At 38.2% G+C, this 565,760-nt stretch overlaps 22 protein-coding genes and 1 long non-coding RNA gene across 42 annotated transcripts; 7 read left to right on the forward strand and 16 right to left on the reverse strand.

Annotated features, from left to right (window-relative positions):
• Positions 1-3,755: 3,755 nt before the first annotated feature.
• On the reverse strand, positions 3,756-5,076 carry LOC129723608 (uncharacterized). The gene is made up of 3 exons (XM_055677936.1): positions 4,376-5,076; positions 4,167-4,313; positions 3,756-4,106 (listed from the first exon to the last, which is right to left on the reverse strand). The coding sequence occupies exons 1-3, from the start codon at positions 4,861-4,863 to the stop codon at positions 3,959-3,961; spliced, it is 783 nt and encodes a 260-aa protein (XP_055533911.1). The 5' UTR covers positions 4,864-5,076; the 3' UTR covers positions 3,756-3,958.
• Positions 5,077-14,945: 9,869 nt separating this feature from the next.
• LOC129723607 (acidic phospholipase A2 PA4) lies at positions 14,946-62,011 on the reverse strand. 3 transcript variants are annotated; one of them, XM_055677931.1, is made up of 7 exons: positions 61,634-62,011; positions 40,125-40,270; positions 39,543-39,712; positions 38,893-39,087; positions 38,171-38,258; positions 15,335-16,039; positions 14,946-15,134 (listed from the first exon to the last, which is right to left on the reverse strand). In XM_055677931.1, exons 2-6 carry the CDS (start codon positions 40,268-40,270, stop codon positions 15,778-15,780), a joined length of 861 nt encoding a protein of 286 aa, XP_055533906.1. In that variant the 5' UTR covers positions 61,634-62,011; the 3' UTR covers positions 14,946-15,134; positions 15,335-15,777. The 3 variants fall into 3 exon arrangements, with proteins under 3 accessions (XP_055533906.1, XP_055533909.1, XP_055533910.1); XM_055677934.1 differs by lacking the exon at positions 15,335-16,039 and having other exon boundaries at positions 61,634-62,009; XM_055677935.1 differs by lacking the exon at positions 61,634-62,011 and having other exon boundaries at positions 39,543-39,710; positions 40,125-40,264.
• Positions 20,561-21,667, forward strand: LOC129723609 (uncharacterized). The gene is made up of 3 exons (XR_008727780.1): positions 20,561-20,690; positions 20,987-21,314; positions 21,376-21,667. It is a non-coding gene; the product is annotated as an uncharacterized LOC129723609 (long non-coding RNA).
• Positions 62,012-70,277: 8,266 nt separating the features above from the next.
• On the reverse strand, positions 70,278-170,914 carry LOC129726008 (nuclear receptor corepressor 1). Of its 4 annotated transcripts, none has more exons than XM_055682523.1 (18): positions 170,835-170,914; positions 170,658-170,723; positions 169,564-170,462; positions 161,228-161,918; positions 98,981-99,200; positions 97,941-98,912; positions 97,744-97,869; positions 96,453-96,572; positions 96,223-96,383; positions 94,714-96,156; positions 94,574-94,641; positions 76,967-77,132; positions 74,555-76,891; positions 74,309-74,511; positions 73,908-74,251; positions 73,511-73,845; positions 73,297-73,444; positions 70,278-73,084 (listed from the first exon to the last, which is right to left on the reverse strand). In XM_055682523.1, exons 4-18 carry the CDS (start codon positions 161,359-161,361, stop codon positions 71,921-71,923), a joined length of 7,941 nt encoding a protein of 2,646 aa, XP_055538498.1. In that variant the 5' UTR covers positions 161,362-161,918; positions 169,564-170,462; positions 170,658-170,723; positions 170,835-170,914; the 3' UTR covers positions 70,278-71,920. The 4 variants fall into 4 exon arrangements, with proteins under 4 accessions (XP_055538498.1, XP_055538502.1, XP_055538500.1 ...); XM_055682527.1 differs by having other exon boundaries at positions 74,309-74,496; positions 170,835-170,912; XM_055682525.1 differs by lacking the exon at positions 169,564-170,462 and having other exon boundaries at positions 170,835-170,898.
• On the forward strand, positions 90,724-93,469 carry LOC129726009 (zinc finger and BTB domain-containing protein 49). The gene is made up of 2 exons (XM_055682528.1): positions 90,724-92,635; positions 92,707-93,469. Exons 1-2 carry the CDS (start codon positions 91,637-91,639, stop codon positions 93,202-93,204), a joined length of 1,497 nt encoding a protein of 498 aa, XP_055538503.1. The 5' UTR covers positions 90,724-91,636; the 3' UTR covers positions 93,205-93,469.
• A 14,644-nt stretch (positions 170,915-185,558) lies between the features above and the next one.
• Positions 185,559-192,412, reverse strand: LOC129721232 (tectonic-like complex member Mks1). 2 transcript variants are annotated; one of them, XM_055673555.1, is made up of 6 exons: positions 192,328-192,412; positions 186,555-187,152; positions 186,214-186,496; positions 186,097-186,160; positions 185,886-186,039; positions 185,559-185,828 (listed from the first exon to the last, which is right to left on the reverse strand). In XM_055673555.1, the coding sequence occupies exons 1-6, from the start codon at positions 192,339-192,341 to the stop codon at positions 185,598-185,600; spliced, it is 1,344 nt and encodes a 447-aa protein (XP_055529530.1). In that variant the 5' UTR covers positions 192,342-192,412; the 3' UTR covers positions 185,559-185,597. The 2 variants fall into 2 exon arrangements, with proteins under 2 accessions (XP_055529530.1, XP_055529529.1); XM_055673554.1 differs by lacking the exon at positions 192,328-192,412 and adding an exon at positions 190,009-190,164.
• On the forward strand, positions 190,257-194,529 carry LOC129721234 (protein rhomboid). 2 transcript variants are annotated; one of them, XM_055673556.1, is made up of 7 exons: positions 190,257-191,213; positions 191,269-191,524; positions 191,605-191,661; positions 192,502-192,610; positions 192,669-192,776; positions 192,837-193,050; positions 193,116-194,529. In XM_055673556.1, exons 1-7 carry the CDS (start codon positions 191,079-191,081, stop codon positions 193,419-193,421), a joined length of 1,185 nt encoding a protein of 394 aa, XP_055529531.1. In that variant the 5' UTR covers positions 190,257-191,078; the 3' UTR covers positions 193,422-194,529. The 2 variants fall into 2 exon arrangements, with proteins under 2 accessions (XP_055529531.1, XP_055529532.1); XM_055673557.1 differs by lacking the exon at positions 191,605-191,661 and having other exon boundaries at positions 190,286-191,213.
• Positions 194,530-196,545: 2,016 nt separating this feature from the next.
• Positions 196,546-271,649, forward strand: LOC129721231 (protein Red). The gene is made up of 5 exons (XM_055673553.1): positions 196,546-197,399; positions 270,481-270,721; positions 270,787-270,985; positions 271,043-271,249; positions 271,311-271,649. The coding sequence occupies exons 1-5, from the start codon at positions 196,711-196,713 to the stop codon at positions 271,520-271,522; spliced, it is 1,548 nt and encodes a 515-aa protein (XP_055529528.1). The 5' UTR covers positions 196,546-196,710; the 3' UTR covers positions 271,523-271,649.
• On the reverse strand, positions 204,488-211,574 carry LOC129721242 (collagenase-like). Of its 3 annotated transcripts, none has more exons than XM_055673570.1 (5): positions 211,418-211,574; positions 205,474-205,658; positions 205,234-205,397; positions 204,912-205,171; positions 204,488-204,854 (listed from the first exon to the last, which is right to left on the reverse strand). In XM_055673570.1, the coding sequence occupies exons 2-5, from the start codon at positions 205,519-205,521 to the stop codon at positions 204,559-204,561; spliced, it is 768 nt and encodes a 255-aa protein (XP_055529545.1). In that variant the 5' UTR covers positions 205,522-205,658; positions 211,418-211,574; the 3' UTR covers positions 204,488-204,558. The 3 variants fall into 3 exon arrangements, with proteins under 3 accessions (XP_055529545.1, XP_055529544.1, XP_055529543.1); XM_055673569.1 differs by lacking the exon at positions 211,418-211,574 and adding an exon at positions 209,081-210,163 and having other exon boundaries at positions 205,474-205,746; XM_055673568.1 differs by lacking the exon at positions 211,418-211,574 and having other exon boundaries at positions 205,474-206,746.
• On the reverse strand, positions 216,599-217,716 carry LOC129721238 (collagenase-like). Its single transcript, XM_055673563.1, has 4 exons — positions 217,590-217,716; positions 217,348-217,511; positions 217,026-217,285; positions 216,599-216,965 (listed from the first exon to the last, which is right to left on the reverse strand). The coding sequence occupies exons 1-4, from the start codon at positions 217,635-217,637 to the stop codon at positions 216,670-216,672; spliced, it is 768 nt and encodes a 255-aa protein (XP_055529538.1). The 5' UTR covers positions 217,638-217,716; the 3' UTR covers positions 216,599-216,669.
• On the reverse strand, positions 231,786-232,907 carry LOC129721239 (collagenase-like). Its single transcript, XM_055673564.1, has 4 exons — positions 232,779-232,907; positions 232,538-232,701; positions 232,216-232,475; positions 231,786-232,154 (listed from the first exon to the last, which is right to left on the reverse strand). The coding sequence occupies exons 1-4, from the start codon at positions 232,824-232,826 to the stop codon at positions 231,859-231,861; spliced, it is 768 nt and encodes a 255-aa protein (XP_055529539.1). The 5' UTR covers positions 232,827-232,907; the 3' UTR covers positions 231,786-231,858.
• On the forward strand, positions 245,108-246,288 carry LOC129721240 (vitamin K-dependent protein C-like). Its single transcript, XM_055673565.1, has 4 exons — positions 245,108-245,181; positions 245,264-245,427; positions 245,493-245,752; positions 245,832-246,288. The coding sequence occupies exons 1-4, from the start codon at positions 245,134-245,136 to the stop codon at positions 246,125-246,127; spliced, it is 768 nt and encodes a 255-aa protein (XP_055529540.1). The 5' UTR covers positions 245,108-245,133; the 3' UTR covers positions 246,128-246,288.
• Positions 251,317-252,432, reverse strand: LOC129721241 (collagenase-like). Its single transcript, XM_055673566.1, has 4 exons — positions 252,346-252,432; positions 252,118-252,281; positions 251,799-252,055; positions 251,317-251,727 (listed from the first exon to the last, which is right to left on the reverse strand). The coding sequence occupies exons 1-4, from the start codon at positions 252,391-252,393 to the stop codon at positions 251,429-251,431; spliced, it is 768 nt and encodes a 255-aa protein (XP_055529541.1). The 5' UTR covers positions 252,394-252,432; the 3' UTR covers positions 251,317-251,428.
• An 8,644-nt stretch (positions 271,650-280,293) lies between the features above and the next one.
• LOC129721236 (collagenase-like) lies at positions 280,294-281,426 on the reverse strand. The gene is made up of 3 exons (XM_055673560.1): positions 281,279-281,426; positions 280,755-281,211; positions 280,294-280,697 (listed from the first exon to the last, which is right to left on the reverse strand). Exons 1-3 carry the CDS (start codon positions 281,339-281,341, stop codon positions 280,375-280,377), a joined length of 843 nt encoding a protein of 280 aa, XP_055529535.1. The 5' UTR covers positions 281,342-281,426; the 3' UTR covers positions 280,294-280,374.
• A 13,936-nt stretch (positions 281,427-295,362) lies between these two features.
• On the reverse strand, positions 295,363-318,458 carry LOC129721228 (pyruvate carboxylase, mitochondrial). 7 transcript variants are annotated; one of them, XM_055673544.1, is made up of 10 exons: positions 318,309-318,458; positions 300,261-300,649; positions 299,942-300,198; positions 298,631-299,883; positions 298,111-298,158; positions 297,436-297,854; positions 297,118-297,377; positions 296,034-297,063; positions 295,896-295,971; positions 295,363-295,831 (listed from the first exon to the last, which is right to left on the reverse strand). In XM_055673544.1, exons 2-10 carry the CDS (start codon positions 300,354-300,356, stop codon positions 295,659-295,661), a joined length of 3,612 nt encoding a protein of 1,203 aa, XP_055529519.1. In that variant the 5' UTR covers positions 300,357-300,649; positions 318,309-318,458; the 3' UTR covers positions 295,363-295,658. The 7 variants fall into 7 exon arrangements, with proteins under 7 accessions (XP_055529519.1, XP_055529523.1, XP_055529521.1 ...); XM_055673548.1 differs by having other exon boundaries at positions 297,436-297,833; positions 318,309-318,457; XM_055673546.1 differs by lacking the exon at positions 318,309-318,458 and adding an exon at positions 318,190-318,268.
• Positions 318,459-338,405: 19,947 nt separating this feature from the next.
• Positions 338,406-353,176, reverse strand: LOC129721246 (uncharacterized). Its single transcript, XM_055673576.1, has 2 exons — positions 352,599-353,176; positions 338,406-339,194 (listed from the first exon to the last, which is right to left on the reverse strand). Exons 1-2 carry the CDS (start codon positions 352,610-352,612, stop codon positions 338,516-338,518), a joined length of 693 nt encoding a protein of 230 aa, XP_055529551.1. The 5' UTR covers positions 352,613-353,176; the 3' UTR covers positions 338,406-338,515.
• Positions 353,177-366,659: 13,483 nt separating this feature from the next.
• Positions 366,660-374,783, reverse strand: LOC129721237 (farnesol dehydrogenase-like). 2 transcript variants are annotated; one of them, XM_055673561.1, is made up of 5 exons: positions 373,763-373,886; positions 368,860-368,930; positions 367,239-367,842; positions 367,029-367,175; positions 366,660-366,961 (listed from the first exon to the last, which is right to left on the reverse strand). In XM_055673561.1, the coding sequence occupies exons 2-5, from the start codon at positions 368,865-368,867 to the stop codon at positions 366,920-366,922; spliced, it is 801 nt and encodes a 266-aa protein (XP_055529536.1). In that variant the 5' UTR covers positions 368,868-368,930; positions 373,763-373,886; the 3' UTR covers positions 366,660-366,919. The 2 variants fall into 2 exon arrangements, with proteins under 2 accessions (XP_055529536.1, XP_055529537.1); XM_055673562.1 differs by lacking the exons at positions 368,860-368,930; positions 373,763-373,886 and adding an exon at positions 374,765-374,783 and having other exon boundaries at positions 366,661-366,961.
• A 17,939-nt stretch (positions 374,784-392,722) lies between these two features.
• LOC129721245 (chymotrypsin-2-like) lies at positions 392,723-393,878 on the forward strand. Its single transcript, XM_055673574.1, has 3 exons — positions 392,723-392,888; positions 392,954-393,471; positions 393,540-393,878. Exons 1-3 carry the CDS (start codon positions 392,831-392,833, stop codon positions 393,690-393,692), a joined length of 729 nt encoding a protein of 242 aa, XP_055529549.1. The 5' UTR covers positions 392,723-392,830; the 3' UTR covers positions 393,693-393,878.
• A 13,139-nt stretch (positions 393,879-407,017) lies between these two features.
• Positions 407,018-499,153, reverse strand: LOC129721243 (uncharacterized). Of its 2 annotated transcripts, XM_055673571.1 has the most exons (6): positions 469,683-469,824; positions 468,811-469,627; positions 468,054-468,741; positions 416,835-417,006; positions 409,498-409,559; positions 407,018-409,436 (listed from the first exon to the last, which is right to left on the reverse strand). In XM_055673571.1, the coding sequence occupies exons 3-6, from the start codon at positions 468,322-468,324 to the stop codon at positions 409,180-409,182; spliced, it is 762 nt and encodes a 253-aa protein (XP_055529546.1). In that variant the 5' UTR covers positions 468,325-468,741; positions 468,811-469,627; positions 469,683-469,824; the 3' UTR covers positions 407,018-409,179. The 2 variants fall into 2 exon arrangements, with proteins under 2 accessions (XP_055529546.1, XP_055529547.1); XM_055673572.1 differs by lacking the exons at positions 468,054-468,741; positions 468,811-469,627; positions 469,683-469,824 and adding exons at positions 470,488-470,586; positions 497,123-499,153.
• Positions 499,154-501,124: 1,971 nt separating this feature from the next.
• Positions 501,125-503,262, reverse strand: LOC129721235 (guanine nucleotide-binding protein subunit beta-5). The gene is made up of 5 exons (XM_055673558.1): positions 503,003-503,262; positions 502,686-502,941; positions 502,196-502,607; positions 501,876-502,139; positions 501,125-501,820 (listed from the first exon to the last, which is right to left on the reverse strand). The coding sequence occupies exons 1-5, from the start codon at positions 503,115-503,117 to the stop codon at positions 501,809-501,811; spliced, it is 1,059 nt and encodes a 352-aa protein (XP_055529533.1). The 5' UTR covers positions 503,118-503,262; the 3' UTR covers positions 501,125-501,808.
• Positions 503,263-516,768: 13,506 nt separating this feature from the next.
• LOC129721227 (serine/threonine-protein kinase ATR-like) lies at positions 516,769-525,833 on the forward strand. Of its 3 annotated transcripts, none has more exons than XM_055673543.1 (9): positions 516,769-516,843; positions 517,196-517,595; positions 517,657-519,694; positions 519,903-520,292; positions 520,356-520,451; positions 520,512-520,712; positions 520,778-523,105; positions 523,170-524,573; positions 524,739-525,833. In XM_055673543.1, exons 2-9 carry the CDS (start codon positions 517,309-517,311, stop codon positions 525,756-525,758), a joined length of 7,764 nt encoding a protein of 2,587 aa, XP_055529518.1. In that variant the 5' UTR covers positions 516,769-516,843; positions 517,196-517,308; the 3' UTR covers positions 525,759-525,833. The 3 variants fall into 3 exon arrangements, with proteins under 3 accessions (XP_055529518.1, XP_055529517.1, XP_055529516.1); XM_055673542.1 differs by lacking the exon at positions 516,769-516,843 and adding an exon at positions 517,036-517,135; XM_055673541.1 differs by lacking the exon at positions 516,769-516,843 and having other exon boundaries at positions 517,091-517,595.
• Positions 525,834-530,776: 4,943 nt separating this feature from the next.
• Positions 530,777-532,905, reverse strand: LOC129721244 (farnesol dehydrogenase-like). Its single transcript, XM_055673573.1, has 3 exons — positions 531,209-532,905; positions 531,006-531,140; positions 530,777-530,938 (listed from the first exon to the last, which is right to left on the reverse strand). The coding sequence occupies exons 1-3, from the start codon at positions 531,782-531,784 to the stop codon at positions 530,897-530,899; spliced, it is 753 nt and encodes a 250-aa protein (XP_055529548.1). The 5' UTR covers positions 531,785-532,905; the 3' UTR covers positions 530,777-530,896.
• A 5,279-nt stretch (positions 532,906-538,184) lies between these two features.
• Positions 538,185-540,974, reverse strand: LOC129721230 (zinc finger protein 624-like). Its single transcript, XM_055673552.1, has 4 exons — positions 540,684-540,974; positions 539,083-540,629; positions 538,726-538,983; positions 538,185-538,666 (listed from the first exon to the last, which is right to left on the reverse strand). The coding sequence occupies exons 1-4, from the start codon at positions 540,849-540,851 to the stop codon at positions 538,558-538,560; spliced, it is 2,082 nt and encodes a 693-aa protein (XP_055529527.1). The 5' UTR covers positions 540,852-540,974; the 3' UTR covers positions 538,185-538,557.
• Positions 540,975-565,760: the final 24,786 nt, after the last annotated feature.

Genomic DNA, 565,760 nt, shown 5'->3' on the forward strand with positions numbered 1-565,760 from the left:
CTTATAATTTTTATATATCAGCTAAAAGAGTGTAATTTTTTTATCATTGTCCTTCGATTTTTAAATAAAGAATGAAAAATCGCTCTAAATCGCTACAATGACAGTTGGTATACGGGCGAACTGTCATTGTAGCGATTTCGAGTAGATTTACTTCGTGATTCAAAAATTGAACGACAACGATAGAAACTTTTTGAAAATCACGTCCTGCTTAGCTCTTTCAGATGACAAAAAACTGATATAGCTAAACAACCCAATTGTACATAGTTTTACCATGATTTAACTATGTTTTTCATTTTAAATACATCAACTTAACATTGAACATCATTGTCCAGAACAATTAAAAACATTGTTTTTGCCAACAGCACATAACAAAAAAAACGTGTGCAAGCTTACAGTAAACATACCATGTTTTTTATGGTTACAATAAAAAACATTGTCCATTTCCTGTTCTCACCGCAAAATATATTGTAAATTATTTTCGGGCTGGCACCTCACTCACAACGTTTAAAGGGAATTTCGGTCACAATTGAATTGATCTGCTATAATTGACCCGAAGGCAAACAAAGTTAACAGTAGCTGTCAAACTTAGGTGCGAGACGTCACCGTGCGATGGTCTATACATAGGTGAGGAAGAAGAAGTCATTTGTCCAGGATGTTAACTACCACGGGAATGGCATCGCTATCAGCTACCATACATTTGACGCGTTACCAACATCACTGGCACTGGCACCCGAAAAATGGGCAGTTTACCCTTATCTTATGTTGATTCGGGCAAACCGGCTAAATGTTGACTTCAATTATTAATAGCATATCAGAGAGTTTTGAGCAATTTCTTAAGGTTTTCACATGGTATGTGATATTCTAAGTGATATTTAGTACATTAATTGTGTCCCAAAGCAAAGTGAAGCAAACTGTGACAGCAGAAAACGAAGTTTTGGGACGAACGGTACAGAAATAGATGTTCGTAACGCTTGAAGGCTACCATACCATTCCCTTGTTAACTACCAAGAGCGTTTTGATTTAAAATGACTCTCTGCATTTTTTAAAATCATCAGTATAAAATTTTTTTGAAAAATGTTTGAATTAGAATTTTTATAAAAAAATCAATCTACCATAAAACAAATATTTTTCATTTCTCCATCCTGGACTTTTTTTAAAAGTTTCATTTTAACGTCAAGTTTATTTAAAAAAAAAAATAAAAAAAAATACAACTCTTTTTTTTTTAAATTGAAATTTAATGTTTATTTTCAATGTTTTTTGGTCAAAATTTTTTTTTTTTTGTACAGTGTATAATTGTATACAACTCATTCTCAGACAGTTTTTCTATACAACCAACGGTTTCTCGACTACAATGCTACGAATAAAACCTATGACAATAGACATGGGTGTGAAAAATCTCTCCATCTGTGAAAAATGCTCAGTTTGCTAAGCCAAATACGTGTGCAAAGTTTCGTTCAAATCAAAAGTGGTCGATATTCGACCATCGGTCATTTGGCGCGATTTGTCTCTGATGTTGATATTGCTTTTACGTGCCTTATGTCAGTGGATTGAGTTTGGAAACGTCTCGTAAAATATTGCGAAAAGCAGCCTTCCTTTTCTACGAATCACAACCAGGAAGCTCTGTAGGACTTTTATGATAAAAGCTTAAGCACTAACAATTCGCTGTCGAAACTTGACCTTTTTGTTTATTGGGTAAAGACTTTGCAACCAAGGACTTTAATACTATGCTGCCGTGAGATATCAAAGTGACGCCAATGCCATTTTTTCGAGTATGGAGTTTTTAAGCCAATGTGTTTGTTATTCAAAGACCGATCTGTTGGTATCTTCCTTTCAGACGTTACTTATTCATACGTTGCATAAAATCAAGAAAACGAAGTGACGTAGGCACCATTTTCATACAAAAATAATAAGTAACCCGTTCGTTTTTGGGCCGTATGATGATGATGATGATGGTCCCACCTCATACCCCTACATCGGTTTGAGCTGGTCGATTTATCTAAGTAAGATATTATATAGAGTCATACAATGTAACCAGTTGACAAATAAATAACGGACTGGTTATTAATACAGACATAGTAACCCTTCAATAGAATACCAATAATTTGAAAATAAACTTAAAAAAAAACGATTTTCCAATAACATTGATCCAAGGCTCATCCAGAACGTTTCCAACCCGAAAATTATCTGGGCTTGGTTAGGAATTGAACCTAACATTTAGGAGCGTTAACTAATCAGAATTGGTCAGAGCGGGGGCCTAGTGTGGTTGATAACGTCTCCGCCAACCACGCTCGACGCCTGGGTTCGAATCCCACCGCCGACATAGGTGTCGATGGTTGTAAGGTGGCGTGATCCACTCACAACCAACTTAACTGGTCTAGATTCAATCCTAGCCGACACTGGGAGATTTTCTGAGGCGAAAAATCTCTGGGATCACGCCTTCCATCGCATGAGGAAGTAAAGCCGTTGGCGCCGGTCCGTTAATAAACGGGTCGTGAGTTAGGGTCCTGGGTGTGGAGTCGCCTCCCTGGGCGTCGGTGATTGGCCACAACAGTGGCGGAACTAGACCGACGGAAAATAAGCGAGAATAAAAAAAAATAATCAGAATTGGTTCTGGATAACGATCCAGAACTATAAGAGAGATCTCGCTAACGAGCTCTACAGTCCACAGGCAAACCCAAGCCTTTTCAGTTTTTTCTCCCAACCCTTTGTACTAAATCGTAGAAACAAATAAATGTAGAAAATGAAAATAACAGCATATATACTATTACAAACCAAATCGTATCGAAAAACTGATCAAATGGATGTACGTCACAATGTCATATTACGGCAGTATAGCTTTTATCACAAATGACATTGTGCATCTTCCCAGAATATCTGTATACAGTCACTTAATTGTTTTATAATACAATATAATCCAAATAATACAATACGATACAATACAATAGATAACACCAAAATCAGTCGTGGGCATCATTTCGCTAATCGCTAATTAGCGACGCTAATATTCAGTTAGCGGTTTAGCGATTTTTGAGCTGGTTAGCGAAACTGTTAGCGTCGCTAAAATTTTGCCCTTCCAAAAGGCTAATCGCTAATTCGTTAAATTTTGTAGAGAAGCGGCAATAGAACTATTTAGAAAAACTGTGAATTACTGATGGCGTACGTAAATTGCTTCGAAAGATGAACATACTTTACTGCGAAAGTTACTTTTGGAAGGTATGTTTCATTCAAACAACGCTCAATTGTCTTGATTGTTTAGAGTTCCTCTCTTTACAACACAAATGCAAGTCAGTCTTTTTACCCTAGAATGGAGTTCCAGTTATCGTACAAGCCACAGTAGCATTTTGAAGAACAAGCTCAAGGTCTAGATTGAATTTCCGGCACACCAAGTACTTTTGTAAATTGCAGTGCGCTTGAAATTATGACAACTTTGGTTCTACTTTTTCGATTAAAATAATAATTGAATTTTTATAAAAGATTTTTAAAAGTATTCATTTTTAATGCAAGCTGAATAACTTTTGTTACTCATTGTTTTACAAAATCAAGTGTGAACACCGTTTTGTGAACTTCTTATTGTAAATAGCTCTCAAAAGTAATTGTTTTCGTTTGTTTTACCATATCAGATTAAAGTGGTTCAAAACTTACAAAACACGAGCAATAAATATAGCAATATGACTATTTCCATATTTATAAGTTAGCGATTAGCGAAAGCTCCGCTAATGTGGGTTTAGCGTTTAGTGATTATCGAGCTAAATTTTCCGGTTAGTGGCTTAGCGATTAGCGTTGCTAAATTTTCGGTTAGCGGTGCCCACCACTGACCAAAACTAATTATCCAATAATTCTTCGGCAAAATTAAAAAATAATTATAAGTCTGTCTACAAAAGATTTCTTTATGAAAGATCTGTTTTCTAATCGATCGTATATGGCATTTGTATATTTTACTTTTCAACAGCAATTCAGTTCATATTCCTTCGTATAAGTTCGTAATATTTGGAAATTTACGCTGCTTTTCACTCAAATACGGGATGTTAAACCACTGCCAGCTCTTAGGAGCAGTGTTATTCACCAAATAATCTGCACATCGAGGAAATGAAAACCAGCCATCAATCCTGAATAAAAGAGGGAGTGATAATTACTGCAATATATCTTACTATTTATGAGCAAATTACATCAATTGTTTGCACTCCACTACTGGAAATTCGTATTCAAAACAAAAAAGTTGAACCTTGCTGTATATCCATGCTACCGCATATGAGAAAAACGTGCCCACATTTCGCAAACATGAGAAAAATTGAACATCACAGCTGCATCGCAATCTACATAAGATTTGAAGAGTGAAAATTACCATAACAATTAGATATAAATCACACAAACTTGCCTGCTGAAAATTTGTGGTTTAAATGGAAGGCCAGGAAAATTTTCGTAGTTTCTCTGTTGTACAACATAAGATGGACACTCATCGTGGGATTTACAACATTGATCGATCTTGGTAAAGTATGGATTCTGTGTAACTTCACCATTAGGAGACCAATTTCCTGGACCACAATAATTCGTGAATATTCGGACACTAAATCTAGATCCAGCTACATCATGTTGATGAACTTCGTTATCCAGTGTACTGTCCGCGTACTTCTGCAGGAAGGAAACCACTTTCTGATCATATTGCTCGCTCTCTGGCACCGTCCAGTTCTCTCGAGCATACGAATATTCTTTTAAAATGCTGTGAAGAATGTAAACATGATCGCTCGGATCCAAATGGTCGAGAAATAATTGACCGTGGTCAGCAGCTAGATTCGATCCTTGTGCTCTTGTAACTCTGATCCCTATGGCAGTTATCAAAGAATAACTTAATAATAACAATTCCATTCTTCGCGTTTAATGCGGCACTAATATGTGTACAACAGGACACGACACTTCAAACTGATTTACCGTTACACTTAAAGACACCTTTTTATAACGTTTAAAACTTCAGCAGTCTTCTCAGGCAGCAATTGCTCATCATTCGTTTTTCAGCTCAAACATGGTGTATTGTGGAGACCAAAAGTAACCATAACCTAGACCGCCAAAAGCGAGCTGTCGTCTGCTGCAAGTGCGGGAAGGTCCCATGAGGGTTTATCAGCATTTATGAATTAATAACGTTATGATGTAGGTACATATATACAATAATGCACATATCGGCTCCGAGTTGTGCAGTCGTTTCGCCACCTGTTCTAACTTTAGTGTTTTCATTTAGTGACTGAAAAGATGAATTTGAAGTAAACTTGTTTTTGAATTTTGGTAAGTTTGGCTTAAACAAACGAAGATAGTGAATATCTGGACTGTATATATGCGAAGATCATGTATTACAAAAGCTATCATGCGAAAGCAATGCTTTTCCGTTTACGTAATATATCTACACCATATCTGTTGTAATCCAACAAAAGGACAACCCTGAATGTGATGTCCTTGCAGTACAATGCACTATAATAAAAATGTAAATAACTACTTAATAGTGCCATTTATGTAGCATCGTCTAAAACAGTTCAGTTCGTTTGACCTGTAATAAACAAGTGATAACAAAGCACATCTAAGTGCGAAGAACATGGCATCAATTAGGACAGATAAAAGCAACACAAACACAAATACTAAGTTTAACATTGTTTCTAGTGAATTTTAACCCACGGATATGAAGTGAAAAATGAATGCCGTAAAATTCATGTGTTGGTGTGTGTATTATACGTTTCTGTGATATTCGAAATCATACAAAAAGTTGCAAGGCAGTGCACAGTGGTTTAAAAGTCCATTTTGACGCGCTAAATTGATAACTCCACGTACGTTGGATATGCAATTATGACGTCTTTAGCAAAAATGGTGGGTAAGACCTCCTGCATCTTTTGGTGCTATGAGATCTCCCCAAAAGTGAGATGCAAAATTTATTTTTTTGCTTCATCGAGATACAGAGTTGGTATCTTCGGTAAAGTTATAGGTATAATCAATACGACCAACTTTGCCGAAGATAAAAAATACGTATCTGTTACTCAAATTGACTTAGAGAGTTTTTATTGAAAATAGACCTGTCAAAACACATTTTTCAATGAAACAAATTTTTTTCTATTTTCTAGGCCTTCACTATATTCTACAAAGTTGTTAGTAGCATCAATATACACAACTGTCTGGAAGGTACTATATTCGTATTGTTTGAAAAACTATGAGTTATGGGCTATTTTCATTTTTTTTTTCGCCATATTTCAAATCACTGTATCTTCCTTAGGGGCAGGTAGATGCAGATTCGGTAGTAGGCATATGAAAGTATAACAATAGAACTTTCAAACGCTAGTGGTTTCGCTAGTCCACGACTTTCTGTTGATGAGTTGTGTTCATAACAAAAAACCTCGTTTTTACCCTCTTTAATGATTTAACCAGGTGAAATACTAGTATTGTAAACCAAAATACCACGTAATAAGTTCCTATCTATGGTGACCATCCTACCAAGCGTGGTTCAAGTATTTCTGAACATGTAAACTGCATATGCTTGTTTTTGGTTCACCTCGAAGGTTCTCAATCAAAAACAATAAAAGTGCTATTAAACACTGAGTTGATAACTGTAGAACAAGCAAAGAACCGAAAATGCAAGCAGGATTTTTTTTTATAGGGGGGGGAGTTTGTAATGATTTATTTATGTACTAAAATATCTATTCAGAACTAGTATTGTGTGTTCTGCCACAAATGGTGACATTTCAACACTATTATATATATATTTGTACGCTTTTTAGTATTATTGAATGTTATTAGCTTTCGCAGTTAAGAGAATGTAATTGTAGGAAAATTATTAAACCTACTTGTCAAGAAAAAAAAAGGAATAAAACGAAACTTAAAATAAACTGACTGACTATCTTACTGACTATAAAGTAAGCTAATCGTTGCAATTGAGGATTGCAACGATTTTTGTCGGAATTTGTTGATAATTTGGCTTGACATATTTTCTAATGTTTCTACATAAGTGAGCCTATGTAGCTCGTTCGTGCTAAACCAGGGAGGACGCTTCAAAATCATTTTCAAAAGTTTATTCTGAATCCTTTGAAGTGTCTTCTTCCTGGTTGCACAACAACTTGTCCAGATGGGAACTGCGTATAACATTGCTGGCCTAAAAATTTGTTTGTAAATCAACAGTTTATTCTTGAGACAAAGTCTAGAACTCCTGTTGATAAGAGGATATAAACATTTGATATACTTATTGCACTTTGACTGGATATTTTCAATGTGCTCCTTGAAAGTAAGATTCTTATCATAAATTAGCCCTAAGTATTTAACTTGATCAGACCAATTTAAGACCACACCGTTCATCTTAATAACGTAGTTATGGGTGGGTTCGAGAAACGAACTCTTGGCTTATGAGGAAAAATATTTAACTGTGTTTTAGAAGCATTAGGAGAAATCTTCTATTTCTGCAAGTATGAAGAAAATATATCTAAACTTTTTTGTAGCCGACTGCATACAACACGAAGGCTTTTTCCTTTTGCGAAAATACTTGTATCGTCACAAAACAGAGATTTCTCACAACCTGGTGGTAAATCAGGAAGATCAGAAGTAAAAATGTTATATAAGATTGGGCCCAAGATACTCCCCTGAGGCACACCAGCTCTAACAGGCAATCTGTTAGATTTACCATTTAGATAGTTAACCTGGAGAGTGCGGTCAGTTAAATAACTTTGTATCATTTTTGTGAGGTAAAGCGGAAAACTGAAATTTGACATTTTAGCTATTAAACCTTTATGCCAAACACTGTCGAATGCCTTTTCTATATCTAGAAGAGCAGCTCCAGTCGAATAGCCTTCAGATTTATTAGTTCGAATCATATTTGTTACTGTAAGTAACTGATGAGTAGTGGAATGCCCATGGCGAAAACCAAACTGCTCATTTGCAAAAATTGAGTTCTCATTAATATGTGTTATCATTCTATTAAGAATTATTCTTTCAAAAAGTTTGCTAATAGAGGAAAGTAAACTAATTGGTCGATAACTTGATGCCTCAGCTGGATTCTTTTCGGGTTTTAAAATTGGAGTGACTTTGGCATTTTTCCATTTCGTAGGAAAATGTGCTAGTGCAAAGCATCTGTTAAAAATTTTTACCAAGAAATTTAAAGAGTTTTCGGGAAGTCTTTTGATGAGGATATAGAAAATCCCATCATCTCCTGGTGCTTCCATGTTTTTGAATTTTTTGAGAATGGTTCGCACCTCATTCAAGTTTGTCTCCAATACCTCTTCGGAAAGAAATTCTTGGGTGGTGATCTGAACATACTTTTGGTTTACTTCATTTTCAATAGGACTTACTACGTTTAAATTGGAGTTATGAACACTCTCAAACTGCTGAGCAAGTTTTTGAGATTTTTGTTCATTCGTTAGAAAAATGCAATCACCATCTTTAAGGACTGGAATGGGCTTCGACGGTTTCTTAAGAACCTTCGAAAGCTTCCAGAAAGGTTCTGAATAAGGTTTTAGTTGTTCAACTTCTCTCATGAAATTCTCATATCGCAAGAAAGTGAATCTATGTTTAATTTCCTTTTGTAATTCTTGAAAAATAATTTTCAAAGCAGGATCACGAGATCTTTGGTATTGACGTCTCCGTATGTTCTTCAAACGTATAAGAAGTTGAAGTTCACTGTCAATAATTGGTGCATTAAATTTCACTCTTGCCTTAGGAACTGATAAATTCCGGGCATTGAGTATTAAGCTGCTAAAATTTTCTAATGCTCTGTCAATGTCAGCACTATTTTGTGAAATAATATCATCATTCAAATTTTCCTCGATCGTAGAACGATATCTATCCCAATTAGTCTTGTGATAATTTAACACAGATCTAGTGGGATTTAAAATAGTTTCATGGGAAATAGAAAATGTTATGGGAAGATGATCAGAATCAAAGTCAGCATGAGTTAGTAAATCACTGCATGAATGGTTTTGATTTGTTAGTACCAAATCAATTGTAGATGGATTCCTAATAGAAGAATAACAGGTAGGACCATTTGGAAATAAAACTGAATAAAATCCAGCCGAGCAATCATTAAACAATATTTTTCCATTGGAATTGTTTTGAGCATTATTCCAAGAGAGATGTGTCGCATTAAAATCACCGATGATTAAAAATTTAGATTTATTTCTTGGGAGTTTTTGCAAATCTCCCTTGAGATAATTTTTTCGCTCACCAGTGCATTGAAAAGGCAAATACACTGCGGCTATAAATAAAATGCCAATACTTGTTTCAATTTCAATTCCCAAACTCTCGATAACTTTGGTTTCAAGATGGGGTAAAACACGATGTTTTATTCGACGGTGGATAACTATTGCAACTCCACCACCGGCAACATCAATTCTATCAAACCTATGAACTATAAAATTTGGGTTCTTTTTTAGTTTAATATTTGGCTTTAAAAGCGTTCCAGTCACAACTGCAATATGCACATCGTGGACTGTTAAAAAATTGAAAAATTCATCCTCTTTCGCTTTTAAAGAGCGAGCATTCCAATTTAGAAAATTTACAGCATTATTTAAAATCATTGCTGAATTTCAATTTCATAACAATATTAGTTGTAAATTTTATACCTTCTAGAACAGCCTCGTACATCGAGTTACAGTTCAACAAAACGGACATTAGCTGCAGCATGGATTGTTGTAGGTATTCAATCTTTTCGGGAGTTGGATTACCTAAATCAATACTGGCTGACTTTTCAGCACCAAACACGAATGGTTTGTTACTGTTTGAATTTTAAATATTACCTGAAAGGACACTGGCATATGAACAGCCTGGTGTTGCCTGAACAGGAATATTTTTCTGAAATTTGTTATCTGAATTTAAATTATTACCTACAGACACACCTGCTAATGAAAATGCTGGTGATGCCTGAACAGTACTGAAAGTCTTTTGATTACCCACATTGACAACAGGTTGTTTAGAATTCCTACGTTGTCTGGAAGCAATAATTTTTGACCTTACAGGACAATTAAAGAAATTAGATTTGTGATTTCCCCCACAATTTACACATTTGAAACTATTAGTGATCTCTTTCACGGGGCAGATATCTTTCGTGTGACTAGTGTCACCACAAATCATACATTTTGCAGCCATATGGCAGTTTCGAGTTCCATGACCATAGGCTTGACAATTCCGACATTGCGTACGATTATAGATTCCTCCATGTCTCTTGAAATTTTCCCACTTTATTCGCACGTAGAATAGAACACGTGCTTTTCCTAAACATTTTAAATTATGTACTTTGGTACGATCAAAATGTACTAAGTAATTTTCCTGGTGTATTCCAGTATGAAAAATTTGGGCATTTGCCTTTCGTTTCATCAAAATTACTTGGTTGGGGGCAAAACCAAGTGATTCTGACAAACAATCTTTGATTTCATCAATACTTTGATCATTTGAGAGACCTTTCAACACAGCCTTAAACGGTCTCTCGTTTTTGGCATCAAAAGAGTAAAATTTATACATCTTTTCAGTCAAATACTGTAAATGATGTTTATGGCCATCAAAAGATTCGGCCAAAATACGAATTTCGCCTTGGCGGCCAGTTTGAAAATTAACTTTCACATTCGATAGAAATGATGAAAGTTCTGATCGAAATGCTTCAAAGTTTGCTACACATACCACAATAGGTGGAACTTTAACCTTCTTCATAACGGCTTTATGCTCAGTATGAGAAGTTTGGAATTCCAGATCCCCAACAGAAGAAAGAATATCATACCTGTTAGTCGAAATTTCAGTGTCACTTGGAGGAGATGCCTCACGTTTCCTTGATGCCGCATCAAAGCGAGCTTTTTTATTTTTTTCAGGCATAACAGGACAACTTCACTTCACTATAGAATTTAAGTAGAAATATCTCAAACCAAATTAATTCACTAAACACTCGTTAACTTTAAAAACAAATTTATTACTTTGCCTTTCAACAGGTAGTCTTTTAAAAAGATTGCCTGTTGAAAGCGAAAAACAAAATTTTGATATCTCTCGGTAGTCTAAGACTTAGCCTCGAGCTGTTGGTAAAATGCGACCGTACTGTAGGACAGTTCAAGTCGATCTGTTGCAAGCAGGATAATAGCAAATAAAAAACCACTATCATCAATTACAATTTAAGTGTTACCTCTTGTTGAATTTTGTTTGGTGGTATTTATTTTTTTAATACTATTGCATTCAGTAGTAACTATTATTTATTATTGTCTACCACCATGCAGTTGTCGGTTTCGACACATTCGTACTAGCAGCATCATACCATCATCAAGTAATAGCTTCTCGTGATTTTTGGCCATCCGCGAATGGACGTTACTACGGGGTCTGATGAAGTAAGCAACCAGTTTATCCAATAGCTTTATTATTGTATTCTCGATATCTGTTGAATTAATGTTTTGAAAATAACTTGACACATTCGTAAGGTAAATTAATGTACCTTTCCCAATTCTTGTTCGTTACTTCCTGAGCCTCTTCTAAAAGCTGGCGGATTGAAACATTGAAATGGATGATTACGGCCAACCCATGCATTAATACATCGTGGACGCTTGTTGGTAGACAATATTGCGGGTACAAACTTACCAGCAGATGCTCAGTTGCACAACAATAAATTAGTGTTTCCGAAGAGGCTCAGGATATGTTAGAGAAGTGGTTCCCAATCATTTTGGGTCCGCGGCCCCTTTTGCTAAACACAAAAAGCTCCGCGGCCGCCTTTGCGAAGCACAGAGAGCATTGCGACCCCCCAAAAGAATTTCAGATTCAAGTTTGCGATACGAGGCTGCGTTTTTCAGTCTCATATTGTCCTGCAAGTCTAATTTGTTTCACGTCTTAGTCCTAATAGGTAGAATAATAGAAATTCCGCTTTCACAAAGACACCTATAAAGAAACTTTGATTGCCTATCAAATTTACCAACAATTTCGCTGCTCCCCTAGATGAGCCTCGCGGCACCCTTGCCGGCCGTGGACCCCCGGTTGGGAACCACTGTGTTAGTGGTTTATGGTAATTTTGCTTGTTCTACAGTTATCAACTTAGTGTTATAATAGCACTTTCATTGTTTTTGATTCAGAACCTTTGAGGTGAACCAAAAACAAGCATATGCAATTTACATGTTCTGAAATACTTGAACCACGCTTGGTAGGATGGTCACCATAGATACGTACTTATTACGTGGAATTTTGGTTTACAATATTAGTTTTTTACCTGTTTAAATCATTAAAAAGGGTAAAAACGAGGTTTTTTTATGAACACAATTCATCAGCAGAAAGTCGAGGACTAGCGAAACCACCAGCGTTTGAAAGTTCTATTGTTATACTTTCATATGCTTACTACTGAATCTGCATCTACCTGCCCCTAAGAAAGATACAGTGATTTGAAATATGGCGAAAAAAAAATTAAAAATAGCCTATAACTCATAGTTTTTCAAACAATACGAATATAGTACCTTCCAGACAGTTGCGTATATTGATGCTACCAACAACTTTGTAGAATATAGTAAAGGCCTAGAAAATAGAAAAAAATATGTTTCATTAAAAAATGTGTTTTGACAGGTCTATTTTCAATAAAAACTCTTTAAGTCAATTTGAGTAACAGATACGAATTTTTCATCTTCGGCCAGGTTGGTCGTATTGGTTATTCCTATTACTTTACCGAAGACACCAACTCTGTATCTCGATGGAGCAAAAAAATAAATTTTGTATCTCACTTTTGGGGAGATTAATCACAAATCTCATAGCACCAAAAAACGCAGGAGGTCTTACCCACCATTTTTGCTGAAGACGTCATAATTGTATATCCAACGTACGTGGAGTTATCAATTTAGCACGTCAAAATGGACTTTTAAACCACTGTGCAGTGTCGAAAGTTTTTGGAAATGTTCAATCAGCTCAACCATATACTAAGCCATCCTTAACACTATCGAAGATGGTTTTTTAAATAATTATTCAGGATGACATAAAGGTGGTAAACATTATTTACAAAAACTCCTATTTGAGTAGTTTATGAAGTTGTACCTTTGTAAAATATTCAGTCCCTTTCACTAATTAGTAACTTAGTTAAATTCGTTAAAACCAAAAATGCAAAATGTGCCAGAAAAACAATATTGGTAACGAATTTTCTCTACTAATCTATAGTTGATCGAGACCGCTATTAGCTCCACAGGATATTATTGTTTATTTGCAGAATCCTGATTTTGATTCATTGCAGTTTTCTTAGCATTATTTTAGTCAGCGAGACTTGATAAACTAAGAGTTTAGCCTTTGGAATCACTAATCGCTATATCACCAACTTTGCAGTGAAAAAGAAATTTTTCTCAACTGTTTGAATTTTCCACAATTGTATTTAAGTGTGTAGATTGTGTGATGTTGAACGAAATTTAAAAATTTATGCTCTGATATTTTCAGGAATTTTGCCTTCAATCAAAAATTTTGTATCAATATTATCATGCTATCCTCTGCCGCAGTTACGTTTTATACACAGTTTTTCTCTGACAAACATCACATAAAAAACTTACCTAACTTCGAATAGTTTCCGACTTTGAAAACATTAAATCGATGCAAATATATGTACGTTGAAGTGCCGGTGGTGTACAACAGTTACAGGTACAGTTTCGGTGTATGCCTTTCAATATTCAAGGTTTAAAACTGTTAGCAGCATGATTCAAAACAGTATACGAAAGTAAAACAATGATTTTCAGGTCAGTTGTTACCTATACACATACTTAACCCTAGAAAGATAGTCGCGTCAATTTAACTCCTCGCTTTTAGTGACAGTAACGATTAGGTAATTATAAACGTCTTGCGGAAACAACAGCCTGCGTGAATATTCCTTGATTGATAGTTGCCTACTTAAAGGCGTATCATTAACATTGAACAGCTAATATTCGAACCACGACCACCGTTTGTCAAAAAAGACTTTGTAACCTCACGGAAGCTACCTGTTATAATTCGGTAGAAAGGTTCGTCGTCTATTTCATACTTATTTATTTTATCGATTTTTTTTTGTGAAGCTGTAAAAAAAGTCATACCTCGTCACGGTGCTCCCACAGACCGTTATTATAAAAAAATGCATCAAATAATCTGAGTACACCATTCGATTCGTTATGACGTCCAGAATCTCTGGTCAAAATTTCAAAACCATCGTACGGTACATTTTTGAGTAATGCCCTTTCGAAGATTTATTTGAAAATCCCACAGTGCACAGTGGTCTATATTCGAAAAATTGTGATCGTTCTAGATTTGACTATGAAAAATTGATTTTATGTACTCAATGTCTTTAGCAAAATTGTTTCGTAGATCAAGACCTTACTTTTGGCGTTTCTGGTTTTTCGATCAATCCACCTAACAGTTAGATAAAAAAAAAATTTTCTAATTTTCAATATACCGGATTGCTTCTTTCGGCAAAGTTGTGGAAAATTTTAAAAGGAAAACAATTGCTGAATACTGCGATGTCCTATCTGTACGTTGAACACGACAAAATAGAGTTTTTTTGTGGAACACCCATCTTTAAAATCAGTTTTTTGTCTATCGAATTTAGACCACTGTGCACTGTGGGATTTGCAAATAAATCTTTCCACCAATTGTAAATGTCTTGAAATATGATATTTGGAATGTGTAGAAACTATTTTGGAAGTAGTTTCATAACATTGTGGCTGAAAAACGTGCTTTACATTGAGTATTTCGTCGTTTTAATATCACTTTTTTGTACTTCACGACCTTCGAAAGGGCATTACTCAAAAATGTACCGTACGACGATTTTGAAATTTTGACCAGAGATTCTGGACATCATAACGAATCGAATGGTGTACTCAGATACTTTGGTGCATTTTTTTTTATAATAACGGTCTGTGGGAGCACCGTGTCGAACTTATTCTCGCTTGTTTAAACTTAATTACCATTACTTAGGTACTTATGCAGAGCTGTGCTTGTTACTGTGTTAAAGAAATGTGATCTTAAGACAATAAACACAATTTCTCTGCATAAAACTGATTTTACTGTACACTTGGGATTATGAATTATGAATTATTTACATTCAATCGTACACGCACTTGGTTTAACCGTTATGTGATTTTTGCTGCATAATTGGAATGTACTTCTCGCTCGGCCGGTACTTCCAACGTGAACATAGTTCATCTGCCTCCGATTCATTGAATCCGACTCTGAAAGTATTCAATCAATTTTAATATTCTTTAAAATAATGGATTTTAAATAAAACAGATATTGCGAAAACAAGCTTCAAAAGTTTTGTAAAAGTTTTGCTTTTTCATAAAATTATATCAAATCTATATAAACACCATCACCACCACCAACACCGTCACCTCCACCGCATATTTACGACAGAAGCGAGACACAAACTTACCAATTTATGTTTTACGGAATAGAGTTGAAATCTAGACGAATTCATTTTATTTTATATGAGCATCTAGCAACAGCAATTGAAGTTTGAAGTTGATTGTTTCATACGAAATACCTCACCTCATTTAGTTTCTTTTTTCTTTTCATCCTACATGTTACATCTCCGTTCTACGTGGCAACATTAATTAATTAAGCTTTTAGTTTATTCAATCACACATTCAATAAAGTTCTGTGTAATGTGGAGCTTTGTGTTAAAAATGGTATACATTATTACATATCAAATCGGACTAGATTGAACAGTGATGTTGTTGAACATCATCACTTCATACCATATTATTACTATAAGCCAAACACAACACAACATACCAAAAATAAACACTAGATAGAACTTTTAAAGCATTGAACAACATGTTATGGGAGTCACCGTTTTCTTATCAAGGCAATCTATCAACCGTAAATGACAGACTTGGTAGTAACGTAGTATCTAATAAAACCATTTATAGGTCGTATAAACATATCCTTAACTAAGTTTTTTGAAATCAAATTTAACGACTCCTTCTTCAATTGCTGTTTATCTACCACTCCAAAGGAATATTCGTCGAATGATCTTTTGATCGGATTACGGAACGCAGGTTGAGCGTACGGGAGCGCATACTGATTAGATCCATAGAACTGCAGGGGACAGGAATCCGTTGGATGGATTTCGTTGCTGCAAAAGCCAAGCGCATATAATCAGAAATACTGTGTAACGTGATGAGCAAGTAACTTTCTTTGCTGAAATAGAACTTATTCTTCTACTATGAATCATTAGGAGCTTTTGCCTGAGCATGAAGCCGGCGAAATTGAAATGTTCGAAAGTAAAACTATTCAAAGTGAAATTTCTTTAAAAAAGGAGAAAGTTCCACCTATTGTGGTAGCTATTGCTTCTGAATTTAACATTTTTAAAAGAGAACTTTCTACGTTTCTCTCCGACGTCAAAGTTACTTATCAAATTGGCCGATGAGGCGAATGCCGCTTACTGGCCCAAACATTGGAAGATTGGAATCGTCTTATTCAGTATTTAAATGAAAAGATGTATATTTTTTTTACATATGACACTAGAGGCGCCAAGCCGTTCAAGGTCGAATTGAAAGGTCTCACCAACGATCAAACCGTTGATGAGATCAAACTTACTTTAACAGAATTACTTGGCATAGCCCCTACCCAAGTAATTCTAATGAAACAAAAATCACGAGGCGAAAACAGTCAGAGAGCTGGAATTTTCCTTGTTAATTATTTAATTCAATTTAACCGCAGTGAGGTTAACAACTTAACAAACAAAAACAAACAAATTTTTTCACAAATTTTTTGAAAAAGCACATGCTTTATATAATGTGCGTGTAAAGTGGGAAATTTATGGGAAGTTTGGTGGAGGTGAAAAGCATATCACCCAATGTCGTATTTGCCAACGTTATGGCCATGGTTCAAAATTCTGTAATATGGACCAAAAATGCCTTATTTGTGGAGACTCTTCTCACAAAAAGGACACATATCCTGTGAAAGAGAGTAAAAATTTTCGCTGTGCGAATTGAAACAGCAACCATATGTCAAATTTTTATCAATGCCCAGTCCGTTTAGCAATTGTTAAGGCAAGGTAAACAAAATTCAATTTCCCAATCAAAACAAAATTCTCCAAGCATACCAGTACCGCCCACTTTCTCAACTCGTTTGCATACTCGTTTAACATATGCACAGGTTACAGATAGTTCGAACATTTTACCGCCTAATGTTGGTAGTTCGAAAATGACTGTTAATATGGGAGGTAAGCAAAACACGCTAGAAAATATAAATACACCTATTACCCCAGTTAATATTGCTACCGAAAATATTTTTTCTAATGCCAACTGCCTGGGGCCTGTTACGGCAGGTAAACTTTCTTTTCTGCAACAGGCAATGTTCGATCTTATGAACACCGTGATGCAGGCAAAATCCATGTTTGAAGCCATTCAAATTGGAACAAATTTTACAATTAAAATTGTTTCTAATTTAAAATTTGGCAATGATTTTGAATAAAACAATAAAAATTTTAAATTGGAATGCTCGCTCATTGAAGGCCAATGAGAATGAGCTTTTTAATTTTTGAACAGTAAATAATGTGCATCATTGCAATTATTACTGAAACATTTTTGAAACCTAACATCAAATTAAAATATGATCCCAATTACGTGGTTCATAGATATGATAGGGTTCCGGCGGTGGAGTTGCAATTGTTATACATCGCCGAATCAAACATCGTGCTCTTCCCCATCATGAGACGAAACTTATTGAAACTTTGGGAATTGAAATTCAAACTGAACTTGCGATGTGACTCTTACAGAACATAAATCGTTTTTGTCATACAAGCTTCGGCATCAGCATTCCTGTCCTATTTACTAGCTACTATTGTGTCAATCTATAAAATAACATGTAAACATTCAAAAACTGTAGCACAAAAAACAATAATCTTACATTCAAACCCGCTCTAATTTAAACTTAACAAATAAACTCTGCCACAAACTTTCTTCACTACTCTTTCAACCGCTAACTCAATACTGAAAGACTGCGAAGCCGAAAAACACCCCCTGATAAAATCCCTCAGTCGATAGCATAAATTGTAATTCACAATGGCGAACATTATTGGTGTCAATTTCTTCCAGAAGATTGACAACGAATCCGGAAGAGAGACGAGAAACATGTTTAAATCATATACAAACCACAACCGTAAACTGAGCAACTTAACGAGCCGAAAAAAGTTTCTTATTAGATGTAGGCGGAATGGGGTAATCCCTAGCCACATAGTGAACAGCTTAAAGTGTATCTTCCCACTACTTGAACAAAACAGCCCATTCCTCCCAAAACTGCAAAGATGCATCAATAAGTTCCAAAAATCATTACTCAACATCGAAATTCGTCAAACGTACTACAGCATAAAAAAGCTTCAAAAGGAACAGTCGACTCTACGACTCTCTATATCGTTGGTAGTGCCGGACGCAATCGCCGATAATTTCTTTGCATCCCAAGATAGGTTCTCCTTGAACAACGTTGCATTGACAACAATAATCACCAAACGCAAGTATGATCGGTTGCTTACAAGCACCGCACAACATTGCGATCCCACCAAGTTCTTGACAAACACGAAAGCGATACACAATGCGACAGAAAAAGTACTGCCTCCCGAGACTGTTATTTTACTTAGTCTTGGCCCAAAATTCGCCCTCCCTTACAAGTCATTAAATGAAATCCCGTTCAGTCACATCATTGCTGACCTGGAGAATGTTATTGTGTCCGAAGACGACAGACTGACCCGAGAACGAATCAGATGCTCAGCCGTGAACATAGTTCAAAACTTTATTCATAGGTTTGCCGATAAACAGCTAGATATGCTATCCCGTTTTCTAATACATGCTTGCAATGTAACTAGGCGGTTTATCAAATCGAACAGTGATGTAATTATCGTTGAGTCAGACAAAGGGAAACAGACTGTTGTGATGTATGAGAAAGACTATGACGACAAAATGCAAGAAATGTTGTCAGATAAGAAAACGTACCTGGCCATCCAAGCGAATCCTACGTGGGGCCATCAGAAGACGAACAACAGCCTTGTTTCACGCCTTCAAAATCTGGCGCTAATCGATGCAAAAACAGCATACCGATTAAAAACGACCACAGCGCAATGTCCGAGAATATATGGTCTACCCAAAGTACATAAACCAAACATGCCACTCCGGCCGGTAGTCTCCAACATAGGAGCACCGTCATATATGTTGTCGAAATATGTCGGGCAAATAATACAGGCATCCATCAAGAGCGACTTTAACATAAAAGATTCGTTTTCATTTTGTAGCAATATTAACTCAATTCGATTACCAGAAGACTATGTCCTTGTATCGTTTGACGTTACATCGCTTTTCACTAGCATTCCAACGTACATGATTCCTGGCATTATCATTAACAGATGGCAGGATATAAAGCAAAACACGGATATCAACCTAGATTTATTCTTAGAGATAATAGATTCTTGTCTGAATGGAAGCTACTTTTCATACAAAGGAAAGGTTTTCCGGCAGATCCACGGAACAGCCATGGGAAATCCGCTCTCACCAACAATAGCGGACTTAGTGATGGAATCGCTTCTGGAAAACGTCGCTAGAAAAATTGACTTCCCAGTACCAGTTTTAAAAAAGTACGTCGATGACTTGATTCTTGCTCTTCCCCCGGACCGAGTCACAGACGTTTTGAACATTTTTAACAGTTTCAACAACAATATTCAATTCACGATCGAATTGGAGAAAGATAGAAAAATACCATTCCTTGACAAGGTACTTATACGGCAAACTGACCAAACCATCCGTACTGAGTGGTATAGCAAACCGATGGCATCTGGTCGCCTCCTAGACTTTCATTCATGCCACCCACTTCATCTAAAAATGAATACCATCGCAAACTTTATCCAAAGAGTCCGACAGTTCACCACAAACAGTCCGAATGAAGCAGCTAACATAACCATAAATGAACTGTTGAGGCGGAACCACTACCCAGCGGCACTACGACATCGGCAACATCCGAAACACCGAACGAAACACGAGAAATTCGTCCGACGATGGAGGCACGGTTGTGTACAAACCGATGCTGTTTGTGAATGACCTGACACAACGACTGAGTAAGGCATTAAAAGCGGCCCCAACATAACACTAGCGTCAAGATACGGGAACACCGCCAGCAGAATTTTCACCAACATGAAAGACACTATACCTCCAGAGATGCGACATAACGTGATCTACAGGATTCCCTGCAACGATTGCGAAGCCAGCTATGTCGGGTCAACCATAACCCAACTGAAAAAACGCATAAGCAGCCACCGATCAACAATTAATGAAATAGAAAGACTCCGCGGCAAAAACGATGACGATCCCAGCACACAATTCGATCTCGAACGACTTAAAGAGAAGACGGCACTCCTTTACCACAGCATCGAAGCAAATCATAACTTCAACCTAGAAAAAACAATAATTATCGATCAGCACACACGAAAATTAACTCTCCCGATTTTAGAAGTCTGTCATATTGTTAACACCAAACATGCAGTCAACAAACGGTCCGATGTTGACAATCTCAGCTCCATGTATGCAGGCGTACTACACACACTTAACAAACAGATCCCAACACATAACACGCACACACCAGCAAACGAAACCCAATAGCAAACTGTAAGAGCTAATTCGCGTTGACTGCACTGTTTTTGACGTTTCGTGTGCGTGAAGCCAGTGGTAAACAAACGGTTCATATAATTATTAATTTTTTGCAAGATTTTGCTCGTTTTTCAGAACTTTTTGATTACAATGGTAGGTGAAAATCAATTAAGGAACTCCCGTTCAACTTTCTTGTAGTGTTTACCGAATATTTTCTATCAACGATAACGTGAAATTGCCATCAAAGAAAAGTGTAATTTTCTATTTCGGAAATTTGACCCTGCTACTGGATTAAAAAACTTGATTAAAATTAATTATTTGGAGCTTTTTGTTTGGTGCAATGTAAAATCACAACCTTTGGTTATGATAATTAAGTGAAATACAGTTCCTGTGATGTCTCGAATGTATAAAACAGGTGAATGAAAATTGCTTCTTTTTCTCAAATTCAGGCATCTAACGATGAAATCCATTCGACGTGCGCGGTGAAATCACAGCTCGCTGACATTCTTCAGTATGTCGCAGGAGGAAGCAGGCTTATAATCGGAGGTGAACGGGTATTCAAAGCCAACCATCTGCTTCTCGTGGGAGTTCAAACTGTGCATGCGGACGGCCTATCCGTGTTTGCAACTTGCTTGAAATCATCTTCACCCAAGTCAGACCCACACAAAATTTCTATCCGGACCAGGCCGGTATTTCAAAATTGGTCCTTGCATTGCTTATGTAAGGCCGGGATGGGAAAGTGTAAGCACGTCATGGCTGTTTTAACCACCTATTAATGTAAGTTCCATAACTTTGTTAAACAAGCCTTACAATATTATTGAAACAAATTGCGTTTCAGGTTTCCTTCGATTCCTTTACTAACTACAACAGACGTGCAGCAGAAATGGGGTAAAATTGCCGAAAAAGTTGCTGCTGATATATACAAGGCCACTATGTTAACTTCATATTGCAAGAAGTCGAAGATAACCGAAAATCCGTCTCAAGCTCATACTTCTATGGCATCGGCTGCTGCACCAATGGATTTAACTAGAGAAGAAAATGCCAATATTCTCCATATTTTTGTAGATAGTTAGATATTAAAGCAATAATCAAAATTGTGTGTTAGATGTAACACTTCATCAAAAATTTTAGGTTTCCCTGAAAGTAATTTGCATATGAAATGAAAGGACGACCGGAAATAAGAAAAAAAGAGAAAATGGATGGAAATGAGAATGATCGAATGTTTTGCATAACCTGCTTGGTTTAGATGGACAGAATAACTTGTCAACTGTTTCGATGGTGTCATTGATTTCCGTTGAAGAAGACCTAGTATCCTATTTGCTGAAATCGTTTTTAAGGAGATCATTTTCTTCGGATAATTTCACGATGATTGACAATGAAATAATGAAATTCGTTGGCCTACTGGAAGAGAACTTGCATCTTTATTTCGAAGTAAACGTGAACGTTTCAGAACACGAATCATTGAATATTTGTACAGAAACTGTCAACCAGAGTACGTCATCGAAGTGGAAAGAAGAGCGTGCTCGTCGGATTACTGCATCTAGGGCTTATTTTTTGTATACATATTATAAAACTCAACCCGAAAAAGTCAAGGATTGGAAAAGGAAAATAATGAGTATGGTGATACCAAGACATGTTTCAACACCTGCAATTGAACATGGTCTCCGATGTGAAAAGCAAGCAGTAGCAGCATATGAGCGAGATTTCGGAAAAGACGTTCTGAGATGTGGTTTTGTTATACCTCCTCATATACCATGGTTGGGGTGTTCTCCAGATGGAATCATTGTCGATGAAGAAAAAGTGATCGAAATCAAATGTCCGGAAGCCGGTAAACATAAATGTTTGAACGATTTCATTGGCGAGCTTCCCTATCTCACGAAGCTCTCATCTTTAAGGAAAAGTCATGCGTACCTGGACAGCTGCTTCCATTAATACAGGTGCTTGGTTCACTAGGTTTTTATCCCCAGTAACCATACAGATGGGCATCCGAATGCCTTCTTGAGTGTCACTTCGTTCACGTCGCCTATCCGCTCGTTCGGCACGATCCATTGCAGCTTTATCCTTTTTCGGATCAATAGCTGGACGGGGAAGGTTGATATCCGGTACAGCTCTACTTTTTAATATCATTCGATCGGTGCACCGTTTCGAAGCTAAGGCGAAGATGTTGCACTTCACTATTTCAATAAATATAATTAAACCGAATAGAACTCACTTGGACTAATAAAGTTTTCAATGCTGAAATGAGAACTGCAAACTCTAGACGTCGAAGTCGGCTCAAGCTTCAATCGCAGTTTCGCCACCCACGCATTCATTCTCTTTTTATCTTTTTTCTTTGGGAATGTGTGGAATGAAGCACCTCGACCATAGCGTTGATTGCATCCAGGAACTATGCACACCGTTCTATTCGCCTTTGTCTGGGTGGACACAATTTGGTCATGGTCTTCGCATGGGAAATTTTCTTTAAAATCGGCCATATTTCCTCATGAAACGTATTCTAAAATCATCGAAAAAGTGACGAAATTTTTCTTAGGATAAAGTTTTGCAATTTGTTGATGAAGAGTAGAGATGTATCGATAAATTCTGTTTAGAAGCTTCAATTCTTTCGACTTTCTATCAGTTTTTTTTTATCTGTTAAAGTTACCTGCAGAACTAGGTCATGAAAGAACGTCTAACTTTTTGCCGTCTGCACACTATGGAATCAACTCAAACTGCTTCAGTTTCGCTGGAATCTAATTCCTGGAGCTCACACGACAGTTATATGCACACTTTTTGTTGAAAAGTCAAATAAATACTACTAAAAATCTAAGCAGGAATTTTCACTTTTTTCCGATTTCTGTTTACATTTCAATCACGCACAGAGCAAACTATCCTAGATGGCAGCACCGTTGCTCTGTCATAGCGAATAGCTAATACCCAATATATATTGCACCCACTGTTAGTCCACACTTTTTCGCTCCATTTTGAATCGAATTTGAGTTAGCGGTTGAAAGAGTAGTGAAGAAAGTTTGTGGCAGAGTTTATTTGTGAAGCTTAAATTAGAGCGGGTTTGAATGTAAGATTATTGTTTTTTGTGCTACAGTTTTTGAATGTTAACATGTTATTTTATAGATTGACACAATAGTAGCTAGTAAATAGGACAGGAATGCTGATGCCGAAGCTTGTATGACAAAACGATTTATGTTCTGTAAGAGTTTTGTGATTTCATTTATTGTATAAATTTGTAATTTTATATTGTCTTGTCTTCTAAATTCAGGATTCCCTGATGAAGGTGCAATATACACCGAAACGTGGGTGAAAGAGCGATATTAATTCGTTTTATTGCTGAAAGACTGCGAAGCCGAAAAACACCCCCTGACTTGCGATGTTATTTATTGCCGCAGCATATTTACCATTCCAATGCACACGCGAGCACAAAATTTTTTTAAAGGTGATTTAAAAGCGGATTCTCAAAGTAATTCCAATGGAAAAATTTTATTCAATGATTGTTCTTCAGGATACTATTCTATTTTGTCTCCGAATAGTCCTACATGCTTTTCTTCTGTAAGAAACCCATCAACAATTGATTTGGAGCTAACAGATCAAAGTCATGTATGTAGTGATTTGATCACACATACTGATTTTGATTCTGACCATCTTCTAATAACTTTTTCTTTATCACATGAATCAGTTTTAAAACCTATGAGCTCTGTTTTTAATTATAACAAGGCTAATTGGGAGAGATACAAAACTCATATTGAGAATAATTTCAATAATAATGAGCTTGATTTGCAAAACGAAGTGAATATTGATTCCGCTTTGGAAGCATTGAAATGTGCAATTATTGATGCCAGAAATTATTCTGTTCCAAAGGCTCAAGTGAAATTTGATTCACCAATAATTGGCGAAAATCTTAAACTTCTAATTCGTTTGAAAAATGTCCGCAGACGTCTATATCAACGTTCTCGTGACCCTGTTCTTAAAACTATTTATAAAGATTTACAGAAAGAGATTAAACATAGATTTACTCTTCTGAGAAAACAAAATTTTGAGAGTAAAGTTGAAAAATTGAAACCATATTCAAAACTCTTTTGGAAGCTGTCGAAGATTCTTAAAAAACCTTTAAAGCCTATTCCAGTTTTAAAAGATGGTGAATGTTTTCTCGTATCCAATGAACAAAAGGCTCAAAGACTTGCTCAGCAGTTCGAAAGTGTTCATAATTCAAATTTGAATTTTGTGAGTCCAAATGAAAATGAAGTCACACGTCAATTTGATTCAATTTATTCCCAGAATTTTTAACCTACAGAAATAATTGAAACTAACTTGAATGAAATTAAATCAATTACTAAAAATTTCAAAAATATGAAAGCTCCTGGTGACGATGGAATCTTTAACATATTAATCAAACATCTCCCTGAGAGCACAATGGAATTTTTAGTAAAATTTTCCAATAGCTGCTTCAAAATTGCATATATTCCCAAATTATGGAGAAATACAGAAATAACTTTAATTTTAAAGCCGGATAAGAATCCAGCTGAAGTTCAAGTTATCGACCAATCAGTTGCTGCTTTCTTCAATAAGTAAACAGTTTGAGAGAATTATTCTTAAAAGAATGATATCACACATCAACGAAATTCAATTGTTGCAGATGAACAGTTTGGATTTCGCATTCCACTACTCATCAATTGCTCAGAGTTACTAATTTGATTTGATACAAATCTGAAGGTTATTCCACTGGAGCTGCTCTTTTAAGCATTGAAAAAGCATTCGACAGTGTTTGGCATAAAGGTTTAATTGCGAAATTGCAAACTTTTAATTTTCCAATTTTCCTAATCAAAATTTTAAAAAATTATCTTAGTGATCGAACACTGCAGGTTGTCTATCAGGATGACACCCTGTTAAGCATACAGACGCGAGGCATAGTACGCTAGGCATAATGGACGGCAGGCATACGGACACGAGGCATATGAACGCGAGGCCGAATAGACGCGAGGCCGAATAGACGCGAGGTCGAATGGACGCGAGGCCGAATGGACGCGAGGCCGAATGGACGCAAGGCCGAATGGATGCAAGGCCGAATGGACACAAGGCCGATGGGAAGTGAGCCGGAATACGGTATTATCGTCATCATCATCACAGCCCTTTTTCAATAACATGTATTTCGCTTCAGAGTGACATTTGGAAAGCAATACACTCGTGGCTTTCGGGTCGGCTGAAGCCCTAGAGTTAAAGTTTGGACGACTGTCACTGAAAAGTTCCAATCGAACTGTCAAAACTCGTTCCAATCGAACATAAGAATGTTTAACATGTCAAGTTTGTCTTAGTAGATGGGAAGTATTGTGATTTAGCAATAGCAAAATGCGAAAAAAGAGATGAAACTCGAATATAACAAAAACAAAACATTGAAATCCAAAAATCTTTACGATGTTTTTTTTTTTCAAATGGTTACAAAAATCATAACGCTATAGACCTCCTTTTTATTGTCTCTGATCTTTTGCTTCTGATTAATTTTTAAGTTTGTTTTTCCTCACTGTTGACAACTGGATGAGATTCTGAGTTGGACACATGGAATTTTGAACGGAGCGTAATCAATCGACATATTATCCGGTGTCTCACCGAGCCACAAACTTACTTACTAACTTTTCCATTCTCCGACGCGAAGCATAAATCATCGTGATTAAAGTTTATTCGGATTGATATTTTCAAAACGCCAAACTTACGCTACAAAGACGTGTCGTTTCTGTTATTAAAATATCCTCCGGTAATTCACAGAACTCAAGCCATTTTCGGCGATGATTTTAATTGGTGGTGAATCGAAAATAGCTTAGGTTTTCAAAACTTCGTGATATTCGATTTGAACAAAATAGAAAACAGTACTTCATTTTTTCACTACTATATGTAGCAAAACAAACTGAAACAAAAAACTATGAAACTGAAAATACGAGTAGTCATGTAATGACTTTTATTTTTTGCAATGTTGCTAGTTCTTTGAAATTTTAGAATGACTGCCAGATCGATGGAAATTCAGTCGGCCAAACTTTAACTCTAGGCCTTTAGGGTCGGCGGGTCGGCGGGTCGGCGGCCAGCTCGGACTGCGGAAACCACAGCGGCTTAGTGCCGCCCCCTTTCTTGCCCTCGATTGAGCGTCTTCGCCACATGATTTAAAAAATAATACTATGCCCAACCTAAACTCTTTAGGAATGTAGTTACACTTGAACTACATACGTAGAGTAAAACATATCTGAGTTTAATGTACAATTGATTGGATGACGCTTTTTGTCAATCATCAAACGTGCAACATATTTTTCAATGGACATTCTGATATGGATGTTGCAAATTCGGGACACATAATCACGATAATTGGATCCCATGCGATAGTGCAACATTGTATTCGGGCTCGCGTCCATTCGGCCTCGCGTCCGTTATGCCTTGTGACAGTATGCCTCGTATCCATTATGCCTCACATCCATTATGCCTCGCGTCTGTATGCCTAGCATACTATGCCTAACATCCATATGCCTAGCGTCCATATGCCTCGTGTCCCGCCCCCGTCTATCAGAATTCAAAATCTGATAGATTTCCTGTCAGAGCAGGTGTGCCTCAAGGTTCTGTCTTGGGCCCAGTCCTGTATAACATATTCACTTCAGATCTTCCTGATTTGCCTCCAGGATGCACAAAGTCATTGTTCTGCGATGACACAAGCATTTCCGTAAAAGGAAAAAGTCTTCGTGTCATATGCAGTCGATTGCAGAAAAGTTTAGATATTTTTTCTTCCTACTTGCAAAAGTGGAAAATCTCTCCCAATGCTTCTAAAACTCAAATGATAATTTTCTCCATAAGCCCAGAGCTTCTTTCCTCAAGCCAAACAATAATCACGTTGTCAAGATGAATGGGGTTATTTTAAGTTGGTCCGACAAGGTTAAGTACTTGGGACTAATTTATGATAAAAAATCACAAGAAGGTTGTATGCAAAGCCACGACCGCAAGGTTGAAGTAGAATACTTTTACAAGAAAGATAACCTGGCTGCTTGCGTGTCAGTCATTTTTTCTAGTAAATAAACGTTGACCGTTCATTGGCAGTATTGTAATTTCTTTTGTCTGATATTTTGAATGAAGTTCATTGGATATTTTTAAATTTTGTGCAAATGAGAAGCTGAAGTGCTGCCGAATTGTAATATGCACATTTAATACGGCATCATTAAATGGGAACGGAACAAAGGCTACAGTTATGCAGAACGCGAATGTCGGCGCGATGCGATTCGCCTTACCGTGGTGAAATATACAGCTCTTTTTAAGGCGAAGTAGAGCTATACATTTCAACAGATTTCGTCTTGCCGAATCGCATCGCGCCGTTATTTGCGTTCTGCATGACCGTAGTCAAACACTAAGCGACGCAAACACGTAATAATAGTCAGAGTATGCATGTAGATGAAGATAATTAACTTTGGATTATAGCGCAAAACGAGAAAATATTAACTCTTCAAATAATCATTTGCGTTCTTCAAATTTTAGTTGTTCAATTTAATATCCGATGAAATGTTTGTTTATTATCTGATGAAGCTCTTATATAAGCCAAATGATGCATTTCCAACTTACTAGGTCCATAACTCTACCGACCGTGCTTGGGAAAGCGCGGTATAACGACCAATCAGAGGTCGAATTTTGTGTTTTGACAAGGCTTAAGAGTTTTCAATAGTACAATAGTTCGAATGATAAAATTGCAATTTCACGCATTTGGTAGGAATCTTAGAAGATTTCCTAATCGATTGCTGCAAAAACGAAGGAAATCCATCGAAAACTAACCGATTTATTAGCATTTGAAATTTTTCTCACTTTTTCCAGTTTTAGATTTTCATTTTACATCCCTATGTAGCCGAACTTCCTGAGAGAAGTATTCTAATTCAAAATTAAATCTTCATTAATTCATTTGTTGTCCTTATAAGGACAATTGTTCAATTTATCATTGATAGTGAGGACTAAGGCGCACGGTCAACACAATGAGAAAGGTGTTTGCACATTGAAAACTAGACACGGCTTTACTGGAGGAAGTGTTGGCAAATGCATCTACCGCTAATACCACCGCTATCATACGAAAGCGCGTCGTTTCATGTGGGGAATATCAACAACGAAAAATGACGCGCGTCTAAGCATAACCCGAACTGTTTCGCCGTGCTGCTCCCATTTACCTTTACATCGGCCTCAGGGAAGTACCGACTGCATCTGCATCTACCGCTGAGGCTGTCACTATACTGCTATTGGTACCAAAAGCTATTAACTCTTCGAATAAGTGTGTTATTTGTTCTCAAAAGAACAATTGTTCAATTCAAAATCGGATTTACGCAATCGCATCTCTGTAATATTACCGACAATAATATTCTTCTGAACAAACTGATACAACTTTCCCATTAGGCCTCTGTCATAATAGACGCGAAAAGCGACGCGAACCGATTCGCTCAGCTGTAGGTTAATGTACAGCCAAATAGTAGATCAGTAGAGCTGTACATCAACCTACGGCCGAGCGAATCGGTTCGCGCCGCTTTTCGCGTCTACTATGGCAGAGGCCTTAGAGAAAGTTGCTGGCTGATGTATTCACTTCATGCAAGCCTGCTGCTGATGCTTCCCGCTACCACACTGAAACAGCATTTTAGTGAAGGGAGTGTCGTTGCATCAGCTGACCCTGCTACTATCGATGCTGATATACCCGCTGCAACAGCTACGCTATGCATAGCCATGCCACAGTTGTGGCCGCTATACGCTGGGCCAACTGCTGAGCACCTGCAACGCTATCCGTAGCCATGCCACAGTTGTGGCCGCCATTGGTATCCGCTGTACCTGTATCTGCTGGCCCTGCTACTATCGATGGTGAGATCCGCTGAAACTGCTACGCTTATTCGCAGCCATGCCACAGTTGTGGCCGCTATCCGCTATCGATGGTACCCACTGCTCGCTCCCGCTGCTGCTAAGGGAGGACTGCTGTCGTCGCTGTTCAGAACTACTATGAGCGGCTTCGACTAAAACAGGCTCTTATATAAGGATGAAAATAGGAATGAATTATTTTACGTACGTGGTGGAATGATATAACTTGAAAAATATGTGTGACTTCATTCTGGTTCAGAGCGATCATTTGATAAGCTCCACCTCTTTTTTCAGTTTCTAAAGTTTTTCCTCAGTTTCGTAGCACGGATGCACAAAAATGATTTCTTGTCGAACCGGACCGATAGCAGTCTCATTGAAGCAACAAAATAACATGTTTTGTGTCGTGTTGCGCAGCTTCGTTGAAGAGAATGTTCCCGTCCCCGTGTCGCATGTAAGCAGATTATTGCGTTCAGTAGACAGTAGATAGTGTATCCAGCGAATAAACACCGATGGTGCTCTCACACACGCAACGGTTTCAACCCGTAGGTATCTTATTGCGGTTTGTAACATCAAGCGATTTCGTTTGCTCGCTGTTGCGTGTTGCATCATGTGATAGCCGCTTGGCAGCTGGGAGACGACGAAATTCTGTTTACGCTGATTGATTGAATCGTCTTAATATGAGCTCTGCATAGTCGAACTAACTGCTTTTGTGAATGCGTTCTAACAGGGCAGTTTATTATTCAACTTCGGTTATGCTGATCGCAGCGTTTGCGCTGCCCCTACAGTGGGGAGTTTACTAAATAAAGTAAAAATTAGACAACTACAACAGAATTTGATTGCATCCCGCACAGAATGTCTGCTTGTGTTGATGCCAGATAACTATTAACCTTCAATTATTTTTTTATTTGCCTTCAAAAAAGCATGTTGTGGTTCAAAATCGGTTGCTAATTACAACCTTTGAGCTGCCCTAACATTGGGAGAATTAAGATACACGGACAACATGCACTGTGGAAGCTATTTCACATTCAAATTTAAATTGCTAGGATGCAACACAGAATACTTGCTTGCGTTGACAAAAATTATCAACTTTCAATGACTTGTTTATTTGCCTTCAAAAAGGCATTTTGAATTCCAAAATTTGATTTCCTGATGGCAATCTTCATGCTGCCCCAACACGGGGGGAATAATGGCTGTCTGGCGACACACGCTGAGAAAAACCGCGCTGCTCCTGAGACGTGGTGACCAACCACAGGGCTAGTGCTGCTGCTAAGGAAGGACGACTGCTGTTGTCGCTGTACACACGCTGAGAAAAACCGCGCTGCTCCTGAGACGTGGTGACCAACCACAGAGCTAGTGCTGCTGCTAAGGAAGGACGACTGCTGTTGTCGCTGTCTAGAACTATTATGAGCGGCTCCGGCTGAAACAGGCTCTTATATAGGCCAAATAGCATGTTTTCAATTGCAAGGTATATGATCCTGTCGACCGTGCTTGGGAAGCAAGCATATAACGACCGATCAGAGGTCGAATTTTTCGTTTTGACAAGGCTTGACTATTTTCAATAGTACAATAGTGTGAATAATAAAATTACAATTATCTTATTTTGGGAAGAATCTTAGAAGATTTTCCAATCTATTGCTGCAAGAACGAAGGAAATCCATCGAATACGAACCGATTTATTAGCATTTGAAATTGGACATATTTTTCACTTTTTTCGGTTTTAGATTTTCATTTCACATCCCTATGTAGCCGAACTTCCTGAGAGAAGTATTCTACTTCAAAACTTATTTTCAAAGAGCACATTGAGAGTATACAAGCCAAGTGCATCAGATATACGAGATGTTTATATCCTCTCATTAACAGGAAATCTAAACTTTGTTTAAAGAACAAGCTTTTGATTTACAAACAAATTTTTAGACCAGCAATGCTTTATGCTGTACCGATCTGGTCAAGTTACTGTTCAACAAGGAAGAAAACGCTCCAAAGGATTCAGAATAAAATTCTGAAAATGATTTTGAAGCGTCCTCCTTGGTTTGGTACACTCGAATTACATAGACTTACTGGTGTTGAAACATTAGAAGCTATGTCGAATAAAATTACTAACAATTTTCTTCAATTGCTACGATAAACTCTCTTTATAGCCAATAAGTTAGCAATTAAGTTAGTTGTAAGTTTACTTCCCCTTTTTTGACAAGTAGGTTCAAATCCCTACGAATGATAAATTCTAATTGCGAAAGCAATCAAATCCTAATAATTAAAATTACATATTTCTAACTGTGTTGAGAAGTCACCATTTGTGATTGGACACACATAATCATTATTTACTAACATTTATCATAAATACTTAAGCTACTAACAAATCCCCCCCTTTTAAAAAAATGGAGCTTTTAAGAAGGTTAGACGAAGATAATACTATAATATTTAACCAAAATGTAGAAAAATTCAAATAATACTTTCTAATCATTCGTTTATAACAATCTTTCACAGTTAAAATTTTGAAAAAAAAAATACTTTTTTTGTTTTCTATTATTCTAACCACAAAGTTGTGCGTGTACGTGCGTGCACGTAATACACCGGGTACGAAATGTTACGTAAAATAACAGGCTAACAATCTTTTTAATCCATGCTGCGGTTCAGAAAATTGTATGCTGAACTGTTTTTAGCTAAGGTTGATACAATAGAGAAAAAATGCTTAGAAAAGTTTAAAAAGCAATTTGTCTGTTAAAGTCTTCAAGTGATGAAGCTTTTTAATCCTAACAGTAAATAAATTGATAGTTAAGTTCGTTTTCAACAAAAACGAAGCCTTACTTTTACTAGTTATATATGGGTACCCAGTGGTGGGCACCATTCCGCTAATTCGCTAATTCGCTAATTAGCGACGCTAAATTTCAGTTAGCGATTTAGCGATTTCGCTAATTTTTGAGCTGGTTAGCGAAACTGTTAGCGTCGCTAAAATTTTGGCCTTCGAAACGCTAATCGCTAATTCGCTAAATTTTGTGGAGAAGCGACAATAGAAATATATAGAAAAACTGTGGATTGCTGATGGCGTACGTAAATTGCTTCAAAAGATGAACATACTTTACTGCGAAAGTTACTTTTGTCAGTTTTTTTACCCTAGAATGGAGTTCCAGTTATCGTACAAGCCACAGGAGCATTTTGAAGAACAAGCACAAGGTCCCCGATCAGAAAGACTAAACAAAAATGTAACAGAAGCTGTTAGTTTGTTATACAAAAAACCTTTCAGGTTGTGTTTCAAATTAGATCCCGTTAGGTGTTAAAATAACAGAAATTATAACAATAAATATTCTACTAATATCAAACCCATATCAAGTTTTGTTACTAACGTATCAGCTTTCTAACAAAATGAGATAGCATATGGAACAGTATAATAACAACCATTGTTATAAACTACAGGTTTTGATTGAGACGAAACAAATGTGAGATTTGTCTCAAAACAACTTTGTTTCAGGATTTGTTTTTAAAACTCATTCAGATTATATTTTGATATCAAAAGCATATGGGAAAATACAAAATCGTATCAAATTATGTTATTTGTATCTCGTGTTGATAGAATTTTTAAATTTTCTTGTTATGCTCTTCTGATCGGGTCTAGATTGAATTTTTGGCACACCAAGAACTTTGGTAAATTGCAATGCGCTTGAAATTATGAGAACTTTGGTTCTACTTTTTCGATTCAGATAATAATTGAATTTTCATGAAAACATTCCTAAGAGTATCTATTTTCAATACAAGCTAAATAACTTTTGTTATTCTTGTTTTTACAAAATCAAATATGAATACCGTTTCGTGAACCTCTTACTGTAAATAGCTTTAAAAAGTAATTGTTTTCGTTTGTTTAACCAAAACAGATCAAAGTGGTCCAAATCTTACAGAACATGAGCAATAAATATAGTGATAAGTCTATTTACATATTAAAAAGTTAGCGATTAGCGATTAGCGAAAGTTCCGCTAATGTGGGTTTAGCGTTTAGCGTTCAGCGATTATCGAGCTAAATTTTCCGGTTAGCGACTTAGCGATTAGCGTCGCTAAATTTTCGGTTAGCGGTGCCCACCACTGTGGGTACCACAATTCTATGAACCTTGAAAATAATCATTTCGTATAAAAAATACTCGTATTAGATGATGTTTGCCCATTTTTGGCTGCTTTCCAGGAACCGGAAGCCGCCATCTTGGCTTTCAAATAGATTTCTGGCCTCTGAGTATTGGATTTGGCTAATCGAGGTTGTTTTCCAGAAATCGTGAGTGGCCATTTGGGATTCAAAAAGGTGTTTGAGTACGAACACTCCCATGTTTGAATAATTCCGGCCTTTTAGTATGTATTCAAAAATGGCGATTGTATGTGGATTCAAAAATGGCGATTAGAGCTGATTGATAATGTCAACTGCCTTACGGAATTCTGCATTTTTATTTAAGATTTTCATCATCCTGGTTTCTTCGTTTTTTTTTTCGTAATTTGGTTACGCCGTAAAATTGTTATGCCATTGTTTTTTCTTACATCTTTGAAATCTAAAAAGCCTGTTTTAATAGCTTTGACACACAAACACGAAATTTATCGTTATTTTCCGAAGATTACTCAAAAACAGAAAAAAGACTAATTGAAAATATTTCATTCTAACGATAAGTTTTCTCAATAAACGATTACACTGTGCTACAAATGAAAATAAAATGCAAGAGCGCCTGAAAACAACTAGGGTAGGTTGTAGGTCTTGTTGAGTGTAACATTCGCTCATACTTGAAATTTTCCAAACACCAAGAATTCGAAGTTATAATCAAAATGCCATTTTCTGGACCTCAGCGTATACAACATACAGTGCCTCCACAATCATGGGTCAGCAACAATTATGGGTCACTTTTACGCAAATACGTCTATTCTCACGAAACTGAACAATTTTCATTGGCAGTGGTATTTTTGTAACTCAATTGTAACCCTAATCATACGATTGAAATGATTTAATGTTGAAAATGTTACTAAAAACAATAATTCTGCTTGGTGCAATAAGTGAAGTGACCCATAATTGAATTGAATTGAAACCATAATTTTGCATGAAAATACATCACGACCTGATAAAATAACTTAATATCAAGCTTATACATCAATTAAATAACTTTTGTGATAGATTTTGATGGTTTTAAAAACTAAATGATCTTGAAGACCAAAAGTGACCCATAATTGTGTCTTTTGCTATGCAAGTACTATTTTTCTTCTTAACCGATTTACACACATCAGCTGCAGTGAAACTAATTGTCCAATCGGCCATTAATAGATTTTAAATCGGTCAAACGGCGTTACAGATTTTTGTAAAAAAATATTGCCGCTTTTTAGACAACCCAAATTTCAAGTATGGTCGAAAAAAAAAGTTATCTATTAAAAAAAAAGTCTAACTACCTTTAGACCCTTTAATTCAGAAATGAGTTCAGTACTCCAAAATTTTCATTATATGTCATTTTCACTCATTTTAGAAAGATTTTTAGGTTTTTTCCTACTTTTGTTCACAAAATTTGCCACTGTGCGTTGATGAGATTAAAATTACTTGACACAGCACTTACCCAAGCAGAGTTGCCAATAAAATTTTTGATTAAACTGGAAGACTGCTAAAGAAAAAACTAGAGAAAACTAGATTCCAAATAAATTCAAAGAATAAAAAGAATATATATTGTGACTCACAATTTGTGAGAGAGCTTTTTTGTGCTCATGTCAGTTTTAAATACAGTAAATAAAAAGATATCAGCTCGCAGAAAGTCAGTCAATTTTAATCAGAACTGTTTCCGTTTTGTTAAAATTATGGACTGCACAACTTTCTTTATTTGAATTTAAAATTACGCATTTAATTTATCTCAAAATTAGTATAGTAAAACTTTTTTCACATACCTTAATTTCCAACAAAAGTACTGACGCTACATTTTCTTACGATTTAAACTAGGGTAGGTGTGCCAGTATACCAGTTATGGCTATCTCGCATAAGCGCAACGGTATCAGTTATGGCAGTACTCCATTCAAACTCCATAGGCCGTAACTGGTACTCCTCCCCTATCTTTTTTGATTGATTGATTGATGATCGGGTAAAACATATTTGTCAGCTTCTATATAAAACTGGGCCTAACTGCCTTTTATTTCAAACATGCCATACAGTCCCTAACTTAGGGCATCATTAGCGGTGGTCCAAATCGTTGTTTTGTTCTATTTTTTTGGAACAAACTCAAATTCACTGCTGCACCGGTGGTGTAAATTTTTTTTTTATACCAGATCTAAATTGAAAAAAATTGAAATTGGTATACTTTTTGGTCTATTTTTGTCACTTTTTGGAACAAGAAATAGATCGTTCTAAAACCCTTTGTACGCTGCCAATAGGTGGGTGAAATGTCATATTTTAATTGAATACCTCATTTTTAGCAATTTCCATATAAGCGTTTTGCTAGTGTTGGGGAATAAACAAAACAAAGATTTTTTATGACAATTCACAATTCATTTTTGTGGCTTTTCTGAAGAAGAATATGAACAGGTTTGTCGTTTTTGGCTTCAAGGAAAACGACCAGCAAAAGGGGGAATTCTGAAAGACCATAACCGTAGGTTCAACTACTTGGTTTGCAACCATCAGCCACCAGGATGACAAATATGTTGGCTATTTGTTAATCGCCTTAATTACAGTGGGACTGGAGAAGATCTTGAGAGGCCAGAAAAATGTTCCTCGAAGACACTGAACTGAAACGAAATGCCACCCCAGGCTTGTTTCAATATCCTCAAAACCCAACCCAAGTTTGAAGAACTGCAAGATTTTGAAGGATTGATGAAACGAATACGGAAGATGAACATCTACGCGATCAAATATTTTTCGCTTTCCTCCGAAGCCCTACTTGTAGCAGAAATTTTTCGATCATACCAATCCATCCTGAGAAATGTCACTGACGCTCAGGTCAAACCGTCAAATCCATAAAGTCTTGTGGATATGAAGTGTCTTGCCGAGGTAATCGTTTAATGTGCGAAAAAGTTGTATCAAAAATAGACCACCGCTGAAGATGCCCTTAGACGTGTTTCGCCTGAGAAGATAGAATGATGAAAATGCACAATATAACAATGATTTATCAACCTATAAAATTCACGTTCTCAAAATATTTCCAAAAACCAATCGGAGCTAGTGTGAATAAAAAATCTGGATAAAACTGACGAATATACAAAAAACTGGAAGATTTTGGGATTAAACTGTTTTACTGAATCGCTTGAAAAATACTGGAAGAATCCAGTTTAAACTCGAACATTGGCAACTCTGTACCCAAGAAATTCTTATGGAACAGAAATCAAGATGCGAAACCAGTTACAAACCTTAAATTTCCATTGTAAATTGTTTAATGCATTTTCCCCGTAAAGAGGTAGCAATTTAAAATTGTAAAAAGCACATGTTCTGGTAAAATGGGATTTGTAGGAAATTTGGCGGAGTTGTAAAGCATATCACTCACTGCCGTATTCGCTAACAATATCATGGGTCAAAATTTTGTCACATAGATCCAAAATGTTTGATTTGAGGAAATTCTTCTCACGACATAGGTATGTCCAGTAGAAGAAAATAAAAGTTTTCGTTGTACTAACTTGTAATGGTAGCCATATGTCAAAACTATCACCAATGCTTTGTCTGTTTAATTATTGTCAGAGCAAGGTTAACAAAATTCAATTTTTAAATTCTCAACCTGTAATTTTTGTGAGAATCACAGTGTTTGTTTCAGCAAATAATAAAGTTTGCATTACAAAGGCTAGGCTTCACCGGTATGTGGTTTCTATAATCTTTCTGTAGTTCTATCTCATAAATATAATAAAACCGGAATGCTTTGCGCGATAAAACAAAACGTAAATAAAATAATCGTGATAACATCAACACTTCACTTAAAAATTGAATATAAACAGTAAAAACCCGTTCGAACATGAAAAACAACTCGACTATGAATCATTCTACTTTTTCATTCGATTTTTGTAGCAGTAAATGAAGTTATAGAGATTGAAAAACGAATGAGCTGAAAATAACAAATTGTATATTTTTGAAAAATATAATTTCTCAGATTAAAAATTATCCAATGTTATGCATTCATACTTTCAGTTCATAAGTTCTTCAACTATTATGACTACATTTATTACTGCAATGTTTTAACAGTCGTTGTTAGCAATTGCAAATATATATAAATAATAATTGCGAAACGTTTCAGACAGGATTTACGTTTTATGAGCTGAAAACAAACCGATCGTTGATAGCTGCCGAGTGCAGTCATACGCATTTCCCACAACCTCCAGCTCAATGCCAATGACCGTCACTATTTAATGACAGACTAAAGCGCTATTACTTTGATTAGCGTTTTAAGCTTTTGGCGAAAATGCCCAGAAGATCGCTACCAACACTGTAGCAAACCGTCCAAACTCTCCACACTGTGCATCTTGATAAATCACTATCGTCTGCCTCGGCATCGCGCTAAAAGTTCGCACTAAGCTCATGTTAGCTCCGTTGGATCAGATGTCTTCTTAGTAACCGAAAGGTGCAATTGGTGAAACAGTGAAAGAAGGCTTGCCAGATTGGTAGTGCCATGAACCAGATCTGTACAAAGTCAAGTTCGGTTACTTCGATCCTACCCAAAAAGGTACCTTTGAAAGTGCTTCGTGAGAACTTCAAATAGCCCATCGTCTTTATTTTCCCCGCATAACAGCTCAATGCCATTCGCGACCCTTTGTATCGGCGACGGTACTCATCTGGTTTTGCTCTGTTTGTAACGTCTTTTGTACCTCCCAATTCGCTCTGTTATACTGACCTTTGCCAAATCGAACACGGGCGCCTCTCGCCAAAGCAAGTCACCTGTATCACGTTGAAAAAGACAGCACCCAGCGTGTTGGCGATTTCTGTAACGAAACAGCAAAGTGATAAGTTATTATTTAACACAGTCGAAAGCTAAACAAGGTTAATTGAATGCATGTACTATTAGACGCGTTGGAGGAAAATAGTCTTGATTGCCACTGAATGCACTGGACCTTTACGTTAGCGCATCGGAGAATTTAGTATTTTGATGTTATTTTTTTTGGTTGCTCGATAAAATTGACCTTTCATTTTCTCGGGTACAATAATATGTCACATTTTCTTTGTCTTATGATACAAAATTAAACAATAGTTTACATCTCACATGAGATTAAACCCATGGCTAGAATAGTTTTAGATGTTTACTTCAATATGACCATGTATGTGCAGGGGTCGGAGCACTGATGAAAACAAATACACAAATCAAGCACAATCGAACTCAAGAAACTTTGGAAGTGGAAAGAAAAAATACATAACAAAGCATTCAATTCCACTACCGCCGACTGTTTTATCCTACGGAAGATACAGCTAGGCATGTGTCCTCGTAAGCACTCGGCCGGACAATACTTCATTGAGAGAGGCAATTGATATTGAAACGATAAACAGTCGCTCGAGCGGTTGGTTAGCTATAGGTATGTGTGTGCGCAGGTTTCTGTTAGACATTTGCCGTACGATACTGACCGGTGTTGAGATTTTGTAAACATCTTCTGAACCTTGCATCACAGTCGCAGTGTGATCGCGTGAAGGCACCGCGATTGCACAGGCCCCTCCGACACTCCCCCGGCACTAGAATGTTTGGACACATGTCATGCTCGCGACAGCACCGGTCTTCATCGGCGTATCGGCCCACATCCGTGTAATTGGCCGCTATGCTTCCTGTAAGTAAGAAGGAACAAAGAATATTGCTCAACACCTAGCGCAATAAAAACATTTCCAGTGAACAGTGTCTGTTGTTCTCGAACCACGGCTTTATTTCCTTTCTCAACTAGTCATGAGTCAACACATTCCCGGTGAATTTAATAGCATTGAAATGATTGTCCTAAGAATGTTCGAATATTTCACTGCTTAGAACAGTTGGAGATTCTATGGTAAAACATAGTGTCGCAGACTTATTGCTAAACGACATACAGTGAGTTCTTTGAAACAAAACAATAGATTTAACGTTTTTGCCTTGAACAATTATCTCTAGGAATGCATAAACTTTGCACAAATATTGAGAATATCAGTATACTTTAAATTCATAATCACCAAACATCAATTTTATAAAAACAATCTCTTATTGTTGTGAAAAAAAGATTTAAAATTATTAAAAAATAACAATTTCATCTTACCTGGACCACACCACTTCGTCCCCGGGTAGATGAATCCGAGCCCACCCTGCAGCTCACCCGAAATTCCGCTTGCCTCGTTGCACACCTCCTCGAGAGCAATCACCGACTCACGAGGCACTTGTCGCACCTTTACCGCGTCAAAAGCCAGCAGCATACGCTGAATGTCGCCTCTTTCCAGCAACGGAATACGCGTGCAGATAAACAAAACGGCCAGAACAGGAAGAACGAAACAAACGAAGAGAAAAAAATTATTTGTGTCCGACATCCGTTCAATTCTGTGCAGTTATGCGACCTTGAACTTTGCAAAATAAACATGAAAGGAAACAAGGAAGATATGACTCAGATGAATAAGAGGCCTTTCAGCGGTCGTCGAACTGTTTTGAGCTTGGACCCCACTTACTCTCGCAGGTATCCATTAATAAACGAACGATTCCATTTTCTTATGCACAGCTCCGGGCACTTTCTGCCTAGCCACAGTGCACAGAAATGAACCCGATGAACGAAAGCATAAACATAAACAATGAGTAGCGCATTTCAAAGCCATTGTCGGCGAATCGGGTGAACAGGTATCCTATAACTTACCGGTCGGAGTGGATCTTGCAGTACGGCGCCCGGCTGCTCAGCTCTACCATCCTAGTCATTCGGTAATCGGCCACTAGAACTGAGCTACTAATCGTGTATGACATCAGTAGACACAGCGGTAAAGCTACCAGCAGTGCTCGATCCATCTAAAAACGTTTAAGCACAATGTATTGTCTTTTAGAAAGTTTTACTTTATTATATCATATTATTAAGGACGATTTTTTGCAGTTGTTTAACCCTGGAAAGGTAATCATATTTCGATGTGCGTAAAAAGATAATAAATAATCATGCGTCAAATTGACTCCAGACTTTCAGATGATTGAAAATGCAACTTTTTCGTTATAAATTATCGATGAATGGTCATTGCGGTGTTAACACATCGATGAATAACAAAAACCAGAATTTAGGATTTAATATTTCTTTATTAATCGAGAAAAAACGAGGAAAAACTGACGCACTGTTAGAAGCAAAGTGCGCAATATTGCTAAAAGCGAGTAGTCAAGTTAACGCAGACTATCTTTACAGGGTTAATTTTGTATGAGTAACTATGTGTATCTGCAAGATGCGTATTTACTTTATTTTACATTGGAAAAAACTCTTTAATGTGAATAATAGAATGTTTTACACCAGCCAAGAAACAACAAAAGATGTTTTCCGTCGGGCCATAGCTCCCATTTTTCTGTTTTTTGAGGTAGAGCAGGGAACCTATTTAAAGCAGCTTATGGAGCCTCCTATGTATAGAAACAAAATACTTAAAATGTGTAAGGTGAAATACAAACATGAGTATATGAATTTGTTTACTACCTTTCTTCTGTCAGCACTCGTTTTTAGATTGTAAAACTGATTTGACAATTTTTAACAATAATCAATTGAAGTTCCAATCACCCCGAACCTATTTTAAGCAGTTTGCATCTATTTTGCAGGGGATTTTTTCAGCACCAGAATGGCGCCAAAATAGCTGCAATTGCAATTATGTTTTTCTTGATTGATGGTTTTCAAAGATTTTTTTGAACGGTATTTAATATATATTCGCAAGACAGCTAGTTAATCAGAGTTTTTGTTATCATCATTGAAACTGTCGATATTAATCGAAATTCGGGAGTTCGAGGCCTGTTTTCCGACTAAAATAGGCGCCACTACTTAAGCCGTTCCTTACCCTACTTTGAATTCAAAGATTAGAGGTTTTAAAATCGCATGTTTCTTGTGAGTATTCAATTTACTATAATTTTTTGAAAATTGAAAATTATAAATTATTTTCACATTTCACGAATGTTGAATTTTAAAACCTGCGTTCTTACTGCACTTTGAAAAAATATTTACCAAAGTGCATCTTAGACTGTCAAAATATGGAGGAACATAAAGGTGATTGTTTTTCTGTGTGGACTCATCACTGCGACCAGAAATTAGATCTATTGTAATATTGCCCAGGTGTTTTCTGTACTTCGCACTTCATATTATTGGCAGTATCAGTATTTAAGTGAGTGATACGCTTATCATTCATATCCGTGATTGTGTGTAAGTTTCACCTTTCAGTTTCAAGCTTACTTCTTCTGTCCATCCTAACAATATCGCCTAATTACAATTCCCTGGAGAGAACTTCCATACGTTACTCACACCAGTTTTATAATAATAGGGACTTATTTTTGTTAGACGGAGAGTCAACAGGGGTACTGTAGTGTTCAGATTGAAGGGAAAGTACGTATTAGAGAGCCTAAGAATAAACCCATGCTAAAGTCCTTTGACAACCAAATGGTCTGATTTTACTAAGATTCGAACCCACGACCATCCGCTTACCAAAGCGGACTCTGTAACCTTGCGGCTACATGAAGGTGATTATAGTCACTGTATTTTATCAGTATGGCGGGGTGGAAAAGCGTGAAACTGGCAACCGTATATCAATGGGATATATTCTTAGTATGACTCTGAAAACAAACTTTTTGCGTAGTTGCAAAAAAGAGTGTATTTACTAAAAATGTATCAGTAATTGGGTGAAGAAAAACATATGTTTGTTTTGGTTTCTCAACAATTCTGGTGTAAAATTACTGAATTTTGCCCCTTGCATGTTTTTTCGAGATTTGTGAGGACTTTGCAGCAACATCACACGAAATATAATTTAAGGTGAAACGGGACGAAATTCAAGCATTATTTTATCATTGTTAACTCAATTTTTTTGATGCCATAAAATTCAACAGAATCATCAATTTAAATAAAAAGGGGCAAGTGGAATCATGATGCCAATACTTTTTCTTGAAGTTAAGCTAAAGTTCTATAAACTCCTTAAAGTTCCATTTGTCACAATCCACCCATATTAGAGTACGGCGAGCATATGTTACAGTAGGTTTTCATTCATCCGAAATACTAACTTTTTTGTGTCAAGAGATAAAGGAATGGTTTATTCGGCAAAGTTTTAGAACGTGCAAAAATATGAATCAACAAAATTCCTATCTTGATTGGGTACAGAGTTACCGAGTATTTTCTGTAAAAGTTACTTAAAAGTTAATTTTTTGCATGATTTTCTGGAGTGAACTTGAATAAATTTTGTTCTTCAATTGATAATTAAATCGTAAACGATAGTTTGAAACTTTTTATTTATAAACTTTATTTGAAATCTCATTTTTGCTAAGGATTTTTTCCTTTCCCGGTTCCCGGGAATTCCCGGGAAATGAGATTTTTCATTCCCGTTTCCCGGGAAATATTGATGTACCAGTAAACCTTGTTAGTCCCTTTAACATCAGCAACTTCTTCTTGGTTGAGTTCCGTAACGTAGTTATCTAAACGTCGATTTTTAATAACCTTTCTCTTTCTCTCTGGCAGACTCTTAATCAATACCAATCTTTCCGAATACACAAGCATTAGCTGCCATAAATCATTAAAGCTCTCTAACTGCTGTTTTAGTGTGTCTACCATGCCTTGAATTATTCTAGCTGATCCTCGAAGAATTGAGTCCGTTTTTTTTTTTTGAAAATAATAAGAGAGAACATTCTCACAGCTGGTCTCGAGGTACGATGCTGGCCGAGCAAGCCAGTCATCGTAGGTTCGAGTCTCGGCTCGGGAGAGACTGTTAGTGTCAGTTGGATCGTAGCGCTAGCCCCGCAATTGTCCTGTACACTCAACAGTTGGCTGCGAAGTCTGTGTATATTAAACAGAAGGTCGAGTTCCGATACGGAATGTAGCACCAAGGCTTTGCTTTTTTAAGAGAGAACATTCATAAGTGACAGAACATAATCCGTTATGGAAAGACAAACAACAAACTCCGGTTTTATGATTGCAGAAAGAACTCCATCACTGATTCACCATCATATGATTGTGCAGTAATCAGTCGCTAAATAACTTTCGCCAAGCTCACCGCGTTCCTCGCAGTAGAGCAGTCTAAAACAAATAAAACTCTCCTTAATAGGGGAACAACGGGCAAGACGGTCACCCTAAGGAAATCATTCATTATTCTGCTCAAAACACAACATTTCAGCCAACGATATTTATAATATTCTACAATGACTAGTGCTTTTCATAAAATAATGCAAAGTTTTCCTTTTTAGAGTGATTTTATATTAGTTTTCACTAGAATGAAAACAGTCTCGAAAAACCACTTTTTCACAACGTGCATATGAAACGGACCGGCTGTGTCTGTCTTACCAGACTTATGAAAGACTATAGCAAATTTCTTTTCTATACGGGACGACGCGCTGCGCAAAAAAGCTTACCGTCGGCTACGCCGATGGAATCATTCACATTATTTACAAGTAGTATATTTACGGCTTTTAACAAAGTTTTTAATGATGATTTTTGTTTCAAATGAGAGTTAATGACTTTAGGTCTCATATCGCATGCTAAGAATGCTGAAAAAAGAATAATAAATGGTGCTATTGTCGTTTTCTCAGACTGCCCATTTTGCTAACACAACATCTGACCGTCTTGCCTAAGAGGCAAACATTTTTTTGGATCGATGTGATTTCCAAAAAAAAATATTTTCACTAAACTATCTTCACCCACGTGTCTCAAATATGCTCAATTATTCCAATGTCATTAAAAACTATATTTTTCTGAAGTTTTACCGAAGCAGAAGCTTAAATTCGACACGGACAAAACTACATCACATTGCTTTGCTGTTGAGGGTGAGCTTATTTTGATCATTTCTCAAATAACTAACTATTGTTTCAATCTACAAAATATCTCGAAACTCCCAGGATCCTGTTGGTATGTAACTGGCATAACTGATTTGTGTTAATTTCAATGGTTTATATAGAAATGAGCAACGGTCCATCTTGCTCGCCCTGTCCGTGTTGCCCGTTGTTCCCCTACACAAGTCATCGGGGTATCGCACAACCACCGCCATTTGTTCTTCCTTGAAACATCTTGCTTCGTCGACTATAATGATGTATACTCCCGCCGCAAGTATTTTATCACAAATTTGGCATTTGATTTCAGATGCTGCCAACTTGTGAACTTGATAACTTCATTTTGAATCTTTGGGCTGATACAGTTTATCTTGCTATTGAAATTATTACTAAAAATTTCATCGTATTTAGAAAACAACTTGCAAAACTCCAATGTTTTTCACTAGGTAGGGGTATTTAAAACGCTGATTTCTCACTTTTAGGGGTATAAATCAAACAACGAATACTCTGAAAACATGGGGATTGATATTTTAAGCATTTTCTCTGAAGATACTATGAGCAAAAAATCACGCTTACAAGCTTAATTATACGCGAAACTGTTTCTCTTCACGTTGTTGAGTTTGCAACAGCAGCATGCTGCAGCAGTGTTGCTGGAAAAATTCAATGTTGAGCCGTTCGTCAGACATTCGATCAGTTTAAGGTGAATAACTTTTTCTACAAATTTTGTAGCGACTTACAGTCTTCAGAAGAATTATCCCCAGGTAAATTTCCTACAAATATCATGTATTGGTATATTTTTAGGAGCCAACTGGAAATTTCTAGAGGATGAGTTTTGAAAAAGTGGATTTTCCCATATAAAATCGTATGGAAACTTTAAAAATCGGGCGCAAATCAGGGGTTCCACCGATCGATCTGAAAAGTTACACAGTTGTTACAGGACCCATAAGGAACACGAAAAGTGTAGGGAGCGAAAAAATTACACCAACGCTTTTTTACCATACAACTGTGTCCCAGTCTACTGCTCATCCGGTTTACATGTATCCGATTTCGACACTGCAGCAGTAGCATTAAGTCGACAAAAAAATTGCCGAGTATCTGCTCTACTGTTCTTATTCTGTTTCATTCCTGGAATATATTTGAAATCACTTACCGGAATCGGCAATTCCTTTAATTGCAATCAGGAGAACAAAATTTCAATCGATTCGGGAAAATGTCCGTTTTTGGGGTTTGACAGTTGTTTGTTGATGAAATCAACACGCGCGTCAATGAATGCAGAAGACTCTTGTGCATTTCTTTCATTGGTCAAAAAAGTGAGACATTCACTGCTGTAAGTGAAGTCTTACCAGAAGTCTGATTAAGTTTAAGTTTTGAATAAAGACTTTTCGAGAATACAAAACGTTTGAGCCTTAACTGTTTGAGCGTTAACGTCGGCGTAGAAAACGGATATCGGGCGACACTTTGTGAATGCCGGATAAGCCCGTTTCAGCATCTACAATATCTTGGCACTGTTGGACAAGAATCAAAGCATCGAAATAAAGCCCGGTTCCGGACGCCCGACGACCCTGAGCGATAAGAAGCTCCAAAGGATGCAGAAAAGGAAGACCAAAGGAAAAGTGGCTACATCGCTGCCTGCGCTTGGTCCGGAGGTTGGTGCCACCGGCCAAGCTGTGAAAAATATCTGGCGAACATGGATGGCAACGACTGGCAGGGCACTTCGGATTTTACTTCCTCCACGAGGGAAGTGGGGGAACTTGGTGTGTCAAATGAAGTTCATTTGTCACACCAAGTTCCCCAAGAAGTTGCTGCTGTGACTGACAATCAGCGAGAAGGGGATATCAAAGTCGCTTTTTTTTCGCTCCGGACTGTCCGTGAACGGGGAAATTTATAGTAAGAAGTGCCTACCAAAAGTTGCGTCGTTCATCAAGAAATACCATAAAGGCAAAAACGCGGTGTACTGGCGGGATTTTCCGTCGGCCCACTACTCGAAGCAATCGTTGGAGGAGATGGGGCTTCCCCTAGCTCGCCATTTCAAGAGTTCCAGGGCAAAACTGAAGCGTAAGATCTACTCCAACAATCTTGTCGCGAAAATTGAAAAATAAAACGAAGAAAGAATTCGAAAACATGCCCACACGCATGTTTTCGACCGCAATGGCGATCGTTCCGGTTAATTGCCGGAAGGCCACCCATGAATCTGCCCTATTCTTTATTACCCAGTACCCACTCGGAAAAATAGTATGACGCCAGCCCTGAATATTTTCAATATCTGAACTCTTCATTGCTTGATGTGAACTGATTTTTTTTTAAGTTGCAGTTAGAGGAAATTGGGATTATAACGATGTAGGAGGTGCGGTGCCAAATTTAGGAAAAAGAAAGTTTCGTGCCGTAGATCAAGAAAAATATGAAAAATTTAGGTCAAATCGGTGTATATTCAATAATTGGATTAAATAAATTCATCTGTAAATAAACGATTTAAGAATAAAAAACCATTGAACACATGCCGCGTAACGAAACTATTTTTCTGGTAAATTCCAAAATCCGCGTAAAAATTGTGTAAACTTAAACCGCATAAAACAATACTATGTAGGTACCTGTAAAGTATTTTTTCCATGAACAAAGGTCTTGTTATTCAGCAGCTAACGTAAAATTACTTGATCAAATTATAAAATTATTGCCCCCAGTTCCTCAAAGTAAGACCAGCTGGAAAACATTTTCTTCGCTATAACTAAAGACCTGCACCAAAATACCTAAATGTTCTATGGAAATGGTCGCAAGTTTGTATATTCAAACGTGTCATTCGACTAAAGAGCAAATCTGAATTACATATTGTGTATATTGTTTCGCTTGCGCATTTCTCGTGCAACAGTATTATGCATTAAGTTGAAAACTGGAGTTGTCGACTAGCGACATTCGATTTTTCTCTCATACCGTACATTATACCTAACGTCAGAAGTAATGCGCTGTATAGCAAATCAGATGCGCTATGCAGCGCACTTCTTCCAACGTTAAGTATAATGTACGATATGAGAGTAAAATCGAATGTCGCTAGTCGACAACTCCAATTTTCAACTTAATGCATAATACAACGTGTAAAAAACCGTGTTGGTGTCTTCTATTAAAATTGCACAAATTATACGATCAATCAGTGCAGCGTAGGCAATAAAACAATTAGATACAAAAGCGCATCTATAGTTCAGAGGCGCCAGATCCCTTCTCGAATTGCATTGTTGACTGACTTTTTCATTCGATTCAACTCGACTCATTCGAAAAAAATCCAGAGGGATAATGAAGTAGGTACATCGCGCATCATTATTTCGTTAATCATCAAAATGTATTTGAACCCCCACGTGAAAATCACTGTCTTAATGTAATTTTGGAGCATTCCTAATTCATTAACGTTTACATGAAAAAGTAAGTAATTGCCGATTTTTCATAGTTTTACCTTCACACGCAATGACGAAACTACCCATGCAGCATCAATCCTTGTAACCCATAAGTCAGCAGAAAATAAATGACAGTTCCAGCAGTCGAACTCTAACCTTGATGGCGAAAACAGTGAAGCTACTTCGTTTAGAAGAGTACGCATTCAAAGCACGTTACCATAGAGAACTAAGGAGAAATTGACAAATAAAACAAAGAAATAACTCAAAAACATGCCTACACGCACGTTTTCGTCCGCCATAGCGAAGGTTCCTGCCAGACCGCCGCTCGTAAGGGCGCAGAATTTTGTTGCAGGTAAGCTGCCATGTGAAATTTATCAAATTCAACAATCTGTCTTAGTTTTTTTTTTTTGGTTTTTTTTTATCACCAGCCGGGAAAAGTCTATTTTTTATACAGACGTTATCAATATCTCAAAAAAGTTGATCGAACCACACGGTTCGTTCTTCAGGTGTGAGATCACGTTGATTTCTGTGTGGTTTGTTATTGTCTTTACAAACAGTTCTTATCATGGATATTACAAAGGTGGCTTTGTAATATCTGCACGCAGAATCGATTGTCTTGCCTAGCTGTCCTCATTATTAAATCAGTTTTACTAAATAAAGCTAACGGTGATACTGTGGTTAAGATTATCAATTCATCAGTTTGGAGATTCTATCCAGATTGAAGTAATATTTTTTTACTATTAACACACTATTTCAAACAATAATAAATAAAGATAAAAAAACACATTTTTGAAATTTTTTACTTTGATTTTGCACTAGCATCATGCCAAACTTGCCTACAACTGGAACTCTGTAGATAGTTTGTGTTTTTATTGAACGAATATAACATTCTGTATCGAATACATTTTCTCGGTGAATTCTAAATAATTTTGTCCGATATTACCCTTTCTTCGGGAAGCCGCCCTTGTACAGCGTTTGGAATACATCAACTCAAAAATCTGCATCAATATTAATAAAAAGAGAAAACGCGTACACCATGTTCACTTACACCAAAGCCAGTTGTACTTTCGTCCAACGTAAACAAATAGTCGCAATATACCAATAGAACGGTCGAAACCAACCAAATTACAACTATTCAATAGGAAACTATGTCTGCCCACCGTCTGATAGAGATAGAATACAACGACAAAGGCCGGTGGCGAAATTTTTTGCGTGTCATCCGGCCGCTCGTGCTGGCACCGGAATTTAACATCCAATATCTGCCACTGCAAAGAATAGAGATTTTACAGCAATGAACATAATGTAGTCGGATATGCTGTGTGACGCAAAACAAATTATTCACTTGAGAAGTATGAATTGACCACTATAACAGAGCATTCGATACAACTCAGATACTATTGCTGAAGTTGCTCAATAATATCGTCGATTGTGATATGATGGCCTTTGATCAAGACGGTAGAACACAGAATTATAAATTCTGAACGAGAATAAGAGGGAAAAAGCAATATAACCTGAAAATATTCATATATTCAAACGTATCGTGGATTTCTTGCCACTGTAAGAATTCGTTGGAAGGCCAAACTGTTGAAACTCCTAAGCACTTACAGCACACGAAGCCGTACGGTATTGACCTGCGGCCACTAGCCTGTGATTTAATATCAATTAACTCCCTAAATCAGATTAGCCACGTATCGTTAGACCTTAAAGTCAACGCTCCTAAGCCCTTATTTCAACATTCTATGCAAACCGAAACTAACACAGATTGGGTCAAAACCTGTTTAACTAATTGTCATGCGTTGAGCCAGCGTCCATCGATCGATCAAACATCAAATGCTAACTCCTTTATGTGTGATCACAGGGCAGTGTCAAGAGATAGCAAATGCCGAATTCAGCTAATTTGAATCGCAATGATCGGCATCTAGATAGCAATCTTATTCGAGCCAACTTCCTAATGTGTCAGCATCAAAAACGAACCAACGGTCGTCTTCAAGGTCACTGTCAAAGATATCTTCTTTTCGGTTATTGTGTGCTTTTAAGATTAGTGGGATGCAAATTTTTATTTCCTTGTCGATCCTGTTTGGAACAGGTGTGAGATAAACGTCAATATTTGAATAACTATGAGATCATACCATGATATATAGGGCCAAACCTTTTTTGTTTTGTTGCCGGCTTTTAGACCCACTTTTATGATCTGTTGCTTGGCCAGACAGCCTGAATACCTTCACCTTAACCGACGCTGCTGCCGGTGATGGATAACCATCGCAAAAAAAAAGCAAAAACTGGTGTTTTCTGTTCTGTTTTGTTTCTTCTCTCAAGCCATTGTATTGATCATTACAACTTGAACGTGAACATACACCTGTGAGCGAACGCATCTCGACTCGCGTAGTTGAAATTGAAAGTGATCTCGATAATTCGCAACAAGGTTACAGCTTTCATACATGTGCTGCTGATGAAATGGCCGAGCGGAAGTGATCTTCAACATATTATGTCCAAATGAGTTATTTAACGATAACCTACGTTGTTTAGAAGAGTTTTACGCAAATTTGCGAATCGAGCCGGAACGACCGCTTTTGATTTGATTGAACATGAAGAACAGAGTTATTCTGTATGATCAGAAACACCGTTTCGCACTGTTGGTCAGTCATTTTCACACGCAGGTAATTTTTCGAACGACAGATTTGAAAGCGATCTGCAATTAGACCAGCAATTTTTCCTTTCATTCAACGTTGCGCTAAATTCTAAACAAATGAGATGATGAATATGCAAAATTGGTTTGTCATAGCAAAATAGGGAAATAAATAGCACGTTATGCGCAGTAACAGATTTCATACTAATAGAAATATTTAAAATTAAAAAACTGAACACTTTAATTCTCAACGAAATCGAAATCTTATACAGTAAGGTTTTTTTTACGCGGAGGATACGTACCTCATAAAAAAACCGCGTAAAAAAACCTGACTGTACAATGCTTATTATCAAGCGCAGAAGTGAGTTTTCAATCGTATATCATGCCGAGACCTGACTGATTTACGATTTAAGGCTTAGAGTTATAATACAGTATGAAATAAATTGCTTCAGTTAGATATTATCGTATATCGATACCTATATCAATGAATTGCATACTACGTATTATTCCTAGTACGTATCCCAAGTAACAATTCAAGTCGTATTGCATTCTTTTAGCGGTTTTCATGACCAATTGGTTATCATCGTGCAATCGATTTTATTTGATGGTGATATTGTAGAAAGATAAGGAATAAAGAGGGGTTTTTGGTAGGTTTTGTAGCTCTCAAGCATATGCGCATGAAATTTTGTCATGCATTTTGAGAACATAGGCGCTTAAAATTTATGCGCTATCAAAATAGTACGGGCTTACAAAAATGATTTCATTGTTAGCAAAAATGTATTGGATTGTTTCAGCTCAGTTTTTCAGAAAAAAAAAATCTAACCGTGTTCTTTACTACAGAGATAGATCAAAATCAACTTTGGATGTTCAATTTATTTGTTAGTCAGACGACGATTCGATTTTCGTTTCAAGATCATAAAAATATGGCGCGGTTGGTAATTAGTTGGTTTCAATCGTAGCTGCAATAAGCCTAGTTAAGGAGCGGCCTGTATTATTAGAGAAAAATATGGTATTATTATTATTGTATATTGCCTGTATCATTAGAGAAAAATATGGTAAATCCCTGGGGCCTAGACAACTTTATTTTTATGAAAAATCTGACATCACACCGACGATAATGAGAAATCAACGAGCTTTGATATAAATAGAGAGGTGCACGAAAAATGCAACGATACATACTTGGTTTAATTGAATATTGAATATATTTCGAAATATATCAATAGTGTCTTGCCCCTACCTTATTTTAAGGACGCATAATTTAGCGACATAGAAAATTATTTTCAACCGAAACAAGACAAAATTGGCGATAAAATTAAAAAAAAAACCACCGAACAGTACTAAGTACTAATACTAAGTTTGCCGTGTTACTCTATTAGATTTTTGGAGTTCTACGTCATCAATGTTCACAAATGCGCTGCAAGATGCTCTAAAGCATTTTACACACATCTTACGGAGACTGCGACAGAGTTCTGCATCACACTAAACCAACTAAGCCACTTTTGTCTCACCTGTATGTATATCATTGCCTGCATATATTTGTTTACATGTTTGACAGGTTAAAACTGGGCACTTATTACAATTTTATGAGATATTTTTCATAGCCAACAAGTAGTTTTTTAGATTTTGAATGACCGCAACAAAACTGGTTTCTATGTTATATGACAGCAAGCTGGAGTGATTTTATGGGGCAATAGATAGTAAAAATAAAACCAATAATAAAACAAAATCGCATTCACTCTTGCCGGTTTTATTGTAAGTTTTTTTAGAGTTTTATTGACAGCTATCAGTGTTCATTACGACTTGCTATTTTTGGCAACAGGTTAAACCGCCATAAAACCGTTGGTAATATTCATTGCTGTGATAAAACCGTTAGAAAACCAAGTAGCTATAGAATTTTTACTTGGGATGTCGCCTCCAAAACAATATGCATTGCATATGCTGTTGTTGCGCATCTAATGACAATTAGGGTATCTTAAGCGGTGGTCTATTTTTGAAACAACTTTATACTAGATTTACACCAGCGAAACCTGACTAGAACCAGCTAATATAGACCAGCTTTTCGTTCTCCGCACCGGTGTTGTATATCTTGTTGTTTAAACCGCTGACATCTGTCACATTGTCAACAATTCAATACCACATGCTATCAGTTTATGAGACTTGTTATAATGAAAAGCACTCAATATTTAACAAACGGAAATTCGATAATTTTTACGCACACTAAACGATTACCTCGGCAAGACACTTTTCAATTTCCCGGAATTCCCGAATCCCGGGAAATAGTTATTCAAATCCCGGGAAGTATTTTTTTCAATAAGAAATATTGAAAAATCGATTTAAAATTACAGACTCTGTACACTTTGGTGTAATGGTGAATGAAATTGTATAGCCATGTGCTCAAGAATCACTTTTATTCCCCTCTAATATATTTTGGTTCGTGTAAGAAATGCGATTTGCGCATTAGAAGACATTTAACGCACATTTATTTCATCATCATGCGACGATTCGAAAAATACTATTCTTCCAACGCACAAAGACTAGATTGGAGAAAGTACAATATGAAAGGACTTTTACAAGTGATCGTAGTTTATAGTAAATGCGATTGAGGAAAAGAATATTCCATACCAACGCACAATATTCCATACCAACGCACATTATTCATCAATTAATCATCACGCCACGATGCAAGGAGTAGGATAAATGCTTGCGCCAACGAAAAGAAACCATTGTTTTACACACATTAGACAAAATTGGGGAAAGTAAAAAATGAAAGGATTTGCACAAGTGATCGTAGTTCATAGGATTGAAGAATGGAATATGCCATACCAACGCACTCTCATTATTCATCATTTCATCATCACGCCACGACGCAAGGAGTAGGAGAAATGGTAGCACCAATGAAAAGAATCCATTGTTTTACAACACATAGACTAGATTGGGGAAAGTATAATATGAACGGATTTGCACAAGCGATCGTAGTTTATAAGTTTGATTGCAGCTTCTTCAACTTCTAATTAGAGATTCCGCACTTGAATGAAAACAGTTAATAGTTTGTCACCGCCGTAAAAAACAAGTCGTGAAAAATCGTATTGAGAAAGGTTTGTCTGTCATCCAGCAGCAGTTTTAAATCTATTATTACAGTTAACTATTCATTATTGCAGAAATGGGGAGTCTGGCAATATTTCAAGAAGCTGCCCGGCGATAACGAAGCGCAATGCTTGAAATGTCCGCAGCAACTCTCGTGCAAGGGTTCATCTACCAGTGAACTTTTACGACACTTGCAGAACCAACACAAAATCACCATAAAACGACTATCCTCTGAAGAAGCGGTAACTACACACCCAAATCCTCGTGAAGTGTCGAAGCTAAGTAGTCCTCCTGCAGGATCTTCGTTGATGCAGTTTGTGAAACAAAAATTACCCGCCAAACTAATGAACTTTATTAAATTTTTCGAGAATTGATCATCTTTTTATATTGTTTTAGGAATTCGATTCCTTTTCTTATTTTATGTGACAAAAATAAATTCTAAATTAAATAAATTGCAGTTATTTTACGTTTCTTTCAAAATTTCTTTTACATCCCGGGATTCCGGGATTTCCCGGGAAATCATATTAAAATTTCCCGAATCCCGGGAAGCTAAGAACAGTCGGGAAATGGACGCTCTAGCTGTCACCAGCCAAGTTTCACTTGCGTTTCCTAATACAACATTTAGCTCGTCAGTGACTCTAGGCGTGGCAAATTGCTCGCCTCGTTTCTTGTAATCGGTCCCAAAATCAGGAAAAATCTATAATGCAGAATTGAAATATCTGGGAGATCAGATATTAAACCTGTCTATCTTGATACATGTTCAATAATGTGAATGATTCTGATAAATCTCGATACCTGACCACACAACGCTCACTTCGTAAATTATTTTTTTGGTTAAGTCTGAGTAAAGTGAATAGTGTTAAACATTTGACAATTTTTATATTTAATTTTAAACAGTTTACGTGTGCTGAATTCTTTGGGGACATACAAATTCCTAAAATTTCAAAGTTGCTTGATAAAATTGGATCGTTCGAGATACATGTTGAATAATTTAACAACCGAATAGCATTTTGAAGTGCAAATAACATACCACCAGTTTGAACCAGAATGAAAATAATTTGGATCAAATTTGTGCCGAAAAAATAGATGTCCTGATTTGTACCTCTGACCAGATGGTATCCCTATGTATGAATGACCCGCATAATCTCAAATTGTCAAAAAGTGTGAAAAGTTTACTATACTATACTAATAAAAAAAAATTAACTTTTTTGTGTTAAGAGGAAGAAGAATAGTTTATTCGGCAAAGTTATAGAAGATTTCAAAATATGAAACTTTGTTGAACAAATGAAAATTCTATCTTCCTTTGGTACAAAGTTATAAAGTATATTACATGGAACATACTTAAAAGTTAGTTTTTTGTACTTAACTTTTGTTAGTTGCATTTCACACGAAAGTATTGTTTGGAAGAATTGTTAGGGCATACAAAACACACATTTTTGCCAAAGGTCATATATCTCCAGGACTTTTTCTTACAAAGTTATATCATATTTTAGCTTATTTTTTCGATTATTTCAAAAACGTATAGGTTAAAAAGGGGCAAGTGGAATCATGATGTCGATACTTTTCCTTGAAGTTAAGCTGAAGTACTATAAACTCCTTCAGGTTCCATTTGTCCCAATCCACCCATATTACAGTACGGCGAGCATATGTTACAGTAGGTTTTCATATATCAATAATACTAACTTTTTTGTGTTGAGAGATAGAGGAATGATTAATTCGGCAAAGTTTTAGAACGTGCAAAAATATGAAACTTTGCTGAACAAATAAAATTCCTATCTTCATTGGGTACAGAGTTACAGCGTACATTCTATGAAAGTCACTTCCAAGTTAGTTTTTTGTACTTAACTTTTGTTAGTTACATTTTACAAGAAAACGTTGTTCCAAAGAAGCATTTTGGCATACAAAACACACGTTTTTGTTGAAGACCACGCATCTCCAGGACTTTTCCTTACAAAGTTATAGCACATTTCAGCATATAACTCATATATATCGATAACTTTAAGAACGTATAAAGTAAAAAGGGGCTTTGTAACAAAACAAGATAGGGTTTTTATTTGTTCAACAAAGTTTCAAATTTTTAAATCTTCTACAACTTTGCTGAATAAACTATTCTTCTATCTCTCAACACAAAAAAGTTATTTTATCTATTTTTAGTATAGTAAACTTTTCACACTTTTTCACAATTTGCGATTATGCGGGTCATTCATACAAACAATTGTTCCGAAGACTTTATTAAGCTAGGATGAAGGTGTAGGGCGCTATGGAATTAGGTTCCACTTTTTACTTTATTGGACCACTGTGCACCGGTGCAGCAGTGAATTTGAGTTTGTTCCAAAAGAATAGAACAAAACAACGATTTGGACCACCGCTGAAGATGCCCTAACTCTTGAATGACTAACCGATTCCCAATAAACTTGGCATACGAGTTCTATTCACAAAGATTGTGGTCATAGACGTATAAAAGTGAACTAAATAAAAAATAGAGCGTCCATTCCCCAACGGTTTTCAGCTTCCCGGAATTCAGGTAATAAAAATTTGACTACAAAAAAACAAGAAAATTGCAAAGAAAAGTAAAAAAACCGGCGATTCATTTATTTAGGATTTTTGGGTCATATAGCAGAAAAAATGAAAACATGATTCAATGACTCGAATTCATAAAAAAAACAATGAAACTATAAAAAAAGATTGATTAGCTTTTGAAAAGAGACTGATAACTATATTCAATGCCAAAAAGCGGGAGCGATGACGGATAGTAATTCACGAACAGGAGCATCAGGATGCCGTTTAACGGCAGGCCTTAAAAGTTTTGTTTTCTCGGAAAGAGATTTCATGCAAAATTATGAAAAAAATGCGAAGATATGATATTTTTGAAATCAACTTTTTAATGCTCAATGTCTTATAAATGCATAAAACGTTGAGATATTTGAATTTAGATGAATAATTCCCGATTTAGAGGAAAATAGCCTAATAAAATCCTCCACCACTTTAAAATCTTTTTTCCACAATGCTTCCTGAATCGAACGCCTTGAAACAAAAAATTTTGCTCGATGCCATTTTGAAGCCCCAAATTGCAACTTCCAATTTTAGCAAAACTAATAACACTCAAATGTCGGTATTTACGTGAGCAGGGTGACACCTAGCGGCTGGAACTAATATTACATTCATATTGGGTAGAGGAATCATACTTTGCCCACTGTATGGATCCTCATGATCAGTGGTTAAAATTATCAATTGAGTTTCCTAACAATGAAATTCTGCAACGTCTGCGCGTAGTTGATACATGTTACCATGACCATCGGTTTCACTACCTGATATACGATATAAACAAAATTGTTCATCGTTACTCGGCGTCTCAAAGTGAACATACAATATGAGAGATAATGAAACGGAAGATTTTCGGATCGGTTCATCCATCAGTTCAAACGTAGCAACCGAGAAAGTGAAACTCAAGAATAAAAAAATCAATTTCGCTTGGCGGTGCTGACTTTTATCAAAGTGTTTTTGAATAATATTTATTTCGTTTCTAAAAAAAACATAAATGAGTATCGATAGTGGAAGCTTTTCTTGTGATAATGGTGACATCAGAACAAGGAAGCGTAGTGCAGGTATGTTTACTGGTTACAAGTTTTGAACGTTACAAAAAAGTGCTTTAACATCAAAACCCGTGTTTTAGGAAAGCGTACGTTATAGGACATTACGTTATCGTTCATTGCACGTGATGGAAATGTTGGGCGATGTCAAATTGATGTCGAAAGCGGATGCAACCATTTCCAAGCAGTTTTGGACGTCGGGAAATTCATATGTCATTTCCGTACTAAGCATCCTTTCGAAGCGTTTAAACACGGCTTACACAAGGAAGTCTGAATATTTTTGAATACCAATGGTGTTCAATAAATTGAGTTTCATTTATACTTGTAATTGTAGTATATGGTAAAACTCAAACGAGAAATATCATTTATAAAAAATAACGTAATGACTTAGTTGATGAATTTCGATGAATATCATAAATTATAATAATATGATCGCTGCTATGCTTTTATATGTTTAGAGCTGATGTAAGACAGTCGGTTGCAGATCATACGCGCCGCGAATCAGTAGGATCAGTAGGACTATCAGTAGGATCATAACACTAGCCTTGTAAATTGTCTTGTATATATAACGGTTGGTTGCAAAGTCTGTTTAAAAAAAAAGGTCAAGTTCTGACAGTGGAGTATTAGTATTTAAACTTTGTTTTAAACTTCGGGATAAACCAGTGCAGAAAACTTTTCTCTAGAAAACATCGTTTTATAATCATAATAGTGCATGCATTCAATCACTTATATTTACTTGTTTTTATTCAGTTGATTATTTATGTTTTATTTATCAATGAATGTCTATCTAGAAATTGACATTGCCTTTTGCGTTCAACGCAATTCTAATATTCAGTACAAGTTACGAACAGTAGTATTCGATTTCAGTTCCGTGAAGGTGAAAATGATTTTCAGTTTTGACATCATACAAACGACAGTGAACTTTGACTAAGGAATGAATACCAACAAATGTGTTCATCGAAAATCGATGGTCTGTCTAGAGACCGTTGTCATGTTAGGTACAATTTATGTTTGTGTATAGAAGAGATATTTGACGTAAAGGCTGCCTTGGTATCAGTCTGCTTGAGTTTATAGGTGGTGATTTTTTTCAGCACTGCTCATGATATTGCTCCTAAACGTTCAAAATCAAATAAATTATATTCGCTATTCTTGAACTTAAAATCTCATGGAACACGCTAGCGCCAGTACGTGGTGCATGATCATAATGTTTTACTATCTTACGAACTAACAAAATAGCGTCTTCAAGCAAGACTTTTTTTGTTTTTTTTTTTTTATTTTCGTTACGTTATATCGAAGCAAAAAAATTTTTGAAATTTATGCAAGAATGTTAATGGTTACTCAAAGATGTGCGAAAACCTATTTTCCATAACCTATCAGTATTTTTGAACCTTTCTTATGCCCATTTGGAAATATTTTCAGAAAAAAAAATGTTTTTCAATTGATACAAGAGGTTACTCAAAGATGCGTGAAAACCTATTTCCCATCACCTATCAGTATTTTAAAACCATTCTAATGCCCATTTAGAGAAAATTTCAACAAACAAACAAAAATTCTAATTGATGCAAGACTGTGAATTGTTACCGAAGGACAAGGATGGAAAAAATCACTTACTCGGATAATCACTTACGATTTTTTATCGCATAGAATACTTCTGTTAGTTTTATTTATCAACATTGATACGGTAGTTTAGTTACAGTTATGAAAAAGAATCGTCAATGATAATTAGAGAAAAATCACTTCCGAAAACTTCCATTTTCTGGAAATGAAAATTCTCACCGATTTTTTTCAACTCAATAATTTTTTGCTGCAAAATTCGCAATCATATCCAACATTGAATCGACGTCATTAAATGATGGCCATTATGAAGATTTGTCTGACAATGCTATAAAATTGGACTCATAATAATGTTAAATATTTTGCAATATTCTTAAAATACACTCGTTCTGTAAATCATATTTTTTTTAAACATTGGAAAGTATCAAAATTGTTTCTCGTTTACTCCCTAATGTATTTCTTGGTTGAAGGCTCCAAATTATAAGGAAATTCAAATCCCAATCTCGCATGTACAGGAATTTTCCGATATACATGCTCTCTGGAACCTGATTAATGCGCCCTGGCTGCAGTACCTTTATCTACACTTCGATATCTAGAAGACAATACCCCGTAGAATATTATAGCATAGCTTTCCTTTTTACTGCATTATTTTAAAAGAAGAAAATTAGCCTCCCCGTTTGCGCCTGTTCTTCAGATACACGTGTGAAAAAAAATCGAAGGTGCGAAACGAAATAAACAAATCTATTGTAGCGCCTTACGGTCTTCAGAAGAGTTTTTCCCAGGAACTTCCTACAAATATCATGTATCGATATATTTTTAGGAAGTAATCGGACATCTCTAGAGAATAAGTATTGAAAAACTGGATTTTCCCATGTAAAATTGTATGGAAACTTTAAAAATCGGGCGCAAAAATATAGTTCCACTGATCGATCTGAAAAGTTACACAGTTGTTATAGGACCCATTAGGTGCCCGAAAAGCGCATGGGAGCTAACATTTATTTTTTGTCCCACCCTAATGTCCACATTGTGGTTAAGGTTTACATTGGCCAAACCAAAAAAATTAGACATCAGGTTTAAGGAACATACTTCAGAACTCATCAAGGCTAAAAAAGACTGGAAAAGGGAATAACTCACCACTTCAGATCCAAAATAGCCGAACATATTTTTCATGAAGATCATCCTATGACTACCGACAATATTAGTCTAGTTCGATCCGTAACATCCCCTTGGAAATTAGATGTCGCAGAAAGTTTAGAAATTTTCAAACAAAACTAAGCTCTAAGCTAAGCTAAGAGATCAAGGTAATCACTTCTCATGGCTTTTGAAATGTCTACCTTTTTTTTAATAGGGGGGAATGTTTTGTGATAAATTAATTATTTACTAATATTTATTCAGAATTTGTATTGTGTGTTCTGCCACAAACGGTGACATATCAACACTATTACATATATTTTAAGCTTTATTTCATTAAAAGATTGTAATTGCTTCCGCAGTTAAGTGAATATAATTGTAGGAAAATAGTAAACCTACTTGTCAAGAAAAAAACAGGAATTTAAAATTAAACCTTAATCTAATCTTACACCTATCTTACTGACTATAAAGTGAGCTAATCGTTGTAATTCAGGTTTGCAACGATTTTTGTCGGAAGAAATGTCTACCAAAATTCCCCGAAAAAGCATGGATCACCAGGCCGCACGATCCTCTACCTAACGCAAGTTGTTTACATTCTCTGACTAAAAATTTGTCCCATTCATTTACATACTTATCTATAAAAATTGAAAGGGTTCGCTATTTCCTCAGCAGTCCATCCATAAGCACTGAAGAAGGCGCTAAGTGAGCTTCTAAAAATTCTGAATCATCTTTTAAACACATAAAAATGCAATCCTGTCTGTCTGATCCTTATAGAATTGAAAATTACTGAACCGATCGACGTGAAAATTTGTATGCGAGGGGTTCGAGGCCGGGAAAGGTTCTTAGGATGATTAGAGGCCCCTCCTCCTCTGAATGGAAGGGCTCTAGCACAAATAAAACACAAATTTCTGCACAACTTGAGAACCCATCAAGCAAAAAGAAATTTGGCATGTTGATGGTTTTAGTAATAATTAATGTTTACATGTAAGTTCAATTCCCCCTTCTTCTCTGGATTTTGACTTACGAGGGTTTTTGAGGGCAAGATATATTTCTAAGGTAGTCTGACACCCCTCCTTCTTCCGGAAAAGAGTGCTCCAATACAAATAAAACACAAATTGCTACATCATCATAATATAATAGAATAAAATATAGTAAACGATTCCTGCGTAAATACGCGCTATCAGTTTTTGCGTTACTGTGCAAACCACAAGAGCAAAACAAAAAATAAAAAACAATTTCGAGATAATCAAGCTGAAATTTCACCGCAATCAAAAGAGCTCCAAGGTGCACCTTTGATTGTCATTGGGTACCTTCTTGTGTTTCAAGCTTAATAACTATTTTAAAAGAGATTTGAACAAGTGAGTATTCTAAATTCGAGCAATTTTTCTTTTTTATGTTCGACAATCGTACATAACCATTCAAGAATGAATACCGTAATGTGACATCAACTTTTCTCGTTTTTCACCTGATTGTGCTAACCATAAATTCTCGCGTACCTTTTCAAAAGGACCTAAGTAACATTACGAGAATCTCTTTGTTTACTTTCTTTTTGATCAATAACTAAGTTATTTTTATTATTTCCATGACACTTTATGCGTAGTTTGCTGGGCAATGTTGTAATCTTCCGATTTGTGACAAGAAGTCGTAAAAAACTTTCATAATGACGCTGTAGTTACTAACCAACGTAAGAGAGGAGAGAACCTCTCATTGTTACTTAGGTCGCTTTGAAAAGTTACGCTAGAATTGTTGAGCGATGCTAAAATAGAATAATATTTGAGTTGTACTACGATCGCTTCGAAAAAGAAGATACACTTTTTTTTCTTTTCATCCACGAACAGTTTGCTCTCGTTCGAACTAATAGGTCAGTTAATAAAGGTGAGAATAATCCGTTATTGGTTGTGTAAAAAATTGCACTATACATCGTAACAAATTAATAACAATAGGTATGTTAAACACTTTTTCTTTCCTCATCTATATGTTAAACACTTTGACATTCGTTATATTATACTTTGTTAAATTAAGCACTAACCTTTGTACAGTTGAAATTTCCACTGAACTCAAACAAATTCTAATCTCTGTTTTTTGATTTACAGCTTATAATCTAACGCACTGACAAATCACCAGGACCCTATCTGCAAACTACGATTGCAAGTAACTCTTTCACAAAATCTTCCTTCACTTGCCGCACACTCGAACTAAATAATTGTGCAGTGATTTACAGCGGTCTCAAAGAGTACTCAATTAGTTCATAATAAGCGCCACAGCGAGCCCATGTCCAGTGCCGAACGATGGAAACAACAATCACGTCACGCTTAACAGACGAACGAAATAAAAAAAAGAATCAGTTCAAATTCCAAAAAACTCGACCGAACCGTTTCGAAGTCAAATGTCAACTGATAGAGCGGATGCACGGGCGCACTGCGCCGCGCGTTCAAAATAAACGCGATCACAGCATCATGACCGGCACTGGATGATGCTGAAATAAGCGAAGATGAATGGCAGAGCGCGGAAAAAATCATCTAACTGCGAGCTCGCGGAAACCAGCAAACTGGAATTGTCTGTTTTGAGTCGCTGCATAAATCAGCAGTAAATTTGGCTTCTGCAAGATACACATAAATAAACGACGGCTTCTTAGATCAGCTACCCGTCTTTGTATCATCTGAAACGAGTGCATTTCCCAGACACATTTATTCAAGGCTATTAGAAAGAACAATCAATCGAAGCATACCATTCGTCTAACCACAGTAGAACTCAAAAAGTTTTAAAACCAGCAGTAGCCAAGAGAATGCGCTCTCTTGCAACAGAAAAAAAAACACCGGCACGTGTTTACCTTGCGTAACGCTGGCAGTGTAACGATTTGAGAAATTTTTCACTGAAAAAATTGCGCGCTTGAAATATTTCGAGCTCTTTTCACTCAAAGCCGGCGTCATCCACTGTCATTTAAGACAGCGTAAATCATAAGAAAAATCTATCCCATGGTGCTGCTATCCCCGTGTACTATATGTTAAGGTACGGCAAATGGTGTTTTGGCAGTCTAATTACATACATAAGACATAGGTACTTATAATTGAGTTATCTAATGTCGAATTCGTTTCTACAGTTACCTTTAACTACACTACACTGTTGTACTATGAGTATTCAGTTTTCAGTTTTCCAGCTACATCAAAGCTTCACTTTTCTGCACGGGTGAAAAACTAGAGCTCGCAAATCAAACAAAGTGAAGTTTGAAAACACCAACGACAAATATAAACACTTTTTTTTTACACTGCTACGAGTTCAACATAACAAACTGTCAAGGAGTACGAAAAACTTACTCATAGGATTTTTTTAAGCATAACAAAAATTGTATGTTCACTAACTTGTGAAAACCTTGCCATTTGAAGCGAAGTAGTCCTCAAATGCTAGAATCTGGAACGAACATTTTTGATTCTGGTGAAACATTATATCACAATTATATGTTTTAAACTAAAGGACTCATGAGACTTTTTCACCGATATTTAGACTATTCGGATTTAAAATTTTTAAAAACGGTTTATACGTTTTCGTTGGTATCAAATCTTTACAAAAATGTTGCCGAATGATTGGACGATTTGTAGAAAAAAATGATTACTCGATAAGATCCTATTTGCGACCGCTATCCGCCTCTTTATCTCACGGCTAACCTCATTGTCGCCACATCCCTGTCACGAACGTCATCCCCATACATTCCGCTTGAAGCCGTTTTTCTCTGGCTCTCTGGCTCTATTATACGTAAAAAGGTTGTCAGTGCTCGCGAAACAGCTGATTAAGCACCGTCCATGCGAGATCAACTGTTGCTGCAAGTGGTGTGAAGAAATGCAGAAAGTGAAAAACGATTGTTTTGTTTTGAACGTTTTATGGATTTTGTGCAGGACATAAATGGTCACGTTCAAACATGTTTCAACACGTTCCGGAGAGCCCTACATTCAATATAGTTCGAAGCACACAAAAAATCAGTACAGTAACACATGCGGCACAATGAACGGAGCTTATGACCATATTTCCAACAGTAGCGCCATCATCATCGGCGGCGGCTTCAGGAAACTGTTGCCATGACATCGGTCTGATTGTCGCACGTCACCAATGTTCCCAGGTAAATCAATTCGTCGACTGCTTCAAATGATTCCCCATCATGGCACCAACATGTACTTCGTTTTAGCAGAATTTACAACCAACCAACCCAGTTTTCATAGCTTTACGGTTTATACCGCTTTACGGTTTATACCAATGACACGTGAGACTTCGTCACGATGATACTGTTAGCAGGGTAAAAGCACTAGGATATGCGGAACGTAGTTAAAACACGTGTGTACGGTAGAAGGTAATGATAAGAAAGAGAATGATTTATTGAGTTTGTTTGTTCACAACGGAAATAGACAAATATGTCAAAGCAGGCAGTGTTTCCTACACGCCAGTCTTCACTGATATGTAACCAGTCGAGCCGGTGGGTTCAACACTCCTCCTCAACGCTGGTCGGTTTGACCCCAATCGCCTCTCGTAGCTTCTTCATTTTCACCGCCTGTAGCGGTTTGGTTAGCAAGTCTGCCTCCATCAGCTCAGAGGGGCAGTACTGCAACTTCACGACTCCTTCGCGCACTAGATCCTTCACGAAGCTGTATTTTGTGTCGATATGCTTCGCCTTCTTCTCATTCCGGTCCGATTTCGTTAGAGCGATGCAGCTTTGGTTGTCCTCCCAGACGATTATTGGGGAAACAAGCTGCCTTTCACGTCCTTCATCAACTTCTGAATCCATAGAAGCTCCTGTAGGCAGTCTGCCAACGCAACGTATTCGGCCTCGGTTCTTGACAGAGCAACGGACTGCTGTTTACGACAACGCCATTCGATGACTCCTCCTCGAAATTTAAAGAGATATCCAGAGCTTGACTTAGGCTACTGACATACTGAGGCGTCAAATGAAGCGAAGCAAGAAGCGTCGCAAAAACGTCCAAGCTACTCCTTCGAACGTCTATATGAAACGCTTAAGGTCATATTGGAGCGGCAAAGACGCGTCGATAGAGGCGGCGAAACAGAACGAGTAGTGTTTTGACGCGCGTATATGTACGCGGTAATACCATATTCAGACTAAATCTTTTATCGCCAGGTGCTTTATATTTGCTTTGTTTTGGTTTGGTAATTGAAAAAAGCAAATAAAATACATTTTCGTTTAGAAAATGTTAAAATGTTTAGAAGAGGGTTGTGCAGTAAATCCATGTTCAGACTAAACCTGATATCGCCAGGTACTAAATATTTGCTTTATTCTGGTCTTAAATCTTGAAAAGAAAAAAAGTAGGATAGAAAATACTATCGAGAAAAATTTTCAGGTCGACGGAAAAATAGCACTGATATTATTGATTGATATTGTTGAGTTTTGATTTGAATGGCCAGAAATTTAGCATGCTGAACTTCTTTGGTCGCGAAAATGCAAGCCGCTGAGTAACTAGCTGTGCTCACATGGGTTATTGAAATCCTAACAGATATTATAAACTAGTTGAACGTTGCTCGGGGTCAACGGGTTTAAAATTCAGAATAATTTCTTATATTTTTTACTACGTCTGTAGCGCAACTCACTTCAGTAATATTATTTTATTTCATGAAAAAATCTCTATGTTTACTAAAACGTAATTTTCCGTGCTTGAAGAAGCAAAAAAATCTTCATTGGACGAATTCATATTTCCTTCAAACAAAACCGCCACTGGAATCTAGGAATATGACAACACAACGCATTTGCGACGCTCGCTCCAGAATGTCATAGGAAGCTTCACCCAACGCTTCTGTTTATTCCGCTTCTCAAACGCTCAACGCTTCGCTTCATTTGACGCCTCAGTATGACAGTAGCCTTACGGTCAGACTCATCGCCGGCCCAATCGGCGTCGACGAAACACACGAACGGCTTATCTGTGCCGCCCAGACAAAGTTCCGAGTCGATCGTTGACTTGAGGTAGCGCAACACTCGCTTAGCCTCGTTCCAATCCGCTTCAGTGGGCGCCTTCACAAGTCGTCCCAAGATAGAGGTTGCGATTGAAATGTCCGGTCTACTACTCACGGCGACGTACAACAAAGCCCCAATGAGGCTCTGGTACTGCTCTGTAGACTCCAGTGGCCTGATATTCTCCTCCTTTTGTTGGAGGAAGCCTGGGTTCATCGGGACTTTCGACGACTTTGCTTCAATCATGCTAAATCTTTCCAGGAGACGACTCAAATAGGCCTTTTGGTTTAGTCGGTAGTGTCCGGCTTCGAGACGGACTTGGATTCCTAAGAAAAACTTTAGATCTCCCATAACCGTGATCTTAAAGTTACCGTTCAATATCTTGACGACGTCTACGAACTCGGTCTCAGTTGCACAAATTACAATAATGTCATCGACGTAAATCAAGAGGAAGCAGAACGTAGCTGCCGTCTCTCTAATGTAAAGACAGGGATCAGCATTCGCTGAATGGAACCCCATCGCCCTGAGTACATCATCGATACGCTTGTTCCAAACGCGCGCAGCCTGTTTTAGGCCGTATAGACTGCGCTTCAACCTACAGACTTGGTCCGCATTACCATTCCCGTAGCCAGGAGGTTGGCGCATATAAATCTCCTCCTGCAACTGCCCGTAGAGATAAGCGGTCTTTATGTCGACGTGTTTGGCCAACATTTTTTCTTGCACTCGCCACTGTCAGCATAGTCCGGAGAGTAACCTGCTTCACGACGGGTGCAAAGACTGAATCGTAGTCTGACCCGAACTTTTGACAAAAACCCTGCACTACTAGGCGGGCTTTGTATCGCACAAGTTGTCCATTTTCGTTCACTTTGCACTTGTAAATCCATTTACATCCAATGGCCTTGCGGTGCGGTGGGAGCGCGGTAAGATCCCAGGTTCCATTTTCCCGGTGTGACTCTATCTCTTCATTCATCGCCGCTGTCCATTCTGCACATTGTGCACTAGAGATGGCTTCACTATACGATCTGGGTTCAACTGTGTTCTCCTTCACTTGATGTACTCCGTCCCGGTAGCGACTAGGCAGGATACCGGCTGTTGATCTTTCAGTATGACGAACTGATTGCTGCTGCGGTTTATCTACCGTGGCCGCTTCGTTGTCATTTTCCTCGGACCCCAAGTCTTCCGCATCGTCCCAACCGTGAAACTCTTCTTCGGATCCAACATCATCAGAGTTTTCAGAAATCTTTTACCTCCCATTCTATAACTTCGGCATTAGACGGGATCGTCCGCTTGACTGGCTGCTGTGAGCTTCCGGACGGTTTATCCTCCTTAGCCTGCTGCTTCTCCGATTCGTCATTGAACTCCAGGAATCTAACGTCACGACTGATTGTGATTTTTCCGGTACGAGTGTCTATCAACCGGTACGCCTTGTGTTCTGACGAGTAGCCAACGAACGTCATTTTGATAGCTTTGGCATCAAGCTTCTTTCGTTTTGCTGAGTGAATCATTACGTATCCACTACATCCAAACACTCGTAAGTGTCCCAAGTCTGGCTTCCGACCATGCCAAATTTCATACGGCGTTCGGGAGACGGCAGCTGATGGCAAGCGATTTTGAAGGTAGCAAGCCGTGTTCACCGCTTCTGCCCAGAACCGAGTGTGTATTCCCGCATCCAGCAGTAAGCACCGCCCCATCTCGCTAAGCGACCGGTTTTTTCTCTCCGATACCCCGTTTTGCTGCGGAGAATATGCCGCTGTATATTCTGCTTTTATACCTTCGTCTGCATAGAACCGCCTGAGAGCCTTGCTGGAGTATTCGCCGCCTTGATCAGACCTTATAATCCGCGGCTTATGTCCGACCTGATTTTCAACCATCCTAACGTAGCATCGGATTCGATCCTCCACCTCGGATTTTTCCTTCAGGAAGTAAACATACGCAAAGCGGCTAAGATCGTAGATCATCGACATATAGTAACGACTACCACCTGGTGTTGTCACGTCCATTGGACCGCATACGTCCGTATGAAGAATGTCCAGGACATTTCTCGAAATTTTTTCCGCGACTTTAGGGAACGGCGGGCGGCACATTTTCCCCTGGATACAACATTCGCATATAACTCGAATACCACAGTCCACTACTGTAACACCCGTTGCCAAATCATTTCGTTTTATGTCTTTAAGCACTTCCAGATCTCTGTGACCCATTCGGCGATGCCATGAGTGTTGGCAGTTTTTGCTGTGTTGTGTGAAACAGGTTTTCGGTTTTCATCACTTTTGCTACAACCATCCGTAACCAGTACATGTCCCCGATTTTATCACCGATCGCGACGACAGTATTTGCGTACACCAACTTGCAAACGGATTTTTCGAACTCGGCCCGAACACCTTTTGACGTGAGTTTGCTGACCGAAATCATGTTGCCCTCCAGCGTGGGCACGTACAAAACTCCGCGCAACGTTAGCTTGATCGATTCTCCGACGTCGTTCACACACTCGATAAGGCAATCACCGATGCCTTCAACGCGAGCTTCATTGCCGTTCGCGACGGTCACATTCGAACACAAACTTTCCAGAGCGATAAACGCTGATCTATCGCTGCACATGAGCGACGTAGCACCAGAGTCAATCAACCACGACCGCGCACATTTTTCCACATTTTCCCGCACCATGAATGTAAATGACATGTCGTTTTCGCGCACTTTTCTCGCTTTCTGGTCAGGGCTTGACTTATTTTTCTTCTTTCCGTAAGCCTCTCCGCTACTTTTCTGCCTGAGAAAATCCTTGCAGCTCCTCTTTTTGTGGCCAGGCTTGCCACAAAAGTAGCACACAGCGACCGCTGCCTTATATTCGTTGCTGGTTTTCAACACGCGCTCTTCCGGCACTTCCTCACCGTACAATTTTTCGCTCTGGTCAATGAGCTTTGATTTGACGAGCTCTAGCATAAGTTCTCGATCTGATCGGCTCTCTAAGGCCGTGGTGAGGGGATCGAAAGCTTTCGGAAGGCTTCGCAATATCATTGCCACCTGCATATAATGCGAAAGCTGTTCGCCAGAACTCTCCAAGCGCGAATATAGCTCTTCTAATTCGTATAAAAAAATCTCCATACCTTTACCTTCTTTATAATTTGCATTACAAATTTCTTTTAGCAATGAAACTTTCCCTGTAAGAGTGGCCTTTTGATGATGCGCCTTTAACGCCTCCCACGTGGTTTTCGCAGTCGTCTTTGCCATAATGAGGTTATGCTGGTTATCCTCCACCAGTAACGCGATTGTCGCCCTCGCCTTCGAATCACCCTCTCGCCATGCGTCGGTGATCGGACTATCCGGAGTGCCCGGATCGACGTAACTCCACGTTCCCTCGCGCCTCATCAGCATCTGGACTTTGAACGACCACGACCGGTAATTTCGATTATTTTATCGAATCACGTTAGCCTTCGAAAGGTCCATCGTTTTTTTATTTTTTCGTTCACTGCCGCGAAACCGAATAATTACGAATCCGAAACTCTTTCGACCGAGTAAAAAGGTTTTTTGCTCAAATCCTATACTTGTTAACCGAGAACGCAGAGCACATAACCTGTTAGCAGGGTAAAAGCACCGGAACGTAGTTAAAACACGTGTGTACGGTAGAAGGTAATGATAAGAAAGAGAATGATTTATTGAGTTTGTTTGTTCACAACGGAAATAGACAATTATATGTCAAAGCAGGCAGTGTTGCCTACACGCCAGTATTCACTGATACGTAACCAGTCGAACCGGGGGGTTCAACAGATACTACGTCTCTGCACGCCAGCCCTCCGCATAACAGCTCCCTATGCCTATGCGGTGTTAAACAAGTTTGGCAGCCCGTAACCCTGCCCCGATTTTGGCCTCCGCTCTTCCTGGATAGACACTGGAAGACACTTCCATCCAGGCCCGCAAACTCGCGTTGTGGGTAGTTCTACTGTTTCAGATTATTGGTTGCGTTGAAAAATCCGATTAATCTCGAATCTCGATCGATATATTTTATTATTGACATAGAATATTGCTGCTTTTCTTTAATTTCGCGGCCGATGCTGATTTTCGTGGGATTCGCGTTGTCCTGGTCGTAATATCAGTCATATGAGTAAACTTATGACAATCGTTACATATTTTCTTCAAAGTTTGATGAAAACAAAATCAAAAAATCTTGTTCAAAACCTGTTTCTAGAGTACAATAGGTTTTTCATCTTCTAGCTTGAAAGTTTACCTTTCTTGAGACGCATTTTTATTAGTGAATCCGGCTGCGACTTTGGAAACTAATAAACCTCTATGTAAGTGAGGTAACTTTTCACAAACAACATGGCCCTTAAGGTTTCAACTTATAACGGAGAACGTTATTAATTCCAAATGTTGGTAATCTCCGAAAAGTGGTGGTGCTTTCGAACCCGTTTAAAAGAGTTGATAGTTAATTCTAGCATTTTTTTCAATCAGTTTGAGAAATCCAGACGAAAATTAAATTCGGACATCACTCCTGAAAATCCGGACCGCCCGAAAAAAATCCGTACAATTGTGTTGCATGCTGTTCCATACTTACCGTGCATCGCTTTCTGTGATGTCTTGTGTACAGACATGCATGCATGCCAGATAGGTTCGGTAGAGTATACACTGATTGTTGCTAACGAACCTTGTTTTAATACCTTCATGAATCTCGAAACTTAGTTATTTTTTGTTCTCCATTGTTAAATGTCATCACTCAGAAATAGCGTACCAAATGGCGAACACTTTAATTTGAATTATTTTATGTTTTATTCACTTAATGCTTAGTTTTGCATATCGTGTTAATATATACTTTTTTTTAGAAAAATAAGGAAAATAATTACAAACTAAAAAGAGGCTTAACACAAAGTTTTACATAATATTAATCATTAATTCTCTCTCTCTCTAGCTCTTATGCCATAAGACGCTCTAATTTTTTCTGTCTACCTAACTAAATTTATATGTTCAGCAATCAATCAATCGTTAGTTTTTCTCCTTCTCTCTTTTTTTAAGTTTTAACTTAGAAATTGAGAACTATCTTTAATGAACTTGACAATAATATAATTACATGTATGTTTTTCTTTTTATAGAGAACATAAATCGATATACCACCTTTTATTTTATTTTTTTTTTTATTTCTAACCATTTTGTTGCTTGCTACACTATGCGATTTTATCTCTTCTCTTGCTCGGTGTTATGCTGTACAGCGCGCAGTAATCTCAGCAGTTTGGACTTATTAACGGGTCATATACATTTTTACTTGTTAGCTCACTTCTTTTACACAAGTGCTTCTGCACAGATTGTAAACTACAATAACATACTTGTAGCTTTGTTACTTCTTAGTAACAGCAATTTTTTTTCTTGCATTTGAAACTAAACAGAGCAAACGCAAAATTCAAACACGAAAACAGAAAGTTCGCGTTTTTTACTAATTCTGAAACAGGACAGACTTGTCCATTCGAGTTCTTCTCTAATTTTCTTTCAAAATTGTTGGCATAGATGCACTAATGCTGTTGTTTTTGTATATTTAATTTATTTCTGTTTCTCATAAGCTTCTTGGACAAGCTCGAATAATTCTTTCTTAAATCTCTGCCTTGCTCCGTAACTGGCTAAGCAGCTATTTGCACTAGTTGCTTTTGTCATTCGAATGTAGCCCATTAAACAAATTAAAATTTTCTTTGAAGATTTCCTTTTCGTATAATCCAAACAAACTCACACACATCTGTTTTCGCACAGGATTAACAATTCTAAACAACAACACCATTCTTATAACTGTACCCTCACTTTCACTAAGTCCAGTTTTTTTTTATTTTCGCAAGACCAATGTTAAATCCATCTATTTTCCTGCCTTCTACCGATTGCAGTCAAGTGACTGCATGTATGTGGTTGTATGTGCTTCTCTCTAATTGGGAATATTTCTTAGAAGGGTTAAGCGCAATAATTGTTTTTTTTTTTGTTTCATTCGACTTCTGAATAAATTTATTCTGCAGATGATTTTACAGGATAGATTTTAAATTTCTTTTGTTGCTGTAGTAGTAGTAGTAGTAGTAGTCGATAGGGTTTTGCTTTCCTCTGTTTTTATGTTTTTAATAATAATTCTCGTTGTATATCTCTAGCGGTTTCTGCATTTTATCAGATTTCAAAGTGTTCTAGTTTTTTTTTCATTTGAATACATTTTCGCATAGATAATAATTCTTCATATTTTTTTTAGTATTTATCATCATACTTCTGCGTTATAATGAATATTTATATTTAATTACATTTCTGCGTGAGATAGCTTCCATACTGAATATATCTTATGTGTATGAATCTGTTGTTTGTTCATGTTCAGTCCACATCCTCGGCGGCAGAAGCAAATAAACAGTAATTAGCGATCGACTTTCTTTAGTCTTCGTCGCTAAGCGCTTCGTACTGAGCTGAAAGCAGGGGCTTCGGCTCGATAGTATTAGACGAAGACGAGGACTGTCGGTCGTCATTCATATTCATTCCACTTCCTCCCCCAACACCAACACTACCACCACCGAGCGTCGGCACAATTAATGTTGTTTTCGGTGGATGAACTGGAGGACCTAGTCCTCCGACAACAGGGCCACCGGAAACAGTTAATGCACTATATGGATAGTAGGTTTGCGGTGCAAAAGTAGTTACAGGAGGTGGTGGACCAGATTGGCCCCCAATGTATGGAGAAGAATGGAGTGAATTATGGATTCCTCCTTGTTGCGATTGCGAATGAGGGGGCAGCTGTTGTTGAGAAGAGGAAGGAGGTCGGTGTGGATTACCTACAGAAGCAGGTCGTCCTGTTTCTTCATCGATCATCATATCCGCCGGTGTCGAGCTGCGATCGTGATCCTTGTTGTGGTGTGCTGGTGGAGGAGGCCCATGTTGTGCCGGTGATTGATTTCGCGGAGATTGCAGATCCCTTCCATCGTCAACACGTTTGTCGTCTTCAGTCCGCATTGCTTCCACTATTCGATTTTTGACGTAGCAATCAAGAGCAAAATCCCGAGACCCTCTACTGAGCGGAGCTCCTGGATGAAAAAAATGCGTATCTGGGGACACCGAATCGTGGAATTTATTCCTGGGACCTGGCGATTGAGCCATGCGTATAATATGTCTGTCATCAGGTGTAGATCGTCCCGGTCCTTTATTTGACTGCTGCTGTGGATGCACATATTGAGGATGGCCAGGTATTCCTTGCTGTTGCACCTGCATTTGCACTTGCTGTTGTTGTTGCGAGGGAGATGGAGGAGGCTGACTATGGGATAATTGTTCCTCTTTCCCAGAAGGTATCCGTCGGTACTTCCATGCATCAGAAGCGCTCATGATTGAAGTTTCGAGCGACATTGGGATCATCGAAGGACGCATTTGCAGAAACGGATTTGGATTAGGAGAGTAATCTTTAGCAATGATACTTTCCGCCAGCTCGCCAATGGTGATATTTTTCGTTCGAACTGGCTCCGAATCGACGTCTATATTTATCACATTAGGCGAGTGAGATTTTCCGTTGTTTTCACTAAGTGGTGACGGTCGATGATCTCGAGATGGGAACTGAAAAGATATGATGAAAAATGTCAAATAGCAGTACACACTTCCGAGTATTATCATTGAATTAACCACTTATTACATGTACAATCTGTACATGTATAGTTACTAAATAAGAGAAGGGAACAATATTTGTTCAGCTAAATAGCTAAGCTTTCCTCAATATATGTTTTGCAACATTATGGTAGGAAAATACTGAGAAACGACTGGGTACTTACATATGGAGGACGGTGCATATCACGGTTTGGCGGCAGCGGTGGTTCCGAAGCGGTTTGATTTATTTGATGTGTTATGATAGCATCTATCAGATTCGCTGCGGTCAACGAGCCGTCCGAGGATTGACGCATTCCAAGCGTTTCCATGGGTCTGCAAAAGGAACGTACGTTATTGAATTTAATCATCACAACACTCGACTCTCGACTCCAAACCCACCTGTCTATCCTTTCACTGATTATATCGTAGTGTTTCCTACGGCGTTCCTCTTCTTCCTGGTGAGCCAATCGTTCTCGATCCCGCTCGCGCTGCTGCCGATCGCGCTGCTCACGTTGCTCGCGTTCTCGTTCTCGTTCACGTTCCCGCTGGTCTCGTTCTCGCTGCTCACGCTCGATTTGGCGCTCACGTTCTCGCTCGACCATGCGTTCACGCTCCATACGTTCACGATAGTTTATTTCCCGATCACGCTCCATTTGCTGCTCTCGATAAGCCACAACTGACGGGTGCTGCAGCGAAGGATGCATCTGCGATTGCTGCCGTCGTTGGAGATCCATCTATTGCGAAATAATAATTTTTTTGACGCATTCAACGAAGTGATAAAACATTTACTACTAACCTGTTGTTGTCTTTGGAAAGCCTGTTGCTGATGTTGGGCAGCAGCCGCCGCAGCTGCATGTTGCTGTTGTACTGCAACCGCAGCTGCATGTTGCTGCTGTTGTTGCTGCTGATGCTGTGCTACCGCCGCCGCTGCAGCAGCAGCTGCTGCTTGTTGCTGTTGTTGTTGCTGTTGATGGTGAATTTGGATCATCGTTGCTTGATGATAGCGTATATCATGGGACGTCGGGGGTGGAGGTGGTCCCTGCTGCTGCTCGATAAGCTGGCGTTTATCATCTTTATGCGGAACCGTCATCGGTTGCTGCTGGACGGCTAAATCAACCAGAGAGGTAAAAGCATCGTGTCCTGAAATTATAAAAAATAAATGATAATTCGGATTTTTTTTTCGTTCTTTATATTTACCTTGCATGTAATGATGCGGCGGTGGCACCGGATGTAATCGACTTGGTGCAGGGCTCGGAGGTTTCGATCCTGCATTACCAGTGTTACCACCACTTGCACCACCAGTATTGTGTCGTTGTATTACTCCTTGGCGTTGAGGTGGTGGAGGCGTTCGGTGTGGACTGGGTGTACTAAACACAGGAGAGCCCCTGTAACATATTTGACTGGTTGAGAATAAAGTGAATATAAATTCTCATTTAATCATACCTGTTCACATGATCGGCTGGAGACGCTCGGCTCAGGTATTCTGGCCTAGAGTTGCGTTCGCGTTCAGCAACGGCATAAAGCAATGCGGCTGGAGAGTTAGCTATATTGGGAACGCTTCGTGGCGAGGGAGATTCCTTTTCGGGACGACTACCAGCACTACCGGCAGCACTACGTCCTTGCATCTGCTGCGATGTTATGTAGTCGTTCATAATAATTTGACGCGAGCTAAGTTGCTGTGGTTCCAAGGTGAACGACGGCGCAGTTCTTGTGTACGTAAATTGAGGAGCCTGTGGACTTCCCTGTGTCGGCGGTTGAGACACTTGTGCCGGGCTTTGTCTGTTGTTATAGGATTTGTACTCGTAAGCTGCACGTTTGTCTGGCAGTGCGTGAGCGGACATATGAACAGGCGTTCCTTGAGTGATTGAGCCATGCTTGTCATTGGACGACGGTGGCGTTTGACGAAGTATGTTGTCGTATCGTGGACTTAATGTCGTTTGACCTGGTACGATAATTTGTTGGCCAGCAGAGTTTACCGGAGTGCCATGTGTAATCGAGCCCTTGGGACCGAGTGATTGTGGCGGTGGCTGCTGCATGGCCGATTGCACTTGATGTTGCATCTTGGGACTAAGTTTTGGAACATTTTGCTGCTTCTTAACAGGAGGAGGAGTCAGTGAAATAGTCTGTTGTGGTATTTGACCACCACGACCAACTACAGAAGAAGGCTGACTCGAAAGTCCTCCTGGACCTTGGCTTAGAGAAATTGGTGGACCGCCGGGTGCAGTTGTTATGTACCCAGATGGTGACTTCGTTGGTCGACCCATTGAATCATGGTAGCTTAACCCGTAAGGCGCTCCATGCGATGGAATGTTTTGCTGCTGATGACTGGGTGGTGGAAAGTTATCTGAACGATACACTGTTACCGTACTGCTACTACTAGAAGAATGCGGAGGTGGTGGTGTCGGTTGAGAGGACGCGCTGGTAGGTAGCTTGCTGTTGTGCGCGGGAGGCGGAAAATTATCTCGTTGATGCTTTTTGATACTGAGATCCAGTGTTTGCGGTTCCTCGCGAAGGTAAACCACGGAGATATCCTTTTCGTGACCACTAGAACTTATCGGTTGCTGCTGTTGTGGTGGCTGTTGTTGCTGTGACGGATGCATTCCTTGGGATTGCGATTGCATCGCCTGTTGCTGCTGCTGCAGTGAAGGTTGGATTTGTTGATTTTGTGCCAAAGATTGTGGTGTTTGCTGCGGAACAGGTGTGATAGTTGCCTGTATTTGCGAGCTTATAGGATGCGATATTATGGGAGACTGAGCATGGCCATGAGAATTAACCACCGACAGTGTTGCCATTCCTTCCGGCGGTGGTCGCTGAAAGGAACCACTTTTCGACATATCTCGATAGTCTCGTGGGCCAAAGGACAAATCGTTGATGGACTTCATCGGTGGTGGTTTCGTAGAACTTGGCATCATGCTAGATTTCAGAGATCTTTCTATCACATTCAGTACCACATCTCGAACATTTTGCGGTGAGCTGACATCGTTACCACGTGGACCATTCTGCAGAGATGTATGGTGCACAGAAATGACTGGATTTACACTACCTAGAGGAGGGTAAAGTACTTTCGGACTTTGCCGATTTGCTGGCGATGTCTCATTCTCCTCATCCGCGGTTTCCGTAGCCGAGCTGTCATACTCTTCCGTCAAGCGCTGTTTACGAGGAGGTTGACCAGGTGGTAACAATCTGTCATCTTCAAAGTTCTTTGTAAGCGGCGGAGGTGCCAAAGTTTCCGAAACTGTAATAATTTCCTCTTTCGTAGCATTACACGGTACAGAGTTGTTGGGGCTTTCTGCAGATGCGGTAGTGTCACTACTTCCATCCCGCTCATCCGAAGATGAGGTACTCATATCAGACTCATCCCCATCTGTCATCGCTGCTCGCCTGTCCTCACCTGGGTGTTGCTTATAGTATTCCGTTAAAGCCAAATCAAAACCATACTTCTTTTTATAGTGGAAATAGAAACTTTTTAGAGCAACAGGAGTTTTGTTCAATGTTTCAGAAAGATGATTCCATTTCGGACCAACATCCTGTAAGAGTTTCTTCATTCGTGTAACTTCCTCCTCGGTGAGATTTGTTCCTAGCAAATGCGGACCCATTTTCCGGCGAATACGAGTTAGACAAGCCGAACAACATTTCGTCACGTTGGGTGGAATCTGCAACTCCTGAATAATGGGATCGCGGATATCCACTGACAGCTCGAACAATCGCGGCGGTAAATTTCGGAAGCGTTTCACCCTATCTTTCGGATTGGGGCAGGTCGGCAGAGGACAATGTGTGTATCTAGAATGGACGGATTGATCGTTCAGTAATAAAGCCTGCGATGTAGCGAAAGGTGAATAGTATTGCGAGTCGTACCTCGATTTCACCGATTTGCACTGGCACGTATTGCAAACACGTGCCCCCGGCGGTATTGCCTCTTCCGGTATGCCGTACTGCGCGCCCCGGCCACGCTCCAGTGGGCGCGTACGAGGACACATCTCGGCCTTGCACACAAAGCACGAATGCAATGCACTACCCTTATCTGTAAGGAGCGTGAAGAAAAGAATGATTTTTATAATTTGATTTTGCTTTGATTGAGGATGCGAATCGGAATCAGGTGGGTGTTCTGTTTTCGACATTTTTGTTTATAATATCTTGCAGTTATAATTTATGTTGCTTCTTTTTGTTAAGGAAGTATGGTTTTTATATGGAGAAAAGATGCATTTAAGTGTCATTAACGAACGAGAAAAAAAATGCAAATATGTACTGGTGGTTATTCACCTGGTATGAATACGATTTATGAAAACTGTGTGCTTACTTCAAGATTATCATTATTGAGAACAAAAACAATCGTTCGGCAGATCATTAGTTCTAAACGTACTAAACGTGGTTGCAAAAGTTGTTATGTTCGATTTTCAAAATGAATCGAACAACAAACAAAAAAATCTATAATTATAATTGAATGTTCCTTACTTGGTAATTAACAATAAAAGTAACTCAAGACCTGGAGCTTCAGATTTAGGAAATGCACACGCAAGCATATTAAAAAGTTTTATTATGCTCTGTACTTTGTTCACACATGCAAAACTTTCCAACTATTTTTTTTAACTTTCTTGTGAAAATCAGGTTGCAAAATTAATCTGCTGACGCAGTATTTATATAATGCAATAAATTACATATCGATAACTTATCTTTTTTTTTTAAATTTGTACACTTTTTGTATCGTTCAAGTAATATAATTAAAAAGATTCTCCAAAAATCAAATAATTTTCCTCAACGATTTGAAGCCTAATACACTTCAACTGAGAATGTAAAGGTTAACTGTGCCACATTCAAAACAGATGTACAAGTCAAAGTGCACACCGGAAATCAACCGACCGATGACCGGTTAAAGGATATTTACTTAAAATGTAAACAAATGTATTCTGCACAAACAAATCCCGTCAGAAATGTTGATGACTACTGGAAGCACTTTCCGTAGAGATATTTTCAATAGCCATCGCGAGGAGAAAATCGCATTAAGGTCCAATGGTCACGAACTAAGTAAAGTATTGAATTTGGTCCTAAAGAAACTTAGGTTTCAAAAACGTTTAAAATCACATCAAGTATGAAATATTAAAATTCTCAACTCGTAAAATGTAGAAAAATCATCAAACAGAATTTCTAGTCCGTCAAAGTAAAACCACTATCTGGTTTGCTCCGAAATCCAGCGGATTTAGTCCGCTGTCTTTTAAACCAATGAGTTCGGAAGACGTGAGAGTAAATAAATCAAGCAGCCAAATTATGATATTTAATGAGAAATTTGAATGCCAACAAAGAAGTTTAATTTACCAGGAAGTTTTCCACTCATTTAATTACATCACTCAATTTAATTAGCGCACGCAAACTGACGTCGGACGTCGATGTCGTTTAACGGGAAACGCGCCGTCTTTTTGGCTGGAAGCTGGGCGAGAAGATGCGGTATACCTTTCACTAAGGTCTCACCGATTGAATGCTGACAGACATTTTTTCCGAGGCGCGCAGAGCGGTGCTGTAGGATGGCGCGTTTGGCATCCGCGGTGTGCTCAGAGTCAATAAATTATGATTATTAAATGTGTATGATTGCGTAGTCTTAATTTAATTTACATATCGTAACGACATACAGCAAGAAGTTAGGCATACAGGGTAGAAGTCGGCACCTGTGCACGTTGGAATATTCCGAACGACACCCGACCACCCTAAACATGTCCACCCTGGTAGCATTTTGCCAAAATGTTAACGGTTGGTTTGGCACTGTTTGATTTCCGATTTCAGTCTAAATTAACTCTGTTTGTCTTTTGCACTGTTTAATTCCTACATCGTAGATATCAAGCACATGCACGAACAGTTCGTACTGCCGTAAGAGAAAACAGTTCAGATGTGCTGAAATATGAAAGTACGGTGCAGATGTTCCAGTCGACGTCGGTTCGTCTTTTAAAATCTCGTGGGCACCGACAAGGCGGTGAAGTTCTGTTGATGTTGCATTTTCCCACAAGAAATAACGTTATAGAGAATGGATGAATCTTTTTTGGAGAATAGACTAATTGATTGGATTGAACACAATAGCAACAAGCGACCGTATTTGCTTTGTACCGTTGTTGAAGACAACAAGTTATAGATTCATATTGCACTAATCTGGTTGTGTTAAATATGAACTTTAGTGCTATATTCGCGTATGGTATGGATTCACAGCTAACCCTCGTAGGTTGATTTACCAACTCCAAGACTTTCTTTTACTCTTTTCGCTGCAAAAAAGTGATATAGTGGAACATTCTAAACCCAGTTTTAAAATCTTTTTCTTTTAATTGTTCTTTTTACCGGCATTTTTTTTTTTTTTTTTGAAGCACAAGATTATTATATACAACTTTGCCAAAGACACTATGCCAAAACGGTTTGTTTAATTGGCATAGTGTCTATTTCAAAGCTAATTTTGTCCTTCAAAAAAAAATTTACCCCGTGAATTTTTTTTTTATTTTTTTTTTTCATTTCTCATGATTGGACAATTTTTAATGTTGAGGTTTTCCTTTGTAGTTTCCATTAATAAAATTAGTTTTTTTTTAATGGGCTTTTTTATATAATTATTTTGTATTTTTCTTTCAACTTTGAAAAAAAATCAGAGTATATATTTTTTTCAGAAAAACAAAATTTCAATTTACAACTTTGCCTAAAACCGATCAAACAAACCGGTTTTGGCTCTAAAAATATTTGTAATCATCCTCATACCTCCCCAACATAGGTTTTTTTCCATAGGTTCTTGAAAATGAGGCGTGTTCCAAAAAATTAAACCAATAACACAAAATTACATCTTTTGCTCATAGAAACGTCGATACAGTTTCAGCCAAATCCAAAATTGTCGAGTAAATTTTTTGCTCATTTTTAGTGGAATTGCACTTCTTTTACATTCATTTACAGGGTACGGCTAAAAAAAAGCAAAAATGTTTAAATTCTAATATTGGGTTAATTCGTGTAACTAATGACTTTTTCTGTTGACTGTATAAGCTTCAAGTGCTGCATTATTTTATTGCAAATTTAAAAAAAATAGACGCCAAAGAAGTACGCATGGTGACAAAAAAGTATCAAAAATAAATTCCCTTATTTTCCCTAATATTCCCTGAAATATAACATCTATTTTCCTGATAATTTTTTTGGATGGGAAACCAAACAGTTAAGTCCGTACTAGACTTTCATGCTGAAAAAATTCGTTTTGGCGCTGAAAATCCGTTAAAAAAAGAATTGTGTCACGGGGTTTTTCTGTTACCCTGATATTCCCTGATTTTCCAGGTTTGACCAGAATTTCGCCGCCCTGATTACGAGTTTACTGCTCGCCCAGAAAACGCCGAAATACGTTTCCAGGGTGATGAGATGTCATTCGCTCACAGTTTATTGCATCGAGAGGTCTCTACAGGATGGTTCTAAGCAGTGAAACCCAGAAAATGGAGGTATGCGATTTGCACGTACGCTAAGCATGGTCAAACTGGTCCACGCAAAGATTCCTCACAGCCCGATAAGTTCCATCAGGAAACATGTCAAAGAAGTCAATATTTCTGGAAAAACGTTGCGAAGGATCATCATACAGGACTTGCACTAGTGATACAATACTTTATTACGGATCGGGTAAAGGTGTTACAAGTGACTTGTTCGAAGAATTTAGTTTTTTCGCTATTTTAAAGAACCTACCCTTACTAACACGCAGAGAATCCATCCCCAGGATACCTATAACTCGGTGACGGAATCGTGAAAGGAATCGCAAACACGATCCGGAGGATTCCCACTCACGATTCTTTTTTCAAGAATCCTAGAGCCATATACAGGGCATTCCTGAGGATTCTTTTTCAGGAATCTTTTTCAAGGACGCTTAGGAATCCAATGTGAGGAATCCTAGAGAATCTATGTGAATCTTTTGTGTTCGTCCGGGTAGTGTTTTCTTGATTGAAGGCCAAGTTTTCTTTAGATCAATAGATTGTTCTTCAACAGGGTGGAGCGCCATATCACACGTCAAATCGGACCCAATGGGTGATGGAAAACATAAAGTTATGGCCGAAAGGGTTGTGGTTCTCTAGCGGTCCAGACCTTAACTCGTTGGATTATGCGATTTGGGCGTACTGTGAAGCACATGCTTGCAAAACAACTTGGTTTGAAAACTTCAGAGTCTGTCATAACGCGCCCGTTGGTCGTCGATACCGGAGGACTACGTTCGAATGGCATGCTCTGCTTTCGGTCATTGTCTCGAAAATGTTATTGATAAATTAAATTTGTTTGAAAGAGCCTAATAAAGATAACTGAAAGTTTTAATTAATAATAAGAATATTATTAGAATTATTAGAATTGTCGCAATTTTTCCTGCCGCACCCTGTAAGTGCCGCACGATGAGTCGTGCTGAATTGGCGAGTATGATTTAAAAAAAAAATTCATCTACCTAAGTTATTTATACAAAATGTCATTTAAACATATAAAAATGCAGTCCTGTCTGTCTGTCAGTCTGTCTGATCCATATAGACTTGGAAAATACTGAACCGGTTTGTATGTAGGAATTTTTGGAGCCAGGAAAGGTTCCTATGATGGTTTGAGACCCCTTCCTTTTGTGAAAGGGAGGGCTCTCATACAAATGAAACACCAATTTCTGCATAACTCCAAAACTAATGAAGCAAATGGAACCAAATTTGGCGCGTGATGTTTTTGGGAGCAAAAATTATTTCTGTAGTAATTTGACATCGATTGACGTGAAAATTGTGTATGTAGGGGTTTTTGGGGCCGGGGGCCTCTGGAAGGGAGGGGCCCATACGAACACAAATTTCTGCATAACTCAAGAACTTATCGAGTAAATAATACTAAATCCGGCATGAGATGTTTGAAAGGGTAATAATTTTTAAATAATGGTTAAACTTCTCTCCCTCCTCTGGAAGGGGAGGTCCCATACAAGTGAAACAAAATTTTTTGCACAACTCATGAACTTAGCAAGTTAATATAACAAAATTGGGAGCAAGAAATATTTTTATGGCGGTTCGACATCCTCCGCTCCTCTGGAAGAGGGGCTCTTATACAAATCAAACACTTATTTCTGCATGACTCGGGAATTATTGAAGCAAATAAAACTAAATTTGACATGTGGAAGTTTTTGAGGACAAAAAAGTTTCTTTGATAGTTTGGATTTTTCTATAATTTGAAGGAGAGGAGAGGGGAGGGGGTCTCAATGCAAATAAAACGAATATTTAAACCAGACCCGGATTTACGAGGATGCAAAGAGTGCAAATGCCCAGGGCCTCTCTATTCGAGCCCCCACTTGTCCTGGGGCAGCCATAGTGAAGACCTTTTCTTACTCGTGCTGCACCTTCCAGCACGTTACCACTAAATATTTTAAGAAAAGAGGACCTCATAAAAAATCTGCCCCGGGCTCGTAGCACCTAAATCCGGCCCTGATTTCAACCAATTTTACGAAACACAGTCTAAAATGATAGGGATGATGTACAGCAGCCAAATATCGACTAAAGACGCTATTTTCGAATCCAAGATGGAAACTTCTGTTTATTGAAAAACATTTGAAAATGGCCCAATACCACCATACCATTTTTGGAATCAAAATAATGCCCGAGAGCTAGAAATGGACTCTAGATGCGACTCCCAGTATCTGGAAAACAGCTGATAGTGTCCAAGTGTTGGGTGGTATCAATATGGGTATCTCCGGAATCGTAATGATTAACCTCAGACATCAGTTTGAATTTTGAGATGGCGACCTCCGGTTTCCAAAAAACAGCCCAAAATTACCGATTCCCACCTCATTTGGGTTTTTTTGGAACCAGAATGGTACACAGAAGTGAATGATCGAGCAGAGACACCATTTTAAATTTTGATATGGCGACTTCCGGTTTCTGGCAAACAGCTAAAAAAGGCCGAATACCCAGTGTTTTTTTTTTTTTTTTTTTTCAAAATAAGGATGATGCACAGAGACCAGAAATTGACTCCACATACCATTTCGAATTCCAAAATGACGACTTTTGGTTTCTGTAAAAGAGCCGAAACTGATCAAATACCACTAAATATGGGTATTTTCGTAATCGGGATGCATAGAAGCCAAGAATCGATTCTGGACATCATTTTGAATTCTAAGATGGCGACCTCCGGCTTCTGGAAAAACAGCCCATAAAGACAGAATACCACCCAATATGCATATTTTTGGAAACAAGGTGATGCATGAAAGCCAAACGGTGAGGATGTTATTATTCCAAAAAAAAACAATCATTGCAAACAATTTGTCTTCTGAGTTTGAACGTAGTCAACTACTGATTCGTTATGTATTTGCAGTAAGCTAATCACGGGGTCAATCTTTGGATGTATGTAGGATCAATTGAAAATGTTTGAAATCATCCATGTTGAAATTGCTACATGTACCTACTTTGAATTTGAGAACAAAAAATTTGCGAGCTATGCACTTTTGATTTTTTATACCTAATAAAACAAAGATTCAGTACAAATTGCGTCAAATGATAAAATTCAATAGGTTTTAGCTTTAAACAAAGGGATCAACTTTTCTTTTCCGAACATTTCCAGACTAAATTTCTAAAATATCCTGCCCTCTTTTAATTGCGTTATGGCATGAGTGCAATTGCACCATCTTAACAAAGAGTACACCAAGTGAAAAATTCACCCGAACCAATTGGCAACGAATCCGGACGCGAGGCGCATCCACGGCCTTTTGAATATTCACAACTACAACAGGATGCAGACACCGAGCGCCGATAGGAAACAGAATATGTTTGCCGCTGTTCCTGTTGATGTCATTGATGATGTTGCTGATTCGTTTTCCTTCACTCAATAAACAAAATTGAAACCACTGTTTTGGAGCCGAAAATTGCATTATCATCAATTGCTCGAGGTTCCTGAGCAGACGTTGCATTGTTGCACATCCGCATTAGAATGTGCATCCAACTTCATTACGGTATCCTATACGGATTTACACAATTTGTTTGCGTTGAGTACTAAACCGCACTGATAATGATGATAATTCAATAAATCCCAAAATTTACGTTCATTATTTATTTTGATTACAATGCGCTCACACTGATGATGCAGCAGGAAAGTTTTGCCAAATTCTGCTCATGAAGTATTGATTACACAAGAAACGAAGAGTAAATTATTGCTAAAAGTTTCCACAATACAAATCCTAGTTTTATTGTACTGTTCGTTTTGAAGTTTCTAGAAAAACATTAGAAATGATACTAAACAATTATTTTGTTAGTTTTGAACAAATCGTTTTTCATGACTGTTTCCCTTCTTCTTAGCACGTAGGCTAGAAACTAAATTATATAATCGCTGAAAACGAAACGTTCCAACCGTAGCAACAGCATTTCTTCTGACACGAAACGACGATGCAGAATGGTAAATTTTAATGTATTATTTAAATATAATCACAATAATTCCGAGCGATCGTCAAACAATAAATAATTAATGAAGATTGGCTTTTCCGAATGTACATTATGAGCATGCTACCGCGTGGCAACTGCACAACTAGCGCTCACCTTGCGAAAAGTTTTATCGATTTTGAAAGAATCCAATCTTGCAGAGCATAACAAATAAACATTTTATAATTTTACATTTAGAAAAACTTTCATCCTTTTAATTGTGCAGCGAATTGAAATCGGTCGAGTTCTTTAGCTTTTGAAAGCACATGAATAAATTACAGCAAAATATGGTTCCAGTTAGGCGCACTATCAGACTGCATCATTTCCACATAATTACCACAAGAGGAACAGGAAAATATAGACGACAGTGAAAAACGTAATGCAAAGGACTACCTTTTTCCACGAGAGAAAGTCCGTAGAAACTTAGTTGAACTATAATGAAATTAAACGACCGGCTTCCTACACCTACCTACCGAAAGAATTCATGAACATTAAGTAATTATAATTTTCATTGTTGTTCAGAGACAACAGCCAACATCGTTGTGAATTAATTAACCTGGTTTGCGCCCACCTGACAATAATAGCGTTAAATTACCGATTCCGATTGCGATACGGAATTGTAATTTGATTAGATGTGGATGCTCATGTCAAGATAAGAATATATGATATGGTAATTGTGATTGTTTACAATTTAAAATAGCAAGCGCGAAGTAGTAGAAAAATTTGTAGAGGTAACGAATTTCACAGAAATCTTCGGTATTTTGTTTTTTTAAAAGTTGTGCTTAAAAAGTATACAATTCAATTGGTGTATTGACTCCCGCACAGTAGTAAATTCACACGTTGGTAGCTCATTACTGACCAATTATGTTGCAAAATCATACTCCTACAATGATCTAACCCAAGCGCATATATGTACAGCAAGTTATATTCGCGATGCTTTTAATTGAAATACTTAATTGACGCTATTTGCGCCACGACAGAACGATTCTACGTCCCAATTTCAATCACAGTAGAAACGTATCACCTCAACAACACACAACAATGCCCTCCTCCCTCTTGGGCCAATCAAAACGCGCGCCCCCTGCCTGAAAGTGCTTTTGATGTTCCACCATGTCGAACAGTACCGTCCTTGTTACACAATCCACATCGTTTATCTCCCCAGAGTGGCTTTGCGAATTGGATTGCACGGCTGCGATGCGAAATCGACCGTGTCAAAATCTCCGAGGATCTTCCTTTTGGCCCGGCAACTGGAAGCGTTTTTACAATCACCGCTCAAGCTTAAGGATTATTACAACGAGGGGCCAATCAAGGAGAGACAGAGAGAATGGAACGAAAAAGCAAAACGTAAATCAAAAACACCGTCCGCACGGTCACTGGGGATACGGATGCGACAATTCTGCCGAGAGAGGCGCTGCGTTTGGCGCACAGTATCTTCCCTTGGTTGCTGAATTTCATGTAGTTCCCGAACTCACCAAAAAAAAAAGAAACCTTGTATGCAACACCAACCGAGAGCAGTACCACCAGCAGCAAGACAAACTCAGCGCAGTTTTCTCTGATATTTGAATATATGAAATTTTAATGCAATTACACTAATTTGTAGATTTTACTTGTACGCAAAAAAAGGTTAAAATGGATTTGTGTGATTGAATTGCACGTAAATTTAATGGATACAATGAAACCAAAGTGGAAGGAGGTGAGGTCGCGGAGTCATATTTTCCGGTCATTCCGAAATCGCTGCCCAGAAAAAGCGCGCAGGGGAAAAAGCATACGATGCATATTATACTTTTTAGTGTGTGCAATACACATTGCTGCTACTGCTGCTGCTGCTACTGCACGCATGGGGAATGTAGAAAGATGCCGAAAATTGCATACGCTGCAGTGAACCATTTCGTCGTACCAAACAGATCAACTTTGTCCCAGGCACAAAAGTCAATTTCCTGTAAAATATTCATCATATTCTCTCTCGGCAAACAATTCCCGGCGCAAAGGCAGGTGGGGACTCTCGTCTGTTAACCAACAACGTGGGCACGAGGTTGATCAGGCCAATTGGTGTACTTCATGGTGTACCAACTATGGATACGTGTTAATCAATTTGTCCAGTTCAGTGACAGGTGGCACATTGATTTGTTTGCAATGTGATATTTTATGATTCAATTTGTCGATTGCCTATCTTGTCCTGAAAACCTGAGCGAAACGCTGATTTATTTGGGGTAAACAGCATTTCAACGCAAGTGTCAGTCACATTTCTATTAATGAAGGTTGGAAAGGGTAGCGGGAATCGGGCAATACGAATCCTTATTAAATGAAGCGCTACGATCGATTCAGAGTGACTGGTTACGAATTGTCCTTGTAACGCAATTGTAAACCATAGCCAATGAAATTATCCACAACACCACAAACGTTGGAAAATATGTTCCATTTCAGCGGAATTTATTTACAGTGAACCCGGAGGCAAACAAAGCGTATAATAAAAAGGATAACACACGCTCGTTTATAGTGCATCGAGGGGTTGAGAATCGCTCCGAACGCAGTGCGGTTTTTCGTTTAATAAATAAAAATTGAATTTTAATTAAAAGCAAACATTAGGAATAAACTCGAACTATACAAGTCTTGATATTTGTATATAGATGTGCATTGATTTTTATTGTAAAACAAGCGAGTATATACAATTTTAATAGTCTTGCTTACAATGTCATTGTAGTTCTTATTCCAACAGCTACTTAGAGTTTATATGTCACTTGAGAACAAAATACGACTTGTTCTTCGGTTGGCAGCTTGCACGGAGGTACGAGGAGACAGGAAAGAGTCAGAACAATCATCAAATATTTGTGCACCGCCGTATATCTTGAAAGACTCCTCGTTTTCGACTGTCGTCAGCTCTTTTTGTCTCGCTCAATTTTCCATATTTTTCCCGCGTTCAGTTCGCCTTGTTTGCAAACCATTAAACGAATCTGCGCAAATTCCTCCACGGATTTTGATTTATCTCCCAGGTGCTGCTTACCGGTATATAGGGTAGCGCACGGCAGCTATAGATAGTATGACATAGCAAATTTGGTACTAGTGGAGGGAATAACTCGTTGCCTACATCATCAAAAAACGACAAACATTGCTGCATATCACAAAGTTATTTTTCGATATTACATTCTTATACGTAAAATCCAAATCTTAATGTAAATTACACCACCAAAGTGCTACGTTTTTGTTTACGATTGTGTACTTCTCAATGTTAAATAGCAGTCTATTTGTCGATGTTGTCTTTACATTGGAAAATAAACTGCACTTTCGGTTCAAAAAATAGACAGACAAAAAAGCAATCCTCAGTACTATTCGCATACAGCACAGCAGCTGTCCTAAACAGCATCCACGGGAAATATGATGAATTAAATTGAAAAACAAATACTTTCAACGTAATTCGATTTTTTCGTCCCTTCCCCTGTCAGTCTATGGTTTGCCCGGTAGGTATCTAGAGCACTCTTTTTCTGTGTTTATCTAAATCACAGAGCACAAATGTACACAAGAACATTCAATCGAAAGCCCGTTTCGCGGTTTGGTTACCCGAAAGCCAGCAACACATCTTGGACCATTTTCGACCGAGCACGAGGAAATTTCGTTACTTTCGATTTGCAGTTCAACCTTCCAGTATCCAGTGTACCATCTTCTTCTAACGCGGTGCCAGTGGAATTTTTCCCTATTCCTTCCCTGTTTGTTTGCGTTTGTTTGCTACAACCAATGTCGTTTTTTTTCTTCGCGAAAGCTGTGACTGATGGTGAGGGTGTTTCTAATTTTTGCTAAATTTGAGAAAAATATTTTTTCTCAAAAGTTTATTTTTGATCTAACAAAAAAGTAAGCAATAAGCTATAAAAATGCTAGACATTACTTCACTTCAAATTCGAAAATTTTATACGATCCAAATTTTTTCAATAAAAATAATAAAGTTTTTTCAATAAAAAGTATTAGATATAGCATTGACGAACACATATTTTAGAACCGAATGGTAGCCTAAAAAGCGAGTCGCTGTACGCTCGAGTCACGACGTTGTCTGAGACGTTGCTCGCATTTGTCATGTACATCATATGGTGGCTAAGAAATGCAGAAGTGCACATTACGAAATCGGAAGGTAGCTTCAAGTTCATGAAAAGATTTTGGAGAACAAACAGAAAGTAGAAGCAGAGATATAAAGGTTGTTCTGCCACCTTTGCAGTTTCAAAGAAATTATTACAACACAACAACATTTTTCCAATCGATGTGCTTGCAGGATTACTCTCCCAATTTTGAGCATATTAATCCCTTTTTTTATCTTTGTTGCAACCTATTGAAATTGCGTACCTGGAACTTTTTCAATACCCTAAAGTTGCTTTTGACACGGGGAATACGTAGCGCATAACAAACAAGGCAAATCCCGAAAACTGCATAAAAAACACCCATATTCCGAAAACTTCAATTTTCATTCAGGTTTGCTAAATACAGTCGAAAAAAAAACTCAAGAGAAGTGTTATTTACACCTGCGAATCAAGATAAACATAAAAAATAAGAATTTCAGCTCAAATCAGTGAATGTTTGATAGCTGTATTAAGTAAACTCAGGCGACACTCTGAATAAACGATTTGAAAATGAATAATCAATAAAAACAGCCGTGTAAAAAATACTTTTAAATTTCGAAATCCGCTTAAAAATAAAGGCAGAAATTCCGAAGTTTGCGTAAAACCGCTGGAAAAACAAAAAAAGAATAAATGCAACTTCATCACTTTGTTTTGTTACGTGGTTTTATTCAAAAGCTGAATTTTCCTCATTTTACGAAAAGAAATATTCGAATGGAAATTTTAAAAAAATTTACACTCTTGCGCTCAGTATCTGCTCAGCACGCTCAACATATGCTCTTACGAGAAGTTGAAAAATCACTGTCCTAGGACAAAGCGCATCTAAGTTGTGTTGCAGACTGTTTTACTCATCATTACAATCGTCAAATAATAAATCTAAAACTTCAAAAAAATGATTTTGTTGGTTGCTTGTTTTTGGTGCAGGTGAACCTGTTTTTTCGATGAATAAGGGCCACACCGAAAAAGAAACGCTTAAAACCGCACGATTAGCTACAAAACAATGTTATCGCAACACTATTTAAAAAGTTATAGTTAAACGAATGGCTTGTAACTCCAATAAAAAAAATTATGGAAAAAATATTTTATATGCTATGGATAGGGACCGCATAGAATAAATTCTTAGTTGAAAACAACTCAAAACATAATGATTCTCATTTTGAAAATATACAGGAAAACATTGTTAAACATTTAATTGATATTGACGTAGCGTATCGAGCATCTTCGTCAGTGGTTTTTCTTCGGCAGTTTTTCTGCAGCAATCCTATGCAAAAGGGGGCCGAAGAAAACCACTGACGAAGACGTTCGATACCCTACCTATTCTTAAAAAATCTTTTTTATTTCATATAACTGGCTGGCACAATACTTATGCAATGCGTTGAAATAGCATCTCCTCTGAAGTATTCTCAAAATTAGAAATCCTACACGCAACGGGAATACCCTATTATCGGAGTTTAGATTTGTATACCCACGGTGAATGGATTCCCTCTACCGATCCAGTAAAAACCGGGGGCGATTTAGAACGAACCGTCCGTCTATTTGCGGTTAATTACGACTAATTGTGTTAATTTTGATTCATCCTCTTCCCAACATTTTTAATTATTTACATTTCTCGACAATCGTCATAAATGTAATTTAAACCGAAATAAGCTTCCATTTCATCGACTCGATAAAGCTACGACTTCTCTTCTACAGTTTCCTCCCATTCAAAAAACCGCATAATCCAATCTGCTCTTTCCTCCTTACTACATATTAATTATCCACGATTGCATCAAATCTCCCGGCCATCTCTCCATTCCCAAATTACCTTTCAATACCGTTGTGGTTGTATCACCCCTCCCAGAGTTGAATCAATCAACGATTCAATTGATTCCATTTTTGAAAGCGAGAATAAATCCCAACCGCTACCACTACCACACATAGCAGGAAAAAAGATAAACAATCGAAACATAAGTGGTTACCTACTCTCGTGAGCGAATTGGTGTTGGAGAAACGCTCGCTCTCGCCGAATAAAAAAGGATACGACTTGTAGAGGCTGCAGCGCGGGAAAATGAAACGGATCATAACGACAGTGGCCGTACTTCCCACGCGTGCCACCCAAAATCATCCACTCGACACCCAGCGCTTCAGAAGTGCAGACCAACTAACCAACGAGATATGAAATATGATCTCGTTCATTTGTGTAGATGTCGTTACACGGTTCACACGGTTTCGGTCAACTGCTGGTGATATAGAGACAGACAGATTAACACATAACGGAATGTCAGTGTTCAGGTGTTTCCTGAATGTCGTAATTAAAAAGCAGATTTAGAAAATCGGAAATTATAGCTAAACCACTTTCAGGGTGGTAATCCATATACAGAAACCGGTCAATGCCTAATCGAATTGCTGTCGAATAATTAGTTTATAACGGATAATAGATAAGTCATCATTTACACCTGACAGGTCGAACGGTGAAATGGATTTTAAACGGATTAATTTTCACCGTTGGAAAACTAACTAGTTGCAATTGATTGAAACACTGCGTTATCCCGTACCACTGTGTATTAGTTTTGAGTAGTGCAAAAAATAATACATAAACCGCTATTGATTGCTAAGTGAGCAATATGCAGTGGATGAAACAAGTGGATGAAACAAGTGCAGAAATTTAATTCAATTAAGCTGCCCAACCAACGAACAATTGTGGCTCGATTTCGATTTTTGTGGCCGCGGGGAATTCAAACAGGCAAAAAACCAAATCGCGGTGTTCATGGTTTATGCCAACCAACCGAAATTTTGTTAGCATGAGCAAATGGTCATGCCGCGCATACAGTTATGCAAATATAATATCCTGTATCCCTGGATGGCAGAGTAGCTCGGTCAAAAAACACTGGAATAAAATCAACGTAACGATAAGATAACGATAGTAACGATAAACAGAAAAAAAATGTGAAAGTGAGTTCAGTTTATTCAATAGTAAAAAATACAACTTGTGCAGGAAACTGTAAAAGTGTATGCTCAGTGAAACTGCTACACCGGCTACAAATAAACCTTAAAAAATGTTCACCAATTGGTTAGCGCCACCACCTACAACAACTCTGCCACCGGATACAATAATAGAAGTAGGACCACCACCATTCACCCGTTATGCCGCTCACAGTGCATTAGTTTCCGCCCACAGTGGTTACCTACGAGCAGCTTTACGTTCCGACAGGTCATCGGCAACCGTCACGGACACTATACCGATATACGTTCCTAATGTGACAACAGATCAGTTCACCCCTCTCCTCGCATATATGTATACTGGATTTCTAGATCTGAACTTAGAAAATATTTTCGGCGTTCTACTAGCAACGCACATTCTACATATGCCTCGAGCATTAGAACTATGTCGTGCTTTTCTCTCCGCAACTCAACAAACGGAAAACTATTTCGGTGGACTGGGTAGTCTTTCCGGCAGTGCCGGAACCAGCGGCCACAGTTTATCGAAAGTTAAACCGGAATCGGAAACCTGCAGCAGCAGTAGTAAGGTGGTAAGGCCTATTGCTAGTAAAGCAACCGGAATTGGACTAAATTTCATAGCTCCACCAACATCACACATATCCCTTCCTAGTACGAATACGCAATTCAAAAGCTTGCTGACGGTAAGCCAGCCAACAACGGCGGTAGTTGAAAATATCGAAAATTCGACACCTCCTCTGGGGAATGCGATAGCACCATCGTCCTCGGAAACAACAGTTACAACCGATAACGAACAAAGCGTGCCACGTCCAGTGGAGGTATCGAAACCACTCTCAAAAGAATCAAATCAAAAACAGCAATCAAAATCGTTAAAACGTAATGTATCCAAGTCTGAATCTGTAGTAACGACTGTAGCAAAGGACGCTAATGGAACTGACAAAGGAGTAATCATCGACATTGCCAGTTGCGACGGTCCTGTGCGCTTCCGTCGAGTTCTCAACGACAGTTATGGCACTAACAGCACGAACAACATTATCTGTATATCGGAAGAATCGAAAGGACACTCGCGCTACATGAGTTCATCCTTTCATCAACAGGTAAGAGAAACAGTCACTCGAAGTAAGTAGCGGGTAATTTCATGGGAGTTGTTTCTCATTATTTACAACAGATGGTGCGCAACATCAACGAGCGGAAGCAGCATCAAACAACGCATGAAAGTTACGGCTGCGGCAGTACCAAGGATGAAAACAGCCAAGACAACAACCAATTACAAGGAACAGTTAGCGTTGGTGCGTCAGATGGAACCGGTGGCGAAATGTACAACTGTGTGTATTGCAAGCATACTTTTAAATCCCAGTACTGCTATCAAAAGCATGCAAAGCGCCATCTAATTCCACTCAGTATGGAAACAGGAAGTACTACTAATAACAACAGCAATGTCATACTGGCATCACTAAACGATTCCGGTGATAAGGAAACGCTTTCGACAAGACATCGGAAAACAGTGCTTCACTGCGGTAGCGCTAAGCGTGAGGTGAAACCGCTGGACATGAACGTGCAGTATTATCCGTGCAAAACATGTGGGAGTAAATTTCCCAGTTATTACTTTGTGCATAAGCATAGGAAAATGTGCCATGTCGATGAGGAAATGCTTTCAACTATCTAGCTTCAGTAAAATAACGCACACGAACAGGGTACTAAACATAATATCAAAATTTTATTACACATTGTTGTATCAACTACATATCAAAATCAAATAAAACTTTAGCTTCGGGTCAGCATAAACGGCTTTTTGCATATAATCAAATTGTGAACATGTTCTCAGAATAAGAGACAACTCTAACTTCTAGCACTAGCAGACGCCAGGACCGACCAAAAGTAAGTGTCATATTTCTGGCCGCCCGGTATAAAACACTCATAATAAAAAAGCAAAGCACAGCAAAGCCTTGGTGCTACATTCCGATTCGAAACTCGACCTTCTGTTTACACAGACTTCGCAGCCAACCGTTAAGTGTACAGGACAATTGCGGGGCCAGCGCTACGATCCTACTGACTTTAACAGTCTCTCCAGAGTCAAGACTCGAACCTACGACGACTAGCTTGTTAAGCCAGCATCGCACCCCGAGACCAGCTGGGGAGGCACTTATAATATAAAACTCATAATTTCAGAGAAAATTATCAAGCAATTGGCAGGTTTATCACAAAAAATAGTATAACTATGTTGATAGTTCTATGGAAATATATTGCCCAACCTAAAATAATTTTGAGATCTGATCAGGAACGCTCCTAAATAGCATTGAGTCGGGCACAAGATATTGAGGCTTATGTAAAGCGCAAGCAATCAAATTGATTTTTCTAACTTCCGTCATTGATAGTGTTAATCACAAAATCACGATAAAGATGTGGATGGAAATTTCCAAATAAATATTTGTGAAGTAACAGCACTAAATAGTCGCGGTTTGAATTTTCTTACGGAGCCTCGCAAATTGGCATTTTTCAACTGATTTTTTTTTTCATCAACCGTATATTATCTGAGAGCATTGTTGGGCTTAATTTTGTAAAATAATAATATCGATAATTTGTTTACAATTAAAACAATCTCTCCTAAATAAAATCGTGCTTTGATTTCCAATTGTGTATGGCACTAGGGTGAGAAATAGTAACTATTCCAAACGTTATTCAATAGTTTTTTTGTACACGATAAGTCGAGAACACTTTAGTCATGAACGTTCTACTCAGAAACATATTTAAAAATTTGTATATAGAGATCTTTCGCATGTATTTTACATACAAATAAAAAAAGACTTTTTTGGGAATCTCGCATATGTACACGAACTTTTAATACTTTCATGTAACCTTAATGTGTTAACAAGATTGACAATGACCTGTTATACACGCCATACTTGAATTCTCAAACCTCCGCACTTTCCAAATTATGGTGGAGGCTGAAGAAAAAATTTACTGCACTGACTGCAGTACGACAGAAGGTGACAATTTTGCTCACAATCAACCAAACAATAGGAAAAAATAATTACCTTTATTCTCTTGGGACACACCATCATCTTTGACTCCATCTAGGTCTACTCGTCGCTTTTTGGATTCACTGTAGGGAAGGAACGAAATGTCTCATAAAATAACCATCTAGAAACAAAACTTTTTTTTCTGTAAGCATTACCTTGGCTCCAAATCTTCCTTCAGCAAGTTATCCTTTACACCCAACTTGCTGTTAACCACACTAGCCACCACCGAACCCAACGTAATATCCTTGATGATAATATCCATCGACGATGCTCCTGTTAAATTTGACAAGGTTGTTGTGCCTTTAAACATGACAGAGTTCGGATGCGTTTGTAATGGTTGTAAATGCACTTGTGGCTGATAGCTTGGGGACATTGCTGTGGAAAGGTTAATTTTACCCGGTGCAGCGGCCGCAAGCGTAACTGGTACCGATGCACTGTGAGTCATAGCCATCCCACTACTGACCGCTACGGAGCTAGCCATTGTAGAGTTTACACTATTTACACTGGCATTGATGCTGTTGTTAGTACAATAGCTATTGTTCAATGACGTAACCGACGTTGTTACCGTTGCCGTAGTCGAACTCAGTACTTCCGTTTTAACACCATTCAACGGTATCGTAGAAATACTAGAGCTAAGATTAGGTACAAAGGACGTTTCCACAGTAGTCACTCCCGACAAGATACCGTTGTTGCTGTTGTTGTTACTGCTGCTGTTACTATTTATTACACTACCGATGTTGTTGCTGTTAGATACGGAAACACCGACCCCTGTGGTTAAGGTACTGCTACTGCTGATGATACTGGATGAAACTGACAGTGGTGTTGCGTTCGATGGCGTAGACTGTGTTGTATGTGCAGTGCTACAACTTAACTGCACTGTTGATGAGCTGGGTGTTGATGGTGCTGGTGAGGACGACGACGTGACAGATGCCGTTAACACAGATGAAGGCGTAGAACTTCGCGGTGAACATACAGTCGCTAGCGGCGAATTCGTAGACACAGTGGCAGTCGTCGGAGTGGTCGTCAACAAAGTAGTACTATCATCCGACGTTGGACTAGTAGTAGTTGTAGTAGTAGTAATAGAAGTATTAGTAACACCCGGCAATGATGCTGCAGGGGAATCAGAGCCAGTACTTTGTTTTTCTTTGCCAGCCTCATCTTTGACAACGCTCTCTGAACCCTCACCACCGTTAGCTGCGGGACTGCTATTGGCAACACTGCTGTTCGCGTTGTTGACACTACTGCTTGTACTACTGCTGCTACTAATATTAGTGCAGGTGCTACTACTAATGCTAGTCGCAATTGTTGCCGTAGTCGTTACAGGCGGAGGAGATGCTGTACTGGATACTGGTGCAGTTGCTACAGAATTTGCAGTAGCTATCGTCGTTGATGCTGGTACTGCACTAGATATAGACGTACTCGCGTTAATACTACTTGCACTACTGCTACTATTATTACTGCTACTGTTATTGTTATTAGTGTTATTTGAAGATGAATTTGTTGTGACATTAGATGCCGAACTATTTCCTATTGAACTATTTGTTGAATTTGCGGCACGATCACGGCCTACAGTCTTTTGTTGTTGTTCACGTTGTAGTCTAAAAAAAAACATATGCAAACGTATTTATATATGTATTTTTATTTTACTGCATTTTGAATCTTACCTTGTTGTAACACCAGTTGTTAATGCATCTACTATGCACTGTGTCTGATTTTGATTGGATTTCTGTATATTTCTCGAACTTCTCGTCCGTTGCCTAGACTTTCGTAACAACTGCTTATAGTTTTCCGCCTTTTTACTGAGGTAGTAATATCGCACACAATCCTGAATTTAAAGAAAAAATAGTGAATACCAACTATTGAGCTATTTGTTGGAAAAATTTTCAATACACACCTGCGCACTTTTCCGATCCAAGCTGGCTGCAATCATACCGAAATTTTTCGGATGCTGCAAAAATTTCTCTCGAAAAATCTCCTTTTCTCCAGCAGTCCACACATTCAAATTTAATCGTTCCTAGAACAAAAGAGTCATATGAAATTACATAACCAGCAAAAAAATATTTCAGTAGTTGTCTATAAAAAATGACACAGCGAAAGGTAGGTGATTTACTTTGTCTACGGCGATCAATAACAGTAGAAAATTCAGAAAAGTGGGTCAGCAAAACCGTAGTTGTGACGAGCATAAAAAATGTGAGGGGCTCGTAAACATGATAGTGAATTTTTGATACTCAATAGACTTTTAATCGAATAATTTACTCAATCAATAATCAAACTGTTTTGAAAAAAAAGCAATTTCGCTGTGTCACATCATTCTTTAAAGCTTTACGTAGTTGAGATAAGGTTTGATTAGAAAGCATATCACTAGCAAACCATATTTTTTAATATCACAATCATGTCTTATATTTTATCTCTTTTTTATATTTGCATAAATATTCACTACTACAATAACTAAATTAATATTATTAATAAATATTATCCAGTGATCATAGCTTCAATGAACAAAACAGAGAACTCAACTGAAAAGGTTTTTTTTGAAACAGAGATGAATAGAAAATTCAGATTGGGCTACAATTATGAAATGAAATTATTCTAGAACCAAATTCATCAAACTTGTAATGTTGCAACCGTTTGTTATCGCATTACTACTACATGTTTTCAATCATAAGCATACTTTCACAAACAAAGAAGTATGGCAGTTAAAAATGCTTCAATGCAACGGCATCATTATTAACTGTTCAAATGAATTCGTTTCTTCATGAAAGATAGATTATCAATTTTACCATCTACTGGTGTCAAAAACTCAATTAAAAAAAAAATGGATCTTGGTTCGGTCTGGTGGCACGCTGACCAAATTAAACATATACTTTTAGATTTTTTCTGAGCCTTCATGTGCAACAGTTTAACAATCACAGACATGAATAGCAAAAACATGTTTTTAAAACTACTTAGCAAAGTGAAGCCTTGGTGCTACCATCCGCTGTCGGAACTTGAGCTTCTGTTTATTATGCACAGATAGGAACAGTTCCTCGAGGCCAGCTGGGAGGTTTCAATAACTATTTACTATCAGTGACACACTCTTGAGAACCGTCATTCAAATGGTATGTGCTAATTAGAAGCATACCTCCCAAAACAGCCCCTATGTCAAAAAGTAACAAAACCCAATTCTGTCCGTAGGTTACACTTACCTTGAATTCTGTTTCCATATCTATTAGCGCTCCATTTTCATTATTAAACACTAGCCTTCTTTGTCTGGAGTCTAACATTAAAGGTGGAATCACAGCATATGAACGCATTTTTTTATCCTCCATCGCCTAAAGTTTGATCAATGAGAAAACATTTTAAAAAGATCTTTCACGTAACGGTATCCACTGATGTTACTCACCTGCTCCTGAAGACCATCCATGATTTCTTCAAGATCGGCTTCGGATTTTATCCTAGAACCTACACGATTAAATCGCTCTTTATCCTCCCTCTGCTTTCGAAGCTCGGGGAACACCTTTTCGAAAAACTCCCGGTTTTTCGCATCCTTCGCTTTCCGTTTTGCACTAGCTTCCATCTTATCTACACGTTTAGACCAGTCTTGCGATAACTGCGCGTATCTTTCAGTCAATTCGATCTGTTTAGCCGCCCGTTCGGATTTGATCCTCTTGAAATGCAGCAGCAAATGCTGTTTGAACGTCTTGTGGCGCTCCTGAATTTCGCGACAGATTTCCGCATCGGACGGCTGATTGTACAGTGGCAGATCGGTGGCAGTGCCAAGTGCGCTTAACACAGCATGCGTCGTTGCCGCTCGTTTCCGGTTATCGGCATAGATCTGTTGTGCCAGGTTACGGTGCTTGGGCTGCGTCTCGGCGGCGCTCTCCTCGACGGCTGGTTTCGCTGAAGCCTCTTCGAGCGTTTCCTGCTTTTTCTTCAGCATAGCGATAGTCTTTTCTGCTTTGTCGATCTCGATGTCCACCTTAGCAATCTGCTGCAGCAGATCATCCTTAGTGGCACGCAGTTCCTCAGTCGGATCACTTGGCAGCGTTGGTGAGATCGCTTCCACCTGGGGATGATACGCACCAGACGATGCCGGTGGATCACGTGTATCAACGTTCAGGAGGGATTGCGCAGGCTGACTGTTTTCGTTTAGGCGAATTTTTTTAAATGCAGGTGGACCGGTATCCGATTGTTGCTGCTGCTGCATCACACGCTGCTGCAGGTAATCGGGATTATGGGGTAACAGGGATATTCGGGGTCGGGTCGATTGTTGTTGTACTGGCTCCATGGAATTTGCTATACTAATGGATGCAGGTATACTACTAGATACCGAAACAACCGGTACCTGCCGATGGTATTCTGGCATCTGTGGTACCTAAAACAAACATGAAAAAAAATATTATTGAATCAATAATAAATTTTGGAATAGACAGTGAATCATACCTGTGATACACGGGTATAGGGATTCTCCCGATAGTACGAGTTGTTTTGCACATATCTGAGCGGTGCTTCGCGCGCTGGTGCCCCTGCGAACGGTGGATAATTCGCTGCACTTGCTCCTGGTCCAGGTCTTGGTGGCGAAAGAGGACTAGCTGCCGATCGGGAAGCGGTTTGGGACTGCGGAGGGCCTCCCTTACTGTAAACTTGCACCGTATCAACAGATCTGTAGGAGTGACAAACAGAAAAATACATTAGTGTCTAACTTACAAAAAAAAATGAATAAAATGCATCTTTAATTAATGTTAGATCCAATTATGTATTGTACTTTTTTGAACAATTATGATACCACTACGACGCTTGTTGACAGATTTCAATTTGTAAAATCCGAACCGAAAAACGAAATACTGAAAAAAAAAAACGTCTGAAAAGTAAATATATTGCCAATGATAGAGCTATATAGAAAGCATGGTGGTGTGCCACCTGTGAAAACAAACGAAACACAGACAGTAGGAAAGTTAACGCGATGAGTCATATGAGTCGCGCGTATAATTCACGTTGGATAGTGACATTGACTTTTTTCATGCGCGACCAACAAACATCAACTGAGTTTGTAGTGGTAGAGGAATAAAAAAAACACTGCCATGAAAAAATAAAACGAATAATTGAATTAAAATAGTTACGAGGTATTATTTACAATCAACAGCCGGGTCGAATGGAGCACACAATTGTACAAAACCGGGCGGAAACGGCCGTGGAAGTCGTCAAGCGGTAGCTCCATGTACTAATTTTCATAAATTTACGTCACTCGTTGGTCGTGGACGATAAGGAGAAAATGTTTACAGCAGACCAGCCGCAAAGCCAGCGGGTCGCGTATATAAGAGTTTGAGAATCGCAGGAAGGCATGTCATGAAACTGTTTTCCACTAACGATTTCACCTCCCACCCTCATTTATCATGAGATTTTCAAAGTGTCACGAACCACCTGAATGAGCGTGATAGGGTGGCATTATTTCAATAGGCACACAAGCAGTGTTATGCGTAGTTGTTTTTTCTTATCTTAATTTAGTAGGAGACTACTATACACCTGTTTAAGGTGAAACTCCGTGCTCGAATTTTGTCCAAATTTTACAAGGAAATTTTCTCGAAAATCATTAAGATTACAAGTGTAAAACTTTGATCGATTGTTTGCACTACCGACGCATGCATAGAGTAGCAATTCGGGCCCTATTTATTAAATGGAAGCTGAGGTTTCTACGCTCAAAATCGTCAAGTGACATGAAACCTAACCTGAAAATTGTACAAAATAAAGCCACCGTCCCAATTCACCTTAAACACGAAATTTTCAACAAACTTTGATATTTGAATTCCACAGATAGTGATACATAGTTTTCATCATACAGTAATAATCTGGTAATTCAGTAATAATGGTTCGGAATGTTTGGAAGTGTTTATTGGTTAATACGCGCGACAATTTTAAGTTTTCTGCCCCTGCTTGGTGAGCGGCCCTATTTTTTTTAATACACTGAAAAATAAACATTTCTATTCTTCTCTATATTCTAAGAAAATTCAACAACTGTACAACCAAAGTGTACTGAATGTCATAACTTGAGGTGCTATTGCAACTTAAGATTTCTATGTTATTGTCACTCGTGATATGTTTGTTATATAAATATAAGTTAGGATTTATAATCTAAAAAAAAGCAAAAAAAAAAAGATAATCTCAATTACGTCCGTTGTTAAACGAGCCAAATTCAGCCAAATGCACCAAGTACATGCCAATTGTTAACATAGTATCTGTGAAAAACAACGTTGTGTTTTGTTGCGGGTATTGACTAATCTCAATACTTTAACTAAAATTGGCTTAGATTTAATGATTTCTAAAATATGAAATCTCATTTTATAAAAATTATGGTATAGATGGATGATATGATATGGATGAAGAGGATATTGAAAACCTCAATTCCCACGGAATTGATTATTATTTCTACAAACTGTCCGACTAGCGAATGATTCTTGATAATTGAAAAGTAAATAATTGAAAAGTTAATCTTAAACTATTTTTTTTTGTAATGCAATGCTCTCTGTTCATAGTTTACTTTAGTTAAGTGTAATTTTTGACTTAATTTCAGATATGCCACCACTTTTAACTGTTTTTATGTTTTCTTCATTTCTCTTTTTGTTAAGCTTAAACCTATCGGTCCAGAAAGCCTTCATCTTTTCATTAAAGATTATAAATTTTGACATCCACTGTAGTTAACTCATTTTATCAAAAAATGGTGCCTAACTCGGTCTGGTTGCATCCCGACTACTTGTGACGACTTTAATAACTCATATTCGGAATTTAACCATTCAAACTTTCGGGCTATTAGGATTTTTTAGAATCTTGAAAAATGATGTTTATAAAATATTCTAATCCATTTATAACTCTAGACTTGCAATTTCCTATTACAAGATGAGTTTCATTCGCGGACATTTCATTCTGTTTCTGTATTTTTGATAAAAAAGTGTATTCTCGGTTAAAATTTTTATGAGTTTTCATGCAAAAAAAGGATTACCAACTATCATGTGTGTTCTGCTAGCCTTAGCTTAAACATCATTTTCGTTGGCGAACGAAGAAACAACACAAAATTCAGGCAGCCCATATCAAATAATAACGCAATTCAAAGGGTATCATCTTACGTTCTGACAGTAGTATAACAATGATGACTCTATGTGTTTGATGGAACAGTTGAATCATGTGTTTGTGTATGTGAGGATGTTTTTGTTCAAAGCGTGTGTTACTCCAAGTCATACCGTACGTGTCAATGGATTTCGTTACTATATGAATATCGGTTTGAATGTACATCGTCCCTCGACGAACGTTGCATGATAACGGTGCTATTTTTAGTGTCTACTTCATCGTTTCATTGCCGCGCGAAAGAAATGAAAACAGACAACCGCAACAGAGGAAAAAGAACCGTTATGATTTTACTACCAGTGCGGACGTCTGACTCAGACTGAGCAGTAAACGGCTGCACAACATTATTCAATCGAATCTGATCAGTAGAGACATAACATAGGAATGTCCGATAAGCCATATAAGCGATAAGTAGGACGGCTGCGGAACGCAAATAATACGCGTGAAACTCAACAACAAACGAACGGATAAACTTCTGCAACGTGATATTTTGCCGGCAATAAGTCGTTTTATTATCGGGACGGATCGTCTTACTAAAAACGTGACACCATGTGTTCCCTCATTTGGCACGACTCACAGGCAGCGTTGCTTTATACGGATACTTAACTGCCACGGCAGGCTAATTCGATAAATCAATTGTAGGAAGCAGTTTTAATACATTAAATTTACGTTCAGCTTTTATACAACTATAACCAGCAAGTGCATTCTCTAAATGTATCAAATCTATCTATTTTCTATGATTTTGAAAATCCAGACTCTGAACCACTACGAACATAACTAGTATATAACTAGTTGTATTGAATACATAAGAAAAAAAAAACAATCAAACATTGGTATGCAATTGTAATTTAGGGTAGTAAACTGTTATGAAACTTAAGACAATTAAAATTTTGGATTTTTTCTCTACTGCTGTCAAAACAGGTAGATGTTCTCAATGAAAAATCGATTTATTTATCATACATCATGAAGATAATAATAATTATATTATCAACGACAAAAAAATTGATGAACGTTTAGGAAAGGTCTGTAGCCGAATTTCCGACGAAGCTTTTCCATGGTGCCGAAACAAAAACATTGTATCCCGAGCAGAAGAGAATACCATCATAATACCATAATCAGATATTGAAAACTCTACATCACAACACCTTATTTTGATTTTAACCCATTCCCGGCGGGTGATGGCATGTGGCATCACCTGACATTCAGACTTTGATTTAAATTTAACAATTATATTTGATAATTTACAAGATTTACATGTTACCATTCACTATCGTTAGGAAACAGATCGATCTTTGATATGCAATACTGTTTGCGTCAATTATGCATATAGTTAATTAGTAAAACTGATTTCTCTCCGCCGGGAATATGGTTGTTATAGTTGGTAAAATAACAAAATATATTATTGTTGAGTTATGATTTTGCTATGCTCTTCTGCTCGGGTATGCACTTCACGTCGACTTTTCGAATGCATCTCTTGATTGTACCAGTCAACTGTTTGCAGTTCGGTGCTCTCCAGTTATTTTTGTACACCAAGGAACTTAAAATCCAATCTTCCATTGGACGACACTGAGGCAGATTCGTTGTGTTGCGTACATTAGGTACAAATGGAGTCGAATGGTTGCTCAGGAACTTTTTTTTGTGGCTAAAAGACATGGCTAAACCACTGAACTTGACCCATACTTTGGACAAGAAGGGCGATATTCTTTCTTGTCCATTACTTTGCCGTTCTTTAACTACCTTCCTGGCAAATTGTTGTTAAGGTCAGCAGGAAACACTCATATTGGGTGATATTGATCATTTTTGGTTATTTTCCGGATACCGGAAGCAACCATCTTGGATTTGAAAATGGCAACGGGGATCAATTTTCGGCCCCTGTTCACCATACCGATTGCGGAAATATACGTATTGGAAGGTATTTGAATAGAGACCAGAAACCAGAGGTTGCCATCTTGACAATAAAAATGGCATCTGGAGTCAATTTCCGATTCTGGAAATATTCATATAAATAAATAGTGTTTGGCCAATTTCGGATGTTTGCCAGAAATCTAGAGTTGACTCCTTGAATCCTACAATTTCATCTGTGCTTAATTTACGGTCTTTGGATACTATCTTGATTCCGTGAATACCCATGTTGGTTCGTATCCGGCAATATAAGGCTGTTTTACAGAAACCGGAAGTTGCCATCTGAAAATTCAAATTTGGATAACATTCAGCCTTGTTTTTAACTTTGATTGGTCGAAATCTGCGTTCAAAACAAGGTTCTAAGTTTTTAATGGGTGCGTAACTAATTTCCCTAGGCTATAAAAACGAAGGAAATTCGGTAAAAACTGACCGAATTATAAACATTTGAATTTTAACGTGATTTCGATTTAAGATTTCCATTTTACACCCCTATAAACTTTATGGCCCTTCCTTAAAAGGATATGCTAATCGTGGCAACCTAAAATAAAATCTATTGTATATACTTTTCAGAGTAGGGTCTCCCGTAAGTCAAACCGGTCCACGTGATATTTTAATCATTTCGCGAAAATCGAATATAATGTTTACTACCCTGTGAATTTCAATTTTTTCAAAAACTTCACGCAATTTGGATGTTAAACTTCGCAGAGGTATTAAAAAGTTCGAAAGACACGAAGTAGTAAACTCAAAATACGCTTTTTGCCTTTCTCCAAGAAAGGTATAGCAATCACTGTAAAAACTAAAGGTATAAAAGTGCTCAAAAGGGCCGAACGAGTCACTCGACTGAGTTCGTCGAGCTGAGCATTTTCTGTATGTGTGTGTAACGCTCTCCCAATCTCACTCGATTTTCTCAGAGATGGCTAGACCGATTTTTACAAAATTATTCCCAAATCAAAGGTCTAGTTGCCTCATAAAATCTCATCAATTTTTATTGTAATCGGATTTTTAGTTTTCATGTTATTAATCTATTTAGTTTTCATGTTACTGAACCCTACCAGTCGTCTTTAGGTTCGAGTCTCAGCTCGGGAGAGACTGTTAGTGTTAGTAGGATCGTAGTGCTAGCCCCGCAATTGTCCTGTACACTTAACAGTTGGCTGCGAAGCCTGTGTATAATAAATAGAAGGTCGAGTTCCGAATCGGAATGTAGCACCAAGACTTTACTTTTATTTTGCTTTGTTATTAATCAAAATGTGAAAATATGAAACTTCATTCTCTCAGAAACTACACAACCGATTTGAACAATTTTGATTTCAGATGAACGGACTAGTTAAGGGTTAACTGATGAATTATAATGATTGAACACGTGGTTCAAAGGTTGTGAAAAGAATGTTATATTTGAAATAGACGAAAAATCCTACTATAAATAAAAAAATTACATTAAATCGAATTATATATAATCGAGTCCAACCTAAATATGACTCCAGTGACATTTCGATTATACCACGATCAAAAAAAATTGACGTCATATATTCGAAACATGTTTACTTCATGTTATTTGCACGTGTAAATGTATGTGTTTATATGTTATTTTTTAAATCTTCGGTATAGTTTAACTATTGGCTACCAAAAATTGGTGTATTTTTTCTGGAAATTGAAGCGTTTCGTTAATCTATTCTAACAAATAATAAGTTCGAATGAGAAAGGCTGGGTCTCACCGCTAGGTGGTTTAATTTGGGTTTTTCTAAAAGTATTAGGATAAAATACCCTAAAAATTTGTGACATGTATGCGAGAAAAATATATTTACTCCAATACTTATTGTATATTTAAGACTGATCATCCAGTAATTAAGACAATATTGAGGGTCCTGTCTATGAACATGAAAAGAGGCTTTTAGTGTATATGGATCCAGTATGACAAAAATTGTGTGCTATAAACAGGCAAAAACCCTCATCTATCTTTGAACACGAATTAAACAAAATAAAATGAAATTTCTTTGCACAAATAAAGATCTTACTAAAAAACGGAAGATCTGACAGTGTAGTAACAGTTGCCTAGAACCTTGGGAAAATTGCAACCGATTTTATTCACAGAAGCTTATCAATGTTTATACTATAACGCCGGCTCATCAACCTTCTTGTTCTATAATGCTTATCACGAATGATTTAAACTCGCACGAACTCTACGCTTTATCAATCAATAGTATAGTCGTGGAAATTTATTCAGCTCCACATTGCATCATTATTTTTCGAATCATCTTACCAATAAAAAACAGGTCTGAATGAAGCAGAACTCGTCAAATGTAACCTAAAATCGAAAAACTACTGGTAATTTAGAGAAACAGCTGTCGACGCAATACTTTAATAACACTCAAAGTTCTGTTTTATTTGGATTCGGTAAAGTGCATATATTTCGATAAGTTAAAACGATATTCGGAAGTTCCAAAGGTGAAACGAAGTTCAACATTTCTGACCCAAAGTAGCCTTTAGGACGATAGCAATCATAAACGTCAACGATTTGATCATTGCCGATGACTACATTTTCTACAGAGCAATGCTACGGGAAATAGCTTAATGGAAAAACACGATATTTAATGTCGACGAGAGTATACGTGACTGCTTTTGGACAATTTTGCCTTAGGTGTTAGGTATTAACTTAATCTTTACTAAAATATTATCTATAAACGAGTCACAAAAAAATTTTATTATGTTTTCGAAAATCACTTTTTTTCGTATGAAATCTATGTATACATTTTGAGTTTAAATAACCATTTGTGATGTATAATTTCAATCAGAAATGCTCATATTCATATTCGTGCGTACGCTTAAGAGTTTTCGTTAGATGTTTCAAAAAGAGAATTCATTTCTAACGAAATGTTTTAATACTTTTTCGTGATTTAACCGCGTTTTGAAGGTTTTTTGGCCAACTATCGACCGATCATTGCCGTGAAAATTATATACAGTCATCCCAGTATTATGGGCCGACCAGTATTATGTCAATGTCAAAAACTTAATATCCCAATTGATATTTAGTGAACTTGAACGACGTTTCTTTGCATGCCTTTTAGGCGTAATTGGAATTTTTATTATCGAATTACGTAATATTCGCTTCGAATTTCGTGTTTTATCATTCTTATACGATACTAAACATTGGCCCATAATGCTGGTCACAAAATTCACTTTCACCAGTATTATGGACCCCACCCAGTATTATAGGTCAGCCTGCACTTTGTGTTGGTTTCTATCGTATTTTTATTATAACTTTCAATAGTCCAGTTGAAGTTTAGTGAACGTAAAAAATATTCCGCTGCATACCTTTTGTGCTAACCCCTTGCACTAATGAGTATAACTCTTATGTTTTCCGATAGATGTCGGTAGACTCCAATTAGCTGTTAATTTATTGTTGTTTTCAACGCAGTCGAAAAACGTCAGTCGTTAATAATTAGGTTAAAATCCGTGACAAACACCGTTATAAAATCAAAAAGAATGGGACTACAAAGAATTGGTATGTACATATCGAATTACGAAATATCCGTGCTTTGTTTCGTATTTTTACCATTCCTATATGGCACTGAACATTGGCTCATAATGCCGGCCATGAAATTGAAATTTATTTTCAATAAATTTAATCTTTTTTCAGCAAATCCGTGAAACATTCAACAAAAACCGAAAAGCCGAAATGAAAATCCTACGATCCAAGGGTTCTGAATCTTGCTTTTGATCAAGCACGGCGTACAGGAAAAATTCGGGAATCTGCAAGAGACCATAGTCTTTCCACACAGTACACTTCAACAGTACCTCCAGAAAGCACCTAAGCCACATAAGCCAGGACCTAACACTATTCTACTTCCTGAAGAAGGAGCTAAAATTGAAGAATGGATTCTTTACATGTCTAGAGCTGGATTTCCTATTAGTGAGTGTAATCTCACTCATACAATTACTGGGTATGCCAAAAAGATCCGGAAGACGCGAGAACTGCCAGAGTCACAGTCACAGTAGTTTTGTTGTTATAAATTTAGAAAAGTCCAATTTAAAATAAACATATAAATAAAATTTTACAACACAATCAGATCCGTTCGTATAAAACTTTGTCATTTACAAGCTTCAATGAAACAATCAATATATGAATAGAAACCAAAACAAATAGTTCATCCAAAATAAATCCGTTTGTTAAAACTTCGTCATTTAAGATCCGTTTGTTCAAACTTCGTCAGGTAAACTCTACATCATTTTGTAAAACTTAGTATCGTTCTATACAATAGAAACTTTCACGTGTGAAATACATTGTCTCTTGAACTCCGCAAGTGTTGGTGCACGTTTAACATGTCTTGGCATCGAATTGAAAAAATTTATACCTTTATAAAACAATGAATTTTGTGAAGCTCTCGTTAGAAAGAAAGGTGTTCTTTTTTCATCCGCGGTTCTAGTGTTATATCTATGAAAATCTCTTCCTCTTTCAATTCGATCACTCAAATATTGAGGTAGCAAACCATTAATTATTTTAAAAATGAACACCATAGACAAATAAACAACTCGCTGCTTCACAGATAGCCATTGCAAAGCGTCCAACATGAAAACAGAGGAAGTTAATCTATCACAATTTAAAATCAAACGCATTATTCTATTCTGCAAACGCTGTAACCTCAATAGTTGTGTATTATTGGCTAAATATAAAAAAGTAGGGCAAAAATCCAAATGTGGAGAGATGATTGACTTGTATAGCTGTATTTTACTACAAATCGTTAATTCGTTTTTCAGACGGCATAGAATTCCATACTTTTTGGCAATTTTCTTGATGACATTGTCAATGTGAGCGTTGAACTTTAGATTGTCATCAATAATCACGCCAAGATATTTAATCTCCCGAACGCGACCAATCGCCTCATCATCAATCAAAACAGAGACATCATCATTTACAACGGTGCGCGACAAAATCATAAATTTAGTTTTATCAATATTCAATTTCAATTGCTTATACTTCAACCATCTGCTTAGAGAACGTAAATCTTCGTTCAAGTGTGAAACGGCTTCTTCAACGTTCTTAGCTGCAATGAATAATACGGTGTCATCGGCAAAAAGATTAATATCACAAAAACGTAAAGCTCGTCGCATGTCATTTATATACATAATGAACAAAAGGGGCCCTAATACGCTTCCCTGTGGAACTCCAAGATCATTCTCCACGGGACTAGAAACAGAATCATTAAAAACCGAAATAAGAAGAAAGTCCGAAATAAGAATGATGCCCGGGTGAACAAAGCCAATTTCCGGACACTAATGGAAACAGCGATCGAAAGTTTTTCAAATTCAAAAGAATGCCTTGAAAAATGTTTCAAAGTGTGCTGAGTTTGTCCCTGGAACTTGAACGATATCGATTTCAATAACCTTCCATCGAATGTTCCTGAGCCGGAGAGTAAAATACCTGATGAAAATACAACCGATATAAACGGAAATTTGAATCCTGTGCTACGAGAGTGAGCTGCCGGTTTTTACCTACAGCACCTCAATTTCGTTGAAAAAAGATTAGAAGCGGAGGTACTGAGCATGAGCATGAGCATGATTGACCGCCCGCGGTTGCTACTCCGTTATTGCCAGATCAGCAGTACTTACACAGAGAACCAATAGATGATGCTTGGGACCAACATGCATCCTCAATGTGTAAAAACTGGTGACCTTAATCTGTTTAGTAGGCAATACCAGCGCCGGCCGCATCCGAATGCAGGTCAAAGAAGGAGTTTGTATAGGAAAATTTTGACGTGATACTCGCTTTATGGAAGCCGAGAACACCTCTGCACTTCCACGAGAAATCACTGGTATGTTGGAGAAAGGGCAAAGTATACAGCAGGGTTCGTTCTGGTAAACGATGCGCTGATTCCGAGCGTCGGGTTCTTTAGAACAAGTGTCGCGCCATTACATCCGCCACGATAATCATAATGCGATTCGAACTGATTCAGTTTGACAATGTAACACCGCAACAATAAATCGAACGCAAGGATACTGGATCTTTGACCGAATTGAGACAACTTCAAATGATTGGATATCTCCTCGTGAGGTGATCCTCTTTATACCGAAAGCTATTGCGCGTTGGTGATCAATCTGAAAATAAACGGCCTCATGAAAGGTATAGGTAACAGATCGACTAACGACGTCTCTCGTATTCACTTCGTCTGTTCTAAAAAGAAAACGATCCCGCGAAAAACACACCTGAAAAACGGAATGTAAAAATGTTGCGTGCTTATTACGGAAACGAATCATGAGTATCTTTCTTGCCAAACACCGCGATCCTCTGCGTACGACGCGCATGGAGTAGCCTTTGCCACTTGTAGCAACCAGCTATTTATCAATCCCGAGTACACGTCGGCTGACGTGATTCTTTGGAAGCTATACATCGCGTTTTCGTTAGTCACGATATTTATCGACCGAATGAAATTTTCGGCTAAATGGTCACTGTGAGACATGAACAAGTATCTGGGTATACCTCGCGAAATCACTTCATTTCGAAAACGTTCATGTGAGTAAAACTCTCTCGAGCCGGAAATGCGGTTTACACCGAAGCATTACGCACGACCGCTAATTTCCCTTCTACCGACGCAGACGCTCGGGGACACGACATTTCGATGCGAATGTTCCTTATTAAATAGAGAAATTGGCAAAGTTTCATCCATACAAAGCCTTAATTATTCAAAAACGCAGATATCCAAATTGGCCATTATATTGAGTTTATTAACAAAATGCCGAACTAGTCAAAATTGGAACACAGTATATAAACCATCTGCCCAAAAGCAAGAAAAATCGAAAAAGTGAAACATACACACTTAGTTATACAGTCTTGCATTTATGTAATCCCTATTTACAAAACTTTGAAATAGTTACTCAAAAATCAATTATTGTTCAAAAGCTAGAAAAATATTGAAATGAAGCTTGACGAAATACCAACAAAATTATGTGAAAGTTTTAGTATTTGAATCTTGAAAATAGTAGAAAAGATTCGATAAAACTAGATTATATTTGCTATTTCCCGGAAGATATAAAAAATCTACTCAAGTTTCGAAAAAGAATCACTCAACCACTAAGCGAAATTATAAAATAAATAAATTAATGTTTTTTGTAAATATAAACACAATGCACTTATCTTATACATCGAGTCAGCATTCAGCGCACAAAGCATTCCGTTACTTTTTTCCACCACTCGCACATAAACAATCACACCGTTTCCTTGGTGATTGTGAGCACTTTCGAGAAAGCGCTCCGCAACCGGATGAAATGGCTGCTTCCAGAAATCATCATATAATTTTACTGGATCATGTCTGGCACAATGTACACTAATCTTCACACATTTATGATTGCAGCTTTTATTTCAAACTGCATAACAATATTCATAACTACACTTTTTCTCTGCAGATGGACAGTGATAAACAGTGATAAACGAAAAAGATCCACGCACAGCAACGAATAAAATAGGGATTGTAATTCTCTTCAAGTTCTTAGGCACTTAAGCACGAGAAACCGCAAAAAAAAAATGCGAATTGACACTAAAAAGTCACAAGCGAAATCTTTCGGATTAGAAGCGGAGGTACTATCTAGAATCAAAGAAAACTATCTCACAGAGAGACGGCTGTCTGGAAGAGCTTGCTCTTTTCAATTTTTGAAAAATTATTAAGGACAAGTCCGAGGGACTTATGGTTTCGGAGCCTCTTAATCAGTACGGAAGCGTTTCTTTGGATTTTACTCTCGACGACAGTGGCACTTGTATTCCAGTTCAAATAAACGAGAAATCAGTGATTGGTAGTATTTAGGCAGTAATAATTTGTAAGGTTTAATAAACTAAGCATATTTCTTACAGGTGATGAATCAAACATTGATGTATCTGTCCTTAATAATGAAACAAGAAATTACTCTGCTAAGGTAGAAGAAACAGGATCAAATATTCAATCTAATGATCCTTTCGATGATGTGCTCATTTGGGCCTAGAGTAGATGACAAGCAAACTAATCGAAATAGAAAAGCTTAAGAACATGTTCCTTCCGTGGCCACAAGTACCAAATGGCTCGAATGGTACAACAAGAAGGATCGCGCGAAGAAAGAACAAGAAAAGGCGAAACTAGCACGGACTGAACAGAGGAAATTTCAGAAACAGAAAAAATGGAAGAAACTCATATGAAAAAGTTGGCAAGAAAAAAACAAGAAGACGATGACGATAAAATCAGAGTAGAAAATCAAAGAAAAAATTGGAAAAGGCTGCAATTTTGAATGTGGATAAATTTGTATTTTTGTGTATTTAAAAAAAATTAAATAAGAAGGATGTTGCTACATAAATAAATTTATTAAACAAACATGTATTTCACAAATAGTACTCGATAAAATTGTATTTTCAATAATTTTCAGAAATTGGTGTTTTAAATCATGCCAAGATATGTGAGCCATGCATCGGTATTTTGAGTAGTATAGAAACTGGTACTAATGTTCGTTCATCCTGAATTTTCATGATCTTGCTTTAGGATCAACATTAACCCTATAGAACAGAATTCCTAAGCTTTGATTACTGTACCCAGCTTGGAAATTTATTATGTAAAACATTCTTCCTTTTAGTTTTATAAGCGCTCGCTCAACGTAATGTTCATCCAGCATTTCCATAGTACGCTTATGCTCTTAGGCAGCCGAACGAGTTTCCAACCTGAAAAGACTGTTGACTGTCTCGGGAATCGTACTCTTGCCTTCCAGCTTGGACTGCTGTGCCCTTACCAACGGATTTATAAGACCTCTACTGTCAAACATATGAACATTCAGAGCAATAAAAGAAACAAAAACTTTGAAAAAAGTCTGAGCAAAATATTACAATTATGTACTATCGAAATCTTTGCTAAACCTTAAGTCCTTAACCTTAAGCCCCCAACACACATCCAGCTACCGATACATCATTACAGCCGAATCGCATCGAGAAACACTTTCCTACCAGCGCAGCTGTTCCAACTCAGGCTATTGACATACTGAGGCGTCAAATGAAGCGAAGCAAGAAGCGTCGCAAAAGCGTCCGAGCTACTTCTTCGAACGTCTATATGAAACGCTCAAACCGGTCATACTCGAGCGGTAACGACGCGTCGGTAGAGGCGGCGAAACAGAACGAGTAGTGTTTTGACGCGCGTATACTTACGCGGTAATACCTTGTTCAGACTAATCCTTTCATTGCAAGGTGCTTTATATTTGCATTGTTTTGGTTTGGTAATTGAAAAAAATCATATAGAAAACATTTTTGTTTACAAAATGTTAAAATGTTTAAAAAATGTTAGTGCAATAATACCATGTTCAGACTAAACCTGATATCGCCAAGTGCTTTATATTCGCCTTATTTTGGTCTTAAATAAAGAAAATATCGGGAGAATTTTTCAGGTCGTCAGGAAAATAACACTGGTATTTTTGATTGATATTGCATGCCTAACATACTGAACTTCTTTAGTTGCGAAACGCCAGCCGCTGAGTAACTAGCTGTGCTCACAGGAGTTATTCAAAGCCTAACAGATATCATAAACTAGTTGAACCTTACTCGGGGACAGCGGGTTTAAAATTTAAAATAATTTCTTATATTTTTTACTACGTGTGTAGCGCAACTGACTTCAGAAATATTAATTCACTTCATAAAAAAATCTTTATGTTTACTAAAAACGTGATTTACCGTGCTTGAAGAAGCAAACAAATCTTCATTGGACGAATTCATATTTCCTTTGAACGAAATCGCTGCTGGAATCTAGGAATATGACAACACAACGCATTTGCGACGCTCGCTCCAGTATGTCATAGCAAGCTTCACCCAACGCTTCTGTTTATTCCGCTTCTAATACGCTCAACGCTTCGCTTCATTTGACGCCTCAGTATGTCATTAGCCTCAGAAGATCTTTTATTCTCAGCGACAGCCCGGAGAACAACCGACACCTAAAAGGAGCCGCGAAGACAATGTGAAGTTTCGTTCTGCAGCGGCCGGTGTGTGTGGTACGAGATCAACACAGTGCAAAATAAAAACAGTTGCTGATGAACGGCAGCAGTTTTGGCTCTATGTAAGCAGATTAGATCCCAGTCACACAGCTGATGATGTCGTTTCGATGACCCGAGAGTGCCTCGTCATAAGTGAAGCACCTAACGTTATTATGTTGGTGAAAAAAAAGTGGATCTAACGAATTTGAAATTTATATCATTTCGGGTGGAGATACCGAAAGAGCATAAGGATGTCGCTCTACGCGCTTCTACTTGGCCCACCGGTGTTTTTGTTCGCGAATTCGACTTCGATCAGATGAGACAGGATAGATTTCGACAATAGAAACGCTTTATTATTGGACTGCGAGAGTCAACTGACTCTCGCACAAGTTAAGTATCTTTTCAAGTTGTCTTTTCATGTGCCTGACGATGAATGCCAACATTCTGATTCGTGTTTTAGCCTACCAACGCCGCAAGCTCCGTTGCTAACGCCACGTCGCGATCAGGAATTCAGGACACGCTGGCTCAACTTTACTACCAGAACACTTGCGGCATGAATTCCAACATTGACAACTATATGCTCGCTTTTTCGGAGGGATGTTACGATTTTATCGCGCTAACGGAAACTTGACTGGACGATCGTACCCTATCATCTTATCTGTTCGGTGACGAATATGAGGGTTTCCGCTGCGACCGGAGCTCACTAAACAGCCAGAAAACGATCGGTGGAGGCGTACTTTTCGCTGTTCGTAGCCGCTTGATAGCAAATATTATCAGTGACCCCTCGTGGAATATGCTTGAACAGATTTGGGTGTCTGTCCAGCAAGCTGATAGGAAACTATTCATTTGCGTTGTTTACTTCCCACCTGATCGTACCCGTGAAAAGCAACTGATCGATGCCCATCTGCAGTCTGTTTATTCGATAACCGCTAAAGCCAAACCTTGCGACGAAATCATAATAGTTGGAGATTTCGATCTACCCAGTCTGCTCTGGCGCCCTTCTCGCGACGGCTTCTACTACCCCGACCCGGCTCAGTCTACTTTTTTACGATTGTGCACTGAACCTTCTTGACGGTTACAACGCCGCTGGCTTACAGCAAATCAACGGAAATCCTAATGAAAACGGACGTTGCCTGGACCTTTGCTTCGTCAGTATTAGCGAGACGGCCCCCAAGATGGCATACGCACCCGACCCTCTTGTTAAGACCGTACCTTACCATCCGGCTCTTGTACTGTCTCTTGAAAATCGATACAGTATCGATCCCCCGTTCTTATCAAACTCGACTCGATTCAATTTTCGTCGAGCTGACTATGATGGTTTGTTAAGCGCGCTACATAACGTTGACTGGACTAATGCTTTAAATCCTATCGATATCGACTTGGCTGTAAATGATTTTACATCTATCTGTTGCGAACTGTTAGAACGCTTTGTTCCCAAAGTACGCAATCAGAAGTATCTTCCCTGGCAATCATCAGCACTACGTCGCCTGAAATCGTTGAAAAACGCTGCACTGAGAAGATTTTCAGCAAGTGGTACGCTTTGTTTACGCGATCACTATCGTCAAGTAAACAATGAGTACAAAAGATTACGACGACGTTGCTACTCTAATTATAGACGGCTCATGGAAAAAAAGTTAAAGATAGACCCCAAGAAGTTTTGGAATTAGGTCAACATGCAGCGGAAGCAAGCTGGCCTGCCTTCTACTATGGAGCTTGCTGGTGAGAGAGCAGATTGCTCCAGCGCAATGTGCAAACTGTTTACCAAGAAATTTTCGAGCGTATTCAGTAATGAAGTTCTCACTGAAGATCAAGTTTTCGAAGCTGCCAATAATGTTCCCGTTACTGGACGTTCCATCGCCTCCATCAACATCGATGACACTATGATTATTGCTGCCGCTACTAAACTTAAACACTCTTTCTCTCCTGGTCCAGATGGTATTCCTGCCACGTTGCTAAAAAAGTGTATCTCCGGTTTAGTTATTCCGTTGAGCTTTTTGTTCCGCTTGTCGCTTTCCGCAGGAAGATTTCCTACAGCTTGGAAACATGCTTTTTTGTTCCCGGTCTATAAGAAGGGTGATCGTACGCAAATCGACAACTACCGTGGAATATCAGCTCTGTGTGCTATATCTAAACTGTTCGAGCTAATCGTGCTACAACCTATTACCTCGCATTGTCAGAATAGCATAGCTGACGAACAGCACGGATTTCTACCGAAACGTTCCTGCACGACGAACCTAATGTGCCTAACAAGTTTTGTTGTCGACAGCTTTATCGAAAGATCACAAACGGACACGATCTACACGGACCTCTCAACCGCATTTGATAAAATAAACCATCGTGTTGCTGCCGCTAAACTCGACCGTTACGGCTTCAGCGGCCACCTTCTGAGCTGGTTAGAATCCTATTTAGTGGGACGTACACTGAGTGTTAAAATCGACGACGAAATCTCCCAATCGTTTTCCGCTGCTTCCGGGATCGCCCAAGGCAGTCATCTTGGCCCACTAGTGTTCCTGCTTTATTTCAACGACGTTCACTACTCCGTAAAATGCCCTCGTCTAGCATTCGCCGATGATCTGAAACTGTTCAACAAAATAAAACATACCACCGACGCCACTTTTCTTCAGCAACAACTTAACATATTCGCCAACTGGTGCGAGTTGAATCGAATGACACTTAACCCATCCAAATGCTCCGTGATCACGTTCACTAGAAAACTCCGGCCACTACATGTTGATTACACCCTTAACGGTTCCCCAATACAACGAGTCGCTCTACTGTTCGCTGGTTCGGTCTTCACTGGAGTACTGTTCAACGGTCTGGATCCCTCACTAAAACAATGCTATTCATCGAATCGAAAAAATCCAGCGGCGGTTTGTACGTTATGCCCTTCGAACGCTCCCTTGGCGGCAACCTATGCGTAATACTAGGTACGAGGATCGCTGTCAGCTTCTTCAGATCGACACTCTCCAACTACGCCGAGAAACAGCGCGTGCTATGCTAGTATCAGATATCCTGACATCACGAGTTTACTGCCCTGCCATTCTTCGCCAAATCAACCTGGATGCCCCCACTAGAACTCTGCGAAGGATGCCAGCATTGCTATTGCCCGTTCGTCGAACCAACTACAGCTCTAATAGTGCCATCATCGGTATACAACGCGCTTTCAACAGAGTATCACAAGCCTTCGATTATCATTTATCGTTTAGTGTTATACGCTCGAAATTTTTGTTACTGTTCCGTCGAATTCTATATTAGTAGCCATTAGGACATGTTATTTTATGTCTGTTGGCAGTAGCAGTAAATAAATAAGTGTTAATCTCGACGTTAATCTCTCTTCAAAATAGTGTCTCCGTTTTAAAAACAAAACAAAAATTACGCCTGGGTCTTAATACCGGGATCTTTAGTCCATAATACTGAGAGAGTCAAAAAGTGGCCCATAATAGTGGGAATTGGATAAGCATATTAGTTTGTGAATTTTGATTAAATAAGTTGTGTAGGAACGGAAATATATATTCAACATGAAACTTTAATGTATTTACTACAAATTAGTGAAAATACGAAGGTTTAATCTTTTTTTTCGATTTTTTATCGTTGAATCAATATTAAAATTGCGTTTAGCTGGCCCATAATACTGGGATGACTGTAAAAGTTCAAATCATGCGTGACCACAAGTTTTTTTGTTGAACGAAATCAAATTTGTTTTTTTTTATCATTTCGAATATTATCAACGACAAAACTCTTCCAGTTGGTCTCGAGGTACGCTGCTGGCCCAACAAGCTAGTTGTTTTAGGTTCGAATCTCGGCTCGGGAGAGACTGTTAGCGTCAGTAGGATCGAAGCGTCAGCCCCGCAATTGTTTGTGCCTACAATAAACAGTTGGTTGCGAAGTCTGTGCATAATAAACAGACGGTCAAGTTCTGAATCGGAATGTAGCACCAAGGCTTTGCTTTGCAACGATAAAACATAATCAACGATGTTGGGGACTTATAAATATAATGCGGTAGAGGATGTGCAAGAAAATTAAACGTCAAATCAGACAGGTTATTTTTTGCCGGTAATAATTGTATAGATAACAATAAATACATGAAAACTGCAAATTAGCAGCGCTATCATACAGGCGCCGTGATTTTTTTATTTTAACAATATAAATATATTCCCATCAAAGCCTTTACTTGAATAATTAGCATACTTGCAGTACAAATGAATCTTCACTGCTCTCATCGGACCTGAGCCGCATTTTGCACGTATCACGTAGTAACTATCACCGAGACGGTCCGACATTGCTGGGCAATTAAAATGCGCAGATACAAGTGCAAGGTAATGACAGAAGTCGGCAAACACTACACACTTGAGTCTAGCGATGAACATACTGGCACGTTCAAGTACATTCAAGTATCTCGAGCTTAAAAAGTGAATTGCTGTTTGAATTCAGCACAATGAGATATCTTTTGCCGGTTTCAAATGGACGGTCGATCTCGTATAAACGGAAAATCGGAATTGAAACAGCTGATGAAGTGAAGTCACTTTGGGAGAACGGTATAGATAATAAATTTGTACAGATTTAAGTCGAACGTATTGGATGTCTCTCGTAAACCCTTAATCAAAGCAATACACAATTCTAGTTGGTCTCGAGGTACGATGCTGGCCTAACATACCAGTCGTCGTAGGTTCGAGTTTCGGCTCGCGAGGGACTGCATCAGTAGGATCGTAGGATCGTGGCGCTAGCCCCGCAATTGCCTTGAACATCAAACAGTTGGCTGCGAAATCTATGTATGATAAACAGAGTGGCTATTGTATGATTACTAGCATTTGATATTATCCTTAATTAGGACCAATTTTTATTTGGCAATAATAAAGCATGCTTAAAGCATTACGGTAACTTGCTCTGAAACTTATACATCCAATAACGCTATTTATAAGCTTTTGATCCCAGTGAACCATTGCCATAAAATTATACATTATATGACGACATTATTTCATAATTTTGTTCATGTATTGCTTGTTTCATGCAGTGCGTCCAATGTATAGTGAATGTTTCATAGAAGAATCATAAATCATTGCACTCACGCGATCACGAAGATTATTTAAATGTTAAATGTCGAAACCGTGCTTTCACCGTGGTACACCCCGATGATTTCTGGCGATTTCAAGTATCACATGCTGTTTCCGCAAGCAATGCTAGTTTCTTCGGCAAGCAAATAACTGAATACAATCTTCCATTAATTTGGATTTATGATTATGTATTACGGGCATTTTTTTTTTCGAACAATCTCACGACTAAATTCGAGTGAACTTGTAATGCAACAAATAAAACGAATGAGTGAAATTATGCATACTTGATTATAAATTTGTCACCAGGAGATGGATGTCAAATTGTCCAAGAAGAATAAGCACATGATGTAGAACGAAGTCACACCGATCTAAACACATATCCACGCGAACAAGATCTGCATATGAAAAATCACATTATGAATCATAAAATGCCATTCACGGCACGTAATCTTCTGCACTCTTTAGACATACATTTAAGCGGCGGGTAGAAGAATATCACAAAAGACCAATGAAACAGCTAGAAAATGCAAAATTTGAAAAACGTTTAATTTGTTTTTAGTTTACACAAAATGATTATTATCCACGTCGAAATTAAAAATAAATTGTATTCTTAGTTTAATTTATTTTGGTTTCTTCTTTATGTATTTCAACAGAAGAATCTTTTTTTTCAAGTTCATGTAAAATATTCGTCGCTGGTTATTCGAAGTCGAGAAAATGACGAATACTAAATGGAGTTTTCGATATGACATCCTTGCTAATTATGTACTCAGCATATATTAAATCAAAAACCAGAATTAATCCACCTAGTGGTGCAGAAACCTTTGTTATACTTACTAGTCAGTAAACCATAAATCTATACCAATGTAAAAATTTAATTCGAACAATAATAATATTTACCATATTCCCCCCACGCACGCTCAGTATAGCAGTGACAAACACCGCAAACAGCCAACGCCACTAGCGGCCAGCAGCGTCAACAACAAAAAAACAACACGCAGAACTACGTGAAAAATAAAACACAATTTTCTGTACAAACACTAGTAATTATGACCTTAAAACTACATTTTCGTGAACCACAAATTAAGAGCTTTCGATTGATGTATATATCATCGTTATCCGATTCATTTGAAGCAAAATCATGTTTCAAGATGGCTTGACTCAGTTTTTTGAAAATTTCTCGGAAACCACTTAACCACAAATTACCAAAAATTGGATTTCGAACTCACAAATTAACCACTAAATATTGGTGATGAAAGAGTTAAAAAAAATATTTTTTTAAGCCATCTTGATATACACTACCCGTCATAAGTTTGGAATCGCTTTACTGAGTATTGCAACACCCACTTTGAATATTGCAACACCTCCCGCAAAGTTTGGCATCACCTGGAATAGGCGGATATCTCGTGTTTTTGACAATCTAGGAAGTTGCGGTTTTCAGAAAACTTGTGCAGAAGGTCAAAGGCTGCTGTATGGTAGCCAATTCAGTGTGAAATTTTACCGCTATGTGGCGCTAGTGGGCACACAATGTGTCGTATTTTGAACTTAACTAATCTCACGATTCCGACCTGCTAGAAAGTTGCGGTGTTCAGCAAACTTGTTCAGTAGGCTAAAGGCTTCTATATGGTAGACAATTGAATACTGAATCACCCCGCTATGCGGCGCTAGGGCGCATGCAGTTTTTCGTATTTATACTTATCGCGTGATTATTACTACCCACAAAGTTTTGGTCTTCGGCTAATGCCACCAGTTCTGGTCAAGCATGTCGAAATACAGTATAACGCCGCATGTGTGTTCCAAACTATTCCATCGATTCTATTTTCATTACAATTCAGTGTAATACGAAATGTCCTCTGTGGTGTTCAAATCCTTCAACATCGGATTAGAGGCATGTCTACTGCAACTGTTTGCAGCCGAGGTAATCAATTTAGTCGCGATATCGCGATTCCGCATTGTAAAACGGTTGTGAATGTTGGTGATCAAACTGTCAACATACCAACATCAACATACACCATACATGTTGTAACCTCCTCAAATGAAAGCTTTTCTTAATAATGAACACACAAGCTGACGTATTGTGTGAAGTGATCAAACTGTCAACACTCAAATTGGGTAAACTTCGTCATGTGTAAACAAACAGTGCTTATAGAATCGCATAAATGAAAAGTGTTAGGCTACTGACATACTGAGGCGTCAAAAGAAGCGAAGCAAGAAGCGTCGCAAAAGCGTCCGAGCTACTTCTTCGAACGTCTATATGAAACGCTCAAACCGGTCATACTGGAGCGGCAAAGACGCGTCGATAGAGGCGGCGAAACAGAACGAGTAGTGTTTTGACGCGCGTATATGTACGCGGTAATACCATATTCAGACTAAATCTTTTATCGCCAGGTGCTTTATACATATTTGCTTTGTTTTGGTTTGGTAATTGAAAAAAGCAAATAAAATACATTTTCGTTTAGAAAATGTTAAAATGTTTAGAAGAGGGTTGTGCAGTAAATCCATGTTCAGACTAAACCTGATATCGCCAGGTACTTAATATTTGCTTTATTTTGGTCTTAAATCTTAAAAAAGAAAAAAAGTAGGATAGAAAATACTATCGGGAAAAATTTTCAGGTCGTCGGGAAAATAGCACTGATATTATTGATTGATATTGTTGAGTTTTGATTTGAATGGCCAGAAATTTAGCATGCTGAACTTCTTTGGTCGCGAAAATGCAAGCCGCTGAGTAACTAGCTGTGCTCACATGGGTTATTGAAATCCTAACAGATATTATAAACTAGTTGAACGTTGCTCGGGGTCAACGGGTTTAAAATTCAGAATAATTTCTTATATTTTTTACTACGTCTGTAGCGCAACTCACTTCAGTAATATTATTTTATTTCATGAAAAAATCTCTATGTTTACTAAAACGTAATTTTCCGTGCTTGAAGAAGCAAAAAAATCTTCATTGGACGAATTCATATTTTCTTCAAACAAAACCGCTACTGGAATCTAGGAATATGACAACACAACGCATTTGCGACGCTCGCTCCAGTATGTCATAGGAAGCTTCACCCAACGCTTCTGTTTATTCCGCTTCTCAAACGCTCAACGCTTCGCTTCATTTGACGCCTCAGTATGACAGTAGCCTTACTGTGTTACTGAATATTGCAACTATCTAAACAAAGTTTAAAATAGAGTAAGTTGAAAACACTAAAAACTTTATGCACACTGGCAGTACATTGAAGAAAAATTCCGAACTAAACTGTTAGCCAACCAGAAACTCTGGATCTTTGCGTAACTTTGCCGAAAATCGCAACTCTCTAAATAATTGAGCTACACTGAATTCGAAACGCTCAAAACTAAATGCACACTATAACTGAATTCCGCACTATACTATCCGCCAATTACAAGCCCTTGACCTCCTGAGCAACTTTGCTGAAGACCACAACTATCTAGGTTTCCAGAATCGAAAGATAGAGTTACATAAGTCTGCCCATTTTAAGTGATGCTTAACTTTTCGGGGTGTTGCAATGTTCAAACTGGGTGTTGCAATACTCAGTAAAGCGATTCCAAACTTATGACGGGTAGTGTATACCTCCAAGCACACCAAGAAATGGCTTGAAGATAAAAATAATCCAATAGATAACCATTGGCAAAAGGTCCGTTAATCATGTCAAACCAAAAACACAAGGTGAAACTGGAGACCAAAAAATGCGTATTTTGTAATCGCTTATCTTTCGGTGCTTTCATTTGATAGAAGAGCAATTTTTTAGAACGTTCTAATCATTTCTGAAGTGTTTTCTTCTTTTTTTATTGCGGTGTTCCATTTTTCATCATTTTTTTTGTTTCCTTTAATGACTATCGCAACTTGTACTGTTTTGATGAGCGCTGATCTTATTGTTTTGTCCGTCACTGTATATATTTAGAAATAATTTACTACGATCAGGTTTGTCAAATGATACCAAGAATAAATTAGCTCTGTCGTTGCTAAAAATGAGACTGAAACAAAACGTTCTCACAGGTAAGTGCTCATTATTATTGTAGAAGGTTGTAGAAATTCGTTTTATTATTGCTCTGCCGCTATGTTTTTGGGAAAGAAATAAGGTTCCATGGAATAGAGTGTAATTGATCACTTTTAACAAATTTTTCCAAATAATTCGGTTCACGTTGAAATTCTCCCAACATTATTTATTTAAAACGAGTACTGGTATGTGCCCAACACATTTCTATCGCTTACTTCATGAAATAAATACGAGGATTCTTCAAGGTTCGGGGGTGAAATTGATCACCACCATGCATTCTTTTGGGAATACGCTATTATTCGATATGTGACAAATGATGATGATGACTAAAAAATCCAAATCACAGCCTTTTAGGAAACGAGGATAGCAATATTTTAGTTCAAAATCCATTAATATTGGCTAAAGAAATGAAATGTGTACTAATTATGTTGTCATGGGATCGTCGGTCGAGCAATTCGATTTGTTGCACAGGGTCAAAAACTAGCTCTGGAATCAAAATGTTTTTAATTTCATGGTTAATCATCAGTACAACAGTGTCGTTTCGATATTATCACGGTCAATAAAACATTTTCCGGTGAATCTATGGGAAATTGGATTCGGTGAAATAATAGAGATTATTATTTTTTATTGAACAGCATTGAAATCTAATTTTCATCATTTTATGAAGTCCAAAGTTTCGTTGGATTCACGGGGAGATGTTTTTCTACCGTTAACAATTCGAAACAGCGCTGTATTACAATAATCATATGGTCATTCTTGAAAGTTATATGTTATGAGCTTTTATCATACTTCACTCAATTCGTCAAGTTTACCATGATCAGTTCCAAGTAATTTTTTTTTTCATTTTGTCTATTTCCTGTAAATAGCTGTTAAAAGATTTTTTTAAATTGCTCCGCACATCACACCGACTTCAAACATGCCTAGCTCATAAACCATACCTATTAGGGACCATACTTAAATGACGTAGCATTTATGGGGGGAGGAGGGATATCATCATTTTGTGACAAGCTGTGACAAGGGGGAGGGGAAGTTGTAATAAAGTCGACGTAGCATTTTTTTTAAAGACTGACTTTTTTGCAGGAAAAATGTATTCTAAAAATACACTAAAACATTGCACAAAGTATTGCAGCGAGATCTGTCGAAATGTTTTTATCTGTGGCATTCTGAAATTTTCTAAAAGCTCTGCTACATAAACAATCACTTGGATTTCCAAACACACAATCTGTTTTGAATACAAAAATCGTTGCTTTTTGTGGCTTTTAACAGTGAAAATTACAAGATACTCATTTCATTTCCGGAATTTTTTCTTTGTTTTCTACTGACATGGATCATACTAAGTTGTTTAAACACCTTTACTCCTTGTACCAAAGCACAAGCCCTTCGAAGCTGAAGATGCAGTCACGAGTCTATAAGTTGTATTACGTACCTCGTAAAAAAACCGCGTTAATTCGAAAAGCCACGTAAAAAAACGCGCTAATTCAAAAATCCGCGTAAAAAACCGAGTTATTCAAAAATCCGCGTAAAGTGAACCATGCAAGAAGGGCTTAGAAAAAACACGAGACGCTCTAGAATCAGTATTTAAAATTGTCCTCTTTGGCGGTCCGTCCGGATCTTAAACGTTTCTGGTTCCAAACCCACGTTAATTCGCAAATTTGCGAAAAAGGTTTCTAATTAGCGCAGTATCGCGTAAAAAAACCGTGTTAATTCAAAAATCCGCGTAAAAAACCGCATTAATTAAAAAATCCGCGTAAAAAAACCTCGTAAAAAATTCCGCGTATAAAAACCGCGTAAAAAACCTGACTGCACGTATTTCTGTACGTTTTTTCAGAAGCGGAGAGGGGGGGGGGGGGGTATTCGAATGCTACGTTTTTTCAGGGGGGTTTAGGATTTGTGACCAAATGCTACAAGGGGGGAGGGGGGCCTTAAAAATCATGAAAAAAATGCTACGTCATTTAAGTATGTTCCCTTAAAAGTTAGTATATGAGTTAACTGCGGAACATACTCAACAATCCATAATATGAAATCTGTAGAATTCAGTCTCTTAGTGGTAAAAGTTTTACGGTCGACTGTGAACTACAAAAAAAAAGAAATCGAAAAAAAAGCAAAGATGGAAAATTTTAAGAAAAAGTCCAGTCGTAAACCGTAGAACAATAATTATTAGCGGATAATATTGGTAGTTGATAATAGAGTAGTGTCAAATAGCTCGTGTCTTATATTGAACTAGAAATTTAGTCAACCAGCCCAATTTTTGAAAGCCAACACAATCAGAAAAGCAATGGAAATGGTTGCAGAAAATACACAGAGTTTATATTACAATACACTTTTTTCAGAAGAAAAAAATAAAGCAAGCATAGAACAACAACTAATCTAACATTTGCTGTCATTTCTGGTAATTTTGTAATGGAAGTACGAAAAAGTACGATTTTACCATATTTTTACAAATAAATATTTTAGTATACATTTTCTTATTTGCTAATGCGCATTGCAATGTTTTACAACTTTGTTAAAGGCACCTAACTTTCACCTGTAACTTCGTCATAGAAACCGTTTCAATCCATTTCAACATTTAGACCATTTTGCAAGTTCAATCGTGGTCTTATACGGAAAGTTAAATTGATAAAACGACATCTCTATCGATAATGTACAAATGTGCGAAGTTTCATCAAAATAGTAAATAACCAATTTAAATCAACGAAAATTACGTTGCTTTACAGAAAATCGATATCTACTGTGGAAACATTTGTAAATACTAATAATAAAACATTTATGTCAGTATAACATTTAATGCTCTTTTAATATTTTTTATTATGATTTTCAAGGACAGTGTATAATAACTGACGACTGTATAATATCAGCATTGGTACATTTGTCGTATTTTTACAAGAGTTCGTAATTATCTCTAAATAACCTCTCAATAAAAATCACTTCCATGGTTCAAGGTCATGTCACAGAGGCGCTGCGTCAACGCCTCTTATAAACACTAATTTCAAGTCGACGGAGCGAAAAAGATTTACTGCATTTCAAACTCTTCGTTCAGCATATCGTCTTTAAAACTTTATTATTATATATTCCGGACACGTACCTCGTCTCCGGCGCAGCCACCCGCGCACACATTGGCAACAACAAAACTTTATATTATATTTCACGTGCTGGGTTTAATTTATGTATGAAAACACAGAGCGCAATATGTACAGCTAACCCCATACCAAAATGCTATGCTCCGGGGAGTTTCTGGTACATAAGGCCGTTCGCTACTGCATTGCAAGACCCAGAGAATTTGCGTATGTCTGGGTGACTGTTTTATATATGGTTATTATTCAGCTGCGGTGCGAGATTCGGATGTTTTTGTTCAGGCACGAGTATGGATGGATACCGGGGTTCAACGAGGTGTGGGCTCTTGCGATTCTGGCTGGGACGATTCGCTCTGGCTAGCCACCTCAGAGATTTCCGCACAACAGACAGAGCGAAAACCATTAACTAGATACAGATTCCCTAATTTAGATGTTTTAAAATTATGATCAGCATTTTTCGAGTATTTATATATGCTGAATCAAAAAAGCACAAAAAGATTCCAACTTCATCGCAGTAAATGGTACACAGAGTTAACACATCACATAAAATTTTGAAGATATCACGCATAATTTGAAGACAAATTTTGAAAGCTCAATATTTTTTTCTTCGGTGATTATGCATAAAAAGTATAAAAAATGAACTGAATCATTAAACAGTTGACATTATTGAAACGTTACACCAGTTACTTTCAAATTTCATTCAAGTCAAACTTTTCATAACTCATTACGCCTAACTGAATCCAGCTTAAAATAAGTCTAACCTCGGATTCTGTATATAGACTTAAATAGTGTTATGCCTTCATAAATTTCATTTATCATGCAAAATGATATATTAAGCTCAGATTTTTTGAAACAGGACTTCGTCCTCAAGGAAAATGGAAGTCTAATCTGCAACCATGTAAAATGTGAACAGGTTTGGATCGCTTTGAAGAGAGGGATTCAAGTCTTTAGCAAAATTCAATTGAATTTATCCACCCCTAGCTAGAATTAAAAATAAACTGGAAAATTGCAGCTGAAACGTGAATTTATATGTAAAAAAACATTTTCCTTAATCAAGGCAGTGATGAATTGTTATGGTTAACTTTTGTGTTGAGAGTCTATTGAGTTCCCATTGAAGTATTTTCAATCAAAATTATGATTGTGACCATCAATCATTCGTAGTCACAAAAATAGTTTATTTATATACAAAATTCTTGAAGACATCATATTTTTGCGCTACTTTATCCACAGCTGTATCCATATGCAGTCTTGATTTATAAAACCTATGAGAAAAACCATTTTCACCCAGACCAGCTAACGATGAATTTTGTGTTAAAAATCCAAGTCAATTGACAAGACAATGATACATGAACATACGGAAATCCGCTAATTCTAGAACACTGGATTAAATTCGCCTGACACGCCCGATGAATACACGTTACGGTGCGAGGAAGCTCCGTAGCCGCCATGTTTATGAGAAACCACCAGCTCGAGAAAAACTTCCCTATAGCAATTTAAAGATCCAATTTCATTATCCTCAATTTTCTATTCCAGACTTGTTTGGAAGAAATACTGCGCATGTCACTATTACCGCAGGGTTCTCAGCTTTACAACACATATATACACCGAGCTGTACAATGTCTTCCAGCTCCCATTTATTATTGCAAATCACTTGTCGTTTTAGATCACCTTAAAGCTGCTTCAGTTGCCACGTCACGATTTCACTGTTTTGGTGAATGTTTAAATAATTTCACTCATTTATCAAACGATGATCAAATCTTTAATCGAGCTCAAAATAACCTTTTTGGAGATAAAATGTGAAAATACTACATGGAAAATGAAACTGGAAATCAGTATTCATGAAAACTACACTTTTGCACACAAACGATTCAAAATCGCTAGTTTCACTCGCGAAATCTTATCCATTGCTGATTATTCTTCATACTATTTCATAGCGACATTTTTCACAGATATTCACTTGATTCACCAAATTAAAATTCTTTTCTGTAGCTTGAAATTGCGTTGGATGAGTTTGAGTAGAACTTGCCGGAAACCTGGATCCTTACCTGTAGAAAAAGAAAAGTTAAATAAAGGAATTAGACATGTAGGCAAGGGATAATCATTAGGTCCGCTTTTAACATCTATTTTATACTAATTATAGAAAGATAGTTACAGGCAATTTAAACAATAGTAAATGATCCAACCGTCTATAACCTCTTGAACGTCAAAAAATATATTTCCTGTGAATTTGTCAAACTTCAGGTATTTCGAATTATATAATGAAAGAAAATCAAGTGATATGAGCAACATCGCGCCAAATAACCTATGGTTGACCATTTTTGATTTGAACGAAACTTTGCACGGGTATTTGGCTAAGCAAACAGATTATTTTTCACAGATGGAGAATTTTCTTTAGACTCGAGAGTAATTTTCTAAAAAGCGACATCCATAAGTTACGCAACACAAAAAGCTCAACACCACCATCTTACTTTACTTTACTTTTTTGGCTAACGGACCGTTCACCGGTCTAGGGCCGAACGAATTAGAGATGTCCAGCTTCTTCTGTCTTGGGCAGCCGTTCTCCAGTCTCCCCGTACACCAGCAGATCGTGCATCTTCTTCCACCACGCACATCCACCGCGTGCGAGGCCTACCACGGAGTCGACGGCCTCTTTCTGGTTCTCTACTGAAGATAGTTTTGGCGGCTCTCTCGTCAGGCATCCTGGCTACGTGTCCAGCCCACTGAAGCCTGCCCCGCTGTATTACCTTCACTATATCAGCATGTTTGTATACCTGGTACAACTCGTGATTCATGCGTCTGCGCCACATTCCACCTTCCAATTTACCGCCAAGTATCGATCGCAGAGCTTTACGCTCAAAAACTCCGAGCACTCGTCGAACAGCTTCCTCCAGCGTCCATGCTTCATGTCCGTAAAGGGCCACCGGGAGTATCGTCGTTTCACTTCACGGCTCATATCGTTGTCACATGTCACAAGCGTACCAAGATAAACGAATTCGTCAACCACTTCAAATCGTTCCCCATCTATCTCCACCTCAGCACCAACACCACGGGGACTCCCACGCTCTCTGCCAGCTACCATGTACTTCGTTTTGGCAGAGTTAATGACAAGTCCCAATTTGCTGCTTCTCTCTTAAAAGGTACGAAAGCCTCCTCCACGGCCTTACGGTTGATACCGATGATATCGACGTCGTCCGCAAAACCAAGAAGCATGTGAGATTTCGTGATGATCGTACCGTTTCTTTCGACGTTTGCTCTTCGTACTGCACCCTCAAGAGCGATGTTAAACAGTAGGTTGGAGAGCGCATCCCCCTGCTTCAGTCCATCCAACGTTACGAACGCGGCTGATGTCTCGCCAGCTATCCGCACGCACGATTTTGATCCCTCCAGTATCATACGACTCAGCTTTATTAGTTTCGTAGGGAAACCGTGTTCCGGCATGATCTGCCACAGCTCGTTTCTTTTCACTAAGTCGTATGCCGCCCTGAAGTCCACAAACAGATGGTGAGTCGATAAGTTGTACTCCCGGAACTTCTCGAGGATCTGTCGCAGGGTGAAAAAATAACGTCTAACTGAATCCACCATCATCTACCCCCTCATAAAAATTTCGTAACGTAGTATAAGAGTTAGCTTAAAAAAATGCACGTTTTTGGAGTAAAATTATAGCTTTCCCGGAAGTTTTTTGTTACGTAACGCTGATGTTACTCCCCTATGTAACAATCTGTAACGTTACGTTACGTTATTTATGGATGTCGCCAAAGAGCGCATGCATTTTGGCAAAGGTTTTATTCAATGCACTATAGCTCAGAAACCGTTGTATAAAAAACTGTTCGAGAATGAGTTGAAGAGAATTGAAAATGCCTTGTCACAAAACAACCCGATAAAAAATTCTTTTGTTTACTGAAAAAAAAAATGAAATTTTTGTTGAGAACTTTTGATAAAAAGTCTAGGATGGAGATTTCAAAGATTTATTCCAATTTCAGCATTTTTGAAAATAATCAAATTTTAATGATACAATGAGGTTCTAATAGTAATTACAGATCATAAAGCTTTTGGCGACTAACTTTTCAAAGGCATCCATTTTTGAGATACTTCAATATAAGGTTTCAAAAATTTCAGTTTTTTTTTAAAATACGGTTTTCTGTGAGTAAATTGTGGTTCTCCAGGAGCATACATAGATTTATGAAAATCTGAGAATCAAAATATACGATCAATATAACACAATTCATTCTTTAACAAAAATGAGTTTGAATAAATAATTTAGAATCCATCCTCATTTCATTTCAAAAAGGTGGTTTTTCTATTTTTTCCAAGATGAAAAAACGATCCAGAGAAATAATCTTTTGCAATTATTTGATTGTACACGAGTTTTTTTTTGTGATACCAGAATATTCAATAAATATTTTATGATCACAAAACGGTTGGTAAGTAGTTGGGCAGTACACCTGTACTAGTTGGCATGAAATAGACCCCAGTGTGGTCCAAAGTAGAATGTCCAGCAACGCCTTTCCCTACCTCCACGTGGTAGCGACTGGGATACGAGCAACCAAGGAAAGATCGGTAAACCTGGTCGTATGCTGAGAGGAAATGGGGAGCTGTTCTCCTAGGAGCACAGCTAGCCTGAGCGTCTGTTTTCCATGTTATGGGCGACTCTAACAGCGTCTGATTCGGAGCGGACGGCTGAATTATGAAATGCAGTGTCTCGTCAGCTACACCCAAGACGGCAGCCCCGTCGCGACACTAGGCATCCGCAGCCTTAGTAAAGCAGCATGCCGAAAACTAGAATACTAGGAACAATTAAGAATTGAATACGAACCGGAACAATCGGCAACGATTGGAAGCTCGGTACATGCAACTGTAGATCGCTGAACACCCCGTGTGGCGACCGGATTTCGCTGGATCAGCTAGAGCCACGCTACTTCGACATCTTTGCGTTCCAGGAGCTTCGCTGGAAAGGAGGAAAGGTACGGAGGGTTTGTGGCCGCAGGACACAGTACCACCAGAACGGCGGCACAACCAATGACCTGGGTACCGGCTTTATAGTGCTGGGCAGGATGCAGAATCGTGTAATCAAGTGGCAGGCGAGCAGCGACAGGTTGTGTATGTTGAGAAAAAAAGGCCGGTTCTACAACTACACGATCCTTAATGTACACTGCCCTCGCGAAGGAAGACCCGATATAGAGAAAGAAGCGTTCTATGCAGTTGGAGAAACTCTATGATAGCTGCTTGCGTAGAGACATCAAAATCGTTACCGAGGAGATGAACGTTACGATCGGTAGGAAACACATATACCAGCCGGTGATCGGCCGCGCAGCCTGCACACCGCGACGAACGACAACGGCCACCAATTCGTCAACTTCGCAGCTTTCCGAGGACTGGCAGCAGTCCGAAGTACCTGGTTTCCCCGTAAGAGCATCCACAAACCTCCTGGAGATCACCTGACCAACGTACAGCAAACCAAATTGACCATGTATTCATCGACGGCCGATTCTTCTCAGACATTACAAACGTACGCACCAATCCTGGTGCGGATATTGGCTCGGACCACTACCTAGTTGCCGTATCTTTGCGCTTAAAACTGTCGACCGTATACCACGCGCGACATAACCGAGCCTTGCGGCTCAATATTAAGCAGCTCCGGTATCCTCGGACTGTGGAGGAATACGCGCAAGAGCTCGAAGCGGTACTACCCACGACGGAGGGGCATCGCCTCTCGAGGAGGGCTGGTGCAGCAATCGCACAGCTATCGGGGAAACCGCAACGGCGACACTAGAAGTGAAAGCACCGAGTGGTAGAAATGAACGAGAAGAACCGGACCTCGGCTATATAGCTGGGCAGTTCAACGAGAGTGAACAAGGCCAATTACAAACCGGCACGGAACGATATGATCACGATTCTCAGACGAAATACAGTCTTGAAGGGACTATGTGCCGCAAGCCGACATGGGCAACGACGCGATGGGAACCTTCTCACGAATACCAACGAGGTGATCGATAGGTGAAAGGAGTACTTTGATGGACACCTGAATGGCGATACAGTAAACAGAAGCGGAGCAAGAACAGGAGCAGCAGATGACCGAGATGGCCACCCCCGATGTTCATGAAGTCCTTTGTGAGATCTGGAACTTGAAGAACAAGAAAGCCGTACACAAAGAAGGACTGCAGAGCGAGCTTTTTAAACATAGGAGAGCGGCGCTGGCTAGAGCGCTGCAATGGATCATCTCCAGGATTTGGGAGGAAGAAAAACTACCAGATGAATAGATGAAGGGAGTCGTCTGTCCATCTACAGGAAGGGCGACAAGCTGAAGTGCCGAAACTATCTATAAGCGGTATCTCGCTTATAAATGCCACCTATAAAATACTTTCACAGATCCTGAACCATCGTCTATCACCTTTAACCAGGAGGTTCGTGGGCCAGTACCAAGCGGGCTTCATGAGAGCCCATGCCACCACGGACCAGATCTTCCTAATCCGACAGATCTTACAAAAATGTCGCAAGTACAACGTGCGCACATATCACATATTCATCGATTTCACGGCGGCCTATGATAACCGGATAAACTGACTCGACTGATCAAACCCGCCATGGCGCAAGCAATGTGCTACGTGCGCGTTACTCGGGAATACTCTCGAGAGTCCGTTTGAATCGCGCAGAGGGTATAAAAAAGGTGAAGGACTTTTCTGCTTGCTGTTTAACATCGCCCTTGAGGGTGTGATCCGGAGGGCGGCCATCGACACGAGGGATACGATTTTCACAAAGCCTGTTCAGCTTTTGGGCTTCGCGGATGACTTTGACATCATAACACCAAACTTTATGACGGCGGAGGAAACTTATGCCCGACTGAAAGCCGAAGCCGGACGAATCTGACTGCGAATAAATGCGTCGAAAACGGAAAATATGCGAGCGAGAGGCTCCAAGGAGAACAAGCTCAGCCTCCCAACTCAAGGGTTTGTAGACGGCAATGAGCTTGGTGTGGTCGACGAGTTCGTGTATCTGGGGTCACTGGTGACCGCCGACAATAACACCAAAAAAGAGATCCAGAGGCGCATCCAGGCTGGAAACCGTGCATTCTTTTAACTTCGGAAGACACTTCGATCGAGTCGAGTGCGATGACGCACAAAATTGACGCTGTACAAAACCCTGATGAGACCACGGAATCGAGACAACAACGCTCCTCGCGGAGGACCTTAAGGCTCTTTAAGTTTTCGAACGGAAGGTACTACGGACTATCTACGGTGGAGTACAGACGGACAAAGGACGGCGCATGAACTGCACGCGCTGCTTGGAGAGAACCTCATTGCACACCTGGCGAAAGTCGGCGGTGAGCCGGTCACGTCGTAAGGATGCCGAACGACAACCCTGTGAAATCACTTCTCTTCGGCAACCCTGCCGGCACCAGAAATAGAGGAGCGCAGCGTGCACGATGGCTCGACCAAAACGAAAGAGACTTGCGGGTGATGAGAAGCTTGGGGAACTGGCCAAACACAGCCCAAAACCGAGCAACATGGCGACAACTTCTCGATACAGCACGAGTCACCACGGCTCTCGTCTGATTGGTAAGTTAAGGTATGATAACAACTTGGCGAAATTTTTTTGTTTAAAATGCTACTTTTTGCGAGAAAAGCGTTCAAAAATCAGCGTTAAAAACCCTTCACCTCCATGATTGTCCTTTTTTTGTGATTATTTTATTATATTCCATGAGATACCAGCATACGTTGCAAATGTCCAGATAATTTATGCAAAAATCCCATATCGAATGAAGTTAACTGTGAAAGAGCCAACATAACGGTTTCAAATATTTCGAGCACCCGATTTTTTTATGATGCGGTCTAGATGATGAAACGTTTATATGATCAACTTTTTGCTTAACCTATTTTGGAGAGTTTGCCGAACCTGATATAGCCGCATAAGGCAATCCCAAGCTTCGAATATACAATGACAAGATTGTGAAATCAGCACTTTTTTTACACTGGCAAAGTACCACCAAACCAGAAAGAATTGATTCGAGAAATATTCGCTGAAATGTGCCTTTACCAAAGACAACTCTGAGTATTCACGTAGAAAATCTCGAACGTCCTGATCTCGTGATCATAACCACAAGACTTCCACTATTCATGGGATTCAACCGCAGGGTGTACAGGAAAGAAAGAGGTTTTCGAACATTAGTTAAACGAAGTTGCTGTAAAACCAGAACAACAACTCACCGTCGCATAATAACGACGTTTCTGTACGGCCTCTGAATAGAGAGCGGCTCGTTAGTATGAAGAACTCATAAAACATAAATTTTCATTTCTGCTATAAATGGAAAAATCGATACATCTCTCTTACTGGCAGAGCCAAGCGACAGACCAAGGTACTTGTATATCTCTGTCTCTCTTCATAGCAGTGTGAGCCTGGCTCTCTCGCTCTATGTACTTACCGATGTCGACCAGTTTTTATGTAGACACCAGCAGCAAAAGCAGCAAAAACGGGATATCGTGTTGCCGGACCTGGAAAGAACTTGTTTTCCACCCAGAAAAGAGAAGTCGAAGTGGTATATAAACCCACGTTTATATACGGATTCCCGCAGCAGCTCAGCATAGCGCAATGAGCCGCAGAAGCACACATGACGACAACAAGCTATTTACCCATAGAACCTGTTATAACAAGAATCAGCTTTATCGGTATCGTTTGACCACGATACACGAGAAAGTTGGGAGAGGGGAGGCTACGAGGGCTCAGGAGAGTGTGGCATTTGGCATTGGAACGAGACAGCGGGTACTACTAGGAAATCCTTCCTGATTTTTACTTTTCCAACTTTGTGTTTATATGCATTTGGGACTGAAATTAAAGCGATGATTCACAGACAACGTGTTGGCAGAATATACCTGTGTTCAAGATTAACCAAATGACTATCTGTCTGGATATAAAATATTAAAAATTATGTGAAAAAAAAAATAAAAAAATTATAATAAAAATATGTTTTTTTCATTCTGGCGAGCTTTTCTAGCACTGTTGATAATGTACTGCAATATTATTTATAGGTTAGCCATGAAATTGATGGACGCAATCATGATCAATTTTGATTGAAAATACTGAAATGTGAACTCAAGCGACGGTTAACATAATTACACTGCCAGCGGGTTTGCAGGTTTCGCCCTAGAGCTCAAACTGGAAAAAAAATTAAAGATTCTAGCTTTTTAACCATTCTTGTACATTTTGGTGCCCCTAGCAAATACGAAAGTGCGTCAAAAGGCCCCAGAGCAGGAATGCCACATATACGGATTTTTGTGTAAATTTAAAAAAAAATAATATCAGTGTTTTGTAGATTGTCTTGAAGTTGACATCTAAATGTCAATTATACGGGGCGCAACATTCACCTTAATCTAAATAACTTTTTTATCCTTCTGTTTCAGAGTGTAAAGACCTATGAAAAAAAAATAACTCAAATAAAACGATGACACAAAAAATTAAATGAGCAAGAAAAAACAGAACAAAATGAAAATTGAATTAAAACCACCTAATTTTGAAGCAACACTTCCCCTTAAGAGATTTCATGTACGACTATGGGCATTCCTTGCGTATTCTGCCAGATTACCAACTCGCATCATGAACTATCCGTTGAGCAACAAAGTTTACCACCAGATATTCAAGGTGGCTTCGCCAGAAGAGAGAATTAGGATTTTTTTTTTTCGGCGTGAGATTACGTCTTACTTTATAAAATAGCATGCTGAGCAAAGTGTAACGAAAATGTGCCCTCTCAAAATGCATATTATGGCCCCAATTATAGAAGAAGAGATGAGCGGCAAGATACTCGTCTGACCAATGCATTGCAGATGGCGAGTCGGTCCAAACTTGTGGTATAATAATTGGCGAAGCTTTTCAACAGCAAACTGATGAAAAGTAAGTAGAGAATCAATCATTTTGGTTTAGTGCCGCAGCATTCAACCAACCAGTTCGCTTTTGAAACTGAGAACAGGTATAGTGTAAAATTGTACTTGGCACGTGAAAAATTGCGCCAAATGACCTGGAAATAAGCAAAAATTTGAACGACCATTTTTGATTTGAATGAAACTTTGCACAATGAAACTTTGGCTTAGCAAACTGAGCATTTTTACAGATGAAGAGATTTTTTAGACCCATGAATTTTAATTCAAGAAGAGAGTATGCATTTTGGCAAAGGCTTAGGTAAAAGCATAGTAGCTCTTTAACTGTTGATTGTATGAAAAAACTGACTGAGAAAGAGTTGCAGGGAATTAATAATGCCTCATAAAAAATTCAAACCGTGAATAAGCTTTATTTGACTAAAAAATATTGAAAATAAAAACTAAATTTCAATTTTAAAAAGAGTTAATTCTTTTTTTTTTTTTTTCAAAGAAACTTGAAATTATTAATCAACTTTTAGAAACAATTCCAAAATGAAGTACGAAAATCAAATTTTTTTTAAAAAAAATATTTTTTTTAAAGTTCAGTTTCAAAATATTTGTATTCTAATGATTTGAAAAGATTCAGACAGTCATTTTAAATCAGTAAGCTCTTGGTAGTTAACATTCCAAAGGCATCGGTTTTCATGTTATTTAGAATTTGATTTTGAAAATTTTTAATATTCAAATAATATACGTTTTTCTCAATTTGTCCGTGGTTCTCTATCAAAAACCATAAATTCATGGAAATGTATGATTAATAGTAAACAATTCATTCTTTGACACAACACGATTGGGCGAACGGTTCTCAAGAAAAGGGTTAAAATGTTTCAAGTGAGCAGATACCAATAGTGCAACTGCTGCGTGTTCTATTCGTGCTAAAGATAACTGGCGGTAGACATGAATATGAAGTTTATCATTACATCAAAGACGAAGTACATGAAAGGAAGGGGTTCACGAGAAGACAGTGTTAAGCTCTAATCCAGTGGTCTACGAGTACGTGTATCTGGGCTAACTGGTAACTGCTGACAACGATACCAGCAGAGAAATTCATTGGTGTTTATGGCAGGTTATAGCGTAACTTTATTCTCCGGAGGACGCTCTGATCAAGTAGAATTCGCCACCGCACAAGTTGACCCTCTACAGTAGAGATGGTCGGGTTTGGTTTTTTTCAAACCCGTACCCGACCCGTATCCAAATTTTTTTTCGGTTGAAACCCGAACCCGAAACTTTTTTTTTCGGTCAAATCCGAACCCGACCCGAACTTGAAAATTTTGTTTTTGTGAAACCCGAACCCGACCCGAACCCGAGATTTTTTTTGGGGGGATAGATTTTTTGTACCAATTTGAGGCTGCCCTGAAGCTTTGAGCCTCGAATGGTATTGAAATGTTAGTGATTTTTACAGTTGCATGAAATTAGACATCATTATCTTACAAAAATGCTTTTTTGATTTAGTCGGGTTTCGGGTTTTCAGACCTAAACCCGACCTTTTTTAAACCCGAACCCGAAATTTTTTTTCCACCAAACCCGAATCCGACCCGTACCCGACACCTTCAAAAATTTTCAAACCCGAACCCGACGGGTACGGGCTACGGCCATGAAAGATGGACATGGTTCTTGAAACCAATCCGTCAGGGACGAGACGGTGAGGTGCACAGTGGATACTGTAATGAATTAATTTTTCATCACTCGTCACGATGCAATGGAACAACCCTTCCTTTTTTGCCACTGAAACAGTTGTTTATAGGCGAAAAAAAAACGCTCAACGTTCCTTAGTTCCAAATTATAAGAAACCTAAGCTCCTTGTTCTTGAATCATTTCCAAAGCATCGTTTAGAAATGACTTGGCTGGTAACACCTAACACTGAAGCACGCTGTTCTTGCATTCAGCATGGATCCCCGTCGAGCAATACCTTCAATTTAGCATCTTCCAAGTTTTCGATGTTCCTTTACGCGGACAGTCGTCAACAGCGAAATTACCGCCGCAATCAAAAGTTTATGAGACCACGATAGAATCACTGACATGTCGAAGCTTTTTATTTACCATATGTCTCAGCTTGGTTCATCACGTTTTAGATATGTCAAAATCGACCAGCACTTGCTGCTTTTGCGACATTCATTACAAGATAACTAGGGACAGTGGAAAATTGCGATTTCGCGGAAGTCGCGAAATTCACTAAAACCGCATTTCGCCGCGAAAGTAATAAAAAACAGCAGATTTGAATCCTGCAAAATTCATGAAAACCAACTAGACGGACAAAGCTGATTATTAATGGGCACCCAGATAGCAGCGCGACGCCTTTTTCTACGCAACCGAAATGATGAAACAGTACTAAATCGCTCACTTACAACGCGATTTTGTTAACCTGAGTTGAATTGTCTTCTAACGGTTCGGCTGCTAGATCCTCTTGAAGCAATGGTTTTGGTAACCTACATGATAGAATAAAATCCAAGTTGCGAGTTTTTTAATATCCGACAGTGAGATTGGTTTTATAATTTAATTCGGTTCGCGGACGTTTTCTTGAACTTTTCCGGTTTTCAATTAATTATTTATCGATTTCCGGAAACTTGATAGATACGGATACTCTCCCAGCTGGTCTCGAGTTACGATGCTGGCTTAACAAGCCAGTCGTCGTAGGTTCGAGTCTCGGCTCGGGAGAGACTGTTAGTGTCAGTAGGATCGTTGCGCTAGCCCCGCAATTGTCCTGTACACTCAACAGTTGGCTGCGAAGTCTGTGTATAATAAACAGAAGGTCGAGTTCCGATACGGAATGTAGCACCAAGCCTTTGGATTTTTTTTTATGGATACGGAACGCAACGTGAGCCAATATAACTTAAATAATAGGTGCCTGCCGACACTGCAATAGCACTAAAGACAATTTGATAAACCATATACTTTTAATTAGAAATAATGCAAAGAAAATATGAATCATACCGGTAAATTACCGCATATTAAATTAAATAGAACAGTTGTTTCTCGGTTTCACCTTAAAAAATATCTTTATTCAGGTTGCCGCAAAATTACCGCGATATTTGAATATTTTCTATTTTGCCACCCGCGAATTTTGAATTTTTTTACCGCGATTACCACTGTCTCTACAAATAACGTATTCGGTAAAAAAATGGACTTTTTTCGAATGGTGGTAAAAAAATAACTAAGACAGATTATTGAGTTTGATGAAGTTCCCATGGAAGGTAATTATGTTAGCTTACTCGCAAAAATTCTACGTCCTTGCGTGCGGCCTTCCGGCAGTTTACCGGAACATTCGCCATGTCGGATAAAAACATGCGTGTAGGCATGTTTTTTAATTTTTTTTTTTTTTTCGATGTATTTATCGATTTTTCCTCAGTTTTCGCGACAAAATTGTTGAAGTAGATCTTATGCTTCAGGCTTGCACAGAAATCCCCGATGGGACGCAACTTGAGGATGTTGGGTGGGTTCGCCAACGGATATTCATCCGCTCAAACGATTCATACCTTCGAATAGTTGGACGAGGCCAGATCCGGCCAAAACACCGCGTCTTCGGCCTTATGGTATTTCTTGATGAACGACGCAATTAACTTCAGGCACTTCGTAAAATAAATTTCCATGTTCACGGCCAGTCCAGAGCGGAAGAAGAGCAGCACTGCCATCCCATTCTCAATGATTGTCAGCCACAGCAGCACCTTCTTGAGGATCTTGATGTGTGAAAAAAACTTAACCTCGGTTCTCACTTCCTTCGCGGGGGAGGTAAAATACAAAATGCCTTGCCAGTCGTTGCCATCCAGGGTAAGACAGGTCACGCCGTCCATCACCACCGGCATGTCGTGATTTACCGGGAAAATCTTTATGAATTTACCGGGAAAAAAAAATTTGACCATCTTATTCAGGTGTTGCCGCTGCGTCATTGCCTGTAGCTCCGAGGCTAGCGGGCGGGACTGCTACTTCCTGACATGTACATCCATGTTCCTCAGGTACTTTTTCACTGTTTAGCCGGTTGCACCAACCTCCCGGCCAAGCCCACGTAGCAATGTAGCCACTTTTCCCTCGGTCTTTCTCTTTATCATCTTTTGGAGCTTTTTGTCGCTCAGGGTCGTCGGCCGTCCGGAACCGGGCTTTCTTTCAAGGCTCTGACTAGAGAGCTTCGTAGCCGCAAGGTTACAGAACCCGCTTTGATAAGCGGGTGGTCGTGGGTTCGAATCTTAGTAGAATCAGGCCATTTGGTTTTCCAAGGACTTAAACATGGGTTTATTCTCAGGCTCTCCACTACATACCCTTCTTTCAACCTTAATTCTATAGTATCCCTGCTGACTTTCATTCTAACAAAAAAAAGTCCCTTCTTTAACAAAACTGGTCTGAGTAACATATAATAGTTCTCTACAGGTAATTGTGATTATGGCACGATCTTGGTTTTTTTCCGTGTTGGGTATTTTCGTCACTGCGACCAATTTTTTGATATTTTGTGACAAAACGATCTTGGCTGAAGGAACGTGGTTTCGATGAGACTCCTTCCTCTTGACAAAAAAAAGTTCTACTTATACTAAAACTGACCAGAGGTAAAGCACTAAGTGCCTCTTCAGGTAATTGTAATTGTGACGCGGTGTTGGTAGTAGTAACGAGGTTTCGATAAGACTCCTTCCTCTTGACACAATAAGTCTCTCTTAGAATGAACCTGGCCAGAGAGGAACGTTAGGTGAAGTCTCACTTCAGGGAACTATAATTTGGCTATATTGGTAGGATAGAAAGAGGCTCGGTATTGTAGAGCAGAAAGCTTGAAATAGAAATGGATTCAATAGTGATACTGGCAAATAGTATGAAGTGCGGAATACAGAAAACACCTGGGCAATATCACAATAGATCAAATGTCTCTGGTCGCAGTGATGAGTCCACACAGAAAAAATTGTTGTCCAATAGTGCCAAGATGTTGTAGATGCAGGAACAGGCGTATCCGGTGTCCACGAACTGCCGCACGATGTCCTTTTTCGACGCGACGGAGTATCATTCTTTAAACGCGCACACTTCTGAATGGAGTAGCTTCACTATTTTCGCGATCACGGTTAGAGTTCGACGAATAGAGCTGTCAATTTTTTCTGCTGACCTATGGGTTGATATAATTGATGCTGTCTGCGTAATTTCATCAGTGCGTGCAAGGGTAACCCCATGAAAATTCGGCAAATTCTGTCTTTTTTTTTACCGCAAACGTTAACGAAAACTTAGTCGCGCATCTATTATTCAAACGCCTTCGAAGAACGCAATATGTTATCTCTCCTTATTGCTGTTTTATGAAGAAAATCGAATTTTTTCTAGATTTTTAAAGATTTTTTTTTCTATTTCTCTCGTCATATTTTTTTTAGACGAACACAACAAATGAGCACAAGTTGGACGATCCTTCTCCAAGTTGTGGATTTTCACACATTTATGTCCCTCTCCTCAATTTATATAGAGACTACGAAAAACTAAATACCGTTTGAGACATGCTCTTGAAACAATGCATTCCTTATTGCAGTGCTAAAAATCTGCGTATTCTTCTCTGTGAATCAAATTTTTGTCAATCGTTAAGAAAAACTTGTCTTTCAGTCATAATTTGATATCCGTAAACATTACACTGAAGAACACATATGTTATCCTAGAGCTCAAACTGAGAAAGTATGAAAGATCATAGTTTTTACTCATTCCTGTGAATTTTGGTGCCTCTAGCAAAGATAACATTTTCAGAGAATTAAATGAGTTTTTCCGTAAGTCAACGTACAAGCGACGAACTCGATGAACAATTGCTATGCGGCCCTTTGACGCACTTCTGCATTCACTAGGAGCACCAAAATTCACAAGAAAAGAAAGCTAAATCTTTCTAGGACAACTTTTTAGTAGTGCTCAAAAGTTTCGTCATCTCGAAAAAAGCCTCTATGCTAAATTTCAGCTCAATCGGGCTTTCGGAACATCTGCCTTAAAGCAGTCAAAGTTTCACTTTCTTGATCGATAAAAAAATGACCATGAAATCGTCGTTATCGAAAAAAAATTTTTTGATGCCAAATGTCTTAAAAATGCATAGAACGTCGAGATCTGGTGTTACCTAAAATTGTTCGAAAAAATCGACTTTCTGGGACTTTGAAAATTTTTGAGCTTGGCACCGAAGGAATACTAAAACTATGAGCTTTGAACTTCGCTTAAAAGTAGGGCTCAAAAGTTTCGTCGTTTCGAAAAGAGCGTCCATTCAAAACTTCAGCACAATCGGACTTTGGGAACACGCGCCTCAAAGCGTTCCAAGTTTTACTTTTCCGACCAAAGAAGCAAAACACAGGTAGGGTAAGGAAGGGACATTTTCGGCACTAATAAAAATCACGATGTATAAAGACATGGTGTAACGATATGTCAAAAGCAGAATCGGCCATATTGGAAAAAAAAATTACCAGTGAGTAGGCTTGTTTATAAACAACTAGGGCATAAAAATTATCGCATCTTATAATATATCATTTGGATGCAATTAAATTATAAATATGGCTGCTACATACCTTGCTACCAATATTCATTAATTCGAGAAACAATTTCCAACTTAAAACACCTGAATTTGCGGTATTCAATTGCCTACCCTTACTAACACGCAGAGAGTCCTGAGTAAGAATCCCCAGGATACCGATTAACACGGTGACGGAATCGTGAAAGGAATCGCAAACACGATCCGGAGGATTCCCACTCACGATTCTTTTTCAAGAATCCTAGAGCCATATACAGGGCATTCCTGATGATTTTTTTTTTCAGGAATCCTATTCAAGGACGCTCACGAATCCAATGTGAGGAATCCTAAAGAATCTATGCGAATCATAATACAATAATATATAATATTATGTGTTCGTCCGGGTAGTTAGTGAGGATATATCAACAAACACGAAAAAGTTATTCGCTGTTGCATAGTGATGCTTCGTCTCCAACCCTCCAAAGTGAAAAAAACGCTTCCTCACCCCGCGCCTACTTTTTGGTCAAACCGTTACACCGTGTTCTAATCATCATGCTAAAATAACTTCTGAGGGGTTATGAACAATGTGCGAAACTAATTTCTTGCATTATGATACATTGAGATGATAAGAAGCATCATGCAAAAAACTAGCTTTGAAGGTTGTTCCCAACCCCTGTGATTCTATTTTATTCCCGCTGAAAATACCCTTTCTTACCCTTTTTTTTCTTACCCTAGTGAAATATGAAACTGTCGATATCGATTTTTTTAAACCGAAATGCATGAAACGTCGAGATCTGGTGTTATCTCGCAAAACAAAATTTGAAAAAAATCGACTTTTTGGGACTGAAAAAATTTTGAGATAAGAAGGATTTCCACCTTTTTTCGAGATAACACCAGATCTCGACGTTTCATGCATTTCTAAATCATTTGACATATAGACCGTTCCGATAATTATAAATACACTTACGATCAACCGACATTTAAAATAACGTGCAGTATTCAACCAAACGTTGGCTGCGTCCTGTTGTTTACATCCAAAAGAAACAGATGCTGTCATTTTTTCTAACATTTAGTGCGAAATTTTAAAAATGCGTGGCCTTCTCCCAAGCAAAGAAAGCGAATTGTGCACAAATGGGGCACTGTGAGTGGTCTTTCTATAAGAAAATTAGCCAGAGAAGACAAAAAGGTTAAGGAATACTACAAGCGGCATCCTTCAGTATCAGTACGAGATGTGGCGAGAAAGCTTGGAACCTCGGCGAGTAACGTTATGCGTGCCAAGGGAAGAATGGGTCTGCAGACCCGTCGGAAGCAGAAGCAGCCAAAACGAAATCCAAAAAAAGCTGAATCTGTGAAACCGAGAGCTCGGAAGCTTTATGACAAACTTCTGACCAAAAAAATGGGGTGTGTTATCATGGATGACGAAACCCACATAAAACTAGACTATAAGACTCTGCCAGGACCGCAATTTTATACATCACCGAAGGGAAAGGATGTCCCTGGATCAGTGAAAGCCATTTACACCGTATCATATACACGATGTTGTTGAAAACATTACTCTTTAGAAAGGAAAAAAGGAGGAACCCTATTTTCCATTTATTGCTTGGTTCAGCAGAACATAATACATATGCTGCTCATTGTTTTTGGCTGTTTGAAGAACATCATGTCGCCCCAACAGCAAATCACTGACTTAGATTTAATTTTAACTCGTAGTCGGCAGCGAGGACAAAAAATTTACTCTTAGTTTATAAGATACTTTTATAATGTGAGTAGATATAATTGGCTTCATAAAACATTTAATTGTATTGTGTATGTCGTATCATATAAACGTAGTTTGAACTAAAAAAAAATTTTTGCCTTTTCGTTCAAACAAGCGATCGTATATTTGAATAAAAGATAAAAATTATATTCGGGCAATTTCTTTTTAGAACTAGGCAATCATTAATTTTAAAATTATTATAAACTAGTAACATGTAAAAATATATTTTTTATTTGAGTAACTAACACTAAATTTTTGAATATCTCGAAATTGCATGTCGCGAACAAAACTCAGGCTTGTAACAATATAGGTACAAAAATGAATAAAATTGTATTTCAAAGAGTAAATTGTGCCTTTTCGTGAAATGTAGAAAAATGAATTAATATTTTCAGTTTTTGAAAATAAAACAACACCTTAAGCCGTATGCAGTAAATATGAGATTTATCATACAATTTCTTTACACAAACTGGTCATTCTAAAAACCTATTGATGGAAGTGATTACGGAGATGATGCTTCGATAAAAGATAAAACATTGATAAAAATATATATGGAATCAGTTGCTTCTTTGTAGCTCAATCCAGCATCAAAACTTCCAATGCCGACGCGATGAAAATAAAAAGAGCATTTTTCAAAGGCAGCACATGAATGCCTCCTACTGTGTATATTATCATTAGATAACGAAAGCCAAGAGCGCGGAGCGCAGTAGAGTAAAGTTGCCTGTATACTGTTACCGACCCATCGACCGTCACGAACCCCTTCACACTTTCCTTTGCGCCTCTAAACCAACCCGCAATCCGTGTGTACACTGCGTGCAAAGCGAACTAAACTAAAGTTGAATTGAGCTGATCTTCCTCACACAGTAAACAGCTTCGCCAACTTGGCAACAGAGCATTTTTTCACTTTTACCTGCCTTACCCCATAGCACACCATGCCTCCTGGCTGTCTTCTGAGTGCGCTTAGCCGCAGATATTATTTATAGCGAACGTTGCTGAATATGTATGTCGATATACAGCCTTAGTTCATTCAAAAGCAAATTTATACGTGTTACGGATGGGACATCGCAGACGTTGGCTGTCATCGTTTTTTTTTTTCGCTGGCAACGCTGTTGTGTTGCTGCTCTGTTATTTTGCTGCTGATGCTGTCAGAAACTTGAGAAATGAAATTTGTCCTTTCGTTTCATTACCACAGCCGCCGCTCTTTCGGGATTCACTTTATGCTAAAAGCAAAATTGTGTCGTAATACCGTTACAGGAAAACACGAAAAAGGCGGAATTACTGTGGATATTGCAATGTTCACTTTCCGACAGCCTAATGGATGAGGGCTAGCAGTGCATTTGGTTATTAGGTGTGATTTTCCTCACTGGCTGAGTTATTCATACAGCACAATTATACATAATTGACAACTGAACTTTAGAAATGGCGGCCGACAGTAGCGCTAAATAACGTCTAAATATAGCGTTAATTGACGATGAAAGCCAAATATAATGTCCCTTAAGCTGGAAGTACAAAGTCAGCAGAACAAAAAGTTAATAGCATGAAAATTTAGTGCTCATTCGATGCTCATTTAATGCCATATCGCCGAATTTAATGCTCCATCATTTCTTTGAAAAATGCATTTGTTTGTTAGCTTAAGAAAATAGCTACCAGACAATATGCGAAATTAGCATTTTCAGTCACGAAACAGTTCTATAACGATCAAAAACATTTAATGCTCATTAAATGCTTTCGAAAAAACCTGATTTTCATGATAATTTTATTGATTTTGTATAAATTTTTAACAATATTATAATAATATGATAATATATGAACAGCTTCAATTTTTTCGAACATGTTCCTCTGAAAACAATCAGAATCCTTTTGATACGATTAGATACCAAATCAATGCTCCCATCTGCGAGCAGTTCCAATAACTTAGGTGCATTTCTCATTAAGGTGAAACCTCATTGAATCCAAAAATGGCCGATTCCGAGTCACCACTTCGAATTTTCGAAAGCACAAGACTCGGAAATAGTTAATGCGTTTCCTGTGAAAATGCTATTTTATGTTTGCTGTGGTGAAGCAAACATAAAATAGAATTTTCATAGAGAACGCAATGAGAATTACCGAGTCTTGTGCTTTTGAAAATTCGAAGTGGTGACTCGAAGTCAGCCATTTTTGGATTCAATGAGGTTTCACCTTAAATATATTTTTTTCAAAAATATTGTTCTGCTAGCTTAAGAAAAAAGTTAGCAGAACATTGGCCAGAAACAGCATTTTTAAGCAATAAACTGTTGTAGAATGGTCATAATAATTTGATGCTCATTTAATGCTCTTGAAAAAACCTGATTTTCATGATAATTTCATTGATTTTGTATAAATTTTTCAAAAATATGATATTATTTGTATAGCTTTAATTCAGGGGCGACTCGTCCATTGGTGCAACCTGTGCAATGCACATGGGGACGTCAGGCAAAAAATGAATCAAATCCAAATTCATGCTCTTATTTTCTTATTTTTTAGTTTTATTTTTAAATAGTAACAAAGGGAATTACTTGCTTTTATTCGCGGATAAAATTGTAGTTACTTCCCCAAACTCAGATTTTCAGAGTTTCTAGTTGAACAGGTAGGTTCAACAGCCACGAGTCGCCCCTGCTTTAATTTTTGACAAACATTTTCCTCTGAAAACAATCAGAATCCTTTTGATACGATTAGATACCAATTAAATGCTTCCATATACGAGCAGTTTCAATAACTTAAAAAATTTAATTGAATTAAAATTGAAATTAAATTTAAAAAATGTAATTTAATTTATTGAGATTTGTTTGCTGTCTCAATTAGGATTTATCATTCGTAGGGAGTTAAACCTACTTATCAAAAAAGAATATATACTTACAACTAACTTAATTCTAAACTTATTGACTAAAAAGAGTGCTCATCGTAGCAATTTAGAATTGCAACGATTTTTGTCGAAAATTGTTAATAATTTTATTTGACATAGCTTCATGTTTCAACACCAGTAAGTCTATGTTATTCGAGTGTACCAAACCAAGACGCTTCAAAATCATTTTCAGAATTTTATTCCGAACATGTTATCTGTGTAAAAGAGTAAAAAAATGGACGGTACAGCGGTACAGCTTGGAGAATTTTGTTTTGATTGGGAAATTGAATTTTGTTTAAATTGCCTTGCCTTAACAATTGCTAGACGGACAGGGCATTAATAAAAATTTGACATATGGTTGCCGTTACAATTCGCACAGCGAAAATTTTTACTCTCTTTCACAGGACATATGGCCTTTTTGTGAGAAGAGTCTCCCCAAATGAGGCATTTTTGGTCCAAGTTACAGATTTTTGAACCATGGCCATAACGTTGGCAAATTCGCAATTGGGCTTTTCTCCTCCCCCAAACTATCTATATAACTCCCACTTTACCTGAACATTATGGATAGCAGCGGTTGTCAAAAAATTTCAAATTTTTAACCTCAGTGCGGTTAGCAAAGTAAAGCCTGGGTGCTACATTCCGATTCGGAAATTGACATTCTGCTTACTATACAAAGACTTCGCAGCCGACTGTTTGCTACGATCTTACAGACACTAACAGTCTCTCCCAAACCGAGACTCGAACTTACGACGACTGGCTTGTTAGGCCAGCATCGTACGACGAGACCATCTGGGAGATAAGTCCGGTTAGAATGAATTAAATAATTAACAAGGGAAATTCCAGCTCTCTGACTTTTCTCGCCCGATTTTCGTTTCATTAGATATGCCAATTAATTCTGTTGGGGTAAGTTTGATGATCGGTGGTTGAGCGGTGATGATGATCTCATCAACGGTTTGATCGTTGGTGAGACCTTTCAAGACAACCTCGACCGGCTTGGTGTTCTTGATGTCATAGGTTAAAAATTTGTATATCTTATCAGTTTAATACTGAACAAGACGATTATGGCCTTCAATTGACTCAGCTAATAAGCATTCGCCGCTAATAAGCATAAGCAGTTGATAAAACAAGTGACCAAATAGTACCCAACAAATCGAAAAAAGGGACCAACAGTTGTTAAAAAAAAATTTTTTTTCTTCACCTATGCAGTTGTTAAAAAATAGCCAGAGAAGTTATTGTTATTGAAAAGAATACGGAATAAGGCATTGGGCGATCTACAGGGAAAGATCAATCTTCAGGATCGATTCAGCTGAGCGGTCCCAGGATCGATCCATCTGAAAATATCGGAGCTGCAGGATCGATCTCTGTTGAATCGATCTTTCTAAGCACTTTTTTTGAGGCGCCGAGAAAATTCACTGAACCAAGCGCCATTTTTTTTAATTGAGTTAGGTATTAACACCAGTGTACGTGAGAATGAAAAATCTATCATTCATGAAGAATAGAAATCATTTAAATAGTTCATAATGATATGGCCTATTACAGAAGACGAGGCGAGCAACTCGCCTCACCTCCAGGCACTGACTGAGAGAATGCGAGTGAAACATGTTTGGTGACAGCTGAGTCGAACAGTTTCGCAGACCAGCTACTTGTCCAAAATCCAGCCATCTGCAATATCAAAATTGGTCAGGCGAGTAACTCGCCGCTCGCCTCGTTTTCTGTAATAAGCCCCAATTACAAAAAATCCCTAGAACATTGAACATCGATGACTGGAAATCATGTTTTTGGAGATTGGTTCGATCTGGTTGTACTCCGATTATTTCATTACTGCTAGTGCATCACCAGTTGCATTATGGGCAAGAATGGACTATATAGAGGTATGATGATGTCATAATCGCACGCAACCATTCAAAAGCCGATAAGACAACATTAGAAATGGTACACGATACCTGACAATCACTCAAAATTGCATAAAAAAAAGTTCTGCGCGCTGAAAAATATTTTTTAAGAGATAAAAAAAACAAATAAAAAAATAAACGATCTTTCCGACTTTATCAGGACAAAAGAATTGATCTGAAAATCAATAAAAAAGGATGGTAATCATATCTTTATCATATTTCGAAAATTTAGAAAAAATCAATAAAATTATAATTTAATGAAAAATGCACCAAAAAAAAAGGATTCTGCTTATTTTCAGAGGGAAATGTTTAAAAAAATTAAAGCTATTCATATATTATCATATTTTTGAAAATTTTTTACAAAATCAATAAAATTATCATGAGAATCAGATTTTTACAAAAGCATTTGATGAGCATTAAATTATTATGACCATTCTACAACAGTTTTTTGCTTAAAAATGCTGTTTCTGGCCAATGTTCTGCTAACTTTTTTCTTAAGCTAGCAGAACAATATTTTTGAAAAAAATATATCTAATGAAAAATGCACCTAAGTTGTTGAAACTGCTCGCATATGGGAGCATTTAATTGGTATCTTATCGTATCAAAAGGATTCTGATTGTTTTCAGAGGAAAATGTTTGAAAAAATTGAAGCTATTTATGTATTATCATATTATTATCATATTATTGAAAAATTTATACAAAATCAATAAAATTATCATGAAAATCAGGTTTTTAAAGAGCATTTAATGTGCATTCAATGTTTTCGACCGTTACAAAACTGTTTTGTGACTAAAAATGCTATTTTCGAATATTGTCTGCTAGCTATTTGCTTAAGCTAGCAAACAAGAGCATTTTTCAAAGAAATGATGGAGCATTAAATTCGGCGATATGGCATTAAATGAGCATCGAATGAGCACTAAATTTCCATGCTATTAACTCTCTGTTCTGCTGACTTTGTACTTCCAGCTTAAGCGACATCCAAATATATAGCTGACAGTAAACTTCGCGGTAAGAGTCATACGGCAGTAAACTTATCTATTTGATTTTGCCAATAATTTTTCTTTGGTGAACAGAAGATATTCAGAGTTACCATAAGTGTTACATAAACGTGAAAGACATCGTGCCAGAATTTTCATCGGGAAAACCGTAAATGTTGAATGGAAAATGTTTTCGGGCTGATTTCAACAAATTTCACCCCAGTCAGTGGTCTCAAATGAGCATGTTGGGACAATCAAACGCATCCTTTTTCTAGTAGAGAGAACTGGTGTCAGATAAACTACTCTGCTCTAATCCATAATCGACTTTTGCGAACATTACGTACGTAAATAAATTTTGATCCAGTTTACTATCACGCCCCAGTTATCAAACGTATTAAAGGAAGAGATTCCGTTGAATATCGCCATTTACAAGAAGTTTTGCGGTTATGTAGTATAAATGTCCTGAAGACTTACATATTTACGTGCGATTTAGTTGAGGAAAACGTGGCTTGGCTTACGATAAAAACTCAAACACGCCACTGGAAACTTTACTTCACTGCTCTATTTTAGATCACTGCACTTGTAATTTTATCACTATTTTCAATTTAACTAAAAGTAAAATTCAAAAATGAGTAAAGTAATATCCCCACGAAAAAATTCTGACAAGTAGTGAAGCTATCGCAAAAATCACGCGAAAGCTCTCTGAAATATTTACATCTATTCTACACTCAGATCAGGTGTATTCTGAGTAGAGGTGCATTCATAATTGAACTGAATAATATTACACAGCTCGATCATAAAGCAAAACATCAATTTTTAAGAATAGTAGTGGATACCAACCATATCTGTAGGAATAGACTTCAGTGAACTGATTTTCAAGTTCTTTTTAACATCACATAAATTCGTTCATCAGATCAATATCAGATTACGTACATAATCTTTAGCCGTATATTTTTAAGTGAGCCTGTAGTAAACCTTTTTGTATATTAGCTGAAGACTTTTTAAAATTTAATTGAAAGCATCTTTTTTTTTCCTTGGTGCTACATTCCGATTCGGAACTCGACCTTCTGTTTCTTATACACAGACTTCGCAGCCAACTGTCTAGTGCACAGGACAATTGCGGGGCTAGTGCTACGATCCTACTGACACTAGCAGTAACTCTCGAGCCGAGACTCGAACCCACGACAACTGGCTTGTTAGACCAGCATCGTACCTCGAGACCAACTGGGAAAGCATCTTACGAGTTGAATTAATAATCTTTTTTGTTAAGTTTAAAACAAATACAGTATATATTTCATATAAATATTTCCCGACTTTTCTACAAAAGGAAAATAACTACCTTTTTTGTTTAAAAAATTAATGGATGCGCATTTCCTGTAGAATTGATATATTACAGCATGCATAGAATCACCAATCATGTAACACGCTCTGAAGCATTGATCAAGTGTAAATGAAAAATATCGAAAGGAAAGTCACATACATAACACGCAGACATTAAACCGGTCTCTGCTTGCGGAAGAACATTAATATGCATTACACGTACACGTACCAACCTAAACTGGTTTCGAAACTATCAAGACGAGATAATTATAAAAACAATACTAAAGGGAAACAGCGAATTCGAACGCAATACCGCAGGAAAAAAAAAGTAAACTTTTCGACGAAATTACGTCTGCCCAACTATAACATCTCGCTCATGTTGTCATAAAATGCCTATTTAATATTGGGAATAGAAGTTCAAATTAAATTTTGTTTTCTAATGTTTCACGCTTTTCGATGTATTAGACATTAAAAATGAAAATTCATGCTTTTTTACCATTATGCAAGAATAATAAACATCCGATTTTGCAGAAAAAAATGCTCAGACAATATATCGCGAAAACAAGCATTTCATTTCTTAATGACCATTTCCGCTGTCACATCATTCTCGGTACACCACAGTCGCTGAGACATTCGACCACGGAATTTTGCAGAAACCTAACACACACACAATGATTTTGCACTGCACGACAGAATGCAGCCATGCGAAGCGAGTCACATTGCCATTTAATCGATCCTTTGTAGCTATTGTTGTATATCGAGAAGATCGAAAATAGAAAAAATACCTCTGCATTTTCCTTTTATTCATGAGTCGCTCAGTAGAATATTGAATCTATCACTTCCAGCAACGTGGAAAAGGCATGTGTTTATTGTACTCGTTACGGACCGTGACTTGACGCTATGCTTATCCAGTCCAGTCCAACTACTCGATAATTTGTGAACATCACGATGACTTTACTTATACTACTGACATCGTTCCGCAAACATAATCGCCTCTGGGTAGGTAAAAATCATTACCATAGCTATGTAAATTTGGCACTTGTCAAATAAAAATGTGACAATGCTTGTCATGGGGATTTTGAAGTAGAATACTTCTCTCAGGAAGTTCGGCTACATAGGGATGTGAAATGAAATTCTAAAACCAAAAAAAGTGAAAAATATGTCCAATTTCAAATGCTAATAAATCGGTTAGTATTCTATGGATTTCCTTCGTTCTTGTAGCAATAGATTGGAAAATCTTCTAAGATTCTTCCCAAATGAAGATAATTGTAATTTTGTTATTCGCACTATTGTACTATTGAAAATAGTCAAGCCTTGTCAAAACGAAAAATTCGACCTCTGATTGGTCGTTATATGATTGCTTCCCAAGCACGGTCGACAGAATCATATACCTTGCAATTGAAAACATGCTATTTGGCCTATATAAGAGCTTGTTTCAGCCGGAGCCGCTCATAATAGTTCTAGACAGCGACAACAGCAGTCGTTTTTCCTTAGCAGCAGCACTAGCCCTGTGGTTGGTCACCACGTCTCAGGAGCAGTTAATTCCCCCACTGTTGAGGCAGCTCAAAGGTTGTGATCAGCAACCGATTTTTAACCGCAAAATGGCCTTTTCAAGGCAAATAAAAAAATAATTGAAGGTTAATAATTTTCTGGCATCAACACAAGCAGACATTCTGTGCGGGATGCAATCAAATTCTCTTGTAGTTGTCTAATTTTTACTTTATTCAGTAAACCCCCCACTGTAGGGGCAGCGCAAAGGCTGCGATCAGCATAACCGACTTTGAATAATAAACTGCCCTGTTAGAACGCATTCACAAAAGCAGTTAGTTCGACTATGCAGAGCTAATATGAAGTCGATTCAATCAATCAGCATAAACAGAATTTCGTCGTCTCCCAGCTGCCAAGTTGCAACATGATGCAACACGCAACAGCGAGCAAACGAAATCGCTTGATGTTACAAACCGCAATAAGATACGGGTTAAAACCGTTGCGTGTATGAGAGCACCATCGGTGTTTATTCGCTGGATACAAAAATCATATGCGAATTGTGGAATAATTTGTCTGCAGAACATTAGGGGATGGAACAACTGAACTGAAAGGCGTGGCCTATTACGTAGCACCCTTCGTCTATAGAAGAGTGTTTCTGGGAAAACTAGCTACATTCATTAGTCTGAAGGTGAGCTGGATAGACCTCCACAACGTTGACAGCAGTAGCAGCAGATATCAGCACTCAGCAGTAACAGAATATAGCAGCGGGTTGCGCCTGTGGCTGCCTTTAAATTAAACAAAGCACTTGCCCTGTGGTTGGTCACCACGTCTCAGGCCTCTGCCTGAGTACGAACGCCAACGCGAGCGATCGGGCGAGATTTTTGCCGTACATCAGCCGGCACTTCCTCTAATGGAAAAGTTGGATCATTATGTTCAGAAGAATATGACTGTCGGTAATATTACAGAGATGCGATTGCATTATATCCGATATGGAATTGAACAATTGTTCTTTTGAGGACAAATAAAACACTTAATTTGAAGAATTAATAGTTTTGGGTACCAGTAGCAGTATGGTAACAGCCTCAGCGGTAGGTAAAGTCGGTACTTCCATGAGGCGGATGTTATAAGCAAGTAAATGGAAGCGGCACGGCGAAACAGTTCGGGTGTGCTTAAGCCTGTAGTACACTTTTTGTCTAATGGTCAAATATTTGACCTTCTGACATAATGGTCAAATTTATTTGACATCATGGTTGTTGTTTGCCCGTGTTTGCCTCATGTTAAAATTAGCGAGTGACAAACAATTATCTTCGACCAAATTTTTATCTGTCAAAAAGTGACAAATATTTGACGCTTGGTCAAAGAGTGTAATACAGGCTTTAGACGCGCGTCATTTTTCGTTGTTGATATTATTCCCCACATGAAACGACGCGCTTTCGTACGATTGCGGCGGTATTAGCGGTAGATGCATTTGCCAACACTTACTCCAGTAAAGCCGTGTTTAATTTTCAATGTGAAAACACCTTTCTATTGTGTTGTGCGCATAAGGCCTCTGCCAGGCTAAACGCGAAAAGCGGCCGGAACCGATTCGCCCGGCCGTAGGTTAATGTACAGCCGTAAGTAGAGCTGTGTAGAAGTATTCTACTTCAACCTTGCGGTCGTGGCTTTGCACACAACCCTCCTGTGATTTTTTCTACTCATGTTAAGATTTTTAACGTATACAACAGGTCTGACATAGAAGACACACTGCCACACTTTTTATTTTAATATGTTTCGTGGTTTGCTGTTTTAATGTATCGGATGATCTTTTCTAAACCCGCGAGTGGTGCCATGTGACATCATTGGACTAGAGATTGCAGTTATCTTAAAAGTACGGTGGTGAATAACACACAATTTTTTATGAAATTTGAGCAATAAGGAGATACTAGAGCGATATGAAGCGCGGCTCGTCACGGTCTTATAAGTTAAATGTTTAGCTATAAGGCGTACTGCCCAAAATCGCATGATTGGTACCACTTGCAAAATTGGTTGTTCGAGAAAATGACACTTTTATATTTTGTCCTTAAATGCATTGTTCCCAATATATTCTTGCACAAAGACACTTAAAATAACCTTAGTATCAGGAAGAAAGCACTACTTTACTATGTATACATTGAAAATTACTTTTGAAGTCAAATTGGTTGAAATTTTTGCAATGATACTTTTACGCCGTCACTTTAAAAGGTACTTTTGGAATATATCACATGGGAAATAAAGTTTCTCTTGTATTCGACAAGCATGAGCTGAATATCAGAAACGAATCACCGATAGTTGGTTACCGGACCAGAATAACTTCCGAGTTCCAAAGGATGCAGATGTGGATTTGAATGGAAGCTTTTTAACAAAAAAGTTGAAAAAGTTAAATAGTGTGACAATTATACGGTTATTTCCGCTATGTGACAAAACAACTTGGTATTTTTTACGACTTTTTTCAATTAACATAAGTATATTTTTTCAGATGTAAAAAGTACATACTATTCTAAGCATTTCTCAATAAAAAGCCCGAAATCTATAAAATGTAGCATGTTACAATTATGCGATTACAGGCAGCGTACGCCTCAATTAGGCGAAATAAATTATGATGGAAAATAAGCTTACACGTGTCTAAAGCAGGTATTAGACGAAGCAAATATTTGCTATTTTTCAATACAGATTAGAGTTTGTGCAAATAAAAATCGTACCAAAAATAGCAAATATTTGCTTCGTCTAATACCTGCTTTAGAAACTTAAACGCGGTATCTACGTGGTTCCACGTCATGCTTTGCTATAGATAAGTAAAACATCTGACATCTAATCTCTAGACAAACAATTGCAGAGAGGCGTCTCGCATGCTTTGTCGCTCTTTTGAAAATTCCAGAATTTTAGTTAGATGCTAAAGGTGCGAAAATTATCACTGAAGATTGAATTACTTATAAACTAAGAGTTCAACTGACTGTTTTTTTTACGGTAAGGATCAACCATTGCCGCCAGAACCATTGTTATATACACAATGCTTCCACAGACCAGAAAAGAACAGACCAGAAAAAAAAACATCAAAACGGTTAACGCCAGTTTGTTCGTTATGATGTTCCAAATGGAAAAAATACCGTTGGTAGCATCTTTGACTTATGTCCATTCTATGTCAAAATGACCGATATTCTTAGGAAATTCATACAAACTCGACCAGTAATTGGTTTTAGTCTCTCAGATTTCGATGGTACTTTGCAGGTATAAATATCTGCCTACCAATTTGCATGACCAAAAAAACAAGTCTGAGATTTGAAAAGGGCGTAATTTTCATTTCAATACAAATTGTATTAGTGAGAGGTCGCTCAATCGAATTAAACTCAATAAGCGGAGAAATATTTTTTAATTTTTTTTACTGTATGGACTAATCACTGCGATCGGAGACATTTGATCTTTTGTGATATTGCCCAGGTGTTTTCTGTACTCCGCACTTCCTATTTCTGGCAAAATCACTATTGAAGTAAGTGATACGCTTATCATTTATATCTGTGCTTGTGTGTGAGTTTCACCCTTCCGTTTCAAATTTATTGCTCTACTATACCGAGCCTCTTTTCATTCCCTACCAATATCGCCGAATTACAATTACCTGAAGAGAACTATCTATCACACGTTACAGTTTTATTATAAGACGGATTTATTTTGGTTAGGAGGAGAGTCAACAGAGGTACTGTAGAATTCAGTGTGCAGGAAGGGTATACCCTTCCACATATATGTGGTGGGGACCCTAAAAATAACCCGTTTAAAGTGCTATGACAACCAAATGGCCTGATTATACTAAGATTCGTATCACTGGTTAAAGTGGACTCTGTAACCTTGCGGCTACGAAATAATTATAAACGATAAATAGATAAATCCTCTTTCAACTTTGTTTTATGGTTTTATGGTCCCACATTAACAATAAACGATAGATAGATAAATCCTCTTCCAACTTTGTTTTATGGTTGCAGGATTGGACCACTTGTACCGAAGATAAAGTTAAAATATTTCTATTACCCGAAAGTATAACCTTGAACTACGCCACTGTGATACAGACAAATTAATTGCACATGAATATACCTCGTATTTGAGACAAATTCAACCGTTGCTACACCCCTTTCCTGCCCACGCTAATGAGATAGATAAAATCTATTGCTGTGGAGTCTCATTTTTTTCCAAACTTACGTTTTACTTAGAAAACGCATCTTTTTCAAAACTGGTACAGGTCTTGCTCGATTATATATAGTCTCCATTTTTTCAATATATATAATTTTTTTGTTCATTTCGCGTGAATGTTTTGTTGTTTTTGAATAAATAACAATTTTGTTTTAACCAACTCACCTATAGTCTCAGACATCAACACATTACAACCCTAAACATCAACTTGTTTTTTCATTATTTCCATTATTTTTATGGTACTTGCTGTTCATATATAATTGAGGCCGATCTGTATAGATTCTTTCGTTGCTGATTCATTATAAAGAGAAAAACGTCATATATATTTTTGAGACGTTTAGGGCAAAATTGGTACATGTGTCATTTTTACACTTTTTGGGTTTGTTGCATCAATTGATGCATACGCAATAATATACTAAAATATCCATGAAAAACCAATTGAGCAAAATCATTTCAAATCGCCTGGAAATACGCGAAAATTTAATCGACCATTTTTGATTTGAATGAAACTTTGCACACGTATTTGGCTTAGCAAACTGAGCATTTTTCACAGGTGGAGAGATTTTTGACACCCATGAGTTACATTCTAGAAGGGCGTATGCCTTTCGGCATAGGTTTTGTTCGAAGCATTGTAGCTCAGAAACCGTTGGTTGTATAGAAAAACTGTCTGAGAATGAGTTGTAGCGAATCGAAAATGCACCATAAAAAAAATCCACTGTACAAAAAATATTTTTTTGACCAAAAGAAGTTAAAAATAAGCATTAAATTTCAATTTAAAAAAAAAAAGAGTTGAATTTTTTTTCATTTCTTTTTTCAAAGAAACTTGACGTTAATACGCAACTTTTAAAACAAAGTCCAGGATGGAGAAATGAAAAATATTTTTTTTATGGTAGATTAATTTTTTTTATAAAAATTCTAATTCAAACATTTTTCAAAATATTTGTATTCTGATGATTTTAAAAGATGCAGAGAGTCATTTTGAATCTAAAAGCTCTTGGTAGTAAACATTCTAAAGGCATTGGTTTTCGAGTTATTTCTAATTTAAGCTCGAAAAATTATAATTATTTAGGAAAATTCACGTTTTTCTTAAATTGTACATGGTTCTCCAGCAAAAACCATACGTTCATTGGAATGCTTGATCAAAAATATACGATTCATTCTTTGACAACAAAACGATTGGGAGAACGGTTCTCAAGAAAAGAGTTAAATGTTCTAAGTGATATAAATATATATAAGAATCAAATATTTATTTTCGAGTTTTATTATCTTAGGAACATATTTTTTTATGACATAGATACTTTACAGAACTAGTTAACCTTATATTTTATATACATCATAAGTAAATGATTCGTCATCTTTTGAAAACAGCTTCGTTTGTATCTTATTTTCTGAAATCGGAACAAAAGAGTAATACTTTTGTGTGGCAGCTATTATTATAGGTTTTTTGAAAATATTGCTCCATTCTGTTACTCCTTGTTCATATTCTTCATATGATACCCAACTAAATGACATTTTTTGATAAGACCATTCATGTTCTTTAGCTAAACTTGCATTTCGTGCCATTCGTTTTGATATGCCACCAATTGCATCGCATGGGCCTTTACCATGAGAAGTCGCAAAAAAATGCCACTCTGCATCGACGTTATATTTTGTTTTGAACTTGCAAAGACTTGCAAAGTTTTTTTCTATTTTTATATTGTGAGGCAGCTCCATCAGACATTAATATCGCTTTCTTCAACTCTATTGTTGTTTTAAAAAAACTCATTAATTTGGCAATGAACACCTGAACGCACAGAACGGAAACACAAAATAAGCTGTTTTACAGAAACTGGAAGTCGCCATTTCGAAATTCCAAATGACATATGGGATTCCACTTTCGCAAGTATTTGAGTTGTTGGCCAAACACCACTTTAGGCTATTTTCCTGAAATCGGAATGATTTTTTTTTGGATCTTTTTTAGAGTTAGGTGATGTGTTCGCGTATTTTGACTATTGATTAAGGTGTATTTGGAGATATATTTTGCATGTACTGGGCTCAATATGGTGTTACCTTTCTTGTTCGTTTGGCTCCAATTTTGACGGATCGTTTGGCACACCGCATATCTCTCCCTCTGAGTATCTCTAGTTTCACCATACTCATCGCTACACGAAAGCTTTCTGAGAAAAAATCATCTTGATGGTCTATCAGCGCCGCGTACGGTCGGTGTTGACAACAAGAGGTAAACAATGTTCAAAAATTTAAATAATAGTTTTTTAATTATTTTAATCTGAAATATGCCTACAAAAACTAAATTTTCGTGAACCACAAATTAAGAGCTTTCGATTGATGTATATATCATCGTTGTCCGATTCATTTGAAGCGAAATCATTTTCAGAGATGGCTTGACTCAGTTTTCTGAAAATTTCTCAGAAATCACTCAACCACAAATTACCACAAATTGGATTTCGAAACCACTAAATGTTGGTGCTAAAAGAATTAAAAAAAAAACTTTGTCAAGCCATCTTGAAATGAGCATGTACTGGATACAAATATAATAAGTATTGCATTGTGGGCAGCGTTTATCTGGAAACCATATTTTTCAACGGTACGTTTTTCTCAGCATCTACTGAACCGATTTGGCTGCATTTTTTTCACAGCTTGTGAAAATGGATCAACTAACCTGTTACATAGCTGTTTTGGAAAATTCCAAAAATTTATAAAATAGCGTCCATTTAAGTAAAAAAAAATCATGCAAAATCACTATTTAAAAAATCCTAAAAAAATTGAAAAATCAGATTTCAAAAGACGGCTATGTAACAAGTTAGATAATCCATTTTTACATGCTAGAAAAAATAAATCAGCCAAATCAGTTCAGTAGATGCTGAGAAAAACTTACCACCAGTTGAAAAAACATGGTTTCGTGAAAAACGCTGTCAACAGCGTAATAACTCACTTAAATATAATCTACGGCATGCAAAATACATCTTCATATACATCTTAATCGATTGTCAAAATATCCGAGCATAATTCATTATTTTTCAACTTTTCAGAGTAGGGTCCCCCGTTAAAGTTGCCACCAGGTAGTCTTCGGAAAATTCGAAATTACCATGGACGAGTTCAATTTTCTAAAACTGGTTTTAGTGTTCTTCATTTTCTAGGGAATTACGGTAGAAACTGCTATTACGGCGGTCAACTAGATATGGTCCTTTTTCAACGAATGAGTATCTCATCTCCCGATGGGCCACTTATTGGCCACCTTAGGTCGTATTTCGATCATAACATCATTTCCCTTCTAGTTGACACCGCAAAAGTGATTTCGAGAAAATTTGGAAGCTCAGGGAAACTCACTCTGGATCCCACATTCCGGTCAAAAGATGATTTTCTTTCTATTTAACCCTCCAGGAGTAGTTTTGGATAAAACAGAAAGCTCTATGACCACTTTAGAAAATTGACCTCTCATACGGTAGTTCCAGATCTTACGGAGGATTACCTGGTGACACAGCATATAGAAAAAAAAACGAAAAGTTTCAGGATAACCAGATTGCGAAACGTTCAGTGCTGAATATCTCAGACACATGTACCACTTTTATCTTTACACTTTTTTTTCTAGAACAAAAGTGGTACATGTTTTTGTACTAAAATTTGTGCATGTTTCTTACCACGTTCACGTTCTAAAACTTTCCAAGCAATGAATTATATAATAAATAATATATTCCAAGCAATAAATTATTATTCGAGTGTTTTCATTAATTGTGTCTTTTGAAAAATATACTCAATGGCATATGTACCATATATATCAGGTTACCAATGGGATGTATGAAAAAAAAATGGCCCTCGAGTATCGTTTAGTAGTAGAGCTCAAAAGTTTCCTCTTCTCGGATAAAATTCCCATACAAATTTTCAGCTCAATCGGACTCCGGGAACACGTGCCTCAAAGCGGTCAAAATTTCAACTTTATGATCGATGAAAAAATGCACATGTAGGTTCATGAAGTTGTCGATATCCAAAAATTTGTGTTTTATGCCAAATGTCTTAGGAATGCATGAAACGTCGAGATCTTGTGTTATCCGATTTTTTCTTTTTTTTGGAAAGAATCGACTGGGGATTTAGGAATGTTCAAAATGAGGGAGTTTCCCAGCTTAGAAATTTTTAAGTCCCAGAAAGTCCCTTTTTTTAAATAAATTTAAATAAAATTGAGGCACCTGTTTCCCAATCCCGATTGAGCTGAAATTTTTTGTGCGGATATTTTTCGAGAAGACAAAACTTTTCAGCTTTCCACTAAACGAAATTTGGAGGTTTTTTTATTTCATACCTTCCATTGGCCTCAGCTCAAGAGTTTTGAAGTTCCAGAAAGTCGATTATTTTTTTAAATTTATAACGTATCCGGTGTTACGTTTCATACATTTCTAAAAGTTTTAGGATCAAAAAACAATTTTCGATATCGACAATGAACATGTGCATTTTTTCATCTGTCAAATAGTTGAAACCTTGTCCGCTTTTAATCCGATTGAGCTAAAATTTTACATTGGACCTTTTTTCGAGTAGACGTTTTTTTTTAATTATACATCCCATTGGCGCCCTAATATACATCTGTATAATCGATCGAGTATAAAATTGAAAAAAAAATGACAACAAAAGCTGAAGTGAGCTACAAACAGTATAATTTACTGGTACGAATTATTATTGTTTACATACATCAGTCATTTAACAGCTTTCAATATTTCAATCATCAATTTGATTTGTTGCATAGGAGCATTCTTTTGTTGTGATGGTATATCAATGAAAATTTGACATTACCTATGAATTTGCGCAGCGCCTGGTGGCACACGCTGCTGAAATGACATCGTTGGAGGAGGCTGCGGCGAAGGGCCAGTGTCGGCCCTCTGGCCTGGCGGCCCAACCTGCTGCACTGAACGTATAGCCGCTTCCATCTCATTCCGAAGTCAGCATATTTTTCCGTAGTTGTTTGCACACAGTTGATTGCTTGAAATGATTCACTTTACTGGAAAATCACTTCACTTGCTTAAAGCTCGGTTGCCAAAGGCTACAACACTGGCAAGCACTTCACAACATCATTTTCATTTTCTGCAACAATTCTTCGCTTTATTCTCGGTTTCAAGCTTGCCCTGTGATGATTTCACTGTGCACAAAATTTCACTTACCATCACCAACGAAACAACTAGCAGATTTTTTTTCGTTTCTTCATGAAGACTGACTTATTTTTCGTATATTAACAACAACAAATTACTCTGGTGGATTATTTCAGTAGTATGTTATAGCTATGTTTAGAAATAATCACTTTTTTTCACTTTTCCACTTTTAGCTTATCGGCTACTATACACAGCTATTTACATTTACTATACTTGCACAATCATTACGCTATCACTCCATCGGTCGAATATGAGGGCATCATTCCAATTGTAACGTGTTCGGTGGACGATGTAGCAAAATGAAAAAGAAGAAAACTGCTGGAAATCACCTTCTGCACCTGTTAGAGAAAAAAAACACCATTAGAACCGTATTCGGAACAAAAAAACTATGATTTATGATATTAAGTGTGATTTTTGGTGAGTCAAAAATGTAGTATAGAGGTTAATGTTCACATTTTTTAATTTTTTTTCCGAATACCCTTCACAAGCTTTAAAAGGATTAGTCCAAATTCATCGCAAACCATGGCAACGCTGCATGACGTTCTTGCAGTTTCTTCTTTTACTTCAACTTCAAATCATGATACTTCATTCGGGGTCAACCACAGTGGTTATTAAGCCATGCACCTTCTGTAGGTCTGAACCTGATTCAAGTGTTCATGTTTTACCCCTCTTGTGTTATTCTTTTTCGGCCGTATTATTCTTCTCTACCTTTCTCAGAAGCACCTACTCTTCATCGCTCTTCTAGTCGTCTGCGTTGGTGCGTTTGATTACCACCGGTGTTTCGTCATTCCTTTGCAAACACAACGAGCCCAACCCAGTCGATATTCAGCAGCTAGATTCAAGTGCCATGCTCACCAAACACACGCACACGGTTAAATGACAAAAAGTGATTTTTCCAGAATAACCGGAATGTCTAGATGAAGGGGCAAAGCACACCGGTACACAGAGTGCGAACTCGTAAAATGAAAATGGTACTTAAAGAAATTGGACAAATAGCGCATAGTGAACAAATCTGTGCAAATACTATAAAATGTCATGTAAAAGACATAATTCTTGCTATTAGAGAAATGGTAGCAGCAAGCAACGTTAAACTTATACCTTTCTTCTCAAACTATCCACTGCAAATGAAAAATACTTTGCAGAGTTTTTTTCTTTTTACAGCGGAAATTCCCTAATGGAAACAATAAGAAGTTCAGACCGAGCTCCGTTATTTTGTCCCAAATGCAGAGTGTCCGCGAAAACAACGAATATCATTTCATTTTCATCATTTATTGCTTCAGTTTCTTCTCAGATATCGACTTGGGTGATTCCAAACCACGACCCAGTCTACAGAGGCGCAGGAAAGAAATACACAATGAAGTCAGTAGAGGCATCGGAAGAAAATCCCAACTGCTGAATAAGAAAAACAACCTTCAGCGCTGGCAAACATGCGAAGCATATATGCTGTGTGTGGAATTTTCCTCCACGAGACTTGTTTGTAAGCATCGACTAGCCAACATTCGCCAAAAGTAGCTCACACATTCGCACACAGGCCGCAGCTGAAATGCGAACGAGAAGCCAAGAGCGAGGTAATGTTATTAGGTATACTCATAGGTCGGCCATCTTGATAAAATTTTCTTGAAAACGGCAAAGCCAACGATGAAGGGGTGGTGTGTTTTGAAATTTTTTATATTTTATTTATTTCAAGCAACAATTAGGTACGTGCGTAAGTCGTGCTGATACACTTTCAAGCAGATGAAAATTCTCTGCAAAGCACATGCACAGCCAACACATATGTATAGTAATTAAAATTGAAACCATCCAAGCTGTAACCTGCTAACTGAGAACTAAGGTACCCCAATAAGTTTACGGAATATGTAATAACAATAATACAGGAAAAAAACCGGCGGCCTGCTGTTTCATAATTGACTTTTCAAGGCAGCTGATGACGATGATGACTTAGAGCAACGTTAAACCACTGCCAAATGTGCTGGTCACCCATGCGGTAGATGCGGCATTGCGGCAAGCAGGGCAACGTGCCAAAATATCGACGGCAAAAAAATGCAATCAACTCTCATGAGTCAGGTTATTTTTTTTCTGCCGTCTGCTGGAAAACCTGTTTGAACAGAGTGGTAAGGTAATAAAGCAATATATTAGGATATTTTAACCAGTTTAGGCACTAGTTTAAACCGGTTCCACAGCTTGAATTAAGCGTTACTGTAAATTCTGAACATTAATCTGCTATCTTAATAGATACCAAATTCGGAAAAGCTCCAAAAACAAGTGATTATTATAAGTATACTACAAAACATTTTGATTGTTGAATTCAATCAAATTCAACTATGTCCGAAATTTCAAACCATTTTGTAAAAGGTATTCATTTTTCAATTTTGTTGATCTGGTTGACTTATAAAAAATCGCGAAATAGCAAGAATCATTTATGCCTCGGTGGTTTCAGAACATCTGAGTCCAGTTATTAGTAACATTTTAACCCTTTCAGTTTGTAACTCCTGATTACTTGACATTTAGGAAAATTACACGAAGCACACACAGAAGCTCTCAAGCAATCAAAAATTTTTCGAGGAAAAATGTGCTCCCAAACGAGTTATTTATTACCAACACAAAAAATTGCGTGAAATATGCATGTCATTTATCTCCCAGCTGGTCTCGAGATACGATGCTGGCATAACAAGCCAGTCGTCGTAGGTTCGAGCCTAGGCTCGGGAGAGACTGTTAATGTCATTAGGATCGTAGCGCTTGTTCCGCAATTGTCCTGTACACTTAACAGTTGGCTGCGAAGTCAGTATATAGTAAACAGAAGGTCGAGTTCCGAATCGGAATGCAGCACCAAGGCTTTACTTTATGCATGTCATTGAGAAGTGTAAGTTTTTGATTTTAGAGTAGCAATCACAAACAATGGTCATGAAAGTAATCATTGTTATTGGTAAAAGAATTCTTCAAGTTTTTCTTAAGTGTAAAACAAGAAAATTGTAGAAAAAAGCTTTTTTTACAAACTTAGAAAAATCCTTTCACAGTAAAAACTACGAAGAATTGCATTTAGTTTTTCCTCTAAGGGACCGTCCACATTCCACGTGGACAACTAAAGGAGGGTAGGGGATACACAAATGTCCACGCTTGTCCACGGAAAGGGAAAGGGGGCAATTATATTATCCACGTGGAACGTTTTTTTTTAATGGAATTCTGCCAAAAAACACATTGGCTTATAATAAAATTCTACAGATATTCGGATTTTTAGAGTCGTTTCATCTATACATATTTGAGATAACTTGAAATCATTCCATTTGTGGCCTCCTCGTTTTTTGGAAACATTTTTCAAACATGCTGAGCATATGTTGAGAACCTTTCAAGAATTTCGGGTGTAATTAGATAATTGTTTTATTGTCTCTTGTTAGCAGTATTGTTTAGACTATAGTGACGTGTCGATTTTATCACGATTCGGGAAAATATTATAAAAACACGATTCAATTCCCCTAGCTGTGCCATCTAACAGCGAAAAATTTTCAGGCAACCGCTACTTTTAAGGAAAAGTTCTTTAATTGCCTAATGAATCATGACTTGATTGCCGATCAAATTTAAATCAATTTTTAAACTTATGAACCGCTTCAGTACTACAAGATGTATAAAGAGCGGATAAATTGAATTGATGAGAAGAAAATATATCGTCTTTTATATTTCCAATGACGTTAAAATAAACTATTGTACGATCTCATAATTTTCCTTAAAAGGCCTAGGCCTTTTACTTGTCGTAGAAAGATCTTAAATTGGTCAAACGGCTTAAAAGCTAAAACATTTTCAAAATAAAATAAATCAAAAAATACGATTCTAAAGTTTTTCGAAGAATAACAAGTAAGGGAACCACGCCAATATTCATCTTAGCACCTATATTTTTGTCGTCGCTTTTATTTTCTTAACTCCCGACTACTCGACTTAATCGAGAGGTAAAATAATACTTTATTATAACAATAAATTGGACAAATAAGAGCAATGAGATGGATATAGATGTTGAGATGAATATAAGAGCGATTCCCCTATTTATCATACTACGAAGCTTTCCACATAATCTTCGAACATGCTTCCTTAAGACCGCAGCAGATAAGTGATAAGATTTTTTAATGTCCACGGTTGTCGGGGGGCGGAGGGTCTTGAATGACCATTTTTCTGTCCACGTGGAATGTGGACGGCCCCTAATTGCCTAATTGCAGTTGAATACCAAAGTTCACTAGCGGTTTGAATCAAAATAACGTAGGTGATGTTCGCAAAGTTCAAATAATTCCAACCAACATTTTGTCAACTGCGAATTTCAGAACTAATGTTTTATTTATATATCCATGGATCTGATATATTTCGGCTCAAACCAAAATAAAAACAATTATCGAATTTAAGCCATGTTTAAACATTTTAGGACGTTTTTTCGTTATATTTCCAACTCTAAAATGTCTTTTTTACGCGTGCCCAAACGAGTTTGGAAAGCATCCCTCGCGTGATTTCTTCTTAGTGTATTTCTATTGCCGAAATCGTTTTTGCGGTGAAGCTACATCACACGACTCTAACTGAAAATTTTCAGTTCTGTTGCATTAGTAGCGGCATTGTTTTGATATGGCATTTGACAACATTTGTGGTTGAGGTAATGTTTCCAACTCCCGAATTTCATGTATCTAGAAAAAATTGCGCGAGAAAAAATTTCAAACCAAACGCATATCTAAACAGCAGGCCTATGAGCTCAAGTGATAATTGGTTGAGTCAGATATCTAATTCTTTGAATCACGACACTTTCATACAGTACAATCATCCTTCAGAAAAATCACGTGTAAAATTAAGAAACAATATTCAGGCAAACTTCGATATAACGGTATGCGGGATGCGTTCTGTAAAATTGTAAAATAGAAATTGAAACTGGCAAATGTTGCGTCAGATTTCAAACGTTAATAACAGCGTCACCACATGATGAATAACGATAACCAAAATGTTGCTGAATAGATAAAATGTTAGACAATTTTGCAATATGCTAGTTATTACTATTATTTCATTGCAAAGCGGTAAAAATTGATAAAAAGTTTTAAGGACAAATATACCCGAACAATGAACCAATCACATACGAAAATCCCTAGCACAGACGACATGAATAGAAACCAACCGTTCCCTGCGATATTCTCTGTATCAATATAAAAAAAAATAACAGTCCCCGTCACAATAGGTTAATTTATTGTCGCTTCCATGAACTTCGACTAATTTGATGTCTCGAAGGTAAAAGCTTTTCGAAAAATTTGAAGCAACCCTTTTTTTGAACAATTTTAAATGAGCACAAATTTTTCAAACTATTAACTATTTGTTCTGCTAACTTTGTACTTCTAGCTTTAGGGAGATCTTAGAATCTTTGTCATGTTTGATGAGGCTATAATCAAAAGTTCAGATGTTATAATTAAATATACGGTTTTAAAGTCTTCTTCATGATCTTTGAAAGTTTCACAAAAATCTTCTTCAAAAAAAAAACACGTAATATTTCGATATTTATTACTAAGATCGACTACAGCTTCAAGAAATCATTTCTAAAATACCATGTTATTAAAGTGACCTTGCCTGACTAAGAAGGTTATTTAATTTCGTTCAAGTACTCTTTGGATACTATTTCCGAAAACATTTGCAGCCCAATAAAATTGTTATGTCGAGTTAAAATGTACCTTCTATCAAGTGACGCTATTTTGAAGAAAAGCTTAGTATTTTTCTTCACGCATGTTTTATAAATATGTAGAAAAAATGCTAGAAGCTTGTGTTTATCATTCACTTTTTGTAGATTTATAGATTTGCGTGCCTAGCAGAGCAGCACGGTAGATACCATAAAGATAAGATAAAATTTACCTTCGTCTAAATTCGGCCATATACCACAGTCATGTCCATTTGAATTTATTTGCAATAATAAAACATTCGCAATAAGGAAGCTTGTAGTGCGTAAATCGGATATGAGAGTCCGTTCACTGTTTCTCGTATACTAGTTTATATACTTTCTACTATGACTCACCAAGACATTTTCAGATTCATCATTAATTCTGTAAAACTTCTCATTCAACTTTTATTCGTCGAATCTATTAGTTGATCAATTAAAGCATGTTTTCCAACATATAAAATATAATGCACAAAAGACATAAACGCTATTAAAATCAATGAGAGAAACAGTTATGGTTAGATAACCTGTTCAATAGACCACGCATGATTTTATTGCAGATAATATCTCGTTATTAGTTGTAATATTTTATTCAGACACCAACAAGTATTATTTTATAAAATGCCTTCTCGATGTATCAAAAATAAGTCCAAACTTTGCAATGTTATTATGCAATTGGAGGTGCAATATATTCAACTTTTTTTGCTGTAACACTGCAGCCCACGAGTCTATCGAGAAACGCAATTCACCACAAAAAAAAAAACAAAGAAAACAAGAATAATGTCGCAGCTGCAGTAAAAGAGAATAGAGTTTGCAGCCTTCACCAGGGCCATAATCGCAGGGAGAATATTACGTTGGAATGGTAATAATTTTCGTCATTCAAAATGTTTTATGTAGGACACACCCAGACATACTTTTGCTTCCCTGCTGAGCTCCACGTTTTGTGCTGCTACTGCGTGCAATGTGGAACCGAGCCAAAAACGCGACGAAACGGCCAACGAAGGAAATCCACAACGAGTATGTCTAGCGGGACGTCATCGTGCGAAACGTGGGTGAATGGGAGTAGGCGACGATGGCGCAAAGGATATTGTAAATAAATTGTAATAAATTTAGGATACCGTAGGCTGGGTGTTTTATCCGGTTAGCAAAATGAAATTAAATTATGTTAAACTAATAAAAACTGTTCAGAATGGAACATTAATGTTTCAACATGTTTTAATTTGAAAACTTACAAAAAACAGTGCTTGCTAACAGCTAATGTAACGTAATTTACTCAAACAAATTTTGGCAGGGTTTAGTAGTAAAGTTTGTTTTGCATTCGACGATTTTAAACTCAACAGCCACGTCAAATAAAGCTAGCTATACTGCTCTGTTTAAAATTTGGATTCTTCATCTTAAAAATAAAACACGTGCAGTATACATTTAATCTAAAGCTCGAAATTTGGCAAATTTACCAATAAGGTAGTGCTATATTTTGAGATGAAAAACAACATTTTAATTAAATTACACAATAATTATTGAAGTACGTATTATAAAAATACAGGTAATGGTATCCATTGTTATGATTTACGTTTCTATAGATCAGGTTTGTACCTAGTTAATTAATACTATTATTCAAAAATAAAAGAGTTCTACACTAACAGCATAACTTTTTGCGCAGATCTTTTTTCACTCGAAGAAATTCTTATTTAGCAAATATGCGGCCGTCTTTGATGCCGTAATCATAACTGTAATTCTTACATCATGTTAGAATTTTCATAGATGAGAGCTTATAGTGATTTTTTACTGAATATTTTCCAATGCTCAAGAAAATTCCAAATTCCCAAATCGTCCCTAAAACTTTTCTTAATGTGTCACATAAAATTGGCATGGGTATCTCAGGCCAATTAACGCACGCTGTGAGTCACATGTTGTTATTGCGTTCTGATATATTCCCTTCACGTCGATGGCCTACTTAACAGCTGCTGCCTGATTTTGAACCATGTGATACTGTCAAACCTGTTCTATGGTTGCTCAGTTTGAAGAAACTTGCGGGTTTCTCAAAAACCAAGTTAATGCTGAAGTTCATAAAAGATGGAAAAACAACCTTCCACGTTGACCTGAAATTCACACATCAGGAATCCACACAGTTTGCAAGAGAAATCACATTTTGCACACTCAACACAAATTTTTTCAGACAACCTCAAAGCAGCTGGCTTTGGTGGAAAGTTTCTACACTGCACTTCAGTATTTTCATGTGAATATTTCCAATCATTAAATATTTGCACAATAATTTGACAACAAAAGGTTACAGAATTTGCCCGTTTCCCGAGCCCATCACTCACTTCATCCTCGCGATCGCGAAATAGACCCAGAAATTCGCCTTTTCTTCTTCTGCTTGATACTGGTACTGCCGTTGCTGCTGCTATTGTTGTTGCTGCCGTTGTTGCGTTGTTCTTCTTCTACCTTTTCTTCTTCTATTGCTCCACACCACACTTCACTTTGAATCCCGTTCCGTTTTCCAAACCGCACTCAAAATCAACTCACATTCGCAATTCGCGGATGAAAGCAACAAAAAAATCGAACGCATGTGGCCAAAGCACTGGAAAATATGAAATTCTACTCATACGAAACTTCATTTGGTCTGACGGAATATCGGCAGCGCACTCTTCTGCGTTTCAAGCCCGTCCCGCAAGGAGGAAGAGGAATCGAACGAGCAAGCAAGGAAAAAACGAAGAACCGATTATTCCGGATACGGTCGAGAGTACACTTTTTTCTTATTTTCCCCGGGAGATCCACGGTTTATTTTTGTCCGATACACGGGGTTTGCTGCTGCTGCGGCTGCCCTGGAACTCCGGAACACACGCGAAAAATCACAGCAGAAACCGAATTCTTGCGCCACGTTCGTGTCGATGAACCGCGCTTAGAAGGTGAAAAATTACGTGAAAAACAAAACGTCTATGCCAAGAGCGCCTTCAAAGTGCTGATGTACACACACGCGACGGCGGCCATTTTCTTTTCTCGACCATCAAATCACATTCGGGTTTCTCGCTGATCGTTTCTCTCGCAAAAGCCCACACTCTCTTGCTCTGCGCTGTGTGTGCCATTTGCCAGCTCACAGCACCAGAAGACGGGTTTCCTACGTTGCTTGATGTTCCTTCTGCTTTCCACTCTCTATGCGTTCAAACGATACCGTAAAAAACATACACCAGCATACGGCGAATAGAGAGAGAATAACGAAAACCTGCAACAAATAACGCAGTGCCACCGATTTACTTGTACGACTTTCTTTTTACGAAATAGTTTGTGAATTTACATACTAATAACAGTGCTAGTGTTTCTCAACCAATCACTAACAAAAACACTAATGTTAAAAATTACATATAGATACTAATTTGAAACATTAATACATGCTTAACGTAAAAAAAATGAACCTTACATGGCAGCTCTGCATCGGAGTAGGCCAGCCAGAATGAGCGAACAAGTTCACCGTTTCGCCGCTAGACTGTGTGCATAAGAAGTGAAAACGGTTACGCTGTAGCCTTGTTCGATAGTTTATTGAAACAATATAAAAAAAAAAACATTTTTATCTAAACTCCAATTTTATTACACTTACCAATTTCGAAATCCAAAACAATGATTTCCCACACAATCGTTAACACAATACAATCGATATTTACACTTATTACGAACACGTCAACCACTGAACATTTTGCAGCGTAACCATTTTCAATGCGAAATGGCTGACATTTTATTCCACAATGGGAAACGCGAAATCGCACACCACCAGCCTGGCAAAGTAAGCAGCAACAAGCGTGGCTGTGTTGGTGAATCTTTCCGTCTGCCAGGACTGCTTGCCGTATGTCTGGCTCTCCGTCTACCTAACGGTGTTCGGTGCCCTCGCTCGTTCACTCCTGTACGCGATTGTATCTTGCGTGTGCACTGTTTTCTTGATACCCTTCACCCAACGTCCCAACGTTTCAGTGATCATTCAAAAACTAGTAATATTCTATGTTTTTTTTCGGTTCAAGAGAAGACGGGAACGTCTTTCGTATTGGAAAAAGAGAAGAATGAAAGAGGAACCGGTATGCATTCACTCAGCAGGGAGCAATATGCGTTTTCCAATAAGCATACCACGCATGGCGAATTTTGCCAGTGTGTTTTTCAGACATTTATTTTGGTTTAATGTAACTGTATCTACACCGTGTCACCGCAATTTATGTCAGCTTTGAATTAGAGCAAACTCCAGACAGTTTTACTGCAAGAAACATTCGTCATTCGTCACTCACATTTTCAATATGTTTCCAACATGATTTTTGACCGTGAACTACTTCTCTTATTTTCAATATTTACTTTTCAAATTTCTAGTAGAGTTTAATGGAAACGTATAGTTCTTTTTTTCTGATATCTGCTTTAACAGTTTTAATTTTGTATTCTGAAAGTTTTCAGTCAACATGCAGTTAACGTATCGCTCGATTTCTTTATTTAGAGTAGACCATCTCGTGAGACGTTTCTGAACTTAATTCATGAAAGGAATTTTGACAAAAAGCACGGAACCGCTGACATAACGCACGTAATCAACATCAGCAGGATCCGTGACACCTGTGAGTTCGTAAAATGGCCCATTAGAGCTAGCGAACCTATACATTAGAGAAATGACAAGACACTCACCGTTAAGGCAACTGTCAACATCAAAACGGGCGAGTTGTATCATTTTGCATTGCCGTTATCCGTTTTGATGTTGACAGTTGCCTTAACGGTGAGTGTCTTGTCTTTTCTCTAATGTATAGGTTCGCTAATTAGAGCCGACGTAACTGGAGTTGTTTTGTTTTGTTTTTTTTTTTTTTTTTTTTTGACAGGTTTCACAGACAAGTCTCACTTATACAAAACAATTTCGAGGCTAACCGTTACGAGTCTCTCCCAAGTCGGGATTTGAACATACAACGACTGGGTTGTTAAATCAACATCATGCCTCTAGACAAGCTGAAAGGTCGTTGAATCGATGACAAATCTTAATTAATTATAAGGCCTGTGGACTAATACACTGGTAAACACAGGTTTTGCCCTGGAACTCAAACTAGAAAAAAAATAAAGATTATAGCTTTTTAACCATTCCTGTAAACTTTAGTGCTTCTAATTTTTTCAGAGACTTGAATGAGTTTTCCGAACAGCTAAAGTAGAAAAGACGAGCCTGGTGAGCAATTACTCTGCAGCGCTTTGACGCACTTCTGCATACCCTAGGGGCATCAAAATTCACAAGAATATTGACTCGGGAGAGACTGTTAGTGTCAGTAGGATCGTAGCGCTAGCCCCGCAATTGTCCTGTACACTTAACGGTTGGCTACGAAGTCTGTGTATAGTAAACAGAAGGTCAAGTTTCGAATCGGAATATAGCACCAAGGCTTTGCTTTGGTTAAAAAGCTTTAATCATTTAAGGGCAACTATTTTGATTTTGAGGGCAATATTTTTTTCGCTTTTGTTGTTCAGTGTTATTATATAAACGAAAAAAAAAACACTCACATCTCTCAAGCTTTCGTATTCATCTTCCAATTACGAATTCGATCACACTGTAGCAACAAAGTAAAGACTGAAAAAGTAACTAATTTATTCAGTGTTCGAGCTAGAAAACCTGCTTGAACTACACTCTGGATGAGAAAAATTTTATTCTAAGTCTAAGTCACACATTCTGTCCTTGGTCATTTTTCGCATCTTCGAAAAATAGTGAACTGAACTAAACTTAAAATTTTAACAGTTTTAACTTTGTATTTTTGAAGTTTTCAGTTAACATGCAGTTAACGTGTTGAAGGAGATTGGAACTGTAGTATAAATCGAAACCAAGACTGTTACTAAAAAAAAACAGGTCGTCGGCGTTGCCTACGAGTAACGCCGTCGTCATACCACAAAAGATCAAAATAATGGTCGCAGTGGTCCAAATCTTACAAAAAAAAAAAACGCCTTCGTCAACCACGCTATTGGTCTGGGTTTGAATCCCAACACCGAAATCAGAGTTGTTGATTGTTGGATGGCGTGATCTTCTCGAAACCTTCTATTTATCTCCTAGCAGCGTCGGTGGCCTGATAAACATTTATAAAACAAAAAATCGACATAGGAATATTCCCTATCTGTCATGGACCGATCATTTAGCCAAAAACTTTGATCCTATCCATCCGATTGTTTGCTATGCTCCGCATTTTATTTTATTTCCAGCGTCATTTTTGAAAACGAGTGAGATGCTCATAGTTTCAAATCTTACTTCAAGCGTTCTTGCTCTAAAATCTGACAACATTCCTACTATCTATATCGCACATGTTGTAGTTGTTTTTTGAGGCTACATTACGTTTCTCAGAACAGTAATAGTGAAAATTCTGTCAAATGGATGATATCGACTATTGCACAATTATGTGGAAAGGAAAGGTTCAAGCGAAATCAAAGAATAAACCAATGCTTAATTTTTTGATATAGATTCTACAAAGGCTTGAACCCATGACCATCGACTTGTAAAAATTAACCATATTACCTTCTAAGTAAGAAGCCTCATGAAATTACATTTAAAACCATGATTGTATTATATATATTTTACTAGTGAAATCAGAAAAATGTAATTGGAAAATAACCAAAAATAACCAGAAAAAAATTTAATCAAATTTCTAACCATAACAATTTCTTTCAAATAAATGTGTACTAATCTGTGGCAAATGAAAACTTTGATAAACAATGAGAAAAGTGTTCATCAGACAAGATGAATATTTTAATTCGTTTTAATTCCTCGATGAGTATCTTAGTAGAGTTCGAAAATATTGTCTTACAGTTTAATTATAGAATGCGTCACAAAAATAATTATTATTTAGAGGTTTTTCAATTGCGTTGTTTTCAGTTCCAGACAAGTGCCGACAATTACTGTGAAAATCACAAGCATACATTCTTAGGAATAGGTACAGGAAAGGCGCATACTCCACCCCGAGTCCTGATTCTAACTCGTCAATGCCATTCAGTGGATCACTACAGCCACTCGAATCATGCCAGAGCGTATCAAAAGCTGTATCTGAATCCAGAATTCCATGCTCAAGTTAAAACCATAAAAATAAAATTTTCTCTGTCTGTCTCAGCAGTATTCTGCTGAATTCCTAATGGAGGATATTTCATACATGTTGAAGAAGAAATCCTGGGACAGTGAAAATAAAAATAAATGTTGCCACACATACAATTATATACATACGCCAGAAAGGGACCAAATGTCGCGACCGGACTATGGAAAAGGGAAAAGGAAACAACATAAATCCTTATATAATGTACTAATGTCCTTGGAAATCCGATGGCAGCCCCGGGTGTGCAAAGAATAGCAATAATAATAGTAATAATATCATCGTAAAGAGCATAACCAGCCAGTAAGCAGCAATAGCGCATCATGCAGTTTAACGTTTGATATTTTATTCGTTGCACCTGTTCCGCTGCCCCATTCCAAGACACCATTTACTCTTTTCCGGTCGCTGATTAAAAGAAAATCAAGTAAGTTCCGTCCTTCAACGATTTTTATAATGGTTCCAATGTCTGTAATCTAGTTCCGCATAGCTGTCAATACTTTTTTCCCTTTATGTAAACCATTACCAAGGGGATGGACAAATTCTATTCAACGAGAGGAAGGGAAAGGGGAGCGAATTGATTTTGTATGTAGGTATGGCCCCTGATAAGCAGACAACATAAGCGGAAGTGGTACACTATATCGTCATGGAGCGGAGATCGGGATAATAGCACACTATCGAGGTGCGTATAGTTTGAGTAAAAATCGTCTCGTTATAGGGCAACTATTGCGCAATAGGTATTTACATTGCCATGTAACGTCAGGGATAAACGGGAGCATCGTAAGCAGCCCTTTTTGTGTATAGTGTACATATAGTTTTAGTCCCATTTCGTACTGTTATCTTTTCGGGCATACCCTGGTTGCATAGACGGTTGATTACACGCTTATGCATTCTAGATTAAATGTTACTATTCTTTCTGAAAATTTATAGTTGGGTTTCCTACACAATCATTGGCGCAATTCAATTTCAATTTTGACGTTTTTACTACTCGAAACTTTAGTTTCATAATTTTCCAGAACGTTAGATTCGTATTAGAGATATTTCACGCAAAACACCCTCTTAGACTTCAATGAAACTATGTGCATTTGGTGCTGGTTTCGAGGTACGATGCTGGCCTAACAACACAGTTGCCGTATGTTCGAATCTAGTGTCGGGAGAGACTGTTAGTGTTCAGCAGGACTGTACCCCAAACTTTGTGATGTCTATTCTTGACGTGTGTGTTAGCGTGCTTTCGCAAGATTGGCTAATTCGACGCTAAAATTCGACCCTAAAACATTCCGTCAATTTTATTATGTCTTGATATTACCATTATACAATTCTTATAAAATACACGATTTATTCGATGCAAAATACATGGAAATTAGTTTGATTATGGCACAGTTATCGAAGTCCAAACTCTTACATAGAATGTTCAATGAATTTCAACACGTTGAAAGTGCAAATCAATATAAAGTAATCAACTAAATTCAGATAGAAATTGACACAGTATGTACTCCTCAATACAGCTGATTTGAGTCAAATTCCAGATGCTATACTATGCATTACAAATAATGCAATATGAGTGCTTGCCCATATATTATTTATTTTAAAATATTTAACCTATCCACCGAAACGAATGAAAACGATTAATAAATTGTGGGTTGATGTTTCGCTAATAATGTTGAATTTATTTATGGAATATTCCGTAATAAAAATGTTTTCTGCCCAAAAAGTCGATTTCTGCTTCTTGGGGGCTTCTTTTTCGCTATATAATTTATCTTATGCAAAAGGAAGAAAAAGCAACACAAGCCTCAGCCGGCAAGTGACTTGTTCCTCGTTCGGTTCGGTCGATTTTATTGCGCCGCCAGTAACGTTATTCTCCGCTTACTATACCAAACCAACAGCCAACAAGAAAAAAAGGAGAAGTAGGCACAGAACTGGATGTATGGTTGTGTATAGACGGACGAAGCACCAGGCAGAGAGTTCATCAGCAGCTCAGCGGCAGTAACAAGATAGATGGAGGGAGGGGCGGTAGGCGGACGAAGATAGAGAGAGAGACAGGGAGCCAAACATGGGCGGATAGATACAGCCATACATAGACCTCATAAAAACGTGTATACATAGCAAGCCGAAGCCGGACCAGTCAGAAAGGCCGAGTAAACGTGGCAACGTCGCCGAAAAGGTGAGGTGTTTTACATTTTTTTTTCTTTGTTACTTTTTATCGAAGACTTCTTATACGTTTCAAATGAATGGAAGGTAATATTTTCCTCGAAGAGAATATCAATTACGTCAATGTCAGCGTACTTTGTTTAGGCGACGTATGCGTTTCAGTGTTTGCTAGATGTGCTCACTGGCCTCAAAAGAAAAAAAAGATTTGTATACAGATCTTACGATTTGAAGGTCAATTGTGTGAAATGAAAATTTGTAGTTCTCGTAATTGCAGGTGCTCCACAAAATGATTTAAATCATTAAGCAGAGAAAGGCACGTATGCCTTCTAGGATAATAATCTTCAAACGAAATCCGCTGTGGCTCTGCCATGGTGCTGCTGCTGCTCATAGGCTCTGTAGCATGCACACAGCATGTGATTTAAATACTAAACAAATAAAAAACGAGAAAAATAAAACAATTCATGTGGGAATTCACCCAACGAATGGATACAGGCACGGCACCGCTGTGGGTGTGTGTTTGGAATACAGCACGTGAAAAATAAATGCAAATTTTTGCTAATGTCTGCACTGAATAGTTTTATACCAGCCAACTTAATTGAGGAAATTTCCAAACCTCTACTGAGCTCTCTCGACGGTCTGAAATGCGATTAACTTCTCCCCGGGGCTCACGAAATGGACCCAGCACTGCGGTACTCGAGGCTGCGATAACATTGGAGCCAGAGCGTTAATATATATACAATGTAGGACTCTCATAGTAGATGATGCAGCGGCGTCTTTCCGTGGATATGGAGATGCTACCCCAGTGTCGATCGAAATCGGGTCGAGCACGTGGCACGAAACGTTACGATTAAGTGCAATTACCTACGTTCGGCTACTGGTGAGCTGTGTAAAATTGATAATCATCAAATATCCTGTACATACCTCCATTAAGCTGGCCATTCCCGGTGATTCATTGTTGCGTTGCGAAACAAAACGTCTTCACAATGCAATGGAACGTCCCGGGCTTATAAAAATTATCGGTGTAGAAAATGCATTGTCTTGTACACAGTTATATCTACACCTAGAATACTTTTGATCTGAGTCATTTCGGTGTAAAATGAGCTTGCAATACACAACAATGTATATGTGGTGACACAAATGAATTTAACAGTCATTTTTATAAGCTTAAAAAAGTAACAGTTTTATAACATTATTTCATATTGTCCAATAGCAAGTAGTAGGTACTTACAGCCTAACATTTTTGCGTATAGTTTAATTATGCGATGTCATTTATGTTAAAAGAACTTTCCAAATCTAGTGAGTAATTCCATTTGTTCATTTGTTCATAAGAAATACCAATTATTTGTGGAGTAATGGCCGTTTCCCCGAAACACTTTTTGCAGAGGTTTGTAGTTTAGAGTAGAGGTAGTTTAGAGGTTTGCAGGGTATTTGAACGATCGTTTTTATAAGTATTTAATTTCCAGTACAAACGGGAACGGTTTTCCCGAAAAAAAAAACATGTTTAGAGCGCCTAAACTTGCATTAACTTTTTTTTATGCCAACTTAAACTTCGTGTATCAGAAAACGATCGTTCAACGATCGGAAAATTTAATAACGAACATTTAGAAAAAAAAATGAAGAAAATCGGTTCAGTAGTTTTACCGCAATCGTGAACACGGCAGTCATTTTTTGAGAAACACCATTACGAGAGAAACGCGTATAAAGTTTCAAGTTTAGCTTATGCGGCCGTGACAAGGCGCGCTTCAAATCGCTCTAACTTAGTCCCTATTGCTCATATATTCATGAAAATTGCTAAAAATGTTCTCAAGAAGTTGTACTTCAAGATAATGCAATACATTTTTGTTAAACCCCACAAATGAAACCTCAAATTTTATTACATTAGTTCATTATTTAATTCGAGATGACGCTATTTTTGTTTGAAGATGGCTCTAGTTCATCAGTTTATTTGAAAATGTCCCTTTTTAAGTTGCAATTCTGAACAATAAGCTGTAATTCAAAAACGCAACAAATATGTTGTGTACACTTTTGCAACACTAACGAAAACCTTTTCGAGATTCTATCACATGACACTCTTTTCGCGTGTAGAAAAATGTTTTCTTTTTTTTTTCAAAAAGAGAATATTTTCCCCGTAAACGTGCTAATTTCGCAAACATAAATAATAAAAAAAAATATAAATAATAAAAAAAAACAAAGCCTGGATAGGTACCTTATGGGGACCCACTTTTAAGTTTTTTTTGTAAGATTTGGACCACTGCGACCATTATTTTGATCTTTTGTGGTATTTTTAAGTTACTGAAATTCCAAACCTATCAATCAAAAATAGGTATAAATTTTAAAAAAATTTATAGACGAATTGTGTTAATTTTATTCAAATTAGTTTATTGGAATTGTCACGAGTTTTTTTGTCTTTTCGATTTTTTGTATTTAGTCATGAATCATAAGAAGTGAACTTTTGTGGTTTCTAAATCTAAAGATAACACTGGTCAACACAAGTGCACTAAAAAGCTCAAATCGGAATAAATAAAAGATTATAGCTATTCAACCGTTCCCGTGAATTTCGGTGTCCCTAGACATTACCGTTTTTTCATGGACTTAAATGAGTTTCCTCGTAAACATAACGTTAAAGCAACGAACCCGGCGAGCCATTTTTATACTACACTCTCACGTAAGTTGACGCGTTTTGATAATGGTTAGGGGCTCCAAAATCATAGGAATGGTTGAATAGCTATAAGCTTTCATTTTTTCCGGTTTGAGTTTCAGGAATGTATTTTTTTTCCATTTTGTCGACCAGTGTTATAGATGCCATACCAGCATTCATAAATAACGGTCAAACTAAAAACTGACCTTGAACTTTGATTTTTTATTTTGTTCTATTTTTGAGGCTGTAAAATCCAATTAATTTCTTCCATTCTACACTTAGAGTAAACAAATCATAGCGGATACTAATATTTGTATTAAAATGTGCAATCGCTTTTCTGTCGAAAGATATCATTTCATCTTAAATATTTCACCCCTTCAGTACTCTAGTAACCGCTCATGTTTCAAATTATCGATATAAATTATGTTTAGAAATACACTAAGCGGTTTTTTTACGCGGATTCCGGAATTTACGTGGTTTTTTACGCGGATTCCGGAATTTATGCGGTTTTTTTTACGCAGATTTCGGAGTTTACGCGGCATTTTGTTTTTGCCCGGATTTCGGTTCCCCTTCACTCGGAATGCAAAATTAACGATGGTTTTTTTTACGCGGATTCCGGAATTTACGCGGTGTTTTTTACGCGGATTCCGGAATTTACCCGGTTTTTTTCACGCGGCACGTATCCCCCGCGTAAAAAGCGACTTTAGTGTAATTTGATTTATGGAAAAACATTAAAACAAATTTTTAAGCGGCTCAAGTGTAAATCGTTAATAACTAGAGTTCTTGCCTTCGAGTATATGAATTCCAAGTTTACTTAATTTTCTTCCAACATACATTTATATTGAGCAAATTGCATCAAATATGTCAACCGCGTGTGTGTCATTAAGTTACTGTAACAATTTTCCTGTTCTGCGGAAACCAAAATAGATGTAGAAGAATAAATGCACGAACGCTTTTTGAAGCGTACACAATAGTTCAGATAGAAAAATCCTATAAAAACTCACAAAATTATATTTTTTTGTTGCAAAATATTAATACAATTCATATCGAAATAATTGATGAATCTATACAAAGTACTTGCTCATCTTTTTGTTGATGTTATTGTCGAACAACCGTCATATTAGCATCACACCGCTCCACACCACACCAAGTCGGCGCTTGATGATTCCCTAGGATGGATTTACGTACATAGCATTAGTCTGTACAAACTTGGCAACATTGCTTTATATACATGAAAGGCATTCCATAGGGTGGAGCTAGAAAGCACCGTACCGAACAGTGTTTCAAAGTCGTTATGTGTTGGATATAAATTGAAAATGTTACTAGTGTAATTGACGAATGGTAATTTACGAATCTATTCTCAATAAAACAAATATTTTCATGTGACAAAATTCGACCTCTTTTTATTTTTAAATAAAAGTGTCCCTACTTGCTACTTATTTGGTTGATACCCATGCTACACACCGCACACGTAGATTTTAACTTTCAACTCGGTAATTTGTTACATATATCTATATAGAACGGCACCACTGAATGGTCGGCCTAAAAATGCCGCCTGTCACATTTTTTTGTAAATCTTGGTGTAACGTAGTTGAAACTTTGGCACAAAATGTTCGAAGTCTTGGTATTGTTGCTGGATTCTCAGTGAATTGAGATCAAACCGTGACAGCTCGGTAATACGCATTATCGAGTTTGAAAATCATTTTTAAGAGTGTGAAAAAGTACGCATAAAATAAGGCGAAAAGAAAATACGCTTAATTTTATTTTGCTTCTGATTGGGGCACCCGAAGAAATTTCGCCAAAATTAGAAGGCGAAATAGACTCAAATTTGTGAAACAATTATTCTTGACTAAAAGATACCTGGTAGGTAAGTTCACAAATTGATCCAGTTAACATGTTTTTCATTATGTTAACCTTTCTTTCCAAAGCTAGTCAATTTATTGGCGCTCCCAGTCACTACATACTAACATTTTCTGCTTCGAACCGCCATAAAGGAGGACCGATTTCACCGCTATTTAACCCGGGACGCACACAACAAAGCCCTATGGAAGATCCTCATCTGCCTAGCTCAGTCGTGCTGCCTGCTGTTATCGATACATCGGTTCAATTGTCTAGAACCCCTCATGTACTACCAGAACGTCGGTGGAATTAACAGTTCTCTTTCGGAGTACCAACTGGCATTCAGCAACGGTTGCTTCGACTTCTATGCTTTGACGGAAACGTGGCTCACCGCTAAAACAATATCAAATCAACTATTCAATGACTCATACTCCGTTTATCGCCAGGACCGGTCCTGTATGAACAGCACAAAAGTTCTTGAGGTGTCGTTTTACTCGCTGTTCGCTCAAGCTACAAATCACGTTTGGTGTAGACCCAAGCACAATTGATACGTTGCGGCTACGTTTGCGGCAATTCGACAGTTAGTACGTACATTTTCTGTCAAATTAACGTCAACGTAACTCAAACGTATTCATTGTGTTTGGGCCTTAAGCCTTCCCGAAGGTGGGTCAGCTGAACAAGTATGGGATGCGATTGCTACTGCTGAATCAGCGGAATCAATGCGATGCAATGCTCTACGTATTTCAACTAGAGCAGGATTTCTTTTTCCCGATTACCTCTTGTTCTTCGATTGGTCAGACGTCACGTAAGCTACTATTGCATCGCTGGTCTGAAACAGATGAGTGGAGTTGAAAACGAACGCTTTCACATACTCGATATGTGCTTCATTAGCGACGAACTCTGTGAGGTCTGCACGGTTTTAAAAGCTCCATCACTGCTGGTTTAAATGGTTTGATACCATCCTCCTCTACTGGTGGATTTGAAAATCAACCCATAACATCGTTTCTGCGATACTGCCGATAGCGTCTTCTATGATTTCAATAGGGCTGATTCTGATGGCATGAATGACTTTCTTCTGCGTGCAGAGTGGGATGATGTTCGTCGAAGCTACGATGTTCACCTTGCTGCGTCAACTGTCCCCGCTATCCTTTTATGTGCTATCGGCCAATTTTTTCCCGTGAAAACCAAGCGTGAAGCAGCTACATCAGCTTGGACAATCGCCAATCTCTAATACCTAAAAAAATTAAACGCACAGCCCTCCGAAGACACAGCAAGTATCGGACTCTACCAGGGCCAGCTCTAACATATAACTGAAAAACGCTGAATATAAGTAGCTGAATAATCGTCTATACAACGTTTATCAGCACCATATGCAAAATAACCTCAAAAGTTTTTGGCGGTCAACAGCTGACTAGTTGTTTGCTGGAAGCTGAATATGGATATTGCCAACCTCTTCCGATCACAATTCAGCAGCGTTTTTACCAATGAGCTTCTAGATCCGCAAGACGTGACCGTCACTACCAGAAATGTTCCCCGACTGACGGCATCTGATTCGCAAATCGTTATCACCTATGATATGACCAAGGCAGCAGGTATAAATCTGAAGTGATCCACCGGATGCTATATAGACGGGATTTCTTCGCTTGTCATAAAAAGCTGTATACACTCACTTGCAACACCGCTATCCACAGTCAAGCTTGTCTATTCTCATCAAAAAATCTCTGGAGTGTAGGAGTACTGTAAGAAGCCGAGTGCAGAAAGAAGCCGTGTGGTAAAGGCATTGCTACACGCAGGCACATACTGAAAAAGAAGTGGGCGGTGAATTTTTTCTCCGCTTTTTCCACATACTGAGGAGGATGACAAGCATGACCACAGTATTCAATTGCACATTGCGTACAGTGATCCTTACTTCCTTACTTGCTGGAAAGACTCGTATGTGTTTCCGGTCCTCAAAAAAGGCTGTAAGCGAATCGTCTCAAATTATCGTGGTATAGCCCCGTTGAGCGCTACCTCTAAGCTGTTTGAGTTGACAGTGCTTCGCTTGCTGGCTCAGAGATATGTACAATCAGGGCCGGATGTGGATGACGGGGGGGCCTGGGCAGTATTATTGGCCTTATTGCCTAACACCTTGGCTTCCCGTGTATAACCTGCTTCACAACTTTTGTAACTCGTCAATTAGAAAATGGCCAGCAAATCGATGCTATTTACACCAATTCAGCTACGACGTACGACGTTTGATAAAATGAATCACCTGATTGCCACAGCCAATTTTGACAAACTTGGCATGAATGAGAATTTGCTTGTCTTGCTCGAATCGTATCTAACTGACAGAAAGATGTCAGTCAAAATCAGTGACCACATTTCCTAACCCTTTCCCGTTGGGTCCGGTGTTTCTCGGGAAAGTCATCTTGGACCATTTCTATTCTTGCTGTACATAAACGATGTCAATCTTACTCTCATGTGCTTTAAACCATCCTATTCCGATGACTTGAAGTTATATTACACGATAAAACAGCCAAAGAACGCATTGTTCCTGCAACAGCAGTTGGAAGCCTTCGCTGACTGATGTCAATTCAACCGGATGTCGTTGAACGTATCCAAATGCGCGGTAATTTCGTTTAGTCGCAGACGCTCCAACATTCATTTTAACTACGCTTTGGAAGGCATACAGTTGAAGCGCGAATCGACGGTGAAGGGCCTGGCTCGATATCAAACTGAACTTCAAAAATTATGTTGCATACATCGTTTCGAAAGCCTCGTCGCAGCCAGGATCCCTGTTTCGCTTTGCGAAGAAGTTTAAAAACGTAGAGCTTTCAGGTAGCTCTATACAATGCCGTTATTGGATATTCGACCGTTATTGAAATATGCGTCTGTGGTTTGGGAACCTTATAATCAGTATGGGAAGAACCGCGTTGAGGCTATTCAACGCAGATTCGTCCGCTCCGCTTTACGCCATTTCAGGTGGGCAAGCCACGCAACCTACCCTGCTATGAAAGTCGTTTCTTACTGTTCAGGTTAGAACTGTTGGAGGATAGAAGCAACTTGGCTAAAGCCTGCTTCATAGCTGAAGCTCTTCAGGGCTTCATTGACATTCATTGACTGCTGTTCTCTACTTAGCTCTTTGAACATCAACATACGCCGCCGCAACTTCCGATCGCACCCGTTCCTTAGAATCTGATTATGGCTGTCATGAACCAATGCGTAATATGTTTCGTGGGTTTAATAGCTGTTACCATGTTTTCAAGCGGACAAAAATAGTTTCCAGCGTGTTTTTTGTGTTAATTCTAGCTGTTATTATTGGTGAGGTCATTGAGGTAAACATATTATCTGTTGACTAAAATAAAATAAAAACAAAAAGGGTTATAATAGCAGTAGTTCTATTTTATTTTAGAGGGTTTTGTGGTGGCTCATGGTTTATATTAGCAGTGGTGGCCACCATTCCGCTAATTCGCTAATTAGCGACGCTAAAATTCAGTTAGCGATTTAGCGATTTCGCTAATTTTTGAGCTGGTTAGCGAAACTGTTAGCGTCGCTAAAATTTTGGCCTTCGAAACGCTAATCGCTAATTCGCTAAATTTTGTGGAGAAGCGACAATAGAAATATTTAGAAAACCTGTGAATTGCTGATGGCGTACGTAAATTGCTTCGAAAGATGAACATAATTTACTGCGAAAGTTACTTTTGTCAGTTTTTTTACCCTAGAATGGAGTTCCAGTTATCGTACAAGCCACAGGAGAATTTTGAAGAACAAGCACAAGGTCTAGATTGAATTTTTGGCACACCAAGAACTTTGGTAAATTGCAATGCGCTTGAAATTATGACAAATTTGGTTCTACTTTTTCGATTCAGATAATAATTGAATTTTCATGGAAACATTCCTAAGAGTATCTATTTTCAATGCAAGCTTAATAACTTTTGTTATTCTTGTTTTTACAAAATCGAATATGAATACCGTTTCGTGAACCTCTTACTGTAAATAGCTTTAAAAAGTAATTTTTTTCGTTTGTTTAACCAAAAAAGATCAAAGTGGTCCAAATCTTACAAAACACGACCAATAAATATAGCGATATGACTATTTACATATTAAAAAGTTAGCGATTAGCAAAAGTTCCGCTAATGTGGGTTTAGCGTTTAGCGTTTAGCGATTATCGAGCTAAATTTTCCGGTTAGCGACTTAGCGATTAGCGTCGCTTAATTTTCGGTTACCGGTGCCCACCACTGTATATTAGTATATCAAAACAAAACGATTCTCAGAGATGGAGAATAGAAAGGCAGGGCAAATCTGTCGAGGAATAAAGAACCGACAATGCAATTCACGACGCAAGTAAGAAAGAGATGCCAGATAATTGTTTACGAACTAAGCACATGCGACGGTTGGGTTGAAGCTGACAAATTTAACAGTGCGCTCCGGGCAGCACGCCAGGCCAATACTGGGTCAAAATCGAGCGTATAAAGAAGGGTTTTGACAGCAGTTGGATTGCTTCCAGGTCAAAATGAGGTGAGCTGGTGGAATAAAGAAATTCGCTTTCAATGAAGAAGCTAGTGTTATTTTTTTGGTGACGAAGACCTACTCCGACGGAATGTCCTATTCACAAACTAATTAGAGTTGATGATATATAGAAAATAGATCCCCCAAACTGAGTATGGCATGTGATCTGAAATAGTGATACAATTTTTCAATAGTTCAAATTTACTACTTCTTCAAGCCTCTCGCGAGCTCGGTGGTACGATGACAGCAGTTCTTCAACAGTTATGACATTCGAGTAGAATTTTCCGTGCTTGCGCGAACTGCGACCTGCTGTTTCGATTACTTTGGGTCGGTGCTGTTGAATGATCTGATATTTGATATTTAGTTTTCCAGTTTGCTCGGTACAACTTCCATAACGATTTAGTACAGTTTTGTCGTCCTATTTGAAAGAAGGCAATGATGGGTTACAAAAAAACTTTTTGGGCAGATTTATTACCTGTCCATAAAATTCTTTCAATTTAACCTGTCGACGTCCTCCCACAAGATATGTTTCTAGTTTATCATGATACTTTTCATTGTTCTGAATCCTTATACACTGTAATGTTTTTGCTTGTATTTGTGGACTTATATGCATATTTAAATATGCGTTTCTGTTGAATAATAATATCATTATCAAATTAATTATAGAGATTTTATACCTTCAGTACCCTAGTAATCTCTCACGTTTCCAACTATCGATAGAAATAACGTTAAAAAATATTTTCACATATTCTAAAAAATGAATGTTACAAATAATAATGTGTCGAAAAGTTATAATTATTCACCATTAACGTCCTTGCTTTCGGGAATATCAATCAATAGTTCATGGCAGTGTCCAAAGTTCCAAACACCGTGCGTTTTCTTGCTGCTGTGTGTGCTCCCTCCTAAAGGTCCATCTAAAACCTTTGTCTCAACTGGTAAAATGAATGAATATCGCACAAATATGTTGTCATACGGAAATTGAAGAGCGGATAAAATTTCCAACATTATCAGGAATCTAAGATGCCGGTTTTCAGGGTACGAAAAGTTATTTTTCGATAAATCATCTGCTAATGTTAGTTTTGCAAGCTGTAAAAAAAATGAACGTTGTAATAATTATTCAGTTCTTTGTTCAGTCTTTAAGTACCTTGTTCATTAAAGTGTTTTGTAACTCGATAGCTGGTTGCGATCTAGTGAAATTACTTTTGTGGCTTAAATTTTCAATCCCGAAATGATACATTTGTCGGCTGTCACCTTGTATTTCTTTATAGTATGGGTTTATTTTCATGCAATTAAAATCAGGGTAAATAAGCAAAATTTTTTCTTGTTGATTCCATTTGATAGAGCAAACCAATACTTCGCTATCCAAATCCGCCATTATGAACATGTTTTCAAAATCTGCCTCCACTTCTTTCAAATGAAGTTTGTTAATCTGAGCAAGATCTGGCAACTCTTCATCTGGGGCGTAATCATCAGCAGATGTATAGGAAAATATCTTCCCATTGATGTCCTTGTCAGCTAGCCCGTTAGTTCTGATAACATGATGGTAGCCTTTCTGCAACTCCGAGATACAGTTGTCCTTAATGTTGTAGTAGTCTATTTCATATTTGCTGAATACTTTCTCTTGCCAAGTGATTTCCATTTGTTCTTCTACACTGTTGGATGGTTCTTCAAAGAGGTCTCCTTCAACAGATTGATCGAAACGAGGGATTTCGATAAGCGAATGTACCTTTTTAAGCGTAATTCTGTAATAAAAATGCTTTATTTTTATATACTTTTATCGTTACGAAAGTTGATTATTCAATGCTTCGCAGGAACGACAGATACACTATCTCAAACTATACATCAATTAACATAAAAATTCAAACATTATACAGTTTTTGATGCAAATGGCGTATTTCTTTTACGAATTATGTTTATGGTGGTAATCTTCTTATATATAAAATAAAGTTACATATATGTGCGACCGCCCATAACTTTACAACGAAGCGTCTGATTTGAGCTGGCTTTGTTTTGTTGTGTTCGTCTACATCCAAGGCAAATTGTTACGAAGAGAAATCTAGAAAAATTTAAAGGAAAATGGTGGAATTCATGAAAATAGAATTTCCATACAACGAAGACATGAGATCGCAGAAGGCGCAATGTACAACAATAGAATGACAGCATTTCAAAACAGGTGACTCTCGACAGTTATTTTATAATCATCCTTTAAAAGTTACCACCGAAAATTAAATACAAATAGAAGTATGCTCTACTGATGGCTACCGTCAGGGTAATCGGTTGAAATATCTTAACACATTAAAATGCAGCTCTGTCTGTCTGCCTGTCTGATCCATATAGACTTGAAAACTACTGAACCGATCAGCGGGAAATTTTGTGTATAGAGGTTTTAGAAGCCGAGAAAGGTGACTAAGATAGTTCGAGACCCCTCCCTCTTCTATAAGGTAGGGGTTTCATACAAATGAAACACAGATTTCGCACAGCTCAAGAACCAATCAAGCAAATATAACCAAATTTGGTATGTGAATGTTTTTTTATGTAACAAATATGTCCAAAATGGTTCGACTCCCTCTTCTGGAAGGAAGGGGTTCCATACAAATTAAACACAAATTTCTGCACATCTCGAGAACTAACCAACTAAATGGAGCAAAATTTGGCAGGTGAATATTTTTAGGGATAACAAATATGTCTATAATAGATTGACACCCCTCCTTCTTCTGGAATGGTAGTGTTTCCTACAAATGAAACTTAAATTTTTCACAACTCCAGAACTTTTTTTTTTCGATTATAGTAAATGAAACCAATTTTAGCATGTGGAGGATTTTGGGAACAAAAAATATGTTAAAGGTGGTTCAACATCCCTTCCACTTCTGGATGGGAGGGCTTTTATACAATTCAAACATAATTTCTATTGTAATTTGATACTCCTCCGTACTCTGGAAGGGAAGGCAGGTCTCCCATACAAGCTAAACAGATAATTCAACCAGGTTTTCCTGAAAACAGCCTACAATGATCGGGTCGATGCACAGGAGTCAAAACTCGAATCCATACGCCATTTATAAATTTAAGATGGACACTTCCGGTTTCTAATATGGATATTTCCGGAATCGCAATGGTGCTCTGAAGCCACAAGTCGACCTCAGATAACATTTTGAATTGTAAGATGGCAACTTCCGGTTTTTGGAAAACAGCCGAAAATGGCCGATTTCCATCCAATAGGAGTACCTCCGAAACCAGAATGATGCACAGAAACTATAAATCGATCAAATACACCATTTTGAATTTTAAGATGGCGACTTCCGGTGTCTGAAAAACAGCCGAAAATGACCAAATACCACCCAATATGAGTGTTCCTTTAACCAGTATGACGTTCAGAGGCCAGAAATTTTCTTCAAATGCTATTTTGAAATTAAAGATGGCGACTTCCGGTGTCTGGAAAACAGCCGAAAATGACCAAATAACACCCTCTATAAGCATCTCCGGAATCAGAGGCTAAAATTTTACCACATACACCATTATGAATTGTAAGATGGCGACTTTTGGGTTCTGGAGAACAGCCGAAAAAGACCAAATAACATCCAATATGGATGTTTCTTAAGCCAGAATGACGCCCAGGGGCCAGAGTTCGTCTCCAAATGCCCTTTTGATATCCAATATAGCGACTTCCGGATTCGGAAAAAACTGCCGAAAAAGACCGAATATTGCTTAATATAAATATTTCCGTAATCGAGATGATGCATAGAAGCCAAGTATTGACCCTGGACACTATTTAAAATTCAAAGATGACCACTTTTAGTTTCTGGAAAACAACAAATTACTGAACACCACCCTATATGGGTATTTGCGGAATCAGATTGATGCCAGAAAAACAGCTGAAAATGATCGAATACCACTCAATATGAATATATTTTTTTATGCATTTTTAGACTATAAACAAATCGCAAGGAATCAATGAATTTGGAATGTTTAAAATTATTAAATTAAGAACAAAAATGGGCGAGACGAAGTTTGCCGGGTCAGCTAGTTTAATATAAATAAATTCTATCGACATTAGCAATCCGCGCTAGTTAAGATTCGAACATGCGACGACTGGTTCGTTAGGCCAGTATCAAATTTCGAGATCAGCTGGTAGGCGAATGACTTTCAACTTGAATGTTTGATATACAGTACGATGCAAAACAACAAGTGATTCGTTTACCACTGTCGAATTATGATGCAAACAGCACGTGTGACTGAGCTATTCGGAAGCTACAAACCATGATAGCTAAACAGGTGTAGCTAACCGGATTGCGGTGTAGCTAAACCAAAACTACACCAAAACTTGCACTGGTACTTTTCATTTTTTCAGTTTTCAAGTTGCACCAGAACTACATCTTTTCTGTCCCGTGTAGTACGCGAATAAAGCAGAGTGGAATAAGAGGTAACAACAACAAATGCTGTCAAATACCATACGAAAAACATTTGGATGTAGCTTGTATGTTCATTTTTCAGCAGTAGAAACGGTGTAGTTCGCAACAATAAAAAATTTGACATTCAATTAAGATAGAGAGCAAAGCAATATGAGAACTATAAATACTGCATAATATTTCAGTATTATTCACCTGAACCTCCAATTGTTGATAGATCCATTTACTCGATATATACCAGTTTTAAAAATCTTCTGGCAGGTAAACATTTTAAGAGAAAAGTTATTTTAATAATTTTATTAGAGACAATTTAGCAAATCAGAAGCGGTAAAGTTGACTGGTTGGTGTTTGTATCTCATACGGTAGTCATAGAAACGGTTTGAAATGTTTCACTTCTCAAAGCTCTCACAACTATCTGGAAATATTTCATACTGTTAGAATTTTTTTTCGACCAATCACAGAACAAACCTTTTTATCGGTTTTGACAACTCTCTCTTATTATTTCATTCATTCCTTTCGTTCATACGCTATCCCTATATTCTACATCTACCGTTATAATTTGTTTATATATTTTTTTATCCGCTATGTACGGTATAAAAAGAGACTGCTATTAGCATAGACTTTTAACGCTTTCTCTCGCTCACATTTTACACATGTTATTGTATGAATGATGTACGAATAGTACAGTTTGTTTTGTACTACTCGCGCGTACAACGGTGTTTACGTAGAAGAAGTTGAGTGTTTGCTGGGAACAAAATAATTGAGCGCTAAATAGTGATTTCCATTCCATATTTTAAAATTCCGATGCATGAATGTGTCTTTTTAAATCGAGTGCCTTGAAACAATAATTTACACTTGTGCATCGATTTCCCAAGAATGTATGTATGCTTTGATGGTTTACCACTTGGAAGCACAACGGCCTGATCAATTGTATTATCGGAACTAAGATACCGCTGTATGTCTGTTCGTCACACACGGTATTGTACATAGACATTCGCCAATGTAGAAATGAGTCACTAATCAGCGAGACACGGATAAGGTCGGTTGTGTGTTTGCAGGTGCATGGGTTCCCTGTTTTTTCGTGGAATTTTACGAGAAAACGGTGTTGTTGTGAAATAATGCTCCAAAGTGAAAGTTTAGTAAGAGTAGAACAATATAAATATCGATAGTTTGCCTATAAGTCAAGTGACGGTGTTTAATATCTAATCAAATATCAAATCAAGTGTATCGGCAAAAATTTGTATATACTATATATTTCAACGAATATGGCATCGTATTTAAACAATCAGCAGCAAGTGCAAATCCCAATGGGCGGTCAGCATGAAATTATTCCTCTTCAACGGATGACAACCAGGGAAGAAGCGACGGAAAGACAACGAATTCGCGATATTTTTGATAGAGTAAGCACGCCAATATGTTTGTGAGTTTCATTCACATTTTATTTTCGATTTCCAGTACGACAAGGCTGGAACAGGACTATTATCTATTCAAGAACTCAAACGCATGATAAATCATCGGAGATGTCCGGATTTGCCAAAAGGATTCGTTAAAAAATTGCTTAAACAGGCAGATCAGAACAACGATGGACATTTGGATTTCGAGGAATTCTACCAAATGTCTCGAGAACATCATTATCTCTTTCGAGATATGTGCGTCCGATACTGCCGACTAGTGGTACCTAGTAGGAATCCGGCAACAGATGATGAAACCGGTAAGTGTAGAAAATATTCGATTGCTTTACAATGTCCTGAATTAATCGTGTTCCTCTTTCTTTCGGAATATGCTTACAAGGGTCTGCAACGGCATACCAACGACAAATTTCCACTGCGACCGTTATTTCCGAACGAGGTTGGTAATTTTTGCCGGCAGCAATTAAAATCACATACAAACATGTTCATCAACTCATAACTGCTTACTAATCTAATACCTGCTAAAGATTCCTTACTGTCGAGTGTTGCACTGATTTCCGTAATAGTCTATCCGACAATTAGTGCTTCGAATTGATAAGATATCTAATACACCGGTTATATATGGCCTTGTCAGAGGGATAGCGCAATTTCTTAAAATAAAATACCTCAACAAGAAGACGATAGACACCCGTTCGAATCCCTGTTTCGTGATTCACCGGCAGTGTGACATCACTATTTTAATTTCAGTTACAAGCGCCAATTTACTTTCTTCGATGCAATGTCGTTCGTGTGTGAGTGAAGGTTTGCAATCGGAAAAATAATCCTAATAAGACTGAGTTGTCTTTTTTTTTAAATTGCAAATAATTACAGCTCATGTTTTCAAAACATAAATGAATGACAAAAAATATAAAATATTGTCGTAGCCAATGAGAAATGGTTTGTAAGAATTCAATTCTTAATATTCTTTTAATTCTTTTGACATTCTTGCAGCGGTGTTCAGTGAATTTGTGTTCTTCGATAACTTTAGGAACATAAAATTCTACTTTACTCAAACTTATAACTTTGAATTTTTTGGTTTTTGTCGTTTTTATTGTTTTTTACTCACCTAATGGATGGCATTATTTATGCTTTCTCAAATTATCCATTCTGACACAAAATAATCATCGGATTTCCAAATTGTTCCTTGTAAACGTGCTGCACCTAATCAATGTTGATTGCCACTTTCTTACACATCGAACATTATGTTTCCATTGTAATTATCAAAACGCATGTTTTGCAGATGGCGAATATGAACGTAGCATGACTTTTTGTCCACCACCATTGACAATGTTAATATTTTCAATCGTCGAAATCATCTTCTTCGCTATCGATATTGTAAAGACTAATAAGTGAGTGCCTGCGTTATTGTTTGTGTGTTTTTCAATTGTTGGTTTTGCTTATTTTTAGTCAACTAGGAACCAGTACCAATGGCCCAATGGCAACACTATTTATATACAACCCCCAGCTACGGGAGCAGGCATGGCGGTTTGTGACTTATATGTTCGTACATATCGGGTAATGTTAAGCATTTTATAATGTCAGAGTTATTTCTAACTTTTTAATCTTTTCTTACAGTTTTATGCACATCGTGATGAACCTTTTAGTACAAATATTTCTTGGGGTGGCACTCGAACTTGTGCACTGCTGGTGGCGGGTGGCGTTAGTATATCTAGCCGGTGTTCTAGCTGGATCCATGGGAACGTCTATATTTTCACCAAGAGTTTTCTTAGCAGGAGCATCAGGGGGAGTTTATGCATTAATCACTGCCCACATCGCGACTATCATAATGGTGATTCATTGTTTATCGTAGTTTTAAAGGAATCATCAGTTTAATCTGTTTTTTCTTGTCTTTAGAACTGGAGCCAAATGGAGTATGCAATCGTACAATTGTTCGTTTTTCTCGTCTTCTGTGTTACGGATTTGACAGTATCGATTTACAATAGCTTTAATGATCCTTTCGATAAGGTCGGTTATATTGCTCATGCCAGTGGTGCTTTAGCTGGATTTCTGGTAGGAATTGGAGTACTCCGTAATCTCAGGGTCAATCCGTGGGAGCGAAGATTATGGTGGTGTGCAGTAACCGTATATTTTCTCTTGATGGGAGGTGGTATTATGTATCATATATTCAACCCAAACCATTTTTATCCAGTCTTTGCCTAATTTAAACAAAAGTACATATCATATTAACTACTATTTAAAGAAAGATTCGTATGAGCTAAACGAAAGATTTCACTACGCGAAATTCAAAGGTTTGTCGAATCGCATACAATGTGCCTTTTATGAGTGCCTGAATGGCCAAAGCAAGAATGACCGAAACAACAAACAGCAGATTCAATTCAACGGGCGAATTACAAAAGGCCCTGGCCACACGTCGCCTGCGTAATATGTGTTTCAGCTATTGTCCAGATTAGGGGTTCCCAAACGTGCTCCTTTAAGTTATCGTAAATGCGCCGATGGGAATACTAATCCCACATTAACGTAAACCAAAAGTTGGTGTGAAGTAGGGATGTTACGTATATCTGCATCCGCAAATGCGGAACATCTGCATGAAAATTGACATCCGCATTCGCATCCGCATTATATCATGCGGATATTGAAAAAAAATATCGCAAATCAAATTTTGTAGAAAAATTTTCCTTGGTGTATTTGCTGCCCGCTTCAATAACTTATGCAGTGAAGAGGGACATGGTCAAGCGAAATAAGCAAAATAAAACACCAGGGATGCTACGAATATCCGCATCCGCATCCGTAGATGCGGAACATCCGCATGTAAATTGACATCAGCATCCGTAATCACATATCCGCATCCGCATCTGCAGATGTCGGAAAATCACATCCGTAACATCCCTGGTGTGAAGTATAGAAAAGGAAAGTTTTTCTCATTGATTTAGAAATGCTGGTGCGGAGCACAAGACCTGGGAACACTATTGAATTGAAATTCGGCCATTCGTGATTCGGCCATTTGTTTTTCGGTTATTCGCCTCGAGCCTCCTGTATGCTACTTATGATATATTGAACACAAACTCGAAGCACAAAGTTTTTTCGTACAATAACTAAACTTAGCGTTTTGAGAATGGCATTTTTATTGATAAGTGAAGCTTAGCTTTCAATATTCCATTTTACAAAACATGGTTTTTGCATTTGTCTAAGTATTAGCTAGTATTAAGCTTTAACTGTTAATTCAAGACATGTTTAAAGTTTATTATTAAAGAAATTTTAAATAGAAATGATGATGAAATAATATATTTAAATGATTTTTCCGACAGTACATTCATCTTAGAAAGTCTCATATTAAAATTTTATATCCGATATACCACATTGTTCTTTTTGTTTGTAATGGTTTGTACATCGAATTGACGGGTCTACTACGAAAGGCTGAAACTCAAAAGGCTGAAACACGAAAGGCTAAAATTCGAAAGGCTGAAATCACGAAAGGCTGAAAACTACATAAGGCTGAAAACACGAAAGGCTGAATCACGAAAAGCTGAAAAATCATAAGGCTGAAATTCACAAAATTTATTTCTTAAAGAACACTCGCGGCCTACGGCCGACTCGATTGTCCGAGATGTATGCTGTCCTTACTCGCTATCGCTCGTTCGGACTAAACTAGGGGATCACCCCTACGAGTCAGTAGACCTAGGAAAACGAACGAACCTATGCAGAGGTGATTTCTGCGGGTGGGCTGCCACCCCGCAGTGGCCGGCGCTTCCGACGGCGGGTCGCCGGCGCACACTCGCGGCCTTTGGCCGTCTCGCCCTGAATCATCTAGGAAACGTGTACAAGAGTCAAGTGTGTATAGATTCAAATGTTGCCGAAAATTAATTTTCCGTTGCACAAACCAATTAAAAGTTGTTTCAAAAGTTTCAGCCTTTCGTTCATTCGGCCTTTTGTGGTTTCAGCCTTTTGTGCATTCAGCCTTTCGTTATGAAACATACTTTTCAGCCTTTTGAGTTTCAACCTTTCGGGTTTCAGCCTTTTGAGTTCCAGCCTTTCGTTACTAACCCGAATTGACTGACAAATAGAAGATATCACAACGAAATCATCAATCGTTAACGACAATTTTAATATCCATACTATTTATATGAAAAGAAACAATTTACAATTTTGATTCGAAGTGAAATTGATGTTTGACACCCACGCCTATCCACAACTCAAGAGGCTTAAGGCCCAAGCACAATGGCAGAGCTGCCAGATTTTATTTTGAAAAATCTGTATGCACCCGTAAAAAAATCTGTATTTTTCTGTATTTTATTCGTGTGCCTACAAGTGCTCTGGTTTGGGGTAACTGGGCTTGGCATCCAACCTTAAACTTCGCCTGAAACCGTAAAAAGGTTGGGTAAAATTCCTGAAAGAAAACTCAGGTGTATAACCTCTTTTTTTTGTTTTTTTTTTTTTGCTAGAAAGGCAATAGAATCCGGTATTTTTGTTCCAAAGTTTTCCCGCTTAGCCAAATGTCAAATGTCTAGAAGAAATCAAACAAAAGAAATTTCCCGCTTAGTAAATGCCAGACGCCCAGCAGAACTCGAACAACCACGCTCGACGCCTGGGTTAGAATCCCAACGCCGACATGGGTGTCGATGGTTGTGGGGTGGGGTGATCCACCCACAACCAACCCAACTGGTCTAGGTTTAGTGATAGCCGACACCGGGAGATTTTCTGAGGCGAAAAATCTCTGGGATCACGCATTCCATCGCATGACAAAGTAAAGCCGTTGGCGCCGGTCCGTTGAACAACGGGTCGTAAGTTAGGGTCCTGGGTGGAGTCGCCTCCACGAGTGGCGGAGCCAGATCAACGGAGAATAAGTAAGAATAAAAAAAATCGATTGCTGAAATTCTGTACAAATCTGTATTAAAAATCAAAATTCTGTATGAATTCTGTATCATTTCTGTATCGTGGTTAAAAAATCTGTATAATACAGAAAAATCTGTATACTTGGCAGCCCTGCACAATGGATACGTTTGCGTTGCGTTGACGTTAATTTGACAGAAAATGTATGTGCTAACTGTCAAATTGCCGCAAACGCAGCCACAACGTATCAGTTGTGTTAAAACCTTTACGCCTTATGGAACGTAAACCTAGGGACTGTTAAAATCATAAATTTCTCTCTCATTTGATGACGTTTGTTCCACTTTGCCTGCCAATGTTGTAATTCGGAAAGAACAAATTGAAGAGTATTATTCACTTTGATTAATAATTTGATGTTATTTTTCAGTGCACTATTATATTGAAATTATTAGGAATTTATTTGAAATGTTTCACATCGGCTCACATCTTCATCGTTTTATTTGACAGTTCGCTTAAGCTTCGATTCTCAACTCGATGTATGTTTTGATATTCGATATGAAAAAGTGTTGTTTTCATTTCCAATAAAACTAGCAAATTACTCTTAGAATTTCCGGGATAAAGTGAACGTTGAATTTCGGATAAATCAGCATCTTCCGTGTCGACCATGCCTGGCGACGACATTCATGAGCCGGATACTCCGGCTACCCAGCGACTTACGAACGATGATTTTCGTAAACTGTTAATGACACCGAGAGCCCCGAGTGGCTCCGGCCATGCCGCAGGAACTGTGCGTGATGCTATGGCCAAATCATCGACGGCAGCCGCATCATCATCTATAATGAAACCACCCTCCACAGAGCGGCACGAAGCACGTCGGAAGAAGAAAAACTTTTATGCCCAGCTTAAGAAACAGGAGGACAATAAGCTTGCAGAATTAGCCGAAAAGTATCGTGATCGGGCCAGAGAGCGACGCGATGGAGCCAACCCAGACTATCAGAATCTTGATCCGTCTAACTCGACCAGTGGTTATAGGGCGGTTGCACCGGATATAAAATCAGGATTAGATGCCGCGGAACGTCGGCGCCAGCAAATTCAAGAGTCGAAATTTTTGGGTGGTGATATGGAGCATACGCATTTGGTAAAAGGGCTTGATTATGCACTGCTGCAGAAGGTTCGAAGCGAAATAGTTGCTAAAGAGCAAGAGCTAGATGAAGAAATCGACAAACTGGCAGATTTACCGGCAGAAGCACCCGTGAAGCAACCAGTTAGTGAGAAGGAAGTGCAAAAGAGTGATGATATTGAGTTTCGTACTGCGATGGGAAAAAATGTATTTCGGATTTTGGAAATTCAAAGGTTTGTAAACATATCTTAGCGTTACTCTGAATTATTGGTTTCATAGTATGTATGTCAAAATTCGTTTTTCTAATATCAATGATATAATGAGCCTTTTTTGGTAACTTCTAATCTCAAGTTTACTACTACCAATTTCTTTGTTGTATAAATTTCGTTATATTATTTTTTATGGTATAATCTTTATCTTTTATGTTAATACGATGGAACGCGAGATTCCAGAGATTTTTCGCTCACAAAATCGCGTTCTGAGGGATCGGGCCTGGTCGTGAAATATGCATTAGATTTTAAAACATTCTTTCGGTTATTCCCGTAAATAATATCGAAATGTTGGATATTACCCAAATATCTTCGCATTTGTGTATTTTGAGCAAACGAGTAAACAACAGCTTTTGTATTTTTTATGCAAAAGTGAACGTTATGTTATTAGTTTTGAGAGTATTACTCGTTTACTCCAGTTTATCTTGGAAAATTTGATCAGTTTTGGTTTCAAATCACACAAGACTAGAATATTTATATCCACGAAGCACAGTTTATGAATTACAAATGATTGAGGCATATATATTCAGGTTAGTTTTTTATCAGTTTGATATTTTGATCATAATGTGTGATCATAATCATAATCGATTACACACGGAAACGGCAAAATACACTGAAAACCATCGTCCCATTTTGTACAATCCTAAAATGCCAATGGCATATGCTGTGGTTACACAATTTTGAATAACTACGGAGTTACTCAATTTTCGTGTTGTTCCAATTTTTATGAAAATGAACTGTTTTCTAATCATTTTTGAATTCATTTTAGGAAGTGTGTACTAGTCTTGAGTGTCAAGCTTTACCTTCAGTTTCCTCAATTAGAAAACAACTCTGCTAATCAAAGTTAACCATGAAATTCGTCCAGCATTGTTCTCAGTTATACCACAGATAACAGACATCCAAGCTAGAACAAAAAACTCCAGAAATCGCGTGTAAGATTTCAAAATCTTACTCGTTTGGAATGCTAACGACATCTTTCTACAACTTTCGATTTTAACTACTTTAGTGATGGCAGCGCTGGATTATAGTCAAAGCTGCCAGATGCATGAAATTTCTCACAGATTATAGAGTCGCTGTTTTTGCAACGATATAACACTGTTTTTGTGAGGTTTGTGTATTTTTTTCATATCAACACTAAAACAAACAAATTTATCGCAAATATAAACTGGGATTGAATAAAATTGTCGATTAAGTACAAATTACGACTGCTCAAAATTTCAACATTGAAAAACGGCAATCCATTTTACTGCAATAATATCGATTGGAGCTGGAAAACTATCGATTTTATCGAATCATTGACCACTAAGTGTTCTTAGCGCCTCCATACTGCGTATTGCGACATGCTAAAAAACCGTTGCGTCTTTTTACACATGAAGCAAATTAGCTTGGATGTCTGTTATCTTTGGTTATACCGACATTTTCTAGCACCAGCTTTACCAACCGCCCGTGGAGAAAAATCAATTAGAACCTAAACCTACAACCTAAAATAACATTATTATTAGGTACCATTTCTTATTAACTACAAAAGCATCGTTTAAAAGTTACACACTTACATTTAATCACCTAATTCGTTTTTTTTCACCGACTTTTCAACAGCAGAGCGCTCGGTAAAACGTTCGGTAATATAAACCACTACCGACAGATCAGTAATCAAATTGTTGTTGCTTTCTGTCATTATTACCGACCTAATTTGTGAAAACGGCGAATGCCATTAGTTGCCAAAACCACCGATCAAATCTGTAAGTTGTGTAAGACAGTACCGGAAGATCTGTGATGTTTGTTTTTTTGTTCACTTTTAATTATTTTAGAAAACCAGAAATATGACGTAAATTTACATGATTATTTTTGTTCAAATGTTATTAAGAATTTTAACTATTGAAAACTAAAAAAAAATCAAAAATCGACGTTCGCCGCACCGAATTTGCATGAGTGAAAATCAATTAAACGTTTTTTACTGCTGTGGACTGTGCATGAACTTCATGCCAGTTGTGCTCATAGTTTCAAAGCCGAGGATCTTTAGGATGTGTCCATTAACATGGCGGTGTAAACTATTTACTTAGCATGCAACAGATGCTCGGAAGTAGAAGCAAATAATGTGATGGTTTGATGCCTAAAATATTTACAAATTTTCTCATCATATACTTACGAAAGATTTGTTCTATGCGATCATCTTCTTGCTGAAGTTGTTGGAAAACGTCCTCCATTTTTTTTCTTTCGCAGGAACTTCAATGTTCAAACGAACCGAGAATGAGACTCGACAACCAGAAGGAGAACAACGAATAGAGAAAATTTGACAGCGCTATAGTTAGTCCGGTAGTTTTTCACCAATATTCGGTAAAAGTTCAATTTACCGAACAGTTAAGCAGAAAGTATAGTAGTATTCAGTAAAATTATTTGTTGAATACAGAAAATATGTAAAGTTATATTAATTTTACAAACTACTCTGTATTTTCTCAAACTTACCGATCGAAATTATAATAATAATTACCGAACATTTGCTATCTGATTGAGTGTGTACGTAACGCATAGCGGCTAATTAGTCTGCGTTACTAATCGTTACATTGGAATTGGGATTGGATATTTAAGATCCCAATTAATGAAACATTGTGGGTGTGTAGGCCTTACTACTCTAAGCAACCTTTTCCTATGTTTTTTGACATGGGGCTACATCTTTGTTTTCCATACTGGTATGCATTCTGTAAAATTGGAAATAAAACTGGCAAATGTTGCGTCAGATTTCAAACGATAATAACAGCATAACTACATGATGGATAATAATAACCAATATGTTGTTGGATAGGTAAAATGTTGAACAATTTTGTAAAACACTAGTTATCATTATTTTTTTATTGCAAACCAGTAAAAGTCGAGCAAAAGTGTCAAGGACAAATTTACACGAACAATGAACCAATCACATGCGAGCATTCCTAGCACAGACGACATTAATAGACACAAACCATTCCCTGTGATATTCTCTGTATTAATATGAAAAAAAAACAAAAAAAAATGACAGAGTCTCCCCGTGCCAATAGATCAATTTATGTTTGCTTACATGAACCTAGATTAATTTGATGTCTCGAAGGTAAAGGTTTCTCGAAAAGCTTGAAACAACCCCTTCTCTTAAACAATTTCTAAACCTGCTGTTAGAGCTTAATAGAAATTGATGTCTTGAAAGAGAGGATAAAAAAGAAGAATCGATCTGGCGATCCCCTCATCATATTTTTTCAGAGATTCCCGTATAGTTAAGCACAACCTAGCCTATAATATCATCCCGGCTAAAAAAATACTCACATTATTTGACATTGTTTTCGTTTTTGATTGATAGAAATCTGCGTTCGAAACAAGATTCTAAATTTTTCAATAGTGCATTAGTTTGCATAATAAAATCACAACTTTTCGCATTTTGATGAATGCTTAGCTAATTTACTAATCGCTTGCTGCAAGAATGAAGGAAATCCGTTAAAAACTGACTGAGAAATAAGCATTTCAAATTGGATAGTTTTCGTGACGCTCTCGATGTATTCAATCTGAACCCTTATTCCATAACGTTGCCGTAAGACGTAATTCTTCGCTAAAAGCAGTAAAACAACAATATCGCACGCTTAGCCTTGGGGCTAATAGCGGTCTCGAGCAACTAGATTAGTTGAGAGAATTCGTTATCGATATTGTTTTTGGCACATTTTGTATGTGTAGGATAAGTACAACGTTACACCGTGTCCCAGTGCTGAGTCGAGAAAATTTCCAGCTCGAAAAGATCCTCGACTCGATCGGGAATCGAACCCGATATCACAACCGTGTGGGAGAGCTAGCCGACCGACATCGCTAACCACAGAGCCACGGGGACCGCTAAAAGCAGTATGGTGCACTGCAAAAAGCAGTATGGTGCAATGAAAACTTTTAGATGCAACCAAGAGAAGTCACATCTGAGTTTTATTTAACTTTTGTTAAACCCAAATCAGCCCAAAATTCGCCGTAAAATTTGACTTTTTTCAACTTTGGATAGCTGCGTCCACGTACAAAATGAAACTGACTTGATGTGATTTTTTTCTGTCAAGCGGTATCTATTGGGGCTCATAAATGTATTGCCAAATGATGAAACTGTCATTAAATTTCATTTTAAGTCGAAAAAAGTTGAGTTATCTGCGTATAATAGACTAATTGTAAAACAGTTACAACTACTATCGTCAAAGTTGTTGAACATTTTATTTTCAGACGAGTTCAAAATTGAGAAAATTTAGCGCCAAATACTTTAGAGTATAATGCCAAAAATCTTAACAACAAACTATCGAAACATTCCCGTGTTTTGATAGTTGAATTTGAAATAAATTCAAAGTAAACTATTTGATTTTGTTTTCTTTATTCAAACGTCTCTCATTGCTGAAGCAAATATAGCAATAGGCATCTTGTATAAAGGTTTTTTTTAATCAAGAGATCCAGGATATATTAAAATCAACAACCTGATAGATTTTTAGCTACTTGTTATGTTACAATATTTCATTTTACAAAAAAATCAAAGAGAAATAGGAATCGAATAAAATCGATAAAATCTTCCGCTTTCAGGAAATCAAGTAAGCGAATCTGATTTTTTCCACAACTATAATCAAGCAAGCATATAGAGGTTGATAAATAAAAGCATGCAAAAGTATACCATGCGATAAAAGACCGGAAATGACGTTTTCGTAACGATTAGTATTGCAGAATTATTGTTTTTTTCTTTTTATTTCTTTTCGCAGTGTGATAAGCTGACGATTACAGCCAGCTGGATTTAATTGAAAGTCACAGTGTCTGATTCATATTTAGCCAGAGTACACTGAGGGCTTTATAACCACGAAGAAAAATTCAATATTTCGGTTATGTTAACGTAATCATATGTAAAACTACTTTCAGGATATTGATAAGTGTAAACGATGAAATGGATCAACAAATTTATTCAGCTGGCGCTAGAGTTGGTAGGCTCGGTGCGCTCGCCCGGCAATTATTCCGTACACAGAAAAAAAGTGTCAAATCCAAATTATTTAAGCCTAATGCCTTCCTAGGTCACTCCTGATCAGGTTGTGAGAGGTTAACCGTAATTTTACATTTCGTAATGAAACGTTTTGCGAACGATGAAGTTTGCTCAAACAAACTCATGTAGGGGAATTGTGGGTAAAATGAACAGGGGTGGTAAAATGGACACCCGTTAAAATCTCGACTATTACGTTGAAAAATAGTACAAACTTCTTTGGCACCTTATCTTAAAGGCACTAGAAGCTATTTGAGACAAAGTATGCGACATGAAACAGTCAAACAGTCAAAATAATAAACAAAAACAAATAGTAGGGGGTGGTATCCGGGATACGACCGCATAGTTGACGTAGGACTACAATAGTTTTATATTTCCCTTTGAGGCTCTGTTTGATTTGAGCTCGTTTTACTTTTGGCACACATTTCAACCAATTTAAGCTCAACATCCTCCAAAAAAAAGGTATTTTGGTTCTTTATATTGCCGAAACGAATGACCGGAATCGGTAAAACGGTTCCTGGAACATGACCGGAACATGTGCTGATAATATGTATAATGATCATGATCTAAGCAGTACTAAGCCTCTAATTACACGGGTAGTAATATCAAGTATCTAGGTCATCAGCCTCAATTCATCAAGCGACACCTCAAACGACTTGGAACGATTTAAAATGGACATGAGAAAAACAGAGTATAGAGTTCAAAAATAAACAACGCATTTTATCTGTACAATGAACCTAATTTTTATACCCTGCTATCTGCCTCTAGCGACACGTACAGAATTTTGCTGTCCCCGCTGGCGCAGCGTATTTTGCGGAACCCGAATAATCATTGAATTCTGACAATTCAAATGGCAATTCGATTGTGTTCCAGATCGCAACGAATCCTACGCGTTAACCCAACACGCCCCAATGTGCGTGTAGTCTTCACTTGGCTTGGCTGCACACAAATGAATATCGAGTTCTACTGCACTGATAGACGACGAGTGACCAGCGCTCTATTCATACATTGCTCGGTGCAGTACTGTTGCCTGTGCCAGCATGTTTTCCATCAAGACATCAGTTTTAATAACATTCTAACAGCAGAACGTAAAACTGTCTGATAGTGGAGATGGTTACGAACTTTCCGAAAAAGCTTCACCTTCAAGACATCAATATAGTCTCTAGGCTCATAGAAGCAAACGCTAGTAGACCTATTGGGACGGGGAGATTCTGTCAAATTTTTTTTTGCCACTGCTATATAGGAAATCAAAGCAGGCAGTTGGTGTCTACTCATGAAGTCTATGCCAAGCGTGCTCGCACGTGATTGGTACATTGTTCGTGGGAATTCGAACTTGAAACTTTTATGAGATTTTCAAAATTGTGGTAATTTCCATTTAAAAATCTAGATGCTTCGTGTTTATATCAGAAAAACGCAAAGGTAAACTCGGACCGATGGACAGATGACCGCGGCTAAACGTACCGTTGAATGCGGAATGTCTGTAAAAAAAGCTTCCGCCATTTCTCAGTTTCTTGCGGATAAGGTTACATATTGTTATTAATTCTACGACAAACGGTTAAAATTGAACTGTTGACGAATGCATATGTATGTCACGTGTTCTGGAACAACATTTTACTATCTGTAAAGGGATAATTAATGTTCACGCCCAAGGTGTTCATATTACCACCTCCCTATGTTCATTTTACCACCACGTATCCATTTTACCCCCAAAAAACTGCTTTCGAAAATGCTCATGTAAACTACGAAAAATACTTTATTTAAGTACTTCTTCTTATTTTTTGTATTAACCATTGGTGGCTCAGTTAATGTGCGCTATCGACTCATAGTTGTAGTGTTAAACTGTGGAGGAAATTAGGAAATGGCTTAGGGTGTCCATTTTATCACCCCTTCCCTACGATGTTTAAATTGTGCCATGAGTGATAAACATAAAACTTTACTTTTTATGAACGGAAGCCCTATGTAACTGTGAGTTGTACATATAGTTAGATAGGATAGTTAATCCATAAGTCAACGATATGCGTAGGATAATTATGCAGCATAGAAAAGCCTCTTAATTTGAAACGCTATTATATTATTATCAGAAATTACAATTTACGTTTTTCAACATCCTGATTGGAATATTTACACTGATGTAATCTGTTGAATCCATTGTCTATAAGGAACAATGCGTGTGTATCCGGAAGGGCTTGCGTTCGCACAGCTAGCTGTCATCAGAGATGCAATACCAGTCAGCATTGCGTTACCCCGGACGATAGTTACAAAACCGGCCCCGATGTCACCGTTACAGATATTGGATAATTCGACGTTGTCTTCACCGCAGAAATGATTTGGAACCGTAATCTGGTAGAACTGCTGGCAACGTGAAATTGTTGTAACTCGCTGGTACGATCGTATAAGGAAGTCTGAGCGAGAAATTGCTGTAAAAAAATTCATCTAACACTGAATCTCTTGTTATGAATCGAAAGTAAATTTACTTGTTGCGGTGGTAAAACCAAATCCAACAATGGACCCTTCTTCATTCTCCAGTGGTAATTGAGTTGTTTCTGTCAAAGCTGGTAGCGAAATAGGAGCGATAGTTGATGTGAAAACAAGGGAACTAACCAGAGTAATGATACCAATATCATTGGCTCTGGTGTTAGCGTTGTAGCTTGGATGCGGAGTAGCTGTAGTCGTGGTTAGCATGCTCAGTGAAGTGAAAACGTTACTCCCAAGACCAATGTTCCAAGTTACATATCTGTTGGATCGACAAAGATGGTTGTACTAAATCAAGCTCACAAGATGCAATGACCAGTTTACCCTTGAATATTTTGCGCAGCTGTGATAATGTGTCGATCAGAAATGATCGAGCCACCACCGAAAAATCCTGCGTTTGCTGCATTCAGATACAAAACATACGCGTTGTAGGGTTGATGAGGAACCTGGTGTCCATTAATGATGTAAGGTGTGCGGTCTGGAAGGGCCTTTGTTGGTGAAAACATTGATGTTGAGACGACTGTTTCTGGATTTTATAATTGGAATTTTTTTTGCAGAACATACCTGAGCTCCCAAAGTGCAGAATATCGCTAGAAGTGCGAATTGTTTCATCCTGATTAGATCTAGCTGTCTGGCCACTGGATTACTAAACTGGTACAGGGATAATGCTCAAGTCCAGTCTTTTATAGTGCCGTGTCTCTATACATATTTCTTGATAATGTTTGCTGTTATCACCAAAACATGACATTCTAATTGCTTTTCATAAACCTCATGCTCAAATCGCTCAAACGCACCGATTGACAGACAACACTCTTTCAATAGGAGCCAAAAGATACACTACATGGACGGGATATGAATTGACCTCGTAGTCTGTTTAAGAACGTCAACGATACACGATATCGGAAAGTAGTGCTTCAAACATGACATAATAGCAAAAACACACAGCAAAACCACACAGCGTTTAGGAAAGAGCTGCGGCTAGTGAATTCGTTTTTTCGTCAATAATTTGAAATTTGTTTTTTTTTAAATGTTGTAAAAAGAATTACATTTATTTTTATTTTGCATATATCGAGTTATTTGTTGAGATAATTTTTTAGCATATATGGTCGGCGTGTGGGCAAACCAAACCAAGCGCTAGAAAAATTATTTCGAGTAATCGGCGTTCAAAGTTTTAGCACAAGCTGATATGTGCCGCTACTTAGAAGGAAATTCCCTGACGAGCGCGTGTAGTGTGATCAAACGGTGGAAACAGTACTACGACGAACATCTTAACGGTGATGTTACGGCAGACGGTGAAGGTGATACGACAATTAATCTAGGAGGTATTACAGCAGACGCCGAAGGTGATATGACAATTAATTTAGGAGTACGTGCAGATGACGACAGGTTCCCGGCCCCAGATCTCTAGGAGATTGAGGAAGGTTGAAAGCGGTCTAAAATACGGCAATGAAGCACTGGCTAGAGCGCTGCAGTGGGTGAGCATCAGGGTCAGTGGGTCAGCATCTGGGAGGGTGAGAAATTACCGGAGGAATGATTGGAAGGAACGACTTCAGAGCAGCGTATGACACAATCGAACAAGATCAGCTATGGCAAATTATGCACGAAAACGGGTTTCTGGACAAAATTACGCGATTGGTTAGATGTATAGAGTGATGTGTACAGTGCGTACAGAGAGTCCTTTTAAATCCCGAAGATGGTTGCGGTGGATCGATAAGCTTTCATGTCTGCTTTTCAACATTGCCATGGATGGTGTTGTTAGAAGAGTGAGGATAACACGAGTGGCACGATTTTCAGGAAGTCCGGCCAATTACTTGGCTATTAACATTATGACACGCAGCTTTGAGCAGAGAGATAAAAAGAAATTGCGCTTACTTTGGACTGCGAAAAACGCTTCGATTGAACAAAATTCGCCGCTCCACTAAGTTGACCATCTATAAAACAATTATTGAACCGGTAGTCCTCTACGGCCACAAAATATGCTTGTGGAGGACCATCGTGCCCTTGGGGTTCTCGAACGAAAAGTGCTCCGTGAACCAGGCGTTGCATCAGTTGGAGTTCCCTCTAGCCCATACGGCTAAAATCGAAAGAACACGGTGGGCTGAGCATGCCGTAAGGACGTCGGACGAAAGGCCAGTCAAAATGATTCTCTATAACGACCCAATAGGAACGCGTGATGCGCAACGTGAACGAAGGAGAATCTCCGCAGTCTATTGGGCCATCCACATTCCTTTTGAACAGTTTATCTACAGTGTTGTTGATCTCACTCATAAACAGCCTGCAACACCTCAAGGGAGGTTTTCGTAGCTGCTGATATCACACACTGGAGTATTCTCCATTCAAGCTATTTCTCGTTCTTTTTCGCTGCCTTCCTTGCTCGCATTCGCTCCCGAAATCATATGCACACACGCGCGCACACTCTTTTACTCGCGTGTAGTGCCCTTCTCGCGAGTACAACCAGCTGAGTACAATTGTTTCAAGATGCATTATGATAGTTGTGGAGGGACAAACAAATATTTCAAGTAGGGTAACGGACTACTTCGGCAGTGGTTTGCTTCGACTGGTTTTGCATTAGACTGCTATGAAAAACTTACCAAAGCAGTCCGATACTCTACACGTTCCAGTATGCGATACTTTCCTACTCTTTAGCAGGAACTCGCGTACTCTTTTTCAGTCGCTGAGTAGCAGTTTTTGCGTGTCGGTGCGTGTTTGCTGCTCTACTCAGGGGCCAGAGCAATGCATGAAAAAGAAAGAAGATCTCGAAAGCGGAAGACTTGTATGGCCTGATAGATAGATAGATCTGATAGATCACGAACAGAGGCCCAGAGCTAAAATTACATCGGCAGTCTGCACTACCATCCCATAGAGTTTTCGCCTTCATATCTCACCAATAATACAACCTTGTGCGTAAAACCGTGTATAATCGACATTTTTTCCAAACATGAAATCAGCTTAGAAGAAGATTCCAAGAACATGTCATACGTGAAGTTTGTCTCAGAGGCGTCTATCTCAGAGGCGTCGCGTGGTTGATTTCGTCACATGTGCACCAAACATTCATTTAAGATCTTTTTCCTTAATCGAAAGAAGAAATTTAAACCAAAGTGTTTGGTGTTTTATGTTGAAGGGTTTCGCTAATATGCTTATATGTTTTTATAGGTTACTATATTTCAATAATTGCATATGCCCGGATATTAAGAAATAGGGTACCTGTGCTGTGCACATGTTGTAAAGGTGGACCCGACGCCACTGGTCTATCTGGAAGTTAGGTACCTGAATTTGAAAATCTAGTATTTCAATAAGGGAAAACCAGGAAAAGGGGTCAGGTTTTGAGCGCTTATATTTTAGTCATTTATAATCAGGTTATCGAGCTTCTGGCATCAATCGATCACAAATTCTTTTACATTGAATTCATGTAACAAAAACAACCTATTGTTTACACTATTGAAAAGTTGGTAAATAACATCGATTGTCTAAATCATACCGAGCAGCCAATCACTACATTTCTTCCCTAGCGCAGTCGACACTAACGGATACAACCGATCTGACTTTGTAAACGATTTGTTGTTGTTGTTGTTGTCATTTTCTGTTTCCGATGATTTTTTACTTCCCTTGCCATTCTCTTCTCTTCTTCTTTGCAACGTGAATAAAGGAAGGCGATTATCGAAAATGTCTTGCTCTTCATTAATTTCATTAGTAGTTCGTTTTGTTTGCAATCAGAAAAGTGCATACTATCAGTAACAGAAAGGTCTATACATTGTGTACGGCCATTGATATAAAAGTGGTTTCGTAGTGCGAATCATAGCAGTTATAATACCAACTTTCAAGCTGGTCCATGTTTTTTCTGAGTGAACATTTCCTTTATCTTTCTTTTCCTTTCGTTATCCAAAACTGCTTTTTGCTGTTTCGGAATGGTAGCGGCGCTGTGGCAGTAGATCTGAGTGTTTTGACAATATCCTTGCTGGATTCTGTTGAGGATCGTCACAGAATTCTTAATCGCTGGGAATATTCATAAAATCAAGATTTATGAAAAGAAGTGCATTTGCAGCACAAATCGTAATATCTTTATAACATTAGTAAAAAAAGGTTTTTACTTGTACAACGTGCATGAGTGACCCAAACAGGTTCGCTGAATATTGAAAATCTTATAGCGAATTTCTTTATTCCACCAGCTTACCTCGTTTTGACCTGGAAGCGCACTAACTGCTGTCAAAACCCTTCTTTATTCGCTCGATTTTGACCCAGTTTTGACCTGCCGTGGAAGCGCACTGTAAAATTTGTCAGCTTCAACCCACCACCGCACGTGCTAAGTTCGTAAACAATTATCTGGCATCTCTTCCTTGCTTGCGTCTTAAATGGCGATGACGTTTCATTATTCCTCGGCAGTTTTGCCCGCACACAGTAGAATAGAGAAATTCGCTATTAAACTTCGAAAGTTTTTTGAAAATTGAAAATTCAATTGTCGTCGCTAATTTTCAAACGCCTTTTTCTCGAAAATGTGATTTTTTAGTTGTGCCACTGTTGCACAGAACCGACGATTTATTCCATGTGATAAAAAGTGACCCCAAAATCCCTAAAAAATATCTCCCACCAAATGTGATGTAATTACAACAAAACTCGGGAAAATCAACTACTTAAATTATGATTTTGAAGCACTAAAATATTCCATTCCGTATTTCAAAAAAAACTACACCGACAAGTTTAATTTATTGCCATTGCGGATTGCAATTTGCCGGTGACATGGAATGATTCTAGCACAGCACAGGCATCCGAGGTAGAACAAAAAACTCCAGAAATCGCGGGTAAGATTTCAAATTCTTACTCTTTTGGAATGCTTACAACATCTTTCTGCAACTTGCGACTTTAACCACTTTAGTGATGGCAGCGCTGGATTATAGTCACAGCTGCCAGACGCATGAAAATTCTCACAGATTATAGAGTCGCTGTTTTTGCAACGATATAACACTGTTTTGTGTGAGGTTTGTGTATTTTTTTTTCATATCAACACTGAAACAAACAAATTTATCGGAAATATAAACTGGGATTGAATAAAATTGTCGATTATGTACAAATACAGCTGCTTAAAATTTCTACATTAAAAAACGGCAACCCTTCTTATTGCGGTAATATCCTTAAGAGCTGGAAAACTATCGATTTTATCAAATCATTGACCAATAAATCTTCTTAGCACCATCATACTGCGTATTGCGACATGCTAAAAAAACGTTGCGTCTTTTTACACATAAAGTCCAATTAGCTTGGATGCCTGTTATCTGTGTGTCTAGTTTTTATTATTTTTTCTCACACACTTCAAGTAAGCAAACAACATACGCTTACAGCCAAAGTACAACTAATTATTTTAACGCGCGAGTCATGTTTGATAGTTCCGCAGACAAGCTTGTATGATGATTCTCATACATATACGGCAGATTGAAGTCTAGCGCTGTGGAAGGTGAACTCCAATTAGCAGTGCTATCAACCGTTTTTTTTTTGTTAGTTAATCTTCTATTGAAGAATGTGATATACTTGAGCATGCGTTTGCTGCTGGTCCGGTTTATCTCTCGCTACAGTGATCGGATAGGACAATGATGATGAAAAAATGATGGTTGTCCTAAATACCTACGGAGAGAACTAACGCAAATACCAAGACGGCGCGACGCAGGTGATAGAAAGAAAGAATGTAAAAAAAGGTTGCACTACGCTGCTCACTGTTTATCGGTATAAAAACGAACTTTGAGCGTGAAAGCGCATTATTCTATCGTCAACTGTGTACTTGCCAACAAACCTATCGTTGAGATGGTACTGGATACAAGCGGCAAAGCAGCCAAGAAATCTGTCAAAGGACAGAAAATTATTAACAAAGGTGACTACAGTGTCCTAAGGAGAGCTATTTTCGGAGGTATTGCTGCTGAAGCTTCCTGTTTGGCGCATTACAACAAACGGTAGAAACCATTACTTCCCGCAAACTTCAGACCGCCATATGTTTGTTGTTTCCAGGAGAGCTAACCAAGCAAGTTGTGTCCAAATGAACTAAGCTGTTACGAAATACACTAGCTCCGAGTAAATTGCTTCATTCCTCCTTCCAAGTACAAATTGCAATCGACCCTTCTCAGGGCCACAAACTCATTTTTGAAACAATACTGAATTTTTACTTGCTTTACAGTTGAAATGTGCAGTTTTACGTTTGTTACAAGTGATGAAAAATCTTGACTACTTCAACACATGATTTTGGAGCGGCAAAAGTGGTCATTGTGTTCTACAAAAAGTGAGAATGTAATTATATTCTTGTTGCAAGATTTATAGCAATATCAGCAAAGTTTCAGCAAGTGGTAGAAAAATATCAACTACTTCAATTACAACACTTCGGGGCACACAAAAACGTGCCGTTGCATTTCACAACAGTAACAACACCGGCAAGTTTGTTCAATTCATCTTCATTTCAGATTGCCATTCGCCGATAATTCTAATTGTCTCGTTAGCTCTAGCAGAATTTCTGCAGTAATTCTGCAGTTACCAAAAACCCGAATATAGCTGCCAGCTAGAGGAGTGCTTAGGCACCAACGCGCCCAGCGCGACCAGCCAGAAATTGAAACCCGGTTTTCTTTCTTCGCCATAATCAGCTCGCAACGGTATCGGTACAGTTTTGGAATGAATTATATATATCGTCGGTTTTGTGAAACACTGACACAACCAAGCTTAGGAGAATGACTGGAGAGCGACACTATATTGACTTTATTTCTCTCGTTTCACTCTAACAGCCTCATGCATGAGCTATTCATGAGAGCTCACATACAGCTACAGCTTATACAAGGCAAAGAAACTGTCTAGTGTTGCGTACGACCCAAGTATGATGACAGTTCTACAAGGTATGCTATATTTTTGTCTATCCACGCACACAAACAAATCTCGTTATGAAAAATTTCGCGTTTTGTATGGAATTCAGAACATTTTTGGAAATTCTCGTTTTATGTTGTTTTATATCTGATTTTTTTAGTTGGAGAGTGAATCTCCAGTTGAAACACACTAGAAATTGATATTAATTTAGATTTAGTGTGAAAAATTGCGACAATATGTCCAAATAAAATATATAAAAATGCTATATTTCTAATAGTTGGAGCATAATCTTAGTCATGACTTTTGTTACTGTATGAAACATAAGCGACTCTATTTAGAGTCTCTATTAGAGTACAAGGAAAAAACGAATTAGAGTACAAGGAAAAAACGAAAAGTGCAAAAAGGTTACCGGCAAATTGATGAAAAACAGCATATTTTACCTAAACCGCAGCATGTTTATGTATTCCCCACAAATAAAACATGTTTCAACATCATTTCTATAACTTTTCAGGAAAGTATGTTTTATAAGTTTAGTTTAAAATGCAAAATCATTTCAAATTTCATACAAAATTGGAAAAAGTTCTTAACGATCACCAGCGAAGGAAAAAAATCACCTCTAGCGATTAATGAATAGACATAAAACGAGCCTAAGATGCGTTGAAATCGTCGTCAGTATGCGAAAAACAAAGTATCGGTGCTGGTGCACTCTCTTTGCTTTCCTCTTCACTATATATTTCTATTCATTAGTGTACACCACAACACGTGGTGTACAACTCGGTATATGAAATTATTCGTCTCTGTTACACAGAGGGATCAGAACTTTTTATATCCTTATTCATTTGACTCATGAATATGATTTTTTGTCAGAAAAAGAAAGAAAATGACAGTGTATGCCCTCCTACTCTCGCTTAAACTCAACCGCTGCCGAAGTAGTCCCTTCCCCCACACATTCCCTCTCACCGCACCCAACCTCTGCTGCTGTTCAGGCGACATGCTATTCTTCTGTTGCTATCCTTTCTTCCCCTAACTACCGGCCTATGAAGGGACAAACGCAACGATCGAATCGCTTCTTAGAGCTGATGTAGTCTAGTCCTGTGTTTGTTTTCTTCCAGAAACCTATGCACCATATCATCATTTCATTATGGGTTGAGAGGATTCAAGTTTAGTCCCGGCCTGTACACTTCGTGAAGTGCACAAGTGATGAATAAACGACGATTGCATCATATTCGTTTCGTTTCCATCACTGACGATCACTAATACTAATGCATCGACGTGAATAGCATACCTTTTAGAACTGTCATCTATACTTGGGCGTACGACAGCTCATTCTGGCGCATGTATTTTGTTCGTTCGGACATGACAGCCAGAGATGCCAGATGTTTTTGAAAAATGTCTGCAACTGCTCGAATTACCGGAAAAATCTGCTCGAAATCTGAAAAAAACTACCCGTGATCCGAAAAAATTTCGCTCGCGCAGGCAAAAGTCTGTAAAAATCTGTACACATTTTAAGAAAATCTGCGCAAATATAAGGAGACCCTGACAAAAATCTGCAGAAACCGTGGAAAAACTGCAAATATCTGCATATCAATAAAAATCTGCACACGGACTCCAAAAGTCTGCGTTTTGCAGACAAATCTGCACATTTGGTATCTCTGATGACAGCCTAGTCTCATTTTGAGACAGCTCATTTTGAGGATGTCCTGTTACTATTGACAGCCTGCTGATCGGCTGCGGCTGTCATCGACTTGCATTTTTTCGTTTCTCCTTTTTCACAGGCCGGTGGCATATTGAATACAAAGCAAACCGTTTCAATTGTTGATATTGTTCCTCACGTAAGAAAAAACGTGCTTTGCACCATCTCTCTTTCATTCTTTCATCGGCCTTACTGTCGTGAATCATAATCACCTGACATCCCGCTCGGATTTGTGTTGAAGGATGTCGGAAGACTATAGGCTGTCATTTCCGACAGCTTGGAAATACCAACAGACATAAGCAGATGAAAAATAACAGCCCGTATGCAGTTGCATGTGTGCTGTCGTCAGTTGCTGTCGGACTGTTTACCGAACGTGTGGGGAGCAGAGAGAGCCGGCAAAACAATGAGAGCCGGATCAGTTGAAAATTTGCTGTCATTTTCATAACACTGGACACAACTCAAAATTTTGCATTGTTGATTTTCTTATGCCAAACGATGCTAAATACCTACCGTTAAGTTTCATCCCACGAAATCCCGTTTCAAAATTAGAAATTTTCTACGTTTAGGCGGATACATAGATGATTTTCCAATCGATTACTGTAAAAATGAAGGAAATCGGTTGGAAACTGACTGTGTTTTAAACGTTTGAAAGTGGACAATTTTCGTGACACTCTCGATGTTTTTGGGTCTTGAAATTGGATCCCTGTGCCATAGGACGTATTCTACGTCAAAATACAAAACGAAGAGCATGTAGGAATTAAAAGGAATCGATAAAATCTTCCGCTCCCAGGAATTAAACATTGCCGTAAGTCGGCGGTTCTCAACCTTTTTATTATATCCGCGTACCCGCTGACGATATTTTCCAAATCAACTTCTTTATTTTTTGGTTGATTCACATGATATTTCATACAGTAGTTTTTAAAAATAACTAAAGTAATCTGAAACAAAGCTAATATAAAACATTGCTTGATTGCTGCAGCTATGTTTTAGAAGAAAGATTGAAAAACAAATGAAGTACCGTCATCCGGGGTGAGATTGTGCCAAAAAATGATGCTTTTTCATTCTCAAGCTTGTAACGCACACATTTAAGCAAATAATTCGATCCAAAATACACCAATGCATTCTAGAATGTTTTGTTAACAACTACAACAAATATGGTTAAGTTACAATAAACTATAATTTTGCTAAAAAAACATATACTTTGGCTCAATCTCACCCCTTCTATGGGGTGAGATTGTGCCAAAAACAAAAAGTTGAATTTAATACCTGTTAAATGAAAAGTAGTATGTCTACGAATAATCGACATGACTAACATGATAAAACAGTAAGTATAGGGACAACCATAAACAACGTGGACTATTAAGGGGCTGTAGGGGTTGATCAGGAACTATATCTCATATGAATTATAGAAAAATGTATGGCTGGTTCAAATTGATACATAGAGTAATTAGTTATGAGAACGTGGCTTATAAACAGTCTCTATACACATAGTGGCGTCTCCAGGTAGTTTAAAAACGGAAAACGTTAGGACATGAAGTTTGAGAAGACTTTTCGTTTCAATTATTGTGTGTCATTGACAACTGTATTTTCCATTGGAGATCTCAAAACCTCTGGAAACGTACCCACAACCCTCCTTCTTCGCTTTAAAAGTCATCAGTTTGGAGTATAAAATTTTGTTACATTCCATAAGTAATATCAATCATTGAAAATTTAAATCTAACAATTGAGAACAGTAAGCTTCTTAAACTTTTAGTCATTATTTCAAAGAATACCATAGCTAGACATCATACCTTATGCTGTGGGGAAAAAAAACATACCCTATGTAAACAATGCATATGTTTTGGTGTATACTGATATAATTTTGTCGTGAATGTGAATTCCGCACACTGTGCCGTTCAATATAGCTTGGCATAATCTCACCCCAAAAGGGCTCGAAAAGTGTACAGTTTGGAGAAACATTATTTTCTGAGCCGGCACAGGTTCAATGCATAATATTTTCTCAACACATTGGAGACGACATCCTAATGTACCAACTGAGCAGTAAGTTGATGTGATTTCTTGATCGGGTTGGTTTTCCTGGGACATTTTTGGATAACGTTATTTGCGCATGTTTTTCACCCTGTACTTTGAAACATTCGAAACAGTTCACTGATATTATCTATATTCCATTTTAAGTTGTGAATAAATATGTCATGTTTCATTAAGTATTGAATTTGAGGTATTAGGTTTTGGAAATCTCAAGTAATTTAACATACAAACATTTCCCGTTTTGGCTCAATCTCACCCCCGTGGCTTAATCTCACCCCGGCAGACGGTATAATAAAATTTGCTTTGTCCGTCATTACTGATTTTTTTGCGTACCCCTTAAAGGCTTTCACGTACGCGTACCCCAGGTTGAAAATCGCTGCCGTAAGTGAATCTGATTTTTTTTCACTACTTATATCAAGCAAGCACATAGAGGTAGATAAATGAAAACAAGCAAAAGTGTACCATACGATAAAAGATTGGAAATGACATTTTCGTAACAGATGATACAATCATTGTTTTACCGATTGCTGAGCGATTAGTATTGAGAATTGTTGTTCTTTTTTTTCATTCCGTACTGTGATAAGCTGTCAACTACAGCCAGCTGCACTGAACTTAAAGTCACAGTTTTTGGTTCATATCGAGCCAGAATGAATCAAGGGCTTTAAAGCCTCAAACCAGAGCTCAATATTTCGGTTCCAATTGTTGAATCATATGTAAACTACTTATAGGATATTGATAAGTGTAAGCGATGTTAAGGTTTAACAACTTTATTGAACCGGTGCTAGAGTTGGTAGGCTGGGTACGCCTCGCCCGGCAACTGTTCCGTACAATAACATCCGGCAGGAAAAGAGTCAAGTCCAAATTTTTTCAGCCCCATGCTTTCCTAGGTTACTCATGGTCAGTTTGTGGAAGATTAAACGTTCATTTAACATTTCTTAATGAAATTGTTCGCTCAAACAATTTGCTCAAACAAACTCATGTACGATTATTACATTGTGCCATTAGTGATAAACATAAAACTTCACTTTTTGAGAACGGAAGCCCGATGTAACTGTGAGTTATACGTATTTCAGGATAGTTAATCCATAAGTCAACAATGTAACTTATGCGTAGGATTATTATGCAATATAGAAAAGCCCCTTAATTTGAAACGCTATTATATTATTATCAGAAATTACAATTTACGTTATTTAACATCCTGTTTGAAATTTTTACACTGATGTAATCTGCTGAATCCATTGTCTATATGGAACAATGCGTGTGTATCCGGATGGGGTTGTGTTCGCACAGCTGGATGTCATCAGAGATGCAATACCAGTCAGCATTGCGTTACCCCGGACGATAGTTACAAAACCGGCCCCGACGTCACCGTTACAGATATTGGATGACCCGACGGTGTCTTGACCACAGAATTGATTTGGAACTGTAATCTGGTAGTGCTGCTGGCAAAGGGTAACTGTTGTAACTCGCTGGTACGATCGCATCAAGTAGGGCGCTTGACCAGTTGCTGTGGAAAAAAAAATCAATAAAAACTGGACCTCTTGTTATGATTCGAAAGTAAATTTACTTGTTGCGGTGGTAAAACCAAATCCAACAATGGACCCTTCTTCATTCTCCAGTGGTAGTTGATTTGTTTCTGTTAAAGCTGGTAGCGAAATAGGAGCTATAGTTGATGAAAAAACAAGGGAATTAACCAGAGTAATGATACCAATATCATTGGCTCTAGTGGTAGGGTTGTAGTTTGGATGCGGAGTAGCTGAAGTCGTGGGTAGCATGCTCAGTGAAGTGAAAACGTTACTCCCAAGACCAATGTTCCAAGTTACAAATCTGTTGGATCGACAAAGATGGTTGTACTAAATGAAGCTCACAAGATGCAATGACCAGCTTACCCTTGAATATTTTGCGCAGCTGTGATAATGTGTCGATCAGAAATGATCGAGCCACCACCGAAAAATCCTGCGTTTGCTGCATTCAGATACAAAACATACGCGTTGTAGGGTTGATGAGGAGCCTGGTGTCCATTAATGATGTAAGGTGTGCGGTCTGGAAGGGCCTTTGTTGGTGAAAATATTGATGTTGAGAGGACTGTTTCTGGATTTTATAATTGAAAAGAATTTTTTGCAGAACATACCTGAGCTCCCAAAGTGCAGAATATCGCTAGAAGTGCGAACTGTTTCATCCTGATTAGAACTAGCTTTCTGCCACTGGATTACTAAACTGGTACAGGGATAATGCTCTAGTCCAGTCTTTTATAGTACCGTAGCTCAGTATTTATTTCTTGATAATGTTTGCTGTTATCACCAAAACACGACATACTAATTGCTTTCGATAAACCGCATGCTCAAATCGCTCAAACGCACCGATTGGCAGACATCACTCTTTCGATAGGAGCCAGAAGATATACTACATGAACGGGATATGAATTGACCTCGTAGTCTGTTTAAGAACGTCAACGATAGTAGCGCTACATACATGACATAATATTTGAAAGCACCTGTTTGGAATTACATCAGAGCTAAACCACACAGCGTAGAGCACTGCAGCCAGTGATTTCGTTCTTTCGTCAATAATTTGAAATTATTTTAATATAGGTTTTAAAAAAATTATTTTTATTTTACGTATATTGTGTTATTCATTGAGATAATTTCTATAGCATTTATGGTCGGCGTGCGGCTAAACCAAACCAAGCGCTAAAAACATTATTCCGAGTAACCGGCGGTTAAAGTTTTATCACCTTGTATGTTTTCTGCAAGCGGCTAAAGAGTCTACGTATCACAAGCCAATATGTGTCGCTACCTGGAAGGAAATTTTCTGACGAGTGATTGTAAGATGATCAAACGGTGGAAACAGTACTACGACGAACGTCTTAACGGTGATGTTACAGCAGACAGCGAAGGTGATACGACAATTAATCTGGGAGTATGTGCAGATGACGACAGGTTCCCGGTCCCAAATCTCTAGGAGGTTGAGGAAGGTCAAGAGGGGTCTAAAATACTGGCTAGAGCGCTGCATTGGGCGATTGACAAAATCGGAAGAATGAATCTCTGCATCCTACGCACAGTGGGGCGACTTCATACAAAGGCTGCACAAAGGAGTACCTAGAAGAGAAAGCTGGCCAAAATAAGAAACAAGTTTTTTGAGGCTTTGTGGTGCCGCTATATTTTTTGTCTGCAGCTCAAATAAATGCTTCACAAAATGCCATCATTCGATTAACGTTAAACGATGTTTACATATGCTGGGAGCACTGTAAACATTGACAAATTTTCAAGCATTTTTTTGGGAATCGAACCATTTATACCTACTAACAACTTGTTCCAGGCGCCAAAAAACGATAATTGATTAATAGATTGCAGAAGTTTTCGAAATTAGTGATTTTTATGTATTTTCGAGCGTTTTCAATAAAAATAAGTTATCAAATTCCGTTTATATCATCAGCCAGGGTTGATATTTGTTGACACTCTTGAGTGAAAGTGAAAAAAAGCATCCATGAACGTTATTTTTTTACAATCCTTTCAGAGTTCTCCCTTCCCGCTTTTTCATGCGATGAAAGCAAGACAACAAAATCAGTTTATCAGTTAACGAAGATTGTCAAGGCATCGGTCAGTGTTAGTGAAAAAGTGTTTCGGTGAGGTTTATTTTGGTTGAGTAGACTGTTTGTTTTTCTTTTTCGCTTTGAAGTGAAGATCATTTGGTTGGATTTGTCGTCAAATTTTATTCCGTAACCATGAACGATGCGCGTGATCTATTTCATCTGAGTATAACAGCACGTTACTAGGACGAAAATCTAGTGTATCTGAAAGAGTGCTGCGATCATTGGAAGTGAAAATTGAAAATGATTGTCTGAAATTTTCGAAGAATTTTGCTGGGGGAAAAGACTTTTATCAGCACTGATCATCACAAACACATCCTTGCTAATATCTCATCCGGAAACGTCCGGATTGACATTTGAGACCCGTTTGAAAAATGTTATTTTTGACAAATTTTGACGTTAGGTGTTCACGCATAGATGGGAATTGGAAAAAATAAAATACCTGATGGGTCCCTAGTGGTCCCCGTGGCTTTGTGGTTAGCGATGTCGGTCGGCTAGCTCTCCCACACGGTTGTGATATCGGGTTCGATTCCCGATCTAGTCGAGGATCTTTTCGAGCTGGAAATTGTTTCGACCCAGCACTGGGGCACGGTGTAACGTTGTACTTATCCTACACATACAAAATGTGCCAAAAACAATATCGATAACGAATTCTCTCAACTAAAAATCTAGTTAATCGAGACCGCCATTAGTCCCCAGGCTAAGCGTGCGATGTTGTTGTTGTGATGGGTCCCTTCGTCATGCTCCAAACAAAGTTTCAGCCCAACAATGATTAAATGAGATTGGCTCAGTGAATAAATTTCAAATAATTTAAGTTAAGTTAAAATTACCATGATGCAAAGAGTTAATATCCGGGTAAATCCGGGTCCGTACAAAAGACTTTTTCCAATCTACGAAGGTTCCATCTGTGAGCATCAAATTGAAAATTCAAAATTAAGATCATTGCCACAGCATTTTTCTGGTAAATTTTTCGATTTGTATCGCTGCCCATTTTACACATTAGGCTATGTAAATATAAACATTAAGTTGTGTGTGTGTGATATTTGGAGTTACTCTCGTGGAATAAAGGAATTCGCCATTAGATACAATACTCGAACCTGGCTGGTTCGCATAAAAGGTATGGTAAAATTGTAGAAAACAAGTGTTTTACTGAGCTTTGAGTTAGTTTTATACAGCTAATAAACAATCAGCGACATTGGAGTTGAATATTCAAAATAAAATGCAGAATTACTAGTTCATTTTGCTTATTTTACATCTGATCTGATCAGAATCATTTGTTTCCACTTCTCACTCAAATATTACCCAAAATATTGCTAGGTAGCAGCGTAAACTAATTTTGGCCAGGTTTTCACTCGACCTACTTCTCTGTGCGCTGTACGTTTGTTACCAAGCGAGCTAGCCAAGCACGTTGTGTCCAAAGGAACTAAGCTGTTACGAAATTCACTAGCTCCAAGTAAATTGTTTCATTCCTCCTGCCAAGTGGAAATTGCAATCGGCCCTTTTCAGGGTCACAAACTCGTTCTTGGAGCAATACTGATTTTTTCTTGCATTGCAAATTATGAAATCTGCAGTTATACGTTCGTTACGAGTGATGAAAAATCCTAACTACTTCAATTACCTACATCGTTTTGGGGCGCCAAAAGTTGCCATTGTGCAAATATCTTATAATACCAATATAGTTCACTCCCGAACATGCAAATTAATTTCGAAAAGACGCATAGGGAACACCCCCTCTTGTGGTGAAAAAGGTAACTAAACTCATTGCACAGTGGTATAGTAACGCAATTTAGGCGGACATGAGCTTGATGTAATTTTGTGGTTTAAAAGTAAGAAGTTGTTTCTTATTTAGGGGCCGTTCCTAAACCACGTGATCATAAAGAGGGGGACGGGGGAGTTTGGCAAAAGACCACGAAAGGCCACGTACGGGTATGGGGGGTTAACGAAATGACCACGTGGTCTTTTTTCCTGACTTATAATTTATTGTTTCCACCAAGTCAAGAGCAAAAGCTTTTGCATTTTAGAAATATGGAATGTATTGAAAATTTAATAATTAAAATGTTAAAAATGTTGTTCGGCAAAATTGTAAATCAACTAATTTTAAGCAACTTCGTTAATTATTTTTGTAGCTAATGAATTTACCGACTAAGAGCAATTTGACGTAACTGACCTAGGGTTCCAAAAAAAAAAAACAGATTTTTTGCTTTATACGCAACTTTTGACGGAAAACATTGTCGATATGTTGTATAGGTAAAGAGTTTTTATTTTTTCAATGAAACGTTCAATAAAAACATATTTTTAAGCTCTTGAGGTCATCCGAAGAATACTCTGTTATTAAATTTGAACTGAAAAAATAGAGCCAAAAAACTTTTTTTCGGAACCCACGCTAAGCCAGTCACGTAAAAATGCTCTATTTCGGTCAATTCAATAGCTACAAAAGAGTTTTTTTTTGTTGCTCAAAATTAGTTAATCTACAACTGTGCCGAAGATTGTATACAGTTACTTCTGCAAAAAAAAGTTATTTTTTAATTCGCCGATTTTAGGACCACCTTAATTTTTATTTGCACATAAATGAAGGAAACAACTTAGAAGAAACTATGACTCTGAAATCAAAAAATCACATCGAAAACCTCATGTCCACCTAAATTGTCTTACTGTACCACTGTGCATTGTTGTTGCATTTTTGTGAGCGTGTGACCGATATTCTTACACACGAAACTGAAAACACTCAATTTTAGACTTAGTTGACTCAATTTCATACTTTCACAGAAAAAATGACAAATCTTGTGAAAAAATTACTTATTGCAGATTGCGTACGTGATTCCGGACTAGAAAAGATAAAAGGAGAAACCTGCGACGACGCGCTAGTGTGGGCTTGCATCAACAATGTCTCTAGTTGAATCTTCTATATAATATGCTTGTCTTTAACAACGAATGACCTGGTTGTACTGAGATTCGAGCCCGCAATCTTCCGCTCTGTACCAATTAGTAGAAAGTACATGGCTAGTTTGTGCTTGGTTAAACATTAAATGTCAAATACTCAAAACACCCGTAACGAAGGAATCTTCTAAAACTAATGTTTCGAAATAAACAACTAGAACTTCTAAACCTCAATAATAAACTTCGAGTACTTTATGCGAACAATATACCTGCATGTTTTTTCCTGCGTGCTCGAAGTTTAGCATAAATTTAATTTAATCTTTCAAATGCGGTACAACCAACCGCGTAAAAAGCAACCCCAGTGTATACTATGGTTTTAAGCTTTCACTTTCTTTCTTGGCGTAAACTAATAATGCGATGTATTTTTTTTATTTTAAAATTCTTAAAATAAAAAGAAAAAAATAATGACAAATCTTCCATACTCAAAATTTGAAATCTACTCATTCGAGTTAAAGATTAGATGTATTAGTCACCTGTTTTGTCGTTAGAAGCGCCAATTGGTTTATCTCCACGATAACAAGAAAATCCTCGAGACAGTTGTGATCAGCTGATTACAGTTCAGGTCGCTACTTGGATAGAACCCCGATCGGGGAAGCGCGAAAAACAAATATTTAATCGGTTGCTTCAGTATCGCGAGAATAGCCATCCAACAACAATAAAATACCACTCTTGATTTTTTTGTAGACATTAAGATTTTGTGTTCGGTTCTGTTTTGGGTTTGAGGTTGCAAAAACAATAACACAAACAAACGTCACCCATGTACTGCCTCATATATAAGCGAACGTTATTCTCATTATAAAATTCACAATAATATGTGCATTTTTTCAGTGTACCCATTTGGGTATTTTAATTGTCAAAAGTGATTCTTTTTCGAATGCCCTGTAGAACAAAATCAGAAGCGGCGCTCCTAGCGGTCGAAAAGGTGACTAGCGCTTCTGCCATTTTCAATGTGTCTTCATGATTTCACGTAAGTGAACTATGTTGGTATTATAAGATATTTGCATTGTGTTTTACAGAAAGCGAGGCACACGAAAAGGTGCCGTTGCATTTCACAACAGTAATGACATCTGCGAGTTTGCTCAATTCATCGTCATTTCGGATTGCCATTCGCTTATAATTCTAATTCTCTCGTTATCTCTAGCAGCATATCATGCCTTTTCCAGTAATTCTGCAGCTACCAAAAACTCCATAGCAACCGCCAGCTAGACGGGTGCTTAAACCAACGCGCCCAGCGCGACCGGTCAAAAATTGAAACCCGGTTTTTCTTTCTTCACCATGATTAGCTCCCAACGTCCGTATGGTACCGGTGCCGGTATTGGAATGAATTATATCGTGGGTTAGTGAATCACTGGCACAACTCAAAATTTTGCATTTTTAATTTTCTGATGGCCGATGATAAATACCCACTAGTCCTACGAAAACCCGTTTAAAAATTCACAAATTTTCCGCGTTTGAGAGATATGTAGTAAGATGATTTTACAATCGATTGCTGTAAAATGAAGGAAATCGGTTGGGAACTGACTGTGTTTTAAACGTTTGAAAGTGGACAATTTTCGTGCGCCCTCGATGTTTTCGGTATTTCAAATTGAATCCTTGTGCCGTAACATATTCAACGTCAAAATACAAAACGAAGGGCATGTAGGAATCGAAAGGAATCGATAAAATTAAACATTGCCGTAAGTCAGCGGTTCTCAACCTTTTTTCGTCCGCTTACCCCTTGACGATATTTTCCAAATCAATTGTAGGTACCGTCTATATTTTTTTGTTGATTCACATGATATTTCATATAGTAGTTTTTCGAAATAACTAGAGTAATCTGACATAAAGTTAATATAAAACATTGCTTGATTGCTGCAGTCATTATTTAGAAGCAAAATTGAAAAACAAATGAAGTGTAATAAAATTTGCTGTCGAGCTCATTAAAATGCCTAATCCCTGCATCAGGACATAACATAAAAATTTACTTTTTATGAACGGAAGAAATGAAATTCGAGTTTCTTATGGGTCCTATAACAACCGTGTAACTTTTCAGATCAATCGGTGGAACTATATTTTTGCGCCCGATTTTTAAAGTTTCCATACAATTTTATATGAGAAAATCCACTTTTTCAAAACTTATTCTCTAGAGATGTCTAGAGACTCGGCTCCTAAAAATATATCGATACATGATATTTGTAGGAAATTTTCCTGGAAAGAACTCTTCTTAAGACCGTAAGGCGCTACGATGCTTGTAGAAAAAGTTATTCTCCTCAAACTGATTGTATGTTTGACGAACGTCTCACCATTGAATTTGACTAGCGATACTGCTGCAGCATGCTGCTGTTGTAAATTCAATCATGTGATAAGAAATGGTATCGTGTAAAATTTATCTTGGAGGCTTCTCTGAAGATACTATGAGCAAAAATTACACTTTCAAGCTTACTTTCACGCGAAATTATTTCACATCCTTAAGCAAGTTTGCAATAGCAGCATATTGTAGTAGTGTTGCTGGAAAAGTTTAATGGTGAGCCGTTCGTCAGACATTCAATCAGTTTTGGGGTGAATAACTTTTTCTGCAAGCATCGTAGCGCCTTACGTTCTTCAAAAGAGTTTTTCCCAGGAAAATTTCCTACAAATATCATGTATCGATATATTTTTAGAAACCAACTGGACATCTCTAGAGAATAAGTTTTCAAAAAGTGGATTTTGCCATATAAAATCACATGGAAACTTTAAAAATCGGGCGTAAAAATATAGTTCCACCGATCGGTCTGAAAAGTACATGGTTGTTATAGGACCCATGAGGAACAAGAAAAGTGTATGGGAGCGAAAAAATAACACCGGCTTTTTGAATTAACGCGTTTTTTTTATGCGGATTTTTGAATTAGCGCGTTTTTTTACGCGGATTTTCGAATTAACGCTTTTTTACGCAGTTTTTTTACGAGGTACGTATCGCCCGCGTAAAAAAAACCTAACTGTACATATTTCAAGATAGTTGGTCCATAAGTCAATGGTGTACCTTCTGCGTGTGATTATTTGGAATATAAAAAAGCCTCCTAATTTGAAATGCTTTTATATTGTTATCAGAAATGACAGTTCGCATTTTTTAGAACCCTGACTTTTTTTCACTGATGTAATCTGCTGAATCCATTGTCTATATGGAACAATGCGTGTGTATCCGGATGGAGTTCCATACCCACAGCTGGATGTCATCAGAGATGCAACACCAGTCAGCATTGGGTTGTCCCGGACGATTGTTACAAAACCGGCCCCGATGTCACCGTGACAGATATTAGATAACTCAACGGTGTCTTCAAGATGGACTATTGAACAGATGCTGTGGTAAATTTTTTTACAAAAAACTGTATCTCTAATTCTTAAGTAAATTAACATGTTGCGGTGGTAGAACCAAATCCAACAATGGATCCTTCTTAATTCTCTAGTGGTAGTTGATTTGTTTCTGTCAGAGCTGGTAGCGAAATAGGAGCTATAGATGATGTAAAAACAAGAGAATTAACTAGAGTAATGATACCAATATCATTTGCTCTAGTGTTAGCGTTGTAGCTTGGATGTGGAGTAGCTGTAGTCGTGGTTAGCATGGTCTGTGTATAGGAAATGTTACTCCCAAGACCAACCTGCCAAGTAACGAATCTGTTGGATCGAAAAGGTGGTTGCACTAAATGAAGCTTACAAGATACAATGAACACTTCACCCTTGAATATTTTGCGCAGCTGTGATAATGTGTCGATCAGTAATGATCGAGCCACCGCCGAAAAATCCTGCGTTTGCTACATTCAGATACAAAATATGCGCTTTGTAGGGCTGATGAGGAGCCTGGTGTCCATTAATGATGTAAGGTGTACGGTCTGGAAGGGCCTTTGTTGATGAAAATATTGATGTTGAGTCGATTGTCAATGGATTTTATTTTAAGAAAAATCTGTATAACATACCTGAGCTCCCAAAGAGCAGAATATCGCTAGAAGTGCAAATTGCTTCATCCTGATTAGATCTAGCTTTCTCCCACTGGATTACTATACTGGTACAGGGATAATGCTCAAGTCCAGTCTTTTATATTTCATATTTTTATTACATATTTCTTGATAATGTTTCCTGTTATCACCAAAATACGACACTCTAATTGCTTTCGATAAACCGCTTGCTCAAATCGCTCAAATGCATCGATTAACAGACACTTTTTTGATAGGAGACAAAAAATACACTGCATGAACGGGATATGAATTGACCTCGTAGTCTGTTTAAGAACGTCAACGATACACTATATCGGGAAGTAGTGCTCCAAACATGACATAATATTTGAAAAAAAAACTAACTTTGAGCGAGAAAGCACATTGTTCTATCCTCAACTATGTACCTACCAAAAACCTAAATTAATCCACCTAGCGGTTAGACCCAGCCTTTCTCATTCAAACTTATTATTTGTAAAAATAGATTTACATGGACCATTCAATCCAATAAAAGTATATTCACTCTTTGGGTTCTAAAATATTTTTTGTTGTAATTGAAACATAAAATATGAAATTTGACGTAATGTTAGCGCTTAAGAAATAGCGAAATAAAAGAAATGACTTTTAATTTCGAACAATTTCATCACGAGCGATACCGGGAACGTTCAAATAGTACGAAACCACATTTAAATTATGTTGAGGCCACGTATATTGACCAAAGCAGGTATAGTTTTAAACAATCTTTGAATTTCTTTTCGTTCCATAACTTTTGAACCACATATCAAGTTGTTATGAAGTTAGTTATTTGTGAGTTTAAGAGATAACTCGTTCGTATAACGCTAGTTATGTTAAAAAAGTCGTGTAGTATTTGAAATGGAAACGTATAGAGCAGCCGAATTATGAAACCACTAGTTCAATCATAGTTCATCAGTTAACCCTTAACTAGCCCGTTCATCTGATATTAATATTGTTCAAATCGGTTGTGTAGTTTCTGAGTTAATAAAGTTTCGTGATTTTCACATTTCGATACATTACAGGCGAAGTTACAATCCGATTACAGTTAAATTCAATACGGTGTTATGAGGCAGCTGGACCTCTCATTTGACACTAATATAGTGAAAATCGGTTCAGGCATCTCTGAGAAAAGTGAGTGAGTTTAAGTAGTCTTGTGAATATTTTACTTTTCATAGCTGGATTTCACATTTTTTAACATAACAGGCAAAGTAATAGTCCGATTGCAAAAAAAAATCAATAGGGTCTTATGGGGCAACTAGACCTTCCATTTGACACCGATTTTATGAAAATCGGTCCAGCTATCTCTGAGTGAGACTAAATAGTCTCGAGAACATGTTTCTTTCAATAACTTTTAAACCACATGTCTAATCTTAATGAAATTCAAAAGTTAAGGGTTTTTTAGGTCGCCAGTTCATTTGAAATTAATTTTGTTCAAATCGGTTGCGTAGTTTCTGAGATATTTATGTTTCGTGATTTTTACATTTTGATACATAACCTCTGAACCAGGGTTGATATTTGTTGACACTCTTGAGTGAAAATGAAAAAAAGCATCCATAAACGTTATTTTTTTACAATCCTTTCAGAGTTCTCCCTTCCCGCTTTTTGCATGGAAGTGAACTGTCAAAACACCTCATTATATTTCATGCGATGAAAGCAAGACAACAAAATCAGTTTATCAGTTAACGAAGATTGTCAAGGCATCGGTCAGTGTCAGTGAAAAAGTGTTTCGGTGAGGTTTATTTTGGTTGAGTGGACTGTTTGTTTTTCTTTTTCGCTTTGAAGTGAAGATCATTTGGTTGGATTTGTCGTCAAATTTTATTCCGTAACCGTGAACGATGCGCGCGATCTATTTCATCTGAGTATAACAGCACGTTACTAGGACGAAAATCTAGTGAATCTGAGAGTGCTGCGATCATTGTAAGTGAAAATTGAAAATGATTGGCTGTAATTTTCGAAGAATTTCGCTGGGGAAAATGACTTTTATCAGCACTGCTCTGAACTAGAAATCCGATTACAAGAAAATTCAATAGGGTCTTATGGGGCAAATAGAGAAAATCGAGTTAGACTGGGAGAGCGTTACATACACACCTACAGAAAATGCTCAGCTCGTCGAACTGAGTCGAGTGATATACGACATTCGGCCCTTCGGAGCACTTTTATACCTTTGGTTTTTTCAGTGATTGCTATACCTTTCTAGGAGAAAGGCAAAACCTATCGTTGAGATGATACTGGAGACATGCGGCAAAGGGGCCGTTCCTAAACCACGTGGTCATATTTTGATCACTTTTCATACCCCCCGTACCCCTCCGCGGTCTTTCGTGGTGTTTTGACCAACCTCCCCCCCCCCTTGCGACTTTAACCACGTGGTCTTTTCATTTGTCAAGTGCCGAAAATTCGCTTAAATTTTCTACATTTCTATTATTAAACTTTCAGTACATTCTATATTTCTAAAATGCAAAAACTTCATTCTTGACTTGATGGTAACAATAAATTATAAGTCAGGAAAAAAGACCACGTGGTCATTTCGTTCGAAAGAAAAATCATTAATGGCGGACAAGGCAATTTTTCTCTAAAATACTCTATTTGTTTTTCAATCTTGCTCTTAAAACATGACTGTAGCAATCAAATAAACCATAGTTCAATTTGAAACCTAAACAAGACCACCACAACATGATCTACCACTACTCTCTCCCATTTTGCGAAAACATTCCAAGCCAGGGAGGTCAATCGATATGAAAAATATCGCCAAGGGGTACGCGAATAAAAAAAGGTTGAGAACCGCTGCCGCGCTGGATCGAAACCCGTACAGTATCGAAATCCGTACACCTGGATGTTTTTCTTCAGTTTTATGTATTATATAAATGAAAATTCATATGATAGTTACATGTACATATCCGTTGAGCTGTTGGCCTTCTGTTAAATTAAACTATGCGCCAGTAGACCATGAAATAAAAATATTAAAAATAAAAAACCAATCGTGTCTCGGTTTTACTAAGGAAACAGATCGGTTTACTCGGTTTTACTAAGAAAACAGATAAAAACGATTTCCAAGTGGGATATAAGTGTTTTAATCTGTGAATCTTTTTGAAATTGATAGAAAAGGTACGTCTTTGTCATTTTCGAGCTGTATATTGTCTGGTAAATAGTGTTAATTGTATTTATTCAACAAAAACTGTGCCGTACGGATTGTGATTCTTGTTATTTGCTTGAATCGAAATCCGTACAGCCTGTGTATCATGTATATATTGTTGAACTTTCTTCTCGTTTTCAGCATATAATGGAAGAAAACAAGTATAAATATATGGCAAACAATTTCGAACGAGCTGTGACTGAGTTGCACAAAGGAAAGTCGTACCGGGAAGCTTTGAGAGATTCCGCCGTTCCGGTTACTACGAAACGCTACGAAAATTGCACTATTTCAGCTGATATGAAAAATTAGCAAACCGTGTGAAATTTTTGGAACCAATTGATCCTCAAAATATATATTCGTTAATTTAAAGATAAATTTTAAATGAAATATGTTCATTTTTGTACTTCTATAACGATACGGATTTTGGTTTTTCTGTTGTATGGACTTTGATCCAGTCTATATCGCGTGTGTGCGAATTTCGATTCAAAAGTGTACGGGTTTTGATTCAGACAAAAAACTGTGTACTGATTTCGATTCAATACATGTTCTATTTAAACATGATTTTTTCAAGTTTCGGAGTGATTTTAATCATTTTGCTTGAAAATAGTGATAAAACATAAGTAGACCTATAAGTAAACATGTCAGTTTAAAGCAATATGTGATTTCTTGATTTTATATTGACCGTCGAAGATTATCTTGTGCTTAGGTGTACGGATTTCGATCCAGCACGGTAACAACCGCCAGCTAGACGGGCGCTTAAGCACTAAAGCGCCCAACGCGACCAGCCAGAATCAAAACCCAATTTTTTTTTCTTCGCTGTGATTAGCTGCCAACGTCCGTATGGTACCGGTACCAGTATTGGAATGAATTAAATCGTGGGTTCGTGAATCACTGGCACAACTCAAAAGTTTGCATTTATAATTTTCTGATGGCAAGCGATGATAAATACCCACTAGTCCCACGAAAACCCGTTTCAAAATTCACAAATTTTCTGCGTTTGGGCGGATATATAGTAAGATGATTTTACAATCGATTGCTGTAAAATGAAGGAAATCGGTTGGAAACTGACTGTGTTTTAAACGTTTGAAAGTGAACAATTTTCGTGCGCCCTCGATGTTTTCGGTTTTTGAAATTGAATCCTTGTGCCGTAACATATTCAACGTCAAAATACAAAACGAGGGGCATGAAGAAATCGAAAGGAATCGATAAAATCTTCCGCTTCCAGGAGTTAAACATTGTCGTAAGTCAGCGGTTCTCAACCTTTTTTCGCCCGCGTACCCCTTGACGATATTTTCCAAATCAATTGTAGGTACCGTCCATATTTTTTTGTTGATTCACATGATATTTCATATAGTAGTTTTTGAAATAACTAAAGTTATCTGATACAAAGTTAATATAAAACATTGCTTGATTGCTGCAGTCATGTTTTAGAAGCAAAATTGAAAAAAAAAATAAGTGTAATAAAATTTGCTTTGTGTGGCATTATTGATTTTTTTTTGCGTACCTCTTGAAGGCTTTCACGTACGCGTACCCAAGGTTGAAAACCGCTGCCGTAAGTTAAACAGATTTTTTTTTACTACTAGGTAACTTATTTTTTTTATTCTCGCTTATTTACCGTCGGTCTAGTTCCGCCACTGTTGTTGTGCCAATCACCGACGCCCGGGGAGGCGACTCCACCCAGGACCCTAACTCACGACCCGTTGATTAACGGACCGGCGCCAACGGCTTTACTTCCTCATGCGATGGAAGGCGTGATCCCAGAGATTTTTCGCCTCAGAAAATCTCCCGGTGTCGGCTAGAATTGAATCTAGACCAGTTGGGTTGGTTGTGAGTGGATCACGCCACCTCACAACCATCGACACCTATGTCGGCGGTGGGATTCGAACCCAGGCGTCGAGCGTGGTTGGCGGAGACGTTACCAACTACGCTAGGTCCCCGCTCGACCATGCGATAAAAGATTGGAAATGACGTTTTCGTAACGGATGATACAATTATTGTTTTTCCGATTGCTGAGCGATTAGTATTGAGGAGTTCTTTTTCTAAATTTCATTGCGTAGTGTGATAAGCTGACAATTTACAGCCAGCTGGATTGAACTTAAAGTCACAGTTTTTTATTCATATATAGCCGAAGTCAATTAAGGGTTTTAAAGCCACGAATGAAAATTCAATATTTCGGTCATGAACGTTAAATCTTATGTTAACTAGGTACTTTCAGGTTATGGTTAAGGTTTAACAACTTTATTCAGCTGGTTCAAGAGTTGGTAGGCTCGGTGCGCTCGCGGTAATTGTTTCTTACGCTAACATCCAGCTGCGAAAAGAGAGTCAAGTCCCAATTTTCAAGCCCAATACTTTTCTAGGTCACTCGTGATCAGTTCGTGGAAGGTTAAAAGTTAATTCAACATTTCCTAAAGAAACGGTTCGATCCGCTCGATACAGTTTGCTCAATATAATTAAGCAGTTTTCCACTCGACTGTTGAGCTCATTAAAATGTCTAATCATCACATCAGGACTGTTCCAAAGTAGAAGTTAAATGGTAAGTTATGAACAAGCTCATGTAAGTTGTTTAGACTGTGCCATGAGTCATAAACAAAAAAAAAAATACTTTTTATGAACGCGCTCTATATAACTGCGAGTTATACATATTTCAAAATAAATGATCCTTAAGTCAATGGTGTAACTTGTGCGTGGGATTATTTGGAATATAGAAAAGCCTTCTTATTTGAAACGCTTTTGTATTATTATCAGAAATTACAATTTACGTTATTTAACATCCTGTTTGAAATTTTTACACTGATGTAATCTGCTGAATCCATTGTCTATATGGAACAATGCGTGTGTATCCGGATGGGGTTGTGTTCGCACAGCTGGATGTCATCAGAGATGCAATACCAGTCAGCATTGCGTTACCCCGGACGATAGTTACAAAACCGGCCCCGATGTCACCGTTACAGATATTGGATGACCCGACGGTATCTTGACCACAGAATTGATTTGGAACTGTAATCTGGTAGTGCTGCTGGCAAAGGGTAACTGTTGTAACTCGCTGGTACGATCGCATCAAGTAGGGCGCTTGAGCAGTTGCTGTGGAAAAAAATAATAATAAACAACTGTACCACTCGTTCTTAATCGAAGGTAAATTTACATGTTGCGGTGGTAAAACCAAATCCAACAATGGATCCTTCTTCATTCTCCAGTGGTAGTTGAGCGGTTTCTGTCAAAGCTGGTAGCGAAATAGGAGCTATAGTTGATGAAAAAACAAGGGAATTAACCAGGGTAATGATACCAATATCATTGGCTCTAGTGGTAGGGTTGAAGCTTGGATGCGGAGTAGCTGTAGTCGTGGTTAGCGTGTTCAGTAAACTGAAAATGTTAGTCCCAAGACCAATCTGCCAAGTTACAAATCTGTTGGATCGACAAAGGTGGTTATACTTAATGAAGCTCGGAAGATACAATTACCAGTTTACCCTTGAATATTTTGCGCAGCTGTGATAATGTGTCGATCAGAAATGATCGAGCCACCACCGAAAAATCCTGAGTTTCCTGCATTCAGATACAAAACATACGCGTTGTAGGGCTGATGAGGAGCCTGGTGTCCATTAATGATGTAAGGTGTGCGGTCTGGAAGGGCCTTTGTTGGTGGAAATATAGATATTGAGTCGAAAGTTTCTCGATTTTATATTGAAATTTTTTTTTTGTAGAACAAACCTGAGCTCCCAAAGTGCAGAATATCGCTAGAAGTGCGAATTGTTTCATCCTGATTAGATCTAGCTTTCTGCCACTGGATTACTAAACTGGTACAGGAATAATGTTCATCCCCAAATGCCCAGTCTTTTATAGTGCCGTAGCTCAGTATTTATTTCTTGATAATGTTTGCTGTTATCACCAGAATACGACATACTAATTGTTTTCGATAAACCGCATGCTCAAGTCACTGAAATGCACCGAATGACAAACACCATTTTTTTGATAGGAGACAAAAAATACACTACATGAACGGGATATGAATTGACCTCATAGTCTGTTTAAGAATGTCAACGATACACGATATCGGAATGTTGTGCTCCAAACATAATATTTGACAGCACCTGTTCGGAATTACATCAGAGCAAAACCACACAGTGTAGAGGAAAGGGTTGCGGTTGGTGCTTTCGTGTTTTCGTCAATAATATGAAATTTGTTTCAATAAAGGTTGTAAAAAGAATTACATTCATTTTTATTTTGCCTATATCGAGATATTCATTGAGATGATTTCTTCAGCATCGTAGTGCTTACGCATATGTGCGACTCGCAACTCTTCAATCTTATGCGACGCGTATATGTAACTTAGGGTGGCAGCGAAAAGGGTCATATCAGATTTCGAAAATCGACACATTTTGTTTATTAGCCCAAAAAAATCATCTGTGTAAAATTTTAGCTCATCTACCAAGGGGGGAAAACAGGAAATTGGAAAAATGATTTTTTTTTTTCAATGCTAAATGACTTAAAAATGCATGAAACGTCGCGATCTGCTGGTATCTCGAAAAAAAAAAAATTGTCCGAAAATCGACCTTCTGGGACTTAGCCGTTCTCTGGGCAATCGAAGGCTTAATATGGAATATTTCAGGACTGGCTTCCAAAATGATTGACAACTCGTTCCAAACCAGATGTAAATTATATTATTGTTTATTTAATTCTACTGGTTCATTTATTTTCTACAAGGGTGGTTCCAAACACAATTTTTTTTTCGAGATAATAGCAGATCTCGACGTTTTATGCATTTTTTTTGTCATTTGGCATCGAAAAAAAAGTTTAACTTTTCCCAATTTCATGTACTGCCTCCTTGGTAGATTTTCAAGGGTCGAAAAAATCACAACTTTGAGCGCTTTGAGGAACCACCCCCAAATCATGTCCGATTAAGCTGAAATTTTGCAGAGATCATATTTTGGACAAATGAACAAAATGTACAAGGCCGGTTTTTACAATTCGATGAGGAATTTTTTTCCATACAGTCATTGCCACCCTAATGTATTTACTCACTTTACTTTTATGGCGACAGATCATTAAGATCCTATGCCAAATCCAGAATACGTCTCCACATAACTCGGTCTTGGGCTGCTTCTCTCCAGTCTCCTCTTACTCCCGCTGCTCTGGCATCCTCGTCGACAGCACACATCCAGCGCGTGCGCGGTCTGCCTCGAAGTCGTCGGCCTCTATCCGGTTCTCTACTAAATATTATCTTTGCCGGTCGCTCATCCGCTCTTCGTGCTACATGGCCAGCCCACTGTAACCTGCCGTGTTTCATCAGCTTGACAATATCAGCGTGTTTGTGTACTTCGTTCAGCTCGTGATTCATGCGCCTGCGCCACACCCCGTTCTCTAGTTTGCCTCCGAGTATTGATCGCAGGATTCTACGCTCGAAGACCCCAAGCGCTCGTCGATCGGCCTCCTTCCACGTCCACGATTCATGTCCGTAGAACGCCACCGGGAGGATCAGAGTCCTAAAGAGCGCAAATTTCGTACGGATCTGTAGGCTACGGGACCTAAGCTGGCTACGCAATCCGTAAAAAGCCTTATTCGCCGCCGCAATCTGCCTCTTCACCTCGTTGTCACATGTCACAAGAGTACCAAGATAAACAAATTCGTCGACCACTTCGAAAGAATCCCCATCCATCTCAACCGCAGCACCAACACCCGTAGAACTACCACGCTCTCTGCCAGCCACCATGTACTTCGTTTTGGCAGTGTTTATGGTGTGTCCAATTCTCGCAGCTTCTCTTTTGAGAGCCGTAAAGGCCTCCTCAACTGCTCTACGGTTAACACCAATTATATCAATGTCGTCCGCAAAGCCCAGAAGCATGTGAGACTTAGTGATGATGGTGCCGCTCTTCTGCACACCTGCCCTTCGTATTGCACCTTCCAAAGCTATGTTGAACAGCAAGTTAGAGAGCCCATTACCTTGCTTCAGACCATCCAACGTCACAAACGCGTCCGAAAATTCGCCCGCTGTTCTGACGCATGATGTGAAACCGTCAAGCGTCGCACGTAACAGTTTAATTAGTTTTGTTGGGAAACCATGTTCTAGCGTTATTCGCCAAAACTCGTTGCGTTTCACTGTGTCGTACGCCACCTTAAAATCTATGAACAGATTATGCGTTGTGTTCTCGAAACATGTCGAGAACCTGTCTCGAGGTGACCATCTGGTTCGTTGTAGAACGCCCCACTCGAAAACCGCGTTGTATTCTCCAACAAAGGCTTCCTGCAATGGCCTCAGTCGCTGGAACAGGATACGGGAGAGAATTTTGTAAGCGGAATTGAGGAGGGCTATGCCTCTCTAATAACTACAGTTGAGCCTATGTCCCTTCTTGTAGATAGGGCGTATGAGTCCTTCCAACCAGTCCATAGGTAGTTATTCCTCAGACCATACCCTTAGGATAATCTGGTGAATTGCCCTACACAGCCGCTCGCTCCCATCTTGGAAAAATTCGACCGATAAGCCGTCCTTCCCAGCGGCTTTGTGGTTCTTTAGCTCTTTGCAAGCATTCTTCACCTCGTCCAATGTTGGTGGGTCCACAGCTTGTCCGGCCACCCTAATTTAGGTGCTCATTTTTTCAAGTGTCATGAAAGAGTGGTTTTTGAAGATCTATTGTCAATGATTTTTGTGAGTCTGATGTTGATGCCAACTCGGATCTTGTGGATGCAAGGTCTATCCCTAATGAAGCAATTCTTAGACAAACGGTTAAAGAATGTTGACGTGACTATTAGATATTTTCGACCATAAAACTGGTCATAGTAAAAATAACAGTCAGGAAACTGTTTATTCGCACTATTATAGTCAGCGCCACCTCACAATCGAACAAACTTCTTGAGTTTGGTTCTGTTTTTGTAGCTGCGGCGGGTGATGCCATATAGCAATACCTGACATCTAAACTTTGAATACAGTTTATCAACTATATTTGAAATTTTGAGCGATGAAACTGTTTAATACGGTTGAAGAAAGAACAGATTGATTTTCAATGGTGCATGTGGTTGCTGAGTAATAAGAATTTGAAGTTCATTTTTGCCTTTCTCCTAGAAAGGTATAGCAATACCTTGCAAAACCGAAAGTATAAAAGTGCTCCAAAGGGCAGAATGGCATATATCACTCGACTCAGCTCGACGAGCTGAGCATTTTCTGTATGTGTGTGTGTATGTGTGTGTGTGTGTGTGTGTATGTGCAGATTTTTATTCTCACTCACTTTTCTCAGAGATGGCTGGTCCGATTTTCATGAAATTAATTGCAAATGAAAGGTCTTGTTGTCCCATAAGACCCTATTGAATTTTATTGTAATCGGATTTTTAGTTTAGAGGTTATGTATCAAAATGTAAAAATCATGAAACATCATTATCTCAAAAACTACACAACCGATTTGAACGAAATTGGTCTTAAAAGAACGGGCTACCTGAAAAACTTTTAAGTTTTGAGTTTTATAAAGATTGAACTTGTGGTTCAAAAGTTATGAAAAGAAACGTGTTCTGAAGACTGTTTAATCTCACTTATGTTTCTCAGAGATGGCTGAACCAATTTTCATAAAATCAGTTTCAAATGGAAGGTCTAGTTGCCTCATAAGACCCTATTGATTTGTTTTGCAATCGGACTATTACTTTGACTGTTATGTTTAAAAATGTGAAATCCAGCTATGAAAAGGAACATATTCCGAAGACTACTTGGACTCACTCACTTTTCTCAAAGATGGCTGACCCGATTACTACAAAATTAGTGTCAAATAAAAGGTCTAGCTGCCTCATAACACCCTATTGAATTTTACTGTAATCGAACTGTAACTTCATCTGTAATGTACCGAAATGTGAAAATCACGAAACTTCATTATCTCAGGAACTATACAACCGATTTGATCAATAGTATTATCAGATGAGCGGGCTAGTTGAGGGTTAACTGAAGAATTATGATTGAACACGTGGTTTCAAATTTTGGCTGCCCTATACGTTCCCATTTCATTTGATTATAATCGAACTTAAGCAACCGTTATGTATTAAATTGTTAACAAAACCACGAAAGTCTATTATCTCAAATATTATATGACTCATTTGAACATGACTAGTGTCATACGAACTGTCTCAAACTCACAAATAACAAACTTCATAGCAATTTGATATGTGGCTCAAAAGTTATGGAAAGACAAGAAATTCAAAGACTATTTAAAACTATATCTGCTTTGATCGATATATGTGGCATCAACATAAATTAAATGTGGTATCGTACTAATTGAACGTTCCAAATTCATTAATTCCTTGCGGAGTGTTTAAAAACTGCAAATGCACGACGAATCGGCCATAGGATATGATCAAAGTCAAATAACAAATCGTTTGAAATGATTGGTTTTAATCGAAATGACAACATCCTCTACTTTTGGCTTGTGGACATTGCCTTAATTCTGAATATATTCATATTGGGTGATATTTGGTCATTTTCAGCAGATTTTCTGGCATCAATCGGACACCGGAAATACCCATATTAGGAGGTATTCAGTTATTTAGGTTGTTTTCCAAAAACTTAAAGTGGTCGTCTTTAAATTCAAAATGGTGTCCAGGGTCAATGTTTGGTTTCTATGCATCATCTCGATTACGGAAATATCCATATTGAGTATTATTCGGTCATTTTCGACCTAGAAATTGCCGTTTAGCAATTCAAAATAGTGTCTGAGGTCAATTGTTAGCTCGTTGCATCATTCTGGTTCCGGAGGTACTCATATTATTATTATTATTATTATTATTATTATTATTTGCATTCATCTGACATCAGGGTCTACATGAATATGACTTAAACTAAACAAACACGTTTGTGCGCAATAAGCGTTGTCTAAAACTATTTGTACTCAGAGAAAAGTCGAATAAGGTGTACACATTGTTAAATAAAGAGCACATCATACGTAAAGGTTCATTCTGACCATATTCGGTGCGTCTAAGATCTAACCTGATAAAATCAAAACTTCTTAGATTACGCGGTGGAACATTCACATTAACATGCGCTAGAATACGAGCTGAATCTATACTTCCAGTTAGCAGTTTTTGTATGAACAATACTCTTTCCAGTTTACGCCTCCTTTCCAACGTGTCCATTCCCAGAAGACGGCAACGATTTTTATAGGGAGGCAGTTCATTGGGATTAATCCATGGAAGAAACCTAAGTGCATAACGTACAAAACGCGACTGAACTGCTTCAATCCTTGATGTCCAGACATCAGCATACGGACTCCATACCACAGCAGCATACTCCAACACAGATCTGACCAGCGAGCAGTAAAGCGCACGAAGACAATAAGGGTCTGTAAATTCTTTGGAGATCCTGATTATAAACCCTAGATTACGATTAGCTTTAGCTATTACAGCGGAATAGTGCTCCCTAAAGGAGAGCGTCGTATCAAGATGCACTCCAAGGTCTTTGATCACAGACACTCTCTCTACCTGTTCGCCTCCAATGTTGTAGTTCCAGCTAATCATATTTTTTCTACGAGTAAATGAGATCACAGAACATTTGTTCGTGCTGATGACTAGCTCGTCAATTCTACACCATTCAGTGAAAATGTCAACAAGTTTTTGAAGCTCTCTACAGCCGTCGATTGATTTAATGATGAGATAGATTTTTAAATCATCTGCATACAGAAGTCGACACCCTCGCGGAAGTATCGTGCACACGTCGTTGAAAAATAAAGAGAAAAGCAGCGGGCCAAGGTTGCTGCCCTGTGGAACACCAGAGAGATTTGTAAAATAGTCAGACTGAGCGGCTCCAATCTTCACAGACAATCGGCGATCTATCAAGTATGATTTAACCCAGTTAACGAAATTAGGTGCAGCTCCCATCCGTTCAATCTTTGCAAGAAGCAAATTATGATCAACGCGATCGAATGCAGCTTTCAAATCTGTGTATATGGTGTCTATTTGGGCTCCTTTCTCCATATTTCTTAAGCAGAATGACGTAAATTCCGTTAAATTAGTAACTGTTGATCTTCCGGCGAAAAATCCATGTTGGTCGCACGAAATGTGATTTTTAACTTCATGAAATAAAACTTTGTTTACAAGAGTTTCAAGCAACTTAGATCCTACACATAGAGATGTTATTCCGCGGTAATTGGATACATTCTCACGATCACCTTTCTTGAAAACAGGAAATAATATGGATTTTTTCCATTCATCAGGGAAAGATGCTTCAGCCATTGATTGATTGCAAATTGATGTTAGGGGAGCGCAAAGTGCAGTTGCACACATCTTAAATACAATTGGTGGAATACCATCGGGCCCTGGCCGACAGGAGGATTTCAGTTTTTTTATGGCAGCATTAATATCCGTTTCAGAGAATATAATATTTCGCATTTCTAGTACTCCCTCTGGTACATTGCAAATAGCAGCGGCTACGTGCTGTGGAGATGCAGCCTCCGCTTTGAAGACACTAGAGAAATGGCATGCAAATAGTCTGCATATTTCACCAGGAGTGGCCGCTGAGTCTGTCCCATAAGTCAAAATTGACGGAAGACCATTCTCCTTACGTTTTTCGTTTACAAACGCCCAGAATCTTTTGGGGTTTCGCTTTAGATCGTTTTGCTTTCGCCTCACATGCAGTGAATATAGCAGGCGATTATAGCATCTATACCTATTGCTGGCAGTTTGAAATTCACGTTTGGCTATCATATTGCGGTTCATAGTGTAATATCGAAGAGCCCTAGCTCGACTTCGCTTTAAAGTCCTGAGTCGATTATTTGACCAGGGAGGACATTGAGTAGGACGGGGAGCAGGAACATGAAGACGAAACAAATCCAAAAGAGTGGTAATAAAAATTTTGACCGCGTCATTGATATTATTTGCTGTGTACAGTGGTGTCCAGTCAGTTTGTGTGAGAGAATGGCTTAGTGCTACAAAATTTGCTTTTCGAAAGTTAAACTGTGGTGTCTCTACAGGATCTACGAAGGTAACTGCCTTCGGACAGTTTAATGAAGCAGACAGAGGAGGGTGTAAAATATCCATTTCAACAAGTAGTTCTATGGCTTCCGAAACACTGCGTTGCCTAGCGGCAATCTCGTTAGCAAAAACAAGATCGAGTATAGCATTCTTGTGATTCACAACCAGATTCAACTGCTTCATACCAAGAACTGACATGCCATCAATAAGTACAGAACTAGAGCTACTGAATGTTGATTCTGATGGATCAGGGTATATATGGCCATTGGGAGCATTTTTCCATTTAAGTTTAGGTTGATTAAAATCGCCGAATAGGAGATGAGAGTCGTGTGGCCCAAGAGAATCTGTAACGTGACTAACACTTTCGATATGTTGCTCAATATACGTCGGATCTGCAGCGTGATTACGGCCAGGAGGTAGATACACCACACCAATACAGACATCATGACCATCAGTAGATACGCGAACCCATAGTTGTTCCAATTTGCTGTGTTGAGTTTGCTACAACATTAGATTTCAGCTGGTTCGTAACGGCAATCAGAACGCCACCACCGCGTTCTTTCCCAGTAAGCTCAGCATCACGATCCTTTCTATATACAGTATAACGGTTTCCGAACAGCAGCGCCGAAATGAACTCCTCGTTCAGCCAGGTCTCGGTGATAACAATCACGTCGTAGTCCGAATATTCGGTAACGGCCAGGAAGAAGTCGTCTATTTTTGTCCGGAGACCGCGGACGTTCTGGTAAAAAATCCGTAGCCCAGGATTAGTCTCGATAACGGGTTGGTTTTTCGATGGATGACTAGAAGGTGCGGGAATATCAGATGTTGAATCGTTAAAATCAGTAAAATACTTGCCGATGCTAGCAAGCTGGAAGACCCCTTCCCCATACTCAAACATTGGATGGTATTTGGTTATTTTAGGCTGTTTTTCACAAACCGGAAGTCGCCATCTTGGATTTCAAAATGGTATTTAAAATAATTTCTAGCCTCCGAGCGTCATTCTGGTTGAAGAAACACCCATATTGGGTGTTATTCGATCATTTTCGGCTGTTTCCCAGGAACCGGAAGTCGCCAACCTATAATTCAAAATGGGGTCTGTGGTCGATTACAGCTGCTGTGTATCATTTTAGATGATGAGATACTCATGTTAGACGGAAATCGGCCATTTTTGGAACCAGAAGTTGCCATCCTACAATTCATAATGGTGTCTGAGGTCAATTTTTAGCTTCTTGCAACATTCTGGCTCCGGAAATACTCATATTGGGTGGTATTTGGTCACTTTGGGCTGTTTTTCAGAAACCGAAAGTCGTCATTTTGGACTTTAAAATTGCCTGTGAAATCAATTTCTGTCATCTGGGCGTAATTCTGGTTCCGAAAACATTAATATTGAATGGTATTTGGTCATTTCCGGCTGTTTACCAGACACCGGAAGTCACCATCTTAAAATTCAGGACTGTATCTGTGATCAGTTTCTATCTTCTGCATCTTTCTGGTTCCAGAGATACTCATATTTAATAGGAATCGTCCATTTCAGGCTGTTTTCCAGAAACCAGAAGTTGCCATCTTACAATCCCAAATGTTGCCTGAGGTCGATTATGGAACATATTTGTTACCACTAAAAACATTCACCTGCCAAATATGGTTCCATTTAGTTGATTAGTTCGCGAAATGTGCAGAAATTTGTGTTTCATCCAACTATTATGGACATATTTGTTACCCCTTGAAAATCCGCATGCCAAATTCGGTTTCATTTGCTTGGTTTGTTCTTGAGTTGTGTAGAAATTTATGTTTCATTTGTATGGGACCCCTCCTTTCCATAAGAGGGAGGGGTCTCAAACTTTATCGGCACCAAAAAACCCTACATACAAATTTTCACGTCGTTCGATTCGGTAGTTTTCGAGCAAGGTTGTTAATACGATAGATTATCGTCGATAATCGTCATCGCCGTTACCGATAACGTATGGTATCGTTATTGACGAAGACGATAGCGTCTTCAAACATTAACGATATCGGCGATGACGATAGTCACTAACGTTTTTTTCACTTCGGAGGGTTGGAGACGAAACATCACTAGGCAACAGGAAGAAACTTTTCCATATTTGTTTATGTTTCGCGTCTCATCAGGAAAATAAATGTCTCATTTTTGATTGTTTCAACTTATGAGGCGCTTTTTTAAGCATAAATTCGAATAGAAAGGTATGTAGCATTGTCATATTTGCATTGAAAATGCATCTAAATGATATATCTAATGAAGCAAAAGTTAGTATTACAGTGGTTAGTAATAAACAAACGTTATTGATTCGATACCGTCCAGTAGCTATCGTCATTAACAATGACAATAATGTCCGAAAACGTAAGCGTCATCGTCGATAACGATAACAGGTATCGTTATCGACGTTTACAATATTTACAACTTTGTTTTCGAGTCTATATGGATCTACAGACAGACAGACCGGACTGCATTTTTATATGTATAGATTACAACATCAATATTTTAGTGTTTCTGCTTCCGCTCCGCAGCAAACACACATTTGATCAAACTGGAGCGAATACATTATCGTTGTTTGCGTATCGCCTTAGGTTGCATGCAGTCGACCCATACGATGAGTTTGGAGGTTTTAGCTGGAGTACTACCATTGAAAAACCGCTTCTGGAGCCTGTCTTCTCGTATTCTAATCAAATGTGAGGTCTTGAACCGTCCCGTGATTGAAAATTTTGAAAGGTTAATCGAACTTAATTCTCAAACCCGTTTTATGACATTGTATTTCAATCACATGTCCCAAAATATTAACCCTTCTTCGAATATTCCAAATCGTGTCGACTTATCAAATACTTCTGATTCTACTGTGTTTTTCGATACATCCATGATAGAAGAAACTCGTGGAATCCCGGATCATTTACGCGTGCAGCAGATCCCTAAAATTTTTTCCAATAAATATCGAAACATCAACTGCGACAATATGTACTACACTGACGGATCACTTCTTGATGGGTCCACTGGCTTCGGTATCTTCAATAACAATTTAACCGTCTCCCATAAGCTCGATAATCCTGCTTCTGTTTACGTCGCAGAATTAGCTGCAATTCAGTACACCCTAGGGATTATCGAAAAAATGCCCACGGACCATTATTTCATCTTTACGGACAGTCTCAGTTCCATTGAGGCTCTCCGATCGATGAAAGATGTTAAGCACTCTCCGTATTTCCTGGGGAAAATACGGGAACATCTGAGTGCTTTATCCGAAAAATCTACTCAGATTACCTTAGCGTGGGTCCCTTCTCACTGCTCGATACCGGGTAATGAGAAAGCGGACTCTTTGGCTAAGGTGGGCGCAACAAACGGTGATATTTATGAAAGACCAGTTGCCTTTAATGAATTTTTCGCACTTGTACGTCAGAATACGATCATCAGTTGGCAAAATGCTTGGACCAGAGGGGAATTGGGAAAGTGGTTACATTCCATAATCCCCAAAGTATCGACGAACCCGTGGTTCAAGGGGTTGGATGTAGGTCGGGATTTCATTTGCGTGATGTCCCGGCTTATGTCCAATCACTATAGATTTGACGCGCTCCTCCGTCGTGTTGGGCTCGGGGAAAGTGGTATCTGTGCCTGTGGTGAAGGTTATCACGACATAGAGCATGTGGTTTGGTCATGCCCTGTACACCGTGACGCCAGGTCTAAATTAATAGCTTCCCTGCAGGCCGAGGGTAGACAGCCGGCTGTTCCTGTTCGTGATGTCTTGGCGAGCCGTGACCTATCCTACATGTCCCTTATATACGTTTTCCTGAAATCCATCCACGCCCCAGTCTAGTCCCGTTCCCCTCCGTCTACACCCAACAAAACGACAAGAACACGTTTGAACCTTAAGCACAAAACCAGCAACCAGACCCCGCACAATAGAACCAGGACCCAAGGACTACGAGCCTCTGTCCCAACTCACGACATCGTGGCTCAGCAGAACGAATCCATACATGCCATTCGACGATTATCAGACGACCATTGAACAACAAAACACTGATTGGAAATCCCATGCTAGTTTTAAGTTAGACTTAATTTCAGCTCGTAGTCGGCAGCGAGGATAAAAAATTTGCTTTAGTTTTTAAGTCATCAGATATAATTGGCGCCGTTAAACATTAAATTGTATTTGTGCCGTTTCAAATAAATGTTATGTGAAGAAAAAAAACATCAATATTTTAGAACCTAAAGAGTGAATATACATTTATTGGATTGAAGCGTTCATGTAAATCTATTTTTACAAATAAAAGTTTGAATGAGAAAGGCTGGGTCTGACCGCTAGGTGGATTAATTTAGGTTTTAAGGTAAAAACTGATTTCTCTCCGCCGGGAATGGGTTAAGTTGACTTTCCGCATCTGGCTGGCTAGAACTCCTGTTCAGTTCTAAAGGGCTATATATTTTTTTACTTGAGAACAATTAAGAAAGTTCGAATAGTTTTTGGTGTGCAGCATTTATTTTGTTATAATTAGGCATTATTAATAAAAGCATTATTTTTCAAAAAAATATCAATTATTATTCAATTGTTTCGAAGTAGTTTTTTGGTAACCGTGATCATGGCAAAGTCATTTTTCGAAAAACACCATACCGGATCGAGTATAAAGTTGACGAGGTGTGCCCTAAATTCCTGTTGCCCAAACTTCTATGAAAATTTGGGAAAAATTTCTCAGGAATTTGTATTTCAAGATAGCGTAATAATTTATTTTTCAATTCTTTGAAAAATATTGTCCTGTACACTAAAAGTTAGTTGAAAACTCTATGTTGATAAATAGATGTTCAAATACCGATACATGGATGTAGCTCCTTGGCTTTGATTTTGCCTTTGATATTATGCCATATTTCCAGCACTATTTTTCGGTATCGTCAAACGTCGAAATTGTTGAACAGATATTTGGTTGATGTAGTGTGACGTTTGTGCCCCAATCAAAAAAAGTAAAATCTAACAATCGGTACATTTGCGCAATTCAAGCATGCGATTTATCGGAAATAAATAGCCAGTCGTGTTCTAGTGATAACGCAAACATTATCATGAATATGCACTAAGCTATAAAAGACTGGACCATAAGATTATCCTTCTATCAGTTTAGTAATCCAGTAGCAGAAGCTAGACTAATCAGTATGAAACAATTCGCACTTCTAGTGATACACCTCATTTTAGGAGCTCAGGTATTGTCTAGGATAACTTTGCCAAGCAAATAAAATCCACAAGAGAATAGTCTTTTATTAACCTATTTTTTCATCAACACAGGCTGTACTAAACCGCTCACCTTACATTATTAATGGACAAGATGCTCCTCATAAACCCTACAATGCATATGTTGCCTATTTGAATGCAGACAATGTTGATTTTTTCGGTGGGGGCTCGATTATTTCTGATAGACACATTATTACTGCGGCGCGAAATATTTATGGGTAAACTGAGTAGTATGTGTATCTTGTGAGCCCTAGCCAGTAAAACATCTTTTTTGGTTCAACAGATATGTGGGTTGGCACATTGGTCTTGGGAGTAACATTTTCTCTTCACTGAGCATGCTAACAACGACTACAGCTACTCATCATCCAAGCTACAGCCCAAGCAGTGGAGCGAATGATATTGGTATCATATATTTGGCTAGTTCCATTGTTTTCAACCCAACTATAGCTCCTATTGCGTTACCAGCTCTGACAGATACACTTCAATTGCCATTAGAAAATGAACAAGGAACCATTGTTGGATTCGGTTTTACCAGTGCTCAATGTAAATTCACTCTTGATTTAAAACTAATTGGTCGATCAGTATATGAGTAACAGCTCATTACTAAAAAAATCTTCCACAGCGCCTACCCATTCGGACTTTCTGAGGCGATCATTCCAGCGAGTTACAACAATTGCACGGTGCCAGCAGTTCCACCAGATAACAGACCCGAATCAATTCTGTGGTGAAGATACCGCCTCGTTGTCCAACATCTGCGACGGTGATATTGGGGCCGGTTTTGTAACTAACGTACGGGGCAATGCCATGCTGACTGGTGTTGCATCTTTGATTTTAGCCAGCTGTGGTAACGAAAGCCCACCTGTATACACACGCATTGTTCCATATAGACAATGGATTCAGCAGGTTACGCAAGTGTAAAATATTCAAAGCTGGCTCATTTAAGTTACGATTCCTGAAAAAAAGTATCTAAAGGCTTTTCTATATTCCATAGTCAGTTAGTCGTGACTTATAGGCCCGTACAGTAATTCTACAATTAGGAGGCAGTCAACGTTCAATGTTCAAAAATAAATTAAAAATCATCAACTATCAATGTTTCACTATCTGTTTTTGTATCCTGACGCGTCCTTCCGATCATCAATTAGTTTTACTGCAGCTGATGTTCAAAAAACGGATGAGAAGAAAAAATACTTATATATCAAAAGACACAATCATGAGTCACTTTTGGCATTCAAGATCATTTAGTCCATAGAATAGTTAAAATTCATCGCAAAAGTTATTTTATTGCTGAAACAGCTCGAAAAAGAGTTTTTTTACTCAGCCGTGATGCATTATTGAGCGAAAGTAACAAAAATACTCACAACTGTGCACCGTGAAATGTAACATTATTACAATTATGAGTAACTTCACTTAATACACCGAGCAAGATTTTTATTTTTAGTGACATTTGCAAATTTAAATCTTTGAAATCATATAACTAAGTCTACAACTGGGTTAAAAAATACTTCGGCTGATAAAAATTGTTCAGTTTCGTGAGAATAAACGCATTACACAGTACAACAATTTTTTTTGGCATGGCTTCTATGTATGATTTTTTTAAGAAGTTTGAGGCGAAAATAAATTTCCCGGAATTTGAACATATTTAAACTTAAGGGACAACAATGGCGCCATTTTGAATTTTTGAGAAACTGGAAATTTTTGATGTTTTTTCGACGCCATTTTGTTTTACGACCAAGTATCAAAATTCTAAGAGTTTGTCCACATATTAGCATCTTTTTACCCATCTTAAAAAAAAACAGATTTTAAATCGAAAAAAAATGAGCTCAAAACGGTGATTCTACGAAACCGGTTTTGGCATAGTTTTAGTGTATTTCACAAAGCAAAATTATATCGATTATTTCTGAGCATTAATGGTAATTCGCTAATATCTTAAAGTGGTAGTCAAATTATATCTTATCTTGAGTAAAAACGTCTCAGAAATCGATTGGTAGGTGTCTGTTCTACGTAAAATGTCATGAAAAAATTCCGGTTTCTCAAAAATTCAAACTGGCGTCATTGTTGCCCCTTAAGTTGAAATATGTTCAAACTCGGGGAAATTTTGTTTTGCATAAAAATACACAAATAAATTATGTATAAAAGCCAAGGCAGAAAAAAGTCAATTTTTGTTGCACTGTGTTATCTTAAAAGTGATTTATAGTTGTGCCTGATTCATAGCAGCGGAGTGACTGTAGTTGTTGAAACTATATTGTAACTAAAGAACGAGAAATCATTTGCATTGCCCACAAATACCTACTTCTACTGATCTGGATCCATCGGGGTTAGTGATGCGACTGATGCTATACAAATTCGCACTCGATAAAAAAGTACCCATTCCGATCTCTCCGCATCGGATCACCGCCCGGAAGACAAAACATTTGACTCTTTCTATGGATTCCCTGGACATTCAAACATGACTGGCAACAAATGGACAAATGAGCTTGCCCGAAGTGAAGCATAAAACTATTTCCTGGGCCGCCGATACCTATTCCTGAGTCTTAGATAAAACAAATGATCTGCCCTTGAAGGATCAGCGTCCTATACATCGCTAGTTTTGTGCGAGTTTACAAACTACGGGATCTTAGCTGGTTATGTAGTCCGCAGAACGCGCTGTTCGCAGCTGCAACTCGTTGTTTCACTCATATTGTTGTCACATGTCACAAACGTACAAAAATAAACGAATTCATCAACCACTTTCCATCTATCACGACTGTAGGGGTCGATTCTGATGATATATCCCGTTTCTTGGCTCGTTTGTTTTTCTTACTGTACCTTGAAAGGCGATTATTAACATAAGGTTGGAAAAACGCTCCAAAGGATTCAGAATAAAATTTTTAAAATGATTTTGAAGTGTCCTCCTTGGTTTGGTACACTCGAATTACATTGACTTAGTGGTGTTGAACAATTAGAAGCTATGTCAAATAAAATTATTAACAATTTTCGACAAAAATCGTTGCAATCCTCAATTGCTACGATAAGCTCTCTTTATAGCCAATAAGTTAGCAATTAAGTTAGTTGTAAGTTTACTTCCCCTTTTCTGACAAGTAGGTTTAAATCCCTACGAATGATAAGTCCTATTTGCGAAAGCAAACAAATCCTAACAATTAAAACTTACAAATTTCTAACAGAAGTCACCATTTGTGATTGGACACACATACTCATTATTTACTAATATTTATCATAAATACTTAAGCAACTAAAAAAAAAACATTAAGTTGAAGAGCACATCCCCCTGCACAGGATACGGGAGAGCACTTCGTATGCAGAGTTTACTTCGATACTCGCAACAATCCAGTCGATGGCCTTTCTTGTACATTGGGCATATGAGGCTTTCCAGCCAGTCGTTCAGCATTTGTTCATCTACCCCGATCCTCAGTATGATGGATCGCATAGTACAGCCGCTCGCTTCCCGTAATTAGAAGCTCGGCCTGGTTACCATCCTTCCCAGAGACCTTGCCGTTTTTTAGCTACCCGATTAATCATGAATGTCAGGATTGTAACAAATCTTGATATTTTGTTACGAACTTTTTGTATCAACTTGTGTTTTAAACTTGGTCTCGTTAATAGTTAAAATATCGAAATTCCTATCAAAATTACTTATTAGGTTCGTTCAAGCTTTTCATGGAACTCATCTTTGAAGTGATTGGATTTGGCGTTTGTCAGTGCGTGGGTGTTGATTAAGTTGTAGTTGAAGAATTTGCCCTTAATTCTCAACACGCATATACGGTCACTTACGAGCCTCCACCGGATGACTCTTGTTTTCTGAGATTTCAATACTACACGTAATTCCCTTTTTCGGAACTTAGCCATTGTAACTTTTGAATCGCTGCGATTTCGACTCCCTGCTGCTGTAGTTCTCGAGCAAGTAAACTGGCGATTCATTGAGAGGGCGGACGCTCCGTATTCCTTATTTCGTTGTTCGTGGTTTAAAGAGGCTTCGGTAGGCTACCTCATCAGGGCCGCGGTACCTACATTCTGCGGATGGGACTGCCTTCTTAGGTGTAGCTGGCAGGATACAGCATTTCATGATTCAGCCGCCCGCTCCGAGGTAGACGCTGTTGTACGCCGCCTCTAAGCATACGACCATAGTTTCCCCCCTTAGCAGTTACTCGTACCCCGGTCGGCACCTCGCACAGCGCACAACAGAGTTTATAATGCGTTATTTTTCCTCTCAAGGAATTGATAAAAAGAACAAAAAACGTGGAAATAGTCTCTAAGGACAAGACCACCATGACAAAAACAAATTGAACATCTCATTATTACATCGCGCGGTCAATAGTCTTATTGGGTATAATTTTAAGCTGTCAGTTTTCGGCTGAAGAGAAATTAAAAACTGTGGCTTTCAGTTCATTCTAACTGGCTCCTAGTGGAAAATGTAGAAGGATCTGTGCCAAAGTGCACGAACGTAGACGTTGAGTAGATTTCAAATACAGTCATACCTCGATATAAGGCAACTTTATTTTTATTTTCGGTACGTTATATCGAGTTACGTTATATCGAAGCACGAAAAAAATATTTTTTTATTGATGCAAAATTCTTCATGGTTACTCAAAAGTGCACAAAAACTTATTTCCCTTCACCTAAAAGTATATGTAAACCCTTCTTATGTCCCTTTAAGACAATTTTCGTAGACCAGTATAACCAGTCACAGAACATTGAAAACATAAATGTCAATTTTACCCCATTTTACGGTACTTATTGGTTTCAAAACTTACTTAAAACATTTAGTCGGAACATTATACACCTCAAAAATATTTGTTGTACTTCAATTTAGGGAAATTGAACAAAGTTACGTTATATCGAGGTAAAAGTTACGTTATATCGAGTTACGTTATATCGAGGTTGCCTTATATCGAGGTTGCCTTATATCGAAAAAATTGTTGCCTTATATCCAAAATACTGGTTGCCTTATATCCAAAATACTGGAAAGACCATACATGTAATGGAAATGAGTTCAAAAAATGTGTTTTTTTTTTTTTTTATTCTCGTTTATTTCCCGTCGGTCTAGTTCCGCCACTGTTGTGGCCAATCACCGACGCCCAGGGAGGCGACTCCACACCCAGGACCCTAACTCACGACCCGTTTATTAACGGACCGGCGCCAACGGCTTTACTTCCTCATGCGATGGAAGGCGTGATCCCAGAGATTTTTCGCCTCAGAAAATCTCCCGGTGTCGGCTAGGATTGAATCTAGACCAGTTGGGTTGGTTGTGAGTGGATCACGCCCCCTCACAACCATCGACACCTATGTCGGCGGTGGGATTCGAACCCAGGCGTCGAGCGTGGTTGACGGAGACGTTACCAACCACACTAGGTCCCCGCTCCAACAAAAAATGTGGTGATGAACAGAAAACTGGATAAAACTGGAACAATTTTCAAAAAACTGGAAATATTCAACCTTCAGCTGTTTCGCTGACGATCTTCAAAAAAACTGGAGATATCCAGGAAAAACTGGAGGGTTGGCAACGCTGGTAAACACGGTAGCAAATAAATGTGCTTCGACGACCTTGAAAATCCATACAGATCAGCAGGAAAACGCTAACTGGTAAATTTTGCACAACATGAACGTACTTCTATATCATCTGCACTTCTGCTGAACCTACTGAACACGCATGCTACTTCTTAGCCGCATCACCGGTATTTTCGCCACAAAAAATATATAAATTCTTATAAATAAGTAATATAAATTGGCGTAAGTGTAAAATGGCCCTTCTAGCCATGGACCACTTGAATTTGTTTCGTCTATCATTTTGATTTCTCCGCTAGGGAGATTGGCATAGCGCATGGCAAATAGAAAATGTGTGTAAATATTTAAATAATAATTTTACACTAGTTTACTATTTAAAATATATGCCAAAACATGAATATATGAAGTCGTTACATTTTTAACGACATGCTAACCTACTAAAGTAAACGTATTCTGTGTTTAAAAACTGAAAGTAGTTCATCAAAAGGTTTAACATCTGTTTTATTTCCACTCTTTCAGCACCCTAAAATGCTTGAGTGCTTTTGATCTGTGAAGATCGTTGATTATTTAAAAAAAAATCAAACGGGTTTATACTGAATAATGCCTTACCCAGCTTCGAAGTATTTTTATTCTAGAGTAGTTTCAACAAGTATCCATTAAAAAAGTACCACATTATTAATTTTGAATTCTTTGGTCTCTACAAGTTCTGTTTGGATCATTTCAAACTTGGGTTATGTCGTTGATCCATTGTCTATACGCTAAAATGCGTGTATATCCGGTTGGCATACCCTCACTACAGCTGGCATTAATTTGAGATGCAATACCAGTTAATACTGGGGTGTCCTCTAGAATCGATACAAAACCGGCCCCGCGGTCACCGTTGCAGATGTTGGATGCCTCGATAGTATCTTCGCCACAGAATTGACTTGATTCTGTAATGTCTAGCGACAGCTCCGTGCAACGTTCAACATTCGTAACCCGCTGGAATGACCGCATTAGGAATTCCGATGCTGAAGATGCTGTGGATGATGTTTAAAGTGTAAGAACTTCATTATTGATTCTACTCTACTTAAATTGAATCGAAACTTACATTGTGCGGTGGTAAAACCGAATCCAACGATAGATCCTTGTTCATTCATCAGTGGTAACTGAATTTCATTCAAAGCAGGTAACGCAATAGGAGCTATAGTTGGTGTGAAAACAAGAGATTCAGCCAAAGCTATGATACCAACATCATTCGCTTTGTTCGTAGGGTTGAATTGGGGATGCGGAGTGGCTGTAGTAGTGGTTATCATGGTCAATTGAGCGAAAACATTACTGCCGAGACCAATATGCCAAATCACAAATCTGTTGGATCGACAAAGGTGGTTCTACCAAATAAAGCTCACAACATACAATAATCAGTTTACCCTTCAATATTTTGCGCAGCTGTGACGATGTGTCGTTCAGAAATGATCGAGCCACCACCAAAAAATCCTAAGTTGTTTTCATTTATATACAAGACATACGCGTTGTAAGGCTCATGGGGAGCGGGGTGTCCGTTTATAATGTAAGGTGTTCGGTCCGGAAGCGCCTTTGTTGGTGAAAACATGAATGTAAAGTGTTCTGGCCTTAATCATATTTGTTATAAATTATACCTGAACTCCCAAGGTGCAGAGTATCGCCAGAAGTGTGAATTGTTTCATAGTGATTAGATCACGCTTTGTGCTTCTAGATTACTGGAATGGTAGACGATTATTGCTCAGGTTCAGTCTTTTATAGAGTTACATTTTGGTACAGTAAAATGAAGTGAGTTTGAGCTAGTTGATAAATATTTGTAAGAATGTTAGAATTTGATATTTGATTATTTTTCGAGTACTTCTGGAAACTGGCGAAAACTTGTTTATCAATGACAATTGTGTTTCATAAATTGGTTAATTTACCGTCAATAATTCATTTATCATTAGATGAAGCTGTGGTTATAGAAATAATTTTTGAACTACATGTCTTATCAGAATAAAATGTTCTTCGGTAAAAAGACAATCCAATTATTATTATTAGCGCTTCTGTTTCACACAGTGCGGTCAAAAACGAAGAAATAGAACTCAATTTGTTCATCTAGTCGCTTTCGTGAATAATAACCTAAAATTCACTGCGAGTTTGTTCAGATCAGTTGAATTTTCTTCGAAACATAATTTGTGCCTCAATTAACGAACAAAAACAACTTTACCCCGTTTCACGTTTCAAACGTTTCACAAATGCTGTTATCACTACACTGCGATAGGTAATCTTTTTTTCTCTAAATCCTGTATTTCAATCACCCAAATGTATCGTCGTCCGTTATGCACACTAAGTTCATGTGAAAGAAAAATTTTGGCATTTTGACGTGGGACTACGTCTTTGTTTACTACACTGGGATGCATTCTGTAAAATTGAAAATGAAACTGGCAAATGTTGCGTCAGATTTCAAACGTTAATAACAGCATAACTACATGATGGATCACAATAACTTATATGTTGTTGGATAGATAAAATGTAGAACAATTTTGTAATATGCTAGTTATCACTCTAATTTCATTGCTAAGCGGTAAAGATGATAAAAAGTTTCAATGACAAATTTACGCGAACAATGAACCAATTACATGCGAGCATTCCTAGCACAGACGACGTGAATGGACACCTTCCGTTCCCTGCGATTTTCTTTGTATCAATATCGAAATAAAAATTGACAGAGTCTCCCCGTCCCAATAGGTCAATTTACTTTTGCTTCCATGAGCTTAGACTAATATGATGTCTCGAAGGTAAAAGTTTTCTGAAAAGTTTGAAACAATCCCCATTCTTGATCAATATCTATACCTGCTGTCAGAACCTAATAACAACTGATGTCACAGTACCAGTGGAGTAAAGAACCGCAGGTTTCTCGTCGTCTATGATTGCAGCGGTACTCTTCTATTCGTACATTTCAGCGGTACACTCCTACTCGTACTGCAGCGGTACACTTTTGTTCGTACATTTCTATTCGTGTGCAATCGGGAAAAAACTGCAATGCTGCTGCTTATGGTGATTGAAAGTTTATCTCATAAATGGTCGGCATGCGACCAGACCGAACCAAGCGCCAAAAACATTATTTCGATTAAAGGCGATCAAAGTTTATTCACCCCGTATGCTTCCTGCAAGCTGCTGCAGAGAAATTTTGTTATAATACCATTCTCAACTGTTCAAATGATTTCGTATCTTCATGAAATATAGATTATCAATTTTAACATCCACTAGTGTTAAAAACTCAATTTTCAAAAAAGTGGCGCTTGGTTCGTTCTGGTCGCACGCTGACCATATATGATTAGGTACCATAAATTACTCAACAAGAATTGTAAATTTTTGCAACGGATATTTATTGACGTAGGACTACGTCTTTGTTTTCTATACTAGATTACACTTTGTGAAAATGAAAATGAAACTGGCAAATGTTGCGTCAGATTTCAAACGGTTATAGCAAGCGAACGACTTAATGCATCTTAGTCATTTATATGTCGGTGGATAGATAAAATGTGTAACAATTTTTTGATATTATGTTCAACATTGTTGCTTTACTGCTTAATGGTGGAAAAAGGTGAAAAGTTCCAAGGTCAAGCTTTCCCATACATTTCCCTTGTTCTTGGCTTGCTTCCCAAGCACAGATAACAATAACATGGACGAAATAAATCCACTGCCTACATATTTTGATTCAACAAAGTGTTTTGGTTTGTTTGTCTTTGTCTAAGCTGCGTGGCCACGCCTTAATGGTAAAAATCTACGCTGAACTCGATACAAAAGACTGCGTGTGGAAAATTCAGCTTCAGTTTAGTTTGTTCCACAATAGCGAGTGCGGTGCAGCTGTTAAGCTTTGCGACATTGAGAAACGAGAGCTGCATACGATTCAACTTCCAGGCACCGCGGAGCATGTTACCTGTATTCTGCACACGGCAGCAACAGTTACCATCGTACGCTGCAGGATATTTTGCTGGCACAGCTGCTGGAGGGCACAGCGGAGAGCAAATTTTATACGCGGCCAACAAAATAATCGATGCTACCGGTGGTGGTGTGATTATCAGCATTCTGTAGCATACATTTCGAGCTGAAGATTATCGAATCGGTTCTTTTTAGAACTATAAATGCTTGAAGATAGAGTTACGAGAATTTTCACAACTACTCCTAGTGTGAAATGTCCATCTATTTCTCAATAATCATTTTTACAATAACGACCAGGGCGCACCAAAGATAAACGGTAGTGTTGCCTATGAATAGTTTATCACAACAAGACATAACCCTCATTTCAAGAATTTTCACTGCTAAATTGAGTGATTTTCCGGTTTAATTGTTTGTTTGTGTTCACTCGAACACCGTTATCAGTCAAATATCAGCAACGAAAATTAGTTAATCTAAGAACCAAAGTGATTTTCGCATCGGGAAAGCAAAAACTTTCTTTTGATGCTTATGAAAATCACTCAGTAGTATTGAAGATGTATTGGTTTGTTTCTCTTTCTTTCTATAAGCTTCGTAGCCACGCCTCAATGGTAAAATCTACGCTGAACTCGATACAAAAGACTGCGTGTGGAAAATTCAGCTTCAGTTTAGTTTGTTCCACAATAGCGAGTGCGGTGCAGCTGTTAAAGCTTTGCGACATTGAGGAACGAGAGCTGCATACGAGTCAACTTCCAGGCACCGCGGAGCATGTAACCTGTATTCAGCACACGGCAGCAACAATAACCATCGTACGCTGCAGGATATTTTGCTGGCACAGTTGCTGGAGGGCACAGCGGAGAGCAAATTTTAAACGCGGCCAACAAAATAATCGATGCTACCGGTGGTGGTGTGATCATCAGCATTCTGTAGCTACATTTCGAGCTGAAGATTATGAAATCGGTTCTTTTCAGAACTATTAGATAATGAAGATAAGAGTTATGAGAATTTTCACAACTACTACTAGTGTGAAATGTCCATCTATTTCTAAATAATCATTTTTACAATAACGACCAGGACGCACCAAAGATAAACGGTAGTGTTACCTATGAATAGTTTGTCACAAGATATAAGAATTTCACTGCTAAATTGAGTGATTTTCCGGTTTAATTGTTTGATTGTGTTCACTCGAACACCGTTATCAGTCAAATATCAGCAACGAAAATTAGTTAATCTAAGAACCAGAGTGATTTTCGCATCGGGAAAGCAAAAACTTTCTTTTGATGCTTATGAAAATCACTCAGTAGTATTGAAGATGTGTTGGTTTGTTTCTCTTTCTTTCTATAAGCTACGTGGCCACGCCTTAATGGTAAAAATCTACGCTGAACTCGATACAAAAGACTGCGTGTAGAAAATTCAGCTTCAGTTTAGTTTGTTACACATAAGCGAGTGCGGTGCAGCTGTTAAAGCTTTGCGACATTGAGGAACGAGAGCTGCATACGAGTCAACTTCCAGGCACCGCGGAGCATGTTACCTGTATTCAGCACACGGCAGCAACACTTACCATCGTTCGATGAAGGATATTTTGCTAGCACAGCTACTAACTCGGGCACAGCGGAGAGCAAATTTTATGCGCGGCCAACAAAATATTCATGGTGCGATTATCAGCGTTCTGTAGCACGAATTTCTAACTGAATATTATGGAATCGGTTCTTTGCAGAACTATAGATGCTTGAAGATAAGAGTTATGAGAATTTTCGCAACTACTACTAGTGTAAAATTTTCATGTATTCATGCATGGTTAGTTTTAAAATAACGACTATCAAAAATAAACGGTAGTGTTACCTATGAACAGTTTAGCGCAGCATATAATAATATTTAGTTTAGCATATATTATATATTTAGTCCTACGTCACCTTTTCATACAACCCCTAGGGCTGTATACCTTGTAGTATTTAATTTTATCTTCGATATTCACTTAATAATCGTGACCGGATAGTATCGAAAGAGTAAATTCCCAAATATACACATTCATAGAAGAGTAAGAGCCTGCGAATGCTTGTGAATTTTTGGTTTATTTACTAAGATTCATTCAGAATCTCTTTTTACATTTCAAAATTGTTGGATGATATATTATTATTCTAAGCTTTACCATAATAAGCTGTCTTCGTAATACAGCGAATGTAGTTGTAGGCAAATGAAAAAAAATGTCAAGCAAAAAATAAAAGTGGAATTGTTGATTGCTACGATTTTTTGCTGGAACTTGTTAATAATTTAATAATGATGAATCTTTGTAAGGGCTTCCATATTATTTTGAAAGTAAGTTCTATATTATAGATTTGATTTAAGCAGAGTTAAATAAGACAAAACCATTCATTATGATAACGTAAGTATTATTGGATTTGGTTTTTGAGGATATAGAGTTAATTCTGACTTTGACGCATTACGAGAAATTCTTGATGTTTTTTGAACAAACACGATATGCTTGGGCCTTGTCAAATATATGTTGTTTGCACAAAAAAAAAATACTACAGGCATTATATCGCCAAATATAAACAATAGGGGGATTCATGTCGAGCTCGTAAACAAATACCCAGCCGTAAAAATACTCACCTCCATTGACGAGTAATGGAAGATACGCAGTTTACGGCTCGGTATTCGTATACGAGCTCGATGTGAAGACCCCTAATATTCTTTCGAGTGTTGTTGAATATATTTCAAAAACAGCACAGTCGCTGAGCAAACACATTGATTATGTCTGCAGACTCTGTATATTTAGTAACAAAAAATCCCCTAATTACAATGTTTAGTCCCACGTCACCATTTCATACAACCCTAGGGCTGTATACCTTGTAGTATTTTTCTATTTCCGGGCTAGAGATGCCCAGAAACAAAAAAAAAAATAAAGGCAGTATTTATAGACCTATAAACGAAAAAATTGTAGGAAATTCCAGTTTGTTCGAACATTGACAGCTTCGAAAAACCGTTTATCAAAAATGAACACGATAAACAAGGGTGTGAGTTTTCAGACACCATATACGCAGGTTTTCATGAATATAAAATTACCTGGTTGGTGAAAGAATGTTTTACTGACAACCTATTAACACTTCCTTGAAAATAGAGCGGAAGCAAGAAACTATTTTCAACAATCATTATCATCTGCGTAATCAAACATCTCCCTGAGAGCAAACTAGAATTTAAGGTTAAAATTTGCAACAGCTGTGAAATTACATATTTTCCCAAATTATGGAAAAATGCGAAAAATACTCCAATTTTAAAGCCGGATAAGAATCCAGCTGAGGTTTCAAGTTATCGACAATCAGTTTGCTTATTTTTGATAAGTAAACTATTTAGAGTTACTAATATGGTACGAGTTAACGAACCTTTAGGTTATTTCACTGGAGCTGCTCTTCTAGACATAGAACAAGCATTCGACAGTGTTTGGCATAAAGGTTTGATTGCGAAATTGCTAACTTTCAATTTTCCAATTTTTCTAATCGAAATTAAAAAAAAAAAATCTAACTGGTCGATATCTGCAGGTTGCAGGTTGTCTACCAGAATTCAAAATTTGATAGATTTCTTTTAAGAGTAGGTTCAAAATTAAGTCTTGAGTTCAGTCTTGTACAACATGTTTACTACAGATCTTCTCGATTTACCTTCAGGATGCATAAAGTCACTGTTCTGAAGACACAAGCATTTTCGTAAAAGGAAAAGTCTCCATGTCATTTGCAGACGGTTGCAGACAAGTTAAGATATTTTCTCTTCTTTTTTGCAAAGATAGAAAATTCACCCTAATGCTTCTAAAACTCAATTGATAATTTTTCTTCATAAGGCTCGAGCTTCTTTTCTCAAACCAAACAATAATCACGCTATCAAGATGAATGGGGATGAGCGGGGGCCTAGTGTGGTTGGTAACGTCTCCGCCAACCACGCTCGACGCCTGGGTTCGAATCCCACCGCCGACATAGGTGTCGATGGTTGTGAGGTGGCGTGATCCACTCACAACCAACCCAACTGGTCTAGATTCAATCCTAGCCGACACCGGGAGATTTCCTGAGGCAAAAAATCTCTGGGATCACGCCTTCCATCGCATGAGGAAGTAAAGCCGTTGGCGCCGGTCCGTTAATCAACGGGTCGTGAGTTAGGGTCCTGGGTGTGGAGTCGCCTCCCTGGGCGTCGGTGATTGGCCACAACAGTGGCGGAACTAGACCGACGGAAAATAAGCGAGAATAAAAAAAAAGAAGATGAATGGGGTTATTTTAACTTGCTCTGACAGGGTTAAGTACATGGGACTAATTTACCTTAATAAATTATTTCCATAGATCACATTGAGAGAATACAAGCAAAGTGCATTGAATATACGAGATATGTTTTTATATTCTCTCATTTATTGAAATTCTAAACTTTGTTTGAAGAATAAACTTTTGAATCAGCAATGCTTTATGCTGTTTTTGAATCAGTAATGCTTTATGCTGTACCGATCTGGTGAAGTTGTTATTCAACAAGGAAGAAAACACTTCGAAAGATCCATCTATAGATCTATTCTATACATATCAAAAAGGAGTTCTGTCTGTCTGTCTGATCCATACAGACTTGGAAACTACTGAATCGACCGACATGAAAATTTGTATGTACAGGTTTTTGGGACCGGGGAAGGTTAAGATACTATAAGACCCCTCCCTCCTCAGGAAGGGAGGGCCCTCATTCAAATGAAACACAAATTTTTGCATAACTCGAGAACTAATCGCTCAAATAATGCCAAGCTTGGCACGTTAATGTATTAAGAAGCAAGAAAAGAGGCTAGTGGCATTTTGACACCCCTCCCTGCTCTGGAAGGGAGGGCTCCCATACAAACGAAACACAAATAACTGTATAACTCGAGTTTTAATCAAGGAAATAGAACCAAATTTGGCGTATGGTGGTTCATAAAAGCAAGAAATTTTTCTCTGGTAGGTGGACACCTCTCCCTTTTCTAGGAGGGGGGCTCCCATATAACTGTAACACAAATTTCTGCAAAACTCATAAACTCATCAAGTAAATAGAACCAAATTTGGCATGTTGAGGTTTTTGGGTGTAAAAAATATTCTATGGTAGTTTGACACCCTACCCTTAACTAGATATAGATATATTACGGAAATACCTATATAGAAATGTAGGTATTTCCGTTATCATAATAATGCGATCGACCACAGACACAATTTTAAATTTCAAAATGGCGACTTCTGGTTTCTGGAAAATAGGTAAAAGCGACCAAATACTACACAATATGACTATTCCCGTAATTGTGACGATGCATAGAAGTCAAATATCAGACATCATTTTGAATTCTCATACGGCGATTTCTGGTTTCTGTAAAACAACCCAAAGTTACCAATTACCACACAGTATGAGGCGATGAGGCGCAGAGGCAAGGAATCGACCCCGGACATCATTTTGAATTCTAAGATGGCGACTTCCGGTCTCAGAGAAACAGCCGAAAGTGGCTAAATACCATTCAAAATTGGTGTTTCCGTAATCGTGATGATGCACAGAAGCCAAAAATCGACCTCAGACACCATTTTGAATTCTAGATGGTGGCTCACGATTTGTGGACAGCAGCCCAAAAAGACCGATTACAAAATGGTTATTTTCGGAACCAAATTGACACTCAGAGGCCAGAAATGAACTCCACATGCTTTTTTGGTGTTGCCTGGGCAATGTCATCCGACAATAGCTAAGTTTGGAGGTGCGAAGCGATCATTGGCGCGTAAACCAATTCCGGCGGTAGAGAAAATGCTTCGCCAACCCGAGCGCCTGTTCGCCGAGATGGTGCGGCTCAAAACAGCGTCTGATCTTCATGTTAGGAGCGGCTGATCAACGTCCTGGTGGCAGCGTTGGACTCTAAACAGAGCTGACACGATGGTCCCCCGGCGAGACAGAGGGTTTTTTTTTTGGTTTAAATTAGTTTATTTGACACGGCACGATACATTTTCTGTTTCACTGAGCCAAGTACAATTCGTATTAATTCTACGTTAGCAGGGAAAAGAGGAAGGCCTTTTTTTATTCTCGCGGCCGACTACGAGCTAGTGGGGATTTAAGGTGAGAGGAGGGGAGGTACAATTTTGACTTAAAACTATTTTGGAATTTTGTTTTTCAACTGGTAGAGCAATTGTATTTGTTTGTTGTGGGTTCAAAATATTTGTGTCAGCATAGATGCGGGCTCTTCGTTTCCGTGTCTTCAGCATAGTATATTTGTATCCTTAATCTGACAAATAGACAAAGAAAATTTTAAATTTTAATGTCAGCGTTTTTCAGAAAGCAGTATAGCTGTGTCATGTACTGCAGATCACCGCTTCCCAGAATGTCTCTAACGGGAACGTTCGGTTGTTTTCCTCGGGCCCGGAGGGAATCTATAAGCTCAGACCTAACATCACAGAATTCGGCACACGACCAAACAACATGCTCGATGTCATGGTAGCCATCGCCACAAACGCAGTGATTACTGTCTACAAGCCCTATACGAAAGAGATGCGTGTTTCGCGTGTAGGGATTGGACATAAGTCTGGACATCACGCGAATGAAGTCCCGACCTACATCCAACCCCTTGAACCATGCTTTCATCGATACCTTAAGAAAAATGGAATGTAGCCACCGTCCCAGTTCATCTGAGTTCCATGATGATTTCCAACTGTTGAGTGTTCTCTGACGCAAAATGCTATAAAATTCATCATAAGCAATTGGTCTTACATAAATATCGCCATCAATAGCACCCACCTTAGCTAAAGCGTCAGCCTTTTCATTGCCCGGAATCGAACAATGAGAAGGGACCCACGCTAAGGTAACCCGGTAATTTTTATCTGTTAAAGCACTTAAAACCGCCGTATTTTCCCCAGGAAATACGAGTGTGCTTCACAGTCTTCATCGATCGCAGAGCCTCAATGGCACTGAGACTGTCTGTGAAGATGAAGTAGTGGTCTATGGGCAGGGTTTCGATGATCCCAAGAGAGTAATGAATAGCAGCAAGTTCTGCGACGTACACGGAAGCAGGAGCATCAAGTTTGTAGGAGGCGGTAAAATTTTCGTGGAAAACACCGAAGCCAGTGGACTCATCTAGATTAGATCCGTCAGTATAAAACATTTTATCACAACTCACATGTTTAAACTTATTTAAAAAAATCTTAGGAATCTCTTGTGGGCGCAATTGATCCGGGATACCAATAATGTCTTCTTTCATGGTGGTGTCGAAGAATATAGCATTGTTAGAAGTATCTAATGGTGCGACATTGAAGGGAACGTATGAAGAAGGGTTAATATCTTGAGCCATGTAGTCAAAATATAAAGTCATAAATCTGGTTTGGGATTGAAGGTCGACCAACCTCTCGAAATTTTCAATTACTAATGTGTTCATGACCGTACATCGAATTAGTAACCGGTAAGAGAGATTCCAAAAACGATGTTTCAACGGAAGAATACCCGCTAGCACTTCAAGACTCATCGTATGGGTCGACTGCATGCAGCCCAAAGCAATACGCAAACAACGATATTGTATTCTCTCTAGTTTTATAATGTGCGTGTTCGCGGCGGAGCAAAAGCAGAAACAGCCGTACTCAAGAAGTGACAATATCGTTGTTTGGTATAACCTTAGAAGGTCTCCTGGGTGAACACCCCACCATGTTCCGGTAATCGTACGAAGAAAATTAATCCTCTGTTGGCATTTTCGTGTCAGATACCTAATATGGCAAGCCCTGGTGCATTTAGAGTCGAACCAGACCCCGAGATATTTAGCGACTAAAACCTGAGTGATCGTTTTACCCGTTAGTAGGAGCTGCAGCTGAGCTGGGTTATGCTTCCTAGAAAAAACGACCAACTCAGTTTTCTCCGGAGAGAATTCGATACCCAGCTTAAGAGCCCATTCAGACAAATTGTCTAAGGTATCTTGCAATGGTCCTTGCAGATCGCTAGCCTCGCTACCAGTAATGGATACAACGCTATCGTCTGCAAGTTGCCTTAGCGTGCATGAATTTGCAAGACATTCATCGATGTCATTGACGTAAAAATTATATAAGAGAGGACTTAAACATGAGCCCTGGGGAAGGCCCATGTAACTAATTCGGGAAGTTGTCGAATCGCCATGTGAGAAATACATATGCTTTTCTGACAACAAATTGAGCAAAAAGTTATTCAAATTTGGTTAAAGTCCCTGCGAATGAAGTTTCGCGCTTAAAACTTCTACAGAGACAGAGTCAAAAGCCCCCTTAATATCCAAGAACGCAGAAGCCATTTGCTCTTTTCGAGCAAATGCGAGTTGAATTTCAGTAGAAAGCAACGCTAGGCAATCGTTCGTCCCTTTGCCCCGGCGAAAGCCAAATTGAGTATCTGAAAGTAAACCGTTTGTTTCGACCCATTTGTCTAACCGTAAGAGGATCATTTTCTCCATTAATTTCCGGAGGCAAGAAAGCATTGCAATCGGCCTATATGAATTGTGATCAGAGGCAGGTTTCCCGGGTTTCCGAATAGCAATGACTTTTACCTCCCTCCAGTCATGCGGAACAATATTTAGCTCAAGAAACTTGTTGAACAAATTCAACAAGCGTCTTTTTGCAGAGTCGGGTAGATTCTTCAACAGGTTGAATTTTATTCTTACTAACCCTGGAGCCTTATTGTTGCACGACAGGAGAGCCATTGAAAAATCCAACATCGAAAATGGATTCCGTAGTTACTAAAAACGCGTCGCGAAAGGTTTTCTGTTCCGGTACAGAGTCCGGACAGACCTTTTTGGCAAAATCGAGTATCCAGCGATCTGAATACTCCTCACTCTCATTAGAAACGTCACGGTTCCGCATGCGCCTGGCGGTATCCCAAAGAGTGCTCATCGCTGTTTCCCTCGACAACGCGTTTACGAACCGCCGCCAGTACCCGCGTTTTTTCGCCTTTACTAAGCTCTGCCTGCCCAGTGCCTCGTACTTTCGAAGTAGGTTGACAGTGCCGTACTCCCGGTAGTCCTTATACGCCGCGGACCTTCGCGCGTACAGCTCAGAGCACTCTTTGTCCCACCATTTGTTGGGAGGGCGCTGTCTAATCGTTACCCCGGGTATCGGTTTCGTCTGAGCTTGAGTCGCGGTGTCGATTATCAAGCCAGCTAAAAACGCGTATTCTTCCTCCGGAGGAAGTTCCTCGTGAGTCTCGATAGATTCCGCTATAAAAGACTCATAACGCTTCCAATCAATATTACGTGTAAGGTCGTAGGAAATATTGATTGGGTTCGGGGGAGTTGAACCATTAGCAATTGATATAACGATTGGAAGATGATCACTACCGTGGGGATCGTTGATTACTTTCCACTGGCAATCTAACGCTAGTGATGTCGAGCAGAGGGATAGGTCAAGCACGCTTTCACGTGCTGGAGGATTAGGTACACGTGTCGCTTCCCCAGTATTCAAAAGTATCATATTGAAGTCGTCGATCAAGTTACAGATTAAAGAAGATCGGTTGTCGTCGTACAGCGACCCCCAAAGCGAACAGTGAGAGTTAAAATCTCCCAAAATCAAAAAAGGTGCGGGAAGCAATTCTGCTATATCAAGGAGTTGCTTCTGTTCAATCCGCGCGGATGGGGGAATATATAACGAAACAAGGCAAAGGTCTTTTCCATTCATATTCGTTTGAATGGCAACAACTTCAATATTCGAGATCGAGGGGAGGTCGATTCTGAAAAAGGAACAGCACTTTTTGATCCCTAAAAGTACCCCTCCACCGTGTGAGTCTCGATCTCGACGAGTTATGTTAAAATCGTAGAAATTGAGTTGATCGTTTGAATTGAGAAAAGTTTCACAGAGCGCGAACGCATCACAATTGTATGTGTTTATCAAATGTGAAAATAAATCGAATTTGGGGATGATACTTCTGCAGTTCCACTGTAACACAGCGACGAAATTCCTAACCTCTTTCGACGTATTAGTCATCGAAAGATACGATAGCTGAAATGAGGGACCAAGTTGCTGTGAGTTGCTTTAAAAAGGTTTTCACTGTGGGGAGAAGGGCAAGAAGAATGTTTTGAAGGAGATCTGGTATGTTGAATGTTTTAAATATCCAGTCCACAATATCAGAGAATTTTATGAACCCTGTTTCTTTTATGTCTTCTGATCGAGAAATGGGTGCACGAGGGGTTTTTGGTGCCCCAGGAAGCGGTGGGTACTCCTGGTTTGATTTGAAATTAAAACCGGGGGGTACTTGCTTCGGTTTTTCTTCACCGCTTCCTTTTTGTGTTGTCTTATTGGTCATTCCGCTAGGGGTTATCTTACGACCTTTGCGAGAAAGATTAGGAGAGTTGAGCATTCTCCTCTTCCTAGATCCCTCTGGCAAGGCATAAGAACACCCTTCGACGGGATCGTCAGATGTACCCTCATCGGTTGGCAAAAAGGAAAAGATGTTTCCTGTCGAGGGTGGCTCAGCCCTCTTAAGCATTTCTGCAAAAGAGCGCTTTGATCGTTCCTTAAGGAAACGCTTAATTTTTTCCTCGCGCTGTTTGTACGCGGGACACGCCGAAAGGTCATGCCGAGTTCCCTCGCAGTAAAGACACTTTTCAGTATCCTCACTGCAAGCGGTCTCAGCATGATTGCCTCCGCACTTGCTGCAGCGTGCCTTGTTGCAGCAGTAGGTGGCTGTATAACCTAACTGCTTGCAGTTTTGGCAATGCATGACCCGCGGTACGAACAGGCGTACAGGCAGATGAACCCTGTCCAAAGAGATGTAGTTCGGCAGTGCGGATCCGGCGAATGTTACACGGAAGGAATCCGAAGGGAGGAATTTCTTCTTCCCTTCTTCGATGGATACTGAATGCAATTGCTTGACATCCAGTATCTGACAGAGGGTTGGGGAAGGCCCAACGAGCCCCCGGAAAACAACATGTTACAAACAACGTAAGAGATAATACGGATCGGAACTATCGGCATGGACCCAGGCAACGAAATGAGGGCTACGATTGGACACTTGGGACATGGAACTGAAAATCGCTCTGCTTTCCAGGATGCGACAGTATAATCTACGACCACGCAACTTCGAAGTCGTAGCGTTGCAGGAACTTTGTTGGACAGGACAGAAGGTATGGAAAAGCGGGCACCGGGCGGTTACTTTCTGCCAGAGACCACCAGCGAGCTAGGAACCGGCTTCATAGTACTGGGCAAGATGCGCCAACGCGTGATGAGGAAGGAGCCGATCAACGTAAGGATGTGCAAGTTGAGAGTAAAGGGTCGGTTCTTCAACTACAGCATCATCAACGTGCACTGCCCACATGAAGGAACACCAGATGATGAGAAGAAAGCATTCTACGCGCAGTCGTGCATGCCGTGTCTAATGATAACTGCCATCGGTGCGTAAACTTTGCGGCCTCCCGTGGTATGGTAGTCCGAAGTACCTTCTTTCCCCGCAAAGGTATTCACAAATCCACCTGGAGATCACCCGACCAGCAGACAGAGAACCAAATCGACCACGTTCTAATCGACGGCAGGTTTTTCTCCGACATCATTAACGTTCGCACCTACCGCAGTGCGAATATAGACTTGGACCATTACCGCATGCGCTCAAAACTATCGACGGTGTATAACACCTGCCGAAGTCGAACGGTGCGACCAAATATCGAGCAACTGCGGGATGCCGAAGTTGCACAGGAATACGCGCAGCACCTGGAGGCAGTGCTAACCACAGAAGAGCAGCTTGGCGCAGCTACTCTTGAAGATGGCTGAGGCAACATCCGATTCGCCAAAGCTAGCACTGCTGTAGCACTACTAGGTACAAGGACTCCGTATCATAGAAATGACTGGTTTGACGGCGACTGCAAACGGTTAGTAGAAGAGAAGAACGCAGCACGGGCGAGAATGCTGGAACACCGTACGAGAGCGATCGTGGAACGATACAAACAGGCGACAAACTGGAATGCTTACCGGGCAATCACTCTGCTGAACGCCGCCTAAAAGGTACTCTTCCAAATACTCTGCCGTCAACTATCAACATTTGCAAAGCAGTTCGTGGGACACAACCAGGCGGGATTCATGGGTGCCCGCACCACCATGGGTCAGATATTCGCGATTCGGCAGGTTATGCTGAAATGTCGCGAATACAACGTGCCCACACATCATTTGTTTATCGATTTCAAACCGGCGTACGACACAATCGATCGAGACCAGCTATGGCAAATTATGCATGACTAAGGATTTCTGGATAAACTAACACGGTTGGTCAAAGCGACGATGGATCGAGTGATGTGTTTAGCTCGAGTATCGGGGGTACTCTCGAGTCCCTTTGAAATCCGAAGAGGTTTAAGGCGATGTGATGGTCTTTCGTGCTTACTGTTTAACGGTGCCCTGTAAGGTGTCATTAGAAGAGCAGGGATTAACACGCGTTACACGATATTCCATAATCGGTTCAACTATTTGGTTGTATACCTGCATCGGATTAAAGGCCGAAGCCAAACGGATTGGACTGATCATAAATGCGTCGAACACAAAGTACATGAAGGGAAGAGGTTCACGAGAAGTCAGTGCTAACTTCCCACCTCGAGTTCGAGTTGGTGGTGATGAAATCGAGGTGGTCGATGAGTTCTTGTACTAACTGCCGGCAAAGATACCAGCAGAGAAATTCAACGACGTAAAGGCAGGAAATCGTGCATACTTTGGTCTCCGGAGGACGCTCCGATCGAGTAGAATTCGTCGCCGCACCAAGTTAGCCATCTACAAGACGCTGATCAGACCGGTGGTCCTTTACGGGTATGAGACATGGACAATGCTAGGGGAGGACCAACGCGCTCTGCGGTCTTCGTTCGGAAGGTGTTGCTCACCATCTTGGGTGGACTGCAGATGGAGAACGGAACTTAAAGAATGCAAATGAACCACGAACTGCAGGAGCTGCTTGGGGAGCCATCTATGGTCCACATCGATTGATTGGCCGGTTGCGATGAGCTGGGCATGTTGTGAGGATGTCGGACGACAGTCCGGTAGAGATGTTTCTTGAAACCAATTCGTCAGGGACCAGACGGAGAGGTGCACAGCGGGCAAGGTGGATCGATCAGGTGGAAGACGATTTGTGGACCGCAGCCATGGACCGAATGGAATGAAGGCGACTCTTACGTACAGCAAAGGCCACACCACGGCTTGGGACTGTTTGATAAGGTAAGCACACGCAAAAGTTTAGACTTACATCTTCAGATGTGTCCTCTCAAAACGCACATTAAATGCTCTGGCTATGCACAACAAATGTGTCAAAAGGATAACAGAGATTGACAGAGATCGAAATCGGAATATGTATATTATACACAACATCGTGGTGTTTCGGTAGACTTCGGTTTCGAGCAAACGATCAGTTTTGGGGCGCTCAAAAAACCGCTGGTAACTTTCGTGAGTCGGTGCGTATCAAAGGCTCGTGCATCCCTAATCACCGTCAGCAACCGAATCAGCCAATAGCGAGCCTTGTTGCAACAGAACGTTGAAACTGATGCTGGTGCCAGTAACGTGGAACCGAATGCATATAAATAAAACCAGAGCCGTCGTTAAATGCCAAATGTTTTAAACAATTCCAATGTCTTTTTAATTGTTATTGATTCGACGATGTTTTTGAATGACCGGATTCATGATAGTGAATCGATCAGTTCATATTTGCATTAAGCTAGTCAGTATCAAAATCATCAGTATTGATTACTGCTTGCACTGCTTTAACGATAGCAGCATTCTGAAAAATATTACCAATACCAGTACGAATCATCATGGCAATACTAGCGCCGGTTAATACTTCAAAAATGTTTCGATTTTGAGCCGTCCAATACATTGAATATTCGCTAGAGCACCAAATGCGCTATGAACAACACACATTCGTGTGTTACTGGTTCCGGAACAGTACAAAGGATGCTCAAGAAAGACGCAATATTGATGTGGTTACGCACAGTCCAACTTTTGCGTTTATGCTTTTTTGAAATCCAAGGTAGCACTTTTCGTTTTTGGGAAAACAGCCAAAAATGGCCGAATATCAAAATAAGCATATCCGGAACCAAAATGACGTCCAGAGGCCAGAAAATAACTTCACATGTCATTTTGGAATTCAAAATGACGACTTCCGGTGTCTGGAAAACAGCCGAAAGCGACCAAATATGATATTTCCGTAATCATTAAGATGCACAGATACCAAAAATTCATCTCAGACACCATTTCAAATTCAATAATGGTTACTTCCGGTTTCTGGATAACAGCTAAAAATGACTGAATACCACCCAATATTGATATTTCCGGTATCAGACTGATGGCCAGAGGCCAGAAATTAATTTTACACGCTATTTTGAAATCCAAGTTGACGACTTCCTTTTCTGTAAATCTGCTGAAAATGACCGAATGTCATCCAATATGGGTATTTTTAGAATCGAGGTGATGTACAAAAGCTGAAGACAAGGATGTTCCCATTCTGATGAAACCAATCATTACAAACCATATTTTTAAAGTAGGAACATATCCCATGTTCAATTCGGTATGCATTTGCAGACTATAAACAAATCGGAAGTTAAATCTTTGGATGTAGCTGAAATCAATTTAGAGTGTATGAAACCATTTAATTGAAAAAAAAAATGGGCGGAACAAAGTTTGCTCAACGATTTTCAGGCAATTATGTTAGTTGTGAGTTCATTTCCCTTTTTTGACCAGTCGGTTTAAATTCCTACAAATGATAAGTTATAATTGCGAAAGAAAATAAATGAATGATTCATCTCATTTTATATCCCCTGTAGTAATTTAAACCACTGCGACCATTACAATCAGATCTGTTGTATATGCTCCGTCATTCATTGTGCTCATCATTATCATTACAACTGACCAATTAAAATAATACGTTTAAGGGCACGAGAATCGAAATCATACTAGTGAACGAGAAAAATCTGAATACCTGAATACTTTTCAATATTGTTTTGAAAATGATTAGGTTATTCAAAACAAAGTATATATAAGGTTTGATGATTACTTCTCAACAATTTACAACATTTGTGCTTAATTATGCTGTATTGTATTTCTCTCCTGGTATTGCTTACGTGGAATGTATCGCACGTGTAAATGATTAACAATGAAGCCATTGTGTTTATGATAGCTAGATAAAAATCAGTTTGAATAAATGATAAGGAAAAATATCGGGTTATGAACCCGATGATAAAAAATGAAAGCAGATTGAAAGTGTAATGTATAGTGCATAGTGATTCTATCAACAGGTCAAACAAAATTAACGCTTTTCACTTTTTATTACACTTTCACTATTTAGTTCTATCACTTTTCGTGATAGAATTAAATAGTTAAAGTGTAATAAAAAGTGAAAAGTGTAGTTGAAAATTTTTCTATCAAGACGCTCGAACAGAAGTGAATAAATTTAAAATTAACGCATTTTTTAAATTTTGAAAACGAGAATCTTTTATTTTTGGTAACCGTTAAAATTTGAACAATCCGGTATCAAAATACGACAAGATTGTAGACCTCATTTGTCATCAAACGTGTGAGATTGGCACCGTTTCTTAATGACGGAGCCAGTGAGTTTCTAGACCAAAAAGCCTTGCCTTCGAAAGTTATTATCACCGGACCACTTCGTTTTGTGGGTTGGTTTTACAGTTTATAGATAAGCGATAAGCTTATTGTCGTAATTATAATCCTAATCTTTCGTAATGCCTCGTTCAAACTGTGATTCATGAAATGAAATGAAATGAGTTCATAATCAATCAAATTATCTTGCGCAGTTTACCATAATAGATTACCGCATACCAAACGCAGTGACGATTCGAGGCCAATTTTTTTTTGTAAATTGTACAATTTATGGTCATTGAATTATGTAATAAGACAGAAATACTCTCTATAAACGGTTTGCAGATCACGCCATGTCGAACGTAACGAAATGTTTGCACCGGGTCGCATGGCCTATCATATTGAGCTGGAGGATGAAAACGCAGAGACGGATATTCCGACTACGGTAATTCGTTCGAAGGCCGAAGTTCCTCTGGTGGCAGGAGACACTCAAACATTGACAACCAATGACATAGTCATCAATAAACTAGCACAAATTTTATCCTATTTACGACAGGGTGGTCGTGGAAAGAAAAATAAGCGCAGGGTACGCATTCGTACATAAACTTGGGAAAAAGTAAATATTTCAATCGAAATCATGCATAATTTCAGGACAAAGATAAACCACTTTTCAAGCTGCCAGATGATAAACATATGGATGATTCCATCTATGGAGATATTGGCGAATATAAACCAACACGCCGTTATGATCAGGGAGCTTCCTCATCAAAGGCTGATGACGGACAAGAGAAACACAGATACTTTGATAAACCGAGTGAGCAGGAAGAGCGGGAAGCTGCTTCTATGCAAAGTACTATTCGCTAAATATGTGTTTTTTATAATTCGTAAAAATGACTCTTTATTTCAGTTCCTGTACCACCAAAAATATCCGCACATTTAATTACAAAGCTGACAGCCGAACCAGAGGGCTATGCTGAATGTTATCCTGGTTTACAAGAAATGAATGACGCTATCGACGATTCCGATGATGAAGTTGACTACACCAAAATGGATCTGGGTAATAAGAAGGGACCAATTGGACGATGGGATTTCGATACGCAAGAGGAATATTCAGGTAATATGTTCTACTGCAATATTTGAGTCCTCCCAATTTCAAAAGTTTTTCAATAATTCAGACTATATGAGCAGTAAGGAGGCTCTTCCAAAAGCGGCTTTCCAGTATGGTGTAAAGATGCAGGATGGGCGTAAGACGCGCAAGCATAAAACAGAAAAAAATGAAAAGGCCGAATTGGATCGTGAGTGGCAACAGATTCAGAATATTATTCACAAGCGTAAAACGAAGGAAGGTGATGCCGGAGAGAGTGATGCCAAAAAGTCTAAGCAGTGAGGTAATTTTCAGAATGTGCTGGAAAATTCAAATAGTCAACTTTTATTACACATTTGCATCCAGTTCTAATAAAGCTTGCCTAGAGATTCGAGAAAGAACGGTATCGTACCACAATAGGCCAAAATAATGGTCGCAGTAGTTCCAATCCCAACAAAAAAACGGTCTTTGAAGAACACTCCTCAAGTAAATAAGAAATGAGATGTTGTTATTTTGTAATATTTGTTCGAACATAAAAACCAGTGATAACAATGATGATAAAACTCACGTGACAACTGCAATATGCTAATATGAATGGTAATGGTTACAATGTTGAGGTAAAGTTTCTTTTCACGTTGCAATTTTAAGCGTATTCAGCTTTTATTTAATAACACTGATAAAATTGATACCCAAATCTGCAACCCCGTTAATCAATTTGCTGGTGTTACCTGGTTTATCTCTTTCGAAAAAAAACATTTAAAAAGAGATTTACCAAAAGAAAATCCTCCGGACGTATTCCGGGGTTGAAACCCAGATAAATTAAGATTAAGGTGATTTGTTAAAAATTACTAAACAAAAAATTCACGATGGCTAAATGAAAATCTGAATATGAATGCAACTAACGTTAACAATATGTTTATCAATTTTAAATGGATTTGCCCTGTTTTTACGGGAAGTTTCAATGGAACTGATTCCTGATGAACTTCCACGATAGATGATTCATTGAAAGTTATAAATAAATATGTCTCGTGTAAGTATGATTATTATATAACAGATAGAAATATGACTTTCTCTAGCTTTGTCTTATCAATCACGATTAGTGATTACAAACGTTTCGAGTTTTCATAAGTTAGTGTTTGTGCTCGAAAATGTGAAAAATGGATGTTTGAAAACGGCATTGTATACACAAAATTATTAAGAAAGCAGGTATGGAAAACAATTCTGTTGCGAAGAATTTATTTTATTATTATTGGCGCGTAAACAGGGTGGCCACTCTACCGGGAAAGACGGGAAAAGCGTGAAAAAGACGGGAATTTAAAATCACCGGGAAAAAATGTCGGGAAAACCAGGTAATTAGGCTTCACACCGGGAAATTTATCCTTCAGCCAGTCTTCAGCTTCATTTGTTCAATGATTTCTAAGAAAGTATCAGCAGCAAGTGTTAGCAAGTGAAATCATTGGAAAATTATATCTCTTACTTCTGCTAACCGCGTCTATAGACGAGTTGTAGTAAATTAATTTCTAAACTTGGAACAAATATTTATTGGAACAAAAAATTTCAATTTGAATGATATAAAATTGATGTCATGTGAAAACTTGAAAGATGAAGCAAACATTATTTTTTTGATTTTTTGGCATATCAAAGACGATTTCGTTCAAATGAGTGTTTTAGAAAGGAGCTCATATCTATCGAATAACTGAAGACAGTAATGAGTTCGTTTAGAAATATAGTGAAATTTCTTTTTACGCAGTTTTTTTTTGTTTAGTTTTTCACGCGTCTCTTTTAACGCGAATTTTGGAATTTTCGCATTATATCATGCGAAATTTCAGGAAAAGTCGCGATTTACTCAAATTATTTTGAATTTTCATTAATTTTTTTTTCGAATTGTTTATTTAGGGGGTCGGTTTTATTTATTTCACGGAAAAAAATCCGAGATCTCAAAGTTTCATGCGTTTCTACGACATTTGCCATAAAAAAATCGACGATTTCATGTGCATTTTTCATTGATCACTTTGAGGGTTTTGTTCCCGAAGTCCGTTGGAAATCGATTTTTGCATGAGGACTTTTTTTTAAAAAAAACACAACATTTTCCTAACGCAAAACGATGTTTATTGGTTAAATTTTCCCCATACATTCAATTGGCACTTTAATATAGAAGCATTGAAATAGCAAAAGCAAGCAAGAAAGCGCGAGAAGCGAAGGTTGTCAAAGATTTTGAGATTAAAATGGCGAAAATTGTGCATTTTCTTTGTATTGTCTACAAACAGATAAAAGCGATGAAACAGGAATATTTTTCATTGTTTTGTAACACTATTTTTGCATGGACATGAATAAACATGAATAAACATGTGTAAATTGATGTTTTTCTCATATTTATTTTTAATAGAACACCGGGAAAATTTATAAAATATCAACCGGAAAACCGGGAAAAAAGCGAGAAATCGAAAATTGATTTTAAGTTGCCACCCTGCGTAACTGTTTTCTTAGAATGTTTGATGTTGCAAAATTGTATGACGCCTTGAAAATTTTGCCTTTTCACTGCTGTTGTAAGCTTTTTGTATCATTTTCGCCGTTACGATATTTTGTTATGTTTCTCAGCACCAAGCTGTTGGAAATAATTGTGAACGACCCTTTATTTGCTAGCTGTTAACATTATATTGACACCGAGCAGCATGGGTTTTTTTAAGTAGAATACTTCTCTCAGGAAGTTCGGCTACATAGGGATGTGAAATGAAATTCTAAAACCGAAAAAAGTTAAAAATATGTCCAATTTCAAATGCTAATAAATCGGTTAGTATTCGATGGATTTCCTTCGTTCTTGCAACAAAAGATTGGAAAATCTTCTAAGATTCTTCCCAAATGAAGATAATTGTAATTTTATTATTCACACTATTGTACTATTGAAAATAGTCAAGCCTTGTCAAAACGAAAAATTCGACTTCTGATTGGTCGTTATATGATTGCTTCCCAAGCACGGTCGACAGAATCATATACTTTGCAATTTAAAACATGCTTTGATCAATTCTAGAGGCCAATTCTATAGTATGGAGTCCTTTCCACGCAAATTGGTCACACAGAATAGAAATGGTGCAGCAGAAATTCATTCGCTATGCTCTTTCTCCCATGGCGGGATCCACTGAGCTTACCTTCGTATGAAAATCGTTGCCTACTTCTTGGCATCCAACCATTGCAAAATGGTCCAGAAACCGAATTTAGGGGGAAATTTGGGTCTAGAGCTCTATAGCAACATTCTAGAGAAAAACTTTCTTCTACAAAGTTGTTACATATGATAAAGCGCTTATTGAAAAATTATCAAAAATTAGGGTGACCAACATTTTCAATGCAATCAAGTATCTAACTTTTTTATCTTTGTAGATAGAAGAGAAATTTGTTCTACAATGTTATAGCTCCATTAATTTTAAGTAACTGTAAAAAAAAGTTTTTCTCTATCTTTGAAAACAACCGATTAATATTGAAAAAACATATTTTACGCTCTAACTTTTTTATTTCAAATTTCATCTCAAAACTGTCTTTGAACGACTTTTAGAGCTTTTTAAGAGAAACAATTTGCAATGCTGATATCGTAAATATCTCAATTTTACTCAAAGTTATTAATATTTTTCATCAAAAAATATGCGTTTTTCATTTGTATGTTTTTTATTTTGGGGCAAACATAAAAAATATCTCTTGGCCTCATTTTGAAGGGCATACTTGACTCTATGAATGGAGGAACTTTTAGAGATATGTTATTTTTTAAATTTGAGTAAATTCAATTCAAAAACAAGACGAAAATTTCAATAATTTTATACATTATGCATATTAAAGCACCCAGATTTACTTTTTGGTATTTTTTCTTATAACTAGACGTAATTATCTTTAATTTGACCCAAAAAGATCGAAAATCGATCAACTGGTTCAAAAGTTATGAATTTTTTTTAAATTAAATACATCGAACACAGTCGTTTTTATGGTCACCCTATTTCGAAGTTGGTCACGCAAAGTGCTTCAATTGTGCTCAAAATCGCAGGGATGCATCTATGTTAAAAATAATCAAGCCTGTATTGTTTCGTTGGGTTGTTAAAGGGACCAGCTCCGAAATAGGGTGACCATAAAAAACGGCTATAATCGATGTATTTTATTAAAAAAAAATTCATAACTTTTGAACCAGTTGATCGATTTTCGATCTTTTTGGGTCAAATTATAGGTAATTACGTCTAGTTATAAGAAAAAATACCAAAAAATAAATCTGGGTGCTTTTATATGCATAATGTATAAAATTTTTGAAATTTTCGTCTTGTTTTTAAATTGAATTTACTCAAATTTAAAAAATAACATATCTCTAAAAGTTCCTCCATTTATAGAGTCAAGTATACCTTTCAAAATGAGACCAAGAGATATTTTTTATGTTTGCCCCAAAATGAATGACATACAAATGAAAAACGCATATTGACGTAGGACTACGTCTTTGTTTTCTATACTAGATTACACTTTGTGAAAATGAAAATGAAACTGGCAAATGTTGCGTCAGATTTCAAACGGTTATAGCAAGCGAACGACTTAATGCATCTTAGTCATTTATATTTCGGTGGATAGATAGAATGTGTAACAATTTTTTGATATTATGTTCAACATTGTTGCTTTACTGCTTAATGGTGGAAAAAGGTGAAAAGTTCCAAGGTCAAGCTTTCCCATACATTTCCCTTGTTCTTGGCTTGCTTCCCAAGCACAGATAACAATAACATGGACGAAATAAATTCCACTGCCTACATATTTTGACTCAACAAAGTGTTTTGGTTTGTTTGTCTTTGTCTAAGCTGCGTGGCCACGCCTTAATGGTAAAAATCTACGCTGAACTCGATACAAAAGACTGCGTGTGGAAAATTCAGCTTCAGTTTAGTTTGTTCCACAATAGCGAGTGCGGTGCAGCTGTTAAGCTTTGCGACATTGAGAAACGAGAGCTGCATACGATTTAACTTCCAGGCACCGCGGAGCATGTGACCTGTATTCTGCACACGGCAGCAACAGTTACCATCGTACGCTGCAGGATATTTTGCTGGCACAGCTGCTGGAGGGCACAGCGGAGAGCAAATTTTATACGCGGCCAACAAAATAATCGATGCTACCGGTGGTGGTGTGATTATCAGCATTCTGTAGCATACATTTCGAGCTGAAGATTATCGAATCGGTTCTTTTTAGAACTACAAATGCTTGAAGATAGAGTTACGAGAATTTTCACAACTACTACTAGTGTGAAATGTCCATCTATTTCTCAATAATCATTTTTACAATAACGACCAGGGCGCACCAAAGATAAACGGTAGTGTTGCCTATGAATAGTTTATCACAACAAGACATAACCCTCATTTCAAGAATTTTCACTGCTAAATTGAGTGATTTTCCGGTTTAATTGTTTGTTTGTGTTCACTCGAACACCGTTATCAGTCAAATATCAGCAACGAAAATTAGTTAATCTAAGAACCAGAGTGATTTTAGCAGCGGGTAAGCAAAAACTTTCTTTTGATGCTTATGAAAATCACTCAGTAGTATTGAAGATGTATTGGTTTGTTTCTCTTTCTTTCTATAAGCTACGTAGCCACGCCTTAATGGTAAAAATCTACGCTGAACTCGATACAAAAGATTGTGTGTGGAAAATTCAGCTTCAGTTTAGTTTGTTCCACAATAGCGAGTGCGGTGCAGCTGTTAAAGCTTTGCGACATTGAGGAACGAGAGCTGCATACGAGTCAACTTCCAGGCACCGCGGAGCATGTTACCTGTATTCAACACACGGCAGCAACAATAACCATCGTACGCTGCAGGATATTTTGCTGGCACAGTTGCTGGAGGGCACAGCGGAGAGCAAATTTTATACGCGGCCAACAAAATAATCGATGCTACCGGTGGTGGTGTGATCATCAGCATTCTGTAGCTACATTTCGAGCTGAAGATTATCGAATCGGTTCTTTTTAGAACTATAAATGCTTGAAGATAAGAGTTACGAGAATTTTCACAACTACTCCTAGTGTGAAATGTCCATCTATTTCTCAATAATCAGTTTTACAATAACGACCAGGGCGCACCAAAGATAAACGGTAGTGTCGCCTATGAATAATTTATCACAACAAGACATAACCCTCATTTCAAGATTTTTCACTGCTAAATTGAGTGATTTTCCGGTTTAATTGTTTGTTTGTGTTCACTCGAACACCGTTATCAGTCAAACATAAGAAACGAAAATCAGTTAATCTAAGAACCAGAGTGATTTTCGCAGCGGGAAAGCAAAAACTTTCTTTTGATGCTTATGAAAATCACTCAGTAGTATTGAAGATGTATTGATTTGTTTCTCTTTCTTTCTATAAGCTACGTGGCCACGCCTTAATGGTAAAAATCTACGCTGAACTCGATACAAAAGATTGCGTGTGGAAAATTCAGCTTCAGTTTAGTTTGTTCCACAATAGCGAGTGCGGTGCAGCTGTTAAAGCTTTGCGACATTGAGAAACGAGAGCTGCATACGAGTCAACTTCCAGGCACCGCGGAGCATGTGACCTGTATTCTGCACACGGCAGCAACAGTTACCATCGTACGCTGCAGGATATTTTGCTGGCACAGCTGCTGGAGGGCACAGCGGAGAGCAAATTTTATACGCGGCCAACAAAATAATCGATGCTACCGGTGGTGGTGTGATCATCAGCATTCTGTAGCTACATTTCGAGCTGAAGATTATGAAATCGGTTCTTTTCAGAACTATAAGATGATGAAGATAAGAGTTATGAGAATTTTCACAACTACTACTAGTGTGAAATGTCCATCTATTTCTAAATAATCATTTTTACAATAACGACCAGGACGCACCAAAGATAAACGGTAGTGTTACCTATGAATAGTTTATCACAACAAGATATAACCCTCATTTCAAGAATTTTCACTGCTAAATTGAGTGATTTTCCGGTTTAATTGTTTGTTTGTGTTCACTCGAACACCGTTATCAGTCAAATGTTAGAAACGAAAATTAGTTAATCTAAGAACCAGAGTGATTTGCGCATCGGGAAAGCAAAACCTTTCTTTTGATGCTTATGAAAATCACTCAGTAGTATCGAAGGTGTTTTGGTTTGTTCCTCTTTCTCGAAGCTACGTAGCCACGCCTTAATTGCAAAAATCTGCTCTGAACTCGATACAAAAGACTGCGTGTAGAAAATTCAGCTTCAGTTTAGTTTGTTACACATAAGCGAGAGCAGTGCAGCTGTTAAAGGTACGCGACATTGAGAAACGAGAGCTGCATACGAGTCAACTCAAAATATTCATGGTGCGATTATCAGCGTTCTGTAGCACGAATTTTTAACTGAATATTATGGAATCGGTTCTTTTCAGAACTATAGATGCTTGAAGATAAGAGTTATGAGAATTTTCGCAACTACTACTAGTGTAAAATTTTCATGTATTGATGCATCGTTAGTTTTAAAATAACGACTATCAAAAATAAACGGTAGTGTTACCTATGAACAGTTAAGCGCAGCATATAATAATATTTAGTTTAGCATATATTAAATATTTAGTCCTACGTCACCATTCCATACAACCCCTAGGGCTGTATACCTTGTAGTATTTTTTAATGAAAAATATTAATAACTTTGAGTAAAATTGAGATATTTACGATGTCAGCATTGCAAATTGTTTCTCTTGAAAAGCTCTAAAAGTCGTTAAAAGACAGTTTTGAGATGAAATTTGAAATAAAAAAGTTAGAGCGTAAAATATGTTTTTTCATTATAAATCGGTTGTTTTCAAAGATAGAGAAAAACTTTTTTTACAAAGTTACTTAAAATTAATGGAGCTATAACATTGTAGAACAAATTTCTCTTCTATCTACAAAGATAAAAAAGTTAGATACTTGATTGCATCGAAAATGTTGGTCACCCTAATTTTTGATAATTTTTCAATGAGCGGTTTATTATATGTAACAACTTTGTAGAAGAAAGTTTTTCTCTAAAATGTTGCTATAGAACTCTGGACCCAAATTTCCCCCTAAATTCGGTTTCTGGACCATTGTGCATTGGAACGTCGACGGAAAACCGCTCAGGCCGTCTTTATAGCGAAGTTACTGACTGGCCACATCGATTGCCCAAGTATTCTGTCTCAAATCGATTTATACGCTCCTGAAAGACCATTACGTCAAAGAAATTTCCTTCATTTGGCACCACATAGTACCGGCCATCTCGTGCAAGGTTTCACCACTGCAAACTACTGCAAAAGTACTAAAATAGCTGGAATTCTAACCGGAATAATCAGAGAACAAGAATCATCGGCAACTGGCACCTTTTGGTGCCTCAAAGTGTATTTGATACCTACTGAGAAAGGAAGAATACATATATTTTATTTATATTAATTATTGTACAATTAATATAAACAAAATATAAGAGCACTTATGTGTCAGCAAATTAAAATGCACTGTTAGATAAAAATATAGAAAAATACTGTAGTCCTACGTCATGCGGTCGTCGTGTCTATGATACAACCCTTCTACTGTTTCAATTTAATCTTAGCCCATTGATAGTTTTTAGCCTTATATGCTTAGGGTGTTGCCATAGTTAAGTCCGAATTCCGGTCCGGCTTTTCCGTTGATAATCAGATAGGCTACCAAAGTTCGTTCACTGTCTGGAACGGCTTCATTAACTTCTAGTTCGGTCACGAAGTCTGGTCTGGTTTGGAAACAAAGGTGATATCAGAATGCGCGGCTTTGGTGAATGTTTGTCTTTAGTTCATTCACCATTTGGTGAATGTTTGTCTTTAGTTCATAGTTCATTGCGTCATAAAATACTTGAATGATGCACGGATCCTTACCTTGGTCGATAACCTTTATTTTCTAAACATAAGTTCTCAAGACATAGTAGAAACCTTTTTTTGTCATATTTTATGGAATGCGTTTAGATCCTTATTTCGCCATTTCTCATGTTTACGTCTTGAGTGGCGAATGACCCTAAGGGTTAAAACCACTATGAAAAAAAGTTCACATCTTACAGAAAATGAAAAGCCATAATATCAAATGGAAATCGGCAGTAAAAGAATATAAGTCTAATCGTTCCAAATAATTTATTCCAATATGTGAGCTTTTCAAAGGGATTTTATGTGATATGTTTTTTTCTCAAACCTTGAGCGAATTACAATTAAGCTCTGAGCTGTACACCTATCTGTTGTGCAATCCAAGGCAAAAACGATGCAGTTCGTATATAACCAGATGGGTCTCCGGTGCTGCACCCGCGGTTCGATACGAAAGATACAATTCCGATTTGTACATAATTGTCGTTCTCTTTCACAACCAATGGACCACCGGAATCACCTTGACATACGTTCTGATTCGTATGATCCCATCCGATTGCACACATGGTTGAGTCTTGGATTACCGAGGTTCCGTAAACTGTGGCGCAATCCGCGTTGGAAATGATTCGCACATATTCAAATTTCAGTACATTGGAAATCGATTGACTGGCTGTAATGGAGGAAGGTAGCTTGTAAAAGTTTGAATTTCAGCTTTGACAGTAGTTACCATCTGAGGTTCTGCCGAATCCAGATACAACACCCTTGGTATTGTGGAACGTTTTGGCTGCATAAGACATGGACGGTAGTAGAACTGGATGTATTTCGTTGCTAAACGGAACAGATGACGGTAGTTTTATCACAGCCACATCATTATGCAATCGAATAGGATCGAAATCGGGGTGAACGATCTTAGTAACAGTCGACATCGTAAGTCGTGGAACATTTAGGTAAGTCGATCCAAAACCTATCTGGAATCCAGTATAATCCTTGGCACAATGCGCGGCAGTAAGTATCCATTGTGGTGCGATCAGTGAACCTCCACACACGGTTATAGATCGTCCTAGTGTGGCTCGGATGGACACTTGCCAAGGAAACTGACCTTCGTCAGCTGTTTGTCCATTGACGACTTTGCTTAATCGATAAGAAAATGGTGCGTCTTTCCTGGGAATCGGTGTTACATTGTGCTTTTATTAAAACTTAGTGTAAATTTTATTCAACAAAGTTTCTGCCACACAGCCTTCCTTTACTTACAGTTGCAGCTTGTGCCTGTATTATTAATACTGCTAATAAGGAAAAACTAAACTTCACAATCATTCCTTTATGTTAAAGGTACCCGTTTTTGTACAGTGTCCGGTTACAGGAACAAGTGGAAACTAGCGCAACTGATTTGAACATGGTTTTAAAGAAACACTTTTATATCGTTCGTTTGTTTGGTGGTCTTTTCGCAGTCGATGTTATCATTAGGCTGAAGAAACGAGAATGGTGTTGCGAAGTTGTAGATATGGGACAACAAGAATTTTCAATTACTTGAAATACTGACCGTTGGACTGATTTCGAAACGCTACCAGCTTGTTCGGGTTTTTCTGTTAGATATGACGAAGGTTGGATTTTTTCCAGTAAAATTTTTGATGAAGTAGGAAAATTTTGATGAATATACAGAAAATATTACACATGTTTGGGTTTTTTTTTCTTCATCTATAGTTTATTTGACACGGCACAAATACAATTCAATGTTTAACGGCGCCAATTATATCTGGTAGCTTACTTTCTAAAGTATCTTAATAACTAAAAGCAAATTTTTTATCCTCGCTGCCGACTACGAGCTGAAACTAAATCTAATTTAAAGCTAGAATATTTTGCATTAAAAGCACAGGTTTGCTGTTTGATGGTTTTCATTGCCATAGGTAAGCAGCATATTAAATTTGTTCCGCTGCTGGGCCAAGATACTACGGACTGGCATATTGGGTTGTTTCCATCGGGCCTTGTTGTTTGGGTTTGTCATATTAGAAATATATATTAAATGCTGTATTGTATCTACTTATTTTTTTCGTAAAAAGCGCGATACCATTATACTTTCTGCCTCGAGTAAACTTTTTCTTATGGAGCTAATGTTGAAAAAAATAACTTTTAATCTGCTAGACCGATTTTTGGCTGCTATTGAAAAATATTCAATTCAGTTTTTTAAGAAAAATACTAATCCGTAGCCAAAATTTGTGCATGCATGCAAAAACTTCATCAATACTTGTTTTCGTGTAAATATACCTACATGAACCGAATTGTTTCACCATAATTTTGACATGCCTAAACCGTTCTCCACCAAAGATGGCATCCACATTTTTTGTCATAGGAAAATAGTTATGTACGTTACGAGCGATTTTTGAGGAAACAGCGATTTTAGTATCTATGCTAGAATTTATTAACCAATGCTCGGCAGAAAGACGTTGTCCTAGCCTTATTAATAATATCTCCGCTAAACACACTGATGCCTTGGATTAATCATTTGTATGTATTCATTTAGGGTGGCAATGGAAGTCGATTTTTCGAATTTCGTTTCGAAGTAGGGCTCAAAAGTTTCGTCTTCTCAAAAAAGCCCCCATGAATAATTTCAGCTTAATTGGACTTTGGAAACACGTGTCTCAAAGCGGTCAAAAAATGCACATTCGAGCTGTCTAATAAAGGCATAAAACGTCGAGATCTGATGATATCTAAAAAAATCGGCAAAAAATCAACTTTCTAGGGCTGAGCGAGTTTCTCAGCTTAAGAATTTCTAAGCCCCTCAAAGTTGAATTCTTATGAATTTCTGTCAGGCAACATCAGATCTCGACATTTTATGCATTTCTTAGACAGTTGGGTACAATCCTCGCAGCACCCTGGCAAAACGCAATGAAAGTTTGTGGGTGTGTAGGCCTTATTAAACCAATCAGCTTTGCAAACTTTCTTTTGAAGATTTATCTTGACTAACATTTCGGTTGTCGTATCAGGTTTTGTCATATCCAAATAAGGCCGTTACAAATTTTATTTTCATTTTATGTCACCCCCCCTTCAAAAACCTTGAATATTGGAAGGGGAAGAAAAAAAAGGTCAAACCGTTTTGTTCATTTCATTGGTTTTGCGACAGCATGAATGCTTAATTTAGCAACAAACAAGTCAGGTGACAGCGAGAGTGTCGTCGAAGGGCAAGCGAAATAAATACTAATAATAATAAAGTGTTATTTTTGTTATTTATTTGAGTGCAAGTTACAAACGTCATAACTTGCACACAAACTTTGATCAAAGCTATTTCTTTTTTTTGTCTCGGTGTTATTTATTTTTTGCCAACCCCTTTGCTAACTTTGATAACCTTGGACATAAAAAGAAATCGAAATTTGTATCAGCCTAATGACGAAAATGAGAATGTTTGCCAATGGATAACTTCTAGAAAATTATCTGAAATTTCGTTTAAAAATATTAAAAAGATTGAATTTAGTATATGTCCAGCCGAAGAAAAAGATTGAATTTAAGATCCTACAATGGAAAAATATAGTTTAAAAAAATCAAAAAGTGATTTCAAATGTATCGATTATCTCATATTTCGCTGAAAGGAAGTTTTTGAAAAAAGACAGATTAATTGCAAACAAATCACAGTGGGCACTCTTTAGGAAAAAAGTTTTTCTAACAAAAACTTTTTTGTGCGGCAAAGAACTGTAAAAACATACCGTAAGTCGGGGCGAGATTGTGCCAATGGGGGTGAGATTGTGCCATACGAACCCATTGTTTGTAAACCATCCCATGGCGATCACAAGACCAATCTTTCTTGACTAAGTTTCCTGGAATACTTATCCAAGAAAGGTACTTATATAAATCATATCTCAATGGTTTCTTGACGGATTTTCGTTTTTGGGTATCAATGAACTCAGAATGAATTCTAGTTTATTGGCAACATATCAACCAAAAAGAAACAAGATATCAGAATAAGTTCTACGCGATGCAAAAGTTTACATTTTGACAAACACTCCTAAAATCCGAAACGTTTCCGGTGTAGGTTAGTCACGTCAAGTTCTCAAGTAATACTAGGAAACTAGGATAGTTTTCCAGTAAAATGAAACCAGTTTTATCGAAATTGATGCATTTTTCATAAAGTTCTGGCCATTCAAAAATTGATAAAATTTTGCCTGTCGCAATCATTTTGTCTACCCCCTGTGCTCAATATACATTGTGCTCTACATTCGGGTTATATTAAAGCCAAAATAACTTAACTAGTCGTTTTGAATAGAAATTTCTTGAAGGGTGCTCATTTCACCAAGCCCCTTAATTCGTCCTCCAAAATCCTAATTCTGCCTACCCTAAGACCCTATTTTTGTCTACCTCTGAAATATGACGGAAACGCAAACAATACTCGATCACATTTAAAAAAAAACTGTTGCTACCTTAACGTTATGAAATAGCTGTAAAATCAATAATAATATGAAGAACAATATAATACCGTCTGCCGGGGTGAGATTAAGCCACGGGGGTGAGATTGAGCTAAAACGGAAAATGTTTGTACGTTAAATTACTTGAGATTTCTAGAACCTCATACCTCAAATTCAATACTTTATGAAACGTGACATATTTATTCACAACTTCAGATGGAATATAGATAAAATCAGTGAACTGTTTCACTTAAATAATGTTTCAAAGTACAGGGTGAAAAACATGCGCAAATAACGTTATCCAAAAATGTCCCAGGCAAACCAACCCGATCAAGAAATCACATCAACTTACTGCTCAGTTGGTACGTTAGGATGTCGTCTCCAACGTGTTGAAGAAAGATTATGCATTGAACCTGTATTGACTCCTAACCTAACTTTTTCCCTTTCTAAGCTACCTGGAGAAGCCACTATGTGTATAGAGATTGTCCATAAGCCACGTCCTCATAACTGGGTACTCCAGATATCGATTTGATCCAGTCATACATTTTTCTATAATTCATATGAAACGTAGTTTCTGGTCAACCCCCTACAGCCCCTTCATAATCCACGTTGTTTATGGTCGTTCCTATACTTACTATTTCATCATGTTATTCATGTGAACTATTCGTAGATACACTACTGTTCATTTAACAGGTAAAAAATTCATCTTTTTGTTTTTGGCACAATCTCACCCCATAGAAGGGGTGAGATTAGGCCAAAGTTCATTTAATTTTAGCAAAATTATAGGTTATTGTAACTTAACCATATTCGCGGCAGTCGTTGACTAAACATTTGAGTGTGCATTGACACGATTTGGACCAAACTCAATGCCTAAATGGGAACATTATAAGCTAAGGAGCAAAAATGTATCCTTTTTTGGCACAATCTCACCCCGGCAGACAGTAGCTAAAAACCCGTCTTACGCGGGATTCAATCCCAAATAACAATCCAAAGACGATTTAGTTTTATTTATATTTTATAGAAGTTATATCAAAACATTACTGAGTCTATCGAGTTTCATCATAAATTTATTTAAGTACTTGTGGTTTTTATTTATCAACAGTTTCCAAGAGTAATTAAAGAACACTTAAGGAGTCCTCCATAAAATTCCTTCATCAATAAGTGTAATAAGCCTGGGGAGCGGTTTTGAAACGCACTCAATATCCCTTTCAAAATACCTATGAGAAACTTCCATAAAACTTCATTAAAGTTTTACGATAGTTTTATGGTACTTATCTTCAAGATGAACCTATCTTGAAAATGTGTCCATAAATTTTTCTTAAACCCATTTTGTCTCATGAAAGAGAAAACATTCGTGAATGAAAAGGATCCAAAATAAACAAAAATTTTTAGCTCATTCGAGCAACTAACTCATACTAAATCAAGTCAGCCTAAATCATACTAAATCAAGTCATTTAAGGGTATATTACTTTTGGTGTTAAAAACAGCAAAAACTCAATACTCGCTAACGGACATGAAATATAAGATGGTAGAAATTCCAATACAGGTCAGACTCGATTACCAAAACATGTTTTATTCCGGATAATCGAGTTTTCCGGATAATCGAATCACAGAAATATATTGATATTTGCGATTAACGAACATAAAATAAATAGGTATTTCCTTTTTTTTATTTTACTTGTATGATGCAGTGGCGTAACCAGAAATGACAGAGAAATGGTATTCATTCCCCTGCTTCATGCAATATGTTGCATTTTTTCATTTTGCTCATGTTTAAGGCCCTAATTATAAAATACACCGGTTGTTTATTCTACACCATATATTGTTTCTTGTTAAAAAATCGCTACAAGTAACACTTTTCCAACAGCAATGATCACAAAAATGGTGCTTGACTGTAAACAAACAGTTGTCAAACGGGAGCGGGGGCTATCTCAGATAAAATTTGTTTGCCTTGAAAAGTTCAAACAAGTTTTATTCAAGCGCAAGCAGCGCAAGTATTCTTCTCCGTGAATGCAACAAGTGAATGCCAACTTGTCGAGATACCAAAAAAATCTTATTAGTCTTGCTCAAGAAGTTTTAGTTAGAAGCCGTCTTATGAGGGATTAAAATAAAACCAACGACAAATATGGCGAACAGACTGTGATTAACTACGTCAAAATAATAGCCATTTTTAATTAAACGGTAATAAAAGGCCGAGATTCTTAATGCCACTAATAATTCTGGCAGTTCAGTAGTGAATGTTGACCATACTGAACACAAAGTTAAGTAAAATGTTCCATAGTCCAACAAACCCGAACTTAACGAAAATTCAGATATATTTTTTATTTTCTAAATAAATTACTGATTTGCCAGTTATATCATGGCGCGTTGAAAATTACAAACTTTTTTGTCATATAACGTATAAACTTAACGTGGCAATTAAAAATTTACTTATATGAACTTGAAAATACGACGACTGCGATGACATTCATTTTGGAGAATGAGTTGATCGATGGGGTTTGTTTCATAAATTGATCTATGTAAATAAAAAATAAATTCTATTCATAGTGAAATAAGCTAGAAAGAAGGATTGCGAACCTGATTTATAAAACTCTCGGAATTTGTTACAGTTACAGTCTTCATGGTTGTGAGCAACTCCTGAATGTCATCATGAGTACATATCGATAAAAATATAGACTTTTAAGCAAACTTTAGGAACTATCCTTGAGAACCTTCTCTAGCATAGGCCTCCTTGATCTTATGGGGATTTTACGGCTAATTTGTAGCAGTTTGTGAGAATAATAATATTTATGCCCATTTTTAAAAAACAAGCAATCAAAACTTCTTCAAGTACATCGTAAAACTGATGTTGTTACTTTGGATATAAGCTCTTGTTATGGTGGCTTAGAGGTTATTGAGGTCTGATTGGTTGAGCTCAAAAATTGATATTATATGTAATATTGAACCACCATTCCACGTCGAAGACTCGACAGAAATGGACGTGCAAAGTGGTCATTCCATTATAATTCGGTCTGTGTGTACGAATAGCCAAACAAAAGATAAAATAATCCGCCTTCAAGGCCAACCGGCTTGTGTGTTGTGTCACTACGTGCAGTGATTCCGTACCCAGCGCACTGCGGTGTGGCTGTATTATAGCGAAGCTACCGGCTGCAGCTTTGATCTTGCAGTGTGCAGTGAAATATAATCCACACTCAAGGCCAACTGACAAGTGAGTTGTGTCGCTGCGTGAATTGATTCCGCACCCGGCTCGCTGCTGTGTGGCTGTATTGGCGCTGTTGTGTGGCTGTAACGGCTGCAGCTTTGAACGATCGGACAACCAACCCTGCTGGAAGGAAGAAGGAGAGGTACGTGTTCTTGTCGGCGCTAGTGCGCTAGCTTTAGCGCAATGGATGTGGATCCTTTACCCTCCCATCCCCCGTCTTTAAACGCATCCGACCCTGTGCCTCCTGCTCACTCCCCCTCTGTCCCTGCTTTAGTCAATCATCGTCCCAGACTTTACCCAGACGGATCAACGGGTCCACTAGTCCTTTACATGAGGCAAAACCAGGAGGAGAATCGCTAAACACTTTACAAATCGCGAAAGATCTGACGTCACGATACAAGACCTTAACAGAAATTTCAAAAGTCAGACCAAGCAAGCTTCGTGTCGTGGTCAATGATCTGAAACAGGCCTATGATATAGCTTGCTCCGAGCTCTTAACACGCGAGTATCGCTTGTATGTATCCGCACGAGACGTGAAGATCGACGGAGTGATAACCGATTCGAGTCTGTCTGTCGAGTGTATTCTGGGAAGCGGCATCGGTTGCTTCAAAAATTCCAATACCCAGGCGAAAATATTGGATTGTAAGCAATTACGGTCTATGTCGCTCGTCTGCGGTAAAAAAGTTTACACTTCGTCAGACTCGTTTTGGGTTACGATTGCCGGATCTGCACTCCCTAACCACGTCTCGATCGACCGGGTTCGTCTGCCTGTGCGATTGCAAGCAGTTTGGCCATACAGCCGACTACTGCTGCAATAAGGCACGATGTAGCAAGTGTGGGGAGACTCATGTGGAAGATTCTTGCAGTGTAAATGCTGAAAAATGTATTCACTGTGGGGAAAATCAATATGAGCGCTCCACATGCCCGGTGTACATGCAGTGCAGAAATAAAATCAAGCGGTCACTTAAGGAGCGTTAGAAGCATTCTTACGCTGAGATGCTGAAGAAGACCGTGACCACTTCTACCACTTCTATAACACCGAACCCCTTTGATCTGTTGTCCTCTGACGAAACCGATTCTGACGATTCACCAGAGGGAACATCTTACGCCAATCCTGCGAAGTTTGGAAACAGGGAAAATATTTCCTCTCCTAAACTTCCCAGAAAAGGTTCTAAGATTTCACAAAGTGGTTCTAAGATTTCACAAAAGTGGAACTACCAAAACAAAAAGTGCTGCGGACCGAAGCAAACTTCTCCTGGACTTGTAAATTTAAAGTCGCTGAAGGAGTTCCCAGCACTTCCTGGAACATCTTAAACCCCAGTGTAGTGGTTCCTCTTGCACATCCAGATAACCAAATAAACTCTGGATTGGTGAAATTTTCAGATATTGTGGACTGGATTTATGAAACCTTCAATATACCTCCAATCCAATTACAAATTTCCTAACAGTATTTCTCCCAACAGTTAGTAACAATATTTTACCAAAAATTAATTCTTTTAAAGTTTTGATAAATAAAAACAAATGCGATGCATTTTCCCTTTGTGAAACTGTGAAACATATCACAAAATATTAACCCTTCTGCAGATATTCCAAATCGTGTGAACTTATCAAATACTTCTGATTTTACTGTGTTTTTCAATACATCCATGATAGAAGAAACTCGTGGAATCCCGGATCATTTACGCGTGCAGCAGATCATCAAAAAATTTTCCAATATATATAGAAACATGGCGACAATATTTTCTACTTCTCGATGGGACCACTGGCTTCGGTATCTTCAATAACAATATACCCGTCTCCCATAAGCTCGATAATCCTGCTTCTGTTTACGTTGCAGAATTAGCTGCAATTCAGTACACTATAGGGATTATCAAAAAATGCCCACGGATCACTCTTCGTCTTTCCTGGGGAAAATACGGGAAAATTTGAGTGCTTTATCCAAAAAATCTTCTCAGATTACCTTAATGTGGGTCCCTTCCCACTGCTCGATACCGGGCAATGAGAAAGCGGACTCTTTAGCTAAAGTGGGCGCAATAAACGGTGAAATTTATGAAAGACCAATTGCTTCTAATGAATTTTTCGCATTTGTACGTCAGAATACGATCATCAGTTGACAGAATTCATGCACCAGAGGGGAACTGGGAAGGTGGTTACATTTCATTATACCCAAAGTATCGACGAACCTGTGGTTCAAGGGGTTGGATGGTTATCACGACATAGAGCATGTTGTTTGATCCTGCCCCTTACACCGTGACAATATATACAATATCGCACGCTTAGCCTTGGGGCTAATAGCGGTCTCGATCAACTAGATTAGTTGAGAGAATTCGTTATCGATATTGTTTTTGGCACATTTTGCATGTGTGGGATAAGTACAACGATACACAGTGCCCCAGTGCTGAGTCGAGAAAATTTCCAGCTCGGAAAGATCCTCGACTGGATCGGGAATCGAACCCGATATCACAACCGTGTGGGAGAGCTAGCCGACCGACATCGCTAACCACAGAACCACGGGGACTTACACCGTGACGCCAGGTCTAAATTAATGGCTTCCCTTCAGGTCGAAGGTAGGCAGCCGGCTGTTCCTGTTCGTGATGTCTTGGCGAGCCGTGACCTACCCTACATGTCTCTTATATAGGTTTTCCTGAAATCCATCCATGCCCTAGTCTATTCCCTCCCGCTCCATCCAACAAAACGGCAAAAACACACTAAGACCTCGAATTTGGAACCAGCAACCTGACTCCGCACGAATCCGACAGGGCCCGAGGAATACAAGTCTTCCATGATTTCCTGACTCATTGGAACATCAATAATTCTAGAATTAAATTTAGCTCGTAGTCGGCAGCGAGGATAAAAAAATTGCCGCTTTTAAAATTATAAATAAAAGCCGCTTTTTAAAGCTTATTGACGAGGAGACCCCCTAATCTCACCTGCATATTGAAATGAAAATTTTAAAAACAGGTCAGGCGAAAGCAGCGGAGTTTGATTTAGCCCGAAATGCATGAATACCCAGTAATGTAGACGTCACATGCACTACGAGTGCTCTTTCTCACATGAATGAATGTGAACAATGTTAAATTGTTATCAACAAAATTTGAGAAAATATTCTACAAGTTCCGCAACATAAATTGGTTACTTTTATCAGCATATCAAACCGTTTATGGAAATATTTGACTTCTAGTACGAACATTCACTAAATGCAAACAAAAGAATCTGCAGGGCAAATGTGCTGCAAGTGATTTAAATCACGTTAATTTTACTATTTTTTTAACGAGTTTTTCCGGACCCCGGAAACATTACCCGGTCCGTTTTGTTCCGGTCTGATCGGACTTCGGACCAGTCTTCGGACCTTACCCGGTCCGATATCGAACACTAATAGGGACCGTCCCCAAAAACGAATTTACATTAGAATTCATTCAAGTGCAAAACGTAAATTCGAGCAAATTCAGTCGATAATAAAGCTAAGGGGAGAAGGAGGTCATACCTTTCAAAACTCTCATAGCCAAATTTAAATTGGTTGTTAAAAAACAGAAATAAAAAATGTTTATCTTTTTATTATTAGGAATGACTAGCGCTATGTAAAAAATATAAGGACTGAGTAGGAGGATGGGAAGCTACGCCTATGTACACTGCAACTTAAAATTCGATTGGGGAATGAAAAAGAAAGCGAATGTGGCTCTTACTCTTTTGATGCCAAAAACGAGAGACCGTTTAAGGCTGTGTTGAAAGGTGTCTCAAATGATCAAAGTATTGATGAAATCAAAGATTGTTTGTCAGAATCACTTGGTTTTGCCCCCAACCAAGTAATTTTGATGAAACGAAAGGCAAATGCCAATTTTTTTCAAACTGGAATACACCAGGAAAATTACTTAGTACATTTTGATCGTACCAAAGTACATAATTTAAAATGTTTAGAAAAAGCACGTGTTTTATTCAACGTGCGAATAAAGTGGGAAAATTTCAAGAGACATGAAGGAATCCATAATCTTACGCAATGTCGGAATTGTCAAGCCTATGGTCATGGAACTCGAAACTGCCATATGGCTGCAAAATGTATGATTTGTGGTGACACTAGTCACACGAAAGATATCTGCCCCGTAAAAGAGATCACTAATAGTTTCAAATGTGTAAATTGTGGGGGAAATCACAAATCTAATTTCTTTAATTGTCCTGTAAGGTCAAAAATTATTGCTTCCAGACAACGTAGGAATTCTAAACAACCTGTTGTCAATGTGGGTAATCAAAAGACTTTCAGTACTGTTCAGGCATCACCAGCACTTTCATTAGCAGGTGTGTCTGTAGGTAATAATTTAAATTCAGATAACAAATTTTAGAAAAATAATCCTGTTCAGGCAACACCAGGCTGTTCATATGCCAGTGTCCTTTCAGGTAATATTTCAAATTCAAACAGTAACAAACCATTCGTGTTTGGTGCTGAAAAGTCAGCCAGTATTGATTTAGGTAATCCAACTCCCGAAAAGAATGAATACCTACAACAATCCATGCTGCAGCTAATGTCCGTTTTGTTGAACTGTAACTCGATATACGAGGCTGTTCAAGAAGGTATAAAATTTACAACTAATATTGTTATGAAATTGAAATTCAGCAATGATTTTAAATAATGCTGTAAATTTTCTAAATTGGAATGCTCGCTCTTTAAAAGCGAAAGAAGATGAATTTTTCAATTTTTTAACAGTCCACGATGTGCATATTGCAGTTGTGACTGATACGCTTCTAAAGCCCAATATTAAACTAAAAAAAAACCCAAATTTTATAGTTCATAGGTTTGATAGAATTGATGTTGCTGGTGGTGGAGTTGCAATAGTTATCCACCGTCGAATAAAACATCGTGTTTTACCCCATCTTGAAACCAAAGTTATCGAGAGTTTGGGAATTGAAATTGAAACAAGTATTGGCATTTTATTTATAGCCGCAGTGTATTTGCCTTTTCAATGCACTGGTCAGCGAAAAAATTATTTCAAGGGAGATTTGCAAAAACTCACAAGAAATAAATCTAAATTTTTAATCATCGGTGATTTTAATGCGAAACATCGATCTTGGAATAATGCTCAAAGCAATTCCAATGGAAAAATATTGTTTAATGATTGCTCGGCTGGATTTTATTCAGTTTTATTTCCAAATGGTCCTACATGTTATTCTTCTATTAGGAATCCATCTACAATTGATTTGGTACTAACAAATCAAAGCCATTCATGCAGTGATTTACTAACTCATGCTGACTTTGATTCTGATCATCTTCCCATAACATTTTCTATTTCCCATGAAACTATTTTAAATCCCACTAGTTCTGTGTTAAATTATCACAAGACTAATTGGGATAGATATCGTTCTACGATCGAGGAAAATTTGAATGATGATATTATTTTACAAAATAGTGCTGACATTGACAGAGCATTAGAAAATTTTAGCAGCTTAATACTCAATGCCCGGAATTTATCAGTTCCTAAGGCAAGAGTGAAATTTAATGCACCAATTATTGACAGTGAACTTCAACTTCTTATACGTTTGAAGAACATACGGAGACGTCAATACCAAAGATCTCGTGATCCTGCCTTGAAAATTATTTTTCAAGAATTACAAAAGGAAATTAAACATAGATTCACTCTCTTGCGAAATGAGAATTTCATGAGAGAAGTTGAACAACTAAAACCTTATTCAAAACCTTTCTGGAAGCTTTCGAAGGTTCTTAAGAAAGCGTCGAAGCCCATTCCAGTTCTTAAAGATGGTGATTGCATTTTCCTAACGAATTAACAAAAATCTCAAAAAATTTGCTCAGCAGTTTGAGAGTGTTCATAACTCCAATTTGAACGTAGTAAGTCCTATTGAAAATGAAGTAAACCAAAAGTATGTTCAGATCACCACCCAAGAATTTCTTTCCGAAGAGGTATTGGAGACAAACTTGAATGAGGTGCGAATCATTCTCAAAAAAATCAAAAACATGAAAGCACCAGGAGATGATGGGATTTTCTATATCCTCATCAAAAGACTTCCCGAAAACTCTTTAAATTTCTTGGTAAAAATTTTTAACAGTTGCTTTGCACTAGCACATTTTCCTACGAAATGGAAAAATGCCAAAGTCACTCCAATTTTAAAACCCGAAAAGAATCCAGCTGAGGCATCAAGTTATCGACCAATTAGTTTACTTTCCTCTATTAGCAAACTTTTTGAAAGAATAATTCTTAAAAGAATGATAACACATATTAATGAGAACTCAATTTTTGCAAATGAGCAGTTTGGTTTTCGCCATGGGCATTCCACTACTCATCAGTTACTTAGAGTAACAAATATGATTCGAACTAATAAATCTGAAGGCTATTCGACTGGAGCTGCTCTTCTAGATATAGAAAAGGCATGCGACAGTGTTTGGCATAAAGGTTTAATAGCTAAAGTGTCAAATTTCAGTTTTCTGCTTTACCTCACAAAAATGATACAAAGTTATTTAACTGACCGCACTCTCCAGGTTAACTATCTAAATGGTAAATCTAATAGATTGCCTGTTAGAGCTGGTGTGCCTCAGGGGAGTATCTTGGGCCCAATCTTATATAACATTTTTACTTCTGATCTTCCTGATTTACCACCAGGTTGTGAGAAATCTCTGTTTTGTGACGATACAAGTATTTCCGCAAAAGGAAAAAGCCTTCGTGTTGTATGCAGTCGGCTACAAAAAAGTTTAGATATATTTTCTTCATACTTGCAGAAATGGAAGATTTCTCCTAATGCTTCTAAAACACAGTTAATTATTTTTCCTCATAAGCCAAGAGTTTCATTTCTCAAACCCACCCATAACCACGTTATTAAGATGAACGGTGTGGTCTTAAATTGGTCTGATGAAGTTAAATACTTAGGGCTAATTTATGATGAGAATCTTACTTTCAAGGAGCACATTGAAAATATCCAGTCAAAGTGCAATAAGTATATCAAATGTTTATATCCTCTCATCAACAGGAATTCTAGACTTTGTCTCAAGAATAAACTGTTGATTTACAAACAAATTTTTAGGCCAGCAATGTTATATGCAGTTCCCATCTGGACAAGTTGTTGTGCAACCAGGGAGAAGACACTTCAAAGGATTCAGAATAAACTTTTGAAAATGATTTTGAAGCGTCCTCCCTGGTTTAGCACGAACGAGCTACATAGGCTCACTAATGTAGAAACATTAGAAAATATGTCAAGCCAAATTATCAACAAATTCCGACAAAAATCGTTGCAATCCTCAATTGCAACGATTAGCTCACTTTATAAGTCAGTAAGATAGTTTTAAGTTTCGTTTTATTCCTTTTTTTTCTTGACAAGTAGGTTTAATAATTTTCCTACAATTACATTATCTTAACTGCGTAAGCTAATAACATTCAATAATACTAAAAAGCGTACAAATATATATAATAGTGTTGAAATGTCACCATTTGTGGCAGAACACACAATACTAGTTCTGAATAGATATTTTAGTACATAAATAAATCATTACAAACTACCCCCCCCCCCCCCCTATAAAAAAAGCGAATGTGGCTCCTGCCATTCAAATGTGTTAAAACCTGCATCAAAATTTTTGTGATATTGAGCATTAAATGCACAAAATTCTGCAGACAGTAAGTTTAGACCAAACGTATTCAGGATGCCATTTCAGTATCAAATTGAACCGTGAATTGGTTTGCGTTTATGACTACCTTACTTTAGTCAATTAATTTAGTTTAAATGAGGAAGGAAGACAAGCAAAAGAACTGTTCATTTACAAACTGTGTTTGTTTTATTTTGTTAATTCTAAGTTATTCACCAAAAAATGCTAGTGAATTGTATCATAAAAAATAACAAAAGTTGCACATAGTATAACACCTGAACGAGACACGATGCAACATAAGTTCTTAAGTATAATTTCAAGCTTTCTTCACAGAATAATTAATCCCATTTTGCTCTTACAATTTAAACCGCTAAAGCGCTCTATAACCACCGGGTATGAACGTGAACGTAACATAGGTTGACTTTTTTCGTCTTAGCTCAACTGACTAAACAAGAACACACTCTATTCTAGTGTAAGAATTAGATCTTCGCCTTCCAGTTTCATTCCAGCAGTGATATCCAGCGTTTTTACTACACCTGCACGTGGAGATTGGACGACCATTTCCATCTTCATTGCGGATAATACAACCAATGGCTGACCCTTATCAACGCGATCACCCACCTTCACCTTGACCTCTGTTGGAATGCAAGAAAAAATGTTTTAATTCCAGTTTCAGCTGGTGTTTCTGTTCAAAATTACCAATAACGGAACCAGGCATAGGGGCTCCAACTTGATCTTTGTTTCCTTTGGTTGCTTTGGGATGTATGTGTAATTCCTGAAACCAAATATAGTAATTTTAAGCTTGTGGGACAAACTTACACTTTGTTTATATCGTACCTTTACAGCTTCTTTGTCGCGGATAAGCACCGATCGCAACTGTCCATTCAGTTCAAAGAACACTTCGCGTTCTCCGTTTGCAGTTGAATCTTCGGACATTGCTAGCGTTTTAAAGCCAAGCGTTTTTCCTTTTTCAATTGTAACTTCGAATTCCTCGCCAACTTTTGGCCCAGTGAGGAAAACTCTTGTATCAAGCTTGTCAACAGGTCCAAACGAGTCTTTGAAGTTGAGGTAATCGTTGGTGACCTGTGGATATAAGGCAGCAGACATGACATCGCGATCTGTCACATCGTGGTGAGATTCTTGGAGTTCTTTTTTCAGTTTGTCGAAGTCCAGAGGGGCGAGAGAGGCACCTGGGCGTCCTTCGATGCGTGGCATGTCTTTTAGTACACGGGAACGGAACGGTTCAGGGAAGCCTCCGTGTGGTGTACCGATGGCACCCTGAAGGAATTCGATCACTGATTTAGGGAATGAAAGTTCTTCGGCCCGTTCCATGACTTGTTCAGCAGACAAATGATTCTGCACCATGAACTGTGCCAAATCACCGACAACTTTTGACGATGGTGTCACTTTGATGATGTCACCAAGTAATAGATTGGCTTCCCGATATGCCTTTTTGACATCCTCGAAAAAGTCGCCCAAGCCTAGTGAATAAGCTTGGAACTGAAGGTTGGTATATTGGCCTCCAGGTATTTCATTCAGGTACACATCCGCGTTTCCAGATTTCATCGTTGTGGTGCACTCGAATGGAGCGTAAAGCGTTCGGGTTTGTTCCCAGTAGGCCGAATACTCACTGATGTCACGAAGGTTAAGACCAGTATCCAAGGGAGTTCCTTGCAATGATGCTACAACGGCACCCATGCTTGGCTGTGATGTCATTCCGGACATCGAATCAACGGCCACATCGACTACATCGGCTCCAGCTTGGGCACACGCAAGCATGGACGCTACGCCAGCACCGGAGGTATCATGGGTGTGAATGTGGATCGGAACATCAGGATGACGATCACGTATAGCTGTTATTAGTAATCTGAAGCAAAAAATAAATAAAGCATTCAGTCGTTGTCTGTTGAATTATGCATACTTAGCGGCTTGTGGTTTTAGGAGCCCGGCCATATCTTTGATACACAAAACATGTGTTCCAGCTTTGACCAACTCGTCAGCCAAGTTTGTGTAGTACTTGAGATCATATTTCTTCTTGCTTGGATCGCTAACATCTCCTGTATAGGAGATTGCAGCCTCTACAACACCGCCTGCATTACCGGCCGCATCCATACCCAAGATTAAGTTCGGTAGATAGTTCAGAGAATCAAACACTCGGAAAATATCCATACCACATTGCACCTATGATAATAAGAACATATTAAAATTCTGCAATCTATCAAATTCAACCACATGATACCGAAAGCTCGCAAAACTTGTGGACTACGTTGTCCGGATAATTGGTGTACCCGACGGCGTTCGCTCCACGTAACAGCATCTGGAATGGAATGTTAGGAATCTGCTTGCGCATATCTTCCAAACGTTCCCAGGGGCACTCATGCAAGAAGCGAAGGGCTACATCAAACGTCGCCCCGCCCCAGTTCTCCAACGAGTAAAAATTGTTGAATTTGTGCGAAACGTACGGGGAAATCTTCAACAAGTCATGTGATCGAACACGTGTTGCTAAGAGAGATTGATGCGCGTCCCGGAACGTGGTATCCATCAACAGTAGATTTTTTTGGGCGCGTACGGCTTTGGCGAATCCCTCCGGACCCTTCTCTCGAAGAATGTCCTTGAATCCGCGTGGTGGTTCGGTCACTGTGAAATGTTTTTTTTGAACTATTAGACGCAGCATGCACTATTCTTATGCATATCTGTGAGGTTATTTACAATCGTTAATACTACGCGTTGGAAAAGTAGTCATTTGTTTGATTTAGGTAACGTATTTATACTGTTAGTGTTTCCAAGAAAAAAATTAGACACGCCACATTCTAGTCCTTAATTTAGCTAGATTTGTGACAGGCCTCCGATTACCGATTTTGTACCGTTATAATTGTACATGTAGCTTAGTTTTAACTCGTAAGCATTAGAATACCTTTTTTACCGGCTTCCTCTTCGTCAGCAAGTGCTTGTGGTGACAAATCTGCGGAAAATACATTTAAAGTACAGTGCGTAACACATATTATTAGAGATAACAAAAGCGTAAAAGAACGTCATGGCTACTACTTTGAATGAATTTGATGAATAACTAGAGCAGAACCCAATATGAGGCAAACATATAATAATATGATGAATAGTATAGAAATTGATAAACATAAACAAAACAAGTGTAAGGCCGTAAACAATAGGTAAAGTGAAAAATGTATCTTGTATGACCAGATTTGATATCACTTTGCACGGTAAACCTGTGTATTACTTTGAATTGCGATGCAATCGGTAATTGTTTCAAGCAAACGTGTGTGTATGGCTACTTCTGTAAAAACGTAGGGTTTCGAAGGCAGATTGTTTGCTTAAGTGTTGGTTGCCGTTCGTGGAAAAAGCTGACAAATACTACTGGGATATATATCACCACATTAAACCTGCCTACACCATTGTAATGGACATCTAAAGCTTACCTAACGGTACCGGCGGGACATGCGGATGTACATCGGCAGGCTTAAGTTTCGTTGCCAACGGAGTCGTAGGTCCATTAACTAGCACCTCGCCGAGGTAGTTGAGCAATTTTTGCGCACGATTTTTCGATTTAGCGAAGCGGAACAGTTGTGGATGTTCATCGATGAAGTATGTATCCAGAACACCATTGAGGAATTTTTGATTTTCCAATACATTAAGTAGGAAGGGAATATTGGTTTTAACTCCACGGATTCGGAACTCACGTAAAGCTCGATTCATCTTCGCTGCAGAAGATTGAAGATCATGGGCGTGGGAGATAACTTTGACAAGCAAAGAGTCATAGTACGGTGAAATAATTGCACCAGCATACGCGGATGCACTGTCCAGTCGAATACCCATTCCTTCACCGGATCTGAACACTTCCAAACGACCGGTGCTTGGCTGGAAATCATTGGCAGGGTCTTCGGTTGTCACACGGCATTGGATGGCATATCCTTGAGTCTTGATATTATCTTGAGTGTATCCCAATTCCGGTAGAGTCATACCTTCGGCTATCCTGATTTGCGATTGTACCAAATCGATTCCGGTAATTTCTTCGGTAACGGTGTGTTCAACCTGAAGTCGAGCATTTACTTCGATAAAGTAGAAGTTCCCCGTTTCATCGCAAAGGAACTCCACTGTGCCGGCATTTTCATACCCAACATGTTTGGCTAACTTGACAGCGTATTCAGTCATTTTGTCGCGTACTTCTGTAGCCAGTCTTGGTGCCGGAGCGATTTCAACTACTTTTTGATGCCTACGTTGAACCGAGCAATCCCGTTCGTAAAGATGAACTACGTTGCCCGCCTTATCCCCGAGGAGCTGCACTTCTATGTGACGTGGTCGTTCGATAAACTTTTCTATGAACATGGCACCGTTACCAAAAGCAGCTTTCGCCTCCGAACTCGCACGTTGGAAGCTATCCTCAACCTCTTCCATCTTTCGCACAACTCTCATGCCGCGTCCTCCACCACCATAAGCGGCTTTGAAGATGACTGGTAGACCATGCTTTTTGCAGAAATCGAGTGCTTCTTCTTTGGTTGTAACTGGACCGTCAGTTCCTGGAACAATCGGCACACCAGCCTGGATTGCCGCTTGACGGGCTGCCACTTTGTCACCCATCTGTTGAACTACTTTGGGTGAAGGGCCGATAAACCGAAGACCTGCATCAATTATTGCTTGCGCAAAGTCCGACCGCTCGGACAGAAACCCATAACTGAAAATCAATAGAATGTTTAGTGTGGTGTCCGTTATTATCGCATACACTATTATACCCCGGGTGGACTGCATCAACATCGTTTTCCTTACAAACTCTAACGATTTCTGGAATGTTGAGATAAGCTTCAACTGGTGCTAGGCCTTTACCAACCATATATGACTCGTCTGCCTTCTGACGATGCATGTGCATTTTGTCCTGTTCAGAGTAGACAGCTACTGAACGGATGCCCAATTCGGTACAGGCTCGGAAGACACGGATGGCAATCTCACCCCGATTCGCAACCAGCACGGATCGAATGGGTTTGTATTCTACCTGTCGATAAAAATTAGCTCGATTACTTTCGATTACAAGCGTTACTGTCCATTGATAGTTACCTGAGTTGAATAAGCATTCTTGGTCATAGACCAGATCCTGATTCGTGGTGCCCTTTTGAAGGACTTCAATGCAATTTGCGCTCCGCACATCGACATTGTGATAATGGTGATGGATGACGATTTGAGACTGAATTATACTAACACGCTTCAGCGCACACTCTTCCGATGTAAAAAAACTATCCAAATATGAAATTTGTAATAACCACTACTTATACGATAGTCTCAAGGACAAAACACAGATAATTGTCACTGAGATTATGTGTGATTGTAAAGGACTTGTGCAGCTGTGTCCGAGCTGCCTATAAGTTTCACTGCAATGCTGGTTGTTGGTGTTCGACTTTCCTCAAAGTTCGCGTTGCATTGTTAGTTTCGGCGAAATATTTCTTTATCTGTGCAGAAATATTAGAACAAAAATTAACAAATAATGTTTAGTAAATTTTTTAGATTAGCTCTAAACATTTTCCCTAGCTGTGATCGACTACCACGACGAAACTGACCGTTCCGATTACTTTTCGCGCGAATCGATCACTCTTTATGTATGCCCAACAACAGACCGTAGAGTGGTAACTGTTTACTTTTTATTTTGATAAGCACTGTTTCGCTAATGCGATTCGCAATATGGATATATTTTGTCAACTCTCTTCCATCATAAGAATACGATTTTAATATCCATAATATTGATTTTTCGTATTGATAAAAAAGGATGATGTTATTTGCCCGACAGGTGATCAGATAATCTTAATGAATGTGATAACAACATTGATCCACTCTTGGACGCTTGGCAACACTCTATAGTCGATACCGTAATATGGAGTGTTTTCGAATATTGGGTATGCATATTGTAGACACTTATAATAAAGATTCAAATGTTTATAGTGTCACATTGTTGATAATTTTAGGACAAGCCTAATTCACCCAATGACGAATGTATGCTTTTCACACGACGCCCCTTATTAATTATATCAATTATTTAAATCAATCTTTTGATGAACAACTTGGCAGAACCTGAAAATGATAAAATTTTGTTTGAGTTTGCTCTGCAAAATGTATTGTGCCAGATTGCAAAATGTATTGTCCATATTGTTGTTATTTGTTTGATACACATTTTTCATTATGTTCATTTTGGCTCGCTCGTTTGACAGTTTTTTTGGCTCGCTGCGATTCAGTCCGCAGGTCTATATATATAGTGTCTATAACAAAAACTTGGCGACCATGATTTATCATAAATGGACCTTTGCAGTATTGGCGATATAATGAGTTACCATCACCAGTCAGGTTAAGTAAATCTGTTTATATATGTTTCAGGATACATAATTTTACCGATCTTGTTTCATTCAATATCACCTGTCAACGTTGTTATGAATTACCAAATTTAGTAATGAAGCCGAAAATCATTTCGAAAAAAACAATACAGCATGTGCAGTCGACCTGCTGTTGCATATCACTACACATGCAATCTAAGCAGAAACAAGGACCAAATGATTTGATATTGAGACGTTTATCTAATAAGTGATAACTGAATCTAAAGAAATCACAGAAAACAAAAATTTCATTTAATTAAAATCTTTACTGCACTTCATTTAATCCACTTTATATCACTGGCTGCTTTTTTGTATTGTCCGTGGAATGTAATTACGTGTGAGGATCAACTGATTGCGTACGAAAGAGAAATTAATTTTTTAACCTTCGAACTGTGTAGAAATGAACTTTGGCTGATTTTTTGCCTGCTACTGCTTCTTATCGGTAGACATGAAAATAGCACCGTATGCTACATTGACTTTTTTATAATAGGATCAACCTTTGATTTGCAGGCATAAACACGATCCGTAGCAGTGTGACGTGTTTCAGGCTAAAGATCGGGTTTTATTATCAGTTGTTTTTATATTAATTCCATTCCAGAAATGGAATCCTTTGTTACGTAATTTTTGGAACTTTTCCAATTAAGCCTAGTGAGAGTTCATATTTTTTTACGACAACTCCGATTATTGAATTAGTCGTTAAATACGATTTCAACTCTCTTCTATTACATTATTTAATTAATGAGTAAAACTTTTTAACGTAGTACGAATCGAGGAGCCGTTCTTTTTGAGGAGGACCCTAATAAAATGATAACAAACAAAATTGATTTAATACCGGCTCTTTCTCGACATTAATAATTACATTCTAAACCATTCTTATCGGTAACCAAAAACCTGCTGCATATCGATATCAGCGAAATTTTATCACTTGTTTTCAATTGCTATATTTAGGATTCCGAATGTGTCGACCAATAATCCCGGCGAGTGTTTTGCAAAAAAAAAAAAAAAAATATTAATCACATCATAAGCTACATGTAAAATCACATTTTACAAATAATTATTGCACTAATTAACACTTTTAATTTGTTGTAAATTTGACATATAAGTGAAATCAGCCTTCATTTCGCTCATAAACCATTTCCTACCTTAATACAGAGGTGATCCACTATTAGTTTCTTCGATTTGACGACAAACGCGGCTACCAAGTGCACTGTTCCGAGGTGAGCGTCGTACTGACCGACTTTCATCACGGCGGATTATTTCAAGGTTTATTAAACAACTGTTATCAGTTTACAGTCGTTCGTCGATTAGTAAGTACAGTGTTCATCGGCCATGGAAGCCAAAAAGGTGATCTCCTAGAGGTAGCCGGGTACTAGTTTCAACTCATTGAGTTTGAACAAATGCTACATAACTGTAATCAGCTGTCTATTGGAGGTTGCAATAGGAAGTTGTGCAGTCGATTTGTTTTTGAATTCTATACGAATCAGTTGAAACTGATTGGCATTATCTCGCTTAGATTGAAATCAATAACAATTGAAGGGAAAGGATGAGAAATAATTATAACACATATTGCGCTAGTATGAAATCGATATATCAGACCTTATCATTGAAGGTAGTCGTATTTGCTCATAAAAAATACAAATATAGTTCAAACTACTTTAAGCCACTGAAATTGATATGAATGAACTTAAGTTTACGACACAAACTGAACCAGACAGGTGACTGCATGCGGAACTAACGTATGCAGCTATTTATTGGAAAGACGGTTGAACAGTGTTCAATGATTTTCGAGGAGTTTAGTTGCGATAATCATAACAAACCGACTGATATTATCAACTGTAACCTTGTTACGAAAGTGTGCAGAATTGAACGAGTGCCAACAATCAGCTGTTGCAAGATTAGTAAAGCAATCTTCCATAATCGTACGATTCTTAATTTGGGTTCAATTAGTTTTAAATTGTGTGGTATTACGAGTCACTCTTTCTAACCGTGAATAAACAACTTCTTCAAAAAACGTCAAAATAACAAACTTTTTCGAAGCAAAATTATTCTATAACGCAAGTGATGGAAATAACAATGAAATGATTATTTATAATCCATTTCACCTACCGCTTTTAGCACACACAGGAGAATGGAAAAGCGAACCTGATGAAACCGGTATCAAAAAGAAATATGTTACGGCAAGTGAATTGGATGTTCTGAACCTGATATTTTGCGTCGAGCAGTAAATATATTGGTTGAAAACTGCGGGGTAATTAATGCTACTTTCGGTCTTTATGCTATAGCTTTATATTGCGTAGCAAAAACAACCTTATTAATAAAATGCTTGCTTCAACGTAGATTTTTCGATCATTAGTACAAAGAAAGGCTAGTTGTATACGATAAGATTATGCTAAAAACAGAAGAATTGAATTGATTCAGACTCGACAGAAAAAACGTGGTTAGCGAAGGTCGTAACATAAATTGGCATTTCGGGCCGATACTGAAATACTAAATTAATGACTGTTATCTAATATTTGAACTGTCGCCAGGATACAAGAACATGTTGCCTCCGAAAACGATGTATAAAAAACGTATAATAACGTATTTTATATAACTGGTAATATTGCCAGGGCGCTTCCGCGAGTGATAGCCTGTGCGACATATGGTTTTCGACGGTGTCAATTGCGCAGTGTATATTTTAGAATCAGTCTGTTTTTTGGCAGCAATAATTTTATCGGATACGAATGTTGCTGTTATATAATTTTTTACGTACTGCTTTACTTAGAATCCACAAAAACTTAAATTTTCGTAAGCAATTTATTCCAGTGCAAATGTGAGCAAACTGATATTGTTAATGATCCAAGCTAAAATTTCATATAAATTTCCAAAAAAAAACATTTATCGAGTGAAAACATCATTCAGATTTACGGAAAAAATCACATAGAACGACATTTGAGCCATTGCCATACTTGTACGTGACACGAGCTAGTCAATTGTGATGTTTGTCTGAAAAAGCGTGAACTGTTTCAACTTTGACAACATATAAACGAATGTGAACTTTGACTGAGGAATGAATACCAACAAACGTGTTCATCGAAAATCAACATTTCGATCTGTCTAGCGACCGTTGTCTAGCTACAGTTTATGTTTGTGCATAGAAAAGATATTTGACGCTAAGGTTGGCTTGATATCAGTCTGTTTGAATTTCTAGGCGGTGATTTTTCTCAGCACTGCTCGTGCGTCTAGTGTAAAAATATACAATAGAGTGCGGTTACGTCTGCCTTTAACAGTCATGCGAAAACTGTGCTGAACTGAAACACCTAACCCTATTAGACTGTGGCGTCGACCCCTGCAAATAATGCTGCTAATAAATAACGTGAGTATCTCTGACTTATAAGATAACTGCCTTGACATTGGTTTGAATCTCTAATGAGCAAACCCTGAAACGATGTTTTAAAGTATGGAATTAAAATTATATATATTATATATATATTTTTTTGCTAATTCTGTGTGGGTTAGGTTAACCCATTCCCCGCGGGTGATGCCATATGGCATCACCTGACATATTAACTTTGATAACAGTTTGAAAACTACACTTGAAATTTCTAATGATGAAAATATTCTAAGCAGTTAGATTGATCTTCAACATGCAATATAGTTTGTGCCAATTATACATGCGGTTGCTGAGCAATAAGAGTTTGAGTGTCATTTTTCGGTGTAAAAACTGATTTATATCCGCGAGGGTAGGGTTAATGGGGTAACTGTGGGTGTGGCTGATTATGTTTACCTTAAGAGCACCAAAAAATTGACAATGTGTTATTACTAATACACTAAATGATAGGAGAGGCGCTAAATACTTACTTTTGAGCTTTAAACAATGCTAATCGTTCAAATAATTTTAGAAAATAAAAAATCCATCAAAACTAGACAGTGATGGCGATTAATACATATGGACAATTCTCGCTGAAATCAGGTCACTGGATGCACAAGGTGCTCTAGATTTGGCATGTAACTTAAATTATCTTAAGGTTTGCAGGCCATTCCATCTCACTTGTGCACACATGAATTGTTTATATGAGGTCATTATGCAAAATCACAACTTTGGTGCTGCTTGGACCAAACCCTCACTCCAAGGCAGCCACAATTTTTTGATAAAAGTCCCTTGTTTCGCCATAAAATCTTATTTGTATGGCTACAAATACAAAATGTGTAGCAATAAACTGATACATTGTTTTTGAACAAAGTTAGCTAAGAAATTTAAAAAAAATAGTAAAATTGGCAAAAATCTGGAGTGTTGCATTTAGAGAATAAAATTGATTTTTCGACAAATGACTTCAATTTGATTTCCGGATATATTATGTCAACAGATATTCTAGAAATTGCAAAAAATAGTCCAAAAAGCCGAAATATATCAATTTTGAGCGGCAGTTTTTCCAGATATGTTATTTTTGTACTAGAAAAATCCAATGGCGTTTTCGGCAAATGATTGAGGTCTGTACTCGAAAAATGTACCATTTCTATCCGAGTGTAACTTTTTTGTCCGTAGGTGAAATTTGATGAATTTCGTCACATCACACTGCTAGTTGAAGTGATTTAGTGTTGATTTCTCGAAGATTAACACTTTCCAATGAAATGATCTTGCGTTGAAAACTGGTTAAACAAAATCACCATCGTATTATAATGAATATCTCTTGTATTATCACCACTGTTCAATTAAATTACAGCTGCAATTCCAATTGACAAACGTCAAAACCATAAAGCGAAACAAAAATAGTGACGATGGCGAACGGCGCAAGCAGCACATTTTCCCAGAGAAAAATAATTTATTTGAGCGTAAGTTTTATTGAATCTTTTAAATTAAAACACCAAGAAAACGACTCTTCTACAGATCCTGAAATCGATTGCATCGATACAGTGACAGGGATCATCTCTAGGATCATCTTATTATTAAATTAAAAATCTAAAATAAAATAAAAATGAAAAATCTAAAATAAAAAAAAAGTCTCTTGAATTCATATAATTATCCAACTGACCGACATTCCATATCTCAAATATAAGCATACCAACAAAGATGAATATAACAACAGAAAACAAAGTGATTTGCTGTTGATTTCATCGTTTTTCACATTAGTATATTTGGAAAGATTTTCATTCAACTCTGAAATGTTAGGCAAGTAGTGCGAATTTAACAGCAAATCACTTTACTTCGACGTGATTTTTATTTACAGTGTGAAAAATGGTCTCAAGCTTCTGCAGGAAAAAATCGGTTCAGTGGTTATTGAAATGCCATCGAAACAAGATGAAAATCGTCAAAGAATTTTGTGCGCCGTCATGAAAAATCCGACTGCGGCCATGAGATTGATCGGAAGACTATTGGTAATCACCTATACAACTGTGTCTCAGGTGGTGAAATCGTTTAAGGAGTCCCAGACGACCGAGCGGCGAGCTGGAAGTGGAAGAAAATCGAAGACAGATGACACTGTGAAGGCACGGAAGGTGTTGGATTATTTCAAGCGTAATCTGAACGACCGTTAACGGAATCCTTTGTTGACGAATACCAGGCTGGTTTTCGACAGGGACGTTCCACGACGGATCAAATCTTTACCCTGCGACAGATACTCGATAAGTTCCGGGAGTACAACTTACCGACTCACCACCTGTTTGTGGACTTCAGGGCGGCATACGACTCAGTGAAAAGAAACGAGCTGTGGCAGATCATGCTGGAACATGGTTTTCCTACGAAATTAATTAAGCTGAGTCGTATGACACTGGAGGGATCAACATCGTGCGTGCGGATAGCTGGCGAGACATCAGCCGCGTTCGTAACGTTGGATGGACTGTAGCAAGGGGAAGCGCTCTCCAACTTACTGTTTAACATTGCTCTTGAGGGTGTAGTACGAAGAGCAAACGTGGAAAGAAACGGTACGATCATCACGAAATCTCACATGCTTCTTGGCTTTGCGGACGACATCGATATCATCGGTATCAACCGTAAGGCCGTGGAGGAGTCCTTCGTACCTTTTAAGAGGAGAGCAGCGAGATTAGAACTTGTCATTAACTCTGCCAAAACGAAGTACATGGTAGCTGGCAGAGAGCGTGGGAGTCCCCGTGGTGTTGATGCTGAGATGGAGATAGATGAGGAACGATTTGAAGTGGTTGACGAATTCGTTTATCTTGGTACGCTTGTTACATGTGACAAAGATATGAGCCGTGAAGTGAAACGACGAGTTGCAGCTGCGAACAGGGCTTTCTACGGACTGCGTAACCAGCTAAGGTCCCGTAGTTTGCGAAGGAAGCTGATCGACGAGTGCTCGGAGTTTTTGAGCAGAACTTTACCTGCGATTGATACTTGGCGGTAAACTGGAAGATGGAGTGTGGCGCATACGCATGAATCACGAGTTATACCAGGTATACAAACATGCTGATATAGTGAAGGTATCAAAGGTCCGGAAGGCACCGGAACGGCGCGATCAACAAAACAATATGGCGATCCGTAAGTAGGGGGGAGAGGGGGTTAAGGACATCGTGACGATTTGTGACGTAGGGGGAGGGAGGTATAACGTTGTGTGACGTCACATGGAAAATATTTAAAAACAAAAAATTGACTAGAAAAATGGTTTAGTTTACCTCTTTGATATTCACAACCTTTTGCTTGATATTCAAACTGAAGCTAATTGGACACACACAATAACAGCACAAGAAATTCTGCCGAAACTAGTTACTCCAAGGCATCAGCGAAAGTCCTGATTCTTCAAATGGGTCTGACACAGTGTTGCCATATTTTCATCTGTACTGGAAGTTGCAAAAATCCTGTTCATTTGTACTATTTCCGTCAAAAACCTGTTCCATTGGAACATAGGTGTTCAATCTGTAAACCTGTGCTAAAACAATTTCAACGACGTTCGTTCATTGTTTTGAGAAAACTGTGACTGAATTGACTCTGTTAATATTAGTTCTGAACAACTAGCTCGCTGGTCAATGAAACTTTTAGATTGCGAGATCGCGTTCATTGTGTCGTGACTGAGTCCGTTACAAAGTTTAGTTTAATCTTTTCTAACAATTTGAAAAATCTGTACTTGTCTGTACTTTTTCACAAAAATCTGACAGTAATGGTCTGACGAGCTCGAGTTGATGCATGAAAAAACATGGATATGAAAAAAAACTCCCATTGACATATCTAACGCTAATAAAACATATCCGATTACAGCAATCGGAGACCATTCCTAGAATCCGTAGAATTTATTAACCATTTTCATTTTTTTGTGAATTTTTCTGGGGATATTAGGTACTCCGCTTCGTAATTTGACAGAATGTTTTTTATTAGATACAAACTTCGCAGCCAACTATGTTAATGTACAATACAATTGCGGGACTAGCGCTTCGATCCTACTGACACTCAAAGTTTCTCCCGAGCCTAGATTTCAACTAACATCGACTGACTTTTTAGGTCAGTATCGAACATCGAGATCTACTAGCAGGCACTTTGGGGCATGACACTCATGGTTCAAATTTTTTAATAGGAGAGGGAAGTTGCTGTGATGTGACGTGCATTTCAAGGGGGGGGGGGGGTTCGTCAATGTGCGACAAAATGTGACAAGCGGAGGAGGGGGAGTAAAATTTAATCAAAATCTGCGTGGATGTCGCCTATGCATCAAGGCAGACGCAAAGCAGGGGGTACGGTCACAACGGGTACCATCAACAGCGAAATTAACCGCATCGAGTGCCTCCAGAAGCGTCTGTTGCTCTTCCTGCGGTTCCACGGAGGCGAGACATTATTTTGACCGAACCTGGCATCATGCCATTACGCGCGATCCACGTTGGATTGGTACAGAGACAATAACGTTGTTGTTGTACCAAAAACCGCCAACCCCCAAAAATTTCCAGGGATTCGTTCGGTGGTAAGATTTATGGTCATTAAGAAGGCCAAAGTTCAAAAATCGTCCTAGGTGTTCAAGAATGAGTTGGAGTTGAAGAAAGAATGGATGAAAGTGACCAAACAGACCTTTTTGGCTCCACCATTGCACAAAACGTAATGAGGGATCTTAACGGAAAGGTGCGGGCTTTCAGTGATGGAAAGGAAATTAAATAAAGTAATTATGCCGAAAAATAATACACGTGTATTAATTCATTTCCTGAAAGTTTCGAGAAAATCCGGCTTAAAATAAATTTTTGGCTAACACTTTTGCCTGGTGGGTTTTTTTTTTGTGTACAGGCCTTATATTCTGATTTTTAAATTAGACCATTTAATCGTATTTCTGAAAAAAAAAAAAAATTACATAAGAAATACCTACTTATCATTTGGAGGTAATATGAGCGAGATTCGAGTTACTGTGTTTCTAAGAAATAAAGTCAAATTTACTCGGATTTGCTTACAAGTTCTCTCCCTATTTCGCTAATTTGTCTGAAACTTTTTTGATTATGGACATACTGGATGATGCGATTTGGAGGGAATTAGCCAAAGGAGTAAAAAATATGTAAATTTTTATTGAAAGTGTTGATTATGAAAAAAAAATATTTATCTTCTAAATTTCTCAGATAGTTTTTTTTTCAAATTTCATCATCCGGAAGGTCCATAATCAGAACAGAGATATTAGCAAAATAAGCAAAGAAATTATAAGAGAACCAGCAAACATTTGACTCTATTTCTTAAAAAAGCTGTAACTCGAGTTTCTCTCCAATTCCTCGGGGTGATAAGTGGTTTTTGAGTGAAAATTTCTCAAGAACACGATAAAATTATTCAATTTAAAGTAAAAATATACATGTTAGCGGCACTTGGCTTTACATACATTCTACTCAAACCGGCTAAAGAGCTGCGGAAGGTGAAAAATGGGAGGACGTGAATTCCGGGCAGTAGATTTTAGTGAGTTTTAGTGACCGTATATGCGCGGGCAAATTCTTCAATTACAGTTCAATCAATGTGCACGCACCGACCAATGATAAACCCGATGACGAGAAGGAGGAGTTCTATGATCTCCTTGAGAAGTCTTCTAGTGAGTGCCCAGGACATGATATCAAGTTTGTCATCGGAGATGCAAATGCACAGATCGAGCAGAAAGACTTCTTCCACCCCGTAATTGGTAGAGAAAGCTTCCACTCTACTACGAACGATAATGGCCTGAGGCTTATTTTATTGGCTGCAGCCAAAGGCATGGATATTTGTAGCACTTATTTTGCGCGCCAGAATATTCTTGTGCACACGTGGATGTTTTAGGTACATCCTGCTCTAGGAAGTATCCTGCTTTAGGAAGTATCCTGCTCTCAGATCGAACCAGTTCAAATCGATGGTCGGTACTTTTAAGACGTTACAGATGTAAGGTCGTACAGAGGACCAAAAGTTTTTAAATAAAGGACAACGAGGAAGATACGGTTGAACATCGAGCGGTTATCAACTGTAGGAGTGGCTGCAGAGTACTCGCAGAAAGTTGATGAGCGGATCGATGAGCAAGTTGGAGGGGATCTGAACGAACGGTTCAGATATATCCACAGTACGACCAGCACCATAGCGCGAGAAGTGTTGGGCACAGTTGCGGCAACCAGGTCCAATGAGTGGTTTGACACTGAGTGTCGTCGAGCGACGGATGAGAAGAGCTGCGTCAGAGGCCACATATTGGCTACGGCTGTATCATGTCAGAGTGGAGGGAGATATCGAGCAGCTAGATCCGCTGAAAAGAAACTCCATCGCCGGACGAATCGTCAGCATTGGGATCGTTTTCTTGCGAAGGCGGAGAGCAGTTGGAGAGCTGAGGAACTGCAAGGTCGCTGGGAAGGATATTCCCGCCGGAATTCGTAGTCTGGAACGAACTGCTGTATCTTACCCTCCATTGGATCATGCTGGAAGTGTGATCTGATGAAGAATTACCCTCGGACAGGTTGGAGGGTCTCATATGCCCGATCTACAAAAAAGGCGACCACCTGGACTGTTGAAATCATCGGAGCATAACTCTGCGCTATACCGTGTACAAAATTTCCTCCCGCATGTTGTTCCATAGACTGAGGCCGTTGCAGGACACCTTTGCTGGCGAATACCAATGTGGTTTTTGAGAGGGACGCTCCACTACGGACCAAATGTTCACCTTGCAACAAATCCTCGATAAATTTCGAGAATTTAGACTCACCATCTGTTCATTTACTTCAAGGCAACGTACGAATCAGTGAGTGAAATGTGTTTTGGCTGATTATGGTCAAACATGGTCTTCCAGCAAAACTTATAAGACTGATTCGTGCCAACCTTGACAGTTCCATATCATGCGTCAGCGTAGCCGGTGAGTTAACCGTAGAGTGGTAAAAAAGGCCTTTGGACTCAAGAGGGAAGCTAGAAGCTACGAGAATAGGGTGTGCCATAAACTCTGACGAAACGAAGTACATTCTGGCTGGTGAAAGCGTTGTAGCCCGTCGGATATTGGTGCTGCGATGGTGATAGATGGGGAATCATTTGAAGTAGTCGATGATTTATTTACCTGGGTATCTTAGTGACGTGCGACAATGGGGTTAGCCGTAAGATGAAGAGGCGTACAGCGACAGCAAACAGGACAGGCGTAACCAGCTGAGGTACCGCAGCTAGAACTCTATCAAACACTGATTCTTTAGGTGGCCTTAACTCCTCATAAGGCCGTAGAAACTACGCAATGAATCGACACAAACTTCAGTAAAACATATTTCTTATAGGAGCAAAAACACATATGTGTCTTTGTTTGAAAATACACTATTAAATCAATGGAAAAAAATTAATGGTAATATAGTTACCACTGCCCGTTAACCATACAATGCTGGTGGCAATACAGTTGCCACTGCCCGTTAACCCTATAAACGTTGATGGCAATAAAGTTGCCACTGTTTTATAAAGGGTTAATGGCCATTAAGCATGGACACTGAAAGAGGCTGATCAGTGAGATCTTGGTGTTTCAGCGTAGAATCCTGCGGTCAATACTTGGCGAACTGGAGAACAGCGCGGACACATACAAATCGCGTGATATAGTCAAGTGGATAAAACATGGCAGGCTTTGGTGGGCTGGGCAAATAATTAGAATGCCGGAGGAACGACCCGCAAAAACTATATTTAGCAGGAATCTCGATAGAGGCCGTCGACTTCGGGGTAGACCCCACACACATTGGAGGTGTGCTTCCGGCGAGAATGCCCGCGTGAAAGGTGTTAGAGACGACTAAAGAATGGAGGCCAAGACTGAGTGACATGACGACGTATTATGGATTCGGCACTGGATCGATAAAGGCCAACGCAAAAGTACAAAGTACAAGTAAGTAAGGACTTATAACTGCGACCAGAAAGATTGATCTGTTGTGATTTTGCTTGGATGTTTGCTGCACGCTGCTCTTCTATTTCCAGTAATATTAATATTGAGAGTAAATGATATGCTTATAATTTATCCGTGTTATGTTATGTTTTTCCCGCTAACTGTCCTACTATACCAGTCCTGTTTTTCCTGCCAAATATCGCCAATTATTATTCCCTGGAAAAGTTTTAACTATGTGTCCTTCTGACTAGTTTATCATAACAGGGACTTTTTTCAAGAGTTAGTCATTGTATTATAAAGTTTGAAGAGAAACGTAGGTAAGTGAGGAACCTGAGAATAAACCCATGCTTAAATCGTTTGACATAGAATGGCCCAGATTCTGTTAAAGTGGGCATTACACGAAGCAAATATATGCTTGAATGACGGTCAATATTTGTTTGCCCGTGTAATATTAAAAAATTTGCTTCAATTATTCGCAGAAATATGTTTGCTGTTGTGTTTGCTCAATAATTTTCTCAATGAAAAATAAGTAAATATTTGCTTTGTTTATTGTTGTTAATTGCAAGTAAATGTTTTCTTCTCTGTTCATATTGAAATTTGGTATGAGCAAACTACCGTATTTCACATGAAATGTTTAGATTCTTCACGAAGTTTTCAATTAACGTGAAACTGATATGATTTCTTTATAGTGAAGGTTGGATCCTCAAGGAAGTTGAAGAAAAATATTGTGCAAAGAAATTTCGTGAGGAATATACTAAAAATTTGCTCCTTCTCATGTCCACTCTGCTTGTCATAACGGACTCTGTAACCTTGCGGCTACGTAGTTACCATTTGTTAAAAGAAAACGGAACTTCGTAAAAAAAGAGGAGTAAGAGATCGTAAAATCGGCTCCAATGTTGGGAAGAAAACGCTCCAAAGGATTCAGAATAAAATTCTGAAAATGATTTTTAAGCGTCCTCCTTTGTTTGGTACTCTCGAATTACATAGACTTACTGGTGTTGAACCATTAGAAGCTATGTCAAATAAAATTATTAACAATTTTCGACAAAAATCGTTGCAATCCTCAATTGCTACGATAAGCTCTCTTTATAGCCAATAAGTTAGCAATTAAGTTAGTTGTAAGTTTACTTCCCCTTTTCTGACAAGTAGGTTTAAATCCCTACGAATGATAAGTCCTAACTGCGAAAGCAAACAAATCCTAACAATTAAAATAACAAATTTCTAACAGTGTTGAGAAGTCACCATTTGTGCTACTAACAAATCCCCCCCTTAAAAAAAAATTTTGGGATTTTTGCATAGTGACCATTTATGAAAAAATTCCAAAAGTCCCAAGAGTCAATTCTGAGAGGGCCGTTAACACGTTTGTACTTATTTGCGCACTTGAAATGAAATTACCGCGTGAGATACGTAAAATTTGGTTAGGTAATTTGGTTGAGGAATGCATTCTCGTATTAGCAAAATGGAAGGTTATTTGCTATGCAGGGTTCGCCACAGAAGGCAGAATCACGAAAGGCAGAAGCACGAAGGCAGAATCATGAAAGGCAGAATTCTATGACCGTACACACAAGGCAGAATATTTCAAAAGGCAAAATTTCGAAGGGCACGAAAGGCAGAATCACTGGTAGCAAAATCTGGCTCACGATAGCCAAGTGCGTAATGACAAATTGGTGCGAATCCTGGTCACGGTATCAAAGCTGCTACTCTACCTTTATTATTTGATATCATTTGGTAACCAGACATAATAACTGGTCACTATCAATGACCACTTTTGTTGTGAGGTGCAAATCAAGCCTAATTATTAGATCCGAAACGCGCAAACTGGTTTGGCTCAGATCCTAAAGAGTCTCACGGCATCGCGGAGAGAAATTTTTCGATGGTAGGTATAACTTACACTAGTCTCAACGGCTTGTTGATTATAATTAACATAAAACAATTCATGCGGCGAAGACGCATAATCGAGGGCAAGGAACCGAGGCGGCGCAAAGCCGCCGTGGTTTCCGCGGTCCGAGCCGGCCGCCGACCCGCCGTCGGAAGCGGCGGCCTCTCGCATACAAACAACTGATCTACTGGTTTTCTAGGATTATTCAAACAGGTTTTCTTTCCCTTAGTTAAGTCCGAACGAGCGGTAGCGAGTAAGGACAGCATACACTTGGACAATAGAGTCGGCCGAAGGCCGCGAGTGTGTGTTGTTAAAAAGAAAATAGACCATTTTTTGATTCTGCCAATCGTGCTTTTTTTGATTCTGCCATTCGTTATTCTGCCTTATGAAATATTCTGCCTTTCGTAATTCTGCTTTTCGTGATTCTGCGTTTCGTGATTCTGCCTTTTGATTTTCTGCCTTTCGTAGGAGACCCGCTATGCAATATAGAGGATTTCACTACAGCACCGATATTTGTTATTAGAAGATGAAAGTTTGATTCTGATTATCAATAAAAATTAACTCCAGACAGTTTACGAATATTTTTAATTGCTGATAGTTATATGTAAAAATATCTTTTGATATGATCGCCCGCAGCAATTTTATCCTGTTAACTCAATAGTATAGTATAATACCAAAATAAATGCATGTGATTTCAACATTTTTCACAAATTGGCCAACAAGAAATGTAAAAATATTTTTACCATTTTCAAACATCATTCTGATGACAAATTATAATTAAGTTTTTATAGTTCAAAGTTATTTTTTATTTTCAATTAAAAAGTAGTAATTTATTTCCATAAATTTTTTTTCAAATCATTAAATAGATATTCTACAACTCGTCCATGAACATCATTTTTTTAACGTTCGATGTTTTTCAAGACACAATTTTCCAAAAAGATTGGCGTCACTATCGTTAAAAGTAGATTATTTCACTTTTTTTTTGTCCAGAACAAGTCTATTTCTAGAACACAAAAACCCGAATTCATTAAACTCAAACAACAATACTGAAATGGTAATTTTATTATATTTTAGGTCGCAGAAGTTAAGCATAAGTAGCTGAATAGCAATACAACGCAATAGCAAAACTGGTTTAACTTGATGCGTTGTGTATAGTATGACGCAGTATATATGTATCTTAAAGTCGATCAGCACTGGCTTACCAACATATGCATGTTGCTTGATTTGCCGCTCCAAACAACATCAAACAAACACGTTGACCCCACTCAAGGTAGACGGCTGACGTCATTCAGACAATGTACCTATCTCAATAACTGCCATCGGCGGCATGTGACATTACTCACGCGATTCGTATAATTGCAGCTAGAATTTTCAGCTCTCATCAGACACAAGTAGTAACCAGCAACTGTTTACTAATACAGCAATATTCCAAGAAGCTGGCTAATGGGTCGAAACGGAAAATCATTTAATGTGGGCTATTAGACTGGTTCATTGTTTTGTGCTGCATTGCGTTAAAATGCATTTTTTATATACGAACATATGTTCCTTGAATTTGTTTTTTTTCAATTCGATTGGCGTACTTTTATGTGCTAAGATTGGTAATGGTTGCCAAAAGATAAATTTACAGCAGCGGGTTATGATGACATATCCACTCGTCAGTAAAAAAAACTTATAGTTTTTCAAATACTCATTATAAAAACTTTTAATATTTTATTTTATTTTTCAATATTTGGTTGTATAAAAGTTAACAATCAAACAGATTGTTTTAGGACTGCAAATATATATATTGTTGCCTTCTTGATATTATTAATCAGAGCACGTAAAGTAACTAAAATTCTGGGAACGTGCTGTCAATTCCTAGTAGATTTAATATTAAAACCCGTCGTACGAAAAGTAATTAATTTTGCTGTAAACATTCATGTTGTTGCGAATGATTGATGAGCTCTTGAAGATATACTGTTATTACATCGATAGCATTATTACAATTTGATACGAATATTCTGTCTCTTTTAGTCAATTGACCGTATACAAATATACTGGGCAATGTTTTGAACGGCCTCAGGTGTTTAACGTAATGCATGGAATATTTTGTTTTCGTTTTAAATCAAGCATCAATTGGGTAGTTTAGCTATTCACGGATTTCCGATTTTTATATATCATCCAAAAGGATGTAATTTTCTGAGCGAAACGTGATTTTTTAAAATTTTATATCATTATCCTTCGATTTTTAGATGAAGATTAAAAATTTGCTCTAAATCGCTACAATGACAGTTGGTATATGAGCGAAGTGTCATTGTAGCGATTTCGAGCAGATTTCGAGCAGTTTTAAATCGTGTTTTAAAAAGCGAAGGACAACGATAGAAAAAAATTTTAAATCACGTTTTACTTAGAAAATGCAGATCTTTCAGATGATATAAAAAATTGATATAGCTAAACAACCGAATTATACATCACCCTATTGCATTGCCCTTCTGCAGAAGGAACGATTGTAGGGTGTGCACGAATCATGGTCGAGATTTGTGAGTCAATGATGTTTTCAATCGAATTTATAATAAGCATGTGAGTGAATGCAATAACCTCAGATAAGCGGTTTTTCAGAACGAACAAGAACGATAAGTACAATAGATTTCGGCATTATTGATATTCAAATTCACTTGTTAGCAACTTTGATTAATACGCTATGCACGGACGAAACTAATGTGAATGAGGAAAAATAAGATGCACGCCATGGGTTTTACTTGCACCAAAATTTGCTGGTACATAGTAATTGATGTGTTTGGAAATGGAAATCTATTTTTAGTTCAGCGCAGAACTAAGCCGCTGTCCGTTATATAATCGCAAACAAATTATTTTTTTCACGTACGTCACATCGAACATCAAACAGCTCACAAGTGTCACATTATCGAGTAGTTTGTTGATAAAGTACTGGCCGTTTAGTTCAGGATCGTTTGGATTTCTATAGATGACGCTGAATACAATTGACATGTTAAGATATGAATGCAAATAACTACGGTAAATAATTACCCGCGATTTGTGACATTCAGATAACTGATGTTCGGTTTTTAGTTCAACCCGTTACCTTGCGCCTGATTCGCACGTGTGAATTGCACATTAGCTAAATCAATGATACACTAAACGCTTTGGTGTAATCGCCATTCCCAACAGTCACCGAGTTCGCCATACGATTGAGGAAATATGCTTATCAGCGTTAGGAAATATACACGTTATAAATACGTGAAATTAATTTGTATGTAGAGATAGATTGCAATGGCAGTTGAAGTAGAGAACGAATCCTTAATCACATACACTAATCAGCAGACTTCACATGTTACGCAATCACATTTTACGCATGATACACGAGTTCCACCATGATTAGATGAATGCTTCACTCGCCACATTTGTGCGACTATCGAAACAGCTGAGGATTGAAGAAACCGGTGGCAACTGGCGAGGTGGGGTCAAGATTCAGCGAATCGATAATTCGGTGACCTTTGTAATCTTAAGCACATTTCTACTTATACCATTCCATTGTCATGTCGTTTTTTTCCGAACAGATTTAAGCTGGGTTTTATTGTCGCAGGTTTAAACACTAATCAAAACGACGATCAGATAAAAAAATCAGTGACATTGGCATTTTTACCGGCTGTCGCTCTGTAGAATTCTTCGGGGATCAGAAATGTTTTTATTTGCAGAGAGATCCAATCTTATACACGGTACATACACTTCAAACTCAAATCACATCACTTTTCACCGGCTCGTTCGACCGACAACTGAAGTATACGTTCGCGATTTCAGTCTACTAGTAGTGAAGCTTGGTGGTGCGGACAGTCACTCTCTGAGATTCTAGTCCGGAGTCCGGACTCTGTCGTGAGCAAACGATGGCAGAATCTCAGATTTTCTCTTGTGCAGTACAGTTGAGTATAAATCTTAAATTGCCCTATTTGAATTGGTATTTCTTAAAACTGTGTTCTGAACTTGATTGAGTTTCTATAAATATTAGTAACTTATATACTTATTTTAGTCGATGAAATCTAGCATCGCTTAGAAGAGTATAAACGCCATGCCGGTAACATTAATCATCTGTCAATAAAATTGCAAGAGCGAAAGTTCGCTCAGTTAGCACTTGTTTTATTTACACTGTGAAAACGTAAAGCTTTTGGTGCCGGTTTGTTTATAAAGCTTAATCACCGGCAACCCAAGCTGGTGATAGTGCGATAACTGAGTTCTCTCACGTGCTTGACGTCACAGAGACTATACACTACAGAGCTAGGGAGCCTATACCAATGCAATGGAATATAGGAAGGTACGGAGATGGTTTGAGTCTCGGGTTTAAAGGGCTTCTTTTTTGTTAACAGTGATGACGTAAAAGTCAAAAAACAATGCCCAGAAATCAATGTTCGGTACATTTTTTTCAAAAAAATTTCACAGGTTTTGACAGTTTGCGGCTGAAAATGCCTACCTGCGTCGTTAATCAATGCGGAACACAATTCCAAATGTCATTTTCTTTATTTCGGAGATCTACGTCACCTCCCCAACACGTGCTTCTGTTTACCTTTTTTTCGTTACTAATACAGACAAATGCCTTCTTCTTCCTCACCTTTGTATACCTCATTGAGCCTATACAGCAGAGAGACGCAGAGACACTCACCGTTAAGGCAACTATCAACATCAAAACGGATAACGGCAATGCAAAATTATACAGCTCGCCCGTTTTGATGTTGACAGTTCCCTTAACGGTGAGTGCCTTGTCATTTCTCTAATATACAGGTTCACTATACAGAGCCGATAAGGCGCTCACTGTTACGCTAAATGTCACACCAACACGGGAGTTCTACCGCAAAACCATACAGCACTCTCCGTTTTGATGTGACATTCAAACTCACGGCAAGTGTCTTGTTGATTCTGTAGTGTATAGTCTTTGAAGAGATGTACAGATAGAGAGACTGTAGAATAGAGAAGCGACAAAGCGCTCACCACTATGGTAAATGTCACATCAGAACGTTCCCATACCGTATGATTTTGCATGGCCGTTTTCCGTTGGTGGTTTCCTGGTGAGCGTTTTGTCGCCCCACTATATGACTGTCTATCTAATGTACCTACAGAGACTTTTCAATACTGTAGACGGAAAACGGAAAGTGTTGCAGATTTTTCGTAAGAACTCTCCGTTTTGGTGTGAGTTTTACAGCAACGTTACCCATTTGGTCGGCACTACAGAAGTGTACAGTCTCTGTGTGCTACATCCAAAAAATCCTCTGAAGCAGCAGGCATTAAAAAATCGCATGTTTGGCACAGAAAGTAAAAAAGGAATGTAACATATTGGATTAGATAATATTAGATCTTTCTTGAGTGAACACTACGTTGCAGCTGCGTTTGCGGTAATTTGACAGTTAACCCATACATTTTCTGTCAATATAACGTCAACGCAACGCAAACGTAAAAACCTAAATTAATCCACCTAGCGGTCAGACACAGCCTTTCTCATTCAACCTTATTATTTGTTTAGATAGATTTACACGAACACTTCAATTTTCAGAAAAAATGGTGTTTGGTGTCAATATGTTTTAATCGTTCGACGGTTTTCCCGGTTCTGGGCCATCCCGGGTTGTCCTAATAGATCGACACCGGTTGCGAAATCTCAGCACCAAGATCACGCCGGAGACCGGCTAGCCAGATCGCTTCAGTGACACCAGCGCTCAATGCCTATGCTTCTTGAGCTCAATGCCAATGCTTCTTGTTGCTGTAAACTTGGGACAAGGAGCCACATACTGATTCGCGGCCCACTGTGTCTGCCTCAATGTAAGAGAAACATTCTCCTGACATTCACTTGACGTCTCTTGCAATAACGATTTTGCTCGCTAATTTGTCCCAAAGCTGGTACCCATTCGAAGCGTGGCCAATCATTACCATTTACTGGCTCTTGGCGTCTTTTCATTTCCCTGTTGGTTCGGGATCCATGTCATACCATTACATCCGAAAATTCGTATCTTGTCAAGACCTGGTTTTACGTTCATGTACTTATCTGCAGGGGCACGTTTCCAGTCAAAGCCACCGTGGGATAACCCTTCAGGAGGTACGTTACTGACAAGCCGCTTCCAACCACAACATCTTTGTAGCTTTTGAAGGAAGGAGAATTGATCTTAGCTTTTCAGCCAGCGTCCTATTGAATCGTTCAGCTACCCCGTTTTACAGTGGGGATTCCCAAATCTTTGTAGTAGTTGATTGCTCAAAAAATATTCAGGGCATTGGTCCATGGTGAGACTTTTATCTGCCACTGAGTTATAGCTGTTGCTTCATAGCCCTTGAAATATCGGAACACCTTCGGCTTACGCTTGATAATATAGATCACAGCGAAGTGCGTCGTGAACGATATAAAATCGTGTGATATATCCCTGGCCAGCGATCCGAGTGAATACTCTCCAACGGGCGACACGTTCTTTAACACCATAAAATGGCTGCCGGCACTGCTTTATCATAGCACATGTTTCTTAGAATCCAATCGAATCTAGCTTCTTCACAAAACCAGTGGTCATATCGTGTTCCGCAAAGTTTTTCTGATACATAGGACGATGCCACAACTTACTCATCTCGGCTGCTTTGATATCCGCTTGCCAAAATGAAGCGACATCCAAAGTTAGCAAGTTCATATTGCCACAAATGTGTGTCTTACCGTTCAGTTTACCGTCTTTCTTGAACTCCGTTTTCCTGGCCATCGCGAACAGTAAATAGTCCATCAATACCATCTTGTGAGGAGTTCATGACCGAGACAAGTTTTCCCGAAGATACGGAAGCAGTACAACATTCTGGGTGGTAAATTCACCTCTTTTGTTAGACATGCCTTTGATTTTGCCACGATATTTTTGGCTACATCGATGATGAAAAGATCTTTCAGCTTTCGTATGGATCGCAGATGTGTTGCATCCTTCTGCATCCTGAGTCTAGGCAGAATTGGATCTTTCCGGTTTCAAATTTTTCCATGAAAGCGACTGCCATCTTAATGACTGCAGCTATAGCATTTCTTTCCGGTTTCTTCGAACGAAAGCTCTTCTGCATATGTCCGACTTTGCCATAGCGATAACACTCGCCGGTAAACTTATTCTAGGATATGGAACATATTTTAAGCAGCTTTAGGAGCCGTCTGTGTATTGAGCGAAATACTTGAAATCTGTAAGGCGAAATACAAACATGAGTATATCGATTTGTTCTCTATGCTTTTCTCTGTCAGCACTTGTTCTCCGATTCTAAAACCGATTTAGCAAACTGTAACAATGATCAATAAAAGTTCCCTATCGAGAAACGCTATTTCAATCACTCCGAAACTTTTGAGCAGTTTGCATCTGTTTTGCAGGGGATTTATTACAGCACCCAAATAGCGCCTGAATAGCTGCAACATTTTTGGTTTGATGTTTTTTCCGTGTTGAACGGGATTTTATGCATTCGTAAGACAGCTAGTCAATCAGAGTTTTCGTTCTCATAATAAAAATTGTCGATATTGATCAAAATTCAGAAGATCAAGGTCCGTTTATGTCGACTGATTAGAATAGGCGCCGCTGCTTAAGCCGTTCCTTACCCTACTTCTTCATACCTCCGACAAACCCTGCATTACACCAGTCATTCTGGCGGTCTGTCCCTTTTCTCTCTTCAGCCAACAGCCGCTGGTTGACAAGCAAGGAACAGTTTACCTACTTAAAAACGTCAAAACGTTTTCTTCATGAGCACTTTTCAATTTATTAACGATTTCATAAAAAATGCTTCTTATATAAATTTAAAAATGATGAGGAGGGGGGATCCACCAAACCAATTTTTTCGCCTGCAACTCAGGGCACCCGTCGGTGCCCCTGATTGCAGAAACCGGAAATTTCAAAATGGCGCCTGGGATAGAATATTGACCATAGACGCATAGTTTTAACCTGGGACGGAGAAACGAATACTACACTCAAAACAGAGAACACAGACATGCTTCGATTTTGAAGTAGAATACTTCTCTCAGGAAGTTCGGCTACATAGGGTTGTGAAATGAAAATCTAAAACCGAAAAAAGTGAAAAATATGTCCAATTTCAAATGCTAAAAAATCGGTTAGTATTCGATGGATTTCCTTCGTTCTTGCAGCAATAGATTGGAAAATCTTTTAAGATTCTTCCCAAATGCAGATAATTGTAATTTTATTTTTCAAACTATTGTACTATTGAAAATAGTCAAGCCTTGTCAAAACGAAAACTTCGGTCTCTGATTGGTCGTTATATGATTGCTTCCCAAGCACGGTCGACATAATCATAGACCTTGCCATTTTAAATGTGCTATTTGGCCTATATAAGCCTGTTTCACCCGAAGCTGCTCATTATAATTCTGGACTGCAACAACAGCAGTCCTCCTTTAGCAGCAGCAGTGGATATAGCAGCAGTAGCAGTGCAGCGGACAACGGCCACAGCTGTGGTATGGCAACGGATAGCGGAGCGCGTCTCAGCATCGATAGCAGGACCAGGTGATGCAGGGCAGCGGATACCAATGGCAATGGAAGCGTCCACAACTGTGGCAACAGGGATAGCGCAGCGGTTGACGTTGGTCTCAGCATCAATATAAGCAGAACCAGCTGATGCAGTGTGGCATTTTAGTGGAATGCGGTCTCTGAGCGATAGCAGGCACACTAGCAAATGCATCCAATGAAAAGAACGTTCTGGAAAATTTCAGTTTTTATTTCCCCCAAGGAATACTTTATTCACACTGCCAGTGATAACGCAAAGATGTGATCGGCATCTTATCAAACATTGAATTAAACAACAAATTATCCTTTTGAGAATGAAATAAAAACCTAATTGAAGAGTTAATATTTTCTCTTAAATCAATTTACACTTTCAAGAAATTTGGAACATATATATTTAACCTCATCTCCGTTTGTAGTAGGCCAGTTGAACGTAAGGAACGTTGAGAAGCACGGAAGTTTAGCTGGAACAAGAGCGTTGGCGAATCTATTTCGCCATTCAATATTTTGGCAACAAATGCAGCTTGCTGGATTTTGCGACGACGTTCGAGCGTGTCGAGGCCAAGTAATCGACAGCGTTCAGGATACGGAGGAAGATTTTCCGGATCACGCCAGGGAAGGTCACGTAATGCCAGTCGGACAAATCTCTTCTGAACACGTTCGATCCGTAGACACCAAGTTAACTGATGAGGGTACCAGATCGAGCTACAATTTTCAAGAAGTGGTCGTACTAGAGAGCAGTATAAGGCTTTGAAGCAGTGAGGGTCTTTGAAGTCACGGCCAATTTTTGCAATGAATCCCAGCTGTCGACTCGCTTTTGAAATTAAGCTGGCACGATGTAGGTGGAAAGTGAGTTTAGCGTCGAGCAGAATACCAAGGCCGCAAACACGGTCAACTCTTCTCAGCTCAAGTCCATCAATGCGGTATTCGAATATGATCGGATTTAAAATGCGGTGGAATGTCATTACCTCACATTTTCCAATACTAATTATCAGCCAGTTCTTATGGCACCACTCGACGAATACATTCAGCAAATGTTGCAAACGACGACAATCGTCGATTGTACGAACTACCAGATATAGCTTTAGATCATCCGCATATACCAACCTACAGCCAACACCTAACCTTAGCATTGCATCATTGAAGAATATAGCGAAAAGCAAAGGCCCCATATTGCTACCTTGCGGAACTCCCGATTTATTAGTGAATTGCGATGAGACACAAGAACGAAGTTTCACACGCAGTATCCTTCCACATAAATACGTACTTAACCATTCCACAAGTGGACGCGAAGCTCCAAGCCGTGACATTTTACGCAAAAGTATGTTATGGTCAATACGATCGAAAGCTGCCTTCAAATCAGTGTAGATGGCATCAACTTGCGCTTTTTGTTCGATATGTGAAATGCACATCGAAGTAAATTCCAGTAAGTTACTATGAACTGAGCGGTGCGGCATGAAACCATGTTGCGCGGTAGAGATGTAATTCTTAGTGGAATGGAGCATTACGTTATGTTACCGGACATTTGGTTCAAATGGAACGGTAACGAATGTGAGACGTTTTGGTGTGGGTTTCTGTAAAATTAAATGTTAGAGGTTAAATTTTAGTATGTAAGGTAGATTAAGTAAAGTAGTTTTTTTGTTTTCTGGCTCTGTTTTGTTAATTGTTGTTTGTTTAATTTTGTTTGCTGACTCATTTTGTATTTTTGTTTAACATAGTGTAAGTGTATTAACCCATAAACCAATTCTAACCGATAATTAGGCTTCGAAAAAATTGCGGAAAAGTACTCGATGTGAACGTTACCGTTTGAGGAAGTGAGGGGCACTGTCTAAAATGCAATCCCTGGGCCCGTAAAAGAGACCTTCCGTGTCCACCCCGGAACATCCAGACCAGGTGTTGGGGCTTAGCACGAAGGCACTATAGCCTCCGTAAAACATAGCCCAGGGAAGGGACAGCCTCACTCCCTCAACGGTAATAGCCCCGATTTATATATATATACATTTGTAACGGAAAGACCGCAACGAAAAAAGACGGCAAAAGTCCGCACTAATATACACACCCCTCAAAACGATCCAGAAGTGTTTATACCACTTGTGCAACTGCACGAAAAATTGGTATCCGGTATGGAGATAGGAGAGTGAGAGAGAGGACAAGCGAGAGAGAGAGAGAGAGAGGACAAGCGAGAGAGAGAGAGAGAGGACAAGATCGGGAAGGTGACAGATCGAGAAGGATAGTCGGAAGATAGCCATCAAGAAAGACAGTCACGAAAATTATAGTTTGGACGAAAAATTGGAAGAGATAGTTGGAAAGGTGATAAAAGTTGGAAAAAGTGGTGACAAGTTTGGTCAGCCAGAGTTGGCGGTCGAGCCAGAGGGCTATCTAGAGCAGTGCCGAGGATCAACGTTCATCAGTGGGCGACTACCGGGACGGGCCACGAGGGGCCGTCACCAACTCCCCTGCGGTTACACCTTTACCGCCGTTCGAGCACGTGGGCAATTGTGGAGGCGATCCACCTGGCGCTAAGGCCTTCTACCCTGCGGCAGCGGATCTTCCGTGTGAGCCGTGTGCTACTTCTGGCATCCCGGGTAAGCCGTGGGATTCTACGGAACCATCGACAACATCCGGAACGCGTGTCTTCAAGGTATGTCCCTCTCCTCTTCTTCTGTGCGTCGTTCATCAATGGGCCCCAACGTTCGTCGTTTAGCGCTACATCGATGATTGTGAATAAATAGTATATAGCATGAATTCCCCTTTTTTTATATAAAGAGCCAGTTACTCTTCCCTTAACGTCTCTGAGTCGTTCCGCTTCGCTAATGGTAAGTCGTCGGGTTGCATGAGTCCCCCTAAAGTCGGTTGCCGACCCTGAGATAACCCCATAAAGAGCTAGCCGGGTTGAGTGAGAACATGCCTTACTTATAATTGGCGATCCTCGTAAAATAAAATATTCTAATCTTCTATTAGAATATTTTACCCGGATGTGGGGAGACTCGAGAACAATTTGTCACTTGTCTCGATCATTTGTGCTGTGATTCTTTTCTTTGAAGTTTTAGCAGGAAGTGTAAGCTGTTTGAACCATCGGGAAAATAGGTAGAAACTGGTCGAAAGTTAGGTTAAATTTGATACCGTTCGGATAGAATAACGCACCCCCTCGAGTTTTGGTACACGTGGTAGAAGATCAGGGAGGATATTCGTACTGAAACAATAGAAAGTATTGCATGAAATTTAGTAAAGATTGATGGAAAATACAAAAATGTTCTCTAGAGAGAACGTGAATCAGAAATATTTAGATTTGCGAGTAGATTTTTTGGATGGAGATGAATTAGAAGAGGAGTTAAGTATGAGGCAGATAATCGTTACCGGAGACAGGAGTATGTCACGTTTGAGACGCATGTTGCGCGACGCGATAAAGCAGGAAAAAGAGCATGGTTTCAACGACAGAATTTTACTCCGTAGTCCGTTGCAAGAATTAGAAATCTGTGAATCGAAATTAGACAAATTTGAAATGTCGGCAAAAACGAGCAAGAATGTAGCTCCCAAAAACCATTCACTTTTATTACATTTAGCTAATCGATTAATGCTAGTCTCGAATAATTCGGACTCAGCAGAACGGCAACAAGCAGAAGAAATGATAGTTAGAATTATTGATCGTCTAAACCAATATTTTGGAGATAGCGATGTGCAAAACGTGGTAGTCACAAGCTCTCAGCAAGATAACCAGCAAACAGATCCGCAGAAACATTCTCCAAAATTGTCTGAACCCCTAGAAGAGGAAATCATGGATTGTTTAAAAAGGTTAGGGTTTTCGGGAACTACTAGCGAATCGACAAGCATGAATAATTTCCGCGACACGCTGTGTGCTATTGAAACGGAACTTAAATTGTTACGAAAATATAGGGCCGAACATGAATCGTTAACAAGAGCTGTGTCGAACCAAATTTCGAACAGACAGAGGGCAATAAGTTCGAATGATGCGGTGGTCGTAAGCCACCCGACAGTACCAGTGAGTTATACAGGCACTATTCCAAAGTTATCGTCCTCCGTTACTACTTACTCCACTTTTACAACCCAGTATTCGCGACCAATACCAACACCTGTGATACAAGCGGGAAGTCTAGGGACATATAGCACGATCACCGGGAATAGGTACCCACTTGGAGGTAACAACGTGGGGGAATTACCAGCGACCGCGTGTTCCACTGCTTATGTGAACTCTGAAAGCCACAATGGAAATGTGAACCCTGTGTTTGCGGTGGGGTATCAAAATCCGGTGAATACGCTAAACCAACTGTTTAACATCCCACAGGTAGCCGTTAGCTCTGATAGGCCACCAATTCCTTACACTACCGTATCTTATCCAGCATGGCCCATAACCACTACATATGTGCCACCCGCGCCAATACCACAACCCCAAATTTCGAACTCGTCCCACCGGACGCTTCCAGTGTCCCAATGGAATATTGAAAAATATTCAGGCACAGACCAGGGAGCTAAGCTCAATGAATTTTTGGCACTGGTTGAACAACTTTCTTTGTCAGAAAGAGTTTCGGAAGACGAACTGTTTGACTCGGCTTTCCATCTCTTTACGGGGCCAGCGGCCAGTTGGTATATGTCTATGCGCTCGAGCCGTAGTTTACAAAGCTGGTCTCATTTGGTTTACGAACTTCGGAAAACTTTTAGGCACCCGGAACTCGACTCTATGATGAGATCACGTGTGTATCAAAGGTTACAGCAGAAAAATGAAACGTTTCAGCATTATTATTTCGATGTAGAAAAAATGCTGCGATCCATGACCATCCAGATGGATGATCAGGAAAAGTTGGAAATTTTAAAGCGAAATCTTCGACGCGATTACAAGAAAGCACTTCTTTGGAAACCGATTAGAAACTTACCTGAGTTGGTGGAGGCAGGGCATTTGATAGACGCTTCTAACTTTTCACTATACCCAGCGGAATTAGGAAACGAAAGATCCGTCAACGTTGTGACTCAAAGAAACGGTCAGTCGTTTCGGCAGTCCAGTGGTAACCAGCCACATCAAGACCAGAACAGATCTGAGGGAAGTAAAATAGCCAAAACAAAACCCGATACTTTCGGAAAAACCAGAACTGACACGTTAGCTAGGGAAACGGAATCTAGAGCCCCTGGGACAAAAAGATTAGGTCTAGACGATCCTCAAGAAGGATCTTCTAAGCCTCGAAGAACTATCGATTACCTGGTGGCTGGATTCAAACCACCCCCAGCGGACGTCTGCTTAAATTGTCGTCAACCGAATCACCAGGTAGAGCAATGCCGATCACTTAAAGGTCTTATATGCTACCTCTGTGGATTCAAAGGATTTGACACACAGCATTGTCCATATTGCCAAAAAAACGATCGCCAGACGACCGAAAGTCGCCGGTCGTCCGACAAGTCCGCGTAAAACCGTTTAAATCAACCGCTCATCAAGATTATTGGGAAGAAGTTGACCCTGCCTGGTATAGGTCTTCTTACCCACAAATTTTAGAGATTTGTATACCGAATCTCAACGATAACAGACCCTACGCGTGGGTCAGTGTTAATAATATTAATATAATGGGACTCTTAGACTCCGGTAGTAATAGAACTCTAATTAGCAAAAATTTATTCCAACGTTTGCGTCACTACAATTTGAAAAAGCCCACCGACCAATTGCAATTGCGAACGGCGGACGGAGGCAAACTAAAAATAGTAGGAGAAATCTACCTTCCATTTAAGATGGATGGTCAAGTAAAGGTGGTACCTACACTAGTAGTAGACGACTTAGTCGTCGATTGCTTACTAGGAATGACCTTCTGGTCCTGTTTCAATATATATCCTCAAGTGCAGCAATGTGTACTTACCCAAGAAGACATCAGTCAAAGCCAACCACTAAAATCTTCCATACTTACCGCAAACGAAAGCGAGGCACTTGAGCAGGTAAAACTAATGTTTAAAGTAGCCAAAGCAGAAACTTTGCCCACCACTCCACTAATAAAACACACGATTGACATTATGGATGAATGGAAAACTAAAGCCCCCATTCGCCAATTTCCATACACCATGTCCCCTAAAATCCGCGAAAAAGTGGCAGACGAGCTAGACCGAATGCTTAAATTAGGAATTATAGAACGCTGCCACTCCGATTGGTCACTCAATGTTGTCCCAGTAATTAAACCATCCGGAAAGGTGCGGCTATGTTTGGATGCACGCAAAATAAACGAACGCACAATTAGAGATGCGTATCCTTTGCCCCATCCAGGCAGAATTTTAAGCCACTTGCCAAAAGCACGATACCTGAGCACCATTGATTTGTCTGAGGCTTTCCTCCAGATCCCTTTGGAGAAACAATCCAGGCGATACACGGCGTTCAGCATTCAGGGCAAGGGCATGTTTCAATTTACCCGACTCCCTTTTGGTCTGGTAAATAGTCCAGCCACCCTCTCCAGGCTCATGGATCAGGTTCTAGGACACGGGGAACTAGAGCCCCAGGTGTTCGTGTACTTAGACGACGTGGTCGTCGTGAGTGAAACTTTTGAGCAGCATTTAAGGCTGTTGCGAGAAGTAGCCCGGCGCTTGTCAAATGCAAACCTTTCGATAAATCTGGAAAAATCGCGATTCGGGGTTGAAGAGTTGCCATTCTTAGGATATCTCTTATCAACGGAAGGGCTACGGGCTAACCCTGGAAAAGTTAGGGCCATCGTCGAATACGACCGACCTAACACTATTACGAAACTAAGACGATTTCTTGGCATGACCAACTACTACCGCCGATTCATCGACGATTTTAGCGGTATCACCGCCCCGCTATCTGACTTACTTAAAACTAAAGCGAAAATTTTGGGTTGGAACGAAGAAGCTGAAAGAGCCTTCTGTTCCATTAAAGAAAAATTGACCACTTCTCCCATATTAGTCAGCCCGGATTTTGAAAAAGAATTCACTGTGCAGACGGACGCCAGTGATGTAGCCGTGGCCGGTGTACTAACGCAGGACTTCGATGGGCAAGAAAAAGTCATCGCCTATTTTTCTCACAAGCTGACAACTCCTCAAAAGAACTATCATGCTTGTGAGAAAGAAGCGTTAGCTGCCTTGTTGTCGATCGAAGCCTTCCGAGGGTACATTGAAGGTTCCCATTTTACGCTCATCACTGACTCGTCGGCCCTGACTCACATTTTGAGGACTAAATGGAAAACGTCGTCTCGTTGCAGTCGGTGGAGTCTAACTCTGCAACATTATGACATGACCATCGTCCACCGCAAGGGGAAAGAAAATGTGGTCCCGGATGCGTTGTCCCGCTGTGTAGCACTAGTTACCACCCGATCCGCTTCCGCTTGGTTTGAGGAACTGAAACAAAAAGTGTTAAAACAACCGGATAAATATCGTGATTTTCAAATGATCAATGGTGCCCTATATAAATATGTACCCACCCCGAATCACCCCTGTGATTACAAATTTGAATGGAAGTTAGTCGTCCCTCCTGAAGAGAGAGATAGCATTATCGAAGAATGCCATAATCAGTCGGTGCATATTGGCGTTGAAAAAACGTTGGCCAAGATTCGACAAAAGTATTATTGGCCACGTCTAACTTTAGATGTTAAAGAATATATAAAGAACTGTGTTACCTGTAAAGAGGTAAAAGCCGCAAATGTACCTGTGATTCCGAAGATGGGTGAACAAAGAATAGTAACCCATCCTTGGCAAATAATCGCAGCGGATTATATTGGCCCGCTTCCTCGAAGTAAGTCGGGAAATCAATATATTTTAGTAGTGATGGATTTGTTCAGCAAGTGGGTGATGCTAACACCTGTGCGTAAAATCAGCAGCAGCGGCCTCTGTTCCATCTTGAAAAGCCAATGGTTTTCACGATTTTCCACCCCCGAAACTATAATTACAGATAATGCTTCCGTGTTTCTGTCACGCGAGTTTAAATTACTTCTAGGGCGATTCCAGATTCGCCATTGGTTGAACGCTAAATACCACTCGCAAGCGAATCCCGTCGAGCGGGTTAATCGAACCATCAATGCCGCGATACGCACCTATGTCAAAACCGACCAAAGGCTTTGGGATAGCCGTCTAGCGGAGATCGAAACCGTTATAAATACAACCGTTCACTCGGGCACTGAATTGACACCGTTTTTTGTCATTCATGGACACGAAGCTTTTCTCAAAGGAACCGATCACAGTTGGCTTACGAATAAAAAAGATCCTACTCCAGAGCAGCGCGTCGAGGTAAAGAAGGAACTATTCCAACGTATTTACGATTTGGTGAAAACTAATTTGGAAAAAGCTCATAACTCAGGAAAAGCACTGTACGATTCTCGTCATAAGAAGTCTGCAGAACCTTTTCATGTTGGTCAAACCGTGTATCGGAGAAATATGAAGCAATCTTCAGCCTCTGAACGGTACAATGCCAAATACGGTCCGATGTATCTCGCTGCCAGAGTCAAGGCACGTGTGGGTAATTCCTCCTACGAGTTGGAAGATACCAACGGTAAAAACCTGGGAGTGTGGCCAGCTGCCCACTTAAAACCAGGATAATTTATTAAGTACACAATACGGAAAAATCATTTTACATTTCACGTTGGAAAAACGTTATTTGGTAATCGTTGATTCGCTAGTATCCTAAAAGGAAAACAAAAACACTTAGCCACTTAGAATTAAGGTTAGATAATATTACCATCGTCACGCAGTCTGTTTGTTAGCTTTGTCAGCAATCCCTGTCTATCGTGAACGGCCATCCCACTTTGTTCATGATGGTCCTCGGTTCAGGATAAAATTGGCACGATTAATTCCCTCGTAGAGACGATTTTGGTCCAGCAAAGCCAACGTGTTCCTCTCAGCTCCGTTCAGATGGAAAACTTTTGACAATGTTTATATGCACATGGCATTATTATTGACAAAGGTCATCGCAGATAAATTTCGTGTAGTTAGGGTTACCGGCGAGAAGCAAGAATCGGTTTACATCTCTATTTTGATTGGTAGCGAATGTTTAAACGAAAAATACTGGTATAAGAGATTAAGCTCTCCATTCAATACATACTTTTGACATGGTTGAAGCAAAATTGTAAGGAAAATATTTATTAGGTTTGAGCCATATTAGGCCTTGGTAAAAATTGGAAGAACTAAGGTTTTGCTGGAGACCAGAGTCTAACAACGTTGATGGTCAGTAGCAGGTCCTCTCTGATCAAGAGTGATACTGGAAACAGTGCGGAGTTGAAGTGATTCAATACTGATGCCATATGACCCCGAAACTTTTAGTTCAACCAGTATTACCGGGCCGATAGGCCCACCGTTTATAAGGCAGAAATCGATGGCCTTAGTAGAAGATAATGAGAGCAGGTGACTAGATGTACGAAGGTCCCTGGTGTTTAGAATTAGGACTAGAATGGAATGAATGAGTTAATGGAAATGAATATAAGAATGAATGAGAATAAGGCGGACGCGTCGAATGAATGAAACTGAATCAAAGAATGAATAAGCGGATAGACAAATTTTTTTTTCCCAGCTAAATGCGTGGGAGTTCGATAGATATTGTGGTGAGAGTAGACGACCTTATCTCCCATGTTTAGTAAAACGAGAGGGATACAGTGAAGGAGAAATTCGGAAACTACGCGGGAATATAATCGAAAGAAGGATATTTAACAGGATTTTCGGCAAGTTGTAGGAACGTATTATGTTGGTCCAGCTTAGCATTTTTATAGTTAGAGCGGATAAGAAGGAATCACCCGGATTTGGTAAAGGCATGTAACGAAAAATTAACTTCGTAATTTTTCTACGCGGTCCCGGGGAGAATTGTTACCGGACATTTGGTTCAAATGGAACGGTAACGAATGTGAGACGTTTTGGTGTGGGTTTTTGTAAAATTAAATGTTAGAGGTTAAATTTTAGTATGTAAGGTAGATTAAGTAAAGTAGTTTTTTTGTTTTCTGGCTCTTTTTTGTTAATTGTTGTTTGTTTAATTTTGTTTGCTGACTCATTTTGTATTTTTGTTTAACATAGTGTAAGTGTACTAACCCATAAACCAATTCTAACCGATAATTAGGCTTCGAAAAAATTGCGGAAAAGTACTCGATGTGAACGTTACCGTTTGAGGAAGTGAGGGGCACTGTCTAAAATGCAATCCCTGGGCCCGTAAAAGAGACCTTCCGTGTCCACCCCGGAACATCCAGACCAGGTGTTGGGGCTTAGCACGAAGGCACTATAGCCTCCGTAAAACATAGCCCAGGGAAGGGACAGCCTCACTCCCTCAACGGTAATAGCCCCGATTTATATATATATACATTTGTAACGGAAAGACCGCAACGAAAAAAGACGGCAAAAGTCCGCACTAATGTACACACCCCTCAAAACGATCCAGAAGTGTTTATACCACTTGGGCAACTGCACGAAAAATTGGTATCCGGTATGGAGATAGGAGAGTGAGAGAGAGGACAAGCGAGAGAGAGAGAGAGAGGACAAGATCGGGAAGGTGACAGATCGAGAAGGATAGTCGGAAGATAGCCATCAAGAAAGACAGTCACGAAAATTATAGTTTGGACGAAAAATTGGAAGAGATAGTTGGAAAGGTGATAAAAGTTGGAAAAAGTGGTGACAAGTTTGGTCAGCCAGAGTTGGCGGTCGAGCCAGAGGGCTATCTAGAGCAGTGCCGAGGATCAACGTTCATCAGTGGGCGACTACCGGGACGGGCCACGAGGGGCCGTCACCAACTCCCCTGCGGTTACACCTTTACCGCCGTTCGAGCACGTGGGCAATTGTGGAGGCGATCCACCTGGCGCTAAGGCCTTCTACCCTGCGGCAGCGGATCTTCCGTGTGAGCCGTGTGCTACTTCTGGCATCCCGGGTAAGCCGTGGGATTCTACGGAACCATCGACAACATCCGGAACGCGTGTCTTCAAGGTATGTCCCTCTCCTCTTCTTCTGTGCGTCGTTCCTCAATGGGCCCCAACGTTCGTCGTTTAGCGCTACATCGATGATTGTGAATAAATAGTATATAGCATGAATTCCCCTTTTTTTATATAAAGAGCCAGTTACTCTTCCCTTAACGTCTCTGAGTCGTTCCGCTTCGCTAACGGTAAGTCGTCGGGTTGCATGAGTCCCCCTAAAGTCGGTTGCCGACCCTGAGATAACCCCATAAAGAGCTAGCCGGGTTGAGTGAGAACATGCCTTACTTATAGTTACTATCAATAATCTCGAACAACTTAGAACCAGCTGAGAGACTAGTTATGCCTCGATAATTTCTGACATTTTGACGATCACCAGATTTTAGAACTGGGAACATAAAAGATTGTTTCCATATCTCGGGGAATTTCCGTTGCTCGAACGACTTGTTGAAAATGCAGCGAAGTGGGTCTACTAGCGCATTAGCACAACGGCTTATAACTATAGCGGGAATGCCATCGGGCCCCGGAGTATAAGATCGCTTAAGTTTCTTTGCGGCATCCATTATCAAATCAGTGGTAATTTCAAATGTTGTCAAATCAATCAAATCGGCCGGAACATCAGCCGCCGCAATATCCGCCTCGGCATCGGAGGCAACTCTATCAGCAAACACTGATGCGAAAAAAGTTGCAAAAAGCTCACACGATTCCGATTCTGAAGTCGCGTCTAAGTCATCCAAGCGAACATCTACAGGCACCGATGAACATTTTCGTTTGGTGTTGACAAAATTCCAAAATCCTTTGGGGTTTCTCCTAAGGTCTGTTTGTACACGTAAGACGTAGGATTTGTATAATTCTCTGTTAAGACGGCGGTATTCGTCGCTGGTGCTTTTGAAATTATGTCTCGCTACCTGCGTTTTCAAACGGCGAAATTTACGCTGGGCATTGTTTCGAAGCCGTTTTAATTCATGCAATCGACGCGTGCTCCAAGCAGGGATGTTGGGACGCTTCGCTAGCGGTACATTTGCATTTAACCACTGACCAATTATATCGCAAAAGCGTGCTGTCATATCGTCGACATCAGTGCAGACGTAGATTGAATTCCGAGGCTCATCAAATAATCGATCAATGCGATAAAATCAATTTTTCGGTAGTTCAATCTGCTTCCATTATCTGCACACACCGGGACAGTACTATGAGAACGGACGGTAGGTAGTGAGATAGTTAGGGGTGGGTGGTGGCGGTCGACAGGGAGTAGCGGTGTAATACAGTTATCAACAGTAAGCTGATGGTCAAGGGAACAAAAAACTAAATCCAGGGTACGATCGTTATGGTTTCGCTGATAGTTTAGCTGCCTTAGATTTAAATAATCCATGCCGTCTATCAGCGTCGCACTAGCAACAGGCAATCGAACAGAAGCAGGGGCAGCACCAGGCATCCACACGATGCGTGGCTGATTATAATCACCACAGACAAACACGATGTCATTCGCATTACTTTTATCAAACAGCTCGCCAATAGAGAAAATGTGTGCATCGATAGTCTTGACATCGTGGCTCCTATCAGGTGGTATATACACACCGCACAGCAGCAGTTTAGTTCCCCTAACGGTAGCGCTGATGCAAACTTGCTCCAAACTCTCGCCGCTCACAGTTTCGATGAATGAGCTAGGATGACACTGAGCCACAGCGATCAAAACACCGCCAAAGCTGGATTTGTTGCTATTGCGTACAGAGCGATCACAGCGAAACACATTAAAAGTTGTCCCAAACAGCTGCAGTGAGTTGACACGATCATCTAACCCTGTCTCTGTCAGTATTATGATGTCAAAGTTGCACTCACGGGTCGTCAGAAAAGGCTCGTCAATTTTATTTATTAATCCCCGTGTATTTTGGTAGTACAGCCAAACAGTATTACCACTGTCGTTGTCGGTACACTGCAACACAGGATCAATTAGCGCAGGAGGAATGAAATTATGACACAAATACTCGCCTTTGGTGGGAACCCGAGGGCTCCCACCGTCCACAGAAGAAAGCGATAAATTCAAATTATCGGCTCCTGCATCCAGGGTTGTCTGTTTACGTTTTTTGACCGATCAGCAAATTCACGAAATAGTAAGCCAGTGGGCCAGGAAGAAGGATCCAGAGCTCGAGTTTTCAAACCAGGGACAAGCAATTATATTATTGAGAATAGTCAATCCTAGTTGAAGCGCGAAATTTGACTGATCTGATTAGTCGTTAATCTGATTGCTTCCCAAGCACGGTCGACAGAACCATAGACCTTGCCATTTGAAATTTGCTATTTGTCTGTATAAGAGTAAGGATGGGAATTATCGACTGAAATGGCTATCGATAGTTATCGATGATTTCCTACTACTATCAATAGGTTTTTCATCCCTATATAAGAGCCTGTTTCAGTCGAAGCCGCTCATAATAGTTCTAGACAGCGACAACAGCAGTCTTCCCTTAGCAGCAGCAGTAGCAGTGCTGTGGATACCAGGCAGATAGCGGCTACAGCTGTGGCATAGCAATGGATAATGCACTAGTTGCAGCGGATCTCAGCATCGATAGCAGCTGGGCCAGCTGATGCAGGGACAGCGGAAACCAATAGCAGCGTATAACGGCCAAAACATTAGCATGGCTACGGATAGCGTAGCAGTTGCAGCGGGTTTAGCATCGATAGCAGCTGATGCAGTGAGGCACTTTAGGGAAATGCAGTCTCTGTGCGATAGCGGACACTAGTAAATGCATTCAATGAAAAAATGACTCATTTTGACAACACATGAGCCGTCTAGTTTTGAGTGTTAAATCAGCTTTTCACTGTTTATTGTATCACAAGAAATACTTTATTCGCACTGTCAGTGATATCGCCAAGATGTGATCGGTATCTTATCCGAAATTGAATTGAACAACAAATTAAAAAATGAGCGACACGCAAGCAGCCGGGTTTTCTTGTAAAAGTATTCTACTTCATCCTTGCGGTCGTGGCTTTGCACACAACCCTCCTGTTATTTTTTGATAGCGTGTAGTAATCTTCTTGCTGTAACGCATGCATGACTCAAACGAAGTTTTTAGTAACATCAGAAATGCTGAATGTGCAAATTTGTTTGTAAAACACAAATTTTTCGAGTCTGCGTTTTTTCAATTTGCCGTTGTATAAAAGTTTCTTCAGAGCTTTGAGTTTTGTTTTTTATATATATTTGGGCGGACTTTCTGGAAATGTGTATGAGAGCGTTACCTGTGAGGCAAGTATTTTACAGTCCTCATCTCTTTATTTTGTGAAACTAGAATTAACATTTGGCCGTGATGAATTGTGTTCGAAATAGTAACCAAAGCCTTAAATCCAGAAAAAAACGCAAGTTCAAGATTCGAGGTTCGCTAACATGATTATTACTTAACCCTTTCCCGCTCATGGTAACTCTAAAGCACCAAGAATTATAATCATCATATCTTGACATAAATTGGTTTGTTGTGCTTACGATTGTTCCATAAACATTTATATGCTGCTTCAGAGCATCACTGGACATTTTCTTCAAAATACTACAGTTGACAGTAATTTTAGTTAGTCTACAAAGTGCTCAGCTTGAATCTTCACGTGAAGCTATAAATTTCAATGATAAACCTTGTGAGCGGGAGAGGGTTAAAGCTTATGAAATTTTTTTTCTCACGTAAAAATAAACCGTTTTTATATGAAGTGTTATTTAACGTTATCTGTCTAGGTGTAGTGGATGGTAAACTTAAAAGCATAAAAACGATACAAACGTGGAGCTTTCGTTTGTCTTGAAAGCTTTTAATATAGATAAATTTTACGTTGGTGGTTCGAAACGCCTAACAATAGGCAGCAAACCGTTCAATGGTCGATTTAAAACGTTAGTTCTAGATTTTTTTCATACGGGATCATTTCGTCCCTTTAATGCTAGAACTAGATAACTCGAAAATTGACGTTTCGAGAAAAAAGAGTTTGAAAATTTGACCTATTTTGGTGATGAAGATTCAAACGTCATTTTAAATGGCTCAGATTTTCTGATACGCATCCATATCATTTCGGGCCTGTTATGGCAACGAATAAATCTAGAGAAACATTTCAAAAGGTCCTATCTGCTTTGATCGATTTTTTGATTGATCACATTCGTTCAGTCACCACAACTTTTTAAACACCTTCTATGAAATGTTATTTGCACGAGTTGATAGCGGAGAGATCACTCTAGCCTTTTGAACGAAAACCACGCTTGGGACAGTAACTAGAGCTGAACCATTGATAAAATAAAAAGACGCTTCGGAAAAACGATGAAGTGTTAGTTATGACCTTTGGAATAGTAATTTAATTGTTGATAGCTTTTGATCTACATAATACTTAAAGATTTGAACATGCGTGTGTAATGGAAGACAGCAATGAAAAATACATACATCTAGGGATTTTTTATTTGATAAATAACTATAAATACAATACTATGCCTAACTTATGATTCCTGAATGTCTACGCACTAAACACTATGGGGTAAGTTAAAAGCAACACATGAAGTAATCTGGTGCACACCGTGCTATGGATAACTGAATTCGTGGGCAGTTCCAGATACGTTCACAGCGGCACTTTGACTTGTACTTCCGGCGTTTGTATCGTTGCAGTACGAAATCAGAAATGATGTCATTTTCTTTAGTTTGATAATGCTTTTTGAAGGGCGCGGGAGAAGAAGGTGTACGTATGTAGAACAACTCCGAATCCCCGTTCAATACAGTTGACCCAGTAGCTCTTCTACGGTGAGATGGTATGGGACCGTTTGTTGTTGTGGGAATTGAGGTTGGCTTCAACGGAGCGATGTTTATAATGTTATTATCTGTGAGAAGGTTACTGTATTGCAATTTTCGTTCCCTTGTTGATATATTGCGAGCTGCTGAAGGATCCATAATTTGGAGCTTGATAATTTTGCTACCCTCAGGTTCGATGCGCACATTATCTGCTGCCGTCACTGGTTCGCTGGTGCTAATTGCGATTGATACCGGGGCATCTTCAAATGATCTTGACGCGACCGGTTTTGCCGGGCTCTGCAGCAAAGGTCGGATGTGCACTAGTGCAAGTTCGACGTTGTCGCTGCTGGAACGACCTGACGTGACGCCGAGTATTTTGAACTGTGCATAACTTGACTGAATCAGAACCAAGAGAAAAACTCCAATTGCAATGTATCTGAAATGATAAAGACCAACGGACGAAAAACTCATTAGCATCGAACATGTTTGTAAAAGCTGTCTCTCGATAATGCAGACTGTCAATGGTATCATATAGGACATTTAACTTTTCAATTTATGGTATAAATAAATGATAAACGTATCGTGTAATTTCACTCTATTGTCGTCGTTAGCAAACAATAGCAATAATATTGTAATAAATCTACACTCTTAGAATAAGGATAGCGTTTTCAACCAATTTGGTCTGAAACTAGAGCGTCGTTTATTACGAAATAGTTTATAACACTTGGGGTTGAAGTTCCGTTTTTAAGTTCTATTTCTTAACTGAAAACACTATTTTTCTAACAATTTTTGAGTAGTAGCTGGTTGCTGATCTTTAAAGTCTTCAATTCCATCTACGAATCAGGCAGGTAATAGATAGGCACAACTCCTGGATTGCTCATCCGATCTTCTTACTGCCGAAGAGTTGATTGTGTAACATTAGTCAGACATTACACATTGGTCAATGTTGGGCACATTATCTGCTGAAGTATTAAGATCAACTCCAGAACAGGCGTATTTTTGAAAACAGTTATTATATTTACGATTAAATTTGAAATATCTTGAAAACGAATGCATTCAGAAAGCTGTACTACCCAGATAGAAAACATGTCTCCATGGGATTCTCATTTTGAAAATTTCAAGGTTATCAGGACTTACTATTAATTATTCGAGATAGGTACGTGACAGCACAAAAAATGTAAACAATTCACAGATTATAATGATTACACAAGTACTGCTCTTATGCTTCAATGATCGAAATGTGAATTCGTTATCTACGAACCTATAATTACGCTCAAAAACGGCTTACAAATTGAGATGTTTCCGTCTTACGCAATTAAAATATTAACGAGAAGTACACGACAGCCGCTGACAAAACAGAAATTAATCTGTTTGCAGACTGTTGCTGTTTTGCACTGGCTAAACACCAGTTCCTCTGGTCTCCGTGGATGAATTTATGAAAATACGTGTTCACTGTCGAGTGATGCTGGCTCTCGTGTGGCAGAAATATAACTTTTCTCTCCTGTGGTCGCGATCTAACATGCCATTTCGCACCGCTCACTAACAGGGCAAAATTGTACAGCGAGCGTGAAATATATGTAGCCTATCAGTAAATTAATCAAATGCTCAAATACCTTCGGTGTAACAACAGTGTTTGCCCTTGTTTTATTTTCATGAGCTGTAATTCGGTCTACGTTATTGCAGGGGGCATCTACTGTGAAAATCAAAAACACAACCAGGACAAGAGTGAACCATTACGAAACATTCATCTACTAGGGTATAGAACGTCTTCGCCAGTCGTTTTCTTCGGCAGGTTTTTTCATAACACAGCAGCAGAAAATTTGTCGAAGACGTTCCATACCCTAGAGAATCAGGAAGATGAAGCTAAGAAAAAACGAAAATTATAGAGCTATGATCTTACTCATAATTGATTGCATTTTCATTGGATAAATACTTCAGTTAAAAAAAATCTGCATCGTGTTATTGTAATTTTCTATAAAACGCTCAAGTAAGATAAAAAACGAACAAAAAACCAATCAATTGTTATTTATACGTTCATTTTGATACTCACATCAAACAAGTCAAACATAAAGTTTTACAAATAAATTTAAAATGTAACCGTGATCATCAGGGATGGTATTCTACGCGATTTTTCGGGACTCGTAAGTAATCTACGTAGAAAACGGTATTCTACGTTTTCTACGGTAGAAAACTTCTCCCAAGTAGAAAATTCTCAAACACTCGAGAACTCACAGTATGAGTCATACAAAGCCATTCGCTGCGCTGATTAGGTGTATTTAAGTAACGGGAGAATTAATATAACAAAAAAAAAGAAACACGATTTTTCCGGACTATTTTGTGATTATGGCGAAACAAGCAATGGTAAAGAAACTCAAAAAAGCAAACAGAGTTTTCATTCAATAATTTCAATCGTAATTCACGATTCAACAAAATGTTTTTTGTCATCCAAAAATGCTAATGAAAGCAAAATCGCATAATATACGTCACATACAAAATCAGAGCAACAGGCGTTAACCAAATCAGTGCAACAGGCGCATCTAAGGCCCAATTTCTACAGAACTATGTTATCGTTCTCAAATCTCATATATTTAGAGCGTACCCAACATTTCAATGTTTCATGATTCCCCTGGCATATATAAAAAAGCTCACCAAAAATTCTATGCAACTTTCAACGGTTCTTCACACCCTCGGGAATAATAACTTTAAAATGAGTAAGATTTGACGCATTTTTGTAAAAAGTGGAACAACTCATAAAATGAGTTACTCCGTAAATACAAATAATTGAGAAACAAGGAGTTTTAGAAACTGAATGTGTGTTACTCACTTTTTGGGTACAGTATTACTCAGTTTCGAGTTGAGTAATTAATCATTTTTTGGGTTCTGAATTGCTACTTAATTTAATTTACAAATTTATATAAAGTTTCGAAGATAAAATTAAACATACCTGGGTTTGTTGTTTGTACTGGCTAGAAAACCCTAGAATATTTTGCAAACGGGAGTTATTTCTAATCCGAACACTTATGAAACACATAAAAAAAATTCAGTTGATGGAGATTAAAAGCATTGGTTTTGAATGTCAAATTCGTTCTCAATTCACACAAAATAATCATCGCAATTAATAATAAATAATTATCTTAACTTAAATTACGTTCATTCTTCATGTAATTCACCACAAAAATTTCTTTGCAGGTTTTCGTAGAATACACGTAGAATACTCGATTTTGGATAGGTATTCTACCAGAGGTATTCTACGTAAAAAACTCGTCGAAAACTACATGAGGTTTTCTACATGACATCCCTGGTGATCATAAATATACCGTATATAATACACATCATTGCAATATGATTGCCCAAGTATTGCTTATTAACATTAAAAAGTAAGCAATTTAGCATATTATAAAAAAAACACTATAGCTTTCTGGTGTTTATTACCATCATTCACCATTGACCGACATGTGTGCACAAGAAATGCATGGTCTGTGGTCCGGCGCGTTGGTCAATCTATATTTGTTCACACCCCAAAGAAGTTATAAACAAACAAATCGGCAACCCATCGAGACGAAAAGCACGAATTTCATTCATTCATGAAATGCCTTTCGATAGTTAATTACCTTCGTTTCGTTCTCTCTGTGCCGATTTTCAAGTTTAAGATCACTTCCTCATGGTTAGAAAAAGATACCCATCTCTGGGGCAATGGATCTCTGTTCGCTAGTCTGTACCGAGGAGCTCTCGAGCATGCAGCGTTTTCGACTTAGGATCACTCATCACATTATGGGCGAAAATGGAAAAAAAAGTACAATCATTGGTCTATAACATAAACCGTGGAACCTAGTAACTGACACCTCCGAGCAATGATTTAAGAGCTCCACAAACGAGTTTGATTTGCGCATCAACCTCAGTTTTCTGTACATATACCGATAGACGGAAACGAGTTAAATTTTCACATCTGATCCTATTCGGACAGGTAAACAAAGCATGGGGTCAGTATAACGATGGATTCTTAACATGATTTCATTACATTATTTTAGGTATGCTGATGTATGATAATAATAGTGTATGTGCCTGCTTATTAGATAAATTAAAATAGGAATTTTTCAATATCATTTAGTTAATACAGCAAAGTCTGTCAGATTTTTCAAATGACTGCGCCTTTGCTTCACCACATACAATACTAATGAGTTTGACCAACGAGATTCAAATTTCCGGCTTAGTACCTTAACGCCCATGTTTACGCTAACTGTCCGTTATTTTATCCCTTTAAGAGAACCCATGAGAAAAATCCAACCTTGATCTTCAGGTGTGTTTTGCATTTTTCTTTTTCGTATAAATTCAACCGCAATAAAGCTTCAATTGACTATATTAACCTGCGGTGGCGGATTGGACGTAATAAACAAGTCTAATTAAAAATTCGTTGTTGGTGTTTTCGCACTCGTGATCGAGGTCGCGTTTTGAATTCAGATGCCGAATTCGAGCATAACTATGTCTGCCCTTACGAAGCATGCGGGACAGCGAGACATAAAACTAAAAGCATCGTGTTCTCAGGAAAGGCTGACGGTTTTGAGTGTATTGTTTGACTATCATTAAAATATTTTCATTTCAGGAATTTGTCAGTATAAATATCGCAAGATGTAGAAGATACAGCGAACTGGGGATAAATAATGTAGGATTATTCGAAAAGCGTTTTACGTGACAAACGATTTGTTCGAGCACAAGCGAATAGATTTATTTTGGTAATATTTTCTTTGGCTAAATAGTTATGGCTCTGCGCATATGCAGTCCTCGTTAATGAAGGTTTTGATAAAAGTCATTTTTAGGAATATCATTCGAATTAATTTTTGTTGCTTGGAGGTAAACCTCGCACGATTCTACAAATTCCTCGACGGCAGGATGTCTTAGATTGAAACAAATACTATCTACCCAGAACAGTTAAATAGTACGCATGATCCAGTCAGCATTTTTATAGGTCTATTCAAATTCACATAAATGATTTTTTTTTTAAATTTCATGGCAAAAGTACGTATTTAATGGCAAAAGTACGCACCTAATTGTTTTCACAACATAACTATTGCAAAAATACAAAAACCGTGATTTCGCGATGCGCTGAATATTTGAGTTTCGCCATTTTCAATCGATTTTTCTTGTAAATAAGTCACAATCGCCAAAAGAAAATGATGTGGCTTTTGACGATGAATTTAAAAGTAAAAATTATTAAACTTAGTTGCTCTAAGTAAGGGGCCAAATCGTTTAAAATCTGTCCACGTGGTATGTGGATGGCCCCTAAGTTCAGTAATAAATAAATGCAGGTTAATCGTATAATTTACAATTTTTCATGAGGCAAAAAGCCAAAATGCGGTAGTACGCATGAAGAAGCCATCAATCTTCTTATGCTTGGATTCCGTCCCGTTCCACCAATATAATCTTATGTAATCCAATTGTGATCATAATCTTAAAAAAAAACTGCAGAGATTTTTGTACAGATTCTGTAGAGAACTCTGGCAGCCCTGCTAATGTTGTGCGGGTGTGGATTATCTGCTTAGTTGAAGTTTGCATTTAAGGCGTTTTCTTATCAGATTTTTTGCTAAAACTAGTGTGTTTCGTGTGAGTAGTTACTACAGGCTGTGGAAGCGCTGGAGTATGCAAAGAATTTGAAGGAATCAGTAAGTCGAGTACAATTTGTTGTTTCAAATTTGTGATGACATTCGAGATACTACTTACTTTCCTGGTGAAATATCCCTCAGGATTTTACCTGCGTCGCAATGTTACGCCAACGCACTTTTAGCTTGTCTCTAGTTTGTTGAGCTTCTACCAGGTCCAACCTATAGCTTGTTGCGCGTCTGTACGTGTTGTACCGGCCAGATTCGGGACGAACACCATTTTTGTGGGATTATCCGGCATTCTTACACAACATGTCCCGCCCATTGTACCCTTCCAGCTTAGGTGACTTTGCGCCAGCTCGTGGTTCATCCTTCGCCTCCATGCGCCATCCTCACATACTTCGCCGAAGATGGTCCTAAGCACACGTCTTTTGAAAAGGGGTCATTCACAAATTACGTAAGGGTTTAAGGGGGGAGGGGGTACCCAAATTTCTTACGAATGCTTACAAGGGGGGAGAGGGGGATTCAAGAAAATCTTACGTAAGATTGAAAAATTTAAGAAAAAACTGAAAAAAAAGTTTACAAAACTGAAAAAAATAACATTAGTTGAATTATTTATCCCTGCGATCCTAACAGTTGAACCTTGGGAAAGCAGTGAATTCGCCGTCGGTGGGTGATTGCGTGCTTTACTTCATTTCTACTTAATTTTGAATTTTGTTTACTTGAACATAGTATTAACTGTATTAACTTGTTTTCTTTTACCCTCTACGACAGCGGTTCTCAACCTTTTTTTCGCGTACCTCTTGGCGATATTTTTCAAATCAATTGTACCCCCTGACTTGGAATATTCTAGCAGAGTGGGAGAGAGTAGTGGTAGATCATGTTGTGGTAGTCTAATTCAGGTTTCGAATTGAATTATGGTTTGGTTGATTACTATGCTCATGTTTCAAGAGCAAGTTTGAACAACAAATGAAATTTTATAAGAAACATTGCTTTATCCGCCATTTCTGATTTTTCTTTCGCGTACCCCGTAAAAGCTTTCTCGTACCCCTAGGGGTACGCGTACCCCAGGTTGAGAACCGCTGCTTTACGAATATGTTATGTGTAAAAAAATGTTTTACCTTCGAAAATATTTTTTTACTTAAAAAGACAATCGTACGTAAGATTCGTGGAGGGGGAGAGGGGTAATGCAAAATCTTACTAAGCCTTATTATGGGGGGAGGGGGGGTCGAAAATTTCGAAAAAAGTCCTTACATAATTAATGGATGACGCCAAACGGCTAGTGCTTGAAAATCCTCCACGAGCATTGTCCTTGTCTCGTGCACGTAGAGGACTACCGGTCTTATGAGCGTCTTGTACATGATGCACTTGGTACGGAGGCCAGACCCCGTACATGATGCACTTGGTACGGATTTGCCAGACCTCAACATCTAGTAGAGTCCATAGTAGGCACGACTTCCAGTTACAACTCGTTTGCGGATTCCTATGTTTCAGTTGTTGTCTGACGTTACCAATGATCTGAGGAACACAAATTCGTCAACAACCTCGAACTCATCTCCGTCGATTACTACGCTATTGCCTCTGCGATCCTTATCGCGCTCGGTTCGGTTCGGTATTAACCTCCATTTCAGCCTTTTCTGCTTCACGTTTCAGCTTGGTGTACTGTTCAGTAATCGCCTGAAACGTCCTTCCGACGAGGTCCATGTCGTCAGTGAAGCAGATAAACTGGTTGGATTTATTAAAGATCGTACCCAGCATGTTGAAAGCCGCAAGTTCCATATCACCTTCAAGCGCAATGTTGAACAAGAGGCAGTAAAGACCGTCGCCTTGTCGAAGTTGATACCGCACCTGAAATTATTATGCAGTGCTTTACACCATCCTGCGCGGCCTTAATCAGTCTTGTTAGCTTCTCAGGAAGGCCATTTTCGTCCATAACATTCCATAGCTCTACACGGTCGATAGTGTCGTAAGGGGCCTACAAATCGATGAATATGTAGTGCACGTGGACTTGGTATTCGCGACACTTTTGGAGGATTTTCCGCTTCGTCAAGATTTAGTCTGTTGTCGATCGCTCTACAAAACCAGCTTGACAACTTCCCACAAATCTTCGTGCTAGCGGTAAGCAGCTAAGAATCGTAATCGCTCGGTAGTGCTCACATTCCAACTTGTCGCCCTTTTTGTATAATGGGCATATTACACCCTCATTCCACTTCTCCGGTAGCTGTTCTATATCCCAGATTCTGACTATCAGCTGGTGCAGACAGGAAGCCAACCTATCTGGGCCTAGCATGATAGGATCCGCTGCGATGCTATCTTTTTCCGCTGATTTGTTGTTCTTGAGCTGCTTGATAGCATCCTTAACTTCATCTATCGTGGGGGGCGGTATGTCTTCCTCGTCCGCTGTGCTGACGAAGTCGTTGTTCCTACCGCTTTGGTCCTCTGCATCTGCAACATTCGTGTGCTCATTGTAGTGCTGCTTTCACCGATGATCACCTCACGTTCATTCGTTAAGATGCCTTCGTCTTTATTCCGACACATTTTAGCTCGCGGCACAAAACCTGCTCGGGATGTATCTAGTTCTTGTAGAATCTACGTATTGCTTGAGAACGATACAGCTGTTCCATTTCCTTGTTTAGAATTTTCTTGTCTAGAATCGTTTGATACTACTCGTTGAACCAGCCGTCTCACACTGTTTCCAAAGCTGCAAAAACGTGATCGAATTTTTTTGATCCAAAAAACTAGATTTTAGAGCCATAGCACTAAAATGGGTTTCCAGGAAAGTTGATCCTTTAATTATTCTCTATTTTATAGAAGTTGCAATTTTGTGATTAATCCACTCAACAGTGAGTAGCGAATTTTACTTTTTTCATTTTTGCATCTTAAAATTTACTTGGTTCGGGAAAGTTGTTGCACATTTTATAAGAAACAACTTTTTCAAAGGTACGGATACCTCTATCTGCCTTATCAAATGGACTTTTGTGAAGGTTTCCAGAGTTGGCCACTCAAAATCATTTTTTTAATATGACGGAACATTCATAAATGACGTAGCATTTGAGGGGGGAGGAGGGGGTTTGCAGTTTTGTGACGAAATGTGACGAGGGGGAGGGTAGGGGGTCAAGCCAAGCTACGTAGCAAATGTTAAACTAAGAAAAAAAGTGATTTTTTTTCTAATTGTTCTATTTGATCACTGTTTTGTCGTTTTAGGGTTATTTTTATTATTTTCTTGTTTTTTCTTATTCATTCATGCGTTTTTGATAATAAAAACAGGCAAAAAATATCATGAGAGGGAGGGGGGGCTTGCTATAAAGCTACGTAATTATCTAAAGGGGGTTTTGACTTTGTGTCGAAATGCTACGATGGGGGAGAAGGGAGTCAAAAAAACCTAAAAAAAGCTACGTCATTTATAGATGTTCCCTAACTTTTAGTGGTGATTTTCTACAATTTTCCATTGTTTTACATTGTTGTATACTATCACAAAACACACAATTTCATTCAAGAAAGTTTATTTTTATCTCTCATATTCCATCGGTTATTGACGATTGTTATTGAAACAATGCACTAATTCACTAACAGATATCTTTAAAATCTGCAAATACCTGCAGACTAAACCTGTTCTATTTTTAAGCGTAAGTAAAACGTCATTTAGTCCAGATATAGCCTTTGTCTCTCGCTGTCTCCTGTGCAGATATTTGTAAATAAATAAGTGCATTATTTTATTATTAATCTTTAATAAGGCCGTTACAAATTTTATTTTCATTTTATGTCACCCCCCCCCCCCCCCTCTCCTTCAAAAATCTTGAATATTGGAAGGGGAAGAAAAAAAAAGCCTAAACCGTTTTGTTCATTTCATTGGTTTTCCGACAGCATAAATGCTTAATTTAGCAACAAACAAGTCAGGTGACAGCGAGAGTGTCGTCGAAAGGCAAGCGAAATAAATACTAATAATAATAAAGTGTTATTTTCAACCTTTATTTGAGTGCAAGTTACAAACGTCAAAACTTGCACACAAACTTTGATCAAAGATATTTCTTTTTTTTTCGTCTCGGTGTTATTTATTTTTGCCACCCCCTTTGCTAACTTTGATAACCTTGGACATAAAAAGAATTCGAAATTTGTATCAGCCTAACTATAAGCTTGAGAGATAAAAAGAAAATTTCTTCGGTGAACTTGTGTGTTTTATTGTAGTTAACAACATTGTACAACATTGAAAAATTTTAGAAAATCACTATAGAAAGTTATATAAAAAAATGATTTTAAGAGGCATTCTCGAGAAAACTTCACAATAGTTCATTTAAATGAGCAGATACAAGTATAGTGTCTTCGACAAAGTTTTTTCTTACAAAATGTGCTAAAACTTTACTCAGCAAAGGAGATTTATATATGCAAAAATGAGAAAATTAAACCTCATTTCTCACTTTTAGGTAGATTAATCACAAAATTCTAACTTCTAAAAAATGGAAAATAATTAATTGGAACAACTTTGCTGAAGACGTTACGGCTCTAAAATCAATGTTTTTAGGTCAAAATAATTTCGATCACGTTTTTGCAGCTTTGGAAACAGTGTGGCGTCTATTGGCTTCATTTGAAAGCTGCATTGAAGTTGAAATTTCTCCCGTCAATCAAAACATGGTCGATTTGTGTTTCAGGTGATTTCCAGGTGTATCGATAAGGGAGGCTATGCTGAAATTAGGTACTACGTTTATTCTTGGAGGCGGCGAAGTCAATGAATCGAAGGCCGTTTTCGTTCGTGAGCCGGTCTGTGCTGAACTTTCCAATAACCGGTCTGACTTACTTCTCCTGGCCAACCTAGGTGTTGAGATAACGATTTTGACGTAATGTTCTGGGCTGATTTTATGGCTGGCTTGAAAAGCTTGCACCAACCCCAAGTCTCGCCGAAAGGACTATCGTGACAGCACTGTATAGAGTCCCGCACTAGCACCAGGACGTTGATCAGCCGCCCGTAATATGGAGAACAGACGCTGTATTGAGCCGATCGGGTTGGCGAAACATTTCCTCTACCGCCGAGATACGGTTAACGCGCGCCAATGATCGCATCGCTCCTCCTAACCAAAGATAACTAGAACAAGATATCTAACTTCCATATTTTTCATACATTTTGAACACGACCGATTTCTGACGGTGAGTGCTGCCATCTGATGACTTAAATTCTCATAAAATTGTCACTACGAGCAAAACCGATTTAGCGTGCATAGTTTGTCATTGATCGTTGAGCTGTTCAAGATTGTATATGAAAAAGGTGTAGCAGTTTGGTCAGCTCGACGCCTAAGATAACATGCAGATTGATGATATTGTCATTTTTTGCACTTAATGCTATTTCCATATATTTTGCACTTCAAAGTACGAAAGAAATGTGTAAAATTGACTGTCAGAGTGAGGGTTTATATTGAGGAGTTATATTTATTTTCAGGTCCCATTCTAGTCAGGTTTCAGAACCATTGTGCATATGGTCAGGTTCACCGGGGCAGACGTTCAAGCAAGAACAACATTGGTCGGAAATGTTGTGTAAATTTTCAAAGAGAAGTGCCGCTTGAGGCAGATGCCCCGGGCCTTCCGATACGAGCCCCCCTCCTACTGCTGGGTCAGGCGTGAAGACCTTTTCTTTGCTCGTCACCATCCAGCGAGGCGTTCAGTCATTTCGAAATTTAAAATTAATTCTAAATTTTTTTATGAAAAGAGGGCTCGGGCCCCCAGCGCCTAAATCCGGCCCCGAAACCATCATCATTGTTTAGTTACCGTTTTGTAGTTCCTATAGAAAACACGCCAATCAAACAAACCATTCTGGCCTAAAAAAAAATATTCGGCAATACTATTTTTACACAAACTTTTTCACAATAAGTTGTGAATAAAGAAAATAACTTATAGCCCAGAAACACAAATCAGTAAAAAGTTTCAGTAAAATATAAAATAACAACTAAAATTTATTTAAATTAGTTTTGCTTGGAATTGCCAATGGAGCCGATAAAATGAAGTGGAATGAAGCCAATAGAATTCCAAGTAGATTAACGTTAGGGAATATGCGAAGAATGGTTTTATTCATCAAATATGGCCTTCTATCAGCCCCATGTAAAACTCCAAACAAAGAGTCAATCATCCTGTATATTTTCACAAATTTACACAATTAAAAAAAAGATTTCTCAGCATCACTGAAGCATACAGCACAAAATCTTAGTAGCGATTTTCTGATAGCACATTTTTATAATCTGTTTATTTGTTGGGTTTGCGCCATCAAAAGTTGTAGGCTTTCTCAAGTACAATTGTACCACGTTTCAAACTTTATTTTAATTCACCATCGAAGTCGTTTGTTTTGTATCTTTCGAGGCAAGATGCGTGTAATCTAGTGAAACAACTGATACCTAGCATAAAAAAACAAAATTTGATTTCATTTGCACTCGTATGAACAGTAATTAAAAACTCTTATGCTGAAAAAAAAAATTAGAAAATCAAAGGCTGTGCGGGGGAGGAGTGGTTGGAATGGTTTACGCATTGAGTTTTTTCTTCCTGTGTATTTTGTAGCGGTTAAAATTTTCCGCTCCGGGTGTCACCCGGTCATGCTACGCCACTGATTGGAAAGTAACTGTTGTAAACTGATGTTCATAGGAACATGAAATTCAAGGACTAAACAGTTAAATTGACTTAAATTAGCGGAATATTATAAAACAAAATTTCCCGTGATTACAAATTTGTGCACACGCAAAAAGTGAAGCTTCATTGTTCATTTAACTTAACGTGTTCATCATGTCATAACATATTGTTAAAGTTACTTCAATTATTGTAGTAGGTGCTTTCGAGTAAATAAAAGCTTTTGGGACGGATTCTGTTATATTAAATCAGAGACAGAGCCAAGAAGACAGTTTAAACCTCATTCTGTGTTCAAAGCATGGAAGAGTAGTTGGCTATTTTCATCATTCCGACAATTTTCACGTTAATATATTCAAAACTTTATATTGATACTAGCCGGTTGTAATAGATAGCAGCACTGAAAATTATGTCTTTCCCTTTTTCAGGGTTACGAATCGATTTCAAGGTATCCTATTGGATTATTGAACATAACGATCTTCAATTATCATTCCATACTCCGACAGCATTGCTTCCAATTGATGTTCTGACACATTAACCATCAACCTTGGCCCTTTGAAGGTTCAATAAACTGTTGGCGGAGTTCCATCCGTTTACAACCCTTATTGAAATAATCCAAGTCTCTTAAAAGAATTCTTTAGACATTTTTTACAGCTGAATGGCAGGGGAAGTTATGTAGACCTACCTGCGCTATTCCAGGAGTTACTTGCCTAAGAAAACAGGGAAAAAAACTAGCGGTCACGACTCGTCAAACTTGCCTCGCGCGATTGTTGCGTTAAGTTTTCTCAGCCTTGCCACAGATCTCGTTCTATATTTACTCCGACAAGCATCTTCAGCATCATGAAATTAATAATTATTGCAATTATCAGTTCCGGGCCACGCCGCATACGCATTTAACGTGACGTGATGGAACAGCGCGAATAACTGGATGCTGCTATGGTAAGGTAGCAGTCACGATTTTTCATTTAATTTCGTTAGCACTGTGTTCTGACAAAAGGCTGGTATTTAATTGAAATAGCAATTTCATCGATGATAATTCTTGTTGTATCATTAGTTACAATCACAACATTCATGCGACTTGATTCTAAAAAAACATGTTAGCACGCAATATAACCTTTTTATAAAAGCGAGAAAAAATTAAGAAACTCAAAATAATTCATGATATTGAAAAAAAAATCAGACTAAATTTCATTTTTATCGAACCTTCTGTTATAAGTGATTAATATGCCGAGGAAGCGTGATAACATGTCCAGTCAAAATATTTTTTTATCACTTTATCACAAATTATCTTTATCGGCAGTTCAATTTAAAACAAAACTTCAATAAAGTAGTTTAAATGGATATTACTCATTATTTTCACCGATCGACTTCGATGTACATATCAATATCAGATGTAACAACTGGTTCTGATACCCTACTTGCGTGCCGGTTTTACATCGGCGCTCCACGATCGATCCTTGCGCAATGTTATGATGATAACTCATCGTTGCATGAAATGATGCATGCATGCATTGAATTGATGGGTCGATTACCGTGATAGATTTTCGAGATTCCGCGGTCGTTACGTTTTTTTGTGATTACCTTATTTTTCATGTAGCTGATAAACTATTTGGTTAAGCATTAAACATCGATTATGTCGTGGAACTCACTTTAGAGGTCGCATTATCGCTGGTTCTTGCTCTTCTCGTGTAATGATTCGCTTTTAGTATTGTGTTTCGCACTAATGCACTGTTCACTTTCGTACTGCTCTTCCAAAGTCACTTAAGTCGTGCACACCTGAGTTTAAGTCCTACTTAAATCATCGAACACTATCCATTGATTTCGATTCGAAGCAACCACTTGTTGCGATTTGCTCAATTTCAATGCCACTTATAAGACTTGTTACCGCCACGATACACAGAACCGCAATGAATTAAGGCTCTTCTTAACATTTTAGTTTTATATGGTACATATATTGGTTCTGCAAAGTCTCGTTCTTGCTCAGCATAATCATGAAGAAGGTGCTTCTTTCTTGGTCTTGGTCAGTCTCAATCCGTTTACCGGAGCGGGTCCGTTGATAATGACTGTTGTTGTTATTAGTGAGACACTGGTTACTCTTTCACCGGCAACAGTCTTAGCCAGAGTTCAGAACGAAGTGCCTTTGGCTCTATCTGCGCATCGATGCGAAGAGCGCTTATAAAGTTTAACTGTAAGCGCGTTTAGCGGTGTTAAAAAGTAATACGTACCACAGAACTTCGAAAAGACGACTGCTGGTGCTGCCGACAACTGCCAAGGTGATGGCTCACGCGAAACATCTTCCAAAACATTAATCTCTTCAAGCGCCGTTGCTCACAACCACAGCCATGTTGTCAGGTTGGAAAGCGGGCAGGGCTGACCGGGGCGATGGGTAATAAAAACATTCGCGAAACATTACGAAGCTTGTGAATGACCACTATGACGATTCGGTTAGCGCTGCTGAAAACTTGGAATTCATTCGAGAAGGGAAATGGCTAGGAAGAGCGGAGCAAGTTGTTCAATCTGGTGCGTTCAACTCAAGTGATAGTAATTAATGATAATAAAGTAGAACCAACATAGCTGAAATCAAATTTTAAATTATAGCTTTTAGTAAAGTGTAGCCTTTCGAGAAAATCATTACTAGTTTAAGAGGTTCCTATGTTAACTGACTGTGTTAGTATGCAATATTAGGCGATAAAAGGTTGAGCGGGGGAGTAATGAAAATTTACCCAAATAACAGTGAACAGTACAAAAGGATAAAAATTAGAGAATAAAAAAATAAAAAGTGAAAAAATTGAAGAATAGAAAAATGAAACAATGAAAAAGTGAATGAAAGAATGTAAGAAGGAGTATAGGAATAAAAAAAGAAGAGTTAACATGAAAGTATGAAAAATGAGAGAATGGAAATAATGAAAACAAGGAATTGATTTAAGTGAATGGACCTAATCAAGAGAGCAATATAAATAATATTCAAGACAAAACCTATATTCTCGTACGAAGTTTATGTTAGCTATCGGAATGAACAGGAACTCCATACTTTTTGACAAACACGTGGATGTTAAATAAATTTTCAGCATGATGTAGATAGAGCCTGCCGTCGAGTTCAATTTATATTTTCGATTGCTAGATTCGGTTCGCTACCTAAAATGGAATGACTAAGTAAAGTGTACAGGCTAGGTGCAGAAATAAAACCGTTAGTTGACTTCAAACTAAATGTTGTACCACAGCATAGGTTTCGACATGGTTGAAGCTGACTTTACACTGCGGGAGTCAGTTAATACGTAGCTTATGGTTATGTCGTAACATGCTTTGGGAATTATTTTTTACTTTCAACGTACAAAGTCAATCCATATTAAACATTAGCAATATTATTCAATATTGATATAAGTTCGTTCTATTTTGTGGGTATAAAGTTGGCTTATTCTCTAACTGATCAGAATGAAATGAGTGAATCAGAAATTCTCACAAGCAAATACGGTTATGCGTATTCATTGCGGCATTTCATCCAGCTGAGAGGATATATAAAACATAGGTTTCATCCTGCACTGGCATTCAAAGAACGGGTTTACTAAGTTGAAGTCCATTCATATGTCATTAATTTTTATGATAATTTTTTATGTTGCTTGACTTGAGAGACGCAAAAGGTTTAATTAACTGGAAAATTGATCGATTAAATAAACTCTGCACACATGTCGATTAATATTGCGATGAAAAGAATACCAATGCAACGTTGCATGGAATGAAAGAATGTTACAAAAGAATTTCGAGAAAATAAACAAGACAAACGATAGAAGAAAATGTTATGATGATCATAACACATGTGTTAGGTTGTTAGGTTGTTTCTGACATAGTGTATATTTGAAAAAATTGGTTACATTTTGACTACTTAAACTGCTTATTAATAATATTTCAAAAATGGCAAAAGCCGTGTCAAATATATGGTATAAATATATGTTATTTTCTAAAACCAACTTTTAGCAATTGGAATTTTCTTTATACAGTTGTGAATGTCATACAATCATGAGGATACCGTATATATGACCCATAAATTGAATATTATATATCCATGATGTTTGATGATCTTAATAATATTGTAGCTGCCAATATAAATTATTAGACTACGGCGCAAATCGGTGCGAAATGTAATGAATGGAGTTAGGTGATCAGGATTTTTTTATCTGTATATTACTAAAACTACTTATTTGGCGTTATTTTTGAAAGAAAAACTATCGAAATCCGTAGCCACTAGACTGCAGGTTGTTTGTTACAAGGATTAAACAAGAATATTAAAAATTCCATAATGGTAATCGTTTTTTCTATCGATTTTTTCATGTTCAAGCTTGCGTTTGAATCAACGGATCTCAACCTGGAATACGCGTACCTCCAGGGGATACGCGAGAAAAATCAGTAATGGCGGACAAAGCATTTTTTTACAATGCTTTATTTGTCTTGCTCTTAAAACATGACTGTAGCAATTAAACAAACCTCAGTTTAATTTGAAACCTGAACATGATCACCACAACATGATCTACCACTACTATCTGCGAGAATATCTGGGAGGGAGAAACGAATACTACACTCAAAATGGAGAACACTCATATACGTCGTTTTTGATGGCGTGTAACTATCTTCTTGCTGTAACGCATGCGCAAATTTGTCTGTAGAACACAAATTTTTCGAGTCACAGTTGCAAAAATTTTACAATCTTACATCTAACTATTTTGTGAAACAAGAACCAGCATTCAAAAGCCTTGAATCCAGAAAAGCGGAAGTTTAATAATCGAAGTAGGTTGACATGATTACACAGTGCAACAAAAAATTACTTTTTTTTCTGCCTTGATTTCTATATATATTTTTTTTGTGTATTTTGATGTGAAAATAAATTTCCCCAAGTTTGAACATATTTCAACTTAAGGGGCAACAATGGCGCCATTTAAAATTTTTGAGAAACCGAAAATTTTTGATGTTTTTTCTACGCCATTTTGTTTAAAGACCAAATATCAAAATTCTAAGAATTTGACAACATTGGCATCTTCTTGGCCATCTTTAAAAAAAAACAGATCTCAAATCGGACAAAAACTGGTTTTCACAAAGCGAAATAATATCGAGTATGTATGAGCATCAATGGTAATGCGCTAATATCTATTCAGTCGAAAAGTGAAACTTTAACCGTTCGATTTTTTCATTTTTTGTTTTCGGATAACACCAGATCTCGATGTTTCATGCATTTTCAAGACATTTGGCATCAGAATTTTTATAGATATTCACAAATTTATGAACTACCTGTGCATTTTTTCATTCGTCACTAAATAATGCTTTCGTGTTCCCGAAGTCAGATTAAGCTGAAGTTTAGTATGGGTACTTTTTTCGAAGACGAAACTTTTGAGCTCTACTTCTAAACGAAATTCGAAAAGTCGATTTCTTTTGCCACCCTACTGTTCATGTACGAGACATATTGCGTCTATCTTCGGGAAGAAACCATTTTTAGTTTTGAAACAAAACCCATTGAGCAGCACTGAAAATTAGCTCCTTAATTATTTCAGTAGAAGTCAAATGGAGTGCAAAATAACACTATAATCGTTCGTTTGTCAAATCCAATAATCATTGCCCCAAGCAACACACAAAGTAAGACACAATGTGTGGTGTCGCACATTTTGGTAAATGCACAAAGTGTACTCAGTCGCATTTTTTCGGTGCGAAAGAAAATACAAAAGAGCGAATGGGGAGCATTTGCGCGATTTACAGCGATTCAAATCATTTCATAGCGACATTGAACGTGTAGGATGATTGTAGGATCCATGTACAACGGTGTTTTTTATAAAATACTCGATTTCAATGTCTTTTTTGGTAAAAATTACCATTGCCGCCAAACAAGCCCGTGGCCAAAACGCACCACAACAAAGGTCAGTACGCTCCAAAGGAGTAGGCCAATATGCCACTAGCAGAAATCAGCACGCGAAGTGAGAAGCGCTTGAAGTCTCGAAAGTAAAATAAAAAATAATGGAACATGCTCTAAGTTGTCAAGCAATCTCCTGCAAGCTCTTCGTAGTGCATTCTGCCCCAGTTTTAATTTTGATTGTTTTTGGGTAAAAGTTGACGAAAGTTAGTGAAATAATTTGAAATACTCATAGTATTATAAACTCCAAAAGTGTGAAGGTTAGGGGACCCATAGTTTTTTGCATTATTTACAAATCAGTTAATCATAAAAGCTTAAATAAAAGTCATGAATAATTACGTGTTGGACAGAGCCACAGCCAATTTGTTATCGCTCAACCTGCCAGAAGGACAGGCTGTTAAAAGAAAGCCCCAAGTCCCTGGTCATTCCTCTGGGGACTTCCGGGGTGGGTGCTCAAGACCTCTTTTCCGCCTGATCGACTTTGAGACACACGAAGGCACTCAGGGTCGGCTCCGGGTCTACTTTCAGATCAATGTGATTCAAAAAATCACAGCTTTGCCTTAACCTCTTTATTACTATCCACTTGCCCTAATACTATGACTCACGGTGCAATCTATCGCGGATCGGCCGACCGTTCTGCTGCTGCTCGCGTTATGCTGCTACTCTGCTGGGAAATACTTCCCCGGCCCGTCACAACCTCAAACCAGAGCGCGTGTGACCTCAAAGGCGGGGATCGACAGCGGGGCGGTATTTCCTGCTGATCTGCCGATAGTTTAGTGTAAATAGTTCGGCTGCCACTCGGTGAACTGGCGACGTCAATCCCAACTCGGAACGATTGCAGCGGCCTTCGCCAGGTAATATTTCGCTGCTGCAGGTTCTTTACCCCGGCCCGTCACAGCCTCCAATTCGAGCGCATGTGACCTCGAAGGCGGGGCTTCAACCGCGGGGCGGCTTACTGTTGTTCTTCCAATCTCTCAGCTGTCGTTTTATGCAGGTGGTGGTGCCAATCCTCCGGTAGCATTCCACGTTATGCCCGTAAAATTAATGAGTCCCACCACGAGGTCAAATAAAAGGCTCCCTTAGTGTCATATATACAGGGGATAGTCAAAATAAGTAGGATAGGCAAAATTTTGATGAAATTTGAAATGCTATAGCTTTGCTAAATGTTATTCGATTTTAATAATTCGAACACCATTGAACTGGAAAACTTTTGAAGTTTCATTTTCTGATCTCAGATCTGGTCTATGTCACCGGATATAGGAAATATTCCTGAGTTCCGGTAGGCATGTCAAACCTGCTAATTTTTGGATGGATTTGGTAATGGGTTACCTGATAAAAATGCCTATATTAGGAAATATGTCTTACGTAAGATTCCTGATGAAAAATCCTGAAGATAGAAGTGTCGCACGCTTTATTTGATGCAATAATGTTAATGTCCCCATTCCGGGTTCATCCGGGGAATCTGGATCGTTCCGGGAGTGGCCAACGTAATCTGTATTTAAAAAATATGTCTTTTGGATGATTCCTGATGAAAAATCCTGAAGATAGAGGTGTCGCATGCTATATTTTAATGCAGAAATGTAAATTCTCCCACTACGGGTTCCTTCGGGGCCTCTTTCTATCACCAACTCTTTACCAATCGGTAGCTCCTTTTATGGTATATTCACCTTATTTTCGACACTTTATATTAAAAAAAAACTTTTTACTTTGAGGGTAAACTTTTCGGTTCAGCGTATCGATCAAAAGTGATCCTCAGTGCATGAAACGCACTCTCCCTACATGGGTATTATAGGGTAAAGGTTCGAAACGGTAACAAATTGCACAGTTTTTTGAGTATTTTAGTCATTATGGCACATTTTTTTTACATGAGAACTGTAGAGAAGCTGGGTTTTTATGAGAAAAGCGAAGAATTTCGTCATAAAAAGCCACATGTGTAAGTATTTTGGGGAATTAAGGGCATGGGCCATCTTACCCAACTGGTGCGTCCTGTACGGTTCTCCCCTAATGTTGCGAGCGACAGATTTTTCGATGGATATTGTTGAGCGAGAGGTTATAAATCTACAGATTTATGTACAGTTGTAAAGTTTCTCAGGATAAAAGGATTATTTTTTCAATTGTTTCATTTACGATAGAGAATTTTATTTACGATAGAGTTCTAAATTTTATTTACGATAGAGTTCTGAAGATTAACAATGTTTTCTCGTGAAAATTTTCAATGCCAAATTTGAGTTCAATCGGACTTTTGCAAGTAGAGCATCAAAGCGGTCAAAGTTACGGTTTTTTAATCTCTTGTGTGTTCTGATGTAGCTCGAGTCTTCCAACGCAAAAGTTTCCGTTTCCCTGATTTTTTTTTATTTTCAAACATTTTTTTATGAAATAACATCAGATCTCGATATTTCATGCATTTCTAAGAGATTTACTATAAAAAAAATCCGATTCCGAAAACTTCAAGAACTACTCTTGTGCATTTTGAGGTTGGTCAAAAATGTAAGACTTTCAAGACTGTAAGTGAAACCTCATCAGAAGTCCGAAGACAAAAATATTGAGCCCTAACGTTTGCATTGAAAAATGCCGATTTTTTTGACAAAACTACCCATGCAGCATCAATCATAGTAATCCATGAGTCTGCAGAAAAAAAATGACTCAAACTCTAACCGTAATGGTGAAAACAGTGAAGCTACTCCGTTGAGAAGTGTGCGCGATCAAAGAACTCGCCGCGTCGAAAACGGACATCGTATGGAAAAAAGACACCGGTTATATTTATTCCGGTATCTACAACATCTTGGCACTGTTGGACTACAATCAGAGCATCAAAAGAAAGACCGGTTCCGTACGGCCGACGCTCGTGAGCGACAAGAAACTCCAAAGAATGCTGAAGAGGAAGACCGAAGGAAAAGTGGCGTTCACTTGATCGGGAGGTCGGTGCAATCGGCCAAACAGTGGAAAAGTACTTGGCGAACATGGACATCAGAAAGTGGCAGTCCCGTCCATAGGTCTCGGAGCTGCAGGCAATGACGCAGTGTCAGCGGCTGAATAAGATGGTCGAGTCGATTTCTCCGGCAAACCGCGACGTGATGGTAGTAGTGGACGCCGAGACCTATCTCACCCAGGATGGCAACGACTGGCAGCGAGAAGCTCCGTACTGGTCGTGATCGGGGAAGTTTAAAGTACGAAGTGCCTGCCGGAAGTTGCGTCGTACATTAAAAAATAGTATAGGGGCAAATACGCGGTGCTCTGGCCGGATCTGGCGTCGGCCCACTAACACAGAACAGACATGCAACTTCGAACGAAATTCTGCTGCAAATCCTAGCCCACGCTTTCGCATTCATTTCTTGCTGTTCCATCCTACATTGATTTCACAGTGCATCGTTCAAACAGTCAAACAGTTCGCTCCAATAGTTTGAACATGCATAAAAATCTATTTTTTTTTGCTTCAATGACCGGACAAAAAGGTGATCTTAAATCTATCAAAATCAAGTTAAGACAGAACAGCATTCAAGCAGAAATCTAGTAACAATTGACAATCAACATTGATAGAAAAAATTTAGGTACAAATCATTCAACCATTAAAACATTGCTTAACTAATTTTCTTGAATCGTACGCCGCGCGACTGTTGAAACCGTTTTAACCAATTAGTAGAATTACTTTAATATTTTAGTTAGAGTTGGCACAGTACCACCCGCATACATGCAAGGTTTTTTTGTACATCTTTTTTAATGAATGTCATTGTGGCTTGAGTTGAAAACCAAATATCTTGACTAACGACAAGAAGTTTTCTTCTCGTACCGTTTATTATACCTAATATTGCGAGTAATACATATTAGACGCGCTGTACACAGTACTGCTTGCGACATTAAGTACAATGTAAAAACACGATTGTCGTTAGTCAAGATATTCGGTTCTCAACTCGGGCCACAATGAAATTCATTGAAAAAAATATGTACAAAAAAACTTCGTACGTATGCGGGTGGTACTGTGCGATTAGCATGAAAAGGCACTCTCGCTATACCAGTACTGAAGAGAACAAAGAATTCTCTCGACGAAAGAGCGGCGAGAGTTCACGCAGTTTTTTTTTTGCTTTTTGATTTTGTATGAGGAAAACAGAAATCGAAACACTTCTTCACCACGAGCAGGTATGAATGGTACCCAAGCAGCAAAATTTGTTTCGATAATGAACTTTGTGCATTACAGCAACAAATTCTTATGCGAAATTAAGTTTCAGATACATCTCAGTTTCATATACAATGACAAAAAAGCGCAGAAGGTGGAGCCAATTGCAACATTTTCGTTGTTTCAACACAAGTTTCAAGAATGAAACCGCAATGTGTATGAACTTATGCATGGAATTTGATAACAACATGGTAAATGCTGCATTGCAAGTTCATGGCTCAGTTTTAAATATTGCTTCCCTTATCATGCCAATGCAATAGTCATTACCAGTTTTTAATTTTGCTTCTTCAATTCATCAGTACCTCAGCGTGATAATGAAATTTGAAGCAATTTATCATATTTCGTTTAGAGACCCACACTTTTTGGACGACTTCTAGTCCAAGCACCCAAAAGTTACAACGCAGTAAATAACCTCATCTCAAAAACAAATATAAGGCGAACGATCGAGCAAAAGTTGCTGTTACATGGCTTCAGAACATGACAGCAACTTTTAGAAGTATTTTGTGTGTTTGTTTTTTGTATCTCGCAAGCATCACGTTGGCAACCTATATGCTCCACCCACTAGATCTATTCAGTGAAGGTTAGGTTTTCAAATGCCGTTTATACGTTTCAACAACAAATCTAACCTCGCGAATTACGTTGTTGGTGTGAAGATTTTTGAAGCAGCGATGCAACTTTAGTTGTTGCTTGTTTCTTTACAATTTCATCGTAGTAACAAAAAATGTTTCTTAAAACCTCGGAATTTCATTAGTGAAACAAATGATCACAATTTATTTTTTTATTATGTTTCAATTGTTGCTTGGGTATGAGTGTAGTAAAGTTTTAAGTGTAAAATGCGTTCTCTCCACCGCTAGATGTCGATACTCAAAATAAAGAGATTTTGCCTCGTGTTTGGGCTCTCTAGTTGAACAGATGTGCCACTAATCAATGCAAACGTTGGAGGGGTGAAGCGGCGATGCGGTACCCAGGTCGGCCAACCCACCCAACGTTTCCCAGCTGCGTCCCATTCAGAGTTCTAAGCAAACCAGAAGCGTAAGACTAACTCCAACAATTTTGACGCGAAAATTGAGGAGGAATCGATAAACAAAACGAAAAAAGAATTCAAAAACATGCCTACACGTATGATTTCGTCCACCATGGCGAATGTTCCGGTAAATTCCCGGAAAGCCACTCGCAAGGGCGTCGAATTGCTTTTGCAAGTGTGCCTATATAATTACCTTCCATGGGAAATTCATTAAAATCAATTATCTGTCTAGGTTTTTTGACGTAGGACTACGTCTTTCTTTTCTATACTAGATTACACTGTGAAAATGAAAATGAAACTGGCAAATGTTGCGTCAGATTTCAAACGGTTATAGCAAGCGAACGACTTAATGCATCTTAGTCATTTATATTTCGGTGGATAGATAAAATGTGTAACAATTTTTTGATATTATGTTCAACATTGTTGCTTTACTGCTTAATGGTGGAAAAAGGTAAAAAGTTCCAAGGTCAAGCTTTCCCATACATTTCCCTTGTTCTTGGCTTGCTTCCCAAGCACAGATAACAATAACATGGACGAAATAAATTCCACTGCCTACATATTTTGATTCAACAAAGTGTTTTGGTTTGTTTGTCTTTGTCTAAGCTGCGTGGCCACGCCTTAATGGTAAAAATCGACGCTGAACTCGATACAAAAGATTGTGTGTGGAAAATTCAGCTTCAGTTTAGTTTGTTCCACAATAGCGAGTGCGGTGCAGCTGTTAAAGCTTTGCGACATTGAGAAACGAGAGCTGCATACGAGTCAACTTCCAGGCACCGCGGAGCATGTTACCTATATTCTGCACACGGCAGCAACAGTTACCATCGTACGCTGCAGGATATTTTGCTGGCACAGCTGCTGGAGGGCACAGCGGAGAGCAAATTTTATACGCGGCCAACAAAATAATCGATGCTACCGGTGGTGGTGTGATAATCAGCATTCTGTAGCATACATTTCGAGCTGAAGATTATCGAATCGGTTCTTTTTAGAACTATAAATGCTTGAAGATAAGAGTTACGAGAATTTTCACAACTACTCCTAGTGTGAAATGTCCATCTATTTCTCAATAATCAGTTTTACAATAACGACCAGGGCGCACCAAAGATAAACGGTAGTATTGCCTATGAATAGTTTATCACAACAAGACATAACCCTCATTTGAAGAATTTTCACTGCTAAACTGAGTGATTTTCCGGTTTAATTGTATGTTTGTGCCCACTCGAACACCGTTATCAGTCAAACATAAGAAACGAAAATTAGTTAATCTAAGAACCAGAGTGATTTTCGCAGCGGGAAAGCAAAAACTTTCTTTTGATGCTTATGAAAATCACTCAGTAGTATTGAAGATGTATTGGTTTGTTTCTCTTTCTTTCTATAAGCTACGTGGCCACGCCTTAATGGTAAAAATCGACGCTTAACTCGATACAAAAGATTGTGTGTGGAAAATTCAGCTTCAGTTTAGTTTGTTCCACAATAGCGAGTGCAGTGCAGCTGTTAAAGGTACGCGACATTAAGAAACGAGAGCTGCATACGAGTCAACTTCCAGGCACCGCGGAACATGTTACCTGTATTCTGCACACGGCAGCAACAATAACCATCGTACGATGCAGGATATTTTGCTGGCACAGCTGCTGGAGGGCACAGCGGAGAGCAAATTTTATACGCGGCCAACAAAATAATCGATGCTACCGGTGGTGGTGTGATCATCAGCATTCTGTAGCTACATTTCGAGCTGAAGATTATGAAATCGGTTCTTTTCAGAACTTTAAGATGATGAAGATAAGAGTTATGAGAATTTTCACAACTACTACTAGTGTGAAATTTTTATCTATTTCTAAATAATCATTTTTACAATAACGACCAGGACGCACCAAATATAAACGGTAGTGTTACCTATTAATAGTTTATCACAACAAGATATAACCCTCATTTCAAGAATTTGCACTGCTAAATTGAGTGATTTTCCGGTTTAATTGTTTGTTTGTGTTCACTCGAACACCGTTATCAGTCAAATGTTAGAAACGAAAATTAGTTAATCTAAGAACCAGAGTGATTTGCGCATCGGAAAAGCAAAACCTTTCTTTTGATGCTTATGAAAATCACTCAGTAGTATCGAAGTGGTTTTGGTTTGTTCCTCTTTCTCGAAGCTACGTAGCCACGCCTTAATTGCAAAAATCTGCTCTGAACTCGATACAAAAGACTGCGTGTAGAAAATTCAGCTTCAGTTTAGTTTGTTACACATAAGCGAGAGCAGTGCAGCTGTTAAAGGTACGCGACATTGAGAAACGAGAGCTGCATACGAGTCAACTCAAAATATTCATGGTGCGATTATCAGCGTTCTGTAGCACGAATTTTTAACTGAATATTATGGAATCGGTTCTTTTCAGAACTATAGATGCTTGAAGATAAGAGATATGAGAATTTTCGCAACTACTACTAGTGTAAAATTTTCATGTATTCATGCATCGTTAGTTTTAAAATAACGACTATCAAAAATAAACGATAGTGTTACCTATGAACAGTTAAGCGCAGCATATGATAATATTTAGTTTAGCATATATTAAATATTTAGTCCTACGTCACCATTCCATACAACCCCTAGGGCTGTATACCTTGTAGTATTTCTATCACCATCCAAAAAAAGTCCATTTTTTTAATGCAAACATTACTACTGAACGAAATTCGAAAATCTAATTTCTCTGCAACATTCCATTGGCACCCCATTGTTGATGCACTGTAGATTTTTCTTGAAATTATGTTCAGGTATCAGTAGGTCGCACTACCCCCTAGAATTGACTAGAATTTGCAAAAGTATCGATACTCAAGTTTTTTCCCAGGCAGTATCGATACCGGGTTGATATCGAGGGCGGAGCATCTTGATCTTTAGGCAATCAGAGATGCCAGGTGTTTTTGGAAAATGTACGCAACGACTCGAAAAACCGACAAAATCTGCTTGAAGTCCGAAAAAAATTTGCCTGTGGTTTAAAAAAATTGCGTTCGCGCAAATAAAAGTCCGCAAAAGTTTACACAGATGTTGAGAAAGTCTGCGCAAGTATGATGAGACTCTGACGAAAATCTGCAGAATCTATGGAAAAAAATGTAATTATCTTCGATTCAATAAAAGTCTGAACATCGACTCTAAAAATCTGCGTTTTGAAGACAAATCTGCAAAATCGTATCCCTGCGGTCAATAGACTTAATTGTACAACGATTGACAACGATGGGACAGAATTATATATCACACACAAATCAGTGCAATAGCATAAGCGCGTCTGCGGCTTAATTTAAATTTTGGTACGAAAAATCTGGCCTTATTTTTTATATGAAAACTCGGCGCTTCCGACTTTGCTCTGCACAGACAGTTTTATCAAATGCGGGAGAATTTTTCTCGCAAGAGGCATGAAAACCGCCTTAGAAATGCGCGGGTATATTCAATCCTGTTGGTGTCTTTTACAAAAAGAGCGCAAATCAAATTTCTGCACTGTTTGTAGAAGACATTACCGCGATGGGTCGTATCCGCGCAATTCTACAAGGATGTTCCGTTAGACAATTTGTAGCAATCAATCAATATTTTCCGATTTTAGAGTTTCCCTTTAGTATCGAAAAAACATTAGGGCGAAAGTATCGATCCAACTTAATATCAAAGTTGCTTGCATCGATAAAAAACAGCGCTGTTCAGGCCTCAAGGTATCGATACCAAAAGTATCGAAACTATATCGGCCAATGGTTCTACCCCCCCCCCCTCCACGGCTATGCCTTTGTCACCCATGAACCTTCCCTATTCCTTACTACCCACTCGGGAAAATAAGGTGACGCCGGCCCTGGTGAAGGGTGATCGATATGAGTCTTAGGGGAAACTACCTCCCCAATAACTGGCCAAAACATCATGCCGGAGACATCGGAGATTGCGGGTTCGAGTCTCGCCTGGACGAGGGAAATTTTTTTATAAGTCTAAATCACACCCTCATCCCTTGCTCGCTTTCCGCATCCTCGAACAAATTACATACATTGCCTACTTTACAACTTAAACTGTACATTAATGTTACTTTGGGCTTACAACAGCGGACATCGTTAGTTAGGCTTCATTTTATTTTTAATCGAACAACACGAAGAATGAATCTAGTTAATTCTCATTCGTGCAACTGTAACCTATTTTTCATATTGGCATCGGCCATAAGTAAGCTATTTCTGTAGACACTATTTCACGCAAATCTTAGCGATGTACATGGGCGTATCCGATGAAGAGCATGGTAGGAGGCGACGGACCTCTTCGGGTTTCTACATTTGTGCAGAATTTAAGAGAATCATTTAATGAACGATATTTCATTCTACCAAAAATCTAGTTAGAAGTTACTTATTTTTTTAAATATCAATCAGGTACTCACTAGCGTTTCGAATTGTTACATAGGAGAGGGGGTAAAGATAAGGTCAGTGTAACAAAAATAAAAAATCCTGTCTGGGTAGGCCATACTTATACTCCAAAATCGAGCAACACAAGCACTCAATTAGCGAAGAAAGAAATAATGGATGGCGCAGTAAAGAATTACGAGAGTATAAGATCATATACAAAATGGTGCATAGTTATCGTCAGACTTTATTTCTGATTAAATTCGCTATTGCTAATTTTTATTTAAAAAGCGTATATAATGTTTACTGTTTCTTCTGCTAGCCGTCAAGAATAATATTTGATTCTTCGGATGTGTTTCTCACATATCAAATAATACCGCGTATAGCAAAGTTTTTTTGTATTTGCTGTAAATAAATAAAATGTAAAATAATTAAAAAGTGGCGTTCGAAAGCTTATTTCTGTGGATGCCCAGCATTTATAATGAATGTTTGAATCGCACTAGATGAGTTTTTATTACGTTACGAATGTGGATTTTTTCAGTTATAAAAACTCTCCCATCGGTTTGATGACCAACTCGTGAATCTGTGAGAGATGTTGAAGAAAAATATAAATAATCGTTTTTCCTCGCTGTGCCGCTGTAAAAACATACTTGAACATTATCTGGCGTCGTGATGGCATAAAGAACCGCCTCCGCAACGTCTTCCGGTTTGAGTTTCGGCATGTATTTCACGATGTCGTTATCATTCGATGTGTGGTTCGCAACGATGTCGCCTTCCACTAACCCCGGACTAATACTCTGCGATTTGTAGTGTAATTATTTATATAGCTGTTACATCGAAAATGATTTGACACCACTTACCGACACTTTTACTTGAGTATCTAAGTATATCAGTTCCTGACGAATACATTCGGTGATAGCTGTGACTGCATATTTGGACGCTGGATACATTCCATTCAATGGCCTCGTCCCGGGAACTGCTTGATGAACTTTATGTCCAAATATACTGTTGATGTTAATAATGTGACCGTAAACGTCGCGCTCCTTCATCGACTTAACGGCTTCTCGAGTACATAGACACAAACCAATGATATTAGTCTCCATCGTTGTGTACAAATCTTTAGTGTTATTTTTTTCTGTGAGGAGGCACTTTGTGATTACTCCTGCATTGTTGACTAGTAGATCGACACCGCCGTATGTTCCTTCGATCCATCCGAAAGCATGCTTCACGTCGGATTCTTCCGTGATATCACATTCTACACAGTTTAGGTTTCCAGCCACGTCAAACAGACTGGCGCGCAGTTTTTCCACCTTATCCCGTCGTCTGGCTAGCGCACAAACGATCATACCGGCTTTGACAAGTTCCTTCGAGATGGCTCCCCCGATGGCACCACTAGCTCCGGTTACTACTGCCACTTTTCCTTCCCATCGTTTCATTCGTTCTGCTATATTCATGGCTGAAAATCTGCAACGAACATCAACGAATATTGCTATTAATAAGTGATGAATTAATATTTCGATAATATTCAGCTGAATAAATATTACAGGGGTATTCAAATAGTGCTCGTACACAAATATCCAGCTATTAAATACTTAACTCAATTGACGTGTCACGGAAAACACACAATTTACAGTTGGGTAATCGTATACCAGCGCTACGTGAATAGCCCTAATGATTTTCATATTCTTGATGCAAACTAGCTATGCTTTGTTGCGACTTAGAACCGGCGTTAGCGTATTAAAAAAAACCAGCAGATCTCTCTTTTATCTTATTAATTAGGTAGACTTTCACTTGATGTCACAGAATTATAGCAAGGGCAAGCACCCCAGTTCACGATAATAATCACGCTTGTATCTCTGTGGCGCCCCACGCAGCTTCGTGGTTTTGCGTGGCGGAAGCGCCGACTCTGTTTCGACTGTAAGTCTATTGAGTTCGTTGGCTACGGTATCTACTAGAGAAAGTTGTTTCAATTTCGCGTTTAAAACAGTTGTCTTAGCACAGAAGAATAAAAATGTCAGAAAGCAAAAATAAAAAACCGAATAAATGAGTTCAGATTTGCCACGAGATTGAAACGACAAACAGGTTGGATGGTTCTTGTCGGGTGAATATTTATACGTTACAGGCTTACAACTGACATTTTTTCAAAAATATTTGCCCTTTCACCGGGATGACATTTTATCATAACAATGGTAGGAGTATCGTTTGAAGGAAGCGTCTTGGAATAAATCGACTACTGCATTACTTTTATAGCATATTGTAAGTTAGCTAGCAGCATAAAAGGCTTAAGCATTTTTTTATTTGATTTTGATTCATCGTCATATTAACCTGAAAGTTTTGAACAATTTGATTTCAAAAGGTTGGAAACAGATCAAAATTATAGTTAGTAAAAAATTAAAAAAAAAAATCATTTACAATTAAAGAGAAGCGTGTAATCATGGTAACTTAATAAGATTAAAACATCTATGCAAATTTTCAACTCACTCGGGCATTATTTAGTGAACCGCACGGAAATCAAATATCGAAACAACTCGAAGTCACAGAGTGAATTGAATCTAAAATAATAAATATGAATTAAAAAAACCGAAGTTAGGTAAATTATCAAACGATTAGAAAAATCTTATTCACGATAAATTCAGGATGGTAATAATTTAGTATAGCTCACATCGTTTATTTAATGTTGGAATAATTCTTTGTTGTAATGAATATATTGGCAACAGATGTTTTATTGAAAATGTTGGGTAGTCATTGCACGATAAAAACTGCCGCGAAAATAGATGCTTTTGTGTATCTTTGCAAATGATTGCCACTGACGAGTCAATCAACATGTCGCTGTCGCTATAGAAGACAATTAATCAGACTGTGGCAGTGACTCTTTTTGCCAACTAACAAACTGCCTAATTTTGTGCTTCCTCAAAGCCATGTTGTCTCTGCATTTTTCACTCTGAACTTTCAAAAGAAAATATATTCGACAGTGAAATTTTAGCTAGCGTCTTTCACACGAAATCGACATGATGCCAAAACAATATGACTAATGGAAAGCCAAGCTTTTTGTAGTAATTGAACGTTCATGCATAGTTCATAAAAATCTTCTTCTATCAGAGCTCGAATCTTTAGTTTTTAAAAACTGAGAGCACTCAACATTTAAGTCTATTTTTATATTTAGTGTTATGGATTTGTATCGTGAAATTGTATCTTTTTTATGTCATGTTTCCATTTCGCGTTCGTTAGCCTTAATGATGATAAAAAGCGAAGAGCTGTACAGCATAGCCAACGGTATTTCGTTGTTTCGACTGGTTTAACACATTAAATTCATTACCAGTTTAACCATGGGTTAAGCTGTTATCTCTGAGAGTAAGTATGACAACAGTATTGCGTTTACCACATGGTTATCTAACACTGTATTGATTTAACGATTCAGCCGCTTTAGATCATTAAATGTTTGAGTAAGTGTACGTACGTGACAAATTCTTCATTTTTTCCTATGAGATGAAGTGTCATTTGAATATTGTCAGCATCCGTTTAGTAAACACACATGCATGTAACCGACGTGATTTTCTTTTATGCTTAAAATCCTTGTTTGGCAATCGCCGTGTTAACCACACTTTTTAATAAAAAGTCTAATTTATCAAAAAAGCAAAATAATTATGTATTGGGTGTAGGATCGTAGCGCTAGTAGGATCGTAGCGCTAGCCCCGCAATTGTCCTGTACACTTAACGGTTGGCTGCGAAGTCTGTGTTTAGTAAACAGAAGGTCAAGTTCCGAATCGGAATGTAGCACCAAGGCTTTGCTTTGCTTTATGAATTCTAAGAAATAATTGGAAGATCAGGAAAACCTCGAGAAATTTTTTTTTTTTCAGAATTTGTTGTTTTGTCAGAACAGGGTGTTCAATAAGTTTGAATACAACTTTTCATCGCCGTGTAGGTGCGCATCATGTGCATTCTGTTTATAGGTATTGGTGTATAGGGACGGTGTCGACTTGCTATCATTTGTTGTTTGTTGACCGTGCATGAAGGAGATAGGTACCGCGACGACGCCAAAGTATAGTTGTTTGCGAGAGGTGCGTGACCCGGTGACATTTTCCGCCGGTTGAAATCCCACGGGTTGAAGCGGAATTTCATCTATACCACCATCCGTCGATACCGGCAGTCGAGCTCGACCAAGAACCGTGCGAGATCCGTGCGGCTGCGTTCGGCACACCAGCAGCCATCAAGATGAACCCGCTCCCGTTCGTCGGAAAATGAACCGCTAGATCCAGTTCTGTTCTTCAGTTCAGTTCTGATCGATCTGATTCACGGGCACACAGGTAAGAAATTCGTGTTTTATGATGAGAAATTGTTTGTCTGCAAGAGTCGCACAATGCCTAAAATGATCGGCTGTGGGTGCATCCCCCCGTTGCACATAATCATCTCGCGTTTCTAGAGCGCAGCGTTGGTGATGGTTTGGGGGGCTGTATCTAGGAACGGAGAGCTCCCACTGGTGTTCAAGGATAACGTGTAAATTAACGCCTCGTACTATAGGACCGAGGTTCTGGGAAGAGATGTGACCCTCTACGAAAAGGATCATTACGTCTTTCAACAGGAAAGCGTACCAGCCCATACGGCGAATATCGTTCAAGCGTGGTGTCGGAAGAATTTTCTCGATACACTTTTTTTCCCTCCCAGTGCTCTGGACCTTAATCCCCTGGACTTTTACGTATGGTCGTTATGGCGAACAAAAATGAGCACTATGGACGAATTTAAGAAACTCATTTCCAAGATCTGGGACGAGAAGTCGAGGTGCGTGCGGCGTGTCGATTCTTTTGAGAAACGTCTCAAGCTCGCACAAAGGGTAGGGGGAGGTGCTATCAGCTAGTCAGCCTATACACCAGAGAGACGCCAAGACACTCACCTTTAAGGCAACTGTCAACATCAAAACTGGCGAGCTGTATTATTTTGCATTGCCGTTATCCTTTTTGAGATGTAAAGACGAATCGTGAATTTCTCAACACGAAACATATTTTCTGACCAATATTAGAGATCAATACTCATTTCATTTTTCTAATAACTAAACCATGTTTCTATACCCTTTCTGGTATACGGAAAATTTTCAGGCATGTTACATATAATTTTATAAAACTGTAAAACCGACGTAAAATATGAACGTGAAACATTGTCACGAATTGACACGAAAAATTGTGAAAATAATGTCAAACTTCAGTTCAGCTTCTCAACATTATTTAAAAAATATGTATTTTCCATAATTACACACATTTTTGTTTCGCCAGCATTTTTATGGAGTCGCCTCACTGTGTGTCGGCAGCGTTTTCACTTGACTGCACACGATATGAAATCGAATTCTACTGCACTGATAGACGATTAATGACTAGCGATCGACTTATACATGGTTTAATGCGTGACTGTTGTCTGTGCCAGTATGTTTTTCCTTCAAGACATCAGTTTTAATAAAATTCTAACAGCAAATCATTGATTTCTCTGATAAAGTAGGTAACATCGCGAAAAAGCTTTATCTTCGAAACATCAAAATAGTCTAGGTTCATGGAAGCAAACAGTAGTTGATCTATTGAGACTGGGAGATTCTGTCAATTTTTTCTGCTACTGGTGTCACAACAGGCAGTTGGTGTCTACTCATGAAGTCTGTGCTAGGCGTGCACGGTTCATTGTTCGTGAAAATTCGACCATGAAACTTTCTATCCAACTTCACTGCTGTACAATGAATTGTAACTGAAGCATCTCAAAATTATCCATCATTTCATCAACCCAACGACATATTGATTATTGTAATCCATCATGTAGTTACAAAAGTATTACCCTTTGATATTCTTTTTCAACGTTGGTTTTAGTTTCCGTAGAATGCACCCCATTCTAGTGCGGTAATATGTAGTTCTACGATAGAGAAAAAAATGGGAATTTTTTTTTCAGTGCAACTAAAGGTAGCCAATGCATCTTTTTCACGAATAGAGGTATAATGGGCAGCAACAATACAATCGAACTATGTTTGAACGTAAGCCACTCTCATTGGGTCAGTGCATGTCATCAGCAATTCAATCTTTTTTATAAGTTGTAATTCACTAATTCACTAAGTGACAATTAGCATCACCAACTAACGAGTTCGTAGAATGATACTCATTCCTATTACTTGGATCTCGAAAAGCACTCGCTATTATTAGAAAAACATATTTATATAAGATATCTATTGGTGCAAGTATATTAGGTTGTTTTTGGGACTAAACCCAGCCAGAATCAGTGTCACTGTAATGAAAAATTGGTTGATTGAACACCACAGCAGCGGAATTTTTCCCAGTCTGACCTGCAATTTATTATAGCTGTTTTCAAAAATATTACTAAATCGCACCTATTGGTTTTGCTAGAATTGATAACTTTTAACGCTTCTACAAAATTTACGTTGAATAGTGCTAACAAGTTTCATACAGCTTTGACAAGCAAATTTTGTTTAACAGAAGTTATTTCATGATTTTACTTAGAAAAGGAACATAGACTGAGATTGGTGGGGAGTCTCGCGGAAGATGAAGTAATCTATCCAACTCCAAAATCAATTTATTTCCCTCAGAAAAAAAAATCTGACCTATGCTATGCAATATGGCTATTCTATAAAGCCCAGAAGTGTCCATTAATTACATATTGTCAACTTTTCATTCATTCTTAAAGATCTCGAAAGGAACAATGAAAAAAAAGTGTCACTCTCGTTTACTAAGTAATCATCCATTTCATAAGGTCAATAAGCAAAGCAAATCTTGATTCATATTATTGGTATAACGTTAAAATAGTCTATCATATTTTCGGAAAGCTGGCAATTTTAACAGTTACTAAACAAGTTTGTAGAAAATACATGTAATATGTGATAAATTAAAAAGAATTTGTATATGACACAAAATAAAAGATGCTCGGTTCTCATTAAAATTGTGAAATATTTCGATATTCCCACGGTTTAATTTTTCGTTTTGGGACAATCTTATGCGATTCAGGTATTTGCTTAATTGATGACACAAATAGAGTGAATAGGTTATCAATCATGCTGTTTATCGCGCTATATCACTAAAATCTTCGGTTCGGTTCGGGCCAATGAAATGCTGTTACTGTCCTTTTACTATAACAATATGGTGAACCTTGCTATTATTCAATATAAAACATTTATCGCACGTTTAATTTCATGAGGTAAATCATCATCACTTTTCAAAGCCTTCTTCTCGTTCACTAAAATTATTCTAATTTCACCATTAATTGCATCAGGTGTAATTAAAATTAATTGATTCATTATAGTCTCATAAATTTTCTCCAAGCAACCTAGCTGTTTGTGGCAGAATATCACGGTCCATTTAAGCCATCTAAATTGTCTATATGACACCACTTGCACTGTTAGACTCACATTATGAACTATATTTTGACCGAGAAGTAAATGTCACTTGTACCGTTCCGCAGTCGTCGGTGTTTCGATTCGAGCCACTATCTGACCCTACGGTGCGGTCAGGACTAACTACAACGAAATGGTTCTGGGAGACTTATCCTGCTCCTATTTATACTGAAAATTTCGGCATGTGAATTTGTTACCGCACAGCGCTGTCTAACGTTTGCGCTCTATCCTGTGCACGTTAGTTTCGCGGAAATCTCTGTAGATAGCGAAGAGTTTTCCCATCTCAGCGCTGCTACTGGTGCTGCGATCACGCGAGAAAAAAGCTTAACGTATACACAGCAGGGTGACAGCAAGAATAACCCTTCCATGCGGCCAGAGCCACAGTCCAAACTCAACATCACTGGAGTAAGATGTAACAAACTTGCTAAAGAAAATATTTAAACGCATGCTAATTTTGTTGTGCATAGACCTATCTTTGATTTTAGATCATTCAGCACCATATATCATACCGTTCTATGTATCGTTCATTTAATGTGAATGATTGTGATACTGTATTTGTTTGTGACCCAGTTTTAACGCCAACAATCAAGACATTCTTTCCTACCTCAATCAAAATTCCACTCGCAAAGACGTAGGTCGTCAAAATATCTGCGTTTAAACAGGAACTTTGTGAAATTCCGCTCCCTCTCCTGAACAGATTGCTCTTAATTTTTTCACCACAGAAACGTGATCTTTGCAAGCAATCTTCACTTGTTGAGTAAACGCCGCAGAGAAATAGCCCGTTTTCGCAGGCAATTTATCGATGAAAGCGTGCAAAGTGAAACTCAAATGAAACGTAATAAATTAAACGTTTCTGCTTTTCACCTGCTCGTTCTTATTATTCGTCGCGCGGATTTAGTAATTTCCCATCAAACTTCGACCTCACTCAGTTTATACAGCGGAGTAATCAAAAGGATTCTGCTTGACGCTAACGTTCCGCTAGGCCAATTCGTCTGGTTTATTCGAAAGTTTACTTACACTTGTTAAGTGCACTTTTATTTGAATTTGTTTAATCTCCCAGGACAGTTCGTTTATACGATCACGAGTCGCAGACTTTCCACGCCCAAGGGTGACCACTAAACCGTAAGTGACGGGATATCTTTCATCATCACGTTTATATCTACGGGAAAGAATTGCGTAGAATAAATACACGAAATTTACTCGTTGAAAATGGCAGCGTTTTCACCCTGGCGCCAGCTTGGAAGTGTATGGCCTATGTAATCGTTAAAATATACTCTCGAAAATTAATGGTGGTGGAATGACGAGTAGCCCGTATGGTATTGTTCAATGTAGATAATTAGCTGTCATGCAGGGTTTGTTTAATAATAATTGGTAATGTAAGAATAGAAAGAAGTAACAAAAGATCTATGCAAATGCCGTGCAAATATGGGCAACACAATTTATTGGTCGATTTGATTTTTATTCCTTGTTTTGTTGAAAGCATTACCGGGACCAATGTTTTGGAAGACTTAATGTATCAATTTTTTTTATCGAATGATGTTTGCAGCAGGTAACATTAACATATTGGGAGTACCCAGAATGTTCATAGATGCATGCCGTGTAAGTTGTTACCAGCATCACGGGAGTCCTACCATCTGGAAAAACAGTTCGGAAATCACTGGGATGATTTTTTCTGCTGTTTCAGTGTTGTTTGTGTTTTGTAACTATTTTTATCACACCGTTTGCTATCGCTTCGGAACTCAAACCAGCGCTAACAATAGTGGTAGATAATAGAATCATCTCAGAACTCGAAGACTGCTTGCAAGTATCATCTAGTAAAATCTTAATTATCCTCGTAACCTCGGAGATTGGCATTTATGGCTCCTACACAGTTCATTCTTAAAATTCTGCAAACTCGAGCCAATGCTTGAGACCTTTATTTTCTGGTGTAATCATATGATATATACAAAAAATCAATGGAATCATCTGAAAAGCAGGTTGAAACTGATTTCAGTTTCGAGATATTGAAAAATTGTCGTAGGTGATCCATCTTTTTCCATCGCACCGACGAACGAAACATCATAAAAGTCAATAAATACGTCAAAACTGGAGCACATATTTTTTCGTCCGTCGAATTTAAAAAAATGGCAGAATCAATAATTTACCAATTGATAGTTAACATCACCAATTAGTTTATAACCTAGTCTTTATGTATAAACAAAGTTGTTCCTACTTTTTCCCTTTTCGTTTTAATGAAGATCTTTTAGTGTTTTAATATGCTTTGTTAGATTTTCGTCTAGAAAGTTTTTGTGACGGTTCAGCCTTAGGGCAGTTTTTACCGCCTCCGCCGTTTGATGAAGTAGAAGGAAATGAAAGATTGCTTCCAAAGATTTCGTCGGAGTACTTCTCATAGCTCCGCATATTGACACGCAAACTAGCCTTTGTAGTTTGCCTAACTTTGTCTGAGCGGCCATTTCATTAGTTTTTGGCCACCACACTAGCGAGGCATAGGTGAGTCTTGGTATAATGATTTTTTGATATAACCAGTGTATCATCCCGGGTTTTAAACCCCAGTTTATACCAATGTTTCTCTTACACACCCACAGAGCGCTAGATGCCTTCTTCATTGCATTCTCAATGTGTGTGTTCCAGTTTAATTTATGATCAAGTCATATTCTTCTTAATTGTATATTTCCTCCTTGGTGTGAAGGGAATAATAGTTGTTTTCGAGGGATTCATAGATGAACCCTGCACCATTTCAGTGCGAAATTTATGGTCGATTGCATTCGGTTGCAATCGAATTTTCCTCTGGCAAGAGGTGATGTGGCAAAGCCGATAACCTCAAAGCCCCTCTCAGTCAGGCTTATTAGAAGATCGTCAACTACTAATGGCCAAAGCATAAGTGAGAGAGTACTCCCTTGCGGAAATCCTTTAGTTGTTTTTAAAAAAGAGGATTAGAAAAGCAGTGGTTTGGTGCGCTCACGTCACTCACTCTCAATACGGGTTGCGTCCAATTGAAGTGTTTTCCTGCGATGGTTAGCGATACGGCTTACCATCCAACGCACGTGCTCTTAAAGAAAAATAGCTTAGAAAACCATGAATCTCCAAGATCTGTTGTTGCCAAGAATTTATATTTTAAAGATGCTTTTAAGCACACATTTTATTAAAAACATTTTAGTTCACAGTTCTTTGGTTGCATGGGGAATTAGTGGGGGAAACTAATCATGTTTTGAAAAAAAAAAATACTTGGAGAAAAAAATTATATGGACAATAAATGAAAAACAAAAATATTGAATAACATGTTCGTGAAGCTATAAAAATTGTAAAATTTTAAGCACCAATTTCTTGACAGACAAATTCTGAGCGCAGATGTAATTATTTCTAATTTGTAATGCTTCAATTTCAAATATCTAGAAAACGAATGCTCTAAGAAATTTGATCATAATTTGAAATGAACTCTATATAATCATGTTACATCATTGGCAAACGTTTATTCTTGAAAAATTCGAAATTTAATAAATGCTTTAAAACTTCACTTTCAACAAGTAACTGACTGATATTTCTCCACTCTTGAATTACTTCGCACTTCTTTGTCATAGCTTCAAGTTTCCACAATAATTAAAGGAAATATTCAAATCACTTTTTCTGTCGTTCTAATTTCGTTATATTGGTTGGGTTGATCACCGTGATTATTTACTTTTCCTATTTCATTGGCTTTTTTCGGTGAGAAAAAGCCAATAAAAAAGCAAAAGTTCTAATTTTGCGTTCGAAAAAAACAAAATTGCGATTCACCTTTCTCGTGTCTGAATGTACAGCTGTACTTACGGCGATATATTCACCTCATTATAATGATTTAAACATTTAAAGTGCATTTTAAAACGCATACAACCTTTAAAAAATCTCTTGATTCTAAAAAGTATATCCATTTATGAAAAACACTTCAATCATGGTGTTTATACAAAACATCCAAGTTCGAATAAAAAAAATCAAATTTGGCGTTTATTTACAGACTATTTTGACTGAAAACAGCTTTGCTATTCGGTTATATTAAAAATTACGTAATTACTACAACAGTAATAAAAGCCTCTCGCCGTCGATACCGTTTTACCCATTCTGCAGCTAGTCCTCGGACAAAAAATAGAATACAATTAATTCCAGTCCCACGTTCGTCTATAACAATTTTCAATATTTATGCTCACGCTGTATGTTGGAAAAACTTGTCATGAAATGATATAGTGTGTTTGACTCTAAATGAATGTCCACGCACTGAACGTCCTTTGCTTTTTCGCTATAAATAACGATGGGCTAGAAGATTCTTGTGTGTTCAAATCACGTCCATGAAACAGGCCACCATCTTCGTATCATGTGTTAATAAAATAAATTTATGATTAATTCGTCCCATAAGTCTGTTTCGTGCCGCTAACGCTCTGTGGCATTGCCCTTCCGATCAGTGCCAGTGCTAGATTCTAAATTTTATATCGCGATTATCACTATCTAAGTTTCCGGCACTAAGCCGTAAATTCATTTGAAATTTATGCGCCAACATTAGCACGCTGCTATGAATCACATTACGAGCGTTTTTTATGACTGCGGAAAACACCACATTGAAAAATCGGCCGGAATGGGCGGGAAATCATTGAAACGGTGAAATACAGTTTTATCAGTGATAGTGCACTGATCTTAATTCCAGAGTTTTGTTTATTGGGTTGAATAAGTCCAACAAGAGAGATGATGAATTTGCTACATATTGCTGAACGTTTAAAAATCGCTGTTTTCTGCAGCAGCCGCGATTACTTCCGTTTGATCAAAGAATTATCGGTATATTTTTTGCTCTATTTCACAGCTGGCTATAAACAAAACCGCGTACGCCGTTGGGCGGTCAAAGTTTTATTTTTGTCATCTAAATTTTTTGTGGCGGTAACGGAAAGCTGGATGCGGCCAGGATGTCCAAGTTTGCACCAATTGTCGACAAAATATTTTCGGGTCATTTGACATTGGAATTTTTTTCCCGGCTCACCACTACCTAATTATTAGAGACCGTATATCTTTTTCCATGTGTTTCTGTTGGAAACTCAATTTATGGGGAAGTTGCAAAATAACATCAACCGCATTTTTAAACACGCTGTGGTGTGTTGGAAAAAAATATAAATTTTATTCGTTTGGTTTTGCCGAATTTGTCGTTGTTTCAATGATCGGGGATGGAGATCGCAATAAAGTACACAAGAGTAGTAGCTTCAGGAAATCTGGCAGGTCATTTGTCCTCCAAATGGAATATAAGAGGAAGATTTCCATTTTTTCATTCTGTTTTAATATGCGAAGCGCTCTTAACTAGGTTTCTTATCATCATTATTTTTTATGGTAATATGTATCTCTATTCCATAGATTCTAAAATGATATTACTAGAAGAAAGATCTATTTTCTATTCTCCACGACAATCAACTAAACTAATAAATATCAAAACGCGTTGGCTTTAAATATAGTTTAATGTCCAAAAGATGCCCCCGACAAGTATACTTTATACGGTCGCGAATTTTGAGCGGTTAAATTTTTTGGACATATGTTGTCATAACACTAATGTTGAAAAATATTTTCACAGTAGATTAATGCCGATAATAAATATAGTACACTGGTGTCGCTTCTCACGCAGAGGATACCAAACGCTTGAAAAAAAATCGCGTGAATTTCGCCGTTAAAAGCTTTTAATGAGTTCTCTCTAGTACTCTCGAAAAAAAAAACTAAAGTTTAGATTTAGAGCTAATATATTTATAAAATGATCTCCACTTCATTTTAAAAGCTTTCGTTTTAATCTGACTGCTTCTCGTATTTTATGTATCAAAAATTTGAAAAGAAGCGATGGAATGGATACCATCCGTCCTGATTTAGCAGAACATGTCTTGATTTTGAGATTTTGTTAGGACGTTCTGATTTATTTATCATATTCGAGCATTTGTCCTGATTTTCTTAAGACATTCAATTTTATAGTGCGCGATAATATGCGAAGTGTTGGGAAATCAGTAACTTTTTTCGATTTCAGGACGCAACGATCACTGCGAACGATTTTTTTCTCTAGTTGAAGTGACGAGAGAAATCGTCTAGGCGTTGTAACCGTTATACATCTGAAAATTGTTTAGTTTAATTCGAAACAGTTCACGTATGCTAAATTAATCGAGTATCTGCTTAATAATTCAAAGTTGCTTAATAAAATTGGATCGTCTGAGAAATATGTTAAATAAAGTTGCTAAATAAAAGTGGATCGTCTTCTGAGGGCTTTCGTTTCATATTTCGGAAGGACTTAATCCTTTACCGAGGATACGCTGTCTGCGTTGTATTAATACTCTGCATTCGCAAAGTAGGTGTTCAGAGGCTTCATTCTCAAGTCCGCAGAAGCGGCATTCCTCGTCATTGAGTTTGCCTATCTTCTTCAGATGGTACTTGCTCGGACAGTAACCAGTGAAGTCATCAACGTTTACATGCTGTACACACTTAAAAAATTTCGCCGAATTTCGGCATTGTTTGTGCCGAGATTTAGACAGCCGAGTGCTCGGCAACCATCTCTGCTGAATCTCTTTTGCCGAGAATCTAGGAAAACCAATATTTGACAGATGTCATTCAATGCCGAGAATCGCGGTACACCGGTACAAATCCAGCCAAGAAGCGGCAAACCAGTCTAAAGCCTGTATCAGACTAACCGTTATAGCGGTTGACCGTTACCGTCCCGTTCCTTTTCGACCAATCAGAGCACAGCGGTCGACCGTCGCTTGTTGTTGTTGTAAAAAATAGAATTATTTCTATTTTTGCCGCCAACCGTTCCCAACGGTTGGCGACTGCTGTCATTGCCATGGCGAAGGCAAACGTGCCTTTTCACACCTACACAAATTCACATTTAGAGACATCTCAAATAAAAATGTGTGTTTGTCTTTTTGGCACACACGACAGCCAGTCAAAACATTGATAGCACCGGCAACGCTGGTTGGCGATGTCAATTTTTGACCAATGCACACTGGCAAAAATGAATCCAAATTCCCACTAATTAAAAGTCGCTGGGCTGGATACCTTAAATATAGCATTTCTTATGTAACGTTGGGAACGGTTGGCGGCAAAAATAGAAATAATTCTATTTTTTACAACAACAACAAGCGACGGTCGACCGCTGTGCTCTGATTGGTCGAAAAGAAACGGAACGGTAACGGTCAACCGCTATAACGGTTAGTCTGATACAGGCTTAACGACCTTTCGGTTATATAAGGTGAATGTTGAACACAGTAAAGAGCCGTTTTCAGTGGAATCTAATCGCAGAGAATAGTTTCACTGTGAATTAGGTAGTTTTCTTTCAAAAGATAAATTATAAGCTCGATGACTTTTAGTAAGTAAAGCAATTTTTTCATACTAAATCTTGAATACTTATCTTTATCTTGCTTGCCAGTACCCTGAGCAAAACATCTAGTCTAAAACTACGTCTAATGCCCATTCTTAAAACAAATACAATATTGTATTCACACAATTTGAAACTACACTTTTTGAGTGCCAGCCACTTCCCACCAATCTGAACTACATTTTTTTCGGCTACCGGATTGTAAACACTTGTAATTTGCACAAATTTCAGCCAAACTTGTATCTACTTCCTGTGTGCTCACACGTAACACGCATAAATTTGCACTAAGGAAAATGGCGGCAACTCTTCATGAGAATGACAGCTGTATTGCCGAAATACGGCAACAAGTAAAATTTATGCCGCGATACCAGTAATGTTTTGCTGACCTCGGCATCAACAGTGTTTAACGATAAATTCGGCACAAAATAGAGACGAGATTCGTCAAGATTAGTTTTTTGGGCGAAGTCTCGGCAAAATGATCTGACGACTTTCGGCAACCAGCATTTTTTTGCTGAAATATCTGTTGAATCCAAAATTGCCGAGTGAACTCGGATGTTGTTTTGCCGAGTTCGAAATCCAGTTTTGAGTGTGTATAACGAAGAAAAAAATATATTGGGCAGCTCTTGTCATAATTGTTCTCTACTCCGTATGAGTAGTTCGGACAAACTTATACACGTATACCGGATGAATTGGAAATGGAAGAAATTGGTTTAATGTGCAAAATATGCGACAGTATGTATTGCTTGTTGACTGGAGATGAATGTTAACACTTTCTAAGTAATAAATTTAATACAAAGGGAACCTTTTTCGTTACTGCTTTTAAAGAAACAAGTTAAAATTTGGTGTGTAGTTGTAACGGCCATTTTTAGATATTCATGTTCTCATAACATGTGCAAAACAGAGTGCACAAGAGTGTGTGTTGTTTCTTGACAAAAGAAGAATGTTATTATTTTTTAAGTAACAAATCTATTACAAACGGGAGAATTTTCCGATATGGCTTTTTAAGCAACAAAGAAATTCTGCGTGATGCATTTGCATTTTCTATTACAGCGCGTATTACATTGTATATAACAGCTCATTATTTTTTCATAAAAAGCGATCTCCATTATCAATAAAAAATGTATCCACTTCATACAAGTGCCAGAAGTCTACCATTTACAGATAATTACTGTACGATTTTTTTTGCTGACGATAGCCGGACTAGAGGATGTGCTGAAAGTCTGTTCGTCGTAAATTTAGTTCTGCGTGACAAGTTTCATTAATCGCCTAGTGGCAAATATTTGACAGCTGTGCTGGTGAAGAGTGGTTTTCAGCTATATAAGATGATTTATCAATCGAATGCCAACTTTCTAGTACCAATCAGAGAAGATAGGGCGGGGATGAAGTAGAATAATTATATCCTTTTGAACATTGGCGCAATAGCTGCTGAATAGACTTTACTTTGTCGTTTTAAATATATTGGACACGACATTTATTTCAAGATCAAAACAGCATGATATTGTCGATGAATTTTGACTATAACACATAAACACTCTTCACGAGTAATCTCTTCTTGGGCAATTATAAATCACTACAAATGGACCAAAAAAATACTCTCAGAGTTAATGAAGCTGAATATAACGTGTGATTAGCAGTTGCGTATGCAGACACAACAAATAGTGCACTTCGTTTCCTTAAAGGCGCAGAAAATGTTTAAATGAGAGTTGATTAACCTCATGTTTATTCAATGAGTGACAACGTGACGTTCAACCCGTGAAAAATGTCTTTGGTCTGTTGGTCTGAACGTCAAGCCAAACTGGCGGGATGCCACTTGGCATTGCACCGGATAAAACATTTTATGTATTATTAAATCTTGTAATTTTGGTAATTGAATATTTCGTTTCACCTTTGACAGTGTGACATCTCTGTTTAATTAAGAATAAACCGTTGTCTTTTATTATTTCCGCGGCTTTCAGGTGAAACAAAATGACTAGGGTTATGAATTGAACACTTTTTGAATATAAAATTATACTAGATTTTCTAACCTGTTCTCGTCCTATATGTGCAAGCCATATATCATCCGATTATCACGTTCGCATTGTCGGTGAAGAACTAAATTTAAGCATTGGCCTATAACCAAACAGGACCCTTTGGATAGTTTCCAAAGATATCTAAGATTCACAAATAAACAACAGGGATTGTCAATCAATCAACTAGTTGATTGCTGGTGAAATCTTGGTTTTAATTAATTTATGTACCATTCTTGTTTCCGTGTGTTAATTTGGGATTGACTAAGCGGGTAGGCGTAAGTGGTTTTGTGTTGTTTAACATGATGTGGTAGTTTCTCAGCGACACACTGGCAGACGCTACGGTTGCTAAATTGGAAAACATGGAGAAGGTAGTTAGAAAAATGTTTACTATAATTGCCCTACGTTTCTTGAGGATTTGGTTTGGTCGTTTTATTATTAGTAGTATATCAAGCGTGTCATATGTTCGGGTAGTGTAGTTATTATTGCTTGCTTTGTTGTTAACAGCACGGCCTTCGACACTTGAAAATGGAACACTTTCTAGCTCCGCAATCATGTTGTACCGCCGCAAAGTCTCATTTGGATTATAAATGATAAATTCAAATTACTGTTTATTTTTGCGGTATTCGCAACAAACTTTATTTGGTATCGTGTGTACGAAAATTCATTTGGAACGTTTTCTCGGTGCGAAAGCTGAAATCACATCGACAGCATTTCTTTTAATAAGGGGGGTTTGTTAGTAGCTTGGGTATTTATTATAAATATTAGTAAATAAGGGCATCTTCAGCGGTGGTCCAAATCGTTGTTTTGTTCTATAGCTTCAAAGTTTGTGTTTTGTCAGTGTGTCTTTTAAAGACTACCTGAAAGTTATTTCCCATCAGTCTTTCTCAAGACTACCTACTTTTGAATTTAAAATTTGTTTTAACTTTTTTCGTATCACCTGAAATGGCTGGACGGAAAAAGAAACCTCGCATCGCTGCGGGGAGGAAAAGAGAGGCATCTCTTTCTGACACTTCGAGTGTCTGTAGTGACAATCCTTTTGATATTTTGCCTGAGCAAGAAGCTGGTGAAATGGAAGTTATGAGTAATGAAACTATACAAAATGTCAATTCTTTAAAAAAGGAAAAAGTTCCACCTATTGTGGTAACTATTTCTTCTGAATTCAATATATTCAAAAAGGAACTTTCAACGTTTGTTTCTGACGTTAAAGTTACCTATCAAATTGGTCGTAGAGGCGAATGCCGCTTATTAGCCGACTCTATAAAGGGTCGTAATCGTCTTATTCAGTATTTAACTTAAATAATGTATAAATTTTTTACATATGACACGAAGAGCGCCAAGCCATTCGAGGTCGTATTGAAAGGTCTCACCAACGATCAAACCGTTGATGAGATCAAACTTACTTTAACAGAATTACTTGGCATAGCCCCTACCCAAGTAATTCTAATGAAACAAAAATCACGAGGCGATAACAGTCAGAGAACTGGAATTTCCCTCGTTAATTATTTAATTCATTTTAACCGCAATGAGGTTAACAACTTAAAATTCTTTGAAAAAGCACATGCTTTGTATAATGTGCGTGTAAAGTGGGAAATTTATAGGAAGTATGGCAGAGGTGAAATGCATATCACCAGTCTCAGTCAGTCTCGACTCAGCACTGGGGCACGGTGTATCGTTGTACTTATCCTACACATACAAAGTATGCCAAAAACAATATCGATAACGAATTCTCTCAACTAATCTAGTTGATCGAGACCGCTATTAGCCCCAAGGCTAAGCGTGCGATATTGTTATTGTTGTTGTTTGCATACCCGTTTAACTTATGCACAGGTTACAGGTAGTTCGAACGTTATACCGCCTAGTATTGGTAGTTCGAAAATGACCGTTAATATGGGTAAGCAAAACACGCTAGAAAATAATTGTACACCTATTACTCCAGCTAATATTGCTGCCGAAAATATTTTTTCTAATGTCAACTGCCTGGGGACTATTACGGCAGGTAAACTTTCTTTTTTGCAACAGGCAATGTTCGATCTTATGAACGCCATGTTCCAGGCAAAAACAATGTTTGAAGCCATTCAAATAGGCACAAATTTTACTATTAAAATTGTTTCTAATTTAAAATTTAGCAATGATTTTAAATGAAACAATTAAAATATTAAATTGGAATGCTCGCTCAATGAGAATGAGCTTCTTAATTTTTTAACAGTGAATAATGTGCATATAGCAATTATGACTGAAACATTTTTGAAACCTAACATAAAATTAAAATATGATCCCAATTACGTGGTTCACAGATATGATAGGATTCAGGGTTCCGGCGGTGGAGTTGCAATTGTTATTTATCGCCGAATCAAACATCGTGCTCTTCCCCATCTTGAGACGAAAGTCATTGAAACTTTGGGAATTGAAGTTCAAACTGAACTTGGGATTTTATTTATTGCCGCAGCATATTTACCATTTCAATGCACACGCGAGCACAAAAATTATTTTAAAGGTGATTTACAAAAACTCACCAGACATCGATGTATTATTTAAGGGATTTATATTTCGGCTTGCAGTCTAATGAATTGCGTTGATTTCTATCTGCTCATCACCAACGTTTCGGTCCTTCTATGGGACCATCATCAGAGCCTAAAATATATTTCACATTTTACGTACAAATTGATTTACATTAGGACAATATTACACTATATGACATTGAAAAACTACTCACTCGAGAACAGTAACCAACAAGTTAAAAAGTTTCTGCTAAACATAAAAAGGTCGGGTCGTAAAGGGTTTAATGCCGTACATCCGAAGCGCAGATTCAAGTTTTGGTACATTTGGTGAAAAAACCTATCGAGCGATACACTTCGCCTCCATCACACAAAAATTTTCCCACTCGAACTGTCGGACTCTAGCCCAAACACCAATACTACAGGGGAGGAAGAAATATTCTGTGCGGACAAGTCTATGAGCTTTGGTTAGTGTTGGAATCAAATGCTTCGTTGGTGTCGCTTTGGTGCTGACGGGCTGCTGTTGGTCGCTCCGCTCTCAGATTCGCTACACTTGTAAGCAGATAGCTATATGTAGCGCTGATGCCATCAGTGTCCGTACGTCGATTGACCGTATCAGGAGTGGTGTATATGTGGCACATCTCCAATACCGGCAGCGCCTGTGTTTTGAAACTGGTATCGACTATCGATGGATTGTTTATATCAAAACGGTGTTGTTGATCTATAGCGTGCTCCAACACAGCAGATTTCTCTCTGAGCTGCTGTATCAGTGGATCAGAGTATTCGTGACCAGTCGATAGGTGCCGATCGAGAGTGTTCACTAACGACTGGTGGCCGTACATCCTCGTTCGCAGCTGATTTTTGGTCATACCGATGTAGCATTTCTCGCAGTCAATACATGCAATTCGGTATACGGCATTACTTTTCTGCATGTGGGGAACGGGATCTTTAGCAGTCTTACACAAACTCTTGACTGTGTGATCGCTGCTGCAAGCGATTCCCACCGAAGGCATGTTGATTTTTAGTGTGCGTTTTATCATAGGTGTGAGACCTGGTACATGTACCAACGATCGATAACAGTCTGGTTTGCTAGTTGTTTTTGTTATTTCTGGAGGGCGGCCGTGGCGAAGCATTCTGTTGATAAGCCGCAGTGGATAGTTGTTACTTAGTAGCATTTTAGTTATAATCTGTTTCTTCTCGTCCTCCGTGCGAAAGGTGCTCAACGTTCGAACCCGGTCAATGAAATTGAAGACAACCCCAATTTTTTTCGCACGGAGGACGAGAAGAAACAGATTATAACTAAAATGCTACTAAGTAACAACTATCCACTGCGGCTTATCAACAGAATGCTTCGCCACGGCCGCCCTCCAGAAATAACAAAAACAACTAGCAAACCAGACTGTTATCGATCGTTGGTACATGTACCAGGTCTCACACCTATGATAAAACGCACACTAAAAATCAACATGCCTTCGGTGGGAATCGCTTGCAGCAGCGATCACACAGTCAAGAGTTTGTGTAAGACTGCTAAAGATCCCGTTCCCCACATGCAGAAAAGTAATGCCGTATACCGAATTGCATGTATTGACTGCGAGAAATGCTACATCGGTATGACCAAAAATCAGCTGCGAACGAGGATGTACGGCCACCAGTCGTTAGTGAACACTCTCGATCGGCACCTATCGACTGGTCACGAATACTCTGATCCACTGATACAGCAGCTCAGAGAGAAATCTGCTGTGTTGGAGCACGCTATAGATCAACAACACCGTTTTGATATAAACAATCCATCGATAGTCGATACCAGTTTCAAAACACAGGCGCTGCCGGTATTGGAGATGTGCCACATATACACCACTCCTGATACGGTCAATCGACGTACGGACACTGATGGCATCAGCGCTACATATAGCTATCTGCTTACAAGTGTAGCGAATCTGAGAGCGGAGCGACCAACAGCAGCCCGTCAGCACCAAAGCGACACCAACGAAGCATTTGATTCCAACACTAACCAAAGCTCATAGACTTGTCCGCACAGAATATTTCTTCCTCCCCTGTAGTATTGGTGTTTGGGCTAGAGTCCGACAGTTCGAGTGGGAAAATTTTTGTGTGATGGAGGCGAAGTGTATCGCTCGATAGGTTTTTTCACCAAATGTACCAAAACTTGAATCTGCGCTTCGGATGTACGGCATTAAACCCTTTACGACCCGACCTTTTTATGTTTAGCAGAAACTTTTTAACTTGTTGGTTACTGTTCTCGAGTGAGTAGTTTTTCAATGTCATATAGTGTAATATTGTCCTAATGTAAATCAATTTGTACGTAAAATGTGAAATATATTTTAGGCCCTGATGATGGTCCCATAGAAGGACCGAAACGTTGGTGATGAGCAGATAGAAATCAACGCAATTCATTAGACTGCAAGCCGAAATATAAATCCCTTAAATAATACATCAATTCCAGTCGAAAACTTAAGTCACCAGACATCGTTCGAAATTTTTTATAATCGGCGATTTTAACGCTAAACATCGTTCATGGAATAATTCTCAAAGTAATTCCAATGGAAAAATTTTATTCAATGATTGTTTTTCAGGATACTATTCTATTTTGTCTCCGAATAGTTCTACATGCTTTTCTTCTATAAGAAACCCTTCAACAATTGATTTGGTGCTAACAGATCAAAGTCATGTATGTAGTGATTTGATCACACATGCTGACTTTGATTCTGACCATCTTCCAATAACTTTTTCTTTATCACATGTATCAGTTTTAAAGCCTATGAGCTCTGTTTTTAATTATAACAAGGCTAATTGGAATGGATACAAAACTCATATTGAGGGAAATTTCAATAATGAGCTTGATTTGCAAAACGAAGTGAATATTGATTCCGCTTTGGAAGCATTAAAATGTACAATTGTTGATGCCAGGAATTATTCTGTTCCAAAGGCTCAAGTGAAATTTGATTCACCAATAATTGACGAAAATCTTCAACTTCTAATTCGTTTGAAAAATGTCCGCAGACGTCAATATCAACGTTCTCGTGACCCTGTTTTTAAAACTATTTATAAAGATTTACAGAAAGAGATTAAACATAGATTTACTCTTCTGAGAAATCAAAATTTTGAGACTAAAGTTGAAAAATTGAAACCATATTCAAAACCTTTTTGGAAGCTGTCGAAGATTCTTAAGAAACCTTCAAAGCCTTTTCCAGTTTTAAAAGATGGTGAACGTTTTCTTGTATCCAATGAACAAAAGGCTCAAAGACTTGCTCAGCAGTTCGAGAGTGTTCACAACTCAAATTTGAATTTTGTGAGTCCAATTGAAAATGAAGTCACACGTCAATTTGATTTAATTTCTTCCCAGAATTTTTTACCTGCAGAAATAATTGAAACTAACTTGAATGAGATTAAATCAAATATTAAAAATTTCAAAAATATGAAAGCACCTTGTGACGATGGAATCATTAATATACTAATCAAACACCTCCCTGAGGCACAATGGAATTTTTAGTGAAAATTTTCAATTGCTGCTTCAAAAATGCATATTTTCCCAAATTATGGAAAAATGCAAAAATTACTCCAATTTTAAAACCGGATAAGAACCCAGCTGAAGTTTCAAGTTATCGACCAATCAGTTTGCTTTCTTCAATAAGTAAGCTGTTTGATAGAATTATTCTTAACCGAATGATGTCACACATCAACGAAAATTCAATTTTTGCAGATGAACAGTTTGGATTTCGCCATGGGCATTCCACAACTCATCAATTGCTCAGAGTTACTAATATGATTCGAGCTAACAAATCTGAAAGTTATTCCACTGGAGCTGCTCTTTTAGACATAGAAAAAGCATTCGACAGTGTTTGGCATAAAGATTTGATTGCGAAATTGCAAACTTTTAATTTTCCAATTTTCCTAATCAAAATTTAAAAAAATTATCTTACTGATCGAACTCTGCAGGTTGTCTATCAGAATTTAAAATCTGATAGATTTCCTGTCAGAGCAGGTGTACCTCAAGGTTCAGTCTTCGGTCCAGTCCTGTACAACATATTCACTTCAGATCTTCCTGATTTGCCTCCAGGATGCACAAAGTCATTGTTCTGCGATGACACAAGCATTTCCGCAAAAGGAAAAAGTCTTCGGGTCATATGCAGTCGATTGCAGAAAAGTTTAGACATTTTTTCTTCCTACTTGCAAAAGTGGAAAATCTCTCCCAATGCTTCTAAAACTCAAATGATAATTTTTCCTCATAAGCCTAGGGTTTTTTTCCTCAAGCCAAACAATAATCACGTTGTCGAGATGAATGGGGTTATTTTAAGTTGGTCTGACAAGGTTAAGTACTTGGGACTAATTTATGATAAAAAACTTATTTTCAAAGAGCACATTGAGAGTATACAAGCCAAGTGCATCAAATATACGAGATGTTTATATCCTCTCATTAACAGGAATTCTAAACTTTGTTTAAAGAACAAACTTTTGATTTACAAACAAATTTTTAGACCAGCAATGCTTTATGCTGTACCGATCTGGTCAAGTTGCTATTCAACAAGGAAGAAAACGCTCCAAAGGATTCAGAATAAAATTCTGAAAATGATTTTGAAGCGTCCTCCTTGGTTTGGTACACTCGAATTACATAGACTTACTGGTGTTAAACCATTAGAAGCTATGTCAAATAAAATTATTAACAATTTTCGACAAAAATCGTTGCAATCCTCAATTGCTACGATAAGCACCCTTTATAGCCAATAAGTTAGCAATTAAGTTAGTTGTAAGTTTACTTACCCTTTTCTGACAAGTAGGTTTAAATCCCTACGAATGATAAGTCCTAATTGCGAAAGCAAACAAATCCTAACAATTAAAATTACAAATTTCTAACAGTGTTGAGAAGTCACCATTTGTGATTGGACACACATACTCATTATTTACTAATATTTATCATAAATACTTAAGCTACCAAAAAATCCCCCCCTTATATTTTATATATAAGATTTTTTATCACAATTCACAATTCATTTTTGTGGATTTTCTGAAGAAGAAAATGAACAGGTTTGTCGTTTTCGGCTTCAAGAAAACGGATCAGCAAAAGGGGGAATTCTGGAAGACCATAACCGTAGGTTAAACTACTTGGTTTGCAACCATCAACCACCAGGATGATAAATATGTTGGGTATTTGTTAATCGCCTTAATTGTAGTGGGACTAGAGGAGACCTTAAGAAGCCAGAAAAATGTTCCTCGAAGACACTGAACTGAAAATGTTCAAAATGCAGGCTTGTTTCAATATCCTCAAAACCCAACCCAAGTTTGCAGAACTGCAAGATTTCGAAAAATTGATGAGATGAAAACGGAAGACGAACATCTACGCGATCAAATATTTTTCGCTAACCTCTGAAACCCAACTTGTAGCAGAAATTTTTCGAACATACTAATCCATCATGAGAAATGTCACTGACGCTCGGGTCAAACCGGCAAATCCATAAAGCCTTGTGGATATAAAGTGTCTTGCCAAAGTAATCGTTTAAAGTGCGTAAAAATTATCGAATTTCCGTTTGTTAAATATTGAGTGCTTTTTATTACAACAAGTCTCATAAACTGATAGCATGGGGTATTGAATTGTTGACAGTGTGACAGATGTCAGCGGCTTAAAACAACAAGATTTACAACACCGGTGCGGAGAACGAAAAGTTGGTCTATATTAGCTGGCTCTATTCAGGTTTCGCTGGTGTAAATCTAGTATAAAGTTGTTTGAAAAATAGACCACCGCTGAAGATGCCCTTAGCATTCTTCCATTTTAAATACAAATTTTATTGGCAACTCTACTTGCAAATGTGAATGAACTCCGCTCGTTTCAGGCGAATTAATTGTGCTGGATTCAACGTATATTTGAATTTATCTATGTTTGTTGCTGGAGAAGAACGAATAACTAAAAAAAACGCATTTTCATGAAAAACTGAACTTTTCCAAACGTAATTGTGAAATAACTCCATGTATGTATTTAGAAAGTTAGTCATCATGAGCTTTATGATTTTAAGTTGGTATTCAAATTTTATTAAATCATTGGAATTTAATTATTCTTTTAAAAGTGGAATTTGAAAAAAAAAACTTTTAAGTAAAAGTTCGACTTACATTATTTCATCCTTAACTTTTCATCAAAAGTTTTTGAATAATGTCAAGTTTAAGTGAAAAATTTCATGGAAAGTTCAGCTCTTTTTTGCATTGTTAACAATTTTTCTAAATAACTCGAAAATAGATGCAAGCCCGCAAGATTATTTCTCTGTGTTTCAACATCTAAAAAAAGTTAGAAAAGCTTTAGGATTATGAAGAGACTCTCTGAAAACTTACAAATAGCGATTATCGATTAGCTATGGCTATGCTACATATTTTTAATAGCGGACGCTTGAAGTTAGTCAACATAATAATTTTACATGATAAGAAACAGTTTCAGTTTTAAGCAGAATCCCAAAGCATTAAAGTGCGTTTTCTATTACTGTTATTATATTTAGACTGGTCAATGTTATTTTTTCTGCATTTCATAATTGATTCTTCGACTTTTAACTACGCCTTGTTTGGCTCTATATTTTCAAACTTGGTTCCCTAATTAATTTTTGTTCGTGAAGCCAAAATAAAATTTTCAGTAGTGGTTGACATCGTTGACTTAATACTTTTTTTTATTCTAAATAATAGTACTAAGATGAAGGCCCAATCGCAGAGAGCACAACGGGGCCGAAATTTCTGTTCGAGTAGAGAAAAGGCTGCTTGAGTAAAATCGATAAATATTTCTTCTTGAAACAGAGATAAAAACCCATCAATAATCATCTTTTCATATATAAGAATAGATTTATAAATTAATCACAAATCACAAAGCAAAAACTAGAAAATCTTGAAAAATATGAAAATATGCCTGTGCATACCTGTGTGTATTTAGCCAATAAGAAATATTTATATTAACGTACTTATGGTTGTAAGATATCATTGATAAATATATATTCGAACGAAAAAACTCAGCGACAAATATGTTATCATTCTTAAATAAAAAATGCTCTCAAGTATTTGCTAACACTCGAAACCAGATACTTCCTTCCCGCACCAATCGTGCAATGTTTATAAAAAGCCATACTCAGAATGTGGAATGACCAGTTTTAGAAAATATTTCAATAGTATCATTTTCTCCCGTTTCTGTGCGTGAACCGAGTAGAAACATTTTGATAAGCTGTGGCTAAACGTAACAGATCATAATATGAATAACAAATTGCTCTGGACGCTGCTAGCCGGTGTGCTGCTGAAATTTACAAACGGTGAAATTTCTAATTTACCTATTGACGGATGGATGAGTCTGATTTCAGGTATATTTGCTTTCCAGTGGAATGCGTGGTGGGTGGTCACACGTCGATGCCCGGTGCTGCGCCCTATGTAGTTTCGGTTCAGAACCCGACGCACATATGTGGTGGTGTTTTGGTTGCCAACAACTGGGTTTTAACGACGGTATCATGTGTACAGGGTAGAAGCAATCTTAAAGTCTTGGTGGGCTCCCACCGTTTGCTGACCAACATGGCACGTGTTGGGGTGTCATCGATCATTTTAAATCCTCAGTATAGCGCCACATCTGGTATCAACAACGTAGCTCTTTTGAAACTTTCCCAGCCAGTCACATCGGCTCCAGTGCAAATAAATAGTGCTACCGTTACAACAGGACTTCCGACCGCTTTCTACGGCTGGGGTTCACTCAATTACGGATCCGCATCGAAATCCAATGAGCTGCAAACACTGTATCAGAAAACTGTCAGTGCCGCTGATTGCGCGAAAAAGTTGCAAAAAAACGGAGGACTGGCAACTGGATTTATTTGCGCTCACATCCAGCCTGGACAAGCGGCTTGTTCGGTAATGATCTTCGGTTTTGGAATTATTTAACGATGATTTAACGTGCGGTTTCGTTGTACAAATTACAGAAAGACCAAGGGGGACCATTGATAGACGTGAGCAGTGGGAAGCTGCTGGGAATCTACGATCACGGAATACTCTGCAGTGGATCATTTCCAGATGTTTTCACTAATATCGCCGCATTCAAGACGTGGATTGAAACAACGATTGCCAGCAACTGAGTTGTAATAACAGCTGCAAATAACTGATTCAATGCAAGTTTTGAATATAAATTGAAAAAATACATGATGATTTTGTAAAGATTATTGTGTGTTTCAAAAATATTGAACTGCAAAATAAACAAGACGAAATTATAAAACATTTCGAGATATGAAAAATAAAAATTAATAAATATAGAATGGAGTAAATGCACTATTTCGTTGAATAGGTTAAATATACAGCAATGTTTTTAAATAGTGGCAATTCGCATTTATTGATGTAAAAAAGGTTGGACGATAGTATTCAGTCACGATCACTCATTTGACGTAGGACTTCGGTTAGTAGAAATAAAAGGACGAAGTTCAAACTCCTTCAGGACTACATCTTTTACTTCTTTTTGGCTACATCTTATATCACCTGATATTGCCTTATCACCTGATATCTCATATACCTACTCGAACTGTAATTCCTAACAGGCTTCTGAATACCTACTTCCCTTCGTTAAAATGTGTGGATGTAAAATATTGCTCTTGATACCAGTAGGCAATAAACACGTGCTGAATAAACACGTGCTGCATATGCAGTCAACTCATAGTTTTCTTTAAGGTGGAGCTATGAGCGGGGGCCTAGCGTGGTTGGTAACGTCTCCGCCAACCACGCTCGACGCCTGGGTTCGAATCCCACCGCCGACATAGGTGTCGATGGTTGTGAGGTGGCGTGATCCACTCACAACCAACCCAACTGGTCTAGATTCAATCCTAGCCGACACCGGGAGATTTTCTGAGGCGAAAAATCTCTGGGATCACGCCTTCCATCGCGTGAGGAAGTGAAGCCGTTGGCGCCGGTCCGTTAATCAACGGGTCGTGAGTTAGGGTCCTGGGTGGAGTCGCCTCCCCGGGCGTCGGTGATTGGCACAACAACAGTGGCGGAACTAGACCGACGGTAAATAAGCGAGAATAAAAAAAATTAAGGTGGAGCAGCTCTCAGGAAAAAGGCATCAAAGCTAGCCGTTTTCACAACCACGGACTTTTATAAACACAATGCAAGAAAGAGTGGTTTCCGTGGTTCTGTGGTTAGCGCCAACTTCCCCACACGGTTGTGATATCGGGTACGATTCCCGATCAGGCCGAGGATCTTTTCGAGCTGGAAATTTTTTCGACTCAGCACTGGGGCACGGTGTATCGTTGTACTTATCCTACAACATGCAAAATGTGCCGAAAACAATATCGATAACGAGCTCTCTCAACTAATCTAGTTGATCGAGACCGCATTAGCCCCCCAGGGGAGCGTGCGATATTGTTGTTGTTACAAAATACTACAAGGTATACAGCCCTAGGGTTATATGAAATGGTGACGTGGGACTAAACACTGTAATTAGGGGATTTTTTGATCCAAAATATACAAAGTCCGCAGACAGAATCAATGTGTTTGCTCGGTGACTTACGTACTTTTATTGTCAGCCTGAGAAATATATTCAGCAACACTCGAAAAAATATCGTTTATATTTGACGATAGAATTTTTTGTGCATTAGACAAAGCACAAGCTTATCGTTCTTGTTGAAGAAGCACCTCGTAATGCGTCGAAGTCAGAATTACCTCTATATCCTCAAAAACCAAATCCAATAATACTTACGTTATCATAATGAATGGGTTTGTCTTATTTAACTTCGATTAAATCAAATTTATAATATGAATCTTACTTTCAAAATAATATGGGAGCTCTTACGAAAGTTCATTGATTGGCAAAAACAAGAAGATATGTTGAACAAAATTATCAACAAGTTTCAGCAAAAAATCGTAGCAATCAACAATTCCATTTTTGTTTTTTGCTTGACTATTTTTTTCATTTGTCTACAATTACATTCGCTGTATTACGAAGACAGCCTATAAACTTTTATTATGGAATAGTTTAAAATAACAAAATATCATCTAACAATATTGAAATGTAAGAAAAAATTCGGAATGAATCTTAGTAAATGGACTAAAAATTCACAAGCATTCACCGGCTCTTACTCTTCTATAAATTTGTATATTTGGGAATTCAATTTTGCGATACTATCCGGTCACGATTGAATATCGAATATAAAATACAGTCAAACCTGTTTTTGTGCGACTTTTTTTTTGTGCGAAATTTATTTAGTGCGACTTTTTTTATGCGATAATTTTTTTAATGCGACTGTTTTTTGCGATTTTTTTGTGTGCGGTATATGAAAAAGTTCCACTTCCGACAACATTTTCAGCCATTTGGTTTTTCCGATTTTTGGATTGAATTCCAACGCATTACATAAGTGTTCCGTCGAAAAATTACTATTTGAGCCAGTTTTACGTAGGAAAAGTCACGAATTGCTAACCTACGAAGGAAAGCGGTTGAAAGGATTAGTATGTTTAAAAAAGTTACGTTTATTAATCCGATGTTTTAAAATTGTTCTCATAGGTATTCTAAATCAGAATCAACAACTTTCGAGTTATTTTAAACCGAGAATTTTTTTTATGCGGTCCCTATCCACCGCATAAAAAAAGTTTTTTTTTCAATAATGTTGTGGAAATATTGTTTTGAAGCTGCACGGGAAGTTTCAAATGAATTTTTTTTATGCGATTTATTTTGTGCGGTCCCTAACCCTCGCACAAAAACAGGTTTGACTGTATAAAAAATATAACTTATAACCGTTGCAAAAATGTACAATTCTTGTTGAGTAATTTATGGCAATCATATTTATGAGATAAACTATCAATAACCATCAGCAGCAGCATTACAGTTTTTCCTCGATTGCACACGAATAGAAATGTACGAACAGAAGTGTACCACTGCACACTTAAAAATGTTTGCCGGGTCTCGGTAACTTATTGCCGAGAACGGCACCACTGAGTGCTCGGTTAAGCAAAAGATGACAGCTGTCACATTTTTTCGTAAATCTCGGTTCAACCTAACTGAAATCTCGGATTTCGGATATTGTGTGCCGAAATTTCAGTTCGGTGAACCGAGATTTAGGGAAAAATGTGACAGCTGTCATTATTTTTTTAACCGAGCACTCAGTGGTGCCGTTCTCGGCAATAAATTACCGAGACCCGGCAACAAATTTTAAGTGTGTGCAATACGAATAGTACCGCGCGCTGCAGTACGCATGGAAGTGTACCGCTGAAACGTACGAATAGAAGAGTACCGCTGCAATCATAGACGACGAGAGACCTGCTACTTTCTGCTCCAATGGTACTGTTGCTTATACCAGCATGTTTTCTTTCAAGACACCAGTTTTTATTACGTTCTGACAGCAGGTTTAGGAATTGTTCAAGTATGGGGATTGTTTCAAACTTTTCGGAAAACTTTTACCTTCGGGACATCACATTAGTCTAAGCTCATGGAAGCAAAAATAAATTGACCTATTGGGACGGGAAGACTCTGTCAATTTTTTTTCGATATTGAAACAGAGAATATCACAGGGAACGGTTGGTGTCCATTCACGCCGTCTGTGCTAGGAATGCTTGCATTAGGGTGGGACAAAAAATAAATTTTAGCACTTTTCGTGTTCCTTACGGGTCCTGTAACAACTATGTAACTTTTCAAATCGATCGGTGATACGCCTGATTTGCGCCCGCTTTCAAAGTTTCCATACGATTTTATATCAACTCCAAAATCCACTTTTTAAAAACTTATTCTCTAGAAATTTCCAGTTGGCTCCAAAAAATATACCAATACATGATATTTGTAGGAAATTTTCCTGGGAAAAATTCTTTTCTGAAGACTGTAATGCGCTACAAAATTTGTAGAAAAAGTTATTCACCCTAAACTGATCGAATGTCTGACGAACGGCTCAACATTGAATTTTTCCAGCAACACTGCTGCAGCATGCTGCTGTTGCAAACTCAACAACGTGATGAGAAACAGTTTCGCTTAGAATTAAGCTTGAAAGCGTGATTTTTTGCTCATAGTATCTTCGGAGAAAATGCTTAGAATATCAATCCCTTTATTTTGATAGCATTCGTTGTGTGATTCATACCCCTAAAAGTGAGAAATCACCTTTCTAAACACCCCTACGTAGTGAAAACATTTTCGTGTGGATTTAAGCTTGAAGGTATGATATTTTGCTCATGTTATCTTCATTATCGGAGAGCTTGCTTAAAATATTACCTACAAAGTTTTAATGTAGATCGATTACTCCCCCTAAAAGAGGGAAATAAGCTTTCTAAACACCCACGTCATGTGACAACTGGGTTCTGGTGCCAAATCATACCCTGGTGTCTTTCAGAAAGGAGTTTGGTAGATACAAAGCTGCAATTTGCGCAGATACATGGCCAGCAGGTCACTATTTTTGTATATGTTTTAATTAATATATATTGCAGTAATTATCAGTAATAAAAAATTCAGTTTGAGCCAAAGATGTTTCCATTTTCAACAGACAGCGGTTTGCAATCAACAAGGGGAGCTAAAGAAAAACTTCGAAAACCTACCCTAGTCCGAAGTAACGATCCGATCCAAACTCGGAAGTTCTACGAGAAGCTGAACAGTTCTCGTAAAGGCTTCGTGCCGCAAGCCGATATGTGTAGGAGCTTGGACGGCAACCTCCTTACAGACAAGTGTGAAGTGATCGAAAGGTGAAAACAACACTTCAACGAGCATCTAAACGGCGATGCAGTAGAGCGCGAGGACGGTATGAAAACTGATCTTGGTGCACGAACAGAAGACATCAGGATTCCAGCCTCCGATCTCCTGGAAGTGGAGGAGGCGATTGGCCGGCTGAAAAACAATAAAGCTGCTGGGGTGGACCAACTTCCCAGCGAGCGACGACAGCCCGGTAAAAATGGCTCTTAACACCAATCCGTCAGGGAAGAGACGGAGAGGTGCACAGCGGGCAAGGTGGATCGATCGGGTGGAAGACGACCTGCAGTCATGGACCGATTGGAATGGACACGACTCTTACGTACACCTACCTTACGTCACACCACGGCTTGGGACTGTTTAGTAATTGTTAACAGCACAGTAGGACAATGAGTACAAAGCCGGATTCTTCAACGAAGGAGACCTTCGTTTCAGAGATTTTTCTATCAGGGAATCAGGGTGTATACGAAATCAGGGTGTATTCGAAAGCCTGATCCCTAATCACGAAACAGATGTGCTTGTCAGGTCTTGCTCCTCTTCGGTCTAACCGCTGCGCTCCTCTTCGTCGTATACTACCAGCAAACGCCAGTTTTGCACAGAAGTTGTCCGACGGTCGTGCAACGTGTGTATCCGTCAAGCACAGTGTATCCGTCAAGCTTTCACCAACTTCAAGATACTGAATTCGCTCGTGAGTTTCTCGAGCTCGTGATTCTTTCTTACGCCGTCTTCCCGCAAGCCGCCGAAGATTGTTCTTAACATCCGTTGTTCGACAACTCCTAGTGCCATGTTCATGTCTCGTTTCCGTAGACGATAACTGGTTTTAAGAGCGTTTTGTATAAGGTGAGGCCTAAAGATGGTCGACCGCAGGTGCTTGTGAAACCCGTGGCAGACACGACTTCCGTTTATAATACATCTCCGGATCTCACGATTGGTATTATTTTCCGAAGTTACCAATGGGCTAAGGTAGCCAAATTGGTCGTTCGCTGTCGATCGGCATACCACTTCCCAAATGGGCTCGGTTCCGCCAGCCAGCATACTTTGAAAACATCAATCATTGTCGCCTCTTGAACTGGAAACACAAAAAAGTCGTACCAAGGAGCCAAAGCAAAAAATTGTTGCACTGTGTAATCGAAAAACTAAATATGTCGAAAACGGATCTGGAAATTGGACGTTGAAGTTGAAAAACAAAATTTTGCTTAATTTTTTGTTTAGTGTATAGAGATGTCTTATGAGCCGTGAAGTGAAACGACGAGTTGCAGCTGCAAACAGGGCCTTCTACGGAATACGTAACCAGATAAGCTCCCGTAGTTTGCAAATTCGCACATAACTAGCGCTGTATAGGACGCTGATACTCCCGGTGGCCCTTAACGGGCATGAAGTATGGACGCCGAAGGAAGCTGATCGATGAGTGCTCGGAGTTTTTAACGTAAGGTTCTGCGGTCGATACTTGGCGGTAAATTGGAATAACGCATGAATCACGAATTGTACCAGGTATACCAACATGCTGATATAGTGAAGGGCAGGCTTCAGTGGACTGGACATGTAGCCAGAATGCCTGACGAGAGAGCCGCCAAAACTATCTCCAGTAGAGAACCAGGAAGAAGCCGTCGACTCCGTGGTTGGCCCCGCGATCTGCTGGTGTACGAGGAGACTGGAGAACGGCTGCCCAAGACAGTCGAAGCTGGACATCTCTAGTTTGTTCGGCCCTAGACCGGTGAACGGTCCGTTAACCAACAAAGTAAAGTAAAGGTATAGAGATCTGACAGTTCTTATTGCTTTGGATTGGTAATTTTCTTGATTTAAACGTTTCCGGTTAATTCATATCAGCATAGAAAAAAGAATGAATGATGATCTGCTAAAACAATTTTTTCACTATAAAGGATGCAACAATAAAAAAAGGAACTTAAAGGAATGTTTTTATTGTGAAAATCGTTATTATCGGATGGCCCCTTAACAATAGTGAAGTTGTCCTCTCAAATAAAAACATAGTTTATTATTGAAGAAGCTGGCGACATGCTGATGTTAACAACAAGCTGTAGTTTATTGAATGAAAAATACTATGTTAGCAATCCAATGTACTGTATAAATATTCACTAGCGCGAACGGTAATCATGTACAGTGCCTCCACAGTAGGGTTTGCAATATTCCCGGAAATTGATTTCCCGGGAAACGGGAATAAAAAATCTCATTTCCCGGGAATTCCCGGGAACCGGGAATGGAAAAAAATTCTTAGCAAAAATGATATTTCAATAAAAGTAAATAAAGTAAATAAAGTAAAAGTAAAATAAAAAGTATCTGAAAATCGTTTACAACTTCATTATCAATTCGAATGAAAAACGAATTACAAATCAAAACTTATTCAAGTTTATATCAGAGCCTCTTCGCTAATTTTTATCAAATATATTTACTGTGCCATTACACGATGCGAATTATTTTTAAAAAATAAACTGCATAATCAATCTAGTTTTAATTGGCGTAACAAACCCTTTTGTAATTGGTATCACCGTTGATTAGAGAGTAGGATTCCATGTAAGAATTTTGATTGTTCAACTAGAACGTTATTTAGCCTATCGGTAGTTTTCTTTGAAAGACCGAGACAAACTGGAAGCAAATGAGAGAATAATTAATAATCTGTTCAATATGACTCTAAATAAGTTAGTTTCAGAGCATTTGAATGTATACGTAATTAATCTCAAAGATGATTTTTTGTGTGAGATCGCGGCCACGACCCAAATTACGCTGACTGAGCTATTATTAAATTATATTTATTTCTGGTCGCATTGATTCACGGGTTTCAAATTTTCTTAATCGATTTAATTTTAATTTTATCAATGGCAAACTAACTGTCAAAGAATGAGATTGGACGAAGCAAATATTTGCCTAATTTTTCGTTTACTGAATAAGACAGCAAATATTTTCGACAAATAACCGAAGCAAATAAATTGATAGTACTCGGCAAGTAAATATTGACCGTCATTTCAAAGAAATATTTACTCCGTATAATGCCCCTTTCAAAGCTGCTATACACTTTAACGTCGTTAGTTCCGTGTTTTGAAAGTATATAAAATTTTATTGCAAAATTGTATGGGAAATTATATTGAATCTTGCGAAATTTTTTGAAGAGCTCGGGAATCCCGGGATCCCGGGAATCAATATTTCGTTTCCCGGGATCCGGGAATCCCGGGAAAAAGTAATTCTCGGGAAATCGTTCCCGGGATTGCAAACCCTACTCCACAGTTATGGGTCAGCTACAATTATAGGTCACTTTTACCCAAATACGCCTGTTCTCACGAAACTGAACAATTTTCATTAGCAGTGGTATTTTTAATAACTCACTTGTAACCTCATTTACACGATTAAAATGATTTAAAGTTGAAAATGTCACTAAAATCTATAATTGTAGAGCAACATGTCAAAAGGGTCCATCTACTTTCATCGATTTTCTTGATTGACTTTTCATTTGTTCAATAGTTTAGCTAAAGTAACTATTCCCAACGTGGTTTTTATTTAAAAAGCTAGATTAGATTCTCCGCTATCAAATGATTTAAAGGACATATCATGAAACGTGTTTAATAAGCCGTGGCGGTTGCAAGAAACCGATCGATCAAAAAATCGATCAAAGCAGATAGATCCTTTTGACATGTTGCTCTACAATTCTGCTCGGTGCAATAAGTGAAGTGACCTTTAATTGTAGTAATATTACATTTTGCGGTGCACAATTGTGGGCCAGTCCTTATTTTGGCTATTTTTATTACTTTTACATGATAATGCATCAAGACTGAATAAAATAACCTATTATCAAGCTATTACAACAATAAAATAACTTCCGTTTTGACGATTTTATAGATTAAATGATTTTGAATGCCAAAAGTGACCCATAATTGTGTCTTTTGCTATGTAAGTGATATTTTTCTTCCCAACCGATTTACACACATCAACTGCATTGAAACTAATTGTTGATCGAAAGTACATATCAGAACACAGAGATAGATAGTAAAACATTCGTATTTGATAACTTTTCCGATTTTATATCCATTTTTGAACATTCAAACAACACGTTGACTGACCCATAATTGTAGAGGGACTGTATATGATTTACAAATATGAATGATCCGTTTCTACCTTGCCAAATAACAGTTTACCCAGCTCGGTACAGCGCTGAGTATTGTTGGTCTGAATATTCGTTTGTAAAAAAAAAAATAAAACAAAGGCTTCGTTTTCTTCGCATTGCAAACATTGCAACACTCTACAAAAAGTTTGGCAGATATCTCGAGTTTTCGACGACCTAGAAGGTTGCAGTCTTTAGCAAACTTGTTCAGAACGGGCTTCTGGAAGCCGGACAATTTAGTACGAAACACCACCACTTTGGCGTCAGAGGCTTATTTTTTTTTTTATTCTCGCTTATTTTTCGTCGGTCTAGTTCCGCCACTGTTGTGGCCAATCACCGACGCCCAGGGAGGCGACTCCACACCCAGGACCCTAACTCACGACCCGTTTATTAACGGACCGGTGCCAACGGCTTTACTTCCTCATGCGTTGGAAGGCGTGATCCCAGAGATTTTTCGCCTCAGAAAATCTCCCGGTGTCGGCTAGGATTGAATCTAGACCAGTTGGGTTGGTTGTGAGTGGATCACGCCACTTCACAACCATCGACACCTATGTCGGCGGTGGGATTCGAACCCAGGCGTCGAGCGTGGTTGGCGGAGACGTTACCAACCACACTAGGCCCCCGCTCATGTCAGAGGCTTCTAGTTGGTGAACAGTTTTGTGCAGAATTCTTCCACTACGTTGCACTTGTATGCACGTAAATCTTCTTGTATTTTTTCTGGGCTTACTACTTTCCGACCAAACCTTTCATAAACAAGGAGCTCAGTGGTGGGTTGCTAGAGATAAATTATATTTAAAATACATACTCGAAAACTATAAGCACACTAGTGCTAACGGTTTCAAACCGCCGCCTACAAGCCGCTGACCTTCTGAACAACTTTGCTAAAGAATACAACAACCAAGGTTGTCGGAATCACGAGATAGAGTTCAGTGTGGCGATTTCAAACTTATGGCGAATAGTACATATTAAGTGTACTTTGCTTGTATACTTTCCATGTGCTTTTTGAGTTTTTTTTATCGTAAGTTCGTCTCCAATACTTAACTTCATCATACCAATTTAAAATAACCTCATTCACCTTTGGGTTGAGAGAATAAGCACGGAGAACAGACATTCATGTTCATATAAAGAAATTTGAGAATCGTGTGTGAAAATTTGAATTAAAATACGTTAATACACTAACGACATCTGTTTTGTGATGCCCTAGTTGCAATGCATAAATATTTCTGTATCGATATTTCATCAATATCAGTGCTTGGTTTGTAAGTGACAAAGTTGCAAGTTTTTACACATCTTTTGAAAAGAAGATGAACGTCTGTTCTCTGTGGAATAAGCTCTAAGCTTATGAAGAAAAATGATCAATTGAGCTCTAGAATCATTGTGAAAAATTTTCTGTTACTGTAAGTAGGAAGAAAAATAATCTAAGCTTTTCTGCTATCGACTGTATTTGACATAAAGATTATTCTTATTACAGTAATGCATATGTCATCACGAAACAATGAAATTGTACATCGTGAATGTAAGCTAGGAGAACTAATTCCTGTTATCTCGTATCAAACTAGTAACTCTACTGCAATTGATGAAAGAACAACTTTATAAAACAGTTTACTAATCGAAGAAAGCGAACTGACTGGTCGCGAGGAGGACCCGAAACTTCTACACACAAACTTCAGAATGACGGGTTTTTACAAGGTTCAGCCCCAATTGTTCGCATTAAAGGGCTCATTCATCCTAAACAATATAACTCTCAGGCCACAGCTCGGAAAATACTGGTGATACGCACGCATTGTGATGTTTTTCGAAAAGTAATGTTATGAAAACAAGTGCGAACTGAATGTTTTAGACTTAGCGAAAAATATACATTTACTAACTAATTAATCTTCATTTACATTAGTTAGTTAATGGCATAGTAATGAATAGCTCGCGTCTTTTACTGACCAAATTTGACATACCTAGATTATAATGCACTCTTCGCTTTGATGTTTCATAAATAAATATGTTATTTTGGATTGTCAGAATAATAAACTTGTCTCAAATGTATAGAGGGAGTCGGAAGCGTCTTATATACATTACTCCCAGTCAATGGTAATACTCGAATAGTGGGTTTCCAATCTCGTGACATCATAACGAACTAGAGTGAAAGATTTAAACATATTAAGTAATGACTGAATGTATAATAAATAAAAAAATCTTTGCTAACAGTTTCAAACAAATCGCTGCAGCAGGTGTGACTGTTTTTTTTTGTACTGATAATGAACGTTTAACCAGCAACGCCGTTATAAAGTAGCAAATGTTTAAATTGTATAATTTATTTAACGTAGTTACAAACTTTATTTAGAATAACGGCCATGTAAAATCATACAGTTCGCCCGTTTTGGTGCACATAATATAACGGTGAGCGCAATGTCTTCTTTTTGTATGAAAGCTCCCTCACCTTGGGTCATACTATTACCAGGTTCTAGTTGATATTTTATCGGTGTGTAGCCAAACCAAACCTAGTGCCGAAAACATTATTTTGAGTAATCGGCGTTAAAAGTTTAACCACACCGTATGATTCCTGCAAGCTGCTACAAAGAACTTTTGTTATAAAATAATTTTGTTTTGTTTATGACAGATAGATTATTACTATTCACATCCACTGGTGTTAATACCTTAATTTGAAAAAAAAAGGCGCTCGGTTCGCATGCCGACCACTTATGTTACGCTATTCACCACTTGTGTTGCTGATTCAAGCGATGTGTGTTATCATGGAAGTCTACATTTTGGCGCATAATATTTTTCACAGATGTGCTACCAAAAATTTCCACGAATGGCTCGAGAATGCTGCGGTGGTATTCTCAGTTCTAGTAGCGTGCTCTGGAATACCAGAAGCTCCTCCAGAAACTGAGTTTTGAAATGTTCCATTTTGCAAAGGTATTTATTTCGATCTGTTAAGTAAGTTACTATGCATAGAATTTTTTAGTCGTTTTTATTGTTGTATCTTCACCTCCAAAATTCACAAAGAAGTATTTGTGTAACTTGTTAGAAAAAATCCTCTTTTCGAAATACTCTAGATTTTGGTGGTTATAGGAAACAATGCAAAAGGGCGTATGTACCTAAAAATCAAGAAAAAAAAATTTCTGAAAGAGCTATTTATTTTACACCAAAAAACGAGCATTTTCCAATCGAATTCTTCTGCGTTATGTATTTTTTTTATTAGGGGGCTCCATATTCTTGAAAGGTGGGGGGGAGGGGTATGTTGATAAAAAATTGATTTCTTTGCGTTATGTAATTTTTGGAACCCAAGTCGAAAATATGAAAAAAAATTTCTGAAATATTCAAAAATAATTTTCTTGAATACCATTTTGTGATAGGTTTTAAAACCTTCTGAACGACAAAAAAGCAGCAATTTTTTTCAGGTATGAAAATCAATTTGCTACTATTTGTCCGTAGGCTGCATAAAGTTTTTTGAAAACAATTTTTTAAAGATGTTGCTTGCTAAAGTATCACTAAAGAATCCCCTTTAAAATGCCTTATTCAAAATTATCCAATTATGTGTATAAAAGTTATGTGCTCTCTAGTCGAAATTGTACTCAAAGTTTTGTCAAAATCGAAAATTTTCGTTTCAAATACCAGCATTTTCAGGATGATTTTGCATGGAAAGGTACACCAGCATTACTTGGTTGCTCAACCGAGCGAGAATGAGGACATTCTGATTTTCGAGGATTTCACGTATCAACTTCTATGTGGTAGTAGCCAAAAGCAAAGTAGTAAAACTAATTAACTTCAATTAACTCTTCAACCTTAATAACGCCTTTGTTTACACATTTTCCGTTTTTGACTACTTCAAATACAGCTGTATTGAATTGAAGGAGAACTAGGAAATCCATTGATTGATTGGATTATCCGTTCGTGTTTACACAGACAGCCGTATTTTTTCTTATAAACTAGTAATTAATCAAATTGCTCTGGCGCATAATGAACATTTCCCAGCTTTCAGTAGATACCATCTTTCACTAGACGCCGATCAATTAACAACTTTTTCGGCACCTTTTTTGACTATCTGCATTGTTTAGACGCAGCATTTAATAGGTAATAAGCCCCTGTTCTCAGCTTGGATGCTAATACCACATTGGTATTTCCTTTTCCACTTAGCCTTCCAATGATGGTGCACTTTTGGTCGTATCATTTTTATAATTCTACTGTGTCTTTCAAGGTTTGCTGATCGTTTAAAAATAAGAGCCACGCTTCTAACTGTCTGATGAAAGCAGAAAGCTATGGATGCCGGGATGCAACGGTACTTTAATGCTTTGCACACAAAGAATGGACCTTAGTGGGTAAATAGGACAATGAAAGGTAAGTTTATTAAAGTATTATATTAAAATATTATGGGATAAGTAAAATTAATGCAGCAATCAAGATCAGCTATCAAACGTACCGATTCATATCCTTTTTACTTTATGCTCCATCACAATGAAATATGAGTTATTGGTTATAAATTCTATATAAGAAATATGGCATGGTATAAGATTTAGGCTGGCCGTGAACATTACTATCTATAATGAATAAGGAATGAAGGGAATGCTTAAGTATAATTCAGCTGTAGTCGTTATCCCCAATTGCAAGAACAGTTCGGATATATGTTTAGTTAGCACTGTGAAAAATCTATCTCAATTATAATTAATGATTAATGACCAACAAAAATGTTGATTAATTTTATTTAAAGCTCAAAAATATACATAAAGATAATATGATCTCTTTTTTTACAAATAAATATAATACAAGTGCAATCAGTTTGGTAAGAATCATTATGCTGCCTTCTGTGTATTTCCGGTACACGGGGTTTCCAATATCATCTCCGCAATAGGAATGTGGATGTACACGACAAAACTGCTGAACATTTCCAATTTATCAAAAAATGGCCAACCCTAGTTCGAACATAGCCTAACGAATACTGTCATTATAGGACACCGTAAGTGATGTAAAAAAGAAAGCAGCTGATATTCACAACTTCTGTGTCGTTTTGCAACAAGCAAAATATTACCTTTTGCCTCGATGGAAACGGAACTTATTGGAAATAAGTAATTAAATAAAAGTATCTATCTACCTAATAATTAAAATATCTGCCTAAACTTAAATTAAACAACACGTACCAAGATGAAATGTCTTCTGTTACGGCTGGTTCCGGAAAAAATCATATTTACATGTTACCTTGTTACTTGTAAGGATTTCTTCTCCTTACAGTGGTGATTTCGTTAAGTTTATGAAGATGTATAAAAATTAATTAGTTCTGTGTTTCCTTCTCTTGGATGTGTAATGCGTGTTTTTATTACTCGGTTTTTCCCGCAGTAGAAACCGTACCGATAATGTTTCATGTTCTTTATGAATCAGCTGATTTCCGAATCTACTTCATTTGCCTCACAATAGGGAATATGAGTGTGAATCATCCAACATAATGATTTCTAGGTTATCACGTTTTTCGTTTCACTAGTCGTTCCAAACAAACTCATCTTTCATTTTGTCTTATTTAATGCAGTAACTCAATTTTTAACATGTCAATTCATTGGAATAACTAAAATAAATAATTAAATAAATGAAGTAGGTAAGCTCTAGAGCTGCGGCTAATCTGGACAGGATGTTGTAACAATTAAAATAGTGTAAAGATTATTACAATCTTTGTTATTTTGGCATATCTGTACAAATAAATTAGTTGTTTTGTTTCGACTTGGTCTGGCTGATTTTCAATACGAAAAAACTGTCAGTGTCACACTGTTTTCTACAATAAAATGAGTTTTGTTTCATAATTTTTTCTGCAACGTTGTGAAACGTTTTCAAATGCTTATCTTGTTCCCTCAACAGAAATGTCATAATTGTGGTTATTGAACGCTAGATGTCCATGCGAGGGCAACTTTTTTATGCTTTTGCTTCATTCAGCAAGTACTGTGCTGGACACAGTTGCGAAACGAACCGAAATTAGAAGATGGCACGTTAAGTAATGTGTTAAAATTTGTAGCGATACTCTTTTCTTTTTAATTGGCAAGATTAGTGACGGCTAGTTTATTTCTTCGTAAGAATTTCGAGTGCCGAATCTAGCTAAAATTCTATACAACCGTCCCAGTTACCATAAAATAAAACCGGAGACATGTTCTTCTAAAAATGATCAAAATTTTAACCTACTATCTCATTAAATACAAAAGAAGGTATCACGGAGTGGTTTTCTATTTTGTTTTGGCCGGAAAACTAGTAACTGAGGACGGCATATCACTGTTCAACTCACGAATAGGATGTCGTTTCGTGAAGCGGTATTTTTCATCATTTAGCAATGTTACACCTAAAACTGTCTGAAACAAACTTAATGTCAGTTATCTTCCACTTGTTTCGTTACATTCTTGGAATCACAAATCAACTATTACTATAGAGGCACCTGTTGTTAATATCAGTAATACAATGCACATGTATAAAAGTAACTGTTTGTGTCTCTACAAACCAGACGCTTCGCTTACCGGCACCAGCGCTCGATCTAGAACATTTCCGCGATGTAAAAATCCGGATGCGACAGTGATTGCTGCTGAAGGACATCTATCGTCGACTGTCATTCCGGAAGGAATTGGTTATTTCATCCATTATCTCTTGGTGTAGCTCCAATATATTAGAAGTTTGTAAGAATTCATGGCAGCATTGAGTTATTCACCGGAACACCATTGTTACTGGTTCTGCTATCCCCAAATTTTCGAACGGAACTTTTGCTGCAACGCTCCTACTGAGGTGTTCTGCTTCTTGCTAAAAGGCATTCAGTTGTCTTTTGAATATGCTATTTACTAATGGCTGGCATTTATCGATTAAGCGTTTCGCTCATCGGAATCGTACGCAGATGATGCGGTCCGAAAGGTCGTTTGGGTTGATCACTCCGCACCGTCCGCAGTACGCCGTCTACCGTGTCGACACCACCGTTCGCACTTTCCAGTCTTTTTTTCTTCTGCTGGTGCTTACGTACACAAATGTAGCAGCAAACTATCGTTGCCAGAACCACAGCGACAATGGCACCACTCGCTATGCTTGCAGTCTCCAGCATCACACGAGGCCGAGTTGCTGTTGATGAAAGGTTCAATTAGAACGATTTGCAATGAGAGTAATACGAAAGTACACTTACGCAGATAAGATCCATCGAGATCTTTGTATTCACACCTAGGACCCATATAACCATCAGCACACCTGAAAAAAAAAGAACATGGTTATTATCTTATCAACGGTTGGCATACGATGCGAACAACATTTGAATAACAGATTTAAGTTCGATAAAACAAACTTTTGCGTGCTGAGCTTTTCGAGAAGGCTATCAAAATAGAAATCTACCGAAGTGGGATCGGTTCGGTTCAGACCATACTTTAATTATTGTAATTTGATGTTAAAATTTGTCAAATATCCCCGAAAATTTAAAAAATCTTTTAAAAATGCACAGTTGAAAAAAGACGTGCTGAGCAATAACATTGAAACAGCTGTTAAAAGTGTCAAACTGCATGGAGAGGGATCGAAAATGAAGATTACCAAAGAAACTACTTAGGTGGCGTACCTCAACGTATTTTACGGTACCGGCCGGATTCGAGACGAACACCATTTTTGCGGGATTGTTGTCCGACATTTTTACAACAAGTGCCGCCCATTGTACCCTTCCAGCTTTAGCGACTTTCTGGGTATTGGGCTCGCTCCAGAGTTGACCAGCTCGTGGTTCACTCTTCGCCTACACACGCCATCCTCACATACCCCGCCGAAGATGGTCCCCAAATATGTCGTTAAATGGCCGCCGAACATGTCGTTTAAAAACGGTGCTCAAGAAAACCTAAAAAAAGCTACGTCATTTATGGATGTTCCCTTGGTACGGGGGTGACCTCAAACTCATTTTCGTCAATCACTACGCTACTGCCTAAGCGAGTCCTATCGCGCTGGGTTCCCCCTGCTATCACATACTTCCGACATGGTTCACGTCGTCAGCGAACCAGATGAACTGGTCGGACTGATTGGAGATCGTGCCCCGCATGTTAAAGGCCACACGTTTCGTAACACCTTCAAGTACCTTGTCGCAGTCTCTTGCGTGATTCAAACGGGCCTTAATCAGTCTTGTTAGTTTCGAAAGCAAGCAATTTTTTCCATAACTTTCGATAGCTTTACACGGTCACGGTCGTCAGCGGCCTTACAATTGATGAATAGATGAATAGGTGTTGATATTCGCGACAGTTTTGGAGGATCTGCCGCAGCGTAATTATTTGGTCTATTGCCGATCGCCCCTCCTCAAAACCGGCTTGTTAACTTCCCACAAACCTTCGTGCCAGCGACGAGAGACGACGAAAGATGATCTTTTGTAGGTTGCGTTGAGCATCGTAACTGCTCGGTAGTTCTCACATTCCAACTTGTCGCCCTTGTTGCATATTGGACATATTACTCTCTCCTTCCACTGCTCTGGTAACTATTTTGTATACAAGATCTTGACAATCAGCTAATGCAGACAGGAAGCCAACCTATTTTACGCATAAAATCGACAATATACCACTAAATATTGACAGACCATAGAAAAGAGGGCAAGGAACTGTAACAAATATACCTAACTCTGAAAAACATTACTAACATCTTGGAGGAATTTTAGCGCAATGGGTAGACGAACATACACCTAAGCACTACTGTATCATGTTTGAGCCGGAAAGAGGGCAGCATGAGCAAGGGAAAGTATGAGAGGAGAACGAAGGAAGCTGATCGTGGAGCTGAAAGTAAATCTCAGAGGAGGATCGCAGTTGCCTGCTAGATTGTACGATAAAACGAAATAAATAGAACATATGACGTGTCGCTAGAATTGGATTGCTAGACGTAACTTGTCATCTACAAGATGCTCAAAAAGTTCTAACACACATTAATAATGTGTTAAAAATGAAAATACAAGATATTCTTTCCTGAATCAATTGTTATTGAAGCAGTGTTGATTGAGAACCTTCACGACATATTAGCTGGGAGCATACCCTCTTTGTGCTGAATGTTGAGCGTCTCAATTTTCAAGAAAAATCGCACGCAGCATGCCTCTGGTCCACAACCTTGAAAATGAACTTTTCACATTAGTTTAAATATATGTCTTCGGGCTGCTTTGTCAGCATCTACGACTATGCATAAAAGTACAAGGGATTAAGATCCAGGGACCTGGGAGGCCACACAGTCTTATTGAAAAATTGAGTAAAATTATCCCGATACCACGCTTGGACGATATTCGCCGTGTGGACCGATGAAGCACGTAATGACCCTTCCTGTCCCGAAGTGTCGGGGCCACATAATTCTCCAGAACATCGGCCTTATAGCACGCGGCGTTGATTTTCTCGTTTCTTCTCGATAAACGTCAGTGAGAAATGCCCACGCCTGGATTCGGCGCTCCAAACCATCTCCGACGCGGCGCTCTGGAACCGCGGGATGTTTAGGTGGGATGGGTGGGGTGCGCGGTAAACAAACAACAAACGTCAGCAACTCGATACCATGCGCGTCGGTTAGCCTATATATGAGGCTTAAGCTGACACCAATACCAATACACCGAATACACATGGTGCGCACCTACACAATGTAAAAGGTTGTACTCGAACTTATTGAATACCCTGTAAGCCATCGGAAACTTGAATTAGGAAGACAAATGGAGCTCAGATTAATTGTACCTGCAGTTGCATTTCGGACGAATCCGGAATACCGGAATAATCATGCAATTCCTGGTTGATGTGTAATGACCAATGAATTACGCTATTTTACTCCTCCTTGCCACATTTTGTAACACATTGACGACCTCCCTTCCCTCCAGGAGAAGTACGTCACGTCACAGCAACTCCCCTCTCCTATTAAAGTGACCTGCACTAAAGTGCCTGTCAGTAGGTCAAGACTTTAGAGATTCGATAGTGACCGAACAAGTCAGTCGTTGTAAGTTGGAATCCCGGCTCGAGAGAACCTGTTAGTGCCAGTAGGATCGTAGCGCTAGCCCCGCAATTGTACGTTAACACAATTGACTGCAAAGTTTGTATTTAATAAACACTATGTCAAATTACGAATCGGGAGTGCGTCCCAAGAAAAATAAGCAAAAGAAAAGAAAATAACATCTCGCTCATGGTTGATAAATTCCACGGATACTAGAAATGGTCTCCGATTGCTGCAATCGGATATGTTTCGGTGGCCTTAGATATGTCAACGGGAGCTTCTTTCATACCCATGTAATTTTAAATGTAATTTTTTTAAACATCACATGTCACAAAAAAGCAAAATGAGAAAAACACATTTACAAAATGTATAAGTTGTCATTTCTTTAAGGGACCATCCATGATGTCACGCGAAATTTGGGAAAAAATTAACTTCTCCCCCCACCTTGTCACAACATCCTTGACCCCCCCCCCCCCGTCATGTTTTTATCCCCCTCCCCGGCGAGTAAAACAACAACAAATCGTTTACAAAGTCAGATTGGTTGTATCCGTTAGTGTCGGCTGTGATTGGATGCTCGGTATGATTTAGACAATCGATGTTATTTACCAATTTTTCAATAGTGTATCTCAAACAATGATAACAATAATAAATCAAAAAATTCTGATCGGTTGAACCTCGATATTATGGAAAAAATTGATTGATATATGAGCTTGATTTGTCACAAAATGTCACAATAATCGAAACCCCCTTTCCGCTCCCTAAACGCGTGACATCATTAATGGATGGTCCCTAAGTGTGTAAGATGCGCATTTATACGTTCATATTAAATTGTCAAGGGCGTGATACATGTTGTCATTTGCTTCATGAGACCTAAAAGATACAAAAATTCGCTTACGATCAGTGCTTCCATATCTATTGCAATATGTGCTTCTAATTTGAAATTTGAAACAGATATAAGTATGTTTGCAATTAAATGAACATCAAACAATGGTTTCAAATGTCATTACCTCGAATAAAGAAAAATTACGCGATATACTATACGGTACTTTGGTTTAACAGCATGTTTTTATTTAAAATATAAGTTTTTATTGGGCAAGTTAAGAAGTTGTCCAAGGGAAAGGGTTGTTTCAAACTTTTCGAAAAACCTTTACCTTCGAGACATCAAATTAGTTTAAGTATATGGAAGCGAACATAGATCGACCTGTTGGGACGGGAAGACTTTGTCTTTTTTTTTGATACTGATACAGAAAATATCAAGGGACTGGTTGGTGTCTATCCATCTCGTCTGTGCTAGGAATGCTCGCATGTGATTGTTCACTGTTCGCGAAAATTAATCCTTGAAACTTGAAACGGTTAGCAATGAAATAATAATGATAACTAGCGTATTACAAGTTGTCCAACATTTTACCTTTTCAACAACATATTGGTTATTATTATCCATCGTGTGGTTATGCTGTCATTACCGTTTGAAATCTGACAGAACATTTTTCAGTTTCATTCCCAATTTTACAGAATGCATCCACTGGGATCAGTATAGGAATCAACATCAATATAGGAATCAAAGACGTGGTCCCACGTTAAAAGTTTACTTTGAAATTATATGTTCTAGGTGGAGTTGATAATGCTATTGGATGTAACTTTACCGTTCCTTTATAAAATCATAAATCTCAAAGAGCAAAAAATGATTTCGTTTCATTGTATCATTTTCTGTCAAGACATCAGTTATAACAAATATATACGACTAGTTGAACGTTCCCGGCGATGCTCGGGATCAAAAGTTTCAAAATTAGGAATCATTTTCTATAATTCATTGCATTATTAGCGCAATTCACTTCAAAAATATTTCACATCTTATACGTCCAACATCACTTTAAGTACTTTAACATTCTAAGAACGCACAAAACGGAAATACCCATATTGGATTGCATTTTGTGATTTGAGGATGTTTTACAGAAACTGGAAGTCGCCATTTCGGATTTCAAAATGACGTATGGAGTTTGAAAGTTTCGGAAGTATTGGCCAAATACCACTTTAGATTATTTTCCTGAAACCAGAAGTCGTTATTTTGGAAAATGTTATGTGGGGTCATCCCAGTTCCGAATACACCACACTCGGGTGATAACCGGATATTCGTCAATCGTTTACAGTAAAACCTCTTTTTATGTAACTTTTAGAAGAAAGAAATCAAAGTAAGAAGAATTTTGCGTGACCATTCATGCTTAGTTCTCCTCTATAATCATATCTAAAGAGTTAACATGTGAATTTTTATAACGAAAATGTTTGTTGGTGTCCAAGGAACACGTCTGAGAAGAAGTTAACGTTTTTATCCACATAACTATGCAGAAATTAAAAAAAAAAGATTAAACCAATGAAAGCGGCCTTTCCTCCAGCCAAATGTCCCAAGATCTAGGTTAGGTAAAAGTAAAAAAGTTATTCGAATACCGTAATGTGTTACTATTCACAAAACTCCGAAAACATCACAAATGTGATTTTTTTCTGCTCGACTCGCACCAAATTAAAACAACATTTTATTGAAACGAACCTTTTATTGAAAAAAAAAATTACCGGCGAATTGAGCTCATGCTCAAAAAGTCAAAATTTTGCATGTCCTATTATATGTAAAATATATATAAATTTTAAAAAGAGTATTTTAATGTGTTTTTCTGTATGCAGAAAATCATTCATCATCAACTTTCAGCAATAAGATTCCTATCAACATTAACAAACATTTCAATGAAGAACAATTACATTAAAGTCGCTTTTTACGCGAGTTTTTTTACGTGGCTTTTTTACGCAGATTCCGGAATTCACGTGGTTTTTTTACGCGGATTCCGGAACTCACGCGGTTTTTTTTACGCGGATTCCGGAATTTACGCGGTTTTTTACGCGGATTCCCGAGTTTACGCGGTATATTTTTTTTGCGCTGTTTTCGGTTTTTCTTCACTCGGGTTGCAGAATTACCGCAGTTTTTTTTTACGCGGATTCTGGAATTTACGCGGTTTTTTGCGGATTCCGGAATTTAGGCGGTTTTTTTCTACGCGGCACGTATCCCCCGCGTAGAAAGCGACTTTAGTGTACAGCTTTGAATTTCGATTTATAGGCAAATTGAGTTCAAATATTCATGATATTGCTTGTTTAACGTAGTGTTGTGAATAATAACTCAATTTTCAGTAATCAAAAATCTGTTATTTTTACTCAAAAGTCTTTCCCGAACATAAACAACCATTTTAATGGAAAAAATCATATATCATAGCTTTGAATTAAGATTAAGAGACAAATTGAGCCAAAATATCAACGATATTGCATGTTTTACTTAGTTTTGTGAATAATATCTCTATTTTCAGTTATCAGATAACTATTTTTTTCATCTCGAATGTCATTTCTGAATATCAACGAGCATTTTATTGAAAAAAATCACGTGTCATCGCTTCGAATTCTGATTTAGAGACAGCCTGAGCCTAAAAAATTATGGTTTTGCATTTTTCATGTGGTTTTGTGGAAAATATTTAAATTTCAAATAATCAGATACCTATTATTATTCCCTCAAATATCTTTCCTAAACACAACGAACATTTTATTATAGTAAAAATCACAGATCACTGCTCCGAGTTTTGATTTAGTAGCAAATTCAGCATAAAAGTCATTATTTTACATGTTTCACATAGTTTTGTGAATAATATCTCGAGGTTTAGTAATCAGATACCTGTTATTTTTTCTCAAATGTCTTTCTTAAACATCAACATAATATCTCAAGTTTTAGTGATCGAATACCAATTATTTTTCCTCAAATGTTGTTTCCTGAACATTAACCAACATTTTATTAAAAAAAGAATCATATGTCATCGCTTCAAATTTCGATTTAGAGGCAAATTTAGCACAGAAAGTCATAATTTTGTATGTTTTACGAAGCTTCGTGAATAATATCTCAAGTTTTAGTAATTAGATACCTATTATTTTTTCTCAAATGTCTTTCTTAAACATCAACGAACATTTTAATGAAAAAAGAATCACATGTCATCGCTTTGAATTTTGATTTGGAGACGAATTAAGTATAAAAAGTCATAATTTTGCATGTGTTACGTAGTTTTGTGAATAATATCTCAAGTTTTAGTGATCAGGTACTAGTTATTTTTCCTCAAATGTCTTTCCTGAACATTAACAAACATTTTAGAGAAAAAAGAATCATATGTCATCTCTTTGAATTTTGATTTAGAGGCAAATTTAGCACAGAAAGTCATAATTTTGCATGTTTTACGTAGTTTTGTGAATAATATCTCAAGTTTTAGTAATAAGATACCTATTATTTTTTCTCGAATGTCTTTCCTGAACATCAGCGAACATTTTCATGTTAAAAAACCTACATGTCACCGCTAATTGTTTTTGATTCAGAACGATTCAAAATGATGATGGTTAATGTACACCTCAGAGACTATGTGAATAATATCAATAGGATCAAGCGTTACGGAATTCCATTTTTATATAGTAGATATGTCAACGCAGTTGTCATTTATTCTTAGCATATTAGAAGTGGAGGCGAATAGAATCGATTATACTTACTCGCAATTATACAACAATGAATCACCAATTTTAACAGTGAAGCAGGTAGCTTCGTTGAGACAGTACCAGGCCGCGTACGCCGGCGGGCACTTGTAGGTATGGAATGTAATATTTGGTCGAGGGGTCGGACTAGGTGGACGAGGTTTAGGCGTTGTCCGACTCGAACAAGCATCTGCAACGATAAAATTAGAAAAAATGGAGATTATTTAATGCTCTCCTCTCCAGTGGTACATTCTATATTGCGTTTATAGTTGTTTGGAAAACTTTTAATTTATTCTCTAGAAACAACGGACTCAGGGTAATTCAATGAATTTCCAACAGCGGTTCCATAAACTATACTGTAATCCTATAAAATAGCAGGGAGGGAAATCATTTCTGTAAAAAGTAGGTAATAAGTGTTGCAATAGAAAGGTATCAGCAAAGCAAGCAATTAACAACGTCTATTCGATACGTGTTATGTTAGATATATGTTTGCTTTGCAATTTTTTAAAACTCGTTAGAAACCATTTGAATTAAAAAACAATAACAAAATTCATACTTAAAAACTGAAAACTTCAAAACTAACAGAAGTATACTCGTGTTACCCAGAATACCAAATGCCGAAGCCGGGAGTTACACTATGTATAGAAACACAAACACGTGAGTTTCGTGACGTGTGGAAATAATAAAAGTTTCATGAGTTTGTTTTCGAAATGTGAGAGTGCTGTCGAACAAGGTGACCAATGACGGTTGTAATCACATTGATGACGATGACGATGCCAATGGTGATTATAATTACGGCAGAAGTGAAAAGAAGTGCAAAGTAAAACTATGAACTCTTACATAATTCTGAGGGTTATTGGAATTTCATCGTTTAGAAAACCTCCTGCTTAGCTATTACTAAAACATAGTCAGCAGTGGTTCGGAACCAACAACAGCTAGTCAGCCAGTCAGTTGTTATTATGAAAAATAGGCAGCATTTTCCGTTCTGACCAAAGGGCGCGCACTTAAGTGGGTAAATCGCTTGAGATTTTTATCGTGACACGAGATGGAGTAACGACCGTTGATGTATATTGGCTTGTCTGGGAATGCATCTAGGTATATAGAACCAATGCCAGCGGAAATAGTACATCAGCAGATGGGCCATTTCATTAGCATTATTGATTTCAAATTGTTTTGGTTGGACCTGTTACCGGTTTAAGAAAACTCTAATGAATGTGTTATCAAAGTGTGTAATCAAAGATTTTTAGTTCGGTATTACCAGGCGAACGGTTTAAACTGATATTTCACAATGAGCTGAACATTGCAAGATTTTCATTATCAATGTTATACTCAAAATCATGATGAAAAACAATTCAGAATAATTTGAAAAATTTTTATTGAACGTGTTTGTAGCTTCATCATCCGTGTAATCCTGGTTTGATAATCGTTGAAGGATACAATCTTTGCCCTTATAGGCACGACGGCGGTTAGGCATAACAGAAAAATAAAATGCATAATACTGATAAACCCTACACGTAACGTTTTATCGGTAGGGAGTGCAATTTCGGAATTCAAAACTTCTCACTCACAGATAAGCGCCTTGATTATCTGTCGCCCCTAGGGATTATTTGAAGGCACGTCCTCCTTGGTGCTGTTGATTATCACCATCAGTAATAGTGTAGCAATATCAGATCACGCATAATAGGAATCACGCCTACGTGCCGTATCACATACAATCTCTCCACGCATTGCCAGGTTAGATGTAGGTAACTGGATATGTTAATCACGTGTAACGGGCCGGAAACTGTGGCAAGTGGTAGCACGAACCACGCCTCCCACAACGCATATGTGGATGATGATGTAGGTAATGAACGGCAACTTCCGTTTTAGCGATACTGCCAATTATCTCAGGTTCATGGGTACACAATTTATGTCATTCTGAAGCAATGCAATGAAAATGTCTGTCAACTGGCCATTTGAGGGCTAGGCGTAGAGTAATCTTCTATTAATTCTTTTAGCTGAAACCTGACTCAAGCTAAAAAAATTTTCCGCGATTTGTATAGGAACTGACCAATTTTGCTTATCTTATCAGTATTGCATGACATTCCTGTGGGGCGTCAAGAGCGTTGAAACCGTCAATAAAAATCTTAGAAAAATATGTGTACATTTGGATAATGATAACAATCACATGATAGGAATTTAGCAGTATCACTGATACTGATTCAATACTTACCATATAAGCGCGACAAAGTAAGATCTAATTCGAAGCATGAAATAGCATTTTTGTATGGAAACATCACCAGCAGTGTTATGCGCTAAAGTAACAGCATACTTCATTTCTGCAAATATCAAGCTGTCCCACTGCGATGAATAAAGGATTTTGTATGTTTGTTAGCCGGCCGGCTAACTGCATCACCGGTAACTCGCATAAGCTATTACGGGTGGCCACACAGGTGCATGTGAGAAATAAATAATCCAGCAGTTTGAAAGCTTTGATGAAGGGCGAGGCGTTTGATGTCATTAAGGGCTGCGACAATTGGAGCCAATAGTGTTGTAGAACCTGTTATCGAGTGCTCCTTTTGAGGATCATTGCACCATCAACTATAATGACAGTCTGTACCAGTAAGATATTTGACCAACAATTACAAAGTGGTGGCCGAATCGATTGAAGGTATTTATTAACTGTTTTTTTATAATTACCGCCAACACAAAAAAGTGACCTTTTTTAGTAGACATAGCGTATGTCAAAAACGTCTCTATAACAACGCAGGTAATTGTAAACATAACAAACATTGTATTTAATAGTTAAGAAGAGATTATCAAGCTTCGACCAATATTTAATGAGCTATAGATACAGTTGATTGAAAGTTTGATTATTGAATGTGCATCATTTTGCTAATTTTATTCCAGAAACAACCTATTCAATATTCAATAATTAAAACTATTTTCTCAAGTTTTGATTTCAAGTCTACCTGATGGAACAATCTATGTATAAAATATACTAATATCTCACCAAATCCGTACATCGTTTATCCAACAGCCACGTTACGATACAGAGTAAGATGAATTCGTGTAGAGTAGTAGAGTAAGAATAATAAATTAAAAATATTTGAAAAAATTGATAAATCCTCGATTGAGAAAATCGTTATATCAGATCAGGTGTACGGATTTTTTTATTGTACTAGCTGACCCAGCAAATTTCATCCCGACTATTTTTGACGTAGAAGTACGTCTCTTAGGAAGTTTGGCTACATCGGGATGTAAAATGTAAATGTAAAAACGGCCAAAAGAAAAATATGTCAAATTTCAAATACTAATAAATCATTAGTTTTTAATTGCAGCAATCGCTTTCAAATTCATGCATCCGGAGAAATGCAGAAAATTGTACTATTGAAAATAGTCAAGCCTTGTTAAAACGCAAAATTCGACCTGTGATTGGTCGCTTAATGCTTACTTTCCCAAGCAAAGTCAACAGAATTATAGACTTAGTAAATCGGGTATGTACTGTTTGGCCAATATAAGAGCTTGTTTCTGTCTAAACTAGTCATATTAGTTCTGGTCAGCGACTACGACAGTCCTTACTTAGCAGCAGCACTGCCTATGATGGCATAATTGTAACATTTGCAAAATTGGTTGTTTGAGCAAACAACACTTTTTTATTTTAACCTTAATTGCGTTCGTTTCCAATATAAAGCAAAGCAAAGCCTTGGTGCTACATTCCGATTCGGAACTTGACCTTCTGTTTATTTTTACACAGACTTCGCAGCCGACTGTTTGGTGTACAGGACAATTGCGGGGCTAGCGCTACGATCCTACTGACACTAACAGTCTCTCCCGAGCCGAGACTCGAACCTACGACGACTGGCTTGTTGGGTCAGCATCGTACCTCGAGGCCATCTGGGAGTAGTTAGTAGTTTCCAATATATCTTGCAAATAAATAGTTGAACTAAACTTAGTATTATGGAGAAAGTATTACTCTATACTATGTATACATTGAACATCACTTTTGAAGTTAAATTTGTTGAAATGCCGTCACTTTTAAGCTGCTTTTGGGATATATTTCAACTGAAGACCAGAAACGGATCACCGGTTACCGGACCACAATAACTGTCAAGTTCCAGTGGATGCTGATGTGGATACAGATGGCAGCTTTTTTGACACAAAAACGAAAAGAGTAGTGTTGTTATTTTTTACGACTTTTTTTCGTCCTTCAAGAAAAAATAAATAAATAAATAAAAAAAAACCTTCAAAAATATTTAAAAAAAGAATTCAACAAAAATATTGGTTATTTCTTGATTACTTCATGATTGGACAGTTTTTCAATGTTTAGGTAACCTTTTGTAGTTTTCATAAAATAAAATTAGATTTAAAAAAATGAGCTTTATTCATAGCTCGTTTTTTGGAGAATTGCTTTATAGTAGTTGCAAATGCATAGACATTACACTGGCAAACACAGGTTTTGCCCTAGAGCTCGAACTGGGATAAAATGCAAGATTGTAGCCTTCTCACCATTCTTGTGTGCCCCTTGAAAGAATTATTTTTTCAGAGCCTCAAATGAGTTAGGAGAGAACAACGTGAAAGGAGAGAACAACGTAAAAGATGAATTGTGTTACACGTGCTGTTAGCAACTTTTTTCCAGACGTGGTAATTAATAAAAAAAAACGCGGATTTCCGAATTACCGCCGGTTTGGAACCAAAAACGTTAAAGTGTTTATCAAATAGGAGACTTAGTTGAAAGAAACCTCTGCCTTCCGAAGGATCCGGAATGACCGTAAAAGAGGACAATTTTAAATACAGTTAGACCTGTTTTGGTGCGACGTTTTTTGTGCGATTTTTTTTGTGCGGTATATGAAAAAGGACCATATCCGACGAGATTCTCAGCAAATTAGTTTTTCCGATCCTCGAAATGAATTTCAATGCATTACATAAGTATTGTGTCAGCCAATTACTATTTGAGCCAGTTCACGTAAGAAGAGTCACGTATTGCTAGCCTACGAAGGATAGCGGTTGGAAAGAATATTGTGTTTAAAAAAGTCACGTTTATCAATCAGATGTTCAAGAATGTTATCATAGGTATTTTCTTAATCAGAATTATCAAGTTTCGAGATAATTTCAAATGAGTAGTTTTCTATGCGGTCCCTATCCACCGCATAAAAAGTGTTTTTAGAAAAAAATATTGTGGAAACATTGTTTTATAGCTGCACGTAAAGTTCCAGAAGATTTTTTTATTGCGATTACTTTTGTGCGGTCCCTATCCCTCGCACAAAAACAGGTTTGACTGTACTGGTCGTAGAGCTTCTCGGTTTTTCTCTAAATCCTTTCTTGGTGGTTTCCTTAACGCAGATTTTTTAATTAACGCGGTTTTTACGCGGATTTTTTTAATTAACGCAGATTTTCAAAACAATCGTTTTTTTTTCTCGGATTTCCAAATTTCGCGATTTTTTACGTGTTTTTTTACGAGGTACGTATTCTGACTGTATAATGTTGAGTGGTTGTTTTCAGCCTTTCTAACGAAACCGTAAATCGTCATCGTTTCAAAATGATTAGCGCAGTTCATTTCTTGCCTTTCATTCATTCTGCTTCCGAAAATATTTATTTATTTATTTATTTATTTCGTCAATCATAGTAGACTACATCTTAAAAACTATTGCTAACATCACAAATATAGTTATGTAATTCTAGTGTTCAATATTTTTCTAAGAGCATTTCGTGACATCGTTAAATCATTAACTTCACAATATTCATTGTAAAGACTCATCATCCTATTAACTGGCCCGGCCATGGCATATTCTGTTCTATAAGAATTTAATACGAAAATTTTTCGCGTTCTTAATGAGCGTGTAGGAGCATAAAAGTTGAGTTTTCCAAGCAGATTTTCCGAACTTATGCGTTGTGAAACTATATCGTTGACAAGAGTTACCGAAGCAATTTCTCTTCTTTTTTCAAGCGTTTCTATATTAATAAGCATGCAACGCGATTCATAACAAGGGAGAGGAAATGAATTCCAACCTAGTTTTCTTAGTGCATATAACAAAAACTGTTTTTGTACGGATTCGATTCTATTGGAATGGACGTCTTGATAAGGCGACCAAACAACACTACAGTATTCTAAGATAGATCTAACATATGTAACAAAGAGAGTTTTTATAGTGTACGGGTCTACGAAATGATAACTGAACCTTTTTATAAAACTTAGCATACTGTTGGCTCTATTGATGATCGTATTGTAGTGATCAATGAATGTTAACTTAGAATCCATAATTACTCCTGAATCTCTAATTTGATAACACCTTTCTACAACTTGATGTGCAAGAGTGCAACTGGCATGTTCAGGATTTCTTTTCCTTGTGTAGGATATAATATTACATTTTTTTACGTTGAGATCAAGAAGACTTTTTTTACACCAAATGTAGAAAATGTCAACCTCTTGTTGGAATTGTTGGATGTCTGATTTGTGTTTTATTTCCATGTACAGTTTCATGTCATCGGCATATATCAATACTTTGAGACGATTCAACACAAGGGTAACGTCATTAACAAATAAGATGGAGAGCAAAGGGCCTAAATGGGAGCCTTGTGGAACTCCAGATGTCACTTTTACTGGTACAGAAAGGTGTCCCTTAAACCTAACCGTTTGTGTCCTGTTCGTCAAATAAGATTCAATCCATTTAAGTAGGCCTGACTCAAATCCCAGTTTTTTTAATTTGAACATAAGCATGGAAATATCTACTCTGTCAAAAGCTTTACTAAAATCCGTGTATAGAGTTTCCACGAAGTTGCCTCTGTCCATAGACGCAAGAGAGAAATCAACAAATTCAAGTAAGTTGGTAGCCGTAGACCTCCCTTTGTAAAAACCATGTTGGTTACACGTTATGCGATTCTTTACCTGAATAAATATTTTTTGGTTTACGATAGCTTCAAAAAGTTTAGGAATACATGATATTATTGCGATGCCACGATAATTTTTGATGTCAGATCTCTTACCTGACTTGAAAATCGGTATAAGAAAAGATTTTTTACAGACTGATGGAAACTGTCCGGACGTAAGGGATAAGTTGAAAAGCCAAAACAAGGGTTTTACGAAGGCAGGAGCAAGATTTTTCATGAGTGAGGGTGGAATTCCATCTGGACCTGGACCTTTTGAAGCGTCCAGTTCTTTTAGTGTTGCGAGGATTTCTTGAACAGTTATTTGCTTAATAGATACGTTATTTATTTGTTCATGCAAGTGCGAGAAATACTCAAAGTCCCTGACTTCGTCGCTATTTTTATAAACTGTTTGAAAAAAACTCGCAAACTTGTTGCAGATTTGCTTTGAGTCAGTACTGGCAAAGTCTTCATATTGCATGCGATGGGAAGTTATTAGACTTCATTTTATCGTTAGCAAATTAAAAAAACTGTTTTGGGTCTGATTTAATGTTATTTTCCACCCTTGTGTTGTAGTTCTCATACGCAATAGATATTTTAGTATTCAGTTCATCACAAATGTTCAAATATTTGTCCAAATTTCTTTGGTCTTCAAGTTTTTTGTGAGTTTTATGAGCTTTTTGTTTCCTATTCTCTAAATTTTTGATTTCTCCGGTGAACCAAATGGGATCTTTTGAGCTAACCGTTTTCTTTTTTGATTTTGGTACAGTTGAGTCTAAAACACTATACAGTGATGATAAAAAATTATCAACCGCTTTGTTCATATCTATTTCATTTTTTAGAAGTGATTGCCAGTCGATGTCAGTTAATTTACGATTGATTAGTTCAAAGTTTGCTTTAGTGAAGTCATATTTATATTCAGGCTCATGATCAGAGGGTCGTGATCTCTCGGTATCAATCATTAGCGAGTACTCAATTGCAGTATGAAATTTTTCATTTTTCCATAGGGGATATTCTGCTTTGTCAACACTAAAATCTTCCGTGCAATTGGTGAATAAAAAGTCTAAAAAACAGTTTTGCTCATTCCGGATTGAGTTTACCTGATTTAATCCAAGTTGACTAAAACCGTCAAAAATAAATTGCAGAGTTTCGTTTTCTCCTACTACAGGAAGTAAACGCGATTCATTATCATCGTTTACAATAAAATCAGCATCATTTTGATTGAAATCTCCATATATATGAATTTTTGAGTTAGTGTGGGACTCATCATTCACTAATTCTACCGTCCTTAAAAATTTTTCATATGATTGCTTTTTGGCAAAGTGGGGTGGAAAGTAAACAGATACGAAAATATGGATTTCACCCTTCAACAGAACTTTAACCCAGACATCTTCAAATTCGGCATGTTTCTGGGTTATGATTTGCTCAGAATCATGCTGAACCCCAACAGCTACAAGCACTCCTCCACCTGATTTCCTATCAGATAGTGATAAATCACGATCGCTCCTGAACACATTAAAGGAACTGTTGAAAGCTTCTTCACTTTTAATATCTTCGTTCCAGTTCGTTTCCGTTGCTAAGATGATTGAGTATGAACATCCACTTATTCTGTTATTAATGTGATTAATTTTGAGTGCACTGCGCATCCTGTTGAAATTCTGAGCATAAATCAAAACTTCATTGACTACTGGCGTTGTTTTTTCTTGCTCTGAGCGTCACTGATTTTGAGAACACGAATGCTTACAATAACATCCATCACACGGGAAACTTGCTGATCTAAAATTATTGTTATTGTTATAGTTGTGGCTGCCAGCCAAATGGTAAGGACACGATACAGCTGAAGAGGTCGCGGGAGTCGTTAAGTTGAGCGGGCTCGTTGAAACGGTAGGCATGAAAGATGATTGTGACTCATTATTCGCTGGGTACGGATTAAGTATTTCGCCTCGTTGAAAAGAGATATGCTGGAGAGTAGGTGGGGGTCGAGAAAATTTATCCTTCGCTGCAGCAAGAAGCACACGGTCTGGTGGTAGTTGGTTGTAGTAGCTGTTGTTAAGATTCCTGTCAAGATTGAGGTAACGATTCGGGATTTGATTGTTGTTATTATTTATGCTGTTATTGTTGTTGTTGGAGTTGTTAATGTTGCGGTTGTTGTAGATGTTATTATTGCGATTGAAGTTATTATTGTTGCGGTTCTGGTGGTTGTTGTTGCTGCGGTTGTTGTAGATGTTATTGTTGTGATTGTAGTTGTTATTGTTGCGGTTCTGGTGGTTGTTATTGCTGCGGTGGTTGTAGATGTTATTGTTGCGATTGTAATTGTCATTGTTGTTCAGGTGGTTGTTATTGTTGCGGTTGTTGTAATTGTTACCATTGCGGTTGTTGTTGTTAGTATTGTTGTTGTAAGCCTGTTGTCGTCGATTCCTCCTTCTTCTGGCTGCATCTGCATTCTTCAACTGTACCAAACGACGCCTTTTACGTTCATCATAATAGTCACATTGGGTGGTATTCTTCTCCCTTTCAGAGTAGGAAAGGGTGTCAAACCATTATAGAAGCACTTATTGTGATCTTGAATCCTCAGTTTCAAACTTTGTTTCCATTTGCTCTATTTATTCTCGAGTTATGCAGAAATTTGTGTTTTTGTTTGTATTGGAGCTCCCTCTTTCAGAGGAGACCGTCATAGAAAGACTTCTCGTACTTAAAAACCTTTACATACCAGATTTACATCTATTTGCTTGATTGGTTTTCGAGTTATGCAGAAATTTGTGTTTCATCTGTATGGGAGCTCTCCAGAAGTTCTCGAACCGTCATAAAAACCATTTCCGGCCTCAAATACCCCTTGCATCTAAATTTTCATAATGATCGGTTAAGCGGTTTAAAAGGCCAAAAAATCCAACTACCATTTAGTTTAATAACCGGATAAATGCGTTATGGTCAGACCGCGTACGGTATCTGCTTTGACATAATACTACCCTGCTTCGCAAAGTTTCTTCAATACCCATGTTGAAAGAATTATGATTTTGCTACACGACAATGCCAGGCCTCATGTTGCAAATGTCGTGAAAACTTATTTATAAACAGTTTTCCCTGTATTGACTACTCACAACGATCTTTAGAGATATCGCCCGGGTGTGTAAGCGTAACCTAATTTTTGGTAAGAGGAGATCTTCGAGATTCTGTTTCATAGAATTAAACGTGGAAGAAGGGGAATTGGAAGCCACAAAATTCAGTTCGTTGACTTCTGTTGATAAAGAATATATGAAGAAAAGTCTAGGTGTAATTTTTACTTTTGCAGCGTTTTCTCAATTTTGTTTGCTTGTGAGTAGGTGATAACACAACTAAGATTCTTTTTCAGTAGTTCTTTCATTGAATGATAGTATTTGCCAACAATTAGAATAAAATTTAAAGCGATATTTTCAAGAAACCGGTCAAGCAATCATGAAGCCCAAAAAAATCCGACATATTCCAATACCAACTGAATCGATTGTTGGAAAAGGACGGTAAACGGAACCGAAGGAGGTAAATTCCCCGAGGTGCCGAAGAATGTAGATTAGTTCATCTTCTAAACCAAACAACAGAACTCGCGATGCCGACAAATCGAATCATAATAATCATGTCAATTATCGGGTTTTGAGCTATTGCTGGCGATCTTTCGCCCGAACTTTTGCCATGTTCACGGCTGTATTATGCTCGATGCTACTGACTCCCGCCAGACCGGCGCGAGCTTGCTCTCAAGTGCGGTTCGTAATTTCCTTCACCCTCGCTCGCTGCGGACGCCAATTTCACTTCGAAAAGTTCTCACATTTATTTTCCAGCTACCGGGCATTCTCCCGATCAGCCTTTGCTCGGTGTCGACCACTGTTATTATTTTATTTTAACTTTGTATAATTGGAGGGCCGAAGTGTAAAATTATGGAAGCGCTGGTTGTTCATGGGGGACTGTAGAAATCGGAACATTTGATCTAAACAAGCGGATCGGAATTGGGCTGTGCGCAAGGGCTGGCGGCGAGTTGAGTGAATCTCCCGAAAAACAACACTGCCGTGAAAACGTATTCGATGTGCGGGAAATGTTGTGACCCTAGAATTCGAAGATGATTCGTATCGAAATCGATTTGAGCCGTGTTACTTATTAAAAAAAGCAACTTGTTCATGTGGAGATACGAGCGTTTGGACGGTGATTATTAGTTAATTGATTTTCTAGATTAAAACATTGCTATATTTTTTTGATTTACTGCAATAAAACGAAAAACTAAGTTTTGCATCTGAACTTATTTTGTAGCATTACAGGTAGAAATTTCAAGTTTTTCTTTTTTTATTCCTATCATAGGATATCGTCACTTTTGTCGTTTGTGCACTAAAGTTCGCCCGACGAAATGATTAAGCAAAGGGATAACATGTGGATGTATCATAAAATCATAATGAAATAAATTTCATATACAGAAAAGTAAGGAACGAAGTCACCACCAGCATTGTGCTACTGCAGGATTCTGCTGGGCTTAGTTATTATGCAACGTGATTTGGCGGTCCTGTGCTTCCCACAACAACGCCTGCATGCTGATCATGAACATTGGTACAATCGGCGGTCTACGTGATTGAAACAAATGGTTTCGTTTGTCCCCTTTCCAGTCCCATAGCGGCGAATGTCTTCAGCCTTGTAAAAAGGTTATGAACGAACCGAACCATAATTCGGTATCGTGCGCTAGTTATGCACAAGCTTGTGTGCAGTCCACTATCGATCTAAGCTCGCAAGGCAAAAGGACATGCCTAATGATACAGGGAGAAAGAAAACGTTCTGAAGATATGCCAACCAAATCACAGTGAAGACGGGAGGTACAATTAAGCCACGCTATGTCGTATTCCAAGCTCCCACACCCGCCAACGGTATTTCGGTCTCGGCTGTAAGGTGGTGTATTATTTATTGCACGTGACAAAAATGGAGCGATTATGAAGCGAGAAAAAACAACGATAAAATAGAGGATTTTGTATACTCTCACTGGAAACGGTACACACCCTACGTTTTCGATTGTGCTTAAACTGCACTGCTTCTTAGCTTGCTCATTGCGATGTTTAGAACACATTGTTTGTATATTATGACATATTCGTTTTATAGGTAAGATTAACATGCAGAATTTAAATGGAATGGCAATGAATATATTTTCCTCACCAAATTGATAACAACAAACCAAACTTCATAGCGTGCTAGTAGGTAGCGACTTAAGCAATTTGTTCGTTTCTGTATTTTTTTTTTGTATTTTTCAGGCAATGGGACTCCCCTTCTATGAATGAAAAAGTCATGCTTCAGAGATAATGAGCCACTTAATGCCACGGGTGCATGTACGTTAATTGCTGATAAGACCTTTGCATTTGGTGCAGCTTCAGATGCCTTCAATAAGTAGCTTTTTTTTATCCATTAGATGTGTTTACTCTCACTAGTCAATTATTACAGATCACTGGATAAATATAAAACGGAGCTTTGAGAAGCAGCTGCAGACCAAATTGGCTGTGGGATTCAACTGTTTCCCAGGGGTCGTCATTAAACAGACACGAATTTTATTTTCACAGCGTTTATCAATGGCTGGGAGCACTTGAGTTATGTTTGGCGTTTAGTCGACAAGGACATTTTCTAATGCCGTTTTCGTTTTTGCGATGGTTTCACATCGCACCTGCTGTGAGTTATAACATTTGTGGTTGTTTTGATGTTGGTGCAGTCATTTTTATTCGGGGTAGACGATGCAAACAAAAGCTGTTAGTTCTGCAAAAAAAAAAAAAAAAATACAATTGTTTTGTCAACATAAAGTTCAGAAAAACCTAGAATCCGTCAACGTGTCGTTTCTCACTCGTTAGATTCTTTCGCACCAATTTTCTGAATTGTGCTCAAAATATAGCGAATACATTAGCGCAAAACACAATAATTACAAATATTATAGAAACCTAGCGCGCTTTCTACATACTGCTCAACCAGGCAGGCTTTTTTCCGATTCGTTTACATTATATCAGAGTCAAAGTTTAAGGTTAACGCTTCCATAATAGGTCCCCAAATTGTAGCAAATAATGTTCTGCCTTGGTTTGCTGTCACGCAATTATTACCTAGGATTTTAAATGATATCATTAATTCTCGCTGCCTGTTGGTTGTGGTCGACGTTGTTTCGTTTAATATATATGAAATGGTTTGCTTAGGAATAACATTCTATCACGAGATGTTCATTAAAAATACGACGGAATGTTCGCCGGTTACCAGGTCCGAGTTCCAATTTCAATATATAGCTACCTGATATACAAGATTAACAACAGCATCTCACTTAGTATAGACTATAGAAAAATTGAATAAGCTTTACCTATTGTGCAAAACATACCTTACCTTATCAATCAGACGAGAGTCGTGGTGGCTCGTGTTCAAGAAATTGTCGCCATGTTGCTCGGTTCTGGGCGATGTTGCGCCAGTTCACCCACAAGTCTCCTTCGATCTGGTCGAACCATCGTGCACGTTGCTCCCGTTTACTTCTAAAGTAGGGTTGCTAAAGAGAAGCGATTTAACAGGGTTGTCGTCCGGGATCCTCACGACGTGACCGGTTCACCGCAGCCTATTGACTTTCCTCGGAACACGCTCGAAGCACAGCACATCATGGGGTTCTCTCCAAGCAGAGCGTGGTCTGTACTCCACCAAAAATAGTCCGCCGCTCCTTCCGTTTGAAAACTCCAACGGCCTTCAAGTCCTTCGCAAGAAAGGGTGTTGTCTCGAATCCGAATAGATCTTATCAGGTTTTTGTACAGCGTCAACTTCGTGCGTCGTCGCACTCGATTCGATCGAAGTGTTTTTCGAAAAGAAAAGTAGACATGATTTCCACCCTAGATTCATCCCTAGAGCTTATTGCTGGTGTTATTATCGGCGGTCACCAGTGACCCCAAATAACGTATGAGGAAAAAAATCCGAACAAACTTTCAATTCCAAATTAAAATCTTGGGCAACTTAGTTTTCTATACTTGTTTGTTTATTCAAGTAAAGTAACTCATTTACAAACCTCATAGGAAAAACTCAGCTCCACATCGCGCTGATTTCCTGATCCTCTGGGGTACTTGCTTTATAGCTTTCTGAATTCCGGATGTTTCAATTGTTTGGAGCTCCTTCTTGATTTTTCTATCAAACAATCGACGTTTTTTGCTCTGTAACCTTTATGGAAGACCATTCGCTTCAAATTTGCTCAGAAAGTTTCAATAGACTGCAGCTGTGGCACATTTTGAGAATTGTATCCTTTCGGAATAAACTCGATATTGCCTTGCCGCAAATCCGCTAAGGTTGCATCAGCATAGTTTGACAATGCAAGGTCTGACCAAAACACTACTTTGTCATTTTTATGGTACTTATATTTAAAGTTTTAAACCCATTTCATGCAGATACTTGTTCACCGTTTTGAATCAATCGGATATTTATTGCCCAGCTCACGATATGATTACGCCGACTGACCAGGCGTTTCCACCCTCAACTTCGCTCGAACTTTGCTCTCTTGCAAAGTGCATTTTCGTCCGGAACCAGATTTTCTTTTGAAGGTATTTCCATTCTCGAAGAGTTTGTCAATAATGTTTATAACTGTTTTTTTCTATATCCAAGATTTTTAGAATAGTGGAACACTCCACTTTTAGATTTTTCTTTATTTCGCTCACAAAAATTGCAAATCAATTTACGACGATCTTCTTCCGACCACACCTTTTTCCCAACTAAGCGTCACTCGACAGAAGCGACTAGTCATGTTACCAGTTTCGATTTGTGCAGCACTTCGAAATCGTAGACCCATTTAAAAGTTGTTCGGATTTTTTTCCTCACACGTTACACGTGCTCTTCGACCATCTCAAGCTCATAACCTAGACTTGAGTTGAAAGGCTGATGTTGTTCTTCTCGGAGCCTCTCACCCGCATGTATTACGACGCATTTTTCCGTAGTTCGATTCGTCTGGTTTTGGGTTTCAGTCGGACGTAGGTCTCCTACGCCGTCGCAAAGTTACGTGTTATGATGTCAAAGTCATCTGCACGCTCGTAGCACATCACTTGCGCCACGATAGCTTCAATCAATCGAGTCAGTTTATCCGGTAATCCGTTGTCATGCATTATCTGCCATAGCCGTTCGACTGTATCTTAGGCCGCCGTGAAGTGAACGAAGATGCGATGTGTGGGCACGATGCATTCGCGACATTTCTGTAAGATCTGTCGGAATAACAAGATCTGTTCATAATATGCTATCTGATTTAATCTGTGCATCTCAATTTATTTCATTTGAAAAAACATATTAAAATAACGGGAAAGAAAGTTGTAGACTTCAACATTGTATTATATCATAGAAAGTTGAGCTTAATGCTTTTTTCAGGCCAAAGCCAAACAGATGTGCGTTCTAAAAAGATATAATACCATCCAATCTCAAAAATTTTATTCCTGCGCCAACAGAAAATCTGCTGTCTAGAAATATTGACCTCTTGGCGACTAACTTCCGTTTTTGAGGTATTCCAATATTAAGTTTGGAAAATTTTCCATTTTTGAAAATGCGCTTTTTGTGGGTTATTTGTGAGTTTTCAACAATATCTATAAAACAAAATTATCTACAACCAACACAAACGGGGATGATTTTGTTACTTTTGAGCAACGTTTTATTACTTTATGTGTCTTATGACTGCGCATTAGACACAAAAAGTAATAACCAAAAAGTAACAACATATATGGCGGCCACACGCTTGTATGTGTTTCTGCAGGAAACCAGGAAACCGCAAGGAATGTGTAAGCAAAACTTCACTCGTTGCATTTGTATTGATGCAACGGTCACGTTCATTTCTGTCCCCTTTGTTCACACCACTGTTTCGTTCCCCAGTGTTTACTTGAAATGGAAATATGTAATACCGTCTCTGGTCACAGATACCGGGAATGCGAATGATGTTCTAGGTGAACACGACTTTTGTATTTTCAAAGAGGTCCAAACGAGTTCCGTGAAGCGATGAGTGTGTGTTTTTAACATAGTTGTATCCGCTTAAAAGAAAGCAAAGGTCAAAGCAAAGGTTTTGCTCTATCGCAGTTTACATATCGTGATGTGACTTCATGATGCTCTTGTTAATTTTCCCCTACTCCGTATGCGCACAACGAAAAAACTCATACACGCATACTGGATGAATTGTAGATAGAAGAAACTACTAACATGTGCAACATATGTGTTGTTTTTTTTTACTGGAGGAGAACTTTATTGCTTGCAGATTTCTTACGTTATTGCTTTTGAAGTAATGAGAAAAAAATTGCGTGTATAAAATCTAAACTATTTAATTGCTCTTATGTCAAAAAATGAATGGTGTTATATCGATCGAAAATTTCAGTAAATCTAGTTTTAGGGAGAAGAACCATAAATAGTCCACAAAAAAAAGTATTTTCATATAAAAAAACAGAAATTGTTTGAATTTTCCAAACGTAATATTGATATATACCACGAACGGATGCCAAAAGCTTTATGTTTGAAAATTTCTATTAAAATCATCTTGCATCATTGGAATTAGATTTTTCTCGAAAATTCAAAATTAAAAAATATCTTTGATTTTAAACCAGGCCTTATCCATTCTCTTGATTTTTGCTCACACTTCCTCCTCTACATGCCAAACGCCTGATAGAACTAGACCAAATTGGCTGTGGGATTCAACTGTTTCCCAGGGGTCGTCATTAAACAGACACGAATTTTATTTTCACAGCGTTTATCAATGGCTGGGAGCACTTGAGTTATGTTTGGCGTTTAGTCGACAAGGACATTTTCTAATGCCGTTTTCGTTTTTGCGATGGTTTCACATCGCACCTGCTGTGAGTTATAACATTTGTGGTTGTTTTGATGTTGGTGCAGTCATTTTTATTCGGGGTAGACGATGCAAACAAAAGCTGTTAGTTCTGCAAAAAAAAAAAAAAATACAATTGTTTTGTCAACATAAAGTTCAGAAAAACCTAGAATCCGTCAACGTGTCGTTTCTCACTCGTTAGATTCTTTCGCACCAATTTTCTGAATTGTGCTCAAAATATAGCGAATACATTAGCGCAAAACACAATAATTACAAATATTATAGAAACCTAGCGCGCTTTCTACATACTGCTCAACCAGGCAGGCTTTTTTCCGATTCGTTTACATTATATCAGAGTCAAAGTTTAAGGTTAACGCTTCCATAATAGGTCCCCAAATTGTAGCAAATAATGTTCTGCCTTGGTTTGCTGTCACGCAATTATTACCTAGGATTTTAAATGATATCATTAATTCTCGCTGCCTGTTGGTTGTGGTCGACGTTGTTTCGTTTAATATATATGAAATGGTTTGCTTAGGAATAACATTCTATCACGAGATGTTCATTAAAAATACGACGGAATGTTCGCCGATTACCAGGTCCGAGTTCCAATTTCAATATATAGCTACCTGATATACAAGATTAACAACAGCATCTCACTTAGATTAGACTATAGAAAAATTGAATAAGCTTTACCTATTGTGCAAAACATACCTTACCTTATCAATCAGACGAGAGTCGTGGTGGCTCGTGTTCAAGAAATTGTCGCCATGTTGCTCGGTTCTGGGCGATGTTGCGCCAGTTCACCCACAAGTCTCCTTCGATCTGGTCGAACCATCGTGCACGTTGCTCCCGTTTACTTCTAAAGTAGGGTTGCTAAAGAGAAGCGATTTAACAGGGTTGTCGTCCGGGATCCTCACGACGTGACCGGTTCACCACAGCCTATTGACTTTCCTCGGAACACGCTCGAAGCACAGCACATCATGGGGTTCTCTCCAAGCAGAGCGTGGTCTGTACTCCACCAAAAATAGTCCGCCGCTCCTTCCGTTTGAAAACTCCAACGGCCTTCAAGTCCTTCGCAAGAAAGGGTGTTGTCTCGAATCCGAATAGATCTTATCAGGTTTTTGTACAGCGTCAACTTCGTGCGTCGTCGCACTCGATTCGATCGAAGTGTTTTTCGAAGAGAAAAGTAGACATGATTTCCACCCTAGATTCATCCCTAGAGCTTATTGCTGGTGTTATTATCGGCGGTCACCAGTGACCCCAAATAACGTATGAGGAAAAAAATCCGAACAAACTTTCAATTCCAAATTAAAATCTTGGGCAACTTAGTTTTCTATACTTGTTTGTTTATTCAAGTAAAGTAACTCATTTACAAACCTCATAGGAAAAACTCAGCTCCACATCGCGCTGATTTCCTGATCCTCTGGGGTACTTGCTTTATAGCTTTCTGAATTCCGGATGTTTCAATTGTTTGGAGCTCCTTCTTGATTTTTCTATCAAACAATCGACGTTTTTTGCTCTGTAACCTTTATGGAAGACCATTCGCTTCAAATTTGCTCAGAAAGTTTCAATAGACTGCAGCTGTGGCACATTTTGAGAATTGTATCCTTTCGGAATAAACTCGATATTGCCTTGCCGCAAATCCGCTAAGGTTGCATCAGCATAGTTTGACAATGCAAGGTCTGACCAAAACACTACTTTGTCATTTTTATGGTACTTATATTTAAAGTTTTAAACCCATTTCATGCAGATACTTGTTCACCGTTTTGAATCAATCGGATATTTATTGCCCAGCTCACGATATGATTACGCCGACTGACCAGGCGTTTCCACCCTCAACTTCGCTCGAACTTTGCTCTCTTGCAAAGTGCATTTTCGTCCGGAACCAGATTTTCTTTTGAAGGTATTTCCATTCTCGAAGAGTTTGTCAATAATGTTTATAACTGTTTTTTTCTATATCCAAGATTTTTAGAATAGTGGAACACTCCACTTTTAGATTTTTCTTTATTTCGCTCACAAAAATTGCAAATCAATTTACGACGATCTTCTTCCGACCACACCTTTTTCCCAACTAAGCGTCACTTGACAGAAGCGACTAGTCATGTTACCAGTTTCGATTTGTGCAGCACTTCGAAATCGTAGACCCATTTAAAAGTTGTTCGGATTTTTTTCCTCACACGTTACACGTGCTCTTCGACCATCTCAAGCTCATAACCTAGACTTGAGTTGGGAGGCTGATGTTGTTCTTCTCGGAGCCTCTCACCCGCATGTATTACGACGCATTTTTCCGTAGTTCGATTCGTCTGGTTTTGGGTTTCAGTCGGACGTAGGTCTCCTACGCCGTCGCAAAGTTACGTGTTATGATGTCAAAGTCATCTGCACGCTCGTAGCACATCACTTGCGCCACGATAGCTTCAATCAATCGAGTCAGTTTATCCGGTAATCCGTTGTCATGCATTATCTGCCATAGCCGTTCGACTGTATCTTAGGCCGCCGTGAAGTGAACGAAGATGCGATGTGTGGGCACGATGCATTCGCGACATTTCTGTAAGATCTGTCGGAATAACAAGATCTGTTCATAATATGCTATCTGATTTAATCTGTGCATCTCAATTTATTTCATTTGAAAAAACATATTAAAATAACGGGAAAGAAAGTTGTAGACTTCAACATTGTATTATATCATAGAAAGTTGAGCTTAATGCTTTTTTCAGGCCAAAGCCAAACAGATGTGCGTTCTAAAAAGATATAATACCATCCAATCTCAAAAATTTTATTCCTGCGCCAACAGAAAATCTGCTGTCTAGAAATATTGACCTCTTGGCGACTAACTTCCGTTTTTGAGGTATTCCAATATTAAGTTTGGAAAATTTTCCATTTTTGAAAATGCGCTTTTTGTGGGTTATTTGTGAGTTTTCAACAATATCTATAAAACAAAATTATCTACAACCAACACAAACGGGGATGATTTTGTTACTTTTGAGCAACGTTTTATTACTTTTTGTGTCTTATGACTGCGCATTAGACACAAAAAGTAATAACCAAAAAGTAACAACATATATGGCGGCCACACGCTTGTATGTGTTTCTGCAGGAAACCAGGAAACCGCAAGGAATGTGTAAGCAAAACTTCACTCGTTGCATTTGTATTGATGCAACGGTCACGTTCATTTCTGTCCCCTTTGTTCACACCACTGTTTCGTTCCCCAGTGTTTACTTGAAATGGAAATATGTAATACCGTCTCTGGTCACAGATACCGGGAATGCGAATGATGTTCTAGGTGAACACGACTTTTGTATTTTCAAAGAGGTCCAAACGAGTTCCGTGAAGCGATGAGTGTGTGTTTTTAACATAGTTGTATCCGCTTAAAAGAAAGCAAAGGTCAAAGCAAAGGTTTTGCTCTATCGCAGTTTACATATCGTGATGTGACTTCATGATGCTCTTGTTAATTTTCCCCTACTCCGTATGCGCACAACGAAAAAACTCATACACGCATACTGGATGAATTGTAGATAGAAGAAACTACTAACATGTGCAACATATGTGTTGTTTTTTTTTACTGGAGGAGAACTTTATTGCTTGCAGATTTCTTACGTTATTGCTTTTGAAGTAATGAGAAAAAAATTGCGTGTATAAAATCTAAACTATTTAATTGCTCTTATGTCAAAAAATGAATGGTGTTATATCGATCGAAAATTTCAGTAAATCTAGTTTTAGGGAGAAGAACCATAAATAGTCCACAAAAAAAAGTATTTTCATATAAAAAAACAGAAATTGTTTGAATTTTCCAAACGTAATATTGATATATACCACGAACGGATGCCAAAAGCTTTATGTTTGAAAATTTCTATTAAAATCATCTTGCATCATTGGAATTAGATTTTTCTCGAAAATTCAAAATTAAAAAATATCTTTGATTTTAAACCAGGCTTCATCCATTCTCTTGATTTTTGCTCACACTTCCTCCTCTACATGCCAAACGCCTGATAGAACTAGACTATTTGTCACACCGAGTGAGTAACTAACCTCATTTAGTCGTAGAGCATTTCAAACGGAGAGTACATTTTCACTCACAATTATCGTGTGCGAGAGGTAAACAATTTTTTTCGCTCTCTGTTTGAGAGGGAGCAGTTTTCATTAGCAGCAGCAGATGGTACGATGCACATTAAATGTAAGCTTACAGTGGTTAAGAGGGGAGAAAATTGTTTTCTCTTCAAGACCAAGTGAGTAAAACGAAGTCTGCTTTTAACTGACATAACTTTTAGGTAAAAATTTGTCTCACATTTCTCCATCCAGAACTTCAAGGTTATAAGGTTTGGAATAATGTGAATGAAAATTGATTTGAAAGGAAAATTTACTACTTTTTTATGTAATGTATAATTTAGAGTTTATTTTCAAATTTGTTTTAACTTAAATTCAGAACAACTTCGAAACGGATGCATTTTCGAAGTTAAGTATTATAAGCTTTTCGATATAAAATGACCATTCAAAATCATTAGAGTACAAACATTTTGAAAACGGTCGAGATTAATTTTTTTTCAAAAAAACTTAACCTTCCATAAAAAATTGTTGTTCGTTTCTCCATCGTGGAATTTTATCAAAAGTTGCATTATACCTTCAAGTCTTTTTTAATATTTTTTAACTCAACTCTTTCTCTAATTTACGTTTAGTGTTAATTTCCAATTTGTTCTAGGAAAAAAAATGGCAGAACATATTTTTTACGAATTTACAAATTGGTTTATTAAACCAAATACGCTTGCAAAGTTTTAATCAAATAAAAAATGTTTAATTAAATTTTTGTTTAGTTCCAGATATTTGACCTGAAATTGCTCATATAGCTAACGGGTGACAACTAAGATTGGGAATTTTTCTGAGGCTCTTACTCCACAACAACCACGCTGAGAGAGAAATCCCAAGTAACACACGTTGGTATTGAATAGTTGACGTTACCTATTCCATGACATCAATATCACCAGAAAAGCGCAAAACATGAAGGCTAGTAGAACAAGTACCGATAACTGCATGAATAATGCACCGATAACTTGATATAATTAAGTGGCAAAATACATCTCGAGTACTAATACGGCGATGCGCAAATCTGTTGCTATGACAACTGTTAACCAGCGCATGCGCAAATGTGTTATGTCTGCGCAGTGCAACTAGATCGGCAATTTCTTTTTTCAGTGGCAGTTTTAATTGATTATAAAATGATGACAAGAAATAATATTCAACCATTCAAAAAGAGTTGTTTCTTTCGCTTGAATATTGAAATTGTTTTCGCATAGTTTCAACGTTATCTGAATATAAAATCTAACAAAACTAGAAAACGTTGTTAGATATACAATAACAAAAATCTGAAGTGATATTGGTTACACTGCAAGGGTTTTGTTTATCTTTTGATGGCGCGTCAAAACCGCTCCGAATAAATATAGAAATCGTTCATATAATTTCAATAATAATTTGATCAAGTAATTTTAAGTCAGGTGTTAAATGCTACGACTACTGTACTAAGGAAAAGCATTTTACAGGTACGTAGTGTTGTTATTAGATTGTGTAATGTCTTATGAAAAGACCAAGTGATAGTGATTGTCATTCTTGAACTCATGTTATTAAAAACATCTCCAAAACCAGAAAAAAGGAGCTTGTTTTCGAAATGCGGTTGTATTACTGATGAAAAACAACTTCAAACACAATATAATAACACAAGTTTTCAATTGCGCGTGTAGTACACTTATATGACTACTTTCGTTGTTACTTATTTTCTAACATGTTTTGTGTGTTGCTTGGGATGGAAGTATGTATATGAAAGCTCTCTCTCCTCTTTATGCCAGTATTTTTTGTTTTGTTTATGCATGCCCAGTTTTGTTCAAAATGGCGTCGAAATAAGGTGCATTCCGCAAGCGTTTTGTACAGTTCGCTATAAACTCATCAACCATTTTGGTAAAAAGTTCACGGTAAACCATTTTGAAAGCGAAAATCTTCCGGTTTCGACTGTGTATAATTTCCTGCAAATCTCAACAATAGTCCGCCAGGAAGGTAGTGGAAGACCGACCAGACTAGTGGACAGAAAAAGACTTTTTCCTTCTTGTCTAAATCATGGTTCAAGTGGTTTTGCTATCAATGAAAATGTATATCAAAACGAATGTTTGAACAAAACTATGATTCCATTTCTTCCATACCAATAAAAAGTATGTGTTTTGACCAGATAAAATATCATCACATCACGTCAAAAAACACCAACGTTCCTGAACAAACACTCGACTCCATTTGTACTCCAAATACGCAACCCAACGAATCTACGTCAGTGTCGTCTAATCGAAGATTTCTTTGGGAGTTGGAATCCCTTCGGTGTAAAAATAACTGAATATCAACAAACGTGAAGACTGTACAACGCTTTTGTTCCGAAATCATAAGAAAGCTTCGTCGGAGGGCCGGCAACGAACCTTTCTCAAATGTTCTATATTTTTTTAGTTCATAATAAATGTATCTTCATGTGTTATAGCTCAAAACAGCTTAAAATGAAAAAAAAAAAACAGTGATAAATCAAAGACGGTACAATGAGATTGTTGCAGACTCTCATTGTCTTCCGTCATTAACTACACACACTGGAAAGGATACCCTCATCACACCCGTCAGTGCCATTTCTGTATTGAGTGTTTTTGGAAGACTTATGTTCGCATTGTGTTTAACTACTGTCCGCTAGAATTCAGATAAGGAAGCAAAAACCTCCGTTTTTATTATACGAAAAGTCTTCTAACAGTATTCTCGGGCTTAGTTAGTTGCTTTTGGGATTTATTGAATAAAAATGCTCTCGTAAATTTTATAGACTGCAAACTGGATAGCAAAGAAATTGTGGGTAAATCTACAAACCGACGGCACCAAGTCCCCCCATCGTTATGCTCCATCATAGAGATTGAATGGCACAAAAACAATGCAAAAATATTATTTAAGCTGAATGGAAAATGCAAAGTGCAGTACAGAAAAAAATGAGCCATTCGCCATTAGCAGCGAATCGGAAGGAATCGGAGACAAATTTATCATCTTAATTGCACTTGATGTCATATTTACGACATTCACGATTGCCTGGTAGCAAATGATATAGCATTAACTCATTGTTAGTTCCCTTGATTTCTAGCCTGAATTTCATAACATGAACATAAATGCACAGAAACCACACATGAAAAACTGTACTTCAATAACAACTGAAATACTTTCAGAACTGCAATCACATTTCCCGTAAAATTTCGATGATGAATATTTATTTACATTGGGGATTACTGGATTTGTTGACAAGTTACCGACAAGTGAATAATTATAGACTGCTAACTACGCAAAATACTGAGCAAAACACGCTTCTTGCATGACCAGAATGAACTTAACTTTATGTTTGATTCTGGCGGTAGATTGTAGATAAAGCTCAAATTAATATCAGCTCTTGATAAAGCGAGTATTCTGTCTCCACAAACAATATCGGGATTATATCATGAAGCGTGGACGAAAGCGAAGCAAAAAAAACCTTTGCATTATAACTTGTTGTCAGTAGCCCACCGTGATACGTGCACGTCTTGCTGTTCTGCTCCCTTCGACGCTATTTCTCACCTTGAGTTCCACGTTGACCACATTTGCTATAAGCATGCCGCCACAGTGAACGCCACGCTGAGCAACGCGTATGGCGTGTGCCAGACTTTCATCATCTCCCTTCTTTTTTTTTCGATATGAATATTGCATTGGAGAAACCGTAAAGTTTGGGTAGTTTATGGCATCAGAAACCGAAGCAGGGCACAAGTGGCTTTTTACACCGTCCTGTTTGTCCATCAACCGTCTGTCGTTGTTTCTTACGGGTGTTTCCCCACCTCACTGTTATACACCGGTTCTACACTCTACCACGCACCAAACCGACCAATTTTCTTGCTCCCGTCTATTCCTTTTCTCTTGGAGAAAGATCCTTGCATTCGTATTCATGGATGGTTGAAAGATCGTATCACATAGATTTGGTTGTAGTTTTTTGCCTTTATTATCCTTGTAAATAGTCTGACTCTGTACTCATTTTTCGGTTGCTAAACGATCGTACAACGGCTCAGATGCCAGATGGTCACGATGCGATCTTATATTCCATTGTTTTACCTTCTGATCCAAGTAAGCTGCGAACATTCTTCAGCACGAATGAATAAGGTAAGGAGGCCAATTTTAAGGATTTAAATAAAGGTGATCATTTGCGGCATTTTCAAAAGTATCGCTTAACGTCCTCGATAAAAATTTGCAGCTTGAAACGAGGTGTTTCGGTCGGTATTTTGTTTAGTTCCAGTCCAATTTCTGATGTTGGTGATTTCTATTGCAGACAAAATAAACACTCGTGCCAGCACAGTTCTTGTGTGGTGGTTGATATTTCGTTTTTTTTTCAAAAAGAAGCAGCCTCAGAAACGCGATAAAGCCCACATCGAGGAGGCACGTGCCGCATAGTCGTGTTGGTTAGCTCAGTTGATAGTACCTTTCCGAATATTCCGTTTTCCTGCGTTTTCGCCTTCCGATGCTTCGGTACATTTATTACAATGGAAACTAATAAGCGAAGTACCAGCTGCCGTAAATAAGCATAATAAATGTGACAGCCGGTAATTTTATAGCAAAACTGATTAATTTCGGCAGTTAGTTCATAATTCAATAGTAAGAAATATGTCATTTTTATTTACGTTACCATTTTTGGCAGACGAATTGAGTTATTGTACTTACAAATGGAAAGTGTAGCGTGAGATATGTATTACCTGCAATATGAAAAAAACAACATTCGTTAAATTATTTTAACAATATCGAACAATGAGAATTATTGATTTTGGATCATCATGCAAATGTTGCCATAGTAGTGCAACGTCTGCATGAACCCAATAAATAAACTTTCAAAACCCTTCAACCGGCGCAGTAAGAAGTTCAAAAAATAATCAATAATTGCGGTTTCGCAGTTTGCGGTGGCAGTTGATGGAGATATGTAAATGTAAGAGGGGGATATTTTATTCGACAAAGACTGAAAAACAGCAAAGTGGAGTCAGACTATACATCAAGAAAGTCGTGGCAAGCTTTTAGAAACTGAATAAGAATCAATAAAATTGAGAACTCATTTCAACAATTAACGTGCCATGTTATTTTGACTAGTTACTAGTATTGTAGGGTAATATAATTTAAAAATATTAGAAAAAAAAATTGTGCATAAAACCTTGAGCACGAAAAAAATTGAAATAATCGTGATTACGAAACGTAGCTTGAAACATAAAATTATTTATCCAAAAAATGGTAACATTTTTTTAAATTTTTTGTTTATGGTTAGTCATATTTACTGTGGAAAAAAATATCTGGGCTTTCTAGAGTTGTTTCGCATTGAAGGCTGTATTGAAATGAAGGTTTTCCGTTTTGTCAGACATTAGTCGGTTGTAAGGGCTGAAGGGAAAAGTCAAATTTTTTTTTTCAACTATCGTTAGTGCTATGCTAACAACGAGAACTGAAAGTACTTTATTGTTCCCAATGTTTGTACATTCACTCCCCAGAAGAGATGCGTACCAGACGGTAAAATATGTGCTTTTTTGATTATTATACTCGGTTTGCACCAGGAAAAAACTGTAAACTGACGGCGATGACCGGTTGAACATTGAATCATTCATAAAACAAGTCTTCAGTTGCTATTAAATGGGTACCGGTCTGCTATAGCATACGGACTGCAGATACGGCCAACTGCACAAACCGACCAACTGCAGTCGTGAAGCAAAAAGTAGTTCCAAAAGTGAGGTGAGAATATATAACAATGCACTTTATGCAGGCTAGATACGGTTGAAGAGTGGTTTATTTCTCACCGTTGTAATTCTTAAAAAAAGTGAGAATCGCAGATAATAGTGTTATTCGTTAGATTGAAATTAAAGTAGGACAAAATTTTTTTCAAGAAATGGTACCAGCCAAAATTTCATTCTCTATAATCGGAGGTTTTGGATTAGTTAAAAAACTGTTAATGGAAAGGTATTACAATTAGAACACGTAACCAATTAAACTCGCATAACTTTTAACTGTATAGAGATAATCTATTAAGAGAAAATCAATTTATATCTGCATTCATGCCTGGTGCATCTATTTTTGCTGCATATATTAGTTCCACAGTGCCGAGTTTTTCGTGATTGCGTTGTTTCAATGCAAAACTCCGACATATATTTTATCAAATAATTAGTTTCATGCTAAACTAATGATTGTTCTGAACTGGAACATGTGCAGACGACGAAACGAAAAGCAGCAATTTATTAGAAATAAATGATTGGGATTTGAAGATAGAGTGCTGTGACTTGTGAGTACTCGTCTGTAGCCAAAGAAGAACGTAACAACAAGCAGTGGGCAGTGTACTTCTGCAGGATTTTATTATGTGTTGGTCTAATGAGCTCAAAACAGTTTACAATATTTACAAAGCAAGCTTTAAAAGTAGCATTCAAATGGAGATGTTTGTTGTTTTTGTGTTTTTGTTGTCATAAAAATTTCACATACTACATCAACTACAGACATAACTAGATCTATCCTCTAACTGTTCTAAAACCTATAGGCTCCTGAGTGCAGTTTGTACTGCTTCATGCATGATCACCCTAAATAGGTTAATGATGTCAAAATATTATTGTAATCACTGAATAAAAAGCGCAGAATATCAAAGAATACTAATTCTCAACTTCCTTTACAGGCCGTATAAATCGGTAAAAACCGGCGCTGTGCTGCATATAATCTACATCCTCACTCTTCGTAGGCTTGATATTATTCGCTTGTATCTATTTTTTGAATTTCATTCATAAATTTGCATCCTGCAGCAATTGATTCATTCATTCATACGTTTTGTTCTTTGCCTCATGGCGCGCGTTAGGACGGTGGTGAAACCGGCTGTATGCCTGGCAGGCTGTCTTAAGCCTGTATCAGACTAACCGTTGCAGCGGTCGACCGCTACCGTTCCGTTCTTTTTCGACCAATCAGAACACAGCGGTCGACCGTCGCTTGTTGTTGTTGCAAAAAATAGAATCTTTTCCATTTTTGCCGCCGACCGTTCCCAACGGTTGCCGACTGCTGTCATTGACATGGCGAAGGCAAACGAATCTCTCCACACCTACACAAGATCACATATAGAAACTTGACAAATGAAAATGTGTGCTTCTCTTTTTGGTATACACGACAGCCAGTCAAAACATTAATAGCACCGGCAACGCTGCTTGGCGATGTCAAATTTCGATATACGGGAACGGGAAGGAAAAAAAAGGAAGTTTTGTTTTGATCGTGCGCTAGGAACTTGTTTTTATTAAATCTGTGTTTCGTTGGTTAGAAATAGTTCCAGTGCAAGTGAAAAAAACTTGACCGTTCGTGCCTCTCCGGAGGAATATAGTCAAACGGTCAGACTCTGCTTTTTTTGCTGCTGCGTTTGCGGGTTTTTTGTCGTGTTCGCGTAGTGTTTGTTTTGTGATGCTGATTCACTTGCACGTAGGAAATCCAGCGATCAAATTGGACACAAAATCCAGTCGTCCTCTGGAAGGTATCGACGATGTTCAAGGATTGTTTCAAAAGTGACCAACATTACCAATAATCAAAAATATATGTTTTGGAAGGTGCCTAATAATTCTGAAGAGAGAGGTGTCGCACGCTATATTTGATGCAGAAATGGAAATGTCTCTATTCCGGGTTTCTCCGGGGCATTTTTAGATTGTTCCGGTAGTGGCCAATGCAGTCTGTGTTCAGAAATATGTCTTTTGGATGATTCCTGATAAAAAATCACAGGAGGGTTGTGTGCAAAGCCACGAACGCAAGGTTGAAGTAAAATACTTTTACAAGAGAGATAACCCGGCTGCTTGCGTGTCAGTTATGTTTCCTAGTAAATAAATGTTGACCGCTCATTGGCAGTATTGAAAATTCTGTGCAAATGAAGTTGAAGTACTACTCAATTTCAGTTTGCACATATAAACACGACCTCACTGAACAGGAAAAGTACAAACTCTTTGCGGCGCAAACAAGTTCAAACAGTCAGGGTATATGTACATGTGAATTCAAATTAAGATAATTAACTTTTGGTTAAAGCTCAGAACGAGAAAATATTAAATCTTCAATTCATTTGTTTGGTTGTCCTAAAAAGGACAGTTTGTTGTTGAATTTAAAATCGGATATGACGCTGATTGCAACTCTGTGTTACGCCGATAGCGGGAGTTATGGTGAACTTGCGTATGACGAAGGCATCGTATTACCTGTTTTATTGAATGGGAGAAAGAGGAAAATTGTAAAATTGTGTAAACATTCAATTCAAACAATATTACCAAATCGTAGTCAGGCACTCTGATAACAACGTTGAAGGCTGTTTTTACACTGAAAATCAGACAGCCAGCAGAAGTTTTGATTGCCAAAATCCAGAATGCTTGTGTAGTTGCCCAAATAAGGCGGAGCTTCACCGGAGGAAGGCCGAAACCCTGAACCGGCAAGGATACTCCGATAGCAGGAAAATAGTGGTTTCGCATTCAGGAAACGCATCGTAGTTAGGGATTCTATTCTATTCACCCGGCCGTAGGTTAATGTACAGCTCTACTTACGGCTGTACATTAACGTACGGCTGGGCGAATCGGTTCGCGCCGCTTTTCGCGTTTAGCCTGGCAGAGCCCTAACGCGCACGGCCAACACAATAGAAAGGTGTTTTCACATTGAAAATTAGGCACGGATTTACTGGAGTAAGTGTTGGAAAATGCATCTACCGCTAATACCGCCGCTATCGTACGAAAGCGCGTCGTTTCATGTGGGGAATAATATCAACAACGAAAAAAGACGCGCGTCTAAGCACACCCAAACTGTTTCGCCGTGCCGCTTCCATTTACTTCCTTATAACATCGGCCTCATGGAAGTACCGGCTGCACCTACCGCTGAAGCTGTTACCATACTGCTACTGGTACCCAAAGCTATTAACTCTTCAAATTAAGTGTTTTATTTGTCCTCAAAAGAACAATTGTTAAATTCCATATCGGATATAATGCAATCGCGTCTGTAATATTACCGACAGTAATATTCTTCTGAACAAAATGATCCAACTTTTCCATTGAAGGAAGTGCCGGCTGATGTACGGCAAAAATCTCGCCCGATCGCTCGCCTGGCAGAGGCCTGAGACGTGGTGACCAACCACAGGGCAAGTGATTTGTTTAATTTGAAGGCAGCCAACTCGCAACCCGCTGCTATCCTCTGTTACTGCTGAGTGCTGATATCTGCTGCTACTGCTGTCAACGTTGTGGACGGTCCATCCAGCTCACCATCCGACTGATGAATGTAGCTAGTTTTTCCAGAAACACTCTTTTATAGCCGAAGAGTGCCACGAAATAGGCCACGCCTTTCTTTTCAGTTGTACCGTTGTACCATTATGCTGATCGCAGCCTTTGCGCTGCCCCAACAGTAGGGGGTTAACTCAATAAAGTAAAAATTAGATAACTACACCAGAATTTGATTGCATCCCGCACAGAATGTCTGCTTGTGTTGATGCCAGAAAATTATTAACCTTCAATTACTTGTTTATTTGCCCTAAAAAAGGCATTTTGCGGTTCAAAATCGGTTATGCTGATCGCAGCCTTTGCGCTGCCCTTACAGTGGGGACTTAAGATACACGGACAACATGCACTGTGGAAGCTATTACACATTAAGTTAATTATACGGGTGCGTCAGATTGAAATTGCTAGGATCCAACACAGAATGCTTGCTTGCGTTGTCAAAAATAATTAACTTTCAATGACTTGTTTATTTGCCTTGAAAAAGGTATTTTGATGTTCAAAATTGGATCTCCTGATGGCAATCTTCATGCTGCCCCAACACGGGGGGAATAATGGCAGTCTGGCGACACACGCTGAGAAAAACCGCACTGCTCCTGAGACGTGGTGACCTACCACAGGGCTAGTGCTGCTGCTAAGGAAGGACGACTGCTGTTGTCGCTGTCTAGAACTATTATGAGCGGCTTCGGCTGAAACTGGCTCTTATATAGGCCAAATAGCATGTTTTCAATTGCAAGGTATATGATTCTGTCTACCGTGCTTGGGAAGCAATCACATAACGACCAGTCAGAGGTCGAATTTTTCGTTTTGACAAGGCTTGACTATTTTCAATAGTACAATAGTGTGAATAATGAAATTACAATTATCTTCTTTTGGGAAGAATCTTAGAAGATTTTCCAATCTATTGCTGCAAGAACGAAAGAAATCCATCGAATACTAACCGATTTATTAGCATTTGAACTTGGACATATTTTTTACTTTTTTCGGTTTTAGATTTTCATTTCACATCCCTATGTAGCCGAACTTCCTGAGAGAAGTATTCTACTTCAAAATCCTGAAGATAGAGGTGTCGCATGCTATATTTTGTTGCAGAAATGTAAATTCTCGCACTACGAGTTCCTTCGGGACATCCAGTTTGTTCCGGAAGTGGCCAATGACGCCTAAATTTAAAAATATGCCTTTTGAAAGATTCCAGATGAAAAATCCTGGAGATATAGGTGCCACACGCTATATTTTTATGCAGAAACGTAAATGTTCCCTGAGATAGGTTCCTCTGGGGATTTCCAGATGAGAAATAGCCATTTCTCGATGAGCCCTTTGCCGATTCCTGATCTTGATGAAACATTCACTTTAGAAATGTTTTTTTTTCATCTATGCCAATGATGCAAATAAGCGTTTTTATCAGGTAACCAATTATCAAATCCATCCAAAAATTAGCAGGTTTGTCGTGCCTACCGGCACTTGCCTATCCTACTTATTTTGACCCCTGTACATATGCTCAATTATAGCCAGTAAAAGATAAATGTAAGATTAGGTTTGAGTTTTATTTCAATTCATTTTTTGTTTAAAAGCAACTACAAACTATTAATATAATAAAGTGTTAAATGTATGTGATAGTGTTGATGTCTCCGTTTATGGCAGAACACACAATATAAATTCTAAATTAATATTACCTAGTAAATTATTAATTCATCACATAAAATCCTATTTGAAAAACAAGACACTAATCTTCATCTGCTTGGGACGTTCGAATTCATAATTTTAATAAATAACTAACTAATAATACTACTACTAGCTCACTAACTAACTAATAATACAACTAACGATGGCAACTGTACAGAAAACCGATATTAAGCAGATTGAACGTATTTAGCAACTCGTGCTTCTGCTATCGGTATGTCCCCAGGCTTCAAGCAAAGCAAGTGTTATATTAAAATTAGCACACAACTCGTCGCAACAATCTGCTGACAGCAAATACCTGTAAAAATATAGGACGACGTATTAGTATCCGGTGAAAGCCATATATTCACGAAAACCTACCGCTGAATAGCAGTATTGCCTTGCTTTGCTAGCACCAGCGATTCAACATCATCCAGCAGTGCTGGACGTCGAAATTGTAATAATAATTTGTTCAATCGAGAGCATACCAGTCTGGGTGCAGCACTTCTGCAAATTCATGCTCCCGATCGGAGGCTTGCATTTTTCATCACCAGGATAGGTCCAATAGCGAAGGACATGACCATGCAGCCGATACCAGCGCCGATGCCGTGCTCTGATCCCGGATTCATCCTCGAACATCGTCGATACCTTCCAGAGGACGACTGGATTTTGTGTCCAATTTGATCGCTGGATTTCTTACGTGCAAGTGAATCAGCATCACAAAACAAACACTACGCGAACACGACAAAAACCCGCAAACGCAGCAGCAAAAAAGCTGAGTCTGACCGTTTGACTATATTCCTCCGGAGAGGTACGATCGGTCAAGTTTTTTTCACTTGCACTGGAACTATTTCTAACAAACGAAACACAGATTTATAAAAACAAGTTCCTAGCGCACGATCAAAACAAAACTTCTTTTTTTTCCTTCCCGTTCCCGTTGGTCGAAATTTGACATTGCCAAGCAGCGTTGCCGGTGCTATTAATGTTTTGACTGGCTGTCGTGTATGCCAAAAAGAGAAGCACACATTTTTATTCGATAAGTCTCTATATGTGACTTTCTGTAGGTGTGAAGAGGCACGTTTGCCTTCGCCATGTCAATGAGAGCAGTCGCCAACCGTTGGGAACGGTTGGCGGCAAAAATAGGAATAATTCTATTTTTTACAACAACAACAACAAGCGACGGTCGACCGCTGTGCTCTGATTGGTCGAAAAAGAACGGAACGGTAGCGGTCAACCGCTACAACGGTTAGTCTGATACAGGCTTTACATCGGGAACCTGTTTGGAATGTCGCCATTAGAATGGAGGTTGCCGGTTGTTGCTTTATGCGCGCTTGTGTTGCATTCGCATGTGTGCCGCGTAGTGTTGCACCTTCATCAATCTTAATCCGAACGGCTAGCAACGGCAAACCGGTCCCAGGTGAGTGGTTAATATCGCGTATCCGTTTGAGTTCGTCCCATTTCAGTACCGCGAATTCCACATGTCTTTCCACTCCACTATCCGCCTGCCTGCTGTGTTTGACTGTTGCCGTACCGGCAAAGGTTACTCATTCATCGATTCATTCATTTGGGTCGTAAATTTATGAATGAATTTGTAAGCAAATATGAGCTGGCTGTTGGGATGACTTTCGCTTGGTAAATCACCCGCCAAGCGAATTGTCTGTGTGATGGATAGAATGATAGAGTGTGAGACGTTTCATAATTATTTTTCAAGATATGGTGAAAATTGTAAACTAACAGTAAATTAGCAGAAACTAATGAATATCGCCGACTTCGCTGTAAACTTCGCACTGGTGTTATCTACGATGATAACAGAGTTGATGTGTACCAAAAGTTATAAAACTAGTAATTTCAAATTCATCAAATGGAATGCGAATTAACTCCTTCTGCAGGTTTTTTAAAACTATTTTCCATATCGACTTCACGTGGAAACATTTCCTGATTCCAATTTGTTTTTAAATTTCGAACGCTCAATATTTTGTGTGGCAAATATGACGAAATAGTGTTGCTTTTCATAAGGAGCAAGCTCTTATATCGGGAATATTATATTACATTGCGTTATTGCAATTATTATAAAAACTACCCAGCACACCTGGAGACATCTCAAGGGAGAGGCTGGCTCCCAGATTGACCACATGCTGATCCACGACCGGCACTTTTCAGACGTAATAGATGTGCGGTCCTTTCGATAGCCAAACATCGACTCTGATTAATATCTCGTTATAGGCAAGATTCGCGCCCGGTTGTCCAACGTATTTGAATCGAGATCGACCAGGAAGATACGTCCAGAGGTTACCAGCGCAAGGAGTTGTTGCAGAGTATACTCGGAAAGTTGATAGACGAATCGGCGAAACAGCTGGACTGGGTCTGAACGAGCACGAAAATTGAACGAAACAGCACGAAAATTGATAGGCAAGACAACGGGAACCACGCGTAGTGGGTGGTTCGATGCTGAATGTCTAGAGGTGAGGGAAGAGAAGAACCGGGCCCACGCCAACACGTCAGTAGCAGCTAATCGTGTGATGTGTCAGATGCGGGAGAAATACCGGGAGGCAAGAGCTGCCGAAAAGAGGCTTCACCACCGTAAGAAACGTGAGCACTACGATCGCGTCCTCGCGGAGACAATTTCTTCGCCAGGCATGACACGAGAAGATTCTATAGAACGATTAACGAAATCAGGAACCGGACCGTGCCAATACCTGCCACGTGTAATGACAGGGAGGCGAGCCTGAATACGAGGCGTTGGAAGCAACATTTTGAAGTGGTGTTGAACGGTAAGGAAGGTAGAAGAGTCGTCGAGAGGAACAGGATAGAAATTGGGAAGAACGGACAAGCTGTGAATCCACTAACATTAGACGAGATGGAGAATGCTTGCGAAAAGCTGAAAAAACCACAAAGCCGCTGGGAAGGACGGCATACCGACTGAACTTTTCAAAGTCGGGAGTGAGTGGTTGTGTAGTGCAAATCACTAGATTATCCTAAGGGTATGGTCTGAGGAACGACTACCTACTATATGTCCTATCTACAGGAAGGGACATACACTCGACTGTAGCAATTATCGAGGCATAACCCTCCTCAATTCCGCTTATAAAATTCTCTCCCGTATCCAGCGACTAAAGACAATGCAGGAGACCTTTGTTGGGGAATACCAATGCGTAGGGTGGTTTACCGGTAAAACAAAAACCGGTAATACCGATATTTTTTTCAATACCGAGATACCGGTATTGGAAAGCCGAAAAACTGGTATTTTCGGTATTTTTCCTAAATTAAAAAAAATCTTTCACAATATTCACAAATCATTGTTAGGCAAATGAAAGCTACCCACTGAGGTGGGAGTAACAACTCACTTAACGGTGTATATAATGATCACATTAAAACAGAAGAATATTGAATATTGATTTACTCTAACTCATATATAATTCATAACTGTTGTTCCCTTCTTGCTTGTTCTGCTAGGATTCAGACGATCTATTTGTGTGTATCGATAATTATGTCAAAAAACTTCATTCATCATTAAAGCAACACATTAATTTTTTAAGTAGAATAGCTAATCTCTCTTCACAGACATATTTACATTTATCCTTGAAAAAGTGAAACTTCGACAGGCATAGCATGCGCAAAGCTTCGTCGCCCAAACCGCTGCTGGCTTTATTAGATATTATTCCAGCTGTGGAAAAAATTTTCTTAGGCTCAACCGAAGTTCGACGAACTGTTTGAAGAGCATCGAACAAAATAGAAAAGTATTTATCTTTGATTCCTTCGGTTTCTTGAAATGCAAATGTTTGTCTGATCGTCACTTCATTTCAAATACTGTTTCTCTACGCATTTCAAAGTTTTAAAACTGAGATTTGCGATATGAATGGAAATTGAAATAAAAAGCTGCGTGTTCTTTTTTGGTTGAGTTCTGGTTGAAATGATGTTTTATTACTCTACGCTTCAGGCAGGGGCGACTCGTCCATAGGTGCAACCTGTGCAATGCACATGGGGACGTCAGGCAAAAAATGAATCTAAAATCCAAATTCATGCTCTTATTTTCTTATTTTTTAGTTTTATTTTTAAATAGTAACAAAGGGGATTACTTGCTTTTATTCGCGGTTAAAATTGTTATTACTTCCCCAAACTCTGATTTTCAGAATTTCTAGTTGAACAGGTAGGTTCAACAGCCACGAGTCGCCCCTGGCTTCAGGTCACTGGATTAATTCATTGATGTTTTCCAAACACTGCTCGTTTTATCCAGCACTGTATCTGGATCATAATGAACCATACTCATGAACGCAAAAAACGTAATTATGCAAGGGCAACACCTGTGCATTGCATACGGAGACGCCAGACAAAAAATTAATTTGAAATACAAATTTGTAATGTTTTTGTTTTATTTTTTGTAAGTGCGAAAAGAATGACTTGCGTTTTTTTTCACGGACATGATTGTCATTACTTCTCCAAACTATTTTTAGAACTTCTAGTCGAACAAACAGGTTCAAAAGTTACGAGTCGCCCTTGAATTGTATTAATTCGAAAAAAAAAAGAAAAATACCGGTTTTTTACCGGTTTTCTTTTTTATGAATACCGGTTTTTTTTGAAAAGCCGGAAATACCGACCACCCTACCAATGCGGTTTTCGAGTGGGACCATCTACAACGGATCAGATGTTTACCTTGAGACAGATCCTCGACAAGTTTCGAGAACACAACTTGCAGACATCACCTGTTTCTTGACTTTAAGGCGGCGTACGATACAGTGACACGCAACGAGCTGTGGCGAATTATGCTTGAACATGGTTTTCCAACAAAATAATTAAACTGGTACGTGCGACGCTTGACCATTTTTACATCATGCGTCAGTACAGCGGGCGAATTTTTAGACGCGTTGGTGACGTTAGATGGTCTGAAGTAAGGTGATGGGCTCTCGAACTTGCTGTTCAATATAGCTTGGTTTCATTCGGTGAATCACCCGAGAATGGCAGGTGTGCAAAGCAGTGGCACCATCATCACGAAATGCCACATGCTTCTAGGCTTCGCGGACGACATTGGTATAATTGGTGTTAACCGTGGAACAGTTGAGGAGGCCTTAACGGCTCTCCGAAAGGAAGCTGCAAGAATTGGACTCACCATAAACACTGCCAAAACAAAGTACATAGTGGCTGGTAGCGAGCTGGTGAGTTCCGTGAGTGTTGGTGCTGCGGTGGAGATGGATGGGGATACTTTCGAAGTGGTCGACGAATTTGTTTATCTTAGTACTCTCGTGACATATGACAACGAGGTGAGCCGCGAGGTGAAGAGACGGATTTCCGCAGCTAATAGGGCTTATTACGGATTGCGTAGCCAGCTTAGGTCCCGTAGCCTACAGATCCGTACGAAATTGGCGCTCTATAGGACCCTGATCCTCCCGGTGGTGCTCCACGGACATGAATCGTGGACGTGGAAGAAGGCCGATCGACGAGCGCTTGGGGACTTCGAGCGTAGAATCCTGCCATCAATACCCGGTGGCAAACTAGAAAATGCGCATGCGCATGAATTATAACCTGTACAAACATGCTGATATTGTCAAGTTGATGAAACACGGCAGGTTACAGTGGGCTGGCCACATAGCACAGATGGCGGATGAGCGACCCTCAAAGATAATATCTAGCAGAGAACCGGATAGAGACCGACGACTTCGAGGCAGACCTCGCACGCGCTGAATGTGGGCTGTCGACGATGCCAGAGCAGCAGAGACTGGAGATGAGCAGCCCCAGACCGATATTTATGAAAGCGTATTTTGGATTTGGCATAGGATCTCAACGATCTGTCGCCATAAAAATAAAAAAAAAAAAAATATAATAAAATCAACTCAGTGAAATTATCATCTTAAATCCGATCCAAGATTAAGGATCCGCATATGACACAAAACATCAACTGTCAAAACCAACAAATTTTTAGGTCGCCTTAAGGATAAACGCATTCCGAGCAAGATCCATCGAAAGTTATTTTTTCTGAAAGAAATATGCTATGGAAGTTAATAATTTCGTAATCAGTTTTGCATAACAGTAAAAAATTAGACAAGCATCCCTCAAGATTGTTTCAAGCTAATAGAAATTTGATTCTACCTTCCTGTCAGTTGATTAACGTTCTCCAAACACTTTTATTAAGTTGGTGACGGTTGATTTGGCCACATTTAACAGTTTCGCCAACTTGGCGTGCGAGTAGTTCTGATTTTTGCGATGCGCGAGCAAAATTTTGATGCGTTGCTCCTCTTGCTTCGACGCCATTTTCATAACTGAAGAGCAAATTTCAAAATCAAACATAAGGCATGATACTATACACACATATCTTCAAAATGAACTCGTAAAAAGACGATGGTCAAACCTAAACCGGTGATTTTTCAGCGTCATGCCTCGAGACCAGCTGCTCCCAGCCATGGTCATTTCGAAAAAAAAAAATATTCATAAACAGATCCCTTAAAAACGTAGTTTCCGTCTAATCGCATGAAAAAATTCAGCGGAATTTCAAGTCAACTCCACTTCTGAACCATTCTGTCTCGTTTCCGCACATGTGTTTAAAACTTCACGCTTCCGGTATGATATTCTCCGAAAGGCATTTAAAAAATAATCTCCCCATGTCCTATCTGCGCCGACTTGATTGGACATGAGCATGAACAGCGGCGGGAATTATTATTCAACGCAGTTGCAGTTGCAGTGCACATCCGTTCGGAATAGGTGAAGCGCCTACAGGAACTAAATTATGAATCATGAAATTCATAAATCATTAAAGATATGCCGCTTAACTTCACAGACGCTCTAACGCGATTGATGGGTTGTGTTCAGATTTGATTCGGTGCGGAAGTCGATGATACAATCATGGACAATGTATGTTAAAAATCATGCAACTTTTGAGCATAACAACAAATATAAAATAAGAATTTATTATAGCGAAATATCACTAAAATTGTCAAAACATGTTAGACAAAAGTTGGTGCTCTCATTTTTTGTTCGATCTCAAATCTGTTCCTCACAATGTAAAGTGTAAATTTACCCGGGCTGAAAAAGATACCACTCGAACCTAAAACTAACACCTGATACTGCGACTTCAACTCTTCCGTCTGGACAACTGTTATTCCCACCGCAAGTAGAGCGTCAAGGTGTGTTGGTCTGAGTTAATGAGAACTGTGGCACAGTAAGCGTCAATGAAAAAGAGTTGTCTGCTCCATCGCTTGTCGGAGGAATAAATCATATTTAATTGGCTATTTTGACGAATTAAATACATCTCTGTTTTGGGCCTCTCTTCGAAATTATAATTGTTATAATGCATTGTTGAGATTTTTACGGCAACTGTTTGGCGAACAGCGGAACCCAAGTGGCAAACGAAAGACTCCCCCTCGCACGCACTGAAAGTTCAATTCACCTAACAGAAAGTGGTAGGTAATTTTACCTAAAAAAAATATTTTATCGCACTTTTTTTGATACAGTTTTATGATAAGATTGGTATCATTAAATTGAATATGAGACGACAAATCAATTGAGAACGTGATTTCAAAGTTTTTCTGAGACCATTTATGAATAACGACACCAAACATAAACCGCCGTCGCTCGGTCATAATCGTCTGGCAACTTTCAATTCTTACGGTCGGCCCAAGTATCACGATTTAAAGTCTGTTTCGTGTCAAAAAGCTACACCGTGCAGTAATTAATTGTCAATAACCATTGTTCTTTCTCTGCGACGCATTTTTGTTTTCCAGTTTTATTTCCACTTACCACCCTCACCTGCCTTTTGGACAGTTATTCGACATCAAGTCAGCGGTATGAAATTCAACAAAAGTATATTGAAATTTATTTCCTTCTTTCAATTGAATTAAAAGTAATTAAAATTTATTTATGGATACCCAACGAAAATAATAATTCGATTATTCTGCTCTGCTTTAGAGCCGAATGCACACTTTTCCAAGCCGCATCGGGACTGGAGGCAAAGAAAAATATTTACTGCGAAACCCCTGACACGGTACACAGGTCCGGTGTGCTTTCGAAACAGTGGCAAATAAGATGCTCCAAACTAGCGTGGCAGGTAGCAATTTAATACAATTATAATGATGACCACGTACGTTACCAAATGAATTCTAAATTAGCGATCGCGAAGGACACGTGTTTCAATACCAGACCTATTCCAATGCGACCGTCAAAGGGATGGGTAAATGTGGCTGTCGAATTACGAACCTCGTAAGGCACCTGTTTTTTTGGTGGGTTAAACCTGTTTCTCTCGTTAGTAGAAAATTTCATTCGGAATCTTCCAGAACCAGTCCTTCGTGATTCGGATTTCGAGAGTTTTGAAAGAACACAAATGAAATTATATTGGATAGACAACTGATTCTGAGTCGAGCTGTGTCTATTTGATTTTCTTCGTGTAAGACCATTCTACGAATAGGAATAATCTTGATTACGTATGATAAACTACATACAACTACATGGACTGAAAAATCTTTGGCCTGACACAGAGATGGCGTTGCAAACCAAAAATTTGCCCAATTGTACCAACCCTAATTACAGTGCTTCTAGAAATTTTACGGCATGTTCTTGACTCGTTCTTAAGTTATTGGTCTTGAAGTGACGCTACTTCCGATATTTCGGTTACCATGCAAAACAGTAAATTTTGAGTCCAATCGGCAGTTAGCAGAGTCTGGCTTTTGTCTGGTGAGAGTCCACTCAAACGAAGACTATCTAAACTTATTTTCCTTCAGTTATGTTGCAAAATCTGTTTGGTTCGAATTATTGTCCCGCATAACTCTAATATTGAAGGTGGCTGCACGATTTTCAAACACCTCTTACTTTTAAAATGTAATGACAAAAGCAACCTATAAAAAGTGATGTTTTAATAAAGCAAAATTTCAGAAGATTGGTTGCTTTGTAGATGTTTAATGAAAATGAAAAGCAACAAGATCTGTAGCCCCTAGCAACCGTCTTAATACAAACTGAAATATTCCTAAACATCGTTCAACTCGAAGCCTATCTTTAGTGTTACACTCAAAAACACCTTGAACAAGCAAACAATGCTTAAATTAGCAAAATTTTCCAGCCACTAAAGTTTGCTTTGCCAAAAATAAAAAAAACAGCAGCCAGTGGCAAGATTAGCTGTTAGTTGAGAAAAAGCAAATAACTCTGCTTCCGCTGGCATAATTTTCCATTTCATATTAGATTGTGCTAAGGCATGGCAATAGCGGCTAGTTTTTCTGCGAGGTACGAAACTTAGTTTTCGGCAGTCATACTAATTAATTGGATCATAATGTATAGTTAATTGACGACTAAATGTGAGCTTTAAACCAACGGATAAATTAGTCTGCTGAAACGCTTTGATATAGTAGCACATTCAGCGAGCGGATCTACATTCCCAGGCAATTTTCCGCTTGTTAGTGACTAATCCAAGTTCGGTGATGTGCAGTGTAGGAAGAAAACGGAAAAACTCCATGATTGGATAGAATGGTATCGAACACACGAAGCTTTGCAAACCATTCTTTGATGGCAGGGCTGAGAAAAGGCAATTTAGATTAATATGAACTGTTTTCGCAATGAGTTACTGAATGCATGATTAAAACTAACTGATAGAGGGTGGATATTTGTATTTGCAATTGAGTAGGTATATACTGGTTGAAACTGGCTTCGAGGGGGAGATATCAAATTAAGATACACATAATGAATTTTGTTTGGGTTTTCTATAACACAGGAGAAGTTTTGCGAGCATATAAACGTTCACTAGAATTAAAATTATTCGAATAACCTTTATTATTGATGCAGGTCATTCTACAGAAAATATTCTCAAGAATCAACAGAAAATTTGGCAATAAAATACTATCATTTGCCTTTTCATATGTAAGCAGTCTTACGAGCCCTTTCATTTCATTTTACGCTTTTCATCCTGCATGTTAAAACTAATGCGTGTTCAGAATTTACCGGTGAATGATATGAGAAGCGTGTAATGCGTGTCAACTCTTCTATTGGGCAGTTCCGTTTTGCCAGAGGAATCGAAACCGTGGCCTTGTCATAAATACCGCATATCTGTAACAGTCTCTAAGCTTCATTGGGTTAACTATACGTTATTTAACTCCCTACCAAAACACACATGGAGGTTTTTACCCCGTACAGTAGGTTGTGTGTGTCCAAGGTCATCACGTGGGTAAGCGTGGCCTGCGGCTAATAAACAAACTGCCTTCGCGTATTTTGCAATTAATTAATCGCACCAGTAGCGAACCACCAACGTTAGACTGTTTCACAGGTAATCCGTTAGAGGAAAATAATGTGGGAGTGACCGGACCTTTTGCCAACGCCGCGATAGTTAAGCTCGGCCGCGGAAACAATTGACGGTGATCTGAATGTTTGCCCAAAAACGGCATCCTTTGGCAGCTTGATGACCAAGAATCGGCAGGTAGAGTAGGCGGTGGAATCGATTAACTCCACCCACCAGCTAGTTAAGTCAAATGGCTGACGACGTACACCAGCAAGCTGCGATGCAAAGAATTTACATAGCAGTCTGGATCATAAAATCGTGGCTAAATGTGAATAATTGATAGCAAGCGTGAATTGGCCATGGTTCATGAAGTAATAATTCGTGCATTCTTGTGCGAGAAAATTGTTTGGTCTATAAAATCACGCACGTAGCAGCAAGTATAAGGCATGATTCACGTGCGGTAAATTCATTAGACGGAGGTACTATACAGTTGCTGCTTATTTCATGGCATGGCGTGGAAATAAGCGGCTAAAGAGCTATAAAAAAGTGTGTACACAATTCTGCGTGCTTATCAGATAGTTTTGGAAAGTTATCGCACAGTTCACCTCAAGTTCAAGCGAGCAAGATTTAGTTATTTTTGCTAAACCCAAGTCAAGAATATACCTGAATTTAGACCTTATTGGAATTTTTCTTTTGGAATTTGAAATTCCCGTGGTTTGTTTTATGTCAGCACAAAAATCCGGGACATCGATTTTTGCGATTATCTTCTGCGCGGAGTGTCCACTATTGATAATATATATTTCCAGCGTCTAAACGGTTTGTTTGATCGGTAAGGTGTCCTTAGTAAAATTGCAAATAATAATTTTGTCCTTATAAAAAAATATACACTGTAAAAAATTCAGATCTCTCAAAAGTAAATTTTTGAGATATTCAATTTAAGAATTATTCTTTTGACTTTTTTACAGGAAGGATTTTTTTTCTCACAATGTATAATTTTCTTAGAGAACAGAAATACTATCACAATTTTGCTGAAAAGATAACATAACCAGGGATACCAGATGTGCAGATTTGTCTGCAAAACGCAGATTTTTAGAGTCCGTGTGCAGATTTTTATTGATTTGCAGATATTCACAGATTTCCCATAGTTTCTGCAGATTTTTGTCAGAGTCTCCTTATATTTGCGCAGTTTTTCTCCAAATGTGTGCAGATTTTTACAGACTTTTACCAGCGCGAGCGAAATTTTTTCGAATAACGAATAGATTTTTTTCAGATTTCAAGCAGGTTTTTCCGGTTTTTCGAGCAGTTGCAGACGTTTTTAAAAAAACATCTGGCATCTCTGAACATAACTCAAACAAACTATTTTGGCTTAGATAGAAAATATTTTTGTTTTGAAAATTAAAATTTTTTGTTTCTCATTCTACTTGCACCAAATTAACTTGATTAACTTGAATATGTAAACGAAACTTAACTTGAATATGTAAACGAAATATTTTCAACAAATGTACGTTTTGACAAAAAAAAATTACAATGTGTATTTTTTCCGAATACGCAACTTTATTACTTTCAATTTTGCTAAAGACACCTTTTCAATCAAACAAACCGTTTTCCTGATACAGAATATTTTATTTATCAGTCACATTCCAGCAGTCCAGCGAAATCGTAAATGACATACTAAAAAAATATTTTTTTATTCATTTTCTATGAAATGCCTCATGACTTTAAAACAAATAATAATTGACCAGTTTGCTAAGTTAAGACTGGCGATAACTGGCAAGAATTATTTTTGAGAAGTTTTTTTTTCGTGACATTACAGCGCGTATTTTCCAGCAAAGAGGATTTTTACTCTGCTGTAACGTCACGAAATATGAATCAGTCGATATATATTATTCAGGTATTTCGTCTGAATTTTTATAGGCAATAATTCAAAAAATGGTTCTATGTTTTTCTACTCCTACTTTATGCACTATTTTTTGGGTTGTTCATAAACTTTGTAAGAAATTCACTTTGGTATTTATCTCGTAGCCTTAATTTCAGTTATTTGGATGCCCTATTGCTTTGTACAGTGAAGTGCATGCATAAGGGGCCATCCACATACCACGTGGACAGCTTTGAGGAGGGGGGGGGGAGGGTTAGCTAATGTCCACGGTCCATACAATTTTTTTAGAATTTATATGGGCAGTTGTCCACGGAGGGGGAGGGGGGGGGTCAAGATCGTTAAAAATCTGTCAACGTGGTATGTGGATGGCCCCTAATTCATTTCCTAATACTTAAAATTTATATGAAAGTGTAAGGATTGACTAGACTTTTCTCCCTCCAAAAAATTAAACAGGTAGTAGTAAACTAATACTGTGGTGTTTATCTAAAAGAGCGAGATTAGCTAAACATTGATGGCTGTCCGATCATAGAAAAATAAGAAACAAAACACAACGCACTGTAAGCATGTATGGTTAAAAACAAAAAAAAAATTAAATTTGTCAAAATAAGAACAATTTATTTTCAAATTTTTTTACTGTGTATATTTTCTTTTGGGAAGGACAAAATTGAGTTTTAAGCGTTTTCATGCCAAATGTTTTGTGGTCGAATATCGACCATTTTTGATTTGATGAATGAAACTTTGCACACGTATTTGACTTAGCAAACTGAGTATTTTCCTCGAGTGGAAGAACTTTTTAGACTCAAGACTAATTTCTTAAAAGGGCACATGCATTTTGGCAAAGCTTTGTAGCTAAAAAGCCTACAGAAAAACTGCCTAAGACCGAATTGGTGGTGGTTTACAAACGAAATATATACACAATAAAAAAAGTGTTTCTTTTTGACAAAAAAAATCTTAATAAAAATTTAATTCCAATTTGAAAAGAAAGGTTTGAATTTCTTAATTTTGTTAGAAAACTTGAAGTTATAACGCAATTTCTGATGAAAAATGCAGACTGAAGAAATTCAAATAAAATTGAATTTTTTTTTATTAAGAGATAAGTTCCTAGAAAATATTTAATTTCAACATTTTTTAAAATTTTTGTATTCCAATGCACAATGGTCCAGAAACCAAATTTAGGGGGAAATTTGGGTCTAGAGCTCTATAGCAACATTTTAGAGAAAAAACTTTCTTCTACAAAGTTGTTACATATGATAAAACGCTTATTAAAAAATTATCGAAAATTAGGATGACCACTATTTCCGATGCAATCAAGTATCTAACTTTTTTATCTTTGTAGATACAAGAAAAAGTTGTTCTACAATGTTATATCTCCATTAATTTTAAGTAACTTTTTAAAAAAGTTTTTCTCTATCTTTGAAATCAACCGATTTATATTGAACAAACACATTTCACGCTCTAACTTTTTTATTTCAAGTTTCATCTCAAAACTGTCTTTGAACGACTTTTAGAGCTTTTTAAGAGAAATAATTTGCAATGCTGACGTCGTAAATATCTCAATTTCACTCAAAGTTATTAATATTTTTCGTCAAAAAACATGCGTTTTTCATTTGTATGTCATTCTTTTTGGGGCAAACATAAAAAATATCTCTTGGTCTCATTTTGAAGGGCATACTTGACTCTATAAATGGAGGAACTTTTCGAAATATGTTATTTTTTAAACTTGAGTAAATTCAATTTAAAAACAAGACGAATATTTCAATAATTTTAAACATTATGCATATAAAAGCACCCAGATTATTTTTTGGTATCTTTTCTTATAACTAGACGTAATTACCTTTAATTTGACCCAAAAAAATCGAAAATCGATTGACTGGTTCGAAAGTTAGGAATTTTCTTAAAACTAAATACTTCGAACACAGTCGTTTTTTATGGTCACTCTATTTCGAAGTTGGTCACGCAAAGTGCTTCAATTGTGCTAAAAATCGCAGGGTCGCAGCTATGTTGAAAATAATCAATCCCGTATTGTTTCGTTGGGTTGTTAAGGGGACTAGCTCCGAAATAGGGTGACCATAAAAAACGGCTATATTCGATGTATTTTATTTCAAAAAATTCATAACTTTTGAACCAGTTGATCGATTTTCAATCTTTTTGGATCAAATTAAAGGTAATCATTCCTAGTTATGAGAAAAAATACCAAAAAATAAATCTGGGTGTTTTTATATGCATAATGTATAAAATTATTGAAATTTTTGTCTTGTTTTTAAATTGAATTTACTCAAGTTAAGAAAATAACATATTTCTAAAAGTTCCTCCATTTATAGAGTCAAGTATGCCCTTCAAAATGAGACCAAGAGATATTTTTTATGTTTGCCCCAAAAAGAATGACATACAAATGAAAAACGCATGTTTTTTGATGAAAAATATTAATAACTTTGAGTGAAATTGAGATATTTACGATGTCACCATTGCAAATTGTTCCTCTTAAAAAGCTCTTAAAGTCATTCAAAGACAGTTTCGAGATGAAACTTGAAATAAAAAAGTTAGAGCGTGGAATGTGTTTTTTCAATATAAATCGGTTGTTTTTAAAGATAGAGAAAAACTTTTTTTTTACAAAGTTACTTAAAATTAATGGAGCTATAACATTGTAGAACAAATTTTTCTTCTATCTACAAAGATAAAAAAGTTAGATACTTGATTTTATCGAAAATGTTGGTCACCCTAATTTTTGATAATATTTAATGAGCGCTTAATCATATGTAACAACTTTGTAGAAGAAAGTTTTTCTCTAAAATGTTTCTATAGAGCTCTAGACCCAAATTTCCCCCTAAATTTGTTTTCTGGACCATTGTGCAATGACTTCAAATAATGAAAATAGTCATTTTGAATCGCAAAGCTCATAATAATTAACTTCGGAAATGCATCAAGATATTTTGAATTTAATTTGCGAAAATTAGAAAATAAACAATTTATACATCAAATTAGTAAACGATTAAATTTTCGCCTCAATTTTTTTGTTGAAATTTGACCTTGTTCCAAAACTTTTGATAAAAAAATTAAGACAAATTTTCATTTAAAACTTAAGATTTAGAGTTTTTTTCCAATTTCAACATTTTTGAGAATAATCATCAATCTTTTTGATGTCAAAGAATGAATTGGGTTATATTAATCTTATCCTATTTGTTCTCTTATTTTTTCAAACTTATTAATGAAATATCTCAGAAACGGATGCATGTAGAAAAAAAGTTACACATTACACTTTTTATACACTTTCACTATTTAATTCTATCACTTTTCACTTATCACTTGCATATACGTATTTCAACGCTTACTTAGCGCCTGCCAAATAAGCGCCAGTCCAAATAAGCACTGACGAAGGCGCTAAGTAAGCGTTGAAATACGTATATGCAAGTGATAAGTGAAAAGTGATAGAATTAAATAGTGAAAGTGGATAAAAAGTGTAATGTGTAGTGTAAATATTCTATCAAGACGCTCGATCAGAATTTAATAAAAAAAAAGTTAAAAAAGAGCTCAATGATTTTAATTTACTATTACACATATTCGGAATTTTTAATTTTATTTTAATTTTTTGCCAAAACACAAAATTCGACTGATTGGTCGTTATATGATTGCTTTCCCAAGCACGGTCGACAGAATTATAGACCTAGTAATTCGGAATGTACTGTTTTGTTTGGCCTATATAAGAGCATGATTCAGCCGAAACTGTTCATATTTGTTCTAGACAGCGACTTAAGCAGTCCTTACTTAGCAGCAGCGTTGCCACTAAGTTTTAAATAAAATCTGGCAAAACGAAAATAAAAAGTCTGGCAAAAATCTGGCACTCATTGTCGGATGAAATTTCCGACAAAATTCAAAGTGAAGATCTTTTTTTTTTGCTCTCGCCGGCTGTAGGTAGGTAAAGGCCGACCACGGCTCGTCTCGCAATGATGACTTTTTTGCGAGACGACGCGAATGAAATTTAGCAAAAATCTGTCTCATTTTCAAATATCTGGCAGATTCTGAAGTTTATCTGTTTGTCTGGCGCGCAAACAAAAATCTGGCGAAATCAAGATTTATCTGGCATACTGGCAACGTTGCTTAGCAGCAGTTTTGAAGCGAATAGCAGCAGCAGCTGTAGTAACGGATAGCAACAGTAGTTGCAGCGGGTATCAGCTGAATGATCAGCAGCTGATGCAGCGGCACTTCCTTTAGTGAAAGTTGCCGTTGTGCGGTAGCGGGCAGCGTCAGTAGTAGGTAGGTACATTAACCGACACTTCCTCTCATGAAAAGTTGCTGTATTTTGATAACGTTTTCTTGCTGGTATTCCAAATATATGGATCGTCAAATTTTCAGAGTGAAAACAGCTTTCAACTATGTTACCAGAAAAATGCCCTAATAAAATCAACATTATATCCAATATATAATGTTGATATATGAATATGAATATGAATTGAACAACAACTATCCTTATAAAAACAACGAACAAATTATTGTAGATTTAATTTTTTCTTGTTTTGCGTTAGAATTAAAAGTTAAAATTAGAAGTTATTTTAATCTGCATGCACTCTGACTGTTGAAACTTGTTCGCGTTGTATAGTGTTTGTTCCATTTCTGTTCAGTAATGTATGTGGTTTGCACATTCGGTAGCACTTCAACTCCTCTTTTGCACAAAATTTTAAACATGCTCAACACAAATAATGTAGCAAACAACCTTATGTAGTTCTACGTCAACCTTGCGGTCGTGGCTCTGCATAAAACCCTTGATTTTTTTTGAGATTTGGAATAATGTCAACAAAAGTTAAGTTAGGAGGAAAATGTACAATTTATTTTCTTCGACAAATTTTTTATTCTTTTCTTCAAGTTCAGTTGACTATTATTGGTTAGCTTACTGTGCGTAGTTTTGTAGAAAAAAGTTAGATTCACAACAAGTGAGCTAGAACAGCTTTGCAGTTTTCATAAACAAAATTAGAAATAAGTTTTTTCAGATAGAATAATTTTCAATTTTTTTTCGCAAAAAAAAGTTTAGAGCACATATACATTTTTTAGAAAAGACGAGATTATTATCTAACGCTTGGCCGAAGACACCACAGCAGCGTAATAATTTTAAATTTTGGGAGGATAAAAGAAATACTCTCAATGTTAATTCGGGAGATACTAGACCCCGCTCCTTTTTCTCCTGTATGGTGACACATTCAATCTACATTATCTACAAAAAATAAATTTACTCTATTCTGTTATGAAAATTTAATTAACTTTCGAAAAATACAGTCTACAACGTAGAGTAACTAAGTTATCAATTTTGAACAATCAATTAAATTTCTTTCGATATTGGTATTAGTCCGAAGACTTCGACGCGAAATCTGCCATGAACTCATTCTTCTGTTTGCATGTTGCTAGATGTAACTAAATATACAGAAAACCTCATCAAATTGCTCAGGTTTCGGAAGAGATCGAACTACTCCATTTGTTTATTGGCAGGTGATTCAAAACTTCGCAGTGTCAGCTTTCGGCCTGAGAAGTTACCATTGCCAGCAAGCAGTACACTAGTCCAATTTAATCACCTGCGGTATACCCGAAATTTTGCTCATCATTTGCCTTACGATCGACACAATAGCACCATAATGAGGAAGAATAAAACTTCAAAATCATATCAAATAACAGGCAGACTGCAAATGTTGCACGCCCCTCGGCTGATCACCAGCCTCTGTTTTCTATCTGGCGCATGAGGAACAAAAAGTTGTCAAAACCAGCTCCTTTTTTCCAAACATTTATCCCGAGCGTGCTCAATCAACGGAAGAGCATGTTCTAAAGCATCTGAAATACACTGTGACATTTGGAGAATGTGACAATGTGTTCCAAAAAGTGCACCTTTTGCTGCTGACCCTTCACAGGCGCTGCTCCCATCCTGCTGCACTAAATCCGGATCCTTATGCGGTGTGGCACACGCCATCGCCGGAGCTGGAAAGGAACCCGGCAATTCATTCAATAAGCTAGCTCAAGATGATACGGAAAACGAAGAATGATTGACCAGAACAAAATGAAAATGAAATTGATGCACTCGACATGTACATCCAGCTTGGCGGAATGGTCCAAGATGGAAACATGATGCTGCCGGAGCGAGGCTTACGCTTGCGTTCTCGTCCAACATCCTTCTATCCAGCTTGCCGGGTGGAAAATGCGCCGGTAGTAGCGCATGGTGGTGGAAGGTCGAGGTCAGGGTTCGGTGGTATTGAAAAACGTGCAACGTATGGTTAATACTAATTGACTCAAGAGAGCACCCGGTTTGCCGAACGAACCTTCAACTGACAGCCTCTTTCGATCCCCTCAGCAGTGATGTAATGACTAGTCCTCGATTAGAATTGAGCTTAATAAGTTTACTCATCTCAAATCAACCAGCCGGGATAAAGCTGTAACAGATGCAGCATGTACAAAATCAAGTTTTTGAGTTTTCATGTTCAAAGTAGTTGGGTAAAAGCGATTCACGAATAGAATGGGTGATTCTATGGTTTCTCTACAAGAATAAAACACACTGTTAGCATGCGTGCAGAGAAGAGGAGCGACGCACGTAAAAATGTGCATTATGGCACGCTTGTTAAGACATCAAGAAACACCGGTTCCAGTTGTTCGAGACGGCAAAGGAGGGAAGCTGCAAGAGCCGAAAAAAAACTCTCCGATGATCACCGAGTGCTAAGCGGAGAAACGAGACGAAGATGCAAAATACCCCTGCAATAGATTTAAGAAAAATGTGAAACCTAAGGCCAATATTTTTGCAGCCGCTACCATGTCAACATCCTGTGTTTGTATACAGACACGATTTTGGAGTGTGGCGAGAGTTGCATTTATGATAGTGTCTTTTATGAATTTTTAAAATATAATCATAATGAACACACTTGATTCTACGTTTGTTTCACAGTCACCAAGCATAAGTATTCACATTATACGAAATTGTTATGAGCGTGTGTTGTTCAGATAATTAATTCCGTTACATAATGAAGGAGCAGTTATGACGCAGTTACATTATCTTGCAATCGCAATTTGGTTTAACTTTCCATTGAGATAACATTTTACAATCATGAAATTATAACATGGTGCACTTGAGCTCAGATTGAACTACACAACTTTTCATTGTTTCTAGTTGAAGTAATTTTAATCGTACTGTTGTATTTTATCAAACAAAAAACCCTCTCCACTCAGTGACCTGATACAACAGGTTATCTTACTAGACTATATGCTTATTAAAGGCTGTACTATATTGATAACGGTGAAAATAAAGAAGAAAACTGGATTTCGTCTCCAACCCCACGAGAATAACATTTTTATGATTTACCATACATTTATCGTGCTCTGAATGAAAGAAAATCATTCAACTGATAATTCAAAAAAACACCAGACTAATGATTACACATAATCAACTATGTTTTCATGGCTTGATTTCGACTGCGTGAGCATCCGGAGGGCGTAAGCAAACACGCCGCTGCTCGAGACAACTGTTCTTGAAAAATGGTGTCAGTTTTTACATACACGAACAGCGGAGAAAGATTAACAGATTAATTTCATAATGTGGAAATGCGTCCGAGAAGTCACAACAAATAGAAGCAGATGTTCGGCTTACCGAAAAAAAGGAAAACGGATCCAGTTGTTGTTAGATCCACAACACTTGCGGCGTAGAAAAGTTGCTGCTTGGTTTCGCTGCCGTCTGCCGCTTGCAGTCGGTCCGCAGTGGCCGTGGATGACTGAGACGCGCATCCAATAATATAAAACACGAGAAAATCAAACCTCTCTTGCGTCTGCCCGTCTTGAATGAATGCGCTCATTCGTCCGTTCGTTCGTCCGGAATAGCCATCGATCCACAAGAACCGTGCCGCGTTCTTGCCTCTATACATACAATGGCGAACAAGAGTAAAACGATGTTGATCTGGCTGCGCTTGAGCGCGTTTCTCACGTTGTCACCACGAAAAGGGCCTATGAAACGGTTTCAAGCAGCGAAGGCGGTGATGGTTGTGCACACCGACTAGATGAAACAACTATTTTTCCCTTATTCACGCTTATATCGATGCCTATTACCAATTGGAGTTTTTTTTTGAGTGTTACGCTATCCGAACGTCAAGGTACAATTTTCACATCTCATCAGCACCGTTGAAAAAGTCTCTTGCGCAGTTTGTATTCAAGGCGGAAGGGTACAAAAGAATCATCGGAATGAAAGTCGCTTATATATGTTGCTGCCACCTTTGCGTAACGCGCAACTCCATTTACTTTTATTACACGCAACTATTCGGTTATGAAATTAATCCAAAATATTACTGAAAAAAAAAATTAGTCATAGTTTACTGTTTATTTTGTACAGATTCAGGGCTGTAAGAGTCTCATACTTGTAATTGGAGCCACAAGGTGGTCCTCACATCGTTGGGTGGATTAGGCTGTTTTTTATATTCGAATATCATAGCGTTTTCAGACCATCGTTTTATGCTCTTACAATGTGCAATGTTTCTTCCTGCATTTCGGTTCGAAAGTTGTTGGTTTTTCTTCGTCGCGCCTGTTTTTTCAGCATTGCAGTCGAGCTCTTTGCTTCTGAATTCATGCGAGGGAATGATCATCGCGAGGGAGCAACGAAAAAGGCAGCTTTGGGAAAATAGAGCACACAGGTCTATAAACGTAACACCCGTTATGATTGTTTATTAAAGATGGATGATTTTATTTCCATTTTTATTTTTATTTTTTGCTCGCTTCCATCATTTCATGTGCTGTAACTCTTGTGTTTCTCTTTCCGACTCAGCCAGTCAATTGCCTTCGAGAAACTGATCGCATACTGAATTCCTCGATAGCAGCGCCACTGGAAGGTAATTGTTTCTCTCGGGGAAAGTTCTATTCTGCAGATGGAGCTGAGTGACGTAACAGTTTATTATTTTGCTGCAATTTGTCGAATTACGGATGCAACAAGTGATGTAATGATCGCATCATTGTAAGAGAAATTTCACTATGACGCAAAGTAATACAGGCCCCTTGAATCTGCAGCTATATGGAATGCATGGTTGAAAAAATCTACAATGTGTAAAAAAGTATACACGAACATTTCCACGGTTTTGGTAGTGTTTGAACACTTGTCGATTAAATCATTGATACTTTATAATTAATAATTTTTATTATTACTTTCAATGAAGAAAAACATCAAACCCACACTGTGATGACCTACAAAGAGGAGCATACAACTTTTTCAAGTGCAATATATTCATACCTTTTATACCAGAGCGGAAAGAAAATTTGCATATTTTCTCCGATATATTGTAAGCTAAGTTGCCTAAAACACGTTTTTATGCATATAGAAAATAATCAGAGAAAAACCGCACGCCACGATAGAGACGTTTCCTGCAGAGCGTTGCGGTGCACTCTCCAGCCGCATAGCTGCAAATTTCTGAAACGAGAACAGGACATTGCCTTGCTTGAGACTATGAGAACGGTAAAAACTCGAGGTTTTTCAGCAACCATAACAGCTCGTATATAGAAAATAAAATTATACCGCATAATGTAACTATAAGTCGACCGTACTCGGGCACCCTCTGTTCCTTGTTTGGATTTTCCTAGTTTTGCCTCCAAGAATAGTTGCAGACAGTAGCGTAAAATATTACCCCCGGACTGGAAGTGGAATATAATTGAAAGTTCCTTTCCTTGTCGCCAAACCCGGCCATGCAAAATAGTGATTCCGTGCAAAAGAGCAAACGAGAGCTTTATAGAATAAAACTATTACCACTATACGAGTAATCGCGGTGCGTGTAGGGTACTCATGAGGAGAAAATTGCATCCCAAGCACCGGTCTTTTGGGTTTAGTGCAATCTGCTGTTAATTCTCGGTTGTTCGTAAGTGTCAACTTCAACGCAATGTAGATGGAGATTAATTGTACATAAAGTCATAAATTTGCATTCATAGTGTGCTTCCGGTATGTAACGAGTGTTTATTTCGCTGAACACAACTGTCATTAAAGCTACAAGGGTTCATATAAGGGAAGATCATACTGTTCATTCTAAGTTTTTGGATGAAAGAAAAGTACTCACCTGTTACTCTGCATACTGTACTTAATATTAGGAAAATTGCAACATAGGGAAAAAACAGGTTGGATAACCTTCGTAACCGATAACTTATCCGTCTTCTTCCTGCAAGTAAAAGAACAAACAAATAAATGAGAATTACCATAATAGATGATTTGTGGAACGTAAAGATACACATGATCATGATTTTTAGGAAAAAAAAAAAACAATTCATACGTCAACCATCAGCGAACTAATTTTCTGTTCCTTTTTAGTTTGCTCATAATTAATGATCGGAACAAGAGTTTAACGATTTCACTTCAACAGTACGGTTTCGTTCGTTTTATACATCATTCGAAATTTGTTCTAGAGGTAATTTGGTATGATACCCGTGAAAAATCCAGTCGCAATTACTCGCAGTGAAACAGTGTAGGTGAAAACCGTAGAACAACTGAAACGTTTATGTCTTGAGCGAGGCCGTCTAATTAAGCCGAGCCATGCCACGATTATCGTCTCCCATTGAAACCTTAGACTCATGAGAGCAGTCTTTGGGCAACGGAGGGAAATAAGCATGCAAATGCTTGCCTTCTACCGTGAAATGCCAGGCACTCATTGTGTGCGGTCTTTCTACATTTAGTAGTAATTCCAGTGACGAAGATACCATTTATGGTTCACATGATGGGAGAATCTGTTTTTTTAACTGTTTTAATTTTGTAATGCTTAAGCTATATCAGAAGCGTAAGGTATAGATATATTACTGTTCGCAAGTAGAAACTAATTCCAGCTATTCCGAAAATGCTGGGTTCGAGGTTGAATCCATTTCGCACACTAAAACCATATGATTAACTTTCCAATAAGACGAGCAGAAAACATAAATTATAATTCTTGAATCTAAAGGACTCTCGGAAGCTCTCTTAATAATTAACTTGATAGCTTCGTCAAACGATATTAGAAACTGATGTGATTTACACGGACCTTCCGGCTGGCTTCTATGAAGTAAATCACTAAATCACTGTTACATTTACCATAACGTTTACCAGGAGGCACCGCCCACTACACTTCGAATACACGTGAGATGGGTCGCCAACATAGAGATCCTAGATTCCAAACTCACCTTCAAGTAACATTAAATCTCTAGGCAACTGAGTGATTTGTCAAACAATGTTTAACGACACTGCACTACTGCTCGCTTGTTCGGTCTTCGCTGGTAATTGTTCTACTGTCTGCATTCCTCACAACAACAACACAATCCATCGCGTTACGCTCGTAGAATGCTTCCCTGGCGATATGAGGACCGCTGCCAGCCTCTCCTGCTCGATACTCTTCAGCTTCTCCGAGAAACACACGCCTTTGTAGTTTCGGATGTTTGACATCGTGGATTGATTGCCCAGCCATTCTCCGCCTGATCGACCTAAACGCGCTATCCAGAAACTTGCGGAGGTCATCTGCGCTGCAACTGCATTTTCGCCGCACTAACTACAGTGCTAACGGTGCCATCAGTGGTTTTCAACGAGCTTTTAACCGAGTTTCAGCCGTTAATTTTCATCTAAAGCCTGTACTCAAAAAAAAAAAAAACGCACCAGACAAAAGTGTTCTCCAAAAATTTATTTCATGTCGGATTTGCTTGAAACTTTCAGGGAATGAACTAATAATATAAGTTATGTTTCGGCATATTTACTTCATTCAATTTCCTTTCCATCGCTGAAAGCCCGCACCTTTTCCTTAAAACCTCTTATTACATTTTGTGCAATGCCCAAGCAGCAAAATTTGTTTCGATTATGAACTTTTTGCATCACAGCAACAAATTCTTATGCGAAATTAAGTTGCAGTTACATCTCAGTTTCTTATACAATTACCAAAAAAGCGCAGGAGATGGAGCCAATTGCAACATTTTCGTTGTTTCAGCACAAGTTTCAAGAATGAAACCGCAATGTTTATGAACTAATGCATGGGAGTTGATAACAACATGATAAATGCAGAATGGTAAAATTTCAGCTACGAAGATGCATCGAAGCAGCAGCTAGGGCGCAATAGAAACTTCATGGCGTTGTGGTAAGATTGTAAAATGGCCAATGGTCAGAATGGAAAGAGATTGTCTGTATAGCGATTTATCTTTGACTATTTCCAGAAATTTGGGGATTCAACTCCAGTTATCAATTTCTATTTACTTTTTTCGTTTGTACTATTTACGTCATTTGCTGTAGAAACACTTGCAAGTTCATGACTCAGTTCTAAATATTGCTTCCCTTATCATGCTAATGGTCATTACCAGTTTTAATTTTGCTTCTTCAATTCATCAGTACCTCAGCGTGATAATGAAATTCAAAGCAATTTATCACATTTCGTTTTAGAGACCCACACTTTTTGAACGACTTCTAGTCCAAGTGCCCAAAAGTTACAACGCAGTAAATAACCTCATCTCAAAAACAAATATAAGGTGAAAAATCGAGCAAAAGTTGCTGTTACATGGCTTCAGAACATGACAGCAACTTTTAGAAGTATTTTTGTGTGTTTGTATTTTGTATCTCGCAAGCATCACGTTGGCAACCGATATGCTCCACCCACTAGATCTATTCAGTGAAGGTTAGGTTTTCAAATGCCGTTTACACGTTTCAACAACAAATCTAACCTCGCGAATTACGTTGTTGGTGTGAAGATTTTTGAAGCAGCGATGCAACTTTAGTTGTTGCTTGTTTCTTTAAAATTTCATCGTAGTAACAAAAAATGTTTCTTAAAACCTCGGAATTTCATTAGTGCAACAAACGATCACAATTTATTTTTTAATTATGTTTCAATTGTTGCTTGGGTGGTGGAGTTGACCTTTTTGGTCACTTTCAACCACACTTTCTTCAACTCCAACCCGTTCTTAAACACCTTGGACGATTTTCGAACTTTGGCCTTCATTATGGCCCAAAATCTTTCCACCGGACGAATCTCTGGTCAGTTGGAGGGTTGGCGGTTTTTGGTACAAAAACAACTTTATAGTATCTGTACCAATCCATAGTCGATCGCGCGTAATGGCATGATGCCAAGTCCGGCCAAAATAATGTCTCACCTTCGTGGGACCGCAGGAAGGGCAACAGATGCCTCGGGAAGCACTCGGTGCGGTAAATATTACTGTTTATGGTACCCGTTGTGATGTACGGTTTACTCAGTTTGCCGCATTGGCTTATGGCGTGCCATGGCAAGTATTTTCTGGCGTATTTGTCCACTTTCTTCTTTCGTATGTCTTCCGGAACATCAAACCGTAATTTGGCAACGTAGAACTCCAGCCCCGGTAGCTGCTTTGCGTCTGCCTTGATGTGGGCTTCGTCATCCATAACCACACACATCGGTTTCGCCAAACACTCTCGATATAGCTTCCTTCGCGGGATTTGGCCGCCGTGTTCCTTTAATTACGCCGGTTTACGAAGCACAACTCGTTCCATGGTTTGCTGAACGAACCAGGCGGAACGCTTTGCTTTTAGAGCCACATTGCAAATCGAAAGGTTCGGATTACGCTCGAAAGAACCCAACACTTTTCGGGCCTTCACGGGATCAGTTGTCTTCGATTTTTTTTCCACTTTCCGCTCTCCGCTCGGTCGTCTGGGACTCCTTAAACAATTTTACCACCCATCCGATCCATCTCATGGTCGCACAAGGTTTTTCCATGACGGCGCATAAAATTTTCTGATGATTTTCTTCTTGTTTCGATGACATCTCAATAACCACTGAACCGATTGTTATGAAAATTTGCACATGTAAAAATACACTCCAAACTAGTTATACTCTGCTTTTCAACAACTTTTGCCGGCGGACAGAAAAGTTACACACGGATATAAAGGTTTATTTTCTGGAGTACAGGTCTCATCGCATCTAATTTTACGTTCTAAAATTATATTTTTGTTTCGTAACCATTAGGACTAGTTATTTTATGTCTGTTGGTAGTTGCAAATAAATGAAGTTCAAACCCACACCTAGAAGTGAGAGTGAATCACAGATGGAACCTGGCGGAAGATAGAGGAGTGGAGAGAAGCGAAAACCGCTGGTTTGAGCACTCGTCAATTCTCGCGTCAATTCAGAGGCTTCTTCACTGCAGGAGATCGAAACAGCTATCCGATGTATGAAATCCAACAAAGCTCTCGGGGTTGATCGCATATCAGCAGAGAAAGCTTTGGGCAGAACACATGCTATCCGCAAGAACACTGCATCAATTAGTCTGCAATTTTTGGGACACCGCGATATTTCGGCCGATTGGACGCAAGGCATCGTTGTGAATGTCCCCAAAAAGGAGGATTTGATTGTATGCGACAATTGGTGAGTTATCATACATTGGCAGGTAAATGAAATCCAAAAGTCCCTGTATTTGGTATCTATTGACTTCGAGAAAGCTTTTGACCGACTTAACCACGACGTTCTGTGAGGCGCCTTGAGACGCAAAGAAGTTCCAGATAAAATCGTCAACCTCATCGGAGCGCAGTACGATGCAGAGTCTTGCATAATGGAGCTTTGACCGGCCCGTTATCGACTAGATCACGGTAGGTGCATGTGATCGCCTTCCGAACTATGGGGCACCTAGAGATGGAATGGAGAGCTTTTAATATCTCGAAAGTCAGATAGCGTCAGACGGGGGTACGAAGAGCGACATAGGTGCAAGATTCAGAAAGGTTAGGGCTTTCGCGAGTCTACGAAACGTGTAGAGATCGAACCAAATTAGTTTGCGCAGCAAAACCCGAATTTCGAACTGAAAGCCGATAGCAATTTTCAATTCAGGAGCCGATAGCAACGGAAATTTGGAAACGAAAGTAGACGCTACACATTTCGAAGGAGTGAAAATGAAATCTGCAAGCAAGCGCTGGACTGCAATCCATCCAGCAGAACATCTCAGCAGAGACAGACTCAGGAGACCGTGGCTACGTACCTCCAACACGCAAAAGTTGGATGGTGCGAAACCAGTACAAAATTGTGCGTTTTTAGCGCAATTGTTGATGTAATTCGGAACCAGTACAATGATTGCGTGTTGGGCATAACGCAATTAATGCTCTAGCGTTTCTTAAATGTATTTGGCAGCTCCAAACTACTACACCTAAACAGTTTCAACTGGTATCAAGCAGCATTGCAAAGCGAGCGAGAAGCAAAACCATTCTCCTTCTTTCTGCTTGAGGACGAGACATATGCTACGCTTTTCAAGTCTTTTGTACACACGCTTTCGAGATACTTTTTCTTCTTCATGCATTCTTCTGAATAGCAGCAAGCATGCACCGACAGTGTGAGTGAGAGACTAACAACACTGGTATCAAGTATGTACAGCACGTGTGTCTCGCTCATTTCGTGAAGCAACGAGATATCGCCTTGCGCGTCGCAATCCGAACCGAAAGAGAAGCGAAAAAGCAACCTGCAAATTGTATGTGACGTGTACGTGTCTAGTCTTGTCGCACATACATGGAAATTCTACGAGCGAGAGAGAAATTTCTCTCGTCGCTTGAGAAAAAAGCACGTGCAGTCACTAATACCCTCGACGTGAGAAATAAAGTGGCGGTGTATGATACATATTCTGATTTCATTCTATGTCAATGTATTCGCAGTACAACTGTTGCGTTATGCGTTTCACACATTTATTGTGCGATTTCTGTGCAACATTGATGCGAATCGGGAAGACACAATGATTGTACAAGACTTCAACTTTTGCGTGAACAAATGAGAAGCCGCCCAGAATCTTTTAATGTAGAAAAAGGTTTGTACGTGAATAGAATGTAGCATAAAATTTATTTTTGGGATATTATTGCAAAAATATACTCACTAATAGGGAATAATAAACATTCCGCTTAATATAACAAGGTCAATAAAATGTTATTCTTATTTGGTCTCAATTATATCACAACCAACTCAGATGCAAAACAAATTGTTTAAACAGAACTGAAATAAACGTTTCTAAAACTGAAGAAAGGGAGACTTGAAATGCAATTCGTGGATCGCCACCAGGATTGAAGTTTTTCTCAATTTTTTTTCTGAAGCATTGCCATACAGATTTTCTCGTAACTCAACCGCAATTTGGTCACACTTGTGGAATAAACTTGGTAAAGTTATATACATTCGATTTGTACATTACTATATTCATAATGAGTGACTGTAAATTAAGAAAAATAAAAAAATCACGTCATAAAGAAACAAAACTCAAAAAAAAAAACATTAGTCAGCGCTGATAATTTCTATAGAAGATCACTAACATAATAAACAAAATGTCTTACAAAAACCGTCGATCGATGAGACAGGTCGACGCATCACGATCGCTTATCAGTTTTGCCCCTTACAAACCAGATCGCCTACAGCCTTCAGATCGGTATCGTTAGCGCACTAGGTGTTAGTCACATATTTACATTTCGATAGCCAGCTGATAAACCTTGTCGCGTAATATGTACTCAACAAATCAACAAGGGCATGTTCTACATACACAATTGTATCGCTTTTAACTAAAATAGCTGTAACGGTGTGGGTGGCAAAATTAGAAGAAAAATAAAAACACACTTACACAAGCGCTGTAAATGTGACGACGATGAGCCACAGACAAGAACTCACTTCCACCACAGTTTATGTATGCAAATTTATACTCTTATCCATATCCAGAATCTGGTTCCCAATTAGTCGTAGACCTTTGGGAGCGGCATTTGCTAAGCTCCCACCCATCAGATATGGCTCGGTTGTGGGTAGGAAAAACAGCGCTTGACGAATGCTTGCATGCTGTACTGATAACAATCTTAACCACTGAAAAAATAAAAACTTTGCTTGCATAAGTGATAGGTAATCGGTGCAAAACAGTAATCATCGCACATGATCGCTTTTATGGGTATATGTCATGGCGTTTTTATAGAGTCTCGTTGTTGTCATATTACAGCACGCTATTAGAAATTACTCATGGTAAGCTACTTATTTGAGTTCAATTTCTAACACGAGCGTCTAAGCACTGCAATGTGGCACACGAGCGTAGTATATAATCTTGCAACTTTGAGAATAACCACAACTGCCCAAATATCATAAATCGTAAATACTAGCAACTATCATCGGACGGATGGTAATCTGACAGAAGAAATTTAATTCAAGTGTACTCATAGTAAATATTTGATCGTTTAGTTACATCAACAATTAAGTACGATGACTTCCACTGGCAAAATATATATCGCGCAAGAAAGGAAATGATCAATTGCATGAATTAGGAAACCTTTACACAAGACTTGCATTTAAAATGATGACACTGTGCCATTCTTTTTTAGAATATATTTATACTGCGGCATATGCTCGGGGGAAATGTATCGTTCGTAGTCATTTCTAACCGGAGCGTCTAGCAATTTGTGTGTCGACGTTTCCGAATATGCTTATTTCTTAGTGTTCATGAATGATATCATCATCGGCTGAACATTCATTGTAGACCTTGAAATTTATGGCAAAGACCAGTCAGAGCAATTTGCATCAGTCGATAGTTTGTCGATAATTTTTCATAAGAAAAATCTCAAACCAACATAATCATTTCATTGCAATGTAGAATTAAAATTATGATAAACTTTACTGTATGTAGCACGCCAATATTGAATTTATGAATATTTTTCACGAACAACTAAACCACTGCAGTTAGAACACTTCTAGTTCTCGTGAAACGTTAACTGATTTTAGGTTAGTATCCACTATGAAAACTAAGAAAAATAAATTCATAACATACTAAACCTACTAGAAGATGGACGTAGCAGCAAATGTCATCCCATAGAATGAACGGTGGAAACAGACAATTATTTAGAATGATTGCTGTCATTATTTACAATAGCTTAATTTTCGTCTATGTTTCCGTAACAAGGCAATAAAATATGATGTGTTAAAAAGGCTGGGATTTTTTTAACCTGTATTGTTAATAATGTACTTGTCTGCTTCATGGTGACTAACTTCGAGCGTAATTTTGAGGCAAAAAACACAGCCCAGAACGAGGAGCTGATATAATCGGCACTTTCTGTCAAACATCACAACCAGTGGCAATCGAAGAGACAAAAAAAGCGACAAGTTCTTTAATATCTAAGCCGGTTGCGTTTTTTACGTCACTGCGGTACGTTTGGTTGTTGCGGAGAAGGGAAACATTTTTTCTTACTGTTATCTATTTTTCTCGGCGGCGTGTCATAGAAGTCACCATTTTGAACGACTCAGGCGTGAAGAGCCATGACTTTTTCTCACCCCATGCATCAAGTTAACAACCTCCGGCAATCCGTCGAGATTACTAAACAGGCTCGCACGAAGATTGGAGAAAAGGGTGCAAAACAGGTACATCATTCGTTCATTCTTAGCTCGTTGAAGGAAATGGGTTTAACGTGTTTACAAATTGAAAATGAGTATTCAAACTCTCGATAGTAAAAGGTACGACCTAAGCATACTTGCAATGCGTATTGTTTTATCAAAGTTGGTTTGCTACTAAAGATCTTGGGTTGGTTTGAGTACAGCAATAAGTTTGTAAAAATTGTTTTCATAACTGAAACGAATGATTGTTCCAAATTTATTAATCTTTTCATGCAATCAATTTAAATGACACTTGATTCAAAAAGAAATTTATTAGTATAATGAGCCATTCACGATGTAACCGGCTCAATAGTGAAACGAGGACTTTCAGGAGGGATATTTATGGGTCTAATTGATTCGAAGTAGGGAAAAAATGAGAAAACCACTTTGTTTCTTTCGAATTGATGGACCCCTCGGGCACCTAGGGTTTCTAAAAAAGTTGAATTTTGAGCAATTCTTGATCTATAATCTCCAAAATTTGTCATTAAACTCTCCACAAACAGCACGCATTTTCAGAGAGGAATGAACGAGTTTTCATTTGAAGTGAAAAAAGATGGCGCACAACTAGGATTTTATCAGAAAAACGTGTTTGACACCACGATTGGAAAGCTTAATAAAATTAGGTGAGCAGCAATTCTAATATCTTTACTTGTCCTGTTAGATAAAAAAATTGCATCCAGACAAGCCAGTATTTATTTCGGTAGTCCAACTCCTGAGACGATGGACTTACCTACGACAATCCATGCTGCAGTTAATGTCCACTTTATTGAACTGTAACTCGATGGACGAGGCCGTTCAAGTAGGTATAAAATTTACAACTGATATTGTTGTAACCGAAATTCAGTAATGACTTCAAATAATGCTGTCCATTTTCCAAATTGGAATGCTCACTTTTTAAAAGCGAAAGATGATTTTTTAAATTTTTTAACAGTTCATGATGTGCATATTGCAGTTGTAACTGAAACGCTGTTCAAGCCTAAACTAAAAAGAAACCCCAATTATATGGTTCACAGGTTCGATAGGATTGATTTTACGGGTGGTGGAGTTGCAAAAATTATCCACCGTCGAATAAAACATCGTGTTTTGCCTCATCTTGAAAAGAAAGTTATTGAATGTTTGGGTATTGAAATTGAAACAGATACTGGCATTTTATTTATAGCCGCAGTGTATTAGCCTTTTCAATTCACTAGTTAGCGGAAAAAATATTTCAAGGGAGATTTACGAAAACTCACAACAAATAAATCTAAATTTTCAATCATCGGTGGTTCTAACGCAATACATGGAAATTCTGCAGTTTGAGAGGGTTCTTAACTTCAATGCGACCGTTGTAAGTTCTAATTGAAATTAAGTGTCGAAGTATGATCAGAACATCACTCAAGAATTTCTTTTTGTAGAGATCCTGGAAACAAGTACGATCTATTATATTTTCTATTATATTTTTCACAATTTCAAAACCTGAAAGCACCGGCAGATGATGGGTCTATCTATATCCTCATCAAAAGATTTGAAAATTTTCAATAGATACTTTGAGTTGGCATATTTTTTTACAAGAAAAGAAATTAAAATATTGGTAACGCATATTATTAAGAATTCAATTTTTTCAAATAAGCAGTTTGGTTTTCTTTACGAACCAATTTCATTTTTTGTCTTATGACTACATTTTAAGTTAAGTAAATTGGGCAATGTATGTAAATTTTACAAGAATGCGAAATATGAACAAGGACAGAAGGTGTGACTTAGATTTAAAAAAAAATTCATCCAGGCGAGACTCGAACCTGCAATCTGTCATGTCTCCGTCATGGTGTTTTATCTGATATATGCTGGCACCATGTACACTTTCAATCATTCTTTATCAGTAGTTGTTATTGTGTTAATATTAGCTAAAGGAAAGTGCACTAAACATGTTTCACTATGGTCAGCGATGTGAAGCTGTGTCAATCTTTGGAACACGGATTCTGGCTCATTTGAAACAAATAAACCTAAATAGTTCAAGATGTAAGAAAATGTTCCACGTGTTGCAAAAATGCTCATTTTGACACACACACTCCTAAAATCCAAAACATTTCCAGTGTCCGTTGACCACCGTTTAGTTTGAAAACAAAATTGATTCATTTTTCGTAAAGTTATGGCCATTTTGAAATTGATAAAATTTGGCTGTCCAGGGTGGCCAGTGGATTTTCACATTCAAATTCTCGTTTTTTTCCGGTTAACAATTAAGGGTTTTTTCCCGGTAGATAACACCGCAAACATAAATAAGGGAAAAACGTTTTTTTTTTTAATTTTATTGTTATTATTTTATTTTAAAACTGAAAAAGGGCCAAATTAGTTTGGCCAACATCTATTTGCTGCTGATGATTTTTCGACCTCTTTTTTAACAAGGCATAACCTGACAGAAAGGGCACACTTGGGGCTTTTCGGAACCACTGAAGCCCACGGGAAATGTTCCATGTAATTTCTCAAAAAAATTTTCACCAGCTCGCTCAACTGAACTCAAGATATATTTTTTTCCTTGTAGGAGCTTATGACCACTGCTACCATTAGTTAGATATATTGTGGTATACTCAAGATATAATTTGGATTCAAAGTGTGCTTCATGTTTTCAGAATATTTTTAAATCAATTTTTATTTTATACTGATTTTTCCGGAATAATTTTATGTTATTTCGGACCAAAAATTAATTACTTTTGAAAATTTTACATTAAAATGTTTCACTTCAAAAAATTCAAGGTCTCTTTTTTCCGGAAAATTATTTCATTTTTAGCTGAAGAAGGTTTTAAAATAATTCAAGCGGATTTAATGATCTCGAAAGGAGATAATTTTTCGCCGCTGCTAGACCTGAGTCCTGGACACCGTTTTCAGTATTCACAGTATTTACAATATTACAAATATCCAAATTTATTACCTTTATAATAAAACATATTTTTTTTTTTAATTTTATGACCTCAAACAGTTTCTGTTTCAAGGACCATGTCCACTATTTTTGACCTCAAATTAAAATCTGATTTCTGCCGGTTCCGGCCTACGAAACGTTTTCATCGAAGTTTTTTGATAAAACTTGAGCATTATTTTTCTAGTCTTCAGTTTCACGGCAATTATGAGCTGAATTATGAACATTTGTGTGCTTTTCTGTCATGTAGTTTTTAAGAGGATTTCATAGTATTGCAACTTTTTTTTGAAGTAATATCTATTTTAAAATTTTATAACCTCAAGATTTTTTAAGAAGCTTTTTAAGCTCAGTTTGAGTTTGGCTTGGTGATATCAGGAGAACAAATTTGATTTTTTTTTTTACGTTTTTGGTTTCTAGGTTTATTTAGAAAAATGTTTTTTTTTTTTTTTGGTTTTGAAGGAGTATTCAACCAATTTAAGATGAAATTTAGAGTCTGGTACTGCATTCTCAAGCCTTAAGAATATTATTTCAAAAATTTTGAATTAAATTTAAAATTATTTTCGTTACTTTTAGTCTTTCGAAACACCAATTCTTTGAAATCAATTTCCGATATTCCTGATCTTAAGAAATTGTCTTTAGCGATTTCAAGCTTAGGTTTTTCTATTTTCACCTATTTTCCGTCGGTCTAGTTCAGCCAGTGTTGTGCCAATCATCGACGCCCGGGAAGGCTACTCCACCCAGGACCCTTATTTACGAACCGTTGATTAACGGGCCGGTGGCACCGATTTTACTTCCTCATGCGATGGAAGGCATGGTTCCAAAGATTTTTTTGGGACTCGAACCCAAGTTCTGGTGACCTGGCGGAGACGAAACAAACTACGCTAAGCCGACGCCTTTGTTACGATTTTTAGTTATACCAGAATCTTACATCGAGGCCAACTGGAAGCTTCCTGGAACCTTCTATTGTTCGTGAGATGGTAGGAAATGTATGACACATTGAACTAATACAATAAATTTCAAGCATGCATTAAACGAAAAACAATGTTTGAATCCAACATATATTCAATTTCCCGGTTTGGTATTGCAATTCCGGGTTTTTCTCGGTTCATTTTCGAATTCCCAGTTTTTCCGATTCACTGGCCACCCTGCCTGTCTCAACCATTTGCCTATTCCCTATAAGTCTCTGGGCATCCGACCACCAAGAGGTAAACTCGAAAGTTTTTTTTTAATTCGTAGCTGCTAACGTGTTGTCGAAAATAAAAAAAAAATACTTCGCCTGTTTATTTGTTAGCAGATACGTTGATAAGATTTTTTTATTATCACTGAAAATATAACATAACATATTGAACCGTTCGCTGTGAAAGTATACGTTATTTATTACATAAGAAGAGCAATAACTGCTTTTTCGAAAAATTTTTGCTTTGGGCACTAAAAATTAACGTATTATGACAACAAAACAAAATTTTCTCATATTGTATGAAGAAATTTGAGGTTTAGTCTTGGTAAAGCGGTATAATTCATCGGCTTTTTTAGCGAAAGAGATTTGTTATAAAAAAAATCTACAGGATAATTCTCAAAAATATTATACTTAATTATTTGAAAATATTTCCGTTATTTCATAGTGTCTAGGTGTTGATTTGACCTGTGTAACGGTTAAATAGAGCTAACAATTGAAGGCCATTATACCAGAGCAAGAGCAACTGTTGTACACAATTTTGGTTAAAAGTCCAAATTGGTGCCTCTCCCGAGTAAATGCAAGCAAACGTTCCCATGAGTTATATCGTACCCAACATATTAGTAGCATAGGCTTACCAAAAACTTGTTGAATACGCCACCGCTACTATACATTAGTCTATTAATAGTCTCTAAATTCGTTTCTCAAGAGTACCTATTTAACGCACTCTACTTTCAAGCGTTATCCCTAAAATTTCTGACGTTAATGTCGTTTTCCCATCCGGGTCACATTTCAAAGTGTGGGATGTCAGCGGCAATGTCAGAGTAATTTTCCTGCGAGATTATTATGCGCTTCCCATTTAGCTTGCACTCTGCATCCTACCAAACCGGTCACCGCAATGGATAAACCAAAATTTATCCCGCCGCTGTGTATTCTTTAATACCGTTGGGGGGAGTTTTCAGATTATTACCGGCTGATTGTAAAACATACCAGACTGTGTTTATCATTCCGTAAATTCCTTTTGCGATAGAGCGAATTCGCGACACGGGAACGAAGCCGTGCATCACCTGCCCCGCCTGCTTCAATCTGCGCTGGTTTATTGCACAACTAAGCAGTCGTCCCAGCAACGTGCGAGGGCGAGCTGAGCTGATGCAATCAGCAACCGAGTTAGCGAATGTTCCACAAGCGCTGGCCAATGGTGACGAAAGCGATAATTTCGAGAGGTGATTAGAGAATCTTCGTTAGGCGTGTAACAAAACGTCTTAAAATAGGTAGCACATTATAACTCAATGTTTTTTCACACTTTTTTAAACCGCAACCTAATCACGGCAACGAGAAAAAGTAATCAACAACATAGTTTTGTTAGTTGAATTTACTCCTTTTCAGAAATTAGATTGAATTACAAATTCTCAACAGCGCTGTTTGCTGAAAGATTTACATTCCGATACTTGAAAAATCTCAGTTTAATCCTTACCCAATTTCCATCGGTTGGTGAGGTAGATTCCGTACAACGGCGTTTGTTGAGATGTACGGAAACAGGATAAACTATAGACAAATTGCAAAATGAAATCGTAATACGTGTGAACTAGTCAGTTCTCATGATCAGTGCCGGTAGTTACCTGCAGCTACAACAGTAATATGCAATAAAACCTGGAGCTGCGAAACTTGGCACCAGTCTGATCTTTGGTGCTAACTGATTGTTGTATGGAACGATACAGGAGAGCAAAAGAGAAGACACTGTAGCCGAAGGCACATACCACTTTCTACAAAGGTTCCGTTCAACATCCGACACTATGGAAATAGGCTGGAACAGAATGGACATGGTGCAAAAGCGAAGAAAGGTAACAAGAACAAACTAAAAGAAAAATATTGATTCCACGACAGGAAGAAATATTTGAAGTTATGGTGGGAAAATAACTTTCGGTTAAAAAGGAAGGAAATAAAGTTGAAAGGATCTTACGTGCTGGACAGATTTTTGGGTGGTAGTTCACCTATCAGAAAGTAACGAACTTCTTGAATACTTGACACACATTTGAAGAATCCGAAAATGGAAAATTTAGTTTTAACAAACAACAGTTTAAATGTACTAAAGTAGAATCAAAAGTATCTAAATTACTCTGAAACATTTTGAACATGATTAACAATACAACACTTATTTTCCATTGAACAAGTGGCGATTAAACATTTACGGATAATTCTGCAACTATTCTCACCGAGAAAAAAAACACTCAACAGTGAGTTCATGCGAAACATCCGATTTCAACATTTCAATTTGATGTACAATAGCTTACCAGCGTTTCACAGGCCATATAAATAACAGGGCCATTCCTCAGACCCTCACCTAGAGTTAATCACTTCTTTGAAGGGTTCCGATGTGACAAGTATTGAGCGCTACACGTAGTGCAAGCTCATTGAAAGTGTATTCAATCGACCGCTATTCATTGAGGGTGAGAGCATGACTTGACCAAAACAGATGGGAAGAAAAACGGAAACACTAGACAGACATCCGAAATTTTGCGCAGATACACATAAAAACCACGCAGTCAATGCCACCGGGTAACATAGACGAACGTGATTGAATACAACAGAACTAACTACAGTGCCGGGAGACCTTCCACAAAAACAAAACACTTTTTGTGTGTACGCAATACCGACTGCGACGCCTATTTCCTTTTCGCTTCGCTCGTTTGGGTTCCATCGGTCAAAAAGTGACACACAGTGTCGGCAAAATATGTGTTTATTATTGATTATAACGTTCAAGGCATTTTTCTCCCATGGCTCAGGTATAACATTTTACGATCACTAACGACAATAGGTCAATTTTCGGTCTGCAATGCTGATGACCTACCAAGAATTTTTCTTAACCGTCGGGACAGACAAAGTAAATTAATCTTAATTTAGTTCCTTCCCCCGATCAGAACCTGAGCAGTCACTCAGTGTGTGTTTGTTTTCGGGACCGCACAGGGTGGTAGTTTTACAATCTAGCCCTAACCCGCCACTGATGGATGGTAGTCAACGCGATGATGGGGGTGCATTCATGAAAGTGGCTCCTTTACAGCTCTCGGTGATTAAAGAGCGCTAAAAAAACGTTGAAAATCTTGTTGAAACGCACCCGCTAGCCTGACAGACTAATTCGATAGTGCTATTCCGGTGATAATTTACGCAGACCACCGGTGAAGCATTAATGGGATTGCATTTTTAAAGGTTGCTTTTAACAAGTTCGGGAAAAACAATAGTTGTTTCTAACGCGGGGAAAGTGGCGCGTCAAAAAAAAAAAAAAACGCGTAAATACTAAGCCCGCGTAAAAAGCACCGAGATTCTGAAACCTACGTAGGAAACCGTGTAATTTTAAATTTACGTAAAGAAACTATTTTCAATAAACAGCACATGATAACCTAGCGTGCAATTAAGACAATAAAATTGCCAAATCCCGCGCTTTCAGAATGACTTTATATGCTACTAACGGTGAGAAGGGAAAAGAACGTGTACTTCCGAGAAATAGTCAAACAAGAATGACTGCAAGATTTTTGTACATTACTCAGCAAACCAAAAATTTTATTTCTCGGTTTTGGTGATTTATGTATCGAAAATAGCCTTGAGTACAAATTTTTCGAAATTTAGAACAGATTTTTTCTGATTTTAATACGCAATCGTTACTTTAACTGCTTTTTTCCTTCGACAAAATGTCTAAGACAGTTTCCCAACAATTTCAAAAATAAAGATATTTTTGTCAGTTATAAAATAGAAAAACAAAATTTCAATTGGACTTCTCCTAAAAAGAAGATAAATCCTTGTTTGGAAAATCCGTCTTGCGTCTTCTTTCAAATATGCAGAACTATCGTTACATGAGTGATATTTAATTTTGAACCTTTAAACTGGTTGGTTTTAGTGGTAATAGGTTGGTTTTACTGTCAATAGTGACTTGTTACTTCTAATAGTCGTACTTACATACATCCTTAGAAAGCTGCTGTGGATTTTACTGTGTAGATGAGGCAATTGTAGAACAAAAGGTATTAAAGTTTCAAACTATAAACACTGACCAAATAGAAAGCCATAAAAACAAAATAATGGGTATGGATATGAGCCGAAAAATATACGCCAAATCTGTAGACTTAATGTGTGTTTCAGACTATTTAAGTACAACACTTTGCATTCAATAGTATAATCCATATTTGGATCATACCATAATCAATTAGCAAATTAGGAATATGGTAACTAAACCACCCACTTTTCTTTCATTATTTATTATTATTATTCGTCAATTTGAATTGTTCAAAGATCGATTCCTTGAATTGCTATTCGAGTTGTTCAAGTTGGGCTATCCGGACAGACTGACTCGAGCATGAGTCACCAGTGGCAAAAATGATTTTTGTTTTTCCACATCTCCATGTCTAAAACTATCTTCTCTTAGCAAATCCTAACTATTTAGCGATTTATCTGAAAAAGCTTAAAATACAAATTTGTCAACTTAACCTTGAATATGTAATCGAATACTTCACGAGCGACTCACATGAACTATGCCTGGATAATAAAAGTAAATTAGCAATCGTTAACACTGGATCAACAGTTTTTAGCGAGATTGTGAATTTTGTGAGGTAGGTAACAAATATTATTTAGAGAACAATGAGGTTAGCCCATATTTGACGACCAGTTTAAAATTATTGTTCAACTCTAGCTTAGAATTATGCAAGTAAATTTAGTTTGTTTTTACTTAATTAGTATAAACATCTACAGAAATTAATAAGCAGCCGCCGAACTTTGATTTAGCGTTCTAACAAGCAGCGAAAGAACGCCATCAGAAACATATACCAGTTACAAAATATTGTTCTACAACCGTTTATCGGGTAAGAAGGAAAATGCAATCGACAGTTGTCTTACATGCCGGCGAACGGAAATGGCTCTGACCGAAACGAACTTCTGGGTTTCCACTACACGCAATTGGCGCTGCCTTCATTACTGCGGTATGTGCAAATATGGACAGAATTTCACTGACCTGGCACCCGATCGCATTCGGTTGTGCCAAGAACGGTCAAGAGCGATGAGGAACAAAAAGGCACGGCCAAACACCTGAGCAATTGGCGTACATAGTGCGATTACAGTATAATTATTCGCGCTAATGCTAACTCATGAATAAGATAAAAATTTCAGTTAGAAGTTTACTTCCACTTGGTCCCGGTGATTGCGATCGCAGATCTGGGTGAAGAACTGACTCAACCTCGCGTACAGTCAAGAAAGAAAGCGCCTCCAAGATTAATAATTGATATCTATCTTTCCTATCCACTCGGAAATCGACAGATCCATCGATATCTTCTTCGGAGGCCAGAGGCAAGAATCGGGCGCGTTCGTTGGCTCATTCAAAAGCTTTTTAGCGATTATTTCTCACAATTATTCCATTCGTTGTTTGTGTTCTAGTAATTGGTTACGGAAAGTACTCTTCACTTTGTGTAGAATTACGTTCCATTCCCAGATTGAGAAATGCAACCCATCCATCGCACTTCAATCTGACGCAGAAGTCCGACGGTTTTCCACGTTCAACGCCAACAGTCAACGGCGGGGCGGGTAAGGTGCGGCAACAGCGACGGTGGCTGCGGCGGCGGCGCTCTGTCGAACTCATGTCTATCATGTAATAAATGTCTGTGTGTAAGGTGTGATGCTGAAGAGTGAACCATACAGTGATTATGATGTATTTTAGATGTTTCAATCAGATGGTCTTTCACTCAAAGGCAGCCGTACTGCAGCGGTGTACAAGTAGGTCTTCCTATCCACTCGGACACGAGAACACCAAGATCTGTGTGTTGTTTCTTTCACTTCCTATTTCCGATGTAAGATGGGTATCCATGTAGCATTTTTTTAATCAAGTGCTATCGCTAGTACGCGGATAATACGGTACAAGTGAGTCATCACTAGCTCGGAACAAAAGAAAAACATGTCGAAAATCTTGTTGCAAGCCATTAACATGCATCAGTGCAAAATTTTTACAAGAGTGGGATTTGCGAAATTATTCATAATATCTTCAAATACTAAGAATTCTACAAAAAAAATTTTGGCTGCCGTTTCAGTCTGCTTATACAAAAAATGAAAAGTATACAAAGTTAGTTTGAGAATTCCCTAATATATAGTTTCAAAATTTGTAACAACTTTTGACCAGTATACATGGACAAAAAGAAGTTCGCATAGCAAATTTTGTATTCGACATAGGGTAACAGAGGTTTTTTGACCCACATGTGGGCTTTTGATCCGATAAAATCAACTATGTATGCACTAGAGCGTCCTTTCTGGGACGGAATTTCCTGGGATACTTCGATTCAAATCCAGGGATCCAGAATAATATTTTCTACAAAAATAATTATCGGAAAATTAATTTAAAATTATGGACCTGTGACAGATTTCTGTTCGCTTATGAATTATGAATTTTATCTTATGATTTGTAATCTTATATAAACACACTCGATATGAATCATCTCTTTCACTCTTTGTCTCTGAATATGCTCCTTAGGGCAGAAAAGTTAAACCTTCGAATTTCGTTTAGCGGTACGGCTAAAAAGTAAATAGATCACGGCGTTTTTGAATTTCGTAACAATTTTTCTTACTTCCCAGGAAATCGAATTATTTCCCGAATCCCGGGAAGCTGAAAATCGTCGGAAAGTAGTTTTCGGAAAAATACTGACTCTATGTACCATTATTTTGGAATTAGATCAAAATCATGCCTGAGTTGACCCGAAATCAAGAGGAGTGGTAATATTCAATTCAAAGCTTTTGTAACAAATATGTAAGCTTTTGAAACAATTTATTGTTGTAGTAACATCAATAAAATACCATTGAAACAATTTGTATACTCTAACAAGTGGAAAATAAAATAGTAGTTTAAGGTATGACCGAAAAATGGTTGTCCATGTCTGGACCGAACATATTTTGGCCTAATCAAGCTTTGATAGCTCTTTGTTCACTATTCGACCGCTGCGCGCTGACGGAGAAGCAACTTGTAGCGTTCTACAGGTAATTATCTTTGAATTTATCACATTTAACGATATGGAACTAATTGCAAATGCCTGCAAACTGCTCTAAGCCCGATCTTTTCATTTTCAGATGCCTAAAATTGCGTTTATTTTCTTCGAAAATCACCTACCAGTATTTTCCGGACGTCTTGCGTCTATAAATTGTAAGAAAACTTAATTCAGTTATTTAAAACTATTTTCGTAAAAATGTTAAAACTGGAGATTGGCTCATATCACCTTGGGGGGATTAGTGTTTCTTACATAAAATTTTCCGAGGAACATAATGAAACTATCGAATTTAAATTAAAAGTGACTGCATTTGCCGAAAAATGCAAATTTAGTTTTTAAACACAAAAATAATCTATCTGCCAACACTTCCGGTCAAAAACAATATATTTTTCTGGATTCCTTGGTTTGTTTTCTTCAAAAATCACCTATCAGTATTTTTCGAACTTCTTACGTCTATAGGATGTAAAAAAGAGGACAAAGAGGTTTTGACCAAAAAAGGCGTTATTTTGCAACAAAGAGGGGCGTCCCACAAAGCGGGGGGTTTCCGAAACGACACCAAAATTTGGATTTATAACTCCCCTAGCTTTGAGGTAGTTTTTTGAAAATTTTAAAAACATTCTATTAAGACGTCGAACATATTTAGGGCAGTTCAAGGAGCCGACTGTGTATTGAGACAAAATACTTCATTTGTTTATTATCTTTTTCTCTGTTGGCACTTGTTTTCAGAATGTAAAACTGAGAACACTATTCCAATCACCCTAAACCTATTTTGAACAGTTTGCATCTGTTTTGCAGGGGATTTTCTTCAGCACCCGAATGACGCCTGAATGGCTGCAATTTTGCTTGATTTTTTTCGATTGATGTGCATTCGAAGATTTTTCTGTGTTGAACGGTATTTTATGTATTCGTAAGGCAGTTAGTCAACCAGAGTTTTCATTCTAGTCTATGGAACTGTGCATATTGATCAAGATTCAAGAGTTTGAGGCCAGTTCTATTCGACTGAATAAACTAAGTCGTTCCTCACCCTACTTTTCCTCAAAAGTTATCCACTTTTTATGGAAAAAATGCATTGAATATGCGTTTTGTGGTTTATAATATTAAACAGAATAATATGATAACAAAATATCTGCAATCTAAATGTATTTCCTACCTAAAACATGATGAAATATTTACAATTTTGTCTTTGGAAATATTTTGATGGCTTTGTAGTTTTAGAATGTTATGACTGTTTTATTAATTATAAGTTTATTTATGTAGCCTGTTTTTATAAAAGAAAGCTCTACAGTAACTCAGTAATTACAGTCCGGTTTTTTACGCGGAGGATACATACCTCGCAAAAAACAGCGTTAATTTGAAAATCCGCACAAAAAACCGCGTTAATTCAAAAATCCGCGTTAAAGACTCGCAATAATTAAAATATCCGCGTAAAGTAAACCACTAAGAAAGGCTTTAGAAAAAAAATCGAGATGCTCTACGATCTGTATTTAAAATTGTCCTGTTTGATGGTCATTCCGGATCATTCAGAGGGTGGAGATTTTTTTTTTGACTAAGTCTTTTACGCAATAAACACATAGACGTGTTAATTCGAAAATCCGCGAAAATTTGATTGAATTAACGCGGTAACTCGTAAAAAAACACGGCATAATTCAAAAATCCGCATAAAAAACGCGTCAATTAGAAAATCCGCATGAAAAAAACTTGTGGAAAATCCGCGTCAAAAACCCTACTGTACTTGAGTAAATGTTGCAGAGGCTTAATGCACCGATGAATATAACCTTTTCCTGATTAAATTTGAGAATTGTGACGAATATACAGTTAAACCTGTTTTTGTGCGACTGCTTTGTGCGAAATTTTTTTGTGCGACTTTTTTATGCGGTTATTCTATCTGTGCGGTAGATGAAAAAGGACCACATTCGACGAGATTTCCAGCCATTCAGTTTTTCCGATCCTTCACGCAAAAGTTGGATGGTGCGAAACCAGTACAAAATTGTGCGTTTTTAGCGCAATTGTTGATGTAATTTGGAACCAGTACAACGATTGGCCCTGACACTCTGTTGATATTGGTTTGGTTTTTTCTTGCGAAAGTGAAGGAAGGAAATATTTTTGCTTTTGTTTTCACACATAAATTGACAATGGCATATGAGAATCCGTGTAAGTGCGAACCAGTGAGAACTGTCATCTAAAAGAGAGAATAAAAAACTACCGAGTTTGATTCACACTCTCACAAATTTCAATATACAGTGTAAAGCAGGCCGTGTCGTAGTGTTCGTGTATTTTCGCTCTATAGTATTGGTGAACCCACTCGCAAAACTGACAAAAGTTAGAGTGCGAACCTGTCTGTTTTGCAGGCGCTTCCAGGTCAAAACTGGGTCAAAATCGAGCGAATATAGAAGGGTTTTGACAGCAGTTAATGCGCTTCCAGCTCAAAACAAGGTGAGCTAGTGAAATAGAGAAATTCTCTATAACAACACTGGTATCAAGTATGTACAGCACAGGTGTCTCGCTCATTTCGTAAAGCGACGAAACATCGCCTTGCGCGTCGCAATCCGAACCGAAAGAGAAGCGAAAGATCAACCTGCAAATTGTATGTGACGTGTCTAGTCTCGTCGCACGTACATGGAAATTCTACGAGCGAGAGAGAAATTTCTCTCGTCGCTTGAGAAAAAAGCGCGTGCACAGGATGACAAATAATAAATATTCACAATTTACAAGTGTTGCCATAAATAATCAGCTACGCTTTTGTGGCTTTGTGGAATGGAGGGTTGATTACAAAATGTTGTGAACAGAATTTTGTTTCGTTATTTTTGCAAATCATACAATAGTACTTTTAAATGACCAAACCCATCGAGATAAATTGATCGAGTATTATAGCTATATAAATCTAGTGAGTTGTTGTTCGCTGCTTGCACTGCTATTCATATTCTGATTTCAATCTATGTCAATGCATTCGCAGTACAACTGTTGCGTTACCTTTTCACACATTTATTGTGCGATTTTAGTGCAAAATTTGTGCGAATCGGGAAGTACAGTAATTGTACAAGACTTGAAATTTTGCAATGAAATGAATTTTAACGCATTACATAACTGTTGCGTGAAAAAACTACTATTTGAGTTTTACGAAGAAAAAGTCACATATTGCTAACCTACGAAGGATAGCGTTTGGAAAGATAAGTATGTTTAAAAAAGTTAAGTTTATCAATCAGATATTTTTAAAATTGTTTTCATAGGAATTCTAAATCAGAATCATCAACTTTCGAGTTATTTTTAACTGAGAATTTTTTATGTGGTCCCTATCCACCACATAAAAAAAGATTTTTTCAATAATGTTGTGGAAAAAGCGATTTATTTTGTGCGGTCCCTATCCCTCGCGCAAAAACAGGTTCGACTGTATTGTTAATTACATTGAAACCTTTTCTTTACTTTCTTATTTATTTTATTATAGTGACTATAACATAGATATGTCACTCGTCTCTCACCTTTTCTCTAGCTTAGGACTTAACGTGGTTAGAAAATAAATTTTTATATATATTAGCAAAGTTCCTAAGCCATATCAACCTGTTCTGAGGAATAGGCATGGTCTAGGAAATATAGTGAATAATTGAATAACAGCGCGGTACATATCACCTAAAGTTCATTGATGTACGAATGAGTAATTCCGACAGATCGTGCAATCTAGCAATTTTCCCACACTTGACGCTGTTTATGTTTATGTTTTATTAACTTGTTAGGTTTTACAGCAAAAGCTAGTATGGAAAAAGTAACATCTGCAGTATCATGCAATAATAAAAAGAAAAATATCAATGGCACACGGGCAGAATACTGTTATCGTTAATAATCGTTGAAAATTGAGTTTTTCTTATTACAATTCAACTTGCTCAATAACAATAATTTTCTCTTTCTGAATTGAAACACCCTGGGACGAATATTTATATATTTTCAAAACTTTTCAGTTTTGCGAATGAGTTGAAGTTTATCGATTCTATCCGTCGATTTTGATGAACATGCCAGTGGGGAGCTTGTAGTATTCTTTTTCATGCTTGCATTGGGTTTTATTTCAAGCATTTTACACTAGATTATTTTCGAAAGAACCTCTGGATTGAATTTGCGACAGAAAGATTATTATATACAGGGGATAGACAGAATGATTGAGACAGGCAAAATTTTGTCAATTTTAAAATTACATAACTTTACGAAAAATGAACCAATTTTGACGCAACCGGTTTCATTTTACTGGAAAATTTTACTAGTTTTCTAGTATTGTTTGCAAACAAGACCTGACCAATGGACACAGGAAATGTATCAGGTTTAGATTAGGTTCATATGTCGCCAATAAAATAGAATTTATTCCTGGCTCATTGGTACTAGAGCGTCCATTTACGGACGGTTTTCAGCTTCCCGGGGTTTGGGAAGTTAAAAATTTTATTTCCAGGGGAATCCCAGGAATTAATCAAAAATACAAAGAAAAGTAAAAAAGCGGTGATTTATTTATTTTGGAAATTTTTGTCATATAGAAAAAAAAGATGATTCAATGATTCGAATTCATAAAAAAGCATTGTAACAATAAGAATTGATCAGATTAGTAGTTGTTCATGATATTTTAAAAATCGATTTTTTATGCCAAATATCTTAGAGATGCATGGAACGTCGAGATCAGGTGTTAACTCAATAAAAAAAAATTTATTGAAAAAATAGCTGGGGTTTGGTATTGGCAGTTTGATTTTTTTTTTCGAGGGAATACCGAAAATCTTCGTTTCATGTATTTCTGAGATATTTCGATTCGATTTCGAAAACTTCATTAACTACTTTCTGTGCATTTTTTAAATCGGTGTAAAACGTGAAACTGACCGCTTTAAGACTCCACTTCCCGAATCCGATAGAATCAGAGGTCAAAATTTTCCAATATATTCCATAATCTTGCCCAACAGTGTCTAGAAGTGTACACAATTTCAAAAAGGTCTAAAATTAAACTCGATTTAATAATAACTCTCATTGCAGTAAATATTTTACGGGATCCCAGGATTTAAAAAAAAAATCCCCGGGGATCGGGAATTCCGGGATATTAAAAAAGTCTGAGATGATCGATATTTTTTAAAATAATTTTTTGTTTTTAATTTTTTTTTCAGTGGAATGTCTTAAATTTTATTTTTTCATTATTTTTAATGTAAGTTCAGATTACTTTTTAGAAGTTATCCATTGACAATCATTCTCCATCTCTCGTATTTAGATTTATTGATTCGAAGGTTTCAATACTTCAAGCCTTTTTGAATGTTAATACAGATAGATTTTCAAAAAAAGTTTGCAAAGTTGTTTGGTTCAGTAAGGCATACATACTCCAAAAGTTCCATTGAATTCTGCGAGGGTGCTTTCAACCCAAAGAAAATTTTACCTAACAGAAAAAAAAACTGCCAAAAACAACATCCAACTTGAAATAACTCATATCTCGATGGTTCCTTGACAAATTTTCAATCTGTGGGTACCACTGAACTCGGAATTTATCCTAGTTTATTGTCAACATATAAACTTTCATGAAACAAGATGTCAGAAAAAGTTTCACGCGTTGCAAAAATGTACATGCTCCGGTTTCCGTTGGTTACATCTAGTTTAAAGGTAATACTGGAAAACCAGAGAACTTTTCTGGTCGTTTAAAAATTGAAATTTTGCCTCTCTCAATCATTTTTTCTATTCCCTGTGAACAAACACGTTACTTTAGTTTGTGGATGGTAATGATGGCTGTTGATTAAATTGTTTCACCAAAACGTGCAAAAGTGAGGTGTATCATAACGTATATACTTCGGTTAAGTGAAATATATAAACAAATGATGGTAAAAACAAAATCAGTTCTGATGTCACTGCAGTTTGAAGCATTTAAAAAAAACAGCTGTTGGAATATGACGGGTAAAAATCATAAATCTGCATTGATAACTAGTACATTGGTACTGTGTAAATAGCTATCTGCTACTCCAACTCAAAACTGTATCTTGAGAATTAAATTTATTACCTTTTAAAAATTTTTCAAACATCAGTTGTTGCTTGCTGATGCCAGCTCAAATCTCGGATGTTCAAATTAGAAGATACCGATCCTAACATCCTCTTCTTCGCTCAAAGGTTTTCAAACGCGTGTATGTATGCACGTACCATTACTTCGGCTTCCAGATATCACATATAGACTTCTCAGCCATAAAACTCCTCAATGCAGCTAGCGCACCATTGTCGCTGTTGTTGCCGCCGCCACCGCTACCAAATGCACCCACTGAATTCGATGCCATTTCCTTCCAGGTTTTCTTGTTCCTCACACCGACGACCCCGACAACATGTGGTACACTGGCAAAATGCTCATACATTTTTTTCGGAAGAAGGAACCTTTTGATATTATTATATATTTATATATGTTGTATTAAACGCAGCTTAGACGCGACAGATGTGAATTTTTTTTCTGTCTTGATTTTTCATTCTCTATTTCGTTTCTTTCTTGATATCCATATAGGATGGAGAAGAAATGAGACGGAAACAGAGGAAGGCACACCCTGAACTAAAGGGCGCTGATGGCGAGTGTCTGCATAAGCCGTAAGGTATTACAAGCGCTAAAGCCCCCTGACAGCCGTTTTTGAGCCCCTTCATATTTATTCCACATAAAAGCCAGTCAAGATTTTCAAACATTTCGATCACTGCACCTTGAATCTTGTTGAGAAAATCAACCAAGGGTGCTAGGCAAAAGGGACTCCACGCACACATAATGGAAAACAAACATCACTTCCTGAGTGGGAAGGAAACTGCAATTCTAGGTTCACCGATTATCCACTTTTAACAGGTCAACAAAGTACATACACGTGCTCAGGATAAGATTGTTGCAATGTTTTCCGAGCAATTTTATCAAAAATACTGCAATGGAGGGTAATCATAGCTTGAAAGTAGGCAAAAAGATTACACAAGTGATTTATGATCCCTGAACCACATCCCCGCTGCGGAAATTTGATCCTAGTTTAATTCAAGCTAGTAGCGGCTTTATGTACATACTAGAGCCGTGCTATCTATTCTCTTTCAGGCACAATTTCAAAAGTAAACTGGTAAATCATGTCCTAGTTTAACTGTTGTTCGCTTAAAAAACATTGTTGGGGCTTGAATTACATTAAAGTTTTTCAAGCAACTAATGCACGTGTTGAGCTAATAATTGAGCTGCGCTATATTAGTACACATTACACCATTTTGTGAAATATTGGTGCCGACCGGTCAATGTCACTTGGATACATTGTTCAACCTAGCGTAATTTGCAATAATTAGGTACATCTGTTATATAGTGAGCTACTTTACCTGAGAATCTCGCTAGGAACTTGAAAAATTGGCTGGTCGGTGAACTCATTGTGCTGTTCGCGTAATGGTACATTCTGTCGATGGACGGTTCGAACCTGCTGCACAAAACGTAGCTTCTTGCAAAATGGATCATCGCTCTGCTAATTTCATCCATCCGCATCGTACTAGTTTCATTGACTCAAATGGATAGATTCGTTTTATTTCTTCGGCTGAACGCTGTTCCTTTGTGTTATTGCAGTTTCTTGTGATGTGATTTTTGCAACTTTTTTTCAGCACATTCAAAACTACAAATCCGGCACTCTCGCCTTAGGCTTTTCATCTGCATATATTATTACATCACTTGCACACAATTTATTTCGACGTTTTCTTTTCAACATAACATGTGATAAGAATTGACACAAATTTCATTTTTTAAATTTTAATTGCTCTGCCAGTTTCGCTTCTTCACCCTATCGATTCACCTGACTATACTGCGTGGATCAATAATAAACAGTTCTCAACAGTTGGAGATTTAACGAGTTTATCACGGTGTTCTGCGTCTAATTAGCGTTTAAACACAATACCGTTGATCTGAATTTTTATCGCTTAGTTCGTGGACTTCTACACAGTTACGTTTGAAATACAACAGCGAGGTAATCATTTTTTGGTGTTTCTCCGTATTGCACTAGCAAACCAAATCAACCATACTGCCTGTCTGTCGGATTCAGTTTAGTTTCTATGTGCACGCAGGTTTTAAACCGTTTGCCAGACATTGATTGTTTGACAGTACCGATTGAAAGGCATCGAACACCGCTCATTTTACCGATTCAGTTATGTACTTAAGTTTAATTACACGAATTTCACTTTTATTAACTTTCATCTTCGGTTTCTGTTCGACCATGCCCAATGTTAACTTATAATAGATCTGAATTATACTCGTTTAAGTGTTCTGTTCCGCAATTTACAAACAAAATTCACCGACGATTGTTATTTTTCTTGCGGGAGTTATAGCTTGCGTAGTCTCACGCAACCCCGCTAGTAAGACCATGTGAGCATACGTGCCAACTTATGTCTCACCACGGCAATAGAACTACGGTAATATCGTGCACTGCCTTCGCCGATACAACAAAGTTGCACTAAGATTGAAACTTTCTACCATTTACCACATAGGTGTTCTGTATAATTATAGCCAAGTGCGGTGTACGAAGGGCAATTTCTTCAATTCGCCTTGTGCAGTCCTGCTGGAAACTCCTCCGCGAGTTTGTAAATCTATCCCCAACACTTTACGGTGATCTCGTAGAATATATGTCTCAACATTTACTTGTTTACATTAATAAAAGAAATAGATGCCTCTTACACAAATAAAAAGCGGGTATGTGCGAGCGAACGTCTGTTTAAAGGTAATATTTCTTCCAATATATAAATACTTCTTTCAGACCCGCACTCCGGTAGTATATTTACTATTACTGCGATCCTCCATTTTTATTATTCAATTATTACTCATTTCTTGAGGCATCCGTGGTTGAATGAGTTGCATAGAAAGGTCCAACAGCTAGTGCTTTTCTTATCAATGACCTGATTATCAACTGATGTTTTATTTGATTTGTATAACTGTTACTCTAACACCGTTCTTCCACAAACAGAACAGGGACGACTACCGTCAATCGTCAAAACACTGCGGGTTTCCTATACTATCAGTACGTAGTCCGTCACTACGAGTGGTCCGCGCGTGACTGGTAATATTTTTACGCAAGCAAAATGCAAAACACTACTCTATATAACACTTTCATCTTTCCACGGACGGGTTTGATCTCACTTGATGGAACTGTCAAGCCTCCATAAAACTGTAAACATTCTTCTCCAATATCAGCGATTGGTAGTACTACTTCATTTCACCATCAAATCCAACAGTACTGTGTGATCCATTCAGACGAATTAAAACGAAAATACGAACTAGAATACATAAAATTTGTATAACTTTATCGAACTATCTCAAACCTCACAATGCACAAATATTTCCATCCATACTGACATGACTATGTTGAAACTAGTTTTTTTTACTCCACCTAGCCTTTCTTCTTTCGCAGCAGGCTGGTTGTGTCGCTGCTTCGGCAATCTTCGGCTTTCATTCGGGTGCAGACTGTATTACATATAGCCCTGCCGTTTGTAATCAGTGTGGGCTGCTTTTCGAATATGGCAGGTTTTGCAACCTATCAGGAATTAAAGATTGGTCGAAAATTTCTTTATTTATTGCAGCAAAAACTATACTTCTGATACGTGTTTAAAATTGGCCTTACACGGCTTGTGTTGAAACTTATACTTCTATCTTAAAATTACAATTATTTCTAGCTACCAGTGCTCCTTTGCCTAAACATGTTGCCTACAAATGTTAGCCAAGTCTCTTTCCCACGAATCAGTTGTGTAGGTGCGATGAATGAAATGACACACACGATCGCCGAACAGAATGAGCTACACTGTTAATTTAATTTATGAATTGACTGATTTTTTTCGTTTATTTTGCAAACAAGATGAACCAAATTATCCGAATTTATTATTTGTTTCCTATTTCAATTGGTATTTAAAAAATTCTGTTTAGGTACAATACATATAGAATTTGGCATATTCTGAATAATTCCATTGGTGCGCTCTTGATGAAGAATCGCACGATCACTTTGAGAGCAGGGATCTCTCGTTTCCACTTCATTCATCACTATCGATCATCATGGTAGGTTGTCATGGTCGTTGTCGTAATGTGCGATACGATGCGATACTATACTGTAACCACTACCAGTGCTACTAAATGGAATGCATCGAAATGCATCTCAAGGTGCGACTTTCCTGCGGAATTTAATTAATGTTAATTATTGCTACGATAAAGCTTCATCACCTTGCGTTATCCTTAAGTGATATTGTTCATCTTATTACTCAATTCAACATCATAACGGAGGATGTTGCAACATTCTTGTGGTAGTAACATTTTGTTGCTATTTTACTGGCAATGTTTCGGTGCTTATGATGGTTTTCATATTAAACTGTCTTGTTTGAAGATCCTTGCCATTTTTTATGGCGGACCAAAATTGTACTAAGCTGTACTTGAGTTTTGAAATTTTAAATTTTAAGCAAACTTCACCGTTATGTAACTCTCAATTTATCCCCCCCCCCTCTCCTACGTAACAATAAGAAACGCAGACTCATCCCACATTGCCCCTCTTCAAGCGTTACGTATTTTGTTTATGACGCTTAAAGTCTGTGTCGTATTAGCAGGTCAAAATTCTAACGTTTTTTGAGTTTTGTTTATTTTCTTTCGATAAATTTTTACCGCCACTGTTATGCTTAATTTCACCAAGGATCATTCATATCCCCCGGATTGACTGAACGTTAAGACATATTAAAAATTGCTCTATTACCAAGACAGCGCTTCCGCTCATTCTGCACGTAATACAATTAATAAATTTAAGGAATTGCACTACAAACTGCTTTCTCACTCTCCATATTCGCCAGATTTAGCCCCGAATGACTATTTTAGGTTTCCTCGATTGGAAATGTATTTCTCTAATAAGCAATTCCACTCGAAAAGACAAAATTATTACCTACAAGACCGCCACACCGATTAAACAAATCGTTATGGCTCTTCAAATATTTGTAATCATAAATACCTTCCTAAAATAGCATATTTAAATAGCTTTCCAAAATGAGTAGTGTCCCAAAAAATTCAGCAAAAAATGCATCTTTTACCCATAGAAACGTCCATGCAAAGATTCAGCCAAATTAAAAATGGCAATTGAAAAAATAATAGAACTGAGACATTTTTGTGGAACTGCTCTATGTTGAAGAATTTGACACGCAGCTTTACAAAACTGACATCAAAACAGCTTTGACTATTTCTTTAATATACTGAGGTACATTTTATAAAAATTGTGCTCGTTTAGGGGTGAAGAAAAGTATCAATGTGTCGTTGATAAAGTTAAGTGAACATCAAAGAGTTTTTCGAATAAAGGTTCGTAAAATTAGCACTCTTTAGTATTTGTCTACGGCAACGATTACATCCATATATTTATTCATCTGTTCAATATAACTGAATATTTGATTAACTGTCAATATTTTCATAATTCTAGAATAAATATGGCACAAAGGAATACTAATAACTGATAACGAACAATGAGATATTATGCAAGAGATTATTTATATCCATACCTTTCACGCCTTAGGTATTTACTGTCCCAGTAAACGCATAACTGTCCCAAATTTCTTTTGTGATTTCTAAGATTTTGATGTTTAACGTTATAATTTTTAAATGTTTTTTCAAAACAAAGTTCAAAAATTCAGTCGAGAAAGATATTTCGACAGTTTTTCCAAGTAGAATAAACCATAGGAGGGAAATTATATGATGTCCATCTTCGATTACCGTTCACACATTTTCCTTATAATATGGGGCAATTATGGTTTCCTCGGTAGTTTACACGTGGAATAAACTTAACAACACATGATGTTTTAAAATAAAAGCATTTTCTCCTATAGTCTGACAATATATAAAATTGCTTATAATCTATAAATGATTGCAGCTAACTCTAATGCGATCTGTTACAAGAGAGACATTCAATATCGAATTCGCGACTAGTATGATTACATTGTGAATCCTATCGAAGCAATATTCTATAACTTTGGTCACGCAATTACGACTTGCAGCGCAAGTCTGCATGAAATGATTTAAGCCCAGATCTGAAAAGAAAAAAATTGTCAAAACTAATATGAGGTATACAAAACAAAAACTTACTCTTAAAGTGAAATCCCAACTGCCAGTGGACAGAGCGGTACCATCAGGAGATACCTGTAAACAGGATACCTTGTTTTCGTGTCCATATAGTAGACACACACGTTGAGCTTTTAACGTATCCCAAACGTTAACGGTGTAATCATTATAACCAGCAAACAACAGTCGTCCACTTACGGAAAAGTCAACTGAATTTACGCCAAAAATTATACTGTCTTTGCTGAAAACGGCTACTTCTTTGTCGGCACGCATGTCAAACAAACGACACTACAATAGAAAAATATTAGTTTTTGTTTAACACCCGTAAATTAAATAGATCTTACAGTGCTATCATCCGAACCGGTACTGATAGCGTCACCGCTAGGATGAAATTTCACGCTGTTCACATCAGATTGATGGCCTTCGAAAGACTGAACCACATGCCCCGAACGCATATCCCAAATAAAAGCCATCTTATCACAGCTACCGGACACGAAAGTGTTTCCCGTTTCGTTAGGAGCCAAATCTATCGACATTACGTCTCCGGTATGGCCGTGGAAACTCTGTAATAACTGGCCGGACTCGACATCCCACAGTGCACATGTCGAGTCCCCGCTTCCGGTTAAAATTTGCTGATCGGAGTTAGGAAAAATACAGCATGACATATAGCTGGTATGAGTACCGACTGTTTTTTTACGTGACGAGATATCCTCTTCCATCGTGATGGGATATACTGTCACTTTGTTGTCCAGTCCACTAAAATAAATCAGATTTGTTAAAGCAGATGTAATACAGATACAGTACCTATTGCGGGGGATCATTTGAACAACTTACCCGCATGCAACTAGATTACCGGATGGGGCATACGAGCACCCCATAACCCATGTAGTTGGCATTGTAACGGCATGCTCCTTATAGTTGGTAAATGCATCCCAAATGATAAGTTTTCCATCTTGCGATGACGATACGATGTGTCGCTTGTCGGGAGACCAGTCCGAGCAGAGAACTTTGGCCTGATGTCCCTTCAACACGCGACGTGGTTTGATATTCAAATACGTAATCATTTCCAGACGCTCCGCTACAGATGACACTAAGGAATGAATTTCAAAAATATAAAATTAGACGAAAAAGATTATTTAGTTTTCACTTACATGTAACATCATTCAGCTTTTGCCTTTCCTCTTCTAATTTTGCCTTAAGTGCTTCTGCTTCCTTCACTAAAGTTGCTACCTTATCGGTAGTATTATTCGTAAGAACTTCAGTCATATTTTTCACGGTTATTTTTGCAGTTATATGATGACGATTGCGATTAAAGATTTTTATTTCACAATAAGTCGATGGACAAACCCAAAAATTCGATCGGAAGAAAACTTTTAATATTTTGACATTACGCTGCACACGACTTTCGTAAAAAATAATCACAAGTTCACAACACGGAAAACAAAATCTACCCAACCGGAGGGTACAAACTACCTGAAATGATGTAAACCTCATACAACTCATGTGTTGGGTAGTTTTGCAATGCGAACGCTGAGTCATTTCAACCTAATTGATTTTACACATGCTTTTACTCAATGAGGGTGTTTTGACGAAAATTCAACATTGAGTAGTTTGAACCCAATATTGGATGAAAAATCAAACTGGTTTAAAAATTCATAACACGCGTGATGAAATTAATTTCGCGGAAGTGGCAGAGATTTCTCTGATATTGGTAGTTTTGGTTTTAAGTTGGTGATTTTAAGTGACGAACGTGCTTCTGTTCTTCTGTTTTTAAATAATAACCGTCAATTGAAAAGAAGATTAATATTGGATTGTGAGAATGGAGCTAGAAACGGAGGCGCTTAAAGGGGAAATTAATGATGCCAGTTACCCAAAATTAGAAGGTACTTGAGAAAGTTTTGAGATAGATTTTATAGATTCTTTTTCAATTATCCGCATTTTTACCTAATATTAATTCAATCGAATGAAATTAACTGAAATCTACCCAAAGCATAGTTTAGAAGATTGAACTAAACGTTGGGCATTTTTGACGTATTATTACTCTTAAAGCTATATACCTGCTATTGAATCAATCCGCAACTACTCAAAATTGGCTTCCTGCACGGAACGACCCGTTGAGTTAAATCGACATGAAAATGGGTACTTTTCGTTTTCCGTGAACATTTAACGACAATGTTGCCAGTGTCAGGATTTTTAAAAGATTATCGTAAGGTAAGAGCATGTTCTGTATTGCTGTTATAAGAAGAAGCTATTTTAAAACCAGGTCACAGATATGCAGACAAGTATCGGATTGCGTTGAACGTAGCCCGAAAAAAAATTTACGATGTATTCTGCGGTGAGAGCAGTAAACGGACAATATTTTTTATTGAAACCCTAAAAAACATGGTATTTTTACTGTAAGCTCGCAAACAATTTTCGTCGTTACCATGTTTTAACAACGTTTTTCGTTGTTGCATCTACCACCGACAATATTTTTACCATGGAAAACATTGTCAGTGACTTCTAAATGTATGGGAAAAATTCCTGAAAAAAATGCTGTATATACATAACAACCCCCCTTTTTCATTGTAAATATGACAAAAACAATGCTTTTCATTGTCCTGGACAATGATAATTAATGTAAAATTGATGTATTTGCAATGAAAAACGTAGTTAAATTATGGCAGCGGTTCTCAACCTGGGGTACGCGTTGGTTGCAGGAATAACTCTTCACTCTCACATTAGAAAGAGATAGCATGCTGTCATCCCCTTGGGTTTGATAATTTAAGCCACGTATTTCCTGAGTCTATATTAGAGATGGTCGGGTTCAGGTTTGAAAATTTTTGAAGGTGTCGGGTTCGGGCTTGGTGGAAAAAAATTATCGGGCTCATGTTTGAAAATGTCGGGTTTAGGTCTGAAACCCCGAATTGCATGCAACATTAAAAATGAAATTAAAATCAATTAAAAAGGAAACAAATCAAGGCAAAGTTGGAGAGAAAATATCGGGCAAACCGGAAAAGCGCTCTAAAGGAGATCTTAGCCAAGGATCCCGAATTGGCCTCATCTCTCAATGTAAAGTACAGTTTACAGTTCCAAGCGAAATGAAAAATTTGACAATAAGTGAAAAAGCGTCAATTTTCGCTTGCGAAATCTGTCGTGAAAACCCGTTTGTGGAACACGCAGGTATTTCACCAGCCCACAATTTACAGTTCAAGTGAAGCGAAATTCCGAGCGAAGTGAAAATTGGCTGTAACTGACAAAATAGAAACGCACGCAAGTTTTCGCTTGCTACTGCTTTTTTCACTAGCGTTTGCATGCGTGAAAAAATTAACCCAAGCGAAAAAGATGAGATCCACAACCTTCGATTTCGCTGGATCGAATTTGTTTATAATTCCAACGAAGTGAAATTTTTGCAGGTTGCATTTTTCACGAGCGTGAAAAAAAAGAACATTTTGTATGAGATTTTCACTTCGCTTGGAGCTCTAAATAGGGCTTAATTGAAAAATTGAATCTAATGTACCTATAGAAAACTGGGATTTGAATGTTTTAGATCCGTCAACAACCTGGTAAACCTCGAATAGAGCTCGACCAACCGGAAGTCTTGTCTACCATCGTCCAAATCGCCATAGCTGGAGGAGCGGCGCTCTGAAAAAATCCCCACTTGTAAGACACTCGATGAGCTACACGATGAACTGGATATACAGGGTTTTAAACTATCCAGAAGTGCAACATACCTTCGCTTGTTACCACACGATGCTCGCAATTCCGAGGGGAAACGACATGTGAAAACGATACCGGTGAGATTGTGCAAGCCAGAAAATTCACAGCATAAAATTCACGAAGACGGAAAGTTCTGCACTGCAACCATTAGGTAACTTTTCGATATACATTTAAAGATTTGATTCGTGACGATAATCAGTTAAACTTCTATTGAACTTGTGATAGGCAATCACAATTCCAAAGACTCGAGATAAGTGATTTCAGATATAAGAACACCTATACAAGATTCCACTTAATAATTTGCGTTTACACTGAATTCATGAGAATAAATTTGTTTTGAAAGTTTAAGACATTTCTAATCTTAAGTTCTAAATAAAAAATTATTCGTTTTCATAAGTTTTGTGTAAATGCAACAGTCACATTTTCATAGTAACATAGTTCATAGCTCCGTTTCTGATGAGCGTCGAGTACAACATCACCTTGCCAGACCACGACTGGGTTGTCGCTGCAAGGCATAAGCTGATACCGAGTGTTTATGCTGGAATTCTGATTGCAAATGACAAGATTGATGGAAATCCTGCGGCTGTGTCATACTCCGGGCCAACGTTCGTTGCAATCCGGTCGGGAAAGCATTCGACATCAAACGTTTCAACATACGCACATGATTTCGATATACTGCTTGATACGCCTGAATTGATGTGATTTTAAAAAGTAAATCATAATTTTCATTAGTTTTCTTTAAAATTTAAAAATATCAAATATTTTAGATAACGGTGATGTTAAACCTGTTATTATTTTATCAGTCGATGGCGGGCCAGACGAAAATCCCTGTTGTACAAAAGTAATACACCACGCAATCCAGCATTTCCAGCGGTACAACCTTGATGCTTTCTACATTTTTACAAATGCACCTGGTCGAAGCGCTTATAACAGCGTAGAAAGAAGAATGGCCCCACTGAGCCGCGAGCTTTCAGGGGTGGTTCTGCCTCACGAGCATTTCGGAAGCCATCTTGATGCACATGGTAGAACAATCGATTAGGATTTGGAGATCGAAAACTTCAAATTTGCAGGAGAGGTATTGGCCGAAATATGGAGTGAATTGACAATCGACAATTATCCTGTGCTTGCTGAATATTTCGGAACAGGATCCGAAAAATCGGGTGAAGCACCATATTTAGAATGGTACGCCTCACACGTGAGAGAAAGCCAATACTTTCTCCAGGTAAGCGAGCATTAATGTTTTATTATAGTTTACAAATCATAGAAACTTTATAAAAAATAATAGATTGTGAAATGCAATGATGTTGCCTGCTGTGGATTGCTTCGTAGTGATTTAAAAAACTTATTGCCGGACGGATTTTTTCCAGCACCATTCCCAATGTGCCGAACACCCACTGGACTAATCATTCCGGAACCAGAGGAGGTGTGTGATGAAGACACCTTTCCTCCTTTTTTACTACGGAACGCGATAAACATGAAACCAAAAGCTGCAGCCTACCCTGATCCTCCCCCATACGATCTCTACTGCCCATCGATTATTAATCAGTTGACGGGTATGAATGATTGCTTCATTTTCGTTTAAAAAAAATATATATATCTGTAAATTCAACAAATCTAAAAAATTTTTATCTCCCCTCAGGACGACTTTGTGCGGAATGTGGGTTGTATTTCGCATCGAAATCGAATGCAGCTCGTCACAAGAAAGAAAACCACGGTGTTCGTCTCTCTAAAAAAACTCGTCCCTCGAAGATTCTAAGAACGACAATAGATGAAATTTTATGTTGTGTTGATGTCAACGGTCAGACTGACAGTCTTATGGCTGGACAAAGATACTGTGGAAGACATTGAATTGGCGAAAGAAAGCGATGTTGATCCCGTCTTTCCTGTGGTCGGGGATATTTCACACTGGGTACGATCACCATGGACAGAAGATTTAGTACTGTCAAACGTTCTTTAATTTGTCTTCTATTTTGTGTTTTTTTTATTATTTTTAGAATAGTGATAATATAAACACGGTGACAAAAAAGTCCGGTCACACTTTTTTGGGGTCGCCTGTAGCCTACACGTTGCATCTCTCTGGTGACATCTATATGTCAAATGAAAGGGTTAACTTTGCTGCCCAAAGTGGCAGAGTTTCGTTACTGTGCAGTTTGTTTACATTAAGTTTTGAGCCAAGGCAGAGTTAAGAGCAGCTGTTATCGCTTGATATGTGAAAGGGCACAAACCCGGACACATATTCAAACACCTAAAACCGCTCGGAATCAACCGGAAATTCGTGTACCGGACCATAAATCGGTACATAGAGACCACCGAGGCACCGAGGACAAGGCACGATCTGGACGACCAAGGTCTGTGAGAACTCCAAGGCTGAAAAAGATTATACGAGACAGGATTCGCCGGAATCCCGCCTAATCTGCACGGAAGTTGGCCAGGAACCTTAAAATGAACCGAAAATCAATCCGCCTGCTTCTGCGCAAGGATTTAAAATTTACACCGTACAAAAAACAGGTGGTTCATGGGGTTACCAAAGCTACAAAGGACAAGAGGTACCAACGGTCGCGGGAGTTGCTCGGTTGGCGCGCAGATGACGAGATTATTTTTTCGGACGAGAAGCTGTTCGTTTTGGAGCAAACAGTCAATCGCCAAAATGATCGAGTTTGGAATGTGAGCCTCCAGCAAGCTCCTGCGGACAAGCTGAACGTTTCTCGGTTCCAAAATAAGACGTCAGTGATGATTTGGGGAGCCATTTGCAAGAGAGGTAAACTGCCTCTTATGTTTATCGATAAAGGGGTCAAAATCAACGCAGCGTACTACCTGGACACGGTTTTGAATAAAAATGTTCTGCCTCAAGCTGAACTATTGTTTGAAGACGATTAATACTGCTTCCAGCAAGATGGCGCCCCATCCCACACCGCAAAGGTTGTTCAGGCGTGGTGTGAGGAAAACTTGACCGATTTCATTTCGAAGAATGAATGGCCTCCGTCGTCTTCGGATCTGAATCCACTGGATTATTTCGTGTGGGGCTACATGATGTTGAAGCTGAACGACAATAAAACAACAAATTTCGAACAATTCAAGCGAGTTATCACGAAAAACTGGGACGAGATGCCGATGGAGCACGTGCGCGCCGCTTGCGACGACTTTCCGAGACATCTGAAGCTGGTTCGATCAGAGAAAGGTGGTGTAATTCCGAGATATCGTCTGTGAAGTATCTTCATGAGTTACTGAATAAAGCTAAGAAAGCCAGATTCAGATTTTCTTCTTTTTCTTTGAAATATTGAGAATTTCCTGTGTGACCGGACTTATTTGTCACCCTGTATTTATTAAACTAAAGTTAATGTTTATGTTCTCATACGCTAAATAAACATCAGCAACGAACGTTCTTCCATTTTAATGCTTCTTCGAAAAAAATTGTCCACGTGGACAAATTGACGGGGGGGAAGGGGTGGGGTTTTCGGTCAATGTCCACGAGTGGGAGGGGGGGGTTCTAAAATGACGACTTTTCTGTCCACGTGGTATGTGGACGGCCCCTCACGAATTCACCAAAAAATAAATCGCTGCTCTTACCAGTTCTAAAAACAAGCGATTATATTCTAATCTTCACTACTAATAGGCACGCGTTGAGAATGCAAGCAATTGTTTATTATAGACACTATATATAGACCTGCGGACTGAATCGCAGCGAGCCAAAACAACTGTCAAACGAGCGAGCCAAAATGAACATAATGAAAAATGTGTGTCAAACAAATAACAACAATATAGAAATCCGAGAAAACCAGCGTTGCTAGGGTTGCTGCCTTCCACTCCGCAGGTCTATATATATATATATAGTGTTTATATTGTTTATGTGTTAAAAGAGCTTCTTGAAGATTGCTGAATGCCTCAGATACAGATCAGATTTCAACAGCTCCCGCTACACAGGTTTGTGCGTTGTTTTAATGTATTTTTAGTCTACATTTTTATGCAAAAAAAATTGGTCTTTCAAGAAAAAAATGCTACGTCGATTTAATTCAACCCTTCCCCTCTATTGTCACAAACCGATCTTAACCACCCCCAAATTTTTGAAAGTGTCGGGTTTGATAATTTAAGCTACGTATTTCCTGAGTCTATATTAGAGATGGTCGGGTTCGGGTTTGAAAATTTTTGCAAGTGTCGGGTTCGGGTTTGAAAATTTTTGAAGGTATCGGATACGGGTCGGGTCCGGGTTTGGTGGAAAAAAATATCGGGTTCGGGTTTGAAAATGTCGGGTTTAGGCCTGAAACCCCGAATTGCATGCAACATTTAAAATCACTAACATTTCAATACCATTCGATGGTCAAAGCTTCAAGGCAGCCTCAAATTGGTACAAAAAATCGACCCCCAAACAAAATCTCGGGTTCGGGTCGGGCTCGGGTTTCACAAAAATAAAATTTTTAGGTTCGGTTAGGGTTCGGGTTTGTTCGCAAAAAAAAGTTTCGGGTTCGGGTCGGGTACGGGTTTGAAAAAAGCCAAACCCGACCATCTCTAGTCTATATGACCCGGGTTAAATGCGCAAGATCTTGAATGGGAGAAATGCGCAAGATCTTGCATTTAAATCAGCATAGAGATAATAAATATTCAATTTTTCCTGAAACAAAAATGATACTTCCAAACGTCCAAAAACTGATAGAAAAGATAAAATTACACTCATTTAGAAGTAATATCAAGCAGCGCACAGAGGAGTACCTAGAACGAAAAGCTGGCCAAAATAAGAAAGAAATTTTTTAAGCGTTCTGGTGCCACTATATTTTTTTCAGCATCTTAAATAAATGCTTCACAAGATGCCATCACTCGATCAACATTATACGGTGTTTACATAGGCTGGAAGCGCTGTAAACATTGACAAATTTTCAAACATTTTTTTGGGAATCGAACCATTGATAGTAACAACTTATGCCAGGCGTCAACAAAATGACAATTGATCAATATTTTGAAGCAAATGAGTTCTTTATGTTCAATGCTAATAAACCGGTTGATAGAAATTTCGAAATTAAAAATTATAACTACTCTTTAGAGGTTTTGGAAATGAGTGATTTTTATGAATATCTGAGCATTTTCAATACTGAAAAAGTTATCAAATCTCGCGGAATCCGATCATATAATCTTCGGGGGAATGGAAGTTCATATCATCACGAACACATCCTTGCTAATAGCTCATCCGGTAACGTCCGGATTGACATTTGCGACCCGTTTGAAAAATGTTGTTTTTGATGAATTTTGACGTTAAGTGTTGGCGCTCGATGCACAGAATTAATAATCCGGGTAAATAACACTCCGGCTTTTTCCAACTTACGCAGGCAGCATATAATCGGTAAGCATCAAATTGAAAATTCGAAATGAAAATATTTTGCCACATCATTTTTCTGATAAATTCTTCGATTTGCACGAGCGTATTACTTCATCTGTTACTAACACTAATGGAGATACATTAGGCTATGTAACTGTAAACACTAAGTTGTGTGTGTGATATTTGGAGTTACTCGTTGATACAATACTCGAACCAGCTATAAAAGGTCAATGTGTTTTTACCATTGTAGAAAACAAGTCTTTAACTGAGCTTTGAGTTAGCTTCTTACAGTTTACAAACAAATTACTAGTTCCATTACATAAGTTCCGAACAACTGCCTGTTTAGACATGAGTACTGTTGAACGTAAGTTTAATCAAGTCAGTCATTTGTATATTATTAAGTGCAATTTTCAGCAAGTTTATCATTGTATTACTGTGTTTGTTCTGAATGAACCTAAATGTCAATATACTGAGAATCTAAGATCATAGGTTTCATTCGCTTACATTTTTTACACCTTCGTTTCTAGATTATAGTGAAGGCCATAAATCATGGTTATCATGGTTATATATTAAAGTTAAAATTTCAAACAAATTACAAATAAATGGTACCAAATAACTGTGGAAACTGATGTACAAATTTTTCAATAAGCATGTTTTTAACTGCGAAGTAAAAATGCCGGTCGTGTTAATCACATAAATTATATATGTATGTATGTTAGTTTTTTGTCTTTCCTAAGCTTTATAATTCACGGAAAATCGTTGTATATGCGCTCTATCTCTACTCTGTAAAAGAAAAAAAATAAATTTATTAATATCAAATTCCAAAACCGTAAAACTTGTTTCTTTTGGTCCTAAAAGGGTTAATCGAACTTATTTTGCATCTGATCATTCTGAAATCATTTATTTCCACTTTTCACTCAAATATTACCCAAAACATTGCTAAATAGCAGCGAAAATAATTTTGGCCAGGTTTTCACTCGAATTACCCCTCTGTGCAGCGACCAAAAAAAAAACATGATTGGAGAAAAAAAAACAGCGATGGTGATATAACAAGATCGAAGAAAACTCGAATTTTCTCAGAACGACCGGCTTAGCGGAAAATAGTGCGTATGAGCGAACGTTTGTCTACTAGTGGGTCACTATTCCTGAAAATATTATTTTTGGTAATTTCCTTATAGTGGAGTAGTAGTCGTATAAGTAACGTACACACGCATATAAGGCAAATTATTGAAAAAGTCGAATTTCCCCAGAACGGCCGGCCAAGCAAATTGAGAGTATGAGCGAATGTTTGTCTACTAGTGGGTCACCGTTCCTGAAAATATCGTGTTTAGAAATTTCCTTCGCTCGATTTTGACCCAGTTTTTAATAAAAGGCAGAGGCTTATACAAATAGGTCTTTATTGATTGAAGACTAAAGTGGAAGTGATGACAAAAATTGAAGCTCCAACTATGTTTATAACAAGTGTTGCAACAGCGATCATTGGGTTGCTACAGCAGTCGGTTGCTATCTAACACCCCCGCTCAACCGAATAATCCTATCTTCGATCGTAGTGCTTAGAAAGGTCCTCTTGATAACCCTTTGGTGAAGATATCAGCGGCTTGCCCGGTTGTTGGTACGTAAAGAACTTTGAAAGATCCGTCCTGTATCTTTTCACGAAGGAAGTTATAGCAAATGTCCACATGCTTCATTCGTTTTTGATCACGGGGCTCCTCAGCGATGCGAATGCAGGATTGATTATCCTCATACAGTGGTACCGGATGGTCCACTGTTGAAGACAATGCTACAGTGTTTTGCTTCCTGGTCTTCCACGAAACGGTTCCACCATACACTTGAAATATGTTGCCTGATATGGATCGGCGGTCTTCCACGTTGTTGCCCCAGTCAGCGTCAGCGTAACCAAGCAAAGGTGTAATCCCATCATGTTTCCGGAATACCAAACTGTAGTTGATGGTGCCCTTCAAATACCGGAGGATTCTTTTTGGATGGCTCCAGTGAATATCCGTCGGTGCAGATTGAAATCTGCTGAAGAAGTTTACAGCTGCGCTGATGTCTGGCCTCGACGATAATGCTAGATACGTCAGGCAGCCGATCAGCTCTCGATAAGGTTGTTCTGTAATTGCTCCGTTGCTTCGCTCCAATTTCAGATTTGGATCCAATGGAGTTGACACCGGGTTACACTCCATCATTCCAAAACGTCGCAGAAGATCCGAAACATATTTCGGTTGGCTGATCTTCATTGTTCCTTGGCATCGATCCCGTTCAACTTTAAGACCCAGGAAATGCTTGAGTTCTCCCATGTCCGTCATGTCGAATCGTTTGCGTAACTTTACCTTGATTTCCGTTAACAGGTCGTGATGGCTAGAGACCAGGATGATATCGTCCACATAGAGCAACAGATAAACGACAACGGTTCCGATTCGTTTCCAGTAAAGACAGCTATCCAGATTGGATCGTTTGAAGCCAAGTGCCAGTACAAAAGAGTTGAACTCCCCGTTCCAGCTTCGTGGGGCTTGCTTCAAGCCATACAGTGATTTCTTGAGGCGGCAGACAAGATTTGGGTCACTCCGTTCAAATCCCTCAGGTTGTCGCATGTAGATTTCTTCCTTCAATATGCCATTCAGGAAGGCGGTCTTCACATCCATCTGATGGACATGAAACTTCTCTTGATTTGCGACAGCCAACAGCACTCGTACCGTGGTTATCTTAGCCACCGGCGCGTATGTCTCATCGTAGTCAAATTCATAGCGTTGTGAGTAACCCTTTGCTACCAGCCGAGCCTTGTACCGGTCAATGTTGCCAACCTCATCGCGCTTAATTTTGAAGACCCACTTGCAGTCCACAAGGTTCTTCCCTGCTGGTTTCGGAACAAGCTCCCAGGTTTCATTTTTGTGCAGCGACTCCAGCTCACTGCCAATCGCATCTTTCCAGTGGGGACAGTCGCTCCTCTTCTTTAGTCCATTGATTGTGGATGGAAGATTTTCCACGAATGCCTCTGCGTTCAATGCATACGCCATCACTTTGTCATTGTTTAAACCTACAAAACATTCAGCGGCAGAAGTGGCTCCAAATCCAGTAATAAAATCAAAGAACTTACCGGGGACTCTGCGCTCCCGTTCGCTTTGCCTCGTGGACACTTCTGCTGGACAGTTGTCCTGTTCTGATTGCGAATGGAGCGCTCCGGTAGGTTCCTCCTCATTACTTTCAGACAAATCGGTGTCGTCGTCATCAGTGAATTCGTATTCCACCTGCGGTTCTTGTGGTCCTGCTGCCGGTTCCATGCAAGGTTCTGTTGGACATTCAGCCACCAAACGGATTTCCTCTTTCTCATTTTCCGGTTCCAACATTACCGGTTCAACAGGGTTCACGATCAACTGCACACTTTTTTGTTCGTCAAATACAACATCGCGTGATGTGAACAGCATCTTCCTTTTGGCATTCCAAACTCGATAGCCATTTGTTGTATACCCGATCATCACATTTTTCTCGGACTTCGGGTCTAGTTTGCTACGTTTCACATTCGGAATCCACGTGTAGGCGATCGATCCAAAAACTCGTAATTTGTCGATGTTTGGCTTTCTACCATACCACATCTCAAACGGAGTCTTCTTTTCACCAAGGGCTGATGTAGGACTTCGATTTAACAAATATGCAGCTGTAACCACCGACTCACCCCACAAAATCTTGAGGAGACTAGCATCTTCCAACATTGACCGGAACTTGTCCAGAAATGTCCGGTTCATTCTCGCTGCGACTCCGTTCTGCTATGGACTGTATGGTACAGTTGCTTCCATTTGTATTCCTTTAGTGCGGCAAAATTTCCGGAATGATCCGCCATTGTCGCACCTGAGCCTGGCGATTTTCGTCCCGAAGAATGCAGTGACCTGCGCACGATACTGCTTGAACTTTTCCTCGACTTCATCCTTTGACTTCAGGAGGTATACTACTGTGAAGTGGCTATAGTCATCAATAAAAGTGACATAATAACGCTTCCTATCCCACGTTGTTGGTGTGATTGGCCCGCACACATCGGAATGAACCAATTCCAATGGCCGGGATGAACGTTTCTCTTTTATCTCGTCGAACGGTTGCCTTGTTTGCTTACCAGCCAGGCACACCTCGCAGATGCACCTATCAGGCCAATCATGGATCTTCGCTGTTGTGTTCACCATTCCGTGTTTCCAGAGGTTTCTCTTGTTTGCCTCTCCCAAATGACCAAATCGTCGATGCCACAATTCGAAACTGTCCTGCTTTAACATCATAGCGCTCACTTCTACTGACCGCTCCGCATTTCGGAGGCTGATGTCCAGTGGATACAATTGACCTTTCCTTTGTCCAACGCATATCACTCGATTATCCTTCTCGATAGACACCTTTCCTTTGGCAATTTTTAGCGTCATTCCGTCGTCTTGTAGCCGACGGACCGAAAATAAATTACACTGCAGATCAGGTACATACAGCACCTCCTTGATGACGGACGGATGCTTCTTCCCATCGATTAGCATGTTCACCCGGACCGTTCCGGCTAATTTGGTCACGAGCATCTGGCCCGATTTTGCAACCGCAATGTGAACCGTTCTTGTCAGAGGATGCAGTTCTTCGAAAAAAGATTTTTCCTTCATCATGTGGTCTGTTGCACCCGAATCCAAGAACCACTCAATTCGTTGTCCAGTCATTGCAGCAGCTGTAGAAAAAGCACTGTCACCGTCGCCCGTAGCAGCAACGAAGGCCATCTCGTTTTCGGTCGTCAAATTTGCATTGGATTTTTGCTTTCGGTTGAACTTTCCAGCAGCCTTCTGGTTTCTTTTCCGGCTGTTACCATCATTTTCCGGACAATCCGCACGCTTGTGGCCGTACCTAAGGCAGCCATAGCACTTTATATTAGAATTCTCAACCGCAAAAGCTGACTCGCTAAAATTTTCTTCTCCGCTGCTCGATGGGTTTTGGTGCGCTCGTTTTACTTGTTCGTCCAACAGCCGTTTTTTTACGTACTCCAGCGTCAACTGGTTAGGCTGAATCGTTTCCAGTGCCGTAATTAGTGCTTCGTAGGACTTGGGAAGTGCCAGCAGCAGCTGACATACGACGTCCTCCTCGTCCATTTTTACTTTAGCAGCTCTGAGCTGTCGAAGAACCTTTTCGAACTGCAACAGGAAGTTCTGCACGGACTCACCATCTTTCAACTTCAGTTCTTGGAATCGCTTTCTCATAAACAGCTTGCCGGCGATTCCCACACGTTCGAACGTGTTCTTCAGACCGTCCCAAACGTCTTTCGCCGTGCGCTTGTCCTTGACATACTCCAACTGGTCTTCCGCAATTCGATGGATGAGTAAGTTCTTGCACTTCCGGTCTCTGGCCATGCGCTCCTCGAGTTTCTGCTTTTTCTCCATTTTGACGTCCACAGAGTCATTCGGCAATTCCCTCGCATACTCCTCATCCTCGATGGCTTTCTCCAGACAGTCCAGCAACCCTTTGTCCTCCATCAGCACCTCGATCCGAAACTTCCAATTTCCGAAGTTGTTTCCATTGAACAGCCAAAGTTTTTCTTCGCTCATTTCAAAAGCACTTTTTCGTTTGCTTCAGGTGAAAAAAAAATTGACTAGATCTTCAAACTTCTTTTGAGCTGGGCCTATAACCTAATAAAAAGCAGAGGCTTATACAAATAGGTCTTTATTGATTGAAGACTAAAATGGAAGTGATGAAAAAAATTGAAGCTCCAACTATGTTTATAACAAGTGTTGCAACAGCGATCATTGGTTGCTACAGCAGTCGGTTGCTATCTAACAGTTTTGACCTGGCAGCCCCTCCGAGGCGCAACGAGTTATTTGTCAGTTTTAGCCCACCCCGGCATGGGTTTATTTTGTAAACAACTATCTGACATCTCTTTCTTACTTGCGTCGTGAATCGCAATGTCGTTCCTTGTTAGATTTGCCCTGACGCAGTGGAAGAAAGAAATTTGCTATATGATTTAGGAAGAACGTCCACATTATTCGTGTCAGTGTGGGAAAATAAAGAGAATAAAGCCTATAGTACACGCTTTGTCTAATGGTCAAATATTTGACCTTATGACATGATGGTCAAATTTATTCGACATCATGGTTGTTGTTTGCCCGGGTTTGCCCCATGTTAAAATTGGAGAGTGACAAATAATTATCTATGAGCAAATTTTTATCTGCCAAAAAGTGACAAATATTTGACGCTTGGTCAAAGAGTGTACTACAGGCTTAAGACAAAATAAATGGGATTGCAACACTGGCCAGATCGAGCGCGCTTATCTTTTTTGCCGGTTTTGTTGCGATCAGCTTTTTCGTATACACATTACGATTGTTATTTTCGTTATTTTCAGACCCAAAAAATAGTTGCGGTTTTCTCAGCTTATTTAAGTTCGTGTTAGGTCGACAGTGAGGTACGGAATCAATTAAATTAAATTAAATTGTGTTTATGGTAACAGTATAAATTATGGAAAAAATGGAATCTGAGGCTGCTGTAACGAAGCACGAGAATAAAAACAATTCCGATGCAATGTGGGAAACGTTATTCACAACGCTAACAGACGGTGTACACAAATGCAACTCTAACATGGAAACAATCTTGGATATGATAAAGAATGATCTCACATACGACGATCCTGGATTATTCCCGTCTAGGCTGCTGGTGGAGCAGGAAGAGCGGGACACAGTCAAAGCTTGTAACTATTGGCTTTTGAACCAACTATTACAAATTGCATCACTCGAGGAATATCGAGAGTAAGTGTCTGCTTCAATGTTTCATTGCGAACTCAGGTTCATACTAAGTTTTTCGTTTCAGAATTAGGCAGAGAAATTCGGAACTTCAGCAGACAATTCTTTCGGCATGTTTTTTAAAGCAATATTGGTTTTTTCGCGAAATTGTTGCAAAGTATTTGGAAACCCTAGAGCACTTGAATGGATTTAAAATTAATTCGAACCTTCAGTTGAAAGCATTCCACATGTCATTGAATCATTTAAGTAGGTTTAACTCTCCATGCACATTTATTGCGGTAGAGGTTAAGGATATGGCGATGAAACGAACGCTAACGGAAACCTGCTTGCACGTACTGAGTCAAGTGGTATGTCTTATTGACGATAGGTCTGATAAGATACTCCGCGAACATTGCGCTGAAGTCGTTCTTGAAACACTAAACAACGGTTCACTGGATGAGAAGACATACAGTCTTATGTTTTTTGCTAAATACTTAAAATTAGTAAGTGATGTTTCACGCAATCTTGATCCGCTGGTGGTAGAGGTGTTGACTGTTGTAGAAATGTCCTTAGAACGATCTAATCGATGGCTAGAGAGTCAACTCTTCCGACCCAAGTCGTTACAACAATTCAAAATGGCACTTGTCGATTTTTTCGCTAAACTCAAGGATGCTCTGTTCAGCCATTCGTTTGTGGAGTGCAAAACAAAACTTATAATATGCTCTATTCGAATAGTGAAACATACACTAGCTATCAAGAAAAATGGCGAAAACGAAAATCAAGCATTGTTTGAGCAGATTAGGATGTTCTTGATGGTTCTCATGAAGTCCGGTTGTAGCTCAACAACCGATGGGTACGAGGATATTTTTACGCTTGTTAAACAATTGCCAGATATGCTTGAATTGTTAGAGTCACCTATCACAGACGAGGCTATCCAACTCACAAAAGAAAAAGACATAGTTGTGCTTGCAGAATGTAGCTACTTCTGGAAAAATGCAATGAACATTTTAGATGACAAATATAATGTATCAAACGATGTGCAAAAATTAAGTATCAGGCAGCAGATTGTTCGATTATCCGTAAATGTCAGCCACAATTTTCTGGCATATATGCAGACGTCTAAATTACACAACAAACAACTTCAGATCTACGGAAACGAGCTACCTAAGTTTTTTCATGACATGTTTGAGGACCTTAAAACAGTTAATTTCACTACAGAAATTATTGCTTATATGATGGACATTTGTTTCGATTTCTTACATTTATCTGATTTTAGCTTGTTAGAAGAAACTTTGCAATCACAAATTTGCTCCAGCCTATTCCTACCGTTTTCTCAAGAGCTCAAACTTAATAATATTTCGCTTCCGGCGGAAATATTAGTCCAGTTCAAAAAAACTGTACTGAGCGAAGAGGATTTGCGCGTTTTGAAATCGCGGACTCTAGATCAGCTATGTTCATTAAATTTTGAGCATATTCCTAAATCGTTGGCTTCATTGCTCAAAAAAGCTGTGTGGGAAATTATTACAAATATTGTTGCTTCTAGTAACATAGAACTGAATCAAACTCTGCTTAAATGCTATTCAAGTCTGTTGTTATCATATAAATTCCGCGCAACGAAATTGTTTTCTGAAATACTTCAAAAGACCTTATTCGTACATGAATTGCAGGCGCTTGCAGTGAAGAATATAAAAATTCATTTTTGCCTTGAGGCAGGCAACGTAAAATTGTATCAAATTAAAGGCGAGACAACGGTTTTAAGAAGAAAAATTCGTTGCCTTCAGTGTAAACCAAGTACGGATGAGAATGACATATTCGGTACGCAACAGTCTCCATCGCAGATCAATGTAGCAACGAATGGGCACCAAGGGGCTGTTTTAATAGCACTCCCATCAAACAAAAATGACCAGATTCCATTATCCGAAGACGAGCTAGAGCAATTGTTTCGTTTTGAGGATCATGGGGCTCGTGTAGAAATGGTGAAACTGTTAGCAGTTATGCTGAAACACAACGAACTAGCCATAAACGATCGAATAATGCGGGCTTGGAGCGAACTTATTTCATGTGGGATTGTAGAAGTGTATATTGCCTTTGCAGATGTGTTCACTCCTCTTTCGGAAACAATACAGGTAAGTTTATGATCCTATTGCTGATTATTCCATTGCTGCTAACTCATATCATTTGCCTTCTTGTTTGTTTCTGTAAAGTATATATTTTTATTGTTATGTTTTTGTTAAGTTAGAATTTCTTATCTTAAGTAGCATAGTAGGCACAATATATTAGATTGCTTAAGAAAAAAAAATCTGAACAATAATAACTGAGTGAATTTTTTAATAGAGCGCCAAGCTCGATAACTCGGAGCGTGACAAAATTATTCAAATCTGCTTGGACAAACTACTGCAAGCGGTTAGACGTAGCGTGGAAAAATCCGATTATAATCACCAATCGGTTGTGATGAACATGGTTCTGCGGTTTGCCACAAGCTCGATCATCGGTGAACAGCAATTGGTGCATTGCCTGCGAATGATGTTCTTTTTCCTGATGCTTCGTGAGTCGGAGGTCACTCGTGAATCTACTCTGGTTGTGGAAGAAATGTGCGACAAGCATGGCGTTACCCCGCGTGATATGTTCAACTGGTATCGGCATGATATCGTTAAGCTGATAATGGCCATGTGTGCCACTAACTATTGCTGCTATGGAATTTCGTTGTTAAAGTCATTGGTTCACGTAGGCTTTTGTTTTTTTCTTGGTGTAGTTTTCAACGGTAAAAATTTGCTATTTTATTTTCAGGTTAGTAAAACTTTTCAATTCGCCTCTGGTCCAGTTGAATTTATTACCAAGTACTACAAAATTGTTCTTGCAATGCTTCTTCCGTGGTGTGTTAAGGTACGTTTGGATTGTTTTGAGATTATGCAGATTTGAATTCTTATTATTTTATTTTTTCAGCGACCAAAATGTATAGCTCTGCTACAAGAGCTTTCCGAACTTATTCGAACGGATATAACCGTTCTTTTGTCCAAATCTTTCTCCACAATTTATCCGTATTTGTTTATTAATGAAACACCCGTAATCACTAATCAATGTATAGATTATATAATTACCAATACAGGCAACACATTGGTTCATTTGTTGCAATCAGATATCAAGGCAAGTAACAAATTAGGCATTCCATGTACTAGAAAATAATTTGTAATTCCAATTTGTTCTAATAGAAAACAGTATCGGAAATCTTAATCTTCTATCATCTTAACGCAGAATGTGTTCTACATGCTTTTCGAAGTTTACTTGCGAAAGATGATGGTGAGGAAATCACTACTGCTAAAATGGCTGAATACATTGCCGGCCGATTCCTGGGTGTTATCACTTTTTTCGAAGCGTCACTCATCGATGTGGACAATGAAAAAGCGCTTAAACGAGAAACGTTGCTTAGCTTGGGTGAAATTATTCGCCTGCTCGGTGGCCATCATGTAACGCCATTTCGTTTCAAAATCATAGCGCTGCTAAAAACCACTATGGCTATTGAAAAGCCAAATCTAAAAGACATCTGCGTCGGAGTATGGCGAATTTTTATCTGTACAGTAGATGTTCAACAGTTGGGCCCGTTGCTGAGCACTATTTTCGTTTCTTTAGGGCCGTACATCGAGCAGTTTCCGGAAGATATTAACTACATATTCAATTATCTGGTAGTTCAAAATAATAGTTTGTTGAGCCAACATATTCCGGATTTGTTCTTCCTGGATCAAACTAACGTAAATGACGAGATAAAGAAAGTTGTCTCTGCACAAACTAAAAACGATCGTGTCCGCGATCAATTTTTGATGCGATTTACCGAACTCGGTAAACACGTAACTCATGAAAACCTGGCAGTGCGAATTTATGGATTGAAATATCTGAAACAACTATTTATGGAAAACCGCAACAAGTTAAACGATTTGATGATAGGACAGTTGACATTCAATCCAATGGTGGAAGAATTACTGAACAACTTGATTAAGAGCTGCAGTGACAGTGATATTAATTATCGACTAAGTGCATCGGAGTGTATGGGAGAGCTGGGTGCTTTGGCACCCAGCTATTTACCACCTAATTATGCACCACAGGATAGTTTCGCGCTAGGCATTCATTCAGACGCTTTTGCTTCTATGGCATTGGCTGAACTGTGTCGTGCCTATCAATCTCAGAAAGATACAAAGTTTGTTGATAGTTTTTCATTAGCTATTCAAGATATCCTCGTGGAACGAGGAGTATCGCCTAACGACGGCAGAAAATTAGATGTTTGGCATGCGATACCAGAACGTCTGCGACCTTTAATGGAACCTCTGTTAACTTCTTCCTATACAGGACTTACCCGAACATCCACTCTTGAATGCCATCCGATTTTTGGTAGTCCTAAAGCTCAATCCTATCAAGAATGGGCATTCTTATGGGGATCACAAATGATTGAAAAAATGGAGAAAAGTAAAACTCAAAGTTTGCTAAAATCATTCCAGCCCAGTATACGGTGCGATATGAAGACGATGGCCATGGTTCTACCGTACATTCTATTACATGCAATTCAGGGAAGTACTGAAGATAACCAAAAGCGGATAGTAGAGGAGTTGCAGTTTCTTTTCAACGCTATCGTGAACAACAATCCAGAGATGGACAGTCCCGAACAGCAGATTGGTTACATTCGTGGATTGCGAAGCATGCAGTTTGTTGCTAAAGAACGCAAGTTGCAATGCTCCGATGGTGCTGAAACGACAGACATATCCTACGAATGTGCTAAACTTGGATTTACATTATTGGACTTTTTAGAGAAGTGGAAACGCCAATGGCGAAAGGTTTATCAGCTTGATTCAAGTAAAACGGATTTTCACTACGTGGACACTTTTCTTGGCCAGTTTGATCGGGAAATGTTAGCCAACATAAACTTCAAGTGCAATGAGTTTGCGCGTTCTCTGATATATTTGGAAGAGTTTATCGGTGATGACTCTGATCGATTGCAGCAAAATTTGGGAATGTTGGCTAGAATTTACACACATTTAAACGATCCGGATTCCGTTGAAGGAGTAGTCGGTATGAAAACTTCGGAACCGACTCTATCCGAACAGATACTTTTGCATAACGCTACCGGTCAGCTTAATCAGGCTGCGGCTTGTTACGAGTGTATGCTTCAGGAAGGAGATGTAGCTGCCATTGATATCCATAACATGGTCGAGTGCTACCTAAGATTGGATCAGCCACATACTGCATTGTTACTTTCGGAAAGTTTGTTGAACAAATATTACGACCAGAATGTGCATTCTTTATTACAAGAGATCAAAACTGAGCCACTATACCGTTTGGGTCGGTTCGATGAGCTGGAAGAACTGCTAGAATCACCAGGGCTACAAGAAAGTGACAGCTGGGGTGTAATCTGTGGATCACTCATGGTTAGTTATAAGAAAAATCTACACGATCTGTTTATGGAAAAATTGAAGCAAGCTAGGTTAGCCGTTTTGAAATGCTTGCGAAATGCCGATCTGAAACTTAATGCTTATGAAAAGGGATATGAGCAGGTAGGTTTATTCAGCTAGTAGTGCTTTGTATAACTGGCACTTAAAATCCGTTTTTTCATCGCAGGTTTTAAAGCTTCATATGATTAGTGAATTTGAGAAATGCGAAAATATCCTAGACAGCGTACGGTCCTCTGGTGAACTACATCGTTGTCCTTCGGACGTAAAACAATTAATTGCAGACTTTGAATCTCGCTTAGATCTTCTCCAGCCAAATGCTGCCACTGTTGAACCAATTATAAGTCTACACAGAGTGTTGCTAAATGAAACAAAAGTTTTGATCAATGGCCTATCTGATACTGAAAGCGAAGGCGTGAACGTTACTGAAATCAATGAAACTATTGACGAGCATATCGGTAAATTGTGGATAAAAAGCACGGAGTTGGCTTCGAGAGCAAAAATGTTTGATCAAGCTCATCTGTATATTTTGCATGCAGAGAATTATAAACCCAAAGAGTTGTTTATCAAAAAGGCAAAGTTGTTATGGGAAAGGCGGAAAATGTCCAATGCTTTTCAAGTGCTAGATCGAGGACTTGTAGATATTTTGCAAAAAGCCAAAGTTGATCAAGTTAAAAAATTATCACCAGAAGATAGGACTATCTATGCCGAAGGTAAACTTATGATAGCTATTTACAATGCCGAGGCTTCTAACGTTTCAGCAAGCGTAAACCAACGATGCTTTAAGGATGCAGTTGTAGCTTATCCTGAATCGGAGAAAAGTATGGTTCACCTGGCACAATACTTAGACAAGCTGTATGTAAACTTTTCTACTACTGATCAAGATACTGCCAAAGGTTGGGAGCTGTTACAGGAAATAATGACTTATTATGGAAAATCGATGATGTTTGGTTCGACCTATATTTATCAGTCAATGCCGAGAGTTTTGAGTATTTGGCTTGATTGTACTTCCCGTGGGATTAATAACGATTCACATCATAAAATTTGTGCTAATATGAACAAACTTGCTTTAAAATTCAGTGAAGCTTTATCACCGTATTTCTTTTTCACTGCCTTTTCTCAACTGATTAGCCGTGTCGCACATCCTTCCATTGAGGTGTACCAGGTCTTGAAAGCTATAATAGTGAAATTAATTTTACACTATCCTCAGCAAACGCTTTGGATGATGCTCAGTGTGTATAAATCGTCCTATGCAAACCGAGTGAAACGATGTCACGAAATTTTTAACGATAAGAAACTTGAGAAAACTTCTGTACAGAAGCTGATAACCGATTTCAACGCAATGGCTGAGCAATTCATTGAACTGACGAATAAAAATCTTGGCAACATAAAAGATATGAAGTTTAAAGTTTCCGCCGTGGTAAAATCGCTTCCAAAACTCTTCGAAAACAGCAACTTTTCCGATATTATGATGCCGATTCAAAAATGTATGCAACTGGTGTTGGATAGAAATTCTTCAACATTTTCACCATATCCAATGGATCTGGTGTACATCTATGGGATACGAGAAGAGGTAACGACATCGTTTAATTATTAGTAAGATAACAACGGTCGTACCAGTTTACCCAAAAATAATTGCATGAAATGTATAGATTTGATTAAACTTAATATAACACGACTTGTTTTGTTTATACTCAGCTTCATAATTGGTCCCATTAAAAACATGTTCTCTCTACAGGCAGTCATACTACCTTCACTACAAAAACCCCGTAAAATATCTCTAATCGGCCACGACGGACGGGATTATGTAATGATGATGAAACCGAAGGACGATCTTCGCAAGGATTTTCGTCTAATGGAATTTAATGCCGTAGTTAAACAGTATCTACATCAAGATCCTGATGCCAAACACCGACGTTTGAACATTCGAACATACGCCGTATTGCCACTGAACGAAGAGTGTGGCATTGTGGAATGGGTAGAAAATCTCAGTACTTTCCGAAACATTATCTGCACCTACTACAAACAACGAGGTGAAGGGCTAACAGCCAAGGAGTTACGTAATTACAATTACAAACGTCATGATTCGCTGCAGATTAAAAAAGAAGCTTTTCTGAATGTGCTTCTCCCCCGTCATCCTCCGGTGTTCAGCGAATGGTTTCGGGATCGTTTCTCGAATCCACATAACTGGTTTCAAGCCCGAAGTTCTTACATACGCACTACAGCAGTTATATCAATTGTCGGTTACATTCTTGGACTGGGAGATCGGCACGGTGAAAATATTTTGTTCGATGCTAAAAACGGCGATACGGTTCACGTTGATTTCAATTGTCTGTTCAACAAAGGTGAAACCTTTGAGATTCCCGAGCTGGTGCCATTCCGTCTTACACACAACATGGTAAAGGCTATGGGACCCTTAGGCATCGAAGGCCCATACCGTAGATGCTGTGAAATTACGCTAAGAGTTTTGCAGAATCAAACTCCTACACTTATGTCAGTTCTTAAACCATTTGTCTATGACCCACTGGTGTCGTGGAGCAAAATCACCAAACACGATGGCATGACCGAACGAACGGATCCACAAGCGATGAACAATGTGAAGCACATTGAAGAACGTTTGAAAGGTTATGTTCGAGTTCAAGGCAGCACCTCACATATGCCTCTATCGGTGGAAGGGCAAGTGAATCATTTGATCAGCGAAGCCACCGATTTAGATAGTTTAGCTCAGATGTATATCGGTTGGTCTGGGTATATGTAGTAATATGCGGCCAAGTTCACGTTTCTTTTATAAATATGTTTTATTCATACCAATAAATCTGCTGATTTATATCAACACTAGTAACTACAGTTCGAAATGTCTCCTATGCTTGTTTTTTACTCATAAAAAATACGTTTAAGGCTGACGCAGGAAAATTTTCATATTGTCGCAAAATTTCTGGAGTTTCCATGCGTCAACACGCAGGCAGAAACATTAATGGCGAATTTCTTTTTTCCACCAGCACACCTCTTTTTGACCTGGAAGCAACCTAACTGCTGTCAAAACTCTTTTTTATCCGCTCGATTTTGACCTAGTTTTGAACTGGCGTGTTACCCAATGTGCATTGTAAAATTTGTCAGCTTCAACCTCCCACCACACGTGCTCAGTTCATAAACAATCATCTGTCATCTCTTTCTCACTAGCGTCGTAAATCGCGATGTCGTTGCTTTATTCCTTGATTTGCCCTGAAGCAGTGGAATAAAGAAATTCGTTATAAGTTTCACTTTGGTAAAATTGAGTCGAGGTGTATAAATCTAACGGGTGTCCACTAAAAATGCGAATGATTTCAATACTTTCCTGTAAGAACAATAACATTCGCGAAGAAATATCACCTTGAGGAATGAATCCTTACTTCCTTCATTGTCACACACTATATTTCACTCTAACATGTTCAATCGTTTTCAAACTGCCGTCCAAACAAGAGGAACCGCATACCCGCATTTTAACATTTTTCCAAGCAAACGAAGATCGTGGAAAAAGTACACAGTTGACCATTTTCAAAGTGCAAATGTACCGGTATGCATTGTAAACCGGAAAGCTTACCCTGAGTACACTGATGATCCCAATGCCGCTGGATGACTCATTTCATTGTTGTTTTCATTCCTCGGATCAAGGTGCTCCCACAGACCGTTATTATAAAAAAATGCACCAAAGAATCTGAGTACATAATTCGATTCGTTATGATGTCCAGAATTTCTGGTCGAAATTTCAAAATCGTCGTACGGTACATTTTTGAGTAATGCTCTTTTAAAGGTCGTAAGTACAAAAAAAATGATATAAAACGACGAAACTCTTTTCCAAAAGCACGTTTTTCAACCACCATTTTATAAAAAAATTTTCAAAATAGTTTTTACACATTCCAAGTATAATATTTCAAGACATTACCAATTGGTGAAAAGATTTATTTGAAAATCCCACAGTGCACAGTGGTCTAAATCCGGAAAAACGTGATCGCTGCAGATTTGACTGTGAGAAGTTGATTTTATGTACTCAATGTCTTCAGCAAAATTGTTTTATAAAATAAGGCCTTAGTTTTGGCGTTTTCGGTTTTTCGATCGTTAGGTAAAAGTTAGGTAAAAAAATATTTTTTCTAATTTTCAATATATCAGATTGCTTCCTTCAGCAAAGTAGTGTAAAAATATGAATGAAAAACAATTGCTGAATACTGCGATGTCCTATCTGTACGTTGGACACGACAAAATTTTGTGGAACATCCTTAATTAAAATCAGTTTTTTCTTCAATTTTGTCTGTAATGGTCAAAACAATGCAAAATGTTCTAAGATTTTATTCATTCAACACAGCTTCCCTCAAAACTTTGTAAAATTTATTGTTTTGACAATTACAGAAAAAGTTATAGACAAAAAACTAATTTAAGGAGAGGTGTCCCACAAAAAAACATATTTTTCGTGTCCAGTGTACAGATAAGTTATCACAGTATTCAGCGATTGTTTTTCTTTTACATTTTTTCATAACTTTGCTGAAGGAAGCAATCTGGTATATTGAAAATCAGGAAAAATATTTTTTTTATCTAACTGTTAGGTGGATTGATAGAAAAACCGAAAATGCCAAAACTAAGGCCTTGTTTTATGAAACAATTTTGCTGAAGACATTGAGTACATAAAATTAATTTTTCTCAGTCAAATCTAAAGTGATCACGATTTTATGAATTTAGACCACTGTGCACTGTGGGATTTTCAAATAAATCTTTTCACCAATTGTTAATGTCTTGAAATATAATACTTGGAATGTGTAGACACTATTTTGGAAGTTATTTCATAAAATGGTAGTTGAAAAACGTGCTTTACAATAGGTATTTCGACGTTTATATATCAGTTTTTTGTACTTTACAACCTTCAAAAGGGCATTACTCAAAAATGTACCGTACGATGATTTTGAAAATTTGACCAGAGATTCTGGACATTATAACGAATCGAATGGTGTACTCAGATTTTTTGGTGCATTTTTTTTATAATAACGGTCTGTGGGAGCACCGTGGTGTCATTATCACATTACCCCAAGAAAATGCTTAAGTTTCTGGAGTGCCAGAAAATACCATATGTGCCAAAAGGCCGAATTCCGATAAATTGCTGCTTCTCTCTCTTCACTCTATCTAAGATTTGACCTTCATGGTACCTATACAAGAATAATTGGAAGGCCGAGAACACAACACAACTCATTAACAGGATCGAATGCTGCATCCAGAAAATCTAAATGCAGAAATCGATTACGTAATATAGCAGTTTTGTGACGAAATTTGACGGAGGGGAGGCTAGGGGGTCGAACCAAGCTACGTAGCAAATATGAAATTAAAAAATTTGGATTTATTCTAATTGTTTTTTTCTTTCACGGCTTTGTTTGTTTATGGTCATTTTTAATTATTTGTCTTGTCTTATTCATTAATGATACAATGTATGTTTTGAGTAATAAAATTTGCAAAAAAAAGTCATTGGGGTGTGGAGTTTGTTATAATGCTACGTAATTATTTATAGGGGTCTGACTTTGTGACGAAATGCTACGGTGGGAGAGGGAAAAGGGGGTAAAACAAACAAAAAAAGCTACGTCATTCATGGGTGCTCCCTTAGTAGCTAGTAAATCTCATCGCGTAAGCTGCTGTGATAACCAATACTGTTTTCCAGCGACACAAATTTGTTTTAAATACACTTCAATTAAACACACCATCTTCGTGATGAGACACATTGTTTACAATTTTGAAATCATAGCAAACCTCAAGGTGAAAACTCATTGAATCCAAAAATGGCCGATTTCGAATCACCACTTCGAATTTTCAAAAGCACAAGACTCGGAAATACTCATTGCGTTCCCTATGAAAATTCTATTTTATGTTTGCTTCACCACGGCAAACATAAAATAGCATTTTCACAGAGAACGTATTAACTATTTCCGAGTCTTGTGCTTTCGAAAATTCGAAGTGGTGACTCGAAGTCGGCCATTTTTGGATTCAATGAGGTTTCACCTTAAATCAGGAAAAAACATGACTATTCGCCTGTTAGGAAACGGTTTTTAATTGAGAGATGATAATTTCTATAATGTGATAAACCAATTAAATGAAGATTCATGTGAAAAGTGCAACAAAAACTCCCCTGTAGCTTTTCGTGAAAATGATTCTATAACGGGATTTTTTGCGTTACATCATTAACGGATGCTCCTCTAAGGTACATCTCTTCGATTACACAAACGCCTGCTAGGATACCATTAAAATTGCAGCGATTTATGTAGAAGCGCTTTCGTGCGTAGACAAAGATTTTGATCTTGCAATTTTGAAAATGCTGTATCTCTGGAACGCTTCATTTTGTTTTTTGCTGATAAGTGATTCCTATGTAAAATCGTCTGCTAAACACATTGGCGTGATCAAAATGAAAATCGAAGGGGGGGTATTTTGAGGAAATTGCAAATAAAGTTTTGAATCGGGAAAAATGCAATGTTGGTAACACTGCAGAAAAAATTGATCACGTAGTTCGATTCTACATCTACATCTAAAATGATATGTCAATATCACCTGTAGCTCTTCAGGGTCCCGAGATATTCACGAAATATAAAAAGGTGTTTTGCTAAATTCGCAAAAAGTGGAGGCAGTCCCATTGGCCGAGGGGTCAACCAATCGTTATAACACTTTGTACTTATAAGTTCCGGCTCAAAATACATCGACTCACAAATTTTGGTCGAAATCGGAGATGGTCGATGCATTTTCTCGGACACTTGACATGGAATGACCCATATATGGACTGATTTCGGGTAATGGGTGCCGAACAAAAACCAACAGGGTTTAAACTCTCCTAAAAGTTCTTAAAGAGCCGAGAAATAGAGAAAAGTGTAAGGAAAGCGTTCTCGGAGATACAAGAAAAATGCAGGGGGCTGTTCTGGCCCTATTACCTACGACGAGTCGAGTAAAATTTCGTGTTACGGAAGTCGAATGAAACTTGACTCAATTGATCGTGAGCGCTGAGTCATGAATCTTCAAACAGAGTCGACTCGATTTTACTGTTGTAATCAAGAAATTAGTAAGTAGAGTACAGTGTCTCGTCATATGTAATAAGGCCATATAACACGACTCCAAAGGGTTGCTTTATCAGAAGTAACAACATTCAAGAGCCTTCAGGTATTTAAAAAAAATTGAGTTATTTGGAATGTAAAGTACAATTTTTTGCACTATAATCATTTAATTTCAAAGTAGTTACCTTTAGAAAATGTTAGAAAAATGAGTAAAGCTTGATTGAAATTTTTTATTTACTCACCGCTTGTCTTTTCTTGAAAGGAAACGTGCTTTTCAAAAACGGTAACTTTTTTTAAAACTCGTTAAGGTTTGTTGTTTTAACTGAATAATTGAAATGCAATATTCTAAAGTCGCTTTTAACGCGGGGTTACGTGTCGCGTAAAAAGAAACCGCGTAAATTCCGGAATCCGCATTAAAAAACCCCCTAAATTCCGCAATCCGAGTGAAGAAATTTCGAAATTCGCGTGAGAAAAAAATACCGCGTAAATTCCGGAATCCGCGTAAAAAAAAACGCATAAATTCCGCAACCCGCGTAAAAAACGCGTAAATTCTGGAATTCGCGTAAGAAAAAACCCGCGTAAAAAGCGTCCTTAGTGTACTGCAATACAATGATCAAGCTTTCTATTAATATATTTTAAACTATAGATTATTTTCGGATCCACGAATTGTTTTCGCGTCCTCTATGGTTCGATTACTAGATAACTGAAAGAAACAAAAGACGTTCGATTCTAGTTTGCACTATTTTATTTTGTCCTTAAGTAGGTTCATTCAATTCATTTTGTGTTTCGGCGGAATCGCGAGGATTGCTGGTATATTTATACATGTAAGCGCAAACACCCCATAATATTAGAAGCGCTCTCCAAGAGGTTTGATAGTAAGCTCTTTGATCTGTAAATATAAACAAAATGGATTGATAACAGAGGTATATAATACACTGTACAAGCGGAAGGCAAACCTCGACATGTTTTGGAGTTGAAATAACATGTACTACGCTGTTTGCAATGTCATCTGCTTCAAGAAATGGTATAGCCTTCTTTAGCATTTGCGGATCGTTGAAAATATCCGTCCGAACAGCTCCGGGACTAATACTCTAAAAATTGTAATAATAATTAACCTTTCTGTTGAATAAATAAGAATAAGAAAGAATTGTAGGTTTACAGTCACTTTAACTTTGCTGTTATCGTTCAATAACTCTATGCGTAATGTTTCAGTTAATGCGGTGACGGCATGTTTCGTAGCTGGATATACATTGTACGTAGTTAACGTATCCACGCCCACAGGTACACCATGGCCTACGACACTGTTCATATTCACAATATGGCCATCAACATTTCTTCGTTTCATAGACTGATAAGCCTCTCTAGCACAGAATATAAGTCCTACTATGTTTGTATTAACAACATCGCGGATAAGCTGCGTATTGCCTGGTCTAATTAACTGCGTATCCTTTAGTACACCTGCGTTATTAATTAGAACATCGGCTCCGCCAAATTTACTATCGATCATTTTGAACGCGGCGATAATATCCTGTTCGCTATTGACATCGCATTTACATGCGTGTAAGCGGTCTCTCATATTCGCCGGTAGAGACATTTTCAATTCCTCAATTTTCTCCGCTCTCCTTGCCATTCCGACCACGATCATACCGGATTGTACAAGGGCTTTACTGATGGCCCATCCTATACCAGCACTCGCTCCGGTCACAGCTGCAACTCGGTTCTTCCAACGATCCATCGCTCAGCTTAAAGTTTTAACGTGTGTTTGCTGGAGGCGTTCTATTGCTGCACTGAAGCGGGGCTTGCATTATTACACTTGATATATAGTAAAATCAATCATCATCTCTTCTAATGATTATACCTACTGTGATAATGTTGTTAATTATTTAGTAATTATTGGTACAAACACTGATGTAAGCGGTAATTAACCCTCAAGAAGCATAAAATGTTTTTACAGTTAAGCCACTTGAGAACGTTTATAAAAGCGAAAAAAATGTGGCTATCAAATTAAATTGAATATCAACAAAATTCTATTGCATTCTTTAAGACGATATTTGCAAAATTATTTGTAATCTTTCGATTCTAAATCAAATTAGGGTAAGGAACGGCTTAAGCAGTAGCGGCTATTTTATTCAGTCGAAAAAAATGAGCTTTAAACCCCCCAGTTTTGATCAATATCGACGAATTCAATGACGAGAACGAAAACTCTGATTAACTGTCATTCGAATATATAAAATACCGTTGAGCACAAAAGAATCTTCGAATAAACATCAATTGAAAAAAAAAAAATCCATTGCTTAAAATAGGCTCGAGGTAATTGGAATACTGTCCCTTGATTGAGAACTTTATTTGATTACTGTTAAAGTTTGCTAAACCAGTTTTACAATCTGAAAACAGCACTAGAGAGGAAGATAATAGACAAATTTATATACTTATGTTTGTATTTAACCTTACACATTTCGAGTATTCCGTCTCAATACACAGGAGGTTCCATAATCTGCTTAAAATAGGTTTCCTACTGTGTAAATGTTTCGGCCCTTTTATGATTCTGTGCTCTTAACCTAATGGATACCATGAATACTTTTCAATCCGCTATTTTCGATGTGGAGCTATGAACTGAGTAGTAATTTACGATCATTCACAAAATTTGGTGAGAAATTTACGAAACAAGTTTCAATCTTTATATAAAACTGCAAAACACAAAGAACAACTGAGCCGTTGAGAGCAAAATGTGCCATTAAGTAAATTTTTCAGGAGACGCGATAAACGAAAACACTCGAATAGTAAATTATTTTCAACAATTTTTTCAGCATAACTACACTAAATCATTGCTGGAAGATTTGAAAAGGTACATGAAAGCATAACGAGTTCTGGTTGAGAAACTTACACAAACTTCAATGGAAAAACATGTACCACTATTGTTCTATGGGAAAAATAATGACAACCAGAAAACGTTGAGAGCAAAAGTGGTACATGTCCTTCTGAGCATGAAGGATGCACTATAGCTCGCTAATCTAAGGACAAAAAACATTCATGTCTGTAGGCAGCGTTGCCAATGTGCCAGATAAATCTGGATTTTGCCAGATTTCTGTTTACGCGCCAGACAAACAGATAAACCTCAGAATCTGCCAGATATTTGTAAATGAGCCAGATATTTGCCACATTTTGCCAGATTTTATTCAAACTTAGTGGCAACGCTGTCTGTAGGGAACAAGGATAATACAAAGAGAAAGAGAGAAAGTCCAAATGAGAGAGCGTAGGAAAAGCAACACAATAATGTCGTTTTCGTTTTCGCGGTGTACTACACTCAAATGACACTTTTGACACCGAAAATGTTTTATTTGATTTTTCGTGTTACCCTTTTTCTGTCTCTCCCTACACTTTTTCTGTCACTGATGACACCCGAAAAAAGCAGAGTGTGCTGTAGGAAGTTACCAACACATTCACACGTATGTGTCAAAACTGGTTTGTTTTGGTTTTCGTTCCACGTGGTAAAGTGTCAGGTAATTTTTTTCTCAGCACATTTGCGAGATGGACATATGAAATGGAAACGAGACAAAATGACGAATGCGATTATGACCAAAACAAAACGAATTGACAGCTATCCCATTATTACGCATACCAATGCAATGACACTTAAAATGTTTTATTTGAAGCCGCAAAGTATAGCACGGAAAAAGTGTAGTACAACGCGAAAACGAAAACGACACGAGAGTCAGTCGTATAATTAGCTTTGGAAGTGAAAGACGCTTTAGTAAAGTTGCAGAGAATGTGAATCTAAATGTAAAAGAGGATGGCTAGGACACTACAATGGCGCAGTTTAGTAAGTTGGAACCGTGTCCCTTGAGAGGGTCTTTTGTTTTTAACTCCCTGTGGGGAGCTAATTTAGTTCTTTGTGGGGAACATTAACTCCCCTGAGAGGGTATCAGTTAAGATTCCTTTTGAGGAAACGTAATCCCTTGAGAGTCATGTCGAACGTTACCTATCATTACAATGGGGGGGGGGGGGGGGGGGGGGGGGTCTGAAATCTAGATTTTTAGCGTTACGTTATTTGTGTACGACGCCTTATCACCTTGTTTTAACTCTCTGCGCAATTCAAGGGGGTTTGAGAGTGCCTTCAAAACACGCACGTAGCACATCACTTGCGCAATGGTGACCTTGATCAGTTTATCAATCCGATCGTGCTCGATCTGTCATACCTGTTCTCGATCGGCTGTATCATAGGCCGCAGTTTTTCCTCTTTCCAAATCCTAAAAATGACCCAGTACAGTCTGCTAGCCAGTGCCTTTTTACCGTGCTTAAAGATCTTGCTAGTGATACTCAGCCATATGCTGCTGATGCTTCTAGGTTCTGTTCCGCTTCCAAGAGAAAAATTTCCATCCGCGTTGTTGTACATGTCGGCTTGCGGCATATAGCCTCTTCTGCGAGACTGGTTCTACTTCCCTAATACGACATTTTGCTCTACTTGACAGTAACTGGAGTCGAGTTTAGTTACTCGGCTCATCTTATTTATAGCGAATTTCTTTATTCCACTGGGTCAGTGCAAATCTACGCGGGAATAGAGAAACGATGTTGCGATCTACGATGCAAGAGAGAGATGCCATATAGCTTAGGTAGGCTCTAAGAATAAAGAAATTCGTTATCAATAGGGCTCTGAATTATTCCATCTGTAGCCTTTATTAGTTGTTATATACTTGGTGTCGTTTTATCAACGAATTTGTGGATATCCTGAATACCAACCGGGATTTATGGGTGTCCGCGCCACTGCGCACCAAATATTCGCGGTACAGCAGATCTTACAGAAATGCCGTGAATATAATGTGCCCACACTCCAGCAAACTCTTTTGTTGTATAACAGCTTATTAAGATTTAGTTCGGCCGAAATCCACCGAATAACAGCTTAACAAGCTATAATTTATCTGTGCTATTATAATTAAAAATCACAGGAGGGTTGTGTGCAAAGCCACGACCGCGAGGTTGAAGTAGGATACTTTTACACAGCTACGGCTGCACATTAACCTACGGCCGGGCGAAACGGTTCACGCCGCTTTTCGCGTTAAGCCTGGCAGAGGCCTAATGTGCACGGCCAACACAATAGAAAGGTGTTTTCACATTGATTGAAAATTAGACACGGCTTTACTGGAGTAAGTGTTGGCAAATGCATCTACCGCTAATACCGCCGCTATCGTACGAAAGCGCTTCGTTTCATGTGGAGAATAATATCAACAACAAAAAATGACGCGCGTCTAAGCACACCCGAACTGTTTCGCCATGCCGCTTCCATTTACTTCCTTATAACATCCGCCTCATGGAAGTACCGGCTGCACCTACCGCTGAGGCTGTTACCATACTGCTACTGGTACCCAAAACTATTAACTCTTCAAATTAAGTGTTTTATTTGTCCTCAAAAGAACAATTTTTCAATTCCATATCGGATATAATACAATCGCAGCTCTGTAATATTACTGACAGTAATATTCTTTTGAACAAAATGATCCAACTTTTCCATTAGAGGAAGTGCCGGCTGATGTACGGTAAAAATCTCGCCCGATCGCTCGCGTTGGCTTTCGTTCTCAGGCAGAGACCTGAGACGTGATGACCAACCACAGGGCAAGTGATTTGTTTAATTTGAAGGCAGCCATAGGCGCAACCCGCTGATATATTCTGTTACCGCTGAGTGCTGATATCTGCTGCTGCTGCTGTCAACGTTGTGGACGGTCCATCCAGCTCACCTTCCGACTAATGAATGTAGCTAGTTTTCCCAGAAACACTCTTTTATAGCCGAAGGGTGCTACGTAATAGGCCACGCCCTATCAGTTCAGTTGTTCCATTCACTAATGTTCTTCAGACAAATTATTCCACAATTCGCATTTGATTTTTGTATCCAGCGAATAAACACCGGTGGTGCTCTCATACACGCAACGGTTTTAACCCGTATCTTATTGCGGTTTGTAACATCAAGCGATTTCGTTTGCTCGTTGTTGTGTGTTGCATCATGTTGCAACTTGGCAGCTGGGAGACGACGAAATTCTGTTTATGCTGATTGATTGAATCGACTTCATATTAGCTCTGCACAGTCGAACTAACTGCTTTTGTGAATGCGTTCTAACAGGGCAGTTTATTATTCAATGTCGGTTATGCTGATCGCAGCCTTTGCGCTGCCCTTACAGCGGGGGGTTTACTAAATAAAGTAAAAATTAGACAACTACAACAGAATTTGATTGCATCCCGCACAGAATGTCTGCTTGTGTTGATGTCAGAAAATTATTAACCTTCAATTATTTTTTTATTTGCCTTGAAAAAAAGCATTTTGCGGTTCAAAATCGGTTGCTAATTACAACCTTTGAGCTGCCCCAACATTGGGGGAATTAAGATACACGGACAACATGCACTGTGGAAGCTATTTTACATTCAGAAAATTCGACGGGTGCGACAGATTTAAATTGCTAGGATGCAACACAGAATGCTTGCTTGCGTTGACAAAAATTATTAACTTTCAATGACTTGTTTATTTGCCTTCAAAAAGGCATTTTGATTTCCAAAATTGGATTTCCTGATGCCAATCTTCATGCTGCCCCAACACGGGGGGAATAATGGCTGTCTGGCGACACACGCTGAGAAAAACCGCGCTGCTCCTGAGACGTGGTGACCAACCACAGGGCTAGTGCTGCTGCTTAGAAAGGACGACTGCTGTTGTCGCTGTCTAGAACTATTATGAGCGGCTCCGGCTGAAACAGGCTCTTATATAGGCCAAATAGCAAGTTTTCAATTGCAAGGTATATGATCCTGTCGACCGTACTTGGGAAGCAAGCATATAACGACCAATCAGAGGTCGAATTTTTCGTTTTGACAAGGCTTGACTATTTTCAATAGTACAATAGTGTGAATAATAAAATTACAATTATCTTATTTTGGGAAGAATCTTAGAAGATTTTCCAATCTATTGCTGCAAGAACGAAGGAAATCCATCGAATACTAACCGATTTATTAGCATTTGAAATTGGACATATTTTTCACTTTTTTCGGTTTTAGATTTTCATTTCACATCCCTATGTAGCCGAACTTCCTGAGAGAAGTATTCTACTTCAAAAAAAAAAGTTTGTTGGGACACCATTTGCTTATCGATTTCAAATCGGCGTACGTAACAATCGATCGAGCTCAGCTATGGCAGATTATGCACGATTACAATTTCCCGGATACACCTAGGTTCCAGAGAAAACAGTATCTACCTCCAACCACGAATTCATATTAGCGGTATTGAAATCGAGGTGGTAGACGAGTTCGTGTACCTCACTGGTGACTGCTGATAACGGCACCAGCAGAGAAATTCGTCGACGCCTTATGGCAGGAAATCGTACCTACTTTGGACTCCGGAAGACGCTCCGCTCGAATAAAATCCGCCGCCGCACGAAGTTGACCATCTACAAAACACTGATGAGACCGGTAGTCCTCTACGGCCACGAAACCTATACCATGCTTGTGGAGGACCAACGCGCCCCTGGGGTTTTCGAACGGAAGTTGCTGCGTACCAACTTGATTAAAATGGTTCTTGATAACGACCCGACTGGCACGAGGCGACGGGGTGCTCAGCGAGCAAGGTGGCTCGATCAAGTGGAAGACGACTTCTTCGAATAGCAAGGCACACTTTGGCCTGGAGCTGACTGGTAAGGTAAGTAAGTGGATGTCCTCAGTGAATGCTGCGTCATGTAGGCTCCTCGTAACTCTCTCACAGTCTGGAAAAGTCCGTTTTGTTTCCTAGAATTTCTTTCAATAGCTCTAGGAAGCCTATACATGGAGAGAAGAGAAGGCGCTCACCGTTATGGGAACAGTCACACCAAAACAAATAACGGCAATGCAAAATCATACAGCTCGCCCGTTTTGATGTTGACAGTTGTCATAACGGTGAGCGCCTTGTCTTCTCTCTTTGTATAGGCCAGGGGGCTCTTGTGGCTGTCAAACTCCATACATTTTCCATCTACCACTCATTGATACTGGTACCAGCGTTTCTGGTACCCACTTTTTGGTTGGTTTGTCCTAAAACAAGTGAAATAGAGTAAACGTCCCATTTTGTCGGTAGACTTATTCTCGAGTAAATGTCGTTTTAGATGGAAAAAAACAAGAGCTCAAGGAGCTCAACATTTGTTTTCAGTACAATGTGCACTTTTATTGAATAAGATAAGTTTTGTAAGCATTTGAAATGAAATATTACCACCGTGATGAATTTATGATTGGTAGGCAAAATGTTGCGTTTATAGGCCCCTGGTATAGGCTCCCTAGATAGCTTGTATTTAAGTATTTCCAAAAGATTGGCGTCATCTCTGGAGTCTCTTGCGCAGATGCAACATCTTTTAGACGTTTCTCAATACATAGAAGTAAGGAAACGTGATTATAGGGAAAATCAGTTCTATCGCAGGAGAAATAAAACGCAACGCAAATAGCATACTGCAAAAAATTATTTTACATTTGTTTTATGCACAAGCTCAAGATCATTTTCTAGTTTATTTTGTCTTATCACTCATTTGAAGAATCGTGTGTTTGCATGTGCAATTTAAGATGATGTTTTCTACTGAAACATTTACCGCATAATCCACACTCGAATGGTTTGACCCCGGAATGTAACCTATAAAATAAAATAGATAAATTTGAAGATAATAATAGCTTGATCGTTATACTACAAACCGTAAGTGTCCTTGCAGGATGCGTTCGGCTTTGAAATACTTCTGACAGACATCACACTGGTATTTTTTCTCTTGTGCGTGAGTGGACATGTGGTCCCGCCGATGGCTGGATGTGCGAAACTTTTTGTCACAACCGGCTACGGTGCAAGAAAACGGTCGTTCATCGGTATGCGAACGGATGTGAATAGTTAGATCCGACTTCTGAAGAAACGCTTTCGGGCACATCGAACAATTGTATCGTCGTTCAGCAAAGTGGTTTCTGGTAATTAGATATAATGAAAGTTTAAATTTTAGCTCTCTTGCATGAATGGAAATTAATAGAACCCAAAGTGATGCATGTTACAAAACAAGAACTTACTTTACGTGCACTTTGAAGGACGCCTTTGAGATGAATCGCTTGAAACATATGTGACAGACCGATTCCGATTGTGGAACCGTTTTTGCAGTCTTTACAGACGACGGTGTCTCATTGTTAGTGGATTTTTCTTGTAAATGTTTACGGTTTATATGAACTGTCATTTTGAAAAAATCGCTAAAACTTTGTCCACAATCGAACGGACAATCAAATCTGCTTTGGTGGAAGTAAATGTGCTGTCGAATGAAACGGGCATCTGCAAATTGGTCATTGCAAATGCCACAAACATGAACATGATTATAACCGTTAGATTCCCAAAGTATACTTGCTTCTAAGCGTGACTCGTCCTCATAATCGTGAGTCACGGTGTGATGTTCTGCAGCATCTGATAAAGAATTGAAAGATAATGAACATTTTTCGCAGATTATTTGGGATTGGTCATTTTTAAAGAACGTTTTAAGTCGTGGCAGGCAAATGTCGAGTTCGCTATAAGCTTGTTCGTGTTTTTCGGTTTCGTCTGACTCAATGAAATCTTTTGTACTAATGGGGGAGCACCGCAAGCCTTCGAAATGATTTTCTAACTGCATAAGTGTTGCGTACACGCATTTGCAAGTCATACAGCGATAATAGTCAACACTATCTAGAACTGTTTCAAGACTTTGTTGATGAATTGCATTGTGCGAATCATGTAATGCTCGAACGTCTGTTACGTACTGACAATATCCGCATTGATACTTAGATTTTTTATTTGTTTCTGACAATATTGCCGTCACAGGCGTGTCAATGTTGACTTCATCGAGGGCTTCGTAAGCGACGCATTCATCTGGTTCGTTATCGCTTGCTAATTCGAGTTCTAATTTCACGTTTCCTAGTTCGTCAGGTTTAGACGCAGTTACTGTTATAAATTGATTTTCGTTGGGGTCTATTTCACTACATATTGCTCCTTCAAGGTTTTTTGTTATCACTACAGCTTTGAGCACTTTATCCTCTGCATCATTATTTCCTGTTTCTGAATCTGTTGCATTATCTTCTATTTCATACATTAAGTCCATATCTGTAATATCATGCAACTCATTATCTACAGACTTTGAACGGTTGCAGATTTCTTTAGTAGGAATGTCAACTTGTACTCCTGAATGTTGAACATTCTTTTTTGGTTGTGACACTTGAGTCGATACATGCCTTTTTTTTACAAGTTCTGGTATAAATTGAGTAAATGAATCTTTCACTAATGGAACATTTTGTGTGAAGCAATCAATAAGTTTAGGTTTTGCAAGTTTTTCAATAAACAGAAAACTACTGTAAATATGTTCATCTGCTTCGGAAAATCTAATTACATCAGTCTGTACTAGTGAGTTTATTTTTTCTTTCTTCGGAATATTTGATGGCGATTGCTGTGGTGTAGCTGGCGGTGCAGGTTTATCTATTCCAAATATTTCATACAGTAATTCCTGAGACTTCGTGACTTTTTCTTTAAATGAAAACATTTCTTTAAGCTTAGTTTTACAAGTCACACATACGTTGTTCGGAAATATCCCGTTTTTGACAGGCTGCAGAAAAAATCTCTTGATATCTAACATAAGATTGTAGCTGTTTAAATTTACCTTTACATCAATAGCATCCTCTATAATTCTCGGAAATGCGACTATTTTGCCATCGAGTATCTCGTTGCAGAAAATCGGCTTCAGTTGATTCGAGGTAAACTGTCCCAGACAAGCACGACACATTTCATTTGCATTGACTTGCAATTCGAGGTCTTCAGCATCCTTCATTTTTGCTATATTTGAAAGGTAGTATGCTTAAACGTTCTTTTTAGAAACAAAATAAAATTAAGAAACAGTAGGAAATGTGTCTCAACCTTTGCTACGTTTGTTTTGATTATTTATTGATCTAAAGCAACGTTGCCAGGTTGGTGTGATTGTGTTTTTGTTCGCAAGCAGTTAGTTCAAGCTAGAAATTTTGAGCGATGTAGCGTAAGCAGTGCTTTGCGGCAAATAGCAGAACTATAGTCGAATTCGTTGTTGCGGCGCAATGGAATATAGAAAGGTACGGAGATGGTTTGAGTCTCGGGTTTAAAGGGCTTCTCTTTTGTTAACAGTGATGACGTAGAAGTCAAAAAACAATGCCCAAAAATCAATGTTCGGTACATTTTTTTCAAGAAATTTCCACAACTTATGACAGTTTACGGCTGAAAATGCCTACCTGCGTCATTAAACAATGCGGAACACAATTCCGAATGTCTTTTTCTTGTTTTTGGAGATCTACGTCACGAGCCCAACACGTGCTTCTGTTTACCTCTTTTTCGTTACTAATACAGACAAATGTCTTCTTCTTCCTCACCTTTGTATACCTCATTGGTTGCGGCGGTGCTACATCTACACGCTTATTTTTTATTACTCTAAACTGAGTAAGATATCACTTATTTTTGTTGAAAGTGGAGATGCCAGAAGTTTTTGAAAAATGTCTGCAACTGCTCGAAAAACCGGAAAAATGTGCTCGAAGTCTGAAAAAATGTATCCGTGATCCGAAAAAAAATTTGTTCGCGCAAGCAAAAGTCTGTAAAAATCTACACACATTTTAAGAAAGTCTGCACAAATATAAGGAGACTCCGACAAAAATCTGCAGAAACCGTGAAAAAACTGCAAACATCTGCAAATCAATAAATATCTGCACACGGACTCCAAAAATCTGCGTTTTACAGACAAATCTGCACATTTGGTATCACTGAGACTAACAAGCAAACGATAAAAAGTGTGTAAAACAGATTGCGCACGCAAAACTATACTCTCCGAATTATACCCCCCGTCATGCTGAGTGGTAAACTAAGATGTGATGTCGCTACCGTCGCCGTAGAGCGAACGGCATAGCCAATATATTTTAACGTCAGTACCAACGGGAGTGAAAAGTACATACACTGATGAAAATACAGTCTGTTTAGCGACGGTAGGGACATCACACTTTACTTTACCATTTAGCATAACGAGGGGTATTATTTGGAGGATAATTCATGGCACACAAGCAAAATTATATACACTTTTTTTCAGACCGTTTGTTCGTCGCCTGTTAATCTGTTTTCTGTGCTTTTACGATTACTCACTTTTGAGTAATGCTTCCATACGTTAAAAACTGAGTAAAACCTACTCTGCTCATGCAAGCCTGAAATTAATAAAATTGGTAGAAGTTACCCAGTTTGAGTAAAATGATAACATTTTATGTTTGTGGTTTTTTGTAAACCTGACCCAATGAATAAAACAATTTTAAAACATTCAAAAACTTATATTTTTTTACACTGAAACCTTCTAAATGTTTTAAAATCACCCGTGTCTTCTGTCTCAATGGCTTCATTAAATGGAGCACATGGGGATTGCGGCGAATTTTTCACAGTGGCGCAGCTACGGTTTGGTGGGCCTGGTGTGGTAACAAAAACGTGGGCCCCTAATGAAAATGACTGGGCAGTTTTTTCTTCCATAAAAGGAATTGGGACAAACAAAAAACTTAGATTTGTCTACTTATTTATTCCGTTGTCCGCTAAATCAATAATTAGGCATTTAGATACTCACTTCCGAGCCGTTTGGTTGGCAAAATCAGAAATTACAGATTCAAACTCAATAAAATCAGTGATTTCACGTTCGATTGATAAAATGGCAAAGTTTGTTAATCTCAAGTTACTCATCGTTGACCTCAAATAGTTCTTGATCAACTTTAACTTAGAGAAACTCGGTCAACTTTAACTTAGAGCCAACTGAGTAGATCTTAATCAGATTAGAGTAAAAACAATGGAGCGTGTAAACTACACCTCACGTGCTCACATACATTTTATTCTGAATCCTTAAAAGCGTTTTCTCCCAAGGATCAACAGTCTGACCTGATCGGTACTGCTTATAATATGTTACAAACCACTAGCTTCTAGTTGCTTTTTACTTCTCAGCTTCGGGTCGTTACTTTGGTCTCCTGTAGGAAATTCAATCGGGTGGACTTTCAACCCACCTATACCGTTGGTCACTGAGCGAAATTCACACATTATACACTAATACTGAGCGGAAACAAGTCAAAAGGACTCAGAATTATTTTAACAAAGAACAGCTTGAAAATTACGAGACCATACAATAGTTTTATTATAATTACGTTTCGCGGGAAGAAAAGGTTAGTAGGGATAATATTACTTGCGCTTTTTTTCTTTTTTCACGGTAAAACGTCCGTCGGGCACTCCGCTCGCTGGGGGTGTAGATGCTGATTGGGTGGCTTGGCTACGTTGCTGTTTTAGAGATGCGGTGGTTTCGCTGGTCGGATCCGGTCTTCTGGCCAACTGGGCATTATAGTATCGGACGCAGCGGCGTCGGTGGTCACCGGTGGGGCGTCACAAGGGTAGCACCGGCTTGTCGATCGCTGGGTGATCGGCTGGCGGGTAACCCGGAGGGTGTCACTGTTGCACTATGGATGACTTCAACTGGCTTCAACTCGCCTTTCACCATGGCCGCGGTTTTCAACGACGCGCCAAAACTTAGCGTACAAAATGGCCTTCCAATTTGGCCACAAAAGGTCTCACTTAGGGCGTTATTCCGCCAAAACTTCGAAACTAGATATTCAACGCGCGACTACACTCCTCCGGGTTTTAATCAAAAATTTTCCCGCATATTTGCTATCCGACCTTTTTATTAACAACCTGTCCGCTTTCCATCGTAGACCCTCCCTGCCGCGTAGCGTACCACCCCGTTGTTTGTACCCGACGACTCGAAGCTTTTATAAACTTATCGTTTAGTTTGGTGTCAGGGTTTTATTTATCATTATTTAATATTTTTAGAACAATTTATTGATTTGACCTAATCTACGACTTGTTTTCTCTTAAATTAAAATTTTATATACATGCAAAATACAACAAAATAGTTTTAATAAATAATTCATATAAACAAACAATAGAAAACATTCCGAGTCGAACAACCAAGCGCATCGGTTGTGTTTATCGGTCGTCTCCATATATTCGCAAAAAATAATCGAACAAAAGACATCGCTTGCCCGGTCCGGTCTAACGAGTGCTGTGCAGTGCAAAATAAATCCGCTTGAAGGTCAACCGCTATTGTTTGCTTTGTTGCTGCGTAGCTGCGCCGCCGCTGCTGAACCGAACGTTTCGGTGTTTAGCTGTGTTGAAGACAACCAGAGCTACATAGAGGAAAGTGTAAATCTGCACAGCTGCCGGCTGCCGGCGGCTGCACCCAACGATTGCGTGACCACATTGTCGAAGACAAAGCATCGCTTGAAATCAAAGAAAAGGTACGTGTTTCTTGTCGGTGTTAGGGCGCTAGCCTTAGCACAATGGAAGAGGATACCTCAATCCCCGATCCCCCGACACCGAACCCTCCTGACTCTGTCCCTCCTGCTCCTTCCCCCGCTGTCCACTCTTCAGTTCCCCCTCGTGCCAGGCTCTACCTTGACGAAACAGCAGGTTCACGTTTCGTTGTATATTTCCGGCCAAAAGCAGGACCTAAGTTGAAATCCCTGAACATTATACAAATTTCGAAAGACCTGACGTCACGCTTCAAGGCCGTGACTGAAATAATCAAGGTTAGACCAAACAAGCTCCGTGTTGTGGTCAATGACCTGAAACAGGCCAACGATATAGCTTGTTTCGAGTTCTTTACTCGGGAGTATCGCGTATACATACCGGCCCGAGACGTGGAGATCGACGGCGTCGTGACCGATCCGAGTTTGTCCGTCGAGTGCCTCTTGAAGGATGCTGTAGGCTGTTTTAAAAACAGCAGCCTTCCTTAGGTTAAAGTATTAGAAGTAAAACAATTGCGATCTGTGTCGCTCGTCAGCGACAAAAAAGTTTACACTCCGTCAGACTCGTTTCGTGTCACGTTCGCCGGGTCTGCATTGCCGAGCCGAGTTTAATGAACTGCACCAATTGCAAGCAGTTAGGTCACACAGCCGCCTACTGTTGCAATAAGGTACGGTGCGGTAAGTGTGGGGAGAACCATGCCGACGATTCCTGTAGTGCGAATGCTGAAAAATGTATCCACTGCGGGGAGAATCAGCATGAGCTCTCCACATGCGCGGTGTACATGCAGCGCAAGGATAAATTTAAACGGTCTCTCAAAGAGCGTTCAAAGCGTTCTTATGCTGATATGCTCAAGAAGAGCACGACCACTTCTACCATAACAGCGAACCCCTTTGATCTGTTGTCTTCAGATGAAACCGACTCTGACGAACCACTAGAGGGAACTTCTTTTGCCATTCTTGGGGAGTCTAGAAAGAGGAAAAATCTTTCCTCCCCTAAGCTTCCCAGAAAAGGTCCTTTCCCAAAGATTTCCCAAAGTGGAAAGAACAGTACAACCAAAACTAAAGGTGCTACGGAAAAACCGAAGCAAACCCCTCCTGGGCTTGGCAATTCAAAGTCTCAGAAGGAGTTCTCAGCACTTCCAGGAACATCTAAAACCCCAGTTGCTCCTTTTGCACATCCAGTTGACAAAACAAATGCTGGATTGGTGAATTTTTCTAATATTGTGGACTGGATTTTCGAAAATTTCAATATACCTGATCCAATTAAAAACTTTCTTACAGCGCTCCTCCCAACAGTTAGATCATTTTTGAAGCAGTTGACTACCCAATGGCTCCTCCTTGCAGCGATCGTATCCTTCGATGGCTAATTCAACTGCTAATTTGAAGGATTCAATCTCTGTTTTACAGTGGAATCGCAGAAGTATTTTACCAAAAATTGATTCATTCAAAGTTTTAATAAATAAAAACAAACGCGATGCATTTTCCCTTTGCGAAACTTGGCTTACTTCGAATACTGATTTTAACTTCCATGATTTTAATATTATTCGCCTTGATCGAGACACCCCATATGGAGGAGTACTTTTAGGGATTAAAAAGTACTATTCTTTCTATCGTATTAACCTCCCCTCGATTCCAGGCATCGGAGTTGTCGCATGTCAAATGACAATACAAGGTAAAGAGCTTTGTATTGCCTCAATATATATTCCTCCCAGAGCACAGGTTGGGCAACGGCTGCTCTTTGATTTAATAGAACTTCTTCCCTCGCCACGTTTGATTTTGGGAGACTTCAACTCTCACGGTGTGGCTTGGGGTTCCCCTTACAATGATAACCGCTCCTCTTTAATCTATAACCTTTGCGATGACTTCGACATGACTATTTTAAACAACGGTGAAATGACACGTATCCCGAAACCTCCAGCGCGCCCAAGCGCTTTGGATCTATCCTTATGTTCGACGTCGCTACGGTTGGATTGCACATGGAAGGTAATCCTCGATCCTCACGGTAGCGACCATTTGCCTATTCTTATTTCAATTACTAACGGGTCAACTCGCATGCGACCAATTGACATTCCGTATGACCTCACACGGAATGTTGATTGGAAGTTATACGAGGAAATGATTTCAAAAGCGGTCGAGTCGATTCAACATCATCCACCACTTGAAGAATACAACCTCCTCGCGGGCTTGATTCTCGACGCCGCGTTGCAAGCCCAAACGAAGAAATATCCCGGCGTAGCGATTAAAGAACGGCCTCCCACTCCGTGGTGGGACCAAGAGTGCTCCGATGTTTACACGGAAAGATCCGACGCGTTTCGGCCTATCAGAAGAAAGGTATACCTGGCGACTATATACGGTATTCGGAGCTTGATACCAAGCTTAAAAGCTTGGCTAAAGCAAAGAAACGCGGATATTGGCGTCGGTTCGTGAACGAGACGTCGAGGGAGACATCGATGAGCACTCTTTGGAACACAGCCCGAAGAATGCGGAATCGCGTAACGGTCAACGGAAGCGAGGAATCTTCAAGTCGGTGGATATTTGATTTTGCCAGGAAAGTATGTCCGGACGCTGTTCCTGAGCAAAACATTGTTCGCGATGCGTCTCCGGGCCACGATGCGATAGAATCACCTTTTACGATGGCAGAATTTTCAGTTGCCCTCCTTTCCTGTAACAATAACGCGCCTGGGTTAGATAGAATCAAATTCAACATGTTGAAGAATCTACTCGGCAATGCCAAGAGGCGCTTGTTGAACATGTTCAATAAGTTCCTGGAGCAAAACATTGTACCGCAGGATTGGAGGCAAGTGAAGGTGATCGCCATCCAAAAACCGGGAAAACCAGTTTCTGATCACAACTCTTATAGGCCGATTGCAATGCTATCCTGTATCCGGAAATTGATGGAAAAAATGATACTTCGTCGTTTAGACCATTGGGTCGAATCAAATGGTCTACTATCAGATACTCAGTTTGGCTTCCGCCGTGCCAAAGGGACGAATGATTGTCTTGCGTTGCTTTCAACAGATATTCAGTTGGCGTATGCTCGCAAAGAACTAATGGCGTCTGCGTTCTTGGACATTAATGGGGCTTTTGATTCCGTTTCTATTGACATTCTTTCGGGTAAACTTCACCGACAAGGATTTTCTCCAATTTTGAACAATTTTTTGCACAATTTGTTGTCCGAAAAGCACATGCATTTTACGCATGGCGATTTGGCAATTTTTCGCATTAGCTACATGGGTCTTCCCCAGGGCTAATGTTTAAGCCCCCTTCTTTACAACTTTTATGTAAATGACATCGACGAATGTCTGGCAAATTCATGCACGATAAGACAACTTGCAGACGACAGTGTAATCTCTGTTACAGGAGCCAAAGCTGCCGATTTGCAAGGACCATTGCAAGATACCTTGGACAATTTGTCTGCTTGGGCTTTACAGCTAGGTATCGAATTCTCTCCGGAGAAGACTGTATAGTAGTTTTTTCTAGGAAGCATGAACCTGCTCAGCTTCAAACACAACTAATGGGTAAAACGATTTCTCAGGTTTTGGTACACAAATATCTTGGTGTCTGGTTCGACTCTAAAGACACCTGGGGTTGTCACGTGAGGTATCTGATGAAAAAATGTCAACAAAGAGTGAATTTTCTTCATACAATAACCGGACAATGGTGGGGAGCCCACCCAGCAGACCTTATAAGGCTTTGCCAAACAACGATACTGTCTGTTATTGAGTACGGGTGTTTCTGCTTCCGCTCCGCAGCAAACACACATTTGATCAAACTGGAGCGAATACAATATCGTTGTTTGCGTATCGCCTTGGGTTGCATGCAATCGACCCATACGATGAGTTTGGAGATCTTAGCTGGAGTACTACCATTGAAAAACCGCTTCTGGAGCATGTCTATTCGTACTCTAATCAAATGTGAGGTCTTGAACCGTCCCGTGATTGAAAATTTTGAAAGGTTAATCGAACTTAATACTCAAACCCGTTTTATGACATTGTATTTCAATCACATGTCCCAAAATATTAACCCTTCTCCGAATATTCCAAATCGTGTCAACTTATTAAATACTTCTGATTCTACTGTGTTTTTCGATACATCCATGATAGAAGAAATTCGTGGAATCCCGAATCATTTACGCGTGCAGCAGATCCCTAAATTTTTTTCCAATAAATATCGAAACATCAACTGCGACAAGATGTTCTACACTGACGGATCACTTCTTGATGGGTCCACTGGCTTCGGTATCTTCAATAATCATTTAGCCGTCTCCTGTAAGCTCGATAATCCTGCTTCTGTTTACGTCGCAGAATTAGCTGCAATTCAGTACACCCTAGGGATTATTGAAAAAATGCCCACGGACCATTATTTCATCTTTACGGACAGTCTCAGTTCCATTGAGGCTCTCCGATCGATGAAAGATGTTAAGCACTCTCCGTTTTTCCTGGGGAAAATACGGGAACATTTGAGTGCTTTATCCGAAAAATCGTTTCAGATTACCTTAGCGTGGGTCCCTTCTCACTGCTCGATACCGGGCGATGAGTAAGCGGACTCTTTGGCTAAGGTGGGTGCAATTAACGGCGATATTTATGAACGACCAATTGCCTTCAATGAATTTTTCGCATTTGTACGTCAGAATACGATCATCAGTTGGCAAAATTCTTGGACCAAGGGGGAACTGGGAAGGTGGATACATTCCATAATTCCCAAGGTATCGACGAACCCGTGGTTCAAGGGGTTGGATGTAGGTCGAGATTTCATTTGCGTGATGTCTCGGCTTATGTCCAACCACTATAGATTTGACGCGCATCTCCGTCGTATTGGGCTCGAAGAAAGCGGTATCTGTGCCTGTGGTGAAGGTTATCACTACATAGAGCACGTTGTTTGGTCATGCATTGTTCACCGTGACGCCAGGTCTAAACTTGTAGCTTCCCTTCAAGCCGGAGGTAGACGGCCAGCTGTTCCTGTTCGTGATGTCTTGGCGAGCCTTGACCTACCCTACATGACCCTTATATATGTTTTCCTGAAATCCATCCATGCCCTAGTCTAGTCCCGTTCCCCTCCGTCTACACCCAACAAAACGACAAGAACACGTTTGAACCATAAGCACAAAACCAGCAACCAGACCCCGCACAATAGAACCAGGACCCAAGGACTACGAGCCTCTGTCCCAACTCACGACATCGGGGCTCAGCAGAACGAATCCATACATGCCATTCGACGATTATCAGACGACCATTGAACAACAAAACACTGATTGGAAAATCCATGCTAGTTTTAAGTTAGACTTAATTTCAGCTCGTAGTCGGCAGCGAGGATAAAAAATTTGCTTTAGTTTTTAAGTTATCAGATATAATTGGCGCCGTTAAACATTAAATTGTATTTGTGCCGTGTTAAAGAAATGTTATGTGAAGAAAAAAAAAAACAATAGAAATAATTTATTTACAAAAACTAAGCAAAATGACACCAAACGAGGCTATTAAACAAAAATTAAACAAAACTCAAACATAACATTGGAGTATGTAAATGCATAATTTTTGCTTAGACATTTACTGACAATTATTCATACGTGTAAACAAACAACAGGCATCGTCAAACCCAAATTGTGGACCTGGCACTGCGGTTTGCCAACACAAAAAAAAATACAATATAAATAGAAGTAAAGAGCAAGCTGGCTCCGCGACCAAAGGATTTTATTGTGACCGTCAAAGAGTTTGGTCACAATTTTCCCGGAGTCGGATAAAAAAAAACTGAAGGTTTTTTTTTCTATTTTGAGTGTTAACTTCAGGTGCGACTACTGCTCTCTTAGAGTCAGGGCAATTTGTAGAATGATTTTTCATGACAATCAGAGGATCTCTTTCCCACAAATTGTATGACGCTAAGACAGTGAGGCTGTCCACCATCCGTTACTGTCCGATGCGACTACTGCTCCCTCAGTATCAGTTCAATTCATGAGATGATTTTTCATAGAAACCAGAGGAGCTCTTTCTCGTGAATTGTGTGACACTAAGGCAGTGAGCCTGTCCACCTACCGTCCGATGAGACTACTTCTCTTTCAGTATCAGTTCAATCCGTGAAATGATTTGTCATGGAAACCAGTGAGCCTGCCCACCATCAAGGACAGTCGGATGCGACTACTTCTACTCCAGTACCAGTACTCTTCGTTGAATGATTTGCCATGGTATTCAGAGGAACTCTTTTCAACGAATTGTATGAGGCACTGAAGGAGTGAGCCTGGCCATCCTGCCCTACACTCCATCCGAAATCTGTCAAAATTAGAATCGACTATAATCTCCTGATTTTCCATACTAGAGATCTCACATGCTTCTTATCGAAGTGGCAGGTGTTGCGTCAGATAAAAACCTTTTTGTTCGTCATCGCCGTACATGTTGAGTAGAAATGTCTTATAGAACCAAGAACCGAACCGATTAAACCTATCAACCTTACTTTTTACTTTATCCTTTTCGTCACAATCATATTTTGGACGGATGAACAAATCTCGCTATCATCTCATTCAGGTCACTCAAACATTCATCTCATTCAGTCAAACACTCATTCCTACTTCGCAATCGCAACTCTTAAACTTAATACATATTGAGCACTTATGCTAGGGGCCCCAAAATTAATAATTTTGCATCTTATTTTGATGCACATTGTGAATTATCTCACTCTTTACGCGCTTCCAAAGACTCTCGACTTGCGAGAGAAAAATGAGTAAGAAGTACGCAGAATTATATAATTCACGAATAAGAGTGTTATGTCGACATGGCTGCGTACGTGCGCGAAGACTACCGATGTAGCCTGACACAACACAACCTTGTCGATGTCGACTAATGCTTATGCGGTTTGGAACTGTCAAAATCATCTCAACTAGTGATGGGAAATATCGCCCAAAACCGACATCGATAACAATCGATAATTCCGGGGCTTTTATCGATATTATCGATAAGTTTCGATAATTTGACAGCTAACGTTTGCGGTAATTTTTTTTTTCAGATGGTGATGAAAAAAAACTATTTCAGATGGTGATGAAAAAATCACAGGAGGGTTGTGTGCAAAGCCACGACCGCGAGGTTGAAGTAGAATACTTTTACACAGCTACGGCTGCACATTAACCTACGGCCGGGCGAAACGGTTCACGCCGCTTTTCGCGTTTAGCCTGGCAGAGGCCTAATGTGCACGGCCAACACAATAGAAAGGTGTTTTCACATTGATTGAAAATTAGACACGGCTTTACTGGAGTAAGTGTTGGCAAATGCATCTACCGCTAATACCGCCGCTATCGTACGAAAGCGCTTCGTTTCATGTGGAGAATAATATCAACAACGAAAAATGACGCGCGTCTAAGCACACCCGAACTGTTTCGCCATGCCGCTTCCATTTACTTCCTTATAACATCCGCCTCATGGAAGTACCGGCTGCACCTATCGCTGAGGCTGTTACCATACTGCTACTGGTACCCAAAACTATTAACTCTTCAAATTAAGTGTTTTATTTGTCCTCAAAAGAACAATTGTTCAATTCCATATCGGATATAATACAATCGCAGCTCTGTAATATTACTGACAGTAATATTCTTTTGAACAAAATGATCCAACTTTTCCATTAGAGGAAGTGCCGGCTGATGTACGGTGAAAATCTCGCCCGATCGCTCGCGTTGGCTTTCGTTCTCAGGCAGAGACCTGAGACGTGATGACCAACCACAGGGCAAGTGATTTGTTTAATTTGAAGGCAGCCATAGGCGCAACCCGTTGATATATTCTGTTACCGCTGAGTGCTGATATCTGCTGCTGCTGCTGTCAACGTTGTGGACGGTCCATCCAGCTCACCTTCCGACTAATGAATGTAGCTAGTTTTCCCAGAAACACTCTTTTATAGCCGAAGGGTGCTACGTAATAGGCCACGCCCTATCAGTTCAGTTGTTCCATTCACTAATGTTCTTCAGACAAATTATTCCACAATTCGCATTTGATTTTTGTATCCAGCGAATAAACACCGGTGGTGCTCTCATACACGCAACGGTTTTAACCCGTATCTTATTGCGGTTTGTAACATCAAGCGATTTCGTTTGCTCGTTGTTGTGTGTTGCATCATGTTGCAACTTGGCAGCTGGGAGACGACGAAATTCTGTTTATGCTGATTGATTGAATCGACTTCATATTAGCTCTGCACAGTCGAACTAACTGCTTTTGTGAATGCGTTCTAACAGGGCAGTTTATTATTCAATGTCGGTTATGCTGATCGCAGCCTTTGCGCTGCCCTTACAGCGGGGGGTTTACTAAATAAAGTAAAAATTAGACAACTACAACAGAATTTGATTGCATCCCGCACAGAATGTCTGCTTGTGTTGATGTCAGAAAATTATTAACCTTCAATTATTTTTTTATTTGCCTTGAAAAAAAGCATTTTGCGGTTCAAAATCGGTTGCTAATTACAACCTTTGAGCTGCCCCAACATTGGGGGAATTAAGATACACGGACAACATGCACTGTGGAAGCTATTTTACATTCAGAAAATTCGACGGGTGCGACAGATTTAAATTGCTAGGATGCAACACAGAATGCTTGCTTGCGTTGACAAAAATTATTAACTTTCAATGACTTGTTTATTTGCCTTCAAAAAGGCATTTTGATTTCCAAAATTGGATTTCCTGATGCCAAACTTCATGCTGCCCCAACACGGGGGGAATAATGGCTGTCTGGCGACACACGCTGAGAAAAACCGCGCTGCTCCTGAGACGTGGTGACCAACCACAGGGCTAGTGCTGCTGCTTAGAAAGGACGACTGCTGTTGTCGCTGTCTAGAACTATTATGAGCGGCTCCGGCTGAAACAGGCTCTTATATAGGCCAAATAGCAAGTTTTCAATTGCAAGGTATATGATCCTGTCGACCGTACTTGGGAAGCAAGCATATAACGACCAATCAGAGGTCGAATTTTTCGTTTTGACAAGGCTTGACTATTTTCAATAGTACAATAGTGTGAATAATAAAATTACAATTATCTTATTTTGGGAAGAATCTTAGAAGATTTTCCAATCTATTGCTGCAAGAACGAAGGAAATCCATCGAATACTAACCGATTTATTAGCATTTGAAATTGGACATATTTTTCACTTTTTTCGGTTTTAGATTTTCATTTCACATCCCTATGTAGCCGAACTTCCTGAGAGAAGTATTCTACTTCAAAAAAAACTAAGACAGATAATTGAGTTGGATAAATTTCCCGTGGAAGGTTATCAAGTTAGCTTCCTCACAAAAAAATATTACGTCCTTGCGTGCAGCCTTCCGGCAGTTAACCGGAACATTCGCCATGGCGGACGAAAACAGGCGTGTAGCCGTGTTTTTAAGCTCTTTCTTCGTTTTTTTTTTTTATTAATTCCTCCTCCGTTTTCGCGACAAAATTGTTGGAATAGATCTTGCGCTTCAAGTTTGTCCAGAAATTCTCGATGGGAAGCAGATGGGGGACAATATATCTAGCTAATGGTAGCAGTGGTCATAGGCTCCTACAAGGGAGATGGGGGACATTGGGCGGATTCGCCGACTTCAGTACCACATCGATATTCAGCCGCTCCATCTCCTCCAACGATCGCTTCGAGTAGTTGGCCGACGTCAAATCTGGCCAGAACACCGTGTCTTCGCGCTTATGGTATTTCTTGATGAACGACGCAACTTCTGTCAGGCACTTCGTACTATAAATTTCCCCGTTCACGGCCAGCCCGGAGCGAAAGAAGAGCAACTTTGAAATACCTTTCTCACTGATTGTCAGCCAAAGCCGCACCTTCTTGGGGAACTTGGTCTGTGAAATAAACTTTACCTCGGTGCTCACTTCCTTCGTGGGGGAGGTAAAACACGAAGAGCCCTGCTAGTCGTTGCAATCCATGGTGAGATAGGTCTAGTCGTCCAATACCACTGCCGCGTCGCGATTCACCGGGAAAATTTACTTGACCATCTTATTCAACCGCTGTTGCTGCGTCATTCCCTGCAGCTCCGAGACCAGTGGACGGGACTGCCGCTTCCTGCATGTATGTCCATGTTCTCCACACTGTTTTAGAGCATACACCAACCTCTCGGCCAAGTGCACGCAGCGACTTTTCCTCTCGGTCTTCCTCTTCAGCATCCTTTGAAGCTGCTTGTCGCTCAGGGTCGTTTGCCGTCCGGAACCGGGCTTTCTTTCGATGCTCTGATCGTTGGCCAATAGTGTCAAGATGTTGTAGATGCCAGAACCGGCATACCCTTTCTACGGAGTAGTTTCAAGCCGAAGTTCGTTTTGAAGGTTGTAGAATAAGGGAAATGATTGAAGCAGGCAAAATTCTGTCAATTTTTAAATGGCCAAAACTTCACGAAAAATGAATCAATTCTAACAAAACAGGTTTCATTTTACTGGAAAACTGTCCTAGTTTCCTAGTATTACTTGAGAACTGGACGTGACCAAGATCACTGGAAATGTTTCGGATTTCCAGACTGTGTGCCAAAGTGTACATTTTTGCAACGCGTAGAACTTTTTCTGACATTCTGTTTCACTTAAGTTTATATGTTGTCAATAAATCAGAATTTATTTCGGATTCATTTGTAGCCAAAGATTGAAAATTCGCCAAGGAATCATAGAGGTATGAATTTATTAGGTATGGGTGTTGATTTTGGCGGTTTTTTCCCTGTTGGGTACTAATTTTCTTTGAGCTTGCAGCATTCTAGCAGAATTCAATCGAACATTGTGGGTGTGTAGGTCTTATTAAACCAAGCAACTTTGCAAACTTGCGTATGAAATTTATCTGGATTAACATTTAAAAAGGTCAGCTTATTTTCACGCGGATTTTCTCTAAAAGGTTTTTTATGCAGATTTTCAAATTAACGTGGTTTTTTACGCGAATTTTTGAATTAAAGCGGTTTTTCAAGCGGATTTCTGAATTAACATGGTTTTTTCACGAGGCATGTATCCCCCGCGTTAGAAAACCTAACTGTATTTGAACTTTTTTCTCATGAAACAATATATCTTAGTAAAAATTATCTGAACTTTCCTTCAAAAATATAAAAAATGAGTTAAAGATCCTACTCTGAAAAAAATATAATTTTAAAAACAAAAAATGATTTTAGAAAAGATCGGTGATCTCAGATTCTTCAAATGAAGTATTTTAGATAGACAATTTAGTTGCCTAAAACGTTCTATGCGTTGCAAAAATGTACACCTTGACACACACTCTTGAGTCCGAAACATTTTCGGTGTAGGTTGGTCACACCAAGTTCCCAAGTAATACTAATATAAAACTGTTTTCCAGTGAAATGAAACCGGTTTCAAAATTGATCCATTTTTCGTAAAGTTCTGGCCATTTAAAATTCGAGAGATATTTATTTATCTCAATTATTTTGTCTACCCCCTGTATAAATCAGGATACTTTTTTGGCGCAACAATTTCGTTGATTTGTTTTTTTAGTGGAACTAAAAATTGTTTGTTGGGTATCAGATACTTTAAACTTAAACAGTTCCAAGTTAAACTGAACAATTACCAGAGAATCACCAATAGACTGCCGCTATGCATGTCCATGATATTATAAGAGTTGGCAAGCCATAGAAAATGCATTTTATTACAATTTCGTATCATTGTTTTTATGAGATGGTGCAAAAAGTTTGGATATTTTTTTAAAGTTCTCTATTACTAAGTTGTCTAATTCATCTGTTCTTAGAAAACTAAAAACTATAAATACCTTTTTAGTTACCATTATTTCTCAGAAACTCAGTGACACCCGGGACGAACCTTTACACCACCCGCAACAATGCTAAATCTTGTCGAATAGCAGCACCCAACAAATACCTAGCGGCAAAAGCAACTCCTGGGGTAGGGTAGGAGAGGTCTCCTTTATTTGGGTCTCCTCCAGTAACCAGCCGCACCGACTTGTGCTCACCCTTATAATATCGATAATTATCGTTAACGTCAAAAAATTAAAGATAATATCGATGACCGGCGTTTATCGATATTATCGATAAGTATCGATAAGTTTCCCATCACTAACCTCAACATGATAACAAGCAGGACAAATTAAAAGAAGCAACAAAACATGGTAAGTATAATTGTTTAATTTTTTTCTTCTCTTTTGTAGGATCTAGGAATAATTCGATTCCACAAGAGCTTTCGACTAGTTCGAATTGGATGGAGCTACGATGGCACGAGGAGACAGCTAAGACGCAGAGGCTATAAACATTGAAATCGGAAATTCAATACAGTGATGTTTGTCGTGGATGTGTTTTTGTTTCGTGCTATTTACTTAATTTACGACATACCGCTGATACATATCTGAGTACCCCAATCTTTATTATATATATTAAAGTACTGGTTCTGCAACATTTTAGTATTAACACTTTTTTTTTCATTCAAATCGAATAAACCCTGAAACTTGTAAGCAGGAGAAGAAACAAACTTTCAATATCATCTAGAAATCAGTCTTATGCGACCCTACCGCGAACTTAGGGAATGTATTCGAGTGCACTAGAAAGAAGATACTATCGTTCACTAGCTGTCGAGGGGGCCAGAAACATAGTTCAAGCGTGGAAATTATTTCCAGTAAAACGTCAGATCGACTTGAACTGTCCTACAGTACGGTCGCATTTTACCAACAGCTCGAGGCTAAGTCTTAGACTACCGAGAGATTTTGAAATTTTGTTTTTCGCTTCCAACAGGCAATCTTTTTAAAAGACTACCTGTTGAAACGCAAAATAATAGATTTGTTTTTAACGTTAACGAGTGGTTAGTGAGTAAATTTGGTTTGAGATATTTCTAATTAAATTCTATAGTGAAGTGAAAGTGTAGTGAAGTTTTCCAGTTGCCTTGAAAAAATAAAAAAGCCCGCTTTGATGCGGCTTCAAGGAAACGTGAGGTATCTCCTCCAAGTGACACTGAAATTTCGACTAACAGGTATGATATTCTTTCTTCCGTTGGGGATCAAGAAGTTCAAACTTCTCATACTGAGCATAAAGCCGTTATGAAGAATTATTTGTAGCAAATTTAAAAGCATTTCGATCAGAACTTTCATCATTTCTGTCGGATGTGAAAGTTAATTTTCAAATTGGCCGCCAAGGCGAAATTCGTGTTTTGGCCGATGGCCATAAACATCTTTTACAGTATTTGACTGAAAAGATGTATAAATTTTATTCTTTTGATGCCAAAAACGAGAGACCGTTTAAGGCCGTTTTGGAAGGTCTTTCAAATGACCAAACTATTGAGGAAATTAAAGAATGTTTGTCAGAATCACTTGGTTTTGCCCCCAACCAAGTAATTTTGATGAAACGAAAGGCAAATGCCAAAATTTTTCAAACTGGAATACACCAGGAAAATTACTTAGTACATTTTGATCGTACCAAAGTACATAATTTAAAATGTTTGGAAAAAGCACGTGTTTTATTCAACGTGCGAATAAAGTGGGAAAATTTCAAGAGACATGGAGGAATTCATAATCTTACGCAAAGTCGGAATTGTCAAGCCTACGGTCATGGAACTCGAAACTGCCATATGGCAGCAAAATGTATGATTTGTGGTGACACTAGTCACACGAAAGATATCTGCCCCGTGAAAGAGACCACTAATAGTTTCAAATGTGTAAATTGTGGGGGAAATCACAAATCTAATTTCTTTAATTGTCCTGTTAGGTCAAAAATTATTGCTTCCAGACAACGTAGGAATTCTAAGCAACCTGTTGTCAATGTGGGTATACAAAAGACATTCAATACTGTTCAGGCATCACCAGCACTTTCATTAGCAGGTGTGTCTGTAGGTAATAATTTAAATTCAGCTAACAAATTTCAGGCAAAAAATCCTGGTCAGGCAACACCAGGCTGTTCATATGCCAGTGTCCTTACAGGTAATATTTCGAATTCAAACAGTAACAAACCATTCGTGTTTGGTGCTGAAAAGTCAGCCAGTATTGATTTAGGTAGTCCAACTCCAGAAAAGATTCAATACCTACAACAATCCATGCTGCAGCTAATGTCCGTTTTGTTGAACTGTAACTCAATGTACGAGGCTGTTCAAGAAGGTATAAAATTTACAACTAATATTGTTATGAAATTGAAATTCAGCAATGATTTTAAATAATGCTGTAAATTTTCTAAATTGGAATGCTCGCTCGTTAAAAGCGAAAGAGGATGAATTTTTCAATTTTTTAACAGTCCACGATGTGCATATTGCAGTTGTGACTGAAACGCTTTTAAAACCAAATATTAAACTAACAAAGAACCCAAATTATATAGTTCATAGGTTTGATAGAATTGATGTTGCCAGTGGTGGAGTTGCAATAGTTATCCACCGTCGAATAAAACATCGTGTTTTACCCCATCTTGAAACCAAAGATATCGAGAGTTTGGAAATTGAAATTGAAACAAGTATTGGCATTTTATTTATAGCCGCAGTGTATTTGCCTTTTCAATGCACTGGTGAGCGAAAAAATTATTTCAAGGGAGATTTGCAAAAACTCACAAGAAATAAATCTAAATTTTTAATCATCGGTGATTTTAATGCGAAATATCGATCTTGGAATAATGCTCAAAGCAATTCCAATGGAAAAATATTGTTTAATGATTGCTCGGCTGGATTTTATTCAGTTTTTTTCCCAAATGGTCCTACATGTTATTCTTCTATTAGGAATCCATCTACAATTGATATGATACTAACAAATCAAAGTCATTCATGCAGTGATTTATTAACTCATGCTGACTTTGATTCTGATCATCTCCCCATAACATTTTCTATTTCTCATGAAACTATTTTAAATCCCACTAGATCTGTGTTAAATTATCACAAGACTAATTGGGATAGATATCGTTCTACGATCGAAGAAAATTTGAATAATGATATTATTTTACAAAATAGTGCTGACTTTGACAGAGCATTAGATAATTTTAGTAGCTTAATTCTCAATGCCCGGAATTTATCAGTTCCTAAGGCTCGAGTGAAATTTAATGCACCAATTATTGACAGTGAACTTCAGCTTCTTATACGTTTGAAGAACATACGGAGACGTCAATACCAAAGATCTCGTGATCCTGCTTTGAAAATTATTTTTCAAGAATTACAAAAGGAAATTAAACATAGATTCACTCTCTTGCGAAATGAGAATTTCATGAGAGAAGTTAAACAACTAAAACCTTATTCAAAACCTTTCTGGAAACTTTCGAAGGTTCTTAAGAAACCTTCGAAGCCCATTCCAGTCCTTAAAGATGATGATTGCATTTTTCTAACGAATGAACAAAAATCTCAAAAACTTGCTCAGCAGTTTGAGAGTGTTCATAACTCCAATTTGAACGTAGTAAGTCCTATTGAAAATGAAGTAAACCAAAAGTATGAAAAAAACATGAAAGCACCAGGAGATGATGGGATTTTCTATATCCTCATCAAAAGACTTCCCGAAAACTCTTTAAATTTCTTGGTAAAAATTTTTAACAGATGCTTTGCACTAGCACATTTTCCTACGAAATGGAAAAATGCCAGTCACTGCAATTTTAAAACCCGAAAAGAATCCAGCTGAGGCATCAAGTTATCGACCAATTAGTTTACTTTCCTCTATTAGCAAACTTTTTGAAAGAATAATTCTTAATAGAATGATAACACATATTAATGAGAACTCAATTTTTGCAAATGAACAGTTTGGTTTTCGCCATGGGCATTCCACTACTCATCAGTTACTTAGAGTAACAAATATGATTCGAACTAATAAATCTGAAGGCTATTCGACTGGAGCTGCTCTATTAGACATAGAAAAGGCATTCGACAGTGTTTGGCATAAAGGTTTAATAGCTAAAATGGCAAATTTCAGTTTTCCGCTTTACCTCACAAAAATGATACAAAGTTATTTAACTGACCGCACTCTTCAGGTTAACTATCTAAATGGTAAATCTAATAGATTGCCTGTTAGAGCAGGTGTGCCTCAGGGGAGTATCTTGGGCCCAATCTTATATAACATTTTTACTTCTGATCTTCCTGATTTACCACCAGGTTGTGAGAAATCTCTGTTTTGTGACGATATAAGTATTTCCGCAAAAGGAAAAAGCCTTCGTGTTATATGCAGTCGGCTACAAAAAAGTTTAGATATATTTTCTTCATACTTGCAGAAATGGAAGATTTCCCCTAATGCTTCTAAAACACAGTTAATTATTTTTCCTCATAAGCCAAGAGTTTCATTTCTCAAACCCACCAATAACCACGTTATTAAGATGAACGGTGTGGTCTTAAATTGGTCTGATCAAGTTAAATACTTAGGGCTAATTTATGATAGGAATCTTACTTTCAAGGAGCACATTGAAAATATCCAGTCAAAGTGCAATAGGTATATCAAATGTTTATATCCTCTTATCAACAGGAATTCTAGACTTTGTCTCAAGAATAAACTGTTAATTTACAAACAAATTTTTAGGCCAGCAATGTTATATGCAGTTCCCATCTGGACAAGCTGTTGTGCAACCAGGAAGAAGACACTTCAAAGGGTTCAGAATAAACTTTTGAAAATGATTTTAAAGCGTCCTCCCTGGTTTAGCACGAATGAGCTACATAGGCTCACTAATGTAGAAACATTAGAAAATATGTCAAGCCAAATTATCAACAAATTCCGACAAAAATCGTTGCAATCCTCAATTGCAACGATTAGCTCACTCTATAGTGAGTAAGATAGTTTTAAGTTTATTTTAAGTTTCGTTTTATTCCTTTTTTTTCTCTTGACAAGTAGGTTTAATAATTTTCCTACAATTACAATAACTTAACTGCGAAAGCTAATAACATTAAATAATATAGAAAAAAGCGTACAAATATATATATAATAGTGTTGAAATGTCACCATTTGTTACAGAACACACAATATTAATTCTGAATAGATATTTTAGTACATAAATAAATCATTACAAACCCCCCCCCCCCCCCTATTAAAAAAAAAAATTCCAGTAAAACGATCGAGATGATCACTATAGGCTAACATTCTGGTTCAGAGGATACAATAAATAAGTTTGGACTGTACCGTCTGTCGACGGTTCGTGGAGTGTTTATAAACAGTCGATTAGGAAATATCCCACTACGAATCAACTTATATTTACATAGATTGAACAAAGAGTGACTATAAGTTTGGATTATCCTAACTATAACCGGTACTTTATAACTCGGTTGAATATTGTTCCGAGTTGAGAGAAAACTTTCGCCAGAAAATCCGGCTGGCCGTTGCTAATAAAAATATCCCGATTGTACCCTTTTTTCCGCTTTCAGCTGATTTCTCAACCATTTACGTTTGTGCGATCTGTCGAGAGCTGTTGAGGGATTAACTGCACGAGAAACCAATTCGTGATCTAATTCCTCATCAGTCAAATATTCCACTCTTATCCCATAGTACCATTCCCATAGTTCCCATTCCGGGTTATAATCAAAAATTTTCCCGCATATTTGCTATCCGACCTTTTTATTTACAACCTGTCCGCTTTCCATCGTAGACCCTCCCTGCCGCGTAGCGTACCACCCCGTTGTTTGTACCTGACGACTCGAAGCTTTTATAAACTTATCGTTTAGTTTGGTGTCAGGGTTTTATTTATCATTATTTAATATTTTTAAAACAATTTATTGATTTGACCTAATCTACGACTTGTTTTCTCTTAAATTTAAATTCTATATACATGCAAAATACAACAAAATAGTTTAAATAAATAATTCACATAAACAAACAATAGAAATAATTTATATACAAAAACTAAGCAAAATGAAACCAAACGAGGCTATTAAACAAAACTCAAACATAACATTGGAGTATGTAAATGCATAATTTTTGCTTAGACATCTACTGACAATTATTCATACGAGTAAACAAACAACAGGCATCGTCAAACACAAATTGTGGACCTGGCACTGCGGTTTGCCAACACAAAAAAAAAACAATATAAATAGAAGTAAAGAGCAAGCTGGCTCCGCGACCAAAGGATCTTATTGTGACCGTCAAAGAGTTTGGTCACAAACATTGCCACAGACCAACAGACATAACAAGTCGAACAAATTTTCAATAAAATCATCGTTTGGATGATTCCAGTACTTTACGTTAGTAGCACTAGCACCATCTGCTGTCGTGTTCGCGCTGCGTCATGTATTTCGACATCAGCGCCAGCGTTACTGCATGTGTCAAATGGGGAACTACAAAATATGTATGAGGTTGCATGACAGCGCCGCAAACGACGTTTTCGCGCAATGACTGTTATACAATTGAAAATTTGAAATGAACGTTTCTTGTGGCGATGGAGCTAGTTTCCAGTGTTACGTCTGTTAGTCTGTGACCAACCATTCTTTGTAATATTCTTTGTATCAATATCGAAAAAAATTGACCAAGTCTCCCTATCACAAGGTTAATTTATGTTTGCTTCTATTAACTTAGACCACAGATAACAGACATCCAAGCTAATTTTGCGTCATGTGTTAACAGACGCAACGGTTTTTAGCATGTCGTAATACGCAGTATGGTGGCGCTAAGAACACTCAGTGGTCAATGATTCGATAAAATCGATAGTTTTCCAGCTCTTATCGATATTATTGTAATAAGAAGCGTTGCCGTTTTTTAATGTAGAAATTTTGAGCAATCGTAATTTGTACATAATCGACAATTTAATTCAATCCCAGTTTATATTTGTGATAAATTTGTTTTAGTATTGATATGAAAAAAAAATACACAAACCTTGTAACAGGGGGTCACCCTGTACACGCTAGATTTGCCCGGTGAAACCCTTACAGGGCGGCCAGATACCTCTAACGGACTTTCGGACTTTTGCTAGAACACTAAAAAAAAACAAACAAAATAAACAAAACAAAACTTATCGGTTTATTCCGTCCTTTTCCTCTTGCTGTTTTGTGGTGGGAAGGGGAGGCTGCGGCGACGCTGCTGCTCGTTGTTGAAATGGCGGTTTCCAACAGCTCCTGCAGCAAACTTCGGCGGGGTGGTTTCCCTCGCTCCTTGTCACTTAGCCGGGGTAGCGAACACTGCTTACCACCGGCGAGCCAACACAAGTCGTAGCACACGAATCCCGGGCCAGCGAAACAACCTTCGCTGGTCTTACACGTATCCGCGGAACAACCTTCGCGAGACACACAGGACACAGACTTCATAAAAAAAACAGCAGTTAAAACGCGCACAAAAATAAACAAAAAACGCGACGTGTGTCCTGTACCGAGATCGAGGCTCAACACATCCTCCCGCGATGGCTGCCGACCACAACATACCCGCCGAGACTGGATTCAGCACCACTTTTTCGCAGCTAGAGGAAAATACCGGCCTAGCTAACCCTAACAATTTATCTACAAACATGACATGAAAATTATCGAACCTGTCGAACGCGACAATATCGTTCACAAACGGAAAAACGTACGAATTTAAACGAATTTACGTGAACGATATTCAGCGCAAGTGGCGAGAACTGTCATAACAAGTACACGCTGCTGTGGGAGTGTCCAAATGTGGGTAATTTTCACTTATACACTCTCTCGCAGCGGCACCCAAAATTAGGGTTATTTTTACGCGTACACGTTCTTGCAGCGTTACACATAATAAAGTAAATTTTCCACTCGATGCTAAAATTGTAACCGCACAGGTTACAACCTCACAAAAACAGTGTTATAACGTTGCAAAAACAGCGACTCTACTATTTGTGAGAATTTTCATGCGTCTGGCAGCTTTGACTATAATCCAGCGCTGCCATCACTAAAGTGGTTAAAGTCGCGCTTCAGAAAGATGACGTTTGCATTCCAAACGAGTAAGAATTTGAAATCTTACACGCGATTTCTGGAGTTTTTTGTTCTAGCTTGGATATCTGTTATCTGTGCTTAGACTAATTTGATGTCTCGAAGGTAAAGGATTCTCGAAAAGTTTGAAAAAACCCTTTGTCTTGATCAATTTCTTTCTACTGTTAGGGCGAAATAAAACTGATGTCTTGAAAGAAAACATGCTGGTAGAAGAACCAGTACCGTACAGTACATGTGGAGAAAAGCACCGCTAGTCTCTCGTCGTCTATCATTGCAGTGTAGCACTACTTCTATTCACGTACAATCAAAGAAAAACTGTAATGCCGTTGCTGATGGTGTTTAAAAGTTTATCTCATGAATATGGTTACCATAAAAACCATAAACTACTCGACAAAAATTAAAAATTTACGCAACGGTTATAAGCTATAAGTTATTTTTATTCCATTTTATCCTTTATAATAACATAGCTCTATGTTTTCTTATAAGTGAACCTGTGTAACAGCTTCGAAATCATTTTCAGAGTAATATTCATATAATAACTTCAATTTAATCAGGGTTAAATAAGACAAAATCATTCATTATAATAACGTAAGTATTGTTGAATTTGGTTTTTGAGGAAATAGAGTTGATTCTGATTTAGGCGCATTCGAGAAATTCTTGGCGCTTCTTCAACAACAACGATACGTTTGTGCCTTATGTACTAAAATCATTTGGTAGACAAGGTACAAGCGTATCGTTGTTGAAGAAGCACCAAGAATTTCTCGAATGCGTTTGCATTGCATTATTTTTAATATATTCCATTATATTGCATTACATTTTATATTTGTTAATAATCATAGATAATTCGTGAACTTCGCGATATAGTGATGTCAAACTAAACGGCAACAGGTTTGTCCGAATTTGCAGTAGAGTGAGAGCTTTTCGCACTATCGAAAAACATCAATACCTTCAATCCTACCTTGATCAGCATCAATAGTTATGCTTATCACAAGCAACAAATCTTTCACGAATTTAAGTACACTTTTATTTGGTGGTTTATTTGTTTTGCTACTGTTGTACCAAAACGCTTTAAGTTCGAAAAAAATATACCCAAATCGCACGCACGCACAGTCATGGAAAAAATAATAAATACACTTGCAGTTTTGGTTAATTTTCCATATTTGCGCACTGATTTAAGTTGTTATATGATTAGGGTGGTCGGTATTACCGACTTTTTGAAAAACCGGTATTTCGGTATTCATAAAAATAAAAACCGGTAAAACCGGTAAAAAAACGGTATTTTCATTTTTTTCGGATTAATGCAAACCAGGTGCGACTCGTGTTCTTTTAACCTACTTGTTCAACTACAAAAGTCTGAAAATCATAGTTTGGGGAAGTGATGACAATCGTGTCCGCAAAAAACGCAAGTTATTCTCACTGTACTATTTAAAATAAAACTAAAAAATTTACATTAATTTTGATTTTGAATTTATTTTTTGCTCAGCGTCTCAGGTTGCATCTATGGACATGTCACTGCATAACTATGGTTTTGCATTTATGAGTACCTATGCTTTATTACGATCCAGATTTTTTTGTAAGATTTAGACCATTGCACATAGGAGTACGTAGAACAAAAACTTGGCCAAAATTTTTTTAATGAGTTTTCAGATAGCAAATCTAGAAAAAAATTTCAAAA

This window comes from Wyeomyia smithii, chromosome 2 (genome assembly GCF_029784165.1).
Source record: "Wyeomyia smithii strain HCP4-BCI-WySm-NY-G18 chromosome 2, ASM2978416v1, whole genome shotgun sequence".
Classification (NCBI taxonomy): domain Eukaryota; kingdom Metazoa; phylum Arthropoda; class Insecta; order Diptera; family Culicidae; genus Wyeomyia; species Wyeomyia smithii.

Excerpts from the sequence above, each read along its gene's own strand:
- LOC129721232 (XM_055673554.1), bottom strand. The coding sequence starts at position 190,082 with ATGTTTACCTGCCAGAAGATTTTTAAAACTGGTATATATCGAGTAAAT. Across the intron at positions 186,161-186,213 it reads CGAAAGCAAGGACGTTAATG|AATATGTGAAAATATTTTTT; the intron begins GTGAATAATTAT and ends TTCATTTTTTAG. Across the intron at positions 185,829-185,885 it reads TGAAAGAATTTTATGGACAG|GACGACAAAACTGTACTAAA; the intron begins GTAATAAATCTG and ends TCTTTCAAATAG.
- LOC129721236 (XM_055673560.1), bottom strand. The coding sequence starts at position 281,341 with ATGATTGTGAAGTTTAGTTTTTCCTTATTAGCAGTATTAATAATACAG. Across the intron at positions 281,212-281,278 it reads TACAGGCACAAGCTGCAACT|CACAATGTAACACCGATTCC; the intron begins GTAAGTAAAGGA and ends TTTTAATAAAAG. Across the intron at positions 280,698-280,754 it reads ATTCGGCAGAACCTCAGATG|CCAGTCAATCGATTTCCAAT; the intron begins GTAACTACTGTC and ends CCTCCATTACAG.
- LOC129723608 (XM_055677936.1), bottom strand. The coding sequence starts at position 4,863 with ATGGAATTGTTATTATTAAGTTATTCTTTGATAACTGCCATAGGGATC. Across the intron at positions 4,314-4,375 it reads AAACCACAAATTTTCAGCAG|ATTGCGATGCAGCTGTGATG; the intron begins GCAAGTTTGTGT and ends AATCTTATGTAG. Across the intron at positions 4,107-4,166 it reads GTGGAGTGCAAACAATTGAT|GATTGATGGCTGGTTTTCAT; the intron begins GTAATTTGCTCA and ends TCTTTTATTCAG.
- LOC129721238 (XM_055673563.1), bottom strand. The coding sequence starts at position 217,637 with ATGAAACAGTTCGCACTTCTAGCGATATTCTGCACTTTGGGAGCTCAG. Across the intron at positions 217,512-217,589 it reads TCTGCACTTTGGGAGCTCAG|GCCCTTCCAGACCGCACACC; the intron begins GTATGTTCTGCA and ends TCACCAACAAAG. Across the intron at positions 216,966-217,025 it reads TGGTTTTACCACCGCAACAA|CAACTGGTCAAGCGCCCTAC; the intron begins GTAAATTTACTT and ends TTTTTTCCACAG.
- LOC129721239 (XM_055673564.1), bottom strand. The coding sequence starts at position 232,826 with ATGAAACAATTCGCACTTCTAGCGATATTCTGCACTTTGGGAGCTCAG. Across the intron at positions 232,702-232,778 it reads TCTGCACTTTGGGAGCTCAG|GCCCTTCCAGACCGCACACC; the intron begins GTTTGTTCTACA and ends CCACCAACAAAG. Across the intron at positions 232,476-232,537 it reads GCTGCGCAAAATATTCAAGG|ATTTGTAACTTGGCAGATTG; the intron begins GTAAACTGGTAA and ends TCGATCCAACAG.
- LOC129721240 (XM_055673565.1), top strand. The coding sequence starts at position 245,134 with ATGAAACAATTCGCACTTCTAGTGATACACCTCATTTTAGGAGCTCAG. Across the intron at positions 245,428-245,492 it reads GCGGCGCGAAATATTTATGG|ATATGTGGGTTGGCACATTG; the intron begins GTAAACTGAGTA and ends TTGGTTCAACAG. Across the intron at positions 245,753-245,831 it reads CGGTTTTACCAGTGCTCAAT|CGCCTACCCATTCGGACTTT; the intron begins GTAAATTCACTC and ends AATCTTCCACAG.
- LOC129721244 (XM_055673573.1), bottom strand. The coding sequence starts at position 531,784 with ATGGATCGTTGGAAGAACCGAGTTGCAGCTGTGACCGGAGCGAGTGCT. Across the intron at positions 531,141-531,208 it reads ACAGCAAAGTTAAAGTGACT|AGTATTAGTCCCGGAGCTGT; the intron begins GTAAACCTACAA and ends TACAATTTTTAG. Across the intron at positions 530,939-531,005 it reads CAACTCCAAAACATGTCGAG|ATCAAAGAGCTTACTATCAA; the intron begins GTTTGCCTTCCG and ends TTATATTTACAG.
- LOC129723607 (XM_055677931.1), bottom strand. The coding sequence starts at position 40,270 with ATGGATCGAGCACTGCTGGTAGCTTTACCGCTGTGTCTACTGATGTCA. Across the intron at positions 39,088-39,542 it reads GACGAAGTGGTGTGGTCCAG|GAAGCATAGCGGCCAATTAC; the intron begins GTAAGATGAAAT and ends TCTTACTTACAG. Across the intron at positions 16,040-38,170 it reads CCGTGTTCGATTTGGCAAAG|CAACGAAATCCATCCAACGG; the intron begins GTCAGTATAACA and ends TGGCTTTTGCAG.
- LOC129721228 (XM_055673544.1), bottom strand. The coding sequence starts at position 300,356 with ATGTCGATGTGCGGAGCGCAAATTGCATTGAAGTCCTTCAAAAGGGCA. Across the intron at positions 299,884-299,941 it reads GTTGATGCAGTCCACCCGGG|TTATGGGTTTCTGTCCGAGC; the intron begins GTATAATAGTGT and ends ATTGATTTTCAG. Across the intron at positions 295,972-296,033 it reads GCGACAAAGAAGCTGTAAAG|GAATTACACATACATCCCAA; the intron begins GTACGATATAAA and ends ATTTGGTTTCAG.
- LOC129721241 (XM_055673566.1), bottom strand. The coding sequence starts at position 252,393 with ATGAAACAATTCACACTTCTGGCGATACTCTGCACCTTGGGAGTTCAG. Across the intron at positions 252,056-252,117 it reads GCTGCGCAAAATATTGAAGG|ATTTGTGATTTGGCATATTG; the intron begins GTAAACTGATTA and ends TCGATCCAACAG. Across the intron at positions 251,728-251,798 it reads CGGTTTTACCACCGCACAAT|CATCTTCAGCATCGGAATTC; the intron begins GTAAGTTTCGAT and ends CATCATCCACAG.
- LOC129721227 (XM_055673543.1), top strand. The coding sequence starts at position 517,309 with ATGGAAAAAATGGAATCTGAGGCTGCTGTAACGAAGCACGAGAATAAA. Across the intron at positions 520,293-520,355 it reads TGTTAAAGTCATTGGTTCAC|GTTAGTAAAACTTTTCAATT; the intron begins GTAGGCTTTTGT and ends TTTTATTTTCAG. Across the intron at positions 524,574-524,738 it reads TCTATGGGATACGAGAAGAG|GCAGTCATACTACCTTCACT; the intron begins GTAACGACATCG and ends TTCTCTCTACAG.
- LOC129721235 (XM_055673558.1), bottom strand. The coding sequence starts at position 503,117 with ATGACTGAAGTTCTTACGAATAATACTACCGATAAGGTAGCAACTTTA. Across the intron at positions 502,942-503,002 it reads AAAGCTGAATGATGTTACAT|TGTCATCTGTAGCGGAGCGT; the intron begins GTAAGTGAAAAC and ends TTCATTCCTTAG. Across the intron at positions 502,140-502,195 it reads CCGGTTCGGATGATAGCACT|TGTCGTTTGTTTGACATGCG; the intron begins GTAAGATCTATT and ends TTTCTATTGTAG.
- LOC129726009 (XM_055682528.1), top strand. The coding sequence starts at position 91,637 with ATGTTCACCAATTGGTTAGCGCCACCACCTACAACAACTCTGCCACCG. Across the intron at positions 92,636-92,706 it reads GTTCATCCTTTCATCAACAG|ATGGTGCGCAACATCAACGA; the intron begins GTAAGAGAAACA and ends TATTTACAACAG.
- LOC129726008 (XM_055682523.1), bottom strand. The coding sequence starts at position 161,361 with ATGGAAGCGGCTATACGTTCAGTGCAGCAGGTTGGGCCGCCAGGCCAG. Across the intron at positions 76,892-76,966 it reads TGCAAATCGGTGAAATCGAG|ATACACACATTGTCCTCTGC; the intron begins GTACGACTCGCA and ends CGTCCATTCTAG. Across the intron at positions 73,085-73,296 it reads ATATGCACCGTCCTCCATAT|TTCCCATCTCGAGATCATCG; the intron begins GTAAGTACCCAG and ends ATATCTTTTCAG.
- LOC129721230 (XM_055673552.1), bottom strand. The coding sequence starts at position 540,851 with ATGAAGGATGCTGAAGACCTCGAATTGCAAGTCAATGCAAATGAAATG. Across the intron at positions 538,984-539,082 it reads TCCTTCAAAGTGCACGTAAA|AAACCACTTTGCTGAACGAC; the intron begins GTAAGTTCTTGT and ends TCTAATTACCAG. Across the intron at positions 538,667-538,725 it reads ATCCTGCAAGGACACTTACG|GTTACATTCCGGGGTCAAAC; the intron begins GTTTGTAGTATA and ends TTTATTTTATAG.
- LOC129721243 (XM_055673571.1), bottom strand. The coding sequence starts at position 468,324 with ATGTATAGAGGCAAGAACGCGGCACGGTTCTTGTGGATCGATGGCTAT. Across the intron at positions 409,560-416,834 it reads TCATTGTTGTATAATTGCGA|GTGTGCTGATGGTTATATGG; the intron begins GTAAGTATAATC and ends TTTTTTTTTCAG. Across the intron at positions 409,437-409,497 it reads TCTCGATGGATCTTATCTGC|CAACTCGGCCTCGTGTGATG; the intron begins GTAAGTGTACTT and ends TTTCATCAACAG.
- LOC129721245 (XM_055673574.1), top strand. The coding sequence starts at position 392,831 with ATGAATAACAAATTGCTCTGGACGCTGCTAGCCGGTGTGCTGCTGAAA. Across the intron at positions 392,889-392,953 it reads GCTGCTGAAATTTACAAACG|TGGAATGCGTGGTGGGTGGT; the intron begins GTGAAATTTCTA and ends TTTGCTTTCCAG. Across the intron at positions 393,472-393,539 it reads CTGGACAAGCGGCTTGTTCG|AAAGACCAAGGGGGACCATT; the intron begins GTAATGATCTTC and ends TACAAATTACAG.
- LOC129721231 (XM_055673553.1), top strand. The coding sequence starts at position 196,711 with ATGCCTGGCGACGACATTCATGAGCCGGATACTCCGGCTACCCAGCGA. Across the intron at positions 197,400-270,480 it reads CGGATTTTGGAAATTCAAAG|ATCACGCCATGTCGAACGTA; the intron begins GTTTGTAAACAT and ends AACGGTTTGCAG. Across the intron at positions 270,722-270,786 it reads GAAAGAAAAATAAGCGCAGG|GACAAAGATAAACCACTTTT; the intron begins GTACGCATTCGT and ends GCATAATTTCAG.
- LOC129721234 (XM_055673556.1), top strand. The coding sequence starts at position 191,079 with ATGGCATCGTATTTAAACAATCAGCAGCAAGTGCAAATCCCAATGGGC. Across the intron at positions 192,611-192,668 it reads GATATTGTAAAGACTAATAA|TCAACTAGGAACCAGTACCA; the intron begins GTGAGTGCCTGC and ends GCTTATTTTTAG. Across the intron at positions 192,777-192,836 it reads TATATGTTCGTACATATCGG|TTTTATGCACATCGTGATGA; the intron begins GTAATGTTAAGC and ends CTTTTCTTACAG.
- LOC129721237 (XM_055673561.1), bottom strand. Across the intron at positions 367,176-367,238 it reads ATACTCAAGTAAAAGTGTCG|AGTATTAGTCCGGGGTTAGT; the intron begins GTAAGTGGTGTC and ends TACAAATCGCAG. Across the intron at positions 366,962-367,028 it reads CGACGCCAGATAATGTTCAA|ATTCACGAGTTGGTCATCAA; the intron begins GTATGTTTTTAC and ends CATCTCTCACAG.
- LOC129721242 (XM_055673570.1), bottom strand. The coding sequence starts at position 205,521 with ATGAAACAATTCGCACTTCTAGCGATATTCTGCACTTTGGGAGCTCAG. Across the intron at positions 205,398-205,473 it reads TCTGCACTTTGGGAGCTCAG|GCCCTTCCAGACCGCACACC; the intron begins GTATGTTCTGCA and ends TCACCAACAAAG. Across the intron at positions 205,172-205,233 it reads GCTGCGCAAAATATTCAAGG|ATATGTAACTTGGAACATTG; the intron begins GTAAACTGGTCA and ends TCGATCCAACAG.